The following is a 547,314-nucleotide window of genomic DNA, read 5'->3' on the forward strand; positions in this document are numbered from 1 at the left end:
CTCAGGTGTTTTCTTTTCTTCCTGGTGATGGAAATCAAATAAAGATTCGTTTAAAAAAAGAGAGAAATTTAAAAAAAAATAAACAGGAGCCTCCGCAGTTAGGCGGTAATGTAGGGGTATAAAGAAAAGGAATATAAAAAAATAGGAGTGTTCCACTAACACCCTTGAGCTGTTCAGGGAGAGGTGGGCACTGCAGGGAATGGAGGGTATTATTTCCCCCTCCAACTCTATTTTGATTTAATCCCTGCCCTCCCCTTCACTGTTTGATCACACAGCATTGCCCTTTGATGTGAAGGGCACTACTTGACACTGGCCACTCGGGTGTTTCCTTTCTTCCTGGTGATGGAAAATGAATAAAGATATGTACACTTGTTGTTCTTCACTGTGTCCTACACCTGCACAAACACAACTTGGGTGCTGGGGAAAATATAAGCACTACTGCAGTTAGGCGGTAGTGTGGGGGTAAGAAATAAAAATTTAAAAAAAGGAGTGTGAGACATCCCGTTCACTCTGAGAGTTGCCTCTGAGGATAGTCCAGGCAACTACAGACCAGTGAGCCTAATGTTAGTGGTGGGAAAGTTGCTGGAGAGGATACTGAGGGATAGGATCTATTTATATTTAGAAAAGAATGGGCTTATCAGTGATAGACAACATGGTTTTGTGCGCGGGAGATTGTGCCTTACCGACTTAATGGAGTCCTTTGAGGAAGTGATCAAGTTGATAGATGAAGGAAGGACTGTTGATGTCATATACATGGACTTTAGTAAGGCTTTTGATAAAGTTCCCCATGGTAGACTAATGGAGAAAGTGAAGTCACATGGGGTGCAGGGTGTTCTAGCTAGGTGGATAAAGAACTGGTTGAGCAACAGGAGGCAGAAAGTAGTAGTTAAAGGGAGTTTCTCGAAATGGAGAAAAGTGACCAGTGGTGTTCCACAGGGGTCAGTGTTGGTGCCACTTTTGTTTGTGACATACATACATGATCTGGAAGAGGGCACTGTTGGTATGATCAGCAAGTTTGCAGATGACACGAAGATTGGTGGAGTAGCAGAAAGCATAAGCTCCTGTCAAAGAATACAGGAGGATACAGATAGACTGGAGAGTTGGGCAGAAAAGTGGCAGATGGAGTTTAATCCAGACAAATGTGAGGTGATGCATTTAGGCAAGTCTAATTCTAGAGCAAATTATACAATGAATGGAAGAGCCTTGGGAAATGTTGCTGAGCAAAGAGATCTGAGAGTGCAGATCCATTGTACCCTGAAAGTTGCTGCACAGGTGGAAGTGTGGTCAAGAAGGCATATGGTATGCTTGCCTTCATCGGATGGGATCTTGAGTATAAGAGCTGACAGGTCATATTAAAATTGTACAAGACATTGGTTCAGCCACATTTAGAATACTGTGTACAGTTCTGGTCACCACATTACCAAAAGGATGTGGACGCTTTGGAGAGGGTGCAGAGAAGGTTTACGAGGATGTTGCCTGGTATGGAAGCTGCTAGCTATGAGGAGAGTTTGAATAGGTTAGGTTTATTTTCATTAGAAAAAAGGAAATTGAGGGGGAACCTGATTGAGGTTTACAAAATCATGAAGGGTATCGACAGGGGAGATAGAGATAAGCTTTTTCCCAGTGTGAACAATTCAATAATGAGAGGTCACGCTTTCAAGGTGAGAGGTGAAAAGTTTAAGGGGGACACACACGGCAAGTACTTCACACAGAGGGTGGTGGGCGTCTGGAACGCGTTGCCAGCAGAGGTGGTAGAGGCAGGCACAGTAGATTCATATAAGATGCATCTGGACAGATGCGTGAGTAGATGGTGAGCAGAGGGATACAGATGCTTAGGAATTGGGTGACAGGTTTAGACAATAGATTTGGATTGGCTCAGGCTTGGAGGGCCGAAGGGCCTGTTCCAGAGCTGTAAATTTTCTTTGTTCTTTGCTCTGTAGATCAGTGTGAGTGAAGAACTCTATTCTTTTTTTCCCCTGTATTAATGGGAAGAAGAGACTGATTCTGTTGGTGAGTTTAGTTTGAAGGTTTTGTTTCTTCTTTATTGGTTATTGTGATTGTTCATTTTTCTGGCTTTTCTTTGCTTATTTGAAGCTGTGCCCAGCTGCACAGGCAACTACTACCATCACTGCTTGCTGCTGCTGATACAGCTTGGGCCTGCTCCTACTACTGGAGCCTGAACCTCACCTGCACCCCAGCACCGTCGCTGCTGCCTGACCCAAAAAAATAAAAAATAACAAATAATTTAAAAAAGCAGGTGTGTCAGAGGTTATGTTCACTCTGTGAGCTGGCTTTGAGAGAGCTGGATCAGTGTCAAGGACTGTCCATGTGTAAGTGAAGGGTGACATGGTGATGGATTACAGGCCTGTTTGGAGTTATTTCACTCTCATTCTATTAAACTCCAGAGATTATAGGCCTGAATGTCTCAATTCATAAGACAAACTCTTCAACTCTGGAATCAATAAAGTGAATTTTCTCCGAACTGCCTCCAATGCAACTACAACCACAAGAGTGGTCTCACTGGTGCCTTGTACAGTTGTAACATCATCCAATCAGATAACAAAGTGTCTGCATGCTTCCCACTTGAGAGTAAGGCTTCATCAGGACAGGTTATCAATTGACCAAAAGCAACAATGCAGCAGTGGGTACATTGAGCAACTAATTGGCCAATGCTGCGAGTGTGAGATCAGCTGTTGCAAGAGGGACGATGGATAAATCCATTTGGAGTCGGCAATTCTGCTGTCACGTTCTGAGAGCTAAAAGCTACAAAAAGGTTCAAAAGCTACTTCATCGCGCATTTTTTTTGGAACGCAGCATCCAAAGCCTTATTTAACCTTATAAATTTCCACCTGCTTTGTATTAACAAGGAACTCACACACAATGTGGAGAGTTGCTTCCAATATCACATTTGGACTTAGTTCTGTGACCATCTGTGCCAACAGAGTTTTGGAGCCAATGTGGTGTAAACAGTATGGGTTAATCTCCAGTCAAATTTGCTCATACCATCCCTACAGTGTGGAAACAGGCCCTTCGGCCCAACAGGTTCACACCGACTCACCCAGACCCATTTTCCCACCCCTGATTAATGCACCTAACCCACATACACCTGAACAATTGACAATTTAGCATGGCCAATTCACCTGACCTGCACATCTTTGGACTGTGGGAGGAAACCAGAGCACCCAGGAGGAAACCCACACAGACATGGGGAGAATGTGCAAACTCCACATAGACAGTCACCCCAGGCTGGAATCGAACCAGGGTCCCAGCACTGTGAGGCAGCAGTGCTAACCACTGAGCCACCTTGCCACACATTCCTGTTGGGAGAACCCCTTTGACATGGTGGGAAGTGAGGAGCTGCGGAGGAGCTGTCAGCTTTATAAATCCAATATCGAATCACGAAAGGCAAGTTTACAGAGATAAAACATAAATTAAAAACTTAATCAGTTGTTGGCCTTTATGAGAGGAGGCTGGAGTTTAAAAAGCTGATTCTTCAGTTGTGCTGAATTGCATGCCACGAGGAATATTTGTTCTATTCTGGGAGCCATACCTCAGAAAAGAGACTCTGGTTGGTTGGGATCCTACACAGATTTACCGGGAGCTGGGTTTAATGCTCCGTCACTGAATGATTTGATGGTGGAGGCCTGTTTCCCCACCTCACAGCAGGGCTGGCATCGAGCTGTCTCTCAAGGAGGCCATTCTTCAGAAAGCTAATTTAATTGATGGTAGGAGAGGCCTACTCTAAGCAATTGGAGCAGTCACATTTGGACCCAGCAAAGCTTCTCCACACCTCAGATTGCTCTATTCCATGGTCTCTCAAACCTTGAACCCCAAACCCTTCAATAGCCTCCAGAGAAACTAAATGGCCTCCTCCTGTTCCTGTGTTAAAATATCAAAGGGGTTGAAGGGGCTTCGTCTTGTTCCTGTGCAACAGAACTAATTAGCTGAATGGCCTCCTCTTCCTATGTAACAGAGCTGATGGACTGAATGGCCTCCTTCTGTTCCTGTGGTACAGAACTAACGGGCTGCATGGCCTCCTTCAATTTTGTATAATAGGATCAAGGGACAGCCAGTCTCACGAGTAGATAGAGCACCAGTGAAAACTCAAACAGAGAAGAGTCAGGCTGACCTTGATAGGAGGGAAGCATGGAGAAGATGTTTCCACTTGTGTGGGGAAACCAGAAATAGGAGGCATAAATGTCAGAGAGCCATTCATAAATCCAACAGGAAATTTAGGAGGAAGTTCTTTACCCAGAAAATTGTGAGCGTGTGGAGTTTGTCCCACAGGGAGTGGTTACAGAATCAAAGATTTACAAGATTATTATAGTGCAGAAGGAGGCTATTCAGTCCATTGTACATCCTCTGACTATCTGAATGAATGTTCTAATTTATGCCTTTTCTCTGTAACACAGTACACTGTTTCTATTCAAATAATACTCTTGAAAACCGCAAATCCAGTGCATTTGAGACCCAATGACACACTTTTTATTTCACCATCTCTGGTGCTTTTGTAAATTATTTTAAATCTGTGCCCACTTGTTCTTGATCATTTCCTGAGTGGACTCAGTTTCTCCCTGTCTACTGTGTGAGATTTCTCATGATTTTGCAATTTTCTTTCAAATCTCCTCTTACCCTTCTCCACTCCGAGGAAAACAGTTTCGAATTCTTCAATCAATCATTCCAGCTGAAATTTCTCATCCCTGAAATCAATTTTGTAAACCTTTTCTGACCTCTCTCCAATACTTTGACATCCTTCCAATAATGGAGTGCCTTAAATTGTATAGTGTTTAGCTCGGATGGCTGAACAGTTGGTTTGTGATTCAATATGATACCAAAAGCGTGGGTTCAATTCTTGTTACAGGCTGAGTTAATCATGAGCATCCCAGTATCTTAGCCTCACCCCTTGCCTGAGGCATGGTAACCCTCAGGTTAACCTCACCACTAGTTGTCTCTTCAATAAGAGGACAGAATTATGGCAACTGTACACAAGACTCAAGCTGACTTGTTCCACATAATGTCTTGAACAAGTTTAGCGTAACCTCCTTGCTAAGATTGTATAGAAGTAACTAAATGGTATAAATGTTATCTGAAGTTATGACAGGGTAGCTCAGTCATGTGCAGCGCCAATCTATGTGACTTAAATGAACATGTACAGGAAGTGCCACCAGCTGCAGAAGGTAGAGCTCTGGTTTTCAGAACTTGTGCAATGGCTGGAGTCACTGTCATGCATCTCTGGAAAGGAGAATTATGTTAATAACACATTCAGAGAGGTGGGCACGTAATAAGATAGAGGCAGAAAGTGAATCAATGACTGCCAAACACTCCAAGAGAACCAGGCAGGTTGTGCAGGAGTCCTTTGAGGGTAAAGCAGATGGCTTTGATTAGAAAGAGGGTGCAAGAGGCAAGGATTTAGATTCTTGAGACACTGGGATTACCTCTCAGTGAGACGTGCAGGCTGGACAGGGTGAATCTGGACAGAGCAGAGACTAATTTCTCTGAAGGATGTTTTGCTGGTGGTGGCTTTAAATAATCCTGCAGTAACCAGGAGAGAATATTACAGAATAATACCAGGGTGTACAAAATACTGGAGAGACCAGTAACATAAAAATAGAGGCATAAGACATAAGAATAGACCCTGGAGGCTTCCTGCCTCTATTCTTGATGAAGGGCTTTTGCCCGAAATGTTGATTTTCCTGCTCCTCGGATGCTGTCTGACCTGCTGTGCTTTTCCAACACCACTCTGATCTAAACTAAGAATAGAGAAGACTAAGCTAATAAATGGAGTTGGAGCAAGGGAGAAGTTAAAACATTCTGAATAAAGGTTCCACACTATGTACATGAATGCCTGAGGTTTACTAATTGAGACTGGTGAATTACAGCATGTAGATTGCCATGTGGGATTATAATATTGTGTAGGTAACAAAGACCTGGTGTTAGGAAGGACAGGACGAGGTGTTAAATATCCCTGGTTACAGGGTGTCCAGGAAAGAAAGGAAATTGTGAAACAGGTGGCAGTACTTCAATAAGAGGTTTTTTAGATGGTTCAAGGACAAAATTAATTTGGCTAGAACTAAGAAATATGAACAGTACAATTAAAATGTAGTCCATAGGCTACCAACTAGTGAGTAGAACATACAGGAACAAATCTGCAAGGAAATCACAGAGAGGCACAAACAGAGAGTTGTTATAACTTTAATTAACTAAATAGAGACAGGGATTAGTGGTACTGTAAAGGGCAAAGAGGGCAAGGGTTCCTTTGTTGTGTTCAGGAGACTTTCTTCTTGGGATCGAAGTTGGCCAGGGAGATCTGGAGATAGTGGGGAACAATAAGGGGACAGTGATCATTGTTTTATAAAGGGTGATGGTAGAAAAGCACAAGAGACAATCCAGAGAAAGCAAATCAACAGGAGGAGAGTCAACTACAATGGAACAAGAACAAGGCTGGACCAGATAAACTGGAACCAAAGATAGACAAGCAGGAGGCTGAAAGAACACAGCAAGCCACACAGCATTAGGAGGTAGTCAACTTTTCAGGTGTAACCCTTCTTCAGGACTGGGGTTGGGTGTAGGGGAAGCTGCAGATAAAGGGGATGGGGGGGGGGGCAAGGTGGTGAGGTGGGAATAGGTGAAGACAGGTAGAAGGTACAACCTGATTGGTCAATGGGAGGAATGAATTCGGTTGGTCTTGGAACAACAGATTGACTGGAAAACTTGACTGGAACAATGAGCTATCTACAAAGAAGATATGGTTTGGTTATAATCAAGATATATCCCCTCAAAAAGGAAAGATAGTTCAAAGAAATCTAGAGATTTTCAGATGTAAGAGGAGATAGGAATTAGGATAATGAACAAAAAGTGTGCTTATACAGATGTCAGGGATAAAATTCAATTCAGAACCAAACAGATGGGACAGAGGAGAGGTGAAAACGTATATAAAAGAAACAGAGGCATTCTGGAAAAGGGTTTGACGATCAACACAAATGAGATTCCAAAAGTTTTCTATAGGCACATGGAAGATATCACATGTAGTATTTATTGAGACTGTGTCTTTTTATTTCTGTGCCTTCTTAAAAATTTTGAAAATTAACTTATAGAGTCAGACAGCATAGAAACAGGCCTTTCAGCCCACCATGTCTATGCCGACCAACAAATATCATACTGTACTAATCCTGTTGATCTGCACTTGGTCCATAGCTTACTGTTCCATGGCATTTTAAATGCTTATCAGATGCTTCTTAAAGTTACAAAAGTACCTGCTTCCACCACCTTCTCAGGCAGCACATTTCATATTTCTGCCACTCTCTGAGTGAAACAATATTTTTTCAGATATCCTGTAAACTGCTCGATCCTCACCTTAAGTTTGTGCATTCTGGTCTTTGACACAGTTGCCATGGGAGAAGGTTCTCACAATCTACCCTGTCAATGCCTGTCATAATTTTGCATACCTTAAACCAGATCCTCCCCTCAACCTCTGCTCCAGGGGGAGAAAAAAAAACAGCCTATCCAGTTTCACCTCATAACTGAAACTTTCCATCCCAGAAAACACCCTGGTGAAATTCCTCTACACCATCTCCAGTGCAATCACATCCTTCTGTGGTGACCAGAATTGCGTACAGTATTCCATCTGTGGTCGAACCAATGCTCAATAAAGTTGCAACAAGTCTTCCTTGCTCTGATATTCAGTTCCCCAGCTGGTGAAGGCAAGTGTCCCATATGCTTTCTTCATCACCGTGACTATCTGTGCTGACACCCTCAGGCATCTATGGATTTGTACACCCAGGTCCATGTTTTCCTCAATACTCTCTAGGGGCATTCACTCTGTATATTCTTCCCTTTATTAGACCCCCCCCCCCCCCAAAATGCGTTACCTCACACTAATCAGGATTAAGTTGCATTTGACATTGCTCTGCCCAATTTACCAGCTGACCAATTTCAGAGCCTGAGACCATCACTGTCAACAGCACCAGACACATTCTGTGTCATCTGCAAGCTTACCAATCAGATCTTCTACCAAGTCATTATGAGACATAACAAACAGCAAGGGTCCCAGCACCCCGAGATGCAATTCTTTTGCAATTCCACCTCTTCCACTGGCTGAACAAATAATAACATAAATGGTACCTACAAAATGTGTCAGTAACTCGCTTTTAAAAAGTGCAAAAGTCCATCCCACAATCCTTGGTTTTCAAGAGCCTTGTTTTCCCATTTCAGTCCTCAATTAAAATGCAGGAAGATAAAAAAGATGTGTCCTTTAAACTGTTGTGTGCTTTATACACTGCTGTCTCCATCTGTTGTACCAGATGGAATTACTTATCTGCATATGCACCCTAGACTCTCTGCTCCTGCATCCTATTTAGAGTTGTACCCTTTATTTTATATTGCTTCTCCATGTCTTACCGAATGCATCACCTCACGTTTATGTACATTGAACTTCATCTGCCACCTAATGCCTACTCTACCAACTTGTCATAGTCTCTTTCAAGTTCTGCATTGACCTATTCATGATTTGCAGTACCCTCAAGTTTTATATAACCTGCTACTTTGAACATATGCCTTATGAGCCAAGATCCCTTGGAGATGAATAGCATGAATACCTTTAAGCCCAAACTGGAAAAACAATTGAGACAGAAAGGGACAGAAGGTTAAAGTGAAAGGGTAAAGTACAATGTGTGGAAAGATGAACTGGCATGGACCAAACAGGAACTGACTGTGCTATATATGCCACTAGTGATTGTACAAGGGTAGACATGAGCAAGGAGATTTTGAGGGTGTTCAGGGTTTTCTCTTAGAATTGTTTATTAGACTGGTTCAAATCACATTCTATGCAACAGCACTTGCTGTCTGGCACAGTTAATATTTAACTGAAACCTCCATTGCAAGGAGAGGATGCTCTGTTCCCTGAGTGATTCCAGAAAATCATTGAGTAAACATTCCGTTTTCATTTACTCTGCCTTTAAAAGGGATTTTCTGTTAAAATGAAGAGGTGAAAACAGTCTCAGGTCCTGAAAGAATTTTTATATATTCAACCGTGGGCATGGACGTTGCTGCCTGGCCAGCATTTATTGCCCATCCCTGAGAAGATGGTGGTGAGCTGCTTTTTTGAATCATGGCAGTTCACATTCTGTAGGTAGACCCAGTGTGCCCACTGGGAGGGAATGCCAGGATTTCGACCCAGTGGAAGTGAAGGAATGGTGATATGTTTCCAAATCAAAATACAATCATTTATATAAAAAAAAAGAAAAATAGTGAAGAAACGATTAGAGAGATAAAGAGGTATAGAAAGAGGATTATTCCCAATGCATAATTAAACCTGATGGTTAAATGTACAGAATGTAGAGACAGCTGAGGTGAGTTGTAACACAGTACAAGTCAGCACCTTTAGGAACTCTACCCAGTGAGAGTCAGCATCAGCAATTACTCTGATGAAAAGAGGTGTTATGAACTAGACCAGATCCCCTCAAAACATTTTAAGAAGGTAGCCTGGACCCCAATATTTTCTTATTTTAAAGGCAAATGTAAAGTGCTGTGTTCCAGATGAAATGTGACTGGTCAAACTACTCGACGTTAACCAAAACACAATGTATTTAAACACGGTAGTTAAAATACAACCAAAGAAAGAAGACCTTAGAATACCTTAACTCCATTGGAAAGCTTAACAAAATAATAGATACAGTAGCTATTACTAATTAACTGCCCCAATATAGTAACATGCCATAAACACATGCTATGACAGAAAGGCAAAGTCAGAAAGAGATGATCTCACATGCAATCCATGGAAGAGTAAGAATATCAAGAAAAAACTCAGAGAGGGTTACAGCCAGAAAACACTTACTGCAGCTTCCAACCCTGTTGGGACTCCAACAGCAACTGCTACTGAATCTCAAAGCTAGAAATCCTGTTCTGTGAGAGTAGGCCACACCTATCCATGCTGTTTCTATTGTTCCAATTTAAAGAAAAAAACCAGGGCATCTAAAGCTGTTTACTTTCTGAGCCTTCACTAGCCAGTTTGTTCCCTCTGCCTTAAAATCTCTCTTCAAAAAAAATTAAAATTCACTTCTTAAAGCCATAGCATCGTAACAGCTCTCTCCTTAAAAAGAAATGAACCATCAATATACAACATATAGCTGGAGATGTGATGTATTTTGATTTCCATATGGGATTTGAAAAGTCACCATTTAAAAGATGATTGGCCAAGAAAGGAGCTCATGATATTTGGTTTAATGTATTCGCATAAATTGAGGTTTGTTTAACATAGAAATCAGAGAGTTCAGCTAAATGGGTCATGTTCAGGTTGGAAAGATATAACTAGTGGATTACCCTCACAAAGATCAATCATTTACTATCTAAAGCAGCGAATTGGAGGAAGGATGAGGGGCAGAGTGTAAAGTATCCAAATTTGCTGTAAATACAAAAATACGTGGGAAGGGGAGCATATTGTGATGAAGACCCACAGAATCTGGAAGGGGTTTAGATAGGTTAGTGAGTGAGCAAAATCCTGGTAAATGAAGTTTAACAAAGGAAAGTGTGATATCATACATATTAGTAAGAAGAACCAAAAGGCATACTATTATTTAAATGGAGAGAAACTGTAAAAATATGTAGCATGGATGGAATATGTGCATGAAATACAAAATGCTAGCATCTAGGGACAACTAATTAAAAGGCAAATGTAAATTTCGCCTTCATTGCTAGGGGTTGTGGTTTAAACATAGTGAAATCTTGTTGTAACTGAACAGGATGCTGGTGAGCTGCACCTGGAGTACAGTATATAGGTTAGTCTCCATATTTAAGAAAGGACATATTGGCACTGGAGGCAGGTTAAAAAAAATTCTCTTGGCTGATTTCTGGGCTGAAAGTGTTAATGTATTGAGAATAGCTACATATGTGTGTAAATGGGGATTTTATGAGTAGGTTACAGTTTTAACTAGTAGAGATATATGTGGACAGTCATATTGTTTATTCATAATTAGAATTTATTTATTTGTAATACATGGTAATTCTTGTAAAAAACAGAACTTTAGTCCATGCCTCTGTCAACCGGGGTTGAATGGGCGGTAAGTGGTGGAATTCTGCAAATGTTTTAAACCCTTTAACTCCTGTAATGACTCTGGAAGTAATGGGTTATAGTTACAGAATAAGGGAAGACTCAGTTACAACAGATTCAAGTGGATTTCTTCTCCTAGAGATAGTGAATGTCTGGAATTCTCTGGCCCAGAGAGCCGTGGAAGCTAGATCGCTGAAAGTATTTAAAGAGGCGATAGACAGATGTTTGAAATATCAAAAAGTTGAAGATTATAAGAAGCTGACAAGGAAGAGGTGTTGAGGCCTGGAGCAATTTAACCATCTCATATGGGAGGCATTGAAGGGCTGAATGGTCTAGTCCTATTTCTAACATTCTCTTTTTGAATTTAATTTTAGGTTAAAAGTTCGGGTTAAAAAGTGGTGATGGGGCATCTTGGAACTCAGTGGTCTTGTGTCCCGAAAGGATGTGTGTACACTGTTCATTAGAGAGTTATATTCCACCTAATTCATCAGGATAGAAAGGAGATGGGGAGTAACGTTATCAACCACATTCATTTTTAACCACACCTTTTTCATAACTACTAACGAAAGCGCAAGTATTAACAACACTTGTCCTATTCTCCCAGGAATACTTTACATAGTTTCCGAATCTAAAGTCGCAATAGTTATTTCATTTGCCTTACATACCTTTGTGAAATTTTGGCTCCTGGTAGTGTTTTTTTTTCTGTAATTAAGTCTGTCTTGAATTGCCACTCTCCAGTCAGTTGCACTGTAACATTGCAAAATGCTTCCCTGCTGTTTGTTGTTGACATTTCTCTTTGGCTGTTACAGTAATTGTGACTAATGCTCTCTCTTGTCAATGTACACAACCTCATTCCAGAAATCTGTTCTGTGTACTGCTTTTTAATTAATGAAACTAGACTAGCCAAGGAAGCATGATGGTAAGATCTGTGGATGTACACAGATTTAAGTTTTATTTAAGATTCCAACTCAGAACAATTCCCTTCTTAGACACGGCCTTTTCACCTCTGGACAATGACCTTTTGAAAACTTAGTTGGAGTTGTCTCCACCAAACTCTCTGTCAGTGCATTCCAAATCTCCACCACATGTAAATATTTTTCCTCACATCACTTTTGCTTCCTTTAGTCCAGGAATTTTGATCTGTGGTCTCTGGTTCACCAGCAATTTCTGAATAGCAATTTCACCCGGTTGATTCTGTCTGGGTCCTCTTGAATTTGTAATCCTGAATCAAAGCTCCTTGCAACCTTCTCTTCTCCAAGGGGGATGCTCACCACTTTTTTCAGAGCTGAAGTTTGTCATTCTTGAAACCATTCTCATTAACTTCTTTTGCACGCTCTCCAATGCATTCACAATCTTCCTAAAGCATGGTGTCCAAATCTGGTGAGGCTGAACTACTATCTTACGTAAATCCAACATGTTCTTTGTTCATGTACACTGTGTCCTGTTCATAAATCCTAGGATACTAGATGCTTTCTTAACTGTGTTTCAACCTGTCCTGCTGGCTTTAGTGTTGTACGCACATTTAAAGCCAGGTCTCTCTGCTCCTGCATACATTTAGTATTGCACTCTTTCTTTTATTCTGCTTCTCCCTGTACTTTCTACCACAGTACATCTTTATACTCCAACTTTTTTTAAATTGAACTTCATCTGCCACCTATTTGCCCACTCAATCAAATTGTCTATGTCCTTTTAAAGTTTTACACTGTCTCCTCACAGTTATGGAGACATATAGATGTACAGCATGGAAACAGACCCTTCAGTCCAACTTGTCTATGCCAACCAGATATCCCAACCTAATCTAGTCCCATTTGCCAGCACTTGGCCCATATCCCTGTACACATTTCCTATTCATGTACCCATCCAGATGCCTTCTAAATACTGAAATTGTACCAGCCTCCACCACTTCCTCTGGCAACTCGTTCCATATACGCACCACCCTCTGCATGAAAACATTGCCCCTTAGGTCATCCTAAACCCATGCCCTCTAGTTCTGGACTCACCCACTCCAGGGAAAAGACCTTACCTATTTACCCTATCCATGTCCCTCAGGATTTTATAAACCTCTATAAGGTCACCCCTCAGCCTCCGACGCACCAGGGAAAACAGCCCAGCCTAGTCAACCTCTCCCTATAGCTCAAATTCTCCAATCCTGGCAACATCCTTATAAACTTTTCTGAACCCTTGCAAGTTTCACAACATCCTTCCAATAGGAAAAATTAGATTACTTATAGTGTGAAAACAGGACCTTTGGCCCAACAAGTCCACACCGATCCTCCAAAGATCAACCTACCCAGACCCATTCCCCTTCACCTAACACTACGGGCAATTTAGCATGGCCAATTCACCTAACCTGCACATCTTTGGATTGTGGGAGGAAACCAGAGCACCCAGAGGGTGCTCATGCAGACACGGGGAGAATGTACAGACTCCACACAGACAGTTGCCTGTGGAATTGAACACGGGTGCCTGGCGCTGTAAGGCAGCAGTGTTAACCACTGTGCCATGGTGCTGCCCCAGAAAGGGACCAGAATTTTTAGGTGTTTATAATGCTTCCAAATTTCATAACATCTATAATCTTTAAACTTGTACCTGTGTACCCAAAATATATATCATTAATACAGCCTTGGGAAAGCAAAACTTCCTACACTGATCCTTAGGAAACTCTACTACAACACTTCTGCCATCCTGAAAAATATCCATTGTCCAATATTTCCTGATACCTGTCATTTAGGCAATTTTGTATCCGCGTTGATACTTTCCTCACAAGTCCATTGTGGGGCACTTTATCAAATGCCTTCTTGAAATCCACATGCAGCTGTTATTCCAACTTTCCCTGGTCAGCTGGCTTTACCCATATCAATGACCCAAGGCAGTTCCACCAACAAAATATACAACCAATGTTGTTTATTAATATAAGGCACAATACGAAATGAAGATGAATGCATGGCTGAGGAGCTGGTGTATGGGAGAAGGATTTACATTTTTGGATCATTGGAATTTCTTTTGGGGTAGAAGTGACCTGCACAAGAAGGACAGATTGCACCTAAATTGGAAAAGGACTAATATACTGGCAGGGAAATTTGCTAGAACTGCTTGGGAGGATTTAAAGTAATAAGGTGGGGGGGGGGGTGAGGGGAGGGGTGGGGGGACCCCGGGAGATAGTGAGGAAAGAGGTCAATCTGAGACTGGTACAGTTGAGAACAGAAGTGAATCAAACAGATAGGGCAGGCAGGGACAAGGTAGGACTAATAAATTAAACTGCACTTATTTCAATGCAAGAGGCCTAACAGGGAAGGCAGATGAACTCAGAGCACGGTTAGGAACATGGGACTGGGATATCATAGCAATTACAGAAACATGGCTCAGGGATGGGCAGGACTGGCAGCTTAATGTTCCAGGATACAAATGCTACAGGAAGGATAGAAAGGGAGGCAAGAGAGTAGGGGAAATGGCGTTTTTGATAAGGGATAGCATTACATCTGTGCTGAAAGAGGGTATTCCTGGAAATACATCCAGGGATATTATTTGGGTAGAACTGAGAAATAAGAAAGGGATGATCACTGTATTGGAATTGTATTATAGACCCCCTAATAGTCAGAGGGAAATTGATAAATAAACTTGTAAGGAGGTCTCAGCTATCTTCGAGGAGAAAGTGAGGTCTGCAGATGCTGGAGATCAGAGCTGAAAATGTGTTGCCTGAAGAAGGGCTTATGCCTGAAACGTCGAATTTCCTGTTCCTTGGATGCTGCCTGACCTGCTGCGCTTTTCCAGCAACACATTTTCAGGTCTCAGCTATCTGTAAGAATAATAGGGTAGTTATGGTAGGGGATTTTAACTTTCCAAACATAGACTGGGATTGCCATAATGTTAATGGTTTAGATGGAGAGGAATTTGTTAATTGTGTACAAGAAAGTTTTGTGATTCAGTATGTGGATGTACCTACTTGAGAAGGTGCAAAACTTGACCTACTCTTGGGAAACAAGGTAGGGCAGTGCAGGTGACTGAGGTGTCAGTGGGGGAGCACTTTAAAATAGTGATGGAAAAGGATAGACCAGATCTAAAAGTTGAAGTTCTAAATTGGAGAAAGGCCAATTTTGATGGTATTAGGCAAGAACTTTCGAAAGCTGATTGGAGGCACATGTTCGCAAGTAAAGGGACGGCTGAAAAATGGGAAGCCTTCAGAAATGAGATAACAAGAATCCAGAGAAAGTATATTCCTATTAGGGTGAAAGGAAAGGCTGGTAGGTATAGGGAATGCTTGATGACTAAAGAAATTGAGGATTTGGTTAAGAAAAAGAAGGAAACATATGTAAGGTATAGACAGGATAGATCGAGTGAATCCTTAGAAGAGTATAAAGGCAGTAGGAGTATACTTAAGAGGGAAATCATGAGGGTAAATGGGGACATGAGATAGCTTTGGTAAATAGAATTAAGGAGAATCCAAAGGGTTTTTACAAATATATTAAGGACAAAAGGGTAACTAGGGAGAGAATAGGGCCCATCAAAGATCAGCAAGGCGGCCTTTGTGCGGAGCCGCAGAAAATGGGGAAATATAAATGAGTATTTTGCATTAATATTTACTGTGGAAAAGGATATGGAAGATATGGACCGTAGGGAAATAGATGGTGACACCTTGCAAAATGTCCAATTTATAGAGGAGTAAGTTCTGGATGTCTTGAAATGCACAAAGGTGGATAAATCCCCAGGACCTGATCAGGAGTACCATAGAACTCTGTGGGAAGCTAGAGAAATGATTGCTGGGCCTCTTGTTTAGATGTTTGTATCATCGATAGTCACAGGTGAGGTGCCAGAAGACTGGAATTTGGCTAACATGGTGCCACTGTTTAAGAAGGGTGGTAAGGACAAGCCAGGGAACTATAGACCAGTGAGCCTGACCTTGGTGGTGGGCAAGTTGTTGGAGGGAAACCTGAGGGACAGGATGTACATGTATTTGGAAAGGCAAGGACTAATTAGGGATAGTCAACATGGCTTTGTGTGTGGGAAGCCATGTATCACAAGCTTGATTGAGTTTTTGGAAGAAGTAACAAAGAGGATTGATGAGGGCAGAGCGGTAGATGTGATCTATAAGGTGTTGGACAAGATTCTTCATGGGAGACTGATTAGCAAGGTTAGATATCACGGAATACAGGGAGAACTAGCCATTTGGATACAGAACTGGCTCGAAGATAGAAGACAGAGGGTGGTGGTGGAGGGTTGTTTTTCAGACTAGAGGCCTGTGACCAGTGGAGTACCACAAGGATCGGTGCTGGGTCCTCTACTTTTTGTCATTTACATAAATGATTTGGATGCGAGCATAAGAGGTACAGTTAGTAAGTTTGCAGATGGCACCAAAATTGAAGGTGGAGTGGACAGCGAAGAGGGTTACCTCAGATTACAACAGGATCTTGACCAGATGGGCCAATGGGTTGAGAAGTAGCAGATGGAGTTTAATTCAGATAAATGCAAGGTGCAGCAGTTTGGGAAAGCAAATCTTAGCAGGATCTATACACTTAATGGTGAGGTCCTAGGGAGTGTTGCTGAACAAAGAGACCTTGGAGTGCAGGTTCATAGCTCCTTGAAAGTGGAGTCGCAGGTAGATAGGATAGTGAAGAAGGCGTTTGGTATGCTTTCTTTTATTGCTCAGAGTGTTGAGTACAGGAGTTGGGAGGTCATGTTGCGGCTGCACAAAATATTAGTTCGGCCACTGTTGGAATATTGCATGCAATTCTGGTCTCTTTCCTATCAGAAAGATATTGTGAAACTTCAACAGGTTCAGAAAAGATTTACAAGGACGTTTCTAGGGTTGGAGGATTTGAGCTATAGGGAGAGACTGAACAGGCTGGGGCTGTTTTCCCTGGAGCGTTGGAGGCTGAGGGGTGACCTTATAGAGGTTTACAAAATTATGAGGGGCATGGATAGGGTAAATAGACAAAGTCTTTTTCCTGGGGTTGGGGAGTCCAGAACTAGAAGGCATAGATTTTGGGTGAGAGGGGACAGATATAAAAGAGACCTAAGGGGCAACGTTTTCACACAGAAGGTGGTACATGTATGGAATGAGCTCTCAGAGGAAGTGGTGGAGGCTGGTACAATTGCAACATTTAAGAGGCATTTGGATGAATATATGAATAGGAAGGGTTTGGAGAGATATGGGTCGGGTGCTGGCAGGTGGGACTATATTGGGTTGGGATATCTGGTCAGCGTGGACAGGTTGTGCCAAAGCGTCTGTTTCCATGCTGTACGTCTCTGTGACTCTATGACTCATACAATGCACACAATCACAAATGAACCAGTTTACATGGACTTGACTGGGGATCAGAGCAAAACTAGCAATCAGCCTCCAGTCACCCATCAGATTACCTCCCGAGTTAGCCGACTATCCCTCTCGGCACATTTCCTTATACCCTCCTCCTACCCAGATCAGCTGTGCATTCAAGTTTTGATGTTGTCCATTCTCCAGTAATTTGTTCAGTTTGACAACAAAGTCATATGGTGTCTTGTTTTCCATGGTTGATTTCAACAATTATCAATTAGGACTTGTTTGTTTTCCCTGAAAGGTAGTTTAACTCTTAGTTTTCATGAACTTTGACCTTAATCTTAGCTTGCCCGTGCTGTTACCATCTTTATATCATCTGATGAACCATGTGATATTTACACAGTGTAACTCTGTGATTAAGCGTTCTCTGGTTAGTTGATAGTCCACATTATCACATCTGATGTCCTCGTCTGTTTTAAACAGAACTTTAGACAGGCACACTGTGACAGTGTAGTTTTCACTGCTGAGCTTATAGCAGTTGATTTAAACATACACACATTCTTTCAGACATGTTAAAACCAGTGTTGTTTCTAATCATTAGGTCACTGTCTAACCATTAACTTTTCAATAGAGCAAACTTCATATAATTTTGGCTTTCAGATCATTTCATTGTTTTAAATTAACCTTTACAAAGCCCACCCTTTAAAATCTCACAGAGCCTTCCTCGGGGTGTTGAAGATATAATGAAGTGCAGCATGTCCATTCCCCTTTGATAATGCTTGCTCTAGGACCTCAGAGACCGCCTGTCATTGTTTCTGCCTTCAGTCACAAGCACAGCAGAATTACCAACACTAGTAGCATGACACATTGGATTACCGCCAGCATGTAGGACATGATATGGACTCCGGGATAGATCTCTGCACGCATTTATCCTTGCACCCTTTTTTAGATAATGTTGTTACATTTCCAATTCTACACTCCTTTGCGTCACTCCTCAGGCTGAGGAATATTCAAAGATGGTGGTCAATGCCATGATAATTTTTACTCTCACTTCTCCCCCATACTCTTGAATGTAACTTTAGTATTTCTTTATCAAGTTGAGGGACAGAAAGCCTATCTAACACCTCTCCTTATCAGTTTTAAATCATTTTAGCATCACAATTTCCTCTTGGTCACAATGGCTGGGGTAGCATTGTCTTCTGTAGCAAAGACAAATGCGAAGTGTTCATTTAGTACCTCAGCCCTGTCTCCCTTTTGTGAAGCCTAACTGGCATTGGTCTCCTTTTTACCATCTCTTTAATTATTATTTCCCGATGGAAGACTTTGGATTCATTTTTATGTTAGCAACCAATCTTTTTTTTCATAATCTCTCTTTACTTCTCCTTTTCCTCTCTGAACCTTGTATCTTAGGGCCATAAAGTCGTAGAGATGTACGGCACGTACACAGGCCCTTTGGTCCAACCCGTCCATGCCGACCAGATATCCCACCCTAATCTAGTCCCATTTGCCAGCACCTGGCCCATATCACTCCCAACCCTTCCTATCCATTTACACGTCCAGATGCCTTTTAAATGTTGTAATTGTACCAGCCTCCACCACTTCCTATGGCAGCTCATTCCATACACGCACCACCCTCTGCATGAAAAAGTTGCCCCTTTAGGTCTCTTGTAAATCTTTCCCCATAAATCTTAAACCTATGCCCTCTAGTTCTGAACTTGCCCACCCATGGGAAAAGACCTTGTCTATTTACCGTATCCATGCTCCTCATAATTCTGCAAACCTTTATAAGGTCACCCCTCAGCCTCCAACGTTCCAGGGAAAACAGCCCCTGCGTGTTCAGCCTCTTCCCATAGCTCAAATCCTCCAACCCTGGCTACATCCCTGCAAATCTCCTCTGAACCCTCTCAAGTCTCACAACATTCTTCCGACAGGAAGGAGAGCAGAGTTAAAAGGTGTGGTGCCAGGAAAGCACAGCCGGCCAGGCAGCATCTGAGGATCAGGAAAATAGATGCTTCCTGGTGAAGAGCTTCTGCCCAAAACGTCAACTGTCCTGCTCCTCGGATGCTGCCCGATCCGCCAAGCTCCCCCAGCCCCACACCCTTGACTGGTTCTCAATTGTATTTTCTATGCAACATCTGTCATAAGCAGACTTGTTTTATTTAATCATAATTTACACCTCTTTTAACATGAAGGGAGCAGGAATGGTTTGTTGAACTTTTCTCTTTTGAGGAACTACATCTTGATTGTGCGCAGATTGTCTCTTCTTCAAAAGTAACCCTTGTTCAGCTGTAGTTTCTCCTGCTAACCTTTAGCCCCAATTTATTTAATGAAACTCAGCCACATTGAAGTTGGTTTCCCACCAATCAACTATTCGTACTCTGGTAACAGTTTTCTGGACCCTCTCGAAAGGCTCTATATTCTTCTGGTGGTGTGAACCGTACACAATATTCCAACTGCAGCCTAACTAAAGTCCTATAGCCACATTATTATAATTCCACATAGCAATCTCTGTCTGTAACTAATCAATATTCTGCATCTAATGCCCATGCATACCTGTTCTGAGATTGGGACAATGTCGAAAGAACTTTATTTTCAGTTCAAAAAAGCAGAAGGAGCTTTACTCTGTATCTAACCCCATGCTGTTTCTGTCCTGGGACGGTTTGATGAGGACATGGAGAGGGAGCTTTACTCTGTATCTAACCCCGTGCTGTTTCTGTCCTGGGACGGTTTGATGAGGACATGGAGAGGGAGCTTTACTCTGTATCTAACCCCGTGCTGTTTCTGTCCTGGGACGGTTTGATGAGGACATGGAGAGGGAGCTTTACTCTGTATCTAACCCCGTGCTGTTTCTGTCCTGGGACGGTTTGATGAGGACATGGAGAGGGAGCTTTACTCTGTATCTAACCCCGTGCTGTCTGTCCTGGGAGTGATTGATGGGGATAGTATTGCGGGAGTTTTACTTTGTATCTAACGCTGTGCTGTCTCTGTCCTGGGAGTGTTTGATGGGAATAATGTTGAGGGAGCTTTACTTTGTATCTAACCCCATGCTGTCTGTCCTGGGAGTGTTTGATCGGGGGATAGTGTTGTGGGAGCTTGACTTTGTGGCTAACCCTGTGCAGTCTCTGACCAGGGAGTGTTCGATGGGGACATTGTAGAGACTGCTTTACTCCACAATTAACCCCATACTGTCCCTGTCTGGGGACTGTGTAATGGGAACTGTTTCGAGGAATCTTTACTTTCCATTTATTTTTGGTTTCAAAGATTAGAGGGAACTTTAGTTGAGTTTGAAAGTGTAGAAGGAACTTTACTCTGTAACTAATCCCGCGTTGTGCTTATTAAACACTCCTTTTCCCAAAATCATCACAAGTGGGAAAATTTGATTAAACCACTGAATTTCCCTAATTTTGTCTAATTCAGGTTGAAGGAATACGCGGACCTTTTTTATTGACAAGAAGATCACCATTTATTTCAATCAAACTTTTAACCAATGTAAAGAAGCAGACATGAATTGTTGATCTATAATTTTATATCTTAAACTCAACCACTTTAAAAAATGCCCATTAATGTGCAATAGACACACAAAGAGACAAGACAAGACAAGACAAAAGCTTGAGGGGTGAAGAGGAAAAATAGTGAGAGAGTTCTGGCATCTGTCCAAACTACAGATGTCAATGAATTCTTTTCTTTCAGTTTTCTCTTGACGGCTTTCTTCCAATTCTTTGCTGATGACTTGAGGTTGTAGATGCACCGATTCCCAGTCTTTCAGTCACTGACTGAGGATTCGACATCTCATGTCCTCTGAAGATTTTTTTATCCCTGCTTTTCCTTTCAAAATGGCGATTGCATAAAGAGAGATTAGAGGGAATAGTGAGTGAGAACAGCTACCAGGAGGTATTCCATTATTTCTCCACACACAATGGAGACAGAGAGAGCTATAGGTGCCTTTGCTTTGCAGGCTAGAAGCATCTGTTGTCTTGTCCAAAGAAAAGCCCATTTCGACCCTTGCCCAGGAGCTAATCAAGAAATGGTTATGGCAAGCTCTCTTGAAATCACACAACTAGTCCTGACTGAAAAAACAGTCAAAAGACTGACCCTGGGCAAACTGCACTGGGCATACACACAGTGCTTATTTTGTATCATTCTTCCTTACTGCTTGAATATGGCAACGTTGCACCAACAACTCACCTTGCCCTCCAGTAACTTATTACTAAATCTGCAAACATCTTCTTCCACAGTTTCCTTGGTTTGAAGTAATATCTTTTCCAATTTTGTAGCACACAGTCCATAAAACAAAAGTGTCTTTACTTTGATCTACATTGCCTGACTACATTTACACAGAATCTGTGTTGCAGAGTCAGGTCTTCTGCCTCCATGCGATTGTGATGGTATATGGAGCATTTCACTGAATACTCACCAGGGATTCAACCATTCACTCTGCTTGTCTGATTTAATATGTCAGCGACTCAAGTTTCTGTTCACAGCTGGTTAAAGAGTAATTAGCCAAGCAATGAGAATATGGATTAAATTACTGGCACCAGAGGGGCAGGCAAGGGGAATAGCTCCTCATTATTAATTACTTTTGTTAGCCGCATGCTGATTTTGGCAGTTACCACAGTTTAGTAACAGATTGTCCAGTCTCCATTGTTATAGACATCCAGTGGCAATTATATCCTAGTCTGGTCATTCCTTAAATTATGGTGGACTTGATACTGATTGGCCAATAGTAACATTCTATGAACAATGACATATTAACCAACCTTATCTGACTCATTGTAAAAGGTCACAGCATCATTCCTCAACATTACACACCAACAGTACAACACACCCTGTATCATGGACCCTCAAATAAATGGGAGATGATGGCCTAGTGGTATTGTTGCTTAACTTTTAAACCAGAAACTCAGCTAATGTTCTGGGGATTCAGGTTTGAATCACGCCATGGCAGATAGTGGAATTTGAACTCAGTTAAAAAAAATCTGAAATTGAGAATGCACTGATGACCATGAAACCATTGCTGGTCAATTGTTGAAAAAAAACCCCATCTGGCTCACTAATGTTCTTCAGGAAAGGAAATCTATCAGCCTCCCCTGGCCTGGCCTACATGTGACTCTCAACTGCCCTCTGGGCAGTTAGGAATGGGCAATGAATACTAGCACAGTCAGCAATGCCAACATCCCCTGTGTGAATGGATTAAAAAAAACATTAAACAGTGCTGTACTCGGTCAGTACTGACCCTCTGATGGTGTGGTTCTCCCACAGTCTGACCGTATGGCACCAGCTCAGACCTATGCCTTAGACAGTGCAGAATTATCTCAGTACTGATCCTCTGATAGTGCAGCGCTTCCTCAGGACTGATCCTCCTCCAGTGCAGAGCTCATGCAATACTGACCCTCTGACAGTGCAGCATTCTCTTTGTCATGACCCTCTGACAGTGTGGTGTTCCCTCTGTTATAACCCTCCAATCATGTAGAGCACCTCAAAACTGACCCTCTGATGTTTCCAAAGTGGAACCGCCAGAGAGATTCATTGAGTTAATCATTGCTGCTGCACCAATTAAAGCTTTAGGAAGGATATTTTGGGCACAGAAAAGAATGATGCCATTGACACATTACTTGAAGAAAGATGTAGGTATGAAATTATACTGTCAGGCCAACAATAATGACCTGCTTTAGTGCAACCAACATTATTGGTCTAATCAGCAAACTAACAAAAGCTGTAACTGATGCTGTCTGTTGCATCTTCCCAAAAGTTGTAAAATATATGTCACAAAGTGATACCGGAACCAGATTTCCTGCATTTGTGTGCTTAAAGGCCAAGCCAGATCCCAGGGTAAAATATTGGTGACCTACAAGTCACGTAATACCACAATGCTGGCATCAAAGAAAGTGTTAAGAAATGTAAGTACACAAAATTATCACCAAAGTTTAAAGCCAAGCAAGTGAAAGACAAATCTCAGAAGATGATCAAGCTTTCCATATTGTTAACCTCACACTGCCTGCTGACAGTATAAGATGATTAGAAGCTTTTTTACTTATTAATATGTGTCCTTAAAAGATTGCAAGACGCACGTTGAAAGGTAAAATTGACCGAGGAGCTCACACCAACATAATACCACCTCACATCCTGGAAAGACATGCATTTCAGCAAGTGGAGCTGGCAGACAATCTCACAGCTAACAACCAATCACCAATGATGTTTGTAAGCGTAATCACACCAATTGCTAATATGTAAGATTGTCATGTCTACCTAAAGTCCACAACCTGTTTGACACCAAAGATCGGCAGTGGCAGGACTACAGATCATGGTGTAGTTACAATTCATCAGATTCACACCACATCCAGTGTGGAGCAACAGACCACATGTTACATAATTCAATCAGTCAATCAGGACAACTTGACAAGTTGGTAAGAGAAAGGGCTTTTGCCCGAAACATCGATTTTCCTGCTCCTTGGATGCTGCCTGACCAGCTGTGCTTTTCCAGCACCACTCTAATCTAAACAAAAGATGGTAAGAGGACTCAGAATATCAGTTTAATGATTGGTTATTTTATTTGTAAGCAGGGAGAGCCAGTTTTATCATCATGAAGTGTAAAACTAAATTCTGGTGTACCACAAAAGCCTACAAACTTTAAATAAATCATTGCAGCAATCATAAGATAGTATCTACAGTTTTTCACAGTTTTTCATCAGCATTGTCTATGTTTCACCTAAGCTAGCTGTATCTTGCTGATGGTGCAGCTCCTGTACTTGTAGTCTGCTTTTGCACATCTGTAGTTCCCATTTGCTTTTACAATATGACTGAAAATTTAACCCTCAACTGACTGAAAAGGACTGAGCCCCCTTCAGTTTGCAAACTTCATGTATATGATTTTGAAGTGTGATAAAAGCCAGGTGTCAGGACGATAACATCTGACATGTGGAATAGATGACCAAACCCACACAAAGACCAAAATATTCCTCTTGCTTTATAAGCGCTCAACTAGGAATCTGAAGATGTCCTCAAGGTTGTGCTGTTAGCTTTTGGCTAGAGACCAAGTGAACTATTCCAACTGTTAAAACTGAGCAAATATGAGAGTTGCAAAAGGTCTTGGGATAGTTTGATAGAATTAAAGTAAAGTGGTAGAGTCATAGAGTCATAGAGATGTACAGCAGGAAACAGACCCTTCTGTCCAGATATCCCAACCCAATCTAGTCCCACCTGCCAGCATCCGGCCCATATCCCTCCAAACCCTTCCTATTCATATACCCATCCAGATGCCTCTTAAATGTTGCAATTGTACCAGCCTCCACCACATCCTCTGGCAGCTTATTCCATACATGTACCACCCTCTGCATGAAAAAGTTGCCCCTTAGGTCTCTTTTATATCTTTCCCCTCTCACCCTAACCTGAGTATATTTTCACATATTAACCATACGGAGACAAACTTGACATATTGTGTGAAATTATTTTCGGAATAAGCAAGTCCTATCCCCAGAAGCATTGTACCAAGATATCATGGCCACGTTACACCAGGGACACATGGGCATTGAATGCACAAGATGGCTGTCATGTGGATCTGTGTACTGAGTAGGGATGACTCAGGATATTCAAAGATTCTGCCAAATGTATCAATCCCAGCAGCAGGGCACCACTAGTCCTCAGCAGGCAAGTGTAAATGGCCTTGCGCAGCAACTAGTTATTTAACCATTCTATGATACAGGACATTCAGGACAGCAAGAATGAAAGAGATACACAATGAACAAGCAGGAAGGGAATGACCAAAACTGCATGCTGGGCAGAGTGTGCGAGTTAAAAATCCAAATACAAATGTTTGGCTGCTAGCAAAGTTTTCTAAAATATGCATCAGAAGTCATCATAATCATGGTACCACATTGTGAAGGGACACAGCCTGTTCAGACCAATATTAACACACCAATTGGACACAAGGAGAATGAGGAAGAATACTCTAACATTGATGACTGTTTGGTGATATTGAGGTTCAGCAACTAGCAGCAAGACAACCAAGTTGTAAAACAAAGACAAGACAGAACAATGCATATCCCTCCAGATGGGGACATGGTTACCAGACCAGGATGAGTTGTCAAAACCTCAAAAATGTTACATTCAAACTTTAGTCTTGTAAACTCTGTCTTATGTTTTTGTATAATTATCATAAATCCATACATATCGGAACTTTTTTATAAGCTTAGGGAAAAGGAGGATGTTGTGTCTCACAGTCAGTATGTCAGTGTACCTTTAAGGGACATGCTCATAGTATCATCACTGTACCATAGCATGTGTCCTGAGGTATGAAAGTGTCAGACTTAGTCTTATCGCAGGATCACTTGAAGCATGACTATACAGGAAATATGCAGTTCAATACTATTCTGTTATAATTAAATGTTTATGCAATAATCAGCTATAATAAACTTATATTGGATTCTTCTAGTTTTTTATGTTATGAATGATCTTATGTTCTTATATTACATAAGCTTTGTCGTATCAAGTGATATATCCTACTGTTGATATAAGCACAACATGCTGAACATCTTTCCATCTCTCAGACTCCTTACAAGGAGCTCTGCAATTAAGTTCACACATCATTGAGCTGACTGATTACTGTCAAGTTATTTTTTACACTTCCTCTTGCTGACACTATTAGTGTGTTTTTCTTTATATTTAACAAATATACTTACTTTCTGATGTTTCATGAATATTTTGCAGCACAGCTGCACTTCCTGAGGAACTAAAATTAGCTATTTACATAAAAGCTGCTGGCTCAAAAGAGATAGATTATGAAATTTCCCTGAGGTCATTTTTACATAGACCTGATGTTTTAATGTGTGTTAGAGAGTGTGCGTGACAGAGAAGATGTGAGTAAGAGAATGTATGCGTGTCTATGTGCATGCATATATGTGTGTGTGTGTGTGTGTATGTGTGTGTGTGTGTCAGTGTGGTGTAAGTGTCTCTATGTGTGTGTGTCTGTGTCCCAGTGCATATGGTTATGTGTGAGTGTTTTGTGTGTGTGTGCACTCCTGTGCACAAGTGTCTGTATGCATCTGCATGCAAGCATTTGTACGTGTGTGTGCATCTGTGTGTATTATATGCCAGTGTTTTTGTGTGGGTGTGCAAAAGTGAGTGTGTGTTTGTGTGTTGTGCAAGTTTCTGTGCAGAAACAGGAAGTGCTGGAGAATTTCAGTAGATTCAGCAGCATCTGTGGAGAGAGAAACAGAGTTAACAAGTTGATATGGCTCTTCAAAATGACACTAGACTCAAAATGTAAACACATGTTACTTCAGTTATTCATAGTAGGCAAGGTAGAGACTGCAGTTAACCAGTCTATGCTAAGAAAACCCAAATAAACATTTACTGTAATATATGAATTTGCGATGATGGAACCCATGCTGACCAAGCCTGATTGAGTTAATAGCTACAAATTCTATTGCAGCATGTGTGGACAAGATCAGGGACAGTAAGGAAGATGAACAAATTAGTATTTCTCCTGTAACGCTGTAGTTGGGGTCCCGTGAAACCTCGCTTAATGAGAAATTGCGAGGTAGAAATAGCAGGGCCTATGGGAAAGGTGTGGTTAGGTGCAGACCAGCAAAATAAAACACTCACAATTACTCAAAAAAAAGCCTAACACAATATCTAGCACTGCCTGAATGAAGATTAAAATCATATTTTCTTTAACGAAACAAAAGTAAATTTAACACATTACATTGAAAAAATATTGTTATTGCGAGGACAGAGTCTTCATCAGCACCACCTTCAGGTGCACTTACGGTTGTAGAGGTGGATGGCTGCGGTTGATTGACTTCTGACTGTTTCTTGGAGGTTGGCTTAGATTGTGTGATATGCAGGTACAAGAACAAACTAGGAAGGCAAATGATATGTATAAGAGTAGTGCAGTCCAGCAAGAAGTATACAGGGCCTATATAGGAATTATACAGGAATATTTTTGTCTCAGCAGGAGAGCAATGAACATTCATTAGTTTAATGTTTGAGATGAGGCTGCTCAGTGTACAATACTGTACCTCTTACTTGTTCTGATGGCAGCTGACATTTGCGCATGCACAGAATGTAACGTGTGAAACGATCGCCACTGGAATTGCAATATTGTGAACAGAGGTAAGTGTTCACGAAAATACTGTTCTCTAAAGGCGAATAAGCAAAGGTAAGAAAGAAACCAAAGAACTGCAGACACTGGGAATCTGAAATAAAAACAGAACTAGCTGGAGAAACTCAGAAAATCTGGCAGCATCTGTGGATAGAAAGCAGAGTTAATGTTTCAGGTCCAGTGACCCTTCTTTGGAACTCTAAAACAAAATTAACTTCAATGAGGAGTTCATAGAATAATTCCAGGATAGTTTCTTAGAATAAGATGTTCTGGACCCAACCATCATCCACAGCATCTCATCCTCCATAGACACCACCTTTCCATGTAACTGCAGTAACCCTTGCCTTTATACCCCCTCCTTCCTCACTATTGAATACCCAAAACACAATTTCCTGGTGAAGCAATGAATTATTTATATGTTCAATCTTATTTATTGTATTCTCTGCTCACAATTCAATCTCTCTCCATTGGCAAGATAAATTGCAAACATGATGACTGTTTTATGGGGACTGGATGGACTGAATAGCCTACTTGTGCTCCTATGTCTTACAGAATATTGCCCTTTATTGCAAAAACGATAGTGTGTTAATGCAGAGATATCTTGGTATCCTATGCAGGGCATTGGTGAGACAGCACCTAAGGTGTTGTTTACAGATTTGGTCTCCTCCCTGAATAAAACATAGAACATTACAGTGTAGTACAGGCCCTCCGGCCCTCAATGTTGCACTGAACTGTGGAACCAATCCGAAGCCCATCTAACCTGCGCTATTCTATTCTCGTCCATATGTTTATCCAATGACCACTTAAATGCCCGTAAAGTCGGAGAGTCTACTACTATTGCAGGCAGGGTGTTCCATGCCCCTACTACTCGCTGAATAAAGAAACTACCTCTGATTTCTGTCGTACATCTATCACCCCTCAATTTGAAGCTTTGCCCCCCACGTACTAGCCATCACCATCTGAGGAAAAAGGCTCTCACTGTCCACCCTATCTAACCCACTGATTATCTTTTACATCTCAATTAATCACCTCCCAATCTTCTTCTCTCTGAAAACAGCCTCAAGTCCCCCTGCCTCTCCTCATAAGACTTTCCCTCTATACCAGGTAACACCCAAGTAAATCTCCCCTGAACCCTTTCCAAAGCTTCTAAAATGTGGTGACCAGAACTGCATCTGCACTGCACCAGAGGTTTGTACACCTATAGCATGATCTCATGGTTCTAAAACTTGACCCCTCTACTGATAAAAGCTAAAAATAAAGTATAACATTGTATTGTTCTATATTCATAGAGGGTTCACTCAGTCAATTCCTGGGATGAAAGGGTTTGTCAATGAAGAAAAGTTGAAAAAGTTGAGACTACACTAATTGAAGTTTAGAGGAATGAGAGGTGATCATATTGCAACACTGAAGATGCTGAAATGACTTGATGGGTTAGCTGCTCAGAAGATATTTCCCTTTGTGTGGTTAGCTAGAACCAGTCAGTCAGTTTCAAGTGAAGGGCTCTCCTGGTTAACTCAGAGAAAAGGAGACATATCTTCTCTCAGAGATTGTAAGACTTTGAAATGTAGCAAGTAGTAGCGGCTGGGTCACTACGGTTACTGGGTCACTAACTCAACTACGGTTGAGTTAGAGAGATTATTGATTGCAAAGGGGGTGAAAGTGGAGTTGAGGTCACATCAGATCAGCTATGATCTTATCAAATGGTTAAACAGAATTGGCGGCCTCAATGACCTACTCCTGCTTCTATTTCTGAGCTTTATGAAACTGCCTAGGTTTGACATGTCTGCAAACAACAGGATAAATCCAACCCTACTTGTCTGTCGATCATTCGCACACTGGTGGAAGGGATTTGATAGTGCTATCAATTGGCACTTACTCAGCAATTGCTCTCTGATGCCCAGTTTGGGTTTTGCCAGGACTACTCAATTCATGACCTTATTACAGCCTTGGATCAATCAACAGAAGAGCTGAATTCCAGAGATGAGGCGACAGTGATTGCCCTTGACATAATGGCAGCATTTGACCAAGTGCCACATCAAGGAGGCCTAGTGAACCTGGAATCATCCGGACCCTGGAACAAAACTCTCCATGGGTTGATACCATACCTGGCATAAATGAAATGGTTATGGTTGCTGGAGATCATCATCTCAGCTTCAGGACGTCTCCACAGAAGGTCCTCTGGATCGTGTGCTATGCCCATCCATTTTCAGCTGCTTCATCAATGAACTTTCCTGTAACATGAGGTCAGAAGTGGGATGTTTGCCAATGGTCAGCACCATTCAAATTCCTCAGATATTGAAGCAGTCTATGTCCAAAAGCAGTTAAACTTGGACAACATCCAGGTTGGGACTGACAAGTGGCAAGTAACATGTGTGTCTCACAAGTGCCAGGTAATGACCATCTCAAAATGAGAGAATCTTATCATTGTCTCTCAACATTCAATGGCATTATCAACACTGATTCTCTCAGTATCAATATTCTGCTGGTTAGTATTGATCAGAAACTGAACTGGGATAGTCAATAATAAATATTGGGCCTATAACAGCAGATCAGAAGCTAGGAACACTGCAGTGAATAAATCATCTCCTGACTCCCACATCCTATCCAACATCTGAGGGCACGATTAGGAGTGAAACTGAATGCACTTTGTGAGTTTATGTGTGTTTGTTTGTGTATCAATGAGTATGTGTGTGTGCCTGCATTAGTGACTGTGAGGGTGGAACTTTTCCATGTCATTTTGAGTGTGTTTGGTGGTGACTAACATGAGTGAGTTGGTGCTGGTGAAATAAGAGATCAAGTCGCTTGCCAATTCAGTTCATTCAGAGCTGATGGGTAAGTAAGGCCAAGCTTCTCACCATACCCCGAGTCACCAGAAGCTGTTGGCAAATCAGATACCAGCAGTTTCTGGGTTCTCAATTTCACTACTCATGTCCTACTCCTCAGGAGATCTGGAGATGAGAAGGTCACTTGCTTACTCTTTTTCATGCAGGGTAAGGGGTTGCAGGGGGAGGGCAGCAGTCATTCTGAGGCAAGGTAAGGGAGTGGCTCTCATAGACCAAGCATCACTCCCAGACTGATGCAACAATAGGTCATTGACCCATGCTTTTAGAGTCTTGAATTGGCCATCTTTTTCACTTGGCAGGGAGGTGGGCAATGAGGAAGGTGCACCACTTAAATGGTCACTAATTGATCACTTCAGACCCTTAAATGTTAGCGAATAGAGAAGGTCACCCACAGGCCTTCTTGCCCACCTCACAATTTCAGAGGTGGCACAGTGCCAGTGCCACGGACAGGAAAATTGCATCTTGCGTGTCTGTAAGAGAGAATGTGTGTTTCTGAGAGCGTGTGTCAGTGTGTGTTTGTCTGTGCCATTGTTTTTTATTTTTGTATGAGATGTGTGCGTCTTTGGCAAAGCAGGCATTTGTTGCCCATCTTGAGTCGCCTTGAACTGACTGGCATTCTTGACCATTTCAGAGGGCAGTTAAGAACAATGTGCCCTCTGGCAGCTCAGTCATGAGGCTGCACAGACACTGCAAGGGTCTGTGAGCGGACACATTCACTCCCGGTTTAACCAGCTGATACGATGTGCAGACTTAGAGGTTTATGCAGTGGTTGAAGAAATTAGTAGGAACGTAGGCCAAGAGTCAACCACATTGCTGTGGATCTGGAGTCACATGTAGGCCAGACTAGGTAAGAATAATAGGTTTCCTTCCCTAATGGACATTAGCAAACCAGATAGGTTTTTACAACAGTTGCAAGTTGTTATATGCTTTTGTTAGGCTAATTGTATTTTTAATTCCAGATTTTAAAAAATCCTACAGGTCCCAAAACATTAGTCTGGATAAGAGTGTGTGTGTGTGTGTGTGTGTGTGTATACGTGCGCATGCGTGTATGCATCTGTGTGTGTATGTATGTTTTCAGTCTCCTTACTAAGTCACTGGCTGCCTTCGCTGTCTGGATCTGTTTTCCAGTCTGAATTGACATCACAGCTCGCGTCTTTGCCAGAACACAATGTTCTCTGGGATCAGGCCAGAACCTTCTTCAGTTACTGTCACACAAGACAGAAGCAGAGAGCTGTGTGTGTGTGTGTCTGTGGAAACACTGAGAGCTATATTTAACAACTCTGCTCTGAACTGGCTGCCTGCCCAGCCTCTATAAACACTGAACTGTTCCACATGAATTTTCCTTTTCTGGTTGTTTTGCATATTATTCTATTCACATTAAGTCTGATTTGCTACATTTAAGTTGTAAATAAAAAGCAATTCTTTTCAATTTTTTACAGCCATGAAAGGCACACTCCCCTCTCCCCCACCACGTTCTCCCCTGATGTAATTATCTCTGAAGCTCATTGGAATAGCTACATTTATACAAAATGCATATTTCTATTTAAAAAGATAAACCAATATTTACACAGCCCACGTCTGTGGACTAGGATGGAGAGACTGATTTTCAACAATGCAACAGCTGAGGGAAGCTTTGTCCTGGTAAGTGTACTCTTTAACCTCTGAAGTGGGACTGGAACCCACAACCTCATCCAAGGCGAGTGTGTTTGAGCCAAACTGATCAAGACACTGAAGTGTTTCTGGAAATGAATTGAATTTGACCCTAGTTTAAGCGACGAGTTGGAAGTTTTCACAGCTGCCATCTTTGAATAGCAAGTTTTCTAGAAAGTGCCGCCGATCAGGGATGAGGAAAGGTCACTGGTTCTGTTAAAGTTCATTTCTCTTGTGACAAACCTTCCCAGCTCTGTTCCTTCTGTAATGCTCTGTGCACTGATTATCCCAGGTGATTCCAAATCGCCTTAGGGAAGGAATTTGTTCTGATCTTTGCTCTTATGTTTGTTTTCATTCTTTTCTCTTTCTCGGACTTTCACAGAAGGTACAGAATGAGTTGACTGTCCCATTCAGCCCCGGTGCTGCTCGGGGTGGGAGGTGGTGGTGGAAGAGGGGGTGTCATTAATTAGATTCACTGCGAATTCTGCAGTTTGAACTTCTCCCTTGGCTTTTATCCAAAGGTACCAGTTTCCAGGAGCAGAGATACAGTGGACCTCAGGAAGGACATTGACTCAGGTTTGGTTGAGACAATTTATCTACCTGGAATATGTTCAGTTGAAAGACAAAGGCAGCTGACTGTGATTTTTACATGATCCATAAAGTCAAGCTGCCCTGGCTGAAGAAACAAGCGGACTCAGCCAGTAGTTATGAAAGAGCTCCTGCCTATGAAAAGTTATACCTTCATTACCAGGAGGGTAGCCATTGGTGGGTTTTATGCTTGTTGTCCTTAGCTCCGGATCTTCCAGCAGGACAGGTTCCAGTTTGGGAATGTGCTGTTGGTATGAATCCAGCAGAACGTACTTAACTGGTTAAAGACCAGCAGTAACTATCTTCTGACCTGGAACCAATCCAGTTGCTAACCTGCAGTCAACCACCTCTGGCATTCAGCCAGTTACATTTGTTCTTAGAGAAACCGAGTCAATGGTTTTTTTTTATGTTGAGAGAGAATCTGCCCTCTCTACATTTTGACAATTGGAAGAGAGCATGAACAATTGAACTTGGTATAATCAAATCCTGAGGAAGGAGGTATGAGTCTAACCCACTCGAATCGGGGCTAGATTCCACAGCCATGCAACATTTTTAGATGACAAAGCCCATTAATCAAACTGTTTACTTTTAAAACTCTTGGATGGGAAGACGATTCCTGGAATGCATTCCATCCCTCCCAGTGGGAAACGAGGAACCCTGCTCCAGAAACTGGAGTGTAAATCTCATGCGTGTCAAAAGTTTGTCTCCACCGTCTGGCAGCCAGCTCCCTGGCACACTGTATGGATCTGGTAGCGAGGATTTTTCAGGAGAGTTGTAGCTTGTATAACAAGGTTCATCAGCCAGGACTGTCAAAGAGAAAGTGCTGGAATCTGCTTTCAGGACTCCACCACAACATTTTAGCAATGGAAGAGAGTTGTTAACGTTCAAAGAATATTGAGGCAAAGGGAGACTAATGTCTGAACAAATTTGTCCTGGAGTGTGAAGTAGCATTCTTAACCCATTTTCATGATAATATATCCTTCTGAACAAAATATGTTATCAGGCGTGACCTCCTAAACGCCTCTCAAGCCTGGGGCAGTTTGTCTTCGAAATGATTCCTCCTGAGCTGTTGTTTTCTCCCAAGAGAGAAGCAAAATCCCAAGAACATTTCAGGAATTATATCCTGGGAAATACATTTGACCAAAAGTTAATTCTAAACCACAGTTAATATTATTTGGCTGGATAAGGCTCTGAGTTTACAACATTATACATGTGCCATATATTCTGTGCCCTGTGTATTCTGTACCTTATGCGTTCTGAACCTTTTGTAATCTGTATCCTGCTTATTCTACACTCTGTGTATTTTGTATCCCACAATACCTGAATCGTCCATCTTTAGGAATATGAGCAACACCTTTTCAAGTAGGATTCGCTGGAACTACTCATAGATTAGATTATTTACAGTGTGGAAACAGGCCTTTCAGCCCAACAAGTTCACACCGACCCTCCGAAGAGCAACCCACCCAGATCCATTCCTCTATATTTACCCCCTCACCTACTACTACAGGCAATTTAGCATGGCCAATTCACCTGACCTGCACATTTTTGGACTAGTGGGAGGAAACCGGAGCACCCGGAGGAAACCCATGCAGACACGGGGAGAATGTGCAAACTCCACACAGACAGTTGCCTGAGGCAGGAATTGAACCCAGGTCTCTGGCACTGTGAAGCAGCAGTGCTAACCACTGTGCCACCGTGCTATTTGAGCCAGGAGCCCATTGACCTTTTGGAAATATTGGGAATTCTCTAACCCAGACAGCTGTGGACAAGTTGTGGCCTGAGGCTATGATCTAATTGAGGTGAGGCTGGCTCAAGGGGCTGAATGGCCAACTCCCATTCCTGTTTATTATAGTCTTAATGAAAACATAAAGCTCGCAACATAGCAAAACAGGGGCAAGAGTAAACCATTCAGCTCTGAGTCTGCTCCACCATTCCAGATCATGGCTGACCATCCCGTCAATGACATCTTCCTGTGCTATCCCTTTATCTCTTGATGTCAATAGTAAGTAACAAATGTATTGATCTCTGTCTTGAATGCACTCAATGACTATGCTTGCAAAGCCCTTTGGGGTTGAAAGTTCGAAGACTGACCACCTTCACCAGAGGAGGAAATTCCTCCTCCTCTGAGTCCTAAACACCCTCCCCCATTATTCTGAGCCTATCTCCCCAGTTGTAGTCCTTCAGCAAGGGGAAGCTTCTCTTCCTGGACCATGTGTACACCCATAAATTCTCCATAACATCCAAACCCAATCTGTGCACAGGGACACTGTCCACCTGCTGCATCAAATTCAAATATTCGAGAGGGTTCCTGGGGAAAAAGGAGCTGTTGGGTAGAGAGGAGTCATGAGGATTTGGGGATATAGATGGGTGACCTAGTGCCAGGGGCAGACTCTGCTGCCATTTAGCTGTGCTCTCTCATTGCAAACTGACTTTACAATGGATGTATGTTCTTAGTAAATGCAAATCTTTATAAGAAAACAAATTAACTCCTGAAAGTTTTGTTTTGCCTTTAACACAGCTTCCAAACTTTCAATAGACAATTTAATGTCCCAAAATTGTGGAGAATGGGAAGTGTTCTGATGGATTTCTCTGTCCACATAGCAATGAGATGATGAAATACTGAATTGCTCCTGTGGTTTGAGGCATTGGAGGGCAGGATCAATGAACCAATGAGGGAGAACGGAAGAGACTGATGATTGGATCAGGGTAAAATAACCCAATTAGAGATGGAGCAGGCTCATGTGACATCCATTGGATGGGCTGAATGGTCTCTATAGGTTGAAAATTGGGAACAATTCAAAATGGTGTGGATTAAAGAGTTAGCCATGACTGGAACAGTTGTTAGCCACTCGGGAGACTACCATTTCAATATGGATTATATCAAATCATCCTGCAGCTTGGAAATATAATGTATCAAATTATCTAGTGTTTCAGTCAAGGAGAAATAAAATCCATTTATGTCAAACATATTTTGCTTCACTTGCGCCAACAAAGAACACTCAGACATTTTAATGATAGTTGCTGTCGAAGTGCGTTTGGGATAGAAATGCAACACTGTATTAATCTGCCTCCTAGTTTGCCATAGTCCTGTGATCTCTATCATGTGGCAATCACTGCAAACATCCAACAGTTAATTCAATAAAAATCCAAGACAGTCATTGAAGTTGAGCAATTTCAAGTATTTTAAATGAGAAATTGACCAGAAACTGAGATTTGGAATTTAATTTTGTTTTTTGGCTTCTCTGCACAATCCGAGTTTATTCCCTGCTTAGAGAAAATCTTCTCTCATTTGGAAATGCAGCATCTAGTGCTTGATCTGAGTGTTCAAACACCTCATATGGTTTGTCTGGCAGGAGACTTCCTAATTAATGCCCAGGCCTTGAGAGTGGTAGGCCTCAAAGACAAACTATCAATAAAATAATAAAATCAGTGGTTAAATTAACCCTGCTCCGAGGAACCCCTGCCCAAACCCACCACTTATAGTTAGTTACAACATTTCACCTGGCAGTTTGTATCATAACCTGGCGAATCTGCCTTTGCTCCATGTCTTTTGATACCCCATGCAAATCAATACTGAAAGCTGACCCTCAAAAAGGACAGTTCTTTGGGGGATAAAGTCTCAGATTTCCACTCCTCTACGTGTGAAGGTGTTTTTCTGAACAGGTAAGTCCCGTTGCCCTGTTCTCAACTGCCCAGCCCCCATTCTCCACCTGAGGAGACATTTCCATCTGCTCTCTCAAATCCTTTAATCGTGTTAAATATCTCCGGTTAATTACATCCTAATTCTCCAAATGGAATGATGCAAAAGCAGTTTAAGGTGAACATCTAAAGAAACAAATGACGTTATCTACTCAAACAAGCAGCGAGGATTCAGAACACACGCGAGCAAAGTGGAGGCAGATTCAATCTTGACTTTGCAAAGAGAATGGGATTATTATCGGAAAATGGGACAAAGGCAGCGCACTGCAAAGTACAGCTCAATGTTTTCAACAGAGAAATGAGAGGCCAAATGGCCTCATTCTGTCCTCTAACCCTTCAGTGCTTTCATGAACCTAAGTTTGAGAAACCTTTGGTCTGCATTTCACCTGACGAAGGGGCAACACTCTGAAAGCTTTTTGGATCATAACTTAGTGCTGTATGACTTCTGACCTTGTCTACCTCAGTCCATTACCGGCATTCCCACATCCTGGTCTGGAGTCTCGGTGAACTCCCGTGACACATAAAGCGTTTGGATCAGATTGATGGTCTGTGAGCCCAGGAATGTTGCTGACCTCACCAATGGGAGATTCTCCCTGAGAGAATGTGACACTGGAGATAACGATGCTCACAGTTTACATTCCATGGATCAGAATTTCGCACAGTGATACAACTTCATGACACCTTACAGAACTGAAATGTATCGTAAGGTAAGACTGAAACATTTCATGATGTTAGACTCAATGTGATTCAATCTGGTTGGACTGTGAAGACATAGCACGTCATTAGATCGTCAGCAAAATGTGTGCAATCAAAATAGCATCAACTTAACTGGTAGCTATTGACGCAATGTTAACTAAGTTAGTGGAACAGGGTGCCAATCTCTCAGAGACATTGCTGTCATACAAATAATCTTATGAACAAGTCAGACACTTCAGTGCAGAACTGAGGGAGTGCTGCACTGTCAGGGGGTCAAGTACTGAGGGAGTGCTGCACTGTCAGGGGGTCAGTACTGAGGGAGTGCTGGGAGAAAGTGAGGACTGCAGATGCTGGAGATCAGAGCTTAAAAATGTGTTGCTGGAAAAGCGCAGCAGGTCAGGCAGCATCAAAGGAACAGGAGAATCGACGTTTCGGGCATAAGCCCTTCTTCAGGAAAGTGCTGACTGACAGGGGGTCAGTGCTCAGGGAGTGCTGCACTGTGTGAGGGTCAACATGGAGGGAGTGCTACGCTGTCAGAGGGTCAGTACTAAGGGAATGCTACACTGTCAAAGGGTCAATACTGAGGGAGTGCTACACTGTCAGAGGGCCAATTCTGAGGGAGTACTCACACTGTCAGGGGGTCATTACTCAGGGAGTGCTACTCTTCAGGGGGTCAGTACCGAAAGAGTTCTTTACTGTCAGGGGGTTAATACTGAGGGAGTACTACACTGTCAGAGGGTCAATACTGAGGGAGTGCAGCACTGTTGGAGGATCAATACTGAGGGAGTGTTGCACTGTCAGAGGATCAGTACTGAGGGAGTGCTACACTGTCAAAGGGTCAACACCGCGGGAGTGCTACACTGTCAGAGGGTCAATACTGAAGGAGTGCTACATTGTCAGAAGGTCAATACTGAGCGAGTGCTGCACTGTCAGAGGGTCAGTATTGAGGGAGTGCTGCACTGTCAGGGGGTCAGTATTGAGGGAGTGCTGCACTGTCAGTGGGTCAGTACTCATGGAGTGCTTCACTGTCAGAGGGTCAGTACTCATGGAGTGCTTCACTGTCAGAGGGTCAGTACTGAGCAGGGGTTTTGTAGTATTGGACGTCAGTGCTGAGGGAGTGTGCACTGACGGTGGTCAGTATTTGAGGGAGTGCTGCAGTATTGGAAGGTCAGTACTGAGTGCTGTAGCATTGGAGGGTTAATACTGAAAGAGTGCATGATGGCTCAGTGGTCAGCACTGCTGCCTCACAGCACTAGGGTCTCAGGTTCGATTCCAGCCTTGGGCGACTGTGTGTGAAGTTTGCACATTCTCCCCATGTGTGTGTGGGTTTCCTCCCACGGTCCAAAAATGTGCAGGTCAGGTGAATTGGCCATGCTAAATTGCCCACAGTGATAGGTGCATTAGTCAGAGAGAAGTGGGTCTGGGTGGGTTAATCTTCAGAGGGTCGGTGTGGGCTGGTTGGGCCAAAGGGTCTGTTTCCACACTGTTGGGAATCTAATCTAAAAATTGGAAGGTTGATACTGAGGGAGGGTCAGTACTGATTTTCTGATTAGATGTTAAACCGAGCCTGTCTGTCCCTTCTAGTGGATGTAACTGGTCCAATACCATTATTCAAAGATGATCAGAGAGTTAGCACCAGTTTCTACAGCAACATGAGTCCCCCTATCATATCACTGAAGCAGATAATCTGCTCTTTATGACCTTTCAGTTTGCAGGGTGTTGCTATGGACGCATCGACTGCTTTACTTTCCACAATAGGAACTATATATCAGCAGTTATTTCATTTGGTGTAAAGTGTTTGGCATGCTATATTGTTCTGAAAGAGAAACCATGTCTCATTTTGTCTTGTTTGAGTGCTATTCCCACAGGTTTGTTTGCTGAGTCTACTCTATCTCACTTATTTGATGGAATCTTTGCTATTGGCAGGGGGTCTACGACAATAAATCAAACCTAGGCTGAGCTTTGGTAGTGGGAACTGCGTCACCGAGAAACCTTTCCACACACTACCTGCAGAGTTGGACACTGCTCCCAGACCCAGTTGACAGCAAGAGGAGGGAGAGAGCAGCACTGAACCCTCAATTACTCAGACCCCAGGTTGTGGCTAAAATGAGGTAACTCTGCAGTAAGTGATAAAGTGGAGTGACAGTGGAGGGGAGAGTTTGAAAACTGCAGTTTGACTCCAAAATGAAGTCTTTAAACAACTGCAAAACTACAGAATTCCTCAGCCCACCCCATCTGTGTCAGCTGACCCTTTAGTCCCATTCCCTGCTAATGTTGCCCTTTCAAGTATTTTTACAGTTCCCCGAGAAAGTTATTAATGAATTTTGAGCAACTCACTTTCGGAAAGATCTTAAAGCCATGGTGTAGGGGCATTATGAATAAGATCTGGCCCACTCTTATAATAGTGACTATGAAATTACAGCATTGTCGTGAAAACTCATTTGCTTCACTGGTGTCCTACAGGAAAGGAAATCTGCCAATCTTACTCAATCTCACTGACATGTGACTCCCGACTCTCCAAATGCTGACTCTGGCCTGTCCGAGCATGGTCAAGCAAGTGAGCCAGCTGTTCAGAAAAGTGACTCACCACCACCTTCCAGGGTGGGTTCAGATGGACAAAAAAATACTAGAGTGAAACCAAAATACTGTGAGAGGTTGGAAATCTGTAACAAATACAGGGATTGTTGGAGATGTTCAGGAGGTCTGGCAGCATCTGCAGACAGGAGAAAGAGTTAACATTTTGAGTCCAAAGACTATTCTTCAGAGTTAATATTGAACTTGACTGTGACTCTCACATCCCAACAGTATCCTAGCTGCGTTTCTGAATTTGCATCCCAGCTTTTTCCTTTATTACTGAGCACTTCCTGGGTAAAATGCTTTGTGAAGTTGAGGTCGGGAACAGTGCTATGCAAATCATGTATTTCTGTCTGCAGTCTGTACTAAATACAAAAGATTTGAATAGGACAGGGTGAAACCAACCTGAAAAGGAATCTGCCATGTTTGAACTCAGTTCACAAACTATAACGGTGTTAAATAAGACCACAAAATCTGATTGCCCTGCTGTCAGCCAGAGATTTTTCACTTCACAGTATTAATGTTTAATTTTCTTTCTTTTTGTGTCTTTGGTCAATAAGGTTGCTAAGCAGCAACTGGAAACTTTAAGTTGCATCATGCCAAATGTACACATGGTCACAGGTACACACATATACACACTCAGATATAGTCACAGGTAGACTCTAATACAAGCACCCAGGTACAGGGACAGATACACTCAGACACACATCCAAACTAGTCACAAATTGACTCTCAGAAACACAACCAGATGCAGTTGTAGTTAGATTCTCAGAAATAGACTTAGATATGGTCACAGGTGAACTTGTAGACACACACACAGAGGCACAAGTGGAATCTCAGAGACATACCCTATATAGTCCCAAGTAGACTCCAAGACTCACACTCTGACATAGTATTGGTTAAATTTTTGGAAATGCTTAGATACAGTCACAGGAACAGTCAGACACACTCAGAAACAGTCACAGGTAGACTCAAAGACACACAGAAACAGTCATAGTTGGTCTAACTGTACCCCATATTCTGGCACAGTCACAAGATGACTCTCAGGCAATAGATCCAAATACAGCCACAAGTCAGACATTGAGAAACCATCGCAGGTAGACTCTCAGACACAGACTCAGATTATGTCACAGATAGGTTCTCAGATTGAGCACAATCACACTCACATATAGCTGTGGGTACACACAGATCACAAAAAGCTAGCATTCAAGTTCAGCAGGTATAAATAGAATATTGGCCATGAATTCAAAGCAAATGGAGAATAAAAGTAAGGAGGTCACACTAAAATAATACAAAGCATCAGTCAGTGTCAGACATCAGTGAAACAGATGGCTTTTTTATGTCAAATACTGATAGTTTCTCAACCAACACCCCAAAGGCTAGTTTGTTCCAATAAATTTCACCATCTGCCATGACCCCATATCCTCAAAGCATTACCATGGGCCTCTGGATTAACCGACCAGTGACTTTGCCATGACCTCTCTCTGGCAGTGGGATACTACTGGACCATATGTGGATCTTACCGTAACATGGCTTTTAATGTTGACATATGTTGCTGGAATTCATTTCTTCGGGAAAGCATTCCAAGCAGAGAGAAGAAAGTGCTTGTGGGTCCCTGTTTGATAATGATGGCAGTGTAATGCAGCAATGAAGATGCAATAAATTGTGGCACTGAGTATGTAAATGTGATATAGTCTTTTATCAGAAACTCAGTCTGAAACTTATAGCACTAGTCCTGAGGTAAGTCTCTCGCACTCCATTTATGAAACAACAGGTAAATATGCAGAGTCAAGGACAGCCCTTGCAATACTGAAGCAGAAAGGTGAATACAAGGACTAAAACATTGTGCTTGTTAAAATTTTTATGTGTAAGCTAATTGAGAATAAAACAAACAGTACAAATATTCTGATTGTATGTGAGACTTTTATTGATAATGGTGCTAATAGGCAGTGTACAAATCTCATAGCAGAGACAGGGAGGGCATGTTTACAAATGATTCTCAGCTCTCCCCTTTAAACAAAATGAAATATTGCAGGTGAAAATTCAACAATTAATAGTTAAGATAATCACTGGTGATTAGCAAAGCAGAAGTGATTGATTGTGAACGTTTTATACATGCTTTATATTCATTCTAAATAGGTTTATGCAGTCCAACCTGTCGAAACTGCCCTCTGTTCTTTCAATTCCCAGCTCCTCTCATCTTAGTTTGAATGGCTTTGCCCTTAGCACTGCTCGTGGCTGAAATGGCAAGTAACTGAGACTGAAACTCAAATAAAAACAAAATATTACAGAAGCTGGAAATCTGAAACAAACACAGAGAATGCTGGAGAAACTCAGCAGATCTGACAGCATCTGTGGAGAGAGGAACGGAGTTAACAATATGAGAATGGAGCAGAGTCACACCAGATTTGAAATGCTAACTGTTTTTCTCTCTCTGCAGATGCTGCCAGACCTGCTGAGCTTCTTCACCATTATCTGTATCAAGAGAGCCTTTTTAGACTGAAGCTCCTTCCTCTGCTGCCTTTGTATCAGAGTTGATCTGCATTAAGTTAAACTGGGTTTAACTGAACTCAGTTGAGTTGGACACACAAATAAAAGCAATTTTTTATGGGGATTGGAAATCCGAAATAAAACAGCAAGCGTTGGAGAACTCAGCATCTATGGAGAGTGAAGCAGATTTAACAGTTTGAATCCAGTATGACTCTTCTTCAGAACTTCCATATTGGACTCATAAGGTTAACTCTATATCTTCCTACACAGATGCTGCCAGACCTGCTGAGTTTCTCCAGCAATTTGCTCATCTTAGTGGAGTTAGGTTGAATTGAACTGGATTGAAATGAGTTGGGTTGAGTTGATTCATCTGGCCCTAATCTGGATTGAGATTGGCTGGACTTAATTGAGATGGGTCATTACTGGTTAGAGTTGACTGAGTTACATGGAATTGGGAACGGTTTGTTTGGATTGAGCTGGTTGGCCTGGTGAGAGCTAAGTTGGTTGGGTACTTTTATATTGTACTAGGCTGGCTTGGTTAGAGTTGGGAGTCGAGAGTGTGGTGCTGGAAAAGCACAGCAGGTCAGACAGCAAAACGTAGATTCTCCTGCTCCTCGGATGCTGCCTGAGCTGTTGTGCTTTTCCAGCACTACACTCTTGACTCTGATCTCCAGCATCTGCCATCCTCACTTTCTCCTGGTCAGAGCTGACTTAGAGTTGAGTTGGGTTAGATTTGTTGGAGTTGATCTGGGTGGTTTGACTTGTGTTGAGTTAGAACGAGCTAATTTGAGCTAAATTGTGTTGACCTGTTTCAGTTGTGTTGGGTTGGGTTGGATGAGTTTAGAGCTGGATTGGTTTGAGTACAGTTAGGTGGGATAGGCTTGGTTTGAGTCATTTGGAACAGTTTCAGCTGAATCAGGACGGATTAGTGTGATTTGAGTTGAGTTGAATCAGGTTGAGTTGGTTGGGTTTGTTTGTTCCGTGTTGAGTTAAACTGTAATGGGTTGGATAGAATTCAATTAAGCCAACTCCATTATTTATTATGTACAACAGAAAATAAATTATAGCACAGTGCAAATCTCTCTGGACAGTAGAATTTCAGATGGTAAAATCATTTGAAGAATATCTCAGAGCTAAATTACAAGACATTCTTATTGATGCAATCTCGTTGGTAGGATTAAAACCCTCTCAGTTAAAAGTTCTACAAGATTTGTACTCATCCTTAAATGCTACAATATTTTACCAGGAGTAACCACTGGCTATTTGCTCATCAGAAATGAGAATGTGAATGACTCATGTCTTCTTTCCATTCATTGTACTAGAACACAGGGAAATGAACAGAATTGTCTCAAATGACCCAATTACAAAAGAGTTAGAACAACGACAATTTCTAGACATTTTGGACTGCATAATGTTCAAGCCTTGCAACAAGAAAAACCCAAGTTAAAGCTGGTGCCATGCCTCATGAAACTCTTTAATAACCGAGGCCACAACACAGTAGCCAACGTTCAAACTCCCACTGGGATACAGTTCCTGGAGGAGCTGACACTGTCTGGGATACAGTTCCTGAAGGAGCTGACTCTCACTGGGATACAGTTCCTGAAGGAGCTGACTCTATTTGGGATATAGTTCCAGTAGGTGCTGACTCTCACTGGGATACAGTTCCAGAACGTGCCGACTCTATCTGGGATACAGTTTCCAAAGGTACTGATTCTCACTGGATTAGAGCTCATGAAGAAGCTGACTCTAACTGGAATACTGGTTCCACAGAGATTGAGTCTGACTGATAACAATGTCGTCCTTGTCCAACAACTGCCCTTGAACTATTATAGATTACTGGACTGTGACTGGGGATATGTCATGCTCATTCTTTGCCCTTTGTGGCTCAAGAATTCCTACCCTATTCTGCATGAACCCACCAAACTGACAGGGGCTGAGATCAACTGGGGCAAGGACAGATTCTGTTTCAAAGAGAAAAGGAAAATAACGATGAATACACCAGAAAGGGCATCAAAAATGTGCTAGTGTAAGAATGAGTTACAGATAGTATGTATAACTGGTTTAAAACACAGTGACAGCCAATTTAATTTAAGGCATATAATCAGTCATTTGTTTATAGCTTATCAAACTGGACAGCAGCTATTTGTCTGGCACCAGCTCAGGGCTTGGGTTTTTTTTGCTAATAGCAGATTAAATGCTGTTTTGCTGTTTAAACAGAGGAACCTCAATTGACAAAGGATTTGTTTTACGGTGATAGTAAGAAAATATATAAATTACCTGTAGCTATTAGTCAGTCCTGTAATTGTACTGTGCCCTGTTATGAAATTTGCTGCTGTATTAGTGCCAGAAGAGCAAGGGCAACAGTAATAGACAATTCAAAACCTCTTGATATATTTCAGATAGTAACTGATCAGGAACTGACTCCATAAAGATGCTGTGTGCATAATTTTGTCTTGGCCAGTTTCAGGCTTTAACAGCTGAATATAAAATACATTTGCATAATAATAGTGCTTGTTTATAAAGTATTTTAAAATTAATAGTTGGTTAAAGTGGTGTAACTCTCAGTTTCCTAGGAATTCTCAGTTACAGAGTCCCAGATATTTCTACTTTGGTTGGAATCATTGTCTGTGTTTGTATAGTTTCTGAAAACACAACGTTAAAAATTGGTTCCAATTTATCAAAAATATTGAGGGCACTGCCCCTGAAAACCCACCAGGTGGCGACATAAAGCCATCTTGACAAGGGCAGGTTCAGTTCAGCTTGAAGGAATAACAAAGATTACATAAAGCCTCTGATATAGACTCTACAAAACAACCAGCATTATATAAATGATTGTAGCAGCAAGCAGCTCTCAGTTCATTGCATAGAATTCAAATATCTCAAAATTAATTACACAGAGCATTGAAAGAGATAGAAAACAGCAACAAGTAATCTCTGGAAGAGTCAAGTTTAAACACAAGATTAAAAATAAGCCAGAGAATCGTGAAAGTGAATTCAGTCACAATGTGGACATTGGGATCTATTGCAGATACATTGATAAGTTAGGGTCAATGTCCTGCCTCCTCCATCAGGTACATAGACTGTACAGTCCCTTCCCATAAAATTCTGTCTCTACCAGGACTGTATCCCTCTGTAAAACAATGACAGACCCTTTACCTGTGTCTTACATTCAAGGGTGAGTTGGCTGGAATAGCAAGTTTGTGATGCAGATTGATGCGAATAATGTGGGTTCAATTCCCCCAACTGGTTGAGGTCACCATGAAGGCCCTTGCTTCTCAAATAGCCCTTTATTCCCATGCCTGAGGTGTGGCGACTCTCTCCAAGCCTATAGTTTCCTTTGGGACTGTGGCAACTTTAACTTATGGTGTACAATAAGAGACCTGCAATCACCAGTAGTGTACCCCAGTGTCATACGCAGACAGACCTGTCCCCATCATTACTGTACCCCAGTACTATACAGTCACAGACTTGTCCACATCAGTACTGTACCCCAGTGTTATACAGTGACAGACCTGCCCACACAGATCTCTGTGCTTGTCCAATTCCAGTATCTCGTACAATCGCAGTTTTCAATGGTGTCCACCCCTTTAGCTGCTTGAGTGCTGAATCCTGAAGTACCCACCTTCACCCTCTCTGCCCTCCTCCCACACTGTCCTCCTTCACTGCTCCTTAAAACCTAACCTGGTCACCTGAACTAATGTAGCAAAATGCCGAATCTTGCTTGATTAATCACTCGGAAAATGTCCTTTGCACCATTAATGTGTTATATAAATAACAATGTTGTTGCATCTCACAAGACAGCAACATCACACAGAGCTCAATATTGGGTCACAGAGGGAGAACTGAGGAGAGGGAATGAGAGACTGAGGGCAAGGAATAGGACGAGGCAGGTGAGGTTGAAGGTGAGGGTAGGGAGGGGAAGGCGAGGGTAAGGAGGGAGGGAGAGGGAGAGGAGGAGGGGGAAGGGAAGTAGGGAGGGAGGGGGGAGGGTGGGGAGGAGAAGGTGAAGGTAGGGAGGGAGAGGGTGCGTAGAGAGAGGGAGAAGGTTGGTAGGGGGAGGGTGAGTGTAAGGAGGAGGACAGTGAGAGTAAGAAGGGGGAGGATGAGGGCAGGGAGGGAGAGAGTGCGCGTAGAGCGGGAGAGGGTGATAGCAGGGAGAAGGTGAGTGTAAGGAGGAGGGTGAGAGTAGAGGGGGAGGATGAGGGTAGGGAGGGGGAGGATGAGGGTAGATTAGATTAGACTTACAGTGTGGAAACAGGCCCTTCGGCCCAACAAGTCCACACCGACCCGCCGAAGCGCAACCCACCCATACCCCTACATTTACACCTTACCTAACACTATGGGCAATTTAGCATGGCCAATTCACCTGACCCGCACATCTTTGTGACTGTGGGAGGAAACCGGAGCACCTGGAGGAAACCCACGCAGACACGGGGAGAACGTGCAAACTCCACACAGTCAGTCGCCTGAGTCGGGAATTGAACCCGGGTCTACAGGCGCTGTGAGGCAGCAGTGCTAACCACTGTGCCACCGTGCCGCCCACTAAAGGGAGGGGAGACTAAGGAGAAAGAAAGTGAGTGTGAGGAAGAAGGAAAGGTCGGGAGGTGGAATCAGGGTAAGGAGGGAAGGGGGAAAGAAGGGTGAGGTGTGAGGGGGACAGCCGGAGGGGAGGGAGGCAGAATGAGGGATAAAGTGAGGGAGAGGAAGGAAGGAATTCTTCTGCCTTTCTGGAAGCTGTATTAATAGAATATAACTAGATTGGGTAATGGTCCCTGAGTTAATCTGCCTGAGGGACTGAAAGCTTTTTAAAATTAATCAAATGTCAGTGAAGGCAAGTTGATGAACCAGAACAACCCTCAGTCACGGGAAACCACGGAAACCACTTCTGGGTGAAAAATTAGCTGCTCTAAATGTGGAAATAGGTGCTATTAAAAGGCGAGTAGTACTCCACAGAATGGTGATAGTTGTACACCTGTAAGGCTATGATGTTCCTGATGAAAGGCTGATACTCAGAGGGATCTGATAACCATGGTCTCTCCCTCCCCCTCCATAGCTTCCTTTCTAGTCTGTCCTGCTGATGTCCCTACCGGGAACGTCGGAACAGAAAGGGGTCATTCAGCCCTTCAAACGTACTCTACTAAGATCACGGCTGATCTGTGACCAAACTCAATATACCCACCATTGTCCCATTTCAGATACATAAACCTTTCAATCTCAGAATCCATATCTATTGCAGACGCAGAGTCAAGAGCATGTAAATCTTGTCCCAGCCTCCACGTGAAAAGTCCCTCGTGATTCTGCTTCTGAACATCTAAACTTGACAGGAATAAAGTACAACTTTGGGAGTGATTCACCTCAGGTTCTCCCGTAAAGTTGTTTCCCTGGAATGAGTTGGATATCTGGGAATGAGTTGTGTATCTGATGATGTGTTGTTTAAGCGGGAATGTGTTGTATACCTGTGAATGGGGTGCGTGTCCAGGTATGTGTTACCTATCTGGGAATGAGTTCAATATTCAGGAATGTGTGGAATACCTAGGGTTGTGCTGTATAGCCAGGAATGTGTTCAATATCTGGGATGTGTTGATTGTACCTGCAATCAGCTGTATTGGCAAATATAATTTCGGGTAGAATTTTGGCTGAGGTGAAGTGGAGCAGAGGCTGTAGGTGCCTCTATTCAGTTAAAAACAGTTAAACAGGGTTAGTTTGTGCAAACTCGGAAATCTAATTTACCCAGAATACATTGACGCACAATCTGCACCTGATCTGGCTACTCATTTAAATAGTGTCAAGGGAGCAAACGTAGCTTTAGCTGAGAGAATAACAGGATCAATAGACATGATCACTTCATTATTGTGAAGCAACAGCTGTATCAGGTCAGACTCTCACACAATGTCAATGCAATTTGCATCATCAGATCTGACTGGAAAATATTAAAAAGGAGTTTGCATGTTAAATGTACCATCCTCAGATTAACACACAGCAAAGTTTATAAGTGGGAATTTCAAATTTAGCTGAACATCTGCTCTGCTCTCCAAACCACCCTCGTACATGTTGCTTTTGTAGAAGGAGGAGACCTTGCACAGTCTGACAGGCAGCAGAACAGAGCGCAGTTAATCTTCAAAAATTAAAAATATTCAGTGTCAGTTTGTTCAAATATGCTCTGGTTTCAACTGTGCATTAAATCTAAAAATGACTCATTTCAGGAGCAAAATCAGGGATCTTAACTCCCAAGTCTCCATAAATCTTTCATTTCACTTTCTCCATTATAAATGGAAGCACAGAGACCAGGGGAAGGCAGACAAGTCAATGAGGACAGAATCTTCAATCCCCTCACTGTTTCCTGTAGGTGCAAGCGCTGTGTAACACTCATTGTAGCCACTGGTGAATGCACGGGACTGCTGCCTGGTGGGACAGTGGTGAGATGTATCAACCACTCCACTTGACAATCTCTCAATTCAGGGTTATTTTGAGAGGGAATGCAGCAGTAGAATACACAATGGATGAGATTGGCCAGAGTCAGTGGCTGGAGAATAAATGGGTGGGTAGAGTCCACGAGAGGGTGGAGTGTTATGTGGGTTGTGATGATTACATTATTGAGTCACGGGGTGACTATAAACGGGACCCTCTAATACCACCTTGTCCCGAAACAGCATGACCCAGGCTCCAAACCTGACGAAGAGCAAAATATCGCGGTTGCTGGAAACCTGAAATAAAAACATGAAAGTGCTGCAAAAAAACCAAAAGAACCAGACTGAGTTTTTCCAGAACTTTCTGTTTTGATTTTGGAACTTGGCATCTGTTGGAATCTGGGTCTAGTGACACCAAGGGGGAGCTTTACCTGTGGGGTTAATGTTACATTTGGACCATTCTGCCTTTAAATCCAGTGTCCTGAGGCAATGATACTTGGGGAGTGGGGGGTGGGGGAGGAGTGACACTGGAGTGAAAGAGGAATTCTGCCCCTCAGAAACAGGGCATCATCCAGTGCGATTGGCTGGTAGCTGGGTAACCGGCCAGTACTGAGACTGCAGGCAGACTGTATGGAGGAAGGATAGTTCGTCCACAGACTTTATTCAGGGAGGTAAGCAAGATTCCAAAAGGGAGTAGACGGGGGGGGGGGAGGTGGCATGGAGGTGTTATAGTTTAGAGGAGGTTAGGTGGTTGAGGCACAAGTGGGTACTTACTATTTTGGGAATGGTTCCATTCTTGGACACAGGGAATGCGCTCTTCACCAATGGGGGCACGGCCGTTGTGGTAAAATGTGTTATGCTGGCTGCTTCCCGTGGTCACATGTAATATTGCAAAGGAGCTGGAATGAGTTCAAGTGGCCAGTAATGCGACACTAATCAAACAGGCTCCACAGAGCTGAAGGCAAGCAGACTTCATCTTCCCCGTCAGTAACATGGGGCCACATAGCCAGCAGGCACACGGCCTGGTCATCTCCTTTATTTTACTGGTCCCCAGCCCTTACACTAACCAGTGGAGGGTCAATAAATTATGCCATTATCTGTCAGAGGCTTCTTTACCCAGTCATTCAGGCCATTTACAGGGCCCTGGAAAAGCACAGCAGGTCAGGCAGCATTCGAGGAGAAGGAAAATCAACATTTCTGGCATAAGCCCTTCATCAGGAATGAATTCCTGAACTTCAGGCTTATACCTGAAACGTCGACTCTCCTGTTCCTTCGATGGTGCCTGACCGGCTGTACTTTCCCAGCACCACACTCTTGACTCTGATCTCCAGCATCTGCAGCCCTCACTTTCTTCTTTAGAGGGTCCTGTTTGTATAGGATGCCAATGGGAAGGACGTTCCCAGTGAAGAAGCTCCAACCATTTCATTCCGGCCCTTGTGGCCTCATTCCGATCAGTGTAATCTCCTCAATCCCTTTATTCCTCCCGGATCTCCACATTCCTCTAATTCTGGCCTCTTGAGCTTCCCTAAGTTTAATCATGTCACCACTGTTGGCTGTGCAGTCAGCAATTAACCTTGAAAATACTCAGTGACTGAACATCTACAGTCCACTTGGTTAAAGAACTGCAAGATTCACAACTGCAAGATTCAGGGAAGAGATTTTACTTTGTCTCAAATGTAAATGATCAACTCCTTACCCTGAAATTAAGTCAACCAGCCAAAGCCTCTCGCAGGTACTTTGTCACACCCTCTCAGAATGGTTCACCGGTCAACGAGATCTCCTTTGAGTCTTCTAAACGACAAGTAAAGCTCAATTTCCTCAATCTCTCCACGCCCACCACCCCCACACTGTGCTAAACTGGAACTGCGTTCATACAATTCAATTCCTATCCTGTTGTTCTCAATCTCAATGCAATACTGTTGAAATGATAGAGTTTTTGGGAAAAGTTGAAGTTCGCGGGAGTTGCTAAACCTCAGAATGGCCTCATCACAGTAACTATTGTCAGATTATGCACGTTTCCCATGTAGGAAATCTAGCTTCCTTTTCCATGGAATTCGTGGCAAAATTGGATCTTACATTGGTGCAGGAAATGTTGGTCTCTGCTCTATGTTTGGAGTTGGACATTTAGCAAGTCAGTTTATTTATTCTTTTTTCCAAAACAGATTCATCGAGCTAAATAAAACACAATTTTGCATTTATAGAGTGCCAGAAGTAAACATTATTTCTTCCTGTATAAATTCAAAGTGGGAATTCTTGTACCATTTTTGTTCAGCTGCTCTTTGTGTCCATCAACAACTCTCAGTATGTTATCTTGTCCTTTCCAAAATGGGAATGATGCTCATAATCTCTGTCAAACTGCTCAAAGATCTGCTCCACTAGTTCACAAACTGTAAGCTTTCAGAAAGGTGGGATGATCATTAATGTCACATCAAAAGAAATGAACACATGCTTCAGAAGTAAATGCGATCCTTTCTGTTGACATAAAGTCCTTTAGGATCACAAAGGTTCTGACAAGAATTTACTTCAAACACAGAAAGAGCCGCAATGCTTTTGGCTGTGGATTTCTCACCATGGGGGTCTTTGCAACAAGATGTGAAAACATTCTGTGTGTGGCACAGAATTACAATGTTTCTTTCACCTAAGCTTTCCAATTCTCAGAGTGTGTTTGAAAATAAAATCTCTCTCCAATCGAGTCCCTGAAATGGAAGGCATTACATTCGCCATAACAAACCTCAGCTCCTCTGGCGCCAGTTAAATGAAGGGACCTTTATTTTTGGACTCCGTTGAAGGAATAACTTGCAATCAAAGCACGAGTGACACAAACCATTGCCGCCATACAGTCAATCAATTACTTTTTGGCCAGACTCACTCTTCCCCTTAAATATCATCATCAACTCCAAATTGTTTCACCAGTATAAAGTAATGGTTTTGATCCTCAGGGCTGGTATGGGTTGAACCAGAACCATGGCCATTCTGAGCACTGAACTGGCTGGTTGAAGGGACTCCATTCACTAAAACTACCCTGGGGGGTGACTATATTGTACACAGTTGGAATCTGTTCTATGGATGAGACTAGTATCCTGATCAAATCCCATCCACACATTCAACACAATCCTACACTGATGCTTTCTGACCCCTGGTCTTTCTCATCGTGAGCAGGAGTGACCCCTGTCAGGGTACAACAATACAGGAACCTTGTTCCTGTTGGGGTACAGTAATACAGACACCTTGTTCCTGTTGAGGTACAGTAATACAGACATCCTATTCCTGTAGGGGTACAGTAATTCAAACATCCTGTTCCTGTAGGGGTATAGTTACAGGCACCTTGTTCCTGCAGGGGTACAGTAATACAGACACCCTGTTCACGTGGTGGTACAATAATACAGACATCCTGTTCCTGCTAGGGGTACAGTAATACAGGCATCCCGTTCCTGTTGGGGTACAGGACAAAAGGCACACTCTTCCATTTAGGATGCAACATAATAAGCATTCATCTCTCTGCTGAGCACAAGTCATCCTCCAGAACCTCTGGCAATATAGCGAGAGCCCAACGGATGGCATGAGATTCCAGCCTGATCCACATACCTGGACTGTCAGATCCACATCAGAACATAATACATTCAACAGAGTTCAGGAGCAGGAACCTTGATTACATCTCCCCCCTCTTTTTTTCACTTTGGATTTACTGCCACAGCCAGTGGCTCTAAAAACTGAAGATTGACACAGGTGAAACCTGTAAACCTGGAGGTCAGATTCACCTGCAGGGTTCCGTTACTGGCTATCTATTTTCTCCAAAACATACATAAAATTCATTGCATTTCATAAATTCTCTCTAAATCTCACATGTTGTAATATATGGCATTATTTGAATCTCCTTGAGCATCATTGGGTAGGGTTACCTTGATCGTGCTGTATGACTCTATGATTTTCAGATGTAGCATTCACAAAAGGAGGAAACTGAGCCCCCCCTCAGCTATTTTAGGAAAGTGGATATTGGAGCGTGAAGGGTTTGTGTTAGCATGACCAGGGAAATCAGTATTCAGTCCCGAGGCCCAAATTTACTCCCTGAGGAAAGAGGAGAAAGAATAGAAGAAAGTGTTCGTCAGCCATTGTTCGTCCGACGTGGAGTTCGGAATTTCAGCTGGGAAGGTAATCATCACCCAGGAATTTGACTACAATGTTATCCCACTGTGTGAACAACCAACACAAGAGGGATTCTATGACCTTGCATACCAGATAATTGAGGGAAATCCCAGAAATAGAGTTAAAAAATCCATGGGAGGTTCCCTCCCATTTCACGAACAAGTTCCCAAATAGCAGTCAGACACAATCCGCTTTATAACCTGAGGAAATATAAGAAAGACAGAGAGAGAGAGAGTGAGAAAGAGAGTCAGTAAGGCAGACAGAGAGAGAGAGACTGGTGGAGAGAACACACGAGATAGTCACAGAGCGAAAAACAGAGTTACATGGAGAGCAAATACTGTAAAAATTATAAATTGAGAGATGGGTTCTAGGACTGAATTGTGAGTCCAGTCACGATGTTCTGGCTGGGCTATTTTCAAAGCCCTGGTTAACAGGCTGACATGAGTGTGCAATTTGCTATATTTCAACATGTTCAAAATGATTGTGCTGAGGACTGATAATAGCAAGCAATTTGTGGGGAGTTAGTTCTTGGAGACAGTTCATCCAGACTTGTAGGAATAAATTTCCACAGATTAACTAGTAAGCTCGAGCCATGCAGGAAATTAAATCCCCTTGAACCTCCCCAGAACAGCGAGAACTTACAGGCAGTCAGTATGAGGCAGAAGCTCTGTCAGTGTCAGATAGATCAAGGCAGCACTATGATTGGTAGAAGTAAGATTGTAGGCGGTGAGCAGGAAAGTGGAGGGTCAGCCGAAGAGGTGCTGTACTCCGCAACTGCCCGAATGTTAGGAGGGAGCTTCTGACTTGTGGAAACTCAGTGGGAAACTCAAGTCCCCACAGGCTGATGGGCTGCATCTGCTGGGCAGTACGGGTCAGCAAGTCGTGTGGGTCATCAGAGGTCAGTGGTCGCCTTGGCCGTCAGTGCCTGGATACGTGTAGCATTGCAATTCTTGCAGTAGATGTGTCCATCCAGGGGGTAACATCCTTGATTGTCTCCATCCGACAAGAGAATATTGCAATCCTGGAATAAAATCAAAATGGTCTGCAAGGTCAGAAAAAGGGAGGGGAATCAATTTCATCTTCACAATAAGTTGATCAATGGAAAAAAGAGGGAGGGAAGCAGGATATTAGCAGCACATAGAGCTCCTTGGATAGCACTTTTCAAACCCATGCCCACTTCCATCTCGAAGGACAAAAGGTGCAGATACTTAGGAACACCACTATCTGCAAATTCCCCTCCAAACAATCTGACATCGTGACTGGGAAATATTGTTTAGTGTTACTGGGTTAGTATTCTGGAATACCCTTCCAAATGGCATTGTGGGTCCACCTCCATCATATGGACTGCAGCAATTCAAGAAAGCAGCTCATCACCATCTTCTCAAGGGCAGCTAGGGATGGGTAATAAATTCTGGCCTAGCCAACGACACTCACATCACGGACGTGAATTTTTTAAAAAGGTGACCCATCTAATTGACGAAGGTGGGATCAGTGTGAGCATGGAGGTGGTTGTTCACATACCAATCTGGTTTCGGACAAAGTTACTCTTTGAGCCTTGGGCACAGCAAGATTAGATTCCCTCCAGTGTGGAAACAGGCCCTCTGCCCTCAACCAGTATACATCGACCCTCAAAAGAGTAATCCACCCAGACCCATTTCACTCTAACTAATGCACCTAACACTATGGGCAATTTAGCATGGCCAATTCACCAGAGCTGCACATCTTTGGATTACGGGAAGAAACCGGAGTACCCAGAGGAAAACCACGCAGACACGGGGAGAATGCGCAAACTCCGCACAGACGGTCACCCAAGCGGGAATCAAACCTGGGACCCTGGTGGCTGTGGGGCAGCACTGCTAACCACTGAGCCACTGTGCCACCCGATGAAGTGTAGATCCTGCTACACTGCAAGGTGCACTGGGATAACAGAGTTTGGAGCATGAGAACCAGGGTGACTGATTAGGATTCCTACCATGTAAAGCAAAGCAAATTCCACAAGGTTCTACACTCACATAATTAAATGAATTGATGATACAGATATAGATAAGGTTAACTTTAATCTTAAAATTAGAGCAAGTTTTTTAAAAATTCACTTATGGGATGAAATGTCACTGGCTAGGTCAGCTATTATTACCTATTCCTAATTGCCCAGAGGGCAGGTAAGAACCAACCACATTCCTGAGGATCTGGATTCACATACAGGCCTGAGCAGGTAAGTATGGCAGACTTCCTTCCCTAAACAGCATTAGTGAACCAGATGGGTTTTTCCAACAAATGATAATGGATTCATGGTCATCATTAGCATCTGAATTTCAGATTTTTTTTAATGAATTCAAATTCCACCATCTGCCATGACAGGATTCGAACTTCGGTCCCCAGAACATTATCCAAGTCTCTGGATTAATAGTCCAGCGATAATACCACTAGGCCATCCCAGCCTCAAAATGCACTTCTTCACAGGAAAGTTTGTGGAAACCTGAAACTGCCTCCTCCAATCAACTGAGGTTTTTGGATTTTCTCAATATTGAGATATTTTATTTTTTTTCTATAGGATATGAAGTATATGGAGTAAAGGCAGATAATTGGGCTTCACTTACAGACTGTATGGGGCAATATTTCTGAAGGGATAAATGCTTTCCTCAGATTCTGATTTGCAATATATCATTAAAATAAGAAAAATACCTTGCATTTTCATATCTCTCAGAAAATCCCAAGCTGTTTTAAAACTTGATATTCTTTTGACATGCAGTCACTGATGTAAGAAACCATTCAACGGGATATTTCTATAGGTACTGATTTGTTCAACTACACCCTTCAGTTAAAGCTTTGGTGTCCTGGTCTCCCAAATAACTACTTTCGCTCTCTCCCTGTACTCCAAAGCCTTCTGATTTCTTCCATTCCCTGACTGAGGGTGACTATGAATATTTGCAACCTCCAGCCTCAAGATTATAAATCTGATTATAAATCACAAAAGCTTATTATTTCCACTTCCACACATTGTCTCACATTTCCTCTTTTTCATGCCTTCCTTTCCCCCAGACCCATCCAATCCAGTGCACTACTGGTCGGTCTCCTTTATCCTATCCTCCGTAAACTTCAGTTCATCCAAACTGTGCAGCTGGTGTTGGAACGCTCCTTACCCTATCACCTACCATTCTCACTGATTTACATATGCTCCTGATCAAACAAAATCTTGATGATAAAATTCTCATGCAACACTATTTGTGCAACACTCCCCCTGACTCTCTGACAGTGTAGCACTTCCTCAGTCCAGACTGTCTGACAGTGCAGCACTCCCTCGGTACTGACCCTCTGACAGTGCAGCACTCCCTCAGTACTGATCCTCCGGCAGACCAGCACTCCCCCAGTACTGACCCATCCGACAATGCAGCACACCCTCAGTACTGGCTTTCTGACAGTGTAGCACTCCCTCAGTCCAGACTGTCTGACAGTGCAGCACTCCCTCGGTACTGACCCTCTGACAGTGCAGCACTCCCACAATACAGACCCTTCAACAGTGCTGTACTCCCTCAATACAGACTCTCTGACAGTGCAGCATTCTCTCAGTACTGACCCTCTAATAGTGCAGCATTCCTTCAGTACTGACCCTCTTATGGAGCAGTACTCCCTCAATACAGACTCTCGGACCGTGCAGCACTCCCTCAGTACTGACCCTCTGACAGTGCAGCATTCCCTCAGTACTGATCCTTTGACAGTGCAGCATTCCCTCAGTACAGACTCTTTGACAGTGCAGCACTCCCTCAGTACTGACCCTCTGACAGTGCAGCACTCCCTCAGTACAAACCATTCAACTGAGCTGTACTCCCTCAATACAGACTCTCTGACAGTGCAGCATTCTCTCAGTACTGACCCTCTAATAGTGCAGCATTCCTTCAGTACTGACCCTCTTATGGAGCAGTACTCCCTCAATACAGACTCTCGGACCATGCAGCACTCCCTCAGTACTGACCCTCTGACAGTGCAGCACTCCCTCGGTACTGACCCTCTGACAGTGCAGCACTCCCTCAGTACTGACCCTCTGACAGTGCAGCACTCCCTCAGTACTGACCCTCTGACAGTGCAGCATTCCCTCAGTACTGATCCTTTGACAGTGCAGCACTCCCTCAGTGCTGACCCTCTGACAGTGCAGCACTCCCTCAGTACAAACCATTCAACTGAGCTGTACCCCCTCAATACAGACTCTCTGACAGTGCAGCATTCTCTCAGTACTGAACCTCTAATAGTGCAGCATTTTCTCAGTACTGACCCTCTGATGGAGCAGTACTCCCTCAATACAGACTCGCGGATTGACCCTCTGATGGAGCGGTACTCCCTCAATACAGACTCGCGGACAGTGCAGCACTCCCTCAGTACTGACCCTCTGACAGTGCAGCACTCCCTCAGTACTGACACTCTGACGGTGCAGCATTCCCTCAGTACTGACCCTCCGACAGAGCACCACTCCCCGTGGGTAAGTGATTGGATGTGATCTTACCTCACAGCGGTAGCAGTGCACATGGAAATCACGGTCAAGAGCCACAATGCGCACCGTCTCCTCCTGGCCTTCAGCTGGCATGATGGCCTCATTGCAGACAGAGCACCTTGGGGCAAATTTCCTGCAGAAACAGAGGCAAGAATCAGAGTGAACAAGGATGTGGAGTAGGTCACTCAGTTCCCTGAGTCTACTTTGCCATTCAATAAGATAATGGCTGATCTGACTGTGATCTCAAATTCAAGCTCCCATCTATCCCTGATAAGCATATGCTCCTTGCTTAAGAAGCACCCTCTACTGGGCATATAGCCTGAAAAAGCTTGGCTGCCTAATGGGCTGGATTGGAGTCAGATCGGGGCATGTTCCCCATCCAAATTAAACCGAGAGTGAAAGCTGCAGAAACCTTACTAATGTCATAGGCAGAGCTTCTCTAAAATATTAGACACCTATCACTGAGAAACTGTGCAGCAACAAGCTTATGGGTCAGCAACTTAGTGACTGCATCCCAGTGAGAGTCATCTCCTTCAGGAACTGTCTCCCAGACAGAGTCAGCTCCTTCTGGAATTGTATCCCAGTGAGAGTCAGCACCTTCAGGAACTGTAGCCCAGTGAGAGTCATCTCTTTCAGGAACTGTATCCCAGTGAGAGTCATCTCTTTCAGGAACTGTATCCCAGTGAGAGTCATCTCCTTCAGGAACTGTATCCCTGTGTGAGTCATCTCCTTCAGGAACTGTCTTCCAGATAGAGTCAGCTCCTACATTTAAAAGGCATCTGGAAGGGTACATTAATAGGAAGGGTTTCGAGGGAAATGGGCCAAATGTGTCAGATGAGTTGAGATTAATTTCGGATATGTTGCCAGCATGGACGATTTGGACCAGAGGGTCTATTGTACAACTTGATGACTATATCCCACTGAGTCTCTCAAATGTTTTTGGTAAATGAATTTCAATAGATTATTCTTAACCAGAAGTATTCAGTCTTTTAATTCAGAATTATTTCTTTTAAATGGCCCATAAACAGTCTCATGGATAGATGCTTTGACCTTTCTCCTCCCCTTCATATTGCATGACTACACGATAGTAAAGTGGGATTGCAGTGCATGTGGAGCACCAACCTTCTCCAATACACAGACTCATCCAGAGTGTGGAGTTTTCAGGTGATCTGGGACGCTGTGAAAATGGACACAGACAATAAGGTGGAACTGACACATGCAACACCTCTCACACTACATCCCTGGTGCAGTATTCATGGGGCAAAACCCATTCACAAGTTAATGAACTATTGGTTAAGCTATCAGTTAAATCAGTGCTGAAGGACTCTTTCCACTAATAATTACTTTGTTAGTGACACATCATTTATCATACATACTTGTGGAAGTCCTCAATGCAGTGAATCTGATTGGAGGCATCAACGGTGAAAGGGATCCCATCAAGACTGCGGTGGCACATGACACAGGTGAAGCATTGTGGGTGATAAGCCTTGCCTGTTGCCCGCAAGATTCGCTCCATAATTGGCTTGGAACAAACACTGCACTTTTCCAGGGTATTCTGTATCAGAGAATGAATCAGCAGAGAGATTAGATATCGAGAACAGACAATGGTCTAATCCTAACCCTGTACACAAGCCCCAGTGCACGTGATGATTTAAGTTTCAGTAAAGTCAAATTTCCATGAACTGTCAGTCCCTGAAGTGAGACTTGAGTAGCCTTGGAATCACAAAAGATCAAAGTTTGTGTTTATGAAAATAAAACAGAAAATGTTGAAATCAGTCAACAGGTTGTGCGGTATCTGAGATTTCATGTCATGGTCATTTATCAAACTGGGAAAAATCCAGGATGTAACAGCTTATATAGAAGTAAAAGGCAGGGGAAGGTAGAAAAAGAAAAAAAGGGAAGCCGGCTGATAAGGTAAAGATGAGAGAGAGATGAAATGATATAAAGGAGGGATGATGCAGGCCAGAGGGAGTGGTAACAGAACAGATAAAGAAGCAAAAGATATGTCAAGAGTGGGTATGAATGACAAGTTGACAAACAGCTGCCATCAAAAGGATGGGAGGAAAAAGCAAAGATAAAATCAAAAACCTGCATTGATGAAGGAAACAAAACAGGTATGAGAATGTTGGGTTGAGGGTGGTGGAGATGTAGGTATGGGCATGGCTAAGTTTAAATATTCAGCTCATGAACTCAATGTCAAGTCCAAAAGTCTGTGAGGTGCTGAATAGAAAGCAAGGGGGCTGACTGCCAAATTGACATTGAGCTGTACTACAGAGGTCAGTGTTAGAGCAAGATGGAACATTAAAATGAGAGGTGATTGGATGCTCAGGGTCATGCTCATGGACTGAACCAAATCTGAAATGGGTCTGCCCAACGTGGAGCAGACTACTTTAGAAACAGCAAAAAAATAGTAAAATCTAACAACATTGTTCTGCTAAACTTCCATTGTCCTTGACATTTCACAGAGCATCTCCAGCCACCCCACAACCGCTTGCTTCACATGGCCTGACAGTAAAACGAAATAGAAATCTGCAGGAGAAAACTTCTACTCATTGCTGATTCAATTTTTATTTCAATTAAAAATGACCAGAAAGCATTGATGAGGGTGATGCTGTTGATGTGGTATGCATGAACTTCCAAAGACATTTGATACAATGCCAACTTGTCAACAAAGCTATATCTTCTGGAATAAAAGGGTCAGAGGCGACATGGATATGAAACCAGCTGAGTATTAGGAAACAGAGTGTTCTTGGATGTGTTCCAATGGGAGGAAGGTTGGTAGCAGAATTCTTCAGAGGTCAGTGTTGGGACTATATGACCATGATATCCTTTGAGTTGTGCTCTGCTTTTATTTGAATGACATATTTATTGTTTTTTGTAACAGCAGATGAGTTAACCCTTCACGCCCCTATCTGGAAATCCCATCAAGGCACGCACAGCAAGGTCTTGAGAAATAATTGATGCAAATGTTATATTAAGGTAAAAACCAAATATATTTGTGGCAACATCCATTTTTGACTGGGATAGCTCCTTTGCAGCAGAAACCCGCTTGCAAAGCTCAACACTCAACAAAAGCCAGGATGCACATGCTATGTGCTCCAATCAATGCACCAAGACCACTTAGTGCAGCAAATTGGCTATTCAGTCCCTCAGACATGCCAACCATTTCATTTGCTCATGGTCAATCTGTACCTGAACATCGCGTACCTGCCTTTATTCTGTATTGATAAGATACTCTGACCCACTTGGTCCTGGGCTCTCTCCCTCCGCACAGTGAGTATGCAATGTCAAGTGAATTTACATGTAAACATTCACAAACATTGCGACAGAAGGCAAACTTCAAACTGATAATCAAACAGCATTTGCTAGCAAGAGACTAAGCTTCGGTTGGACTGCGAGGTTTGGGGGGTGATGGGGACCTGGCCAACACTGTGTCACATTATTGGATGAATACTTCTAATTGAAGCCACTGTAAACAACTGAATTTAAAAGTGGTCAATTAGACAACAGCTACTACAAATATCTAAATATGATCAATGTAACTTTACGAGTTTAAAACCAAATCAAAGTTGGTGTTTCAAAGCTCCAGTAAAGTTTGCTTAATGGCTGTCTGTATGATCTGCATCAATTTCTCTGAAGATTATGTGACCTTCAGCAGGCGGGTTTGATTACACTAAGGCAAGTTAGACAGTGATTGCAAAAATAACTTCAACATATAACAAGAGAGATTACAGTTTGCGTCATCTTCAATCCTTTTACACATATTTGAATACCTTTTTCAGAAACTGCAACTTCTTACCTATGGGCAAACAATTGAGAGTCTGGTCAGCTGGAAGCCCTTTTGTCTCCAACCCACACACTCTCCTCAAGTAGCACTGCTGATGGTTCAAGATGAAGTAGATTGGATCTCAAATTTAATTCAACATTATACAAATGATGCTGCCTTTGGTAGATTATTTTATTAACTGCTATCTATGTTTGCATTGTCTGCTTGAGTAAACAGTGAGAGAGTAAGTTACCAGTTAGCTACCAATGGATTAGTATGTCCACATTCACTCTATCTAAATGCATGGGCTGCAATGTAAACAGGGTGTAAAAATTGGAATAAAAACAATGTTTGAAACACTCAACAGTTCTTGCAGCATCTGTGGAGAGAGAAATAGTTAACGTTTTAGATCAATGACCTTCAGGTTGATGGAACTTTGTGTTTTACTCTATTTCTCTTCTCAGGTGCTGACTGACCTGTTGAATATATCCAGCATTTTCTATTTATATTTTCAATTTACAACATCTCCAGTATTATATATCTGCAGTACTGGCGTAATAATCGGGAATTTGGTGACAGTGGGAATTGTAGCACAATTAGTGGAATTAGTTTAACATTTCAAATCTAACAATTTTAAAACTATAAAGGAAACTTCAAGGAGAGGTGAGGTCTATGACACATTGGCAGGAAGAATAGAGTTACTGAATAATATTTTAATGAAGAAAGTCTAAAAAAAAGCTACAAAACTGAGGAATTTGTGAGACCCCATGTTTACCTCACAAAAAGCCATCATCCAAGTTCAGTGGGAAATAGGAAGACAAATACAATGTTGCCTTTCATTTCAAAAGGCAATGGAGCATAAAAATAGGGAGGTGTTGCCAAAACTATACAAGGCACTGGTCAGATCACAGCTAGGCCTCTGATCTAAGATTTACTGGCATTGGAAGCAGTCCAGAGAAAGTTCACTAGGTTGACATTAGGTAAGGCCGAATGAGGAGAAATTGAGTACAGTGGGCCTTATGCTCAATGGAATTTAGAAGAATGAGGAACAACGTTATTGAAACATCCATAATTTTTAAGAGGACATGACAAGATAGATGTGGAAAGGTTGTTTCTTGTGTGGGAGAGTCTAGAACCAGAGGGGTAACCTCAGAATAAGGGGTTGCAGGAGGAACGTTTCTCTCATAGGAGTGGAATCTGGGGAATTCTTTACTGCAAAGGGCAGTTGAGACTGGGTCATTCAGTATATTGAAGGCTGATATAGAGTTTCAATCAATAAGGAAACCAAAGGCTATACAGAAAAAGAAGGAAAATGGAGCTGAAGATTATCAGATCATTCATGACCTCACTGAATGGTGGAGCAGACTCAATGGGCTGAATGGCCGACGTCTACTCCTACATCTTGCGGTCTGCTGCTCAGGTGACCAGAATGGATGGTGGGGTGTGGCTGGATATCACTAGAAAAATCTGCATGATGTCTGTCTCTGACTGCATCCATTCCACATCAAGGCACTTAGTGATGCTCAGCCCAACTGCACTCAAAGTGTTGAGGTGGCTCAGGCATCTAGAACATCCTTGCCCGAATAACCCCCCCTCATTTGGTTGGAATTTTTCCATTGACACAAGACTCCAAAATCTCCTTCAGGTACCTCAGCCATAATGTGAGTTTTCTCTCAGAAATTGCCCCTTCCCACGACATCCCATGCCATTCCAATCTGCACAGAAGGATTTTCCACAGTGACTGCTTTTCCAAAACCCTCCACCCTTCCTCACTTTCATCAGCTATTCAGGTGCACTGTGGCATTCATCAATCCCTCCTCCTCTCCAGAGGAAGGCTCTATGTGCAGCATCCTTTCATTGTTCATCACAGTGGTACTGTCCCATTCAATTGATGGCTAACTGATTCAGAGTCCTGGTTGTCTGTATTTCCCTGTGGCCTTAAATGTGGGCATGGGGATTGTTTTACATTGATACAAAGAGTGTGACATTGCAGCATCTCTTCCACTATCTGAAAGGGCTGCTCCTCAAAATCTGTTTGCAATTTATCCTCAACTTCAGCAATGGGCAAAAAATGTTGGCCAAGCCAACAAACCATGAATGAATTTTTAAAAAAGTTATACCTAAGCCATGTGCAAATTGATGTGACAAACGTAGTGGACAGGGACTGTCTCGATTTCCTGCAAACAACAGCAGATACATAGGAACACTATTATTTGCATGATCCATTCCAAGCCACTCACCAATCTGGCTTAGAAATATATCTCCATTCCTGCAGTGTCGCTGGGTCAATATCTTGGAATTCTCTCTTTAACAGCATTGTGGATCTACCTACAGCACATGGACTTCATTGGTTCAAGAAGGCAGCTCATTACCTTCTCATTTTCAGTATCCCTGGCTGTATTAACCGGGGTGCTGGGTTTCAGAGTTCAGGTCATGGCTAGAATCATTATTGTGTATCCACGAGGTAGGGAGTTACATGGAAAGCAAGTTCAGAGAAATGGTGATACCACTTGTCGGGGAAAACAGACAGATAGTAAGTTAGTGACTGGCTGGCAGTTCAAGAGACACAGGCAAAAATTGCAGGAATCCCCAGTGGTCCTACTCACGAACAGGATTTCCTGTTGTGGATACTGGGGAGTGCAATGGACCCTTGGAGGAATGCCATGAGAGCCAATCCTGTGGTACGACGCATGTCCCAGCTGGGGGAGGGGAATAAGAAGAGTGGATGGGCTATACTGATTGGGAATTCTTCAGTCAGGCAACAGATTGGCATTTCTGAGGAGGTCAACATGACTCCAGGATGGTGTGTTGCCTTCCTGGTGCTAAGGTCAAGGATGTCACAGAACAATGACAGGACACTTTTATGGAGGAAGACAAACAGCTCAAGGTTGTGATTGGCATTAATGCTGAGGAAGGGGGATATGGTCCTGTGATTGGAACTTCGGAAGCTAGACAGAAAAATTAGCAAGTACCTCTTATCTCGTAATATTTGAATTACTCACAGTGCATGAGCAATTGAGTATAGAAACAGAATATTTAAAGAGAACATAGCTCAATTAAAGGTCAAGTATATTTCTTACAAGTGAGAAAAGAAGGACAAACAAATTCAGAGATGGGAGGTGAAAAAGTAAATAACAGAAGCAAAGAGAAAAAAGACTTACCAACATAAAGGGAAATCACAAAGTCTTCTATAACCACATCAGTAGATTAAAAAAATGATAAAAGGAGAGAGATTGATTGGGATCAAAAAAGAGGAAAATCGCATGGCCTAGAATGAACATCTTGCACCTGTCTTTACCAATGAGACATATATTGTCCAAACTCAGTCACAACAAAGGGTTAACATTGATAAAGAGGAGATATTGGATGAGCTGTTGATGCTTAAGTTTTATAAAATACTGGGGCCGGATGAGGTACATCCATGGATATTAAAGGAACTGAGCATGGAAATTGCAGAAAAACTGGTAATAATCTTTCAGTTTCACCTAGATTCAGGGTTTGTGTCAGAGGTTTGGAGACCAGATCTAAAAGTTGAAGTTCTAAATTGGAGAAAAGCCAATTTTGATGGTATTAGGCAAGAACTTTCGAAAGCTGATTGGAGGCAGATGGTTGCAGGTAAAGCGACGGCTAGAAAATGGGAAGCCTTCAGAAATGAGATAACGAGAATCCAGAAAAAGTATATTCCTCTCAGCGTGAAAGGAAAGGCTGGTGGGTATAGGGAATGCTAGATGACTAAAGAAATTGAGGATTTGGTTAAGAAAAAGAAGGAAGCATATGTCAGGTATAGACAGGATAGATCGAGTGAATCCTCAGAAGAGTATAAAGGAAGTTGGAGTATACTTAAGAGGGAAATCAGGAGAGCAAAAAGGGGGCATGAGATAGCTTTGGCAAATAGAGTTAAGGAGAATCCAAAGGGATTTTACAAATACATTAAGGACAAAAGGGTAACCAGTGAGAGAATAGGGCCCCTCAAAGATCAGCAAGGCGGCCTTTGTGTGGAGCTGCAGAAAATGGGGGGATACTAAATGAATATTTTGCATCAGTATTTACTGTGGAAAAGGATATGGAAGATATAGACTGTAGCGAAATAGATGGTGACATCTTGCAAAATATCCAGATTACAGAGGAGGAAGTGCTGGATGTCTTGAAAAGGGTAAAAGTGGATAAATCCCCAGGACCTGATCAGGTGTACCCGAGAACTCTGTGGGAAGCTAGAGAAATGATTGCTGGGCCCCTTGCTGAGATATTTGTATCATCGATATCCACAGGTGAGGTGCCGGAAGACTGGAGGTTGGCAAACGTGGTGCCACTGTTTAAGAAGGGTGGTAAGGACAAGCCAGGGAACTATAGACCAGTGAGCCTGACCTTCTTGGTGGGCAAGTTGTTGGAGGGAATCCTGAGGGACAGGACGTACATATATTTGGAAAGGCAAGGACTAATTAGGGATAGTCAACATGGCTTTGTATGTGGGAAAACATGTCACACAAACTTGATTGAGTTTTTTGAGGAAGTAACAAAGAGGATTGATGAGGGCAGAGCAGATGTGATCTATGTGGATTTCAATAAGGTGTTCAACAAGGTTCCCATGGGAGACTGATTAGCAAGGTTAGATGTCATGGAATACAGGGAGAACGAGCTATTTGGATACAGAATTGGCTCAAAGGTAGAAGACATAGGGTGGTGGTCGAGGGTTGTTTTTCAGACTGGAGGCCTGTGACCAGGGGAGTGCCACAAGGATTGGTGCTGGGCCCTCTACTTTTTGTCATTTACATAAATGATTTGGATGCGAGCATAAGAGGTACAATTAGTAAGTTTGCAGATGACACAAAAATTGGAGATATAGTGGACAGCGAAGAGGGTTACCTCAGATTACAACAGGATCTTGACCAGACGGGCCAATGGGCTGAGAAGTGGCAGATGGAGTTTAATCCAGATAAATGCGAGGTGCTGCATTTTGGGAAAGCAAAACTTAACATGACTTATACACTTAATGGTAAGGTCCTAGGGCGTGTTGCTGAACAAAGAGACCTTGGAGTGCAGGTTCATAGTTCTGTGAAAGTGGAGTTGCAGGTAGATAGGATAGTGAAGAAGGTGCTTGGTATGCTTTCCTTTGTTGGTCAGAGTATTGAGTACAGGGGTCGGTACTCATGTTGCGGCTGTACAGGACATTAGTTAGGCCACTGTTGGAATATTCCGTGCAATTCTGGTCTCCTTCCTCGCAGAAAGATGTTGTAAAACTTGAAAGAGTTCAGAAAAGATTTACAAGGATGTTGCCAGGGTTAGAGGATTCGAGCTATAGGGAGAGGCTGAACAAGCTGGGGCTGTTTTCCCTGGAGCGTCGGAGGATGAGGGGTGACCTTATAGAGGTTTACAAAATTATGAGGGGCATGGATAGGGTAAATAGGCAAAGTCTTTTCCCTGGGGTCAGGGAGTCCAGAACTAGACGGCATAGGTTTAGGGTGAGAGGGGAAAAATATAAAAGAGACCTAAGGGGCAACATTTCCACACAGAGAGTGGTACAGGGCTCTGAGCTGCCAGAGTAAGTGGTGGAGGTTGGTACAATTGCAACATTTAAGAGGCATTTGGATGGGTATATGAATAGGAAGGGTTTGGAGGGATATGGGCTGGGTGCTGGCAGGTGGGACTAGATTTAGGTTGGCATATCTGGTCGGCATAGACGGGTTGGACAGAAGGGTCTATTTCCCTGCTATAGATCTCTATGACTCTATGACTCTAATTGCCCTGTTCAAAAAGATTGTGAGGATAGACCCATCTAGTGTAGAGCTTGGCGCTGGGTTCCATGCTGACTTCTGAAAAACTACACTTCAAACCTTCATCCATATCTGACAAATTGCTCTCTTTTCCCTATCCCTCAGCCACTGTATCCACATTAGCACTGTTCTTTTACTCCATGATGCATCATTTTCCTCACGTCTGCTAAGAGGCACCTTATTTATAAGCCTTTTGGAAGTCCATGTGCACAACACCAACGGCTTTGCCCTCATCAACCCTCTGTGTTATCCATTTAAAAAAAAAACTCCAGCTAGTTAGTTAGGCATGATTTTTCCTTAGTTGAAAATGTGTTGCTGGTTAAAGCACAGCAGGTCAGGCAGCATCCAAGGAATAGGAAATTCAACGTTTCGGGCATAAGCCCTTCATCAGGAATGAGGAGAGCGTGCCAGGTAGGCTAAGATAAAAGGTAGGGAGGAGGGACTTGGGGGAGGGGCAATGGAGATGTGATAGGTGGAAAGAGGTCAAGGTGAGGGTGATAGGCCGGAGTGGGGTGGGGGCGGAGAGGTCAGGAAGAGGATTGCAGGTTAGGAGGGCGGTGCTGAGTTGAGGGAACCGACTGAGACAAGGTGGGGGGAGTGGAAATGAGGAAACTGGAGAAATCTGAGTTCATCCCTTGTGGTTGGAGGGTTCCCAGGCGGAAGATGAGGCGCTCTTCCTCCAACCGTCGCATTGTTATGTTTTGCCGGTGGAGGAGTCCAAGGACCTGCATGTCCTCGGTGGAGTGGGAGGGAGAGTTAAAGTGCTGAGCCACGGGGTGGTTCGGTTGGTTGGTCCGGGCGTCCCTGAGGTGTTCTCAGGGTTGATTGTTCTAAGGATGATTTTTCCTTACTAATTCCAATCTATCTCAAATAACTGTTTCTAGAAGTTTCCCAGCACTGAAGTCTGCAATTGATAAGCCTATCTGATAAATATGTGATACAGAGATTTTTGTGTATGGGACAATTTCAAAGTGTGCAGATGACACAAACTTTGGTACCATTGTAAATTGTGAGGTAGACAGTGCAGGACTTCAAAAAGGACACTGACATGTTGGTGAGTGAGTGGAAACATGGCAAATGAAGTTCAATGTGGAGAAATGAAAGGCGATATAGTTTTGGAGAAAGAATATGGACAGGCAGTACAAAATTAAGAGCACTATTCCAAAGAACATACAAGAGAGAGAGACCTGTGTGATTATATATATAAGTCACAAAAGTGGCAGGACAGATAGAGATAGCCAGGGTGTCCACTCCTGATCATTGTCCTGTGATTCGTGGTTCAGAGAAGAAAAATCAGCTAGGGCTCCTGCTCCTGGTGACTATGACCACCAGGTTATATAAAGGTAGAGAGTAGAAATTAGTTAGCCTTCTTGCTCCTGATCACTATCCAATCACCTGGGTTAGAAATGGAACATAGAAACGGAGATAGGAGCAGAAGGAGGCCATTTAGCCTTTCGAGCCTGCTCCACCATTCATCACAATCATGGTTGGCTATCCAATTCAAGAGCCTAATCCTGCTTTCTCCCCCTAACCTTTGATCTTATTCACCCCAAGTGCTGTATCTAGCCATCTATTGAATACATTCAATGTTTTAGCATCAACTATTTTCTGTGCTAACGAATTCCACAGGCTCACCACTCTTTGGGTGAAGAAATGTCTCCTCAGCTCCATCCTAAATTTGTGGGCGGCACGGTGGCACAGTGGTTAGCACTGCTGCCTCACAGCGCCAGAGACCTGGGTTCAATTCCCGCCTCCAAACTGTGTGGAGTTTGCACGTTCTCCCCGTGTCTGCATGGGTTTCCTCCGGGTGCTCCGGTTTCCTCACACAGTCCAGGTGAATTGGCCATGCTAAATTGCCCGTAGTGTTAGGTAAGGGGTAAATGTAGGGGTATGGGTGGGTTGCGCTTCGGCGGGTCAGTGTGGACTTGTTGGGCCGAAGGGCCTGTTTCCACACTGTAAGTAATCTAATCTAAATGGTCTACCCCAAATCCTCAGATTGTGACCCCTGGTTCTTGATGCACCCACCATCAGGAACATCCTCCCTGTGTCTACCCTGTCTAGTCCTGTAAGAATTTTCTAAGTCTCTATGAGCTCCACCCCCCACCTCATTCATCTGAACTCAAGTGAAAATAATCCTAACCTAGTCAATCTTTCCTCATATGTCAGTCCTGCCATCCTGGAATCAGCCTGGGAAACTTCCACTGCACTCCCTTAAGTGCATCCTTCCTGAAAAGGAGAATAAAACTGCACACCATATTCTCAGTGTGGCCTCACCATGATCCTGTATAAGTGCAACAACACATACCTGTTCCTGTACTCAAAACCTCAGGCAATGAAGGCTAACATACATTTGCCTTCTTTACCGCCTGCTGCACCTACTTGCTTACTTTCAGCAACCGGTGCACAAGGACATCCAGGTCCCCCTGCACGCTCCCCTCTTCCAATATACAGCCCTTTAGGTAGCAATCTGCCTTCTTGTTTTCGCTTCCAAAGTGAATAACTCCTTCAAAGGGAGTTTCTAACTGATGCATTTTTCTGCCTTGCCTGAATGGGTTAACAAGCTTGTGTGAAGAGTTACCAATCTTCTACACAACATCTCCTGCCCAAAGGGCAATCTGTTTACGTCATTGCAAATCTCAGTGTGAATGAGACTACTGGCTGTATAATCAATGCACAGGGAAGGGGTGGGTGGGTGAGCAGAAGCTCCCAAACCCTCCTGTCAACTTAAAGTACCTAGATGTCAACTGAGGTTTTGTTTTTAATTCTGCTACCAGAGGAGAGTTAAGTGAAATCCTGACTGAATAATTTCAGATGTGGAATTGGCTTGGAGCAATGGGTAATGCCATAATTATAAGAGCAAGGCGTCATTGCTGGAAAGTATGCTGAGTCTGTCTGGGTGTGTTAAACCCTCCCATCAGATAGAGGATCAGTGACAACCGAGGTCAATGAGTACAAGAGCAGTAACTTTAGGCTGCTGTCAAGCACAAGGAGGGGCCAGACTGGTGGAAGGAGAAAGCGAGGGAGGTGATGGGATTGGGAAGGAGGAGAGAAAAGGGTGGGGAGATTAGGCGAGGAGAGTATTTTTTTTGAAGAAAAATACATTTTTAAGAGGGGATTTGAGGAAACATTTTTCACCCAAAGAGTGATGTATATCTGAAACTCACTACTTAAAATAAAGGTGATAGAGACACAACATTCATGAAATATTTAGATGAACACTTAAAATGCTACAGCATACAAGGTTATGTTGTATGTGCTGGAAAATGACACTAGAGTAGATAGGTGCTGGATGGTCAGTACAAACATGGTGGGCCAAAGGGCCTCTTTATATGCTGCAAAATCTCGATGACTCTAAATCCATTGTCAACTTATAGATCAAACCAAATCTACAAACATTTGAAAAACTCAGCCATTTGCCTGCGCATACCTGGAGTACACCAGTAATTCCCCAGTTTTCAATACCCTCACATATCTTATACTCTAACTGGTAAGGCACTCCCCACAGCAGTGTACCTCCTCATACTCATAACTGCACTCTACGGCTCCATTACAAATTACAGAATGGTTATAATATGAAAGGATGCCATTCAGCCCATCTGCTTTAGTAAAAAGTGAGGTCTGCAGATGCTGGAGATCAGAGCTGAAAATGTGTTGGTGGTTAAAGCGCAGCAGGTCAGGCAGCATCCTTGCATTTCCATTAAAACCTGCTACAGCATTAACTGAACACCTCACTCATATTATGTGTGAATTTTGTTCAGCTAAAAACTAAAAAAAAGACATGAATTGAAGTAGAACGTGGATCAATATTTCTATATGTCAGAGTTGATTTGTAAATGCCAGCTTGTTACACTGATGCTGTTCGTCAGTATATTCTCTGATACTCACAGCATGTCTCCAAGGTGGCAGAGGAGCACAAGTCCTGAATCGGAGCTTGTAATCTCTCTCTATATTCTTTTCCTCTTGATTTTCACATTTTTTTTCTTTTTCTTTACCTTTATACCTCCTGTCCTCTGACAGCATCAATGATGTCCCAGGTGAAAGCCGATGCAGACTCCTGGCCTCAGCACAGACTCCAACTCCTGGCCTCAGCGCGGACTCCAACTCCTGGCCTCAGCGCGGACTTCAACTCCCGGCCTCAGCACAGACTCCAACTCCCGGCCTCAGTGCGAACTCCAACTCCTGGCCTCAGCACAGACTCCAACTCCTGGCCTCAGCGCGGACTCCAACTCCCGGCCTCAGCGCGGACTTCAACTCCCGGCCTCAGCACAGACTCCAACTCCCAGCCTCAGCACAGACTCCAACTCCCGGCCTCAGTGCGAACTCCAACTCCTGGCCTCAGCGCGGACTCCAACTCCTGGCCTCAGCGCGGACTTCAACTCCCGGCCTCAGCACAGACTCCAACTCCCGGCCTCAGTGCGAACTCCAACTCCTGGCCTCAGCACAGACTCCAACTCCCGGCCTCAGTGCGAACTCCAACTCCTGGCCTCAGCACAGACTCCAACTTCCGGCCTCAGCGCAGACTCCAACTCCTGGTCTCAGCACAGACTCCAACTCCCGGCCTCAGCACAGATTCCAACTCCCGGCCTCAGCACGGACTCCAACTCCTGGCCTCAGCGCGGACTCCAACTCCTGGCCTCAGCGCGGACTTCAACTCCCGGCCTCAGCACAGACTCCAACTCCCGGCCTCAGTGCGAACTCCAACTCCTGGCCTCAGCACAGACTCCAACTCCCGGCCTCAGTGCGAACTCCAACTCCTGGCCTCAGCACAGACTCCAACTTCCGGCCTCAGCGCAGACTCCAACTCCTGGTCTCAGCACAGACTCCAACTCCCGGCCTCAGCACAGATTCCAACTCCCGGCCTCAGCGCGGACTCCAACTTCCGGCCTCAGCGCGGACTCCAACTCCCGGCCTCAGCGCGGACTCCAACTCCCGGCCTCAGCGCGGACTCCAACTCCCGGCCTCAGCGCGGACTCCAACTCCCGGCCTCAGCGCGGACTCCAACTCCCGGCCTCAGCGCGGACTCCAACTCCCGGCCTCAGCGCGGACTCCAACTCCCGGCCTCAGCGCGGACTCCAACTCCCGGCCTCAGCGCGGACTCCAACTCCCGGCCTCAGCGCCGTCTCCAACTCCCGGCCTCAGCGCAGACTCCAACTCCCAGCCTCAGTGCAGACTCCAACTTCCGGCCTTAGCGTAGACTCCAACACCTGGCCTCAGCACGGACTCAACTCCTGGCCACAGCGCAGACTCCAACTCCCGACCACAGCGCGGCCTCCAACTCCCGGCCTCAGCATGGCTTCCAACTCCTGACCACAGCGCGGCCTCCAACTCCCGGCCTCAGCATGGCTTCCAACTCCTGACCACAGCGCGGCCTCCAACTCCCGGCCTCAGCATGGCTTCCAACTCCCGACCACAGCGCGGACTCCAACTCCCAGCCTCAGCGCGGACTCCAACTTCCGGCCTTAGCGCGGACTCCAACTCCCGGCCTCAGCGCGGACTCCAACACCTGGCCTCAGCATGGACTCCAACACCTGGCCTCAGCACGGACTCCAACTCCCGGCCACAGCGCAGACTCCAACTCCCGACCACAGGGCGGACTCCAACTCCCAGCCTCAGCGTGGACTCCAACACCTGGCCTCAGCACGGACTCCAACTCCCAACCACAGCGTGGACTCCAACTCCCAGCCTCAAGGGGGACTCCACCTCCCGGCCACAGCGTGGACTCCAACACCTGGCCTCAGCACGGACTCCAACTCCTGGCCTCAGTGCAATCTCCAACTCCCGGCCTCAGCGCGGACTCCAATTCTCGGCCTCAGTGTGAACTCCAACTCCTGGCCTTGGTGCAGACGCCAACTACTGGCCTTGATGTGGAGATAGAGTCCTGGCCTTGGAGTGGACTTGAAACCCCGGCCTCAACTCGGATTCAAACTTGTGGCCTAGGCGTGGACTCAAACTCCTGGCCTCAGCATGGATTCGAACTCCTAGCCTCGTGTGGACCAATACTGCTGTCACTCCTGGCCTTAAAGTGGAGTGCAGTGCAATCTCGGTTGGAAGGACAATTGGTTCTGAACTCTTATTCTTCTATTTTTCTAACTTATTGCCTCACTCTTTATTTCTTTATTTTTCTAATGCTTTCTGCGAAGAATTTGTACTTAAGAATCTGTAACTTGGTACCTTGGTACCGAATATAGCGCCATGAGTGGCAACTTGTAAACTTTTCACAGTACTCATGTCAGTACATGTGACAATCAAGTTAATTCAGAATCAATTTACATTTTACAAGTTGGGGGCAGTACGTAAATATTTTTTGTTATCTCTCAGATAGTGCCTGGCCTTCAAAGTCTAGACACGCTTTACAGTCTTTGATCAATTAAATTCTTTTTGTCTAAATATGAGCTAAGGCATTCCATTATCAGTTTTAGTTTCAGATTAACTACTAAATGAGTGGTCATAGGTAAATATTTGTTTGTTACTGCATCTTCAGGACTTAGCAATCATTGTAAAGATTATGTAAGGAAGATGGGTGGAGGGCCTCTAGTGCCTCAGTGGTAGCATTCCTACCCTTGGATCAAGAGGCCCAGATTCAAGTCCCACAGGCTGGGGCTGTTTTCCCTGGAGCGTCGGAAGCTGAGGGGCAACCTTATAGAGATTTGCAAAATTATGACGGGCATGGATAGGGTAAATGGGCAAAGTCTTTTCCCTGGGGTCGGGGAGTCCAGAACTAAAGGGAATAGGATTAGGGTGAGAGGGACAAGATATAAAAGAGACCTAAGGGGCAACTCTTTCTCAGAAGGTGGTACGGTGGTGTGGAATGAGCTGCCAGAGGAAGTGGTGGAGGCTGGTACAATTGCAACATTTAAGAGGCATTTGGATGGTTATATGAATAGGAGGGATTTGGAGGGATATGGGCCGGGTGCTGGCAGGTGGGACTAGATTAGGTTGGGATACCTGGTCAGCATGGACGGATTGGACCGAAGGGTCTGTTTCCATGCTGTACATCTCTATGACCCTATCTGCGCCAGAGGTTTGTAAAAACATCTCTGAACCAGCTGATTATAAAAATAGGTTAAATTAAAAAATGGAGGATTGGCAGGCCTAATTGAAGTTGCCAGATTCCATTCCTATTTTGCAACGGGTCAATGATAGCTGGGCAATTTAATGAGGTTCAGTGACTCCAATCTGGGAGGGGGTAAATAAATTCGCCAATTCCTGTGTTTAGGCTCATTATCCCGGAACTGTTACCAGGAAACATGTGGTTGTGGATGAGGTTGGCCTCAGTCACAAACTCTGCATCGTCAACCCTGCATCACCTCTCCCCTGGTGTGGTACCTTGTAAAAAGGTTTTCTTTCCTAAAGTCTATGGACACCACATCATTTCTGTTCTTTCCTCAAAGAGATTTGCCAAGCATAACTTTAGTGTTCTTGAAGGCATTCAAAGTGCAAATGAAAACTGGAGAAATATTTCCTGCAGTTACCACACCCTCTTTTTGTCCATAAGACTGAAAGCTCATGAGATGGTGATATTTACCTCAATGACAAAAGTGAGTTAGTGATGCTTCAGTTATCCAGAGTCTTGGTCAGACCCCATTCAGAGTATCAGTCTGAACACGGCAAAAGTGAGGACTGCAGATGCTGGAAACCAGAGTTTAGATCAGAGCGGTGTTGGAAAAGCACAGCAGGTCAGGCAGCATCAGAGGAGCAGGAAAATCGACGTTTCAGGCAAAAGCCCGTCAGCAGGAATAGAGGCAGGAAGCCTTCAGGGAGGGTCAGTCTGAACACATCTACCACAGGAGCAGATATCAGTTTAAGAGTAAGAACTGCACCGGCTCACCAGAATGATATCAGGGTTTAAAGGGTTCAATAAAGAGGAGACGTTAGGTAAGCTGTGACTTGTAAAGACATGAGCAAACTGGATGATCTAATTAATGGGACAAACAGAAAATTCTGGAGACCTCAGCAGCTTTGGCAGCATCTGAGGAGAGAGAGAAATATAGTGAATGCTTTATCACTCAGGTGTTAGAAATAATGTGAATCATTAACTCAGCTTCTCTCCACAATTGCTGAGCTTCTCCATCATTTTCTGTTTTTATTTCTTATTTCAAGAATCCACAGTATTTTGCTTTTATTTTAGGTTCTGCTTGAAGTGTTTCAAATGTTTGAAGGGATCACAAATGCTGTTACTTGTGGTCAGGGAATCAGAAAGAGGGAGTATAATTTTAAAATTAGAGTCAGGCTGTTGAGGAGTGAAGACAGGAAGCACTTATTCAAACTGAGCATAGTGGAAATTCTGAATTCTTTCCCCGTACAAAGGCTGTGATTGTCAGCATCGACTGGAACTTTTAAGACTGGGATCAGTAGATTTACTTCGGCAAGACTACCAAGCAACAAGGAACAAAGGTGTGTAAATGGCTTCAAGGTAAAGATTAGCTGTTACCTAAATGAATACAAAACAGTCAAAGGGACTGACTGATCTTCTCCTGTTGCTATGATCAGCAGAGGAACTGAAAGATAAGAGGAGTCGGGGCTGTATTCCTTGGAGATGGAGGATGGCCAAGTGGAGATTTGATAGATGCTTTCAAAATTGTACAGAGTCTGGACAGACTGTATTGTGGAGAGTCTGTTCCAACTCTACAGATTGAGAATCAGAGGGCACAGTTTGATAGTGTTTTGCAAGCCGACAGAAACAATCTTGCTTCACACAGATAGACAGGACCTTTAAAACGCTGCCTCGAAATGTGGTGGAAGCAAGTTCAAATGAGGCATTCAAAATGGCATTGGATGATGCTTTAAATAGAAACAATGTGCAGGATTACAGGGGAAAGGTAGGAGAGAGACACTTAGTTAGAATGCTGAGAGAGCAAGGGCAGAAACGATGGGCCACATGGATCCCCCCTGCACTGAACAATTCTGTGATGCCGTGCTGTCTACAAAGCTGCGTTTACAACGAACTGCTCTCTTAACTATGTTTAGGGTGGGAATGGAGTACTCCTGTTGGCAGTTACTTTGCACTCTTTATTGAGCAAATCTGGTTTGCGGCCAAAAGCATTTTGGTGCCTCAATCTCTCTGCGTGCTTTGAGTTCCTGTGCAAACGGTCGGTCAGCTTCTTCCCAGTGCAGCACTCAGTCTGATTGATAATGACGAAAGTTGCTGTGACAACTTATGATCCAAACCATAGAACATGATTCAGCTTTCAGGGCTTATCCTTCACCACGATCGGTGTGACTCTGCTTTAGGGGTGAACAGTTTTAAATTCAGTAGGCTAATGTTGTGGTAACCTTTAGCTTCAAGAAGACCACACATTTCAGCAACTCCCTCTCACTCTGTGGGGCATCAGAGTCTGGATGTTTGTAGAATTGATGTTGTATAAATAGGGACCTGGAACCACTCCAAGGAATCTCTTATGAAGTAACGAGTTCACGTGTTTTCAATAATGCGCGTGTCTCAGTGTCAAACAGTGGAACTGAACTGAAAAGAGCCCCTTCACTCTCTTGTTCTCCCTCTGAACCCCCAACAAATTCGTCAAAGCTAAAGGAAAGCCATAGATTGTATGTGATGGCTTTTGGGAGGGGAGGGGGGCATTTCAGAGTTTTATGAAGTAACATAGTAAGCAAATTAGTTCAAATAAATAATTTTCAGCCTTATTTGCATTTGATGGGTGAGAAACTAAGACCATGAAACACAGCATACCAAATAGGATTTGGGATCTTGTAACACAGTGGTAACATCCAGAGCCCTGAGCCCTGGTTCAAGTCCCACCTGCCCCAGACCTGGGCCATTATGTTTCTGAAGTGTTCTAACTCATTGGGGCAGCAGGCTGGAATCAAGCCTGGAGTTGTTGGAAAAGTTAAAGATTTTATAAGGTATGTAAAAGTTCTCCAATTTGCCCAGTTTGCTACAAAGCATGAACCAGGTGTCCATACTGAAAATTGAGTATTTTATATATTATAAGACTATAGCTGCAGGTAAACCAGTTATAAACCATTAATATGCAAGACTATTAATTAAAACTCTAATCCCTTGTAAACTCTCTCTCAGACAGACAGAAAAACAGACAGGATTAAGTAGGTTATGGACAGAGTGGAAACACATAGAATGACAGTTCAGTAGTCTTTGATCTTAGGTTCTCTGTTCCTGAGATAATCCTTATGACTTTTGTGCTGGTCAGCACATTCCTTTAGTCATTTTTAGTCCTTGACATTGTCCTATCACCCCTAGTCCAGGAACTCCCCACATATGTTTGAGACACCACCCATGCCCTCCACCTCTTCCAAGACTTCTGTTTCCCCAGCCCACAATGCCTCATCTTCACCATGGATAACCAATCCCTCTACACCTTCATCCGTCATGACCAGGGTCTCCAAGCCCTCCATTTTTTCCTCTCCTGACATCCCCAACAGTACCCTTCCACTGACACTCTCATTTGTTTGGCCGAACTGGTCCTCACCCTTAACAATTTCTCCTTCGAATCCTCCCACTTCCTCCAGACCAAAGGGGTAGCCATGGGCATATGTATGGGCCCCAGCCATGCCTGTCTCTTTGTTGGCTACGTAGAGCAGTTGATCTTCCGTAATTACACTGGCACCACTCCCCATCTCTTCCTCCGCTACACTGATGACTGCAGTGGTGCCATCTCGTGCTCCCGTGAGGAGGTTGAGTAATTAATTAACTTCACCAACACATTCCACCTCAACCTTAAATTTACCTGGACCATCTCTGATACCTCCCTCCCCTTCCTGGACCTCTCCATCTCTGTTAATGACGACCGACTTGACACGGACATTTTTTGCAAACCTACCGACTCCCACAGCTACCTGGATTACACCTCTTCCCACCCTACCTCTTGCAAAAATGCCATCCCGTATTCCCAATTCCTCCACCGTATCTGCTCCCAGGAGGACCAGTTCCACCACAGAACACACCAGATGGCCTCCTTCTTTAGAGACTACAATTTCCCTTCCCACATGGTTAAAGATGCCTTCCAACACATCTCGTCCACATCCCGCACCTCCACCCTCAGATCCCAGCCCTCCAACTGTAAGAAGGACAGAACGCCTCTGGTGCTCACCTTCCACCCTACCAACCTTCGCATAAACCAAATCATCCGCCGACATTTCTGCCACCTCCAAAAAGACCCCACCACCAGGGATAAATTTCCCTCCCCACCCATTTCCGCCTTCTGCAAAGACCGTTCCCTCCGTGATTACCTGGTCAGGTCCACGCCCCCATACAACCCACCCTCCTATCCTGGCACCTTCCCCTGCCACCGCAGGAATTGCAAAACCTGCAGCCACACCTCCTCCCTCACCTTCATCCAAGGCCTTAAAGGAGCCTTCCACATCCATCAAGGTTTTACCTGTACATCCATAAATATCATTTATTGTATCCGTTGCTCCCAATGCGGTCTCCTCTACATTGGGGAGATTGGATGCCTCCTAGCAGAGCGCTTTAGGGAACATCTCCAGGACACCCGCACCAATCAAACACACCGCCCTGTGGCCCAACATTTCAACTCCCCCTCCCACTCTGCCGAGGACATGGAGGTCCTGGGCCTCCTTCACCGCCATTCCCTCACCACCAGACGCCTGGAGGAAGAACGCCTCATCTTCCGCTTTGGAACATTTCAACCCCAGGGCATCAATGTGGACTTCAACAGTTTCCTCATTTCCCCTTCCCCCACTTCACCCTAGTTCCAAACTTCCAGCTCAGCAGTGTCCCCATAACTTGTCCGACCTGCCTATCTTCTTTTCCACCTATCCACTCCACCCTCCTCCCTGACCTATCACCTTCATCCCCTCCCCCACTCACCTATTGTACTCTATGCTACTTTCTCCCCACCCCCACCCTCCTCTAGCTTATCTCTCCACCCTTCAGACACTCTGCCTTTATTCCTGATGCAGGGCTTTTGCCCAAAACGTCGATTTTGCTGCTCCTCGGATGCTGCCTGAACTTATGTGCTCTTCCAGCACCACTGATCCAGAATTGGTTTCCAGCATCTGCAGTCATTGTTTTTACCTAGTGATAAAATACTCCCCACTTGCTGAGATGACTGCAACTCCAACAACATTCAATGGTTGATCCCGCTCCAGACAAAACAGCTAACTTGATTGGCAGCACATTCACAAACATTAAGTACTTTCACAGCAACAGCAGTGCATACTATCTATAAGATGCACTGCAGCAAGTCACCAAGGCTCCTGAGATAGCACCATCCAAACTCACAATTTCTACCACTGAAAAGGAGAAGGATAAGAAACTCATGTGAACACGATGGTCCTTCATGAATACTTTGCTTCAGCATTCACTACTGAGGGGGACCTTGACGTTTCTGAGGACAGCATAAAACAGCTCAAACAGGTTGATGTTAAGAAGGAGGATGTGCTGAAAATTTTGAAAAACATAAAGGTTTTTGAAAAACATAAAGTCCCCTGATCCAGACGGGATATACTCTAGGTTGCTACAAGAAGCAAGGGAAGAGATTGCTGCGCCTTTGGTGATGATCTTTGCGTCTTCACTGTCCATTGGAGTAGTGCCAGATGATTGGAGGCAAATGTTGTTCCCTTATTCAAGAAAGGAAATAGGGATAATCCTGGGAATTACAAACCAGTCAGCCTTATATCTATGGTGGGCAAATTATTGGAGAGGATTCTGAGAGACAGGATTTATGATTACTTGGAAAACTATTGTTTGTTCAGAGATAGTCAACATGATTTTGCGAGGAGCAGGTAATGCCTCACGAGCCTTATTAAATTACTTGAGGATGTGACAAAACACATTGATGAAAGTAGAGCAGTGGATATGATGTACATGGATTTTAGCAAGGCATTTGTTAAGTTTCCCGATGGTAGACTCATTTAGAAAGTAAGAAGACATGGGATACAGAGAAATCTGGATACAGAATTGGTTGGCCCATAGAAGCCTGAGGTGGAAAGTATTCAGCTGAAGCTCGGTGACCTGTGGTGTTCTGCAGGGATTGGTTCTGGGACCTCTGCTCTTTGTGATTTTTATAAATGACTTGGATGAGGAAGTGGAAGGGTGGGTTAGTAAGTTTGCTGATGACATGTAGGTTGATGGAGTTGTGGACAGTGTGGAGAGTTGTTGTAGGTTGCAATGGGACATTGACAGGATGTAGAGTTGGGCTGATAAGAGGCAGATGGAGTTCAACCTGGCAAAGTGTGAAGTGATTCCTTTAGGAAGGTGGAATTTGAATGCAGAATACAGGGTTAAAGGCAGGATTCTTGGCAGTGTGGAGGAATAAAGGTATCTTGTGGTCCATGTCCATAAATCCCTCAAAATTGCCACCCAAGTTGATAGGGGTGTCAAGAAGTTTTCGGCGTGTTGCCTTTCATTAGCAGGGGGATTGAAATTAACAGCTGCAAGATTATGCTGCAGCTCTATAAAGCCCTGGATAGACCACACTTGGAATATTGTGTTCAGTTCTGGGTCCTCACTATAGGAAGGATGTGGAAGCTTTAGAGAGGGTGCAGAGGAGATTCACCAGGATGCTGCCTGGACTGGAGGGCATGTCTTATGAAGAAAAGTTGAGGGAGCTAGGGCTTTTCTCATTGGAGTGAAGAAGAATGACTGGTGACTTGATAGATGTGTACAAGATGTTGAGAGACATAGATAGAGTGAATATTCAGAGACTTTCTTCCGAGGGCAGAAACGTCTATCATGACGGAACATAATTTTAAGCCATTTGAGTGAAGGTTTAGGGGAAATGTCAGAGATAGGCTCTTTACACAGAGAGTGGTGGGTGTGTGGAATGCACTGCCAGTGGTAGTTTTAGAGTCAGATAATTAGGGACATTGAAGTGACTCTTGGATAGGCATATCGATGATAGTAAAATGCAGGGTATTTGGGTTAGTTTGATCTTAGAGTAGGATAAAAGGTCTGAAGGGCCCTTACTGTGCTGCACTGTTCTATGTTCTACCCACCACCTGCAATTTGCCCTTCAGGCTAATCATCATCCTGACTTGCAGTTCATTCAATGGTACCAAGTCAAACTCCCTCCATAGCAACTCACCATCACCTTCTCCACAGCAATTAGGGACAGACAAAATATTCTGTCACACATCCCATGAACAAGTATTAAACTAAATTCCAATTCAGAAACCTGGAATATTGACATTGCATTTCACAATTTTATCCATTTTTGAGTGACGAACCCTCAAACTCTTGCCTTGCACAAGGCTTGGTCCATTCTTCACTGGGTGAGACTTCTTCAAGAAAATGTTTGATGGGAAGGTTTAATTTTAAGGGCCTGAGGTTAATTTTCCACACTCGGTCAGGTGCTGAATCGTCTCGAAGGAGGTCAAGGTGGGGTCTTGAGCAGCAGTGAAGGTACTGCCCACATTCAGCATCAGCTTCTGAAGGGGAAAGGGATGCAAAGCTGAGGGAGGGTCCTTCCCAACTGTGGCTCCAGGATATCCCTCCTTCACCAGGACCTTCTGAATTATATCGGAGAATATGTAAACCTTCTCCCTCAGTCTTTGGGCCATCCTGGGCCCCGTCGCTGTGTGTCACGAGCATATGCTATACCGTCATTGGGCGTGTCTGAGAACAACCTCCCAAGCAGCTGCAGAAATATTGTCAAGATTAGTGGTGCTGGAAAAGCACAGCAGGTGAGGCAGCATCCGAGGAGCAGGAAAATTGATGTTTCAGGCAAAAGCCCTTCATCAGGCATTCATGATGAAGGGCTTTTACCCGTAACTTGATTTTCCGGGTTCTCGGATGCTGCCTGACCTGCTGCGCTTTTCCAGCACCACCAATCTTGACTCAGATCTCCAGCATCTGCAGTCCTCACTTTCGCCTTGCAGAAATATTGTGTCCATTCAGTACCGAGTGTTAACCCATCACATGGCTGGCTCAAGCAATGCGGGAAAGGTCAGGTTCTGAGGAGCAGGAGCATTCCTGATGAAGGGCTTTTGCCCAAAACATCGATTCTCCTTCTCTTCGGATGCTGCCTGACCTGATGTGCTTTTCTAGCACCACACTCTTGACTCTGATCTCCAGCATCTGCAGTCCTTACTTTCTCCAAAGGTCAGGTTCTGGTCATCAGCAATTTGAACCAAAACTGCATGCCAACTCCAGCCTATCAGACAGGTGTGTCTTATTAATGCAGCACCCATGCAGCATCTGCTTTTAAGTTTTCACTAGAATAACCTACCGATGGTTACCTCAGCAGTGATATCAGTAACTGAGGCTTGGCAAATTCCAACTCTTGGGAATCTAGCCAAAATCTTCAGCCACCGGTCATTTCTGGCTGATTGGGAATATACACAAATAATCCCTCATCTAATCAGAGAAGAAATTATGTTTTTGAAGGGGTTGGAATGCAAAACTAATCACAGCCGTGCCAAGAAACCATTTCTGCAAACATTGATTTTCTTTTTTTCTGGAACATTTGGAGTGTTGGAGTTTTCAGTATCTATCTCAATGAATCAGTCACATGGCCATGAGGGCAAACAACACGGTGGGACACTGTGATTGTGACCTCTATTTGATCTGCTAACATTTGAATTTTAAGATGATTGCTGTCAGTAATACTGAAATGCAACTAAATAAAAAATTCAAAGAACTGAAAACCAGAAACAAATTCAGAAATTCGGGTCCAGGAGTGTTAACTGTGCTTTTTCTCCACAGATGTTGCCAGACCTGCTGAGTTTTTTCAGCAATTTCCGATTTTGTTTTCAAAATGCAGCTGCCCGATTGTGAAGAAATTCTGGCTGATTCACTCACATCCTTTAGGGAAAGAAATCTGCCAACCCTACTCAACCTAGGACTCTAAGCCAGTAAGTGGCTGACTGTTAATTATGTTCTTAAAGAGTCACTCATCAGCCAGCAGTGGTTCAAGAAGAGAACTCTGTAAGGGCCTTCTCAAGGGCAATTAGGGATGGGTAATAAATGTTGGGCTTGCCAGAGATGTCCAGATCCTGCGAATGACTGATTTTAAAGCTGTTGTTATACTTGAGAAGTCATGTCTCTCATGTCCAGCCACTAAATTAACCCACAGTTTCATGAAACTGAGGATCATCTGCAATTCAATCTATAAAAAGGCTTGAACAAATGGAGTTCAAATTCTGAAGGAAAATCTGGCAGACGTTTTACTCCATTTGATGGGCTCAGCATTTAAAACCAAGTATTTTGGGGAATGATACATAAGGGAGGAGTATCTTGGATAAAACTGTTATGCTTGGCTGTGCCGAGCTGTGAAATGCGAAAGGCGTTTGGAGATTTTGCAATCCTGTAGTTGGTTTGGGTTTATATTGGAAGCTGGGCATGTTTTTATTGGAAAAGGATAGACTTCAAGGTGATCTCATTGAAGTTTTCAAGACCATGAAGGGAGTTAATAAAGTTGATTGCAGCAATTTGTTTCTCCTGTCAAAAAAATCAAATCCTAGATTAAAATATGGGGGAGCTTGAGTTAAAAGGGTTAACGATGTGGTGATTCCACATTTAAGTGGGAGGTGAGTTTTTTAAAAGTGGTATGACACTAAAGGAATAGTGGATGTTTTGGAGAGAAGCGTCTGAGGTATCTGTGAGTATGGTGCAAGAGGGCAGTGCCAATATGCATTCAAAGTTGTATTAGCTCCTTTAAAAGTTAGATAGAGTTCTACTGAAGGAATCTTACCAATTGAAGAAAAATAGAAGACAGAGGAACAGAGAGGAGGACAAAGTAGGAGGTGAGAAAGTAAGAGACAGGAGGGAGGGAAGTGGAGACTCAGGGGAGGTGATAGTCTAGTGCTATTATCGCTGGACTGTTAACCCAGAGACCCAGGTAGTGTTCTGGGGACCCAGGTTCAGATTCCTCCATGGCAATGGATGAATTTGAATTCAGTAAGTATCTGATAAAACAGTCTAATGATGCCCATGAAATCATTGCTGATTGTTGGAAAAACCCATCTGATTCACCAATGTCCTTCAGGGAAGGAAACTGCAATCTTTACCTGGTTGGGCCTACATATGACTGCAGACCCAGAGCAATGTGGTTGACTCTTAACAGCCCTCTGGGTAATTAGGAATGGGCAATAAATGCTGCCCGTCTGGCAATGCCCTCATCCCATGAATGAATAAAGAAAAAATAAAGATAGAGGAAGTACTTTATAAATGATCTAGAGGAAGGGCTTGAAAGCTGGGTAAGCAAGTTTGCGGATGACACAAAAGTCGGTGGAGTTGTGGATAGTGAGGAAGGAAGTGGTAGGTTACAGCGGGATATAGATAAGTTGCAGAGCTGGGCGGAAATGTGGCAAATGGAATTCAATGTAGCTAAGTGTGAAGTCATTCACTTTGGTAGGAGTAACAAGAAGATGGATTACTGGGCTAATGGTAGGCTACTTGGTAGTGTGGATGAGCAGAGGGATCTTGGTGTCCATGTACACAGATCTCTGAAAGTTGCCACCCAGGTAAATAGTGCTGTGAGGAAGGCATATGGTGTACTGGGCTTTATTGGTAGAGGAATTGAGTTCTGGAGTCCTGAGGTCATGTTGCAACTGTATAAGACTCTGGTGCGGCCTCATCTGGAGTATTGTGTGCAGTTTTGGTCGCCATACTATAGGAAGGATGTGGAGGCATTGGAACGAGTGCAGAGGAGGTTTACCAGGATGTTGCCTGGAATGGTAGGAAAATCTTATGAGGAAAGGCTGAGGCACTTGGGGCTGTTCTCATTGGAGAAGAGAAGGTTTAGGGGAGATTTGATAGAGGTGTATAAGATGATTAGGGGTTTAGATAGGGTCGACACTGAGAACCTTTTACCGCTAATGGAGTCAGGTGTTACTAGGGGACACAGCTTTAAATTAAGGGGTGGTAGGTATAGGACAGATGTTAGGGGTAGATTCTTTACACAGCGGGTTGTGAGTTCATGGAATGCCCTGCCAGTAGCAGTGGTGAACTCTCCTTCTTTATGGTCATTTAAGCGGGCATTGGATAGGCATTTGGAAGTTATTGGGCTAGTGTAGGTTAGGTAGGATTCGGTCGGCGCAACATCGAGGGCCGAAGGGCCTGTACTGCGCTGTATCTTTCTATGTTCTATGTTCTATGTACTGATGTGCCACAAAGGTCAGTGCTGGGTCAACTGCTTTTCGTCATTTATATAGAATTTCATAGAATCCCTACAGTATGGAAACAGGCCAGTTGGCCCAACAGGTCCACACCAAATGATTTGAATGTGAACGTAGGAGGTATAGTTAGTAAGTTTGCAGAGTGACACCAAAATTGGAGATGTAGTGGACAGTGAAGACGGTTACCTTAGAGTACAATACGATCTTGATCAGATGGGCCCACTGGACTGAAGAGTGGCAGATGGAGTTTAATTTAGATAAATGTGAGGTGTTGCATTTTGGAAAAGCAAATCAGAGCAGAACTTGTACATTTAATGGGAAGATCCTGGGAAGAGACCTTGGAGCACAGGTTCATAATTCCTTGAAAGTAGAGTTACAGGTAGATAGGATAGTGAAGAAGGTGTTTAGTGTGCTTTCCTTTATTGGTCAGAGTATTGAGTATAGGATTTGGGAGGTCATGTTGCAGCTATACAGGACATTAGTCAGGCTACTTTTGGAATATTGCGCGCAATTCTGGTCTCCTTCCTATCGGAAGGATGTTGTGAAACTTGAAAGGGTTCAGAAAAGATTTGTTGCCAGGGTTGGAGGATTTGAGCTATTGGGAGAGGCTGAATAGGCTGGGGCTGTTTTCCCTGGAGCGTCGGAGACTAAGGGGTGACCATATAGAGATTTATAAAATCACGAGGGGCATGGGTAGGATAAATAGACATGGTCTTTTCCCTGAGTTGGCTGAGTCCAGAACTGGAGGGCATAGGTTTAGGGGTGAGGGGAAAAATTTTAAAGAGACCTAAGGGGCAACATTTTCACACAGAGGGTGGTACATGTATGGACTTAGTTGCCAGAGGAAGTGATGGAGGCTGGTACAATTACAACATTTAAAAGGCATCTGGATGAGTATATGAATAGGAAGCATTAAGAGGGATATGGGGCAAGTGCTGCCAAATGGGACTAGATTAGATTAGGATATCTTGTCGACATGGGCGAGTTGGACAAAAGGGTCTGTTTCCGTGCTGCACATCTCTATGCCTTCATGACTCCAAATCGAGCAGAGAAAAGGAAAGAAAATGAAAAAGTGCAGAGAAGATTAAAAGGTGGGAAGGCAAAGTGAAGAGAGGAGGAGTGGGGAAGAAAAGGCGGAGAGCATAGGGAAGAGGTGGGAATTCAAAAGTAGTATTGGAAGAAGACAAGAAAAGAATGATTTGATTGGGTGAGATGCAGAGAAAAGGGAACAAGCAGGACAGACAAATGGACAACAAAATACTGAGCCGTGTAGATGAAATAAAGGGGAAAACAAAATAGCTGTTTGTGCTAAGGTCAGCTAGCACTGGGTCAAGCTTGAACTCATCAAACCTCTCTCCTTTGACTTGTCCTTTCTCCTTCAATTATGATGATTTTGATCAAATACAGAACTAGGGGTTGGCACAAATGAGTATAATTTGGCAATGACTACTGAGACATGGTTGCAGGAAGATCAGATTGCAAACTGAATATTCAAAGGTACTTGGTGCTTCAGAGGATACAGCGGAAGGAAAAGGAGGTGGTAAAGCTTTGTTAGTAAAGCAGTATATCAGTGCTACAGTGGAAACGGATATTGGCACTGGAGAACAAGTCATAGTCTGGGTAGAAATAAGAAAAAGTGAGAGATAGAAGTCCTTGGTGGGAGTAATCTCTAGGTCACCAAACAGTAATCTCACAATGGGGCACAGTTTAAGCCACATAATACTGGCGGCTTGTAACAAAGTTGAAAATGCGTTGCTGGTTAAAGCACAGCAGGTCAGGCAGCATCCAAGGAATAGGAAATTCGACGTTTCGGGCATAAGCCCTTCATCAGGCTTATGCCCGAAACGTTGAATTTCCTATTCCTTGGATGCTGCCTGACCTGCTGTGCTTTAACCAGCAACGCATTTTCAACTGTGATCTCCAGCATCTGCAGACCTCATTTTTTACCCGCTTGTAACAAAGGTACAGCAATAACCATGAGCCATTTTAATATGCATATAGACTGGATTAATTAAATTGGCAAGGGTGGCCACGAGGGAGAGTTAATTGAATGTATTAGTGATTGTTTCTTGGAGTTATATGTTGTGGAACCAACGAGAAGCAGGTTTTTCTGGATTTTGCATTGTGTAATGAAGTGGGATTAATTAACTATCTTATAGTAAAGGATTCTCTGGTAAGTGTAATCATAGCAGGCTAGAATTTCAAGTTAGATTGGAAGGTTAGAAACTGCCCCCACACTAGTGCTCTAGAATTAAACAAACATAGTTGCATAGGCAAGAGGACCAACTTGGTCCAACTGGATTGGGCAGGAAGGCTAAAAGGTAGAATAGTTGATAAGCAGTGGCAGATGCTCAATAAGATACTGAATTGCTCCCAACCAAAATATATTCCAGAAAGGAAGAAAGTTTAAGATGGGGAAAAATAAATCAAATGACTAAACAAGGAAGTTAAAGATAACATAAAGAGAAAAAACTAAGCCATATCATATTGCAAAGGCAAGTGGAAGGCTGGAAGATTGGGAAACGTTGAAAGATCAACAAAGTGTTACAAAAATAATAAAAAGATCAAAGATGAATTATGAAAGAAAACTAGCACAAAACATAAAAATAAATAGTAAAAGCTTCCATAAGTGTATAAAAGGGAAGAAACTAGCTAAAGTGACTGTTGGGTATGGGGGAATTAATAGTGGAGAAACACAGAAATGACAGAGACACTAAATCAATGTTTTGCCTCAGTTTTCACCATGGAGGATACTAATAGCATCCCAATAATAACAGTTAATGTGTAAGTTATGGCAAGGGAGGAACTCAGAACAATCGTCATCACTGGCGAAAAAGTATCAGGCACACTATTGCGATTGAAGGACGAAGTTCCCACAGTCTGATTGCTGACATCCTAGGGTCTTACAGAAAGTTGCAGCAGGGATAGTGGCTCCATTAGTTATAATATTCCAAAATTTCCTGGATGTGAGAGAGGTTCCAGTTGATTGGGAAAATACTATCATAACACCCTTATTCAACAAAAAAGGCAGAAACAAGGAAAGTATATACCAGTTAGTTTAACATCTAACAATGGGAACTGTTAAATTCTATTATCAAGAAAGTAATAACATAACACTTGGAAAGTCAAAACGCAATCCATCGAGTCAGCATGGAATGATGATGGGTAAATCATGTTTGACTAAGTTTCGAGGGCTCTTTGAAGATGTAACAAGCAAGGTGGATATTGGAGATTCTCTAGTTGCAGTATTTCCAGACTTGCAAAAGGCATTTGATAAGTTGCTGGGCAAAACGTTAATGCACAAGGTAAGATCACATGGGGTTAGAGGTAATTTATTTGCTTGGAAATAGGATTGGGTAGCCAACAAAAAGCAGAGTCAGGATAAATGGGTCTTTTTTTGGTTGGCAAGATGTAACTGGAGGCGTGCCATAGGGCTCAGTCCTCAGGCTCTATATCAATGACTTGAGTGCAGGAATGGAGGTACTTTTGTTAAATATGCAGATGACTAAAATAGGTGTGAAATCAAGTTACAACAAAAAAATAAGGATTTGTGCAGATTAGCTGAGTGGGCCAAACTTTCGCAGGTATGGTTTAATATGAATAAGTGTGAAGTTATGCATCTTGGTCAGAGGAATAGAAAGACAAATTATTATCTAGATGGAGAGAAACTTTACAGTGCTTCACTGCAGACGGAGCTGGGTGTCAAAGGGTTGTGAATCTATGGAAATCACTACACCAAAGTAGGGGGGAGTCTGGGACATTGAGTAAATTTAAGGAGGTCTTTATTAATAATAGGTTGAAGGGTAATGGAGAATGGGTGAGTAAGTGGAGTTGAAGCTGAGGTGAGATCAGCTATGATCTGATAAGATGGCGAAGCAGGCTTAAGGGGCTGAAATACCTACTCCTGCTCCCAGTTCTTATGCCCTATATACTCCACGTCCCTTGTAATGAATGATAATATTCTACTTGACATTCTTATAATTCACTGAACCTGCGTACTAAAATTAAGCTTTGGTTTACCAGGATACTGAGATTTATTGTGCCTCAGGCTTTTGCTATATTTCTCCATGTTTATGCTATGTAGCTTTTTCTGTTTCATGCCAGAGTGGACAACTTCACATTTTTGCATATCTGGCAGTTTATTTTTATCCACTCTCTTAACCTTTTGGAGGCTCCTTTTATCCTCTTTAGAATCTACTTTCCTACGATCTTTGTGTAATTAATGAATTTCACAACCATCCCTTCTGACCCTTCATCCGAGCCATCTATATAAATTCGGAGGGCAGGAGTTGATGTCAAAGATGAACCATGACCTTACTGAGTTGCAGAGGATTGAGGATGACATGGCCTTTGACTATGTCACAGGATTAGTGGTTCATGCTACTGTTGTGCAGATATGCGTTCACATCCAAATTCAAATCCATATTAATGGTAGTTAGTAGGATTGAAATTTCTGTAAATGGGGAAAATAAAATTTGCAGAGGTAGCCACAAGGAGTTGTTTTTGGGTCAGTTTCCTGGAACAATATGTTGCAGTACCAACTGGGAGTATCTGCCTTTGCAGTAAGTTTTCAATGCAGCATGTGGAGACTTCTACATGCATCCGTGGATTGCCTCATTCTCCAATGATATTTATATAGAACAAGATTAGATCACTGTAAATCAGGAATGTTGCAGGTATAATGTTTTGAAATTCATGAGGTTTGAGATAGCAGTTCAGGTTTATCAACCAGCCAACAGCAAAATGCTATCAGGTTATGCAGCTATTTCCCCTGTTAATAAATCTTTCAGAACCAACTGCTTTATGTGTGATTTGAAAAACTGAAAAAAATTAAAATTCAGTCCTGGAATGTGGGTGTGTGTCGCTCAGCCTACAATTATTACCTATTCATAATTGCCCTTGAGAAGGTTGTGGTGAGCAAATTCCTGAACCGCTGTGGGGTGTGTAACCACATTCCGTGAAGGCTCTGGGAACTTTTTCCCGATCCTTTGCAATCTCCCTTGGATGGTGAACCAAATTCTGCTTCTCTTGAGGAAGACTCCTCCAAAAAATCAGTCTGCGCTACTCCTGTCTTTAAAGCTTGCCTTCTCTTGCTCATTAAGTCTTGATGACGGCAGCTATGTCCTCTTTCCCAGGGGGCTGGGTTATCAAATGTATTCAGGACTGAGTTAGATTGGAGACTGACAAGGAGCTCGGAGAAAGAAATCTATCCTGCCGGGTACATGCCTCATACAACAGGCTTGTGAACAGAAGGTATTCCCTGTTTTAGATAAAACAAAATGCACACCTGAGAATAATTCTCATGGGCTGGCATATTGATCAATACGAACGACTCAAGACAGGTTATTAAATGTTAACCCTCTTGCAAGGTTTTGAGAACTTAGCAGTAAAACTTGAAATCACTATCAGGAAACTGAATTATTGCTTCTCTCACAATTATGCCCCTCTGTCTCCCATTCTAAAAGCTCTGGGCAGGTCTGGAAAAGTCTGCTTGTTGTTCCTGCATTTGCCATTATATCATTTCCTTTCATTTATATTTGTGCAAGGAAATTCATCCATCTGACTACAAACGCCATGTTTATCTAGGGATTGATACAGAGCTATATGCAGGAGGTTGGCAGTGGGATTAGTCTGTAAGACCATTAGACATAGGAGTGGAACTAAGGCCATTTGGCCCATCGAGTCCAATCCGCCATTTAATCATGGCTGATGGGCATTTCAACTCCACTTACCCGCATTCTCCCCATAGCCCTTAATTCCTTGTGACATCAAGAATTTATCAATCTCTGCCTTGAAGACATTTAGCGTCGTGGCCTCCACTGCACTCCGCGGCAATGAATGCCACAGGCCCCACACTCACTGGCTGAAGAAATGTCTCCACATTTCTGTTCTGAATTGACCCCCTCTAATTTTAAGGCTGTGCCCACTGGTCTTAGTCTCCCCGCCTAATGGAAACAATTTCTTAGTGTTCACCCTTTCCAAGCCATGTATTGTCTTGTAAGTTTCTATTGGATCTCCTCTTAACCTTCTAAACTCCAATGAGTACAATCCCAGGATGCTCAGCCGTTCCCCATATGTTAGACCTACCATTCCAGGGATCATCCGTGTGAATCTCTGCTGGACACGCTCCAGTGCCAGTATGTCCCTCCTGAGGTGTGGGGCCCAAAACTGGACACAGTATTCCAAATGGGGCCTAACCAGAGCTTTATAAAGTCTCAGTAGTACATCGCTGCTTTTATATTCCAATCCTCTTGAGATAAATGACAACATTGCATTTGCTTTCTTAATCACGGATTCAACCTGCATGTTTACCTTTAGAGAATCCTCGACTAGCACTCCCAGATCCCTTTGTACTTTGGCTTTATGAATTTTCTCACTGTTTAGCAAGTATTCTTTTTTTCCAAAGTGCGAGACCTCGCATTTACTCACATTGAACTTCATCAGCCATTTCCTGGACCACTCTCCCAAACTGTCTAGATCCTTCTGCAGCCTCCTCACTTCCTCAGTACTACCTGCCTGTCCACCTATCTTCGTATCATCTGCAAACTTCGCTAGAATGTCCCCAGTCCCTTCATCCAGATCATTAATATATAACGTGAACAGCTGCGGCCCCAACACTGAACCCTACGGGACACCGCTTGTCACCGGCTGCCATTCCGAAAAAGAACCTTTTATCCCAACTCTCTGCCTTCTGTCAGACAGCCAATCCTCAATCCATGCCAGTAGCTCACCTTGAACACCATGGGCCCTCACCTTACTCAGCAGCCTCCAGTGTGGCACCATATCAAAGGCCTTTTGGAAGTCTAGATAGACCACATCCACTGAGTTTCCCTGGTCTAACCTACTTGTCGCCTCTTCAAAGAATTCTAACAGGTTTGTCAGGAACGACCTCCCTTTACTAAATCCATGTTGACTTGTTCTAATCCGACCCTGCTCTTCCAAGAATTTAGAAACTTCATCCTTAACGATGGATTCTAGAATTTTACCAACAACCGAAGTTAGGCTAATTGGCCTATAGTTTTCTATCTTTTGTCTTGATCCTTTCTTGAACAATGGGGTTACAACAGCGGTCTTCCAATCATCTGGGACTTTCCCTGGCTCCAGTGATTTTTGAAAGATCTCAACCAATGCCTCCGCTATTTCCTCAGCCATCTCCCTCAGAACTCTAGGATGTAACCCATCGGGGCCAGGAGATTTGTCAATTTTAAGACTTTTTAGCTTTTCTAGCACTATCTCTTTTATAATGGCAACCATACTCAACTCAGCCCCCTGACTTCCTTTAATTGTTGGAATATTACTCATGTCTTCCACTGTGAAGACTGATGCAAAGTACTTATTAAGTTCTCCAGCCATTTCCTTATCTCCCATCACTAGGCTTCCAGCATCAGTTTGAAGTGGCCCAATGTCTACTTTTGCCTGTCATTTGTTTCTTATGTATTGAAAGAAACTTTTACTATTATTTCTATTATTACTGGCTAGCCTACCTTCATATTTGATCCTCTCCTTCCTTATTTCTCTCTTTGTTATCCTCTGTTTGTTTTTGTTGCCTTCCCAATCTTCTGATTTCCCAGTGCTCTTGGCCACTTTATAGGATCTCTTTTTCTTTGATATATTTCCTGACTTCCTTTGTCAGCCATGGCTGTCTAATCCCTCCCCGGATAATCTTTTTTTTCTTGGGGATGAACCTCTGTACTGTGTCCTCAATTATACCCACAAACTCCTGCCATTTTTGCTCTACTGTCTTCCCCGCTAGGCTCTGCTTCCAGTCGATTTTCGTCAGTTCCTCTCTCATGCCCTCATAATTATCTTTGTTTAACTGTAACACCATTACATCCGATTTTGCCTTTTCTCTTTCAAACTGCAGACTGAACTCTACCATATTATGATCGCTGCTTCCTAAGTGTTCCCTTACTTTAAGATGTTTTATAAAGTCTGGTTCATTACATAGCACTCGGTCCAAAACAGCCTGCTACCTTGTGGGCTCCATGACAAGCTGTTCCAAAAAGCCATCCTGTAAACATTCCAAGAATTCCCTTTCTTTGGATCCGCTGGCAACATTATCTACCCAGTCCACCTGCATATTGAAGTCCCCCATGATCACCATGACCTTGCCTTTCTGACATGCCTTTTCTATTTCTCAGTACATGTTGCGTCTCAGGTCCTGACCACTGTTAGGAGGTCTGCACAAAACTCCCATTATGGTTTTTTTTGCCTTTGTTGTTCCTCAATTCCACCCACACAGACTCCACATCATCCGACCCTATGTCATTCAGTGCCATAGATTTAATTTTGTTCTTAACTAACAAGGCACCCCGCCCCCTCTGCCCACCTCCATGTCTTTTCGATAAGTTGTAACTCCTTGGATGTTTAACTGCCAGTCCTGACGCCCCTGTAACCACGTCTCTGTGATGCCTGCCACATCATAATCATTCACGATGATCTGTGCCGTTAGTTCATCTACTTTGTTACGAATACTACGAGCATTCAGGTAAAGTGCCTTAATGCTAACATTCTTATCATTAGAGATATTGGAAGTCATAAGATGTCCTAAGTTATCCTTCCTTTTTGTTGCATTCCTAATCTGCCTCAAGGTTAAATCCACCTGCATACATGCTATCCTCCTGCTTATCTTTCCATTTAACTCCGTACTCCCCATCGCTTTCACTTTCCCTTCCCCCCAACTCAGAAGTTTAAAGTCCTACTGACCACCCTATCTATTCTCTTTGCTAGAACATTGGTACCAGATCAGTTCAGGTGGAGACCGTCCCAACGGTACAGATCCCCCGGTTCCAAAACTGATGCCAATGCCCCATGAGATGGAATCCCTCTTTCCCACACCAAACCCTTAGCCATGTGTTTACTTCCCTAATTTTCTTATCCCTATGCCAATTGGCACGTGGCTTGGGCAGTGATCCGGAGATTATGACCCTTGAGGACCTGTTCTTCAATTTCCTTCCTAGTGCTTGATAATCCCCAAACAGATCCTCCACCCTAGTCTTGCCTATGTTGTTAGTCCCAACGTGGACCACAACAACTGGCTCCACCCCCTCCCGCTCCAATATCCTTTCAAGCCGGTCGGAGATGTCCTGCATCCTGGCACCGGGCAGGCAACACACCATGCGAGACTCCCGATCTGGCTTGCATAGGATTCTATCTGTCCCCTAATTATAGAATTCCCTATAACAACTACTTGTCTTTTTGCTCCCCCCTCTTGAATGGCCTTCTGCACCATGATGCCGTGGTCAGCTGGCTTATCCTGTCCAGAGCCCTTTTCCTCATCTGTATAGGGAACAAGAATCTCATACCTGTTGGACAAGGTCAAGGGCTGAGGCTCCTGCACTCCAGAACTCAAGTTCCCCTGCCTCACTTATAGTCACACTCTGATGTCCCTGATCACTAACTGAATATGAATTACTTAATCTCCCAGGTGTGACTGCCTCCTGAAACAAAGCGTCCAGGTAACTCTTTCCCTTTCGGACGTGCCGCAGTGTTTGAAGCTCAGACTCCAGATCATCAACTCTGAGCAGGAGTTCTTCCAGCAACCAACACTTGCTGCAGATGTGGTCACTGCCATTCACAATGGGATCAGCCAGCTCCCACATCATACAGCTACAGCACATCACCTGCCCAGCCATCTCTGCTTAGTTAATTACTTTATTACTTTGTATACGTTTGAGTTTAAATACTTTCTGATACCTCTCTGTTATAGTCTTTTTCTAAAAGCCAATTAATAGATCAACCATAAAAAGTAAATTTTTAACCATTCACCGATAAAGAAATAGAAAATCCTTACCTTAACAAACCAGAGTCCTATTTTTGGTTAGAGGAGGGAGGGAAGACACAACACGTGTAGTGTCTGGGTTCAGCCACTGCCCAGATATATTACCGGCAGTCCCCTGGTCATCGCTCCCACTCTTCCTACTTATTAACTAGGTTAATAAGTAGGAAGATCAATACAGGGCTATAAGGGAGTGAGTGAGGCAGCAGGTTAGTTGGGGATTGATCCAGGGCAATGGGGAGAATGTGAGCAGTGGATGATGTTGATGATGCTTGCCAAAGGCCAGCAGAGGAATGACAGGCCAAATTATTTTTTTCTGCAAAGGTTTATACCCGAAATGTCAATTCCTCCACCTCCTGATGCTGCCTGGCTTGCTGTGTTCTTCCAGCCTCCTGCTGTCTATTCACAATTCTATGACATTGAACACATCATGTAAATATGAAAAACTGCTCTCTTTCACAGAAAGTCATCATGTTGATAATCTTCTCCTGCATCAAGACCATAAAACAAAGACAGTGGATGAAACAAAAAGTAATAATTTGGTTCTAATGTACAATCATTTTGTACACTTCCTTCAATTAAATTTGACAGTTAAACTGTTATGAGCAATTTGATGGATGGAGACTAAGCTATTAAAGCCTTCAGCCCCTGTTGTTGTTCAAATCTGACTGCTTCTGCTTCTATGAGTGTGTTTCGTTACCTTTTGGGGTAGAGACAGTTTGCTATGTTCTTACAGAAATGCCCACTTCTCACTTCATCAATCAATCTCCCCACCCCTTGCAGAGAAGCCTGGAATAATGTGTATACATAAATTGTGCATATCTTGACAAATAGCCTCGATTCAAATACTTTTATTTTCAATAAAAACATTTTTGTTGCAAAATTCAGCAGTCAGAGCGATGTCATTAATTTAAATGTGCATTTTGTTTTGGTGGGAAATTAATTTGGAATGTTTGCAGAATACCTTTGATTCCAGTATCTTACTATGCCCTTGGACACTTTCCCTGATGAAATATGTGAGAAATGAGTGTTTGGTTTGGGGGATGGAGGGAAACAGTGTGAAATATATTCCAAATTCCAACACTAACTGGTGTGTTTGTTTTTATCATCCATTCTTTAATGACCTATCCTCTCTCTACTTCAATCAATCTTGCCCATGCAGCTATTCTGTATTTTTCTAGTGCTGTTGCCCTACACAACCCCACTGCCTCCTCCTTCACTCCACCGTAGGTGGGTGCCTGGACCACAAGGTCACTCTAACCCTCTCCACATTTCGATCACTCTCATTCTCCTTCTCTCTTTTAAGGCACTGCTTAAAGCTAACTCTTGCCCAAATGTTTGGTCACCTGCCCGAGGATCTCCCTGTGTAGCCTGGGATCAGATTTTGTCTGATTTATGCTCCTGTGAAAGATTTTTCATCAAGATATGGTCAGAGGTGGAGATGTTCGTTCGTGATTGTACAATGTTTAAAACGATTCGCGATTCCTCAGACACTGAAGCAGTCCCTCCACCACCAACATTCAGGAGCGGGAGTGTGTACTATTTAAAACATGCAATGTAAAAAAATTCATCAAAGATCTTGACACAGTACCTTCCAAACCCACCACTACTTTCTTCTAGAAGGACAAGAACTGCAGATACAGACATCACTGCCTGCAAGTTCCCCTCCAAGTCACTCACCATCCTGACATGGAAATATATCGCCATTTCAGGGCAGCACAGTGGCTCAGTGGTTAGCACTGCTGCCTCACAGTGCCAGGAATCCAGGTCCGATTCCAACCTTGAGCAACTGTCCATGTGGAATTTCCACATTTTGTCAGTGTCTGCGTGGGTTTTCACTGGGTGATCTGGTTTCTTCCCACAGTCCAAAAATGTGCACGTTAGGTGAATTGGCCATGCTAAATTACCCATAGTGTCCAGGTATGTGCAGGATAGGTAGATTAGCCATGGGAAATGCAGGGTTGTAGGGAAAGTGTGGGTCTGGATGGGATGCTGTTCGGAGGGTCAGTGTAGACCCTTGTTTTCTTCTTGTTTCCAGTATAAGGATTTTATGATTCTATGATTCCTTCAATGTCACTGGGTCAAAATCCTGGAATTCCCTCCCTAATGGCGTTGTGGATTAACCTATACCACGTAGACTGCAACAAGTCAATAAGACAGTTCACCACCATCTTCTCAAGGGACAGGCAGTACATGCGGGCCAGCCAGAGATGCTCATGTGCCACGAATGAATAAATAAAAAATTACTCAGTTTGAAAAGCAGTAAATCAAAAGTGAGTGTCAGTATGACGTTTTCAAAGCAAACAACCTCTTCTTCGGCAGATCCTTGGGATTGACAATGAGGATGACGCTTCTACTCTGCTTTGATGTGTTCTCAGGTGACTCAGAAGGCCAATGCACAATCTGCGGACTCTGCCACATGCAGACATGTTGTGCCTGCAGACCCAGGAAGATGAGGTACAAACAAAAATAACCACTTGCTGTTATAAAACACACTTAAGGTGCAAAAACATTCCACGGCTTTGCACTGGAGTGTATTGAAGGCAAAACGTGTCATCAAGCCACACCAAGTGATATTAAGGTAAACAGTCAAAAACATGATCAAAATGTAGTTTTAAGGAGTGCGTGAAAGGAGAGCTTAAGGTATATTTGCAGAGGTGTAAGGAGGGAATTTCAAGGATTACAGCTTTACCACTTGCCATTGGTGGAGCTAATAAAGTCAAACTAAAATTTGGGATGCACACAAGGCCAGAAATTAGAGAAATTTAGAGATTTCAGAGGGTTTTGAGATGGCAGAGATCACAGAATTAAAAATAGGAAAGTCCAGGGAGGGATTGGAAAACAAGAGGAATTTCAAAACTGAGGTATTCTACACCTAGCAGCCAGTGTGGGTCAGTGAGCATGGGATTTAGTTCACGAAAGGATACAGACAATAGAATTTTGATGACCTCACGGTTATGGAGATTGGAGTTGTCTTTATTAATCGAGACATTGAATACAAGACTAAGGAGGATATGATGGAGCTGTACAGAATATTAGTCAGGCCACAGCTGGAGTCCTGTGTGGAATTCTAGTTGCCACAATGTGGAAAGGATGTGGTTGCACAACAGGAAGTGCAAACAAGGTTCACAAGGATGTTGCCTGGATTAGAGTGATTTAGCTATGAAGAGAGACTTCATAGCCTGGGATTATTTTCCTTGGATTAGAGAAAGCCAGGAGGCAGACAGGGAGTGCTGAATGAGGTGTACAAATTTATAAGGTGCATAGGTAGGGTAGACAGGGAGGAACTTTTCTCCTTGGTAGAGGAGTAGAGTTTAAAATTAAAAAGGAGAAGGGGATTTGAGGAAAACATTTTTAACCAGAAGGTGGTGGATCTCTGGAACTCACTCCCTAAAAGGATGGTGGAGGCAGGAACCACCAAGACATTTCAGAAGCATTAGATGAACACTTGAAGCACTATAACAAAGAAGGGATAATGATCTTGTTGGTGCTAATCTTGCTTCGCGCACCTCCTGGGCAGTGTAACCTGGATGCCTCACTCTGCCTAAACACTCAATGAATGATCTTATGTCTTTGCTTACTATGAACTGCCTGTACTGCTCATTAAGCTTTTCACTGAACTTAGGTCCACGTAACCACTTTAAATCAAATCAAAAGCATATTTCTTTGGCTATTTGCAACAAGCAAGATACTGACTGCATTTAGTCAACTTATGCTTTCATAACTTACAACACCATGTCCAACGTTAGACGTGATTCTGGAAGTGAACAACGTTTGCTGGGTAATCCTGAGTGTGCAAAGAATTACATGGAAAACAATTTAGGATTGTCGGTCAGGATCACAGAATGGTACACTTGTGATTCCTGGAAGCTCCAGATATGAATACACAGGGCCCTGTCTTCGCAGATAGAAAAAAAATTAAATGCACTGCAACAGTTTCAACTGAACAAATAGACGTTATCACTTCTTCGAGCAATACACTGACAAAAGTCAAATTGGCTGGATTCAAATTTAAACTAAGCTTGGCAATTAACTGTTATACCATTAACTGGTGTATTCTTCATGGCAATTCCTCTACCAATCAGAGTTTATTTGTCGACTAATCAGCACTTTTCTCTAGTTATGTATAAAGGTTAGTTTCCCCTTACATTGCTTTTCTTGCAAACTGGCTTGATGAGTACAAGGTGAAAACCTTTAACAAAATGAAACTTCTTTCCACATAAGGCCCATACTGACTCAAACATACTTTCCTAGATGTCTGACTAGCAGATTTCTTTATACCAGGAACCCTTAGTATTTAGCAACAGAGCTTGTGTCGTCAATGCCAAGTTTGTTGATCTGTGAACTCGTAGCTATTTAAAGCTGGGATGTAAGCCTCCCTCTTGTGTGTAATAATGAGGAGTTGTAAATACTCACAATGTAACAGGGCTCACAGTATGATTTTTTCTCCACAGCATAGAAGGGCTGTCCTCGGAGCTTGTGACCGCATGTTACGCAGGTGAAGCAATCAACATGAAAGACTTGATCCATTGCAGTGCAGCCTGCACCATCTCCAACAACACTCTCCCCACAACGGCTACAGCAACCTATAATCATAGAGTCCAGAATAAATCCTGGCTGTTAGATGGAGGAGACAAGTGAATAGTTAAGACATTCTATTTGTTATTGCCAGTCATGTACAGGCACTAACATGTTTGGTTCAGGGTAAATGCTGAAGCATTAGTTATTCCATGAAGCTGTATTTCAGATGAGATATTAAACTGAGGCCCCCTTTGCCCTCTGCACAATTCAGAGAAATGGAAAATTAGACAATTCCCACAAGGTCCTTGTCAATACATTAACATTTATTCCTCAAAATACATCGGTTAAAAAAGAATTGTGTGCTCGTTATCTAATTGTTGTTTCCGTGAGCTTCATTTGTGAAGATTATGTCGGAAGAGAATTGTGATTCTTGGAGGTGAATCAGCTCATTCCCAGGATCTCTGCAGGAGTTCCTCAGGGTAGTGTCCAAGGCCCAACCATCTTCAGCTGCTTCATCATTGACTTTCCCTCCCTTAAAAGGTCAGAGTGGGGGATGCTTATGAATGATTGCACAATGTTCAACACTATTCATGAGTCCTCAGACACTGAAGCAGTTCACGTACACATGAAACATCATTCTGACAATATCCTAGTTTGGGGTAACAAGTGGCAAGTTATGCTAATGCCTCAAGTGCTAGGCTATCACCATCTTCAAACAGAGCGAATCTAATCATCGTCACTTGATGTCCAATGGCATTACCATCACTGAACGACTCACTATCAGCAACCTAGGGTTATCATTGGCCAGAAACTGAACTGCAATACGCATATCAAAATTGTGGCTACAAAAACAGGTACTGTATGGTAACTAACTCTCATCCTGACTCTCCAAAGTCTGTCCACACAAATCAGGAGTTTGATGGAATAGTCACCACTTGCTTGGATGAGTGCATCTCCAAAAATGCACAAGACACTTGACACCATCCAAGAGAGAGCAACCTACTACACTGGCACCACATCCACCACCTTTAATATGCACTCCCTTCACCACCAGCTCACAATAGCAAAATAATGTACCAGCTAACAGATACATGGCAGTAATACGCTGTGGCTCCCTAGCACCTTCCAAACACATGGCCACTACCACCTAGAAGGGTGGCAGATACATGGCACACTATATATCCCCTCCAAGCTATCCATCATCCTGACTCATAAATATTCCCATTTCCTTCTGTATCACTGGGTCAAAATAGTGGTAGTCACTTCCCAATAGTATTGTGGGACCCTTTGATTTAAACGTCAGTTCACCATCACCTTCTCCTCTTCAATTAGGGGTGGGCAATAAATACCGTTCATGTGATTCCATTTAAAAGAGTTGGGCTGAGCTTTGACAAATCCCTGCCAGTGAGCTATTTTGCAAGTTGCTGCTGCAAATGAAATATTTCTTAATTTTCATTTTAAACAATTTGCCATCTGGAAGAATCCTTTATAATCTGAACACATCGATAATATTGACCCCTAAGCTTCTCAACTCTGGTGAGAAATGACCAAACCACACCTTTTCCAGTTAATTAAAGGCAAAATATTACGAATGCTTGATATAGAAACTGAAAGTGCTGGAGAAACTCAGCAGGTCTGGCAGAATCTATGAAGAGAGAAAGAAAGTTAATATCTTGAGTCCGATATGACTCTTCTTCAGAACTGAGGGAGCCTAGAAAACTGAGTTCATGCTCTGGAGCATGAAATTTGTGGAATATGAGTTATGTTTCTCCAGTGTGACACTGTTACTGTTCTAATATGTTTCGCACAAACAATACCCAAGTATATATTCTTTTCCTCCTGTCACCAGAGTAGATCTTTCCGGTTTCTGCTGTCTGGATCTCTCCATTTTTCAATCAAGGTTTCTGAGTATTGTTCTGAGTTCCATATTATAGGAGATGTGAATGCATTGCAGAGAGTGCAAAAGCGATTACAAGAATGGCTGCAGGGATGAGAACTTTCAGTCACAAAGATGGATTGATGAAGTTCAGGGCCCTGGAAACAAGAAGGCCAAGGAAAGGTTTTTGAAATCATGAGCCAGTTGGATAGAGTGGAAAGGAAGAAGCTTCCCATTCTTAAAAGAGTCAAGGACCAGCAGACAAAGATTTAAAGTGATTTGCAAAAGAAGTAAATGTGAGGTGACAAAACATGTTTTTCATTCAACAAGTAGTTAGGTATAGATTGCAGTGCCTGGAAATGTGTTGGAGGCATATTCAGTTGAAGCATTCAGGAGGGCACCAGATGATTATTTGAGATGAAATAGTGTTCAAAGGTCTAGGGAAAAAGCACCAGAGTTAAAAAGGTTAGGGTGTAATTGATGTGTTCCAGATTATAATGGATTCTTTCTGATTGCTAAATAGTTTGAAGAGGAAAGAAAGGCCAGCAGGAGGTATAGATGCTGGAGCTAACAGCCTCCTTCTGTGCCCTAATACTTTTGCAATTCCTTCTTTAAAAATCTTGTCAAACATACGTCTTTAAGAAAATCTGTGCTCCACTGCACTAATCAATTCCTCACTGACTCTCCATGTGCTGTACTCTTTCTGTGAATGTTCCAAAATGTTCTTTATGTAACAGAAGCTCCATAAAGCAAACTCTTGTTCTCAGTAATAAAACTATGGATGAACTTAGATGCTGGGCAAATGCATCATCACTTCCTTGGTTTTATGTTCTCTGCCTAAGGCCTCCTTCCACGCCTCTGACCTCCTTGCACGTAACCCATAATAACCTGTATATGCTTCCAGCAGGGTGCCTAATACTTTTCCCTGTTTGTACTTTATTTTATTTTCCACTCAACTATTTTCCACCAACAACATTTTTGAAGTCACCATTGACCAGATGTTTAACTGAATCCAGCAAATCATGACCCTGACCACAAGAGCAGGTAAGAGGCTGAATATACTGTGTGTTCTCTCCTGACCGCTCAAAGTTTCTCCATTCTCTATGGGGATCTGACCCTGAATCTGATGCAACAGCAATCAAGAAGCTTGATACCATCTAAGTCCATGCGGTTTGTTTGATGCTTTATTCACTTTATTCAAGATTCACTCCTTCTACTGCCTACACATAGTGGTAGGAGTCTGTTACTATCTACAGCAGGAACTGCAAGATAAAAGTGCAACATATGGATGAATTCCTTTTGCCTACAATGAACGTGGTAGTGTGTTAATATGTGTGGATTCTCTTTGAATTTGTATTTACCTGTTTGTAACTTTTTGCATTCTTTCTGCTTATGTGTTTCCTTGTTGTCTACCCACTTATTTATATTTTCCCTTACCCATAACTTCTCCCATAACTCTTTATTCATCCATATTATCTCATTTGTGTTGGTTCATTCATTGACTTCAATTACACTGTTTTGTGTTCTTTATTGATGATCTACATTATTGTCCATTTAATTTTCCCAGTTTTATTTTCAAACCCTAAAATCAGCTTTCCTCCATGCTTTATACTTATGTTTCCCTGATTATATCTTAAATAATATTACATTATGGCCACTAAGTGCTCCCCTACTGATGTTTCTTTTATCTACTCAGACTCATTCCACACAACCAGACTGAGTAGTAATTTCTCTGTTTCGGACTTTTTATATCTAGGCTAGAAAGAAGATGTGTACATAGCTTGAAAATCTAATCTTTTATCCCTTTTTACTTAGCTTTTCTAGCCAACTCATTTTGGGTCACTAAAATTTTTGATGATTATTGTTTTATTTTGTTTTACTAACTTCCCTAGTTTGTTTGCATATTTCTTCTTCTACCTCCTTCCCACAATTAAGATGATCCATAAAGTACATGGCTGATTATTTGTTACAATTTATCTCTGTCCATAAGGGTTCTCCATTTAGAAAACTTCAACTGATTCGTACCTGAATCTACAGCATGTCTGGGGGTTAATTCAAGATTTCCACGACTCTTTGCGTTCAAGAATACACCATGGTTTCATCCCCAAACAGTGGATGTAATTTTAAATGATTCCCTCTGTCCTGGACTTCTCTCACTAGCGTAAATAGTTTCTCTTGATGCACTTAGTTGAATCCATTCTGATTTTAAATAATTCAGTTAGATTACTTGTCAATTTTTGAAACTCAAGGAAAATACTGAGTCGATGTGACCTTTTGTAATGGTTTAAATGTTTAGCCCTGACATCATTCCAGTGAATGTTCACTTACTCCTGGTTGGGTCAATCTACAGCTCTGAATGATTAAAGCATAGCTCTTCCACTTTCAAATTCCAGCCACCCTTTGAATGGGAGGTAAAACATTATTTTTCCTTCCCTTCATTATCTTGAATACACTGCATGGAAATAGACCTTTTGGTCTAAGTCAACCATGATGACCAGGTTTCCTGAACTGAACTGGTCCCATTTGGCCCATATTCCTCTAAATCTTTCTTATCCAAGTACCTGTCCAGATGCCTTTTAAATGCTATAACTATACTTCCCTCTATCACTTCCTCTGGCAACTCGTTCCATATACTCACCACCCACTGTCTGAAAAAGTTGCCCTGCGGGTCCCTTTTAAATATTTCCCTCTCACTTTAAACCTATGGCCTCTAATTTTGGACTCACCCACCCTAGGAAAAAGATCTTGGCTATTCACCTTATCTATGCCCCTCATGATTTTATACACCTCTACCAGGTCACCCTTCAGCCTCCTACTCTCCAGGCAAGAAAGTTCCAGCCTTATAACTCAATAAATCTTTTTTGCATCCTTTCTATAGCAGGTTTGAAAGAGTAAAGAAAGAATTCTGAAAATAAACTTTAGGATGGGAATTAGATTGTTGTAACGGAAAATATTGAAGACTGTGGAGAAAGAGGGGAGTACGGAGATACCAGAATTGCTCTTACAAACGCCAGCATAGCACAGCCACATGGCCTCCGTCTGTGGTGTACAACTGGAGGATTTAAAATTGTAAGATTTAAAAATGGAACAAAGCCAGGCTATTTCAGCCGCTTGGAGATGGTGCTGTTCTCCAATAATATAAACAGACAAACAGTGAAACCTCTCCCTGGAAACGCAGGGGTTCTGCCAAACCTAGGAAGAGTCTTTCTTTTCTTGAAAAAATAATTGGAACACTGAAATTGTAGCATTTGGAATGATATGAGCTATACAACAGTCCAGCATACCCGACTACAACATCCCCAGTGTACCGGCAGAGCGCTGTAATCTGTGGGGTTCATCGATGCTGCCAGAGCAAAATATTCATTTTTGTCTCAACAAAACAAATTGTACAATATCAACACATGGATGTTTGGATGGAGCGCTGTCACTCCCAACGGTTCATCTCACTGTGCTAAAGCTATACAGTAGGTTTTCAAATTGCAGACTGAGTAGAAAAGTAGTATTTCATCTCAATTATGTCGAACTGCCCAACATTTCATTCCTTCAATGTCAATCAAGCAATGTACATGAGCAAATACTTGCATGGTAACTTGTGAATCTACTCTCACTCAGTGACACCAATCAGTACAACTGACAATAATGTTGATTTGTGCGACCAGGTAGAGAAATCTTTGATCATTGGAACCTGAGTTTGATCCCAGACTCTGGATGTACGAGGAAATCTTCTGTTCCTCGTTTGCTTTACACAACAGATTTAGAGGGATCTGGTGAAATATCACTTGACCTGAAACATAAATGTTCCTCTCTCCATCATTATCACCAGAGTTACTGAGCATTTCCTGTTTTCTGTTTTTCTTCAGGACTGAATTGAGGAGAAATTTCAACAGAGAGCGGGGAGCCTGTGGAATTCTCTGCCACAGAAAGCAGTCAAGTCTAAGACACTGCATGATTTCGAGAAGCGCGGTGCAGAACACTTGGGGCTAAAGGGATCAACGGATATCTGGGAAAAGCAGGAATAGGCTATTGAGTTGATTGAGGGTCAAGATTAGAGTAGTGCTGGAAAAGCATAGCAGGTCAGACAGCATCCGAGGATCAGCTGTGATTATAACGAATGTGGAGCAGGTTCTAATGGCCTACTCTTGCTCTTATTTGTGATGTTTCTATGTTTCAGATTGTCAGCATTTGCATATTTTGTTCGTATTTAAGAAAAATGCAGGAATAGCCCCCAGCAACCGACAACATACAATGTAGGAGCTGAAGCAGGTCACTTAGGAACTGGAGTAGGTCACTTATCCCATCTTCGTACCATGCAATACAATAAGATCATGGCTGACCTGATTACTCCACAGTCCCACTTAGCCCCCAACAAACATTCATCCCCTTGCTTACCAAGAACCTATCAATGCTGAAAATGTATTGCTGGAAAAGCGCAGCAGGTTAGGCAGCATCCAAGGAGCAGGAGAGTCAACATTTCGGGCATGAGCCCTTCTTCAGGAATGAGGAAATACTACTTTCCTCATTCCTGAAGAAGGGCTCATGCCCGAAACGCCGACTCTCCTGCTTCTTGGATGCTGCCTGACCTGTTGCGCTTTTCCAGCAACACATTTTCAGCTCTGATCTCCAGCATCTGCAGTCCTCACTTTCTCCCAGAACCTATCAATATCTACCTTAAAAATATTTAAAGATGCTGCTTTCACCAAATTCTCAGGAAGAGACTGCCAACAGTCATTATCATCTGTGAGAAAAAAGCTCTCCTTACAATTGTTAAACAGTAATCTCCCATAGATTCCAGCTTCCCCCAGCAGGAACCATCCTCCTGTGATGAAATCCTTGAGTTAATATCAATTCTTTTTGTACTGAGAAACCCAGTCCTTTACGGTTAGTAACATTCATGGGTCAGACCGCTCTGAATTTGCTAGCTGGCAACATTCACTGGAGCGCAGCAACTGGGGAAGGGTATCTTGCAAGGTGTTCAGTAGATCAGAGCAGTTTAAAGACAACAGACAGTGAATGAAGGTCAGTGATTTGTAAGAGAGACAAAGACTGCACTCCATGTTAAAAGTGCTGATATTTCATTGCCTTACAGGGAAGGTCCATAGAAGCTCTGTGTAGGGGACAATGAGTTAAATCTCAAGAGAGGTTGGTTATTTCTGTGCTGTTGGGACTCAGACCAAGTTCTGGCCATTATTAGGCAGCTTGATGTTGCAGTCAGGGTTAAGGAAAGGTCCTGGAAGCGTGGTGGCTCTCAAAGAGCTCAGTATAACTGATTCAGAGTTGAAAAGCCTGTTATCAGTACTTACTGAATGTAACTGAGCAAGATTGGTGCTCAGGCAAAAGTTAAGGATAGGTTTAACTTAGTGAAAGAAGTAATTAGTGACAGGCTGGAGTGGTGCTGGTAAACATGTGCTAGAGTGCAGGCTTTTGAGTCCAAGGGAGTGCTGACCCAGGACAGGAGGGTGATCTACCAGAGCACAAGCAACCCCTGGGACAGTCCGTGATGGGCTGCTCTTTTCAAAACCAGATCAGTGGAAGTGAAGATTTGTGAGGCATAATGAGATTTAATGACCCACCATTTTACCACATTTTCTGAGAGGGGTGGGGAGGTGACGTTACAGAAAAATCTGTGGGAGGGATATCTAATGTGTGCTGTAGGATTTTGATCACAGCCCATTTCACAAAATTACCTTGTGTTAATTCTGGATGTTAGAAAGAAGTCGTATACATATAGTGTAGATTGCATTGAAGAATGCTTTAAATTGAATCAGAAAGTTTATTGGTGTTTGTTCAAAATTGTGGACTTTCAGGGCTTTCTCTTCTTAGTAAGTGCCCTGGATCTCACAAGTTATTAGATGGACAGTTACCAGCTCATAACCATATCATAACATTATTTTATAATTTTGTCCTTGATTAAACTTCCGTGGATACAAGCTGAATTTGTGCAATGTTTCCTCATAACACCAGCCCTCATTCCAGGTAATAGTACAGTAAACCTTCTCTGAACTTCCTCCTTTTGCAGCCTTCTTTCAATTACTGTGCAAGTACTCCTGATGTGGTCATACCTGTGCCCTATGTAACTAAAACACAACCTCCCTATTTTTGTATTCAATCTCCCTCACAATAACTTATAAAATCCCATTAGTTTTTCTAAGTACATGCTGTAAATGCATTCTAATCTTCTGAGTTTCAGATTCTTCTCTTTCTCAGATTTTTATTCGTCCTGCCAAGATGGACAATTTCCCATCTTCCCCAATTATATTATATTCCATTTGCCAGAACCTTGCCCGATCACTAAACTTATCTTTATAGCTTCCACATGTCCTCGACATAATTTGCTTTGTGTCTTCAAAAAATTAAGTAGTCAGACCATTCATCCCTTCAAGTAAAAAGTGAGGTCTGCAGATGCTGGAGATCAGAGCTGAAAATGTGTTGCTGGTTAAAGCACAGCAGGTTAGGCATCAGTTCCTGATGAAGGGCTCTGGCCCGAATCATCGAATTTCCTGTTCCTTGGATGCTGCCTAACCTGCTGTGCTTTAACCAGCAACACATTTTCAGCATTCATCCCTTCATTCAAGTAATTTATTAAAATTGCAAAAGGTTGAGGCTCCAGCACTGACTCCTGCACACATCACAAGTTACATCTTGCCACTCAGAAAGTTACTCTTTTTTGCTTATCTCTGTTTTCTATTAGCCAGTCAATCTTCTATCCATGACAACATGTTAGCACATACACAATGAGCATTTTTTTCTGTAATACCCTTTGATCTGGCGCCTTGCCAAATGTCTTCTGGAAATTTAAGTACAGTACATTCACCAGTTCTCCCTGATGTAACATTTTTAATAATGGCTTCTAACATGTTTCTGTGACAGATGCTAACTAGCGGTTGGTTTCCTACTTTCTTTCTCTCTTTTCGAAAAAAAGTTATATTTGCTATTTTCCATCAAATAGACCTTTCCCTAAATCTAGGGAAACTTGAAAACATTAAACCGAACACATCAACTATCTCACTAGCCAAATCTTTTAAGACCTTTAGGATGAAGTCCATCAGGACCCAGGGACTCATAAGCCTGCGACTCCATCAATTTACTTAGTATCACAACTCTTAGAAATTGTAACTTTTTGAGTTGTTCCCTCCTTTCCATTTTCTAATTTTCTTCTTCTGAACTATTACATATGCCCACTAGTCTTGGACCCCTCTTCTCTCCTTCAAACTAAATATAACTTCAGTCATATTATGATCATTGCTTCCCAAGTTTCATCCCTTGCCCCCACTACTTAGTTAAAAACCCTCTCTACTTCCCTGGCTATCTGCCTTCTATAGTGAAAACCATGCAAAATGTCTTGTTTAATTCAACTGTCATCTCCTTATTTTAGATTATTAATTGCTTTCTACAGGAGAATGCCCACTTTATTTTTATTTTTAAGAAGCTCTTATTCCTCTATCAATATCATTTGGTGGGTAAGGCTTTGGAAATCTTGGTTGGGGAGAAAAACTGAACAGGGACTTGGGGAGGTTTGAGGTAGTTAACAAGAGATAGCACAGATTTTAAAAGGTGCTTCAAACATTAAACTGAATATTTTGATGAAATTAAAGAGAATGCGATGGAAGATATCTATGTGGGTTTTAAGAAAGTATTTGACAAGGTACTGCATAAAACACTTGATTATAAAATTGAAACATATGGAAAGTTTGGACCAAAGTTTGATTAAAAAACTTGGCACCAGGACACAAAGCAGTGAGTCATTTTTTTATGGTTGTTTTTCCCACTGGGGACAGGGGTTTCACTGTGATGTTTCCCAAGCTCCGTGCAAGACCACTATATTTTCTTCAATATATAAATGATCTCAATCTTGGAATATAGGGTAGAACTTAGTGGCAAAAAGTAAAAAGGATACCAATCAACTGCAACAGAACAGAGATAGATCAGCAGAATGGGCAGACAAGTAGCAGACAGAATTTAATACCAAGTAATGTGAGGTGATGCCTTGTAGCAGAATGGACAAGGGTACACAATACAGACCTAATGACAGAGTTCTTAAGATTGTTTTGGGACAGAGGAACCAAGAGTTCACATTCATCAATCTTTACAAATGGCAGGACATTTTGAATTAGTGAGATCTTGAACTTCATAAATCGAGATATTGGACCAGAATTTCATGTTGTGGTTATGTGTGCTGAGAGGGAGAAATCTCAACATTGACCTTTAAAAATGTTTGTCCACACTTCTCATTTTCAGTTTGATGATGTGGGCTAGGTTGGGAGTCAGGACAGGTGATCTGGGAAGGGGAAGGAGTTGCTAGTTTCCTGAGGGGGTGGAAAGTCTGCCAGGGGAATCTGATACTGTGATCAAAGTTTAAATGTAAAGATTAAAACATAAAATTTCCCTCATCCTCTCAATGTCTCATTCCTTATGCCTGATGCCCTGCATCAACACCAATAGCCGCTCATTCTCCCTGTGCTATCCTGTGCCCATCTATCTATCTTTCATGATCATTCTTACTCTCTACGTGTCTACCCATCCCATGACTCTTTGCAGCCTCTATGCCATCTCCATGTGCACTGACACTGCAACACCTCTTGCCTTTCTGTCACTAAGATTATAAAAGAAGGGATCAGGAGTAGGCCAATTGGAACATCAGTTCACTCTGCCATTAAACGGGACCATGGTTGATCTTACCTTGTCAAACCTCAGGAGGCATGTTGACAAAATTTTGTGTTGACTGATGATTATGTGATGTGAACTGTGGGATTTATAGAAATTATTTTTGAAGTTATTTGTTGTGAGTTTCAGTTTCTGGTTTATGAGTTATTAACTGGTAACCATAGTGATTTATTTTAAAAACAATTGTTGAGGCCTGGTTCTTCCACAAATGGATTTTAGTTTATTTTAGATTGATTTGCGACCCAGCATGGCAAATAACAGGGATTCAAGATTCATTCGTGAGATTTGAAATTTGTCTTTTTCTTAAGCTCAAGGGAAATGCCCGTTGTTAGAGAGAGATCCTTTTAATTTCACTTTTGACTATGCAAAGGACAGACTTGTGAAGTCCTTGGAATTGAATGACTGCATAGAAAAATGTTGCTGAGAAGGACAGGGTTAGTTTTAAGGTAGTTAAGAATCTGGAAAAGACTGGCCTTGGATGGAAATGCTAAATTTCTCATTTTGAATTCTGGCAGGGACATGCAGCTCCTGACCGCAATAAAGCCTTGGTTTAAATTTGGACAAAAAGCTTAATTTTAGAGTATGGAGAGAGTGTGCTCTAGATGCCAAGGTGCATTTGATTGAATGTGTCTTGAAGGACCCCAAGCAAAACTGGAATCAATGGAAACAAGGGGAAAAATCTGCTGATTGGAGTTATATCTAGCACAAAGGAAGATAATTAAGGTTGTTGAAGCAGCATGGTCTTATGGTCTCCAGATGATTCCAGAGTGATTTCCTGGCTTCATCTCAGAGTTCATGAAGTAGTGGTCTAGAGTAAAGGCCCAGTGCGGACTGAAGCCTAGGTGTCAGCATGGACTGGGTTGGAAGACCATTGTTCTGAACGTTTTCTTCCTCCATTTTATAAATGACTTAGATGTCATCATAGGAGGTATGGTTAGTAAGCTTGCAGATGACACCAAAATTCAAGGTGTTATAGACAGCAAAGAAGGTTAACTCAGAGTACAACTGGATCTTGATCAGATGGGCCAAAGAGCCAAGGAATGGCAGATGGAGCTTAATTTAGATGGAGTTTAATTTAGATGAATGCGAGGTGCTGCTTTTGGAAACGCAAATCAGGCCAGGACTTATACACTTCATGGTATGATCCTGGGGAGTGTTGCTGAACAAAGAGACATTGGAGTGCAGGTTCATAGCTCCTTGAGACTGCAGGCACAGGTAGATAGGATAGTGAAGAAGGCATTCAGTATGGTTGCTTTTATTGGTCAGTGCAGTGAGTATAGGAGTTAGGAGGTCAAGTTGAGGCCTGACTCTTCCACAAATGGATTGTAAATAACATGGCAAATAACAGGGATTCGAGATTCCTGTTGAAATCTTGGTTAGGCCACTTTTGGAATACTGTGTGCAATTCTGGTCTCCCTGTTATAGGATGTTGTGAAACTTGAAAGGATCCAGAAAAGATTTATGAGGATGTTGCCAGGGTTGGAGGGTTTGAGCTATAGGGAGAGATGAAAAGAGTGGGGCTATTTTGCCTGGAGCATCAGAGGCTGAAGGGTGACCTTAGAGAGGTTTATAAAATCATAAGAGGCATGGATAAGGTAAATGAACAAGGTTTTATCCCCAGGATGGGGGAGTCCAATACTAGAGGGCATATGTTTAAAAATGGAGGGGAAAGATTTAAAAGGGACCTAAGGGGCAACCTTTTCAGCAGACAGTGGTGTGTGTATGGAATGAGCAGCCAGAAGTAGTCGTGGAGGCAGGTACATTAAAACATTTAAAAGATTTTAGATGGGTATATGGATAGGAAGTATTTTGAGGGATATGAACCAAATGCTGGCGAATGGGACTGGATTTATTTAGGATACCTGGTCAGCATGGATGAGTTGGACTGAAGGGTCTATTTCCAGGCTGTACATCTCTATCACTCTATAAGCTATTCCTTAAATCCACAATACTGGACTTTATACTTCTCTATTTTTCTAAGAACTGGAACTGCAGAAGCTGTACCGAGGGACCTTTGTACCTAAGATGGTGCTCTAAGTGGCGACGTGTACACTTTTCACTCATTTGAGTACCTGTGACAATAAAGCTAATTCTATTCCTAATTATCTTAGTCTAAGGCTATCAATGTAGGAGTTCCCTACACCAGAGTCCTAGGTCCAACTACCTTCAGCAGCTTCATCGATGACCTTCCTTCCATTAGAAGGTCTGAAGTGGGAATGTTCACTGATATCTGCATAATACTCAGTGCCATTTTTGATTCCTCAGATCAAAACAGCTCACGTCCAAATGCAGCAAAACCTGAACAATATCCAGGTTTCAGCTGATAAGTGAAAAGTAACATTCGCACTGCACAAGTATCACATATTGCTCACCCCCAACAACAATGGATCTGACCATCTCAGATTTAAATTCAGTAATATTACCATGGTTGAAATCCCCCATAATCAAAGTCCTGGGGGTTACCACTGACCAGAAACTGAAGACAAGCCATATAAATACTGTGGCTCAAGAGGGGATCAGAGGCTGGGAATTCTGCAGCCAACAACTCACTTTTTTTCTCCCAAATCTTGTCCATTATCCACAAGAATCAAATCAGTCACTTGCCTGGATGGATGTATTTCAGAAACACTCAAGAAGTTTGGTACCATCCAAAACAAAGCAGCTCACCAACTGGCATCCCACTCACCACCTACAATATTCATTCCTTTCATTTACACCTAGTGTGGTAAAGTCAAATTCATGTAGGTAAGCTGTGTGTTTTTGGTTGTACAGGCTTGAGGGGTTGAAGGGCCTCCTCTATACTCTATGATTCTATGCCCTGCAACAACTTAGCAAAGCTCCTCCAACAGTATCTTCCAAACCCATGACTATGATTGTCTAGAAGGACTAGGGCAGGAAATACATGGGAAAGACATCACCTGTAAGATCCCTTCCAAATCACACCTTATCCAGACTTGGAAAAATATCACTGTTCCTTCTCTGTCACGGAGCCAAATTCCTAGAATTCTCTTCTGAACAGAATTCTAGGGACCCATAAGATATGTGGACTAGTTCAAGGAGGCAGCTGACCACCTCCCTAAGGCCTTAAGGATTTGCAGTAAGTGTTAGCGAAGTCCGCATCCCATGAGTAAATGAAATATTGCAGTGAATAGGACATTTGGAAATTCATTTGGATTTGGATCAGGTAAACGTTTTACTCAGTTCTTTACCGAAGTAGTCATCTGATGGTGGGTTCTCCATATCGTACAGCATCCTCTTAGTCAAACGTTCAAGCTCATCCTCTGGTTTCATGCCTGCAGCGCTCACTGCAGAAGCTGGAATGGAAACCGGAGCAGGAGCTGGGGCTGGAACCGGAGCAGGAACTGGAGGCTGGTAGACACTCTGAAAGGAAGGCAAAAAGTTTTAGAGGTCATTCATTCACTTTTGAATTAAATTCAGAAAATAAAAATTCTTCTTAGAACTTCTCTGGGAATTCCTGAAATTTTCCAATGTTTTAGGTTTGTGGTTTCACCACAGTTCTAACCTCTGCTGGCAGCTTCCTAGTTTTTGTGCTGTGATGTTTGGGATTTCTCCTGATCATCAGCTGGGGAATTAATTCGTTTATTAGATTAGATTACTTACAGTGTGGAAACAGGCCCTTCGGCCCAACAAGTCCACACCGACCCGCCGAAGTGCAACCCACCCATACCCCTGCATTTACCCCAACCTAACACTACGGGCAATTTAGCATGGCCAATTCACCTGACCCGCACATCTTTGGATTGTGGGAGGAAACCGGAGCACACGGAGGAAACCCACGCAGACACGGGGAGAATGTGCAAACTCCACACAGTCAGTCACCTGAGTCGGGAATTGAACCCGGGTCTCAGGCGCTGTGAGGCAGCAGTGCTAACCACTGTGCCACCGTGCCGCCCACTTCTTATATCAAGAAGTCTCATATATCTGCAGCATTCATGATATTATGACATCCTAAAAACCTTTGTCTTATTTGTTTGTGGGATGTGTATCCCTAGTACCCTTCAGCTATTCCAGCATCAACCACATTACAGAGGGTCTGCAGTCATGTGTAGGCTAGGCCAGGCCAGGCCAGGACAGCAGATTTCCTTCTGTAAGTGGAGGGCATTAGTGAACCAGATGGGTTTTTACAACAAAGGTAACATGGTCACCATTAGGTGCGACTTTAATTCCAGACTTTTTCCTGAAAACAAACTTCATTACTACTGAGGTGGGTTGCGGTACCTATGTCCCCAGAGCATTATCTGCATTGTGAGTACAACGACATTATCATCACACCACTACCTTACGGGAGCAAATCTGCAGCCAGGAGTGTATTTGTGAAGCGTGCTAATGGTTATAATGCGTGAAGCACACCACCAAGTTGCACACAACAAGAGCCCACTATTTGCAATATAAAAATGTAGAAAGTAGGCGGGAAAGCATGCTACTGGGCCATTTGATGGCAAGAAGGAATTCAAATCTCAATTGCCTGTATCCTAACTTTTACAAAATGTCATTCACTAATCTCCCACTGCAATCATTAAGGTTTCCTTAAATGTAACATTTCTGTCTCAACGGCCTTCCCCCTGCCTTGGTTCTAAATTTCCAAAGCCTGTGTTAATCCAACTTTAGCCTCTTGAACATCCTTGATTACAGTTTCTCCATTAGTGGCAGCCATACTTGTAATTGCTTCAGTCCTAGGTCTTGGAACTGTCCCATGGGCCGTCCTTCTGAAAAAAAATGCTCTTTAAAGCCTATCTCTTTGACCAAAAGAGGTGACTGAGTATCTCCCTTGGTTTGATGCTCTGTGCATTTGATGATGCTTATGAGAAGCACTGTGGCAATTACCCACAGACTACAACGTCAGGTGAACAGTCAAGTGGTGCCAGTGACACAACCGGGAGGCATGAAGTTTAGTAACTTGGTGCCTCAGAACCAGAGTGTGATAAGGAATGCCATCAGAGTGAGAGAACTCTTGGGGTTAATGATGAATCAGAAACTTTAGAAATGAAAACCAGCTGAGCAGGGGTTTAACAGGGGAGGCCAGCCAAAGCTGTAAATATTATCCCAGCAGCAGAGACCCTGAAATATCTGCCTAGGACTGTTCCTGGCTGAACACCCACAGACAGATCTCCCCAAAGCTGCTGGTTAAAGGGGCCGTTATATTTTATTGAAAGAAACATACATTTCATGACCCAGCTCATGTCACTCACAACTCCATCAAAAACTCTTTTTAAAAAAATAAATAAATCAGGATTTGAATTCTTCGGAAACTCCAGGGCAACAAGGGGACATCTGAGTCCAAGTGCATGGACTGCAGGATTAACCACAAGGGACAGGCCGTAAGGGACAAAGTGTAATGGAAAGAATGTGAAGGGAGAGAGGGCAGAGGGAGAGAGTAAGAGGGTGGAGAGACTACGGAGGGGAAGAGGATGTGGGAGGGGTGTGGAACAGAGTGGGGGGGAAGAGAATGCAAGGAGGAAAGAGAGTATGAGGGGCAGAGACTGTGGGGGGGGGGGGGGGGGGGGAAGACAGTGCAGGGGGGAAGAGAGTGCAAAGAAAGAGAGTGCGGGAGGCCGAAGCGAGTGTTGTGGGGGGAAGAGAGTGCTTGGGGGGAAATATTATGGAGGTAGAGAGTGCGGGTTAAGAAATGGGTTGTGACAGTACAGGGGAGAAAGAGTTCAGGTGGAGAGAGTGCGAGGGGTGAATGTGCAAGGAGACATAATGGGAGGAGACAGGTTGCACAAATGAGTGTGGGGGGAGACAGCACAGGAAGACATGACATGTCTTAGGGGAGAGAATGCAAGGAGAGTGAGTGTGGGAAAAGTGTATGGGAGAATGTGTACAGGGAGAGAGAGAGTGAGAGGAGGGTATGAGAGAATGTGTACAGGGGAGAGACAGAGTGTGGGAGCTGGGTACGGGAGAATGGGTATTGGGGAGAGACAGTGTGAGAGGAGACTATGGGATAATCGGTACAGGAGAGAGAGTGTGTGTGGGAGGAGAGAGTAAAGAAAGTCACCATAGCCCCAGAAGGCTACAGGCTGTTCTCTCACTAACGAGAGACAACTGGTGGCAGCTTAACCTAAGGGTGGCCACACCTCAGGTAAGGGGAGACTTTGAGAAAGACCTTCACAGTGAACTCAGATGGCACAGGAATTGAACCTACACTGTGTGCAAACCAGATGAGCAAACAACTGAGCTAACTGATCCCAGTGGCAGAGAGTGAGAGTTGGGGAGAAGTATGAGAGAGTCCCTTAGTACTGACCCTCTGACAGTGCAGCATTCCCTCAGTACTGACCCTCTGACAGTGCGGCACTCCCTCAGTACTGACCCTCTGACAGTGCAGCACTCCCTCAGTACTGACCCTCTGACAGTGCAGCACTCCCTCAGAACTGACCCTCTGACAGTGCAGCACTCCCTCATCACTGCACTTATAGAGCTGACTTTGAATATTATGCTCATATTTCTGAAGTGTAACAGGAACGTATAACCTTTACACTCAGAGATGCAAATTTGACCTTTTCTGAGACCCCTCTCCCCAATTCCCAGTAGCAGATAAGTCTGGGGGATTGGACTGCAGGGAGCTGACCATGGCAGTCATGTGGTCCAGTATGCAATGCAGTTTCAAGTTATTTCAAACTCTGTGAAATTGATAAGAAGTTGTTAAGCTGAGAAAACATGTTTCCATCAATGAGATGAAACAGTTGGAACTAAAATCTGTCCAAAGTATGAAAGCTGCTATTTTTATTGCTTCTAGAAATTCAACAAGAACATTGCAGGACAATGGACTCTCTCTACTTGGAGAGTTTAAAGAAAGGCATGACATTAAGTGTTAAACATCAACTGTGTCACCGCAAATTCCCACATGGGTGATCAACAGAAACATTTGTTTCAAAGGCAATTTTATGTTTTTCTCACTTAATTGAATTCTTGAGGATATTTAGTTATTTCCCCATCGATTCTACTAACTCACTGTCCTGTCAAAATTCTGAATGTGGCTCAGTCGGTAACATTCTCACTCGAAGTCACATGTTGTTGGTCCAATTTACACCCTGTACATAAAATTCAGGCGAAGACCCTAATGCAGACCTGAAGAAGTACTCTATTGTCAGGCAGTGCTGAGGGCATGTTGGATTATCACAGGGTCAGCGGTGAAGGAGCATGGCATTGTTGCAGAGTCACTACTGAGACAGTGCTGCACTGTCAGAGGGTCAGTACTGAAGGCATGCTTCACAGTCACAGGGTCAATACTGAGGGAGTATTGCACTGCCCGAGGATCGGTACTGGAGGAGTGCTGCACAGTCACAGGGTCAATACTGAGGGAGTGCTGCACAGTACGAGGGTCGGTACTGAGGGAGTGCTGCACATTTGAAAGGTCAGTACTGCGGGAGTGCTACACGGTCAGAGGGTTCATACTGAGGAAACTCTGTATTGCTGGCGGGGCCATGCTGAGGAAGCGCTGCATTTCTGGAGGATCAGTTCTGAGGTAGTGCTGCATTTCTGGAGGGTCAGTACTGAGGGAGTGCTGCACTGTTGGAAGGTTAGAACTGAGGGAGTGCCGCACTGTTGGGAGGGTTCATACTTAGAGAGTGTGGACTGTTCGTGGATCAGGACTGAGAGGGACACTGACTCAAATCCCACCACATCCATTTGGAAGAGCAAGGATGTCAGTAGTTTAATGTCTCACCTGAAAGTCAGTTCCTTTGACCAAACGGGACTCCATCAGTACTGCACTGAAATGTCAGCCTGCATTTTTGCCCTCCAGATTCTGGAACCTATAACCTTATGACTCAGGCAGTGCCACCCACTAACTCCTGACTGACAGTCATATTGCGTTTCTTTTCTCCTTCTTCCCTGCTGAGCACAATGTTTGATTGATCTGGGATTTGTGTTGTGTTGTTTTAATCAATCAAAGAATGCTGTTGAGAAAAGGCTATTGTGCAAAACAAATGTGTATGATTTGTAATTTCACTGAGCACTGGACATATTCCATTATAAGGAGGGAGTAGAACCCTGGGAGGGAAGGCAGACATGAGGAAGGAGTGAGAGAAAGAGGAAGATGGAAGAGGGTGAAGAGAAATTGCGAGTGAGGGTGTGAGGAGGTAGCAAGATAAAAGGGGCAAACAGAGGGAGAACTTTGTAAAGTGAGGGAAAGGGAGGATGGTGAGAGAGACTGGGGGATAGGTGTGGGAAGATGGAGAATGGGAAAGAAGAACAGTGGGAGAAATGGGATGAGGGAGAGAATGAGAAGTCTGAGGGGAGGGGGGAAGTGAGAGGGGAGATGGGTGGGGGTGGGGGGTGGGGGGTGTCGGAAGGAGAGCAGATGTGCAACTGGGCAGAACATGGATTGGGAAGAGTTGAGGTTCCAAGGAGGAGATGGAAAGAGAGGGATCATTGGAGACAAAAAGGCAAAAAAGATAAATAGAAATTTTGTCGGATATTTCAGGACCTTGGCAATGGACTGAACCCTCACAGTCAATGAAGCACCTTTTCAAATGCCGAAAGTGACAACACAGCAACCAAATCATACACAGCAAAATACCACAAGCAACAATCTGATTCTGACCCAATAATCTGGTTTATAATTCAAAACTAAATATTGGCCAGAACAATTCACTGAATTTCAATTCAAAGCGATCCTCAATTATGAATGGAGTCTGTCCGATTGTCATTAAAACTGAAAGGTGATGGGAGATTTGATCGAATTATTCAACATTAACATGGTCTGGTGAAGTAAATCAGCAAATTTTTGCAGCATTTTTTCAATTGTTACAAATCACCTACGAAGTGCATCTGATACAAAGTTAACTCTGAGGTTTCATCTTTGGTCCTTCCATATTTTCTATAATCTCTCAGTTTATCTTTCTCCTGTTCCCCAAGACAAATTGTTGGATGTTTCCTTGCTTTAAAAATGCTGTATCAAAGTAGAATGTCATTGGATTGTTCAGAGGTAGAGTTGTTGGCGCAGTTTTCTTCTGGTTAATGTTAATGCTCAGGTCTGATATGTGTACTCAGAGACAAAACAGAGGAATTCATTTGGCAAAGGAGTCAGGAAAATGCTTAAAGAAAGAAAAAGGAGCAGAATAGCACTATGTGGCCCATCAAGACTGCTCCACCATTCAATATGATCATGGCTGAGCCTGAGTTTCAATGTGACAGTCCCTCACATCTCAAAGATACATAACTGTGAAGAAATTTCTCCGTATCTCAGTTGTAAGCAGTCATCCCCTTAATTTGAAAGCATATCTGTCATTCCAATTTTGACAACCATTTGACAAGAAGAAAATTTATGATAAGAGGCAACTTTACTCTCCCAAGGCCTAACACCTAGGACATTAAGTACATTGATTCAATTTCACCAATGTTCAAAGACAATCAAGACTATCCATGATGGCTGACTTGGAGGTGCTGGTTTTGGACTCGATAAAAATCACACAAAAACAGGGTTATGGTACAACAGGTTTATTTGGAAGCACTAGCTTTCAGAGCACAGCTTCTTCATCAGATGGAGAATAAGAACATGATCCCAGAATTTATAGCCAAAGGAATCTGGTGTCATGAACCTCTTGACACTGGGCTCCTTTTGGCTATAAATTCTGTGATCATGATCTTATTCTCCACAACCATCTGATGAAGGAGCAGTACTCCGAAAACTAGTACTTCCAAATAAACATGTTGGACCATAACCTAGTGTTACATGATAGCTGAGGAGTTGAGAAAGTCAAGTCTTAGGCTTCTGATGAACTCCAACAACAAAACACACTTGTTATCAAGTCACACTAAAAGCATTAATTGTGATCCATTCAGTCAGCAGCCATCGTCAATGTAGTTCAATTTCAATCTCTGGGACTGTGTGTAACCAATTTCTTGGAATTCTTTGAAGGAGTAACAAACTCTATTAATAAAGTGGAAAACATTAATGTACTATACGTGGATTTACAGAAGGCATTTGACAAGGTTCCACATAAAAGGTTATTGTGAAAAGTAGCAGCAACATGTTATAATATAAGTGACAACATAGCAGAATGGCTAGAAGATTGGCTGTCTGACATTAGACAGCATGCATGAATGGATCTTTTTCAGACTGTCTGGATTTGATGCTAAGACTCCCACAGGGGGCTATGCTGGGCTCTCAGCACTTTACAATTTGTACCAATGATTTAGATGAGGGATTTAAAGGCATGGTAGCTGGATTTGTAGATGACATGAAGATACATAGGACACTGTGTTGTGAAGAAGACCTAACAAGAATGTAAACTGGTTCAGTTTAAGTGAGTGGGCAGATATTGCATAATGCAGTAAAATATGAAGTTGATCACTTTGGCAAGAGAATAAAAATAAAAGTATTACTTGAATGAGAATGACTGCAGAATGCAGTGGAATCTAGGAGTTCCAATGCATTGGTTATAATTAGTCAGCAAGTAGTGAATGGATCAAGCAGGCTAATGCCTTGCTAGCCTTTGTTACAAGTGGATTTAAACATTAAAGTAAGGACGTTGGATTTCACTTGTACACAGCATTGGTGAGGCCACATCTCAAGTACTGTCTACAATGTAAGTGGATTGGAGGCTGTTCAAAGGAGGTTTTCTGGATTGATATCAGGAATGAGCGAGTTATATTATGAGTAAAGATTGGACAGCTGGGCTTACTGATCAGGGTTTAGAAGAGTGCAAGGCCATTTTATTGAAATGTGAAAGATCTGAGTTGGCTTTGACAAGGTTGGCATGGAAAGGATGTTTCCTATTGTGGGTCAGTTCAGAATGAGGAGCAGTGTTTTAAAATTAGGAGTTGCGCTATCAGGACAGAATTGAGGAAAATTTTTTTCTTTCTCAGAAAGGCAGAAGCAGATGGATTCTTGTCAGGCAAGGGAATCAAACGTTATCAGCAATAAATGGGAATGTGAAATTTGGACAAAATCAGATCAGCCATGACCTTATTGCATGGCAAAGCAAGCTTGAAAAGTTGAATAGTTCACATTTGCTCTTAACTAATATATTCGTATATATGTCTCCAGGCCAGTAGGTTGGGGTTCTGGATAGTTAGCTCAGTGACATTATCACTATGTCAGCACCTTCCTACAATGGGGCAATCAACATTGAAATCAAAACCCAAGTGAACTATTAGTCACTCTAAATCAGCTGTATGTAGTATGATCTGTGTGAAGTTTGCATGTTTGCACCGTGTTGGCATGGGGTTCTTCCAGGTGCTCCGGTTTCCTCCCATAGCCCAAAGATATGCAGCTTAGTTAGATTAGCCATGCTAAATTGCCCACAGTGTTCATGGATGTCTAGGTGAGCAGGATTAGCCATGGGAAATGCAGGGCTATAAGGTAAGGGCTTGGTTCTGTGTGGGACCTCTTCAGAGGGTCACTGCAGACCTGATGGCCCGAATGGCCTACTTCTGCACTGTAGGGATTCTATGATTCTAAGGTTCCATGCTGACCTGCTCTTGAGAAAGTAAGTTGCAGCATTTCTGACGTGGAGCCTTAAGCTTGCTACATATACACTGGGCTGGCTGAAACCATGTACCTCACATAGCATGAATGAAAAAGTCATATTCTATAAATCTCAAGCACAGCAGACACAAATCTATTGCTGTGCATTAATTGGCCACCTTAAAAGAATTAAACCACACAGAAGTGGCTATCAGTTGGAACCACTGAATGCCTGTACAAATCAAAAACACTCAAACATCATTATGCCAAAACCACTGGCTCCAAGTCACCACTTCACAGACACATTTTTGCTGTGAAATTACCACAGCCAAATAGAAAATGAATGTGAGGGGCCCACTTCCTGCTGAATGGACTTCTTCTGGGGCTCCACATAGCTCCTGTACAGGAGAACAGGACATTACTGCAAGGTGGGGTCCGTGGTGCTTGAATTGAGCAGGTGAGTTTGTACCAACACTGATTGAGGAAGTGCGGTACAATCGGAGGGCGAGTCCTGAGGGAGGGCAGCACTGGACTGTCATTACTGATGGAACACTGAACTGTTGGAGGGTCAGTATTGAAGGAAGGCTGCAACTTTGGAGGATCAGTACTGATGGTGTGCTGCGCTGTCAGAGGGTCAGTACTAAGGGCTTCCTATATTGTCAGAAATGCCAGCTTTTAATTGAGACAGTCACCCTAAGTTGCAGTTTTCAGTGGATTCAAATGTTTGGGCTCAGTTTCTCAGTTCTGCTACTTTTACTGTAGCTGAACAGTCCATTATATGGATATTGAGATCAGATTGAGTTGAATTAGCTTCTTGGGAGTAGGAATGGAAGGATGGGGAGAAAAGGAGGGAGGTCTATTAGAGAAGGTCGGGTTAGAGAACCATTAAAAGAAATACTGAAATTACAGTGAGAGGGAGGAAGCAGATGATGGAAGCTTGTCAGTGCGAACATCAAACTGTGCACATAATGTCCTGTGTTCAAAAAGCAGATTCATCTGTAATTTTATTCATTAGGTTGTGGAACAAATGAGACACATCCCTGTCATTCTTGAAAGCTATGAATCAATTTGTGCTGAGCAGTCTGGAAACTAATGAATCTTCCCCTGTTATAAGTCTCTTTCCAGACAGAATAATGCAGTTTCCTTCAAATGAGGAACAAAACTCTGCAGAAAATGCCACATTGATTTGAGAAGGCATTCAGTCACTCATTGCCCAAGAGCTGTTGCAGTCACCATCTCTGTACTTGTTGTTCTCAGGAACACTTAGACAAATGCTTTGAAATAAACAAATAATTCTTGATTGAAGTCTGATTTATTGTATTGAGCTGCTTCTGTTCAAATTGCTGTTAACTCAAACATCAGGAAATTGCATGGAAATGGTTCTGTGAATAACATCTTTATTTTAACTTCATTATAGATTGGGGTAACCAGACCAGATTATGTCAAGGAATTGATTTGATGGTAATACTGGACAGATCTTAGAGTGAAACCTAACGTCATTGATTACAGGCAAATGTCCTCAGACCCTTAACAACGTGAACTATAGTGAGAAATTTGGGAGAAACGATTGGGAATTTGAGAGAAGCTTTTCTCGATGGTAAGGCCAAAATATTACATTTTCTAATTGAGTACTGAATGTCCAGACAAGGTTCTCACTAACCAGCAACAATAGGCCTATTCACAGGCATTGTCCCTTATTAGTCTCATATCTACAACTTAATATTGTCTCATAAATATACAAATTCCTATTCTACCACCTGCCTGAGTGAAACTAGATGCTCTGAACCTCCAATATGAAAGTCAGAGCGTTAGACCTGGTGACTTCAGCTCACTGTTTGCTCCTCCTGACGCTCATCTTGGACACTTGGTACCAATATCTTAGCGTACACTCCATGGGTAACACGCACCAGTCTCATTGAAACATCATGGCAGATGTCTGATCCACTTATAGGATGCTTCTGCATATCAATGCTGCACCTTGGAGTGCACCGGCACCTTTTGTTGCAGTGCTGCTGGCAGGGCAGGCACCCAACTAACATATTGGATCAAGCTGTCTCTCACTCTCTTAACACTTGCTCACTTTGAGCCTATCTGGATGCTCAAAGCATCCCTGCTTTGCCAAACAAGTTCACAGTAATCCTGTCTTAACACTTCGAGCAGAAACAAATCCAGGCAGCTTGTCATGATTGAGGAGAAAGTGAGGACTGCAGATGCTGGAGATCAGAGCTGAAAATGTGTTCCTGAAGAAATGCTTATGCCCGAAACGTCGAATCTCCTGTTCCTTGGATGCTGCCTGACCTGCTGCGCTTTTCCAGCAACACATTTTCAGCTTGTCATGATTGTCAGCAGTTACCAGTCGAGTTCATGTGTGTGCATGTGTATGTCTGGACATCTTGCTGTATGGCAGTGTGCCAAGCCAATCTCACACCTACACCATGTTCCAGCAGTGTACAGGACAAAAACACTGAATGTACAGCAAGCAAGGGGCCAATCTCAAATTGTAAGAGAAGCAATCCTCAGTCAAGTCTCAGAATCATATCATAGAATCCCCACAATTTGGAAACAGGCCATTTTGCCCACAAGTCCACAATGACCCTCTGAACAGCTTCCCACCCAGGCCATCCCCCTACCCGATCTCTGTAACATTGCATTTCCCGTGGCTAATGCAGCTAACCTACATATTCTTCAACACTATGGGCAATTGAGATGGCCAATCGACTGAACTTGCACATCAAGGGAGACACCATTCAGGCAGAGAGATGCAACAGTACACCAACTGCAACTTTGATATTAGTCTAGGAATTTGGGCACAGTCAGTCAGCCACTCAGGATGGCTGTCTTTGTAGCAAGTAAGGAACTAAATGTTGGGCACCACACCACTTGTCTTGGTTCTTTCACTCTATTGTGGCCAGTTTTCCTTTGGAATGAGACAAAGGGAGAGAATAAGTGAGATCAAAGTAAGTGGCTCAGCTGTTAGTATTGGTGCAGGTGGCGAGAAGGTCTGAGGTGACCTGAGTGAATTAGCCATATGAGTGTGGTAACTCATTCAGGAGGCGAGTTGTGGTGACAGCAAGAGAAAACTTGGGGCATTGCAGAGGAAAGCCCTGCATGAAACTTGATGAAAATGACACATTGCAAAAATATGTTAAGATTCTGACACATTAATTTTATTTTTACAACTTGTTTACTGCAGGTACACTGAACATATTCACACAAAACTGCCAATTACTTTAAACGAAACAACATAAACATTTGTAAGTGCAAAGGGAGATAAAACAAACTATTTTACACTATGGAAGAACTATCTGAAATGGTCTCATCACAAAAATTTGAAATAAAGACTCTTTACCCTCAACCATAACCGTACAGATACTCAAAGCTCAGTGAAGGGCATCTTCAGAATTCATTCAATGCTATCTTATGAATTAACGTCTGTTAATGAGACTATAAATCAAGTGGCTGACATAGCTCAGTTACTCCTTAATGCATGTTCCTTAGATGCATGCTTTAAACAGCTTTGTTGGATGTCTTCCACTCTGATATCTTAAAGTCTTCTGTTTCTGGAAATTTTCTCTTCCTGATGACTAAGGCACTCATGACTTCTTTTCTTGTTGCCTGACTATTTTGGAGACTGCTCAGCAGCACTGAGGTGTTATATGCCTTTTGTCTCTGAATGACTGATGTCTCTCTCTAAAAGAAACTGCCCACTCACTAACCTTCTGGATAGCTCTCTGTTTCGAAAGGGAATCATGTTTCTGTTCCTGTGTTTCTGTGTCAGAAGACACTTCATTTCTTGGCAACAACAAAATTCTTTTCTCCTATTTTTTTCTGTATTTTCCGAAGTACCAATGTATTTACTTTAAGGCCTCAATTACATGCACGTAAACACACTTTGGGACATATGGCATGCTTGCCTTTATTTGCCAAGGCTTCGAGTTTAAGAGTGGGAAGGTTGTTCTGGAAGTATATTGCGTGCAATTCTGGAATCCATATTATAGTAAGGATGTGATTGCAATGGAGAGGTGCAGAGGAGATTTGCCAGGATATTACTTAGTCTGGAGAGTTTTAGTCACAAGGAAAGATTGGATAGACTGGAGCTGCTTTCCTTGGAGCAGTGGAATCTAAGAAGAATACAATTGAGATATATAAATTATGAGGGGCATAGATAGGGCAGAGAAGAAGGAACTTATACCTTTTGTGAAGGGTGAATGGAGGTGAATGACCATAGGCCGTAGATTTAAGGAAAGGGTCAGAAAGTTTTATAGGGAATGTGAGGAATTTTGTTTTACTCTTACACAGTGTTGGGAATCTGGGATGCACTGCCTTTCAGGGTGGTAGAGGCATTACAGGAGTACTTTGATGTGTATTTGTGATGCGAAGGCATACAAGGTTAGGGACCAAATGCTGGAAAATGGGATGAGAATAATTAGAGGCTGTTATTGACCAGGATACTGCCTGACCTGCTGCACTTTTCCAGCAACACATTTTTAAGCTCTGTTGATGCTGCCTGACCTGCTGCGCTTTTCCAGCAACACATTTTTAAGCTCTGATCTCCAGCATCTGCAATCCTCACTTTCTTCTAGCTGTTATTGACCAGCACAACCTTAAAGGGCTGAAGGCCTTTTTCTGTGCTGTAGACTTCTCTGCCAAGCCAAACCATTAGCAGAACTAAAACAGGAATGTAAAAATGTCATTTTTAATATACATAACATGCAAATACAAATCATGCCTCAAGCCATACATGGTTCTGTTCAAGTTAGAACCCAAATTTCCAAATTCATCACAAAAGCAGTGAAATTCTTGGACGTGTCCGTGAGGTTTTGTTTTGCAACAAAACTTTGAAGAATTGGGACAGCCAAATGCATTATATTGTTGAGCAATGAGCTAGATTTAGTTCAGTCTAACCATGCTTGCAAATCTATCTCTCAGCAATGATCACACAATCAAATGCGAAGTCAACTTTGCAAGGGAGGAACATGAAGCAACGTTGAGGTTTTAGACTTACATAAGATTGACTTCAATGTGATGAGGCAGAGTTTTTCCTTTTATGAAACCTCTGCTTCCTGCAGGATGCTTGCACTAATGCAGCAGTGCTTATCGTATCCCTCACAACTTAAGAAACTGCAAGTGGATATTGTGGAATTGAAGAGTCCAACAAATGTTTATTATAACTAACTATTCTGTACAAACATTACATACATTGACATGTTAGTGTCTGGGCTAACAATAAGCCATTTTGCTGCCATAGTGCTACACACTTTCGGTGAATTGCCATGCTTCAAGTGATCTGAGGTAAGCTCAACTAGGAGACATTTATATTCTCAGTTCATATACTGTGATGCAGTGACTTTTAAAGGTATACTAGCAGACTGACCATGAGATGTAACACAACATCTACTGTACCTGGGTGAATCTCTCAGTGGCTGAAATAACAAGATCAGGTGAGAGTTATTCAGCAGAACATAATGAGCTTGAGAACCAATTTGTAAAGCAAATGGAGAAGAGGACTATTTGGTAATAAACCAATCATGACTGACTAATGAAGCACTGGACAAGATAAAATGAAAAGGAGAAAGCAGATAAAAATGCAAAAGCTATCACCAATAATAGCAAATTGCAGGGCTAGTAAAGGCTACAGGAAGAAGCCTGCAAAGGGGACCAAAAGATCAACACAAACAGCTTTCATGATTCGCTTCCTCCCCCACCTGGTGCTGGATCCTTCCGGACACTTGGCCACCAAACAGTAGCTGGAGAGCATGGTCAGATGGTCACTGTTCCTGCCTGAACTGAAAGAGTGTGATTGGAATCAGATAATTGGCAACGGAGGCCATCACAGCTGGGTTCAATTTTGTATTTGTTAGTCTTAGATTCCTGGCTGATTTCCCCATTCCTTTAACCCATGAACTGAACAAATTGATAGCCAATGAAGTCACTGAGTAGTCACTGCTGAGATGTTGGAAACATGGCATCTAATTTGTGAAAATTGCAGTGTGACTTATGTAGTGACATTAGTTGCAGAGCAAACATTTATCCAAGTTTTGAGGAATAATTCACCTTTTTTTAATCAAGTCTCACAGCCTCTTCTACATTTGCCTGATAAGCTCAGAATTCCTTGGTTCCATTGCTCACCAGCGAGAGCCATGTGAGACACATGAACATGATCCTGAGTGAGGGGATGGGGAGGTAGATGAGGATTAGGGGAACACAATGTACAGGGACTATCAGAGAGTGGGGGTGTGGGTAATGACAAATCTTTAAAATTTGTCTCATTCATTCAGGGGATGTGGACAACACTGTCTAGGCCAGCATTTAATATCCATCACAAATTGCTCTGGAACAGTTGATGGGGAACCACTTTCTTGAACCACTGCAATCTTTGGGGTGCAGTGACAACCACAATGTTTAAGGCAACAGAGTTCCAGGACTCTGACCCACTGTCGTTGAATGAATGGCACACATTCCAAGAAAAGGATGGTGGTACCTTGGAGGAAAATTTGCAACTGATGGTCTTCCCATGGATCTTGTTCTTCTAGGTGGGAGAAATTGCAGGTTTTCGAAGCTGCTGTCAGAGAAGTCTTACGTGAGTTGTTGAAATGCATCCTGTGGATGATACACACTGCTGCTACTGAGCAATGATGGTGTAGCTGGTGGTAGATGGAGTGCTTTGTCCTGGATGGTGAGTTCTTAAGTGTTGTTGGAACTGGACTCATTCAGGCAGGTGGAATGTATTCCAACCCACTCTTGATTTGTGCCTTGTAGATGGTGGACAGGCTTTGTCAAATCAGGAGGTGAGTTACTCATCCAGGATGCCTTGTTCTGACCTGTTGTTGTAGTTACAGTACAGCTAGTCCCATTCAGTTCCAGGTAATTGGCAACCCTCAGGATGTTAATAGTGTGGGATTCAGTGATAGTAATGCCATTGAGTATCATGAGGTAATAGGTGGATTCATTTTTGCTGGGGAAGGTCATGGCCTGACACCTGTATGGTGTGAATGTTACTAGGCACTTGTCAACCCAAACCTGGGTATTGTCCAGTTTTTTCTGCACTTGGACATGTATGGCTTCAATATCTGAGGAGACATGAATGATGCTAAACATTGTACTATCATCAGCAAACTCCCCATTTCTAACCTTTTGATGGAGGAAGGCCATTGATGAAGTCATTAAAAACGACTGGGTCAAGGACATCACCTTGGAAACCTCCTGAAGATATGATTAGGAGCCGAGATGACTGACCTCCAACAACCAATACCACTTTCCTTTGTGCTAGATATAGGGTCATAGAGATGTGCAGCACGGAAATAGACTCTTTGGTACAACTCATCCATGCTGACCAGATATCCTACATTAATCTAATCCCATTTTCCCACACTTGGCTCATATCCCTCTGAATCCTTCCTATTCATATACCCATCCAGCTGCCTTTTAAGTGATGTCATTGTTCCAGCTTCCACCACTTCCTCTGGCAGCTGATACCATACTGACACAATCTGATGTAGACATTTATCCCTGATTTCCATTGAGTCCAGTTTTGCCCAGGCTCCTCGATGCCACATTCAGTTAAATATCACCTTAATGTCAAGGGAAGTCGCTATCATTTCTCGTCTGGAGTTCAGCAGTTTTATTCATGTTAAGATTGGGCCTATAATGAGATAAGGATCTGTATGGCCCTGACAGTTAGTAGGTCATCCTTATGCAATAGCATTAATAATGACCACTTTTGTCACACTGCTAATGATCAAGTATAAACTGATGGGGTGGCAATTAGCCAAGTTGGATTTGTCCTGCTCTCTGAGTACAGGACAAACCTGGACAATTCTCCAGTCAGTCAGATGCCAGTGTTGTCGATGTATTGGAATAGCTTGGTGAGGGGCTCAGCAAGTTCTGGAGCACACATCTTCAGTATTATTGACAGAATATTATAAAGGTTGATAGGGTTTGCAGTATCTAGTGCCTCCAAATGTTTCTTGTTGTCATGTGGAGTTAATGAAACTGATTGAAGACTGGCAACTGTGATTTTGGGGACTCTAGGAAAAGGCCAAAATATGTCATCCACTTGACATCTCAGGTTGGAGATGGGCTCCCACATCATTGAGGATGCGATGTCTGTGGAACATCCTCATCCTGTTAGTTGTTTAGTTGTCCACTATTCATGACTAGAAATAGCAGGTTTGCTGAGATAAGATCTGCTCCGTTGGTTGTTGGCTTTCTTAGCTTGTGTATTGCAGGCTACTTCACTGTTTGGCACACAGGTAGCCCTGTGGTATAGCCTTATGAGATTAATGCATCATTTTCAGATATATCTGGTATTGCTTCTGGCATGCTCTCCTGCACACTTCTTTGAAGCATGGATGATCTCCTCATTTGATGATTATGGGAGTCTGGGGCCAGAAGTTACAGTGTGGTGCTCCCTCAGTACTAATACTCGAACTGTGCAGTGGACTGTCAGTACTGAGCCCCTGACAGTACAGTGCTCCCTGCCATTGTAGCGCTCCCTCAGTACTGATCCTTTGTCAGTGCAACACTCCCTCAGTACTGACCCTCTGGCAGGGCAGCACTGTCTCAGTACTGCCTTTCAGTCAGTGAGGCACTCCCTTAGTACTGACCCTCCGACAATGCAGCACTCCCACGGTACTGGTCTTTTGACAGTGCAGCACTCCCTCAGTACTGACTGCCTGACAGGTCAGCACACCCTCAACATTGCACTCAGTTGGTGATCTATGTCTTATGCATATGACTCTGGAGTGGGAGTTAAATGCACAATTTCCTGAGAGAATGCCATGCACTGAGGGACAGCTGACAGTGTGTGTCAAGGTGCCTGCACTCTGAGGCTCCAGTGTTTCCTGTCGCTGCACTCTGTCTTTGTTATCTCCAGAACATTTGTAGATTCTCTGTAAAATATTCTCTGCTTTACCCTCAGTCATAATGTGTAATGGGTCATTATACTGTCCCTTGGCCAATCTATGCTCTGCTCTGAGGAGCTAGTGTGTTTCTCTTATTATGAATTTCATTCTGATCTCTTTGATAGTTCATTAAATTTAAATGTGCTTTTGCTTGTACCTAAACACTGAGTGTGTGACTGATTAACCAGTGTAATAAAAACTATCTAAACAGCTTGAAGCTTCCAATAAACCACTCACTTTGAACAGAAAGGTTTCACCTTTGCGAGTCTGTCATTTCTCCTTTGCTAATGAACAGGTTTAGTAAAATTGCTGTTTTATATTCACAGGCTGCGTCATTTAACTAAAGATTGAGGAAAGCTGGTCAGACAAATTGCCAATGGAATGAGTCACACCTTCCTGACCGACACACATACACATCCTTAATTTGTACAAGCCATTTCCTGAGGGAATTACAAATTGGCACAACAAGCACATGATCACAGCAACGGCTCAGAATTAATATTTCCGTCTCGCTTCCTGCACTTCAGGAGTCACTTATGAGTTAGTCAAAAATGCGACAGCTCCACAGGATGGAGATTTTGCAAGACAGTTTTGGGAGGTAGAATATAAAGGCAATTATATGAATGCTGGTACACAATTTGTTCAGTGTCACATCACAGAGATTAACTGAGGGCAGAGAAAAAGCAGAGGGAGAAAGATAGGGTGAAGGGAGGAGCCAAGGTCGAAGGGAACAAACACTGAGTTAAAGAATGCAAAATGATCCAAGAATCAGCAATGTACTAGTGATTGAAGTAGATTTCAATCACACAACACTGCGACAGGACAGTGATCTGTCATCATACAAGGAGATGGAGCCAAAATTGGAACAAAAAATGATTTTTCTGATTGGCTGGACTCACTTCTCAAATCACTCCATTTCCTGACAGTCAATAGACAATAGGCAATAGGTGCAGGAGTAGGCCATTTGGCCCTTCGAGCCTGCACTACCATTCATTATGATCATGGCTGATCATCCTCAATCAGTATCCTGTTCCTGCCTTATCTCCATAACCCTTGATTCCACTATCCTTGAGAGCTCTCTCCAATTCTTTCTTAAACGAATCCAGAGACTAGGCCTCCACTGCCTTCTGGGGCAGAGCATTCCACACAGCCACCACTCTCTGGGTGAAGAAGTTTCTCCTCATCTCTGTCCTAAATAACCTACCCCTTATTTTTAAGCTGTGTCCTCTGGTTTGGCACTCACCTATCAGCAGAAATATGTTTCCTGCCTCCAGAGTGTCCAATCCTTTAATAATCTTATACGTCTCAATCAGATCCCCTCTCAATCTTCTAAACTCAAGGATATACAAGCCCAGTCGCTCCAGTCTTTCAGCGTAAGGTAGTCCCGCCATTCAAGGAATTGACCTCGTGAACCTACGCTGCACTCCCTCAATAGCCAGAATGTCTTTCCTCAAATTTGGAGATGAGAACTGCACACAATACAATAGACAATAGACAATAGGCAATAGGTGCAGGAGTAGGCCATTCAGCCCTTCGAGCCTGCACCGCCATTCAATATGATCATGGCTGATCATTCCTAATCAGTATCCACTCCCTGCCTTATGCCCCATAACCCTCCCCATCTCTGTAACGTCATACAGCCCTTATAACCCTCCCCATCTCTGTAACGTCATCCAGCCCATGTAACCCTTCCCATCTCTGTAACGTCATTCAGCCCATGTAACCCTCCCCATCTCTGCAACGTCATTCAGCCACTATAGCCCTCTCTATCTCTGTAACATCATCCAGCCCCTATAACCCTCCCATCTCTGGAACCTTCTCCAGACTCTCTAACTTTCCCTGAGTCTATACCTTCCTCACCTGCTAGATCCTGGACCATCTTTGTAACATACTTCAGCCCAAAGATCCCCCCCCTCTTTAATCTCTCCAAAACTTTACACACCTCTCTTTCTCGGGAGGTGCCTCCAGATCCACATTCTCCCTATCTCTGTACTTTCCTCCCGCCAGTACACTCCCCTGGGATAACTGCACTTCTCCGATTCAGGTGCTGGAGACTGGCTCACCATCGGCAGCCGAGCCTTCAAATGTCTGTGTCCCAAGCTTTGGAATTCCCTCTCTAAACCTCACCTCATTCCCCATTCCTTTCTGTCTCTGTCTCGCTCTTTCCTCAATGTCAGAAATTTAGGCCCCTTTAAAATTAATTTTCCAAGAATTAACAGTTTAGTATGATATTTCATTTAATTGCTATTATAGCAGCAACAATCTTCTCAAATTTCTAAGATATGAAAATGAAGAATCACAAGCAGCACTAAGGTCACAATGCCCCATTGAACTAGTGTTAACAATTTATCTGATGCCATATGTACACCATTATCAATGTATTGGTTTTGGAAAATAAATCGTTGTTCTTAGAAAAAAAAGCTTCCCATGGAGGCGGGCAAAGGATCAACAGTAATCTTGCCGCCACTTGTAGCTGACCATGGTCATTGATCATGAGAAGGTTGAGACAGGTCTTTGACATAGCATAGTTGGCCAGCTCCCAAAATAAGGTGCAGCAACAAGGATAGGTGAAGGGAAGGACACAGAGAGAGACAAGACCCAAGGGAACGAGCAAACTCTTTCTTGGGACAAGACCAGGTATCTCCGTACTTCAGTTTGAGGGAAGAACAAAGACTGTTACCATCCAAAACGACATGAACATCAGGCACGAACTCTCCAGTCCTCCGAAACCGCTGCCTCTGCTCTTCTATTCTAGAGGACAGCTTTGGGATCAGTGAAGCATTCTCTTCTGTCAGAGGCCGTAAATTTTCTTTGTCAAATTTAACAGTGCTTTGTACCTAAATGGCTGCTTAACACATTTAATAAAGTTTCTGAAAATCTCTTACAAATAGTCATCTGCTTTTATTCAGTAACTGTGACTATGAAGCCCCAAAATCAACATTAAAACAACAAGACTTTGAGTTCTGAGACCAGTAGGCCATTCAGCCCCTCTGTGCTCTGCCATTTAATGTGATAATCCTCAACTCTTGCTTTATCTCCATAATTATTGATACCACTACTGATTAAAAACCTGTCTATCTAAGCCTTGAATATACTTAGTGACCAAGCCTCTTTCAGCCTGCTGTGAGAATTCCACGGATTTATTACTCTCTGAGAAGAAAGTTTTCCTCATCTTTATCAGAAATGGGTAACCATTACTGTGAAATTATGCCCTGTGGTCCTAGTCTTTCCAACAAGGGAAGCTGTCAGTAAATATACTCCGTCAAGATCCCTAAGAATCCTATGTGTTTCAATAAAGTTTATGCTCATTTTTCTAAAACCAATCTCTCCTCATAAGAAAATGCATCCATGCCTGGGGTTAACCTAGTGAATCCCTGCATTGCCTCAAATTGTCAATGTATCCTTCAGTAAACAAGAAGAGCACAATGTTCCAGCTGTGGTTTGATTTGTGTCTTCTATAGGTTTAGCCTTTCAGTTTTATACACAATTCCCTTTGAAATAAAGACCAATATTCCATTTGATTTCCCTATTAGTCACTGAACCTGGCTGATGGCTTTGTGATTCACATATGAAGACCACCTTATCCCTCTATGCTGCATCTTTCTGCAGTCTGTCCCCAGTTAAATAAGATTCAGCTCTTCTCTTCCTTTCAAAGTGCATAATCTCACATTTTCAATGTTTAATTTCATCAGCCAAGCTTTTGTCCAGTCACTTGACCTGTCTATGTCTCTTTATGTCTTCCTCACTATTTGCCCTCCCACCTACTTTTGTGTCATCCACAAAATTGCCAAAGTGCACTCACCTTCTTCATCCACACCACTAATATTTATTGTAAATAATCTTGGCCACAGCACTGATCCCTGTACCAATCTATGAGTTACAGTTTGCTATCCCAAGTTTTTTGTCTTCCAATAGTTAGCCAATCCTCTATCCATGCTCGTACACTGATAAAATATCATTCTGAACAATCAGCACTACATCTCCTCCCTGAGATGGACGTGCTCAGCAGGAACAAATAGAGTCTGACCAAGACTCCAGACAACTTAAATATCATTGCCTGACTTTCATCCTACATCCCACAAGAATTATAAGCCAAAGTCCCAATAATTTTTCTGATTTTGTACCAGAGTACGAGCTTCAAATAATATGAATACAAGAAGTCCCAAATCCCTTTGCCCTCTTCACAGACGTTTCTATTAATTAGGAAGAGAGTCTGTTCAGAGAGAGTCACTGAAAATTACACAGGCTCTGACATGACCTGAGAGATTCTACAGACTCATCATTCATAGTTTCCACTTTAGATACAATCCTCCCACCTGCATCTACCTATTGCCTTCCCAGCTACCTTCTCCCCAGCTCCACAGATGTTATCGTTAATTAGAAGAGAGACTGTTCACAGACAGAGTCACTGAATATTACATGGGCTCCGACGTGATCTGAGAAGTTCTACAGACTCATCATTCATAGTTTCCACTCTAGATACAATTCTGAGTCACAACTGCAGCACTGGTACGCAGTATTTACAATCTAGAAACAGGCCATTCAGGCCATTAAGTCCATGTTTTTGCTCAAAGTCAGCTTTTTCCTCTCCTTTCTCATCTTCCTATGTCATTATATCCTTGTATACCTTTCTATCTCATGTATTTGTGCAACCTCCTCTTAAATTTGAAAGTTAAGACCTTATGTAGAGGATTGTCTCAGGGAGCATTCCCAATGGATTCTCTTCAATATCTTACACCATGGAGTACTAGAATAAAGTAGCACTTGTTTGCATTTACACCATTCTTTTATACCTGAAGTTACAGCAGGAATTTGGGAGTAATGATTCGGAAATTCCTATTATGCATCTCAATTGAGAAAATGAAGTAAAGCGTTAAAACCAGAGCTCAGAATACTGTTGAAGATCGAAGGGGACAGGAAAGGGAGAATTTATTTAACAACCTGTCACATCCTCATGAAGTTATGTATACTTTATGATCACAGAATAGTCTGGAAGCACAGTGCCTGTTTTCAATAGAGCACAGACTGATAACCACATGACAACTCCTCCTCCCACTCCACCAAGGACTTGCGAGTCCTGGGCCTCCTCCACCGTCACATCCAAGCCACACAACGATTGGAGGAAGAACACCTCACCTTCTGCCTTGGGACCCTTCAACTACACAGCACTAACATCTACTTCATTAGCTTCCAAATCGCCCATCCCCCCACTTCATCCCAGATCCAACAATCAAACCCGGAACCGCCCTCTTGACCTTCCTACCTGTCCATCTTCCTTTCCATCTGTCCACTCCATCCTCACCACTGACCTATCTCAATGACCACGCCCCCCACCTGCATCTACCTATCACCTTCCCAGCTACTTCCCCCAGCCCCCTTATTTATCTCTCAGCCCCCTTCTCCCCACACATTCCTGATGAAGGATTTATGCCCGAAACATTGACTCCTCTGCTCCTTGGATGCTGCCTGACATGCAGTGCCTTTCCAGCAGCACATTTTTCAAATCAAACTTCGGTATGAATGGTCTGGACCTGTAGGTGAGGGAGGTGAAAATGAGGAGACCCACAATAAAGGACATGAAAATGTCCTTCAGGCAAACATACAACACTCTTAACATGAGATGCATTCGTACCTTAGGTTGTTGCAGAGGTCCTGGTGTTTGGTCTGTGATGTAAGTTTTCTTACTAGGAGCCAGTTGATGATAGGCACCAGGGTTTGGTCCAGGAGCATTGTGGGTATAAGGTGCTTCGGGTCTCCAGGTATTCGGAGCTCCATATGCTGGGTCACCAGCATAACCCATTCCAGCTGCTGGTGTTGGAGCAACAGCCCGATGATCTTGGTAGCGATTCGGTGAAGGATTATAAGTGTAACCTGGGTCAGTGTAGCGTGTGGGCTGTGCCCCATACCCATGGTCAATGGAGCGGGGCTGTTGAGTGTAATTCTGTATTGGTGGAGCTGGTTCGGGAAATCTAGTTGGCTGCAGGTTATACTGCTGGTACTGAGAAGTGGCAGGGTCTAGGCCTGGTTGTTGAAGCCCCTGTGGCATGAAATTGGGATTGGGCTGTGCTGATTTAACCTGCACATTGAATGCAGGTCGGGCAGGAGTGGAGGCTGTGGTGTAGGAGGCTGGAACAGGTTGGGGTTGGGTCTTTGGGGCCATACCAATGCCCTGGGTAGGATGGGGCTTTGCAGCTGTCTTTTTGGTAGCTGTTAGAAGTGGCTGAGAGGGGATAACCATCCGCTGATGCCCAATCACTGGACTGTGAGAAGCCGACGTTATTGGAGTTTGAGGAGTTGAAGAACTGATGGTTGAGGTGACTCCATGGCTCTGAAAAAGAAGAAAAAAAATGTACCATGAGGACCAAACCAGGTTGTACCTGCCAGAAAAGATTGGTCAGGAAAAGGCTCCACTCTTTTGAAAAGGAGAAGGCTGAGTACAGTGATCTGTTAGATGTCTTTAAGATTACTGAAAGAGTTTGACAGTGTAGACAGTAAAAAGATATTTCCATTTGTGTGGGAGACCAGAAGCTATTTAAAGAAGACAGTCATTAATGAATCCCATCAGGCATTCAGGAGAAACCTCTTCATGCAGCGAGTGGGCTTGGCCTTATATAGAGTGACTGAGGTGAATAATGTGGATATTGTTACGATCGAAGCTGATGTTGCCACTGGACAAGTCAGATTCCAGAATGAAACCTGCTGTGATAGATGACTTTTTAGTTTTGTTTTAGTTAAAGTGGTGGCCAGTCACTGAAACATAGTTGTACAAGAGTTTCTTTAGCTTCTTTAGAAGCTTACTCCACAAAAGTAAAAAAACTAGGCTTTCTAAATATAGAACTTGAAAGACCTTGAAAAACACACAGCAAAACAAAGTCTCATCCCATTTCTTGATATTATGCATTTAGATATACCCTATAGACTCCATAACAAATCTTTAGGTTTAACTTAACTGATTGTCCCCGTTAATTCCTGTGAACTGTGAAGTCTTTTTACATGAATGCGCATAAGACGTAAAGCTCAGACTTTCTCAGCTATTAATAACCTACTGATTTCTAACCAAATACTCCTGTTTTGGATGAAGCACGAATTCCTGATGAAGGGCTTTTGCCCGAAATGTCAATTCTCCTGCTCCTCAGCTGCTGCCTGATCTGCTGTGCTTTTCCAGCACCACTCTCGTGACTCTGACCTCCAGCATCTGCAGTACCCACTTATGTCACAAATTACTCCCTCTAACAGTCTAACTGTGCTTTCTGTGAACTATCTGTTACTTCTTTCCAGGTGAAAAACTATATTTGCTTCTGATCCCAGGCAAGTCTCCACCTAATTGGCCTAAAATACATTCAGTCTCTGAGTTTCCTAAGCTAAAATCAATTCTTGATTATCCTGAATCAAAAACAAGCTCATTTTCTTTAATATTTGCCCCAGCTATTGCAAACCACCATAGTTTTCCAGTAACACAAAGGTAGGTCACTGTTCTCTGACGTGTACTGGATTGGGTCACTGTTTTGTCAATGTTGTCTAACCTAGTTCTTTTTTTGTTAAACCCACTCCACATGTCAATATTCTGAAATCCAAACTCTAAAACTTATACATATATCCAGCAGCTTACATCATAATACATTGAACGGAAGTTAGATGAGCATGTAGAAAAAGAAAGGCAGAAAGATATAGAGCACTTGCTGATATGGTGATATAAAGAGACTTGAAGGGTGGGGAGGGAGGCTTGTATGGAACTGAAAAACCGGGATAGAGCAGATGGGCGCAATGGTCTGTTTCTGTGCTGGAAATTTAGAGTAATTTTATGTAAAAAGGCAAAAGTATAAATATTTGGTCAGGATGTCACCTTTGGGATATTACTCTGTGAACACATGTTGGACATTCAGAAAGATATTTAAGGCTATTCAACATCTGCAAGAAAGCAACCCAGACATTAAAGTCCAATTTAATTAAATAACAATCAAGGCTGCTAGAAAAATATTGGAACAGCTCAATGCAATCGAGAGGGCCAGGGGAAATCAGTGGCAATGAAAACTCACAACAGTAACAAGGAAAATCATCTGCATGCAAATATGGCTTTCTCTCTCTCTCCCAACTGTATCCCACCAGGTATTCCAGGTCAGACACTCAGACTGTCAATCACTTGGCTTACTGCCTGTTCCCACTCTCCTTCTGACTGGAATACTGCCTATTCCCCTTCTTACTTGACTGAATTACTGCCAATTCCCTTCTCACTCTGACTGGGATTACTGTCTGTCCCCTTACTCTGCCTCTGACTGGATTACTTTCTGCCTCCCCTCTCATTCTGACTGGATTACTGTCTGTTTTCTCTCATTTTGAATGGATTACTGTCTGTTCTCCACTTTGACTGGATTATTCTCTGTTCCCTCTCCCACCCCCCTCAGTTTGACTGGGATTACTGTGTGTTCCCCACCCTGACTGGATTACTCTCTGTTGACTCCACCCCCCCTCCCCCCCGACTCTGACCGGATTACTGGATTAATATCTGTTTCCTTTCACACTGATTGGATTACTCTCTGTCCTCCCTCTCACTTTGACTGGGATTACTCTCTGACCCCCTCTCAATCCGACTGGATTATTGTCTGTTTCCTCTCACTTTGACTGGATTACTGTCTGTCCTCACTCTCACACTGACTGGATTACTGTCCATTCCCCTCTCACTCTAATTGGAATACTGCGTGCCCCTGCCTTTCACTCTGACTGGATTGCAACAGCTTACTTTCTCTTAAACAAGAAGTACACCAAAGTCAAAGTCTGCCACTCACAAAAGCTCCCTTCGGTCCCTGATATCCACAGTCTAGTTTTTAAATTATGATACCTGGATCTGGAGTTCTCTGAATCTGAACAAATATTTCTCTGTATATATCCCAATGAATTACTTTATATTCTGCAATATCTTAAATAGATACCTCCTCAATCATTTACACTCAAGGGTATACTAAGCTGTATAAACCATTCTCAGAATTTCACCATCTAAAACTTCCACTCTTAGTCTGGAAAATTCAAATTTGAAATATCCCTGCTCATTTGCAGTACTCAGAACTGAACACAGTACTTCAGATGAATCATAGAATCTTGATACGATGTGGAAGTCAGCTATTGTGCCCATCAAATCCATGTCGAGCCTCCAAATAGCATCCCACCCAGACGCACCATCATACCATTTCCCTGTAACCTTGCATTTCCCATGGCTAATCCACCTAACCTGCACATTCCTGGTCACTATGAGAAGAAACAGGAGCACCTGGAAGAAACGCACGCAGACATCAGGGAGAGTGTACAAACTGTCCGAGAGTAGATGCAAATACAGGTCCCCCACGTTGACAGACAACAGTGCTAACCACTAAGCCACAATGCTGCTCAGATAACGTCTGAGGAAGATTCTGTACAGTTCAAACATCACTACTTGTCCTTTCTATTTCAATATCCTTGAAAAATTTCAAGTTATGTTTGTTCCTGAGCACTAGATTTTGGTATTTGTTCATATTTATGGTAGGACTGTATACTGTATGCCTACTGTTCCAGGTCCAAACATCTTCAGTTGCTTCATCATTGACCTTCCCTCTACCATAAGGTCAGCATTGGGGACGTTCACTGACAATTGCATGACATTCAGCACCATTTAGGACTCGTCACTTTTTTTTTCTTTATTTATTCATGGGATGAGGAAATTGTTGGCTATGCAGCATTTATTGCCCATCTTTAAATGGCCAGTGGGCAGTTAAGAGTCAACCACGTTGCTGTTGGTCTGGAATCACGTGTAGGCTAGACCAAGTAAGGATGGCAATTTCTTTCTTCAAGGACATTAATGAACCAGATCGGCTTTCCCTACAATCAACAATAGATTCATGGTCATTATTAGATTCTTAATTCTAGATATTTATTGAATTCAAATTCCACTATCTGCCAGGCAGGATTCAAACCAGAGTCCCCAGAATGTTATCTGGTTCTCTGGATTAACAGTCTAGTGATAATACCACTAGGCTATCACCTCCCCTATATCCATATCCAAATGCAGTAACACCTAGACAATATCCAGCTTTGGAATGAAAGTAGCAAGTAACATGCTACCATAAAAATGCCAGGAAATGACCATCTCCAACAAGATAGAATCTATTTCTCTTTGACATTCAATGAAATTGCCCTAAATAAATCCCCTACTATTAACATTACTGGAGTTATCTTTGACTGGAAACTGAATGGGAGTAGTCATGTAATTACTGTGTTATAAAGCAGGTCAAGGGTCGGGAATTCTGCAGTGAGTAACTCACCTCCCAAGTCCTCAAAACCTGTCTATCATCTACAAGGCACAAATCAGGACTGTGATGAAATATTCTCTACTTGCCTAGTTGCGCTCAGTTTCAATTACACTCAAGAAGCTCAACACCATCTAGAGCAAAGCATCTCACTTGACTGGTAACCAATCTACAGCCTTTGACATTCATTCCCTCCACTGCTGAACTTCAGTAGCAGCAATGTGTACCATCTACAAGATGCACTGCAATAACTCACCAAAGTTCCTTTAACAACCCTTTCCAGACTGCTGCCATCCAGAAGGACAAGAGCAGTAGATGCACGGGGACACCACCACTGGCAGGTTGCCTTCCAAGATACTCATCATCTTAATATGGAGCTATGGTAGGATGAGTATTAGAAAGAATGTGTGGCATATAAGGATGGCAGCTAGAGGATCTATGGAGAGTACTGAAAGGGGGAGTGAGGTTGTGATGGGAGCAAGGCTTTCTTGTGTTCTGTTAGGTTTTGCAGCTGGGGCAAAGTCTTGGATCACATGAGTGCCTTCATTCACCCGCAGCTCCTGTGGCTGCCTCTACTCTGTTTCTTGGGGTACATGGGACAACAAGGTCAGCTCTCATAAATAATCCCTGAATCACAATCTCACTATCTGGAGCACTTTGTCCTGATTTGGTTTCCATTCAGGAATTCTCTCAACCCTATGCTCCTGAAGTTGGAACAAAAATTCAGACCAATGATTGCAGCATAGAGCCAGACCTGAAGTGAGGAGGAATCCCTTCCAAACGCAGTGATACAGGCAGTGTGTAATACACAGTAGCTCTCCTCTTGCACCCGGAGCGTCTCAGAAAAAATTCATTCTCTTCTACAGGCAGCAAAGGAACTAAGGTGATGACGTCCGCCATCTTAGATTCTGAGTTATCTTTAATGCTTGATGGAGAGGGAGAACCAACTAGGTGAAAGAGAGGACTGCAGATGCTGGAGATCAGATTCTAGATTAGAGTGGTGCTGGAAAAGCACAGCAGGTCAGACAGCATCCGAGGAGCAGGAAAATCAATGTTTCGGGCAAGATCCCTTCATCAGGAATGAGACGGAGAATCCACAGGTTTCAGAACAGTCGGAAACGATATTGAAAAGCCGGGCACATTTTTGTCTCACATCGTTTGCGAGTTTGCAGCTTTCATGTAGCCTACATGCTTGTTCAGGTCAATTGCACCTACCTGAACTTTATACGTCACTAGACCTGACCTCAAGTTGACCATGCCTCTTACCCATGCAGGGCCATTCCCTTGGTTGCTACACCAAAATTCACCCTGTCTTACTTAGCAGAGTCTCGTGTCTAGCAGTAGAACTCCTGATGCTGGGTCTTCTCCCCATTATCAACTCTGCTGGAGCTATCACTGTGGCTGAATGACGGGTAGTCCTAGAATCAAATAGCAGTTGGGACAGTTTCATATTTAATATAGCTGGAAGCTGTTTCTTTAAGCCTCCCTTCAAGATTTGGACTGCTCTTTCTGCCATACCTTGGATGATGGATGGTATGGGGCTGTCCTTATATGTCAAATACCATTCAACTTTAGGAAATACTCAAGTTTCCTGCTGGTAAATGGTGGAACGTTATCTGTGACCAACACTTCTGGGAGTCCGTGTATTGCAAAATATGCGTGCAGATTTTCTATAGTCATCCATGTGTTTGACAAATGAACTCTACGCATGTCCAAACACAATGGCTAAGAACATTGAGCCCATGAAAGGATCTGCATAGTCGACCTGTAACCGAGTCCAGGAATTACTATGAATGCAGTGAAGCTGCTGGCAGTAATTTCCCAGAGTCCTTGTTGGCACTCTGGGCACTGCCCCACCAATGCAGCTATGTCTGCATCCAATCCTGGCAGCAACATAGCTTCTCACCAACTTCTTTATTTTGTAAACCCCTGGATGATCCTGCTGGAGTTCAGCAGTATCCGGTGGCAACCTTCACTCAGGGCAATCACTCTTGCTCCACATAATAGTATGCCATCTTCTACAGTGATCTGGTCTCTCCAGGTTCAATTCTGGTTGTGACCTTTGGTTTCCTCATCACCACCAGCTGTTTCAGTTTTGCCAGGACCCGATCTTTCTGTGTCCAAAATTTGATATTGTCATCTGAGAGTGTAAATGTGTCAAGAAAATTTAAAACCATTTGCCTCCAGTGGCAGTACCACTGGTGGTGTATCTCCCAGCAGAAGGCAGTTCAATTTGCTGCTTGGCCTCCTGAATGGTGTTCTTAGATGCAGTTATTATTAGAGCCCACTGCTGAATTTGGTCTGAAGTTAGGGGCTGCACTGTCTTGTCCTTTTTAAGTAGACCTAGCAGAGGTCTGTGTTCTGTTATGAGCACAAATTTACATCCGTAAACATATTGATGGAACTTCCTGACTCGAAATATGACCAGGAGAAAGTGAGGTCTGCAGATGCTGGAGATGAGAGCTGAAAATGTGTTGCTGGAAAAGTGCAGCAGGTCAGGCAACCTGAAGAAGAGCTTATGCCCGAAACGTCGAATCTCCTGTTCCTTGGATGTTGCCTGACCTGCTGCGCTTTTCCAGCAACACATTTTCAGCTTGAAATATGACCACCAAACCTTCCTTCTCGATCTGGGCATATTTACACTCTGCATTAGTCAAAGTCCTGGATGCATACACAATTGAGCATTCCTCTCCATTGGGCCAGCTATGATCTGACACTATTCTAATGCCATATGGGGAGGCATCACATGTCAATATTAGATTCACTTGGGATCATAATGTGGCAAAACCTAAGAGGATGATAACTATTTCTTCATTCCCCTGAAAGCTATATCTCAGCTATGCTTTTTGTAAAGCTAACCCTTTTTTAGAGTTAATGCAAAGGTGCTGGCATGGAGGCAAGGTTATGTCTAAACTTTCTGTAGTAATTCACTAGCCTAAGGAAAGACCTAAGCTCCAGTACAGAGGTGAGAGCCGGGGCACCTTTGATCACACTCACTTTATCTTCCAAGAGATGTAACCTGGTCTTGTCGACTCTGTGTCCCAAGTAGGTCACTTGGGGTGCCTGAAACACACATTGTTCCCTTCTAAGGTGTATGCCCATCTGGAAGAAACATCTAAGGACTCTGTCCAAGTTCTCTAAGTGCTCCTTATTGGTATTCCCTGTTATTAGCACATCATCTACACAAATGGTGACCTGAGGTAGACCTTACAAGATGTTCTCCATTATCTGCTGAAAAATTGCACAGGTTGATGATAGCCCAAATGGCAGTCTTGCACATTGGTACAAACCCTGTGGGTATTAATTGTAGCATTCTTCTGGGAATCCTCATCTAACCGCAATTGTGAGCAAGCATAGCTCATATCCAGCTTCATGAAGGATGGCCCAACTGCCAGCTTTGTGTATAAATTGTCTATGCAAGGGCTTGGGCATTTATCCTGCGGTGAAAAGCAGTTTACTGTTTGTTTAAAATCCCACAAAGGTGAACCGACCCATCAGACTTCACAATCGAAATGCCCAGTGCAGTCCATTCTGTAAACTGCACTAGTTTGAAGATTCCATCATTTTCCAGCCTTCTGAATTCTAACTCTACTTTTGTCTGTAATACAAATGGCACTGAGCAGGCCTTGCAGAATTGTGCAATTGCTTCCTGGTCAACATGCGAGAGGGCCTTGCTCCTTTGATGGTCTCTAGACCTGCCTGATAAACTTCTGGATATTTAATTAGGGCTTCAGTCAGGCAGCCATTTTCTAATCAAAAAATGTTGAGTCAATCAAAGTGAATCATTATCAACCAGTTTCACCCCATCAAACTTGGGCCTAAGCCTTTTACTACAATCACTGGTAACTGAACCAGGCATTTTTCATAAGCGACTAAAACAGAAGTTGTACCCTTACTCTTTAAAGGTTCCCCGGTATAGTTTCTCAGTCTAGCCGAGGTTTTGCACAAAGCTAAGGGTTGGAGTCCAGAGCGAATTTTATTAAAGACAGTTTCTGCAATCACTGATACAGCCATGTTGTTATTGACCTCCATTAGAACCAGGTGATCATTTCACCAAATGTTTACTTTGACTGGTTCTGATTTGGATGTTGCTAAGTAATTTAACCATTCTAAGCCAGATGTAGTGGAGTTTCCAGAGTGTGCACTTGCCTGAATACTGATCTATGAGTTCTCCTCAGTTCAGGCCCTGTGGGATTCTTTTACTGTCTCAAGTCTGCATATTGGCATCAACTACAATGGTTTCCTGGCCCAAATCCTGAAGAAAGTTTTAATGGTTTGGAAAATGCTTGGCTCTGTTTTGGAGTTTTACTGTGGGCTGATCTAGAATCCCTTTGTTCAGGATATGTCCTGAGTGAGGCTATTCAATTGCCTTAACTCAAATGGTGCGCCCCAAGCTCAGTTGGACTGATGAGGGACTTCCATCAGAATACCCTGCAACTCATACACTCCACTTGCCACACTTTCCAATGATGAAGCCAGTTGTAGTGCTTGTTTGAAGTCCAGTTAGGCTTCAGGCAATAGGTGCTTTTGCATGATTACATCATTATTCCCTCATAACAAACGGTGTCTCAGCATCTCATTAAGGGCTGAAACAAAGTCACATGCCTCTGCCGGTTGTCTTAACCTCGACAAAAACCCCAAAACCAATATCCCGGTTCTCAAATGCCATGTAAAACCAATAGTGTTTCAGAATTGGAGGAGGCTTGGGGTCATAATATTCCTTAAACAAATTCATCAACTCTTGAAAGGTTTTAATATCTCGTGCTTCAGGTAAAGTTAGGCTTATAATAATCGAAAAAGCTGCGGGTCCACAAGCTGTCAGGAGAATTACTTATTGCTTTTCTCCTGCCCCAGTGTCATTTGCCTGGGAAAAAATTAATGCATTCTTTCCATATACTGGGCCCAGTCTTCGATATCAGGGTCGAATGAGTCAAGCTTCCCAAATAATGGCATGATGCCAGAAATGCTTACCCCAACTTAATTTCGTCAGGAGCGTGCTTTTCTCTCATAGTAACTGAAATATCCCGCCACCAAGTCACTCTTTATTCACATGTGGACAGTCTGTGACATTGATCCAATTCCCTCAGTGCCCGCTCTCAGAGTGAACAGAACCTATGACACTTCTGTTCTCTGTTAGCCAGGGCTCCCTGATTAGACCTGATTAACAGCCCAGTCAGGCAACTCATATTTTATGATGTCTACCTGGCTGACCTCATTATAATTGCTCCAGGTTCCTTTCAAATTCTCAGGAGTTACCTCGCATCTTTATGTCATTTTAAATTCCGAACCCCTTCGCAGTACTTTCTATTATCAATCTCTGCTACTTGACTCACGCCAAATCTCCCAGTTACTGAGTTTTTCAGCCACAGATGATATGTCTCCTCTACTGAATAATTCATATTAATAGTGTGCCCAGATATCCAGCTCTGTGCCAAGAAATAAAACAGATGGCAACTGGTTATTACTCTATAAAACTAGCACTTCAGAGAATTAGTCACTACACCTCATAAATCTATCAACAAGCGACTGAACACTACGTCCACAAAGTAATTGAAGATTGAATCATATCCAAACCAGGGATCTATGAGGAGCTGTGAGAGTCGGTTGAGCCGTTAACACAACAACAGACTGTAAACAGGGGCTGGCCGAGTAGAAGCGAACACATGTAACGCATCAATACGTATTTTCGGTCAAACCTAACCAGAAATCAGCTAAATCAGCTGGTTTTGCTCACATTTCATGGGGGGGGGGGGGGTTCCCTCTGCAAGGTTTTGCTAATGCTCGCATGCTATAGCCCAAACGTGACTCATTAATTTGGGTAGCATATCCCTACTGCTTCCCTCATGTTCAATACTAGTCCGATTCTCCCCACTCACTGTAAGCGGAGGTATTTGACAATCACCGGGGTACCCCAGGAACCTATCTTTAGAAGACCATTTTGCAACCTGTCAAGCTCTGTGAGTGCGGAGCTGCCCTGCACAGTTTGAGACATTTACCCTAGACGTGGCAGACAAGAGGATACTGATGGCCAAATCTGTAGACAGGGACCTGCAGCAGATCATGGTGAATGGGTGGTGCAGGGGATTGCCATCCTCTTCCCCCAGCACCAGCAGAGGAGCTCAGGACACCAGGCCCCCAAGTTCATCGGCATGGTCACAACCACCTGAAGAAATGCACAGTGCTGAGGGAAAAAGGACAATGACCTTTGCTGCTCCACTAGGATAATTTCCATCATCTTTTCTCTGCTTCCTCATACTCACTCTACCTCTGCTACTGCACTTACCTCTCACCAGGTTCATGAACTACTTCTCTCACAACTAAATAATATCTTCCCTCACTCCTTCTTACTAACCCAAAGCCACCCACTCTCCCCTCCTCCATCACCATACCACTAACCCTACATGGGCCCAGCCCTGACTACTCACACACCTGGGACACCTCACCACTTTTCCTCCAATTATACAAGCACTAACAGCTATGCCAGCCATTTTCATCTCACTCAATCCATCCCCTTTTTCTAAGTCCAGGGCAAAATGGCCTAGAAAAAGTTGAAACAGCTAGGGCATGTGTTGAGTGCCCGATATTGGGACCTGTGAAGAGAGGATCTGGGTCTTTGCTGGTGAGGAACAGTCCTGTGGAGATGTGGAAATATCCTTATCTCAGCAAACCAGGAGGAAGTATCATGGATTACCAGGCTACATTCCCATTAGCCCATACTGTTAACGTATTATCAACATGCCATAACCTCTACCCCTTTGCCTGTTTAATCTCTCACAGTTACCAATGGGTTGTACATGGTTTCTGTGTCAAAAGGGCAATGCCTGCCTGCACCTTTGAGAAAGAGAGTAATAATATTTCAGAGGAACCGCCAGCAAGGCTGCCTCCAGCAGTCTCCATGCAATCTGATGCTGACACCTTGCTCGGGGTTTTAGCTAGATCGGAGTCAGGAGCGCCTGCTGGTGAGTCCTTCACTGGTGCATCTCTGCAGCAGGCCAAAGGAGAAACAGTTGGGTTACTGGCACTCAGACAGCTACTGGAGACCAGGCATCTAGGCAAGAGAGGATGCCACAGTGTCGACAATTCTTGACTTCATTGACGTGTGCTATGCAGAGATTAGAGCAAGAGGCAGGCTTGTTGGGGAGCACTGGACAACCTGACACACAAGTTGCAGAGCAGCAGCAATGCAGAGTTAATTTTATTTTCTCTACACAGATGCTGCCAGGCTTGTTGAGTTTCTCCAGCAATTTTTCTTTTTCTTTTCGGCATACAAGCATCTGGCCGCCTTCATGGACAGGTTAATAGAGGGCACTACTGAAGTGTAGCACTTCCTTAGACAGGTGTCTGACATGGTCTGGTGCTAAAGATGGGTAACCTGTGTAGCTTGTTCTTGTCACTAAGACAGTCAATCAGACAGGTGATAATGTAAGATGGCAACACATTTATGAATGTGAGGTTCTTTTTCCAAGGAAGCATGTTCCATGCCATCTATGTGCCTCCAGAAGCTTTACTTTTTGTTTCCCAAGAGGTATTCATGGCTGACAGTGGTTGATCTGGTGTACAGTAGGACAATAAATATGGCATTCGTAATGAAAATCCTTGAAGGTCCCAGCAGCGGTGAGTAATTGTACTGCTGGTAAGGGCACAATAATGTGAGTATGGCAACACAGAATCATGGTGCAATCAATAGAGAATTGCATAGAAAGAAGAGAGTGAAGCTCCACAGAATTGGCAACTCTGCCAATTTGGCAAAAGGCCAGTTAATTGCTTCCGGATTTCTGTCTCTGTCCTTTCCTTAATAAAGCTTTTTGATTTTGAGATTTTCAATTCCACTGGGACCTTTCAATAATCTAGCGAACTCTGACAAGTTATAACTAGTGTATCCAACCTCTCTACAACCATCTTGAAAAATACCAGGAGAGGAGGTCATTTGGTCCTATGGCCTTTAGTTCTGTTAGATTTTCGAACACTCTTTCTCTAGCGATAGTAATTGTTTAAGTTCTTTCTCTATTCTGTTGATTCTGCCAAAAATCCTGGAATACAATTTGGTGTCTTCTTTTTATGAAAACGGACACAAAGTGCATGCTCAAAACTTCTACCACTTTCTTGCTTCCTGTTTTTGATTCTTCAGTCTCACTTTGTAAACAATTAACACTCACTTCAGTTACTTCCTTACTTTGAATGCCCTTGTAGTATATATCAAGGCGCCCAAACAAAATTGAAGTCAGTGGGAATTAAGTGGAAAGGTTACATGGGTTGAAATCATATCCAGTACAAAAATAGGCAATTGTGGTTTTTGGAGGTCAAGTATCTCAGTGTCAAGGTAATGTTTCAGGAACTCTTTGGATCCAACTATTTTCATCTGTATGCATCTTTCCCACTTGCTTGGATGAGTACAGCACTGACAACACTCAAGAAGCTTGTCACCATTTAGGACAAAGCAAACCACTTCATTCACACCCTATTCACACCTTACATCATTCACTCCCTTCACCACGGACACACAGGAACAGTAGTGTGTACTATTTGCGAGATACAATGCAGCAACTCAAGAAGGCATTTTCAACATCAACTTCCAAACACTCGACCTCTAATACTTCGAAGGATAAGGGTATGCCATTGGGAATACCACTATTTGCAAGTTCTCCTCCAGGCATCTATCGGCATTTGACACTTATCACAGTGCTTTACAGGAAGTGGTTTGAAATCCTGAAACTCCTTCCGACCTGAGCTACATGAACTGCAGCAGAGGAGGCGGCATGGTGGCTGCCTCACAGCATCAGGGTCCCAGGCGACTGTCTGTGCAGAGTTTGCACATTCTCCCCGGGTCTATATGGATTTCCTCTGAGTGCTCTGGGTTCCTCCCACGGTCCAAAGATGTGCAGGTCAGGTGAATTAGCCATGCTAAACTGCCCAGAGTGTTAGGTGCATTGGTTAGAGGGAGATGGGTCTGGGTGAGTTGCTCTTCGGAGGGTTGGTGTGGACCTGTTGGGCCAAAGAGCTTATTTCCACACCGTAGGGAATCTACTGTAAAAAAAAAGGCAGCTCATCAACATGTTCTCAATGGCTATGAGAGATAGGGATTAAACACTGGCTTTGCCAATGATGCTGACATCCTGAGTTAGAATGCATAAAAGGAAATACACAGACGTAATGGCCAGAGATAATGGCCAGAGCTGAAAATGTGTTGCTGGAAAAGCGCAGCAAATCAGGAGGCATCCAAGGAACAGGAGATTCGACGTTTCGGGCATAAGCCTTTCTTCAGGAATGAGGAAAGTCAGTGGACAGGCAGTTTCATACATGTTATAGATGTACATAGAGTGCAAGAGGCAGTGATGACTAGGTAGCAACACACACACAAACACACACACATCTCTCATTTGCCTGATCTGTCCGCAGACTATTATTTAATGGACAATGTTAGAACTGACATTTACTTATCAATACTACATTCTTTGGATAAATCTTGGGCCAAGTTCACAAATAAAATTTATATAACATCTTAACACCAACTGGAGAATGTTTTCAATGACTTGGAAAAGATGGTGGAAGTGTTGATATCTAGCAATTTAACTAATATTGTGTTAAATCATTATGGATTACGGTTTCACACACTTTACAGTTTGTTTCTCTATTACACTCCTTCAAAGTCATTAAAATTTCAAGTTGCACAAGAATTTTGCAAAGATCTGGTAATGTGCAAACAAGCTAAAAAAAAAGTCCACAGAATCCGGGAGCATTATTATTGTTGGAAATGATTCAGGAAACGTGTTGAAATCTCACACTGGTGATTTGTAAAGTGAATTAAATTTTAAGTTCGGTAATTAGAAAGACTGATGTCAGTAAAATGACCACAAAGCTGTTGGATTTTCACAAAAACCCAACCCAAAATGTTCACATATGTCCTGTAAAGGAATGAAACCTGACCAAACTATCCAGTCTAGACCGTTATGCGACTCCAGTCCCATCCAATGTAGTGGACTCACAGTTCTCCATGAATTTTCACAACAATATTTAGATATTTATCTTCCAAATGTCTTTCCCTCCGGACTGTACACTCTCTTGTCTGGATTGTGCAGCCTCTATCTTGCTTGGAGTGTTCAGCGGTCCCTCTGTACTATACAGTCTCTCTCTCCATCCATGGAGGGAGTGCACAATGCGCAGTATGTCTCCTCCTGGGCTGTACAGTCTCTCACCCTAGTCGGTTTAGTCTCCCCCCGCCCATGGACTGTATACTCTCTCCCCTCAAGTCTGCAGGGTCTCTGTCCCTGCTGGACTTTACAGTCTGTCTCCCCTGGACTCTAGAGTCTCTCCCTCTGGATTGTAAAGTCTCTCCCTCTGGATTGTAGACTCTTGCCCACTGGACTAGGGAGTCTTTATCCCTGGAATGTGGACATTTCCCTCTGGACTGGAGAGTCTCTTCCTCTGGACTGTACTGTTTCTTCCTCTGGAACTGCATGGAGAATGATGAACACCTTTAACCCATTGCTTGATGAAACATGAAGGAGCTGGTCATCGAGTTCAGGAAACAGAGTGGAGGACATGCCCGTTTGTATTAATGGTACTGAGGTGGAGATGCTCGAGACCTTCAAGTTCATAAGGGTAAGAATCACCAACAATCTGTCTTGACACTACAGTCAAGAAAGCACACCAACATCTCCACTTGTTCAGAAAACTAAGGAAATTCAGCATGTGCACAATGATTCTTACCAATTTTTGTAGATGCACCAAAGAAAGCATCCTATCCGGATGCATCACAGCCTGGTATGGCAACTGCTCTGCCCAAGACTGCAAGATATTACAGAGAATTGGGAACACAGCCCAGTCCTCGTCACAAAAACCAGCTTTCCATCCATCGACTCTACCTGTACTTCCCAACGCCTCAGGAAAACAGTCAATATAATCAAAGACCTCCTCACCTGGTTATATACTCTTCCACCCTTTTCTGTCCAGCATACGATACAAAAGTTTGAACACATGCACAGTTTCAAGAACAGCTTCTTCCCTGCTGTTATTAGACTTATGAATAGTCCTCTCAAATGTTAATTCGCATATCTCACTCTCTCTCTGCACTCTCTGTGGCTGTAACATTGTATTCTTCACCCTTCCCCTATACCCTGATTTTTTTTTTATTTATTCATTTTGTGGGATGTAGGCATCACTGGCTATGCCAGCATTTATTGCCCGCCCCTCATTGCCCTTGAGAAGGTGATGGTGAGCTGCATCCTTGAACCGCTGCAGGCTACCTGCTCTGGGTTGACCCACAATGCCAATTCCAGGATTTTGACCCAGTGACAATAAAGGAGTGGTGATATATTTCCAAATCAGGATGGCGAGTGGCTTGGAGGGGAACTTGCATATACTGCTGCCCGTCCTTCTAGATGGAAGTGATCATGGGTTTGGAAGGTGCTGTCTGAGGATCATTGGTGAATGTTTGCAGTGTATCTTGCAAACAGTACTTAGTGCTGCTACTATATGGTGGAGGGAGTGGGTGCAGAACCAATCAAGTGGGCTACTTTGTCCTGGGAGGTGTCAAGCTTCTTGAGTGTTGTTGGAACTGCACTCATCCAAGCAAGTGGGGAGTACTCCCTCACACTTCTGACTGGTGCCTTGTAGATGGTGGACAGCCTTTGGGGAGTCAGGAGGTCAGTTATTTGCACAGTATTCCCAGCTCTGACCTGCTCTACTAGCCACTGCATTTATGTGGTGAGCCCAGTTGAGTGTCTGGTCATTGATAACTCCCAGAATGTTGATAATGGGGATTCAGTGACCATAGCACTATTGCATGTCAAGAGGTGGTGATTAGATTGTCTCTTACTGGCAATGATCATAGCCTGGCATTTGTGTGGCGGAAATGTGGCTTGCTACTTGTCAACCCAAGCCTGGACATTGTCCAGATCTTGTTGTACTTGGACACGAACAGCTTCGGTATCTGAAGAGTTGTGAATGGTGCTGAACATTGTGCGATTGTCATCAAACATTCCCACTTCTGACCTTATGATGGAGGGAAGGTCATTGATTCTTCTCCTAACCCCAGCTCACATCTCATGCATTAAAATTCATAACTGTTTGTCTTTAACCTTAAATTCTATGAGCAGAAACAACAGAATGGGAGAATGGGTAATGGCTCATAGAATCATTGGGATTCAGGATTAAAGCGTCTCTTCTGTTTGGACAAATTCCTAGAGGTTTCCTTACCAACCCATCTGCTGAAACACCCTTTTTTTTTAGATTACCCACAGTGTGGAAACAGGCCCTTCGGCCCAACAAGTCCACACCGACCCACCGAAGCGCAACCCACCCATACCCCTACACTTACCCCTTCACCTAACACTACGGGCAATTTAGCATGGCCTATTCACCTAACCTGCACATTTTGGACTGTGGGAGGAAACCGGAGCACCCGGAGGAAACCCACGCAGACACGGCGGGAATTGAACCCGGGTCTCTGGCACTGTGAGGCAGCAGTGCTAACCACTGTGCCACCGTGCCGCCCCATTGCAAGTGCTTTTGTGGACTAATAAACAATTCTTAAAGAAAATGAAAAGTATAACGTATTTTTTTTTTGTTAACAGGTTCCCTTCCCTAATTGTATTCAAAGTATTGCCAGAAGATCAGTCTCCAATTCTGGAAGATGATGGCAGAGTGGTCTCCTCTGTGCTTTAATATCTCTATGGCAATCCTGGAGGTTTGGCAATATTGTTTGAGGCCATTTAAATCTTGGCACCTTAGGGTCTCTTACTGGTACACAGCGCTGGAAATATTCAGAAACAAGATTTTGGTTTGGAGTATTTCATATCAAATACATGATCCCATTCAAACCCTCCAGAAATAAGAACAATCCTTCAAAAGGTGCTCCAAGATAAAAAACCTGTCAAGCTCCTAGAAAATCTGTTCAGCGACATGCTTTGATCTTAGGCTCAACAAGCAACGCTTTGTACATTGTGTTCCGTTTCAAATATATTGTTAAACTGCAGAGTTTAACTGGAGGTTACAAACAAAGCATAGATATTTTACCATTGAGCTGCAGTTCATTAACATATTTGTCAGCAAAGTATTAAGCAAACACAAGAGGAAAAACATGGAGTCAGAAGTCAGCAATGAAGACCTCCTTCACTTGGGCCTGAAGAAGCAGAGAATGCTGTCCTTACTCACCTGGTAAATATATCACGTTACCGAGTCCTTTACAGAGAAGAAAGATTCCAAGGCAGAGCCATTGCCTTAATTGTGAGATCTAATGAGCTAGCTGCAGGGGATGAAGTGGATATCTCTGAAAGTCATCCTTCATTCAATTGTGACTCGCAGGTTGCATCCCTACTCCTCCTCCGGTGAGTAATGCAATTATTGATAAAGACAGCCTCGGAAAATTACAGGATCCAGCAGCAGATAACTCCCCTTGGCTCTTTATGCTCTTCAAAACAGCAATTCAATTGGTTCCACCCCTTTCCCATTTCTTCCCCATAGCCCTGCAAATTTATCCACTTCAAGCATTTAACCAGTTCAGTTATATCTGAAATTGCTTTCAGGCAGTGCATTCCAACTACTTAGCTCCCAAAAAGCAATTTCCTATTTTATCTTTGGTTCTTTTGCCAATTCTGTGAAATCAGAGTCCCCTGATTACTGACCCTCCTGCCAGTGGAAACTGTCTTTCCTACTTCATTAAAACGTTTCATGATTTTGAACACCTTAATTAAATCTTCCTTGAAGATTCTCTGTCCTGTGGAGGACAACTCAGTTTCTCCAGTCTCTACGTAAACTCCGTCATCCTTGCCAACTTCCAGCAGTTGGATCTGATACATCATCACAAGTTAAATTGGTCATTATCACACACTATTAGGGGTGATTAATAGGAAATGGCATTTGAGTAAAGTAGCTGCTGTCTCTGCATCCACATCTCAACTTCAGATGAATAGAGTGTAGAAGAGTAAGAGGCCACTTGTTTGAAACATATGAGATCTAGTGTGGGGGTTGGAAAGATGTTTACCCCACAGATTCTAGAACTGGGGGTTACTGATTAAAAATACGGGTTCACCTATTTAAGACCGAGACGAGGAGAAACTTGATCTCACAGAAGGTCATGAGTCTTTTGGGCTCCCATCCTCAAAGGCATTTGAAGCAGAGTTTTTGAATGTTTTATAGCAGAGGTAGATGAATTTATGATAAACAGGAGGACGAAAGGTTTTTGGAGGTTAGATAGAATGTGGATTAATCAGATCAGCCATGGTTTTATTAAATGGTAAAGCCGACTGAATGGCCCAGTGGCCTTCTCCTGCTCCTAATTCACATGCTTACCTGTACCTTCAGCAATGAGGAAGGAACCACTATTGAGAAGACCACTATTTAAGACATCATTGTGAAACCAAGAAGGTTATTTCCAAATATACTATAAGCATCTTCAAAGAAAATTCATGCCCCTTCTACCCTTTTTTAAAATCACTCATCCTTTCTGTTGTCTGACTGATGTATGGGATACGAATATGAAAATGATGAAAACAATTGTCCATGTTACTCTGACATCAGCACAGTACAGTAGATCAGAAAAACAGATCAAGGAGAAACCTGTATTAAAGCAGAACTAAGAAATAAGACTAGGGACCTATTTGCAGTGACCTGGAATTACTTGAGTGAAAATTAAGCTACAACAAGGATGAACAAAGGATTAGAGATCATGAAGAGCGGTAACATGTTAAAAAGGATGGAACCTCTATGAGTAGTTGTGTAAACATCCAATGCCCAGAAAAACAAGAGATGGGACAGTGTGATGATAAAGAACAATGAGAACAGGAACCATCTGAGAACATGCAGGCAGTGATGTTAACATATTAAAGCACAATGAACTTACCTCCTATTCAAGTGACAAATACATCACATACTCAGTCACACACAGAACAGAAAGAATCCATGATCTATCCCCAGCCTTCATTGATACAAGGTCTCAGCTGTAAGTACCCATTTACATTATGTTTTCCTACTTGTCAATTCCTCAGTGCCATTGATCTGCTGTTTGATACAGTATAAAATCCTCCCCAGTTTCATGTCATCTAAAAACAGCTTTACACTTGATCCTTGCATTTATTTATATTTTGAGTGAAATGCACTGATCCCTGGGAAATGATATTTGACATAAGCCACCAAAGTTCCTCAACTCAATATTTTGTTTCTCAATTTGAAAAGAATATCAAAAATATGCATTCAATTCCTTCACTGTGATTATATTCTGCAGAGTCTGGTGCAGTTTCTGACTACAGCAATTTCACAAACAGCTTTGACTGATGTGAAAACCTAATAATAAATGAAGATGGGGCATTGAATCTCAGAGAATTGTTCTTTCACTCAAACCTTGCGCTCAAAGGTATCACAAGGACAATTTTAGCTCTAGGCTGGATTATTATTACAAAGTAGCATTGTTGCTGGATTTGTGATCTGAGATTCAATAGTTAAACCAAAGACATTCAGTAATCCTTTGAAAGATATAAGGGGTATCTAAATTTCCAAATGTCAGTTGGAAAATCTCACAAAGAATGTCAAAGTACAAATGAAATGACATGCAAAAAATTACATTGAAATACAACATGGACAGAATATGATAGACAGAATATAATACAGAGAATATTGTGCAATCGTTTGCAAACATCCCCACTTGTGACCTTATGATAAAGGCAAAGTCATTGACAAAGCAGCTGAAAATTGTTGGGCCTTGAACACTCCCCTGAGGATTTCTAACAGAGATGTCCTGGAGCTGAGACAATTGATCTTCAACAACTACAGCCATCATCCATTGTGCCACATACGACTCTGACCAGTGGAGAGTTTTCCCTAATTCCCATTGATTCATTCACCAGGGCTCCTTGATGGTACACTAAGTCAAATGTTACCTTCTTGTCAAGGGTGGTCACTCTCACTTCACCTTGGGATTTCTGACCTTCTGTTCATTTTTGGAACAAGACTATAAGGAGATCCTGGTGGCATCCAAACTGGGCATCACTGCGCAGGTTATTGTTCAGTAAGTACTCCTGGTTAGTATTGTTAATGACATCTTCCATTACTTTGTTGATGAATGAAAGTAGACTGATAGGGCAGAAATTGGCTTGGTTGGATTTGTCCTACTTTTTGTTTACAGCACATTTCAGGGCAATTTTCCACATTGTCAGTAGATGCCAGTGTTGTAGCTGTACTGGAACAGCTTGGTTTGAGCACAGCAAGTTCTGGAGCACATGTTTTCAGGATTATTGCTGGAATGTTCGAGGCACATAACCTTTGCAGTGTGAACATTTGACAGGAATTAGTAAACAGGATATTTGGTGAGGAAATATTACTTGAGGAATGTTACACAATGGGGAACATTCTGCAGTAAATTTAAGCACGCAATGACCCAGGACCCAGCATGAGAAAACTGAACAGGTCAGGGTCTGGGAATCCTGTATAACTCATCTCCTGTGTCCCCAAAACCTGTCACCACCGACAAGGCATGAGTCAGGAGTGTCATGGAATACTTCCCATTTGCCTGGATGAGTGCAGCTCCAACAACTCAATACGCTTGACACTACTCAGGATGTTGCAGACTGCTTGGATCTTGATTGGTACTAAATCCACCCCATTCTATAAAATCTTCCTTTACCAATGACATACAGTATACCAACAACAGGAGACAATGCAGCAGCTCATCAACTCAACCTTTCAGCGCATCTTCAAATCCTGTGATCTCCACTATTAAGAGCAGCAGATACATGAGAAGGCCATCACCTGCAAGTTCCTGCCCAAGCCACACACCATTCTGAGTTGGAAATGTATTATGATATTTTGACTGCTGAAACTTTGTAGACCTTTGTCGGTAAGAGCACTGTCGGTGTCCCTACACTGCACGCCATGTTTGAGGAGGTGGCTCACTCTCACCTTGTCCAGGATAATTAGAGATGGAAAATAAATGCTAACCCTGCTGTATATAAGAGGAAAAAATGGAAAAAATTAACAACATGTTGGTGTCCACTTTGCTTTCAAGTTCATTGTAGCCTGCAGAGTCTGGCAGCTTGAGACAGGGCTGTTGAAGAAAGCGAATATGATTGATCTACATTGAGTGTGATTTAAATTCATTCCTATCAATCAGTGCAAAATCACAGTCACATTCACACATATTTATAACAGAGTGGCACAAATATTCAATAAATGATGCATATGTATTTCGGCAGATATTATCAATAGCCAGTTACCTCTAGTAGAAAAGCTGTGCTTTAACGACGGTCTGAATGGTCTCATTTTGCATTGTAACAATTCTATGAAAAAGTCCAGAAATAGCAATCACCTGTGAGGGTCGAAATGTGGATCTTATCACTAACACTGAGATCATGATGCCTCCAAGTGCCTGCAATATCTGATGAGATGGGAGATCTGTGCATCCCTGGTTTCCATCTAATGGAATGGCTGTGGATATTGGGCAAGGAATTACAGAAGATTCACTGCCATATTGTGTCCTCTTTAGCCTCCCTAATGCTCACTCTACCCCCAAAGGTCAGCCTGGCAATATGTGGGCATTCAAATGAAGAAATGATGATAAGCAGGAGATGCCAGAGGTTAGAATTAGTGAAGAAGAAGCAGAGTGGAAACAATTTACAGCATATCTTTCATTGAGTTAGGAAAGAGTTCATAATTTTCTGTGCAATAAATTTTTTTAATAACCTCAGGGGTAATTGCTTATCAGTAATTTGAAGTGCTTTGATGAGATTTGAAATGAGCTGAGACATTGATTCACTCCAGAAAACACGGCTGTGATAAATACCTAGCACGTTTCTTTCTCATATGGAGCAGAATTGTTTTTGTCATCATTCAGTTACCTAGAGACCACACACATCAGAGCAAAGACACAAAAGATTGCAGCAATTACCACTCACTGAGTGAAGAGGCCACTCACATTACTAAACGCTTGAAAACGCAGTAGGAGGTAAATGTCCAAATAAAATGTTTAATTAGCTGAACCATGGACAGAATAATCCAGCAATATCCTAAAGTGACATCTTTAAAACACTGAACACACAGTGAGATTTGTTTAAGTTCTCTCTTCAAATATTTAATCGGCTTAATCAGTTAAATTTCAACCATCACCAGATCTACACCTTTATATATCCCACTATCTGATACAATATAAATTTCTCACGATACAGTTAATCATCACCTAAACTTACAACAGTGTTAGCTGCATCTAACTCTGCATTGAAGTTATCCTGGGAGTGTGTAATGAGGACAGAGGGAGTTTTACTCTGCATGTAACCCTGTGCTGTAACTATCCTGCAAGTATTTGATGGGGAAAACGTAGAGAAAGTTTCATGTTGCAAGTAACCTCATGCTGTACCTGCCCGAAAGTGTTTAATGGGGCAGTGCAGAGTGGGTATTTCCTGCATATAACCCGATATATACCTGTCTTGGGAATTTATCATGGGGTCAGTGTATGAGGGATTGATTTTGGGTCTAATCCCAGACTGTATTTGTTCTGAGAGTGTTCGTTGGGGGCAATGTAGAGAAAGCTTTACCCTGACTCAAATCTTGTGCTGTGCCGGTGCTGGGAATGCTAATGGGGGCAATGTAGAGTGAGTTTTACTTTTTTTTAATCATTCGTGAGACATGGGCATTGCTGGCTATGCCAGCATTTATTATCTGTCCCTCGTTGCTTTGAGAAGGTGGTGGTGAGCTGCCTTCTTGAAACATTGTTGTCCACATGCTATAGGTTGATCCACAGAGAAGGAATTCCAGGATTTTGACCTGAGAAGGAATGACAATATATTTCCAAAGCAGGATGGTGAGAGATTTGTCATAAGTTTGGATGATGTTGTCTGAGGCTCATTGGTTGATTTTTGCTATGCATCGTGCGGATAGTACACACTGCTGCTGCTGCTGCTGAGCGTCAGTGTTGGAGGAAGTGGATGCTTGTGGACGTGGAGCCCACCAAGCAGGCTGCTTTGTCCTGGATGGTGTCAAGCTTCTTGAGTTTTGCTGGAACTGCACTCACCTAGGCAAGTGGGAAATATTCCGGCACACTCCTGCCTTGGGCTTTGTAGATGATAGACAGGCTTTGGGGACTCAGGAGATGAGTTATTCACCTTGGTATTCCTAAGCTCTGACTTGCTCTTGTAGCCCACTGTGTTTATGTGGTAAGTCCAATTGAGTTCCTGATCAACGTTAATGCCAAGGATGTTGAAAGTGTGGGTTTCAGTGAGGGTAACACCACTGAATGTCAAGGGGCAGCAATTAGATAATCTCTTATTGAAGATGGTCACTGCCTGGCATTTCTATGTTGTGACTGTTACTATGCATCTATTCTGGGCATCAGTTCCTCAATTTAGTTCTTTTCCAGTTGGGCTGTTAACCTAACTATAAATTAGTCACAAGGTTTTATCTAATGTGAATTATTCCAATCCCAAGTGACAGATCTGTTTAGTGCCTGAGCTCAAATATTCTGGTGACAACTACTGACTGGTCTTACACAAGAGGATAAATATTACGAACATCTGGGAAATGGGCATAATGAATCAACTTTTGCGTGAAAATTGCAATAATGGAAGGTGCTGGAATCTTCATCTAGTGAGAGTCACCACCATCAAGCAAGGGGATATGAAAAATAAGAATTATTTCTTGAATTATAGTGGGTTACTTTTAGTCCCATTGGAATTAATTTTGAGAAACGCTGTTGTTTGAAAGAGAGAGTGACCTGTTGTCCTCGATTCGGGGCTGCACTCATTCAACCAGGCTCCTCTTTATCAAGCTGCACGACCTGGTTGTAAGGCTGGTTTCTCATCAAACCCTTGATCATAGCAAAATTCTATTGTTTTTCTGAAGTGATAATTGTTGACATGGCAGGAGAAGAAATTGCAGTAAAATTCACTGCCTGCATGTTTTCACCGAAAGCCCACAATGAATGATAATGCACCATGTGTCTGGGAACACAAAGGCACTTCTTCTCTGATTTGATTCCAACCATCACTAATAGCCCATTCCTTACCTGTCGAGGGCGAGGCTGATAGGGTGAGCTGCTCTCCAGATCAGCCAAGATACTGGTCAATGAATCAATCTCTGCATCCAGACTTGATCGCCTTTCATCCAGGGTCTTCTTCCCTGTCTAGAAAAGGGAAGAAAAGGGACATGACTGGACAGTCAGCTTGTGGTCAACAGGTTCCTTGATTTTCAACAATCTGCGGTCTGTGCCCAGACCATGAATTAAAATCTCACTGTCATTCCTGCTGACTATAGGAATAGGAACTGCAGTTCAGCAAACCTTTTCCACCATTCAATCCATTCATGGATTAATAAATTTTAAATCCAATTATCATCAAATGTTGTGTCATATCTATTAATGGCATGAAACAATGAGATTTATTTTTTCACAGTTAAAGTCCCTATCGATTCTCAGTATCCACAGATGTGTGTATGAGGCAGTTCCAGATTGCTATGATCCTTGTTTGAAGGAATATTTCTTGATTTCATTCTCATCAGCCTCAGCCGAGTGGACATCAGCTGCATTGAGTCGAAGGAAATGAAACAGAAAGATTATCTTTTATAAAACTTCCCTGCACTGATCTCATATCCACACTGTTTTTCAGAGTAGCAGAAGAAATTCCTAAAGTACATTGTCCAGACCCAATTCCATTGGCAGTTGTTCCCTAAAGGATCCAAAATCCTCCCAAGATTTTCACCACCCAAGTACTCTTGCCTGATCTCTCTCTTCAAATTAGATTTAGAAAGATCAGAAGAAAGACAATGTCTTCAGAAATGTGGTCACTATTTTCTGGGTATCTTCAAGAATAAGTCACTATTTGCTGGGTGCCTATTGTTGCATAGTCAATATTTGTTGTGGGTCTTCAGGAATGGGGCTACTATTCGGAGTGGTCCAAGAGAGAATTACAGAATTGGACAACCGTTACAGTTCGGAAACAAGACATTCAGCCAATCATGACTGCGCTGGCTCTGAATGAACAATTCCCTTAGTTTTATTCGTCTGACCAACCCTGAAACCTGAACGTTCTTCCTTTTCAAATAACGATCTGATCCCCTTTAGAACAATTGGATTGCATCTGCATACACCTGGACAGTGCATTTCCAGACTTTAACCACTCACCGCGTGACAAACATTTTCTTATCACTTTTGTTTATTTTATTAGTTACTTTAAAGCTGTGCCCTGTTTTTCTCAATTGCTTCATGAGTGGGAATATGTTTTCTCTATATACTCTGCTCAGACCTATCATGTGTTTGAATACCTCAATTAGATCTCTCTCAACCATATGAAATAGCACAGTGCCAGTTTTTCCAGTTGGAACTGAAGCTCCTCATCCCTGGAACCATTGTAAGAATCTCTTCTGCACTCTCTCTGATGCATTCACATTCTTTCGAAAGTGTTGCATACACAGAACCAGAAGTGATACTCACATTGAGAATGAAATTGTGTCTTATCTAAGTTCAACATAATCCCCGTAGTCTTGAGCTCTATTCATCTACATGCTGAGGACGTTGTAAGCTTTAGCAGCTGTTCTTAAAATGTTCTGCCATTTTTAATGATTTGTGCACAGAAACACCCCCTTATACTCTTCAGTTGTGTTGCCTCTCTCCAATTTCTTTCTACCAAGATGTGTCAATGCATTTAACTTTGTCTGCCATCTATCTACCTAACCAACAAACATGTCTACAACCTTCTGAGGTTCTACACTGTCCTCCTTACAGTTCATAATGCTTCCAAATATCATATTTCATGAAAGGAAGCAGCCCAAATTATGATGCCTGGTAAACTCCACAACAAACCCTTCCTCTGACCCCCTACCTTTGGGCCAGATAGGTAAGCACTCAGGTTATAGATGGCAGACAGCAAAGTGGAGTTAAGACCACAACCAGATTATGATTTACAGAAAGCCTGTCTATGTTTGAAGGGGTAAACAACACTCTCTTGTTCCTAAATCCATGTACCTATGACCATTTAACGATGCAACTCTCACTCAGTACGGAGCCTCCGACTCCAGTGGTGCATTTCCTCAATACTGACTTCCAATTGCACAGCACACCCTCAGTACTGACCGTCTGACAGTACAGCACTCCCTCAGTACTGACCCATTGATAGTGCAGACTCCCTCAGTATTGACCCTATGACAGTGCAGCATTCTCCCAGTACTGACCCTCTGACAGTGCAGCACTCCCCCAGTACTGACCCTATGACAGTGCAGCACTCCCTCAGTAATGACCCTATGACAGTGCGGAACTCCTTCAGTACTGACCATATGACAGTGCAGCACTCCCTCAGTACTGACCCTCCGACAGTGCAGCACTCCCTCAGTACTGACCCCCTGATAGTGCAGACTCCCTCAGTACTGACCCTATGACAGTGCAGCATTCCCCCAGTACTGACCCTCTGACAGTGCAGCACTCCCTCAGTACTGACCCTATGACAGTGCAGCACTCCCTCAGTACTGACCCTACGACAGTGCGGAACTCCCCCAGTACTGACCCTCTGACAGTGCAGCACTCCGTGAGTACTGACCATATGACAGTGCAGCTCTCCCTCAGTACTGACCCTCTGACAGTGCAGCTCTCCCTCAGTATTGACCCTCTGACAGTGCAGCACTCCCTCAGTACTGATCCTCTGTCAGTGCAGCTCTCTCTTAGTGCAACTCTGCAAATATCCAGTTAGACTCTGCGTTCTAGTCGATGAATTTCTGAGCCTGTTATTAATTTAACAATAATTACTTGCTAACATAAATATTTGGAATCATTTTGTACAGCAACACTTCTAACCTTGTGAACATCTTGCCGTCTTACACATATATATGATTCATTTGCATGATAAATGTATACATAGCTGACAATACATATTATTTGTAGTGTATACACATGATACATGTGTATGCAACACATTTTCGTCACACATTTACCTAGTGTCTGTACATAATATATGTGCCTTGCATAATGCTGAACACTGAGATATAACGCCCTTCTGTAATCTACTCAGAAGCAGATTACTCTTGTGGGAATAATGAGTGTAGCCAACCTGAACATTGTTTCCTCCTCTTTAACGGGGTAACATAAAGATGTAAATAAATAAGGGAACTGAAAGCTGAGTTGGCAATGTAAGGGGGCAAGGTTTCTGACGGTAGAGAACTGGTGCAATCATCAACTACAGTCAATGAGAATGTGGAGAAAAATGTGACATAAATCCAAAACAATACTACTCACAGAAGCAACAGTGCCGCAAAATGTCATTTAACACTATTAACGATTCTGCTCAGGCACACACATCAGCCTTCCCTTCCAGAGACTCCACATCTAAATGGAATGATTGTGACCCTAAGAAGATTTATATTAAATGTTATGCTGATGAAGGGATGAGTACAATAATATTGCTTATTATATTATGGTGCGAAGGGAATGAGAGGGACAGTGGAATTAAGTTGGGTGTGATATTATGGGGATCAGGAGCGGACCAGTGTGAAAAAGGCAATGAAACTGAAAGATACAAAGTGGAAACAGAGAGCCATTCAAGCTGTCAGAGCTAAAGTGTGATATCACAGGAATATTAGTGGTTGATTGGTCAAGTGGTTTAAAACAGGAAAAGTTATTACATCAGAAGAATACAGTTACACAATTCAATTTTAAAATATTCAACAGCCAAGCTAATCAAATGGAATAGAGATGGCTGGGTATGGGGTGTATTGCAGCTGGAGTATGTGATAACTGGTGGACATCAGTGCAATCCATACTGTAGATATGGCCACCAAGTGTTGACTGTTCGAGGAACATTTCAGTGTTGAGTGTTTTAGGAGATAGTTCTGCCCCATAGATTAATTACATCAAATCTGGTCCATCGTTGATGCAGAGGGGGATATAACATAAGTTTTAAAATCCAGAATTTAACTTTGGAAGAATCTCAGGCAGTGCTCTTGTCCAGTAGGTAAAAAGATTCTTGCTCCAAATGTGATTAAGGGTACAGATTGCAGATAATGAGTTAAAGTGGGACTAGATTAAGGATGTGGGGCCACTTCCTGTCTTCACAAGCCTCACACAGAAACAGAATGCATTGTATCTTTCTTGCAGGATAATAGCTATCAGATCATTGTTTGCTGTGTATCATGCAAATTCTCTTATGGGACACTGGCTGTCACTTTGGGACCTGGAAAGTGTCCAGTTCATCTCAAATTATACTGGAAAGCTAAGTATCTGAAAAATTTAAACAACAAATTAGAAATACTTTTCATGCAGCTACTTTGCAGTAGGGAGCGGTACTTTTCCATTAACAGGCTACTGCACTGGCCCAAAAAGACATTACTTACCACACAGAGACATAGTGTCTAAATATCACTGCCAGTGCAATATCAAGTATGCAGGCTATATATCCTAGCAATTGGCTGATCAAATCAAACAAAATGTTCCTTGTAAAAGACAGAATACAAGCTATACTCAACCAGGGCATCGCTTGCATAAACCAAAAGAAAATGTCTACTATTAGATCTAGTTCTGTGATTGGTAGCATTTGCTCAACACTTCTGAATGTGCTAATAAACACATGAAAAACCATGCTAAGAAGTGATTCATGTACGCTTGCTCTAAGACAGAAACATTCATATACAGGGATTTATGATCTGCAAACAAAGGAAATGTTCAAGCTTTGTGCCTTTTTCAAATTATTTGCAAGCTTGGCAAACCTGCAGTTTGCTGATGCTTTCTCTTGAACAGCATTTTTACAAGTCAAATTTAATATACTTTTCTCCTGTAACATAAGTTATGATTGTTTGAAATTTCTCATTATTCCATTTGTCCTTCATGTCATTCTGTTCAGCAATATTCAGTGATTTCAATGATATTCAGGGGATAGAAAGCATTATCAAAGGTGCTTTGGTTGAAAAACCTTTGGCTCTTCTAGAGGTAGTGAAAATGCATTTCAATTGGTAAAAATCTTCGGTGATATCCTACAACACCCTATAGTTTTTTTTTGTTTTTTGCCTTCCCGATGTCTTGAAGGGATGAGTTATGTTTGCTATTCTCTAGGCTTATGGAATCTTTTTCAAAATTGAAGAATTTTGGAAAGTCAACACCAAACATCCACTACCTCATCAGCAACCTCTGTTAAGACCCCAGGATGAAGGCAAGATGGACCTGGAGACTTATCACCCTGCAGCTCCATCAGTTTGCTTGTTATCACTTCCCTGGTGAGTGTAATTTCACTAAGTTCCTCTCTCCTTCCCACTTCCAAATATCCACCTGCCACTGGGTTTTGTATCCGCCATTAAAGACAGAAGTAAATATTTGTTTGTTTCAACTGACATTTCCTCATTATCCCCTCATTCTCACAAGAACCAACACTCATTTTATTTTCAATTTTTCTTTAAATACCTGTAGAAATGCTTTTGATCCATTTTCTCGTTTTGGCGAGCTTCTTGTCATATTCTAATGTCAGATTAATCTTTTAGTCATTCTCTACTGTTTTTTATATTCTGACCAATCATCAGAACTGCCACTCGTTTTGACAGTTATATGACTTTTTCTTAAGTTTGATTTTATTTATTCACAGAACAAGGGCGTTGGTGGCTAGGTAAGCATTTATTGCCTATTCATAATTGCCCAGAGAGCACTTAATAGTCAACCACATTGCTGCGGTTCTGTAGTCACATGTAGGCCAGACCAGATAAGGATGGCAGTTTCCTTCTTAAAGAAGATTAGCGAACAATTGATTTTCCCAATAATCGACAATGGATTCACTAGACCTTTAATAATGATTTTTTTTATTGAATTCATGTTCCACCAACTGCTATGGCGAGATTTAAACCAAGTGCCCAGAACATTATCTGGGTCTCTGGATTAATATTCCAGTAATAATACCATTGGATCATTGCCTCCCCAGATTCATCCCCTAAGTTATTTTGAGAACTACAGATGATGCATGCTCCATTTAAAATTTTTATTTAGGAATACACTGTACTTCTTCTGAGACTTCTGAAAAAGCCCTTAAGTGACTGTCACTGTGTCTGTGCTGATCTATCCCCTAGGCTAGGACACCAGTGCATTTCAGATAACTCAGCTTCCACTTCCATACTGTTGTCCTTATTTAAAAATTAAAACGTTTGTTTTAGGCCTAATCATCTGCCCTTAAAACTGGATATAAAGTTCAATCATATTGTGGTCACTGCTACCTAAGGATGTCTTAACTCTGAAGTCATTAATTAATCCTGTCACATCATACAACATCAAATGCAACATATCCTGTTCTCTGTTTGTTTCGAAAATGTACTATTTGAAGAACCTATCTCATAAGCAGTCTGAGCTCCTAAACCAGGCTACTACTGTTAATCTAATATTTTCCATGTATATGCAGATTGAGACACCTATCATTGTTGCCATCCATTTATTGCAAGTACCCAGTATTTCTTCTTCTATCAGTTGTAAACAGATTCCATTCTGGAGTCTGGTTGCAAGTTGATTTGTTCCCAAGTTGGAATATAATGCAGGATCATATAAAGTAGTGGTTTGTACGTCCAGGAAATGTTCATATGTCAGATCTTTAAAATTACACCTCTGTATAGGATTGTGTTCGTAAGTAAGAGAACTCCTAGGTTGGACGTTCATAAATCAGGGACACCTCTGTTCTTTGGTTACAACTTGGTTACTTCTTTCCCATTGTGACTTCTTTCTGCTGCTATTCATCATCCCATCCTATTTTTAACCAATAACCTTATTAAATGGCCTTGAATCACACCAGACCTTCATTCCTTAGCTGAATTCTCGCCCAGATACCAGTGCTGGGAAGCTGAGAGTACAGTCTGTTCCGCCCAAGGATGTTTTTATATTAGAGCCAGGTAAAAAGCTTCTAATGAATAAGAGCAACAGTTAAACAGCTGGACCAGAATCAAAAGCACGCTCTAGATGTTCAGACGAGGTAAAACGATCGAGCAACTGGCAAACTGAAACAGGCCAACTGCATCCTCTGCTTTTTGTAGTTATAAGACTTCAGTCTGAAAGAACACAGGCAACTATAGCAAAGTTGTTTGAACAGACAGATCTGATACAAGTTTATTAAATGTAGCTAATTAAATGAAACGGCAGAAACGATAATTTATACATTTACTACAATAATAACAAATCTGAGGGGGAGACTTTGAGCTGAAACTTTAACTCCATTACTGTCCACAGAAATTCTCTGACCTGCTGTGCATTTGCTGTTTCTTATTTCAGATTACCAACATCTGCAGTATTTTGGTTAAAGCAACAACAATTAACCTTAATATATTTCTTCAACATTGCAGAACTTCCAAGTCACTTCACAGAGTTGTGATCAAACCAAAGTTGACTCCAAGCCACAGACCTGGAGGCAACCAAATGTTATTTTTAAGGAGTTTCTTTTTAATGAGTGAGTTAAAGGAGCAGCAAGAACTGGAGAGGTTAACTGAAGAGGTCATTTCTGAATTTTGGGTGTAGGTAGCCGAATGCATAGTTATCAATGATGGAGCTAAGGCAATGAGGATGTAACAAAAGTTACACAGTGTGGGAATGCTGGAAGGGGTCACAGAAGTAGTGAGTGGTACAACGGTGGACGAGGTTACAAACATAGTGAGGTGTGATACCATGAAAGGCTGATTGATTGAGGTGTTGCATCAATAATGAATTAGTTAATGATGACTTAAAGTTAATTGTCAAATTTTGTTTAAATTTAAAAGGAAGGATGATTGACTCTGATTGGTCAAGGCATTGTCCTGAGAAATGAACCAGCGAATAGCGATCACTTATTTTGTTGAATTGAAACAGGCATAGTGCATTTTCATGTTCCTTCTGTCTACAAAGAACACATTCCTCAGTAGTTATATATGTAGCTTCCAGAATACATAAGTATGACATGCTGTGACCCTGACTGACAATCTTAAATTGTTTGTCAGCATAATTTTTCGCACATTCCGAATTATTGAACAAATCTTGTCCAAATGTAATCACATCTAATGTAAGATACAGTTTTGCGAGTGCTTGTGGGTGTAGTCAGTACTTTGCTTTTTGCAACAGATGAAGAAATATGTTGTTTGACATGATCTACCAGTCTTCGCATAACAGAGGCATTGAAATTCATAAACTATATTATTAATTTACGTGACAAGCAGATCATCTTTTTGGCAGCAGTATCCTGTTAGTAGTGAACATTCCTTGTGTTGCTGTTGCATACTGGCAGCATGAAGCAGCTTGCTTCACCTGCTGACTACAATTTAAGATGCCTTACCCCTCCAAGGTAATGCAAGGTAGACTGGGCACTGCTGAGAAACAAGAGTGACCTGCCTTGAGGCCGTCCATGAGTTTGCTCCCCAAGATATAGCAAGAAATGATATGGTCAGGGTTGCCAATAATCCACAGAATAACTTTGATGTATCCTATTGAGCATCGAATTTACACAATGAATAAATAACTCTGGGTTATTTAAGGGGTTGTCAATAAAGCCAATCCCATTAGCACATACAACCATAAGATACAAAGAAATAAAAAGCCACGTGGACGCCAGACAAGATAAAGGTTTCCTCTGCGAAATGAGATCTTTTAACTAGATGAGTTTTTTATGACAACTAACAATGGTTCTAATGAATGCCATATGGTAACTTTTAATTCCAGATTTATTCATTGGATTTAAATTTACTGTAGTGGGCTTTGGAATTATTTCCCCACAGTTAAAACCAAAAAAATGCAGATGCTGTAAATCCCCACTGTTTCTGGATTACTACCCCAGTAACATCATCTTCGCCTTCTTCCAATGGAACACCTCACCAGGCCTCTGCCTTTCAAAGCACTGGGTTTTCCATCCTGCAGTAGCTATAAAGGGTATCGAGTTGTGACAGACCTCCTCAACAGCCAGTAAGCAGAAACATCCCTGTCTGTTTTCCGATGCTGAGTTTGTGCATTACTGAATGCACGAACCGTTGAGGCGAAACAAGATAAAATTCATTTAGTTCGACAACGGCTTTGCTTTGATGAACAACTTGCATTTGTCCTCTCAAGATACCCCAAAGCCGAAGAAAACCATTTTAAAAGTGTCAGCATATTTTTAACGTCAAACAAGAATGGAGAGAGAGAGATATGTAGAAGAAATTCAGTCTTGTGGTGAGGGGGGAGTCAGGGATGTTTTTGGAAGCCAGGAGTTTGTTGTTTCCTGTTCTCTGAAACATCTACATTTCCAACTTACATTCTGCATGATGAATCAAAGCGAAGGAAACCACTGCATTAATCAGATCCACAGAATGAAAACATAACAGTTGGAAAAGGGAGAGAGAAAGAGGGAAATTGGAAAGATATCAGACTATTAGAACGATGAGAGTGAGGATACACCTCACGAAGGAGCAGAATTGGGTTAGTTCATCCTTAAATATTTCTAAATGCAGCAACACTGACAAGTGAAAAACAAATCCAAGAAAGTAATAGAAAAACCACAGTAAACTGTGTGACATTTTTAGGAGCTGTATTAAGAAACCGAATTGGGATATCCCTGCCTCACAAAACTATGTGCCAAAATCCAGTTCCTCTAATTACTGCTTAAAAGGCAGGCTTTGGCAAATTAATTATTTTAGAAACTATATTCCCAATGATCAAGTTTCAAAATGTTTTTAAAGGAAATAATTTGGAGAATTTCACTACTCAACTCAATCAGTTCCATCCACTCAACAACAGACTGACATAAGGAGCAAAATAATCGTTGATAAATTGAACAGTATCAATACTAACCACTATCCCAACATTACTGATTCCTGTGTTACTGTTGTTGACCATGTCATCTTGGCACCTGACCTCACTGACCCCTAATACCTCTGGCCCAAACACTATGCCTACAGACCATTAACATCCCTTCTACTAGAAATAAATATCACTGACCCCAGGCAACATTAGTGATCCCAACAACACTGACTCTGACTACAGTTCAATGACCCTCACATCTTTAAGCCTCAACTATGTTGTTAGTGACCCCAACACTGACCATAACATATTGAGCTCTAACTGCACTTTCAATGATCCCCAAAACACTGACCTCCAACACCATTCAGCCTTAACTACGCTATCAGTGATCCCAACAACACTGACCCCTAACATCACTGAGCCCTAACTATGTGGTCAATGACCCCTCCAAAATCACTGAGCCATAATGGAATTTGTTCCCTAGTCTTTAGAGCACAAAGAACCAGAGTCCATGTTTGAGTCCAGGAGTGGATCGGCTGCAAATTTGGTGTCAGTGGTTAGTGCTGTGCCCTACTCATCGGAGAAGGGAGAGAAGTTACAGTATTGATCCTCTCCCTTTTATTTTCTAATCATTCGTGCATTGTGAGCTTTGCTGTCTGGGCCACCATTACTGTTCATCCTAATCCTCCTTGAGAAGGTAATGCAGGATATACACCCACAGAGATGTTAGTGAGGGAGTTCTAGGAAGAAAAGTAGGAATTTGCAGCACCATGGAGACTAGAACTAATTGAATTTACTCTTTCAGCAAGTCTTTATAACACATTCCTATCCTCTAGAATTCAGTCAATAATTTACTTGCTAAGTGTAACCACACCTGCTGGCCAGACTAAGGAAAGTCCATAGAAATATCAAAAAGGTAAATTCCATTTTTCCCTAAAGGGCAATAATCCCTAAACGATGGTCCCACAGGCATACAGTATTACAAAGACCTGGTAGCAGGTGTGAAGGGATGCAGCCTCAGTTTCAGAGTATTACAGTCAGAACCAGCTAATACTGTCCCTGCTTCTCTCACAAAGATGGAAATAAGCAGAGCCAAAAGAAACCTCACAACCATGAGTAATCTGTTTTGGAAAAGCTGCTGGTCGACCAGGAATCCCAAGTAAACTTTTGGTATAAGCATTCAATTGTGCATAAGATTCTTTAAGGGAGTACAGCCTGATCCTGGTCAAGGAGCTGAATATATATAGCTGGGTAATGAACACAGGGTTCTTACTGCTGGATTACAATCAACTCTCTTTCAAAGCACATGACCAAAACATCAACTTGCGAGCAGAATTACAGCCAGTTCACTAACATGATCCAGCCATGTGAGTTGGGACAGTAAACCAGTCGGCAGTGAGATGCCAAGCTCACGACTTACTCATGGTTACTCAGAATAACTTAAAACACATTGTTAATTTTCTCTCCTCTTATATGAAGATGCTGAGTCACAATAAGGAACAATTCTCTCCATAATACAACTGAACAGAGACAAAATGTAGAATGTCCCATCAAACACTCCTACAATAGGTGCAGCACAGGATGAGATACACAGTAATACACACCCTGCACACTATTGCCGTTAAGAATTAAAATTGTGTTTTATTGTCACTTGTTCTCAAGTATTCAGATGCAGGAGTACAGTGAAAAGTGTACAAAGTCACCATTTGCCAAAATCATCTTAGGTACATAGGTACCTAGACACACAATCTTTGTATAAAGTGGAAAAATAAAGAAATAAAGTTAAAAGTTTAACATTACAGTACTTAGCCAAGGGCACGGATCTGGGCTGTTCCACTATGACACAGAGACCAACAGCAGCATGAAGCCAACCTCGAGTCCCTTCAGCATGCTGCTGCTGCAGAACCATATCGCCATCTTCTCTTGACCGACAACACCACTGACATGTGACCATGCTGGGCCAATTCAATGCAGCTGCTGCTGAGGTTGCCAGGTCCTGCACTGGGGACTAGGCCCAAACCTGACTCCCTTCGCCACTGTCAGGACTACAAACCTGACTCCATCCGCCACTGTCAGGAACATAAACCCAACTCCCTCCGCCACTGTCAGGAACACAAACCCAACTCCCTCCGCCATTGTCAGGTACACAAACCCAACTCCCTCCGCCACTGTCAGGAACATAAACCCAACTCCCTCCGCCACTGTCAGGAACACAAACCAGACTCCCACTGCCACTGTCAGGTACACAAACCCAACTCCCTCCGCCACTGTCAGGTATACAAACCAACTCCCTCCGCCACTGTCAGGTATACAAACCAGACTCCCACTGCCACTGTCAGGTACACAAACCCAACTCCCTCCGCCACTGTCAGGTACATAAACCCAACTCCCTTCGCCACTGTCAGGAACACAAACCAGACTCCCACTGCCACTGTCAGGAACACAAACCCAACTTCCTCCGCCACTGTCAGGTACACAAACCCAACTCCCTCCACCACTGTCAGGAACACAAACCCAACTCCCTCCACCACTGTCAGGTACACAAACCCAACTTCCTCCGCCACTGTCAGAAAACAAACCCAACTCTCTACGCCACTGTCAGGAACACAAACCCAACTCCCTCCACCACTGTCAGGTACACAAACCCAACTTCCTCCGCCACTGTCAGAAAAACAAACCCAACTCCCTCCACCACTGTCAGGAACACAAACCCAACTCCCTCTGCCATTGTCAGGAACACAAACCCAACTCTCTCAGCCACTGTCAGGAACATAAACCCAACACCCTCTGCCACTGTCAGGTACACAAACCCAATTCTCTCCACCACTGTCAGGAACATAAACCTGACTCCCTCCACCACTGTCAGGAACACAAACTCAACTCCCTCCACCACTGTCAGGTACACAAACCAGACTCCCTCCGCCACTGTCAGGAACTCAAACCCAACTCCCTCCGCCTCAATCAGGAACACAAACCCAACTCCCTCAGCCACTTCAGGAACACAAACCCAACTCCCTCAGCCACTTCAGGAACACAAACCCAACTCCCTCTGCCACTGTCAGGTACACAAACCCAACTCCCTCTGCCACTGTCAGGTACACAAACCCAACTCCCTCTGCCACTATCAGGAACACAAACCCAACTCCCTCCGCCACTGTCAGGTACACAAACCCAACTCCCTCCACCACTGTCAGGAACATAAACCTGACTCCCTCCACCACTGTCAGGTACACAAACCCAACTCCCTCCGCCACTGTCAGGAACTCAAACCCAACTCCCTCCGCCTCAATCAGGAACACAAACCCAACTCCCTCCGCCACTATCAGGAACACAAACCCAACTCCCTCAGCCACTTCAGGAACACAAACCCAACTCCCTCAGCCACTTCAGGAACACAAACCCAACTCCCTCCACCACTGTCAGATACACAAACCCAACTCCCTTCTCCACTGTCAGGAACACAAACCCAACTCCCTCCACCACTGTCAGGAACACAAACCCAACTCCCTCCACCACTGTCAGGAACACACTGGTCGCCACAATGCTGTCTAAGCTGTAAAGTAACAAAAAAAGTAGAGACAGAATGAAGGTAAAAATGGTTGGAGCAGACGAGGTCTAGGATCAGTAATATGCACGCTGCAGTGCTACTCTGTCGCCATCTTGACTGGTTTCAATTCAAGTCCGCGCTGGACCTCAACCTCCCACCCCCAATACTGTCCAAGGATGACAGCTAAGTAGAAAAGAGAAAAAAACAGAAAATAGAAAAAATATTAAATGGAAGGAGTGGATGAGCTTCGGCTCAGAATTCTTAGTCTGCTACCAACTTTAAATCCCACACTATCCGGATGGGTCTTACTGAGGGTTTGCAGCCCTTACGAAGTGTTACAAACACTCCCTGGACAGCTACTGCAGGAGATTTGATACAGAGTAAAACTCCCTCTGTGCTCCCTCCAGGACAGATTCAGCACAAGGTTAGATACTGAATAAAGCTTGTGCTACACTGTAACTAAAGCAAACTACTACTGGTGTTCTGAAATATAAAAAAGTGTTGGAAAAACTGCAGGTCCTGGAGCACCTATGGAGGCAAAAACAAAGTCAATATTTTGAATCCAATATGAATTGTCCTCAGGTCTCTGAATGTTACATACACAGTTCCTTCACATGTCTTATTCAGTGGAGGGTAAGTACTATCTGAAGACTGTGGTGGGAGTAATTTTTCTCCCATTAGTTTAGGACCACTTTGTTTCGAGACTCGGTGTAGTAGACATGAGGAATAAGAAAAGATTAGGCTACAAAACAGACAGGATAGATTAAGAGTCATAGAGATGTTCAGCACAGAAGCAGACCCATTGGTCCAATTTTCCCATGCCAACCAGATACCCTAATCTAATGTAGTTCCATTTGCCAGCACTTGGCCTATATCCCACCAAACCCTTCCTATTCATATCCCCATCTGGATGCCTTTTAAATGTTGCAATTGTGTCAGCATTCACCACCTCCTCTGGCAGCCCATTCCATACCCGTACCGCCCTCTGTGTGAAAAAGTTGCCCCTTAGGTCTCTTTTATATTTTTCCCCTCTCACCCTAAACCTATGCCCTCTAGTTCTGGACTCACCCCTCCCCAGGGAAAATACCTTCTCTACTTACCCTATCCATGCCCCTCATGAATTTATAAACATCTATAATGTCATCCCTCAGTCTCCGACACTGCAGGGAAAACAGCCCCAGCCTATTCAACGTCTCCCTATAGCTCAAATCCTCCAACCTTGGCAACATCCTTGTAAATCATTTCTGAACCCTTTCAAGTTTCACAACGTCCTTCCAATAGGAGGGAGACCAGAATTGCACACAATATTCCAACAGTGGCCTAACCAATGTCCTGTACAGCCATAACATGACCTCCCAACTCCTGTATTCAATGCACTGGCCAATAAAGGAAACATACCAAATACCTTCTTCACTATCCTATCTACTTTCAAAGAACTATGAACCTGCACTCCAAGGTCACTTTGTTCAGCAACACTCCCCAGGACTTTACCATTAAGTGTATAAGTCCTGCTCGGATTTGCTTTTCCAAAATGCAGCACCTCACATTTACCTAAATTAAACTCCATCTGCCACTCCTCAGCCCATTGGCCCATCCGATCAAGATCCCATTGTATTCTGAGGTAACTTTCTTCGATGTCCACTATACCTCCAATTTTGGTGTCATCTGCAAACTTACTAACTATAGTCCATATGTTCACATCCAAACCATTTATATAAATGACGAAAAGCAGTGGGCCCAGCATTGATCCTTGTGAAAAACCACTGGTCCCAGGCCTTCAGTCTGAAAAGCAACCCTCCACCACCACCCTCTGTCTTCTCCCCAGTTCTGTATTCTCTGCTTGGCAAGTCTCAGAGTTGGTTCATAATTTCACATTAAAGGTTTTAGAGTGAAGAGCTTCAGTTCTGAACATAGATTTGAGAAATTCGGACAGTTTTCTGTAGAAAGGAGAAGGTTAAGGGGAGATTTGATCAAGTTGTTCAAAATGATGAGGGACTTGGACAGAATAGCAAGGGAGAAATGGTCTCCTGGATGGACAATACACCAATAGGAGTGGGCAAAAAGAAGCCAAAGTAACATGAGAAAAAACTTTTCACACAGCGAGTGGTTCAGGTCTGGAATGTACTGCCAGAGAGTCTGGTGAAGATGGTTTCTATCGAACAGAATTCAGACAGTTATTTGAAAAGGAAGAATGGGCAGCATTACAGGAAGAATGCTGGAGAATGGCACTGGGTAAGATTCTCAGTTGGGGAGCCAGCACAGACACTTTTGATGATTAGGCCTCCTCCTGCACTGTAATGATTCTGTGACTGTGCATTTTAAACATTACAGCTATTCCTTTCAAGAGCAGACATATAAAACACTTTGCCATCCTTTATGTGCAGGAGGTTTGGGACTGTCTTCACAAATGGTGATTTTAGCTGCATAGCTAATTTCAAAACTGGGATCAATTCAGTTACTCAAGCAAAGATATTAAATGTTAAAGGGCATTGGTGGGTTAGGTCATAGGTCAACCATGGTACTACTGATGGGAAGATGATGTAAGGGATTAAATGGTCTCTTCTTGTTGCTGTACCTTTACGTGGATGCGTGTGTTGGCCGATGGAGTATGGGGTTGCATGAAAATAAAGTTCAGACACAGTATGGGGACAAGAAGATTATACATAGTCTTGACTGAGGAGACCAGGTACCATACACTGCAATGTGGGATTGCAGTGCTGCCATTGAGACATTCAAGACAGTACTGAATGTTGCATTTACCAGCAACAAGATGAAATCTAAACAACCTATGGGAATTATTTTTCACCTTTGTCTGCAATCGATTTCTACTGGACGGCACGGTGGCACAGTGGTTAGCACTGCTGCCTCACAGCGCCTGAGACCCGGGTTCAGTTCCCGACTCAGGCGACTGACTGTGTGGAGTTTGCACGTTCTCCCCGTGTCTGCGTGGGTTTCCTCCGGGTGCTCCGGTTTCCTCCCACTGTCCAAAGATGTGCGGGGTCAGGTGAATTGGCCATGCTAAATTGCCCATAGTGTTAGGTAAGGGGTAAATGTAGGGTATGGGTGGGTTGCGCTTCGGCGGGTCGGTGTGGACTTGTTGGGCCGAAGGGCCTGTTTCCACACTGTAGTAATCTAATCTAATACTGGACTCTAATTGTCATCCATGAACACTGCATTGCTACTTCTCAACCTGATTTACCAATTTTCCCAGCTATTTAAATGCAGCCTGTGTTCTGAGGTTTGTTATCCAATTAATGACTCACAATGTCGCATGACACAGTTACTGAACTGAGATGACTCAGAACGCAATGTGTTTTGTGTTGCTGTGTTTCGTCAATGGTGTCTAAGTAATCACATCTCATCTAGTTGTCAGGGCTCACAAGCTAATCATTGGATAAAATAGAGTCATACAGATGTACAGCATGGAAACAGACCCTTCGGTCCAACCTGTCCATGCCAACCACGTATCCCAACCCAATCTAGTCCCACCCGCCAGCACCCAGCCCATATCCCTCCAAACCCTTCCTACTCATAAACCCATCCAAATGCCTCTTAAATGTTGCAATTGTACCAGCCTCCACCACTTCCTCTAGCAGCTCATTCCATACACGTACCACCCTCTGCGTGAAAAGGTTGCCCCTTAGGTCTCTTCCATATCTTTCCCTCTCACCCTAAACCTTTACCCTCTAGTTCTGGACTCCCCAATCCCAGGGAAAAGACTTTGTCTATTTATCCTATCCATGCCCCTCATAATTTTGTAAACCTCTATAAAGTCACCCCTCAGCCTCTGAAGCTCCAGGGAAAAAAAACCCAGCCTGTTCAGCCTCTCCCTATAGCTCAAATTCTCCAACCCTGGCAACATGCTTGTAAATCTTTTCTGAACCCTTTCAAGTTTCACAACATCTTTCCGATAGGAAGGAGACCAGAAATGCACGCAATATTCCAACAGTGGCTGAACCAATGTCCTGTACAGTTGCTCCATGACCTCCCAACTCCTGTACTCAATACTCTGACCAATAAAGGAAAGCATACTAAACGCCTTCTTCACTACCAATCTGCCTGCGACTCCACTTTCAAGGAGCTATGAAGTTGCACTCCAAGGTTTCTTTGTTCAGCAGCATTCCCTAGGACTTTACCATTAAGTGTATAAGTCCTGCTAAGATTTGCTTTGCCAAAATGCAGCACCTCACATTTACCTGAATTAAACTCCATCTGCTACTTCGCAGCCCATTGGCCCTTCTGGCCAAGATCCTGTTGTAATCTCTTCACTGTCCACTATACCTCCAATTTTGGTGCCATCTGCAAATTTACTAACTATACCTCTTATGGTCGCATCCAAATCATTTATGTAAAAGACAAAAAGTAGTGGATCCAGCACCAATCCTTGTGGCACTCCACTGGTCACAGGCTTCCCAGTCTGAAAAACAACCCTCCACCATCACCCTCTGTCTTCTACCTTTGAGCCAGTTCTAGAACATAGAACATAGAACATTACAGCGCAGCACAGGCCCTTCGGCCCTCGATGTTGCGCCGCCCTGTCTTACTAATCTGAAGCCCATCCCACCTACACTATTCCATCTACGTCCATTTGTCTGTCCAATGACGACTTGAATGCACTTAACCTTGGTGAATCTACTACCGATGGAGGCAATGCATTCCATACCCTTCCACTCTCTGAGTAAAGGAAACTACCTCTGACATCTGTCTTATACCTATCTCCCTTCACTTTAAAGTTGTGTCCCTTCATGTTTGCCATGCCCATACTTGGAAAAAGGCTCTCCCTGTCCACCCTATCTAACCTTCTGATTATCTTGTATGTCTCTATTAAGTCACACCTCAACCTTCTTCTCTCTAACAAGAACAGCCTCAAGGCCCTCAGCCTTTCCGCGTAAGACATTCCTTCCATACTAAGCAACATCCTAGTAAATCTCCTCTGCACTCTTTCCAAAGCTTCCACATCCTTCTTATAATGTGGTGACCAGAACTGTACACAATACTCCAAGTGTGGCTGTACCAGAGCTTTGTACAGCTGCATCATAACCTCCTGGTTCCGGAACTCAATTCCTCTATTAATAAAGGCCAAAATACTGTATGCCTTCTTAACAACCCTGTCAATCTGGGTGGCAACTTTCAGGGATCTGTGTACATGGACACCGAGATCTCTCTGCTCATCTGCATTCCCAAGGATCCTACCATTAGCCCAGTACTTTGCATTCCAATTACTCCGGCCAAAGTGTATCACCTCACACTTGTCCACATTAAACTCCATTTGTCACCTCTCAGCCCAGCTCTGCATCCTATCTATGTCTCTTTGCAACCTACTACATCCTTTGTCACTATCCACAACTCCACTGACCTTAGCGTCATCCGCAAATTTACTAACCCACCTTTCTAAGCCCTCATCCAGGTCATTTATAAAAATGACGAACAGCAGTAGACCCAACACCGACCCTTGCGGTACGCCGCTAGTAACTGGACACCAAGATGAACATGTTCCATCAACTACAATCCTCTGTTTTCTTTCAGCAAGCCAATTACTGATCCAAACTGCTATGTATCCCACAGTCTCATTCCTTTGCATTTTGTACATAGCCTACTGTGGGGAACCTTATCGAACGCCTTGCTGAAATCTATATACACCACATCAACTGGTTTGCTCTCATCCACCTGTTTGGTCACTTTGTCAAAAAACTCAATAAGATTCCTTAGGCACGACCTACCCTTCACAAAACCGTGCAGACTGTCCCTGATCAGATTATTCTTTTCTAGATGGCGATAAGTCCTATCTCTTATAACTTTTTCCAACACTTTACCAACAACTGAAGTGAGACTCACTGATCTGTAATTACCGGTGTTGTCTCTACTACCCTTTTTGAACAAGGGAACCACATTTGCTATCCTCCACTCCTCAGGCACAATTCCTGTAGACAATGATGATTTGAAGATCAATGCCAAAGGCTCGGCAATCTCTTCCCTTGATTCCCAGAGGTTCCTAGGATAGATCTCATCTGGCCCAGGAGAGTTGTCTATTTTCACACTCTGCAGTAGTTCTCAATCTCTTCTAGTCTAGATGCAAGTATCTCTGTATAATCCTTTGGATCCAAATGGCTAGTTCTCTCTGTATTCCGTGAGACCTAATCTTGCTAATCAGTCTCCCATGCGGAACCTTGTCGAACACCTTTCTGAAGTCCGTACAGATCACATCTACTGCTCTGCCCTCATCCTCAAAAAAACTCAATCAAGTTTGTGAGACATGATTTCCACGCACAAAGCCATGTTGACTATCCCTAATCAGTCCAAGCCTTTCCAAATACATGTGCATCCTGTCCCTCAGGATTCCCTCCAATAACTTGCCCACCACCGAGGTCAGGCTCACCGGTCTATAGTTCTCTGGCTTGTCTTTACTGCTCTTCTTAAACAGTGGCACCACGTTAGCCAACCTCCAGTCTTCCGGCACCTCACCTGTGACTATCGATGATACAAATATCTCAGCAAAAGACCCAGCAATCACTTCCCGAGCTTCCCACAGAGTTCTAGGGTACGCCTGATCAGGTCCTGGGGATTTATCCACCTTTACCCTTTTCAAGACATCCAGCACTTCCTCCTCTGTAATCTGGATATTTTGCAAGATGTCACCATCTATTTCCCTACAGTCTATATCTTCCATATCCTTTTCCACAGTAAATACTGATGCAAAATATTCATTTAGTATCTCCCCTATTTTCTGTGGCTCCGCACAAAAGCCACCTTGCTGATCTTTGAGGGGCTGAAAATGTGTTGCTGGAAAAGCACAGCAGGTCAGGCAGCATCCAAGGAACAGGAGATTCGACAGTTCGGGCATAAGCCCTTCTTTTTTTTAACGTGGCTGAAGAGCTTCTGTGAGAGGAGATGGCCTTCCTTGAAGAAGCTCTCTTCCTCCCTCTACAAGGATTTCAGTGAGTCCCTCTCTCACTGCACACCCCAGGTCATCTCCTCTCACAAAAGCTCTTCAGCCACGTTAAAAAAAAGAAGGGCTTATGCCTGAAACATCGAATCGCCTGTTCCTTGGATGCTGCCTGACCTGCTGCGCTTTTCCAGCAACACATTTTCAGCTCTGATCTCCAGCATCTGCAGACCTCACTTTCTCCCCTCTGATCTTTAAGGGGCCCTATTCTCTCCCTAGTTACCCTTTTGTCCTTAATATATTTGTAAAAACTCTTTGGATTCTCCTTAATTCTATTTACCAAAGCTTTCTTACGTCCCCGTTTGCCCTCATGATTTCCCACTTAAGTATACACCTACTGCCTTTATACTCTTCTAAGGATTCACTTGATCTATCTTGTCTATACCTTACATATGCTTCCTTCTTTTTCTTAACTAAACCCTCAATTTCTTTAGTCATCCAGCATTCCCTATACCTACCAGCCTTCCCTTCCACCCTGACAGGAATATACTATCACTGGATTCTCGTTATCTCATTTCTGAAGGCTTCCCATTTTCCAGTCGTCCCTTTACCTGTGAGCATGTGCCCCAATCAGGTTTCGAAAGTTCTTGCCTAATACCATCAAAATTGGCCTTTCTCCAATTTAGAGCTTCAACTTTTAGATCTGGTCTATCCTTTTCCATCATTATTTTAAATCTACCAGAATTATGGTCGCTGGCCCTAAAGTGCTCCCCCACTGACACCTCAGTTACCTGCCCTGCCTTATTTCCCAAGAGTAGATTAAGTTTTGTACCTTCTCCAGTAGGTACATCCTCACACTGGATCAGAAAATTGTCCTGCACACACTTAACAAATTCCTCTCCATCTAAACCCTGAACACTATGGCAGTCCCAGTCTATGTTTGGAAAGTTAAAATCCCCTACCATAACTACCCTATTATTCTTACAGATAGCTGAGATCTCCTTACAAGTTTGTTTCTCAATTTCCCTCTGACTATTAGGGGGTCTATAATACAATCCCAATACGGTGATCATCCCTTTCTTATTTCTCAGTTCCACCCAAATAACTTCCCTGGATGTATTTCTGGGAATATCCTCCCTCAGCACAGCTGTAATGCATCCATCACCTCCTACATTTTCCAAACCAAAAATGCCACTCCCCCTCCTCTCTTGCCTCCCTTTCTATCCTTCCTGTAGCATTTGTATCCGGGAACATTAAGCTGCCGGCCCTGCCACCCCTGAGCCATGTTTCTGTAATTCCTACGATATCCCAGTCCCATGTTCCTAACCGTGCCCTGAGTTCATCTGCCTTCCCTGTTAGGCTCCTTGCATTGAAATAAATGCAGTTTAATTTATTAGTCCTATCTTGTCCGTGCTTGCCCTGACTGTTTGACTCACTTCTATTCTCAACTGTACCAGTCTCAGATGGATCTCTTTCCTCACTATCTCTCTGGGTTCCACCCCCACCCCCACTTTACTAGTTTAAATCCTCCTGAGCAGCTCTAGCAAATCTCCCTGCCAGTATATTAGTCCCCTTCCAATTTAGGTGCAATCCGTCCTTCTTAAATAGGTCACTTCTACCCCAAAAGAGATTCCAATGATCCAAAAATGTAAATCCTTTTCCCATACACCAGCACCTTAGCCATGCATTCATCTGCTCTATCCTCCTATTCCTGTCCTCACTAGCTCGTAGCACCGAGAGTAATCCAGATATTACCACTCTCGAGGACCTCCTTTTTAAATTTCTGCCTAACTGTCTGTAATCTCCCTTCAGAATCTCAACCTTTTCCCTTCCTAAGTCGTTGGTTCCAATGTGGACAATGACCTCTTGCTGGCCCCTCTCCCCCGGGAGAACATTCTCTGAGACACCCTTGATCCTGGCACCAGGGAAGCAACACACCATTCTGCTTTTTCGCTGCTGGCCACAGAAAGGTTTGTCTGTACCTCGAACTAGAGAATCCCCTAACACAATTGATTTCTTGGAACCCGAGATACCCCTCGTTGCATTACAGCCAGTCTTCATACCAGAAACTTGGCTGTTCATGCTATGTTCCCCTGAGAATCCATCACCTCCTACATTTTCCAAACCAGCATACCTGTTTGAAACGGGTATAGCCACAAGACAGCACTAGCTGTCTACCTCTCTTACCTTTCCTGGAGTTAACCCATCTATGTGACTGTATCTGAGACTTTCCCCCCATCCTATACCTGCCATCCATCACATACTGTTGCTGCTGCAAATTCCTCATTGCTTCTAACTGTCTCTCCAACTGATCCATTCGATCTGATAAGATTCGCAGCCAGCAGCATTTATGGCAGATATAATCCACAGTAACCCTTAAACTGTCTTTGAACTCCCACATATGACAAGAAGTACATATCACTCTAATAAAGGCCATTTTGATTCCTTCACAATCTACAGGCCCAGAAAATAACACCTGCTCAAGTGGAATTTCTTGTACCCTCTCCTTCATAGGATAGGAGGTAGTTACTTTGTCTTGGGAAATCTGACAGGCTACAAATCTAATATCTGATAGGAACCTTCAAATCACTATTGTGCTTTTAAAATGCTTTTGACATGCTTGCACACACCGTGATGCACTTCTCTGTGGCTGTCATATCACCAGCTGAGAATCACTGTCTTCAATAATTCATTCCAAAACATCAAGTGAAGTGTATTGAAGGGTTAGAAGAACTTGTAGCTATTCAAATAGGAAAATTGTAAAATAGCTCACTTGATCACTGACCCAATCTCTAACCCCAAAGTGACAAAGTGCAAAATTACACTGCCGATTCACGCTGTGCATGGAATTTGTTTCACGAGGTAGGCAAGCTCAGACACCCTGACCTTTTTAGAAAGGGAACCACAGCCAGCCCAGATGCACTCCCATGCCTGGTAGAGATTAGAGACATTGGGTGAGAACAGGGCTATACTGAGCTCCAGAATTCATGACGAGAAGGTCTCTGGGTGAGATACTGTGACCAGAGCAACTGGGAGAAGACAGCAGCTAGGATTCCAGGTTTCACCAACATGATTAGAATTAGAAACACATAGCAATTATGAAGTTAACAACTGGCCTCAGTAAGTATGACTCTGAAGCTGTCAGACAGGCATAAAAGCCAATTGGTTCTCAAATGTTCACACCAGCTCTCTTTCTAGGTCATTCAGTTCAACAGGAAGTGTCCAGTTTTTGCTTCTGGCCACCCTGTTGCATCCAAGTACTCCATGTTGTTCAAGATGACCACCCACTAGCACTTTTCTCTGGGTAAGTACGGTTGGACAACTAACATGGCCTTGCAGTACCACAGAAACTAAGGAAACGTGAAACAGCAGTCTATCAGGCATTGAAAAGATTTCATTCATTAAAAAAAAACTGTAGAAATTTATCCTACAGTCATTTACTTTTAATAGCATTTTGGCTGAATGGTGTGGGAAATATGAAGTGGCGAAAGTGGTGAGGTATAAATAAGCAGGTGGTCAGATATGGATGAGCAGGGTGGGTGACGGGTTCGGCCTTCACCCTTTCTAGATCTTCCACAGAAGTTCCTTGGGCAGACAGCCAGATACCCAGTAACTACTCAGTCCATGCTGCAACAGTGCACTGACCACGTGGTGAATGCATGACTTGGTTCCAGGTGTACTCTGATTGCAGCATTACCTGAGCCATTCCCCAGAAGCTGAACAAACCTTGTTGAAACCATTGCAAAAACAAATTTATCAAGTGACCAAAGTGATGTGGTGTCTGGTCAGATTCAATGCTGTTTCTCTTGGTGGAATGATCATGAACCAAAGGACAGTGATTTAAGCCAATTGACAAGAGATTCATTAAAGCCTAACAAACATTCTGCTGGCTAAACAAGTAAGTTCCCGACTCAGGCGACTGACTGTGTGGAGTTTGCGCATTCTCCCCGTGTCTGCGTGGGTTTCCTCCGGGTGCTCCGGTTTCCTCCCACAGTCCAAAAATGTGCAGGTCAGGTGAATTGGCCATGCTAAATTGCCCGTAGTGTTAGATAAGGGGCAAATGTAGGGGAATGGGTGTGTTGAGCTTCGGGGGGTCGGTGTGGACTTTTTGGGTCGAATGGCCTGTTTCCACACTGTAAGTAATCTAATCTAATCTAATCTAAGTAATGTGTTATTTGAACTGCAGGTACCAATGCAATTTGGGCTGTACATCCCACAAAATCATACAAAAAAGCAGATCATACAAAATGTCTCTTCAGTTGTAGGCACAGTACTGACTGTACTCAACAAGCACTTTTGTGAAAAGCTTAGTATATAATGTCTGATGTAGATACGTTTCCTCAATTGTGCAGCATTATGTGCATTAAGAATTCCATTAACAACCAATTTAGGATGATCATTCAGGCTGAGTGTGCCTCATGTGCCAGGAGAGATCTGTCCATTGCAGAATAATTGTTAAAAAATAAACAGAAGCATGGATAATAAAAATTCAAAAATTTGCTGCTGCACAGGATCTCCAACCAACGCTAGACATCAGATACATCAACATTTTTCTTCCTCTGGACTCATGGCGAGGAATCACTGAAATGACTACACAATGATATCAACAAGTTTCATCCCACCATCAGACTTACCATGGACTACTCTTCAGAATCAGTCTCATTCTTGGACACACGCATCTCCGTCAAGGATGGATACCTCACTCTATCGCAAGCCCACGGATAACCAAACGATGCTGGACTTCTCTAGCTACTGCTCTCAACATGTTAAAGAAGCCACCCTTTACAGACAAGCCCAGCATATACACAGGATCAGCTCAAACATGTAAGAACCCAATACACCCTCGAAAGGATATGATGCTCAATTCATCGATCACTAATTCCAATGTGCTAGAGCAGAAAAACACAATGACCATCTCAGAAGACAGGCACAGGGCACGCTCAATAGAGTACCCTTCATCATCGAATAGTTCCCCAAAGCGGAAAAACTACGCCATGTTCTTCACAGCCTTCAACATGTATCGATGATGATGAACATCTCACCAATTCTTCACCTTCAAACAATCGTCAAACCTTAAACAGACCATCGTTTGCAGCAAATTACCCAGCCTTCAGGACAACATTGACTCCAACACCACACAACCCTGCCAAGGCAACCTCAACAGGACAATGTCAGATCATCGACATGGATACTACCATCACGCAGCACGTACATGGCAGGTACTCATGTGACTCGGCCAATGTTGTCTATGGATGAATGGACACTGTTGAACAATCACCAGACGGAAATGCTCCCTCCCAGTTAGGGAACACTTCAGCGGTCAAGGTTATTCAGTCTCCCATCTTGGGTAACCCTCCAGGGCGGCCTTCGAGACACACAAAAATGCAGAATCACCCAGTAGAAACTGATAGCCAAGTTCCGTACCCACGAAAGGGACTCAATCAAGATCTTGGATTCATATTACACTACATGTACCCCATCGCACTGTTCTGTACTTGTAAAATCTTCCTTACTGTCCTACTTTGACATTATCATCTTGATAACTTGTTATGATTTCTCTATCTTAATTAGTTTGTACAGTTTTGGACTACTTGTTACTTTGCCCAACCCTCGTATGTGATTCTTTTACCTATCGTGTTATTCCAGCCATTTGGTTTGTCTCCGGCATCATTTCATTTTTGTTTTTTGTAATGATCTCTCTGCTACAAATAATCGAATCATAGGTCATCTTTTCACTGGCTAGTCAGTTGGTGACACATTACTAACACTCTCTGACACTCTTGATCACCTGCAAAGACTCCGATTCAGCCTGTCGACATTCCACTCACACCACTTGTATGATCTTTTGATCTCTCTGCACATAAATTCTGTGCCTGTGTGCTTTTTTTCACTTCACCTGATGAAGGAGCAGTGCTCTGCAAGCTTGTGATTTCAAATAAACCTGTTAGACTATAACCTGATGTCATGTGACTTCTGACCTTGTCCATTGCAGTCCAACACTGGCACCTTCCCATTATGGCATGCTCCATGGCATTGCCTTGACTAGAGTTGCCTTCCTAATAAATAACGTCCTATCCTCACGCAGTACAAATTGCTGCTTCTTGTGAAATTTGGTATTTTTGCATCTATCCGAATAAGAACAAGATGAAAAGCTTCGACACATCTTTTTTTTTAGCAAAACTCCAGCTTTGTCTTAGCAAGTGACTATTTCCAAAAATTGTTGTTAAATTGGGAATTACTTAAGGATTCCCTCATCAGCAAGATATGAAGTCAAATTATTCTGAGGTTGGTTTTATGGAAAACATCTAAATGAAGCATTTGACAAACATCTGGGCACAAGTCAACATGTTGAATTCAAACCACCCAGGGGTCCTTTTATCTCAAATTTCGCAGCATCTGTTATGTCCCCACCACAGCTCTGTGACCCTTCAATGAATGAGTTTCTCTAATCAACCCTCTGAACCACGTGTGGTGAGATCAATGTGATTTTTTTTTCAGATTGCAAACATACTTTAATTGATAAGGGGACTGACTGTGAGCCAAGGAGAGAAATATTTTTAACCACGCAACTTTGCCTTCTGAAGGTCATCCTTTTAGATCAATTGAATTGCCACTGGGTAAACACTTTTATGAGAAACAGAGTGTTCTTTTGCCAGTCTCCCCCATACACTGCAGTTCGGTGATCACATTATTAAACATTAGCCACACATATTAGACAGACATTCTGTCGATTCTCAAGATCCTTCAGTCTTTGATGAATCTAGTGTGCTGCAGTCTCCCATTCTGTACTATAACCCCAACACTCCTTGATATAAACTAGGTATTTGGACTTCGTCAATGTTGGCTGTTCAAAGCAGATAATAAGCAAAAAAAAACAGCATTACTTGTCATACCAGTGGGATCTGTATTGGTGCAATGGTTTCCATCTGAACTGCTCTGGGGCTAGTGCTCTTGTCAACAATGTAACTACTAAAGTAGACAGGATTCAAAAATCAGAGAAAACAGATTTAAAGTGATTTGCAAAAGCAGCCAAAGGTGACATGAGAAAAAACCTTCCTCACACAGCGAGTACTGAAGGAATGCACTGCCTGGAAGACTAGTGGAGGTGGGTTCAAATGAGACATTCAAGAGATTGACAGTTCGGATAGAAATACCATGCAAGAGTACAGGATTAAAGGATGAATTTGGCAGTCGATAATGATGTTCATTTAATGAACCAGCCACAATATAATGGCCTCCTTCTCTTTGAACTCCTATAATTCTGGTCTCTTGTGCATTTCGGAATATGCGTCCTAAATCTCTCGGCCTCTCTCTCCTGCCTTAACATACTCCTCCAAATTTCACTTTCAAAATATTATCTGATTAGCCCTGTCTAAATTCATCTGCTGTTGAAACATTCCATCATACCTTTTCTAGCTCTAGACCCAACTATTCCCAGGTTGGTCTCCCACATTCCATACTCTGTAGACTTGAGGCATGTAAAGAAACCTCTCTCCCCATGTTGAAACTTGAAGAGAGTTCCATTCCCTTATCTCCATTGTGCTTGCTGACCCATATTGAGTCACTGTAGAGAAACACCTTGACTTTAAAAATTTTTATCTTTGTTTCTAAGACCTCATCCTTCCCAACATCAGAATTCCCTACCAGGCCCACAACCCTCTGAGAACTCTGCAACACTCTAATTCTGGCTTCCACCATTGGTGACTGTGCCTTCAGCTTCCTGGCCAGTTCCTGAAACCTTTCCACCTCTTAAATGAAATTTCCTCATCAAAGCTCCACCTTGAAACCGATCCCTTAGAAAAGGCTTTGATTGTTCCTCCTAATATCACATGGATCAGTATCAGATTATAAGCAATGATTATATTCCCTGCAGCATGCAAACAGGCCCTTCAGCCCAACAAATCCACAGCGAACCTCCGAAGAGTAACCCACCCCAGACCCATTTCCCTCTGACTAACGCTCCTAACAGTATGGGCAATTTAGCATGGCCAATCCACCTAACCTGCACTTCTTTGGACTGTGGGAGGAAACCAGAGCACCCAGAGGAAACCCATGCAGACACAGGGAAAATGTGCAAACTCCACACAGACAGTCGCCCGAGGCTGGAATCGAAGCTGGGACCCTGGTGCTGTCAAGCAGCAGTGCTAATCACTGAGCCACCGCGCCGTCCCTCTCCTCCGAAAGGTTGTAGGATGTTTCATTGTGTTAAAGGCACTAAAAAAATAGAGGTCGTTGCTGTCATTGCTATTGTAGTCATGTACTGCCCCACTGGTTTGATGACAATGTTGTGATTGGTTCTGAAAGCCTGGATGGCATTGTGCTCTGAATGGGTGATGTTTTGCTCCACCCTGTGGGTACGGCTGATGAATCTGGCACTTATATATTTCCTGACGGTTTGAGCATACACGTCAAGCCCAGGGCAGCGGCCCTTCTCGTGGGGTCCAAGTTGACAGCTTCTTTCGCTCCTCTACAGATCCCTGTGATGACTGTTCCAGTTCATCAGTGAGCTGATTGGGATCACTGCTGGCACCTTGAAAGAATTCCTAGAGTCTCATTCGTCTGATGAACTCCTCCGTGTGTGCTGCCAGAACCAACAAGTCCATTTTGGTTGTGGGGCAGAAGTTGAGACCCCTACTCAGGGCTTCAATCTCTTCCGGTCGAAGGGTGTGGTCCGATAAGTTGATAATAGACTTCCCAGCAGCGATAATGTTGTCTACTGTGGTTCCAGGGTGGGCTTTGCTATTACTGGTGAAATGCCAAGTTTCTCCAGTTTTTTGTTCTTGGCGTGTATGTACGTGGTGTAGTTTTGTCGCCTTGTCTGTTTGGCAACACCGGCATCTCCAAATTATGTACCACTGGGGTAGTGTGCTAGAAATCAAACCCCACCATTGCCAGAGATGTCATAAAATTTAATGCTTTCAAAAAGAATGCAGCATTTTCCAAGTTACTTGACTTTCCAATCCAGATCGGCAGAAAGCATGGACTAGGATTCTGTACTTAACAAGAGTACCTACTTGTTACAGGTAAATAGACTCAAGCTACTGGTAAACAATTATGAATTATCAGCACATTTCTATATTATGTAAAACTCTAATGCTCTTTTGTAAATGCTCCTTACATACATACAAAAGAAAACAATAACAGATGGATATTATGGATGGAGGGTAAGTGAGGAAATCATTTCAGTGGTCTCTGTTCACAGGACCCATTGAGATAACTCTTGTGCTGAACACTGCCTCTTAGTCTTTCACCTCTGATGCTTTCACTGGTTTGCAAGAGCCCCAGGGTGGCTGGTTCACACTTATAAAATGCCTCTGACTTATTAAATAAAAGTGACAGTTTACAGCATTTGCTGACAGAAAAATACACTGTTTCCTTCAGTCTTAAAGTGGAATTTTACAAGTAGGGAGAATGCCTCAGCTGGTGGAGTTCTGAATACTTCTCACTATCTTGTTCATAACCCCAAGCTGGACAGCTACCGGCTAATCATATTGTTTTTGGCAGGCAGAATGCCTTTGTCATCAATAACTGTTCACTAGTCTACAGACCAATCAGCTATGTGTTACTGGCTAAATTTCCACATTCTTTAGCTCCAGCTTGTCTGCAGTCTACACTTTGACTACAATTTGAACAAGCAGCTGCATAAATAGAGCTTACAATGAATGTTATGTTACTTTTAAAAACTTCAGAAATCCTCTCGCAAGCCTAAGTTTTATAACAGTTCTAGTTCCGTTTCAGTCCCCAATTAAAACGATAGGAAAATAAAAAGACACAGACTTTACATTAGGCTGAAGTAGCATTTTTAGAGCATTTAACCAGAGACTAAATGATATGCCCTCTTGCAACCTCTACATTCTGCTGCCACCCTGAAGACTAATCAATCCTCTCCATTTTGATCTATGCATTTTGCTGTTTCCTGACTCAACACAAGGAAGATTGTTTTTATTTGAGCGACTAACCTGGGGATTAGTTCCATTGTCTGCAAAAGAAAAAAAATGGGCAGGGTTCAAACTTAAGAATGGTTAAAGTGGGTATTATATGAATGGCTCTTTCAAAAACCCGGCACTAGACACTATGGGCTGAATGGCCTCCTTCTTTGCCATAATATTCCAACAGCAGCAATCATACATCAGATGCTAGTTCCTGTGGTCAGTCAGTTACAAAATGTGATATCAATTACGTTGCCGAAAAGTGCAGTCTATTCGAAATACTTAAACAATTCATAATTACTAGCATGATTGATAATTCTGTCTGTCTTTTCTTCTGCTCTCATTTCTCAGATTTGGACCACGCTTATAGATAAAGGGTTACAGTGCTATGCCATTGCCCTCTCCAGGATGACTGTCCAGGAGACTCCAGCTCTTAAAAGTTTTTTGGGTGTATTGAAGAGATTTAATGTCTGCGAATCAACCTGTTTGGCCAGAATGAGCACACTTTGAAGTCAACAAGTAGTGGAGTGGGAATCAAACCTGAAGATTCTGGCCCACAGGCATCAACATTAGGCAACAACGTAACAAAGGCAGGGTAGGACACATGGAGAAATTTAATATTAACAATAAACTGGGCGAGACAGACAAGCAGCTGCCAGAAAGGTTATGCATTTCTAGTCCATGTCCAGAATAGTTTCTTATAGCAATATATCTTGGATGTGACGAGAGAACAAACAGCACTGAATTTAGTAATGAGCAACGAGCCTGATTTAATTAGTGATCCTTGTTGTTCATGAGCATTTGTCAAGTGGTGATCATAACATGATCTAGTTTCTTCACATGGTGTTTGTAAGAGACAAATAAAGATCAGGGACTAGAACTTCAAATATAAGTAAGGTAGTCTTTAATGTGATGAGACAGATTGTCAGCAGTAAACTGTGAAGCTCTGTTATTAGATTAAACAACCAAGGAACAGTGGAGGGTGTTCAAAGAAATATTTAATGCTATTCAGAAGTGGTTTGTACCCATGAGAAGGAAAAACTCCAACTTACAAATAAAACCAGCCATTGGAGGTGATAAGGGACAGCATAGAATTTGAAGAAAGGGAACCTATAATGGTTGTAAAAGACAACAATAAGAAATGTTAAAGTTATATAAAGAGAAAGCTGGTGGTTAACAGTACAATTGGACCACTTAAGGATGGGAGTGGGGATACTGTTCTCTGACTTTACTATATGATAAGATGTACCACAATAGCTTATCGAATTGCGTTACAAATGGCAATTAACCTCACTTCTGAGGTTATCATTTCAGGGACCAACTAACACCTCCCATAAAATTATAAATTCTTTCAGGTAAGTCACAGCTCAACTGCTTCACATTTAACATAGAAACCACTTTACAAGAATGAAAAATATGCAGTTATACACTCTTTGTTGCCTGAAGTAGACTGATACTGCCAGTGTGTTAAGGGCTTGGATGAAGACGAATTTGTCAAATATGTTCAAAAAACCTTTATTCATCAATATATAGATGTACCTACTAGAGAAGGAGCAAAACATGACCTTTTCTTGCGAGATAAAGCAGGGCAAGTGACTGAAGTGCTAGTGGGGGGAACACTTTGGGATCAGTGATCATAATTAAGTTGAAGTTCTAAATTAGAGAAAGGCCAGTTTTGACAGTATCAATTCAAAAGTTGATTGGGGTAGACTGATGGCAGGTAAAGAGATAACTGGCAAGTGAGAGGTTTTCAAACAAAATTGACACCCAGGACTTCAGAGGCAGTATGTTCCTGTTAGAGCAAAGGGTAAGGCTGATAAGGAGTAAGGAACAATGGATGAATGGAGATATTGAGGCCCTGGTTAAGGATAAGGAGGATGCAAATGTCATGTATAGACAACTGAGATCAAATGAATCTTTTGAAAAATACAAGTGGACTAGAGGCATTCTTAAGAGGGAAATCAGGAGAGCAAAAAGGGTATATAGATAGCCTTGGTAGATAGGGCTAAAGATAATCAAAAGCTATTTGACAAGGACATTAAGAGCAAAAGAGCAACTGGGGATTGAATAGGGCCCCTTAAAGATCAACGAGGTTGTCTATGTGTGTAACTACAAGAGAAGGGAAAGATATGAACTAATATTTTGCATCAGGTTTTACTGTGAAGAAAGACATGGAAGCTACGGAACTCAGCAAAGTAAATACTAATGTCTTGACAACAGTTTACTTTACAGAAGAGAAGGCCTGATGAAGGGCTTATGCACTAAATGTCGAACTGTCCTGCTCCTCAGATGTTGCCCAGCCTGCTATACTTTTCCAGTGCTACCCTTTTCGATGTAGAGTGGTAGATATTATCTACATGGACTTGAGTAAGGCCCTTGGACAAGGTAGGCTGGTTCGTAAAGTTAGATCACATGGGATTCAGGAAAAGTTTTCCAACAGATAGAAAATTGACATGACAGTAGGAGACAGAGGGTAGTGGTGGGAGGTTGTTTTTTGGACTGAAAGCCTGTGACCAGCAGTGTTCTTAAGGGATTGGTGCTGGATCCACTGTTGCTTGTCATTTATATAACTGATTTGGATGAGAAAAGAGGAAGTATGGTTAGTACATTTGAGAATGACACTAAAGTTGGTATAGTAGGCAATGAGGAAGTATGGTTAGTACATTTGTGATTGACACTAAAATTGGTGGTCGAGTAGGTAGTGAGGAAGGTTATCCAAGATTATAAAGAGATCTTAATCAATTGGGGATAATAGACTGAGGCGTAGCAGATGGAGTTTAATTTGGATAAATGCAAGATGCTGGATTTTGGTAAAACAAACAAGGGCAGGACTTACATAGTTTTTGGAAGAGCCCTAGGCGGGGTTGCCGAACAGAGAAATCTAGGGGTTAAGGTACATAGTTCTTTGCAAGTTGTGTCACAGGTAGACAGAGTGGTAATGAAGGCATTTGGAACGTTTGCCTTTATTGCTCAGATCACTCAGTTTAGGAGTTGGGACGACATGTTGCAGCTGTACAAGACATTGTCGAGGCCTCTTCTAGAGAACTATGTACAGCTCTGGTCGCCCTACTACAGGAAGGGTAAATTGGGGGGGTGGGTCAGAAAATATTCACAAGGATATTGCTGGGACTGGAGGATTTGAGCAAAATGGAGAAGTTAGATAGGTTGGGACTTCTTTCACTGAAGCGTAGGAAGTTGAAGAGTGACCTTACAGAGGTTTAGAAAATCATGGGAGGCTTGGATAAGGTGAGTACCTAAGGTCTTTTCATAGGGTTGGGAAGTTTAAAACTGCAGGGTATATTTTTAAGGTGAGAGGAGAAAGATTTAAAAGGGACCTGAGGGGCAACTTTACACACAGTGTGTGGTTCCTATGTAGAATTAACTGTCAGAGGAAGTGGTAGATGCAGGTACAGTTACAACATGTAAGAGACATTTGGATAGGTACATGAACAAGAAAGAAATCAAAGAATGTGGGCCAAATGAAGGCAAATGGGATTAATTTAGGGTGGAAACTTAGTTGGCACGGACGCGTTGGACCGAAGGGTCTGTTTCCATGCTGTATGACTCTCATAAATCTACCTTAAATGTCACAGAGACCTTTCAAAATAATTATTCTTGCAATTCACAAAATTCCTCGAACTCCTGACCTCAATGGTCCAAATATTCAAGGAATTATAAATGAGTGATGATGTCTGATCTTAGACCCACATCTTCGTGGATTCTAGAACCAAGGCAATCTGAGAAGTAAGGCAAGGACTGATTAGGGATAGGCAATATGGCTATGTGCATGGTAAAATAATGTCACAAAGAAGACCGATGAAGGCAGGGTGCTGAATGTTGTCTATATCGCCTTTCCTCAAGAAGGGCTTATGCCCGAAATGTCGATTCTCCTGCTCCTTGGATGCTGCCTGACCTGCTGTGCTTTTCCAGCAACACATTTTTCGGCATATCACCTTCAGCAAGGCATTCAACAACATCCCACATGGTAAACTGGTTAGCAAGGTTAGATCAAATGGCATTAAGGGAGAGCCAGCCATTTGGATACAAAATTGGCTTGAAGGTAGGAGACAGGCAGTGAAAGGCTTTTTTGGGACTGGACCAGTAGTGCAGAGGATTGGTGCTGGTCTGCTGCTTTTTATCATTTACATAAATTATTTGGATGTAAATATAGGAGGAATGACTAGTAGGTTTGCAGACAACACCAAAATTGGTAGTGTAGTGGACAGCCAAGAAGGGTACCTCAGAGTATAATGGGATCTTGATCAGATGAGCCTAAGAGCCAAGGAGTGGCTGGATTAATTTAGATACATGTGAGGTGTTACATTTTGGAAAGGAAAACCGTGGCAGGACTTAAACACTTAATGGTGGGGTCCTGGGGTGTGTTGTCAAACAAAGAGACCTTGGGGTGCAGATTCACATTTTTTGAAGGAGGAGTCACATAGAAAAGGTAGTGAAGAGGGTATTTGGTACACTTGTCCTTATTGGACTGTGCATTAAGTAGAAGAGTTGGGATTTCATGTTGCAGCTGAACAGGGGACATTGGTTAGGCCAGTTTTGGAATACTGCATTTAATTCTGGTCTCCCTGATTCAGGAAGGATGTTGTGAAATTTCAAAAGGTGTAGAAAAGATTTACAAGGATGTTGCTGGGGTTGGAGAGTTTGAACTATAGGGAGTGGCTGAATGGGTTGGAGCTATTTTCCCAGAAACATCAGATGCTGAGGGGTTACTTTATAGATGTTTGTAAAATCATGAGAGACATGGATAGGGTGAATAGCCAAGATCTTTTTCCCAGGGCGGGGGAGTCTAAAACTACAGGGTATAGGCTTAGGGTGAGAGGGGAAAGATGTAAAATGGACCTAAGGGCCAACTTTTCTACACAGAGGGTGGTGCTTGTATGGAATGAGTTGCCAGAGGAAGTGGTGAAGGTTAGTACAATTCCAACATTTCAAAAGCAGCTGATTGGATATATGAACAGGAAGGCTTTGGATGGATATGTGCTGGATGCTGGCAAATAGTTCTAGATTAATTTAGGACATCTGGTGGAGCATGGATGAGTTGGACCAAAGGGTCTATTTCTATGCTGTGCAAACCCATGGCTCCATGTTGCAACACTACACTTTCTGACTTACAAATCAGAAACATAATATGGCATAAGATTATGACTCAAGTTCTTGAGAAGAGACACTGGACCCAAAACATTAACTCTGCTTTCTCTCTACAGATGCTGTCAGACTGTTGAGTTTTTTCAGTACTTTTTGTTTTTGTTTCTGACGCAGGGTGGTCTGCTTTAGATTGAAGACCATCAAATGCAGCTTTCTTTACTTTGCGGGCACAGAAAATAAAGACTGCTAAAAAAAGCACATGGGATCCTTGGCATGAACAGTAGAAATGGAGTACAAATAAAAGGAAGTTGTGCTGAAACTCTGTAAAACACTGGCTTAGCCTCAGCTGGAATTATATGGTCATATTCTGGGCAGAGAAAATATATGGAAAGTGCAGAATAGCTGGCTTAGCTCATTGTTTTCTTATTCTTTCTTGTGACATTCTCAGATCAATAGAGGGAGAATATGAGGACTGCAGATGCTGGAGATCAGAGTTGAAGAGTGCGGTGCTGGAAAAGTACAGAAGGTCAGGCAGCATCCCAGGAGCAGGAGAATCGTATGTCCGAAATGCTGACTCTCCTGCTCCTCGGATGCTGCTTGACGTGCTGTGCTTTTCCAATGCCACGCTCTTCGATTCATAGATCTTATACAGCAGAGAAGAAAATAATTCAGACCATGTGTCAGCCCTGGTCATGAATGATCTGACTACACTAATGAAGCTTTCCAGCTCTTGGCCCACACTGCAAGTGAGTATCTAAATACAGCTTAAAGGTTTCTGACTCAACCATCCTCTCGGACATCATGGAAACAGGTTTTTTGGCCTATCTTGTCCATTCCGCCCAGTGAGTTAAACAATCACTTTTTGTGACTTTGATGTCAAATATAAACCCAACTGACTGAAGATGGAAGTTTCCTTCATTTAAGAATATTGAATCTGATGGGGTTTCAGAATAATCTGTAGTTGGCAGAGCTGATGAAAAAGTAACACAGAGACATCAGACTTTGGAGCAGGAGTAGGCCTCTTGTAGTAGGCTTAAATCTTCTTCAGCAGCAATCAGAGGCTGGGAGCACTGTGTTCAACAACTTAACACATGACTCCCCCCACCCACCCCTCTCAAAAAGGCTCAAGTCAGGAATAGGGTGGAACAGTCCCATTTGCCTGGACAGGTGCAGCTCCAATAACACTTCAGAAGTTTGGCACCATCCGGGAAAAAGTAGCCTGTTTGATTGGCATCCAATTCACCAATAGCAGCAGTGTGTACTATCTAGAAGATGACTTACAATTCGTTGCCACACACGGTTCATCCAGTTAAAGAAAAAATAGAGGGAATGTTGCCTGTGATCTCTATCACCAGGAAGGACAAGGGTGGCTGATGTACGGGAAGATCATCACCTACAAATTCCCCTCCAAGCCACTCACCATCTTGACTTGGAAAGATATCACTGGTCATTTACTGTTGCTCAGTCTAACCCTCAGCCAGTGTGACTACTGAACCCATGCTGTTGGCACCACTCTGCTCTGCAAATCAACCCATTAGGACACTGTCAGCCACATTCCTGTTTCTCTTCAAAACAGTATCACAGGACCTTTCATGTCTTCCTAAGGGAACAGCCATATTCTTAGTTTAGCAAATCCCACAAAAAATGGCCATCCTGGAAGAATACCACTCTCTCAGTATTGTACTGGATTGTTAAACCTGGATCGTTGGCATCCAAGTCCTGGACTGGGATTTGAATCCAGAATGTTCTGACCCAGAGACAAGAATTTCATCCATTGAATCACAGTTAGCTTTTTATTCAGTATTCATTGGATAAATTGAATTTAAATTCCCCAGTTGTGGTGATAGATTGGATGTTTATATCTCCAGAACATTACTCCAGATGTGTGAATCACAGGTCTCATAACAGAACAAGAATGCGAAACAAAATCCCACATTCTGCTTCGAGCAGAGAAGATGAAGAAGAGATTTGAAATTTTCAAAACAACAAAGAATTTTGAAGGAGTGGAGTGGGAGACATTGCACCAGTGACAGAGGAGGCAGTGACCAGAAGACACGGACTTAAGGCACTAGTTGAAATCTGCCTCTTTGAGCAGGTTTTCAATGACTGATGTGGCTCAGTGCCATTTAAAAAAAAATAATGCTCCTGTACAGACCAATAAAATGTTTCATTTTGTCAAAAGTACAACATAAATATACGTTATTGTTAAAATGTAGAGGTATGAGTGAAAATAATTGGATAATTGAATCAGAGAGTCTGCACAGGAAAGACGTCCAAGTTTCTGAGCTGCATTGTGTTATGAAAGGGTCAGGAGAAACCAGGAAACATTCACAAAGAGAGGCCAGGTGTGCAAACAGAGCAGTGAAAATACCACTCTTCAAATTATTACCGGCCATATTACCTTTGAAATGCCAAAGCAAACAGACCCTCTGCACATCCAAGACTTTTATAACTTGGCAAACCCAAAGGTTTCAATTTATTATTTTGCTCTTCTCAAGCTGAAATAGTGTTTGTCTGAAATGAGCTGTATCCCAGTATGCGAGGGGGAACTATATTATTGGGCTTGTGCCAATCACCACGGCTCTTTTCTGCCATTTCACTTTTGAGGAAGCAAAGTGAATCTACCAAAAGCTTCTGCAATTTCAAGCCAAGATCACACCAGCCTGCTCTCTCTCTCTCTTTATCCTTTCCACCTCTCCCTAAACTTTCAGAAAAGATAGTCTTTGCATTCCTCGGCTTGTGAACTCTCCACATGCTGCTCTCCAGCTGAAACCAATATCCTAGAAATCCTTTTTAATCATCAACTGAGCCAGGAAACCTGGATTAAAGTCCCACTTGCTTCAGAGTTGTGTCATAACATCTCTGAATAGATTGATTTGGAAAAGATATTAAAATCATCGGTTGATTTGAAGTGAGGGTCTAGGGCAAGGTAAGGCATCAAGAACGAAGGGTTCAGATTCCCAATGGAATATCCCAGTTGGAGGATCTGAGACTGTTTTTGTTCTGATGTCACATTCTTAAGGTTTCAGGAGGAGTTTGATTTCACTGAAAAACCCGAGGTGTTTGTAGAAGGGAAGAAGGTGCCCATGACTGTAACCATGTGACATGATTCATCCCCAAACCAGCCAGCCGGCATCTGGATCTTCCTGAATGGGATTGCTAAACTTAACCTTAAACTGAGGCAGATTTCTGCTGCAGACCAACCCCACCAGGAATGAAGCGCAGGCAAATCCACATCATCGGAAGCCTGCATTTCGGAGATGGAGAGCTTTTCCATCCTATCGGGGTCAGAGGTAAAAGTTCGGTCTGTGAACCCACTGGAATATCTGATTCATTTTTACAGACAATGTGCAAGGTGAATTTTGGAAGAAGAAACCCTACATGACCTTGAAATGATAAATTCTTTCTGACCACTCTCAATGAGCACGGTTCAATGAGAAATACCAATTCAAAGCACTCTAATGTGAAACACCATGTTGTAACAGTACCACTTCCTGCAATCAACTGACAATCTGATGCCTGCAGTAAAACACAGATGACATCAAAACAGTGGGCGATGCAGAAGGTTATTGAAGTTTACAAAGGGATCGTGTTCAATTGGCCCAGTAGGCTAAGGAATGGCCCATAGAGTTTAATTTGGATAAGGTATTGACATTGTAGTAAACCAAACGTGGGCAGAACGTTTACAGAAAATGCTATGGCGCTGAGGTGTGTTGGCAAACAGAGAGACCTTGGGGTTCAGAAACATAGTTCTTTAAAAGTTGTGTCACAGATAGATAGGTTAAGAAGGCGTTTAGAACACTTGCCTTTATTACTCAGACCATTGATTATAGGAGGTTGGTGAGGCTACTTTTGGAGTACTGTATGCAGTTCTGGTTGCAATGCTACAGGAAGGGTATTATTAAATTGGAGAGGGTTCGGAAAACATTTACCAGGATGTTGCTGGAACTGGAGGCTTGCGTTATAAACAGAGGCTGGAAAGACTGTGACTTTTTCATTGGAGTGTAGGAGGTTGAGGGGTGACTTCACAGAAACTTCAAAAATTATGAGGGGCAAAGACAAGGTTGAATATCAAATGTCTTTTCCTTGGAGTGGGGGAGTTCAAAACATGAGGTGAAAGGAGAAAGATTTAAAAGGGATCTGAGGGGCAACTTTTTCACCCTGAGGATGTTCATATGTGGAACGAACTGCCAGAGGAAGTGATCGATGTAGATACCGTTACATTTAAAAGACATTTGGATAGGTACATGAAAAGGAAAGGTTTAGAGGGATATTGGCAAGTGGGATTAGTTTAGTTTTGGGAAACTTGGTCAACACAGAAGAGTTGGACCGAAGGGTTGGTTTCTGTGCTGTATGACTCTATGGCTCTAGTCATACAAAGAAACCTTTCGGTTCAATTTTGAATCTTTCCAGCATGACACAGGAATGCCTCCTCAAACTAACACAATAACAAAAAAAAAATTTCTCCTGCTGAAGTAAGACAACAACAGAAGAGAAAGGAGCAGGTATCGACCATTCAGCCTCAAGCATGTTCTCTCTTTCAACATAACCATGCTGATCTTGGGTTTGAGCTTCACTTCCTACCCCCTTCTCATTTCCCTGGACTCCCTGCCATGAATATGTCCAATGATGGAGTATCCATAATCCTCTGTGGTGGAAGATTCACAATACTCTGGTTGCCATCAGCTTTTCTTTGATTGGAGAATGAGACCTACTCATAGTTATAGGTTTCCACCACTGGGTTGTCAGACTGATTGCTGATCCATAGGTATTTGAGCATATGGGTGGGACATGTCACAAGGCATGAAGAGATGCTAAAGAGTTTGTGAAATTTGTGTTGAATGTGAAATAATACTGCAATCATCCATAATTGGCAGTGCAGGAATGTCTACAGTGATAAATTACATTTTGGCTCAGAGGCAACTGAAGTTCAAGAATTTTCCATCGACTTGGTATTTCATACTGATCATCAGAGGGCACTAATCTTTGAAATGGTAAATGGACTGTAAGGGAAATTATAGATAGTACAGGGGCTACATCCAGCACTGGCTTGACACCAGTCTGCATACTCTCACACTCACACTTAGAGTCATGGAGATGTACAGCATGGAAACAGATCCATCGGTCCAACTCATCCATGCCGATCAGATATCCCAACCCAATCTAGTTCCAGCTGCCAACACCCGGCCCATATCCCTTCCTATTCATATACCCATCCAAATGCCTCTTAAATGTTGCAATTGTATCAGCCTCCACTGGCAGCTCATTCCATACACGTACCACCTTCTGCGTGAAAAAGTTGCCCCATAGGTCTCTTTTTATATCTTTCCCCTCTCACCCTTAACCTATGTCCTCTAGTTCTGGACTCCCTACCACAGGGAAAAGACTTTGCCTATTTGCAAGGTTTGTGAAGATTTGTAGCTCAGGTTGAGGTTTAGGGTGTAGTTTGCTCGCTGAGCTGTAGGTTTGATATCCAGACGTTTCATTACCTGGCTAGGTAACATCATCAGTGGCGACCTCCAAGTGAAGCGAAGCTGTTGTCTCCTCCTTTCTATTTATATCTTTCTCCTGGATAGGGTTCCAGGGGTTTGTGGTGATGTCATTTCCTGTTCGTTTTCTGAGGGGTTGATAGATGGCATCTAGATCTATGTGTTTGTTTATGCCTATTTATCCTATCCCTGCCTCTCATGGTTTTGTAAAGCTTTATAAGGCTAACCATTGTAGGATAGTGATGAAGTTTCTTAGATATCCAAACACAGAGTTATACAGCGTGGAAATAGACTCTGCGGTCCAACTCATCCATGCCAACCAGATATCCTAAACTATCTAGTCTGTTTTTGACAGCATTTGGCCCGTATCCCACTAAACTCTTCCTATTCATACCCCATACAGATGACTTTTAAATGTTGTAATAGTACCAGCCTCCACCATCACTTTCTGCATGAAAAAGTTGCTCTCAGGTCCCTTTTAAATCTTTCCCCTCTCACCTTAAACATATGTCTTCTAGTTCTGGACTCCCCTACCCTGGGAAAAAGACCGCCTATTCATCCTATCCATGCCTCTCATGATTTTACGAACCTCTATGCTCCAGGGAAAAAGGTCCTGGCCTGTTCAACTTCTCCCATTAGCTCAAACCCTCCAATGCTGGAACATTCTTGTAAATCTTTTCTGAACCCTTTCAAGTTTTACAATATCTTTCCTAACGCAGGGAAACCAGAAATGAACATAGTATCCTAAAAGTGGCCTCACCAATGTTCTGTAACAGCTGCAACATGACATTTCAAGTCCTATACTCAATGCTCTGACCAATGAAGGCAAACATGCCAAACACTTGCTTCACCACCCTACCTACCTATAACTCCACTTTCAGGGAACTATGAAGCTGCATCCCTAGGTCTTTTTATTCAGCAACACTCCCCAGGGCCTCACCATTAGCTGTATAAGTCCTGCCCTGATTTGCCTTACCAAAATGCAACAACTCACATTTATCTAAATTAAACCCCATCTGCCAATCAAAGCACAATTCATGGAACCTTGCAATTTACTGATTCAGATGCTTTGATCAGATTGATGAATGAAATGAAAAATTTCTGATATTGTTCTCAACATTCTCTGCAATTTTTCTGACAGTAACGAGGTTGTCAGAGGTTCCTCTGGAAAGGCACAAGTCACACTGTGGACAGAATCTTCTTTAACCTTGAACAACTTGGGCCGTGGTGAGAAACTTGACAGAATCATGTGATATGCCGAGTAAGGCCTTTCTCAACACCAAGCTGCATTTTCTAACAAAGTCCAACAGCGAGGCAAGGTTTTCATTAGTGGGCAACAAGAGACCTATTAATGAGGATTATCACTCATTGTCACCTTTCCTACTACAGAATGTCATCTCTCTAATATGCAGGCTCCCATTCTCCCATCTGCCTGATCAAAATGAGTTGCCAAGAATATCTGACAAGGCAGTGAAAGCAAGCTTACCACTTGCTCCTCTGGATGTCTGCCTTGGATACCAGTCACCAACATCACAGAGCATGCTCCAAAAGCAGTGGCAGCACACACTCTACATCCATCAACATTGTCGTCTGACAAGTATCAGCCTCACTGCATCGTTATGGCCCATCTTTGACCTACCTGCAGGATGGTTCTGCACTGCAATGCTGCATTTTTCAGCATGGCAGCACCTACCAATGGAATACTGGTTCCAGGACCAGTCTGCATCTCAGACCTCCCTCCTTCACTGTCTCGCCTGCAATTCCCTCTCCCTAGTCAGAGGCAGTCTCAATTTGGCGTGTTGATAGCTCACTTAATAGGATTGTGAATTCCTCTTTCCAAACATTCTCTGCTGACATTATCCATGAATGTTCCAATATTGTTAGTTGTTAAACACCTTTCTTTTGGCCATGAAATTGAAACTGTGATTGAGACTGAAATGGAAAGGCAGATGAAAGAAGACAAACTTTATTTACAAACAGAAGGAGCGGATCAAAATTAATGTGATCTGTCCATTCAAATTCAACAGTGTAGGAATGCAAATGAGCTAAGAACAACTTCAGGTCTTTTGAACATAAGAGTAACAACATAAACATGTGGAAGCAATTTAGCGAGGTCTGCAAATCCAAATTTGGGATTTAAGTTTTTCAAAATGAGAATTCAGAATTCATACACTTAAATCTCCAGTTGCATTTGGTTTCTTTGAAACATCTTCTAAAAATCAATTCCAGATCATGTTAGAACCTAAATTATGACAGTTTTTTTAAAGACAGTGATTGATTTGTAAAGGATAAAAAGTGAAAGATCAAATATCTCCTTTAACTCATGATAGTCAGCAGTCAGAAATTAAATTAATCTAGCAGCACATGTACTGTAGCCAATTTTTCAGACAACACAAAAGTAGGTGGAAAAAGAGGTTTTGACAGGGATACAGACAGTTTACACTCCCCTATCCTATCCCTATAACCCTGCATTTTACCATGGCTAATCCATTTAGCCTGCACACCCCTGGACACTATGGGCCATTTAGCATGGCTAATCCACCTAACCTGCAAATCTTTAGACTGAAGGAGGAAAGCGGAGCACCTGAAGGAAACCCACACAGACATGGGGTGAATTTGCAAACTCCACACAGCCTGACGTTGGAATTGAACAGGGTCCCTATCACTGTGACGTAGTAGTGCTGACCATGGCATGGAGGGACTGTTATATGAGTACAGGCTAAACAGAATGGGTCTCTTCTCACTAGAGTTTTGAAGAATGAGAGATGATCGCATTGAAATATGTAGGGTTCTTAAGGGGCTTGACAGGATAAATGCTGAGATGATGTTTCCCTCATGGGAGAGTCTAGCACCAGAGGGCATTGTCTCAGAATAAGACTGAGATGAAGCACAATTTCTTCCTTCAGAGGTTGAGAGTCTTTGGAACTCCTTGCCACAGAGAACCATAGGGGCAGAGTCCTTGTGTATATTTAACGCTGAGATAGGGAGACACTTGATCAGTAGGGAATCAAGGTTATGAAGAAAGGACTGGAAAGTGGAATGTTGGATCAGCCATGATATGATTGAATAGCAGAACAGGCTTGAGGGGTTGAACACCTAACTCTGTTCCTATTTCTTATGGTTTTAGGGCCATTCTCAGGATACATCTACCAGAAATTATCTCAAACACACTGTGCACAAACCATAATTTGTTATCCCCTCAAATTGAGGATGTCACCTCCTCAGGTCCTTGGGTTTCTGCCAAAGCCCAGAGTGTGGGTCCAAGTGGTACAATGAGACAATGTATTGGGAGCACATCTTTTATAGGCCCTTCTCCCTTTGGAGTGAGTAACGAGGATCTGGGACTTTAACTTCCCAGATATTGACTGGGAGAGCTATAGCTCGAGTTCATTAGATGGGTCGGTGTTTGTCCAATGTGTGCAGGAGGGTTTCCTGACACAATATGTAGACAGGCCAACAAAAGGTGAGGCTATACTGGATTTGGTTCTAGGTAATGAACCAGGCCAGGTGTTAGACTTGGAGGTAGGTGAGCACTTCGGGGACAGTGACCACAACTCGGTGACTTTTACTTTAGTGATGGAGAGGGATAAGTGTGCGCCGCAGGGCAAGAGTTACAGCTGGGGGCAGGGAAATTATGATGCAGTGAGGCATGACTTAGGATGTGTGGATTGGAAAAACAGGCTTCAAGAGAAGAACACTAATGAGATGTGGGGATTGTTCAAGGAGCAGCTACTACGTGTCCTCGATAAGTATGTACCAGTCAGGCATGGTGTAAAGGGCCTTGTGAGGCAGCCGTGGTTTAGTAAGGAATTGGAATCCCTTGTGAAAGGGAAGAAGGCGGCATATGTAAAGATGAGGCGTGAAGGTTCAGTTGGGGCGATAGAGAGTTATAAGGTAGCCAGGAAGGATCTAAAGAGAGAGCTAAGAGAAGCGAGAAGGGGACATGAAAAGTCTTTAGCTGGTAGGATTAGGGAAAACCCAAAGGCTCTCTATATGTATGTCAGGAATAAAAGGATGACTAGGGTAGGTATTGGTCCAGTCAAGGATAGTAGTGGGAAGTTGTGTGTGGAGGCGGAGGAGATTGGAGAGACACTAAATCAATACTTTTCATCAGTATTCACTCAGGAACAGGACACTGTTGCTGATGTGAATATGGAGTCACAAATGATTAGAATGGATGGCCTGGAAATATGCAGGGAAGAGGTTCTGGGAATATTGGAGAGGATGAAAATAGATAAGTCTCCTGGGCCTGATGGCATTTACCCTAGGATCCTATGGGAAGCTAGGGAGGAGATAGCAGAGCCATTGGCCTGGATTTTTATGTCGTCATTGTCAACGGGAATAGTACCAGAGGACTGGAGGATAGCGAATGTGGTCCCCTTGTTCAAGAAAGGGAGTAGGGATAGCCCTAGTAACTATAGGCCAGTGAGTCTGACTTCAGTGGTGGGCAAAGTCTTAGAGAGAATGGTAAGGGATAAGATTTATGAACATCTGGATAGGAATAACGTGATCAAGGATAGCCAGCATGGTTTTGTGAAGGGCAGGTCGTGCCTCACAAACCTTATTGAGTTCTTTGAGAAGGTGACTAAGGAAGTGGACGAGGGTAAAGCAGTAGATGTTGTGTATATGGATTTTAGTAAGGCGTTCGATAAGGTTCCCCATGGTAGGCTAATGCTAAAACTACGGAGGTATGGCATTGAGGATACATTAGAGGTTTGGATTAGGAATTGGCTGGCTGGAAGGAGACAGAGGGTAGTAGTTGATGGACTATGTTCATCTTGGAGTGCAGTTACTAGCGGTGTACCACAAGGATCTGTTTTGGGACCATTGCTTTTTGTTATCTTTATAAATGATCTAGAGGAAGGGCTTGAAAGCTGGGTAAGCAAGTTTGCGGATGACACAAAAGTCGGTAGAGTTGTGGATAGTGAGGAAGGAAGTGGTAGGTTACAGCGGGATATAGATAAGTTGCAGAGCTGGGCAGAAATGTGGCAAATGGAATTCAATGTAGCTAAGTGTGAAGTCATTCACTTTGGTAGGAGTAACAAGAAGATGGATTACTGGGCTAATGGTAGGCTACTTGGTAGTGTGGATGAGCAGAGGGATCTTGGTGTCCATGTACACAGATCTCTGAAAGTTGCCACCCAGGTAAATAGTGCTGTGAGGAAGGCATATGGTGTACTGGGCTTTATTGGTAGAGGAATTGAGTTCCGGAGTCCTGAGGTCATGTTGCAACTGTATAAGACTCTGGTGCGGCCTCATCTGGAGTATTGTGTGCAGTTTTGGTCGCCATACTATAGGAAGGATGTGGAGGCTTTGGAACGAGTGCAGAGGAGGTTTACCAGGATGTTGCCTGGTATGGTAGGAAAATCTTATGAGGAAAGGCTGAGGCACTTGGGGCTGTTCTCATTGGAGAAGAGAAGGTTTAGGGGAGATTTGATAGAGGTGTATAAGATGATTAGGGGTTTAGATAGGGTCGACACTGAGAACCTTTTACCGCTAATGAAGTCAGGTGTTACTAGGGGACACAGCTTTAAATTAAGGGGTGGTAGGTATAGGACAGATGTTAGGGGTAGATTCTTTACACAGCGGGTTGTGAGTTCATGGAATGCCCTGCCAGTAGCAGTGGTGAACTCTCCTTCTTTATGGTCATTTAAGCGGGCATTGGATAGGCATTTGGAAGTTATTGGGCTAGTGTAGGTTAGGTAGGATTCGGTCGGCGCAACATCGAGGGCCGAAGGGCCTGTACTGCGCTGTATCTTTCTATGTTCTATGTTCTATGATCCAGAAGGCTCAGTACCAATGCTGACAGTCTCATCACGGATTTCCAAACTATCTTGTTGTTACTGTCACCTTTTACAGATGAGTGACCACCAGGTTCACAGCCCTGACCCTGCCTGCGATTCTCTTGACATAATAGGACTTGCAAATGGACCCTGGTAAATGGCTGCACGTGACTGCATTCAATGTGAGATCTTTGGAGTATGTCAATGTCCACACGATCTTGATGGGTTGGAGGTTAGATTTCAGTAACATGTCAAGCTACAAGATTGGGAAAACATTGTCTACAGCCTCCTGACACCCTCACAATCATCCTTCCATTGCCTCTTTTGCCATTCAGGACCATTAGCGTGACATTGTATTTGGCCCATAGCTCCTGATCTTGCTGTCATAAAGTTCTTAACTATAAGTGAAAGCTCGGAATGGCATTGTTCAAGGTATTGCTGGAACATGGAATCCTCTCCACTCAACAAGGCAACGATCCATAGAGGCCCTCTGGGGCAGTTAATTACAAGGATTCACAACCCTTTGAATGACCAAATGTTGCCCTAAGTGCCCCCTTATCCTGAGTCTGCAGCTCCTTGTTTAAAATTTCCAAGCCAGGGGAAAATAATCTTTCAGTGCTTTCCCTGAAGAAGCTTGCCCTCAATGAGAGTGTCTGGCATTATTCCAAAGTCCAGAGAATGTCAAACCAATTGTCTCAGCCCCTCACATCAGGGGCTAGTCGAGTGGACCTTCACTGTACTGCCTCCTTCCTTAAATAAGAAGATGGAAACTGTACACAGTACAATGTTCTAATTTTCCATGCGTATTAAGAAAGTGAATAACCTTACCTCTCCCCGCATTGTATTCTAACTACCACCTTGTTGTCCATTTGTTTAACCTGTCAATATTCCTTTATAGTCTGTCTGTATCCTCCTCACAGCTTACATTCCAAACAAATCATTTCCAAAAAGCTCTAGGAGGAACTGCTAAAGGCACTTCAGAGGAGCAGGTTTTGTGGTTGAAAGTGATGCTGAAATATATTATCTTAGCTCTGGAATTCACTCGTTATGCTTCGCGATTCTCAGTAAAACTACTTCTATGACCAAGTGTTTGGTCATGTATCTTAATATCTCACGTAACAACTTTAATTTGAAACCATTCCACTGAAGCATTTCAGGACAAGGATCAAAGTATCGAATAAATTCAAACTCATGTTATTCTCAGAAGTAGGCTGTAATCTGCTCACCTGTACGTTTAAACTTGCACTGGTTTCATACTGATCAGGAAGCGAGGTTGGTGGCGGTGGAAATCCACCAGGGAATGTTGACATCGGACTCAAACCTTCTACAGGTGGTGGAGGTGGAGGGAATTCACCTGTAGGCAAAACAAGGAAATTCAAACATTTGTCACCTGAAATTCAACTGGTTGATGAGACAGTATGTTAAAAACAGAGCACAAAACAATAATTATTTCCTCAACCCACCAACATAGGTGACAAACATTTGCTAGTTAATCGGCCATTGCATTGCTCCAAGAAATTAGAATGACTCTGCCTGGTTTGAACTGAAACATTTTTTAGACACTAATGTACATAAATTACCAAAAAATAACGGACATAAACTAACATAATAAAACAAAGAACAGCAGATGCTGGAAATCTGAATCAAAAAGAAACATTGCTGGAGGAACTCATTAGGTCTGGCAGAATCCGATGAGAGAAAGCAGAGTTAGCATTTCAAATCCAATGACCCTTATTCAGAACTTAAGTTTCCAGGTTTCATTTAAAATAACTGATACATATTTCAACAAATGAAAAGTAATTACCCTAAACACACATTGTGCATACACATTACTGGGACATTTTAACCAAGCAGTGACAACTCATTTCCTGCATCACAAATCTCAATTTCTAACTTAATTAAAAATTCAGTGTTCAGTGCAGTAGGAGCCTCTACATTTTCTAAGAAAAGTAGTTCCGAAACTTACATGGCTCTAAACTACAGATTTCACATTAATTTACAAGGAATTCATTACCTTTATGATTCAAAGTTTTCTTGGATCCTAGGTGGCTCAGCATTTCTGCATTGACAAGTTGCAGCTTCTCTCTAACCTGCACCCCCTCCCCTCACTTTTTGCAACCTCTCTCTTTGGCCATATCCCTATCAAAGAATTTCACAATCTCCCATATACATTGCAGCCTCAGTTTCCTCTCATGCTCTTGCAATATCTGTCCTCCCGCCCATGCTTTTGCAATACTCCTGCCGCCACCACCCTTCCCCAGCCATTGCACTCCTCCAGTGCATAAACCGACACAAGCAGCAGCATACAGAACTCCTAGAGCCAGCAACCCAACATCGAGATCTTGCCCAACATTCTAGCACCAACATCCTCGTTATTTTGTAGACTTCAACCCTGGCACAATGTTTGCACAGAGACGTCTCCAATACAAACATTAGATTTCCTAACTGCTTGCTGGATCTTTAATAACAAGCTACTTTCCTCCCAAGTTGTCTGTTGGTATGCTCATCAGGAAGCCCATCAAAAGCCACCATAGGAGATTCCCAGCCTGTTACTGGAGGGGGTGCAATCACCATTTTCTACTTACTAGAATGATTCCCCTCAATGGTCGATTCCATTCATGACTAATTTTTGTACGTGATTTGTTGGTATTTTGGGTTGCATTTTGCACAGTGTTCACTTTTAGAGTGAAGCTATGTTGTTTGATCATGTCTACAATTAGATGAGTGAACATTACCAAACTTTATTGAGCATATCAAGGAAGATAAGAAAGAACGCCACTGGATCATCAGTAAAATGATGGAAGATGTCATTGCCAGTGCTATCAAGCAGCACCTGCTCAGCAATAACTTGCTCAGAGATGCCCAATTTGGGTTTCACCAGGGCCACACAGCTCATGACATCATTAAGTATTGGTTTAAACACGGACAAAAGAGCTATACTCCAGAGATGAGGTGAGTGTGACAGCTCTTGATGTCAAGGCTGGATTCAATCAAGTGTGGCATCAACGAGTTCTAGCAAAACTGGAAACAAGTATCAGGGGGCAAACACTCCGCTGGTTAGAGTCATACCTGGCACAAAGGAAGATGGCCATGGTTGTCGGAGATCAGTCATCTCAGCTCCAGGACATTTCTCAAGAATTCGTCAAGGTAGTGACTTAGGCCCAACCATCTTCAGTTGCTTCATCAATGACCTTCCCTCCATCATAATGTCAGAACTGGCGATGTTTGAGGATGATTCACAACATTAGGCACCATTTGTGACTCCTCAGATACTGAAGCAGTCTGTATCCAAATGCAACAAGATTTGAACAATATCCAGACCTGGGCTGAAAAGTGGCAAGTAACTTTCGTGTCACACAAATGCCAGGCTATGACCATCACTAATAAAAGGCAATCTAACCACTGCCCATTGACATTCAATAGTGTTGCCATCACTGAATTTCCCACTATCGACATCCTGGGAGTTATCATTGACTAGAAATTCAACTGGATTCACCATATGAACGCAGTGGCTACAAGAGCAGGTCGGAGGCTAGGAATATTGCAGTGAGTGACTCACCTCCTGACTCCCCAAAGTCTGTTCACCATTCACAAGGCACAAGTCAAGTGTCTGATGGAATACTCCCCACTTGCCTGGATGAGTGTAGCCCTAACAACATTCCAATAAGCTTGACACCATCCAGGACAAAGCAGCCCACTTGATTGGCACTGCATCCATAAGAATCCATTCCCTCCACCACTGATGTTTATTAGCAGTACACTGCCGAAATTCACCTAAGATCCTCAGACAGCTCCTTCCAAACCCATGACCACTTCCATCTAGAAGGACAAGAGCAGCAGATATTTGGGAACACCACCATCTTCAACTTCCCCTCCAAGCCACTCGCCTTCCCGACTTGGAAATACATCACCACTCCTTCACTGTTGCTGGGTCCAATTCCTGGAATTCCATCCCTAAGGGCATTGTGAGTCTACCCACAGCAGGTGGACTACAGCGGTTCGAGGAGGGAGCTCAGTACTACCTTCTCAAGGGCAACCAGGGACAGGCAATAAGTGCTGGCCAGCCAGTAATGCCACATCCCACATTCCCCAAAAACAGACTACATTTTTTAAAAAGTAAAAAACATCCTGCAGCCACAGAGTTCACAACTTAACTGAGGAGACTGTGCCAATCATCTTGTCCCTCTTTTCCATGAGTTCCAAATTGAATAAATTCCTAAGGAGACCAGCAAAATAATGAATTTCCCAACTAACTGCTATTCAGGACAAAAACAGGTTTTGTCATTCTCAGAAAATAACTCTATTTATTGCAACACAATTAATGTTAACAACGGACATAGATAAGAAAGCATTCCTATTCGTCTACTATGTGACTCAAACTATACCCCCTTAAAATTCCAGACACAGACACACTCATTGACAAATAAAACCACAAAAACAGATGGTTGGACACAAACATTATGGATGGATAAAGTATTGACAAGGAAGAAAATTCTTGTGAATGAAAGTCAAGGTCACAACGGTGTGTTTGACTGTCTTTCTCAGTTTCCTTTGATGCACCAGGTGGTAGTTGTTTGACATCTTGATGGTTGATCAGGTGGACCCAAGTCTTCTCTTGTTAGGACACTTTCTCCCAAGCTTTCTTGGTTTCTCTGTCTTTTCTCCCTCAGAGAAAGTGAGTGGCCTCAGATGAGCATTTTCAGGTCCCAGTGTCTCTGCTTGTCTTACACTAGATATGGAGGTGCTGCTGTTGGAGTGGGGTGGACAAGGTCAAAAGTCACATGTCATCAGATTATAGTCAAACAGGTTTATTTGAAGTTGCAAGCTTTCGGAGTGCGGCTTCTTCATTAGGTGAAGTGTGACTTCTGACCTTGTCCTGCACTAGAGATGTACAGTAAACTGCAACATAACCAATCCAAAGGTTGACACCAGGCAGTCTTTCCTTAACTCAAAGACTCCTGGCATCACTCTGTCTCAATTTATTGATCTCATTGATTCAGAAAGTAACTTGCCTTTCAAAGATAAAATTGTTTACCACTTAGTCTTTCAAACTTATAGAACTCTTCTGGTATTTAAGCTATAATGCAATACCTGACTTCCATTAAACAAAAAAAAAACTGCAGTTACCAGAAATTGAAGAAAGGTCATTGGACCTGAAATGGTCATTTTCTCCACAGATGCTGCTAGACCTACTGAGCTTTTCCAGCAATTTCTCTTTTTTTTCTAATTTCCATTTCAATGTATAGACTAAAAAGGAAAAATATGAGGTGCTTTACACAGTTCTCAGTTCTATGTGTTCTGATGTCTTTATAACATAGCTCCTTATATACATTGCCTGTAGTTATCCCTTGAACAAAGATATAGGGATAGTGGAATCAAGGATTATGGGGATAAGGCAGGCACAGGATATTGATGAGAATGATCAGCCATGATCATATTGAATGGTGGTGCTGGCTTGAAGGGCAAAATGGCCTACTCCTGCACCTATTGTCTATTGTCTACAATAACACTTTACACCATTGGATCTGTATCCCAAACCTAGGGAGACTCAACACTGTCTGAATAAGAAGGAAGGAAAGACTCAGTGAGAAGGGAGGGGAAGCAGTAACCACAGTAACCTAGTACCTATGGTGCAAAGAATGATCTTGTATGATTGCCAGCGCATAACAGAAACTACCTGTGTTACACAGACTGGATTCTTTTCTTGTTCTGTATGGGCTGTGATTCAAAACGGTGCAAAAATAAAACGCTCAACATATCCAGCATGAAAATATCTCCCAGCGTATGGTTTCTATTAGGATTCAATCTTAAAAATCCAAAAATAGGAAATGAAGTTTCTGGAGCTGCAGTCACCTGTTCATTCACAAAGACTGGCAGGCTTGTAGTCAGAGTTAGAGTGTCAAAACCACTGCAGCGCAGAAAGAGCCTATTCAAACTATCGACTCCATGCTGGCTGTTATATGGTGCAATCCAGTCAGCTCAACTCACCCGCTCTATAACCCATTCAACTTCCTTTCCAATTTGTTGATCAACACCACTTCAAGCGCCCTTGTAAGCAGTGAGTTCTGCTCTGTGTGAAAAGATTCATAAGAACTAGAAGCAGAAGTAGGTAATTCAGCCCCTCGAACTTATACTGCCATTTATGACAATAATCACTGAACTCATCTGAGCCTCAAGTCCACTTTCCTGCCCACTCTCTATAACCCTTTAACCTTTTACTAATTAAAAATCTATCTCCTTCTTAAATTTATTCAATGCTCCAGTAATTTTGTCGTGAATGCCAGGAATTCTTTGACCCATTGAGAGAAGTAATTTACCCTCATCTCTGTTATAAATCTATGACCCTTTAACCTAAAACTGTGACTGTTCACCTTACGAGTTGAAACATTCACTTTAAGTATAATTTGTTTATCTCCTTTGGCATCTTACATATCTCAATTAGATGTCATGTTAGTTTTCCCGACTCAAGTAAGTATTGGCCTGAATTGCTCAATCTGTCCTCATAAAACAAGCCTTTCACCTCTGAAACTGACTAATACCTGTGACTTGGAGATGCCGGTGTTGGACTGGGGTGTACAAAGTTAAAAACCTGGTGTTGTGTGATTTTAAACTAATATCTGAATTACCTCCAATGACATGACATTCTTCCTCACAGAAGGGAATCAAAATTGTATGGAGTATTCCAGATGAGGTCTTACCAATGCCACACTTCCTTCTTTGTCATCTTGATTCCTTTAGCAACAAATGCCATAATTCTATTTGCCTTCCTTATCATCTGATGTACCTGCATGGTTAACTTGCTCCGACTCATGCACAAGCACACCCAGATCCCGCTGCCTATTTCTTTCCTTTTTTATATTCATTCATGGATTCAGGGCATCACTGCTTACGCCAGAATTTATTGCCCATCCCTAATTGCCCAGAGGGGAGTTAAGAGTCAACCACATTGCTGTGGGTCTAGAGTCACATTTAGGCCAAACCATGTAAGGATGGCAGTTTCCTTACCTAATGGACATTAGTGGACCAGATGGGTTTTTCTGAAAATTGACGATGGAATCAGTCAAAATTAGACTTCCAGATTATTTTGTAAAATTCAAATTCCAACACCTGTTGTGGCAGGGTTCGAATCTGTGTCCCCAGAACATTATTTGAGTCTCTGGATTAACAGTCCAGCGATAATACCACTGGGCCACCACTTTCCCTCAATTTATGCGAATAGTTGCCTTTTGATTTTTCTGACCAAAATGGATAACCTCACATCATGATGAACTTCATCTCTCAAATTTTGGCTCATTCACCAAACCTATCCACATTCATTTGTACATTTCTTATTGCTTCATTGCAACTTAGTTTTCCACCTATTTTAGTGTAATGTTCCTCCTCACAATCATCTTCCATTTCTTACCAAAATCTTAAATTTGTATCCTCTCATCCATTTATCATCCGCAATGAGAATAGCTTTTCTTTGTCTATTTTATCAAACGTGTCCTAATCCCATACACTTCAACCTGACATTCTGTCAGCTTCCTTTGCTCCAAAGAGAAAAACTCCAGTATTGCCAATCCAACATTGTTGCTAAACCTTCCTAGAATTATTCTGGTGAAATCTCCTCTGCACCTTCTCAAGAACCATAAGACCATGGGCAATAGGAACAAAAGAAGTCTATTTGGCCCATGGGATTGTGGCTAATCTGACATTTCTCACATCCACTTTCCTGTCCTTTCCCTGTAACCTTTGATTCCCCAACTGATCAAGAATCTATATATCCCAGTCTTAAGTATACACAAACACTCTGGCCTTACATCTCTCTATGGCAAGGGCTTCCAAAGATACCAAACCCTATGAGAGAAGACATTCCTCCTCAAATCAGGCTTAAATTAGCATCCCCTTATTCTGAGACTATGTCCCTCTGGCTCTAGAGTATCCCATGTGGGGAAACATCTACTCAGTGTTTACTCTGTCAAGCCGCTTGCGAATCCTACATGTTTTAATGAGATCACCTCTCATTCTTCTAAACTCCAGTGATTAGTTTTGCCCATAATACAATCCCTCCATACCAGAGATCATTCTAGTGAACATTGTCTGAATTGCCTCCAATGACATATCTTTCCTTAAATAAAGTGACCAAAACTGTTCTCAGTACTCCAGATGTGGTCTCACCAGTACCTTGCACAGTTGCAGCAAGGTTTCCTTACTCCTATCCTCCAATCTCCTTGAAATAAGTGCCAACATTCCACTAGTCCTCCTGACTATCTGCTCCACTTGTGTGCTAGCTATCTGTGTTTTGTGTACATGTACCCCCAGGTTCCTTTGTGTCATAGCTTTCTGCAGAAATTCTTCACTTAAATTATGCTCAGTTCATTGATTCTCCTTTCCAAAATGAACAACGTCACATTTTTCTACATTATACTCCATTTCCTAACTTTCTCCCCAAGGACAAGGACATCTGTGCCTTGGAAGAACTGTAAACTGTGAGAAGGATAGTATGGAATTCCAAACATACATTGTTATGTTGATGTAGTGGGTGGAAAAGTTGAAACATGGGTGATACACTTTGGTCAGAAGAACATGGAAAGACTAGATGAGATGCAGGGTACAATTCTGAAGAGGGTGCAAGAAAGAGGAGCCTGGATGTATATGGGCACTATGATACTACTTTGGCTTCTTGCTGCTAGAATTGTATGTGAGACAAACTATTTTACTGAATTGGCCTTTACCAAGTGTGTGCTTATGGGATATTAGTATATTGGAACAGTTAATGATCCATTTATTATTATTAAGTATTTCAAGATTACAGTTAAGCTTTTTTTATTTTATTATGTCTATATTTTAACTACAGTATAGAAATAAAGTGTGTTTTGCTTCAAGCCTGATAACCGAATTGCATCCAGAATACAATACCAGACACTTGCCTTTGAAATAAGAAAAAGTTGGGTCTACGGTGGAGACAGAATAAATAAATCATGCAATGTTCTCAGCTTTATTAATAGGGACATAGATTACAAGAACAAGGAGGTGACGTTGAACTTATGCAAGACATTTGTTAGACCTCAGATGGAGTGTTGAGTACATTTGTGGCTGCTACATTATAGTAGAGATGGGAATGCACTGACAGAGTGCAGAAGTGATTTACTAAATTGATTCCAGATGGGAGAAACTTCAACTATAAAGATAGACTGAAGATGTTGGGACTGTTCTCCTTGGACAGTAGAAAGCTGAAAGGAGTTCTGATTGAGGTTTCCAAAATCATGAGCAGAACAAAGCAGATAGGGTGAGGCTGTTTCTGCTTCTGAAAGGAAAAACAACAAGGGAGCACAGATTGAAAATGATATACAAACGAAGCAAGGGTGGAATGAGAAGAAGCTTTTTTCAAACAGCAGGCTGTTAGAGTATATAATGCACTGTCTAGAAATGTGGTTGAGGCAGGTTTAGTTGAGGAATTCAAGATGATAATGGATGGTTATTTGGATAGCATTCATATGGGAGGGATATGAGGAAATTGGCTCCAGATAATAGAGCTGGTGCAGACAAGAAGGGCCAAATGGTCTTCTTGCACAGTAATCATGCTATGATTCATTGCACCCCGTCTCCTTTCCCAATCTATTTCCTTTCAGGTAATAATCTGCCTTCCTGTTTTTGTTGCTAAAAGGAGTAACCTCCATATTGTGTTTCATCTGCCATGCATTTGCCAACTTATCAACAATCATGGACAAATTTTTGAATGTTACCCTGTATTCCATGATCTAAGCCATGAAAGCAATGGTTCCAAAGTCCAGAATTTATACAGCATCTCACTAGATCCTGCAGAATTCTCTCAACACACTCCAGATATTTTGAAAGACTTTGGATCTAAGATATGGTTATTATGCAGGCACTTAGTGCATGAAAATTCTGCACAGTCAGATTAATATCCAGCTAAATGCATTTTTGTTGGTTGAGAAGGGAATGCTGGCTAGGACACTGGGAGAACACCATGTTCCTCAGCAATTAATGTTATGGTCCTACAAAAACCACCAAACAGGATATCAACCCTGATAGTGTTGTGTCATTAACTGTTCCAGCTTTCTACACCAGGATTAATCCGTTCCTCATTCCTTGCACCATCAGCCCCTCCCAGTCTGCTGCCAGCTCAAAGCACAAAAACAAAGCCAAAGGCAATCATTGTCACCCAGCTAACTGCAACCAGACCAAAAACACACTCGCCATGAATAAGGAATGTGAGTAAATAACATAACATCCCTGAGACTGTGAAATTCCTTCAGAAAAGGTGAATCGCTAATTGTTCGGAGAGAGGAGTGAGTGGGGAATAAAGAGAATATTCACTGGTTGGGAGGTGACGAGTGCTGTTCCTCCCCTGAGCTTTCAACTCTTCATCAGACATATTCATGCTTGGCTAATTTAGCAATAGCAAGTGCCACACTTAAGTTTGCAGATCAATTGAGTGGCTCTGTATTTATCCTAATGAATTATTTTAAACACCTCAATTAGGTCACTTTCCCACCTTCTGAACTCCAGGGAAAATAAACCCAGTTTACGAAACCTGCCTTGATACAGCAATCTAGGTTTGTTCAATACATCGCATCAGATGAATGACACTTTGATGTTTTACTATACATTCTGTGTCCTATGATCCTGCCCCCCTAGCTACCTGACAAAGGATTAGCACTTCAAAAGCTTGTAATCCCAAATAAACCTGGTGTTGTGTGATTTTTAACCTTGATAATAAAATGCTGACCATATTTCCAATATTTTCCCCTCCATCAGTCATGACACCTCTTTCACAGATCTGGCATCCATTTCTACATCAAAATCCACTTCTGCGATGTGATTTGTGATAGCTTTTCAAGTTACAAAAAGACAATTTGGTCAGATGTTCAACATCTCTGTGACTGCACTTTTATTTTTAATGGTTGAACACTTGAAAGAGATTTTCTGTGTGCTTAAGTATTAAATACTCAATACAAACCCTCCTAAGCAGGTGAAGTAAAGAAATCCCCTTTAAAGCTTTAATATTATGAAGGAACTTGAAAGGGAAACAATTCTGACTGTTCAGGCCTGTGAGCCTAAAGAAACTCGGCCCCAATTACTTTAAACTTACTCGTCACTGGTTTGTCCAGTTTGAGGTTTCTGGACTGCAGCATGCAGTAACCCAGCAGCATCAGAGGTGAAGACACTGTTACAGCGTTAAAATTTTGGAACTCTGTCCCCAGCAGCATCCTTGTGGGTCTACCGAGACCACATGAATTGCAGTGGTCTAAGAAGGCAGCTCACCACCACCTCCTCCAAGGCCATTACGGATGAGCCAGAAATGCTGCTTTTGCCAGTAAAGCCCTTATCTCTCAATTTAATCATAAAAATAATTAGTGACATTAAAGTAAACCAATGTAGTGGAGATGGCCTTAGTAAAGTTGGGACTGTCCATTCAGGGACACATTCTGCCGTGTGTTTCACTGAGATATGATTCAAGTTTGGGAAATTGGGAGAAACTATGGTTCTTTGTAGAACATCACTTCATAATCCTCTAAACCTAACTCTATGAACCATAAATGGTACAACACAGAAGGAGGACATTCAAGTTCATTACTTAGGTGCAGCTTTTCAGTATAGTCGCTTCTGATGTAATGCAGTAGTTCCGTTTTCATGCAATCCTGTGTTATAAGAAAATCATGTAAAAGCAGCACCATTTAAACTAATGGAGCTGGAATCGCGTTATAACCGATATATGCTTTCAAAGTTCGCACTTTAGAAACACTGTCCCCAATTCGTCAACCGTGGTTTCGCAAATTCATGTTAGCAAAACGCGCAATATAATGGGGTGACCTTCAGTGAGTAATCTCTAATTAGTCCCACGTCTCTTGTCTTCTCCCATTGCACTGTGATTTTTCAAAACTCTCTTGAGCTTTTCAAATGCCTCACTTGTTTCTCCAATGCTGAATCTGGGACATCAATCTGCTATGATTTCTGTCTGTTCCTTTCCACCACCTTCAAATTATTCAGCACCCTCCTCGTAATGTCCCTGAAGAAGGATCTCTGGGGCAATCAGTCTGGAAGCAGGTTGACTAGATGGATTTTGGACATGAGGGGTTAGTCTTATGAAGAGAGATTGAGCAGTTTAGGTTTATGCTCTCTTGAGTTTAGAACAATAAGATGCATGCTATATGAGATATATAAGGTGCTAAAGGGGATTGACAAAGTAACCGCACAAAGGACGCATCCTCATGTGGGTCAACATAGAAGAAGAAGAGGTCACAATTTTAGGAGAAGGGTTAGCAGATTTAAATCAGCAATGAGGAGAAATTACTTCTCTCAAAGGGTCATGAATCTGTGGAATTCACTCCCCCAGAGTGTGGTAGATGCTGGGATGTTGAGTAAAGTTAAGAAAGAGTTAGACAGATTTTTAATGAGTAATGGGTTGAAGGGTTATGGAGAGCTAGCAAGGAAGTGTAATTGAGGTAAAGATGAGATGAGGTCTCATGGTATCAAAAAACAGAATAGGCTCAAGGGGCTGAATTGCCTACTCCTGCTCCTCGATCCTATACTCTTAAGGAAAGAAATGCTTGACTGTTTCCCTGACTATTGAATCTCCTAACCTATTTTATGACTACACTGTGAGGTGTCTGTCTATCCAAGCAGTCAGCTGCCGTGTATGTATTTTGTTGCACAGCCTCTACTGCCATTCAACACTGAAAAATGGTTTGCTCCCACATTCCTAGAGGATTCCTGAATTCCATATTTTTTCCAGCCTGCCAGATGGTCATCCACATACCCTCCTCCTGAACTCACAGTGGTTACAGAATGGCCACTTGCTGCAACACAATTTCCAGGAAAATCTCAGTCTCCTATATCTAGCTATTCCTTCAGCTCAGAAACCACTGATGTCACCAGCTGCTTATGACTATCTAGGACACATCAAATAGCCTGGAATCTCCACATAATTGTGGGCAATGGGTCATAGCTTTCCTACTAATTTGCTTAACAAATTTCCTTTGGATTCCATTAATTATCAATTATTTACATACACATTTTATATAAATATTTACTATACTTGCTTAATTTAAATCAATTACCATTTCTTTCCCACTTTGCACAGAATTCCCATTTTATCAAATTTCCATTGCCTTCCTGTTTAGCAGCTAAACTCAGCACTCTTTACAAAAAATACTCATCCTGCATCAGCCACTGTGCCTAGTCGAATTTCTCTGTTGAAATTTGCTCTAACACTTCTTTATTTAATTTTCACTTCCTGAACATTTCTTAATTACATATTTGAGTTACAATTTTGTTATCTTTTCCTTCTCTGATATTAAATGAATTGATCTACAGTTCCTTGCACTTATTTCCTCTTCCACTTTAAATGTAGGAATTAGATCAGTTGTTCACTAATCTTCATGAAGTATTGGCTTTCCTATTCTCATGCACATTAGTGTCGTGTCACTCTTCTTTTAATGTGCATGGTCACAGAAACTTGTTTCAATTTATCAAGCAGCTTCTCATCTTTATTAAAGTAATTAAATATATTTTACAATCTCTTATATTGTCAAGTCCACCATGCTAGTCTCCCTGGTAAATACAGTGGGAAAAATAATTATTTCATAGTTTTGTTATTTTATTGTGGTTTTACCATGTCTAGCTGGTGGAAGCCCAACCTGAATCCTAAAGTTCCCTTGGGTAATTGATGTGAATTCCCAAAGCATGCACACCATCCACAAAGCACAAATCAGAATCTATGAACTATGCCTTACCTGCCTGCAAGAGTGCAGCTCCAACAGCACCAAGAAACTTGACACCATCTTGGACGAAGTAGCTCACCCCATCCACTTATTTCAACATTCTCTCTCACACCACTGTGCAAGGTGGCAGAAAAGTGCGCCATCTTGTATATGATGTATAAGCTCCTTAAATAGCATCCCCGAATCATTGCAATATGCGTCAAGGTTACTTTAACAGCACACACCTACAATGTTACAATTCTGACTTGGAACTAGATTGTTGTTCCTTCACTGTCACTGGGTCAAATTCTTGGAACTGCCTTCCTCTGAGCATCGTGGTATTTCCAAATGCATTTGATAAGGTGCCACATCAGAAGTAATTGGGGAAAATAAAGCTTATGGTGTAGACAGTAACACAACAGCATAAATAGAAGATTGGCTGGCTTTCAGAAAATGAAGAAATTGGATAAATGGATTTTTGTTTGGTAGATGTGACAAGTGCAGTCCTGCAGGTATCGATACAGGGGATTCAACATTTTAGATCAATAACTTAGAAAAGTGAGCAAAGGAAAGGTAGCTCAATGTGGAGGCAACCCCATGATAGGTAGCAAAGGGTGTAATGAAAAACAGATAAGGAGGTTGCGACAGATATAGATAGACAGAGTGAATGGACAAAAATCTGGTAGATTGGAGTATAATGTCAGAAAATTCGAAGTGGTTCACTTTGGCAGGAACAGTGTTAAAGCAGATTAATACTTAAATGGATGGAAAATGACTGTTGAAATCTGAGGAAGCAAGGGAGTTCAGGTATTCTGGTATGTGAGAAACAAAAAGGTGGTATGAAAGTGCAGCACATAATCAAGAAGGTTAAAGGCATGGTTAATGGAATACTATCCTTTATTATGAGAGAAATTGAATGTAAAAGTAAGGATGTTAGGCTTCAGTTGTACAGGGTAATGGTGCAACCACATCTTGAATATTAAATGTCATTTTGGTCTCCTCATTTAAGGAATGACGTAAATGCATTGGAGACAGTTCAGACGATGTTTACTAGATTAATACCTTAAATGAGTGGGTTGTCTTATGAGGAAAGGTTGGACAGGCTGGCTTGTTTCTGCTGGATTTTAGAAGGGGGGGGTGACTTGATTGAAGTGTATAAAGTGCTGAATGATCTGACAAGGTGGACATGGAAATGATGTTTTCCTTTGTGAATGTGTCCAGAACTAGAGGACACTGGTTTAAAAATAGGAACAGAGAAACAGGAATAGGTCACGCAGACCATCAAGCCAGTCCTGTGATTAAGTATGATCACGATTGATTGAACAGTTCAATGACTTTTAGTCACCTCCTCACTATAACTCTGTACGCCACTGGAAATCAAAGAGCTGAGATTATATAAGGCTCTGTCCAGACCACATTTGGAACATTGTGAGCAGTATTGGGCACCTTATCTGAAGAAGTATGTGTTAGCATGGGACGAGGTTTACAGGAATGATCCCACGGATGAAGGACTTGTTATCTCAAGAGGGTTGGAATATAAAAGCACCGTTGTGCTACTGAGACTTTATAAAGCTCTGGTTAGGCCCCATTTGGAGTACTGTGTCCAGTTTTGGTCCCCACACCACAGGAAGGACATACTGGCACTGGAACGTGTCCAGCGGAGATTCACACGGATGATCCCTGAAATGGTTGGTCTAACATACGAGGAACGGCTGAAGATCCTGGGATTGTATTCACTGGAGTTTAGAAGATTAAGGGGAGATTTAATAAAAACTTACGAGATAATACATGGCTTGGAAAGGGTGGACGCTAGGAAATTGTTTCCATTAAGCGAGGGGACTAGGACCCGTGGACACAGCCTTAGAATTAGAGGGGGTCAATTCAGAACAGAAATGCGGAGACATTTCTTCAGCCAGAGAGTGGTGGGCCTGTGGAATTCATTGTCGCAGAGTACAGTGGAGGCCAGGACGCTAAATGTCTTCAAGGCAGAGATTGATAGATTCTAGATGTCACGAGGAATTAAGGGCTATGGGGAGAATGCTGGTAAGTGGAGTTGAAATGCCCATCAGCCATGATTGAATGGCGGAGTGGACTTGATGGGTCGAATGGCCTTACTTCCACTCCTATGTCTTATGGTCTTATGGTCTTATATGAGGAGTGGCTGATGACTCTGGGTCTGTACTCAGAGGAGTTTAAAGGATGAGGGGGGATCTGATTGAAACTTATAGACTACTGAGACATTTGGATACAGTGGACATGGAGAAGATATTTCCAACAGTAGGAGAGACTCGGACCTGAGGGCACGGTCTCAGGGTGAAGGGATGCCAGTTTAGAACTGAGGTGAGGAGGCGTTCAGATGGTGGCTAATCTGTAGATTCCAATGCCACAGAAGACTGTGGAAACCAAGTCGTGGAATGTATTCAATATAGAAATAGATAGGTTTTTGATTAGTAAGGAGATCAAGGGTTTTGAGTAGAAGGCAAGAGAATGTGGTTGAGAAACATATCCGCCATGATTGAATAGTGGAGCAGACTCAATGGACGGAATAGTCTCATCCTGCTCCAATATCTTATGGTCCTGTTGATCAACCTCCATCTTAAACATACTTAAAAACTAAGTTCTACAGCTCTCGGTGGGAAAGAAATCCAAGGATTCATAACTCTCTAAGGAAAAGAATTTCTCCTCATCTCAGACCTACGTGGAATCCCCTTATTTTTAAATACTGTCCCTCAGTTCTACACTCCTAAACCAGGGAAAGCACCTTACCCAGTCTCTCCCTTTAGGTTTTCTAGGTTTCCATGGATCTCCTCACGTTCCTCAAAACTCTAAATCATACAGGCCAAGTTTGCGCTCTCTCTTTTCCTTGGAAAGTCCAGCCATCCTGGGCACAGGTTATGGTAAACCTCTGTCACACTCCCTCAATGCCAATCATATCTTTCCTGAGATTAGGGGACTAAAACTGTGCATAGTACATCAGATGTAGTGTAACCAAGCTCCCATAAAATTTGAAGCAAGCCTACACCATTCTTGTACTCAAACCCTCTTGCAATAAAGGCTAATGTTCCTTTCTAATAGTTTGCTGCATGTATATGTTCAACTTCAGTGATTTATTGACAAGGACAGACTAGTCCTTTTGTACATTTGCACATTCTAATTTCTTACCATTTGAGAAACACATCACACATCGGTTATTGCTACCACAGCAGATGATCTCACATTTTTCCACATTATTTGCCATTTATCATGTTTTTGTCCACTCATGAGATCTGTCCAAATCCTTCTGAATCCGCTTTACATCATCCTCACAATATACATACTTTGTATCATCCACTAATTTGGAACTTTTACATTAGGTCCCTGCCTCCCATCAAGAGATATATACTGTATTGTGAACAGTTCAAGCCCAGCCCTGATTCTTCCTGCTCACCACTAATCACAGGCTGCTAATATGAGAATTACCCATTTATCCTTTCTCGCCGTTCTCTGTCTATGACAGGGCATTACCTCCTGCCTCATATACTTTGATTTTTTTCAAACAAGTCTCTAAATTTTCATGCTGATGTTTGAACCTCTCACTGGTCTCTTCTCTCTCAGGAAAGGATCTTCAAGCCCCGCTTAATGACTTCACGGAAGTATACAGAAGAAGACTCTAATGTTTTACCAACCCCATCGCAGGTCAAATTTTGGTCCAACTAAAGATCAATGGAGAAATTCTCCTAAAAGTGGAATATTTCCCCTACCTTGGAAATTAGCTCTCATCTAAAGCTGACATCAATAAAAAGATTCAGCATCGCTTCCAATCTATGAGCGTTGTTTTTCAGGTGCCTAAGGATAAGAGTCCTTGACAACCATGCTAATACTAAAATCCTTGTGTATAAAGTCATCATCTTTCCCACTATTGAATATGACTCCGAAGCTTGAACTACATTTGGACTCCACCTCAAGGTACTCTAATTTCGTTTATTCATGGACACAGACATCCATGGCTGTCCAGAATTTATTGCCCACCTGTAGTCACTCTTGAGAAGGTGGTGGTGAGCTGCCTTGTGGAACTGACACATTTATGTGCTCATGATAATCCCACAATGCTGTTAAGGAGGTATTTCCAGAATTTTGACCCAGCAACAGGAAACGAACTGTGATATATTTCCATGTCAGAAGCGTGAGTGGCTTGGAGGAGAATTTGCAGGTGTTAGTGTTCCTATGTATCTGTTGCCTTTATCCTTCTAGACTGATGAGAAGTGGTCATGGATTTGTAAGGTGTTATGCACATACTCAAAGTGTTAAGCTTATACCCAACCTGTGCTTGCAAATTTCTACAGTGCATCTTGTAGGTGGAATACACTGCTGTGACTGAGCATCAGTGGTGGAGAGAGTGGATTTTTGTGGACTTAGTGACAATCAAGCAGGCTACTTGAGAAGTACCATAGCTCTGTTTGAAATTGATTCTCCACAGGCACACTAATATCACCAGCATCGAGGCCATGACCATCGAAAACCAACTTCAATAGGATGGAAATGTGCTTAGTTCTGATCACCAAAGCAAATCATCTTTGCCCAACTCGAGGAAGGCACTCAAATGAGAAAGGGAGTGTGTCAGAAGTTCTCTGAGGCTTCCTCAAGAAATGCAACACAGATATTAATGCATGGGAGACTCTTGTTCAAAAGAAGCCAACTTGAGGAACCTTCTGCATGAAGGACCACATTTCTTGGAGAACACCTGTCGACAGAATGGAGTATGGAAAAGGAACAGGGGGAAGAAGTACCAATGAACAATCCCACCTTCCAGAACCATTGTCCAAATATGTAGCTGATGATGTAGTTCTAGGATCAGGCTCATCAGTCATACAAGGACTCACAGAACCCATAACCAGTGTCCTACATAGACAATCTTACTCATTAACGAGTGACTGCCAATAACAACAGTTTCTGACTTTCTCCCTGATGCCTGACTCTCACTGATATTTATTTCTCTCACTAGTGTTTGACTCACTCACTGATGTCCACATATTCTGCCTGTTTTTTCTCCTGCTTATATTCAGGATTAGTCTTGCTCCATCAGCATGTTTACTCTAAATGATGTGCAGTCTAATTCAGCTTGATTGTTTTCAAAATACTTCCATTTGAGAAACCACAGTCAGACGCCAATCGTTCAAATAGTTTTGCAATGTTCCATTGCTTCTTTGCATGAGAACTGAATACAGTCTTGATTAATTCTCTGCCCAGTTAAACCCTTTAACTCCCATCGGACCTCTGCCCTTTGTTCAGTTTGATGCCTTGAAACCATTTTCTGTACTGCAGGAACAACAAGTTCTCTCCAAATTATCTGAACAATGTGAGTGTCTGTGGCTTAGGATCATCAACTGTGATTTTTCAGCAAACCCATCGAACATCTCATTCTGAAAGAGGCCAGAACTGGATGTACTATTTCATGTTTGGCCTGACTGAAGTATTGGACAATGTTAATCACTGCATCCTTTAAACATAATGGTCTTCTCAGTATTAATGCCAAACAGTACCAGAGACAGGGATTTCCAGTGGGCCATTGCCTCATCACATCCTTTTCCAATTCGAATTTGAGTCTTTTCATACCACAATGCAGTCACAACCTTGCTGCCAGGACCAGTATCTGAGGCCAATGCAAATATCCATTAATTAAAATTGAACAAGCAAGCCAATCTGCTTGCAAGCTTCAGAAAAGCATATCCCCCCATTAGCTGTGATTCTGCAAATGGAAAGCATTTATTAAATAATTAGAACTGTAGCACGAGTTACACCAAAAATCAATCTAAGACCATCAATTGGGTCTGTACTGTGGTGTATTTGGGTAAGCTAGAAGCTAGTTACATAAATATTCAGGACCCTGTTTTAAGTAGACAGAAATAATCTTTACATGCATTGTACCTTTTTCCAAACACATAACAATTATTGGAGACATCTCGAGCCCCAGCAGTGGGATTCTGGTTACATGCTGACAGAATGTTACAATTTCAATTGTGAGATATCGCAGAGTAGATGCTAATCTGGGACACTCATCTGATATCAGAAAACAATCCCAAAATGCTTTAGAACAAATGAAATAAATGTCAAGAGCAATCTCATCTGTAATTCAAGTAACAAGACAATGAAGTTGTTCAATATAAGACCCCACATATTTCAATCAGTATCGCTGAAAACAAACATGTCTGTAAAAGCTTTTTGCCTTGCATTCACCTGGGCTTTCTGAAGCATACAAATGCATTGTAATAATCGGTAAGGCAAACTGACTGGTTAGATTATGATTGACAGCTAGCTGCCATGATTTGTTTTATTTTAAACAGGGCAGGTTGACTCTGGCTCATCAGGATATTGTAAGGAATGAGCCAGAGAACGACCTCTAGTTATTTTGTTCAATTGATAAAGACACAGTACATGTCCTTTCCTTCCGTAAAGAACAATGCCTTGTCTTGTCATATATGTAGGTTCCAAAATCACATCTATTGTTAGCCTTGGTGTTTTGAATTCTGCAAGCCCAGGCTGGTTAGATACCAATATGTGAGTATGCAACATGATACCTATTGCAAACAACCAAATGGACATGCTGCTTGAAATAAATTGCCAGACTTTAGGACATACCATCTACTTAACTGGCATCACACTGGCACTCAAATTCATATATCACATTGCTCATTTGTATCCAAGGGCAGAACATCTTTTTGGCTTGACAACAAAATCCTGTTAGCAGAAAATACCACCTGTGTTGCTACTTGATAGCAGCACTGTGAAATGGCTGTTGATGTTAGGTGTTTGTCAATGGTTAGAATCAGCAGGACTCCGAGATGATCATGCTATCTACTGGGACAAGACAATTGAGAAGATCTTTGCAATGTTCTTTATTATTTTCCACTAGACATTCCTTAGTAGAAGCCACAATCAGACCTTTTGGGCTGACTGTAGCAGGACTAATACACAGTCATAATGCAAGTAATATTTGGCACTTATCAGATGCCACCATCATTCCAAAATTATGTTCTTCCTACCATACAGTTCAGGACCATCTTGTAAGAACTTCAGTGTCAGTGCAATGTCAGGCATATCAGTTGTGTGTCCTAGAAACTACATGATTCTTCCACCTGCTCTAATGGCAAAGTACAGATTACATTCAAACAACTTGCACTTGGAAAATGTCGAACAAAGTATCTCCTGTTATACGACTCCTTGATTAGAAAACACTTGCTGAACAATCGTGAGTGCACTAATAGTAATGATCATAATCATCAATATCATCATCACTTAGCCATAGTTCCAAAGGACCAAAGGAACCTCTCTTCATTAGAAAATAACAATTTTTCATCTTGTATCTTAAAGGCACGGTCCCTGCAGCATGGAACAAGGCAGGGCCTGCATGAATGACAATAGTCTGCTTGGGAATTGAAACCCCATCATTAGCTCTGAGCTAGCTGATCCTCACAATAAATATATTAAAAACACTCAATTCTCAAAACTCACATTAAAAACACTTTAAGGCAATAAATTAAATTTGTAAGGTCACACGTTTACACTTGCTCAAAGTGACAAATCTTTGTTTAAGCCTTGCACTTTTTGTGAATTATCTTGTAACTTGGGAAGTGTTTAGTTTCCGAGGAGAAAGTGAGGACTGCAGATGCTGGAGATCAGACCTGAAAATGTGTTGCTGGAAAAGCGCAGCAGGTCAGGCAGCATCCAAGGAGCAGGAGAATCGACGTTTCGGGCATGAGCCCTTAGTTTCCCCACTGCTTACTCCATGGCAATGATTTAGCCTATCAGTGTCATCTTACCAAACAACCAGCACCCTTATCTGCGATAATATAAATTTAACTATTTAAAATTTGGCACTTTTGTACTTGCTCTGATGAGTGCAATAAGAAAATCTTTGCCAATGTGTCTCTCTTTTCAGTAATAGCCAGATACTATAGTATCAAGCAATTGTAAAGAATTTTCTTTGACAGAGTACATTGATAGGTCATGGCAACTGAGTGCTGCTTTACTAATGTTGGTGAAAGAACATCAACTTAAAAGGTTAACTCTATTTCTGCCTGCAACCTGCTGCATGATCTGATGAGTGTTTCCAGCATATTCTGTTTTTATCCAAAAAAACAGATGATCGGATCATTGTCAGCTTGCCAGTTGTGACATGTTAGTGTTTCTTACTTTGCAAAAACAACTATGCTTCAGGACCTCTTCAGAATGTGGAAGTGCCGATGTTGAACTGGGGTGAACAAAGTAAAAAATCACACAACACCAGATTATAATCCAACAGACACTCTATACCAGCATTCCCCAAGATGACAACATTGCTGCAACAGCCTCAGCACACAATACCAACAATTGCCAATCTCCAGGCACCATCCTACATCTTATCGACTTCATCCTCGACCACAACATTTTCACCTTTGACAGCTAGATCTTCAACCAGACACATGGAACAGTTCCATGGGGACCAAATGTGCATCCCAACATAATAAACCAGTTGGACTATAACCTGGTGTTGTCAGATTGTTAACTTTGAACTCTTCCTCGGATGTCAAAAAACGTTTTACAACCAGATGTTGTGCAAAGCATTATTTAAATCTAGATTCTATATTTCTTAAAAAGTCAGTGATCTTTAAATAAAGTTACATAGTAACTACAGTAAAAGGAACAGAGAAGGACAGTGTGAGGCAAACAATGAGCCAGAACTGAAAGAAGAATGACTTTCATTAGGGCAAATGCCAAGTACAGAATTTAATACATATTCAGCTAAAAAAGCTGCAGATATTTGAAAACCCCTAAACCTAAATTACACATTGAAACTAAATAAGGAAATTAACAAGCTATGAAAACTAAACTAAACCCAGATCATCCAAAGTGATTAGATACAGGGGGCAATCAACAGAGCAGCATAGCTGTACTAATGGAAGAGAGCTGACGATAATGGAGCTGTTAGAACAAAACAGCATCATGATATAAAGATCACTTTTTATAGAACACTGCTCTTGGCAAATTCCATCGCAAATCTCTGCAGGATATTTTTCTAGCCAGCAAGGCAACTACAGTAGTTCACAGTGAGTTCCAGATGATGTAAAATGCTGAAACTCTGCTGAAGAATTTCCATAAAACATCTGGCAGTTGTTAGAGTCTCGTGCCAGAGATTACATAAAATCACTGGGTTAAAGGGTTCATCAGCAAATTAAAAGTAACAATTCATACAGCGACTAACAAAATAATGAAGGATAACAAGAGACATTTTCTTTACTCAATGGATAAAAACCTGATTCTCCAAACTACCAACCACCATCTCCATTTTGTAATACATAGCCTGCATGTCAAATCATGAGATTATTTAAAAAATGAAGCTGAAGTAGGCCATTTGACCCATCAAACGTGCTTCACCATTCACTGAGACATGGTTGATCTAATTACGATGTGAACTTAATTTTCATGTCGGCCTCACCATGACCCTTCGGTCTGTTGATCAAAACCTGTTAAAGTCAACCTTAAAGATATTAAATGACCCAGCCCTTGCTCTATGGAGAAGAGAATTCTAAAAATTGATGACCTTTGTAAAATAAATGTCACCTCATCTTGTTCTGATATGAAGATCCTTATTTTATAAAGTGTGCCAGTTTGCACATGAAAGGAAACATTGTCTCAGCACCTACCTTGTGAATTTCATTTAGAATTCTATCTTCTGCTATAAAATCACACACCATTTCTCTAATTGCCAATGAAAGCAGGCCAAACTTATAGAATCACCTTTTATAAAACAACCCATTTATCCCAGGATTTAGCTCAGTGAATTTCTACTTCCAACAAAAATACATTTCTCTTTAAATAAGAGATCAAACGGTACACAGTATCTAGGTGTAGTCTCTGAGGTGCTGGTGTTGGACTGGGGTGGGCAAAGCTAAAAATCACACAACACCAGGTTATAGTGCAACAGGTTTATTTGAAAGCTTGTATTTTCAAATAAACCTGTTGGGCTTCAATACCCTCTGAAATTGTGACAGAACTTCCTTACTTTTATAAATTAAAACAAATAAAATAAAAATAATAAATAAAGGGTTCAGAAGAAGAGTCATATTGGATTCAAAATGTTCATTCTGTTTCTCTTACACCAGATGCTGCCAGGCCTGCTGAGTTTCTTCAAGATTCCCTGTGTTTGTTCCTTACTTATATTCGTTATCCAATTTGCAATAAAGGCCAAACCTCCACTTGCTCTCCTAATTATTTGCTGTACCTGCATGTTAACTTTTCATGATTTATGTGCAAGTACACCCAGGTCCCACTGCACTGCAGCATTCTGCAGTCTCTCTCCACTTCAATAATATTCAATTGTTCTATTTTCTTGACAAAATGCATCATCTCTCATTTTCCACATCATACTCCATTTGACAAGCTTCTTCCAAAGTACTTAAACCTACCTATATCATTTTCAGACTCTTCCTGCCCTCCTGACAACCTGCTTTTCTTCCTATCTTTATATCATTAGCAAATTTGGCAACATTACACTCATTCTCTTCAACTAAGTCATTAATATAGATCACAAATTGTTTAACCCCTTGACACTACTTGCTACAAGTTGTCAAACTAAACATGATCCAGATATCCTGATTCTTTGTTTCCTGCTGGTTTGCCAATCCCCTATACATTCTAATATCTAACTACATGGTCTACTCATATTCCTAAGTCCTATGTATAATGATCACCTCAGACAACATGGGCTCTTTTCTTGTGCAGTAACCTTTAGATATGGCAACAGTGGCTCAGTGGTTAGCACTGTTGCCTCACAGTACCAGGGACCGGGGTTTGATTTTAGCCTTAGGTAACCATCTGGGTGGGGTTTGCAATTCTCCCCATGCCTGTGTAGGTTTCCGCTCACAGTACAAAGATGGGCAGGTTAGGTGGACTGGCCATGCTAATTGCCGATAATGTGCAGACTAGGTAGATAAGCCATGGGAAATGCAGGGTTACAGGGATAGGGTGGGGGCATGTGTCTGGGTGGGATGCTGTTTGGAGGGTTGGTATGGACTTGATGGGCTGAAAGGCCTGCTTCCACACTGTAGGAATTTTATGAACTGATCAAATTTCTTTTCGAAATTCAGATAAGCCTCATCTATGGCTTCCTTTTATGCATTCCACGTTAGATTATCTAATAAATTTGGGAAACACAATTTTTCTCTCACAATTCTTTTGTCACTGCCATATTTTGTTTCCAAATATCCTTGTACTATCTAGTTAATCATGGATTCCAACAGTTTCCCAACAACTGATATCAGACTTAATAGCCTGTAGAGCTCTATTTTCTGACTGCTGTTTTTCCAAATTTTCCAAAATCTAGGAAATTTCAAAACAAATGCATCCACTGACTTAGCACCACTCCTTTACAACCTCAAGATATGGGTCATCACTTTTCCACTGATCTTGACTCTTTTAAATCCTCCCTTCTTTTTGTATTTAGGCTTATCACCTTGCTTGGGATGTCCTTTCAGTGTCCTTTATTGTGAAGACTGATGAAAAAATTCTTGTTCATAGTTTCTGCCATTTGTTTGTTTTCCATAATGACTTCCCCAGTCTCATCCTCAAAGAACTCAAAATTCGCAATTTTAAGTAAACTTGTAGATGCTTTGACTGTTTATCCTCATATCACTTGCTTAGTTTCATTCATACTCAAATTTGTCTCATTTTGTTGGTAACTTTTTTCTGCATGCCAGGGTTTTCTGGGCAACTACCAATCATTTCAACTCTGTACACTGTTTCTTGCTGTTTGACGCCAACCACAGCCTGCTCAGTTCAGCACGAGTTGTAGCAGCTCCCTTTCTTAATGGAATGTAACTTTTAAAAAATCTAATTTTTCGTATATGGGCATTGCTGGTCATGCATTTATTGTCCATCCTAGTTGCCTGGAGAAGCTGATGGTGAACTGCCTTCTTGAAGTGCTGCAGTCTGTTTGACATAGACATACTCACAATGCCACCAGGGACAGAGTTCAAGAAGTTTGATTCAGCAACAATGACGGAATGGTGATGTATTTCAAATTCAGGATTGCTAGTGGTTTGGAGAGAAACTTGCCATGTGCCTACTGCCCTTTTCCTTCAAGCTTGTTGGTGTTGTGGTTATAGAAGGTGTTGTCCAAAAAACCTTGGTGAATTACTGTAGTGCATCTTGTAGATGGCATACATTGCTACTACTGAGAGTTGGGAATGGAAGGAATGAATGTCCGTTGCCAATCAATAGGCTGCTTTATATGCTATCAGGTTTCTTGAGTGTTGTTGGAACTGCAATCATCCAGAGAAGTAGGGACTATTCCATCAAACTCCTGACCTATGTCTTGTAGATCATAGCTCGGCTTTGAGGTGTTAGAAATCAATTTACTTCCTGCAGAATCCTAGTGTCTAACCTGTTTTTGTAATCACAGTATTTATCAATATTTTCTAATCAATTTGTTCAGAGATGTTGACACATTGCTGCAGCAGGTTAAAATTGAACCTGGGTCTCCTGGCTAAGAGGTAAAGACAGTACCACAAACGTTCTTCCACCACAATAATTCTATGTGCAGTCTAATTCAGTCTCTAGTCAATGATAATGCCAAGAATGTTGACAGTGGAGGATTCTTGGCTGAGTTATTAAATGCCAACAACAATGTCTGCTATTGTCTACCATTTTAAACTATTTACTTTTTAACCTTTTTTTACCCATTTCACATCCGTAAACCTCGACTTCATATCACTGTAGTTTCCTTTATTTAATTTGAAGACACTAGTTACAGACCCTCATTGTTTATTTTAAAACCAAATTGGAAATTTTGTCACGGTTTGTTTACTTTTGCTGAAAGATCCTTAACTATGAGGTCATTAAATAATGCTATCTCATTACCCATTACCAGATCTAGAATGCCTTGTTCCCAGATTGGTTCAAGGTGTATTATTCTAATAAGCATTTACTTAATATTTGCACAGGATGAAGGTTACGAGCTCAGTCATCATTTATGGTCCTTCTCAGCTTTTCGTTGAGAAGGTGACAGTGACCAAATTTCTCTGTTTCCTATGTAAACCCAGAAGGAAGAGCTAGGATCTTGACCCTACAACAGATTAAATAAAGTGTTACATAACAAAAAATATGCATGGCAATACTTCTTGAATGGACCCAGGGATCAGTGTAGAAAATACTATGGACATTGGCAAATACTACATCTACTATTCCAGTTGATTAATAAGATATAGTGAACTGGATTGATGGGTGTCAAGTTCAATTAATCGGTGGCAGTGTGCAATGTTAGATTTTGTGTTGAAATGAATAATGAAAGTATATTTTTAATGGAAAAGCACTGAAGATGGGGATTGAGCAGTAGTCTGAGGATTGAAATTTTGGTTTGATACAGGATTACAAGACAGGTAGTGAGCAGTAGGGTTCCTCTGAGATTGATACAGGCCAATAAAGAAGCAGACGATGGGGTAATGAGATGAAGCACTAAGACAATACAGGAGACAGAAAGAATTATAGTATTGGGATGTCATGCCAGAACCAAAGCACAGGTAAATTATGCACTATGGCTGTAAAAAAGGATTTAATGGACAGAGTTATGGCTTGGGAACAAGGCAGGAGAGCTTTCCATTGAGGAGGAGGTGGGTTTGGAACATTAAAGAGAAAAAGAAAGCAGTATGTCAGGATTGCAATGTAGATAATTAATCCAGATGTGACATGAGACAATAAAGTGTACAAGAATGGTGTGGAGATTCAGGTATTGGAATGGGGTGTACAAGGTCAGAAGTCACACAACAACAGGTTATAGTCCAACAGATTTATTTAAGATCACAAGCTTTTGGCACACTGATCCTTTATCAGGTGAAGTGGAGAGAGGTGCACAAGCACAGAATATATAGGTGGAAAGACTATGGCAAGATAATTCCAGGTAATTAAGCATGTCGACAGATAAGCACAAATAGTGTGAGTAAAGTGACCACAGGCTGAATAACAAAGTGAAGGGATAACCTATGAACCGATTAGTTACAGCAGAGAGATAAATTACAAATGATCAAAAGTAAGATGGTGCTAGAGACAAACCAAATGGCTGAGGGAACAAAAATCAGGTATCACAGGTGCATGACAGAGGAGGAACAAAAACAACATATAATCAAAAACTTGACAAACTAATTAAGGTAGACATTTAATCACAAGTAATCAAGGTAATGGTGTCAAAACAGGACGATTAGCAAGATATTATGAACACAATACAATACAGTGGAGTTGCAGGTAGCACATGAAACATATGAGTGTAACATGGCTTGGGAACGTTTGAAGGTGACGATGTATTGAGAGCTGTTCTCTGCATCCAATCCCATGCTATACCTGCCCTGGGAGTGTTTAATAGAAACCACACAAAGGAATGTGTTTGGTTATCTTGCCTTTAAAAAAGTTTGGTTATAAGGAGTGCATGTGCTATGGTATACAATGTTGCAACTTCACTCGACAGTCTGCTGTGAGTTTAATCAATCATTCACATCCACAAAATTCTCCAGCTTGAAATAGAATACAGCGAACCTGTAACAGAACTTATAAAATGTTTAAACAGAACTCAGAGCTATTCTTTCTGAATTTGACCATTTCTGATACAGAAAAGCAAGGCATTAAGACTTGCTTAGCCATTGGGGCCAAGAATCTATACAGACTTAACATGTGAGGGTTATCAGCTAAAAAAATCTTCAAAATGCATGGAGCACATTATAAGACCAATTCAGAGTCAGTTTAAATGACCATATCCATTGACTAGAATTAAAGTAATTTGACCTGAATCCCCTAAGTTCAAAGGATGATCTATGCAAGTAATTCATATGCAAGACAGAAACACAGTTCTGCATCATCAATCTGATGAAAAAAATACCAGTTTCTAGGGAAGATCTGGAGCAACTCACATGTAAAACAAATCAGACTTAGCAGGAAACTCGACAGAAACATCAGTTCAAATTCAAAGCAGTAATGGAGAAAATGACAATCCCGCAAAAACAGATGGAGATGCACAGCACATCAACACGAAACTGCAAATCACTCACGAGACAGTCCATTCAGAGAGAACTGCCAGCAATGATGCGCTACTGAACAGGACACAGAAAATCAAACAGCCACTGAAGCAGTGAGTGGAAATGGTTGAGATTTGAAAGAAAACTGAAAGTAATAAAATGGAGGAGACGCTGGACAGTTATTCGAGGAGGTTCTGAATGTGAAACAAATCAAGGTTAGAAAGAGAATAAAATTTTACTCAAATTAAAAGAAACCCAGAAGCTTTAAAATAAGCTGGAAACTCTGAAGGAATGAAACAATCAATGCCAAACTATTTGAAACAGCTTGAGGGACAAGATCAGTCAGTAGCTAAGCTGGAACAAAACTTGTTGCAGTCCATCAGGATCAGCAAATTTTGAAACAACAATGGCAAGAAGCTTGATAACACAAACAGGATTGACAGGATGACTATGGAAACCAAAGTCACCTCCAGACAACATGAAATCTGAACACATCAGCAAAGTACCCATATGTTGTACAGACTCCTTGACACACATGTTTTGGAAAGAAGAGAGATGCCGTACATGTACTTTCCATTTAAGGGAGCTCATCTTGAAGGACTACATGTGCAATGTGCATTCAATTTATGATTCTACCTAGCAGTTAATTTGCTTTGGGTTTGCAGTCACAGTTGGTTGCGGTTATGATTAGTTACTAACTTGTAAAGTGTTTTATTATTTCAAATAAACTAGTCCACAGATGATCCAGCCAATAGAATCACAGATGAGTAATAGATCATTAGATCATCATCATGCTGTACCAGTCATGGGGGTGTTTGATGGGGACAGTGCAAAGGATACTTTACTCTGGATCTAACTTCATATATCATACATCTCAGAAGCAGACCCTTCGGTCCAACCAGTCCATACCAAACATAATCCCAAACTAAACTAGTCCCACTTGCCTGCTCTTGACCTGTATCCCTCCAAACTCTTTCTATTCATGTACTTACCCAAATGTCTCTTAAAGTTGTAATTGTAGAGACATCCACCAATCCTCAGGAAGTTCATTGCACACATGGACCAACCTCTATGTAAAAGATTTATCTCATACGAGTCATAGAAATGTACAGCATGGAAACAGACCCTTCAGTCCAACTTGTCCATGCTGACCAGATATCACAACCCAATCCAGTCCCATTTGCCAGAACTTGGCCCATCTCCCTCCCTATTCATATACCCATCCAGATGCCTTTTAAATGCTGCAATTGTACCAGCCTCCACCACTTCCTCTGGCAGCTCATTCCATACACGTACCACTCCCTGTGTGAAGACGTTGCCCCTTAGGTCCCTTTTATATCTTTCCCCTCTCACCCGAAACCTGTGCCCTCTAGGTCTGGACTCCCCCACCTAGGGAAAAGACTTCGTCCATTTTATCTTATCCATGCCCCTCATGATTTTATAAACCTCTATGAGGTCATCCCTCCACCTTTGACGCTTCAGGGAAAACAGCCCTAGCCTATTCAGCCTCTCCCTATAGCTCAAATCCTGCAACCTCTCATCTCTTTTTCAAATCTCTCTACTCTCACTTTAAAAATGTGCCCTCTAGTCTTGAAATCCTCACTTGCTCTGAGCGTGTTTGATGGGGATTGAGGGCAGAGACATATTCAACTTATTTTTCACTGAAGGGACGGCATTTACTACCTGACCCTAGTTGCCATTGAGAAGGTGGTGGTGAGTTCTCTTCTTAAACTGCTGCAGTCCATGTGTCGGAGGTAGACACACAATTCTGTTAGGGGAGGAATTCCAGGATTTTGACCCACTGACAGTGATGGAACGGTGATATATTTCCAAGTCTGAATGTTGAGTGGCTTGGAGGGGAACCTACAAGTGCTGGTATGTCAATTTATCTGCTGCCCTTGTCCTTGTAGATGTAAATACTCATAAGTTTGGAAGGTTCTGTCTAAGGGTCTTTGGAACCTAACCTTGGTTAAAACAAAATTCGCAGAGAAATGTTACCAGAAGACCATAAGATATAGGAAAAGAATTAGGCCATTCGGCCAATCGAGTCTGCTCTGCCATTTGATCATGGTTGATGTGTTTCTGAACCTCATTCTCCTGCCTTCTTCGTATTAGTCTTAATCCCCTTACTCATCAACTTTTGAAAAGGAATGAATAAATCTCCCAGCTGGATGATTATTGACTGCGTGTTTTAAACAGTATAAAGTACATCAAGAGTCTGATGCAATATTACAACATAATGGTTGTGGTACATTGTGCAGGACACAGTCTGTCTTGAAATAGGGTAATGATTTTCCCCTTATTTCATTGAACTCCTTGAACTTAAAACCAGAGTATTCTGTCCTCGTGTGGTCAAAAAACATTAGTTCAAGAAATACTGTCAGCACAATCCAAAACATTAATAAATTTTACACTGTCCTACATATCTGAATCCTCCTTATTTGGTTTAATAGACTACACATTTCCCTGAAGGAATGTTTCCATCTGTCTCCAATCTACACTCTCTTCGAGGCTGGCACTCAGGGTTCCAATCATCACTCTTGGTGAAATTCCAAAAAATATTGTTTACGCTATAAAGCTTGAACTGCAAATATTGTATCTGTTTTCATTAGAGTCTATGTTTCACATTGTTATCACTGACTGTGTGCACTGTATAGTTTCAGCGTGGCTCAGTCAGTACTATGATTATTTGGGAGTCAGATTGTGGGGTCAAGTGGCACTCGAGGATTTCAGCAGATAATTTAGCCTGGAGCTTGAGAGTAGTACTGAAGGAGTGCTGCACAGTTGGATGGGCAGTACTGAGAGAGTGCTGCATTGGTGGCGCTACTCTCTCAACCAGTTTTGAGAGAATCAGTTATGAGAGAGCTTCATTGTCAGAGGGTCACTGCTGCGGAGTGCCAAACTGTTGGCAGCTCAGTACTGAGGGAGTGCTGCAACTTTGGAGGTACACTAAACGAGTGAGGCATAATCAGAGGTGCTATTTATCATATCTGGATTTGAGCTGGTTTCAACTCATAAAGACATTAGCTTGGATTTGTTACAGTTGGCTACAGTGATGCCTCCTGTTGACTCATCGAAAGAACTGAAACCACTCAAAGATGAAATTAACTTCATGTGTTTGGTGATTTTATGATTTTTTTTAGGATTAAGATAGCTCTGCCCACACTTTTCAAGGTGCATACATGACATTTTTAAAAATTAAACTCATGCCTCAACACTGGAATTGGCTGTTAAGTATGGGAAGCCATTGCTGCAATGTTTTGGACAGGTTTGTATTTGGACATGGGTGGCATCAATTGACTTTAAGTAATGATTATTTTCTGGATCTGGCAAGTAATCCACTTACATGGTACAGTGGCATTTTCCCTATCCCCGAACCAGGAGGTCCATGATGAAGTCCTGTCTGCCCCAGTGCTGCACAATAACATCTCTGAACAGGTTTATTGGAACATTTCCATCAACCCTTAACCCAAATGGACTCGGAACACCTGCAATCCTTGAGAATCTGATACCAACTCCTTCCAGACAGGTAGCTGGTGCAATGTTGTGGCTAAAGTAAACGTTCTAATGCTCACTACTAGCAAGATATTGTATCATTTGGCTGAACTTTGGTCACCATAATGTAGATTTGCTGCAAACATCCTCATTTTAGAATCAAGTCTCCTGCTTTGTCTTGTGCGGTTGAGGAAACAACAAAACAGTGTATCAGGAAGACAGTAACTAAGTACTAGTTTGATTGGACTATCAGACATTGTTATGAAGACCATGAGGAAAACTAGATGGTTCTTCAGCATGACACTGTTGAGACTTTCATGACTTTTTTTATTTTTATTTCCATCATTCTTGATTTGGAGCTGTGAACTGTGAGCTGAGAGCCGAACACGACATTTGGGTTGTGAGCAGCAGTTTGTTTTATAAAAAAAGTGAACATACAAACTGTCATTTTTTTATGAGGCCAGGTATGGAAGTTAATTGCAGGTTGATTCTTGTTAAAAGTGCTCTATAGATGCTTCAACTGCAGAAGGACATTATGCTCAAACAGATGCCAGGTGCATTGTTACTAATGGGGCCTCATAGGGAGAGACCAGTCTAACAAAGAGAAACCATGATTTGGAGATGCCGGTGTTGGGCTGGGGTGTACAAAGTTAAAAATCACACAACACCAGGTTATTGTCCAACAGGTTTACTTGTTGGACTATAACCTGGTGTTGTGTGATTTTTAAAAGAGAAACCAAAGTTTGAACCAGTTTTTGAATTGTGTATTTTGGCTAGCACAGCTACAAATTGGAGATTTGACTGCTTCCTAGTTGTCCTCTTATTATAAACTTGTTAAACGTTTGGTGAATAGAATCTCAGTTACAAGAATTAAATGAATATTCCTCGGATCCAACTGGAAACTATCTGCAAGCATCAATTTTAGCAGAAATGAAGCAAGATACAATTCTAAGAGCCTGTAAGATTACAGATCATAGAAACAGCTTAACTGAACTAACTAATTACATGTCATTCATTTCTTTTTCTGTTTGCCTGTCTATTTTTGTGATTGTGGTGGGCTTTGAATAAAGGAAAATTGAGTTTAACTCATAGACATTAATTAGATTACTTTGTGGTTTAGTTTTGCTTTGCTAAAACTACTATATTGTTAATAAATTATTGAATCTTTTGTTTAAGCTATAAACCTTGTGTTTGTGTTCTGTTAGTTACCAAGTCTGGTAGTGGTTATTCAAAATACCTGGTCAGGAACCATGATAGTCAATTTCAAAGGTCATTGGATGTTTTAATTTTAATGTGTTGTGAATACAGAGATCGGGAGGTTGACTGGATTTGGCAGTCTATTGCAGTGCTGTAACAATATCAATACATTCGGAAGAGGTTAAAAAAGTCTTCAGCATTAGCCATTTTAGAACCATGCAATAATAAAAAACTGCCTGGGATTAGTTCAGTCTAAATGCAAACTTGTGGGTGCAGCTCATTCCAGACAAGGGTGGAACACTTGACCCTGAATGTGGTATAAAAAGGGCAGTGAGAGCAGTTAACATCAGGCAGAGGATGATGGGCAGTGATGACAAACTGAAGGTTTCACAGACTGTGGGATAAAGCAGGAGTCTGAGGAAAAGATAAATCCTATGAGAACTTCTGGCAACGTTTGAGTGAAAGGTGATGGACTACATAACACAGAGGATGCAGAACAGTGGTGAGACCAGAACTGTATTCTTATGCACTACATACCAAAAAATCAAAAAGCAATAAAGAACATAGAGACAGACAACCTCAGGGTCCAGATTGCAGATAGGCTTGCACAACAGCAGGGCTATATCTGTGCGGTCTTTATTCTTGAGAAATGTTATCTATTTGTAGACCGCAAGGAAGAACTAACTGTTCTAAGCTAATCGATAAGTTAATCATTGCTACTTCCATTGCTCAGGCTACACACTGGGTGAGATGCTCCTTCAAAAACAATATAGTGCTTTTCCAATTAGATCATAAGCTACTTCCTCATGTTCATGCATCAACAGATGTCACTCAGTTACAGAACAGAGTCTATGTGATGTGGGTTCACTGTGGAACAGTGTCAGAATGTCATTTGGATCCATAGAACTGACAGCATGCAAGAACTTGTCTTGGGCTGATTGATAATCACTTTTGTCAAGGTGAAAAACTGAGCTCCACTCTTGGAGTCTAAAGCTGCATAGAAATTCCTGTTTTAGCATACTGTGGGTCATTTCAGCCACATACTCCTGCCCTCCTGGAGATTAAAAATTCGCAACAGTTTTAAGGTGCTTCCATCAGCTGCCTGATTTAGCCTTTCAGATCAAATTAGCTCACTCATTATTAATGGAACCAACTTGACAATCCTGTTCTTCACATCATCAGCACTGTAGCCCTATTGTAGAGGATGGAGCCTCCTTGCCAAAATCAAAGTTACTACACAGTTCTTTTCCATGATTTTCACAGCATTCCTCGTTATATACGTAACACTCTCAGCACAAACAGAACATGTTACCAGTCTCTGTGACTAAGTTCTGTCCCATCTTCAGAATTTTTATCAGGACTAATCTGTTTTGGCATGTTATTCTGTCATAAATCAAAAGGAAGAAACAACAAATGGTCAGATAATGCAGTTTCCATAATGACTCCCAACATATTTTCATGACATTTTACATGACGCTTTCCTTTTTAATTTTTTTGTTTGTCAGCACATTTTGAGCATAATATATCATTGATGGTGTTCTTTAGCAGACAGTGATCCAATTCTGACTTCTTGATGAAAATATTTTGTTTATTACATTCATTGTTATGTGAGATACAACATATATCCACCAACTGCTCAATGCCAAATTTCACATTTGTATTGGAAAAAAACAAGTTGTTTGTTTGAGTATTCCCTTGAAAGCATGTTATCCATACCGATATTCACCACTGATTCGGAAATGGTCAAGCGACTGAGTAACAATGTTGCTGGGAATCAATTTTCACTGAACACTCTATCATTCCAAACTTTTGACTCTTGTCCACAGTGCTGCATTCTAAGTACTGCATCCTCCACATTAACATCATGAACAGCCAAAACAGTTTTCCCTGATCTATTTCCACACACTCATTTATAATTCTAAGAAAGACATTTTCATAATTTTTTGGAAGGTAAGACACATACTATCCAACCTTCTCTTCCATGTTGTCCAATCTAGTTGTTGAAGGGCTAACTTTTGAAAGCTTCATGTTGGATTCATTCTCCACTTGCTCAGATATTTCGACTAAAGAAGATAAATTAAACATCTCAGCCTCATTCACTTTGCCTCCATCTATTTACTTCCGTTTTCAAAGCTGTACCCTACCACAGAATTTCCAAGGCATCTCCCTGTTTCACAGGAATTAATCTCGGATAAAAAAACCAAAGAACTGCGGATGCTGTAAATTAGAAAAATAATGGAAATTGCTGGAAAAGCTCAGCATGTCTGGCAGCATCTGTGAAGAGAAATCAGAGTTAATGCTTTGAATCCAGTGACCCTTCCTCAGATCTGTTCTAAGGAAGTGTCACTAGGCATGAAACATTAACTCAAACTACTCTTTACAGATGCTGTCAGACGTGCTGAATTTTCTTTTTGTAACATTTCAGTCTCTTTTCCCTCTACTTGTTGTTCTACCACTCTTGTGAAGCCAACATGTTTGAATCTGCCAGGCCATTTCCCAAAATGAAGTCAATTTCCTCTTATGAGAATTTATTTTCCTACTCCTATCCCAACATCCCAAATGACGAAGTCATTCCTTAGTCATATTTTATGGAATGAGACTGGCTTATAACCTTCATGAATACCTCCAACTAATATCTTCTTCAGCATTAACCCTTCTGGAAAATAAGTAGTACTTGTTGCTGGCCTGTCAATACCTTTATTGGTTTACCTCCTTGATTCAAAGCAAATGAAAATATCTTCCATTTTGAGATAAAATATTCAGAACTTGCAAGCCTCTGATTTTCCTTATCAAACTTCAAAATGTGTTTTTCACAACTATCTTGTGCCATATCTTTCTTTTGAATACATTTTAAGGAACCATGTTGCCTTTGTATTGCTGCTACAACTTTAGTACCTAATGCTTTTCCTGTTGTTAGCTTTCCTGAAAATAACTTAGACTGCCCGATTAGTGCAATCCCAAAACCTTTTATTTGTATATAAGGAGCAAGAGGATAACCAGAGAAAGGGTTGACTCACTCATGGACAATGGGAGAAAGTTATGTGCGGAATTAGAGAACATGGGTGAGATTCTTAATGAGTACTTTGTATCAGTATGCACCAAGGAGACAGACATGACGGATGCTGAGGTTAGAGATAGATGTTTGATTACTCTAGATCAAGTCGACATATGGAGGGGGAGAGCTTTGCGTATTCTAAAAGACATTAAGACGGACAAGTCCCCAGGTCCGGATGGGATATATCCCAGGTTACTGTGGGGCGCGAGAGAGGAAATAGCTGGGCTCTTAACAGATATCTTTACAGCATCCTTGAACACGGGTGAGGTCCGGAAGCCTGGAGAATTGCAAATCTTGTCCTCTTGTTTAAGAAGGGTAGCAGGGATAATCCAGGTAATTATCGACCAGTGAGCCAAATGTCAGTGGTAGGGAAGCTGCTGGAGAAGATACTGAGGGATAGAATGTATTGAAATTTGTAAGAAAAATAGCCTATCATTGATAGGCAACATGATTTTATGCAGGGAAGGTCATGTCTTACCAACTCAATAGAACTCTTTGAGGAAGTGACAAAGTTGATTGATGAGGAAAGGACTATAGATGTCATATACATGGACTTCAATAAGGCATTTGCTAAGGTTCCCCATATTAAGCTGATGGAAAAAATGAAGTCACATGGGTCCAGGATGTAACGGCTAGATGGATAGAGAAGTGGGTTGGCAGCAGGAGATAGAGAGTAGTGGTGGAGGAGAGTTTCTCAAAATGAAGAACTGTGACCACTGGTGTTCCACGGAGATTCGTGTAGGGAAGACTGTTGTTTGTGATATACATAAGTTATCTTGAGGAAAGTATAGGTGGTCTGAATAGCAAGTTTGCAGAGACAGTAAAACTGGTGTTGTAGCAGATAGCAATGGGGACTGTCGGAAAGGCAGTATAGATAGATTGGAGAGTTGGGCAGAGAAATGGCAGCTGGTGTTCAATCCGGACAAATGCATAGTGATGCATTTTGGAAGATCCAATTCAAGAGTTAACTATACGATAAATGGAAATGCCCTGGGGAAAATGATATACAAAGAGATCCGGATGGTCAGGACTGTTGTACCCTGAAGTTGGCAACGCGGGTTGATAGAGTGGTCAAGGAAGCATACGGCATGCTTTCCTTCACTGGACGGTATATTGAGTACAAGAGTTGCCAGGTCAAAATACAGTTATACGGGATGTTGGTTTGGCCACATTTGGACTAATGTGTATAGCTCTAGTCTCCACATTACTGAAAGGATGTGGATATTTTGGACAGGGTGCAAAGAGCTTCCAGGATGTTGCCAGTATAGACGGCGCTGGCTAAGAAGAGAGTTTGAGAAAATTAGGATTATATTCATTAGAAAGAAGAAGGTTGCGGGGGACCTGATTGAGGCCTATGAAATCATGAGAGGAATAGACAGGGTGGATAGCAAGAAGGTTCTTCCCCAGAGTGGGGGACTCAATTAATGGGGGTCACGAGCTCAAGGTAAGAGGGGAAAGGTTGAATGGAGCTATGCAAGCAAAGTTCTTTTAGCAGAGAGTGATGGATGCCTGGAACGTATTGCCGGCAGAGGTGCTGACGATGGGCATGATAACATTATTTAAGACGCATCTAGACAAATACATGAATGGGCAGGATGTAGAGGGATACAGGTCCTTAAAGAATAGATGGAGGATCTGAAGCAGCGCAGGCTTGGAGAGCTGATGGGCTTATTTCTGTGCTGTAATGTTCTTTGCTCTTTGTTCACAATCAATCAATCTCCCACATAATTTCCAACAATTTGCTTTGGTATGTCCACTTCTATTACAACAAAAGCATGTTAATTACTTTCCATCATTTTCCAGGTCTAGCTTCTCTTCCTTATCACGTTGACATGCTCTGTTTGTTCTTTAGAAATATTCTAACCATCATTTTCCTACTTCTCCAATTTCTGCATGCATTTCCATATGAAAACCTTCCTATTTATAATTGTCTATTAGACATAACATAGGTATCTGCCAGAACAGCTGTTTCTCTGCTCTTGAATACATGATGCCATCTAAATACGTTTTTAAATTTGCAGCAATTTATTTCAGAATTCTTTCAGAACCATATCCTTTACATTCTCAAAACATTCCTCCAGCTTGAGTAATCTAAACCACTGATCTCACGGCATCTCTTTCTCACTCACAAATTTCACAAATGTCTGATTACGCTTATTTCTTGACATCCTAAATTTCATTTGATAAGCTTCAAGCACATCGCATAAGCATTGAGGCAATGCCTCTTTGACAATCTCACACTTTGCAGATTGTTCTTCTGACAAAGTGGTGCATATTGTCATAGCTGTACCTATCAACACACACTGTCACATTAAGGTTCAAACCCCTTTCAGCCATTTCACTTCTCCACCTACCTTCTCAACGATGGAAAATACCTTTCTGCTCCATCCTCAATGCGCTCAAGGGCTCAGCACAATTCTTAGTTATATCAACTCGCCTCATTGGAATCAGAAACTTTATCAGTGATGCTAAATTTTTTTTTCCTGTTGTTGGGGTTTGGTTAGCTCAGTTGGCTGGATAGCTGGTTTGTGATGCAGTGAATCAATCTGAGATCAGCTCCCATACTGACTGAGGTTACCATGAAGGTCCTGGAACATTATGGCTTCATTTTAGCTTTACATTTTACGCTTTCCTTTTGCTAAATCATGTTCTTTAATTTCCTTCTCTTTTTGGAGTTCATGTTTTCTTAATGCAATCATGCTGTCCCTTAGTCTCTTTTTTTCTGTAATTCTCCTGGTGGCAGCCCAATTTCCATTCTCCAATTCTACTGCTGCATAATCACCTAAAATATCTTCTCCTTATTAGTCTGCCTTTAGTTCTAACTTCAAAATATCTGCTAAATCCCGCAGTTTAGCTTTAGTCAAGGATTTTAATTAATGCACCATTATATGATCCCACTTCCAGAAAGCCATTAGCAAGGTCATCTTCCAAAGTCATGCAATAAACTTTCCCCACAACATAACTGCCTTATGTCTCAGCACCAATTTGTAGTTGTCAATTCAAAGGTCCCAAATGAGCCCCAAGTTACTGTGATCTCATGGTCCTTGATGCTATGGGGGAAATGCCCAGTTGGTGCTCATACAGAACAAATCAGATTCCAAACAGGAACCTGGCTGGGTGGACCATACCTCGTGTTTTTAAAAACCAAAGTGATCTTTTACTAAAACACAAACACACAAAGTTGCAATCTTTATTTTAACAAAGATACAAAAAAATTCTGAACATAAATAAAGGGAAACAAGGAGAAATAAAATACTTCATTCCCTTATATCACAGATTTAAAGATGTTTAAACTCACAGTAGAAATGATCCATCCACTCTATAATTTGCACTGACATATCAGCTTCTTATTGAATGCCTGAATCAGTACTCCCCGGTACAGCTTACTAACCTGGTTCCCATTCTAAGAACATCTAAGTTCTTTCTCTAGCTCATTTCTGGGTGGGGGACAGTGAGAAAGAGCAATAAGAAGTATGGGAGTGAGACACATAGTGGAGAGGGTGGGGGTGGGTGGGTGGGGAGACTTTCCTTTTAAAAACTTTGATGGGCTTGAAGTTATTATAATTTCAACTTATCCTGTTAAACTCTGGATAACTTTTCCTTAATTAATATTATTATGTTCCTTCAATTGATCAATTTTTGGAAGATTTTGGGCACTGCCAATCCTATCAATACAACCTTGTAACCAACGAATTGGTTAGGGAATGACATCATTACTTTTCTCTGCACTACGGAGAAACTATTCAGCCAATCTGCTTTAGGAACTAACACTACTGGTAACCAGAAACTACTTTGGCTAGATTCACTCAAGTACTAACTCTTCCTTTCTCCATGAACTGGCTTCTCTGGGCTTCATCAGAAAAGGTGCTGTTTTATTGGAACTAGCTCTCCATATCCACATGATGTCACACACCTATAGTACACAGGTGTATTGCTGTAGATTTCCATGACGTTTTGACATAACCCTACTAAACCTTTGTCTTGTTCTTCCTCTAATAATGATAAGTATGTTATTAGTATTTCTGTACTGGCTCGTCGGAGTGTAGGAGGTTCACTTCCAAAATTGACAACCTCGCCTTCCAAGTCACAACTACTGTCCTGCAATCTCTATTACTCTTCCCAGCTGACTCACCTGCTCCTTCTGATCTTCTTCTTTAGACCGATATTGTTTCAGTATGCTCATACAATATAACCAGTTTTTCTTGCTGCAATCAATAGTATTTATTCTTTACCTTGCATGGACCACTGAACTTCACTTTCAGGTGTTCACCTTGCAAAGTCAATAAGACCAATACTTTGAGTAAAAAGTGAGGTCTGCAGATGCTGGAGATCAGAGCTGAAAATGTGTTGCTGGTTAAAGCACAGCAGGTCAGGCAGCATCCTAGGAACAGGAAATTCGACGTTTCGGGCCAGAGCCCTTCATCAGGAATAGATTCCTGATGAAGGGCTCTGGCCCGAAACGTCGAATTTCCTGTTCCTAGGATGCTGCCTGACCTGCTGTGCTTTAAAGACCAATACTTTGCCCATTTGTAATAACACTTTACAATATCTGAGTGGAACTACTATCTAATAAACAAACATCTATTCTTTGTCTCTAGGTCTATGAGAATATCTCCACATTCTCATCAGAACTCAGTTTTTAAAATAATCTCACACTCCATAACTCATTCAGCCCAGCTTCAATCTGAGCTACCTGGACTTAGCTCTGGGTCTGCTTTCTGAGCCTAACTTTGTAGCCAAATATCACCCCTCTTCCTAACAGAATGTTGTGTTACTGTAATGTCTACTTGTAGTGTAACTATGACCTGGCTTTGTTTAGTCATTGCTCTGGTCAGCACACACAATGGAAAAAATATGAAACTTGGTTGCCTCTGTAACTTCACTCACATTTTCCAGGATTGTGGTTGAATTTATTTTCATTACTCTAGCCAAATCATTTCCCAGGAATAAATCAACTCTACTTCCAGGTAATTCCAACAACATGTCACACTGTAACCTTACTTTATACTATAGAACTGGGATATACTCTCCACTTACACAATTTTTAGTACTTTGGTTTCCATTTCTCTCTATGGAAGGAAAATTAGATCCTCCTCCAACTAAAAGCTTAAGTAGCTCCTGTGTCTCTTAAGATAGTCATGGATTTAGCTGTACTATTTGAATAAAAAAGGGTTAACTTTCCATTTAACAAAAACCTCTTATAGCTCTCAGTTACCTTACACTCCTTACTTACACTCACAGCAGTACTCTTCTGTGGTTTCATGGTTGTAGTTCAAGCTACAATTTAAGCCGAGGTATTTTCCTTTTGAGTTCACTTTTTGAACTTTCTCATATGAACCCCAACAGCTTCCATCAGCTTCCCTTGCAACTTGCAACATTCTGAACAAAGGTATCCCCATTATCACAATGGAAGCACACAGACCTTTGATTTTCACCTCCACACTCAGTATCTTCCTTTCTGGTAGAAGGAAGGGATCATGGGGCATTCCCAGCTGTCCTTTCTTTACCCTGTCTACTTGTCTTCCTTTCATTGTCCCATCTTCAAAGCATATTAGGTAACAAACCAAAGGATTCAATTTTATCGATCAGCACAGCATCATCAGCCATTCCTGCTTTCTGTCAAGTCGTCTCAACCCTTCAGTCATCAACACAAGAGTTTTAAATTAATCCAAGAAAATGATCACCCTGAGAGCTTTCTATGTAGTTTCAACTCCTAGTGCTCATATCCACCTGTCAAACTACATTGTTTAACCCTTCAAATTTCATGTAGGTTGGTTTTCCTTATACTTCAAAATGTCAGTCTGCATGCTTGAGGAATGGGATTTTTCACAGTGTTAAAATCCATAGAAACCTCCAATGACTGTGACGTAGAAAGGTCAAGTGCCCTCAAGGATTATAAAATTCTGATTTCTTGACGAAAATGCCAAATTTCACATTTTTATTGGAAAAAACAAGTTGTTTGTTTGAGTATTCTAGCATTCCAAATTTCCCTTGAAAGCATGTTATCCACACTGATATTCACCACTGATTTGGAAATGGTCAAGTGACTGAGTCACAAGACTGCTGGGGATCAATTTTCACTGAACACCCTCTCGTTCCAAACTTTTGACTCTTGTCCACAGTGCTGCATTTTAAATAATGCATCCTCCACATTAACATCATGAACAGCCAAAACAGTTATCTCTGATCTATTTCCACACACTGATTTATAATTCTAAGAAAGTCACTTTCATAACTTTTTGGAAGGTAAGACACGGTACTATCCAACCCTCTCCTCAGTGTTGTCCAATCTAGTTGTTGAAGGGCTAACATTTGAAATTTCAATTTGGATTTATTCTCCAATTGCTCAGATTTTTCGAACTAAAGAAGATAAATTAAACAGCTCAGCCTCATTCTCTTTGCCTCCATCTGTTTACTTCCGTTTTCAAAGCTGTACCCCACCACAGAATTTCCAAGGCACCTCCCTGTTTCACAGGAATTAATCTAGGATAAAAACCAAAAAAAACTGTGGATGCTGTAAATTAGAAAAATAATAGAAATTGCTGGAAAAGCTCAGCATGCCTGGCAATATTTGTGAAGAGAAATCAGAGTTAATGTTTCAAATCCAGTGACCCCTTCCTCAGAACCATTCTGAGAGAAAAAAAATGTGCAAGTTAGGTGGATTGGCCATGCTAAACTGCCCTTAGTGTGAGGTGAAGGGGTAAATGTAGGAGAATGGGTCTGGGTGGGTTGCTCTTCGGAGGGTCGGTGTGGATTTGTTGGGCCAAAGGGCCTGTTTCCACACTGTAAGTAATCTATTCTAAACTGTAACTGGACAAGAACCCTTAACTCTGATTTCTCTTTGGAGATTATGCCTGGCCTGCCTGAATGAATCTAGGATGTTCTTTTTGTAACATTTCAGTCTCTTTTACCTCCACTTGAAGTTCTACCACTCTCAGTGAAGTCAGCTGTTTGAATCTGCCAGGCCGTTTTTGAAAATGAATTCAATTCCCTCTTATGAGAATTTATTTTCCTACTCCCACTCCCCAATTCACTAAGTTACTCCTTAATCATACTTTATGTAATGAGACTGGTTTTAACTTCCATGAATGCCTCCAACTAATATGATTTAGACATGCCAGTGTTGGGCTGGGGTGTACAAAATTAAAAATTACGCAACATCAGGTTATAGTCCAACAGGTTTAATAGCTTTCGGAGCGACGCTCCTTCAACAGGTGGTTGTGGAGGACACAATTATAAGACACAGAATTTTTAGCAAAAGTTTACAGTCTGATGTAACTGAAATCATACATTGAAAGGTACCTTGATTGTTTGTTAAGTCTCTCATCTGTTAGAATGACCATGATAGTTTCACTTCTTTCATATGTGAATCACAAAACGATATTAAAAGTTACATTCTCAGGTTAACTTAACACTTGGTGTCAGCCCAGATAAGATGTTGAAGGTGTTAGCCTCCTGTGCTCTGTTGTCTGTACCATAATGTTTAGACTGATTCTAACCTAAAAAATGAGTAAACAGAGTCTTACATGGATTCACGCAGGTTTTGAGCAAAGTACAATGTAACTCTGCAAGTACAAATTCACCTCATAAACGTACGTGTGTGTGTCTGGGGTGGGGGGTTGTGAGTGTGTGTGTGTCTGTGTATGTGTGCCTGTGTGTGTGAGTGAGAGAGAGAGAGAGAGAGAGGGAAGGGGTCTTAGTCTGTGAGAGGGTGCATGTGTGAATCTGTAGGAGTGTGTGTGTGTCTGGGGTGGGGGGGCTTGTGAATGTGTGTGAGAGAGAATGTACGTGTATATGAGTGTAAAGTGCTCTTAAGTCTGTGAGAGGGTGCATGTGTGAGTGTGGGAGTGTGTGTGATTGTCTGTGTGTGTCTGTGTCTATGCGTGTGTAGGAGTGTCTGTGTGTGTGTGAATAGTGCAATGGTGGTCACTTGTAGTGTGACATGAACCCAAGGTTCTGGTTGAGGTCCTCCCTCTGGGTACCAAACTTAGCTACCACCTCTGCTCGGCAACGTTGTCTACCTCATATGTTGCAGGCAAGGATGCCCTGAGGCATGGTACATTGCTGAAACCGAGCAGACGCTACGGCAACGGAGGAACAGGCACTGCACAACAATCAACAGACAGGAGTGTTCCCTCCCAGTTGGAGAACACTTCAACGGTCCAGAACATTCAACTTCGGACCTTTGAGTGACCATCCTCCAAAGAGGACTTCGGGACAGGCAGCAGAGGAAAGTGGCTGAGCAGAGGCTGATAGCTAAGTTCGGTACCCATAGGGAGGGCCTCAACTGGGACCTTGGGTTCATGTCACACTACAAGTGATCACCTTTGCACTATACATACACATACACTCCTACACACACTCCTAAACACACACACACATACACAGACACGCACAAAGACACTCACACATACTACCACACTCAAGATGCACCCTCTCACAGACTTAGACCCCTTTACACACACACGCATGTATAAACTCTCTCACAGACACTCCCAGCCCCCACCCCAGACACAGACACAGATACACACACACGCACGCACTCCTATACACACATATACACATCCACACACACCTACAGACAAACACACTCCCACACTCAACATGCACCCTCTCACAGACTTAGACCCCTTTACACTCTCACACACACAGATATATACTCTCTCACAGACACTCACAACCCCCCACCCCAGACAAACAGACACACACACAAAAACACATATACGTTAGAGGGGTGAATTTGTACTTGCAGAGTTACATTGTACATTGCTCAAAACCTACATAAGTCCATGTAAGACTCTGCTAACTAATTTTTTAGATTAGAATCAGTATAAACATTATGGCACAGACAGGGAACATAGGGGATTAATACCTTCAACATCTTATCTGGGTTGACACCAATTGTTACAGTTAACCTGAGAATGTAATTTTTAAAAAAGGTTTTGTGATTTACATATCAAAAAAGTGAAACCATCATGGCCATTCCAACATATGAGAGACTCAACAAACAATCAAGGTATCTTTCAATGTCTAATTTCAGTTACATCACACTGTAAACTTTTGCAATAAATTCTGTGTCTTACAATTGTGTCCTCCACTACCACCTGATGAAGGAGCGGCGTTCCGAAAGCTAGTGCTTCCAATTAAACCTGTTGGACTATAACCTGACGTTGTGTGATTTTTTAACTTCCAACTAATATCTTCTCCATCATTAAGCCTTCAGAAAATAAATAGAATTATCAGCCAGCTCCTGGCCTGTCAATACCTTTATTGGTTTACCTCCTTGATTCAAAACATATAGAAATATCTTCCGTTTTGAGATAAAATATTCAGAACTTCCAATTCTCTGATTTTCCTTATCAATCACCAAAATTTGTTTTTTCATGATTATTGTGTGCCATATCTTTCTTTTGAATATATTTTAAGGAACCATGTTGTCTTTGTATCACTGCTACAACTTTAGTACCTCATGCCTTTCCTGTTGTTAGCTTTCCTGAAAGTACCTTACACTGTCCTATTGCTGCAATCAATCTCCCACATAATTTCCAACAATTCGCTTTGGTATGTCTACTCCTATTATAACAAAAGCATGTTAATTACTTTCCATCGCTTTCCAGGTCTAGCTTCTCTTACTTATCACGTTGACATGCTCTGTTTGTTCTTTAGAAATATTCTATCCACCATTTTCCTACATCTCCAATTTCTGCATGCATTTCCATATGAACACCTCCCTACTTATAATTGTCTATTAGACATAACATAGGTATCTGCCAGAACTCTGGCTCTTGAATACATGATGCCATCTAAATACGTTTTTAAATTTGCAGCAATTTATTTCAGAATTCTTTCAGAACCATATCCTTTACATTCTCAAAACATTCCTCCAGCTTGAGTAATCTAAACCACTGATCTCACGGCATCTCTTTCTCACTCACAAATTTCACAAATGTCTGATTACGCTTATTTCTTGACATCCTAAATTTCATTTGATAAGCTTCAAGCACATCGCATAAGCATTGAGGCAATGCCTCTTTGACAATCTCACACTCTGCAGATTGTTCTTCTGACAAAGTGGTGCATATTGTCATAGTTGTACCTATCAACACACACTGTCACATTAAGGATCAAACCTCTTTCAGCTATTACATCTGTCCGCCGATCTTCTCAATGAAGTAAAAGTACCTTTCTGCTCCATCTTCAATGTGTTTCGGGGCTCAGCACAGATTCTTAGTTATATCAACTCGCCTCATTGGAATCAGAATCATTATCTGTGATGCTAACTTTTTCTTTCCTGTTGTTAGGGCTTGATTAGCTCGGTTGGCTGGATAGCTGGTTTGTGATGTAGTGAATCAATCTGATTTCAATTCCCACACTAGCTGAATTTACCATGAAGGTCCTGCTTTCTCACCCTCACTGCTGGAGCACCTCTATTGTATTACAGGAACATTATGGCTTCACTTTAGCTTTATATTTTACACTTTCCTTTTGCTAAATCATGTTCTCTAATTTCCTTCTCTTTTTGGAGTTCACGTTTTCTTAATGTAATTATGCTGTCCCTTAGTCTCTTTTTTTCTGTAATGCTGGTGACAGCCCAATTTCCATTCTCCAATTCTACTGCTGCATAATCACCTGAAATATCTTCTCCTTATTAGAGCCTGCCTTTAAGTTCTAACTTCAAAATATCCGCTGAATCCCTCAGTTTAGTTTTAGTCAAGGATTTTAATTAATACACCGTTATATGAACCCATTTCCAGAAAGCCATTAGCAAGGTCATCTTCCAAAGTCATGCAATAAACCTTCCCCACAACATAACTGCCTTATGTCTCAGCACATGGAGGTCCTGGGCCTCCTTCACCACCAGACGCCTGGAGGAAGAACGCCTCATCTTCCACTTCGGAACACTTCAACCCCAGAGCATCAATGTGGACCTCAACAGTTTCCTCATTTCCCCTTCCCCCACCTCACCCTAGTTCCAAACTTCCAGCTCAGCACTTGTCCTACCTGCCTATCTCCTTTTCCACCTATCCACTCCACCCTCCTCCCTGACCTATTACCTTCATCCCCTCTCCCACTCACCCATTGTACTCTATACTACTTTCTCCCCACCCCCACCCTCCTCCAGCTTATCTCTCCATGCTTCAGGCTCACTGCCTTTATTCCTGATGAAGGACTTTTGCCCGAAACGTCGATTTCGCTGTTCCTTGGATGCTGCCTAAACTGCTGTGCTCTTCCAGCATCAATAATCCAGAATCTGGTTTCCAGCATCTACAATCATTGTTTTTACCTCCTGACCAACTTTAGTTGTCAATTCAAAGATCCCAAATGAGCCCCAAGTTACTGTGATCTCAGGGTCCTGAATGCTACGGGGGAAGTGCCCAGGGTGCTCATACAGGACAAATCAGATTCCAAACAGGAACCTGGCTGGGTGGACCATACCTCGTGTTTTTAAAAACCAAAGTGACCTTTTACTAAAACACAAGCACCCAATGTTGCAATCTTTATTTTAACAAAGATACAAAATAAATCAGAATAGAAATGAAGGGAAACAAGGAAAACAAAATACTACATTCCCTTATATCACAGATTTAAAGATGTTTAAACTCACAGTAGAAATGATCCATCCACTCTATAGTTTGAACTGAAACATCAGTTTGTTATTGAATGCCTGAATCAGTACTCCCTGGCACAGCTTACTAACCTTGTTCCCCTTCTGAGAACATCTAAGTTCTTTCTCTAGCTCATTTCTGGGGTGGGGGACAGTAGGAAAGAGCAATAAGAAGTATGGGAGAGAGAGACACGATGGAGAGGGTGAGGGAGGGAGACTTTCCCTTTTAAAACTTTGATGGGCTTGAAGCGATTACAATTTCAACTTATCCTGTTAAACTCTGGATATCTCTTCCTTAATTAATATTATTATGTTCCTTCAATTGGTCAATTTTAGTAAGAATTTAGGCACTGCCAATCCTATCAATACAACCTTGTAACCAACGAATTGGTTAAGGAATGACATCATTCCTTTTCTCTGCGCTACGGAGAAACTATTCAGCCAATCTGCTTTAGGAACTAACACTACTGGTAACCAGAAACTACATTGACTAGATTCACTCAAGTACTAACTCTTCCTTTCTCCCTGAACTGGCTTCTCTGGGCTCCATCAGAAAAGGTGCTGTTTTATTGGAACTAGCTCTCCATATCCACATGATGTCACACACCTATAGTACACAGGTGTATTGCTGTAGATTTCCATGACGTTTTGACATAACCCTACTAAACCTTTGTCTTGTTCTTCCTCTAATAATGATAAGTATGTTATTAGTATTTCTGTACTGGCTCGTCGGAGTGTAGGAGGTTCACTTTCAAAATTGACAACCACGCCTTCCAACTCACAACTACTGTCCTGCAATCTCTATTACTCTTCCCAGCTGACTCACCTGCTCCTTCTGATCTTCTTCTTTAGACTGATATTGTTTCAATATGCTCATACAATATTTGGAGAAGCCAGTATCAGACTGGGGTCCAACAACATATCTGGGCTGACACCAATTGTTAAAGTTAACTTGAGAATGTAACTTTTCAATAAGGTTTTGTGATTTACATATGAAAGAAGTGAAACTAACATGGTCATTCTAACAGATGAGAGACTTAACAAACAATCAAGGCATTTTTTAACGTATAATTCCTGTTATGTCACAGGGAAAACTTTTGCTATAAATTCTGTGTCTTACATGTACTCCACAACCACATGATGAAGGAGCAATGCTCTGAAAGCTAATGCTTCCAATTAAGCCTGTTGGACTATATCCTGGTACTGTGTGATTTTTAACTTCATACAATACAACAAGTTTTTCTTGTTACAATCAGTAGTATTTATTTTTTACCTTGCATGGACCACTGAAATTCACTTTCAGGTGTTCACTTTGCAAAGTCAATAAGATCAATACTTCGCCCATTTGTAATAACACTATACAATATCTGAGCGGAACTATCTGATAAACAAATATCTATTCTTTGTCTATAGGTCTATGAGAATATCTCCACATTCTCATCAGAACTCAGTTTTTAAAATAATCTCACACTCCATAACTCATTCAGCCCAGCTTCAATCTGAGCTGCCTGGACTTAGCTCTGGATCTGCTTTCTGAGCCTTACTTTGTAGCCAAATATCACCCCTCTTTCTAACAGAATGTTGTGTTACTGTAATGTCTACTTGTAGTGTAACTATGACCTGAGGTGATGGACTTTATTTAGACATTGCTCTGGTCATCACGCACAATAGAAAAAATTTGAAACTTGTCTGTCTCTGTAACTTCACTCAAATTTTCCAGGATTATGGTTGAAGTTATTTTCATTACTCTAGCCAAATCATTTCCCAGGAATAAATCAACTCTACTTCCAGGTAATTCCAACAACATGTCACACTGTAACCTTACTTTATACTATAGAACTGGGATATACTCTCCACTTACACAATTTTTAGTACTTTGGTTTCCATTTCTCTCTATGGAAGGAAAATTAGATCCTCCTCCAACTAAAAAGCTTAAGTAGTTCCTGTGTCTCTTAAGATAGTCATGGATTTAGCTGTACTATTTGAATAAAAAAAGGGTTAACATTCCATTTAACAAAAACCTCTTATAGCTCTCAGTTACCTTACACTCCTTACTTACACTCACAACAGTGCTCTTCTGTGGTTTCATGGTTGTAGTTCAAGCTACAATTTAAGCCGAGGTATTTTCCTTTTGAGTTCTTTTTGAACTTTCTCATATGAACCCCAACAGCTTCCATCAGCTTCCCTTGCAACTTGCAACATTCTGAACAAAGGTATCCCACATTATCACAATGGAAGCACACAGACCCTTGATTTTCACCTCCACACTCAGTGTCTTCCTTTCTGGTAGAAGGAAGGGATCATGGGGCATTCCCAGCTGTCCTTTCTTTACCCTGTCTACTTGTCTTCCTTTCATTGTCCCATCTTCAAAGCATATTAGGTAACAAACCAAAGGATTCAATTTTATCGATCAGCACAGAATCATCAGCCATTCCTGCTTTCTGTCAAGTCGTCTCAACCCTTCAGTCATCAACACAAGAACCTATCACAAAGAGTTTTAAATTGATCCAAGAAAATGATCACCCTGAGAGCTTTCTATGTAGTTTCAACTCTTAATGCTCATATCCACCTGTCAAACTACATCGTTTAACCCTTCAGATTTCATGTAGGTTGGATTTCCTTATATTTCAAAATGTCAGTCTGCATGCTTAAGGAATGAACGAACACACAAGAAGAATGGGCTTTTTCACAGTGTTAAAATCCATAGACACCTCCTCTATCAGTGATGCAGAAAGGTCAAGTGCCCTCAGGGATTAGAAAATTCTGACTTCTTGACAAAAATATTTGTTTACTACATTAATTTTTATGTGAAATATGACACATATCCATCAACTGCTCAATGCCAAATTTCACATTTGTATTGGAAAAAATAAGTCATTTGTTTGAGTATTGTAGTGTTCCAAGTTTCCCTTGAAAGCTTATCCATACCGATATTCACCACTGATTTGGAAATGGTCAAATGACTGAGTAACAAGGCTGCAGGGGAACAATTTTCACTGAACACCCTTTTGTTCCAAACTTTTGACTCTTGTCCACAGTGCTGCATTCTAAATAATGCATCCTCCACATTAACATCATGAACAGCCAAAACATCTTTCTCTGATCTATTTCCACACACTGATTTATAATTCTAAGAAAGTCACTTTCATAACTTCTTGGAAGTTAAGACATGGTACTATCCAACCTTCTCCTCCATGTTGTCCAATCTAGTTGTTGAAGGGCTAACTTTTGAAAGTTTCATTTTGGATTTATTCTCCAATTGCTCAGATTTTTCGAACTAAAGAAGATAAATTAAACATCTCAGCCTCATTCTCTTTGCCTCCATCTGTTTACTTCCATTTTCAAGTTCTGTACCCCACCACAGAATTTCCAAGGCACCTCCCTGTTTCACAGGAATTAATCCAGGCTAAAAACTGAAAGAACTGCGGATGCTATAAATCAGAAAAAAACCCAGAGATTGCTGAAAGAGCTCAGCAGGTCTGGCAATATTTACGAAGAGAAATCAGAGCTAATGTTTAGAGTCCAATGACCCCTTCCTCAGAACAGTAACTGGACAAAAATCCTTAAGTCTGATTTCTCTATAGTGATGCTGCCAGACCTCTAATTAATCTAGGATGTTCTTTTTGTAACGTTTCAGTCTCTTTTACCTCCACTTGAAGTTCTTCCACTCTCAATGAAGCCAATTTGTTTGAAACTGCCAGGCTGTTTTTCAAAATGAAATCAATTCTCTATGAGAATTTATTTTTCTGCTCCCACTCCCACTTCCCAATTCATTAAGTCACTTCTGAGTCATATTTTATGTAATGAGACAACTTCCATGAATACCTCCAACTAATATCTTCTCCATCATTAACCCTACTTGAAAATGAATAGAATTACCAGCCAGCATCAACGATTGACTTGCGCCTGGCCTGTCAATACCTTTATTGGTTTACCTTCTTGATACAAAGTGTATGGAAATACCTTCCATTTTGAGAAAAAATATTCAGAACTTCCAATTCTCTGGTTTTCCTTATCAAACTCAAAAATATGTTTTTTCATGATTATCTTGCACCATATCTTTCTTTTGAATACATTTCAAGGAACCATGTTGTCTTTGTATCACTGCTACAACTTTAGTACCTCATGCCTTTCCTGTTGTTAGCTTTCCTGAAAGTACCTTACACTGTCCTATTGCTGCAATCAATCTCCCACATAATTTCCAACAATTCGCTTTGGTATGTCCACTCCTATTACAACAAAAGCATGTTAATTACTTTCCATCGCTTTCCAGGTCTAGCTTCTCTTCCTTATCACGTTGACATGCTCTGTTTGTTCTTTAGAAATATTCTATCCACCATTTTCCTACACCTCCAATTTCTGCATGCATTTCCATATGAACACCTCCCTACTTATAATTGTCTATTAGACATAACATAGGTACCTGACAGAACTCTGGCCCTTGAATACATGATGCCATCTAAATACGTTTTTAAATTTGCAGCAATTTATTTCAGAATTCTTTCAGAACCATATCCTTTACATTCTCAAAACATTTCTCCAGCTTGAGTAATCTAAACCATTGATCTCACGGCATCTCTTTCTCACTCACAAATTTCACAAATGTCTGATTACGCTTATTTCTTGACATCCTAAATTTCATTTGATAAGCTTCAAGCACATCGCATAAGCATTGAGGCATTGCCTCTTTGACAATCTCACACTTTGCAGCTTATTCTTCCGACAAAGTGGTGCATATTGTCATAGCTATCAACACACACTGTCACATTAAGGTTCATCTGTCCGCCGATCTTCTCAATTAAGGAAAATACCTTTCTGCTCCATCTACAATGCGTTTCGGGGCTCAGCACAAATTCTTAGTTATATCAACTCGCCTCATTGGAATCAGAATCATTATCTGTGATGCTAACTTTTTCTTTCCTGTTGTTGTGGTTTGGTTAGCTCAGTTGGCTGGATAGCTGGTTTGTGATGCAGTGAATCAATCTGAGATCAGCTCCCACACTGTCTGAATTTACCATGAAGGTCCTGCATTCTCACCCTCACTGCTGGAGCACCTCTATTGTATTACAGGAACATTATGGCTTCACTTTAGCTTTATATTTTATGCTTTCCTTTTGCTAAATCATGTTCTCTAATTTCCTTCTCTTTTTGGAGTTCACGTTTTCTTAATGTAATTATGCTGTCCCTTAGTCTGTGTTTTTCTGTAATTCTCCTGGTGACATCCCAATTTCCATTCTCCAGTTCTACTGCTGCATAATCACCTGAAATATGCTCACCTTATTAGAGCCTGTTTTTAGTTAAAACTTCAATATATCAAACTTCAATGAAATCACGTTGTTTAACCCTTTCAAATTTAAAGTCAGTTGGTTTTCCTCATATTTCATTATGTCAGACTGTATGCTTCAGGAGTGAACCTACAAACGAGAACAATGGGCTTTTTCACAGTGTCATAATGCATAGGAACCTCCTCTCACAGCAACTTAGGAAGTTCAAATGCCTCGGGATTATAAAATCCAGTCTGTCGGTTTCTTATTCTTGAGTCCCTGTCCAGCTCCCTTTGAAAATGATTTATGTAATCAGGTCCTACCTGCTTTTTAGATTATTTTTCATAATTCATCATTATTGGGCATCACTAACTGGTCTAATATCCTACCACACATGTTGCCCATCTTTGATTGCCTTGACAATGATGAAAACATTGCCAGAAAGCACTGCAATCTGTGTGGAGCAGACACACCCACAGTGATGTGAGGTAGGAAGTTCCTGGATTTAGACCTATTATCAGTGACAGAACAGCGATATGCACCTGAGTCAGTATGTTGTGTGGAATGGAGGAACAGTCATCCAGAGGTCTCCAACATCCTGGATGGCAGTTATAGAATCATGGCGATGTACAGCATGGAAACAGAACCTTCGGTCCAACCCGTCCATGCCGACCAGATATCCCAACTTAACCTAGCCCCACCTGCCAGCACCCAACACATATCCCTCCAAACCCTTCCTATTTATATACCCATCCAAATGCCTTTTAAATGTTCCACCACTTCCTCTGCAGCTCATTTCATACATGTACCACCCTGTGTGTGAAAAAGTTGCCCCTTAGATCTCTTTTGTATCTTTCCCCTCTCGCCCTAAACCTATGCCCTCTAGTTCTGCATTCCCCGACCCCAGGGAAAAGACTTTGCCTATTCATTCTATCCATGCCCCTCATAATTTTGTAAACCTCTATAAGGTCACCCCTCAGCCTCCGACACTCCAGGGAAAACAGCCCCAGCCTGTTCAGCCTCTCCCTATAGCTCAAATCCTCCAACCCTGGCAACATCCTTGTAAATCTTTTCTGAATCCTTTCAAGTTTCACGACATCTTTCCGATAGGAAGGAGACCAGAACTGCACGCAATATTCCAATAGTGGCCTAACTAATGTCCTGTATAGCCGCAACATGACCTCCCAACTCCTGTATTTGACCAAATCAATTTACTCCACGTGATATCAAGAAATTGCTGCAAGCACGACACAGAAAAGACTATGGAATCAAAGAACATTCCAATAATAGTACTGACATTACTAGTACTAATAGGACTCCTGAATTTGTCACAGTCCTTCCTAAGCTATCATGGTACAGCTACAAAACTAATATCTATTCAAAAATGTGGAAATTAGCACAGTGATGTCCTGTTCATAAAAAGCAGAACAGATTCAATCTGGCAAATTACCTACTAACCAAACCACATTTTTTTTATATAGATATTTTTATTGAAAATGTAACATGTTTTTACACATTTACAAAAGAAAACTAAAAAAACCCCTAAGTATAAACATTGAAATACAATTAAATCTTAAATAAATAATAACCAAAACCTATCAAACAGAAAAAAAGAAATACCGAGAAAAAAAACAAAACTCAACTAACTACTCATCCAACCTACAACTAACCAGAGTGTATGATTAAATCTTTTACATTATTCAAGAGAAAATAAAACGACGGATAACACAGAAATTGAGTCGTGATATACATGCTCGGAGTGTGTTAACATCAGATTGTAACAAAACCAGTATTCGTGCGGGATTCCTCTCCCAAGGGGCCTCGGACCAGCCAGGTTCACCCCCTCAATTAAATAAAGGCCCTTATTAGGATGATGGAGATATCAGTCTTCGTGTAATTCAAGAAGGGCTGCCATATTTTATGGAATAAATCTTTTTTTTTTGGTGCATCATATTTGTAAGGAAGTCAGGAGGAGTATATTCCCTAATTATTCTGTGCCAATTCAAAAGTCCATGAGGGCCCTCAGCCACCCAGTTTACCAAAATGTTTTTTCTTGCACAGAAAGAGAGAATGGAAACTAATCTCTTCCCTTTCGTAATTTCAGGTGTTCTTTATCCAATAAACGTGTCTCCCATAGGAGAGCTATATCAAACCTTTCTTTCTTGAGGTTTGATAATATTTTCTTCCTTTTGATTGGCGAATTACTCCCCGTGATATCCCAGGTACACCATTTAATCGACTGACTAACCATAGTCACCGGGCAAGCCCGAGCCTCCCGGAGATAATATTAAACAGTAAGGTAATGAAAGGAAAAAAAGGGGGGTAAACCAGGGTGGGGGAAGGGCAAAACAACATCAATTAACTCTTACAATTTATCTGAGAGAGTCCAAAACTTCCTTGGCCTTCTCCGGTGATCCGAAGTTATACACGGACCCTTCATGGCTGAAGCGTAGCGTAGCTGGGTAGCGCAAGGAGAATTGAATGTTAAGTCCCTTAAACGCTTCTTCGCTTCGTCGAACGCCTTCTGCTTTCGGACCGAAGTTGGGGAAAAGTCCTGAAATAACATAATCTTGGATCCTTTATAAATCATGGCTTGCAGATTTTCCCAAGATTTCTGGAAGCTTCCAAGAGCATCTGCCTCTCCCTGTAGCTCTGCAGCCAGAACAGGACCGGACGAGGGTACACTGCAACCTGGTAGGCCCAGTAGAATCGAGGTCGTCAATGTGATTCTCTAAGGTCCGGACTTGCTCTTCGAGAGTCCGGACCCGATCCGCAGCCGATTTTGCTATGGTCTCGAAGGTCGCGGCCTTTAGCTCCGCCCCCCGACTTAGCGCTCGATTTCCTCGATGTCTCGGGTGTGCTTCGGGACTCTTCGATGAAGGCGTCGATCGTTGCGTCAGGTTTGGAGATTATTTCCGCAAGGCTCGCCACCATAGGTAAGTCCCCCAGGGTGGCTGCGGATGACTATGCTGCAGCTGGGGAGGGGCTCCTGCCTGCTGAGAACTGCGGGCTCCTTTCCCCCTAGTTATTTTTACAGGAGGCTAGACTGTTTAAATTTAGTACTGAGCAACTAACTACATTAAGTAAAAACTATTTTCAATGATTTGGTAAGTGAGTTAGAGGCGGCTGGCCCACTTTGCCCAAGTCTTGGGAGGAGCACTATAGACTCAGAGTTGCTGAGTCGCCGCCATCTTGGATCTCTCCCAAACCACTCTTGATCATTTGTAAAGTGATCGATGGCGTCATCAACAGTGCTATCAAGCAGTTGTTGGTTAGGAATAATCAGGCTATCTTTGCAGGAGTTCCTAACAATAGTCTCCTAGACCAAATCATCTTCAGACAGTTTTGTTTTGAATTCATTTGTGGGAAATGGGAAATAGAGTCATAGAGTCATAGAGATGTACAGCATGGAAACAGACCCTTCGGTCCAACCTGTCCATGCCGACCAGATATCCCAACCCAATCTAGTCCCACCTGCCAGCACCCGGTCCATAACCCTCCAAACCCTTCCTATTCATATACCCATCCAAATTCCTCTTAAATGTTGCAATTGTACCAGCCTCCACCACATCCTCTGGCAGCTCATTCCATACAAATACCACCCTCTGCATGAAAAAGTTGCCCCTTAGGTCTCCTTTATATCTTTGCGCTCTCACCCTAAACCTATGCCCTCTAGTTCTGGACTCCCCTGCCCCAGGAAAAGACTTTGTCTATTTATCCTATCCATGCCCCTCGAAATGGGAAGTTGGCTGAGCCAGCAGCTGTTGTTCATCCCTCATTGACCTTAATAAGGTGAAGGTGAGCTGCTTTCTTGAACTGCTGCAATCCATTTGGTGTAGGCACACCCCTGTAAGGCAGCAAGTTGACTTTTCCAACCCAGCAGCAATGAAGAAATGGTGATCTCTTTCCAATATAATGGTTATATATAAATCAGGATGATGGGTGGCAGGTGGCGCTGTTCCCATATATTTGCTGTCCTTGACAATTTAGATTTTAAAGATCACAGGTTTCGAAGCTGCTGTTGAAAGAGCTTTGATGAGTTACTGCAATGCATCTTCTAAGTAGAACGTTCCTGATCCCAACACCTCGCTGAGTGAAAACAAACATTCCTACTTGGGATGTGGGCATGGCTGGTTGAATCTGCATTGATTGCCATTTCCCCAGTAGTTGTGGGCTGTAGAGAGGAGTGCTCCTGATCCCGGCACCTTTTGGAGTGAAAACAAATGTTCCTTTTGGGATGTGGACATCAGTGGTTGGGTCAGCACTGATTGTCCACTTGCCAGTTGCCATGAGGAATGTAGTAGTGTGCTACCTTCTTGAACTGCTGCAGTCCTTGATGCATGGGGCACCCACAAAGCTGATCTTCTGTGAGTTTTGTCTCAGCACCCACCCCCCCGCGTTATGAAAAACTGCAAGCTCTGTTTCTTCTCAACAAAAGCTCTCATCATCCAGAAACTCTCAATGAAGTTTAACCTCTTCTGATGCGAGAAGAATAGTCAGAATGTTTCCAATCTCCTCATATCTCAATTCCCACATTCTTGGTAATGTCCCGGTAACGTTTCTAAGGGGTTTACATCCACCCTGAAGTGCGGAGACTGGTACTCTCCTCAAAGCTCCAGTCCAGGCCTAAACAGTAATTTATAATCTTCAGGAAAGATCACTGGAAAATTTGGGAATTTTCTCAGGTAATACTCCAGTGAAATCTTTATTTTTATATTTATGATTCGCTCTCCTACTATCAGGCTGATGCAGTTTGAAATCAAGCTGCCTGTAACAGTTCAGTTAAATACAGATTTTCAAAAGGTTATTCAGGGGGTGGAAATAGTCAAGCAGAGGCCAACCCTTTCCTCCTGACCAAAGGTAATGGATGGATAGGGATGCTGCAGGAAGCTGAGTGGGCTTTCTTATGTCAGGATGAAACCCGAGAATGCAGAGGAAGGGGCAGTGTCTGTCCACTATCGCCTCGCTCTCCCATTCACTCAGTCTCCCTCTACTGGCCCATTCTCAGATCCACCTCATGTCAATTCAATGCCAAGTCCTTGCCATAACAGGCAATCTCTCTGTGCTAGCTTCAGACTGATTGTAGCAGAAGACACAAAGTTTTTTCAGAGTTGTCAAAACTTTTCAAAACATTGCAATTAAACATTTGTGGAAAGTAAGACTGCTGCTGTTTGAAGGTTCAGCAGTTCATGGTGGAAGCAATTACTGAGGTTAGTGTCGCAATGTGTATACATTAACAACAACATGATAACGAAGCAAGCTTTTATTAAGAAACTTCAAATAAAGCAAGATAAGGATCTCTATAACTCAGCACAATGCATTCAGACTGTTATATTTCATATCACCTGACTTAAATATGACAATATTTTTAATGATTTTCAAATGATACATTCAAGGCTCTAACAAGCAATCTACAAACTGATGTTAAATAGAATAGACCATTAAATAGAAAATATCACATGACCTTTGGAAATTTAAGTGACAATGATCCATGACACAGTTACCCTAAGCATACCAGATCAGTTTACATAACAGAAATACATGCAGTACTGCTGATCGCATAGCAAAGAGACATGGGTTAAACTTGAGTTCAAATCCATTAGAGCAGTTAGAAGCCCTAAGAACATGAAAAATGGGTGTATTGAACATGCTTTCCTCTTCAATATGTTCAAAAGCCCTTGTGGTGCAGAGGTAGTGTCCCTAACTCTGGGGAGGATAGCTGAGAATGCAATAGGTAAATGAAGATGGGGGATAAGGTGATAGGTCGGAGAGGATGGTAGAGCTTATAGATGGGAAAGGTGGGGATGGATATCCACATTGATCCCGTGTGGTTGCACGGTTCAAAGATGGAATATGAGGCGTTCTTCCTCCAGGCGTTGGGTGGTAAGGATTTGACAACGGAGGAGGCCCAGGACTTGCATGTCTTGGTGGAGTGGGAGGGGGAGTTTAAATGTGGGGTTGGTTGGTGCAAGTATCCCAGAGTTGTTCTCTGAAATGATCTGCGAGTTGACGTCCTATCCCCGATGTAGAGGAGACCACATCGGGTGCAACAGATATAGTAGATGACATTGGGGGAGGTACAGGTAATTTCTCTCAGATGTGGAAGGATCCTTTGGGGCTTTGTACAGAGGTGAGGGGGCAGTGTGGGCACAGGTTTTGCAATGCCTGCAGTAGCAAGGGAAGGTGTGTGGGGGGGGGCGTGAATCTGACGTTGGAGTTGTGAAGGAATGGTCTCTCCGGAATATTGATAGGGGTGGGGAGTGAAATATATCTCTGGTGGTGGGGTCCCTTTGTAGGTGGTGGAGGTGGCAGAGGGTGATGCAATGTATATGGAGGTTATAGAATAGAATAGAATTCCTACAGTGTGGAAACAGGCCCTTCGGCCCAACAAATCCACATCAACCCTCTGAAGAGTATCCCAACCAAACCTATCCCTTAACACTATTACTCAACATTTACCCCTGACTAATGCACCAAACCTGCACATCCCTGAACACTATGGGCAATTTAGCACGGCCAATTCACCTCACCTGCACATCTTTGGATTGTGGGAGAAAACAGGAGCACTCAGAGGAAACCCATGCAGACACCGGAGAATGTGCAAACTCCACACGGACAGTTATCTGAGGCTGGAGTCACCTGGGTCCCTGGCGCTGGGAGGCAGCAGTGTTAAACACTGAGCCACCTCCTTTTTCCTAAAAGACTGAGTACATTGATCCTGCCTCTCCTGATCACAGATAATAGCAAAAATATCAAAAACTGTGCATCGCATCAAGCAACAAGCCCGAGATTATTAAGCCAAGAAGCTTAATATTATTGATCAGGTTTGGGGCAGTGTAAAAATCTTACTTAGGTTGGTGGGGTGGAAGGTGAAACCCAGGGGGGTTCTGTCCTTGTTGCATTGGGTGATGTGGGATTCAAGGGTGGAGATGTGGGAAGTGGAGGAGATGTACTAGAGGGAAGGGAAATTGTGATCTTGGACGGAGGAGGCCATTTGGGATTTTCTAAGGTGGAATTGGTCATTCTGGGAATAGTTGCGATGGAGGCAGAAGAATTGAGAATAAGGGATGGTGTTTTTACAGGAGGCAGGGTGGGAGGAGGTGTAGTCTAGGTAGCTGAGGGAGTCGGTGGGCTTGTATCCGTGGTTAGTCGGTCACCAAAGATGGAGAGGTCCAGGAAGGGGAGGGAGGTGTCCAAGATGGTCCAGATGACTTTGAGGTCGGGTAAAAGGAGTTGGTGAAGTTGATAAACTGTTTAACCTCCTCGTGGAAGCATGAGATAGTGCGAATACGGTCATCGATGTAGTGGAGGTACAGGTGGAGTGTGGTGTCCCCATAGTTTCCCCCGCTGCAACCACTTCCGCCCCCTAAAGATATTACTCACCTGGACACGGATGACTTCATCACCCATGTCTCTTCCGCCACCAGTGACATCACTCACCAGAAACCAGTCCGCAACATCGCTGCTGTCATGCGTGACATCACTTCCGCCCCCATAGACACTGCTGTAGGCCCCACTTCCACCCCCCATTGTAAGCGTCACTTCCTTTGGTGACATTACCTCTGACCCTATAATCACCCCCACTCAAGTGAGTGTCTCCTCCCCCACACTCAGCTCAAGCTCCCAGCTGTGATGGGTCTTCATTATTTCTCCCACCACTGTCACCACTCACTGAGGATGAACATATAGTCCTCAGCAAAGGCTTCACCTTCATCCCTCTACGCTCACGGATTAATGAATTCAACATGTGTTGCGGCCTTGAACATTTCTTGTACTACCTCCGGGCCCAGTTTTTCAATCAAGTCTCCTGCCTACCCACTGAGGACCCCTTCTCTCGCCTCCAACACACCTCATCCACCTGGATATCCTGTACTGGCCTGGTACCGCCCTCGTTCTCTTCATTTCTAACTGCCATCTTGACACCGCCCACCTCAACCTGTCTACCCTCCCTCACCCAATCCAATTTCTTGCCCTCACAACATGCAGCCCTCTACTCCCTCCACTCCAACTCCACCATCAAACGCACAGACGGGGCGGGGGGGGGGGGGGCGCAGTGGTTGTGTGGCACATTGACCTCTACACCGCTGAAGCTAGGCGCCAATTTGCAGACACCTCCTCCTACTGCCCCCTCGTCCACGACCTCACCACCTAACACCAAACCATCATCTCCTAGACAATCCACAACCTCATCACCTCTGGGGATCTCCCATTCACAGCCTCCAACTTATCGCCTGTGAACCCCGCACTACCCAAGTGTACTTTCTAATGAACATTCACAAATCTGATTTCTCAATTGACCCATTGTCTCAGCCTGCTTCTATCCCACTGAGCTTATCTCTGCATACCTTGATACTGTCCTGGTTCCCCTTAGTCGAGTAACTCCTCACCGAAGTTTGGGAGACCACTCACACCCTTCACCTCCTCCAAGATGTTTGTTTCCCCGGCCCCCAACGCCTCATCTTCACCATGGACATCCATTCCCTGTACACATTCATCTGCCCCCAACTCCACCCTCTCCCATTTATCTCTCACCTCCTCTAGTCCACAAGCCTCATTTCTGACGAAGGGGTTATGTCCGAAATGTTGATTCTCCTACTCCTTGGATACTGCCTGTCCTGCTGTGCTTTTCCAGCACCACACTGTCGACAGCATCTGCAGTCCTCACTTTCTCCCGGCCTATATTCAAGTCACACCTGTTCCAAATGTGTGTAATAACATCTCGGAACAGGTTGATTAGAACAAATCTCCTTCAACCTGATTTTATCCAGCTTACAACTCATTCCTTCGATTCACTGAGAAATCAAAGCTGGTCTATCCCATAGTTAAATATACTCAATGATGGACACTTCACAATCCTGTCAGTGAAGGAAGTTTTTTCTAATCACAGTCCTAACTGATTGGACCCTTACCTTGAGCATGTGCCCCTTCTCATTCACAGACATGAGTGGCTCTGAATGAAGCTGTTCACCTCCCAGTATCCACACTGGTCAAAAAAATCTGACTCCACTAATCTCATATTTCTGCTTTTAGTCCATTGCTCTGGAGTTTATGGCAACACAAGCGAATATCTAAAAGCTGCTCAAATGTTACAAGAATTTCTCACTCAATCACCCTTTCAGGCAATGAGTTCCAGATTCCCACCACTAGAGTGAAACAAACTCTCATCCACTCCTCTCTTAAACTTCTATTCCTACCTTAAACCTACAGCCCCCTTCCTATCCACTCTGGGCCCCTCATCATCATATATACTTCTATCAAGTCCTTTCTCAACCTTCCCTGCTCCAAGGAAATCAACCGTTGTCTATCCAAGCTTTCCTCAAATCTTAGATGCTCCAACTGAGGAAGTATCTCAGTAAATATCCTCTGCACCCTCTCCAGTTCAGTCACATCTTTCCTATAATGTGGTGACCAGAACTACACACAGGAGTCCAGTTGCTACCTCAGCAGCATTTTATACAGTTTCAGCACAGCTGCCTCAGTCTTGCATTCTTTGTCTTAGCTAATAAAGGCAAGTATCCCATATGTTGCCTTAAACACTTGATCTACCTGCCCTGTTACATTAAAAGATCTGTGGATGCACACAGCAAGGTCCCTCTGATCATGAATAAAATAAAGAATTGCAGATGCTGGAGATTTAAAACAATAATAAACTGAAATTGCTGCAGAAACTCAGCTGGCAGCATCTGTGAGGAGAAAACAACATGAACATTTTGAATCCAGAGTTCTGAAAAAGGGTCATTGGACTCAAAACATTAATGCTGCTTCTCTTCACAGACGCTGCCAGACCAGCTGAGTTTCTCCAGCAATTTCTATTTTTGTTTGTTTCCCACTGATCTTCAGTACATTCCAGGTCCTACTAATAGTATAATTGCCTTATTACCTCACGCTCAGTGCATTACTTTATGCTTTTCCAGGATCCCTAATGGATCACCTCTCTGATCCCTCCTGGACCTTATTCTTTCACTAGTTATTCTCTTGCTCTTTATATATTTTTTTAAAAAACTTTTGGAATTTCCTTTATTTGACCCAGTGATGCATTCTAGTGCACGTTCTTTGTTTCCTTAATTTCTTTTCTAAGTTTTCCCTGCACTTTTTATGCTTGTTTGGCAGAATGTGACGAGTGGTGTCCCACGAGGATCTGTGTTAGGGCCTCAATTACTCTATATTTACTAACAGCTTCTATAAAGGCAATGAAAGTCAGATATCTATATTTGCTGATGAATATTGATAGATTAGGTGAATGGATATTGATAAATTAGGAGAATGGAGAGTTCAATGTAAGGAAGTGTGAGACTATCTATTTTTGACTGAGAACGGCTAGGTCAGGGTACTTACTAGATGGTATGAAACTAAATACACTGGAGGTTCAGGTGCACAGATTCTTTAAAATAATGAAGAATGATAATGGAGTTCTGGTCTTTATATCCATAGGATAGGGTATAAGGACACAGAACTTATGTTGCAGTTATGCAAAATCTTGATTAGCACCAACTTGGCGTACTGAGAGTAGATCTGGGCACCACACCTCAGGAAAGATATTTTGGCCTTGGAGACAGCTCAATGTGTTTTTAGGAGAGTAATACCTGGATTAAGTTATGAGGAGACATTATACAAATTAAGCCTGTTTCTCCAGAATTTAGAAGGATAAGGTGCCATCTGATTGAACGCTTCAAGATATTAACAGGAAAAGACAGAAACAAAAAACAATTACCATTGATTGGAAATTCCAGAAGAAGGGGGCTTTTTTTTTTATTAGTTTACTTACAGTGTGGAAACAGGCCCTTCGGTCCAACAAGTCCACACCGACCCACCACCCACCCATACATTTACCCCTTCAACCAACGCTACGGGCAATTTAGCATGGCCAATTTACCTGACCTGCACATTTTTGGGCTGTGCGAGGAAACTAGAGCTCCCAGAGGAAATCCACGCAAATCGGGGTCAATGTGCAAACTCCACACAGTCAGTCACCTGAGGCGGGAATTGAACCCGGGTAAACTGGTGCTGCGAGGCAGCAGTGCTAACCACTGTGCCACCGTGCCGCATTGTCTAAACATTAGGACCAGACCATTCAGGAGAGATGTTTGAAGCACTCCCACAAACAAAGGATGGTAAAGATTTGGAACGCTCTTCTGCAAATGACAGTTGTTGCAAGATCACTTAAATCTGAGATCGATAAATTTCTGTTAAGCAAAGGTACTAAGTGATATGAGGCAAAGAATAGGTATGTAGGGTTAGGCTACTCATTGAATGGAGGAACAGTTTTGATAGCCCATTCCTGTTCCTACATCCAGTGTCATTGCCATATTGACCACTTCATATGTGACCGTAAGCTTCCTTTTTAATCCTGAATGTTTTGTTTACTGACATCCAGGATTCTTCTCAGTGATGGTGACTGTCTGTCAAAGGACCCTCACCCTGCTCCTCTCGGTGATGGTGACTGCCTGTCACAGGATCCTCACCCTGCTCCTCTCGGTGATGGTGACTGCCTGTCACAGGATCCTCACCCTGCTCCTCTCGGTGATGGTGACTGCCTGTCACAGGATCCTCATCCAGCTCCTCTCGGTGATGGTGAATGTCTGTACAGGATCCTCACCCTGCTCCTCTTGGTGATGGTGACTGTCTGTCACAGGATCCTCATCCAGCTCCTCTCGGTGATGGTGACTGCCTGTCACAGGACCCTCACCCTGCTCCTCTTGGTGATGGTGACTGTCTGTCACAGGATTTTCACCCAGCTCCTCTCAGTGATGGTGACCGCATGTCACAGGACTTTCACCCTGCTCCTCTCGGTGCTGGTGACTGCATGTCACAGGGACCACACCTCGAATGCTCCTCTCAGTGATGCTAACTGCATATCTCAGTGTCCTCACCTGTTCCTCTCAGTGATGTTGCCTGTCATAGTGTCCTCACCTTGCTCACTCCTCTCAGTGATGCTGACTGTCACAAGTTCCATACTTCAGTAATGGGGCACATTGTTTTGACTGGTCACTCCAGTAACTGATCTACTCTGTGCTTCTAAGGGCATTTTCTGGGAAAATTCAATGGTTGTCCCCGTGTATTTTGAGTATTAACTCTTTTTCTCTTGCTGTAGATGCTAGGCCACCTTCTGAATACTTCCAGCATTTTGTGTTTTTATTTCTCAGATCCTCAATCATTTTGTTTTCAACGGTAAGATGATCACCTTCATAAAATTCAGTTTCAACAGAGAGACCGTGTCATCCAGGGGAATTAATGCAACATCCTTAATCAGATAATCTTTGGAGAAACTAAGGGCAAATAATAACAAAGTCATCCGTAAAACTGATATGAAGACACCAATAAAATTAGCCTCACAAACATCAGCAATGTAGACCACCTCTTTCAGGAAAATACTGCTGCCTTGAAGTTGATATGGAGGCAAACACTGAAATTTAGCTCAGGATCCTTCAAGTACCATCTACATCAGCTTCACAACGTACAATGTGGCCAAAGTGGTGCAGATTCAGAGGTATCTCCAAGCGGCAACAGTATTAAGGTGAACTACCAGCTTTGCAGATGTCCAAAACGATCCAACATAGTCTTTTCAGTCAGTATAGGATTCTCAGTTACTTACAGCTTGGACATATTAAAATAACAATGAAACCATGATAAAAGAAACTCTAAGCGCCTTATTGACCCAAATCTTCTGTTTGGATTTACACTTCTTCCTTGACCCCCATCCCAACCATGAACCCAGCCCTCCTCCCTAAATTAAAGACCAGTCCACAGGGCTTGTCATATGACTCACCGGTACATTATAAAGCTCAGCCTAAGAGTATAATTCCCTCATTGTCGATCCTTGTTCCCCATGAATTGAAATTCCTTCTTGCTGCACAATCCCCTGTGCCACATGCTTACTTCCCCAGTGTGATTAACCCAACATGAATTTGGGCATAGCCCACACAAACATCCAGAGGTTGTTTGAGGTTCTGTGTTTTCATTCAGACCCTAGCTTCTCAAGCTCATTTTCCTCAGTTCCACATATGTTGTTGGCTCCTAATGAACCATGACAACTGAACCCTTCCATCTCCAGATTTCTCTCCAGTTGTGAGGAAATTCCCAACACCCAACATAGCAACACAACCTTCATGGCTGCATGGGACAGCAGCAACAGCCTGACCAAACTGATTCCTATTGTAACCATATTCCTTGTCATGCCTTCATTTTAATGGCCTTCAGCACCATGGTGCTATGGTCAGTTTGTGCATCTAAGGAGCAAGTTCCACATACATGTTGATCATCCCTCAGCTGTTGTATCATTCCAAGCTGTCTGCGAGGAGTTCGCATGTTCTCCCCGTGTCTGGGTGGGCTTCCTCCAGGTAGTCCAGTTTCCTCTCACTGTTCTAAGATGTGCAGGTCAGGTGAATTGGGCATGCTGAATTGTCCATGATGTCCAAAGATATGCAGATCAGGTGGGTTAGCCATGGTAAATGCAGGGTTATGGGGATAGGATGGGGATGTAGGTGGGGGATGCTCTTCAGAGAGTCAGTGCAGACTCAATCAGCTGAATGGCCTCTTTTTGCACTGTAGGGACTCTACATTTCTAAGTTAATTCTCCACACCTGCTTTGCAGAAGGGTCATATCTTCCTGTCCCTGACATCTGAAACATTAAGCAAAAAAACGTGACTGCTTCCTGGAACAAAGTAACCCTCCCTGATTTCCTAGATGTCTCATGTTTTTAAATTCATTTCTTTAAAAAGACATTGGTTTATGGTTCAAATCCACAGCTGGTTCTTCAGGGAAGGAGACCTGGAGACATAGAGTCAATGTTCATGCAGCACGGAACCAGTCCAATTTGTTCATGCCAACCAAGTTTCCCAAACTAAACGAGAACCATTTGCCCATGTTTGGCCCATATCCCTCTAAAGCTTTCTTATCCATGTACCTATCCACATGTCTTTTAAATCTTTCCCTTCCCACCTGAAAATATGCCCTCTAGTTTTGAACTCACCGTGTCCATGCACAGTCCAGCCCTATGTATGACTCCAAACCTAAACTAATATGGTTAGCACCTAACCACTTTCTGCATAGGCTCTGCAATTCTACCACAATTATGAACAGTTGAAGAAAGATGATCCACCAGTTCTAGGCAGCTAGGAATGCACTAAAAACACAGGCCTTACTAGCAACACCCACACCCTGAAAAGGAAATTTTAAAAAAACACCTGATAATAAAGCAGGTGAGTGAGATGATTTACACACAGAAAAACATTCAAAAGAACACTGTGGGTGTGAGAAAGTTTCACTTAAAATGGAAAAAACACCCACAATAAACTTACAGAATCTACTCTTTTAAGTGTGGGTCATGCCTAGAGAGAGTGTTAAAACATTAAAACACTGGGGCATAGTACCAATGGAGATAGATCTGTCACTGTATAACAGTGGGGCACAGTACTCGTGGGGACAGTTCTGTCACTGTACACAATGGGATACAATACTGGTGGGAATAGATCTGCCGTATTACACTGCGGTTCAGTACTGGTCAGGATGGATCTGTCACTGTGTAACACTGGGATACAGTACTCGTGGGGACAGATCTGTCATTGTACATACTGGAGTACAGTACTGGTGGAGACAGATCTGTCACTGTATACACTAGGATACAGTACTGGTGAGGATAGATCTTTCACTGTATAATGCTGGGGTACAGTCCTGGTGGGGACAGATCTGTCACTGTATACACTGGCATACAGTACTGCTGGGGACAGATCTGTCACTGTATACACTGGGATACAGTACTGTCGTGGATACGTCTGTCACGGTTCAATATTGGGTACAGTATCGCTGGCGAAAGGTCTGTCCCTGTCTAACATTTGGGTACGAAACTGGTGGTGAGTGGTCTGTCATTATAAAACACTGAGGTATAGTACTGGTGGTGGTTAGGGTTGGGTTTCTATCTGTAACCAGTAGATGTAGAATATTAGGATTTTCAAAAGGTACTCAATACTGTGCCATGCAAAAGGCAAGTTAAGGACTGATGGAGTTGGGGGTAATATATTCACATGGCTATAGAATTGGCAAAGGGACAGGAAGCAGACAATTGACATAAATGGGACATTTTCTCAGCAGCAAGCTGCAGGATGCAAGGATCTTTGCTCAGTCCTCCAGAATTCCCATTCGGTGTTGCTGACACATACAAAGAGATTTTAAGCAAATTGTCCAGGTTTTACCAAAAAAAACCTAAATTAAGTGAGAATGCACTCAGTGAGGAAGATATATAAAGAACTTGCAGAGAGATAGACACTACATCAGAGCATGGGCATAATAGGGGCAATAGGAGCCAGGCAATGACTATCTGCAGGAACAGGAAATTCAACTATTTACCCTCAGTAATATCAGTGTTGATTCCCTGACCATCAACATCCTAAGGGTTATCAGGGACTAGAAGCTGAACTGGACTCGCCATATAAATCACTCATCCCCATCGACATTCCTGATGAAGGGCTCATGCCCAAAATGTCGACTCTCCTGTTCCTCGGATGCTGCCTGACTTGTGCTTTTCCAGCAACACACTTCTGACTCTGACTCTCCAGTATCTGCAGTCCTCACTTTCGCCTAGCCATATTAAAACTGTGGCCACAAACGCAGGTCAAAAATTTGGAATTCTGCATCTTCTCACTTAGCCTGTCCAGCATCCATAAGGCACAAGCCAAGCGTGTGACAGAATATCCACCATGTGCCTGAATGGAAGCAGTTCGAACAACACTCAGTTATGAAACAGGAGGGATCTGTACCAATGGGACAGTCTTCACCTGAACCAATCTGGAACCAGTGTTCTAGGTTAAATGGGGTGGTCACTCGGACTTTAAACAGTGAGTCAGGAGGAAGGGAAGGGGTAAATGACAGGAAGTATGATGGTAAATAATAAGGTAAGCAGCAGGTTAGCATGTGTGCAGGAAGGTTTTACTATAAGGCAGACTATGAAAGAAGTAAAAAGGAAGGATAACTCAGGAGATATTATTAGAGATGTTAGAAATCACAAGGGTATGAAAACTAGCATAAGGGCACTTTACCTGAATGCTCATAGCTCTGATATTCAGGGATGACATCAGGGCAGTGCTGAAGGATGATATATTCTCTATGGAGAATAAGGTGGAATCCATTTGGGTGGAAATTAGAAATTCTAAGAAGAAAAAGTAGTTTATAGGCCACCAAATAATAACATCGTATGGGTGTCTAAGGGAATAAGGGAAGTGATCAAACTGAAAGAGAAGGCATGCAAAGTGGCCAAGATCAGCAGGAAATTAGAAGATTAGGAAAGCTTTAAAAGTCAACAGAAAGCCACAAAAAGAACTATAAGAAAAGTAAGATAGAACATGAGAAAACAATTAGTATTGCTTATAAATATATAAAATAAAAAAGAGTTGCTAAAGTAAATGTTGGTCCTTTGGAGAATGACAAAGGGCATTTAGTCATGAGATATGATGAAATGGTTGAGGTGTTGAATACTTTGTCAGTAATGGATAAGGAGACAAAGGTTGGGGAGGACCTGGAAACAATCATTATTACGGAAGAGGTAGTCATGGGCAAGCTAATGGAGTTAAGGATAGATAAGTCTCAAAGCCATGATGGAATGCATCCCAGCATACTAAAAGAGATGGCGGGAGAAATAGCAAGTGCACTGGTGGTTATTTTCCAAATTTCACTGGACTTTGGGGCAGTTCCAGCAGATTAGAAAACAGCAAATGTGATGCCACTGTTTAAAAAGGGAGGTAGACAAAAGAAGAGGAATTATAAACCAGTTAACGTTACCTCTGTAGTGGGGAAGATGCTTGAGTCTATTATCAAAGTAAAAAATAGTGAGGCATCTAGATAGAAATTGTCCCGTTGGGCAGAAAGAACATGGGTTCATGAAAGGCAGGTCATGCTTAACTAATCTTTTGGAATTCTACAAAGATATTATGAGCATTATGGACAATGGGGAACCAGTAGATGTGGTGTCCCTAGATTTTCAAAAGAACATTTGACAAGGTGTTGCGCAAGATAAAGATGCATGGTGTTACAGGTAAAGTATTAGCATAGACAGAGGATTGGTTGACTAACAGGAGGCAAAGAGTGGGGATAAATGAGGGCTATTCTAGTTGGCAATCAGTAACTAGTGGTGTGCCTCAGGGATCAGTGTTGGGACTGCAATTATTCACAATTTTTATAGATGATTTGGAGTTTAGGACCACATGTAGTGTGTCTAAGTTTGCAGAGGACACTAAGATGAGTGGCACAGCAAAGTGTGCAGGGGACTGTGAAACTTTGCAGAAAAACATAGATACTTTAAGTGACTAAGGCAAAAATCTGGCAGATGAAATGTTAATAAATGTGAAGTCATTCATTTTGGTAGGAGTAACAGTAAAAAGGATTATTATTTAAATGGTAAAAGAAAAGCAGAATGCTGCAATGCAGAGGGATCTGGGTGTTCTTACGCATGAATCACAGAAGTTTGGTCTGTAGGTACAATAGGCAATTAGGAAGGCAAATGGAATTTTGTCCTTCATTGCTAAAGGTGTTGAGTTTAAAAGCAGGGAGGTTATGTTGCAGTTGTACAGGGTGCTGGTGAGGCAACACCTGGTGTACTGTGTGCAGTTTTGGTCTCTTTATTAGAGAAAGGATTTACTGGCACTGGAGAGGGTGCAGAGGAGGTTCACCAGGTTGATTCTAGAGTTAAGGGGCCTGGCTTTATGAGGAGAGACTGAATAAACTGGGATTATCTTCATTGATATTCTAAAGATTGAGGGGGATCTTATAGAAATATATGAAATTCTGAAGGGAACAGACAAGATAGATGTCGAGGGGATGTTTCCACTGGCATGTGAAACTAGGACAAGAGGGTATAGTCTTAAAATTAGGGCAGCAGATTTAAACTGAATTGAGAAGGAATGTCTTCACCCAGAGGGTTATAAATCTATGAACTTCCCTGCCCAGTCAAATAGTTGACGCTACTTCAGTAAATGTTTTTAAAGCTAAGAGATTTTTTTTGAACAATGAAGGAATTAAGGGATACATGAGAAGTTGGATAAGTGGAGCTGAGGCCATGAAAAGATTAGCCAGGATTCTTTTGAACAGCGGAGCAGCCTTGAAGGGCAAGATGGCCTACTCCTGCTCCTAGTTCTTACATTCTTAAGAAGCTCGGCACCATCCACAATGAAGCAGCCCACTCAACTGATATCCCATCCATCACTTGAACTCTGCAAACCACCGTTCACCTTCAATCCCATGACTTCTACCACAAAAAGGACAGGAACAGCAGATACGAGGGCACACCATCGAGCCACAGCAGCCAAACTTGGAAATATATCTCTGTTCCTTCACTAAAACCAGATCAAAGCCCTGGCATTCCCTCCCTAACATCAGTGTAGGCATTCTCTAAATTCTTAGAACTGCAGTGGTTGAAGGAGGTAGCTTATCACCACCTTGTCTGGAGCATTTCAGAGCAGGCAGTTAGAAACACCTAAAATTTCAGAATGAATAAATGAAAGATTAGGTATTAGGATTCTGCAAGGTGGGTCTTATCTATTGGCTTGATCAATACAAGGTGGTCAGCTGGCTGTATCCTTCCTTGATTTTCTGTACAATTGAGTAGCTGTTGTGGTTCTGTTCGCCGAGCTGGAAGTTTTTGTTGCAAACGTTTCGTCCCCTGGCTAGGAGACATCATCAGTGCTCTGGAGCCTCCTGTGAAGTGCTTCTTTGATGTTTCTTCCGGTATTTATAGTGGTCTGTCCTTGCCGCTTCCGGGTGTCAGTTTCAGCTGTCCGCTGTAGTGGTTGGTATATTGGGTCCAGGTCGATGTGTTTGTTGATGGAGTTTGTGGATGAATGCCATGCCTCTAGGAATTCCCTGGCTGTTCTCTGTCTGGCTTGCCCTATGATAGTAGTGTTTTCCCAGTCGAATTCATGTTGCTTGTTGTCTGAGTGTGTGGCTACTAGGGATAGCTGGTCGTGTTGTTTCGTGGCTAGTTGATGTTCATGTATGCGGATTGTTAGCTGTCTTCCTGTTTGTCCTATATAGTGTTTTGTGCAGTCCTTGCATGGTATTTTGTAAACTACATTAGTTTTGCTCATGTTGGGTATTGGCTCCTTTGTTCTAGTAAGTTGTTGTCTGAGCGTGGCTGTTGGTTTGTGTGCCGTTATGAGGCCTAAGGGTCGCAGTAGTCTGGCTGTCAGTTCTGAAACGCTCCTGATGTATGGTAGTGTGGCTAGTCCTTTTGGTTGTGGCATGTCCTCGTTCCGTGGACTATATCTTAGGCATCTGTTAATAAAGTTGCGCGGGTATCCGTTTTTGGCGAATACCTTGTATAGGTGTTCCTCTTCCACTTTTCGCAGTTCTGGTGTACTGCAGTGTGTTGTAGCTCTTTTGAATAGTGTCCTGATGCAGCTTCGTTTGTGTGTGTTGGGGTGGTTACTTTCATAGTTTAGGACTTGGTCTGTGTGTGTTGTTTTCCTGTGTACCCTTGTGGTGAATTCTCCGTTCGGTGTTCTCTGTACTATCACGTCTAGGAATGGGAGTTGGCTATCCTTTTCTTCTTCTCTCGTGAATCGGATTCCTGTGAGTGTGGCGTTGATGATCCGGTGTGTTTTTTCTATTTCCGTGTTTTTGATGATTACAAACATGTCATCGACATATCTGACCCAGAGTTTGGGTTGAATTTGTGGTAGGGCTGTTTGTTCTAACCTTTGCATAACTGCCTCTGCTATGAGTCCCGAGATTGGTGATCCCATGGGTGTTCCGTTGATTTGTTCGTTAATCTGATTGTTGAATGTAAAGTGTGTAGTGAGGCACAAGTCCAGTAGTTTAAGTATGCCGTCTTTGTTGATAGGTTCCGCCTCCTGTTTCCTGTTCTGTATGTCCAGTAGGTTGGCTATCGTTTCTCTGGCTAGGGTTTTGTCAATCGAAGTGAACAGTGCCGTCACGTCGAATGAGATCATGGTTTCTTCTTTGTCTATGTGTGTATTCCTGATGGCGTCCAAGAATTCCTGTGTTGATTGTATGGAGTGTTTGGATCCACTGACCAGGTGTTTCAGTTTCTGTTGTAGTTCTTTGGCCAGTTTGTATGCTGGTGTCCCTGGTAGTGATACTATGGATCTGAGTGGGATGTCCGGTTTGTGTACTTTGGGTAGTCCATAGAATCTGGGGGTGTTGTTACTTTCTGGTTTCATTCTTCGTAGGTCAGCTTTGGTTATCTGTCCGTTTTTTTGTAGATTCCTTAGTGTGTTCCTAGAACGCAGAGCGCTTTACAGAACATCTCTGGGACACCCACCCCAATCAACCACACTGCCCCGTGGCCCAACAGTTCAATTCCCCCTCCCACTCTGTCGAGGACATGCAGGTCCTGGGCCTCAACTACCGCTGCTCCCTCACCACCCGATGCCTGGAGGAAAAACACCTCATCTTCTGCCTCGGAACACTTCAACCCCATGGCATCAATGTGGATTTTACCAGTTTTCTCATTTCCCCTTCCCCACCTCACCCCAGCTCCAGCCTTCCAACTCAGCACCGCCCTCATGACCTGTCCTACCTGCCTATCTTCACTCCACCCTCCTCTCTGACCTATCACCTTCATTCCCCCCCCAGTCACCCATTGTACTCTTTGCAACATTCCCCCACCCTCCTCTCTGACCTACCACCTCCATCCACACCCCCATTCACCTATTGTACTCTATGCTAATTTCTCCCCACCCCCATCCCCCTCTCATTTATCTCTCCCATGCAGGCATTCTGCCTCTATTCCTGAGGAAGGGCTTTTGCCCGAATGGTCGATTTTCCTGTTCCTCGGATGCTGCCTGACCTACTGTGCTTTTCCAGCACCACTTTCATCTAGACTCTGGTTTCCAGCATCTGCAGTCATTGTTTTTACCTCTCTGGATTAATAGTCTAGTGTCAATACCATTAGGCCATCACCTTCCCTTGAGTGAGATTATTGAGTGAGATTCATGGTGCCCACTTCTCCATGGCTCTGAGTCTTTTCTCCCACAATATTCCACTCTTAACCTCATTAATTATGTCACTATACTCATGGGCAACTCTCACGGGGAATCACACAGTCACAGATGTGATCACCAGGACCTTCCAGTGTTCACAAGACGATTAGACATAGCAGCAGAAGTAGGCCATCTAACAATCCAGCCTTGACAATACTCTGTCATAAAGAATTCCACAAGCTGACCACCTTCTAGGGAAGAAACTCCTCTTCATCTCTGTCTTAAATATGCAAACTCTTTTTGTGAGATTGTGCCCTCTGATACTAGGCTCTCCCACAAGGGGAAACAACCTTTTCACATCTATCCTGTCAAGTTCCCTAGGAATCTTGTATGTTTCAATAAGGTTTCCTCTCATTCTTCTAAATTCCAATGAGTATCAGCCCAATCTACTCAACCTCTCCTCATAAGACAGCCCTTCATACCCAGTAGCATCCTAGTGAATTTTCTCTGGATAGCCTCCAATGCCAGTATCCATAGACAAGGGGCCTGTAACTGTTCAAAGTATTCTAGCTGTAGTCTGACCAGTGCCTTATACAGTTTTATAAAAGCTTCCCTACTTTTAGACTCCATTCCCTCTGAAAGAAAGGCCAAAATTCCATCTGCCTTCCCTGTTATCCATTGAACTAACATTTTATGAATCATGGACTGGGGCTCCCCCTATTTTGTAGCTTTCCACAATCTTTTTCCAACTAAGCGTATTCAGCTCCTCTATTCTTCCAGCCAATGTGCATAACGTCACATCATCGCACATTACATTCATGACACCAGAACCATATTTAAAGCCCAGCTGCAGGCATTTCAAATGCTGAAAGCCAGGAACTACCCAACACACTGTGGTGCTTGACCATTATTACCAAGAACATGGCCCAATGAAAAGCTTCCTCCTGACTTTGTGGATAGAGATCTAAATTTGTTGGTGTAAGTTGTAAGCCCTACTGGCAACTCTTCATGTGCCCAGACTCCTCCGTGGATTTGCTACTTACATTTCTGTAAACTACTGCAGCCTTCACATTCCCTGTGCTTCCACCATTCTGGACTTTACTGCATCCCAATTCATCATGGTCATAAGAACAAGGTGCAGGAGAAGGCCATTTGGCCCTTCAAGTTTACTTTACCAGATAATAGGCTTCTGGCTGATCTGATACTCTGCACATCCACTTTTGTGCCCTTTCCCTGTAACTCTAAATTCTCCTACTGATCAAGGATATATCTCAGCCTTAAATGTACACTAAAATATGCCCCGCAGCTTTCTGTGGCAAGGAGTCCCCAAGACTCTCAACCCTCTGAAATAAGTAATTCCTCTCATCTCAGTCTTAAATTGGTGTCCCTTCATTCTGAGACTATGCCATCTGGTCTTAGACTCACCCATGAGGGGATGCTCAGCATTCACTCTGTGAAGCCCTTAAGACTCCTCCATGTTTCAATGAGATCATTTCTCCTTCTAATTTCCAACAGGTAGAGAGCCAATCAATTTAACCTTTGCTCAGAAGACAATGCCTCCTTGCCAGGGATCATCGTACTAAATCCCATCTGAACTGTCTCCAATGAAATAATATCTTTCCTTAACTAAGGGACCAAATCTGCTCACAGTGTCCAAATGTGGTCTCATCAAGACTTCCCTACTCACATTCCAACCCTTTTGAAATAAAGGGTAACTTTGCATTAGCCTTCCTGACTATATGCAGATCAGTGCGCTAGCTTTCTGTGTTTTGTGCACAAGTACTTACAAATCCTTTTGTTTCAAAGCTTTCTCCAGTTTTTCTTCATTTGAAAATATTCTTTTGTTCTTCCTTCCAAAATGAACAACTTTCTACTTTCCTACACTATACTCCATTTGCCAACTCTAAGTCCACTTACCTAACCTATTGATATCTCTTTGGAAACAGTTTGTATCTCTTTCTAACTGCTTTTCCACTTTTTTCTATGGCTATGTACATTGTGGCTATGTTTCCAGATGCCTACGAAACTCTCTCCCAAAAGCCTACTGACTCACTCTCCTTGTTTAAGATGTAACTTAAACCTATCTTACCACATGTCCTAACTATCCATGTGACAACATTTCAATTTAAAGTCTAATACACTTTCTGTGGTATATATTGTGATATTTTCATTGTGATATTTAAATGTCAAGTGTTCTTGTTGTTGCCAGTACTTGAACAGGATCTGCTTTGTACGGTATTTGTTGGTGAAATCCAATTCAGTACACCCACTTGCCTCCTCATCCTCACATCAGGAAGGATCCATGCTCCTTGTCCTCTTGGATTCCTGACGCCTGCTGCCACTTCCCAGTTCCGTACACTGGATGTCTGTAACAAACTAAAGGAGTTCCGGGTCCATCTATTCAACTGTTTTCTCAGTAGCTGCCTGTTCTTGAAGCCAAGCCTCAGTGTCCAAAATTACCTGCTATCCAAATTCAATTTCCTTCTCCAATACTGTACCTCAAGCAGTCATGGCTCTTGCCAATACTGTTACCTTCGCTTAGCATTAAACCGCACATCAAAATAGCAACACAGATAGGAAGTGTAAGTTCACTGTCCAACAGGGTATTTAAAGTATAAACAGCCCAGGATAAACAGGTAGCAAGGTTATGGAGTCATGGACTTAACAAACCACGCGAACTGCCTCTCAAACTGGGCGGCAAGGTTTGCTGCAATAATTGGGTGTTTATGGAAGTTAAATATAGAATACGTCAACAAACTATGAAAGAATGTTTGTGAAAAAGCAAGATTGACAGTATTGAAATTACCTACCTCAGCACCAGAGCTTTGAAGCAGAGAAAATGACAGTACAATACTGGTCTAGGGCAGCACATTGCTGCTTTGGACTTTCTCCATTACCCTGTATCAATCCCAAACTAATCCCACTGCCCCCCACTCCCCCAACAGCCCTGCATCAAAGTAAAAATATTCTCACTTCCCTGCTCTCTCCCTACAGCCCTGTAATAATTCCAAACTAATTTTGTTGCCCTGCACTCTTTCTATATCCCTGTATCAATCCTAAAGTAATTCCACTGCCATGCTATCTCCCCATAGCTATATATCATTCTCAAACTAATCCCACTAATCCATGCTCTCCCCATAACCCTGTGTCAAATTAATTCCATTACCATGAGTTTTCCCCATAGTTCTGTATCAATCCCAAATTAATTCAACCACGCTATTCTTTCCCCATAGCCCTTTACATATCCCAAACTAATCCCACTGTCCAGCTCAATTCCCAAGGCCTGTACCTAACCCAAATAAATCCCACTGGTCCATTCTCTCCCCACAACTTTGTATTGATCACTATCTAATCCCACGAACCCACTCTCACCTTACTACGACATCAAACCCAAACTAATCCCTTCTGCCCTCTATGCCCTTATCTCGGTATCAAACCCAAACAAATTCCATTGCCTCTCCTTTGCTCTTTCGCCCTGTTTTACATTCAAACCAGTCACACTGTCCCACTATCTCTGCATAGCTCTTTTCAACCTCAAAGTAATCTCACTGCCACAATCTTTCCCATCATGCTCAAGGGACTTAATAGGTTACCTCTCCTCTTAGCTTCTATAAGGGTGGCAAGCGTGTCCTATGAGGAAGATTGGTTTAACTGGGCCTGTATTTGGGAGAGTTGAGAAGAACAAGAAGGGATCTGATTGAGAAGCGTAAAGTTCAAACAGAACTGATGCAGAGAGGATGTTTTCCTGATTGGAAAGTATAGAAACAGGGGAACACAGTCTCAGGATTTGAGGTTGACCATTTAGGACTGAGGGAAGGAAACATTTTTTCCACTGGAAGGGTAGTAAACCTGTGGAATTCTCTAGCATCTAGGCTGTGTCAGTGCATATGTTCAACAAAGTTTTCAATTTTAAGTGCATGAAGCCAAGGAAAAGGCAGGAATACAGATTTGAGATAAATGATCAGCCACGATCATGTTGGGTGACTGAGTGGGACACAGTCTGCTCCTGGTTTCTGTGTTTAATCACACTGCTCCGCGCTCTCCCCATAGTTCTGTATCAAGCCCAAACTGATATCGCTGGCCTACTCTCTCCACAGAGTGGTGCAACAATCCAAAACTAATCCATATTTAAGTTACCGATCCGATGGTATCCAGAATCACAGAACTGTTAGAGGGCAGAAGGAGGGAGCTCTGTTTATTGGTTGCACACTAGCTCTCTGAATGAGCATTGTGACTTAGTCACATTCATAGATCATAGAATCATAAAATTCCTACAGTTTAGAAACAGGCTGTTGGCCCAAGTCCACATCGACCCTCCAAAGAGTAACCCACACAAAGCCATTCCCCTACCCTATTACTCTAAATTAGCCACTGACTAATCCACCTGAACTACACATCCCTGAACACTATGGGCAATTTAGCATGGCCACTTTACCTAACCTGCACATCTTTGGACTGTGGGAGGAAACCAGAGTACCCAGAGGAAACCCATGCAGACACAGGGAGAATGTACAAAATCCACACAGACAGTTTCCCAAGGGTGGAATTGAATCCGGGTTCCTGGTGCTGTGAGGCAGCAGTACTAACCACTGAGCCACAGTGCTGCTGCCTCATGTGAAGAAGGCTTTTCGTATACTTGCCTTTATTGGTCAAAGCATCGACTAGAGGAGTTGAGAGGTCTCGTTGTGGCTGTACACAACATTGGTTAGGCCACTTCTGGAATACAGTGTGCAATTCTAGTCTCCCTGCAAAAGGTAGGATGTTGTGAAACTTGAAAGGGTTCTGAAAAGATTTACAAGGATGTTGCCAGGGTTGCTGCTATAGGGAGAGACTGAACAGGCTCTGCAGTGTCAGAGGTTGAGGGGTGACCTTATAGAGGTTTAGAAAATCATGAGGGACAGGGAGAGGTTGAATACACTTGGTCTTTTCCCTAGGGTGGAAGAGTCCAAACTTTGAGGGCATAGGTTTAAGGTGGGAGTGGAAAGACTTAAAAGGGACCTAGGGGGCAACGTTTCACATAGCAGGTGGAATGAGCTGCCAGAAGAAGTAGTAGGGACAGGTGCAATGTCAATATTTAAAAGGCATCTGGATGGGTATATGAATAGGATCAGTTTATAGGGTATTGGCCAAATGCTAGCAAATGAGACTAGATTTATCTAGGATATCCAGTCAGCATAGACGAGTTGAACCAAAGGGACTGTTTCTGTTCTGTACACCTTTATGACTCTATGAGTTGAGAAACCAGCTAGGATGGCCATCACCTGCTTTGATTCTGTTCGGCAAATTAGTGAAAACCACATTACCAAGCTCTCATCTCATCAAGTTATCTTGGATCACAGACCAGTTACAACAGAAGCAACTAACTTTCATGTGTGGCAGAATTACCATGCTACACATTTCCCAGAATGTGAGCAGCAGACACCCAGCATCAGAAATGTGTAAGCATTCACATTCATATAAGATGACTGTGTTAAATAGTGACAATTTGCAAAGAGTTAAAAATCACACAACACTGGGTTATTGTCCAACATGTTTATTTGGATCTACAGGTCTGCAAAGAAACGGATCTCACAACCGGGGATTCTCTGTTTACTGGGCACAAGGCAGCCAACCAGTATCACCTACATACGTTCTCACATGTTTCGAAGATAAAGAGACAACAAACAGCAAATAGACAATATTGGAGACTGCAGTTGAACATAATCTTCAGGAAGAGAGGGCAGACAGTTTGAGGACACATCACATATCGTTCGCGCAAGGTTTGTTTGTGTCAACCAACAACAAACAGGGTACCCAACTCCGGCAATGCCTCAAGGAGGAGTGTCCTGAGTGTTCTTCATATATTTGAATATTTCATATAAATAATGTTCTGGTTATCAAATTTCTAGCATACCATAATGGTTGTTTATTCATGTATATATTAGTGTAATTACTGCAAAGGGTTGCTATTTAAGGGAAGGGGTGTTTACGATCGTTTATTTTCCAGCGTGTAAAATAGAATCATATGAATATATGTTTATGCTAATATATACATAGCATCACAGGAACTGGTGAAATATCACATGAGTTAGTGCTTGCAAAGTAGTAAATTAGCATGTAAAAGCTGAAGCAACAGATATGAAAACCCTTTGTTCAGTCTCTCTGCCTGTCCTTCACTTTCATTTGTATGAAGCTAGAAAGAATTTACAAAACAGTGACCTTGACAAAAATCATCAATTGTTGTTAAAGGCCATCTGGTTCACTAAGGCCCCTTAGCCCCCTTACCTCATCTGACTTACATGTGACTCAGCAAGATGGAGAACTCTTCACTGCCCTTTGTGATGGCCTAGCGAACCAATTAGAAATGGACAACAAGCAGAACCAAGCACTGACCTGTCCTTATATACCTGAAAATTTTTCCTTTTCAACTATCATCGAATCCCTTTTAAAAGCTGTTACATAATCTGTTTCCAATGCCCTTTCAAGCTGCACATTCCAATCATAATTAACAAAAACTGGGTGTGCACAGAACTGAAGGATTCACTAAATACAAAAGCAATGGGAATCTGGTTTGGCTGCTTACTAGCATAGTTGTGTTTACAGGAGTTTAGCCTAAACATCTGTGGAGCTGTTTCAAGAGGGGGCAATAGCGTTTGGGTCAGTCATTCGTCAACTGATTCTGGAGAATGAGCCAGGGTGTTGCTGGTGGAATTTCCCTTGTACTCTTACATGGTGTTGATATAAAGTCCAGGACTCACTGTAATTCAAAAGTCTGCTGATGGTAGATGTTCATTTACAAAGTCCATCTTCCAACACCATCCCAATTTGAAAAGTGAAGTGGGTCAATATGCAAAGCAAACTCAGAAAAACAAGCACTTGCCTAAATCCATCACAGGGTGAACTGCACCAAGCACACCCAGTTTTATTCTGCACGCAGCCTCTACAAGTTGCACTAACATCTCCTGTCAGTTTCCACAAGTTCCCTTTTCACCCTCACTGCAAATCTTTCAAATGTTAATTGCCACCTTGTGTGTGACACCTGCACTATGAGAGCATTATTAAACAATATAAAACATACGTTATGCACAACCAGATTACAATCTGTCCTTAAGAAGGAATTTTCATTTATTTACTTGCAATTGAATTTAATGTAATCACAGAATTGTCACAGTGTGAAGAAGTTGACTCAGCCCATCTGCACCAGGTCTCTGAATGAACATCTCACCCAGTGCCAATTCCTGTCTACTCCCCCAGCCCTGCACGTTCTTCCTTTTCAGATAAGACTCAGTTCCTTTTGACAGCATTGACTGAACCTGCCTTCCCCTCAGCACATTTCTGACCACTTGCTGTGTGAAAAGTTTGCCTTATATCACTTTTGCTTATTTTACTAATTACTTTAAACTTGTGCCCGCTCATTTTCAATCATTACACAAGTTGGACAGCATTGTCCAGCCTCTTGGATTGTATAAACTTTATTCAATACTTCCTAAACAGAGTGAAGGAAGCAAGAAAGACTTTAATTTTCTACAGTACTCCTGACAGTGTGTATGTGTTTTTGGAAGTGTGTGCTTGTGTGTCTATGTGTCGGAGTTTGGATGTGTGTGTGAAATAGAATGTGTGCGCTTGTGGAGTGTGTGAGTATGTGCATGTGAGTCTGTGTGTGTGTGCGCACATAGGAATATGCAGGAATGCATGCGCACAAGTGTGTGTGGGAATCCTGTGTACATGTGGGTGGGAGCGTGTGTGTGTGTGCGAGTGTGAGAGGATGTGTGTGGGTGGGAGCTTGTGTGTGTGGGTGGGAGCTTGTGTGTGTGGGTGGTAGTGTGAGAGTATGGGTGTCTGCATAGGTGGGTGAGTGAGAGTGTATGTGAGTGTTTGCACGTGGGTGGAAGTCTGTGTGTGGATGTGAACATATGTGTGGTTGCGTGTGTGTGTGTGTGTATATGCAGAAGTGTGAGTGGCTATGGGAATCCTGTGTACATGTGGGTGGGTGTGTCAGAGTGTATGTATGTGTGTGTGGATGAGAACTTCTGTGTATGTAGGAATGTGAATATGCGTGTGTGCATGCGCACGTGTAAGTGTGTGCGGGTGGGCGTGTGTGCACATGTGTACGTTTACACGTGTGTGTGAACGGTGTGTGTGCATGATTGTGACTAGTCATTCCTCAATGACAGAGACCCGGCAAACGTAATACGAACACTTCACTAATTAGACAGGGTTCATTATCTCACACACCCTGGTCAGCTGGTTTTCAGAACTCTCATGTCTGAAAAAACTACTTGCTCAACGACATTGTAAGCGATTAGCTCCTCAGCTATTGCTATAATGGATCAGCCCATAGAAATCAAGCAAACAAACCTCCCACTTTCAAAGGAAAAAACCTTATCAGAGAATCAGTTAACATCAACAGACAATTTAACTAAGTTAAAATAATATAAACACCTAAGTTCTGATCAATTTCTTGAGTTCATATTTTGTATTTTATTCTGTTTTTCAAAAAAACTCATTTATGAATATTTCCCCAACACACACTATCACTCTAGATGATAGCTGAGACAATAAAAAGGGGTCAAAGGGTAAGAGTCCTCTCCTAGGATAGGTCCCAAACACACTTAACCTGTTATCAAATCCAGTCATCACAAGTTTAAATGTCTTTGACATTACTGTCACCTAGAACACATCAAAAACAGGTCATTTGACCCTTAAAATCCATACAGGTAATTACCCTTCCCAAAAACTATAGTTCTGATCATAATTAGACTCTTTCAAATGTTCTTCCTCTTGACCACACCTGTCTCCTATTCCCACAGCCACCAAACTTAATCATTTATAGTTGACATTGTTTCTTTTCCCAGCAACAAATCCAGCAACTAAATCTCACAGACAGGTCGTGTTTTTTGAGAAGGTGGCCAAGTATGTAGATGAGGGTAGGGCAGGTGACGTTGTATACTTGGACTTCAGTAAAGCCTTTGATAAGGTTTCACATGGTAGGCTGATGGAGAAAATGCAGAAGCATGGAATTCAGGGTGATTTAGCAGTTTGGATTAAAAACTGGCTTTCTAAAAGAAGGCAGGGAGTGGTGGTTGATGGAAAATATTCAGTCTGGAGTCCGGTTACTAGTGGTGTGCCACAAGAATCTGTTTTGGGATCACTGCTGTTTGACATTTTTATAGATGACTTAGACACAGGCATAGGTGGATGGATTAGTAAATTTGCAGACAACACTAAAGTCAGTGGAATAGTGGACAGTTGGAAGAATATTACAGGTTGCAGGGGGACTTGGATAAACTGCAGAATTGGGCTGAGAGGTGGCAAATGGGAGTTCAATGCAGCTAAATGTGAGGTGATGCACTTTGGGAAGAATAACAGGATGGCAGAATACTTGGTCAATGGAAAGATTCTTGGTTGTGTATGTGCAGAGGGATCTTGGAGTCCATGTGCATAGGTCCCTGAAAGTTGCCACCCAGGTGGATAGTGCTCTTAAGAAGGCATACTGAGTGTTAGACAATAGACAATATGTGCAGGAGTAGGCCATTCTGCCCTTCGAGCCAGCACTACCATTCATTATGATCATGGCTGATCATCCTCAATCAGTATCCTGTTCCTGCCTTATCTCCACAACCCTTGATTCCACTATCCTTGAGAGCTCTATCTAACTCTTTCTTAAACGAATCCAGAGACTGGGCCTCCACTGCCTTCTGGGGCAGAGCATTCCACACACCCACCACTGTCTGAAGAAGTTTCTCCTCATCTCTGTCCTAAATGGCTACCCCTTATTTTTAAGCTGTGTCCTCTGGTTCGGGATACATTAGGTTTCATTGGTAGAGGGATTGAGTTCCGGAACCGCAATATCATGCTGCAACTATACAAAACACTGGTGCAGCCACACATGGAATATTGTATACAGTTCTGGTCACCCCATTATAGAAAGGATGTTGAAGCATTGGAAAAGGTGCAGAGGAGATTTACCAGGATGTTGCCTGGTCTGGACAGAAGGTCTTATGAGGAAAGGCTGAGAGACTTGGGTCTGTTCTCATTGGAAAGAAAAGGCTAAGAAGGGGATTTGATAGAGACATACAAGGTAATCAGAGGATTAGATAGGGTAGACAGAGAAAGACTTTTTCCTAGGATGATGACGTCAGCGTGTACGAGGGGGCATAACTACAAATTGAGGGGTGATAGATTTAAGACAGATGTCAGAGACAGGTTCTTTACACAGAGAGTGGTAAGGGCATGGAATGCCCTACCTGCTAAGGTAGTCAACTCAGCCACATTATGGAGATTTAAACAATCCTTAGATAAGGACATGGATGATTTTGGGATAGTGTAGGGGGACGAGCTGAGAATAGTTCACGGGTCGGCTCAACATCGAGGGCCAAAGGGCCTGTTCTGCGTTGTATTGTTCTATGTTCTAATAACTCATGGAGTAAAGACTTTATTCCTGCTCTCTAAGTCTTTTCAACGTCATCATTTCTCGAGAGTTTCTCTTTCTGGACCTTCAATGAAGCTGCATAAGAAGAATACCATGGACCAACCTGGTAAAGGGGATTCACCCTAAACAGCAAGATTCTCAAGCAAGAGTGAGGGCACCCACAGAGAGTGCAGGTCCAGATAAAGCAGTTTATATAAAGGGAGAATGGGACACAGTAGCTTGCACATTGAGATGTGAATGTAAAGGTGATGATGTACAAAATAGTATTTAGGCCATACTAGGTCCTCCACATGAATCCTTTGTGATTCCCCTTCACTTGATTCCACCATCAGTAACTGCGTCTTCAGCTCTCTGGATCCAAAGGTCTGGAACTCCGACCCTCAACCATTCTGCCTCTCTCTCTCTTTCTTTACAATGCTCCTGAAACATTCATCTTCAAACAAGTCTTTTAGTCATTCATCCTAATGCCTAGTGGCTATTTGTGTGGCTTGGTGGTGAATTTTGCTTGATAGTCATTAGGGATAATTTACTAGATTAAAGGCACCACATAAATCAACAATTTTTATTCATTCGTGGGATACAGCCTTCACTGGCTGGACCAGCATTTATTGCCCATCTCTAGTTGTCCTTGAGAAGATACTGGTGGGCTGCAGTCCGCTTAGTGTAGGCACACCCACAACGCTGTTGTATGTCAGTCTGACTGACATTCAGCCCCTGCCTCCTCCCTAAGTTGCACTGTTCGCTGCTCCCAAGTCATGCTTAATTCTATCTCTGACCTACTGCTTTGAAAAATGCAGACAAAAGTTGCCAAAACACTTAGATCAAATTCAATTTGCTTAACAAAATATACACACCCAAGTTGCCTAGGGCTGCTTGTGAGGTGCAGTCAATGGAGTCAGAAAAGGAACCTCAATCACCTCAGCATGAGGGAGGAGTCACGCTTCCAGAGATTTTCAAAACATTTGGAAACCAGGACAGTGACGGTCAGGCATGTTCTAATCTCACCTCCTCAAAAGCTGAGAGATTCAATCAGTACTGCACCTTGAGAGTCATTGATTAAAATCCAGGGATTCAACCACTGGAGCACAAAGCAAACAGCGATGGATAGAGCAGCGAAGGAACGGAATGGATAGCTGTTTCAAAGGGACAGCACAGTCCAAAAATACAATCATTTCTTAGGAAATACACCTGGTTAATCGGCCGATTTGTAACTCCAGGATTGTGCCTCATGTCAGATGGATGTGAAAGTTCCCATTCACAACTTGAGGAACATAATTAGGAACTTGAGTCGGCCATTCTGTTCAGTGAGCCTGTCACTCAAGGTAATCGCAGACAATTGTTGATCTGAACTCCAGTTTTCTGCCATTGAAGAGAGGGCCATTGTCCCCCCAAAGTCCCTCAACCAATGTCACTGAAACAAATGTTCTGCTTATTCATTCAGTTTCTGTTTGTGAGCTTCAGGGTCTCTGTATGTTTCTACATGCACTTTTGAACAAATCATATATTCTCAGATGTTTCCAACATATAAACACAAGTGTTTCTCCTACCAATGTAGATAAATTCACATTTTTCCACATTCCATTCCATTTGCGGTGTCCTTGTCCATTCACTAAAACTGTCTAAATCCTCCTGAAGTCGTTTTACATCTTCTCACAACACACATTTCCCATTTATCTTTGTAGCATGCATAAATTTGGAAATGTTATACTTGGTCTCCAACGCAAAATTATTGATTTATATCGTAAGCAGCTGGGGCCCAAGTACTGATCCATGTGGTGCCCCAGCAATCATCTTGCCAACACAAGAATGACCCATTTATTCCTACTCTCTAGTTTCTGTCTGTCAGCCAATTGTTAATCCATGCCAGTACATTACCTCCTGTCTCATGTGCTTTAAGTTTTACAACCAGCTTCCTGTGGGGAACTTTATCAAAAGCCTTCTGAAAATCTAAATATACTACGACCATCAACTCCCCTTTATCAAATTAAAGCCAAAGAGAAAACAGTGTCCATTCAGCAAGGTAAAGTCAGCAATGGGGAGCCAGGGTTATGAGGAAAGTATTGTAACATTGACACTATTTCCTTTGCAAGATTTTAAAGATTTATACAATGGATATTTGCTTTGATAGAATGAAGTTGAGGGTTCCTTGGATCTGAACTACCACAACATCAGTGAAAGAAGGAAATGGCAAAACATGTCTAAAGAAAAGTTTCTTCAAACATGCGATGGATTGCCTCAGACAGAGAGAGCGAGAGAGAGAGGATGACTTAGAGAACAGGTCTTTTAAAGAAAAACTCCATAAAACTTAAAGGAGAGGGAGATGGTTCAAAAAGAGGCAATGGAGTTAATTAGGAGATTAATATAGGGATAAGAGGAGAGAATGAGGCACTGCGATTAGTCAAAAAGATATAGGAGCAGAATTAGGTCATTTAGCCAAGCAAGTAGTACCACTATTTGATCACAACTGAGAAGTTTTTGAATCCCATTCTCCTGCCCTCTCCCTGTAACATTTGATCACCTTACTTATGAAAAAAAAACCTAACTCTGTCTTAAGTACACAAATTAGTTTGGGAATGCTACAACACTCTGGGGAGACAGTAGGCAGTGCGATTAGCTTGGGTTTTATACAGGGCAATAGGTAGAGTGCAAACTAGTGGAAATAGACTGTGGGGAGAGTGTGGAGCAGTGGATTTAGTTCAGGGAGTGACCCAGGGCTCCTTCATTCGTCACTAGTGGGGCCAATATTTATTGAGTACCCTTCTTGACTTTGAGAAGCTGGTGGTAAGCTGCTTCTTGAACGACAGCAGTACATTTTAGTTGACTGACCCACAATGCTATTAATGAGGAAATTGAAACCGGTTTTGTTGTTAGGCAGATCCATGGAGTTAAAAAGGCACTTGGTCTGAATCCATATGATCAGCTGAACATTTAAAAATAAAATTATTAGATTTTGGTTGCAGTCAGGCTTCCACGTGGCAGGTCAGTGGATCAGATTCAGACGACTGACTGTCTTCCTCTCATTGCTGTGTTCAGAGTTGTTTATTGTAGATCTGGACTATGGTCCAAGAACGCAACTCCCTACTTTCTCAAGGGCAACCAGAAATAGGCAACAAATGCTGACCCCGCCAGTTATGCCTGTATCCTGTGAATGAATAAAATAATGTATATCTGCATCAGCGAACATGTCTAAGCCACTGGTCCACCCAATCTCCTATAACAGAATTCTACTTCTTTATTTGTTGAACATTGTTTTCTTATGAACCATTGCTCACATGACCATTGAACATTACCGTTGTGAAATAAAACAACTCAAACAGATTTAAACTTCAGGAGTTTGTACAATTTGCGGTCCAGCCTTCGGGTGAGGGATCTGGGTCATTTTTGTGTTACATGCAGTTTCAAAGATTCACATTTACTGAAAATTGTGTCACTAGAACTGATCTACACTTTCTGCCCTTCAAAGAGTTGCAGAAACACAGCAAGTGGCCGGAAACCTCTTGCAACCGATAGTGTACAGGATTTTCAGGAAGAGAACTTGTATATGGTTTTATATCCTGAATTGAGTCATTACCAATGACCTCTAGTTATTTTTAGTTTTTGGAGAGAACATCCAGGAAGCGTCACTCAATGTAGCACTTTAAACATCAGAAACCGCACTGCCGTCAAAGAACAGAATAAGCTAAACCTGCCAAACCATACGGCTCAAGACTAACCCGCCCTCAACACTTCTAAAGCCAGCTGATCAGCTCATATCCATTTAACCAGATCTGCTATAACAGGACCCATACCTCTGAGTATCACATCAATCATCCAACCATCCATCCAAGCCGACTAATAAACGGACCCGCAAGCCCTCATGAGGTGCCCTTTTCTTATCTGTGATTTCATCTCTGTGAGCTCTGGTTGAGTATAGCTCACAGTCCTGTAACAGGACACAGCTGGTTATAGAGTTCCTGACATCAGTGAATGAACAGAACATGCTTCAAAGCTGAATCCAAGTGCATTACCCACAAAAAAAATGAAGAAGCTGTAACTCAACTTAAGGACGCCAAGGAGAAAGAAAGGGCTTGCATTCATGTCACACGTCAAGATATGCCAATGCACTTTACAAATTTATCAAAGTGCTATCTCAATTCTAATGTAGGAAACATGGGCAGCCACGTTCAGACCACTAAATCCCACAAAGCAAAGCAATATTTACCACATTATCTGTTTTAATCTTATTGGTTGAGGGATAAATATTGGACAAAGAGTACCATGGGATATTTTACATTGCTAGCACATCCTCTCTTCTGACTCTGACAGTGCAGCACTCCCTCAGTGCTGAAACATGACAATGCAGCACTCCCAAGAAATGCCTCTCCAACAGTGTAGCACTTTCTTAGTATTGATCTTCTGACAATGAGGCACCTCCTCTGTACTGACCCTGTGACAGTAAGGCATTTCATTGGGACTGACCCTCTCACAATTTGGTCTCCCTCAAGATTAGCCCTCTGTTGGTACAGAACTCCATCAGTTACTGACCCTCTGACGGTGCTGTGTGTGACATATTTCTCATTGCTAATCACAGAAATTTGCTGGGTATTTAATATATTTTTTGTCCACGTTGGAGTGACACAGATTTGATATAAATAATAAAGATTTGTTTTGATGATTTGCAGGAAAGGCTGTGTTGAGTTGTTTGCAATTGTTTTTGGAACATGATTCATTTTTTGCAATGTCTTCCATGTGTCGACATGTTGTCCTTGAGGGGATTCCTCCAGAAAGGAGGACATCTATCGCCAGCAACGCATTAGCAAGCTGGAATCTCCAGCTCTTTAATTGAAGGCAATGAGTCTCACTGACTTTAGATCACTGGAACAAAAGGAATAAATGGCCTGTGCTGACACCATGATTACCACTTGGCAGTGTCCCAATGCCTCAAGAGCTGAAATTCCTTTTTAACCGAAGAAATTCTCACAGAAGTAATGAGCTCAATTTAAAATGAGCATTTCTATCCTGTTTATTTTCTGAGGGCACAATGAACTCCCAGCCTCAACTGTCAGTATGTTTCTCCATAGCTTCACTTCCCTGAAAACATAAACCATTTAATTCATTTCATATCATCCTCATGCAGTTGTTAAGGTGACCGTGAATTACTTCTCCATCTAGTGACCTGATTACAGTAATTAAGGGATAGTTTTGCACCCAGCATCTTGCCTCAGAGCCAACACAAACACATGTAATCAACCCTCATATTGACTAAGCACGGTGAATAGCTGTGAAATGGGCATGCAGTACACAACACTACACTACCTGACAGCTGCACACTCTTATATAAACAGTATCTGAACTCGTTTCACCTTGTACTGACATCTCAGAATGAGCATTAATGCTAACAGACTGAGGATATCTTGGCGAGGTTTCAGGAAAACACTTTCAGCTCAAGCAAACAGTGCATTCAATTTATTAAATATCTTTCGGATATGGAATTAAACAGAGAACTTGCCTGCCCTCTCGGCTGGATGTAAAAGATCCCACAGGCATAATTGCAAAGAAGAGCTGGAGTGTTCTCCCTTACTCCAGAACTGGTGTTGGTTGAGGGAAAAACATGATTGAAAGCAGATTGTCTGGTCATGTTTACATTGTTGCTGCTGGGATTTTGCGGTGAGCAAAATGTCTGCCACACTTGCTCCTCATTATTGGGATCATCCCACTAGGGAAATGCAAGCGTTATTCATCCAAATGCTCAAAATGTTCAAAAAGTGCCCCCTTGTATGTTGGGTTCAAATGTACAAAATAAATTGTGATTAATTGCAGAACTGGAGAGCCAGTCTCCCTGTGCAGATTTAAAGTATTAGTTGCACTGTTTACATGTAAATAGACAATGCACTACTGTGATCTGTGTCAGACAACTTGCAGTACTCTTAACACCCAGAAACATGAATATAAGCCAACATTGCTGAGCAACCATGCTATAATTAGTTCACTCTTTGTTAGATGATATCTACCATTATTTGATCCAACAATCTAAAGAGTGATCGATAAAGGAGTAAACTCAAGATCATTTAGAATCGTCATTGTTCCAATGTGTATGAGAAAGTGTGGGAAACATGATATAATGTTACAGGACTGGTAATCCAAATACCACCAAAGGAAATTTAAATGCAATTAATTAAAGAGAAGAGACATTTTATTGAATGTTTTTGTCTTGCAAACATCAGGACAAATGCAAGAAACCCAAATTTCAAAGGCAGCAACAATTCTACTGCATGAAAAAGATGGTTTGCTATGACACAAATGAGCAATGTATGTCCGACTTGACAACTCATATCAAATATTCCTTAAGCTGTATGCATTAGGAAGAGTACTGACCATACTCAACCATCCCTTGCTTGCAAAATTTGGGACTTCATGTCTAATGTTAAAGATGTGATCCCACAATCAGGCTGAACAATCCCAAATGTGTCAAGAGTCATGCCGACAGATGATTATTGGAGATTATCAATCACGCTTAGACTATTGTTCATTTACATTTGCTAAAAGTACATATAATCCTACACAGAGAGCTATTAGATATGAGCTGAAAAAAAAACATAACTGTACCTTTAATTAATGAAACAAAATCACGTGGGATTTTAGAGCCATTGTACATTCACAACACCTTAACTAATTCAAGTTAATTTACCAACCAGTCAACACCTTTTTCATGCAATGCAAGTTCTTGCTCCCTATGAAATTTGGCATTTTTGCATCTATCCTGATGAGCGCAAGACAAAAAGCTACACCAATATGTCTTTATCAAACAATACTAAAGCATTATTCCATGAGGCGATTAGTCGAGTAGAGCGAGAACAAAAATCTCAGTAACAATGACTACAGATACATTTTGACAAAAATCCATCTATTCAATAATAGCCTTAGGGTTGAAAACCTGTCATTCTTATCTCGTCAGACCTACACTCCAGACAAAAAGCAATAAAGAAAAGTTAAGGTCAATTCAATTGAGCAACCTCTTAAAAAAAAGAGAAAGATGAAAGAAGCTTGAGGAAAAGATGGCAAGCGGTAGGGAGGAAGGACAGCAGAATGTAGAGAGAGAGAAAAAAACAAAACAATATACAAGCAGTTAAAAATGCAGTGAAAAATCCAAAGATGCTTCTCAGGAATACGATCCAACAAAATTTGGCACTGAATTGTTGGGAAGCTGTTAGCACAGGTAACTACAAAATGTGCTTAAAGACAGGGTGACCAACCCTTACAAACTAAACAAAGGGACACTGACAATAGGACCAGTGAGGTGAGGGGAAAACTGGTGGCCAGGTAGCAAGTGATGGTGGGAGATTGGTAATTATACTTCACAATAGAGGGAGATCCTGAGAGAATATTAGTGCTGTGGGGCTGGAGGAGACTACAAAGGCAGGGAAGAATGAGGTTATGGATGGATTTAAAAACAAGGAAGAGACTTTTAAATGTGATTATCTTGGGAATCAGCTGCCAATGTGTCAGAACAGCAGGAGATGAGACAGAGGAAAGTGTACAAGGGACAACATATCTTTCCAATGTTAGTATAAACTGTAACGAAAGTCTGACACTGCTATAGAGCTGAACTGTCAGGAGAGTTTTGCAACTTGTAAAAATCAAGTGGTGAACATTTTTAACTCTGCAACACTTTGATAATGGATAGCATTACAGCTGTACTGTGGAAGGATATTCCCAAAAATACATCCAGGGAAGTTATTTGGGTTGAACTGAGAAATAAGGAAGAGATGATCACCTTATTGGCATTGTATGATAGACCCCTAATAATCAGAGGGGAAATTGAGAAACAGATTTGTAAGGAGATCTCAGTTTTCTGTAAGAATAATAAGGCAGTTCTGGTAGGGAATTTTAACTTTCTAAACACAGACTACGACTGCCATTGCATTGAGGGTTTAGATGGAGAGGAATTTGTTAAGACCATAAGACATAGGAGTGGAAGTAAGGCCATTCGGCCCATCGAGTCCACTCCGCCATTCAATCATGGCTGATGGGCATTTCAACTCCACTTACCAGCGTTCTCCCCGTAGCCCTTAATTCCTTGTGACATCAAGAATTTATCAATATCTGCCTTGAAGACATTTAGCGTCCTGGCCTCCACTGCACTCCGCGGCAATGAATTCCACAGGCCCACCACTCTCTGGCTGAAGAAATGTCTCCGCATTTCTGTTCTGAATTGACCCCCTCTAATTCTAAGGCTGTGTCCACGGGTCCTAGTCTCCTCACCTAATGGAAACAATTTCCTAGCGTCCACCCTTTCCAAGCCATGTATTATCTTGTACATCTCTATTAAGTCTCCCCTCAATCTTCTAAACTCCAATGAATATAATCCCAGGATCCTCAGCCATTCCTCGTATGTTAGACCAACCATTCCAGGGATCATCCGTGTGAATCTCCGCTGGACACGTTCCAGTGCCAGTATGTCCTTCCTGAGGTGTGGGGACCAAAACTGGACACAGTATTCCAAATGGGGCCTCACCAGAGCTTTATAAAGTCTCAGTAGCACATCTCTGCTTTTATATTCCAACCCTCTTGAGATAAGTGACAACATTGCATTCGCTTTCTTAATCACGGACTCAATCTGCATGTTTACCTTTAGAGAATCCTCAACTAGCACTCCCAGATCCCTTTGTACTTTGGCTTTACTAATTTTCTCACCATTTAGAAAGTAGTCCATGCTTTTATTCTTTTTGCCAAAGTGCAAGACCTCGCACTTGCTCACGTTGAATTCCATCAGCCATTTCCTGGACCACTCTCCCAAACTGTCTAGATCCTTCTGCAGCCTCCCCACTTCCTCAGTACTACCTGCCGGTCCACCTAACTTCGTATCATCTGCATACTTCGCTAGAATGCCCCCAGCCCCTTCATCCAAATCATTAATATATAATGCGAATAGCTGTGGCCCCAACACTGAACTCTGCGGGACACCGCTCGTCACCAACTGCCATTTCGAAAACTTTTATCCCAACTCTCTGCCTTCTGTTAGACAGCCAATCCTCAATCCATCCCAGCAGCTCACCTCGAACACCATGGGCTCTCACCTTGCTCAGCAGCCTCCCGTGTGACACCTTATCAAAGGCCTTTTGAAAGTCTAGATAGACCACATCCACTGGGTTTCTCTGGTCTAACCTACTTGTCACCTCTTCAAAGAATTCCAACAGGTTTGTCAGGCATGACCTCCCCTTACTAAATCCATGTTGACTTGTTCTAATCAGACTCTGCTCTTCTAAGAATTTAGAAACCTCATCCTTAATGATAGATTCTAGAATTTTACCAACAACCGAGGTTAGGCTAATTGGCCTATAATTTTCCATCTTTTGTCTTGATCCTTTCTTGAACAAGGGGGTTACAACAGCCATCTTCCAATCATCCGGGACCTTTCCTGACTCCAGTGACTCTTGAAAGATCTCAACCAATGCCTCCGCTATTTCCTCAGCCACCTCTCTCAGAACTCTAGGGTGTATCCCATCGGGGCCAGGAGATTTATCAATTTTAAGACTTTTTAACTTTTCTAGCACTATCTCTTTTGTAATGGCAACCATACTCAACTCAGCCCCCGACTCTCGTTAATTGTTGGGATATTACTCATGTCTTCCACTGTGAAAACCGGCGCAAAGTACTTGTTAAGTTCTCCTGCTATTTCCTTATCTCCCATCACTAGGTTTCCTGCATCAGTTTGAAGTGGCCCAATGTCTACTTTTGCCTGTTGTTTGTTTCTTATGTACTGAAAAAAACTTTTACTATCATTTCTAATATTACTGGCTAGCCTACCTTCATATTTGATCCTCTCATTTCTTATTACTCTCTTTGTTATCCTCTGTTTGTTTTTGTAGCCTTCCCAATCTTCTGATTTCCCACTGTTCTTGGCCACTTTATAGGATCTCTCTTTTTCTTTAATACATTTCCTGACTTCCTTTGTCAGCCATGGTTGTCTAATCCCTCCCCGGATAATCTTTCTTTTCTTGGGGATGAACCTCTGTATAGTGTCCTCAATTATGCCCACAAACTCCTGCCATTTTTGCTCTACTGTCTTCCCGGTTAGCCTCTGCTTCCAGTCTATTTTTGTCAGTTCCTCTCTCATGCCCTCATAATTACCTTTATTTAACTGTAACACCATTACATCCGATTTTGCCTTCTCTTTTTCAAACTCCAGACTGAACTCTACCATATTATGATCGCTACTTCCTAAGGTTCCCTTACTATAAGATCTTTTATAGAGTCTGGTTCATTGCAAAGCACTAGGTCCAGAATAGCCTGCTCCCTTGTGGGCTCCATGACAAGCTGTTCCAAAAAGCCATCCTGCAAGCATTCCATGAATTCCCTTTCTTTGGATCCACTAGCAACATTATTTACCCAGTCCACCTGCATATTGAAGTCTCCCATGATCAATGTGACCTCCCATGATTAAGTGTGTACAAGAAAATGTTTTGATTTAATATGCAGATGTACCTACTCGAAGAGGTGCAAAACTTGACCTACTCTTGGGAAATGAGGCAGGGCAGGTGACTGAGGTGTCAGTGGGGAAGCAGTTTGAGGCCAGCGACCACAATTCTATTAGTTTAAAATAGTGGTGGAACAGGATAGACCAGATCTAAAAGTTGGAGTTCTAAATTGGAGGTAGGCTAATTTTGATGGTATTAGACAAGAACGTTCAAAAGCTGATTGGGGGCAGATGTTCACAGGTAAGGGGACGGTTGGAAAATGGGAAGCCTTCAGAAATGAGATTACGAGAGTCCAGAGAAGGTATAAAGCTGTTAGGGTAAAAGGGAAGGCTGGTAGGTATAGGGAATGCTGGATGACTGAAGAAATTGAGGGTTTGGTTAAGAAAAAAAGGAAGCATATGTCAGGCATAGACAGGATAGATCAAATGAATCCTTAGAAGAGTATAAAGGCAGTAGAAGTATACTTAAGAGGGAAGTCAGGAGAGCAAAAAGGGGACATGAGATAGCTTTGGCAAATAGAGTTAAGGAGGATCCAAAGGGTTTTTACAAATACATTAAGGACAAAAGGGTAACTAGGGAGAGAACAGGGCCCCTCAGAGATCAGCAAGTCAGCCTTTGTGTGGAGCTGCAGGAGATGAGGGAGATACTAAATGAATATTTTGCATCAGTGCTTACTGTGGAAAGGGATATTGAAGATATAGAATGTAGGGAAGTCGATTGTGACATCTTGAAAAATGTCTTTATTACAGAGGAGGAAGATCTGGATATCTTGAAACACATAACAGTGGATAAACCCCCAGCACCTGATCAGGTCTACCCTAGAACTGTGTCAGAAGCTCGGGAAGTGATTGCTGGGCCCCTTGCTGCGATATTTGTATCATCGACAGTCACAGGTGAGATGCCGGAAGAGTGGAGGTTGGCTAACGTGGTGCCGATATTTAAGAAAGGTGGTAAGGACAAGCCAGGGAACTATAGACCAGTGAGCCTGACGTCGGTAGTGGGCAAGTTGTTGGAGGGAATCCTGAGAGACAGGATGTACATGTATTCGGAAAGGCAAGGATTGATTAGGGATTGTCAACATGACTTTATGCATGGGAAATCGTGTCTCACAAACTTGATTGAATTTTTTGAAGAAGTAACAAAGAGGATTGATGAGGACAGAGAGGTGGTAGTGATGTATATGGACTTCAGAAGGTGTTTGACAAGGTTTCCTATGGAAGGCTGGTTAGCAGAGTTAGATCTCATGAAATACAGGGAAAACAAGTCATTTGGATACAGAACTGGCTCAAAGGTAGAAGACAGAGGGTGATGGAGGAGGGCTGGTTTTCAGACTGGAGGTCTGTGACCAGTGGAGTGCCACAAGGATCAGTGCGGGGTCCTCTACTTTTCATCATTTATATAAATGACTTGGATGTGAGCTTAAGAGGTATAATTAGTAAGTTTGCAGATGACACCAAAATTGGAAGTGTAGTGGACAGCAAAGAATATTACCTCAAATTACAACAGGATCTTGATAAGATGGGCCAATGGGCTGAGAAGTGGCAGATGGAATTTAATTTAGATAAGTGTGAGGTGCTGCATTTTGGGAAAGCAAATCTTAGCAGAACTTACACACTTCATGGTAAGGTTCTCGGGAGTGTTGCTGAACAAAGAGACCTTGGAATGCAGGTTTATAGCTCCTTGGAAGTGGAGTTGCAGGTAGATAGGATAGTGAAGAAGGTGTATGGTATGCTTTGCTTTATTGGTCAGAGTATTGAGTACAGGAGTTGGGAGGTCATATTTTGGCTGTATGGGACATTGGTTAGGTTTTGGAATATTGCATGCAAATCTGGTCTCCTTCCTATTGGAAGGACGATGTGAAACTTGAAAGGGTTCAGAAAATATTTACAAGGATGTTGCCAGGGTTGGAGGATTTGAGTTGTAGAGAGAGGTTGAATTGGCTGGGGCTGTTTTCGCTGGAGCATCAGAGACTGATGGGTGACCTCAAGGAAGAATGCCTAAAATAACAGGGAAAAGTCAGTGAAATGGTACTGAGCAAATTGCTACTTCAGAGTGCGAGGAAACATGGAGTTACTCACATCAAAATGGCAGGCACATTATTACTAAAGCACAGACAGACAGATGGTGAGTCATAGAGCACAAACATATACAAAAATAGAAGGGATGTTTATAAAATCATGAGAGGCATGAATATGATAAATAGACAAAGTTTCTTCTCTGGGGTGGGGGAGTCCCGAACCAGAGGGCATAGGTTTGGGGTGAGGGGGAAAGATATTAAAAAAAACTTAAGGGGCAACTTTGTCACTCAGAGGGTGGTACATGTATGGAACGAGCTGCCAGAAGAAATGGTGGAGGGAGGTACAATTGCAGCATTTAAAAGGCATCTGGATGGGTAAATGAAGAGGAAGGATTTGGAGGGATATCAGCCGGGTGCTGGCAGATGGAACTCGATTGGGTTCGGATATCTGGTCGGCATGGACGGGTTGGACCGAAGGGTCTATTTCCATGCTGTACATCTCTATGACTCAATGACTCTACAATGTTACTGTTTGAGAAGTACAGTCAATCAGAAAACCTTTCTTTTCTCTGTCATTTGTTAAAGTTAAGTGTGCATACATGCAAATAATTGTTTTCGGGGAATTACAAACCTGGTGTGAATTGCTTTTGTCCTGAAGTGCTGTCAGTCATGAAAATTGGTCTTTGCGGTGGTATTTACACATTTTATGATGACCTCTGGAGCCAAGGGGTATAATTACAGCAAACCTTTTCCAGTTTAGTAGTGACCCAAGAGAGAAAGGAAGAAAGAAAGAGACAGGTGGAGCAAAATTAATAAAATTTACACAGCATAGAAAATGGGAGAGAAGACAAGATGTTACCAAAGAGATGTGGAGCAGCAGATAGACAAAGATGATGAGATTCAGATGGTGAGATGAAGAAAAGGAAGGATCAAGAGAAGAGGATGGAACATAAAAGAAGGGGTGAAAAGGGGAGAAGGAGAGAAATTCAAAGGCAAAGTGGAAGAGTGACGATGGACAGAGAAATTGTCCAATCATCCAAGACAGAGGAATTTTTCAGAGAGGGAAAGAATTGGGGCAATGATGATGTTTGATTACATCAGGAAATTCTATAGGGCTCTTCATTGATATAAGTGATGTATAATGATTGGGGAAGTTGGTGAAACAATGGTGAGAGGGGATTTGCTAGATTTATTCAGAATCTTGAGAGATTTGGGACGGCATACTTGGGAGAAACTCTTCACATCATTGGAATCAACAATAACAAGACAGGGAACTAATTTAAGGTCATTTATAAAGCAATGACGACACAAGGAAAAGCTGTTCACACATGGCAAGTGGTTAGCATCTGGAATGCACTGTGGTAATGGAGGTGGTGGCACAGTGGCAATGTCAGTAGCCTAGCAATTCAGAAACCCGGAGTAATGTTCAGAGGACAAGGTTTCAAATTCCGCCATGAGTGACTATTGTATAAACCATCTGGTTCACTGACTTCCTTCAAGGAAGAAAATCTGCCAACTTTACCTGGCCCAGCCTGCATGTGACTCCAGAACAACTGTCATGTGCTTCCCTAATAACTGCCCTCTGAATAATTAGAGATGGGCAAGAGACCGTTAGTCTAACCATTAACACCCACATGCCCAAAACAAACAGAAAAAAAGACGGGTTTAATCCTGGCTTACATGAGTGAAATTAATCTAGAAGGGAAGAATGCCTAAAATAATAGGGAAAGTCAGGGAAATGGTACTGAGCAAATTGCTACTTCAGAGTGCGAGGAAACATGGAGTTACTCACATCAAAATGGCAGGCACATTGTTACTAAAGCACAGACAGACAGATGGTGAGTCACAGGGCACAAACATACACAAAAAATAAAAGAGAGATTTAGTGATAGATTTACATCTAGAGAGTGGAAAAGACAAAGACAGAGATAAGAAGAGTCACGCATAACCACAGTTCGAAGTGTGCAGTATAAAACTGACACATCTCAAACCGAACAAGACTGGATGCTCTGATGGCTATATCTTTGAAAGCTGAAAGGCATCAAAAAGGAGACACCAAAACCACAACATTTCAAACATCCTTTCACAGGCTTCCTAGGTATTTGCTTATGCAGCCAATGATTGCATGAATTAGGTTGACAGTCTTCTCCAGTAAAAGGAACTTCACACCCAAGCCAAGATAGACAGCACAGATAAGCTGAAATGAAAACCAAGTATATAGCCATCAGAGCCTACTGTGATTTACAAAACAGACACCATTAAAAGAGTTAATTATCCTGCACTCAGCATCTTATACATGCACTCGCTCCAACTTTGACTCTCAGTAGTAACAGTATTTACCACTTACAAGATGCACTGCAGAATTCACCAAGGCTCCTTAGCAGTGACTTTCAAATCACGAAAAAGACAAGGCAGAAGATACATGGAAACATCACCACCACCTGTACGTTCACCTCCAAGCCTCTCAACAAACATATCTGGAAAAATGTCACCATTCTTTCAGTGCCACTAGGTCAAAATCCTAGAACTTCCTTCCTAACAGCAAACCTACAAAAAAAAGATTGCAGGCAGCTCAATACCACCTTTCCAAGAGCTACTAGGGATAGGCAATAAATTCTGGTGCAGCCAATGATTTTCATAGCAAAGAATGAAGAAACATATTACACCTAACTTGCAGCGACACCAGGTTTGTACGTCATACATGCATTTTTATAGTAGATTTGAATTCTGTTCAACTTACTTTCAGTTGCCACCTGTCCCAGGGGCTGTCCATTCTGTTTGTAGGGATTAAACTTGGGTTTTGGAGCCACCACAGGTGCAAATTTCTTTGGAGTTTGTTGAGTAGATACAGAGATACTGGGTGTGGCAATCGATGCCATGGTTTCCATTCGAGCTGGTACATGCCCAGAGTCATCAGTCTGCCATGGGGTCAGCCAAGTTGGGTTGGACATTATTTACCAATCTAAAACAAAGCAGATTGAAGAGATTATTCACTGTGAGGAAAGCTTGAATCTCAATTTGAAGCACATGCGGCATCAAACAGGTTACAGCAACATCACTTCTTCCTATGAATAGGCCAGGCCATTCAGTCCATTTAACATGATCCAGCGCCCTAAACCTATTAACATGTCACATCAAAGCTTCCTAAGGGTGTCAGCTGTGTGAGTCACAAATTTTCACAGTGAACACTGTTAGCACAGAACTCCATGGTGACATGCCAGTGTATTGTCAGATGCACAGTTTTTCAGATGAGGTCTTACACTGTGTCTCCAGCTATTTGTTTAGGTGAACATAAAGGAACTCAGAATACAACTTCAAAGAAAAGTAGGGGAGTTCTCCTGGGGTCCTGGCAATATTTATCCTCCAATCAATATCATGAAAAAGAATTATTTGTCATTATCATGTAGGCATTTGTGGGAGTTTGCTATGTACATTTTGCCTTCTGTGACAGTAAGACTGTAAAGCACTCTCAGATGGCCAGTGGATATCCAAGGTGCAATATAAATGCAAGCCCTTCTTTTCTCCAGGAGCACTAACCTCATTCACTCAACCAGAATCCAACACTTTTGTATGAACCACTTTCCAGCTCTAACATTGACCTTCAGCTCACTGCCAGATCCCTGTCAAAATGCAGTCTTCCAGATTTATTTTTTCAATCCCTTTTAGTTACTTTTATATCTGACAGTTGAGTTCTCTGTCTCTTTTATTAATGTCTCTATATCAATATCTTTTCTTTAAACCAGTCGACTATGTTGCCAAATTCATCTGTAATTCCATTTACAAATTTACTGATGACACCGCCGTTGTAGGTCGGATTTCAAACAACCATGAGACAGTCCAGGAAGAAGACAGACAGCTTAGTGGCATGGTGTAAAGACAACAGTCTCTCCCTCAAAGTCAGCAAAATGAAGGAGCTGGCCATTGACTTCAGGAAGCAGAGTGGAGGATACGCCCGTCTGTATCAACGGTGCTGAGACGAAGGTGATCGAGAGTTCCAAGTTCTTAAGGGTAAGTCACAGAATCATAGAATCCCTACAGTGCGGAAACAGGCCCTTCGGCCAAACAAATCCACACTGACCCGCTGAAGAGTATCCCACCCAAACCCATTTCCTTACCCTATTACTCTACATTTACTCCTGACTAATGCACCTAACCTACACATCCCTGAACACTATGGGCAATTTAGCATGGCCAATTCACTTAACTTGCACATCTTTAGACTGGGGAAGAAAACCAGAGCACACGGCAGAAACCTATGCAGACACAGGGAGAATGTGTAAAGCCCACACAGTCACCTGAGGCTGGAATCGAACCTGGGTCCCTGGCGCTGTGAAGCAGCAGTGCTAACCATTGAACTACCATGCCACCATATTGATAAATATCACTAATGACCTATTCTGGTCCATCCTCATCAATACTACAGTCAAGAAAGCAGACCAACGACTCTACTTTCTCAGAAGGCTAAGGAAGTTCTGCATGTCCACATTGACTCTTATTAACTTTTATAAATGCACCACAGAAACCATTCTATCTGGATGCATCATAGTTTGGTATGGCAACCGGTCTGCCCAAGACCGCAAGAAATTACACAGAGTTGTGAACACGGCCCAGCCCATCATGCAAACTATCAACTCTGTCCATGCCTCCCGTTGCCTCAGGAAAGCAGTCAACATAATCAAAGATCCCTCCCACCCTGTTATACTTTCTTCCACCCTCTTCCACCCTCTTCCATCAGGCAGAAGATACAAAAGTTTGAAAACACATACCAACAGATTCAAGAACAGCTTCTTCCCTGCTGTTATCAAACTTATGAATCAACCTCTCATATATTAGAGTTGATTTTTTTCTGCACTTTCTCAGCACTTGTAACACTACATTCTGAATTCCAATGTACCCAGATATACTTATGGAAGGTATGATTTGTCTGGTTAGCACACAAAACAATACTTTTCACTGTATCTCAGTACACGTGACAATAATAAATCAAATCAAATCAAATCAAATCAAATTGATGGAAGGACATGTTGGAGGTAAGGTTTTAAGCAGAGAAGTATGAAGTGATTTATATTGATAGGAAAAGCAGGGAAAGACAATATAAATAAAGGCTACAATTTGACATATCAAAGGGGCCTGGGTGTATGTTAACATGGATTATGAAGGGTGGCAGGACAGATTAAGAAGTCATCTGGGATCTTCAGCTTTATACAAAAAGGTATAGAATACAGGCACAAAACCATATATAACACTGGTTCAGCCTCAACTTGAACATTGCTATTCTCAGCCCCACGTGAGGAAGGATTTAAATTATCAGCGAGAGCAGAAAACAATCAAGTATAGCTCAACAGATGAGAAATGTCAGTGATGAGGATAAACTGGAGAATTTGAGACTGTGGAGAAATTGGAGAAGAGAAGGCTGAGAGGTGATTTGGTCAAGGTGTTCAAAATCATGAGGAGTCTGGACAGACTCGATAAGGAGGAACAGTTCCTATTGGTGGTGGTATCAAAGGTGGGAGAACACTGACTAAGACTAATTGGCAAAAGAATCAACAGGAAAATGAGAGAAAACCTTTTTCTTCACAGTTAGTAGTTAGGGTCTAGAATGTGCTGCTTGAAAGGGTAGCAGGGAAGTGGTATGAGATGAGTTTCAGCCTCCCCAGACAAACAGCTTCCACTTGCTCTGTGCTTTTACATGCCACATTGTCTTTCTCTCATTCTAACTGTCTGCCTATCATGAAAGATATAAGCATAGGGTCTGGGATAGAGGTCTGTTAACATAGTGAATCCAACTCGTGATAGCCTTTCACCCACTGATAAACTAAAATCTACTTACTTTCACCTTAAAAATATTCAAAACTCTGCTTTCAGCAGAAGAGTTCCAATGATTCACAACCCTTGCTTTAACTCTGTATTAAATGGGTGACCCCCGATTTTTAAGCATCAGTACCTAGCTCTGACTTCTCCCAGAAGGGGAAACACCCTCTCTCACATCTAATATCTCAGGATTTTCTATGTTTCAATCAAGTTGGCACTGACTCTTCTACACTTCAGCAGTTAGAGGTCTAGCCTGTCCAACTTTTCCTCATAAGACAACTCTCTCAATTCAGGAATTAATTTAGTCGACCTGAGTTGAAACATTATTAATGTATTTTCATCATTCTCTTACAGAAAATTATGAATACTGTACTCAGAACTCCAGCTGCGGTCTTAGTAGTGCCTTGTATAACTTTACTATTTTTGTATTCAAACCACTCAAATAAATAACATTCTATTAATTTTTCTATTTACTTGCTGTATTTGCATACTAACCTTTTTTTGATTCATGCACAACAGCTCCCAGGTCCATTTTCCAAGCTTTGCAATATCTCACTATTTAGGCAATCTTTTGTTATTCTTCCTGCCAATATGGACAATTTCACATTTTCCTACTGTACTCTCCATTTTCTTTTCATAGATCTCTTATGCCAATCTCTTCACCGTGGGCAGCACGGTGGCACAGTGGTTAGCACTGCTGCCTCACAGCACCAGAGAACCGGGTTCAGTTCCCGACTCAGGCGACTGACTGTGTGGAGTTTGCACGTTCTCCCCGTGTCTGCGTGGGTTTCCTCCGGGTTCCTCCCACAGTCCAAAGATGTGCGGGTCAGGTGAATTGGCCATGCTAAATTGCCCGTAGTGTTAGGTAAGGGGTAAATGTAGGGGTAGGGGTATGGGTGGGTTGCGCTTCGGCGGGTCGGTGAGGATTTGTTGGGCAGAAAGGCCTGTTTCCACACTGTAAGTAATCTAATCTAATCTGAATTAAAAACTTCCTTTCCTACTTTGTGTTATCAGCAAATTTGGAAATCATTTCTTCCATCCCTTTATCTTAATTCAGATAAATTGTAAAGAGATGAGCTCCCAGCACTGGTCCCTGCTGCACATTACTTATTACATCTTACCAATCTGAATAAAAAGACTATTGCTGCTTACTCGCTGCTTCCTGTCAACCAACTTCTATTCATGCCAATATGGTACTTCCTCTATCATGAGCTTCTATTTTCCACAATACTCTTTGATGTGGCACTTTATCAAATACTTTTCAAAACATAGGTACACCACATTCATCCCAAAACTACAATAGAATATACTTAAATACAATCTTTTTTTCACAAAATCATGTCAACACTGTCTGATTACCTTGAATTTAACCAAGTGCTCTGTTAGAACTTGTTTAATAATAGCTTCTAATGTTTTTCCTTCTGACAGATGTTAGAAGAGGCCTTTGTAATGGCTACCAGATCATATTTACTCATTGCTTCATCCATCTTGTTTCTGAAATAACTGCACAGAGGCCAGTATCCCGTCACCAAGTCACCCTTTATTTACATGTGCACAGTATATGAGCTCTGATCAGCCAGCACAGAGCCAGTCCTTGGAATGAACAGACTGCTTTTTTTTGAATGTCTGGACCTCCTATTCTTTTTATTTCTTTCTCTTTTAAATTTTTTTTTAAACCCCCCACACTACCGCCTAACTGTGGTAGTGCTTATTTTTTTCCCCAGCACCCATGTTGTGTGTGTGCAGGTGTGAATCTTCTGTTTATGTCTGTAAGCCAGGGTTCCCTGAGTGGCCCAGTTTAACAAACTCAATCAAGGACCTCATAGACAATGAGACCCACCTGGCCCTCGTTCCAATCACTCCAGTTTCAAATACTATGTATGAGATGAAAAGCTTTATCCTTTTACTGTCTTTGCAAACTTTAGTCTTATCTGTTGGTTAACTCTTAAATTTGTACTCTCTACCCATTGTGGCTTGTTTATTATTTCCCATTTTAAAACTCTATATTTTTAGTTTTGACTCTACTCTTTGATTTACCACTTGTTCCCAAATTTACCACATGATCCTGTATCCTCACTATTTAGTTAAAAATCATCTCCTTATGCGTTTGGCGAAAATACTGGCCCAGTACATTTCTGGTGGTCACTGTACTGGTGCCAGTGTCCAGGACTTCACAGATCCTTACAGGAGCAGTGTAAAAACAAATAAGTAAAGAGGGAATATGAAAAGAGACTGGCAGCAAACATAAGAAAGTAATTCAGAAGTCCTCTACAGGCATACTTATAATGAAAATATGGCAAAAGGAAGAACAAAGATTGATAGGGACCAAAAAGGCACTTAGCACATAAATCCTGGTAACATAGCCAAGGAATTAAATGAGTACTTGATATCTATTTTTACCAAAGGAGAAGATGTTGCCCAAGGTCATGGTGAAAGAGAAGGTAGATCAAACATTCAAAGGCACTGGATAGGTTGCCTACTTAAATTTGATAATGCATCTGGACCGGGTGAGATGCATCAACTGAGAAGTGAGATTGGAAATTGAGGGGCTTTGGAAATAGATTTTCAGTCATACTTCATTTTAGAAATATAACACCTTTATTCAAAAGGAGTGCAAATCTAAGCCTGCAAACAATAAGCCAGTAACTTCAGAGGCACAAAAACCTCCAGAAATGATTATTTGGTACAAAATTAAAAGTCACATGTACAAATGGGGATTAATTAAAGAGCAAATTACGTTTGACTAACTTATTGGAGGTTTTTGATGAGGTAACAGAGAGGATTGATGAATGTTATAATGTGAAATGATGTAGCTGGCATTTGATACAGTGGCTCACAACAGACTTGTGAAGTTAAAGCCTATGAAATAGAAGCATCTTGGTCACAACATTGGCTAAGTGAGAAGAAACAGACTATTGGTCAATGGATTTCTTTTTGGGGCAAGTTCGAGAGGAAGGTTTGGAGTGAATTTTTCCAAGGATCAATGTTGGAATTCTTGCTTTTCCTGTTATGTATTTATGATACAGCCCAGTGTGTACAGGGGAAGATTTCAAAGTCAGAGGATGATGCAGAACTTCAAATATTGTAAACTGTAGTGATAATAGTGTAGAGAAGTTGATGAGAAAGGCAGATAGACACCAAATGATGTTCAATGCATAGAAATGTGAGGTGAAACAGTTGAGGAGGAAGAGTTTGGAGAGGAGTACAAAATAAAGGGTAGAATTCAAAAGGAGTGCATAAGCAGAGACACCCAGGTGTACATGTGCATAATTCATCAAAAGTGGCAGGTCAGATTTAAGAAGTAGTTAATAAAGCACACAGTATTCTGGGCTTTATTACTACTGTGTGGAGTACAAGAGCAGGGAGGTTATTCTGAACTTGTAAAGACATTATTTCATCCTCAGCTGAAGCATCTGTACAATTTTGGATGCCATACTATAAGAACGATGTGAAGGAATGGAGCAGGAGTGCAAACGGGGTATAGAAGAATGCTTCCAGGGATGAGGAACTTCAGTTACGAGCATAGATCAAAAAATGTGAGACTGTTCATGAAGAGGAGAAGACTGGGGGAAAGTTTCATCACACTGTTCAAAACCATGAAGGGTCTGGACAGAATAGACAGGGAGAAACTGTTCCCATTGATGGAAGGATTGAGAACAAGAGAACTCAGCTTTAAAGTATTTGGCAAAAGAAGCAATAGTGACAGAGGAAAACCTTTTTCACATAGTTAGTGAGCAGAGAGTCACTGCTTGGGAGTATGGAATAGACAAGCTCAACTGTGGCCTTCAAAACAGTGTTATCATCTGTAAAAGAAAACATGCATAATTCTGGGGGAAAATAAAGGAGAATGGGACAAAGTGACGTGCTTAAGTGAAGAGCCACTGCAGACGTGATGAGCTCAGTGACCTCCTTGAACACTAACAATTTTGAGATTTTGTGACTTACTGAAAGAGACATTCTCTAATCATCAACAAATCAACAGTACTGTCTTTAACCATCTGTTGGATTCAATCGAAGTCAGCATGCCACAATATCACAGCTCAGTCAAAACCACTACATTAACACCAAGACAGCAGAAACAGGCAGAAGTCTGACCATTGCTCACTCATGACTCGATCCAACCCGTGCCTGGGTTAACCTGGCCTCATGACTGGCCTCACTCTAATCTACATACTACACATATTGAAATAGATTGATATTCAATCCTTTCAGATTCATTTTGGGGCATCAATTGCAGCAGAGATTAGTATTACCGAATACCATTCCAAATATGACAAGTTTTCAAGGTTGGAAACAGGAGTTTTATTTACAATTTTCTCAGTCTCCTGATACTTAGGAACAAGACTTCTGTGCTGAACAAACTGAGCAAGAGTTAACATTGTGAAACTGAGCACTGACCACTTAGGGGAAATAGTAATCGAAAAATCCTCATTAGTCTCTGGACAATTTTACTCCTACCCTCATAGATGTAAACAAGGAAATGAATTCCCATCTTCCAAGAAACTTCAGATTCAGCAAAAGTCCTTGAAAATTGGAAAATTGCCAATATAACGCTTTTATTTAAAGACAGAGACAATAAGAAGTAGCCAGTTAGCTTAACATCAGTCACGAGAAAAATGTTAGAATCTGTTATAACATATAAAGACTGAGTGTCTTTATTTTTGCGTGTTATTTTGTACTGAAAGAAGAAAATAACATTTAAAATCAAGGACTACAGCATGGTCTGAAAGTAAATAATTTGATACATATCGTGAACACAGCTGTGATTACAGCAGAAAATTCGGATGCACTGGGGCTGAAGGGTCGTGTACAAATGGAACTTTGGTTTGTGGACTAGTGAACAGTTACTTGTAACAAAGTCTCTTGCCAGTCAACAATTATATGATTGGTTCTCATGTAGCCAAACTGCTTGGGTCTGGGAACAAGATGCAGAGAAATATTTCAGATCATCAGTGCAGGAGCACTGTTCTCTGCAAATAAAGCCACTTTAAGCTTTCATTCAGCAGTTGCTGTAAGGTGTAATTTTTAGTCAGAGACATTTTATCGGTGAAACAACCACCCTGTGCCTAGTTCAAACCAATGGAAAGATTTTTTAAAAAGACTGAAAAGCAGCATTCTGACCAGCACAAGAGCCATCTCAATGGATCCTGTCAATCATGTTGACTGAATTGCTTTCCAGAGTTCCCTTTATCAATTTCACCTATTGTTTTTCTCCCCATCTACATCTGTCAGTCCGTTTGTGTATAAAGGGCTATTTATAAAGGGATTAGAGCTGTATTAAGTAGAGTTACATGTTGATGGTTCATCATTGTTCTAAGAGGCAATAAATCAGGGAACCTGCATATTTAAAAATCTTTAAATGTGGTTGTAACTCCCGGAATAGCAGGACTTATGGCCAGTGCACTGCCCCAATGAGTCATGAGATAGAGAACATTTAAAATACATAGTATGATCAAGCAGAATCAGCATAACTTCATGAAGGGGAAATCATACCTGACAAATTTATTCAAGTTCTTTGAGGAGGCAACAAGCAGGATATATAGAAGGAAACTGTAGGCGTAATATGCTTCAATTTCCAGGTATTTGATTAGATACCATTCATAAGACTACTGAATAGGATAGGAGTCCAAGGTAATATATTAGTGTGGATAGAAATTTGACTAATCTCATAAAATCAGAGTGTTGGGACAATGGGGCATTTTCAAGATGGTGACCTGCAATGAGTAGAACAAGTGTCAGTGCTGGGGCCACAATTATTTGTAATATATTCTACTGATTTGAATGAGGAAACTGAATGTACTATAATAGGGAGGTGACTGGCGAGGGTGACATAAGGAGTCTGCAGTGGTATAAATGTTGAAAAATGTGGTGCTGGAAAAACACAGCAAGCCAGGCAGCATCCGAGGAACAGGAGAATTGACGTTTCGGGCTTAAGCCCTTCTTCAGGACTTATGCCTGAAACGTCGATTCTCCTGCTCCTCGGATGCTGCCTGGCTTGCTGTGTTTTTCCAGCATCACATTTTTCAGCTCTGGTCTCCAGCATGTGCAGTCCTCACTTTCTCCTGCAGTGACATAAGTCCAGGTTAAGTAAATGGGCAAACAGATGGAACATAATGTGCGAAAATATATGGGCATGCACTTTATGAGAAAGAATAGAAGTTTTGAACATTATTAAATGGAAAAAAATTGCAGAGAGCTGTAGCATAGAGGTATAAAAGGGGGGGAGGAATCTTGCTAAAACTGTACAAGACAATAGTCTGATCACACCTCTATTACTGTGAACAATTTTGCCCCTTACTTGAGAAAATATACACTGGAATTGGAATCAGTCCAAGTGGCCTAATTCTGCTCCTGTGTCTTATGGTCTATTTTGGTTCCAGGCCAAATACAGCATTGGGGCAGATACAGAGTAAAACTCTCAAAACTGTCACTATCAAACCACTAGGGGAGGTGCAAGACAGGATTAGATTAAGATTACATAAAAGCTATTCCACACTGTCTCCATCAAATGCTCCCTGAGCAGTTACAACATGGGTTCAAAAAGGAGAAAAGCTTCCTCTGCATTTCCTTCATCAAACACTCCAGAGGCAGCTACAACATGGGATAAGTTATAAAGTAAAGATTGATATTACTGCTCCTCGGATGCTGCCTGAACTGCTGTGCTCTTCCAGCACCACTAATCCAGAAAATAGATTAAAGTTCGCTGTTCACTAGCTTGCCAAAATTCCTTAACTCCCGACTCAGAGAAAAACTGAATGGAATTCTATTGATGCAACACTATGGTGGAATATTTTTAGGTTTTTTTTAAAAAGCCTGAAAACTGACCAACTGTATGCAGGTCATCAATTAATGAGAGTATATCGTGGATATTGGATGTTTACTTATATATCTTCTGTCAGATACTGAACTCAGATACTGGCTAGTCTACACACAGCTACTGATCATCGATGATGTCTTTGGCTGTTCCTTCTTTCTGGATGGTTATATGAATGAACAGGCCAATTCTCAGTTAGTTTTGGATAAGATGAGCAGGACATCCTATGAGGCAGTGGGTTGTAGAGTGCAGGATTTGCTTCCTTTCCTTGCCTTCTTTGCTGATGCCCTGCCTTGTCATTCAGGTGTTTGCATTCAAACAGTAATGAGGCAGATGGACAAGGTTTTGCAATTTTGAACATTTTGTAGCAAGCCCCACCCAGCCAATAATGTCAAAATTGCTGCACTTCAAGGAGAGCTGCAGTGTTTTTTTTTGTTTGTAGTGTTTTATTTGTCCTCCCCTGGAATGTTGGCCATTTTAACCGTAACAGGCCTTGATGGGGGAGATATCTTTGGCCATCAGGACACGTCGTCCAATCATCACAGCTGACTTTTGAGAACTGTTGCCTGAATGCTTGTGGTGCTGGCTACAGGGAGAACATTAGCATTTGTTCGACAAGCCTCCCATTAAATCTGAAGAATGCAGTGGCTGCACTGCTGGTTAACTTTCTCTACTGCACTTATGTGTCAGTGATAAATGGCCCAGGCCAGTACTAAGCATCTGGCAGTGCAGGACTCCCTCAGTACTGCCACCCTGGCAGTGCAGGATCCACTCAGTACTGCCACCCTGTCAGTGCAGAACTGCCTCAGTACTGACCCTCCGAAAGTGCAACACTCCCTCAGTACTTACCCTCTGACAGTGCAGGACTCCCTCAGTACTGACTTTTATTTGAAAATGATGTTTTTATTCTGATTTATCTGGCTGATTATTTTTCTAAAACTTTATTCAAGGGGTGTGGTTGTCATTGGCTATGCCTGCATTTATTGCCGATCCCTAATTGCCCTTGAAAAGGTTGTGGTGAGCTGCCTTCTTGAACATCTGCAGTCCATTTAGTGTAGGTAGACCCACAGGCCCCAAGAGGACCAGCTGCACAACAGAACACACCAGGTGGCTCTTTCTTTTAAAGACTGCAATTTCTCCTCCCACGTGGTCGATGCCCTCTAGCGCATCTCATCCATGTCCTGCACCTCCGCCCTCGAACCCCAACCCCCAACCGCAACAAGGACAGAATCGCTCCCCCCCCACCCCCCCCAGTCCTGGTGAGGACCTTCCACCCCACCAACCCCACATCGCATCATCCTTGACCATTACCGCCATCTACAAACGGACCCTACCACCACAGAAATATTTCCCTCCCCACCCCTATCTGCTTTTCGTAAAGACCATTCCCTCTGCAATGATCTCGTCAGGTCCACGCGCCCCACCAACCTACCTTCCTCACCCAGCAACTTCCCCTGTCACCACAGGAATTGCAAAACCTGCAGCAACACCTCCACCCTCACCTCTGCACAAGGCCCTGAAGGAGCCTTTCACATCGATCAAAGTTTCAAACTTTCGCATGTCATTTACCGTATCCGTTGCCCCTAATGCGGCATCCTCTACAATGGGGAGACAGGTCGCCTACTTGCACAGCGCTTCAGAGAACACCTCCAGGACACCCACATCAACCAACTCCACCTCCCCATGGTCAAATACTTCACTTCCCCCTCCCACTCCGACAAGGACATGCAGGTCCTGGGCCTCGTCCATCGCCATTCCATAACCACCCAATGCCTGGAGAAAGAACCACCACATCTTCCGTTTTGGGACACTCCATGGAATCAATGTGGATTTCACCATGTTCCACATTTCCCCTCCCCCCACCTTATCTCAGATCCAACCTTCCATTCGGCACTTCCCTCATGACCTGTCCTCCCTGGCCAGCTTCCTTCCCATCTATCCGCTCCACCCACCTCTCTGACCTATCACCATTACCCCACCTCCATCTACCTACCGCACTCTCAGTTACCTTCACCCCAGGCCCATCCCCCTCCCATTTATCTTTTCATCCCCTCGGCTCAGAACCTCATTCCTGATGAAGGGCTTTTGCCCGAAACATCGACTCTCCTGCTCCTCGGATGCTGCTTGACCTGCTGTGCTTTTCCAGCACTACACTCTCAACTCGAATCTCCAGCATCTGCAGTCCTCACTTTCACTAGGTAGACCCACAACCCATTAAGGAGGGAGTTCCAGGATTTTGATCCAGTAACACTGAAAAATGGTGATATATTTCCAAGTCAGGGGAATGAGTGGCTTAGAGGGGAACTTGTAGGTGATGGTGTTCCCATGTATCTGCTGCCCGCATCCTTCTAGGCAAGAGCAATTCTGGATTTGGAAGGTACTTTTAAGAAGCCTTGGTGGGGCAGGAGCAGGCAGAGACTATGGGTCGACTGGGTCAGTCAAATTTGTGGATGGGTGGCATGGTGGCTCAGTGTTAGCACTGATGCCTCACAGTGCCAGGCATCTGGGTTCAATTCCAGCCTTGGACTGTCTGTGTGGAGTTTGCACATTCTCCTTGTGACTGCATGTGTTTCCTCCAGGTACTCTGGTTTCCTCCTACAATCCAAAGACATGCAGGTTAGGTGAATTAGCCATGCTAAATTACCCATAGTGTTCAGGGATGTGTAAGTTAGGTACATTGTAATAGAGGAGGGGAATGGGTTTGACGGGGTTACTCTTCGGAGGGTTGGTGTGGACTTGTTGGGCCGAAGGGCCTGTTTCCACACTGTAGGGATTCTAAGATTCAAAGCACCTTGTAGTTGGTGTCGCCACTGAAGCAGGCTGTTTTGTCCCGGATGGTGTCAAGCTCCTTGAGTGTTGTTGGAGCTGCACTCATCCAGGCAAGTGAGGGCATATTCCATCACATTTCTGACTTGTGCTTTGCAGTTTCTGGACAGGCTTTGGGGAGTCAGGAGGTGCGTTACTCCTCACAGGATTCTGAGACTTTGACCGGCTCTTACAGCCACTGTACTTATGTGGCTAGTCCTGCTCAGTTTCCTGTCAATGGTAACCCCCATGCTGTTGACAGTGGAGGATTCAGCAATGATAATTTCATGATATGTTACAGGATGATGGTTAGATAGAGTCAGAGAGATGTGCAGAATGGAAACCAACCCTTCAGTCCAATTCGTCCATGCTGACCAGATGCCCTAAATTAATCTCGTCCCATTTGCCAACATTTGGCCCATATCCCTCTCAACCCTTCCTATCCATGTATCCATCCAGATGCCTTTTAAATGTCATTATTGTACCAGCCTTCACCACTTCTTTTGGCAGCTCATTCCATACACACACCACCCTCTGCGTGAAAAAGTTGTCCCTTCTATATCTTTCCCCTCTCACCTGAAACCTATGCCCTCATCATTTGGAGTCCCCTACCCTGGGAAAAAGACTTTGGCCCTTATGATTTTATAAACCTCTATAAGATCATTCCTCAACCTCCAACATCCCACGAAAATAACCCCAGCCTAATAAGCCACTCTTATAGCTCAAACCCTCCAACCCCGGCAACACCTTTGTAAATCTTTTCTGCACTCTTTCAAGTTTAATAACATCTTTCCCATAGCAGAGTTGATCCACTAGCTTGATGGTAATGTTAAGAGAAAGGGAATATCAGGCCAATAAATTACAGCTTGTGTTGGGAGTATAATTTGGCTGTTGTTGATGGCCCACAGCACTTTATGGATGCCCTGTCTTGAGTTGCTAGATCTGTTTGAAGTCTGTTCCATTTGGCACGATGATAGTACTACACAACATGATGGAGGGGATTCTCAATGTAAAGGCAGAATTTCATTTTCTCAAGGATGGTGTAGAGGTTACTCCTACTGATACACCTGCTGCAGGCAAATTGGTTAGGATGAGGTCAAGCATGTTTTTCCCTTTTGTTGGATGTCTCACCACCTGGCACAGAACCAACAGCTGTGTCCTTAGGACTGACCAGCTCGATCAGTTGTGCTGCTGCTGAGCCATTCTTGATGGTGGTCTCTGAAGACCCCACCCAGCACATATTTTGCACACTTGCCACACTGGACATGAGCAGTGAGTCCCAGGCAGCGAGATCAGTGCGAGCCATTCAACTCGTTCCATCATGTGAGAACTATCGTATCATTGCTGATCTATCTGATTAAATATCATTTGTACAATTGCACCATCTAAAGCTAGAAACAATAGCTTCCCCCGCTTCACAAACAGTTGCAATATCCTGTCATAAAGACTGCTCACTTATCATCTCACCAAGACCAGACCTTATCTGCAGCAAAATAATAAAATAAGAAAAAAGACTTGAAAACCAGCTGTGTTTGGACTGAAATCAGGACATTTTTAGTCTCTACACCTGATAAAGGAGCAGTACTCCGAAAGCTTGGGTTTTCAAATAAACCTGTTGGGCTATACCCTGCTGTGGTGTGACTTGACTTTGTCCACCCCCCAGTCCAATACCAGCACCTCCAGATCTCTTTTAGTCTCATCGGTTTGGCTCAGTCAGTTTGGAGTAGGTTCTTGCACGACACACAGGAACACAATGGGGTCAATAAAACCCTCCGGTCTCTGAGTGAAATCATGCTGATCTCTACGTCAGCTGTAGTCAGCTGCCTTTGACTCAAGTCCTCATGAGCCTTACAAACAAAACACCTATTGATCTTATCGGTCTATCATTTCAAGGCTTCTGTTCACTCGAGCATCAAAATCGTGCATCTATCCAGCTAGTAAAATGTCTGAGCCAAACGACTGGATGTGACAGTAACTGCGTATTTCCTGTGGATAGCATTTCAAAATAGCAACGGATACTCAACTGAAAAGATCAGCAGGCCTACCGGAAGAGACACTGTACCAACTTTTGAGTAATTTGGATTCACCCAGGCTGGATTTTTCCATGTTGTCCAACTGGGTACTCCGACAGTGCAGCACTCCCTCAGTCCTGACTTCCCACAGAGAAGCATTCCCTCAGTATTGACCTTCTGACAGTGTAGCATTTCCTCAGTACTGACCCTTCAATATTACAGCGCTCCCTCAGTACTCCCCTCTTACAGTGCAGCACTCATTCATACTGACCCTCTGACAATGCAGCACACCCTCAGTATTGACCTAACAGCAGTGCAGAACTCCCTCTATACTGACTGTCCAACTGTGCAACACTCCTTCAGTACTGACCCTCCAACAATGTAGCACACCCTCTGTACTGACTTTGAAAAAGCGCAGCATTCCCTCAAAACTGACCCTCTGACAGTGCAGCACTTCCTCAGTACTGACCCTCTGACAGTGCAGCACTCCCTTAGTAACGAACCTCTAACAGTGCAGCACCCCCTCAGTACTGATCCTGCAATATTGAAATACCCCCTCAGTACTAATCTTCCAACAGTTCAACACTCTTAGCACTGACCCTCTTACAGTGTAGTATTACCTCAGCACTGACCTTCTGACAGTGCAGCACTCCCTCAGCCCTGCCTATTGTGCTGAAATATCTGCAGTGAGTGTAAATGGAGTGGGTCTACTCTTGTCCATTTTCCTGCAAAGGTCACTCACAGCTGAGTAATGTGTCACTTAATTCACTGTTACTTTGTGGGATCCTGCTGTGCTCCGATGGCAGGTGTATTCAGTGTAAATCAGGTAGTGAATGTTTAGGTAAGGAAAGAGTGTTTGCCAGGATTCAGCACAAAAGGAGCTAAACAGGGTCCTAACCAAACAGTGGAAGGGTGCAGCAGTTACTGAAATTTTACTCACTTATCATCATTGCAGATAAACTTTCCATCTCTAAATATCGGGTCCTTGTGCAAATAAGTAGAGTTCACTGGGTTCCTGAAGGCTATAAATAGAAAGCTGATAACCAACAAGGACTCACAGATTGAAATACAATCAAACTCCTTCCAACACTGTCCCTGCCAGAAATCTGAGAGACATGCAGCTCAACTTAACTACAGTTACAGAGTTACAGTTATAGCCCAACTCTTTACATTTAATAAAATCCCAACTACACCGTGTACACACAATAAAGCTACACATTGGATATATATTAGCTCCACACACATGCACACACTGTTAAGTTAATAACTTCATGACTGCTCACTGGTCAGTTAATTTACAGTACATGTTAGGACTATTAACCCATAGTTAATGCAGTCTAAATGGTCAGAAAAAGGTGGATGTGGAAAGGATTTTTCCTCTTGTGGGAGGTCAAAACTAGGGGGCACTGTTTTAACATTAGGAGGCATCTTTTCAGGACAGAGATGAGCAGATTCTTTATTCCCTCAAAGGGCTATGCAGCTCTGCCTCAGAAGGTAGTATTTTTGAACCAGAAGTGGAGAGATTCTTGTCAGGCAGAGAAATTGAGACTAATTAGGGTAGGTGGAAATATGGAATTTGAATGGGCCACAAACTTATCGAATGACAAAGCGAGTTCAAAGGACTGAATGGCCTCCTACTACTCCTAGTTCATGTCTTAATAAGACTGTTAATCTTATATTGCCATGAAACTCTTTGTAAATCCTGTAAAAGTAAGGTCTGACACAAAAGCAGTAACAATCCAAGGCCCACCAGCAGACATGTGGAACATGGCATTATGCTTTTGGAGGAGGTCACTGAGAGACACCGTGTCCAGGAACAATAGTAGGGGTCGCAGCCAAATCCTTTTTGACCAAAATGAGCAATCAAGTAACACAAAAAGAGGTTGAATAAATTAAAATGTGATTGTTAGGCATTGGTGTTTTGAACGTTTAACACATAAACATGAAAAGAGACATCTAATTGATTCCAAAACCCAGAGATAATTTTTCAATTGTCAGGAAAAGTGACTGACACCGAGTTCAAATACATAGTTCAAGGTGTGGAAATCTAGTTTGAGGGACTTGCATTGCAACAAGAGATAGAATAACACAGAAGCAAAATAAAGCAAGTCTGGAAAAACACATAAAATGCTGGGTATATTCAGCAAGTCAGACAGCATCTTCTCAAGGAAACATTATTGAAACAAAAGAGGTTCTGGGGGGGGGCATTGACAGAGTAGATGAAGAAAAGTTGCTCCCCCTTGTAGAGAGTCTGGAACTAGAAAAGATAATCTGAAAGGTAGGGGTTTGTCCATTGTGACTGAAGAAGAGGATTGCTTTCTCTCAGAGGGTACTGAATCTGTTGAATTCTTTAGTGCAGAGGGTTTTTTAGATTAGATTAGACTTACAGTGTGGAAACAGGCCCTTCGGCCCAACAAGTCCACACCGACCCGCCGAAGCGCAACCCACCCATTCCCCTACATTTACCCCTTGCCTAACACTACGGGCAATTTAGCATGGCCAATTCATCTGACCCGCACATCTTTGTGACTGTGGGAGGAAACCGGAGCACCCGGAGGAAACCCACGCAGACACGGGGAGAACGTGCAAACTCCACACAGTCAGTCGCCTGAGTCGGGAATTGAACCCGGGTCTACAGGCGCTGTGAGGCAGCAGTGCTAACCACTGTGCCACCGTGTAGAGGCTGGTTTGTGACATGTATTCAAAGCTGAAATAGGGGGAAAAGGAAGAGAAGTGGCTTTGAGGATTAGCAGATCAGCCATGAGCTCATTGACAGTCAAAGCATATTTGGTGGGCCAACTGGTCTAATTCTGCTCCTACAACTTATGATCTTATGGAAACAGAGTTACGGCTTCATTGATGATCTTCACTGGTTTCAGGATGAATGAATGGGTGGAGTAGGATATCCAATCTCAGTGTGAAATTCCCTGAGATTGATCTTGATCTTGCAGAGAGAATGTTGCAATGTGCTTCATATTGGGGATAATTAAAGGATGACCCAATCCTGATATGTGCACACATTTCAAGATGACTGGAATTGGGTATTTTTTGCTGAAACCACATGATCTTCACATCTCTAAATTAACTAGTTTTGATCTGAGTGAAATTCACATTTCAGAAACCACAAAAGTAAAAGGGACCTTGCTTTGGTTTCAGTCTTATTAAGATTGGTCTGCGGATTTTAGATTTTCGAGAAAGCGATTGAATTATTTCTTCATTTTTACAGTTTACCGTATCTGCGAATGTTGCAGCCAAGGAAATGATTATTTTTAAGCTGTAAAGAAATGTCCTCAGACTCTTCAGTAGTTGTTTTGCTTACTGTGAGTTCTTCATATCTAAGTGGAGTTCAATACAGTGGGTAGGTGAATCATTGCCCCATGACCTTTACAGATATCCAACAAGTGAAGATAATTTCACTTCAGTCATGCTTTTCAAAAAATACGCAGACATACCTCGCTCTCCTTAAAAGGCAGTGAGACATACAACAACAGCTGTACAGTGATTGCATCTAACAGCAACTTCCCCCTGAATATCGCTCTGAAACACTTTCTGCTCTTAGTCATACAGTCATACAGCATGGAAACAGACCCTTTGGTCTAACTTATCTGCACCAACCAGACACCCCAATCACACCTAATCCCATTTGCCAGTATTTGGCCCATATTCCTCTGAATCATAGAACATAGAAAAATACAGCGCAGAACAGGCCCTTGGGCCCCCGATGTTGCGCCAACCTGTGAACTATTCTCAGCTCATCCTCCTACACTATCCCAAAATCATCCATCTGTTTATCTAAGGATTGTTTAAATCTCCGTAATGTGGCTGAGTTGACTACCTTAGCAGGTAGGGCATTCCACGCCCTTACCACTCTATTCCTACCTATTCATATACCCATCAAGATGCCTTTTAAATGTTTTTATTGTACCCACCTCCACTACTTCCTCTAGCAGATCATTACATATCCACACCACCCTCTGCCTGAAAAAGTTGCCCCTTAGATCTTTTCTAAATCTTTCCCCTCTCACCTTAAACCCATGTCTCCAGGTTAGGACTCTTGCATCCTAAGGAAAAGATCTTGGCTATTCACCGTGTCCATGCCACTCATTATTTGATAAATTTCAATAAGATCACCCCTCAGCCTCCAATGCTGCAGGTAAAAAAGCCCCAGCCTATTCAGCCTGTCCCAATTTGCAACATCCTTGCAAATCTTTTCTGCATTTTCTCAAGTTTAACAATATCCTTCCTATAAGAAGGGTGACCAGAACGGTACACAATATCCCAAAAGTGGCTTCACCAATATCCTGTACAGATACAACATGGCATCCCAACTCCTGTACTCAATATTCTGACCAATGGAGGCATGTATGATTTCTTCACCACCCTGTCTACTTGTGACTCTGCTTTCAAGGAAGTATGCACATGCACTCAGGTGTCTTTGTTCAGCAACACTCCCCAGGCCCCTACCATTAACTGTATGGGAGGCAATGGCCTTGTGGTACCATCAATGAACTGTTAATCCAAACACCCAGGTAATGTTCTGGGGACCTGGGTTCAAATCCTGCCATGGCAGATGGTGGCATTTGAATTCAACAAAAAAGTCTGGAATTAAGGATCTAATGATGACCGTGACCATTGTCGATTGTTGTGAAAACCTACCTGGTTCTGCATGTCCTTCAAGTAAAGAAACTGCCAGCCTTACCTGATCTGGTCTACATATGACTCCAGACCCACAGCAATGTGAATGACTCTTAACTACCCTCTGGGCAATTAGGGATGAGCAATGAATGCTGGCCTTGCCAGCAACATCCCCATCCCATGAATGAATAAAAAAAAAGTCCTATCCTTGTTTTCTTTACAGAAATACAATACCCACTCAACTTCATCTGCCCTCCTTGGCCCGTTGGACTATCTGATCAAGGTCCCATTATACCCTGATATAATCTTCACTGCTAATTTTGGTGTCATCTGCAAACTTACTAACCATACCTCCTATATTCACATCTAAATCATTTATATAAATTATGAAAAGCAGTGGACCCAGAATCAATCCTGTGGTGACAGATCTTCAGTCTGAAAAGCAACTTTTTACACCACCCCGTCTCATTCCTTAAAACAAATTTCGTATCCAGTTGGCTAGCTCCTCCTAGATCCCACGTGAACTAACCTGACAAACCAGTCTACCATGCAGAACCTTGTTGAACGCTTTGCTGAAGTCCATACAGACATCTTCTGCTCTGCCTTCACCAATCTTCTTTGTCACCACTTCAAAAAACTAAAATAAGTTAGTGAGATATGATTTCCCACACACAAAGCCATGTTTACTATCCTTAAGCAGTCCTTGCCTTTCCAAATGTATGTAAATGCTGTTCCTCAGAAACCCTCCAACAGCTTACCCACCACTGACTTAAGTCTCACAGGTCTACAGTTCCCTGGTTTTTCCTGATAGCCTTGCTTAAATAATGGCACTACATTAACCAACCTCCAGTCTTCCAGCACTTCACCTGTGACTGTTGATGATACAAATATGTCAGAAAGGGGCCTATCAATCTCGTTCTTTGCTTTCCCACAACGACCTGAGAAATACCTGCTCAAGTCCCAGAATTTTATCTATCTTTATGTGACTTAAGACCACCAGCACCTCCACTTCTATAATATGAACTCTTTTCAAGAGACCACGATTTATTTCAAAAGTTTCCTAGTTTCCATATCCCTCTCCACAGTAAATACTGACACGAAATATTAATTTAGTATCACACCCATCTTCTGTGGTACCACATATAGATGGCCATGTTGATCTTTAAGGGGCCCTATTCTCTCCCTAGTTATTCTTTTGCCCTTAATGTACTTATAGAATCTGTTTGGATTTTCATTAACTCTATTTGCCAAAGCTATCTCATGGTGCTTGTTTGCCTTCCTGATTTCCCTTTTAAGTATATTCCCACTGCCTTAGACTCCTCTAGGGATTCACTTGATCCCAGCTGTCTACACCTGACATATGTCTCCTTCTTTTTCTTGACCAGTCCCTCAATCTCTCTAGTCATCCAGCATTCCTCACACCTACCAGATTTGTTCTTCACACTTAGAAGAACATACTGTCTCTGAACTCGTTATCTCATTTTAAAGGCCTCTCACTTCCCAACCATCCCCGTACTTGCCAATAGCCTCCCCAATCAACTTTTAAAAGTTCTTACCTAATGCCATCAAAATTGGCCTTACTCCAACTTAGAACTTTAACTTTTTGATTAGTTCTATCCTTTCCCATAACTATTTTAAAACTAATAGAATTATGATCACTTGCCACAAAGTGCTTCTCCATTGACAACTCAGTCACTTGCCCTGCTTTATTTCGCAACATAAGGTTAATATTGCTCTTTCTCTTAGAGGTACATCCACATTTTGAATAAGAAAGATTTCTTGAACACACTTAACAAATTCCTCCTCATGCAATCGCTTATTGGCTATGGCAGTCCCAGTTATGTTTGGAAAGTTAAAATCCCCTATTATTACAACCCTTTTATTCTTACAGGTATCTGAGATCTCTTTACATATTTGCTTCTCACTTTCCTGCTCACTACAATCTTAACAAGGTGAACATCTTATTTCTCAGTTTTACCATACAATTCACTGGATGGTCGCCCAGGAATATCCTCCATAAGTACATCCATAATGTTACCCAACCAAAATTGTCATTCCTCCTCCTGTCTTGCCTCCCTTTCTATCCTTCCTATAACATCTATACCCCAGAATATTAATGTGTCAGTCCTGTCCATCCCTGAGCCACATTTCTGAAATTGCTAAGATATCCCAGTCCCATGTTCTCAACCATGCCTGAAGTTCACCTTCCTAATCTGTCAGTCATCTTACATTGAAGTGAACACAGTTTAATTTATTCTCATTCTTTGCCAAGTTCTTGTCTACCTTAACTATTTGACTTGCTCCCCTTATCTACTGTACTCAGCCTTTTTCTCACTATCACTTTGGTTGCCCTCCTTACTAGTTTAAAGCCTCCCAAGTAGCACTAGCTAATTTCCCCACAAAGATATTGGTCCCCTTCCAACTCAGGTGGTACCTATCCCCCTTGTACAGGTCATTTCTAGCCCTGAAGTTCCTCAAGTCTATGGCACTACATATTGTTTCTGGGTATTACGTATAACAACCACAACCAGTTTGATGTGTCCAGACCTTTGGCTATGCAGAGGACTGGAACAAGTTACATTTGTGTTGCTGACAGCATTTGGTGCATAGCTAGGGCTGCATTGTGGTTTAGTGGGTAGCACTGCTGCTACACAGCATGAGGGACCTGGGTTTGATTCCAGTCTTCACTGTCTATCTGCAGTTTACATGTTCTCCTTGTGTTTGCATAATTTCCACCAGGTGTTCCAGTTTCCTCCCACAGTCCAAATATGTGCAGGTTAGGTGTATTGGCTATGTTAAATTGTCCATAGTGTCTCGAGATGTGCAGGTTAGGTGGATTAGCCATGGGAAATACAGAGAAGGGAGCTGGGTCTGTGTGGAATCCTCTTCAGAAGGTCCATGCAGACCAACCGGGTGCTTCCTGCATTTTAAGGATTTTGTGACCCCAAGAGGGGGTGGTTGGAGATGGAACACAGCAGAAGTAAGGGGAACCATGCCATTAAGTCACCCTGACTGGGGAATTGTTTCTGTGACAATAGGGAGAAAGGCACCATTGCTTTAGGGCCAGCAGATGAGGGTAGGGTGAGAAGGGTTCAGAAAAGATTTACAAGAATGTTGCCATGGTTGGAGGATTTGAGCTATAGGGAGAGGTTGAATAGGCTAGGGCTGTTTTCCCTGGAGCGTTGGAGGCTGATGGGTGATCTTGTAGAAGTTTATAAAATCATGAGGGGCATGGATAGGATAAATAATGTCTTTTCTCTGGGGTGAGGGAGTCCAGAACTAGAGGGCATAAGTTTGGGGTGAGAGGGGAAAGATATAAAAGAGACCTAAGGGGCAACTTTTTCATTCAGAAGGTGGTGCACATATGGAATAAGCTGCCAGAGGAAGTGGTGGAGGCTAGTACAATTGCAACATTTAAAAGGCATCTGGATGGGCATATGAATAGGAAGGGTTTGGAGGGATATGGGCCGGGTATTGGTAGGTGGGACTAGATTGGGTTGGAATATCTGGTCAGATTGGACAAGTTGGACCAAAGGGTCTGTTTCCGTGCTGTACATCTCTATGACAAAATCATGAGGCATATCTAAGTCAGTTTTCTGCCAATCTATGACAAAGGTTAAGAAAGTATTTTTTTCATGTGCCTCAGATAAAAGTCAAATTTCCAGGAACAAAACGTGCTTTAAGTACAAAGTAAACCCCAGTAATTACGGTGAATTTCTGAAAAGCCATAAGTAAAGGAAAAGACCTGAATTGTTAGTAGTATTAGATTTTTTTCCACAAAGTGAAATATCATGTTCCTGAATCTAGAACCTCCCACTGATGTCGCTAAATTTCTCTTTGAATATCTTTTAATCAACCTATTCAGATATATTGTGACACACCTCTGTGGCAGATGGAACCTTCTAGCCCAGGATAGGGACATTGCCACAATGCCACAGGATCCCAGATTTCTCTTCAAAAGTGCACAACCAGCATCCTGCCATGAATATGCATCACAACACAAACAAGTTGATTAAGAAAAAAAATGCAATTAATGTTTCTCAGCTGTATAAATTTCACATTAAGTTATACAATTCTTAGGATTTGTTCATTTAAAGACATTTGAAGGAGCCTTTAGATTTTCTCTGTTCCAATTTTTTTTAGAAGAATTTTTCTCAGGAGCTGGATGTCAACTAACTGGGCCACCATTTCCTGACCATCCCCAATTGCCCTGGAGAAGGTGATGTTGAGTTGCCCCTTCTTGAATCCCAGTAACTTCTGGGAATCTAGGTATGGCCATGATGCTGCTAGGGAGGCTGTTACAGCACATTGATCCAGTGGCACTGAAAAAATGGTGATATATATATATCCAAGTCAGGATACTAAATGGATTGGAGAGGAACTTGCAAGTGGTGCTAACCCCACCTATCCGCTGTCCTTGAGCTTCTAGGTAGAAGGGATCATGAGAGGGCAGTCTGAGGAGCCTTGGTGAATTTCTGAATTTGCAAGCATTTTTTGAGACTTATGTACCTCATGAACTATTATGATGCCTTTGGGAAAAACAACAAGTTCAAGTAAAAAGTGCTGCATTATGTAAGTGACCATGTCGAAAACAGTTGTTCATCACCTACGGATAGATACAACTCAATGCCGTCAGAGACGTGAAGAAAGACAATATTTCGGAATTTGAGGCCTGCAATAAGTTGTGTTCAAAAGTCATGATTTCGTTCTCGCTAAAAAAAACTGAACATTTTGCAACATTTGTCTCATGGCTCCAATGATAAAATCACCAAATTTCAATTATTTATTATCCAATATCAGAATGTATGCTGATTGTTTTTAATGAAAACCACTGATGAATTAGAATTAGAATCCCTACAGTGTGGAAACAGGCCCCAAAAACTTCCAGCTCGGCGAACAGAACCACTACAACAAGCACCCGAGCTACAAATCTTCGCACAAACTTTGAACACTTACGGGCGAGAGACGTTGAGACAAGCCAGGAAATGGGAATCCTGCGCTAACCGCCTAAGCGCAACATATGAACAACTCCGGTTCCTACACGAATGCCGAAAGAATCAAATCCTTCCACAATGTGTCAGGTACAGACCACCAGTCAATACTACAGCGGACAGCTGAAACTGACACCCGGAAGCGGCAAGGACAGACCACTATAAATGCCGGAAGAAACATCAAAAAAGCGCTTCGCAGGAGGCTCCAGAGCACTGATGATGTCTCCTAGCCAGGGGACGAAATGTTTGCAACAAAATCTTCCAGCTCGGCGAACAGAACCACTACAACAAGCACCCGAGCTACAAATCTTCGTACAAACTTTGAACAGGCCCTTAAGCCCAACAGGTCCATATTGACCCCCCGAAGAGTAACCCAACCCCCTACCCTAAATTCATCCCTGACTAATGCACCTAGCCTATACATCCCTGAACACAATGGGCAATTTAGCACGGCCAATTCCGCCAAACTGCACATCTTTGTGATTGTGGGAGGAAACCGGAGCACCTGGAGGAAACCCACGCAGACACGGGGAGAATGTGCAAACTCCACACAGAATCGAACCGGGGTCCCTGACGCTGTGAGGCAGCAATGTTACCCACTGAGCCACTGTGCTGCCCTAAAAAAACCAATGGTCTTTAATAAATCAGCAACAAAACTTTGACCTGCACCGAACTTGATGAAAAAAATTTCCTTGCATAGATTACAAGTTCCTGCTCTTTGGATGCAGCCTGATATGCTGTGTATTTCCAGCACCACATTTTTCGACTCTGACTCTTCGGCATCTGCAGTCCTCAGTTTCTCCGAGATGACAAGTCATGACAAGCAGCTTCTAGTGGCTCCATCAGTATGACAGATGACACAAATGACCTTCCGCATAAAGAAATTTCGGAAAGGTGTTGTCATCCATGTACACAAGAAAAGTTGGATGGATGAAAACAGTTGCAAGAAAGGAATCAAAGAACTGTGAAATTTGAGTCAGAGAGGACTTTGCAAACAGAAAAAGTGAGCCATGATTATCCAACCCCACTTTGCCAACTATGTAATCTTATCTGGATGTGGACACAAAAAGATCCTTTAAGGACACAATTGAAAGAGGGGAACAGCGGATGTTGGATAAGGCAAAAACATTCAATAAGGGCAGACATTTGTGAGTACCATCGCTAACAACTTTACATCAATGAGTCACAGACTTGTGGAATGAACTCAATTCCATTATTGCCAAAAGAGTATTTCTAAAATGAGAAAATTGAATATGCAGAACGCAACCTGGGACAATTAATTATGAAATATTGATGGTAATATCACTGCCAAGAATGATGCTGATGATGGAGATGAGGAGGATTCATATGGTGATAATATGCAATGAAATAATTGGAACAAATTGTTCGGTGATTTGATGTCCGAGTTGGTTCAGAGAATTTCAATGTGAAGTGTTAATTCATTATAGGTTCATATAACATTGGATTCAATGTATTCAGTTTGCAATAACAAATTAATAAATGTTGGATAACTAATATGGAGGAAATATGTATAGCTAATATATATATAATGTTATTACATAAATAATTAAATAACTTTAGATTTTAATATTAAATAACAAATTATTTGTACTAAATTTTGTCTTTTTTTTTCTTTTATTTCATTTCAGCTGAAATCAAGCACATGCTTCAACCTCTCAAAAACATTATTCAATCAAAAGTCAACCCCAGGACTGCCACTCAAAATACTTGTTTCAAAACTTTGGCATTTATATATGCATACACACAGTTATGACGCTGGTCCTAAATCATGCACTATTCCACGGAATAAAGTGGTCATTAGGAAGCTGTTTTTTTCAGTGATGGAAGCTGAAATTAAAACAGACAAATTTCAAGGAATGTGAGCGTTTACTGTTTGAGTAAGATTGAGCCCATGGGATGCAAGTGTCCTTTCTCAACTCCAAAAAAAGTTCCCAAGTAGACCTTCATATTGTCAAACTGTAAACCAGACACAAAGCCAGACACTTGACAAAATTTGTATATATACCCACAAGTCTGTTTTGTTCATAAATGGGCAGCCACATGGAGCATTTTCCAAAGTTTTTATTTTGTTCAAGTCTTACATGGAGAAAGAATAACCAGAACTCTTGCATGTAGAGAAGTACTGTTACAATTAAAATGCTAATTTGACATTAAGAATGCTGCAGGTTTCTTCTAGTCTTGAAAATTAACTGTGTCAAATTCACCCATTACTCATAATTTCACTGACCTATATTTGTGTCCAGTCTACCAATGCTGCAATTTTAAAACATTCAATAGCTTCTTCAAATGCTTTCATTTCTTCATTTCTGAAGCCGAAAGACCTTCTTCTATTCCTATTTCTTATGACCTCATATGCAACACCCAAACCTGCACTTTACTCCATTAAGAGGCAACGTTTTCTTTAGTTGGCTGGGCCCTTGGCTCTGGAATTTTCTCCTTAAACTTTTGTCTCTCTCACTCTCTCTCCTCATTTAAATTCCTAATTGAAACTGATCTCTGACAAAATGTTTGGTCACCTGTGAATTAAACACCTCATGAGGGATGTATCAAATTTTGTTTAACAAGGTTCCTGCAAACCACCTGAGGATTCTTTAGTGTGCTACAGGTGCTATAGAAATGCAATTCTTTCCTGTGAACTTTACTGGCTGACGGAATTAACTAGGGGTGGAAAACATAACAATAAAAACACAATTTTTTCAAGTAAAGAGGTTGAACTGAGAACTGGCAGAAGTGACAAAGCAGAACAGGAATAGAACCAGTTTCCGTTTGTTGGTCAGCACTGTGACGTATCGCATCGATCTGATAGCACACACACCAAACTTGTTCTGCAACCCAAGACTGTATTTCACTTTCAAAATGTGCTAAATTCTTGAAACTTTTCACTTCAGAAATAATAACATGCTGGAAAGCAGATCCCAGCAACATCACTCTCTCCGCTTTTTTTCAAAACACTGCAAAGAGAATCCCCTTCAGCCACCGAATCAGGTTTTTTTAAAAAAATCTCTACCAATAATGCCCAGGTAGAACTAATATGTCAGTCGTCATAACAACTAAGCCATTAGAACTCTGTAAGTAGGTCACTACAGAGGAACACAGCATCAATTAGTCCCAATCATCAATTCTCCACACTTTTATGTCAACAACATCATGCTACGGAAAAAGTAAATTGCAGGAACTCCAAATAGATTCCAGTCATGAATTCAAACTCATTCCTTAAAATAAGAAATGTTTATGAAAAGAGTTAAAGAATATTTTTCAAACTGATTTAATCAGTTATGAATGAATCAGCTTAATGAAAGGTCACAAACCTGATACATTAACAGTTTCTGATTGCAAGATATGCTATGCTTGCTGAGTGTTTCCAGCATTGCAATTATTTTAGTTTTAACAGTTTTGGTGCTTTGCTCCCATGTAATGCATGTCAATGCGACTTACTCTGGTCGAGAAATACAGTGTATGAGGGGACAGATGTGGAATGAACCTGTAAGAACTGAGCAGAGTGGAGTGGGGGAAAGAGCTGCTGTTGGCCCTGAGAAAGTGATGGGGGCGTGTGGCTCAACCTGTGTCCTGATCAGGCCTCCTGCTAAATCCACCAGCCAGACATCCACTTGCCAACGCCAAGCACAAAATGCTATCCTGACACATGGTCAAAGGCCTCCACCAGAAATCTGGAATGTCCAAATTACACCCTGGGAAGACTTGACCTGGGAAGTAGGATCAAGTTCTGAATTATAAGACTCTTTTCACCCTGCTACATGTATGCCATTGTGAGACAGAGAATATGAGGTAGGGAGAGTGTGAGGAGGAGACAATGTGAGAGAGTGTCTGCATTGAGGAGAGTGTAGATTTGCATATCTGAGTTTGTATGTGCAAGAGAGAGAAGGTGGGTGCAAGAGAGAGTGCATGTGAGAATATGCCTTCTTACGATCCCAGCTGATGTTAATACTGGTCAGGTCAGATCCCAGAATGAAATCTGGATTGGTGCTTTTTTAAAATTTATTGAGCTGAACTGAATTGAATTGAATTGAACTACTCGTTACAAAGGCCCTACAATGTCCCTTCTTCCTCAGGCAGCTGAGGAAATTTGACATGACGACGAATACCCTTCTCAACTTTTAGAGGTGCACCATCAAGAGCATTCTGTCTGGATGTATCACTACCTGGTTGGCAACTGTACCATCCAAGATCGGAGTTACAGAGTGGTGAACTCGGCCCGGACAATCACAAAGGCCATCCTCCCATCCATAGAATCCAGCTACCAGGCCCATTGTCAAGGAAAAGGCTGCCAGCATTCTCCAAGATCCATCCCACTCTGGCAATGCTTGTCTGCAACCTCTACCATTGGGGAGAAGGTACAGAAGCCTGAATACACGCATTAGCTTGTTTCAAAACAGTTTCTACCATACTGTTATTAGAATACTGAATGGACTCACAAACTCTGAACATTCGCCTGTACTTATGTTTTTGCTTTTGCTGCTGTTTACCTATTATTTACTCATCTATGCTGCTTAACTCTGTGATCTGCCTGTATTGCTCACTAAACAAAGCTTTTCACTGTGCCTTGGTACATGTGACAATAAATTCAATTCAATCCTGTCCTTTGAGGTGTGAAGCCTTTTTCCTGGAATATTTACACAATTGAGATCTTAGACATTCCCAGTATTTTAACACTCTGCAGATTTGCAACAAAATACTCATGGTTTGGAAGTTTCACAAACTAAGCTCTTTCACTGAAGTAATTTAGTCCCATAGCTGCTCTGAACAATCTCTGTTTTTCCAGTAGATGCTACACAAACATCTGCCTTGCAGCAGAGGAGGATTTGGAAGAACACATGCGTGAATCACAGGAAGCTAGCAGTGAAGTTCAGCTGGCAATAGGGAAGGCAAATAGAATGTTGGCCTTTATTTTACCAGGAATGGAGTATAATAGGGAAGTCTTTCCAAAACTTAATGTACTAGTTAGGCCATACCTAGAATATTGTGAACAATTTTAGACATCTTATCGCAGGAAAGACATACTGGCACCAAAGACAGTCCAGAGAAGGTTCACTAGATGGATTTCAAGTATGGAGAGGTTTTCTTGAGGAGATGCTGAGCAGCTCGATTTTGAACATATCAGAGTTTGAAGAATGCAAGTAGACCTTATTAAAATACATAAGATTCTTAGATGCTGAGAGGTTGTTTCCCGTTGTGAGTAAGTCTTAGACTACAGGGCTCAATCTCAGAGTAAGCAGTCACCAATTGAAGACTAAGATGTGGAGAATTGTTTTCTCTAAGAGAATCACAAATCTGTAGAATTCTTTACTGCAGAGGGCTGGTGATGTTAGATCATTAAGATTATTCAAAGATGGGATAGACCAATTTCAAATCCTGAAGGGAACTAAAGGTTATGGAGATAAAGCAGGAAAGTGGAGTTGAGGGTTATCAGATCACCCATGATCTGATTGAATGGTGGAGAGGATGCATTATCTAGGCCTGCTCCTGCCCTGTCAAACAACTCCGGCTGACCCATCATCTCAGCCCCACTGAACTCATCTCCACATATTGATACTGTCCTATCCCTCGGTCCAGGAACTCCCCACATGTATTCGGGACACCACCCACGCCTTCTACTTCTTCCAAGACTTCCATTTCCCTGGCGACCAATGCCTCATCTTCAGCATGGGCATCCAATCCCTAAAGACCTCCATATGACCAGGGGGCTCAAGCCCTCCATTTCTTCTTCTCCCGACATCCCCACAAGTACCCTTCCACTGACACTTCGGCTGAACTGGTCCTCACCCTCAATAATTTCTCCTTTGAATCTTCCCACTTCCTTCAGACGAAAGAGGTAGCCATGGGCACCCGCATGGGCCCCAGCTACGCTTGTCTCTTTGTCAGTTGTGGAATAGTCCATCTTTCGCAGTTAAACCAGCATCATTCCTCACCTCTTCCTCTGCTACATTGATGACTGCATAGGTGCCACCACAAGAAGGTTGAACAGTTCATCAGCTTCATTAACACATTCCACCCCGACCGAAAATTTACCTGACCATCTCAGACACCTCACTCCCCTTCCTGGGCCTCTCCATCTCCATCAACAGTGACCAAATCAATACAGACATCTTCTACAAACCCACTGACTTCCACAGCTACCCGGACTACACCTCCTCCTGTAAAAATGCTATCCCTCATTCCCAACTCCTCGCCTCTGCTGCATCTGCTCCCGTGAGGACCAGTTACACCACAGAACATACCTGAGGGCCTCTTTCTTTAAAAACTGCAATACCCTCAGTACTGACCCCCGACAATGCAGCACTCCTTCAGTACTGACCTTTATTTGAAAATGATGATTTTACTCTGATTTATCCGGCTGATTATTTTTCTAAAACTTTATTCAAGGGGTGTGGTTGCCATTGGCTATGCGTGCATTTATTGCCCATCCCTAATTGCCCTCGAAAAGGTAGTGGTGAGCTGCTTTCTTGAACATCTGCAGTCCATTTGGTGTAAGTAGACCCAAAGGTCCCAAGAGGACTAGCTCCACTACAGAACACACCAAATCATCTCTTTCTTTAAACATTGCAAGTTCCCCTCTCTCGTGGTTGGTGATGCCCTCCAGCGCATCTCATCCATATTCCATATCTCCACCCTCAAACTCCACCAACCACAACAACGACAGAACTCCCCACCCCACCTACCTCCGTATACTTTGCATCATCCTCCACCATTTCCACCACCTACAAACGGACCCCACCACCAGAGATATATTTCCCTCCCCACGCCTATCCTCTTTCCGTAAAAACCATTCCCTCCACAACTCCCTTATCAAGTCCATGCGCCCCATCAACTCACCCTCCCCTCCCAGCACTTTCCCCTGCCATTGCAGGAATTGCAAAACTTGTGCCCACACTCCCCCCTCACCTCTGTCCAAAGCCCCAAAGGAGCCTTCCATATCCAAAGTTTCACCAGCACTTCCACACAATTTATTGTATCCATTGCTCCCAATGCGGTCTTCTCTACGTTGGGGAGACAGGATGCCGACTCGCAGAGCATTCAAAGAACATCTCTGGGTTACCTGCACCAACCAACCCCGACACCCCTTGGCTGAACACTTCAACTCCTCATCCCACTCTGCCAAGGACATGCAGGCCCTGAACCTCCTCTATCGCCACTCCCTAACCACTGGACGCCTGGAGGAAGAACACCTCACCTTTTGCCTCAGGACCCTCCAATCCCTTGGCACCAACATGGATTTTATCAGTTCCTTCATTTCCTTTCCCCCTACTTTATCCCAGATCCAACCTTCCAATTCGGCACCACCGTCATGACCTGTCCTACCTCTCCATCTTCCTTCCCACCAATCGGCTCCACCCTTCTTTCTGACTTATCACCATTACCCATACTTCCAACTACCTATCGCACTCTCAGCTATCTTACCCCCAGCTACAAACCATCCCCCCATTTGCCTCACCAACTCCTCAGCTCACAGCCTCATTCCTGATGAAGGCTTTATGCCTGAAACATTGACTCTCTTGCTCCTTGGATGCTGCCTGATATGTTGTGCTTTGCCAGCACCACGCTCTTGACTCTGATCTCCAGCATCTGCTGTCCTCACTTTCACCTCAATGGGCTGAATGACCCACTTCTGGTAAATATTTTGTGGTCTTATAGGCTTCCATCAGGTCTCTTTAAAACACCCAAACGATTTCCAATCTGTGGGATTTTTCTAAGCTAAAATCAATTCCTGAATATTCTAAGTTCAAGAATAACCTAATGTCATTCATTATTTTCTTTCTTTAGTTTTAGCACCTCACAACATAAACAAACCTCCATTAACAGTACAGGAGGCTTTCAATCATCTACTCTGTGACATCTATTGGTATAAAATCATGGTTCCAGAAAGACTGAACCAGTTAAGTTTTAAACACTTCACATAAATAGACCAACACTTACATTACACTAGTTATCGATACGAATTCTGAAAAAATCATCCTATTGTTGTAAATAAATCACCCACCCACTATCACAGTCCATGTGACAGAAAATGTGTGTGTTTGTGTATGCGTGTGCGCGTGCTTTCGTGTGTGTGTGTGTGCGTCTGTGTGTGTGGATGGGTGGGTGTGTGTGAGAGAAGCAAGAGGGTGTGTGCACATGAAAAAGTGGTTGTGCGCATGCAATAGAATGGATGGGTGCGAGAGAGCAAATATGCGCATGCAAGAGTGTTTGTATGCACGTGTAAGAGCAAGCCTGTATGAGAGAGAGTGCATATGCAAGAGAGTGTGTGTGGATGTGCAAGAATATATGTGTGCTTGTGAGAGGTTGGGCATGTGAGTGTGGGTGCGCATGTGAAAAGGGGTGTGTGTGAGAGAGTTGGTGCTCATGTGATGGTGGGTTCCATGTGAGAGTGGGTGCGTATGTTCAAGAGAGGGGCTGGGAGACTTGGTATGAATGAGAGAGAGCATGCGTGTGAGCAAGTGAGTGGCATCTGAGAGTGAGTGCATATGAGAAAAAGACAACATGTGTCAGTGCATTGGAGAGAAAATACGGACGAGACAGACCTCATGAGTTAAGAGCCAGCGAGCATGCATACAAAGTGAAAGCGTGCATTCGAGTGACTGTGAATGGTAAGAGGGGTGAACTAAGGAGTTTTCTTTTCATTCACGGCTAGGTCAATGTTTATGGCCCATCCCCAACTATCAGAAGGCAGTTAGAAGTTAACTACATTGCTGTGTGTCTGGAATCACATGTAGGCCCAACCAGGCAATGATGGCAGTTTCCTTCCCAAAAGAACATTAGCGAACCAGATGGGTTTTTCCGACAATGGACTCATGGTCATCATTAGACTCTTAATTCCATATTTTTATTGAATTTAAACTTCACCATCTGTGGTGGGATTCGAACCCGAATCTTAGAACATTACCTCAGTCACTGGATTAACAATCCAGTGATAACAGACCGTTACTTCACCAAGCAGAACACAATGAGGGTCAGTGTGGAGACAACTGGCCCAATCCAATACAGAAAAACAAATGACTAGACATTTACGCCAACCACACCAACTGTGCAACAACAAAGGATGATCCAATTAATGCTTGCAAAACAACACTCTTACTCTATAAATATCAGCACACCACGAGACAGACAACATGGTACCGTATAGCACACTGACAAAACATAGGTAAACACTCATATTCTTTTACAGTTTGTTAGGCTCTGTCTCTAGAGTTTCATAAACACACCATCTCCAGTGTTGTTTCAGTCAACCTGTTTGAACATGTTATGACACCTCTGGGTCAGGTGAGACTTGAAATTCATCTTCTGGGCGAGAGATAGAGAGAACCCCTGCACTGCAAGACCCTCACTACCACCAATATCTGTTTACAGCAGGAATCCTTTTTTTTTACAGGACACACATCATTGGTTCAAACCATTTCACATCAATTTTATTCTAATAATTGAGCAAAAATAAAGGTAAATTGGATATTGAAGAAATTTATAGACTGATGGTGAAGGAGCAAAGGGATGGTCCAAAAACATCACATACAGTCGGTTCTGCTATAACGCACTTCCTTCCACGTGACTTGGCTATAACACGATTGAAGAATTGAGACTATTATTTGTAGAGCATGAGCTTTCCTTACCTGTATTGGCGACAATGTGATTCTAGTCCCATTGGTTTAAATGGTGCTACTATTACACAATTTTCTTATAACATGGGATCACATGGAAACAGAACTATCATGTTGTATCAGCACGGACTGTATTCTCAGATGGTCAGTATAGGCATGATTGGTCAAAAACACTGATCTTTGCTGCATTATTTGATCATTTTGTGAACTATCTGTTGGAATTCCCCAACTCTTCAGTCTGAATCTGCTCTGTTTTGAGTTTGCCCCATGACACAAACATTCAAGCACATTGTCAGTTGCCTTAGACACAATGACCCAGGGATGTCAAGTTGAGGTGGTCAGAGACAGAGGTGGATCAGAATGAGGGGGGTGTGGTGTCAGAGTGTGGGAGAAGTCAGGATGAGGGAGTCAGCAAAAGGGTGTCAAAGTGTGAAGGTCAGGGTGAGAAGGTCAGAGAGAGTTTGCGGGGGGGGAGGGTTAGAGTGTAGGGAAGGGTTCAGGTTGAAAGAATCAGAGTGTCAGGGTCTAGTGTATGCCATCATGATCTGGGAGAACAGCCTCACAATACAATCAGGACAAAGTGGCCTCAGACCCAGGCCTGGATACTGAACCAAAGGATACTTCTTTACTGCAAATTCACCATTGGTCCTTCAGTAATTAAAGGGCTGATAATTGCTCCATTGGAAAAGTCACTTTCTCCCAAGGTACTGTCCAATATACAGCTTGAGAGGTTATTGAGCAGTCTCAGTGAACTAACACTTGAAAGTCATCACTGTGTGTGAAATTGACACAGAAACTGATAAGTGGGAGGAAATGTGAAACAGAAGAAGCCAAGAGGATCAGTTTGAGATAAGGAAATGTCACTTGATTGAAAAAAATGTCATTACTGCTGTAAAAATTTTAATGAAACTTCGAGAAATTACTGAGGGCACAAACAGTCCTGTTTTATAGCTTTATTATATTGCCAGCCCATCTTTAGGTCTGCCTCATGCTGCTCCTGGAATGCACTCCTGCACTCAGGATGTAAGTTTGCTCGCTGAGCTGTAAGGTTCATTTTCAGACGTTTTGTTAAAACCCGCTAACTCCTGCACTCCTTCTTGAACCAGGCTAATCTCCACGCTTGATATAAATGGCACAGTAGGAACATGTTGTTGAATGAAATTCTGCTCTTGCAGATGCCCCACAGCATCTCAGTTGCTAGATCATTTCAACATCATTCTCATTCAGCCCAGTTATTGCACTATATAATACTAGGGAAGTTATCATAAATGTGAAATTGGACTTCATCTCTACAAGAAGTGTGCATAGGTCACCCTTACTAATACTGTCATGGACAGATGTATCTGTGAAGATGATATCAAATATGTTTTACCCTCATATGTTCCTTCACCACCTGTCTTAGGCCAAGTTGATTAATTATGACCTTGAGGTCTCAGCTCGCTCAGTCAGTAGCAATGTTACTGAGCCACTCTTGGTCGTGGACATTGGCATTCTGGACCCAGAGCATATTCTGTGTCCTTGCCATTTTCAATGCTTCCTTGAAGTGGTATTCAGCATGGCGGTGTACTGATTCATCAGCTGAGAGAGGGTTGAGTAGCATTTAGCAGGAGGCTTCCTATTTGGTGAAGGGAATGCAGTCAACATTGTACCTAAATTTTTGGTGAATTGTTTGACCAAGTACCATGAAAACTGCTGATTAATGAAATTGTGTTCATGAAATAAGATAGCCAACACCAGTTGAGATTTTAAAAAACATGCATTAAAGGACAGAGCAGAGTGAGTCATTTTAAATTGCTGTCCCAATAATTAGATGGTTAATCCAAACAAATGTTGCTCCAACTGCTCATAACATACTTCAATAGTGGGCAGGTTAAAGGAGGACACAATATCAGAGAGAGCAAGTTTAGGAAGGGAATTCCAGAGTTTACAGTTCAGGCAGATAATGATGATTCTATTAACATCAGCAATGTGTGGAATTAGAGCAGGGCAGAGATTCCAGTGCAGAGATTCCACCGTAACAGTGGAGGAAGTTATGAAAACCATGAAAATAGATAGATACCGCCAGACGTTAAAACTGATGTAATACCAATGTGAAAGTGACTTTACTACAACAGCCTCAGCTCAAGAAGGTGGTTCATCATCAGGAGAAAGTGGACAATCAATTTTGTACATAATCCAGGTCAGTTAGTGACTCCAAATCTGCACTTAGTATTGACTGTGAAATGCTTTTTGAAGTGGGTCTAACAAGTCACTCCACTCACAACTCCTCCGATACAATTTGCACCTGCATCAATGCCCAGACATAATTCAAGCTTGGGTTGTAAAGTGGCAAGTGAGACTGATGCCACATTTATAATTGGGAAGATGTTAGAGTCTATTACAAAAGATGTAATAACAGAACATTTAGAAATACATCAGGTAATCAAGCAGAGTCAGTATGGCTTCATCAATTGGAAATTAAGCCTGACAAATATATTACAGCTCTCTGAGGATGTATTAAATAGAATAGATAAAGGGGATTTATAGATGTAATATGTTTGGATTTCTAAAAAGCATTCATTAAGGTACGTTTTTCCTGTCTAGGAGCAGTGGGAGACAGAGCAGAGATGACGTTGGAGACAAGGAGATTGCTGGGAAGGTAAGAGAACAGTATAAATGCTTACCTTTGAAGCCTGTGGCCTTTTTCCTGTCCAGGAGCAACAGGAGATAGAGCAGAGGAGACACTGGAGACAAGAAGGAGTGCCAGGAAGGTAAGGACTCAGGATAAAATTGGGCAGCAACTAAACCCGAGAGACTACATCTGTAGTACTCCCTCCAACTCCCCCTCTCCGCTAACCAGAAGAACAGGACTCTGTAAGGAAAGGGTATTTGTTTCTTTATTATATTTAAGTGGATTGTTTGGTTTTAGTTAGTTGATATTAAGCTAAGGCTTACAATGGCAGGGGACCTCAGACCCATGGCATGTGCCTCTTGCCTGACATGGGAGCTCAGGGAAGTGGCTGACGTCCCTGACTCTTATACTTGCAAAACGTGTGTCCAGCTGCAGCTGTTGTTTGACCGCATGATGGCTCCGGAGCTGCGGATGGACTCACTGTGGAGCATCGGCAATGCTGAGGAGGTTGTTGATAGCACGTTTAGTGAACTGGTCACACCGCAGATTATAATTACTGAGGGAGATAGTGAATGGGTGATCAAAAGCAGAGAAAGAGTAGGAAGGCAGGGCAGGTGTCCCTTGCGGTCATCTCCCTCCAAAACAGGTATACCATTTTGGATACCGTTGGGGGAGATGACTCACCAGGGTAAGGCAGCAGTTGCCAGGATCATGGCACCGTGGCAGGCACTGCTGTTCAGAAGGGCAGGAAAAAGACTCGTAGGGCCACAGTCATAGGGGATTCTATTGTAAGGGGAGTAGGTAGGTGATTCTGTGGCCAAAAACAAGACTCCCTGATGGTATGTTGCCCCCCAGGTGCTCGGGTCAGGGATGTCACCGATCGACTGCAGAGCATTCTGAAAGGGGAGGGTGAACAGCCAGTTGTCTTGGTACATATAGGCACCAATGAATAAAGTAAAAAATGAGATGTGGTCCTGAAAGCAGAATTCAGGGAGCTAGGAGAGAAGTTAAAGAGGAGAGCCTCAAAGGTAGTGACCTCAGGATTGGTACCAGTGCCATGGTGGAAATGAAAGAATAGGGATGATGTAGGATGGAGGGGTTCAGATTTGTTGGACATTGGGACCTGTTCTGGGGAAGGTGGAACTATTATAAATCGGACAGTCTACACCTCAACCAGACTGGAACTAATGTCCTTGGAGGAGTTTTTGCTACAGCAGTTGGGGAAGTTTTAAACTGATGTGGCAGGGGGCTGGGAACCAGAAGAGAAAACTAGTAGACTGTAAGGATCATGAAGTTAGCATTACCAAGGGGAAGAGTAGGCAGAGAGCAGATGAACACAAAAGAACTGGCAGTCTGAAGTACATATACTTTAATGCAAGGAGTATAGTAGGTAAGGGAGATGAACTTAGGGCTTGGATTGGTGCCTGGGAGTATGACATTATTGTGATCACAGAGATTTGGTTGAAGGAAGGGCATGATTGGCAACTAAATATCCCAGGATATAGGTGCTTCAGACAGGACAGGGAAGGAAGTAAAAGGAGGGGAGGAGTTGCATTGCTGGTCAGGGATGATATCACTGCTGTGCTAAAGGGGTACACTATGGAGGGCTTGAGCAGTGAGGCATTATGGGTCGAGCTGAGAAATAAGTAGGGTACATTGTTGTCCCAACAGTGAGCGTGGGGTAGAAGAGATTTTAATTTTCTCAACACTGACTGAGACACACTTAGTGTCAGAGATCTGGATGGGGAAGAATTTGTAAAGAGCATCCAGGAAAGTTTTCTAGAGCAGTATGTCAATAGTTTGACACAGGAAGGAGCCATATTGGACCTGGTGTTGGGGAATGAGCCAGACCAGGTGATGGAAGTTGCAGCAGGGGATTTCTTTGGGAATAGTGACAACAATTCTGTAAGTTTTAGAATATTCATAGACAAAGATGAGAGTGGTCCTAAGAGAAGAGTACTAAACTGGGCCAAGACCAATTGTATCAAAATTCAGCAGGAGTTGGGAAATGTGGATTGGGAGCAGCTATTTGAAGGGAAGTCCATATTTGATATATGGGAGGCTTTCAACGATAGGTTGAAGATAGTGCAGGATAGGCATGTCCCTTTGAAAACAAGGGATAGGAAAGGTAAGATTCATGAACCGTGGATGACAGGAGAAATCGTGTGACTAGCCAAAAGGAAAAGGGAAGTGTAGACAGTCATAGAATCATAGAGATGTACAGCATGGAAACAGACCCTTTGGTCCAACCCATCCATGTCGACCAGATATTCCAACCCAATCTAGTCCCACCTGCGAGCACCCAGCCCATATGTCTCCAAACCTTTCCTATTCATATACCCATCCAAATGCCTTTTAAATGTTGCAATTATACCAGCCTCCACCACTCCCTCTGGCAGCTCATTCCATACATGTACCACCCAGTGTGTGAAAAAGTTGCCCCTTAGGTCTCTTTTATATCTTTCCCCTCTCACGCTAAACCTATGCCCTCTAGTTCTGGACTCCCCCACCCCAGGAAAAAGACTTTGTCTATTTATCCTACAGACCAGTGAACTGGACGTCAGTGGTGAGAAACTTACTAGAGGAGGAAATGAGGGATAAAATCTATTTATATTTGGAATAGAATGTGCTTATCAGTAATAGGCAACATGATTTTGTTTGGGGGATATTGTGCCTTACCAACTTAATAGAGTTCTTTGAGGAAGTGACCAAGTTGATAGATGAAGGAAGGGCTGCGGTTGTCATATACATGGACTTTAGTAAGGCATTTGATAACGTTCCCCATGGTAAACTAAAGGAGAAAGTGAAGTCACATGGTGTGCAGGGTGTTCTAGCTAGGTAGATAAAGAACTGGTTGAGCAACAGGAGGCAGAAAATAGTAGTTAAAGGGAGTTTCTCGAAATGGAGAAAGGTGACCAGTGGTGTTCCACAGCGATCAGTGCTGGGGCCACTGTTGTTTGTGATATACATACATGATCTGGAAGTGGGCACTGTTGGTCTGATCAGTAAGTTTGCAGATGACATGAAGATTGGTGGAGTAGCAGAAAGCATAGCGGACTGTCAGAGAATACAGGAGAATATAGATAGACTGGAGAGTTGGGCGGAGAAGTGGCAGATGGAGTTCAATCCAGGCAAATGTGAGGTGATGCATTTTGGAAAGTCTAATTCTAGAGTGAACTATTCTGTAAACGAAAGAGCTTTGGGAAAAGTTGATGAACAGAGAGATCTGGGAGTTCAAGTTCATTGTACCCTGAAGGTGACTGCTCAGGTGGATAGTGTGGTCAAGAAGGCATATGCTTTGCTTGCGTTCATCGGACTGGTATTGAGTATAAGAGCTGACAGATCATATTAAAATTGTACAAGACATTGGCTCAGCTGCATTTAGAACTGTGTATAGTTCTGGTCGCATCACTACCAAAAGATGTGGACGCTTTGGAGAGGGTGCAGAGAAGGTTTATGAGGATGTTGCCTGGTATGGAAGGTGCTAGCTATGAAGAGAGGTTGAATAGATTAGGATTGTTTTCACTAGAAAAAAGAAAGTTGAGGGGGGACCTGATTGAGGTCTACAAAATCATGAAGAGTATAGACGGGGTAGACAGAGATAAGCTTTTTCCCAGGGTGAAGGATTCAATAATGAGACGTCATGTGTTCAAGGTGAGAGGTGGAAAGTTTAAGGGGGATACATGCGGAAAATACTTTACACAGAGGGTGGTAGGTGCCTGGAACCCGTTGCCAGCAGAGGTAGTAGCGGCAGGCATGGTAGATTCATTTATGATGGGTCTGGACAGACGCATGGGTAGGTGGGGAGCAGAGGGATACAGATGCTTCGGAATTGGGCGATAAGTTTAGACAGTGGATTTGGATCGGCTCAGGTTTGGAGGGCCAAAGGGCCTGTTCCTGGGTTGTAAATTTTCTTTGTTCTTTGTATACAGCACATAAGACAAGAACCCATGTATTCAGGATAGTGTATTAGCATGGATCGGGTTCTCTTAATGAATTCAGGGGTCTGAGTTGGATTAATAGGGGCATTTTCAGGATATCAATCTGCAACTACGTTTTCCTGCTACACGGATCTCCAATTGCATGTTCCCCTGATATGTGCATGTGGCAGGTGTCCACAAAACCTCCCAGTGGCTGCTTGGCTTAAAGAAAACATTGTTACACTCTGAAAGTGTCTTAAACCAAGGAGACTGTAAAAAGACACTTTTTCTGTTTTTTTTTAAATCTTATTTACTGGAGAGCTTTGAGAGTGGTTTACAATATTGCATTTTCCTGGAATGGTGAGAGCAAAAGCAGACATTACAGAGCCGATGTTTTAAACTGAGGTACAATTGCTTGACAACCTTTAACTTGGCTCCTGGCCAGGGGACCATGCCTCGTGTGGAGCCAATGCAGAACACACCTACCCTCAAAAAGAAAGCATTAAACAATCTCTTTCATGTTTAGACATACCAGAAAATCACCAGTTACAGATAGCTTCTACTCACCTCTCTGTGAAAGTTCCCTACTGAAAGAAGAACCAAATTTCTTCAAAGAGAATGAAAGGCATATTCTCAAACAATGAATTAAAGAAAGCATTCAGTGTTCAAACAGACTTGTGTTAACAGCAAAAAATTAAAAGGAATCAAAATGACTCACCAACTCCTCAAAATATGTTTCCCTGATTTTTTTTCTTCTACCTGTGTCTTGTTTGTTTTTGGGAGTCTGTCTGTATGGGAGGTGGGAAAGGGAAAGAATTTAAGAACAGATAGAGTTTAAGCTGTACAGATATATGTTAGCAATTCACCTATCCTCATGCTATTGGTTAAAGAAAAGTTGTTTGTAATAAAGTTATTTTCTTGGTCAGTACAAAACCCTGATAGAGTGTTTTCTTTAAACCTGAGTTCATCCTTTAGGTAAAGAGGGGACCTTGGATACTTTGAATAAATGTTTTCACATTTGTGGTGACCCTGGGCATAGTGGGGTTTGGTTTCCCGTGCATTACCCAGTGAGTCATGACAGTGGGATATGGCAAACAAGTAATCAGTGGGGATGAGGGTGAGTTGGCCACGTGGGAGAGTTGGAATAAAACTCTGTGCAGAAGCGTACATGTCTGCACTCTACCTGACCAAATTTTATGCTCTTGTGTTTAACAATGGAGTTTCAGCATCTCCTGATTAAAATTATAATTCTGAGGCAATTGGTTTTGCATACTAGATGAGAATTGCTGAGGCTTGTCAGGTGATCACACAGCCATTTTAGGTCAGCAGTGTCCTTTTGAAAACCATTGTTGATCCATTACATTCTCAGAAAGTAGAATATTGATATTGCATTTTCACTATGATCTTTATACATTCAATGGCATTACCATCTCAGAATTGTGAACAGCAATATCTTGGGGGTTGCCATTGACCAGAAACTGAACAGACCATCCATACAAGGGCAGGAATTTATGAATCTTTTTTAAATAGGAATCCTGCAGCAAATAATTCACCTCCTGACTCCCAAAGCTAATCCAACATCTACAAGGTGCAACTCAGGAATGTGATGGAATAATACCCACATGCCTGGATGGGTGCAGCTCCAACAAAACTCAGAAAACTTGACACAAAGTGGCCCACTTGACTGGTAACCAAAGCAGCACCTTAAACATTCTGTCTCTGGAATACCAATGCACAGTAGCAGCAATGTATACCATCTACAAGATGCACCGAAGGAATTCACCATGGCTCATTCGACAGCATCTTCAAAACCAACAACCTCTTCCATCTAGAAGCAGACACAGGGAACAACATCATCTACAAGCTCCCCTCCCCTTCCCTCACTGGGGCAAAATCCCAGAACTCACTTCTTAACAGCACTGTGGGTCCACCTACACCACACAGACTGCAGTGATTCAAGAGGGCAGCTCACTACCTCCTTCTCAAGATCACCTTTGGATTCACAGTAATTACTGGCCCAGCCAGAACTATCCTTATCTTCTGAATAATCATTTATTTCAATGCTCCACTGAAGGTTCTGGAGTTTTCACAAACCCTTGATGAGTTAGGACACTGGTTTTGTGGTTTGCTTGATAATCAGCAGAACTACAGAACAGTCTCAAAACTCTGGTAAAATTCCCAGAAAACTAAATATAAAAGAAGTGTCTGTTTTATTGTTATAATTCTTTACCGATGGGGAGGAATCAGAGAGTTTTCATTATGACTAATATCATAAACACAGAACTGGTTTCTTGATTCTGACTGCTAGATTATTTCTAATAGATCATTTCTGATTAGAAACAAAACCTTTTTACTTACACAAATTTGTGGGTTTAATGGACCCAAAGTTGGGCAATCATCTACCGACACATAGTTCAATTACTACTTGGAACCAGTTGTGCAAACTATACAAACAAAGTTGAAATGGGCCTCTTTCCTAGAGGAACAAAGGCCCAGATTATCAGAATACAAGTGCCGATGCAACCTGGTACAAGGGGTGATTAGGGTACACCTAAGGCAATGTTGCTTCGTCTGGCCAGGATGCCCCGACATAACTGAGACAGCAGGAGAGTGCAGTGTGTTACAGGAGTAGAAAGCAAATTGCTGCTCGAAATCTGAAATAAAACAAAATGTGCTGGGGAAAGTGGCAGTGACTGTGGAGAGACGATCAGAGTTAATGTTAGGGTTCTTACAAACTTTGTTTCTCTCTCTACAAATAACGACTGAATTACTGAGTATTTGCAGCATTTCTGTTTTTATTCCAGCAAGGGACAGATGTGCAGATCCTGGCACAGTGCAGCTATGAAACCTGGTCAGGGTGGCAGCTGTGCTCACACTCAGCTGTGGTTTAGGGACTATCCTCCTTGAACGAGAATCTGCAGCCAGAATTACTTGACACAGCTCTTTGACAAAAAAAATATGTAAATAGTGCTGATGTGGCTGTTAGTAATAGTGAGTGTTTATTCTGAAAGTAGCAGGATTGATCAGTGCAGGGCCAATGAAGGGTTTGTTCTGAGCTCGAAGCAACCAGTCTATCAGACACTACAGCGTCACTAGATTCACCTTTCCAGTCTGGTTATAGACTTAAGCAGGCATTGACTTTTCTTGCTGTAAGAGAAACGTAGATTGTGGCAGTGGAAAATGAACAACAGATTGGGATCAAGTTAGCTCAGCGAAAAGCACATTCACCCCAAAAGAAAGGAAGTTGCGTGTTCAAGAACCATTCTCAACACACATTTCAGACCAACATTTCAGAGAAGCACCAGTACAGATGGATTGCTGATATGTCAGTGACTATTTCCAAGGGAATGCTGCACTATTGGTGGATTCGTACTGAGGGAGTGCTGCACTGACGGAGGGACAGTACTGAAGAACTGCTGAACCGTTAGAGGGTGTATACTATAAGACCATAAGAACTAGGAACTAGAGTAGGCAATTCAGCCCCTCAAGCCTGCCCAACCATTCAATAGCATCAGGCTGATCCAATACTGCTCACGTCCACTTACCTTGCCTTTCCCCATAGCCCCAAAAACCTTGATCCCCAATTAAGAATCGTTTTTAGCCTGAATAATCTATAAGTCTCTGCTCCCACAGCTCTGTGTGGCAAAAGAATTCCAAAGACCTACCACCCTCTGGCAAGAAATTTCTGCTCATCTTGGTACCCCTTTATTCTGAGACTACGCCCTTTGGTCCTAGACTCTCCCATGAGGGAAAACATCCTCTCAGCATTTACCTTGTCAAACCCCTTAAGAAACCTGCATGCTTCAGAGAGATCCCTCTCATTCTTCTAAACTCCATGAGTAGAGTCTCAATCTGTTTAACCTTTAATCCCCAGATAATCTTTCCATCCCGGGGATCATCTTAGTCAACTGCCTCCAAAGAAATAATATTTCTTCTCAAATAAGGGAACCAAAACTGCTCACAGTGCTCCAGATGTGGTCTCAAGAGCTCATTGCACCATTGCAATAATACTTCCCTACTCTTACACTCCAACTCCTTTGAAATAAGTTCCATCAGCCTTCCTGATTACCTGCTACATCTGTGTGCTAGCTGAGGTAGCCCCATTGGAGATGCTGCCTTTCAAATTGTACTGCTGAAAATGTGTTGCTGGAAAAGTGCAGCAGGTCAGGCAGCATCCAAGGAACAGGAAATTCGACGCTTCGGGCATAAGCCCTTCATCAGCCCTTCCTGATGAAGGGCTTATGCCTGAAACGTCGAATTTCCTGTTCCTGACCTGCTACGCTTTTCCAGCAACACATTTTCAGCTCTGATCTCCAGCATCTGCAGACCTCACTTTCTCCTTTCAAACTGTACTGGCTTCTTCAGTAATAAAAAAAATCACATGGCACTAATATGAAGAGGAGCAAGGGAATTTTTCATGAGTCTCAGTCATATTTCTCCTGTCACCTACACCCAAAGCAACTCAACTTGATTTTTATCATATGACTGCTTGTAGGAATTTGCTGTGCACAAATTCATTGTTCTGTTTCTTATATTAGAACAATGGCCACATTTCAATATTAGGAGACAGTGATGTCTGCAGATGCTGGAGATCAGAGTTGAGAGTATATTGCTGGAAAAGCACAGCAGGACAGGCAGCATCATCAGAGTTGAGAATGTGTTGCTGCCTGACCTGCTGTGCTTTTCCAGCAACACACTCCCATATTTCAATATTATTTGACTGGCCGTGAGGAATTTGGGATATGTCATGGTTGTGAAAGATGCTTAAGTGCTTGCTGCCATTGTGTTAATAGCATGTAATTGTCCTGAGGAATGCACATGCTCCTGGTTTGTCAGATGAAGCAGTGTCCATGTGGTTTGCAGGATCAGTGAAGCTGGGTGTGGAGCTAAGGAGAGACTGACTGCCAGCATTAACTACCTTCAATTACAGAGCTGAAGAGAATTTTGAACTGGACAGGTCTGAACTTGATAATCACTAACTGTGGGAGGGGAAATCCCATTATCACAGCTTGTTCAAAATCCACCAAACTTTTCAAAAGGTTAAATTTCACCAGATTTTGCTAACCAGAAGCACAAATGTTTATCAATAAAGTTGTGGGCATTCCATTTATTGCCCATCTCTAATTGCGCTCGAATTGCTCATAGTAGATCTGGAATCACATCTGGGCCAGACCAGGTAAAGATGGTAGATGTCCTCCTCTAAAAGAAAGAAGTGTTTTTACAACAACCAATATAGTTTCAGGGTCACCATCACTAAGACCAGTTTTCAATTCCAGTGACATTACCAGTATACCACCACCTCTGTAGTAATGTCCAGCAGTTTAAATGATTGACCTCCAACAATCACAATCAACTTCCTTTGTACCAGGTATGACTCCAACCAGTGGAGAGTTATCCTCCTGATTCCCACTGACTCCAATTTTGCTCCTTGATGCCACACTTGGTCAAATGTGCCTTGATGTCAACAGCTGCCACTCTCATCTTCCTTTTTGAGATCAGTCATTTGGGCATGTTTGGAACAAGGCTGCATTGAAATCAGGAGTGGAGTGGCCTTTTGGAAGCAAAAGTGAACTCCAAGCTATGGAGCTCTCCCATCAATTGGTCGTGTACGATACGGCCAAACCTTAATTATTGATTAAGACTTTAATCTTCAATCCACAAAAAGGGAATTATTTTAGCTTTTTTCAGGTTTGTTTTAACCCTTGGAATAGATTAAAAGCAAGGAGTGCAGGGAAGGGGTATCAGGTGGAGTGAGGAGCATGAAGAAGGCAGCTTGGGAGGATAGGTTAAAATATAGGCAACATCCTATTGTCCACAATCATTCCAGATTTTGGGAGAAGCTTATTTCTCTCACTGTTGCCTTGTCTCTAGTACGCACCCTGTATTCAGTCCCACTTGACATCCCAAACCCCATAATCTGTAAAATAGCAAACTACTGTGAAAGAAGCTGTAAATCTGAAATCAAACAGAAAATGCTGGAGATACTCAGGTCTGGTGATATCCATGGAGAGAAAAACAGAGTTAACATTTCAGGTCAACAACCTTTCATTCAAATTCCATATTTTTTTTGTGTCATACTACAGGGTCTTTTGGATAACATGTAAAAACCAGGCTCCATCTACCTTTTCAAGTTGTCATAAAAAGTAACACTAACCCTAACCCGAGTGTCCTGGTCAACATGTATTATTCAATAAAACATAAGAGGTTAATCTCACATTGTTGATTCTTAAGATATTGCTGTGTGCAAATTGGTCACCACGTTCCCTACATTACAACAATGTACAACATATTCAAAAAAATGCTGTAACAAGCTTTGAGCTACCCAGTAGTCACAAAATGAGCTACAGAAACACAAATTCTTTCTGTCCTTCTCAGAGGAAACATTCTTGAGTGGGTATTGCACTCGTTACAAGTACTCCACCCCTTGACAAATTGCAAGCAAACTAAGTTCAAGTTTAAAGCTCTCTGAAGCTGCCTTCAGACATAAGGAACCTGCCCTTTACACAGGTAACCTGTGATGTTGTGCTTCTTAAACACAAACATTCCTGAAATACAGCACCATGCCCTCGCTATTGATCATGCAATCCTTCAGGTAAATCTCCATTCATTCGAGTGAGAGAAAAGGAATATGGAGAAATGGTACAAAGAATAAATGATTCTGAAGTGAAATACATATATAAAGAGGAACATGAGAATCAGGAGGGATTAGACTAATGCTCCTTTTTTCAATGAGGTCATGACTGATTATCAGATGAGGAACAGAAATTGCTACGCAGGCCAGCAAGCCTCTCCAGCCCTTCAGAAAGATCCTGACCAATCTGATTGTGGCCTTTCCTCCACTTTCCTGTCTGCTTCCCACAAAATTCCTTGATTCTCTTGTCTGTAAAAAACATGTCATCTGATCTTGGCTTGGCCTCAACTCCACTCTCCTGCCCATTCCCCTATATTCCTTCAATTTCCTGTAGGATCAAAATCTCTCTTTCCCAGCCTTAAATGTATTCAGTGATGGAGCATCCACAATTCTCTGGATAGAGAATTCCACAGCAAAACTCACAACCCTTTAAGTGAAAATAATACTCAGCACCTTGATCTTAAATGCCTATTTTTGATTCACCAACTGGGGTAACAACCTCTCAATGTATCATCAAATCAGAACAGGAAGTATCAGAAATATTCAGTTAAAAATCACACAACACTAGGTTATAGTCCAACAGGTTTAATTGGAAGCACACTAGCTTTCGGAGCGCCGCTCCTTCATCAGGTGGTTGTGGCACAATCACCTGATGAAGGGTCAGTTAGACTCGAAACGTCAGCTCTTTTTTCTCCTTACAGATATTGCCAGACCTGCTGAGATTTTCCAGCGTTTTTTCATTTGGTTTCAAATTCCAGCATCCGCAGTAATTTGCTTTTTTCCAATTAAACCTGTTGGACTATAACCTGGTGTTGTGTGATTTTTAACTTTGTACACCCCAGTCCAACACCGGCATCTCCAAATCAGAAATATTCAGTGATAGAGTGTGGAAGCTGGACTTTTAGCCCATTATACTATATTAAGAAGCTGAAAGAGGCATCACTCGTCCGATGTTTCCCCAAAGCTTAGGATAAATTGAACCTGGAATGCAGTTAACATTATTTTTCAGCAGGGTGTAATTGAATGGCTTAACAGCATTATTGATCAAATATTGATTGTACCTCTCCTTTTAATTTGGAAGAAAGACTTCACATCCAGTTTTCAAGACTTTTAAGGTGCAGTGACAGTGTCCCTGTATTTGAACCAGGCCTAGGTTCAAATCTCACCCATTCCAGAGGTGTGTATTAGCATCTCTAAACAGGTTATTCAAAAATAACTACAAAATGATTTTTGGGCATAGAGGTAGTGACTTCAAACAGAAAATACATCACATTCAGCTTTCAGCAACACCTGTCATCTGACTGTATCCAGAACTGATCCAACAGGTGAATGCACAGTCCTGTGACCACACTCGACATTCACTGCCCCTTTGCTCGACTTTTCATATCCAATAAAGTTGCACCACAAATTAAGCTTCAATTTCAGGAACCTTTAATCAATGAGATTAACCAAAACTAATCTCAGAAAAGTGCACAATTTCAATGGAAAAAGCAACTCAGATTTGTTTGAGACTAAAATTTCAGATCGGAGTGCCCAATCACTGAGAAGTGAGAAACTGACAGAGATCCCAGGTATGGAGTTAAATCCATTTCAAACTTCCAATACAGAATAATATGAACATCAAAGACCACGAGAAAATCAACCTATTTGGGACTGTAGTCTACATACTTAATATCATACCAGCACTGAATATAACAGTTCACATTATTCATTTGTTATAGGCTTGATGGCAACACTACTTATGGCATAGATCCCAAATATTGATGGATCATATCTAAAAGATTTCTCGTTGATTGTTCATAACAAGCAAGGTACTGACTGTGCACATTCAGCCATGCATGCAAAACTCACAACACAGCATCCAATATCAGATATGATTCTGCAAATGGACAACATTTGCTGGATAAATGTGAGTGTGCACAGAACTATGCTGACAATTGTCAATTGTTTCATTGTCAGTCAGGCTCAAGGTGTGGCACATTTGCATGTATTGGAAGCTGCATAGGTGAATACGCAAGGCCCCATTCTTTTGCAGATAGAAATAATATATTGATGCACTTCCCCTGTTTCAAAATAGTGACTCTCATACACTGGTTCATTTCTCAGGGCAATGACATGATGGATCAGAGCTGACCTGCCTGTTTTGAAATTGATAAGTTAATGAAGGCTGGCAGTTCATTAGCAATAATCATTAATTGGCACATTTTCTATGGCAACACCTCTACTACAGTCCAGTATGCCTCTCTTATGCAGTGCATGAGTTGGTTTCTCCTTGAATTTGTATTCTTGTGAGATGTATGAGAACAAGAAGAAAATCTTTGACAAAATCTTGTCTGTTTTCAAGCATAAACATAAGTATAAAACATTCCATGGCAAATACAGCCTATTTAACATGGTGGCATAGTGGCAATGTCACTGGGATAAAAATATAGAACCCCAGGCCAATGTCATGGGCACATTGGTTCGATTCCTTCCATGGTAGTTGGTGAAATCTGAACTCAATAAAAATCTGGATTGAAAATTAACATATTGGTAACCATTATGTCATAAGAACACACCTGGTTCAATAACGTCCTTTAGGGAAGGAAATCTGTTGTCTTTACTGGTCGAGTCTACTCTGGGTCCATAACAATGTGGTTGACTCTTAACTACTCTCTGGGCAATAAATACTGACATAGTCAGCAATGCCCACAGCTAGAGAATAAATAAAACAAAAACTGGTGCTTATATCCAGATGTGCCATCAATTTGTTCAGCCCTCACACCCTTTATTTATCCACCCCGTCTCATCATACATTCCCCTCATTGCAGTGAACAATACAAGTGCTGTTTCTGAAATGGCCACTGTAAAGGAAAGCGTGCAAAATCCATGCTTCAGTTCATGGTCAATCAAAATTTTAGAAATCACTTTCTCTGCCAGTGTTCTGGATTTGCCTCCAACATAGAGTTATATCTGATGTAACATTGCTTATGTTATTTCCTGTAATGTAAGAAACTGATTGTGGAAAGTGTGATATTCAAGAATCCAACCAACTATAAGATGCACACCTGTGCAAATATTAAATTATTATGTTACAACAGAGAAACATGTTGCTAATAGAATGTCATGCTTCAGGTGATCTCAGGGTAGGACAGAGCATAAGATCACTATACCCTCGCTGAACATGATAGAATGCAGTGATGACATCATGAGCATATCTCTTAAAGCTATAACTGGCATAGTAACCATGAAACATAACGTAGCCACCATCAGTTTCCTTTGCTTGGTGACATTCAGACAAAGCAGAAATGTGTGGCTACTGCTGTACTGAATGGAAATTGAACAGCTCATCCAGGTTAGACTTGTGCTGCCATTACTGTAAGTGCTGTGCTGTGTGATGTGAAAATGGGAATGATAGCAATTTAAGGGTGAGAAAGCAATTTAAGGGTGAGAAATTTCAAATTCACTCAAAATGATCAGTCTGAAAGATGACCTGATAGATGTCTCAGAGGTTCTGAAATGATTTGACAGGTCACACATAGGCTTTGATTATCAGTAATCAGCCATCACCACCACCTACTACATCACTGATTATTTGATATGATTTATTTGATTTTTTTTGCATACCAGGAGACAGAAATAAGTTTATCTGTTTTGATATATTGTTGCTCAGAAAAACCCACTGGAAGTTCCCCATTCAAGATTCAACTTTTTATTGACTAAGTTATGACCTCGCAGCCAGCAATAATACCTTGCAGCAATGACTGGTTGACTAGAAGGTGAGATAATAGCATTCACGTTCTATAATTAAACATTAATCAATCTATACTCTGCCCTCCCCCATCCCTCAATTAAACCCACGTTTCAAAAATTTCTATTTATAAACTTCAGGGTCAATTAAAAACTCCACAATTTACAGTCATTTACAGCAGATTCAAAGATGACAACTTCCAGTTGCTCAAAATAAACTGAAAGCATTCCAACAGTCAAACATGTGTTTTCATTTTGAATGAGCTCAAGTGCATTGCAACCTACATCACATAATTACATTGTTTATCATCACGGTGAATCTAAGTCACACCACAGACAGCACCAGACAGCATCCAATCATGGCAATGAGGGAAGTGATGGTGTGGTGGTAATGTCACTGGACTAGCAATCCAGGGGTACATGCCAATACTTTGGAGGGGCCTAGATTCAAACCCCATTATCACAGATGGGGAATATTAAATTTAATTAATGAACTTAGAAAGTATAGCTAATCTCAGTAATGGTGACTATGGCAACAATCATCAATTTCATAAATATCCATCTGGTTTACCTAAGTCCTTTAGAAAAGGAAATCTTCTCGATCATGCCCTGGTCTGACCTGCATATGATCCACACTAATGTAATTAACTCTGAGTTTCCCTTTGGAATGGTGCAGAGAGCCATTCAGCTCAGTGGCAATTAGGGATGCCAGCAACATCCACATCCCATCAAAAGAATAAAAACAAAACTCAACCATGCATTGTTATCTAATCACACTACTGGTCCAGACAATGTTGCTCTTATTAATCTTCTGTACAAGATTAATTTCCTTATTACAATCACACAATTGCCACAGATCCATAACAATATAAAACAGGGTTGCATTTCCACAGCCATTTTAAAGTAGAAACAGGCCATGATTATGAGCTGTTGATTATTTCTGTAAACTGTGGGCCTATACCCAGGCACCACGCAATCATGGAGATCACTGGATCCTCAAAAAGCATAATGCAGAAAGAGGCTTTTGGGCCAATCAAATCTGTGCTACCTCTTTCAAGGAGGCATTGTCCCATTCTTTTCTGATTTCCTGTAACCTCTTTCCATTCAAAGAATGATATAATTCCCTTTTGAAAGCCACAATTGAATCTACCTCCCCCCTCACTCTCAGGCTGTCCATTCGAGAGCAAACCACTGATTTTGTTCAAAAAACAATTTCCCTCATTTAGTCTGGTTCTTTTGGTAATTACCTTAAGCCTGTTCCCTCTGGATATTGAACCTCAGTCACTAGAAACAGCTCTACCCAACCCTTCATGATTATTAATAGATCTGTCAAATCTTCTCTTCACCTTCTCCTCTTAACTTTCTTTGTTCTAAGAAGAACAGTCCAGCTCCTCCACTCTATCAAAATAATGGCAATTCCTCCTCCCTGGAAATACCTGAGCAATTCTCTTCTGTAAATCGTCAAAGAATCAAACATCTTCCAAAAGAATTGGACAAGAATCCAAATTGAGCCAAATTAGCATTTTGTACAGGATTAGTGAACATCCACTCATTTATGTGCTCTGCCTCTATTTACAAAGTCTTACAAAGCAATTAGGATCTGGAAGACACTGCCCAAAAATATGATGGAGGGAGGTTTGATTGAGGCACTCAAGAGGACATCAGATTATTTTTAAAATAGGAATAATATTCATGGTTATTGAGAACAAGCATGGCAGTGACACTGAGTCATCGTGCTCATTCAGAGACCCAGTGGACCAAATAGCCTCCTTCGCACCCCAATAATTCTTTGACTCTGTGATATGTTCATTCAACTCTGGAATGTGCAAATCGTGAATGGGGTCCTGGTACTGAAAAGGTGTCAGTAAGATTAAAATGATCAAAAGGTGCACTGCATAATTCTACACAAATCAATATAGGAAATACACTCGTGATACATCCATGGTTAAGAATACAGACAGTGAACATGAGACTGATGATGTTAAACAATGTCAGGTGGATCCCTTTAAAAAATCTCTAGTGTTTGGGACACCAAGCATATGTGCAAGAAAAGATATGCTTAGGAAAGTAGTTACACTCAATAAATCTCAGGTCAGACCTGCAACCATGACCTGACTCAGAAAAGAGGGAATGGTTGGCCTTTATTGCCTACACACACTACACCCTGGAAGTTGAAGTAAAGAAGGAACTTGCTAGGCCACTTCAGGTGACATTCTGGGTCAAGTGGTGTGGTACTGCAGTCACAAATAGATTCACACCAGATCAGGTAACAACTTGAGGCTGAACATAAGAATGTTAGAGCAGAAGAACTGGGAGCAGGAGTAGGTAATTCATTCCTTTGAGTCTGCGATGCCAATTACTACACTCTTGGCTGCTCTCCTCTTTCTCTCAAATCCACTCTCCTGCCTGCTCCCTGTAACCCTTTAATCCATGACTAATGAAAAATCTATCTCCTATTGAAGTTATTCAGTGTTCTGTAATCTGGGGTAGTGAATTGCAAAGATTCATGCCCATTGAGAGAAGTAGATTCTCTTCATCTCTATTTGAAATCTGCTACCCCTTAGCCTCATTCTAGATTGACTCACACAGGGAAACGTCCACTCCATGTCTACTTGCTCAATGCCCATTAGCATCTTTTATTACACAATCAGATCTCTTCTCACCCTTTTAGACTCTATCAAGTAAATGCCTAAATTGCTCTATATCTCCTCATAAGACAAGCCTTTCATCTCTGGAATTAATCTAGTAAATCTTCTCTGAATTGCCTCCAATGCAAATACATCCATCTGCAAGTGGACCAAAACAGCACTCCAGATGCAGTCTCACCAATGCCTAATACGATTGCAACAAAAGTTCCCTATTTTTATACTCTATCCTTATTGCAATAAATGCCAAAATTTCATTTGCCATCCGTATTACCAGCTATACCTGCATACTACTTTTCTGCGACTCATGCATGATGACCCTCAGATCCCACTCCACCAAAATATTTTGAAGTTTTTCTCCATTTAGACGATAAATCGCCAGGTTGCCTTTCTGAAAGGACATTAGTGAACTCGTCACATTTTTTGTTTAACTAATCTGCTTTATGGAGAAAGTGAGGACTGCAGATGCCTGAGATCAGAGTCAAAAAGTGCGGCCACTCCCTCCACATTCCTGATGAAGAGCATCCACTCTCTTGCTCCTTGGATGCTGCCTGACCTGCTGTGCTTTTCCAGTGCCTCACTTTCTGTTTCATATGTACTGTACCAGCTTTTCCTTTCAGGGTGTTTTTTTTAATGAATTCATACAAGTTAATAAAATTCATAAACAGCTGAGGTGGATTTGTCCTTGTTCCTAAAAAGATTGGACTAATGCACTCCCACAGATGCGCATACTTCATAGTATAAACACTAAAGGCTACACTTTCTATTATTCGTATCAGAATAATGTTCATTGCTCAGGATTGAACCAATACCTTACTGGTGCAGAGGCACAGGTGTTCCCAACTCCACCAGTGAAGAAAATCACACAAATCTTGGCTCTTTCAAAACAAAACAGAAACATTCATGAGGTGAATTTGTAATTTCAAACAATGAATTGTAATTTCAACAGGAATTCAAGACAGCAAGGGAGAGAAAAAGGGAAAATTGGAAAATCAGACACAGAAACCAAATTCACCATCTACCATCAATTTCAAATCTCCCCTTGAGATGTACGCACCTGAATTGTTCCACCTCTCGTCACCTTACTGATGAATGCTGATACACTTGCTCTGTATCTGACAAAAATGGTATTTTACAAACTCTCTATTACGGTTGATTAGTCTACTATATTCACTGCTCGTCATGTGGTCTCCTCTACATTGGGGAAATGAAGCACAAAGTGGGTGAACCCTTACAGAAAACGTACCTTCCATCCATAGAAATGACTCCCAGCTTCTGTTGCCTGACATTTCAACACACCACCCTGTTCCCAGGCCAAGGTCTCAGTTTCGGACTTGCTGCAGTGCTCTGCTTGGCATTCCAGTGCCCTTCTGGACTCAATATCAAGTTTACTAATTTTAGGACTTGAGGCACCTTCTGCCATCTCCTTACCCCAATCCCCATACACCAGGCCTCGTCGTCACATGGAATGCTGCCGTAAACAACCCATTCTCAGCTATTAATGGTCCCCATTAGCAACTATTCACTCTCCCAGACTTAGCTGGATCCAATCCTTTGTCTGTCCAACTATTTCTCTCTCTCTCTAGGCTCCACCTCTACCTATTGTTTATGCCTCCCCCCCACGCCATCTTTCGCAGGTATACCGACTTTGTTCAAACTACAATCAGTTCTGAGGAGCAGTCAGTGGACCACAAACATTTGCTCTGCTTTCTCTCCATTATAGAGTTTTACCAGTAATTTCTGTTTCTGTATCATTAAAACATTGTCTGGTCATTACCACATTGTTATTTGTGGGAATTTAGTAAGTGCACATCGGATGCCTTGTTTGTTACAACTGTAACTTCTCTTCACAAGTTCTCCAATGACTGTAAAATGCTTCAGGACATTTAGAACCTTTAGGTTGACAGTGTATTTAAAAAAGCACATGAGATGCTTGCTTTTGTTTGCTGAGCATAGAGTTTAAGAGCAGGTTATGCTGGAACTGTATTAAAAAACTGGTTAGGCCACAGCTAGCGTATTGCATACAGTCCGGAATCCACATTATAAGGGCGTTAAACTGGGGTTGTTTTCCTTCAAGCAGAGGAGCCGGAGAGGGGGACATGATTGAGATTTATAAAACTATAAGTGGCATAGACAGGGTAAAGGCAAAAAACACTATTACCTTGATGGAGAGATTAATGACCAGGGGAATAGATTTGAGGTGAAGGGCTGGAGGCTTCGAAGGGATGTGAGGAAAAACATTTTCATCCAGAGGGTGGTGGAAATCTGGAACTCACTGCCTGTAAGGGTGGTACAGGCAAAAATCTTTATAACACTTAAGAAGAATTTAGATGTACAGTTGCAATGCCAAGGCAAACAAGGCTTCATTCCTGATGAAGGGCTTTCGCCCGCAACGTCGATTGTCCTGCTCCTCGGATGCTGCCTGACCTGCTGTGCTTTTCCATCACCCCACTCTCGACTCTCATCTCCAGCATCTGCAGTCCTCGCTTTCGCTTAAACAAGGCTACGGGCCAAGTGCTGGAAATTGGGATTAGAATATTCAGGTGTTTTTTTTCTGATCAGTGCAAATGGACGGCATATTGGTTAGCCGTGCTGCCTCTCGGCACCGAGGACCCGGGTTCAATTCCAGCCTCGGGTAACTGTCTGTATAGAATTTGCACATTTTCCCAGTGTCTGTGTGGGTTTCCTCCCACAGTCCAAAGATGTGCAGGTTAGGTGGATTGACCAGGCTAAATTGCCCATAGTGTCCAGGGATATGCAGGCTAGGTTGGTTAGCCATGGGAAATGCAAGGTTACAGGGACAGGGTATTTATTTGGGTCCGTGTGGACTCAATGGGCTATAGTGTAGGGATTCTATGATTCTAAACTCAATGGGCCAAAGGGCATTTTCTGTATTGAAGTCCTTTTTGATTCAAGGACATCCTGCAAAACTGACAGATGATCCAGAAATGCATGATTTTTATGAAATGTCAGATATCAAGGCAAGTAAATTAGTCCTACAAAATTCCTCCAAATACAATATCCTATACTCCACCACAGGGATGTGCAATAAATGTTCATCTATCAGTTTAAAATTTAAAAAGGCCTGCATTGATACAATGGGCCAAATGGCCTTCCTATGCTGTTCCATGTTATGTTTTGAATAAGATTGCTGTTGTCCTCTGTTATGAGTTTCTGAGTGTTATGCTGAACAAAGATTATAAAAGAAAGGCTTGAATGTGCAGAGTGCCTTGCACTTTGTCAGCATTTTCTAATCACTTTCCAGCAAAGAAAAGCAGTTTTCAGTGCAGCCACTATCATTATATATGAAACAAATGAAACATCCACTTCATAATCAATGACTTCATACAGACTGTACTTGGACAATAACCAAATAATCTTGCGTCAGTGTCAGGACTTACAGGTAAATTTAAGCAAAGATATTAAGAATTCCTGCTCTTTTTCAAACAGTGCCATGTGATTTTTATTTAGATCCATCTGAAATGGCAAAATGTTTAGCATGACACCTAGAAGACATCAATTGGGTAGCCTGTCTTCAGTACTGAGTCTCTGACAGTGCAGCAATCCCATAGTATTCACTCAGAGCTCCCTCAGGATTAATCTAGGTATGTGAATTACCTACTCAAGTGTGTGAAATGTGACTTAACCTAACCACCTTCTCACTCTGCATAGACAGTGCTTCTCACTGAGCTAAATTAACACTGATGACCTTCGACGAAAATGAGAGGAGTCATGGCTGTTTGGATGTGAATTAACAGATGGTTTTGTTGCGACAAGTGCAGTAATGTCTTGCACATCTCTGGGAGAGACAAAGTAGGTCAAAGCCTGACTCAGAAAGAGAGGCAACAAGCAGGAAGTGAAAAGATAAGAGAGGAAGTGGTTTGTTACAGAGCTTGAGAAACTCACTGAAAAGCAACAGTGTAAATGCATTTAGAATTGTAACAAACTGTATCCAGTAACATAATTTCATGTATTTTAGGCACATTTCGTACAAAAATGTTTGGAAAGTCGAGGAAACACTGTGATGTAGTGTTAATCAGGGATTTGTGAATCATTGAGTTAACTAGAATTGTCCACTCAGCAGCAAGGTTCCAAACCAAATCTATCAGAAGGTAGCTAATCTCAGACTAGGGGTGTTTGGAGTTGTGCACAACAACCCAGTTTAGACAGGATTTGGAATTTTCTGATCCTGGTTATGAGTGACCCAGCTGGAAAGCATGTGAGAGTTTAGCAACCACTTGCATTTATGTCAACAAAGCAAAGTGTGAGGGGAGAATGGCTACGAGCCACAAGAAGCATCAGAAGAACATGACCAGAACCTCACTTAAAGCAGGTGAAGATCTACAGTGAACTTCAGGGAGGGATTTTACAGAGTGGTATAATAGCATTCTCAACAGACGAAGAGCGCAGAGGTTCTGGGATAATGTACTGGGACATGGATTGCACCACAGCAGATGGTGGGGTTAATTATTACATCCGCAATTACAGGCTAACCTCATGGGAAGCATGTAACCATTATCAAATGCTGTAAAAATCTATCTTGTTGGCTAACATCCTTTAGGGAATGTAACTGGCCATCCTGACTTGTCCTGGTGTACATTTGACTCAAAGTGATTGCCTTTTAACTGTCCCTTGAAATGATCTCACAAGTCAAGTATGCTCTCAGTTGCATCAAACTGCTACAAAGCCAAAAGGAATGAAGTGAAAGTGAATGGACCGCCAGCATCAAACCAGCAACAGCAAACCCAGCCCAACTGACCCTGCAAACTCCTCCTTGTTAAAAATCTCGAGGTTTGTCCAAATACTGGGAGAGCTGTCCCACAGACTAGTCAAGCACCAGCCTCACAATCATACTTATGGAGTTATTCTTCACAACGTACTGGATGCCAAAATTGCCATCCTTGGTGCCATTCCACCAGCTGGACAGACCCAACAAAGGTGTTGGTACAGCGGTATGCACTTGGTTGCAGCAAAGTGCTATCATGTCAAAGGAATGCCAGTGAGTGAAATCAAACCACGGAACTAGAACAACAATGGCAAACCGAGTCCAACTGACTCTGTAAAGACTTCCTTGGTAAGTCTGCCCAGTTTCCCTGGTCCTCAAGCATGGACTCTCATGGCATCAGGATGAACACTAAGTGTCATTGTAGGTGCCAAGGGTACAAAAAGGACTCTGGAATCCTTTTAATATCTGTCATGGATCAGTGGCACCACTACTGAGTGAGTTGACTGAGTCCTAAAGGAATTACCTTGTACCAAAAAGACCTATTTGACCTTAACCTCAATGTATCTGTCACAAATGCATCTGTATATGACAATATCAGTAGTAATTATCACTGTCATATACACGAAGATAAATATTTTTGAACAATTACACCCTTTAATGACAGCTTTATTTCAGTTAACTACATTTCATTGACGTTTAATTAATATATCCATCACTTGTTCAACTGTTCCATTAGGTCTCGGACAACCTGTCTGATATTATTAAACGATAACCACCAAAGAGTCCTTGAGGAGACAAAGACTGGTCTTTACATTGAGAACATTCTCCATCATTTTGCATGCCACTATCACTGTGCTAAATGGAACCTATTTTGAAAAGATCTAGAACCTCAAGACTAGGTATCCATGAGATTCTGTGGACCATTAAGTCACAGAATTGTATTCAACTACAAACTGGAACCTCATAGCTCTGCATATTCCCATTCTTCCGTTGCTATAATTACTGCAGATCAACTATGGTTCAATGGAGAAGTAGCACCAGGATACTAAAAATGAAATGGCAATTTAGTGAAGCTACTAAAAAAGGGGTATTTAGGTGCCAACAGTACAAGCAATAAGTGTCAGATAAGCTAAGGGAATCTACAACCAACAGATCCAATATAAGCTCTGCAGTCCTGCACATCCAGTTATGAAAGATGCTGGATAATTCAACAATTCACAGAAGGAGCAGAAGGCTCCACAAATGTCCCCATTCTCATAATGGGGAGCCGAGAATATCCGTGAAAAAGATATGACTAAGATATTTCTAATCATCCTCAGCCAGTAATGTCAAGTGGATGATCCATCTCGGCCTTCTCCAGAATTCCTCAGCATCAAATATGCTATTCTACAGCCAATTTAATTCATTCCATTCAATATCAAGAAATGGCTGAAGGAATTGAATACTGATAAAGCTATTGGCCAAAAGATATTCTGGCAATAATACTGAAGATTAGTGTTCCAGAACTAACCATGACCCTATCCAAGCTACTGCTCTGACAATAGCTTCTACCCTATAGTTTGGAAAATTGCCCAGCTATGTCCTGTATACAAAAAAAAGGATCAAATCTGACCAGGCCAATCACCATCCCATCAGTCTACTCTCAATTATCAGTAAAGCAATGGAAGGTGGTCATGAACAGTGTTATCAGGTAGTACTTGTTCAGCAATAAGATCAGTTTGAATTTCACCAGAGCCGTTCAATTCCTAACCTAATTGCATCCTTTGTTCAAACATGGTCAAAAGTCAGGAGGTGAACGCTTGGCAGGGAACTTACAATGACGATGTTTCAATGTACCTCCTGTTTCTGTCTACCTAGATGCTAGAAGCAACTATAAAGAGATTCAGGATACACAATATGGGTGGAGAGATTCAGGGGCAGTGGTGAAACTGAAGAGTAACCTTGGAGTAAGATGACAGCAGGTGATCTGAGTAACAGATTGATATGGACGCCTCAGTGTCACCAGGGGCTAATTCACTAAACAAAAAAACAAAGAAACTGCAGATGCTGGAAATCAAAAACAGAAACAGAAACAGAAACTGCTGGACAGTCTCAGCAGGTCTGGCAGCATCTGTGGAGAAAAATCAGAGTTAACGTTTTGCACTAACCCTTCTTCAGAACACTCAACAATTCACACGTTTTTATCAATCAAGCGTGGAATCATCAATAAATGTCTGCAGAACAATATGTTGATTGGATTAGATGAAGGAGTACAGAGGAGATTTGTACAGAACCAGAACCAAACAACTGACTGGATTTAGTGCTTATTTCTCTGCACTACTTTAGATGGAACATAATGGTTAGCCTGTAAATTATCTCATCTGCTACTCCATTAGATGATTCAGCATTGAAAGGTTTCTGCATTTATACAATTGCTTTCCAGTTCTCTCTGACTCCCCATATCTTTTTCATGTGTGTAGTGAATCTTTTGATTTGCCTATCTCCTCTCAACTGCGTAAGTAATTGAAGTCATGCCTAAGCCCCCACTCCAACACCCAAAATGAGTGTTTGATCTAACTCAAACTAACACTGATTATGTCCTGTGCAAAATTGCAATGGGATCAATCAAGGAGCTGACCAGGAATTAATACCAGGGTGAAGAATAGATCAGGAGAGAGAATGGGACTGTGTAATGATCAAGGCACAGAAGAAACAGCAGTTAGCAAGCTTGCCTCAGGGTTGAAAGACAAGAGTCAAGTTTGAGGAAAGGTTAATAGATGGGTTAGAATTGAAGGGTAGGGTTAATAGGAGATGGGTAGGTCAGGTGTCAGAACTGAGGCATGAGAATTGGGGTAGGGCTGTCAATGAAGCACTACTTCAGATGCATTTACTGAGAGTCATAGAGATGTACAGCACAGAAACACACTCTATGGTCCAACTCATCCATGCCAACCAGATATCCTAAAGTACTCTTGTCTCATTTGCCAGCATTTAGACCAGATCCCTCCAAATCTTTCCTATTTGCTTACCCATCCTGACGTCCTTCAAATGCTGTAATTGTACCAGCCACCATCACTTCCTCTGGCAGCTTATTCCAAACATGCACCACCCTTTGTGTGAAAAAGTTGCCTCATTGGTCCCTTTTAAATCGTTCCTGTCTCATGTTAAACCTCTAGTTTTAGACTCCCCTACCCTGGGAAAAAGACTTTGACTGTTCACCCTATCCATGCCCCTTATGATTTTATGATTTTCTATAAGGTCACCCTTCAGCCTGTGACACTCCAGAGAAAATAGCCCCAGCCTATTCAGCCTCTCCCTAAAGCTCAAACCCTCCAGCTCTGGCAATGTCTTTGTAAATCTTTTCTGAACCCTTTCAAGTTTAACAACATCCTTCTTAAAGCAATGAGATCAGAACTGAATGCAGTATTCCAAAAATGGCCTCACCAATGTCCTGTACAGCTGCTTGGGCCAGCTTTTACAAAATTTGATTTTTAAAAATGCATTCTGGAAACTGCCAGCTTCAATGTTTATTCGTCCTGATCCTAGATCACAGAATGAATCATAGATACAGCCAAAAGCAATACCGAAGCAAAGCTATTTGTACTGAGATATCTGGCTCACCCTAGGCCTGGTACTGTCAATCGTCCAACTCCTGCTCATCAATCTAGAAACATTCCTTTGAGATGCAGTTAGGAAGCAACGTTGTCTGAATTCATTGTAAGACGTTTCTTCTAAATTTGGACAATTTTTAAATTTTGCTGGCCCAGCAGGAACAGCAGCTATAACTTCCTTACGTCAGTAGCACACTCCATCAATATAGCATCATGACCTGGTATAACCAGGCAAACATCAGCCTCTTCACAGAATGACTCCCTCAGTATTTCAGCTAACCCCATGCCTCTGAATCTGTGCCAATACATTTCGGGCCAGGAAGCTCAATGTTGGCCATTATGTACTCAATGACCTTCTCAAGAAACCAATGGTAATCTAGTCAACAAACTAAAGCCAGAAACACCTTTTGAATGTCAAGATACAGATGCAATAGAGAAAGTACAAACAAGATGAATCCCGACTGAAAGACAATATGTCTGAGGAATGCTTGAACAGGCTGGGACTTCTTTCTGTTGGAAGGCAAAGACTAGATACAGGTTAGGAAAATTATTAAATTAATTTTCTCTGGAGTGTCAGCGGCTGAAGGGTGACCTTATAGAAGTTTATAAAATCATGAGGGGCAAGGATATGGTGATAGAGAAGACGTGGACTAAATAAGGATTGAGGCCAGAATTGGTGCACAAATATAAAATAGTCACTATTAAAACAAAGAGGATTCATAATAATGGCTTCAGGGATGAGGAACTACATTTACGAGCTCAGATTGGAGAAGATAGAACAGATTTGCATGGCAAAGAAAAGAGCGAGAAGAGAGTTGATAGATGTTTTCAAAATCATGAGGGTCTGAACAGAGCAGACAGAGAAAAACCGTATCTGCTCATGAAAGGATCGAAACTGAGTGGGCTCGTATTAAAGGCCATGAGCAAAAGAAGCAAAAGTAACAATGAGAAAAATCTCTATCGAGCAGCAAGTGGTTGGATCTAAAATGCATTGCCTAAGATTGTAGGGGAGGCAGCATCAATGGAGGCTTTCAAAAGGCCATCAGACAGTTACATGAAAAGAAAGAAAGTGCAGAATGGTCGTGAGCAGGCAGCATAACGGCACTGAGTAAGAATGTCATTTGGAAAGCCGGTGTAGACACAATGGACTGTATGTCCTCCTTTGTGCTAATACAGATCTGGATCACTGTATCCAAATGGTAGCGAGGACATGGACTTCACTGCGTCCTAGATTGCTGAGGTGAATAGACTAGCTGTACTTATGGCAATGCCAGGTAACATTTCTGGGTCAAGGGATGGATATGGCAACAGAGTAGGATGAAGGAAGGTGAAGGACAATTATTTGGAATGTAAACATTGGTGCATGAACCAGATAGGGCAAATGGTCTGTTTCTAAGTTATAATTATTTTGTGAATTCTTTGGTTAAGCTTACAGACTTGCTAATCACAGGAAGTAGCCTATTCCCTGAAATAAATCTCCTCAAAGCCACAGAATCATTGGGTTTTAGAGTCCAGGAAGAGGTCATTCCGTCCATCAGTAGTAGACCACATCTTGGAAGGAAATATCCAATTAGCCCTAAATCTCTGGCCTACGCCTTTCCCAGAGTTTGGAAAAATGTTTATTATGTAACCAACCAGTCAGACTTTTTTGGCCTCCACCATGCACTCAAAACAAGAACATGAAACTCGTCTTTGTCGACTTGCAAAGTCCTCTTTACTGACATCCAGAGGCTTGTACCAAAGTTGGGAGGGAGGTCTCACAGATTAGTTAAACAACAGCCTGACATAGTGTACTCTCAGTATGTGGCATCCAGAAGTACTTGCTGAAATAACTCCACAGAGGTCAGTATCCCGTTACTAAGCCATCCTTTATTTATACATGGAGAGTCCTTGACACTGATCTAGCTGCCTTACAGCCAGCTCTCAGAATAAAGAGGATTTCTGACACACTGTCCTTACCTGTCAGCCAGTACTCCCTGATTGGACCTAATTAACAGGTCCATTCAGGGAACTCATATTCTATAAGATCCATTTGGCTGATCACATCACAATCACTACACAAGCAAAACTGGGGTAAATAGGAATTGGGAGAAAAAACTTTCCAACAGTTGGTATCATGCCTGGCACAATATAAAGTGGTTGGAAGTCAGTCATTTCAGTCCTGCAACATTTCTGCCTGTGTTCCTTAGGGTATAGTGTCCCAGGTCAAATCATTTTAGCTGCATCAGCGATATTTTATCCAAAATAAAGTCAGAATTGAGGATGTTTGTTGTTAACTGCACAATGTTAAGCAGCATTTTGTGAATTCCTCAAATTCTGAAGCCATCCATGTACAAATGCAGTAAGACATGGCCAACCTCCAGTCGAGGGCTATAAAATGGCTAGTCATATTCACACTACATCACGCACAGTACCTGCTTCAACAAAAGAGAATCTAACCATCTTATTTGATATTCCAAAGCGGAGTGTGGAACCTATATCCTTCTTTCGTTATTTTGTTATGGAATGTTGATGTCTTTGGCAAGGCCAGAATTTGTTAATCACTTTGAATTGCTCTTGATCTGAGTGGCTTTCGAAGCCTTTGAGAGGACATTTAAGAGTCAAGCACATTAATGTGGGAGTCAGTCACCACGTAAGGATGTCAGATTTCCTTCCCTAAAGTGAATTTGTGAACAAGATTTTTTTTTTAAACCAACATTACTAACAGGGACATGGTCTGTATGAGACTAGCTTTTAATCTTAGATTTTATTGAATTAAAATTTCACTATCTCCCAAAATGAGATTTGAATGCATTTCTCTGAAACGTCAGCCTTAGGTTCTGGATTACCAGCCCAGTGGCATTGCAACTAATATCACTACCTACCCCTATCAAAATCCTAAACTCACCATGAACAGAAATTATCGACCCAAATCTTGGAATTCCCTGCCTAACAGCATTGTGGGTCTACCTACACCACATGGATTGCAGAGGTCCAAGAAGGCAGTTCACCACACCTTCTCAATGGCAACTTGTGGTAGTCAGTAAATGCTGGTCTGTCCAGCACCACCAATGCCCCATGGGAGAATTTTCCAAGTACATTTCCAATTCTGTTTTGAAAGTTATTATTATATCTGCTTCCACCAGTTTTTATGGAGCACCTGCCAGTCCTTACAAGTCACTACTTAAAAATAGTGCACCATAGAACAGTACAGCACTGGAACAGGTCATTTGGCCCACCATGTCTGCACCGACCAGGACACCATTCTAAACTAATCCGATTTACCTAATACATAGTCCATATGCTTCTGCTCACTGCCTAAATATCTCTTAAATGTTGCTATCATACCCGCTTCCACCACTTCCTCTAGCAACATGGTCCAGGCATCTACCATCCTCTGTGCAAAAAAGGTTGTTGCACACCTCTCCTTCAAACTTTCCCCTTCTCGCTTTTAATCTATGTCCCCATGTATTTGACATTTCCACCCTGGGAAAAATACTCAAATCATCCACTGGACCAACCTACCATGAGGGACCTTGCCTCTCATTATTTTATACATATCTGTCAGATCCCTCTTCAGCCTGGCGAAAACAATACAAATAATAACGCACTCCAATCCAAGCAACTCTTTTGCACCTCCTCCAAAGTGTTCACATCTTTCCTACAGGGTGGTGACCAGAACTGCACACAATATTCCAAATGTGGCCTAACTAAAGTCTTATACAGCTGCGTCATGACCTGCCAAAGTTAATATTCAATGCCCTGACTGATGAAGTCAAGCATGCCATATGCCTTCTTTATCACCTTACCCAGTTATGTTGCCACTTTCAGGGGGTTATGGATTTGCACCCAAGATCCATCTGAAGATCACTGCTGCTAGGCACACAACATTGTACTGTGTACTTTCCACTTACATTTGACCTCCTAAATGCATCAGCTCACACTTGCGCAGATTAAACTCCATCTGCCATTTCTCCGACCAACTTTCCAACTGATCTACATCCTGTCAAAAAATTCTACATCCTATTCTTTGACAACCTTCCTTATTACCTAGAACTCCACCAATTTTCACGTTGTCTGCAAACCTACTGACCATTGATACTTTTTGACAAATCATTTATTTATATATGTTACAAACATCAAAATTCTCAGCATTGATCCTTTTGAAACATCACTGGTCACAGACCTCCAGTCAGGAAAAACACTCTTCCACAACTACCCTCTGTCTTCTATGACTAAGCCAATTTTGTGTCCAAAGTACTAACCATGGATCCCACGGGCGGCATGGTGGCACAGTGGTTAGCACTGCTGCCTCACAGCGCCAGAGACCCGGGTTCAATTCCTGACTCAGGCGACTGACTGTGTGGAGTTTGCACATTCTCCCCGTGTCTGCGTGGGTTTCCTCCGGGTGCTCCGGTTTCCTCCCACAGTCCAAAGATGTGCAGGCCAGGTGAATTGGCCATGCTAAATTGTCCGTAGTGTTAGGTGAAGGGGTAAATGTAGGGGTATGGGTGGGTTACGCTTCGGCGGGTCGGTGTGGAGTTGTTGGGCCAAGGGCCTGTTTCCACACTGTAAGTAATCTAAACTTAATCTTCTTGACCAGTCAACTTTGACTAAAGTCCATTTAGACTGCATCTACCCTATCCTGCCCTACTTTCATCAATCACCTTCATCACTTTCCCAAAAATTCCAATCTAATTTTCCCCTTAAAAAAACATACTGACCATCCCTAATACATCCATTCTTTTCTAAATGTGGATATAACCTGTCCCAAAGAATCATCTCCAATAATTTCCTTACCACAGATATAAAGCTCAACAGCCTATCATTTCTTGGATTATCACAGTTGCCCTTCTTAAACAAAGTATTTAGTATACTTGCCTTCATTGCTCAGACCACTGAGTCTAGGGGTTGAGATGTCATATTGAGGTCGAATAAAATATTGGTGAGGTCACTTTTGGAGTACTTTGTAAATTCTGATCGTCCATCATAGGAAGGATATTATTAAATTGGAGAGGGTTCAGAAAATAATTACCAGGATGTTGCCAGAAATGGAGGGTTTGTGTTATAAAAATAGGCTGGATAGGCTGGGACTTTATTCACTGAAGCATATGAGGTTGTGGGGTGACCTTACAGAGGTTTATAAAATTATCAGGGGCATAGATAAGGTAATAGCAAACGTCTTTTCCCTAGAGTGAGCAAGTTCAAAACTAGAGGACATATTTTTAAAATGAGAGGAGAAAGATTTAAAATGTACTTTTTTCACACAGAGACACTGCCTAAGAAGAGAAAATCAAGACAATGTCTGTCAGCTTGTTCCTGAAGAGATCTGAGTGCTTGATGTTAAAAAACTGGAAGCTACCAAAACAGTTGGCAACTGGCAGACAAATGGATCATCTATATTGGCCTCTGAATAGAAAGTTTACATATCACAAGGAGCAAGTGGCTCTATAGCACGATTCAATGAGTTTACATAACCCAAATCCTGCTCCCACACCGTTCTCACTGCAATCCAACCAATGTCATGAGAGTTTAATCGAGCCACATAGATTAGATAGTGGATTTTCTTTCTCCTTATAGCAGAGAAGGCTGAGGGGCTCCTAAGTGAGGTATACATAGTTATACGGTATAGATATATCTCTTTCCCCTTACCAGAGAGGTCAATAAGTAGGGACACAGTTTTAAAATGTTAAAAAATAAGAATAGAAGGATTTGGCCCTCGAGCCTTCTCCATCATTTCGTGGATCATGGCTGATCTGACATGATCATGGCTTCCTTACCTCTTCTTTATAGCCCTTGAATTCCTCAACTGATCAAGTGTCTATCTATCTCAGCCTTGAGTCTATATGTGGACTCTGCTCCCACAGCTCTCTGTCACAATAAGTTCCAAATACTCTCAACCCTCTGATGAAAGAAATTCCTCCTAATCTCTGTCTTAAATTGGTGCCCCTTTATTCTAAAACTATGCTCTCTGGTCCTAGACTGTCCCATGTGAGGATACGTCCTCTCGGCATTTGCCCTGTCAAGCCCCTAAGAACCCAACATGTCTGAATGAAATCATCTCACACTGTTCTAGATTCAACAAGTCTCAACCTGCTCAACCCTTGTTTGTATGGCAATCCCTCCATACTCAGTGAACATGCCTTCAGTGAAGTAACGTCTTACCCTAAATAAGGGACCTAAAATGCTCACAGTGCTATAGCTCTGCTCTCTCAGCATCACCTTGTACAGTCGCAGTAAGACTTTTCCACTCTATACTCCAACCCTGTTGAAATAAGAGCGAACATTCTATTAGCCTTTCTGATTGCCTGCAGCACCCTCTGTGCTGGCTTTCTGTGTTTTGTGTTAAGTACTGCCCAACATCCCATTTCTGGAGTTTCTCTCCATTTAAATGATACTCTGTTCTTCTGTTTTGTTCACATTATCACACATTCTACTCCATTTGCTTAATTTCTGCCACTTACATAAACCATCAATATCTCTCTGCAAACTCTTAGCATTCCTCTCACAACTTAATTTCTCCACCTACTTTTGTCTTGTCTGCAAATTTGGCTACAGTACATACACTTCCTTCCTCCACGGCATTAATATATATCGCCCAAGAACTGATCCCTGTGGAATCTTAATGGCTCCAGGTCACCGACCTGAGAAAGAAATCTTTATCCACACTTGTTGTTTCCTGCCCATAAGCCAATTCTCTCTCCATGCCAATATAGTACCTCTCATCTTATAACATCTTAGCTTATGACTAATTTTTTTTATGAGATACCTTTTTGAATGCCTTCTGGAAGTCCAAACACAACACATTGATTGTGATTTCCTTGAAAAACTCTAATAAATTAGTCAGACATAATTTCCCTTTCATGGAGCCGTGCTGAATCTGCTTGATTAGATTATGAATTTCCAAATCTATCAGTTTCTTTTCCAAATCTATCATTGATTCTAACACTTTTCCAACAACTGATGTTAGGCTAATCAGTCTACAGTTATCAGGTTTTTTTTTGCCTCCCCCCACCCCACTCTCCCCCGACTTTGAATCAGCAATCAGAAATAGGAGGTTTTGAGGGGATTAAAGAAAGAAATTCACCCAGAGGGTGATGGGTGTGTAGAACTCATTCCCTAAAAGGGTGATAGGGACAAGAACCCACTAGACATTTAAGAACTTATTAAATGAACACTTGGAATGCCATAGCATGCAAGTCTACAGGCTAAGTGCTAGCCATTGGAACTAGAATTGATGGGTGTTTGATGACCAGCAGGGACATGATGGGCCAAAGGGTCTTTTTCCGTGCTGCAAAAAGTATGTGACTCTGTGTCACATGATATGGTGCAGGATACATTTAGCAAGAGCTCTTCCTGATGTTCAAATTCTTGCCTCGAATTTATAAGTTAGAAAAATCCAAAAGTATGGCTGGCCTTTTTGCAGATAGAAATCAGTGATGAAATCACCAGCACATAATAAGAAAGCTGAACTGCAGTCAGAAAATGATTGAATATCCCAGTTGATTTTTGATTAGAAACTGACAATGCAAGATCAATGTTGTGGAAATCCTGGGCACCACGTGAACTACAATATTTTCTGATACCCCTCTTATACCAAGACAGCAGTATTTCTGATCAATATATGAAATAGTTAAGTTTGCCTAAACTCACATAACAGGACACCTTTTAATCTCACCCATTGATCTATTGCTCATCCAGCATTAAGGACATGGTACAATGCAGCCATTCATCATGCTGCATCTTATTCGCAAAAGTAAGTTGGATACATTGACTGCATCGTCTTTAAGATACAAACGTTTTGCACACAGGCTGAGTCTGGCATATTGTGATAGCAATTTTAATTTTATTGTTGTCTGTGTGAACATTGCATTTCTAACCTGACAAAGAGAACGAAGTCCCAGCAAGTTCAACCTCTACCTAACCAAACCAGAGAGACACCAACAGATTCCAGTCTTCTGGGGTGAGGCGTCGAAGGTGGGAGCAAGAATCCTTCACAAAACAGGACCTGTGGCCTCAAAGAGAATGAATGTGGATCAATTACAGGACAGAATGAGTGAGAGGGAGTAACAGGATTCATATTCACACTAACCTAATGACCAAAAGCTCCAATTAAACCTTTAGAAAGTGCCACAGACAAAGGCTTTCATCGTCACTCAGTAAACTGCAATGACTTTGGCTTCCACAGTTAGGTATGCCAGAGTGAATGTTCACAAGCACACAAGGGGAGAGCAGTCAGCAGCAAAGACAAGATGAGGCAACCACAGAAAGTGCTGGAGAAACTCAGCAGATCTGGCAGTATCTGTGGAGAGGCAAATTGACTTAACGTTTTAAGTCCAGTATGACTCTTCTTCAGAACTGGAGATGCTTCTCCAGTATTTTCAGTGCTTGATTCAGATTTGCAGCATTTACAATGTTTTGCTTTCATAAGGTGAACAAGGAGCCAACAAAGGGATTGAGGACAAACAGAAGCAAACACAGTTTACAGATCCTCCCCTACCCCACCCACCCCACTGTCACACACAGATCCTCTTGCTATAGGCAGCAGCCCCCCTTCTTGTACTTCGATCAATCCCCCTTATGTCTCCCACCAGTTTCCTCGTTTGTGGGCAGATCCCATACTTGCGCATGGATTCCGACCCCCTCACAAAAAATGCTTGCTTCCATCTCCCAGTGAAGAACAGTGCACTGCATTCTTTCTCTGGATGGGAAAAGTGTATTATTGAGGAAAGGATTAGCTGTAGCAAATTGTGCACGGCTGTCATATAAGCATTCATCTGTTTTGTTCAATTTTACACAAGAATGTATGTTCTGGGAGGTGGCCCAGCCCAGCTCACAGGAGCACAAGTTGCTCAACTCCCAACAACAGGGCGTTGGGTTCACTCCGGTCATCCCATGAACTCTGTTAACCTCATTTGGAACCCTGCCATTTTTTTTATTGGGCTGACAAATGGAATCTGATGGTGAAACACCCACCTACACAATAAGCAAACCATCATCTTAAGCATTTGTTGTGGTACAATTTGTGTTTTTATTGAGCAGGAGCATTATGAACAGTGGAAATTGAAAAGGATCAGAGGTTAAGAAGCCAAGCTTCCAGCGGCTTCTTCCCCAGTCCTCCAGCTCCAGAGCAACCGAAAAAAGCAGACAGAACACTGACGTTAGACTTTTACAAGGAGAAAAAAAAACTCCTCCAACGATTCACAGAATACATTCCAGGAATTTACAATTCAGTCTCCACATGGGCTGTGTAAATGAAGCTTTACAATCTGAGCACACCAAAGGAAATTGGTGCTCACACGCAGAACGGAATTCAGCAAACTTTACCTGAAAGCAGTGAGGAACAAATACCTTCAACCTCATGACAAGGAGGAAAAATAAAAATCCAAATCTAATAGATCTGGAGCATTAGTCACGTGAGAGTGCGTGAAATCTGCATTATGCTGAGTTTGTGCTGTGCTCTCTCTCTCCTCCCATTTCCCTGTGTATTATCAGATTACAGGCTGCCTGGGTGACTGCTGCTGTTTACAGTAATCTGTACTTTGCTGTACCTTTGTCCCCAAGGGCTACCATTTCATTCACTTTGTTGTAAGTTCCCGTGGCTTGAGCTGACAAGATTTAGCATGCCACTCAAAGCAGAAAAATGCATTTTGATTATTAATGTTTGTTAAACATTCACTCGCAAGATTGTTCTTCACCTGAAACCACGTGAAAATACTTCTTCCAAGAAATTAATTTCTCAGGTGCTGGGGCTGCATTACTCCAATAAGTGTTTATTCACTTGTTTGCGAGTTATGGCTTTGTTGGTTGGGCCAGCATTTACTGTGCATCCCTATGAATCCTCATGCTTTCTCGGTCAGAGGGCAGTTAAGAATCAAATACATTGCTGTGGGCCAGAAGTCACATCTAAGCCAGACCATGTAGAGATAGCAGATTTTCTTTCCCAAAATAGACCAGATAGGTTTTTACCAGGGTTCAGTAGTTTCATGATCACCATTACTGTTACAGGCTTTTAATTGAAGATATATTCACCTAACTGATTTAACATTCCCCAGTTGCTGCAGTAGAATCACTGGCTGAGGCTGAAAGTACATGTTATAAAACAGGCAATGTGTATTTGTGGTGTACTGTCTGTGTTGTTTGGTATACTAAATATCACTTGACGTATACTAATCTGGGATCACTGAGGACAGAGTTGCTGCATTCCTATAGCCCACACAACAGCTGAAAGCACAGAAACTTACCTCATCTTCAAAAACAAAACCTCAGCAGCATTTTACAAAACAAATGGCCTTATAATAGTATTTAAATTGATTTTACAGTGAGAACCAGCCAGTGGGCCAACTGGTTTATTCTGGATTTCATGTTGCACACAAGCCTCCTCTCAGCCCATTTCACCTCAGATTATTGGCACAACATTCAATCCCTTTCCACTCCATGTGCTTTCCAACACATCCACACTATTTAACCAGTCCTTGTGCTAGTGAGTTTGACACACTAAACATGGGAACTTTCCTCTACGTAGCAAGATCCCAACAAATGGCATAAGGAACACATTCTTAGCTGACCTGAGCTGTAAAACACAACTAGCTCCTTCACACATGGCTGTTTGCTGTTGGACAGGTTCAGGGACTGAACATTAGAAACCAAAATCTGTGTATCGAATCTGCTTGCTGTGAGGATGGAGAGACAAAAACTCCAAGGAGGATGATGGATAGTACCAAAAAGAATACCAGCTGAAACTTCAAAGATCACTGACCCTCAAGTTATCTTCAGTGAATGTGCAATACACTCAGAGGCAGTGCATTCCTGTTCCTATAATTTCCAACTCACCACTCCAGAATAAACTAGATGAGAATATTTTTAAGATTGTTTGTAGGAGTTTGAGATTTATTCATTTAAAGCACAATAAAATTCTTCTGAGTCCTTGGTGATTAAAGGTCAGGCACCATCCCAAAAGTGGGCACCATGTTATATTGGATTAATGTGTGTGTGTTTGGGGGGGCGGAGGGGGTGGGGGGAGCAGTTTGACTCTCAAACCTTTCATCAGTGAAATGCATGAGACCAGATCATCACAAGAAGTTTCAATGTTGATGAGGTATTTTCATAAGCAGAGCCAGTGGGTGCACAGTAAGACAGAGAGTCTACCGCAGACATGTGTGGCTAAATTAAACTTACACAACAGGTTTCAAACCCAGGGGCTTGTGTGTGCGTGTAAGCTTTCTTTGCTGATTTACCCTGATCTTAAGATGTGCAAAATTTGCAAAATCTCCACACCGCAGGACAAAACATTACATCTAATTTGAGATGGACGGGGGCTGTGTGTTTTTGGGGAGGTGGAGGGTGCAGAAATATCCAAGGCAACTTTGATGAATCATTAATTTAGTTGTTTCACATTACACTCCCATGGTTGTAAGATCCAGTGACGAAAATAAAACCATAAATTAACCTTAATTGAAAAGCAGAGAAGTTATGTTAAACTTGTACAGAACAGTGGTTGGACCACACTTGCATTACTGTAAACAGCTCTGGTCTCCACGTTATGTGGAATCATTGGAAGAGCTATCAAAATAACTTATGAGAATGATATCAGAGTTATGAAGTTACAGATTCAATCTCTCTGAGACAAGATTTGTGGTGATCTGGAGAAGACCTTATCAAAGAATCTGATAGGCTAAACGTGGAGAGAAAATGATGTTTGTGAGAATATGAATAGGGCTCTTCGGTATAACAGAATCACAAAACAGAAAACACAAGAGGCAAATATTGTCAAGGCATTGAAAGGAAAACAGAATATTCATATTAGAAGGAAGGAATAAAAGGAGATGCAGTTAGATAAGATAAAAAAGGATGGGAGGAGATTCATGTACAGAACCAACACCAGTATTGACCACTTGCACTGAATGACCCAGTTCTGTGCTGTGAAAGGAAGTCTGATGGCTGGGAGCAAACAAAATCAGCTCTATGTGCTGTGTGAAAGTTGAATGCTAGCACTCTTATTTGACTAGCAACAAGCATGGACACGTTAGTTTAACTAGAACATCCAAGTGTTTGCTCTGTTTCTCTCAGGCACAGTTCTGTACAACCCTGCTCTACCTTTGAGGAGCTCATTCAAAGACAGTGAAACAAGTCTGAGCTGAACAGAGGGGCTTTGTGTTGAGGTTCTCAACAGAGTTGAGAAGGACCACTCCTGCTTCCAGCAGTGGATATATCGACACACAGTCAAGCACTGCACTGAGGTACACTATAGGATTCTAGGTTTCAGGCCAAGCTATCTGATGCTACAACAACATGCATTTAAGTACATTTAAATATAGTTCTCAGATAGCATGCATTCCAGCAGCATGATTTGTTTACAAAGTTGCTGGAACAAGAGTTTTGAAAACACTTACCTTTGCTTGCAATAGCGCGATTCCAGCGGGAAACGTATCGCGCGCTTTGTCTTGCACATACACCAATGTCAGCTGCCGACAGCGCAGCTTTCTGGGAGAGGTACTGTACAGAGAGCAGCTTTCTGAGAGAGATACATTCAGCAGCTTCCTGTGAAAGGTACACTACTCCTAGATTACCCCGTTCATTGAAAAAATGGAGGAACATAGCGACAAGAATGCTGGCAAGAAATGCCCTCGCGATAAAAATGAGGATGGTGAATGCAAAAGAAAGGCAATGACACTGGAAGAGAAGCTAGATATTATGAAGCAATTTGAGCATATGAACAGGATAGGTGATATAGCTCGCTAACATGAATGAGGGAGAATACCTTATGCATCACGATGACTCTCTGTCCCTGCATTGACACTTCTTTTTAACGTACTGTGTTAAATTTACTCTTGTTTTGTTGATAAATTTGATTCAGGCTGTGCTATACTTTGTGTTAGATGTTTGGTGATTTTTGAGCAATCATGAATGATATTTTTAGCTGGTCTGCCCTTAACCCCACCTTTCCCGTAGGCCCCATTATTTCAATTAAGTGACTTCTACTAAGTGAAGTTTCGCTGGAACGCAACTACGGCCAACATGCCTTCAACTAGGTTAAATGCCCTCAGTGTTATCAAACAAAATTGGACAGTGAGGCACATGAGGAGCTATGAGGTAAGATTTGGTTAAAGAGTTAAGTTTGAGAGATGACAGAGATTGGATTATTCAAGTCATAGAGTCAGCCAGCATAGAAACATCCCCTTCTGCCCACCATGTCTATGCCAACAACAAACACCAAACTACATTAATTCCATTTGCCTGCACTTGGTCCATTGTCAGCGATACCCCAGTATTTTAAGCATTCACTCAAATGCTGTTTAAATATTGTAAGAGGACCTGCCTCCAATATCCTCTGGGTAAAAGATTTTCTTAGATCTCTTCTAAACCACTTCCTCTTCATCGTAAAATTATGATTTCTAGTCTTAGACGAGACTTCCATGGGGAAGAGATTCACGAAATCTACTCTATTTACACCTCTCATGATTTTGTATACCTCAGTCAGAACCCCCTATCTGCCTCCTCTGCTCCAAGAAAAATACAGCCTATCCTGCCTCTCCTCATAACTGAGACAATCATCCCATGGAACTTCCTGGTGAATCTCCTCTGCACCCTCTCCAATGCAATCACAGTGTGGTGACCAAAACTGCACATAGCATTTAATCTGTGGCCTAACCAATGTCTTATGAAGTTGTAAAGACTTCTTTGCTCCTTTGTTTTAGATTAGACTTGGTGCCTGGGCTAACAAAAGCAGGCAGTCCCTATGCCTTCTTCACCACCTTGTCTACCTGTACTGACACCTTCAGGGACCTAAGGACTGGGACACCAAGGTCCCTTTGTTCCTCGGTACTCCCTAGGGACCTATCATTCATTGTATGAAGGTAAAAACAGGGACTGCAGATGCTGGAAACCAGATTCTAGATTAGAGTGGTGCTGGAAAAGCACAGCAGTTCAGGCAGCATCCAAGGAGCAGGAAAATGCACGTTTCGGGCAAAAGTCTGAATCCTGATGAAGGGCTTTTGCCCAAAACGTTGATTTTCCTGCTCCTCGGATGCTGCCTGACCTGCTGTGCCTTTCCAGTACCACACTTGTTGATGCAGTCCCTTCTACAGCTGGCCCAGTTGAATAGTGTTGACCTGGGGTCTTTTTACTTTTGGAATTTTTGGCCATCTGGTCATTTCAATTGGTCTCTCTTTTTCCCATACCCTTCTCAATCTCTGGTATCCAGTCACTCTAGTCAGCAAGAGAGGGTTCCTCACACATTGACTACAATCCTGGACAACTTGAGATGTCATTTGTAGACATTGCTATATCACAGGTATGAATGACTTATTGGTCTCATGCTGATAATGAACTTGGCACAGAGCGTATCTTTGAAGATGTAGCTGTTATTTGTGTACCAACAGAGGGGACTACAGACATAGGAAGAGAGAAGCCATAGAGGGTCTTGAACAGAAGGATAAGCTTTCCAGAAACAAGGCATTTTGTAATCAGGAACTGACGTAGGTCAGGGGAATGAGACTTGCTATAAGACACAGGCAGTAGATTTTTGGATGACCTCAAGTTTATGGAGGGTAAAATTTGAGAGACCAGCTGAGAGGGAACTGGGATTGTCAACTTCTGAAGCCACAAAGACATGGATGAGAGTTTCAGCAGCAGGTGAGACGCTGAATGCAAATGAAGTTGCTGTTATGAAGGTGAATATAGAAGGTCTTGGTAGGGAGAGAGATTTATTGACAGGGCCAAGTAGCCATAGGTTGTGCACAGTCTGGTTCAGTCTCAGGCAGCATAGGAACCATCTCCAATAGTCTGAAGTCTCCCTGTGCTAAAGGAGAGGTAGGTGGGGGGTGGTGAACAGGGAACAGGGTAAGACTACCCGGGGAGGGACAAAAACTGTAATGGTAATTAAGATAGTACAGGCTGCTGACACTCCAATTAACAGGTGACAGGATGTCACCACAAGAAAGGAGGCTAGTCATAGAGGGAGGAGGAGAATGAAGAGAATGTGACAATGTAAGTGAAAGCAGCTTGACACTGCAATTATCTTCGGTGGAATGATAGATGACAATTCAAGAACAGAATATTTCGAACAGCTCCTATCCCCTGAACATGTCCCAGCTCATATATGTTTATTTTTAAAAATGCATCATTAGAAGGAATTTTAAATTGTAAACAACTTCTGACAACAATATGATCTACCCATGGTCAAATCCCAAAATAAAACAGGCTTGAAGTTAATAAACAAATCCTGAGTCAGATTTAAGGACCCAACATTACAACAGAAAGAAATGTTATTGACTGGAAAGTATTTCAGTGTGCTATGAGATTGTGAAAAGCATGGTTGAATTGTAGGCTTTCTTCCTGTCTTTAGAGGCAGTATCCAACCACTGTGGAAGAATAGAAGGGTAAGGAATTACACTCAGTGCAAAATAAATCCTCCCACACATATATAACACTTTAATGCTTCCTCCCATGTATTCAATCATCTGTTGCTTGTTTGTAGATCTGTGCCATGTAGTTAAACACACGTGGAGACTAATTCATTTCAATAAACATTTCTCCTATCCAGTTAAATGGATTTGTTATTACTGAAAACAGCAGACTGTTCTGGAAAACATCGACAAAAAAAGCTGGATAATTGACAGAGGACTCAGCATTGATTGGACTAGAGTAATAACCCAATGAGATGTTTGAAACTGAATTCAGCTCTTTAAAAAGTCTATGACTAAAATGTTTGTCTCAGTAAAAGCAATCATGAAACTACCGGATCACTGTAAAAATCGACAGTGTTCAGCAATATCCTTGCAAGGAATGAAATCTGCTCTCCTTACTGGGTCTAAACTACATGTGACTCCAGTCCCACAATAATAGAACATAGAACATAGAACATAGAAAAATACAGCGCAGTACAGGCCCTTCGGCCCTCGATGTTGCGCCGACCAAATCCTACCTAACCTACACTAGCCCAATAACTTCCATATGCCTATCCAATGCCTGCTTAAATGACCATAAAGAGGGAGAGTTCACCACTGCTACTGGCAGGGCATTCCATGAACTCACAACCCGCTGCGTAAAGAATCTACCCCTAACATCTGTCCTATACCTACCACCCCTTAATTTAGAGCTGTGTCCCCTAGTAACACCTGACTCCATTAGCGGTAAAAGGTTCTCAGTGTCTACCCTATCTAAACCCCTAATCATCTTATACACCTCTATCAAATCTCCCCTAAACCTTCTTTTCTCCAATGAGAACAGGCCCAAGTGCCTCAGCCTTTCCTCATACGATCTTCCTACCATGCCAGGCAACATCCTGGTAAACCTCCTCTGCACTCGTTCCAATGCCTCCACATCCTTCCTATAGTATGGCGACCAAAACTGCACACAATACTCCAGATGAGGCCGCACCAGAGTCTTATACAACTGCAACATGACCTCAGGACTCCGGAACTCAATTCCTCTACCAATAAAGCCCAATACACCATATGCCTTCCTCACAGCACTATTTACCTGGGTGGCAACTTTCAGAGATGTTTCAGCCAACACCATCAACATCCCTGGGTATGCCCTGATCCACTAGCAGGTCAGTTCCAGCAGAGGTGGTAGCACAATGGCATACAGTCAGAAGCGGATAGACCCATTGTGCCCTCAACATTGATTCTGGACCACATGAAATCTCACGGCATCAGGTCAAACATGGGCAAGGAAACCTCCTGCTGATTAGCATCAACATTCACACAGCCACTCCAATGGTTGATGTACACCAACTGGTGTATGCTGATGAATCACTGCTCCCCTATGTTGAGAAAGCAGGGAGAGTGACATGAGTGCAGAATGCACTCTGGATGGGGGATTTCAATGTCCACCATATTTTGACAGTGCCGCTAATGACTGAGCTGGTTCAGTCCTAATGAACATAGCTGCCAGAATACATCTGTGGCAGGTAGTGAGGAAACTAATTTGAGGGAAAACATACTTGACCTCATTCTCGAATTCCTGAAGACGGGCTTATGCCCAAAACGTCGATTCTCCTGTTCCTTGGATGCTGCCTGACCTGCTGCGCTTTTCCAGCAACACATTTTCAGCTCTGATCTCCAGCATCTGCAGTCCTCACTTTCTCCTTGACCTCATTCTCACCAATCTGCCTACCATTGTACTGTATGTCCATGACAGTCGCAATGGGAATGACCGCTGAATGGAGACAAAGTCCTATCTGCACATTAATAAGGCCTTACGTTATGATGTATGGCACTATCACAATGTTAAATGAGATACATCTAAAAGAGATCTAGCAACTGATTACTGAGCATTCATGAGGCACTGCAAGTTGGCAGCAGCAGAGTCATACTTCAACAGTACTACGAGCCTAGACAGCATTCCAGCAACAATACGAAACACGTGTTCTCCGATACTTGCCTAACTAGCCAAGCTGTTCCAGTGTAGCTACAATACTGGCACCTACCTGACAATGTAGAAAATGGCCCCAGTATACAAGCATCAGGACAAATGAGCCTCAGCCAATTACTGACCATTCAGTCCACTCTCAATCATCAGTAAAGTGATGTAAGGTGTCATTCAGTGCTTTCAAGCAGCACCTGCTCATCAATAACCTGCTCAGTGAAGCCCAGCTGGGGTTCTGCTGGGGCCACCCAGTTTCTGACCTCATCACAGCCTCAGTTCAAACATGGACTAAAGAGCTGAATTCCAGAAGTGAGGTGACAGAGACTGTACTTGACATCAAGATGCATTTGATGAAGTGTGACATCAAGGAACCCTAGCAAAACTGGACTCTTTAGGAATCAGGGGATAACTCTCTGCTGGTTCGAGTCATACTTGACACGTAGGTAGATTGGTGTGCTGCAGATGAGTCTTCTCAGGAGTTCCTCAGGATAGTGTACTAGGCCATCTTCAGCAGCTTCATGAATGACTTTTCCTCCATCATAAGGTCAGAAGTGAGGAGTGCACTAATAGTTCTACAATGTACAGCACCATGTGTGGCTCCTCAGATACTGAAGCAGGCCATGTTCAAATGCAGCAAACTAGAAGAACATCCAGGCCTGGATTGACAAGTGGCCGATAACATCTGTGCCATTCGAGAGTCAGGCAGTGACCATTTCAAAAAGAGTGAATCTGACCATCTTCTCTTGATATTTAATGACATAGCCATCACTGAACCTCCCACTGTTAACATCCTGGAAATTAACAATGACCAGAAACCAAATTGAACTAGCCATATAAATGCAATGGATTATATAAATAAACTAGCCATATAAATAAACAGATTAGAGGCTAGGAACCCTGCGCTGAGTAACTCATCTCCTGACACTCCAAAACTTGTCCATCATGGAAAGGCACAAGTCAGAAGGGTGACAGAAGACTTTCCTGGATGAGTGCAGCTCCACAAGCATGTAAATGTGTTGCCGAGTGGGTCAGCATGTTGACTCAGTGATTAGCACTACTGCCTCACAGCGCCATGAACCTGGGTTCGATTCCACTCTCAGGCTGTGGGGAGGTTGCACCTCCTCTCTGTGTCTTCATGGGTTCCTTCCACAGTCCAAGATGTGCACGTTAGGTGGATTGGCAATATTTAAAACGCCCAGTGTCCAGGGACGGGCTGGCAAGGTGGATTAGCTGTGGGAAAAGCAGGCTTACAGGGATAGGGTGGAGGGGTCTGGGTAGGATGTTCCGGTGTGGATGCAACAGGCCAAACAGCCTGCTTCCATGCTGTAGGGATTTTATGCCATCCAAAAGAGGTGAGTCCTACTTCACTGTACAACATCCAGTCATCCATTCCCTCCATCACAGTTGCAGCAGAGTGTGTTATTTACAAGAAACATAACAGAAACCCACCAAGGTTCCATAAGAAAATAAGGCCAAGGATCAGAGACCATTCAGCCTATTGAATATGCTCTGCCATTCAATGAGATTGTAGCGGATCTGATCATTCTCAACTTTGCATTACTGCCTTTTCCCCATAACCACTTCCCTTACTGATCAGAAATCGATCTATCTCAGCCTTAAATATACTGAGCAACACAGCCTCCACGGCCATCTGTGGTAAAGAATTTCACAGATTCACTACCCTGAGACATACAATTCCTCCTCAACTATGTCCCAAATGTGCAACCCTTACTCTGAGATTAAGCCCCCGATCTTAGACTTCCCCACAAGGGGTAACAGCCTCTATGTATCTACCCTATCAAGGCCACTGAAAATTTAATATGTTTCAATAAGGTCACAAAGTCACAGTCATACAGCACAAAAGTAGCCCTTCAACCCATCAGGTCATAAACTAATCCAATTTCCAGCACTTACATCATCGCTTTGAATGTCATAACATTTCAATATTCATCCATGTACTTTTATAAATGTGAGGTTTGCTACCTCCACTGTCCTCCGAGCCTGTGCATTCCAGTTCCCACCTCCCCTGGGTCCATTACCTCACACCTTTTAATGGTAAATCTTTCTGCCACTGACCCACCCATCTAACAAACCTGTCTATAATCTTCTTGTAATAATCTCCCTCACTGTTAACCACCAGCAAATCTTTGTGTCATTTGCAGACTTGCTTATCACATTCCCCACATTCTCATCTATCTTGTTTATATATCATGAACAATAAAGGATCCAGCAGATTCCTATTGCATGGCACTGGACATCAGCCTCCAGTTACAGAAAAAAACCTTCTACTACTAAACCGCCACTTCCTAACACTAAGTCGAGTTTGGATCCAGCTTGTCAAGTCTCTTCTCATCCTTCTAAACTCCAATGAGTATAAACACCTGTCCTCATAAGAAAACCCTCCATATTCAAAATCAACATAATCTTCCCTGGATCGCCTCCAATGCCAGTATATCTTTCTTTAGATAAGGGAATCAAAACTAACTACAGTGTACGTGGTGTCATAACTTTACTTCCTTCAACAAATGATTAATATGCATCGTAAATAACTGTGGCCCCAGCCTGTGGTACTCTAGTAGTTATAGATTGCCATCATGAAAATGTACCTCGCGCCCCCCCCCCCCCCCCACCTCTTATTCCAACTCTATCAAATATTAGTTAGTCAATCTTCTAACCATGCTAATATACTACCTATGACATCATTAACTCTTGTCTTAGTAAGTAGCCTTGTGTGCATTACTATATTGAATGCCTTTTGGAAATCCAAATAGATTGCATCAACTGGTTCCCCTTTGTCTATCCTGCTTGTTACCTCCTGGAAAAATTCTCATATGCTTTATTAAGCTTGATGTCCCCTTCATGAAGCTATAGTGACTCTTCTTGATGCACTTCTAAATTATCTGCCACTACATCATTTACAATGGACTCTGACTTTTTTCCAATATCAGAAGTTAACTGGTTTAAAGTAACTTTTTTTTTGTCTCTCTCCTTTTCCGTCTGTGACATTGGCAATTTTCAAATCCTCTGGGACTTTTACACAATGTAAAACTTCTTGGAACATTACTCCAGTGGTATCTATTATGCTGTAAAGCACATTTCTTAATTGCGAATTGGCTATAATGTGATTGAAGAATTTAGACAACTATTTGTCCCCCACTCTCCTCTCCTCTCCTTCCTCCCTCCATTACCCCTCCCTCCCTCCTCCCCCTTCCAATACCCTGTCTCCCCCTTCGTGCCTCCCTCTCTCCCCCCTTCCCTCCTCCCTCTCTCCCCCCTTCCCCCTCTCCCCCTTCTCTGTCTTGGCTATAATGCGAATACCGTCCCATCGGTTTAAATGGTGCTACTATTGCGTAATTTCCTTATAATACGTGACCACACAGGATGGAATGGTTGTATTATATCAGACCAGACTCTATCTCTGTCACTGCATTCTTTAATATCCTAGAATTCCACCCATTAGGTCTAGCAGATTTATCGGTCTTTAGCTTAATTAATTTCCCTACTCCTTTTTCTCTAGTGATAGTTATTCTGTTAATTTCCTCCCCAACTTAAGCCCACTGATTATTTATTTTTGGCTCCCTAGTTAGCACCTTCCAAACCCACGATCGCCACCATCGAGGAGGATGTGGGCAGCAAATGCATGGCAACACCACCACCTGCAAGTTCCCCTCCAAGCCACACACCATCCTGATTTGAAAATATATTTCTGTTACTTCAGTGCTGTTGGGTCAAAATCCTAGAACTCCCTCCCTAATGACATTGTGGGTCTACCTAAACTAAATGGATGACAGAGATTCAAGAAGGCAGTTCACTACTAAGGCAACTAGAGTTCGACAATAAATGCTGGCCCATCCAGCGAAAAACAAGAAAATGAACACGGACTACACTTGAAATGCAAACCTACAAAATACAAGATTTGCTCGCGTTTTTTCTCAAATTCTTGAGTAGTGAGGGCGTGGAACGCACTGCCTGCAAAAATAGTATACTTTAAGGGCATTTAAATGGTCATTAGATAGGCATATGGACGAGAATGGAATCGTGTAGGTTAGATGGGCTTCAGATTGGTTCAACATCGAGGGCCAAAAAGCCTGTACTGTGCTGTAATTTTCTATGTTCTATGAATTCACACTGTTATATTTCACTATAAAATTATATGTTTCAGAAACACTGGATAGATTTGAGGCTTGAAAATGTTGTTCCTTCAAGGTAAGATCTCTTCCATTTTTTAGACAGGGGCAATGTCATCATAAAATGTTTGGCTTGTGTACAAATATTTGAGTACAGCAAGTCCAAAAGATTAGATAGCAACAAAATAGCAGATTATTACTGTGAGGTCAAGATGGCCTGGGGCTCTCTTGCATGCTCTACACACCAAGTAGAGTGCAATGTACAAAGAGACAGAATGGACAGGGGCAGAATCCACAGGGGCAGTTTTGTATACACACTGAAGTCAATTTCTCAACATCATGCAGTGTTCTGCAATATCCCATTGACCCTGCAGGAGGAGCTCTACACCTCTGATCAAAACCAGCCAGAGGAAAGATCAGAAAACCAGCAGCAGGTGGGGGAGAGAGGGGAAGGCAAAAGTGTGTTTGCGGGTGGGTAGAGAGAGACAGAGAAGAGCAGGGGACAGGGAGAGAGGAGGGGGAAACAAAGAGGTGTGCAAGGGGAAAAGGAGGGTGAGAGGAGGTGTGGAAGGAAGGACACAGGAATGAGGGGAAAGAGGTTGGGGGAAGGGAGGGGGGAGAGGTTGGGGGGAAGGGAGGGGGGAGAGGTTGGGGGGAAGGGAGGGGGGAGAGGTTGGGGGGAAGGGAGGGGGGAGAGGTTGGGGGAAGGGGGGAAGAGGTTGGGGAAGGGAGGGGTGAAGCGGGAGGGGAGAAGAGGGAGTGGGAGAGAGGGAGAAGGGGGAGAGAAAGAGTGGGCAGAGAGGAGGGGGCAGAGAGGAGGGGGAAGAGAGGGTGGGGGCAGGGATGGGAGGGGCAGAGAGGGGAGGGGAGAGAGGAGAGGGGGAGAGAGGGAGGAAGCAGAGATGGGAGGGACAGAGAGGGGAGGGGAGAATGAGAGGGGGAGAGAGGGAGGGGGCAGAGATGGGAGGGACAGAGAAGAAGGGGGCAGAGATGGGAGGGGGAGAGATGGGAGGGGGAGAGATGGGAGGGACAGAGAAGAAGGGGGCAGAGATGGGAGGGGGAGAGATGGGAGGGGGAGAGATGGGAGGGACAGAGAAGAAGGGGGCAGAGATGGGAGGGGGAGAGATGGGAGGGGGAGAGATGGGAGGGGAAAGAGGGAGCAGAGAGGGAGGTGGCAGTGATGAGGGGAGAGATGGTGGGGGCAGAGATGGGAGGGGGAGAGAGAGGGCAGAGAGGGGAGGATGCAGAGAGGGGAGGGGACAGAGATGGAAGGGGACAGAGATGGAGGGGGAGAGAGGGGGCAGAGAAGGAGGGGGCAGAGAAGGAGGGGGCAGAGAAGGGGGGGACAGAGATGGGAGGGGGAGAGATGGGAGGGGGGCAGAGATGGATGGGGGAGGGGGGCAGAGATGGATGGGGGAGGGGGGCAGAGATGGATGGGGAGGGGGGCAGAGATGGATGGGGGAGGGGGGCAGAGATGGATGGGGGAGGGGGGCAGTGATGGTAGGGGAGAGAGAGGGGAGAGAGGGAGGGGGCAGAGATGGGAGGGAGAGAGAGGGAGAGATGGGAGGGAGAGAGAGGGAGGGAGGGGGAGAGAGGGGTGAGAGAGAGTGCGGGGATGAGGGGGGGAGAAGGGGAGAGTGGAAGGGGGAGAGTGGAAGGGGGAGAGAGGGTGAGAGGGGGAATGGAGGAAGGAGGGAGAGGGGGAGAGCGGGGAGGGGGAGAGGGGAGGGGGAGAGAGGGGAGGGGGAGGGGGGGGGGAGAGGGGAGGGGGAGAGGGGAGGGGGAGAGGGGAGGGGGAGAGGGGAGGGGGTGAGGGAGAGAGGGAGAAAGGCAGGGGGGAGGAGGAGAGAAGGTGGCGGGAAACAGAAGAATGGGAAGGGAGAGGGAGGGAGGGAGGGAGGGAGGGAAGGAGGATGGGAGAGGGAAGGAGGATGGGAGAGGGAGGGAGGGTGGGAGAGAGAAGGAGGGAGGGAGGGAAGGAGGGTGTGAGAGAGAGAGAGAGAGAGAGGGAGAGAGGGGAAAGGAGGGGGAGGAGGAGAGAAGGAGGCAGGAAACGGAAGAATGGGAAGGGAGAGAGAGGGAGGGAGAGAAGGAGGGTGAGAGAGAGAGGGTTAGGAGAAAAAGGGCGGGAGGGAGGGAGAGAAGGTTGGGGGAAAGAGGGAGGGAGTGAGAGAGGGTTGGGAGAAAGAGAGAGGGAGGGAGAGAGGGGTAAGGGTGCAAGGGGGGAGAGGGGGAGGGGGGAGAGGGGGAGGGGAAGGCAGATAGAGGGAAGTGGAGAGAGGGCAGTGTAGGGAGGGGGGGAGGGGGAGAGGGGGGTGAGGGGGAGAGGGGGGTGAGGGGAAGAGGAAGGGGAGAGGGAGTGGAAGAAGAAGGGGAGAGGGAGGGGGAGAGCGGCGGTGAGGGGGGTGAGATGGGTAGAGGGAAATGGGTAGAGGGAGAGGGAGAAAGGGAGGAGGAGAGAGCGAGAGGGGAGACAGATGGAGAGAGAGGGAGGTGGGAGAGTGGAAGATTAAGGGGGGAGAGGGAGAGGGAAGGGAAGGGGGTGAGAGAGGCAGGAGAGACGGAGGCGGGGGGGGAACAGAAGATGTGGTATGAGTCTGGTGAACGTGGGGCACGGGATAGAGGAATTACGGCAGATGGAGAGATGGGAGCAGAAAAGGTGTGAAAAGGGATGACAGGAGGGGGGAAGAGGGTGTGGGAAGGGGAAAAGGGAGATGGGGAAGAAGGAGAGAAGAGGGAGAGGGGAAGGTGGAGTGGAAGGGGGATAGAGGGCGATGGAGAAGAGGGTGGTGTTAGAAGAGGGTGGTGTTAGAAGAGGGTGGTGTTAGAAGAGGGTGGTGTTAGAAGAGGGTGGGGAAGATGGAGAGGAAGAGAAGAAGTGGTGATATTGGAAGAGGGTGGTGTTGGAAGAAGGTGGGGGAAGAGGGAGAAGAGGGGAGTGTATGGAGGAGGAGATTGAGAAGTTGGAGTGGGGGGGGGATAGAGAAGGGAGGAGAGACAGAGGGAAGGAGAGGGAGATATTTCTACAACTAAACAGGGCAGAAACAATGTCAACAACTAACTAGAGTTTCTAAAACATAGTTACTCTGTACAAATATTTGAACCTTGAGTTCTGGGAGTAATTGTACACTTGATGCTGCCCCAAGCAAATCCTGCAGACTCCAGCCATTGTACAGAGCCGTGCCCAGCTTCATTCCATTGAATGTAGCTTCTTGAGTGTCTGATGAACTCTGAGTTTCAGTGGCTATATGGATTTGGAGGATATGGTTACAAGGACTGAGGTTACATTATACTTGAATCACTCACGTGCAAGAGGCAAGAGCCTGTTAGAAAACAAACCGAGTTTTAATCCACCAAACAAACAACATTCCAAACTACAACCGGCCTATGAGACACCAGAAACCAAACTAGATTGTTGCACCGCTCCGTGTCAGCTGAGTAATCTGTGGCAGACCTCGAAAGACACACCCTAGACTGAACCCATTGACCCTCTCTCCTCATTTGTCACATATCACCTGTGACACACCTCTTCAAAATAAGTAGCTGATTTTTGTTTTAGTTAGCCACAGCTTTCGGAGAGTCCAAGTGCAGCCCTGTGACACTCCCAGACACACACTGTCTGAGCATGGCCAGGTCTCATTTACAAACCCACATTCTCACTCACTCATTCAAACTGCATTCACACAGCCCAACTCATTCCCTTTGAAATGGGTAAAACTCACACAACACCAGGTTATAGTCCAACAGGGTTATTTGGAAGCGCTAGCTTTTGGTGCACTGCTCGTTCATCAGGCGGTTGTGGAGAATAAGATTGTAAGACACAGAATTTATAGCAAATGTTTACAGTGATGTAACTGAAATTACATACTGAATATTTTCAATATGTAGTTTGAGTTACATCACACTGTAAACTTTTGCTATAAATTCTGTGTCTTACAATCTTATTCTCCACAACCGCCTGATGAACGAGCAGTGCACCAAAAGCTAGCGCTTCCAAATAACCCTGTTGGACTATAACCTGGTGTTGTGTGAGTTTTAACTTTGTACACCCCAGCCCAACACCAGCGTCTCCAAATCTTTGAAACGAAGCAGTGCCTGACCTATAGATAGCAATATGAGTCTCTGCAGAAACCCCGCTGAGTTTAGGAAGGTCATTGCCTGATCCCAGGAATACATTCTGGTCTCAACACAAAGGCCAGTGTTTCACTCCCTCCCTGCTCCGATTTTGAAAACACATCACCAGAGCATCAGGTTGCTTTGTCACTAGGGGTTTTCAGAAAACGTAACATGTCAGATATATGAATTTTCATCAGAAGAGTCAAGGTTTAGTTCACTCAGTTTCTCCTCACAGATACTGTCTGAACTTCTGAGAAAGTTTAACATTTCCTGGACTTTTTTAAGGATCCCAAATGTCTTTTTAGAGAATTTCTCAACTTGGCCAACTACCACCATAGGTTAGGGTACACAGATCGAGTTACTCTGCTTCCACTTTATATCAAATCTTTTCCTAGCTAGCCCTATGTTCAGCCCTCCGATCCAAATCTATCACTTCATACCTCCCAGTGTGAAACTGCATCAGTCAATCATGGCACTGAATTTCCAAAGAGTGATGGAAATTGTATTCTATAATTTTAAGAGGCAAGTTGGTGAAGTGGGCAGAGGGAATTCAATGCAGAGAAGTGACAGGTAATGCACATTCAAAGACAGTATAAGATAAGGGATATAATTCTGAAGAGGGTGCAGAAGTAAAGGTCCAAAATGTATATGTGCACAAATTACAGAGGTAACAGGATAGATGAATATAAAATCAGAGTGAAGACTTTGGGATTGTTCTCCTTAGAGAGAAAAAGTATAAGTGGGTATAAGATATTTTCAAAATTATGAGCAGGTCGATAGAGCTGGGAGAAATTGCGCTCGTTTGTAAAAGGATGAAGAAACATATGGCACTGATTTTAAGTGGTATGCAAAAGAAACAAATGTAGTGCTGGAAATAAACCATTTTTACATGACTAGTGAGGTCATGAAGACCCTACCTGGAAATGTGATCGAGGCAGGTTTAATTGAGATATTCAAGAGGGCATTATGGTTATTTGGAAAGACATAATATGCAAGGATATGGGGAGAAAGCAGAAATCGGAAGTAAGTAATGATGCTTGTTTGAAGAGACCATGCAGACACAATGGGCCAAATGGTCTTTCCCTCCAACAGAACGTCTCTGTGATCGGAGACAGTGTCAGTTGAATGTATTATGAAGGTCCCTGGATGGTAATAATACTTAAAGATCAAAACTATGGGAATGTGACACTGACAAAGGGTCATTACAGAGGAGTTGCTGCACTGTTAGAGGGTCAGTACTGAGTGAGTGCTGCTCTGTCAGAGGGTCAGTATTGAGGGAGTGCTGCACTGTCAGAGGGTCAGTACTGAGGGAGTGCCGCACTGTCAGAGGGTCAGTACTGAGGGAGTACTCACACTGTCATATAGTCATAGAGATATACAGCACAGAAATAGACCCTTTGGTCCAATTCGTCCTTGCCCACCAAATCTAGTCCCATTTGCCAGCACTTGGCCCATATCCCTCCAAACCCTTCCTATTCATATACCCATCCAAATGCCTTTTAAATGTTGCAATTGTACCAGCCTCCACAACTTCCTCTGGTTGCTCATTCCATACACGCACCACCCTCTGCGTCAAAACATTGCCCCTTACGTCTCTTTTAAATTTTTCCTCTCTCACTCTAAACCTATGCCCTCTAGTTCTGGATCCCCCAACCCAGGGCATATACTTTGCCTATTTATCCTATCCATGCCCCTCATGATTTTATAAACCTCTATAAGGTCACCCCTCAGCCTCCAACGCTCCAGGGAAGACAACCCCAGCTATTCAGCCTCTCCCTGTAGCTCAGAACCTCCAACCCTGGCAACATCCTTGTTAATCTTTTCTGAACCCTTTAAATTTCACAACATCATTTCGATAGGAAGGAGACCAGAATTGCATGCAATATTCCAAAAGTGGCTTAACCAATGTCCTGTACAGCTGCAACATGACCTCCCAACGCCAATACTCACTACTCTGGTCAATAAAAGAAAGCACACTAAACGCCTTCTTCACTATCCTATCTACCTGCCACTCTACTTTAAAGGAGCTATGAACCTGCACTCCAAGGTCCCTTTATTTAGCAATACTCCCGAGGACCTTACCATTAAGTGTATAAGTCCTGCTCTGATTTGCTTTTCCAAAGTGCAGCACCTCACATTTAGCTAAATTAAACTCCATCTACCACTCTGAGCCCATTGGCCCATCTGATCAAGATACCATTTTAATCTGAGGTAACCTTCTTTGCTGTCCACTACACCTCCAATTTTGCTTTCAACAGCAAACTTGATAACTATACCTTCTATGTTTACATCCAAGTCATTTATATAAGTGAGGAAAATTGGTGGACTTAGCACTGATCCTTGTGACACTCCACTGGTCACAGGCCTCCAGTCTGAAAAGCAACTCTCCACCACCACTCTCTGTCTTCTACCTTTGAGCCAGTTCTGTATCAGAGGATCAGTACTGAGGGAGTGCTGCAGTATCGGCGGATCAGTACTGAGGGAGTGCTTCACTGTTGGAGGGTCAGTACTGATGGAATGGTTCCAGAACATAGAACATAGAATGTTACAGCGCAGTGCAGGCCTTTCAGCCCTCGATGTTGCGCCGACCTGTGAAATTAATCTGATGCCCATCTAACCTACATCGTTCCATTATTATCCATGTGTATGTCCAATGCCCATTTAAATGCTCTTCACATTGGCGAGTCTACTATTGTTGCAAGCAGGCTGTTCTACACCACTACTATGCTCTGAGTAAAGACATTACCCCTGATATGTGTCCTAAATCTATCACCCCTCAATTTAAAGCTTTGTGCCCTCACGTTAGCCTCTCACTGTGCACGCTATCTAACCCTCTGATTATCTTATATGCCTTGATTAAGTCACCTCTCAACTTTCTTCCCTACATCTAAAACAGTCTCAGTTCCCTCAGCCTTTCCTTGTAAGACCTTCCTTCCATACCAGGCAACATCCTAATAAATCTCCTCAGAACCTTTTCCAAAGCTTCCACAACTTCCTATAATGTGGTGACCAGAACTGTACGCAATACTCCAGTGTCTTGTGTAGCTGAGGCATGACCTCGTGGCTCCGAAACTCAATCCCCCTCCCAATAAATGCCAACACACCATATACCTTAACAACCCTACCAACTTGGATGGCAACTTTCAGGGATTTATGCACCTGGACACCGAGATCCCTCTGTTCATCTACACTGTCAAGAATTTTACCATTAGCCCAGCAGTCTGCATTCCCATTACTTCTTCCAAAGTGAACTGCCTCACACTTCTCCGCATTAAACCCCATTTGCCACTTCCCAGCCCAGCTCTGCATCTTAACTATGTCCCTCTGTAACCCACAACATTCTTTGGCACTATCCACAACTCTGCCTACCTTAATGTCATCCGCAAATTTACTAACCCATCCTTCTGCGCCCACATTCAGGTCATTTATAAAAATAACAAACAGCAGTGGCCCTGATGCTGGTGGTCCATTAACTTGCCATATTTTCCAGATTAACCACACAGGAAATGTTGCACCACACATACATGTAGTAAGGTTAAATTGTGGGCCTGTTAAAGGAGAAGCTAAGGCTGAGTGATTTGGGAAGCAGTGCAAACCTGAGGAGACCCACACACAGTTGTCATAAATTCTATCAGAACCCACACTCACCAATTAGGATTGATTTCTGCCAGAAGTGTTATCTGTCAGTGTAAGTTTTACGAGTAGTAACGAAAACAGCTTTATTGCTCTAGCAACATTGAGTTAAGATATTCATTGTATTCAAAGTCCAGTGGGGAGGTGGTCTCACATTCGAAGTGAGAAAAACAGCCTAGTGTGAAGCTAGATTTGATGAAGTTAGTACATAAAGGCTTTGTTGCACTGCCTGAGAACAGGGAAACAGCAAAACTTAGGTTGAAATTATTTGCTGAGTTTGAATGTCCCTACCTTGGAAGATTGAATAAACTGACCTTTTTTTAAGAAAACAGAGGTCTGAAAAATGATCAGAGGGAGTTCTTTAAAGTAATAAAACTTTTTTTTAAGGTATCCAATGAAAGCCTTGCCTGGAATGCTATGTATAGTATTAATACTATTGTAGAAAGGTTTGGTTGAATGGACTGTTACTGTTCCATCAACTCATCAAAATTCTAGAGGGTTTGCTCATTCCAGATTGGAATAAATGGCTAGGCAGATCAAAGACATTAGGGAGCTGGAGAAATAGTTTATAATTCAACACTGCATGTGTTTTGTAAAAGTCATTAAATCCAGCTACACTGCACATACATTGCATCCCTCTTACTCAGAGCCAAATACAACATGTAAAGCCCTGTAGATTGTAAATACATTTGGTGTATACTACCCTTCATACTAGACTTCTTGCATCTCAAGTACAGGGAATTCCAAGATCCCTTCTGACTGTCTCTGAACATATCATTTACATAATTAAACTTCCAATTACAATGATGTCACAAGTCAACTGAGGAACTGACCTGCAGCCCTTCTCAACCACATCCTGCACCTCCGCCCTCGAACCCCACCCCTCCAACCACAGCAAGTACAGAGCCCTCCTGGTCCTCACCTTCCACCCCACCAACCTCCGTGTACACCGCATCATCCTCCGCCATTTCCACCACCTACAAATGGACCCCACCACCAGAGGTATATTTCCCTCGCCAACCCTATCCGTTTTCCGTAAAGACTGTTCCCTCTGTGACATTCCTCATCAGGTCCACACCCCCTAACAATCCATCCACCCCTCCTGGCACCTTCACCTGCCAAAGCAGGAACTGCAAAACTTGCGCCCACAGCTCCCTCTTACCTCCATCCACGGCCTCAAAGGCACCATCCACACCCTTCAGAGTCTGACTTGCAGTTCCACATGTCATTTCCTATATCTGTTGCTCCCGATGTAGTTTCCTCTACATTGGGTAGACAGGAGGCCTGCTCACAGAGCGCTTCAGAGAACATCCCCGGGACACCTGCACCAATCAACCCCAATGGCCCATGGCCGAACATTTCAATTCCCCTCCCACTCTGCCGAGGACATGCCAGTTCTGGGCCTCCTCCATTGACACTCCCTAACCACCTGATGCCTGGAGAAAGAATGCTTCATCTTCCACCTCGCACAATGTCCAACCCTATGCATTCATGTGGATTTCACCAGTTTCCTGATTTCCCCTCCCCCCACCTTACTCCAGTTCCAACCCTCCAGCTCAACACCATCCTCATGACCCGTCCCATCTGTCCATCTATCTTAACACCATTCCGCTCCACCCTCCCCTCTGACCTATCACCTTTACCCCCCCCACCTCCATCCATCAATTGCACTCTCAGCTACCTTGCTCCCAGCCCCACCCACTCATTTATCTCTCCACCCCCTGAGGTTCCCAGCCTCATTCCAGATGAAGGGCACTTTCACTTGTATTCACTTCCACCTGAGGAACTGACCAGCACAGGAAGATAGACAGATAAAGAAAGGAAAGAGAAACAGATAGAGGAAATTGTGAACATATACACAGAGAAATGGACAATGGACACATGCTCCAGAAGTTGATTGTCCAGGTTGATTGTCAGTGGGAGAAAGTGCTGTTGAATTGTTGAAATTGGTTATCTTTCTGATGGGATATTAAACAGGGTCTCTGTGTAAAATTGCTCAAGAAAATTCAATAATTACATTGTTATGTGCATATAGGTTTCCAAAACGTCACAGCATTCATTACTGCACTACTGTCTGGACACTGAACAACATGCAGCACTTGAAGAGGTCTCTGGAGAAACTCATTCAATTGTAACTCCAAAATTTGTCTTTAAACATGTGATAATTCATGCAACAAGACCCCAAACACCTGTTCAGATTCTTATTAAAATTCCCATCACATTACAAGAAGAGTCAAAGGCACTGCTCCTCAAAACATCACAACAAATTGATGAGCCTTGTGTCCCTGCACACAAACTGGCTGCTAAGTTGCCTACAGAATTTTTGTACATGGTAATGTTTCTGACATATTGAAGCTACGTTAAGTAGCACCCAAGTCTGATGATGTTACACAGTCTCTAGATGGAGGTGAAGTAGTTTAGCATGAGATACTGATAGAAACAGATGCGGCATCTCTGGCTCCTGAGAGTGTTAAGTAATTATGCTTATCTCGGCAATGTAACTTATAACTTTTGCGATCATGAGACAAACTGCCTCTTGCAACATAAGACTAGTTCCTCTCATTGTTAAAGACTCACTAATGGTCTATCCTATTTCACTAATAATTAAACAAATCTTGATACTCAGCAGAAAAAGGAGGATTGCTGACAATGAACTACCCCAAGCACGCGCTGCCAGTGGTTGGTTACCCACAGCCCAGTACACTTGCTCTGTGTGAAGGAGTTTAAAATGTCCCTGAAATGGGCATTAGTCACTGTCCAACCACAATAATTCTTTCCCAATGCACATCCAGCAAATTGGAGTTATTAACAAAATTCAACTTAGGACTGAGCCTTTGAAAGTAGCATAGTGACTCCTTGGTTAGCACTCTGTCTCACTGCAGCAGGTTCAATTCGATCCACGGGCAACTGTCTGCGTGGAATTTGCACATTCTCCACGTGGGTGCATGGGTCCCCTCGGGATGCTCCAGCTTTCTCCCACAGTCCAAAGATGTGTAGGTTAGGTTAATTGGCTGTGCTAAATTGCCCATAGTGTCCAAGAATATATAGGTTATGTGAATCAACCATGGGAAATGCAGGGTTGCAGGGATAGGGTGGGATGCTCTTCGGAGGGTCAGTATCAACTCGATGGGCCAATTGGCCTGTTTCCACACTATAGGGATTCTATGATTCAATTAAAAAATCACCCGACATGCACTGGAAATCTGATGGATGGGACAGATGGGTGGTGAAGTAAAATAGATTTAAGAAACATTGTTATGGTATGAAAGGGAAAGGGAGCTGAAAACAAGTTCAATGGAACTCTCAAAAACACAAAATATTCAGGCCAGTGGCAGAGAGCAGGAACGTGCGACTGAATCCTACAAACACCTAGCACAAGCACGATCGGCTGAATGGTCTCCCTTTATGCACTATTATTGGTAGGCTTCTCGAGAGATGCATATATTAACGACTTTACAGCTTTGCCTCATTCTTTTTTTTTCTTATCAGCTTAATGTCAAGAGTTTTCTGCAGAAACTGTGTGAATGATGAATAATTTCCGTCGACACTGAGCTGCCACTATTTCCTGTGGAGCTTATTCCTGTATTGGAAATGCTTGGCTCTGATCACTTCCCTCAACATAGTCGCGGTGTGAGCTTTGAGAAGATGCAAGTCTGAGACGGGTGCTGTTAGTCTGACTAACAATAGGACCCGAGTCTCCGAGACAAACAGGAAAAAAAGCTCTGCATTCCAAACACCAGCATTCCTTTCATTCCCTGCCTCTTGGCGCTCTTGTAAACTTTCCAAAAAAACATGCTGCACCCAACCCAACTGATTGCAAAGTTCCTGCACCAACTCACACAGCACACTGCTTTTCTCCTTCAGTTCCACCTAGAGGAGTTGATGATATGAGGCTTCCCCAAGTCTTGGCGAAGTCCAAACAACCCAAGACAATGCTTTGCAAATCGGATCGAGAGGTCAAAATACTCCTGTAACTGGTTCACCAGGATTCAAAACTCCCGACAGCACCCAGATTCAAAGCCTGAACTAAAGCGGAGTACGTTTAAGAGTCAATTTCTGTTTGTTTACCAATATTGAGGCTGGAAAATAAATGAAGCAATTAAAAAGATATCTGTATTTATAATCACTGGAATGAGAAAGCACGGAATGAACTGCTGAAAGAAACTGTGCCCAAATATTCCCGATTCCCATTCCACCTCCCTTCACAAACGTAAATATAGCAGCGGTCAACACTGACAATTCTAAACTCAAGTTGTTTCCAAAGGATTCAGTCGCTGTAAATTGCTCCGCTCCGGTACATAATGACACGTTTAAAATCTAATCGGAAAGAAGGCATCTTCGGCAGCGCCAACATTCCCTCAGGATCGACCCCCAGACAGTGCAGCACTTCCTCAGTATCGATCCGCGGACAGTGCAGCACTCCCTCAGTACCTACCCCCAGACAGTGCAGCACTCCCTCAGTACCTACCCCCAGACAGTGCAGCACTCCCTCAGTACTGACCCTCCAACAGTGCAGCACCCTCTCAGTACTGACCGTCCCACAGCACTGCACTCCCACAGTACTAATCCCAACAGTGCTGCACACCCTCAGTATGGATCCCAACAGTCCTACTCGCCCTCAGTACTGATCCCAACTGTGCTGTACGCCCTCAGTACAGATACCAACAGTGCTGCACCCTCAGTACTGATCCCAACAGTCCTGCTCGCCCTCAGTACTGATCCCAACTGTGCTGCACTTCCTCAGTACTGATCCCAACAGTGTTGCACACCCACAGTACTGATCCCAACAGTCCTGCTCGCCCTCAGTACTGATCCCAACAGTGCTGCACTCCCACAGTACTAATCCCAACAGTGCTGCACTCCCACATTACTGATCCCAACAGTGCTGCACGCCCACAGTACTGATCCCAACAGTGCTGCACTCCCACAGTACTGATCCCAACAGTGCTGCACGCCCACAGTACTGATCCCAACAGTGCTGCACGCCCTCACTACTGATCCCAACAGTGCTGCACTCCCACAGTACTCATCCCAACAGTGCCACACTTCCTCATTAATGATCCCAACAGTTCCCACTCCCTCAGTAGTGATCCCAACAGTGCCGCGCTCTTTAGGGACAGATTCCAACAGTGCTGCACTCCCTCAGTATTGATCCCAACAGTGCAACACTCCCTGAATACTGACTAACAATGCAATATTTCCTCAGTACTGACCCTCAGAGATGCAGCAATCCCTCAGTACTAACCATCTGACAGGGGAACACTGCCTCTGTACTGACCATCTGACAGTGGGACACTGCCTCAGTACTGACCGTCTGATAGAGGGACACTGCCTCAGTACTGACCATCTGACAGGGGGACACTGCCTCAGTACTGACCGTCTGATAGAGGGACACTGCCTCAGTACTGACCATCTGACAGGGGGACACTGCCTCAGTACTGACCATCTGATAGAGGGACACTGTCTCAGTACTGACCATCTGATAGGGGAACACTGCCAATGGGAACTGTTTCTCCCTATCTATTCTCCCCAGATCCCTCATGATTTTGAACACCTCAATCAAATCTCCTCTCAACTTTCTCATTCCAAGGAGGAAAGTCTCCAATCTGTCAGCATCACTGAAGTTCGTCATCCCTGGAACATTCTTGACAACCTATTCTACAATCCTTCTGAAGCTTTCGCAATCTTCCCAAAGTGTTGTACCCCAACTCAATCCTCCAATTAAAGTAACACTAGTATTTTACACAGATATAACATGACTCATCTACATCTTCACCCAGCCAGGCCCCCACCCCCGGCTCCTGCATCCTTTTAGAATTGTGCCCACTATTTCAACCCTGTATTCTTCGTATAAAACAAATCATTAACTTTAATCTGCAACTTGTCCATCCATGTCACTAACTTTGAACTTCTGAAGTTGTACACTGTTCTCCACAGACTTCACAATGCTTCCATGTTTCATATCATTGGCAAATACTGAAACTGTGCCACGCACACAAAAATCTAGATCATTCATTCAAAATAGTAAAAAAAGGTCTCAATCCCATACACACTGCATGACAAACCTTAATGCAGTCTGAAATCTTCGAGGAAAAAGTGAGGTCTGCAGATGCTGGAGATCAGAGCTGAAAATGTGTTGCTGGAAAAGCGCAGCAGGTCAGGCAGCATCCAAGGAACAGGAAATTCGGCGTTTCGGGCATAAGCCCTTCATGCAGTCTGAAATCATCCATTAGGCATTACTCTCTGTTCCTCAGCCAATATTACATCCATGTTGTTACTGTCCCTTTTATTACAAGAGATGTAAATTTGCTCACAGATCTGTTGAGTTCCACTGTGTCAAATGACTTTTGGAACTGAGCAGCAGTATTACGCTCATTAAAACAGCCTGTTGCCTCCACAAAAAAAAACTTAGCAAAACAAATCCACGCTGATTTTCTTGTATTAACCTGTATTACCTAGGTGACTATAAATTTTACTCTGAATTATTGTTTCAAGAAAATTGCCAACCATCAAGGTTGGCCAGTAACTGCTGTGCGTCTTTACATACTCCTCTGAATTAGCCTATGACATTTGCAATACTCCAATCTTCTGGCATCTCCAATATTAAACAGCTGCACTTCAAAATCATTCTGATTTGTTCACTAATTCATAAAAGGTCCTAAGACTCTCCACAGAACCTTTGTGGAATGGCACAGTGGTGACCACTGCTGCCTCACACACCTCGGACCTTGGGTTCGATTTCACCATCGGATGACTGTGTGGAGTTTGCACACTATCTCCGTGTCTTTCCCCCCTCAGTCCAAAGATGTGCAGCTTAGATGGATTGGCCATGCTAATTTGCCCATAATGTCCAGGGATGTTCAGGCTCGGTGAATTACCGATGGAAAACATAGGGTTACAGGGATGGGGGAGCGGGTCTGAATGGGATGCTCTTCAGAGGACTTGATGGGCCGAATGGCCTGCTTCATCACTGCAGGGATTTTATGATTCTACAGTCTAACATCAAAGCTTTTGGGGTGAAGGGTCCAGTGAAGAACCTGAAGAAAGGTCAGTGGACCCAAATCTTTAACTCCGCTTTCTCTCCACATAAACTGCCAGACTTGCTGATTTTCACCAGCAATTTCTGATTTTGTGCCAATAATGATCTGATGGATAGCCAACATGGATTTACAAAAAGAAAATCATGCTTGACAAATCTGTTGAAGATATTGAGGATGTTACTCACAGAGCATATATGGGAGAACCAATGGGTATGCTGTATTAGGATTTTCTGAAGGTTTTCAATGAAGTCTTACAAAAGAAACAATGGAAACAAATTAAAATACATGAGATTGGGAGGGAATAATACAGGGGTCAGTATTAGGACCCTTTCGTTTCCTACTATATGTTAATATGCTTGACCTTGGGTGATAGAGATAAATGTGCTGACGAGAAATATGAGGAAGACAGTGTAAAATTTAAAAGGTCATTGACAAGTTGGTAGGGTGGGCAGATTAGTGCCTAGATTAGTGTAGTGCTGGAAAATCTCAGGCAGCATCGACAATGCAGGAAAATCGACAATTCGGGCAAAAGCCACTCATCAGGAATGGAGCCAGGGAGCCTCCGGGATGGAGAGATTAATGGGAGGGGGTGGGGCTGGGGAAGAAGGTAGCTAAGAGTACAATTGGTGGATGGAGGTGGGGATGAAGGTGATAAGTCAGAGAGGAGGGTGGAGCAGATAGGTGGGAAGGAAAATTGGCAGATAGGACATGTCATGAGGATGGTGCTGAGCTAGAAAGTTGGAATTGGGCTAAGGTGGGGGGAGGGGAAATGAGAAAACTGGTGAAATCCACATTGATGTCCTGGGGTTGAAGGGTCCCGAGATGAAAGATGAGGCGTTCTTCCTCCAAGCATCAGGTGGTGAGGGAGCGGTGGTGGAGGAGGCCCAGGACCTGCATGTCCTCGGCAGAGTGGAAAGGGGAGGTGAAATGTTGGGCCACTGAGCGGTGAAGTTGATTGGTGCGGGTGTCCTGGAGATGTTCCCTAAAGCACTCTGCGAGAAGGCGTCCAGTCTCCCCAATGTAAAGGAGACCGCATCGGGAGCAACGGATACACTAAATGACATTGGTGGATGTGCAGGTGAAACTTTGATGGATGTGGAAGGCTCACTTGGAGCCTTGGATGGAGGTGAAGGGGGAGGTGTGAGCGCAGGTTTTGCAATTCCTGTGGTGGCAGGGGAAGGTGCCAGGAGGGGAGGGTGGATGATTAAGGGGGCATGACCTCACAGTGGGAATGGTCTTTGCGGAAAGAAGAAATAGGTGGGGAGGGAAATATACCCCTCGTGGTGGGGTCCATTTGGAAGTGGCAGAAATGTTGGCAGATGATGTGGTTTATGCAAAGGTTGGTAGGGTGGAAGGTGAGAACAAGGGGGGTTCTGTCCTTGTTACGGTTGCAGGGGTAATATTGAGGGATGTGGATGAGATGCGTTGGAGGACATCTTCAACCACGTGGAAAAGGAAATTGCAGTCTGGTGTGTTCTGTGGTGGAACTGGTCCTCCTGGGAGCAGATACGGCGGAGGAGGAGCGATCGGGAATACGGGATAGCATTTTTGCAGGATGTGGGGTGGGAAAAGGTGTAATCCAGGTAGCTGTGGGAGTCAGTGGGTTTGTAAAAAATGTCAGCGTCAAGTCGATCATCATTGATAGGGACGGAGAGGTCCAGGAAGGGAAGGAAAGTGTCGGAGATGGTCCAGGTGAATTTAAGGTCAGGGTGGAATGTGTTGGTGAAGTTGATGAACTGCTCAACCTCCTCGCAGGAGCATGAGGTGGCGCCGATGTACATCTCCATAAAGTCATGGAGATGTACAGCATGGAAACAGACCCTTCGGTCCAGTCTGTCCATGCCGACCAGATACCCAACCCAATCTAGTCCCACCTGCCTGCACCCGGCCCATATCCCTCCAAGCTCTTCCTATTCATATACCCATCCAAATGCCTTTTAAATATTTCAATTGTACCAGCCTCCACCACTTCCTCTGGCAATTCATTTCATACTCTCACCCTAAACCTATGCCCTCTAGTTTCTGGACTCCCCCACCCCAGGGAAAAGACTTTGTCTATTTATCCTATCCATGCCCCTCATAATTTTGTAAACCTCTATAAGGTCACCCTGCAGCCTCTGACGCTCCAGGGAAAACAGCCCCAGCCTATTCAGCCTCTCCTTACAACTCAAATCCTCAAACCCTGGCAACATCCTTGTTAATCTTTTCTGAACACCTTCAAGTTTCACAACATCTTTCTGATAGGAAGGAAACCAGAATTGCACGCAATATTCCAACAGTCACCTAAACAATGTCCTGTACAGCTGCAACATGACCTCCCGACTCCTGTACTCAATACTCTGATCAATAAAGGAAAGCATACCAAATGCCTTCTTCACTAACCTATCTACCTGCGGCTCCATGTTCAAGGAGCTATGAACTGCACTCCAAGGTCTCTTTGTTCAGCAACACTCCCTAGGACCCTACCATTAAGTGTACAAGTCCTGTTAAGATATGCTTTCCCAAAATGCAGCACCTCGCATTAAACTCCATCTGCTACTTCTCAGCCCATTGGCCCATCTGATCAAGATCCTGTTGTCATCTGAGGTAACCTTCTTCACTGTCCACCACACCTCCAATTTTGGTGTCATCTGCAAACTTACTAACTGTACCTCTTATGCTTGCATCCAATTAGCGGAGGACGAGATGAGAAGTGGTCCCGATGTAACTACGGAAGGTGGAGTGTTCTACGTAGCCGACAAAGAGACAGGCATAGCTTTGGCCCATGCGGGTGCCCATGGCTACCCCTTTCATCTGGAGGAAGTGGGAGGACACGAAGGAGAAATTGTTAAGAGTGAGGACCAGTTCAGCCAAACGAATGAGAGTGTCAGTGGAAGGGTACTGTTGGGGACGTTAGGAGAGGATAAAACCAAGGGCTTGGAGGCCCTGATCATGGCAGATGGAGGTGTAGAGTGATTGGATGTCCATGCACTTCCTCCTACTGCCCCCTCAATCATGACCCCACCCCCGATCACCAAACTATCATCTTCCAGACCATACATAACCTCATCACCTCAAGAGATCTCCCACTCACAGCTTCCAACCTCATAGTCCGGGAACCCTGCACCACCCGATTCTACCTCCTTCCCAAGATCCACAAACCTGACCATCCTGGCCTTCCACATCCATCAAAGATTCACCTGCACATCCAACAATGTCATGACCAATCTTCCTTCCCACCTATCTGCTCCACCCTCCTCTCTGGCCTATCACCTCCATCCCCACCCACGTTCATCTACTGTACTCTTTACTACCTTCTCCCTAGTCCCAACCCCCTTCAATTTATCTGTCCACCCCGGAGGCTCCCTGCCTCCATTCCTGATGAAGGGCTTTTGCACGAAACGTCGACTTTCCTACTCCTCGGATGCTGCCTGACCTCCTGTGCTTTTCCAGCACCATTCTAATCTGGACTCTGATCTCCGTGGGCAGCATGGTGGCACAGTAGTTAGCACTGCTGCCTCACAGCGCCAGAGACCAGGGTTCAATTCCCGCCTCAGGCAACTGACTGTGTGGAGTTTGCACATTCTTCCACTGTCTGCGTGGGTTCCTCCCACAGTCCAAAAATGTGCAGGTTAGGTGAATTGGCCATGTTAAATTGCCCATAGTGTTAGGTGAAGGGGTAAATGTAGGGGAATGGGTCTGGGTGGGTTGCGCTTCGGTGGGTCAGTGTGGACTTGTTGGGCCGAAGGGCCTGCTTCCATCTAATCTAATCTAATCTGCAGTCTTCACTTTTCCCTGGGCGGATTAGTGGCAGCTGAAGTTCAATATAGAGAATCGTGAGGTGATACAATTTAGTAGGGAGAACATGGGCAGACAATAGCTAAGGGGTACAATTCCAAAGGGGGTGCAGAAGTAAAGGGACCTAGGTAGCATATGCTCAGATCTTTAAAAGTGACAAGATAGGTGGGGAGAAAATTTAATAAAACATATACTATCCTCAGTTTTATTAATAGAGTACAATAGCAAGAAGATGATGCTGAATTTGTGTAAGACTTGTACAAGACACTTGTTAGACGTCACCTGGAATGATGAATATAGTTCTGGACAATCTATAGGAAAGACATGAACAAGTTGGAAAGAGTGCAGAAAACATTAACAAAAATGATTTCAGGGATGAATGAAATGGTTTTCAATTATGATGATAGAATGGCGAGGTTGGGACTGTAAAAAGGAAACCTGGTAGAAATTTTCAAAATCACAAAAGGACTGAATGGACAGGGAGAAACTGCTCCCGCTTGTTTAAGGATCAAGAACAAGGGCTACAGAGTTTGAGAGACTTACAACAAAAGCAAATGTAATGTGAGGAAAACATTTTTTCATTTTATGCATGGTTCAGGTTTGAAATGCACTGCCTGGAAGGGTAATGGAGGCAGGTTCAATTCAACTGTTTCTATATAGAAAATTATTCAGTGTACAAACTGATAGGAAAATGTAGGGCAATGGCGCTAACTCTTGACAGTCATTTGGAGAACTGGGTGCAGATATGATGTGCTGAATGTCTTCCTTCTGTGCTATAATACTTCTGTCACTCTGTGAATTGTGAAGATGAAGAAGGAGGTTCCAAGAGGACTTGGGCAGGCTAGGCAAATGGCAAGCCCATGGCAGGGCAGCACGGTGGCTCAGTGATTAGCACTTCTGCCTCACAGCGCCAGGGACGCGGGTTCGATTCTGGCCTCGGGCGACTGCCTGCATGGAGTTTGCACATTCTCCCCGTGTCTGTGTGGGTTTCCTCCAACGATCCAAAGATGTGCAGGTTAGGTGAACTGGCCACGCTAAATTGTCCATAGTGATAGGGCATTAGTTAGGGGTAAATATAGGATAGGAGAATGGGTTTGGGTGGGTTACTCTTCAGAGGGTCAGTGTGGATTTGTTGGGCCGAAGGGCCTGTTTCCATACTGTAGAGAACCTAATCTAATCTAATGGAAAATAATGTTTACAAGTGTAAAGTTCCTCATTTCGATAGAAAAAAGGAAGACGGAATATTTCTTAAATGTGAGAGGTTGTTAATTTCCTTGTTCATGGGACTAATTGAGGTTGTTTGGCTCACCCAGCAGATTTACATGATATCAACAACATAGGTTTAATTCCTAAACTGGCTGTGGTCACCATGAACACCCTGCCTTCTCAACCTCACTCCACACCTGAGAATCTGAGGATGCAGTTATGGGGAACAACGAAAGGTCAGAAGAGTTAAGCAGATGTTTTGCATCAGCCTTTATGATGAAAAATTCTTTGAACATTCCGTTAAGCATAAAGAATATGGAAAGGAATTAAGTACCACCACTATCACTAAAGAAGTAGTATTAGACAAACTAATGAGGCTAAAGTGGATCCCTGGACCTGATAGCTTGTATCCTAGGATCCCAAAAGAAGTTCAGGTAGTTCTCCTATAACGCAGTAGTTGCGTTGCAGTGAAACCTTGCTTAATAAAAAAAACGCTTAATATAAATAGTGTGGCCTATTGGAAAAGTGGGGTTAGGGGCAGACCAGCAAACAATATCACTCATGATCGCTGAAAAATCACCCAAACATCGAAACACAAAGTATAGCACAGCCTGAATGAAGGCTTAATTCATATTTATTAATGAAACAAAAGTCAATTTAATGCATTACGTTGAAAAAATATTGTTAATGCAGGGACAGAGAGTCTTCATCATCACCACCCTCAGGTGCAGTTGTGGTTGCAGAGGTGGGTGGCTGTGATTGATTGTCTTCTGACTGTTTCTTGGGGGTTGGTTTAAAAAAAGACATCCAGTTTCTGCTGCTTTGCCCTTTTGCTTCTGTCTTGAAAAAGGTGCCAGGTGATATCTTATTGAACAAACTGCTATCTTGCTGTGTTTTGCATTGTAATCGTTGTCCTCCAAGAGCTGCAACTGCCCCTCGATTTCCCTCAGGATAGAAGCCAAAAGAGAAATGGGAAGCTGTCATGGTGCTGCATCCTGGACTACTTCATCTTCATCTCCAGCTTCTACTTCCCACTCAGCGACAATCAGCTGTAGAGAGGTCTTCACAGTTAGACTCAAGCAGCTCTTCCATATCCTCACTTTCCACTTCTTCAAAGCCAACCTGTGAGCTAGCTATATCACATGTTCTCTCCTTATGGTCAAAATGCTTTATAGCATCTGGCTTCTCTTCCAGTGCTATAGCCTTTCTTTTGCATTCACCACTTGCAATTTTATGAGCAGAGACGCTTCTTGCTAACGTTCTTGTCACTATGCCCCACCATTTTTGCAAAAAGACACCATTATCTAGGAGTAGATTATGTGATATGCAGGTACAAGTGCAAATTAGAAAGGCAAATGGTATAAGAGTAAAGTAGTCCTGCAAGAATTATACAGGGTTTAAATAGGAATTATACAAGGATATTCTTGCTTTAGAGGGAGAGCAATGTACATTCATTAGTTTAATTTTTGAGATGAAGTTGCTCAATGTAGGTACTGCACTTCTCACATGCTCTGACGACAACAGACATCAGCACATCCACAGAATGGCAGGGAGACTTCAGTGCTGATATCGGCATGTGCTGAATGAGGCATTTGAAACGATCACTGCTGGAATCATGCTATTGCGAACAGAAGTAAGCATTCTCAAAAATACCGTTCCCTAATTCTTCAGCAACATCATAGCCAAATCGTGCTACTGAAGCACGCTTTATATGATAACCAACTGTAACTGTAGAGTTGGCGGATGAGCTGGTTGTAATTTTCCCAAAATTCTTGGATTCTACAAAAGTGCTGGAGGATTGGAAAACTGCTAGTGTGACACCCCAATTCAAAAAGGGAGACAGAAAAATTAGCTGTAGGCCAGTTAGCTTAACGTCTATTATTGGAAAAGTATTAGAATCTATTGTTAACAACGTAATAGCAACACACTTGGAAAATTAAAACTCATAGGTTAGGTGAGGGGGCAAGAAGTTGGTAAGTGGAATATAAAGTGAAAAAATGTGAAGTTATTCACTTTGGAAGGAAGAACAAAAGAACAGGGTATCATTTAATGGGGAAAACCTGCAGAGAGTTGCAACACAAAGGAGCTTAGGAGTACCAGTGCATGAAACATAGAAAGCTAGCACAGAGTTGCAGCAGATAATCAGGAAGGTTAAGGGAATATTGGCCCTTATTTCAAGGAGGTTGGGGTATAAGAGTACATCTTATGGCAATTGGACAAGATACTGGTGAGTACTGTGAGCACGACCTCTCATTTAAAGTAAGATATAATTTCACTGGACGCAGCTCAGAGAAGATTCACTCGGATAATTCCTGATACGGAGGGGTTTACTTTTAAGCAAAGGCTAAACAGGTTGGGACTCTACTCACTTTAGTTTCAAAGAATGAGTATTAATCTTATAAAAACAGATGTGGTTCTTAAGGGGCTTGACAGGGTAAATGCTGAGAGAATGTGACCCTTCACAGGACAATCTAGGATCAGAAGGCATGGTCTCAGGATAAAGAGGCACCAATTTAAGACAGAGATGATGACAATTTCTTCTCTCAAAAGGTTGAGAGTCTTGAGAATTCCTTGCCAGGGAGAGCTGTGGAGGAAAAGTCCTTATATAGACATAATGCAAAGATAAATAGACTCTTGATCAGTACATTAGTCAGGGGTAAACATAGAGTAGGGGAGTGGGTCTGGGTGGGTTACTCTTCGGAGGGTTGGTGTGGACTTGTTGGACTGAAAGGCCTGTTTCCATACTGTAGGGAATCTAATCTAATAGGGAAATGAAGGGTTAGAGAGAAACATAGGATCGTGGACGTGAGGAATTTCAGAACAATCATGATCCTACTGAAAGGATAGAAGGCTCCAAGGGGCAAACGATCTATTCCTGTTTCTATTTCATATAGTCTGGTGGTCTTATGTGGTGACCCTCAGATTAAACTGACCACCAGTAACCACTTTCTAATGAGAGAGCAATCTATGGTCCTCTTGGACTATTCTGTCTTTCACTTCACTTTCAAAAGCTAGCATGCATGTTCAACAATTGACAAGGTTTACAAATGGTATGTTAGCCTTCACTGCAAGAGAATTCAAGTAGAATCAACATCCTATTGCAATTGCATAGAATCTTAGTGAGATTGCAGTTCTGGTCACCCTTGATAATGGTGAGGAAGCCTCATGCAAATTCACCAGACTGTTTCCTGGGATGGCAGAACCATCCTATGAAATGAGGTTGAGAACATTCAGGTCTGTGTTTTTCTGGGGAATTTCAAAGAATGAGAGGTGATCCCATAGAAACACACAAATTTCTTGCAGACCAAGACATGGTGCATGTAGAAAGAATGTTTCTGTTGTCTTGGTGTCTAGAACCAGAGGACAAAGTCTCAGGAAGAGGCTCAACCATGTAGGACTGAAATGAGGAGAAAATTCCTTCCTCAAAGGTTTGCAAATCTTTGGAATTTTCAATCCCCAAAGGTTGTGGACGTTCAACCATTGTGCTGGTTCAAGTCAAAAATCCGCAGATTTCTAAAGTCTGGTAACTTCTAGAGATATGGAAACAGCAAGTGGCACTTGGTAGATAATGTTTCATGATCTAACTGAATGGTAGAATACATTCAGTGGATTGAATGGCTTCTTCCTGATCCTGTGATCTTGTAATTTTTTCAAATCATAAGGAAAACAGCAATTCATTTTCAACGCTTTGAGAGAAATAACAGCCAATTAAATTGGTTCCTGGACTATAAAGAGTTCCAAGATATTACATGCCTCAAGATATTATAAAGCTCCGGTATACTATAAGTCTCTGGGATATTATTAACTCAGGGATATTATAGGACTTCAAGGTATTACGTAAGTTAGACATCTTAAAATGTTCTGAGATAGTGTACACTTCTGGAATATTATACAGTTCGACAATAATATATAGCTAAAGGATCCATCTACAGTAATATGCAACTTACTGAAATTTATTTCAAGTTCTCTCAGTATCATTGGCTCATTCAATTATCTCCTCACTCAGACATCCACTTATCAAAATGCTGTATACTTAAACTGCATTTACATCGTTACTCATCACCACTTGAACTCTGACATCTCAATCCAGGGTTTCCTTCAAGTTGAACATTTTTCCTATTCAGTTTATCATTGTTTTCCACCACTAGACGCAGCATTACTAAATCTCATATCACAGCTTAACATCTGTCACAGGGAAAACGTTAGAAGCTATGCTTAAGGAAGTTATTTCAAGGTATAATTTCAAGGTAAGTGAACAAAGTCAAAGTCATATATAAACAATCTATTGGCTTGAGGTCATAACACATTTTTGGATAAAGGGAAACTTGTCAATATATTTCTTGGTTCCATGAAGGGAAAGTCGTGCCTGACAAATTTATTAGAATTCTTTGACGACACAACAAACAGGATAGAGAAAGGGGAACCAGGAGGTGTAATATATTTGGATTTCCCAAAATGTGTTTATTGGGATCTGTACATAAGGCTACTAATAAGACAAGAGCCCATCGGTTGGGGACACAATATTAAGATGGATAGAGGATTGGCTCAGTGATAGAAGATAAAGAACTGAGATGGGGGCACTTTTTAAGATGACAACCTGCAACTAATGGAGTGTTAAAGAGATCAGTGCTGGGGCTACAATTATTTACAGTATACATTAATAACTTTGGTGAGGAAAATGAATGTATTGCAGCCATGTTCATCACTATTTAAGAACAGAGTGAGAGAGAAAACAGGAAACTTCAGATCTGTTAGCTTTACATCTGCAGTAGGGTAAATGGTTGAATCTATTATAAAACTTGGGAATAATACACATGTGGTTGCTAATGGTCTGACTGGGCATAGTCAGCAAGGATTTGTGAATGGCAAACTGAATTTGATGAGGGGTATTGGAATTTTAAGAAAGGGGTAGAGTTTAAGTTATAGAATTGTAGATTAGCATTTATGGTTCTTCCTTACCCTTGATTAAAGAAATTCGATTGCAGTAAATAGTGATTATCCTGATAATGAAAAACATATGCATATTATTTTAACTTGAAATAGAAGTTCAGTAAAGTTGTGTTATTTGGTGGGTTAATCAAATTCCCACATTTGTGACAACTCCAGGAATAGTGGGCTTGATTTCCAGCAAACAATCCCAGTGAGTCACAATACATACAATACGTTTTGCTGAATTTACTGCCTGAACGGGTTTTAGAAGCATGATTTTACAGTAATTTTCTAAAGAAAATTAGGTAAATACTTGAAGAGAAAGAAAATGACAGAGCTCGGCAGTGTAGGATTCAATTGAACAGCTCTATTAAAAGGCACAAAGAGCTGAAGTATCTCGTTCTATGTAGTACCATCCGAAGATCCTTTCAACACCTGCCCCATCAAACACCTTCACGATCTTAAATCAAATCATCCTCAGTCTTTGCTGGGAAAAAATAACTTCAACCCATTCAATCATTTCAGATCGTTAAAATGCTCTCAATTCTGGTGTTATACTTGTTTTCTCCCCCCCACATTCCCCAGTGTCTGGATGTATGTAATATGGAGATCAGAACTGTTCGTAGTGATCCAACTGTGATCTAACAAAGCTTCTATGTAAGTTTAATACAACTTCACTACTTTGCAATTCTATCTCTTGGAAAAAGAGCCCAGTGCTTTGTTTTGCATGTTTTCATCTGCTAATGTTAAAGGATAGAGAATCAGCAAAGCAATTCAGTGCACACCATTTCCTGACATGCCTCGCTGGACTTTTGCCATCTTCACCACTGACTTTGTCAACTTACACAATCTTTAGTAAAACAAACAGAAATTACATCATAACAACCATTGGCAAGCAGATAGCTCACTGAGTTTCCAGTCAAGGACAAAAATGGAAATTTTGGACTGAGGAATGAAATCATTAGAGAGGACAAGATTAGAAGAAAGTTTTTCAACAGAATTACTGGAATGTGCTTTATGTTACCATAAGTGGTAATTGATGAGGCGATACAAAGAGAAACATTTCTTTTTATGCAGTGATTTGTTATAATCTGGAATGAACTAGAGTAGAGGAAGAAAATTCAAATGTAATTTTCAAGGAATCATGAAATCTTACAGCACGCAAAGAGCCCACTTGAACCAACATTCCTTTAAAAGCATTGTCTAACTAGCCACACTCCACAGAGTTTTCTCCATAAACCCAAAAATCAGTTTTCTTCAATTGTATAAACATAAAACACAGAACTGCGGATGCTGGAGATGTGAAACACACAAAAACAGAAATTGCTGGAGAAACTTAACAGGTCTGAAAGCATCAGTGGAGAGAAAATCACTTTAACATTGAGTCCAATGACCTTTCTTCAGAATTGGTAGCAGCTAGGACTCAACAGTATTTATGCTGATGATAGGCAGGTGGGAGTGACAAGAAGTGAGTGAATAGGTGGCGAGGGAGTCCAATGAGAAAGAGAGAAAAAGAAAGTTTAAGCAGATAAAGGGGATTGAGTTATCAAAACAGGGAAGAAATGGAGCTAGGTAAGTGATAACGGGTTGGTTGGACTGAAAATAACCCATATCATGACAGGATCCGGGTTGTGGAGATGAGTAATAAATATGGGTAAAGGCAATCATGTTCTATGATTATTAACTCAATACTGAGTCCTGAAGAATGTAAGGTCCCCAAGCAGGAAATGAGGGCTGCCCTTCCAGCTTGCATTGAGTCTGTAGCACTGCGGTAGGCCTGAGATAGAAATGTTTGCCAGGGAATGTGATGCTGTGTTGGCCACCTCAGCACAACTTTTCCCAACTTGCAGATCGTTTCAGAGAACATCTCTGGGACACCCACACCAACCAACCCCACCACCCCATGGCTGAACACCTCAACTCCCTCTCCCACTCTACCAAGGACATACAGGTTTTGGGCCTCCTCCTTTGCCAAACTTTACCAGCTGAAGCCTGGAGGAAGACCACCTCATCTTCTGCCTTGGGACCCTGCACCCCCACGGGATTAATGTGGAATTCACCACACTTTCCTCATTTCCCCTCCCCCCACCTTATTCCAGTCCCAAGACTCCAGTTCAGCACCGCCCTCTTCACCTGTCCGTCTTTCCCACCTATCTGCTCCACCCTCCTCTCCTACCTATCACCTTCTCCCCCACCTTCATCTACCTATTGCATTCCCAGCTACCTTCCCCTCAGCCCCACCCCCCTCCAATTTATCTCTCAGCTCCCCCCCAGACCACAAGCCTCATTCCTGATGAACAGCCTATGGCCAAAACATCGATTCTCCTGCTCCTTGGATGCTCCCTGACCTGCTGTGCTTTTCCAACAACACACTCTTGACTCTGATCTCTAGGATCTGCAGTCCTCACTTTCTCCACACTTCTCCCAAAGTACATCATATATCAATTATCTGCATTCGTCTGCATCAACCATGCATCTGCCCGTTTCACCAGCCTGCTTCCATCCTCCAGAACCGTGCTGCTATCCTACTCACTGTCAAATATGAAAAAAGCCGCATTTTATACTATTCATGGGCACAGACCTGGAAGCATTGGTGGAAGGAAGGTGCAGAGGAGGACTGGCTGCCAAAAGGGACCATGAGCATCAATCAACAAAACACATTATTTAAAAATGGGAAATTCCATTCTTCATATTCTTTGTGATGAAATTACAATTCCATCTGAATAAAGCTATACTGTCGATTTTAAGTGTTGGTATACTCAATCCCCGAAGGTTTTCTATTTCATAACACTGTTCAAGTTTTTTTCAAGTTTGAATTATACCCAGGTTCAAGCAAGAAATGCAAAAATCCTAATACCTATCCTTGGGGATCCCACTACATATTTTTCACCATCAGAGAAACATGCATTCACTCGTACTCTATTAATTCACCAATTACATGCCCAAATTCTATTTCTATAATATGCTTCTAAATTCTGAATATGTACATTCAATGATACTTCAGAACAATCCCTACAGTGTGGAAGCAGGCCACTCAACTCATCAGGTCTACAACCACCCTCCAATAGAGCATCTCACCCCTCTATCCTATTCCTGCAATCTTGCATTTTCTACCATTAATCCACCCAGCCTGCTCATCGCTGGACAGTTTGGATATTTAGCATGGAGGACACAGAATGAAATGTGGCTTGATGGGATCATTTACCTTCAGTCATGATGAAGGGGTTTTGCCTGAAACATCAGTTTTCCTATTCCTCAGATGCTGCCTGACCTGCTGTGCTTTTCCAGCACCACTCTAATCTAGACTCTAAGCAGTGAGACCACCTCTGGAATATTGTGAACAGTTTCGGTCCCCTTATTTAAGGAAAGATATACTAGCAACAGAGACTATCGGAGGACATTCGCGTGGTTGACCCCAGGTAAGGAGGGATTATTTAATGAGAAGAGGTTGAGTACATTTGTATTGGAGTTTAGAAGAATGTGAGGCAACCTTATAGAAGCATAAAACGCTTAGAGAACTGAACCAGGTAAATGCAGAAAGGTTGTTTCCTGTTTTAGGAGTGTCTATGGTCAGAGGCATAATCTCAGAGTAAGGAGTCACCCATTTGAGAGAGCGATGAGGAGGAACTTCTTCCCTCAAAGGGTAATAAATCTGTGGAATTCTTTAGCACAGTGGACTGTAAAAGTTGGGACATTCAGTATATTCAAATAGACAGATTTTAATTAGTAAGAGATCAAACATTGAGGGGATAAGGCAGGCATTTTGAGATGAGGATTACAGATCAGACATTATCTCATCCAATGATGGAGCAGACTCAAGAGGCCAAATTACTAATTCTGCTCCTTATGGACAGCTTATGGTCTTATTGTCTTCGAGAAAGGTGGAAATGGAGATCATTCAAAGTATCAGAGGAAAAGTAAGGCTCCTTTGGTGAGTGGCTCTGACGAGATGTAACAATGGTGAAAATATGTAAAGATTTGCTTCAGTAAATTAGAATAAAGCAAGTTCTATTTATCAAATAAATGGAAACTAGAATGAAAATTTAGTGTTATCATTTAATGCGTAAAGGGAAATTACACTTCTTTTCATGCTAGGAGTGTGAGGTCAAAAAAAGATTAGAGTTAGTTCAGTCTAAGAGATAAGATCATTTAGTGAGAAGACACAGACCAATGGGCTGAATGTCCTCCTTTTGTACTATACAACTTCCTGAAACTACGAATTGTATGTGAGAGATACACCAAGTGGGAGACAGAAAGAGAGAGAGTCCGAGAGTGAGTGTGAGAGACAGACAGAGAGACAGCACAGCACAGATGTGAAAGGGGAGCTGTAGCCACCCCAGTCCTCCACAGCACCATTAAGGAGGACAAAGTTAAAAATCACACAGCATCAGCCTATAGTCCAACAGGTTTATTTGGAAGCACTACTTTCGGATCAGTGCTCCTTTGTCAGGTATCTGATATACTATAAGTTGATTTTGTGTGATTTTTAACTTTGCCCAACACGACACCTCCACATCATAACATTAAGGTAAAAAGAAGTGACAAGAGTATCAGAGTGGAATGAGTAGCTATCAATTCCATTCAGGAAGCTGAGAGTACCAGTGAGCTGAGTTGGGATGGTGTTCCGCCTTGCATCAGTTTAACACTGAATTGTCCATTTGATTTGATTGTTATAAACTGCTCAAAACTCAATGGTTTAAGACCACTGTCAACCCTTCAAACTGCAAAATGAACAGAAGCCTGGTGGTCAGTTTGGTAAATCATTCCGAAGGAAAATTCAAGGTTCACTATAGGCTCCACAGACTCTCATTCCTCAAAGACAGCACTATTTTGACTAGTTTAATCTGATCTTGCAGCTTTCCACAAAATCTCAATCATTTCAATGAACATGCATGACATTTCAACATGCTAAATCTTATTGGGCAGCATCAGCACGATTCACAATACACATCATAGGCCCAACATAGACACACAGTAGAGACAGACACAACACAGGCAGAGAAATTGACACAGCACAATTACATGACACAGGACAGACCATGACAGAATGGACTAAGACAATACAACACATGCACATGATGTAACACAAACAAACACAGTGCACATCGTCACAATGAATAAAACATTGTAACTGTATATAATATGGAAGACAACAGACAGACATGTCATGTACAATGCTACCTTGTAGACACATCGATGGCCCATAATTTTGTTCCCAGGTTATGGGTCTAGGTTGGAAGAAATCTCATGTCCCTTGAACCCGACCTTTGAAATTTTCAGTCTGGGAACAATTCTGGGAGTAGGATGCGTGACCCAGTACAACCCGAGAGATGCCAGTTCCCAAGTTTACGATTCGGAAAGTCTGCCTTTCCCTTGTACCGACTGAATGACCTCTGTCCTTCCCTCCCATGCCAACTTGCATATTATCCAGTATGTGCGTAATTAGCAGGCATCCTGACAAAACAAGGTATTACAAGTATATTGATGATATCATTACTGCAAAAAAGTCTCCTTGATAGAAAAAGCCCACTACAGTCAAATTGCTTCAACCAATCCCTAATTAAAACAAACACCACTTAAATGTTCAATGTACTTGTAAACAAATATCTCACCTAAAGTGCATAGTCACTTTGTCAACAAACATTTCTATCCATTGTGAAAATTATAATTTATGAACTCAATCATGCAGCATAAATCCTATCATCTTGTATTTAATGACACTCTGAAATACCTGACACTTTTTTTAATTGTCCACATTTTATTTTCAGTGAATCATAGATTCCCGACAGTGTGGAAACAGGCCCTTCGACCCAATACGTCCACATCAACCTTCTGAAGAGTAACCCACCCAGACCCATTCTCCCAACGCATTATCCTATATTTGTCCCTGACTGATACACCTAACTTACACATCCCTGAACACTATGGACAACTTAGCATGGCCAATTTGTCGAACCTGAACATCGGTGGAGTGTTTGAGGAAACCAGAGCACCCAAAGGAAACCCACGCACACATCGGGGGAGAGTGTGCAAACTCCACACAGACAGTCGCCTGGGGTTGGAATTGAACCCAGGTCCCTGGCACTGTGAGGCAGCAGTACTAACTACTGAGCCACCGAACCTGGTGTTGTGTGATTTTTAACTCTGACAAAGTTTGCCAGTCCCAATGATATTATGCAATTTGTACACAAAAGCAAGGCTTTTCACGCAGCCAAAAGGGTGTCTTTTCTCCAACTTACCTCCTGGAATCAGGTCCAAAGGGATACCTTACCCTGCCCATTTACTATGACTCCTTATACCCTTCTGCCAAATTAGTGTCCACCCAGCATCATTTCCACTTCACCAATCATTCATGAGAACAATTTTTTAGAAATTCTTATACTGCAGAGTATACACTCATGCCTTTCTCAATATCATTCACAAAGGAACTGTCATAATTTACACTCATAACCTTCTGAACTTTTGTTGAAGGGAAGGTCATTGATGAAGCAGTTGAAGATGCTTAGGCCTAACTTCTGATGTCTCCTCAAGGTAGAGTCCTAGGCCCAACCATCTTCAGCTGCTTCACCAATGACCTTCCCTCCAATACAAGGTCAGAAGTGGGGATACACAATGCTCAGCAACATTCGGAAATCCTCAGATACTGTCTAAATGTAGCAAGACCTGGAAAACTGCCAGGTTTGGGCTAACAAGTGGCAAGTACCATTCATGCCACACAGCTATCAGGCAATAACCACATTCAGCAAGAGAGAATCTAACCATTGTTCCTTGATATTCAATGACGTTACCATCATTGAATCTGCCACTATCAACATCTCGGGAGTGGGAGTGTATCATTAAACTAAACTGGACAGGCTATTAATTGATTTCATTTTAAACTATATTTTATTCATAAAATCATCAGTATGTACATACAGAGTTCTGAATAATATCTGTAAAGTATTTTCACAGAAAAAAGTGCATTTAAGTTTTGCCATTTCTCACAGCTTCTCAGAGTTGCAAAAAAAAAGGCATTTCTACTTATGCAGGAAAGGTGTACGTTACCTTTGAGCCACGAGACAGGTCTGATAACTGAATGTGCCTCACTGTACTTTGGCTGAAAGACCCTTGTTGGAAGTCTTTCCTCACTGTGCCTTGGTGGCAGTTGCTCCAAGCTATAGTGCATCCTTCAGCACGCAGTCTGGACTTAGAATGTGCTAGTCTGTAACACTCAGTCGAGGTCAACTCTTTACACCGGATGACCAACAAGTTTTGAGCAAATCAAAGAGGATCTTTCACCAAGTCGACAGTCCTCCAGGTGCAATCAATGTTTGTCTCGGTGTGTGTCCTGGGGAACAGCTCACAGAGCATGGAGTCCTGCATCATGGAACAGCTCAGGATGAACCACAACAAAAAGCACTACATCTCACTGTAGACCGTCTTTGCAAAAGCACATTGCAGAAAGAGATGTGTGACAGTCTCTTTGTCAGCACAGCAACTTTGAGGGCAGCGTGAGCTGGGACTCAGACAACAGGCATGTGTGAGACATTAGATGGGCAGTGCCTTTCTTATCATGAGCCAAGCTACATCTTTGTGTTTGTTGGAAAATTCTGGTGACAAGGCATTTTGACAAATATCTTGGACAATCTGCTCAGGGAACCACACAACAGGGTTTACCCGCCTTTTCCTGAGGGGTTCGAGGACACCAAGTGCTGACCACTTCCTGACAGACTTAGTCAAAGAGTCAAAGAAATGTACAGCATGGAAACAGACCCTTTGGTCCAACTCATCAATGCCGACCAGATATCCCAACCCAATCTAATCCCACCTGCCAGCACGCAGTCCATATCGCTCAAAAACCTTCCAATTCATATACCCATCCAGATGCCTTTTACATGTTGCAATTGTACCAGCCTCCACCACTTCCTCTGGCAACTCACTCCACACATGTACCATCCCCTGCTTGAAACATTTGCCCCTTAGGTCTCTTTTATATATTTTGTCTCTCACCCTAAACCTATGTCCTTTAGTACTGGACTCACCCACCCAAGGGAAAAGACCTTGTTTATTTATCCTATCCATGCCCATGATGATTTTATAAGGTCACCCCTCAGCCTCCAGTACTCCAGGGAAAGCAGCCCCAGCCAGTTCAATGTCTCCCTATAACTCAAATCCTCCAACTCTGGCAATACCCTTGTAAATCTTTTCAGAACCCTTTCAAGTTTCACAACATCTTTCTGATAGGAAATTACATGCAATATTCCAACAGTGGCCTAACCAATGTCCTGCACAGCCACATGATCTCCAAACTCCTGTACTCAATACTCTGACCAATGAAGGAAAACATACCAAACGCCTTCTTCACTATCCTATCTACCTGCGACTCCACTTTCAAGGAGCTATGAACCTGCACTCCAAGGTCTCTTTGTTCAGCAACACTCCCTAGGACCTTACCATTAAGTGTATAAGTCCTACTAAGATTTGCGTTCCCAAAATGCAGCGCCTCGCATTTAACTAAATTAAACTCCATCTGCCACTTCTCAGCCCATTTGCCCATCTGGTCAAGATCCCGTTGCAATCTGAGGTAACCTTCCTCAATGTCCACTACACTTCTAATTTTTATTGTCAAAGATATTTTCTTTTAAAACTTTTCCATGAGGAACAGGTGATACGAAATGATCCAACTACTCCGAGTATTCCATGGTAGCGAAGACAGTTCCATCGTTCATAATACTAGGCACAGGTAGAACCTCAGTATGTAGAAACACTTGATGTTTATGTACCAAGGGTCTGCACACAGCTTGATGCATCTGCACACAAAAGTGGCCATCAGAATGAGGGCAGAGTTGGATATGTCCCCGCCATAACTCTTATCCAGAGCTTTATATGTGATATCCCTGTGGACATGGTCCACTTTTAACCACCAAATGAAGTGGAACATGACTCAGATGACAGGCCATTTTAATACTATGGCTACAAGAAGCTAGGAATCTTGCAATGAATAACTTAACTCCTACCTCGCCAATACCTGTCTACTGCTCACGTGGAATAAGTCAAGAATACACTCCACCTGTCTTGAAGAGCACAGCTCCAACAAACTCAAGAAGCTTGATAATAAACTGCAACTTTAGTTGGCACCACATCTGCAAACATTCAGTCCTACAGCACCTACAATCAGTAACAGCAGTGTGCCCCATCTAGAAGATACACTGCGAAAATTCACTGAGACTAAGTAAGACCTTAAGAGGTAGGAACAGAAGTGGGCCATTCAACCTACTGAATCTGCTCTGCTATTCAATTCATGGCTAATCTGATAATCCCCTCCAAGCCACTCACCATCCTGACTTGGAAATATATCACCGTTCCTTCAGTGCCCAAATCCTAGAATTCCCTCCCTTTTAGAATTGGGGGTTTATCTACAACAAATGGACAGCAATGGTTCAAGAAGGCAGCTCACAATCACATTCTCCAAGGCAACTAGGGATGGACAATAAATGCTGGCCCAGCTAGAGGTGCCCACATTACATGAATGAATCAAATAAATAATATTTTGGTTCTTTTAGAGACTTCTCGAAAGGTTAGACTATTCCAAGGGGTTTAAATATCATTTATGCACAATGCACAGTTCACAGTCTCAAAAGGCACCTGGACACCCCCAGAGGATCCCTGATCTTCATTCCCAAAGCATTCTACAATCATATCTACAGATCTCAAAATGCATGCTCTAGCAATCCAAAAGAAATGCAATGAGAACAAACCTGTTCTTATCTAGTTCAACCTCCGCTTAACAGGCTCCAGACACCAGGGACTCCAAACCTTCATTTCACTGAAGGCAGTTGACCACTTAAATGGCCTGCTGCCTCCAGGAACTGTGTTTATGTAAATATGGCTTCCCCCTATTTCCTGCCACTGGAAACATCAGTGACACTGGGTTTGGGATAAGACTCTGGAGTCTTGACTTCCTCCAGCATTTTCACTGCAATGGAATTGCTGTCGATCATGCGCAAGTCAGGCTATTGTATACAATCAGCAAACATATAACAGAAGCATACAAAACAGATGCAGGAGATATATTGCAAACTCAACAAACAAAACTTAAATATCACAGACACAACTTACATATCACTGACATACACCTTATAGACACAAATGGAATATTGTTCTGATAACTATGAACAGCAGAGATTGAAAAGACATGTTGCAGCAGGGAGGTTGTCCTCAAAGGGTTAACATTTATACTATTAACGAGTACAGAAAAATATAACAATCAGAGGGACACCACCCAGTTCAATGTGCAGACAAATTATTTATGGCCTAGTGTACACTCTGTGTATCTCCATCTTTCTGTCTCAGTGTATCTCTCTCTCTCGCTGTGCACTGTCTTTTTCTCTTTCTATTTCTTTCTCCCTCCCTTTCTGTGTATGCATGTCCCTCTATGTCTTTTTCCCTCCCAATGTGACCATCTCCAAACCTTTCTGTCTGTCTTTCCCCTCTTCCATGATGGTCTCTGCCTCCCTTTGTGCATCTCTCTCTCTCTGTCTTTCCTATTCTGCCTCTCCCTTTCTCCTTCCTGTACCCTGTCTATCGCTTCCTTCTGCCCTCTCTCTCTCTCACTTTCTGTCTTTCCTAATGTATGTGTGTGTGTGTGTGTGTGTGTGTGTGTGTGTGTGTAAGCTCCTCTCTCTCCCCTTTTCTGTTTATTTGTTTTTCTCTCTTCCTCTATCACTGTCTCCCTAACTCGGTCTCCCTCTCTGCTACTGCACCCCTATCTGTCTCACCCCCACCTGTGTGTGTGTATGTGTCTCTCCACACTCTGCCTGTCTGACTCCCCTTCTTTCTCTGTATCTCTGTCTCTCCCTCCCAGCATTCTCTCTCTCTTTTTTGTCACTACTTCACTTTCCCCATCCTTTATCCCCTTTCTCTCTCTCTCTTTCACTTTCTCGGCCTCTTTCCCTCTCTCTCATTCTTCCCCATCTCTCTTGCACTGTCTCTCTCCTGCATTCTCCTTCCATCACTCCCTCTGCCCCAGTATATCTGTCTCTCCCCTCCATCTGTCTCTTTCCCTGTATTTTTTCCCTCTCTCTGCTTCTCACACTTTCACACTGCACCCATTTCACTCTTCCTCCGTCTCCTCTCTATCTATCCCTGATTCTTTCCCTCTCTGTCTTTTCTACTTTCACTTTTCTCCCTCTCCCTCTTCCATGTTCTTGTTCAAACCTGCTTTGTCTGTTCCCTTTCAGGAACTATTTTTTTTCTCTGAGATGGGAGGGGCAGGGTTCTCCCTTTCGCCCCTAAACTCAAATTAAAAGAGTTGTTTCACTTACAGAGAGGTTAGGCCAAGTTAGCATTAGGCAGCAGCAGCAGCAGCAGCAGCCTATCCTTCAGACCTCAGGCCCAGTGCTCACACACAGCACAGCTACTGACAGGAAACCTACTGGAAAGATAACCAAATCCTCCCTCCTACATCCCTCCCCTTTCCTCCCATCCCAACAACTGCTCAACAATTCCAAATATGGAAAACTACCATAAACTGCACAAGAACTACCGCTACAAACCCTACTCTTCAGAAGACTCAAAAGCAAGAATTGTCCCACAGAGCAGCTTCTGTCACTCCCCATGAATACGCAAAGCAAATCCTTCTCTAACTTAATCCAAAACCTGCACACACCAGCAGCAAGGAGTTTGGTTGTGCTCGTTCAATCTCAAGACAGTTTATCCACTGCATCACCGGCCAAGTTCACTTGATTAGAATCAGTGCGTCAGATGGTAACATGTTTAAAATTAACACTTTACATTCTGAAATGTATATCACATACCTTCACAGTGTCGTCACTTCTAAAGCAAAAATAAAGTGACTGGCTGCAGTGCAGGCATTAGGCTGAATGCGGTCAGACACGATCAGGTTATCACAAAGATGGTCATTCACAACAATGAAACAGAAGTATGCAGCTCATCCGACAAGACCTGCAATGCTGCAAGGCTCACCTCACCTTCCTCCATCCACATGCAAACACCTCCTATTCCCTCCTCCACACCCCAGACTAAGTGAGTTCTATTTAAAGATCATGAAGACAGATCAAAAAAATAATTATACAGGCTAATGGAATATTGCCTTTCATCTCAGAGCAGCAGGTTTACAAAGGGTGTGAAAATGGTGCTGCAGCAGTTTACACAAAGCTTTACACTGACCACTCATCTGGAGTCATCGGGGTTAGATCAGGAACCTCTCCTGCAGATGCCGTTCCTGGAGGGCGAGCAGCACACAGCTGCCAGAATGATCCTGGGATGAAATGGTTAAATTACAAGGACCAATTGCACTCACAGAGCTTATATTTTATTGAGTTTAGATGAAGGGGTGATCTGATTGAGGTATTTCAGATTATGAAACAGGTTGTTAAGTTTGATACAGAGACACAAATTCCTCTTGTGGGAGAATCCAGAACAAGGCAGCAGAATTTTAAAATTTGAGGCCATTCATGGTGATGTCAGGCAGAACATCTTCACACAGAGAGAACTAAACACAAGCCTGGAATTCTCTCCACCAGACACCCTCCATCTTTTCTCTCCAACCCCATCTTTCTCTCTCCATCTTCTGTCTCTCTCTCTCTCCAATCCCTCCTTCAACACTGGTATCCATCACCTAATTCTCTTGCTAGCTATCCAACTGCTCCAATCTCTCTGACCCTTCTTCCATTTACATCTGCCACCCTTCTCTCTCTCCAAGCCCTCCCCTCTTTCCTCACGCACTCTCTCTTTCTCTTCCTACATTCCCTCCTCTCTCTCCAAACCCCCCCAACATTGAAAACATTAAAAATGAAAGAGAGATGGATTAAGGCAAAATTGGGTAAATGTAATTAAAACCATTTACAAGCAAGGACACGTGGGGCCAAATGGCCTCTCTCCATGCTGTAACTTGCATCAACGTCTCTGTAATAAACACAGTATCCAGAAATCAAGGCACAGAGGGTGTGAGCTCTCTATACAGACAGGTACTGGCAGGCACACATTCCCGGCGCATTTGTACAAGTGAGAACACAGTTAAGGTGAATATTTTGCAGCCATCTCTACATTTGACAATGTGGACAGTTGAGCTACCTAGACCACTGTACACTACCTGCCGAATGCCCATGCAGTGCACCCAAACACTATGCATCGCCCCCTGACCACCTATTTTTGCCTGGTCAACTACAAACCGGCCCGACCACTCACTCATTGCTTAATATTTGCCCACTGACTGGCCAACATTTGCCCCTCACTGCTCCCTGAATGGCCTCATACTTCCCCCTGAAGGTACTGCCCCTGACTGCCTACGCATTGCCTTCTGACCATTCGCATGTTAACTGAATTCCTACAAACTTTCCCTGACCAGACACACTGTCCCTTGACTTCCTGCACACTGAGCCCTGACCAGCCAAGTACTGCCTTCTAACTGTCCACACACATGCCCATCTGCCCACGCACTGCTCCCTGACTGCCCTCATACTTCCTGCTGATGACACATTGCCTTTTGACACGCCCACACAATGCACCTCTGGGAGACATCATAACCCACACTTTGGGGCACCGAAAGCAACAAACTGAAGCACTCATCACCCAGAAATGTTTCTCACCCAATGCTCCTTACCCATCTCCCCATTGCCCATCTCCCCCAACGTCTGTCCCCATCTCTCATTCCCTCATCAATCTCTCTCATCACCCTTCCCTAACTTCCTATACCCAACTGTAACTCACCAATCTGCCATTGCTCATACCCCATCATCCATCATGAATCTCCCATTTCCATTGCTCAGCATCATCATAGTCAAATGCTACAAATGATTACATAGACTGCAGAATTTCTTTAGAAATCAAAAGGTACAATACTAAAGCTTGTTATAGGAAACACTTAAAATCATATCGAGTGCTATCAGACTCTGCCAGCTCTCTGCCTATCAGCTTAGCTCACCACTTCCCCAAATAGAGTCATAGAGATGTACAGTGTGGAAACAGACCCTTCCGTCCAACCCGTCCATGCCAACCAAACATTCCAACCTAACCTAGACGCATTTGCCAGCAGCCAGCCCATATCCCTCCAAACCCTTCCTATTCATATACCCATCCAGATGTCTATGAAATGTTGCAATTGTACCAGCCTCCACCACTTCCTCTGGCAGCTCATTCCATTATACACCACCCTCCGTGTGAAAATGTTGTCCCTTAGGTCTCTTTTATATCTTTCTTCTCCCACTCTAAACCTATGCCTTGTAGTTCTGGACTCACCCACCCAAGGGAAAAGACTTTGTCTAATATCCTATCCGTGCCCCTCATGATTTTATAAACCTTTATAAGGTCATCCTGCAGCCTCCAATGCTCCAGAGAAAACAGCTCCAGCCTTTTCAACATCTCCCTATAGCTCAAATCCTCCAACCCTGGCAACATGCTTGTACATCTTTTCTGAACCCATCCAAGTTTCACAGCATCGTTCTGATAGGAAGGAGACCAGAATTGCACGCAATATTCCAAAAGTGGTTGAACCAACATCCTGTACAGCACAGCATGACCTCCCAACTCCTATACTCAATATTCTGACCAATAAAGGAAAGCATACCAAATGCCTTCTTCACTGTACTATCTACCTGCGACTCCACTTTCAAGGAGCTATGAACCTGCACTCCAAGGCCTCTTTGATCAGCAACATTCCCTGGAATGTTTCTTGTTTTCGGGGTCATATTTTGTGTAAGAACATGTAGCAAGTCTCTTCATGGGGTTTGCTTCAAAAGCACAAGGTTTTATTTATTGTTGCAGTAACAAGTTCCTAGTATCTAGTCAATACATCATTCTTCCTGGAAAGGGTTGCATTGCTGAATATAAATACATGTTCGAACATGAGGAAGAACTTCCTTGCTTTTCTCCCAACAACATCAAGGGATTTTTATATCCGAAGGAAAGGATGGATGAAGTCTCAGTTTTATGTTCCACAAAAAGACAGCACCTCTGATAGTGCAGCACACCTTCAGTATTGTCCTCCAAAAGTGCACTGTTCTTCTGTAGGGACCATTGAACAATGCAGCACTCCCTCAGTACTGACCCTCTGACAGTGCAGCACTCCCTCAGTACTGACCCTCTGACAGTGCAGCACTCCCTCAGTACTGACCCTCCGACAGTGCGGCACTCCCTCGGTACTGACCCTCCGACAGTGCAGCACTCCCTCGGTACTGACCCTCCGACAGTGCAGCACTCCCTCAGTACTGACCCTCTGACAGTGCAGCACTCCATCAGTACTGACCCTCTGACAGGACAGCACTCCCTCGGTACTGACCCTCTGACAGTGCAGCACTCCCTCGGTACTGACCCTCCGACAGTGCAACACTCCCTCAGTACTGACTCTCCGACAGTGCATCACTCCATCAGTACTCAGCCTCCTGCAGTGCAGCACTCACTCAGTATTAACCCTCCAACAGTGCAGCACTCCCTCAGGACTGACCCTCCGACAGTGCAGAACTCCCTCAGTACTGACTTTCTGACAGTGCGGCACTCTCTCAATATTGAACCTCTGATAAAAAAATGCTCCTTCAGTACTGCCCTTCTGATAGCACAACACTCCCTTAGCTTTTTTCTGTGTGTTCATGGGATATGATTGCCATCAGCTAACTTTCCCATACATAACTGAGGTTGGTAGTTAGGAGTCAGCCACATTTCTGAGAGTCTGGAGTCATATTTAGCCCAAGCCAGACTAGGACAGCAGGTTTCCTCCCCTATACACCTTCCAAACACACAACCATGTCCAGCTAGAAGGACAAGGGCAGCAGGTACTTGGGAAAACCACCACCTTCAAGTTCTCCTTCAAGTCCCTCACCAACCTGACGTGAAACTATATCATTGTCACTTCACTATCGGTAGGTCAAAATCCTTGAATTTCCTCCCTAAGGACGTTGTGGATTTATCTACGGCACAAGGTCTATAGTAGTTCAAGAAGGCAGCTCACCACCACCACCTTCTCAAGGGCAACTAGGCATGGCAATAAACGATAGCTAGCCAGCAACACAAGCATCGCAAGTGAAGAATAAAGAAGTTATTATTTTATATGAGTAAACCAGGTTTTTTTTCCTAACAATCAACAGTAGTTACATAGTCACCATTAGAGTAGATTAGATTAGATTAGATTACTTACAGTGTGGAAACAGGCCCTTCGGCCCAACAAGTCCACACCGACCCGCCGAAGCGCAACACACCCATACCCCCACATTAACCCTTACCTAACACTACGGGCAATTTAGCATAGCCAATTCACCTGACCCGCACATCTTTGGACTGTGGGAGGAAACCGGAGCACCCGGAGGAAACCCACGCAGATACGGGGAGAACGTGCAAACTCTACACAGTCAGTCGCCTGAGTCAGGAATTGAACCCGGGTCTCAGGCGCTGTGAGGCAGCAGTGCTAACCACTGTGCCGCCCACAAATTAGGCGAGCTTAAAAACTAAAATTAAAAATTATCAATCCAAATTTCACCATGTGGCATCTTTGGGTTTGATCCAAATCATTAGCCTGAGGCTCTTTATTGAGTCACTGCAGTATAGTGTACTGAATACAGTATACACTACAGTACCACTACATCGGCTCTCAACCAACACTGTCTTAGTGCTGGTCATCCAACATTGCAGCACTTCCTCACTAATGACCTTCCAACAGAGCAGCGCTCCCTCAGCCAGGCCATTCTGTAGTGTGACAATCCCTAAGTACTGACCATTCAACAGTGTAGCACTCCCTCAGTAATTTATCCTTTGACAGTGCAGCTCTCCATCAGTACTGACCCTCCAACAGTGCGGCATTCGCTTCATTCTGACTTTCCCAATAAAGAAACATTCTCCTTAGTACTGATACATTGCCAGCTAAATTGCTGTCTATCTCCTTTGTCACTTGTTCCTGACTCCACCTCTCTGATCTTATTCATTTACCTATTTTGGGGCATCTTATCAAAGGAATTTGAAAACTACATGAATTACATCTTAGCATTAACATTATCGCCTTCCTGGTTCCCTCTTCAAGAAATTCAATAAATTTGGTAAGCAAGGTTTTCCTTTTCGAAATCCATGCTGATAATCCATTATGGTGTATTTTTATTCTAGCTGTTCATTGATACTCTCCTTTCAGAAGGATCCAATTATATTTCCTATCACCAATGTTAGTCTGATTGGCTATAATTCCCTGGAGATTCTTTCCCACCTTGTAAATATCGGAATTACACTGGCTATCCATCAGTCCTCAGGTAGGACACATTTCTAACACATTACTAAAAACTGATCATTTAGTAATAACTCTGTTGTCTCTTTCAAAATACATGTATAAATTCCATTCAGACCAGGAATCTTATGCTGTTTGAATTTGTTTAGTTTATTTATTATACTCCCTTTGTCTATTTTCAATATATTTATCTCATTGCTTATCTCATCATTCATATGTCTTCCTGTTCTAACTCCTTTTATACTTCTGAGAACTCTCTAGTATTATCTGTGGTATAATCCTACCTATCACTTCATAGTCACATTGCAGACTTAATTGTTTAACTGTTGTGTCTGTAAAAGATTTTACTATTTTGTAAACTACACCTTAATATTGAACTTCATAATTCCTCTTTACCTTCCTAAATTGTTTCTGCCTTCTCTTCTCATCTCTTTGTATTTTCCCTCACCCTTTAATCGTCTCCTGTCTATGCAATGTACATATAAATTTTTGATTCATTAGCAGTGGGCCACCCAGCCCATCAGGCTTGCTTCACCATTCAATAAGATAATGATTGATTTGGTGTCACCTCAAATTTTCTGTCTCCCTATGTAGTTACAACAACATAGGAATTTCTGGAGAAAAGCAGGTCTGGCAGCATCTCTGGAGAGAGGAACAGAGTTAACATCTTCAGAAGAAGAAGCGCCATATCAGAGTCAAAGGGTTAACTCTGTTTCTCTCTCCACAGATGCTGTCAGACCTGCTGACTTTCTCCAGCAGTTTCTGTGTTTGTTTCAGATTCCAGCATTCGCAGTATTTTGCTTTTATATAGCTACATCGGAGGCTGAGGGATGACCTTACAGAAGTTTATAAAATCATGAGGGGCGTGGATAGGAAAAATAGAAAATGTTTTTTCCCTGGGGTGGGGGAGTCCAGAACTAGACAGCAGAGTTTTAGGGTGAGAGGGGAAAGATATAAAAGAGACCTATGGGGCAACTTTTTCACGCAGAGGGTGGTACATGTATGGAATGGGATATCTGGTCAGCATGAACGGGTTGGACCAAAGGGTCTGTTTCCATGCTGTATATCTCTATGACTCTATGACATGTATCCTTTGAGTCCTTTGATAATGAAGTATCTATCTAACAATATTCAATGACCCTGCCTTCACAGTTTTCTGGGACGATAATTCCAAAGATCAACCAAACCAAACGAAAGTAATTTGTCATTGCAATCTTAGATGGAGGACTACTTATTTTTAAATTGTGTCTCCTAATTGTAATCTCTCTTATCCGGGGAATATCATGTCTGCATCCAGCCTGTCAAGTCCCCTCAGGATCCTAAAGATTTCATTAGGATCACCCCTCATTCTCAAATATTCAATCGATACAGCTTATTCACCTTTCCTTGTAGTTCCTGGGTACCAGAAGTCGGAGGAGTGAACCTCCTTGGAACTGCTTCCATGCCCTTTCTCAAGGAGGGGATGCTAGGACCCCATCTCTTCACTATACATAGTAATGATTTAGATGATGGGACTAAATGGAATGTCTCCAAGTTTTATGATGACACAAAGCTGAGCGGGTGGGCAAACTCTGACGCTGCAAAGCTGCTCCAGTGTGATTTGGACACGTTGCGTGAGTAAATGCATGGCAAATAAAGTGTGATGTGGATACATGTGTTTATCCACTTTAGTAGCAACACCAGAATGGCATTATCTGAATGGTGATAGACTGGGAATGGAGGGAGGGAAATGAGGAGTGCAATAAAACCAGCCGCAGAAAGTAAGCATGAAGATACAGCAAGCAGAAGGCAAATAGTACATTAGCCTTCATTGGGAATGATTTCGAGTACAGGATCAGGGATGTCTTGCTGCAATTGTACAGAGCCTTGGTGACGTCATACCTGAAGTAGTGTGTGCACTTTTGATCTCCTTTTTCAAAGGAAGGATGTTCTTGCTATAGATAAGTGCAACAAAAGTTTATCAGACTGATTCCTGGGATGGCAGACAGACATGTGAAGAGAAGCTGGATTATTTAAGAATATATTCACTGGAGTTTAGAAGAAATGGGGAGGGGAAATTTTACTGAAACCTACAGAAGTTTAGTGGTCCTACACAGGTTGAAGGATATTTCTGGTACTGGGCATCTAGAACCAAAGGTTATAGTTTAAGGATACAGGGCAGGTCATTTAGGACTCAGATGGGGAGAAAAGTCTTCGTCCAGATTGTGGTAAACCTGTGAAATTCTCTGCCACAGAAGGTGGTAGGGCCAAAACATTGATTGTTTGCAAGAAGGAGTTAGATATACTTCTTCAGGTTAAAAGGATCAAAAGATGGGGGGGGGGGGGAAGAGTGGAAACAGGGTACTAAGTTGGATGATTAGCCTTGATCATATTGAATGGTAGAGCAAGCTGCTGCTCCTTTCATTGTATGTTTCTATAAAAAAAAACAATTTGCTCTCTTTCATGGCCTCCAACCATTTTACATCTTGTTTTCTTTTTTACCACCATCAACAACCCTGGGCCTCGACACAATCTGTTAGCTTCACCCCTCCTCCACCTTTATCAGAATTATTTTAAAAAATATTTTCTAACATTGTGAAGTTCTGAAGAAGAGTCATACTGGACTCGAAATATTAACCCTGTTTCTCTTTCTACACATACTGTCAGAGCTGAAAATGTGTTGCTGGAAAAGCGCAGCAGGTCAGGCAGCATCCAAGGAACAGGAGATTCGATGTTTCGGGCATAAGCCCTTCTTCAGGAATGAGGAAAGTGTGTCCAGCAGGCTAAGATAAAAGGTAAGGAGGAGGGACTTGGGGGAGGGGCGTTGGAGATGTGATAGGTGGAAGGAGGTCAAGGTGAGGGTGATAGGCCGGAGTGGAGTGGGGGCGGAGAGGTCAGGAAGAAGATTGCAGGTTAGGAAGGCGGTGCTGAGTTTGAGGGATTTGACTGAGACAAGGTGGGGGGTAATGAGGAAACTGGAGAAATCTGAGTTCATCCCTTGTGGTTGGAGGGTTCCTAGGCGGAAGATGAGGCGCTCTTCCTCCAACCGTCGTGTTGTTATGGTCTGGCGATGAAGGAGTCCAAGGACCTGCATGTCCTTGGTGGAGTGGGAGGGGGAGTTAAAGTGTTGAGCTACTGTCAGGCCTGCTGAGTTTGTCCAACCTTCTGTGTTTGTTTCAGATTTCCAGCATCTGCAGTATTTTGCATTTATTTGAGTGAATCTTCCCTGGTTGGACTTTTAAAATATTTCAATGCCATTGGCTCAGAATCCAAGGCTAACATTCTGGGAAGTCATGAGTTTAAATCCCACCATAGCAGATGGCAAAACTCAAATTTAATAAAAAGCTGAAAAGATTCCCTAGTAGCAACCAGATAATTACTGCAAATTGTTGTACAAGCCCATCTGCTTCACTAATGTCCTCCAGGGAAGGCAATCTGCCGTCTTTACCCAGTCTGGTCTCAATGTGACTCCACACCCAAAGCAATATGGTTGACTCTGAAATGGCTGAACAAGGAGAATTATGGATGGACAAAAAATGCTGGCCTTGCAGTGACACCCACATCTTATCAGGGTAGTTAAAATTGTTGATGATTATTTTTCTTATTAAACCAAAACCTCTAATTTGTTTTGAATATTTTTGTCTTCAATTTTCTTCCGCTATCAGCAACTGAATTTTGTCACATCTTTAACCTCCTCTTCAATAATGTGATTTCTAAACTCTAGCCACTTCAAATGCTTTGGCTTCAACTTGATATTTTTACCTAAACAGCTGAACAGCACACATTCAACTTGCACAGTTTCAGAGTCTCAAACTGACACATTTTATAACTTGGCATCTGTTCTTCCCTCCAAGAATCTGAGGCTTCCTTTGTTATTTTATCAAAAGACTTCAAAACAAAGTTCTGATCAAATACTCGAGGCTTTAATTTACAGCATCTATTGTTTTATTTCTGTTTTCAACTTTTGAGACCCTGATTTCTTAGATGATGATAGAATAGATTTTTTTTCCCAAAACAGATTTATTTTTTGCCTTTATTTGCATCAGAAATTGTCCTGAGGTGGGAAGATGGTGACATTGTACTGACGTCAATACAACAGTTGTCCAGAGGCGCAGCATAATGCTCTGAGAACATGGGTTCAAATCCCGTCATAGCAACTGGTGGAATTTAACAGTTTATAAATTGAATCTCATTCATGATGATCATGAAATGATTGGCTGTTGCCTGATTTACTGTCTCCAGACCAACAGCAATGTGGTTGATTTTTAACTGCCTCTGAAATGGCCTAGCACCCACTCAGTTTAACAGCAATTAAGGTGGGCATCAAAGCTTTCAGCAACACCCACATCCCATAACTAAAGAAACTATTTGAATACTTTTACATTAATATTTCAAATCCAGAAACTGTGCAAGTGGTGAAGTTTTGAACTTTTAATGAGGTTTTTAAAATGCATCTGAAAATGTATTTTAATTCCCAACTCTCTAAACTTACTAAATTTGGCAAAAGTCACACAACACCACATTGTGTTCAAATAACAGTTTTATTTGAAATCACAAGCTTTCAGAGCGTTGCTCCTTTGTCAGATAAAAGAGCAGCAGTCCAAAAGCTTGTGATTTCAAATAAACCCACTGGACGAAAGCCTGGTGTCATGTGACTTCTGACCTTGTCCACGCCAGTCAAACACTGGCACATCCACATTATTAATAAACTTTGTAAGACTACTGGAAAGTCAGATTTCCTGTCTCATGGTATATGTAAGGACAGCACAATCATTAAACTGTTCATCCATCATTTTTTGGCATTTAATAAAGGTGTTCATTTTCCCATCGAACCTCCTCAATATCTTCCAGAAGTGAAAGAGAAACAATGGGATCTCACAGCAGTTGTAAAAGCTCTTAATGATGCTGAATGCACGATGATGAAAGAGCACAGTCTCTGTCAAAGAAACTGTACTCTGATGTCTACATCTTGGGCCTTCAACTGCCCATAGCACAGGTCATGACTCCAACTTCTCCACACTTAAAAGAAGTCCAAGTTTACACGTACACATTGGGTTGGTGACCTTATTAAGATAGAAGGCAGCTATATGTACAGCAGGGTGAGTCAACTGAGGGGGTTGGTGTTGTTGGAAAATAGTTGCAAGACATTCGATACCTTATTCATCTCTACATTTTTTCAAACATCAAGAGGTTGTGTGATAAAACTAAGAATGAATTCTGAAACTGACTATTCTTTTGTTTCCTGCTGCAACACTCACTCGATGACAGAATTACACAGCTCACCATGTAATGATTGACAACAGATATACAGAACAATGAGGAAGAACTGTTGAAATATTCTATTCCTGCAAGCTGGGTACCAGTAAACCCACAGCCTCACAAACTGTTCACTGACTGAGAAAGAAGAGGCAAATTTCCAAAAGTATGGGAATGATGGCCAGAGTAGTGCAGAATTGCACCTGATCAGATGCCTTTTCTGGAACCAATGGTATGATCAAAGGGTATGAAGTGGCTCCAGTTCTATTTGACATCTTGTATGCACTTAACAATCTCAATATCACAGCATAAGCCCAGTTGAGGCCAGAAAACATCTTTTCAATCTGCAAAATTCAAAACTTGTACAAAGATCACAGGACAACTGCTAACCAAATCCCCTCTTGTTGATGACTGATAACAAAAAGCAGACACTCAGCTGCTCATTAGCCACTTCACCCAATTCTCAGAATGCTCCAACTTAAGAATAAATCTCAAAAAATGTGAGATCTCACATTAACCTGCTCCTAGCCATTGACTTCTATGATCCATGTCACCAATGTCACATGAAACAACTAAAAATGTTCCACCTTCACTGTTCAATGCAACATAAGGTGCCAGAACAAAATTATAAATATTTGTCCTTTTCATAGTGGACTAGAGATACCTGGGCAATTTTCCACATTGTTGATTGAATTAATTTGTTCTATTGACACAATAAGCATCAAAGAGAGAGTGAGGAGTGTAGATGCTGGAGATCAGAGTTGAAAAGTGTGGCACTGGAAAAGCACAGCAGTTCAGGCAGCATCCAATGAGCAGGAGAGTTGACACTTTTGCATAAGACCTTCATTCCTGATGTCGACCCTCCTGATCCTTGAATGCTGCCTGACCTGCTGTGCTTTTCCAGCACCACACTTTTCAACAATAAGTATCAAGGTCAGGAGCGAGTGTGAGAGCACTTTAAGGAATTCACATTTCTAATTAATATTTTTCTTTTATTGATTCATGGGATGTGGTTGTCACTGACTCAGGCAGGATCTATTGTCCATCCTTTGTGATCTTGAGAAGATGGTGGTGAGCTGCCCACCTGAACAGCTAGTCTGTGCAGAGTAGGTATGCTGACCATGCTACGAAAGATGAAGTTTCTGGGTTTTGACAGCCACAGGGAAGGAATATATTTCCAAGTCAGGGTGGATAGTGGCTTGGAGAGGAACCTGCGTTGGATGGCATTTCTACCCTTGTGCATGGTCAGTCACTTTGCAGTGTGACCACTCCTTGATGGATGAACATTCACTGCAGTGTGACTGATCATACACCAGCTGCATATTACAGAGTGTACTGTAAGGGATTACATTCACTGCAACTGAATTCAAAATTTGCCATTCCCAATCCTCCTCTCTTCATTATCTGATGAGTCTTTGCCTCTTGCCTCTCAAAGTGGGACAAGCTTCTAAAGAGCACAATCCCAGCTGCAAAGTGTAGAACAGAATAGTACAGCACAGGAACAGGCCCGGTGTAGTTGAAAAATCGAAAGAGGCTTTTCAGCCAGTCTACAGTGACTAGTGGTGTGCCTCAGGGATTGGTGTTGGGATCACAATTATTTACAATTTATATAGATGATTTGTAGTTGGAGACCACCTGTACGCTGTCAAAATTTGCTGATGACACTAAGATGAGTGGCACAGCAAAGTGTGCAGAGGACTGTGAAACTTTGCAGAGGAATATGGATACATTGAGTGAGTGGGGAAAGGTCTGGCAGATGGAATACAATGCTAGTAAATGCGAAGTCATACGTTTTGGTAGGAGTAACAGCAAAATAGATTGTTACTTGAATGGGTAAAAAGTTGCAGCATGCTGATTTGCAGAAGGACCCAGGTGTCCTTATGCATGAATCATAGAAGGTTGGTCTGCAGGTACAACAAATAATTCGGAAGGCAAACGGAATTTTAGTCCTTCATTGTTAAAGGGGTTGAGTTTAAAAGCAGAGATGTAATGTTACAGTTGTACAAGGTGCTGCTGAGGCCACACCTGGAGTGCTGTGCGCAGATTTGATCTCCTTACTTAAGAAAGGATATACTGGCATTGGAGGGGGTGCAGAGGAGGTTCGCTAGGTTGATTCTGGAGTTGCAGAATTGGCTTATGAGGAGAGGATAAGTAGTTTGGGATTATATTCATTGGAATTCAGAAGGATGGGAGGGATCTTATAAAAACATAAAAAATGATGAAGGGAATTGATAAAATAGAAATAGGTAGGACGTTTCCACTGCTGGGTAAAAGTAGGACAAGACGGCATGGCCTCAAAATTAGAGGAAGCAGGTTTAAAACTGAACTGAAAAGTAACTTCTTCACCCAGAGGGTTGTTAATCTATGGAATTCCTTGCCCAGGGAAGTAGTTGACTCTACTACAGTAATCACTTTTAAAGCTAAGATAGATACTTTTTGAAAAATAAAGGAATTAAGGGACACGGTGAAAACACGGGTAAGTGGAGCTGAGTCCACAAAAAGATTAGCCATGATCTTATGGAGTAGCAGAGCATGCTCCAAGGGCCAGACGGCTTACTCCTGCTCCTAGTTCTTTTATTCTTTCTGTGGAGTAATTCAGTCAGTCCCATTCCCTGTTCAATCTCTTTAACCTTGCAAGTTTATTTCCTTAAAGTGTCCATCCAATCTTCATTTGAAATCCTTAATTGTCTCTACCTCCAACACCCTCAAGCAGCGAGTTCCAGCTCATTTCCACCCACTGTACAAAAAAAAATTCATATTCACTTCTCTTCTGTTAACTGTTGACAAATCTTTACCTTCATACCATCAGCTAATGGGAAAAGTTAGATGTTTTCTAGTCACCTTATTCAAAAATATTATTACATACCTAAGGAGCAGGTGGGACTTGAATCCAGGTCTCAGAGTTAGGGCCACAAAGAGCCCTCCAATTTTTCAGTAGGCAGAGATGTTTCATCAACCCGTTAAGAATTGTTATTATCACTTGCCAAACAGTCCCTTCAGTAGCATTGCTGAAAATGTGTTGCTGGTTAAAGCACAGCAGGTTAGGCAGCATCCAAGGAACAGGAAATTCGACGTTTCGGGCCAGAGCCCTTCATCAGGAATGAGGAGAGGGTGCCAGGCAGGCTAAGATAAAAGGTAGGGAGGAGGGACTTACACCTCTGGGATGCCAACTTGCAGAATGCTTCAGGGAACACCTCTGGGATGCCAATCTCCTCTACCTTCAGTAGCATTGTCTCCCTTTTAGTTGCGTGCACCTTTACCAAATCACCCCTCAGTCTCCTTTGTTCCAAGAGCAACCCCAGCATTTCCCACCTAAACTAGTAACTAAGTCCTCCTATCCCTGGAACCATTCAGTATTAGAAAACAATCCTGAGCAATGTGTTGTTTGCCATCAAATTTGTGATTTAGGGAGCTGTTGGTGTGTTTTTTACATCTCTAGCAAGCTAGACTATTCAGATCAAGTTGAGAATTGTCCCACACCTGCATAGTTGGCACTTCAACTGCACTCTTGAGGTGACCTAGCAAATCACAGTGTTGTATGAAACTCACTCAGTGGTTTCTAGCAAGGTTTCCACCCCACACTTGATCAAAAACAGAAATTTCAAGGAAGGCTTGAAAGGAACAGAAAGTTGCTTAGGGAGGACCTGTGGCCTCAGCAATCAAAAGCCCAGCTGCCACAGTGGAAGAGATTAAAATTGGAGATGTAAAAGAGCAGACAGTGGAGCAGGTGGATATTCAAAGATTTCAACAGGAAGATGAGAACTCAGACTTTGAGGAAGGTCTATCAACACCAGTGCATTGTAGGAGTTAATAGACAGCTCAACACCATCTTCTCATGGGCAATGAAGAACGGGTAATAAATGTTGACATCATATGAATGAATAAAGAAATGTGATGTGTAATGTCAAGAGTGGGAACATCAGCTGATTTTATTAGTTCCTAATTCTGGAGTACTGAGGCCAGCAAAAACACAACAGACGAGTCCACTCAGCACATGCTGGGAATCCCAACTGTGAGGCATGTGAAGGCAATAAGATTCTCAACAATCACAGCAGGCAATAGTATTACTGAACCAATAAACTCACAGCAGGTCAGGCAGCATCCAAGGAATAGGAAATTCAACGTTTCGGGCATAAGCCCTTCATCAGGAATGAGGAAAGTGTGTCCAGCAGGTTAAGATAAAAGGTAGGGAGGAGGGACTTGGGGGAGGGGCGATGGAGATATGATAGGTGGAAGGAGGTCAAGGTGAGGGTGATAGGCTGGAGTGGGGTGGGGGCGGAGAGGTCAGGAAGAAGACTGCAGGTTAGGAAGACGGTGCTGAGTTCGAGGGATTCGACTGAGACAAGGTGGGGGGAGGGGAAATGAGGAAACTGGAGAAATCTGAGTTCATCCCTTGTGGTTGGAGGGTTCCCAGGCGGAAGATGAGGCGCTCTTCCTCCAACCGTCGTGTTGTTATGGTCTGGTGATGGAGAAGTCCAAGGACCTGCATGTCCTTGGTGGTGTGGGAGGGGGAGTTAAGTGTTGAGCCACGGGTGGTTGGGTTGGTTGGTCCGGGTGTCCCAGAGGTGTTCTCTGAAACGTTCCGCAACTAGGCGGCCTGTCTCCCCAATATAGAGGAGGCCACATCAGGTGCAATAGATGATGTGTGTGGAGGTGCAGGTGAATTTGTGGCGGATATGGAAGGATCCCTTGGGGCCTTGGAGAGAAGTAAGGGAGGAGGTGTGGGCGCAAGTTTTGCATTTCTTGCGGTTGCAGGGGAAGGTGCCAGGAGTGGAGGTTGGGTTGGTGGGGGTTGGGTTGGTGGGGGGTGTGGACCTGACGAGGGAGTCACGGAGGGAGTGGTCTTTTCGGAACACTGATAGGGGAGGGGAGGGAAATATATCCCTGGTGGTGAGGCCGGACAACCAACCAACCCAACCACCCCATGGCTCAACACTTTAACTCTCCCTCCCACTCCACATGCAGGTCCTTGGACTCCTCCATCGCCAGACCATAACAACACGACGGTTGGAGGAAGAGCGCCTCATCTTCCGCCTGGGAACCCTCCAATCACAAGGGATGAACTCAGATTTCTCCAGTTTCATTTCCCCTCCCCCCACCTTGTCTCAATCGAATCCCTCGAACTCAGCACTGCCTTCCTAACCTGCAATCTTCTTCCTGACCTCTCCGCTCCCACCCCACTCTCACCCCTCCCCCAAGTCCCTCCTCCCTACCTTTTATCTTAGCCTGCTGGACACACTTTCCTCATTCCTGATGAAAGGCTTAAGCCCGAAACGTCGAATTTTCCTGTTCCTTCGATGCTGCCTGACCTGCTGTGCTTTTCCAGCAACACATTTTCAACTCTGATACTCCAGCATCTGCAGACCTCACTTTCTCCTCAATAAACTCACAGGTCAAGGTCTAACTGCTAAGCACTGCTGACTGGAGATCTGGCTTAAGAAATGGCAGTAGCGCCGTATTAATAGATAGTTCGATTCCTAGCAGGAGGTTCAGGCATGAGGAATCTTCAACTCTTCTGAAGGTTTTCCTTCAGTCCATCAAGCCCTCCTATCCACGACAATTCTTTGGTGAATTTCTCAGAAGTCTGTTTGCCTTGTTCCTTCTCAAAATCTCAAGGTTTCACAATTCTATTGACTAATGTCTGTGACCTGATCCTTACACATCGAAACCAGGAACGAGAATAGGTCAGTCGGTCCTTCCAACCTGCTCCGCGTTCAATATGACCACCTACCCCTTTTAGTGAAAACATGTCCTGCATCACTTCCTATCCCAAATTTCTAAAAGTGGCGACGTTCTGTAGAAAATTTTATCATCATCCAAATGAATACCGGCCATTTCCATCACCCACCCCTGAAATGTGTCGCTCCCAGTCAGTGACAATCAGAAAGCCGCTAATGCGGGGAGAACAGACACTCCCCACAGCCCCAGGCGGTGGCAAGGTACTCAGAAACATCCCGGGCTGCAGCTAAGAGCCGAGCCTCTGCCAACATGGAATTGTAGGCAAGGCCCCGGCTCCATCCCCGGCCTGGCTGACCCAGACCGCCGGTGAGTCAGGGGACACAGTGCAGATCAGCCCCGGGCTTGAGGATTCCCCGGGTCCACTCGGAGGCGCGACTGGGGAAAAGGGGCCATCACCCGCAGCAAGAGAGGACCCGGAGTGAGAAAGGATCCGGGAATCACCCAAGATCCAGTTGTGAGTGGGAGGGAGTTAAAACAGGAGTAAGGAGGATCCGGGATTAAGGGAATCCCGGAGTGAGGGGGCTACACAGCATCCGCTGTAAGTGGGAGCAGCGGGGAACACTGTATCGGCTCAGAGCTACATTGTAACCGCGAAGGAAGGACAGGCCGGTCTCACTCACCCGCTCCTCAATCCCGGCCTTTCTGACTCCCGGGAACCTGACGTCAGGACACATCCTGGACCGCCGCGTCACTGCTCAGCATTCCCTGAACAATTCCAATGAACATTCTCAGCATTCCCAGAGCAATCCTTCAGCATTCCCTGAACAATTCCAATTAACATCCTCTGCATTCCCAGACAATCCTTCAGCATTCCCTGAGCAATTCCAAAGACCATTCTCAGCAATCCTAGAGCAATCCTTCAATATTCCCTAAGCAATTCCAAAGCATACTAATCATTCCCAAATCAATTCGTTAGAAAGCCCAAAGCTCATTCATGCATTCCCTGAGCAATTCTGAAGCATACTCTCAACATTCCCAGGGCAATCCTGGGCCAGGGGACATAGTGAGAGCAGACGGTACAAAATGGGATCGTGGAGGTGACAGGAGAGTTGGATTAAATTGGGTAAGATGCCGATTGAGCGGGACAGTGGAATTTGACTGAGTGGGATATTAAAGGGAGTAAGGAGGATAGTTTACACTTGATGAGGTATTAAAACATACAGGGAGTGACGAGGGAGGAATATTGGAAACTGTAGGCCAGTTAGCCTACAGTTGGTAAGATTTTAGAGTCCATTATTAAGGATGAGATTGCAAAATGCTTGGAAGTGCATGGTAAAATTGGGCAGGATCAGCATAGCTTAGTGGGCGGCATGGTGGCATAGTGGTTAGCACTGCTGCCTCACAGCGCCAGAGACCCGGGTTCAATTCCTGACTCAGGTGACTGACTGTGTGGAGTTTGCATATTCTCCCCTTGTCTGCGTGGGTTTCCTCCGGGTACTCCGGTTTCCTCCCACAGTCCAAAGATGTGCAGGCCAGGTGAATTGGCCATGCTAAATTGCTCGTAGTGTGAGATAAGGGGTAAATGTAGGAGTATGGGTGGGTTGCGCTTCGGCGGGTTGGTGTGGACTTGTTGGGCCGAAAGGCCTGTTTCCACACTGTAAGTAATCTAATCTAAGCTTCAAGGGAGGCCATGCCTGATGAATCTATTAGAATAGAAGCAGATGGGAACCAGAGCTACAGACCAGAGGAGTGGGTAGTTGTTGAATGGGCAGAAATGGAATGCAGAGAGTCTGTCAGGAACGATACATAGTTGATAGGCAATGGTTTAGGTTAAAGTGTGTCTGTTTCCAATGCAAGGAGTGTTAGGAAGAAGAGTGGCAAACTGAGAGCATGAATCAGTACTTGGAACAATGATGTTGTGGCCAAAACGGAGACATGGATTTCACAAGGGCAGGAATGGTAGGAATGATAACTGGATGTTCCAGAGTTTAGATCTTTTAAAAAGATCAGGGAGAGGGGTAAAAGAAGAGGGAGAGTAATATTGTCAATTAAAGAGTGAAGAAAAGGAGGTTGTTGAGGAGGGTTTGTCTACTGAGCCAGTATGGGTGGAAGTCAGTAACAAGAAAGGAGCAGTCACTTTATTGAGTTTTTTCTATAGATCCCACAATAGCAGCAAAGAGATAGAAGAACAGATTGTATATCAGATCTTGGAAAGGTGCAGATGTAACAGTTGTTGTTATGGGTGACTTCAACTTCCCTAATATTGATTGGAACCTCCTTAGTGCAGATGGTCTGGATGGAGCCAATTTTGTCAGGTATATCCAGGAAAGATTCCTGATTCAATATGTTGATAGACTGACTAGGGGGGAGGCCATATTTGATTTGGTGCTATGCAACAAGCCAGGCTAGGTGTCAGACCTCTCAGTGGGAAAGCATTTCAGTGACAGTGACCACAACTACTTCACCTTTACCATAGCCATAGGGATTAGATTAGATTCCCTACAGTATCACAGTCCACACCGACCCTCCAAAGAGTAACCCTCCCAGACCCATTCCCCTACCCTATATTTACCCCTGGCTAATGCACCTAACACAATGGGCAATTTAGCATGGCCAATTCACCTGATCTACACATCTTTGGATTGTGGGAGGAAACCAGAATACCTGGAGGAAACCCACGCAGACACAGGGAGAATATGCAAACTGCACACAGACAGGAATTGAACCTGCGTCCCATTTGTTGTGAGGCAGCACTGAGCCATCGTGTCACCCAAGGGTTAGGAACAGACAGTATGGGAAGGTATTCAATTGGGGGAGGTGAAATTATACTGCTATTAGACAGGTGCTGTGTAGTACAAATTGGGAACAATTATTCTCCGGGAAATGCACAACAGAAACATGGAGGCTGTTTAAGGAGCACTTGTTGTGAGTGTTGGATAACTCTTCCACTGAGACAGGCAAGGAATGGCAAGATGAAGAAGTCTTGGATGACAAGAGATGAGGAGCTTCTTGTCAAGAGGAAAAAGGTTGGGGAAGCAAGGATCTGGCATAACTTGAGGATTACAGGGTAGCCAGGAATGAACTCAAAAATGGACTGAAGAGAGCTAGGAGGAGACATGAGAAAGCCTTGATGGGAAGGATTAGGGAAAACCCAAAGGTGTTCTACACATACGTGAGGAATAAGAGAATGATCAGAGCGAGAGTAGGGCCGATCAGGGATAGTGGAGAGAACTTGTGACTGGAGTCTGAAGAGGTAGGGGAGGCGTGAAATGAGGGTTTTGCTTCAGTATTCATAAGAGAGAGGGAACTTGTTGATAGTGAGAACACCATGGACCAGGTTAATAGGTTTGAACAGATTGATATTAAGAAAGTGGATATGCTGGAAATTCTGGGAAACATCAAGATTGTTAAGTCCCCAGGGCTGAACTGGATAATATCCAAGGTTACTATGGAAGCGAGGAATGAGATTGCTGCGCCTCTGGCAATGATCTTTGCATGGGGATAGTACCGGATGATTGGAGGGAGGCAAATCTTGCTCTTCTGTTCAAGAAGGGGAATAGGGAAATCCCTGGGAATTACAGACCAGTCAGCCTTACATGTGTGGTAGGCAAGGTACTGGAAAGGATTCTGAGAGATAGGATTTATGATTATTTGGAAAAACGTGGCTTGATTAAAGATAGTCAGCATGGCTTTGTGAGGGGCAGCCTTACAAGCTTTATTGCGTTCTTTGAGAATGTGACGAGACACGATGACAGAGGTTGAGCAGTGGATATGGTGTATTTGGATTTCACTAAGGCATTTGAGAAGATTCCCCACAATAGGCTCATTCAAAAAGTTAGGAGGTATGGGATACAGGGAAATTTGGCTGTCTGGATACAAAATTAGACACAGAAAAAACTGCAGATGCTGGAATCCAAAGTAGACAGGCAGAAGGATAGAAAAACACAGCAAGCCAGGCTGCATCCGGAGATGAAGAAGTCGATGTTTCAGGTGTAACCTTTCTTCAGGACTTCAGAGTCTTGAACAAGGGTTACACCCAAAACGTTGACTTATCCGCCTCACGATGCAGCCTGATTTGCTGTGTTTTCCAGCCTCCTGCCTGGATACAGAATTGGCTGGCCAAAAGAAGACAGCGAGTGGTAGTGGATGGAAAGTATTCTGCCTGGAGGTTGTTGACTAGTGGTGTACCATAGGAATCTGTTCTTGAGCCTCTGCTCCTTGTAGTTGTGATAAATGACTTGGATGAAGAAGTGGAAGGGTGGGTTAGTAAGTTTGCTGATGACACAAAGGTCAGTGGTGTTGTAGATGGTATCAAGGGCTGTTGCGGGCTATAACAAGACATTGACAACGCAGAGCTGGGCTGAGAAGTGGCGGATGGAGTTTAACCTGGATAAATGCGAAGTGATTCATTTTGGAAGGTCGAATTTTAATGCTGAATACAGGGTTAAAGACAGGATTCTTGGCAGTGTGGAGGAACAGCGAGATCTTGGGGCCCTCATACATAGGTCCCTCAAAGTTGTCAACCAAGTCGATAGGGTTGTTAAGAAGACATATGATGCTTTGGCTTTCAGTAACGGGGGATTGAGTTTAAGGGCCGCAAAGTTTTGCTGCAGCTCTATAAAACTGTGGTTACACCACACCTGGAATATTGTGACAATTTCTGGTCACCTCATTATACGAAGGATGTAGATGCTTTAGAGAGAGTGCAGAGGAGATTACCAGGATGCTGCCTGGATAGGAGGACTTGTCTTTTAAAGAGAGGTTGAGTGAGCTCGAGCTTTTCACACTGGAGAGAAGAAAGAGAGGTGAATTGATACAGGTGTACAAGGTAATGAGAGGCATAGATAGAGTAGATAGCCAAAGACTTTTTCCCAGGGCAGAAATGGCTGTCACAATGGGTCATAATTTTAAGGTGATTGTAGGAGAGTATAGGGGAGATGTCAGAGGTAGGTTCTTTACACGGAGCATGGTGAGTGCGTCAAATGAACTTCCAGCAGTGGTAGTAGAGTTAGAGACGTTAGCGACATTTACGCACATGGACGATAGTGAATTGAAGGGTGTGGAGTTTAGGTTGATCTTCGATGTAGATAAATGCTTGGCACAATATCATGGACTGAAGTGCCTGTACTGTGCTGTACTCTTCTATGTTCTAATACTTCAAGGAGGTAATGAGCAAGTCAGTGAACAGTGTAGTGCTGGAAAAGCACAGCAGGACAGGCAGCATCCGAGAAGCGGAAGAATCAAGCTTTCAAGCATAAGCCCTTCATCAAGAAAGCAATGCAATGTTATTACTCATTCAGGGAGGACTGGAATACAAGAGCAGGAACGTACTTCTGAGGCTGCATAAAGTTCAGGTCAGACTAGATTTGGAATATTGTGAGCAGTTTTGGGCCCTATATCTACAGAAGAGTGTGCTGGCCTTGGAGGAGGTCCAGACAATTTAAGAATGAGCAAGTTAGTCAAAGGAGATCGAAGAGCTCATGGTGTTAAGGGTAAGGTCTTGGTATGGATGGAGGATTGGCTGAATGGCAGAAGACAGAGTGGGGACAAAAGGGTCTTTTTCAGGATGGCAGCTAGTGGCTCTTAGAGTTCCATAGGAGTTTGTGCTGGAACCACAACTACTCACATTATGCATGCACATTATGGACCAAGGAACTGAGGGCATTGGTACTAAACTTGCAGATGACACAAAGGCATATGGGCAGACAGGTAGTGTTGAGGAAGCAGGGAGACTGCAGAAAGACTTGGACAGGCTCTGAGAATGGGCAAATAAGTGGCAGATGGAATGTCATGTGTGAAAGAGTGAGGTTATGCACTTTGGTAGGTAGAGTTATAGATTACTTTCTAAATGGGGAAAGGCTTCAGAAATCTGAAGCACAAAGGGACTTAGTCCTAATTCATGATTCTTTTAACATGCAGATTCAGTTGGCAGTTGAGAAAGCAAATGCAAAGTTATTATTCATTACAACAGCAGGAATGTACTGCTGAGGCTGCATAAAGTTCTGGTCAGACTAGATTTGGAATATTGTGAGCAGATTTGGGCCCTGTATCGGCAGAAGAGTGTGCTGGCCTTGGAGGAGGTCCAGACGATTTAAGAATGATCTTAGGGATGAAGAGCTTCTTATATGAGGAATGATTGAGGAATGTACTAAATGAAGTTTAGAAGGTTTGGGGGGTGGGAAAATCTCATTGAAACTTATAGATACTGAGAGACCGGGATAGAGTGGGTGTGGAGGTGTTTCCCCTAGAAGGCGAGACCAGGACCCGAGGGTACAACTTTAAAGAGAAGGGATGACCCTTCAGGACTAAGATGAGGAGGAATTTCTTCAGTCAGAGGATGGTAACTCTGTGGAACTCATTGGTGCAGGAGGCTGTGAAGGCCAAGTTATTGAGTGTCTTTTAAGATAGTGATAGGCTCTTGATTAGTGGATCAAGGGTTACAGAGGTAGGAGAATAGGGTTGAGAAACATACAAACAATAAATGAATGGTGGAGCAGATTCGATGGGCTGAATGACCTGATTCTGCTCCTACATTTTTTTGTTTTAAAGGGTACAGGGAGTGAGGAGGGGTAGTTGGATTAGATTTGATGAGATATTAAAGCATGCAGAAGTGAGGAGAAGAGTGTGATTTGATGGTTAGAATGTTAAGTGGTGTGGTGAGTGGAATTAGTCTGGGATCTAGATCAGTGTTCAGTGACCTGCACGGTATGAGAGTGTGATTGCTGAGTGTTTGCAAGAAGTCTGTCAGCTATACTTCCACCTGGTGTCTGACTTCCTGATCATAGCTCAGAGGCTGTGCCTGAACACATGTGGGAAACATCACAAAGCTTCGACAGCATTGTTGTAGCTACCGAACTGAGCTGGTCAGTGTGGAGAAACTGATGAACAAACTATGGAACTGTGACCAAGGGCTGAGATATGTTCCGTCTTAAAGTAACTACAAATTTCAGCAAAGATTGAATATTCTGTTCATTAAGAGAGATTAGAGACTGCTGCAGATTCACAGGAAGCCAGCTATCAAAAAGAGAGATCACCACAGTAACGTGCCCTGCACTGAAGCTCTATATTTGACAGGACACTGAAAATTACCCAATACGCTGTCATCGTTGTCTCACTGAGCACACTGAAACCATCAATTTATTACTGATGTTACAACAAATTTAAAAGAAGAAAACTATTTTGGGAAACGTCAGTGGGGAAGTGTCTGCCTTTGCAAGCTGCTGGAGGCTTCAGTCAAACAAGGGTGGCCCCTGTCTGCTGAATGTCAGCTACTGCTATGCTGCTGTTTGGTCCGATGACTGCTTCTTACTGACTGCTTATTTGCTAAAGGCCCAGGGTAGTGAAACAGCTTTGATGCAATGCTGTTGTTTGGACTGGATCGTGCTGTCAAAGTAATTGTACTTTTTAGGCTTTTCTCTTCCCCTTCAAAGTGTCACTTTACTCAGCATTCTCACCATTGGATTTGGAGGTAATGTATGTAAAACTACACAACAGCAGAAAATCCAGGAAAATAGTTTTAAGACAGAGTCAAAGAAGAAGATGGTAGCAGGAGTAGGCCATTCAACCCCTCAAGCCTGCTCCATCATTCAATATGATCATGGCTGATCATCGACCTCAATACCCTAATCCTGCCCTTCCCCAATATCCTTTGATTCCTTTAGCCACATGAGCTGCATCTGCCTCCTTGTTGAAAACCACCACATAATGTTTTGGCCTCGACCACTTTACATTGACTCCTGGTGCAGTAGCATTGTACTTGCAAAATTCTCATCCCTCTGTCAATTCTCTCCATGGTCTCATCCCTCCCTTACTCAGTACTGAGTGAGTGCATCACTGTCAGTAATGAGGGAGCACCACACTGATAGATGGTGAGAAAATAGATACACAGAAAATATTTAGAGCTGCAAGAGAATTTGAAAATGACTCACAAAAAATACTAAGGTGAACAGTAAAAGTTATTTTAAATGCATAAGTGAGAGAATGAGTAATGTAGATTGGACTCATTAATGAAAATTTGAAAACAATGAACTAGTAGGTCTATTAAACAAAGGCTTTGTATCTGATCACAGAGGAGGGAGTGAATAAAATACCAGTGATAGTAGTTAATCAACCCTTAACTCCACTTTCTTCCTTGATACTTTTACCCCATCTACATAATGTACTACATAAACCCACTAGCTCCTTTTATCCCACATTCTGCCATATACTTCACTAAACTACAATCTTCCCATATTCTTAGAATGAATGAAGTGATTGCATACCTTGAGGTTAAAGGGCTGATGCTGTGGTGAATGATGGTGAAAATGAATCAGAGCTCAATGTACAGTCCTGGTCTGCAACAATGAGGATGGGAAAATTGAAGGGAAACTGCAGAGAACTTACCAACTACTCTGCCAAAATCTAAACATTCCTTGTGAGGTGTCATGAAGTAGCAAGTAGGTAAATAATGGCCGCACAGGTGTAGTACTAAAATAGTGATCACAGATTTAACATGTGGGGAGCAAAGGAACCATAGCCAAAGACATTGTTTAAATTCAACATTCAGAATTTTGCGCATTTCAAATGGCAGTGTGACTATTCTGACAATCTTGCTATCAACAAGGTGTTTTTTTAAAATACGACAGTACAGCCAAAATGATTGCAGATATAAATCTAATGGCTGTCTGTGGAGAGAGACCCTGAAATGTCACACCTGCAGGTGTCAAAGAGGCTTCAAAAACACAAATGTACTACAAATTGAACTGTAATCTCCTGTGTATATCTTATAGACTGTGAACATGATGATAAAAGAAATGACAACTGTCCCCTTTTCCAGGAGTGCACAAAAACAGCATTCATAGCAGTTCAACTTTGGCTGTGCTTGAATCTTGATCAACTGGGCCAATGGGCTGAGAAGTGGCAGATGGACTTTAATTTAGATAAATGTGAGGTGCTGCATTTTGGGAAAGCAAATCTTAGCAGGACTTATACACTTAATGGTAAGGTCCTGGGGAGTGTTGCTGAACAAAGAGACCTTGGAGTGCAGGTTCATAGCTCCTTGAAAGTGGAGTCGCAGGTTGATAGGACAGTGAAGAAGGCGTTTGGTATGCTTTCCTTTATTGGTCAGAGTATTGAGTACAAGAGTTGGGAAGTCATGTTGCAGCTGTACAGGACATTGGTTAGGCCACTGTTGGAATATTGCATGCAGTTCTGGTCTTCCTATTGGAAAGAAGTTGTGAAACTTGAAAGGGTTCAGAAAAGATTTACAAGAATGTTGCTTGGGTTGGACAATTTGAGCTATAGGGAGAGATTGAATAAGCTGGGGTCTGTTTTCCCTGGAGTATCGGAGGCTGAGGGGTGACCTTATAGAGGTTTACATAATCATGAGAGGCATGGATAGGATAAATAGACAAAGTCTCTTCCCTGAGGTAGGGGAGTCCAGAACTAGAGGGCATTATTTCCAGTGAGAGGGGAAAGATATAAAAGAGACCTCAGGGGCAACTATTTCACGCAGAGGGTGGAACACGTGTATGGAACGAGCTGCCAGAGGAAGTGGTGGAGGCTGGTACAATTGTAACATTTAAAAGGCATCTGGATGAGTTTATGAATAGGAAGGGTTTGGTGGGATAAGGGTCAGGTGCTGGCAGGCGGGACTAGATTGGGTTGGCATAGCTGGTCAGCATGGACAGATTGGACCGAAGGGTCTGTTTCCGTGCTGTACGCTTCTGTGACTATGACTCTAAAAGGAAACAAGTTAAAAGAATTTCATTCAAATTGCAAAGCCAAGAATCTCAAAATCAACTTTTCAACAACTAGTAATAATCACTTTATAGGCTGTAGCTTTCTTCTATCTACTCTTCACAAATGACTCACTGATTACCTGTGTCCTATTTTAAATTTTTTTTAAACTGTTTTTCTTATTTCTAATCTGTTTGTAAGTATGTTGCATTATTATTTCTTCACAATGTTGCGAACTATTAAACTCACTCTTTTGTTAATTCAAGTAAGCCTGGTGAAATTGTATTGTTTTACAACATAAATTCGTTGGGTGTTGGAGAAATGCATCTACAAGAAAGGGAGCTTTGGAAATGAAAATTGTTGTGACCAACCGAGCGGGAGAATGAATAAAGAAAGGGAGTCAATTCATCCCTTCTTGTCTGGTAGATTGGGGTATCCTATCTGAAATTGTAATAACTTGTTGAACCTTGCCCTGGATCTGGTTAGAATAGTCTGCACCTTCAGGACAAGCGGGAAAGACAATGAATAAATTGGTAGCTGTTGAGAGGCATTAAGAAGGTACCACAAAGCTAATGTATATGAACTGGATCTAAGTAATATGATTCAATATAAAGATACAATATGACTTATAAGAATAAAAACACTGGAAGCAAGCCCATTCAGCCTGCTTCACCATTTCATAAGATCGTAATATCTTAAATATTTTTGATTGACAAGGGAGTCAAGGATATGTTCAATCAGTCTTCGGGGTGAGAATTATAATAACAATTTCAGAAAATAAATTTTTCCTCGTCCAAGTTTTCAAATATTCTTATTTTAAAACTGTGCCCCCAAGCTCTAGATTCCTTCAAGAAGGGGCAGCCTCATAACATCCACCCAGTCAAATTCCTTCCTTCCCCAATATCCCCATGTATGCTTCAATAAGATTACCTCGTTTTTCAAAGGCACCATAAGCATGAGCTCGACCTGTTCAGCCTTTCCTCAGAAGATAAATTTTATCCCAGGTGTGGTAGTAAGAGATTCATTGAGCCATTACGAGGCAACTGTTCACGTGACACCAATGCCAGTGAGCGAGAAGACACCAGTCTGGACTGAGCATGTGAAGAGATTGATCTCAAATACTACAATAGGGAATGTATTTGAGAACCTACCATATACAGTTGCGAATAACATAGTGTTAAACCACATAAAGAATTGAGGACTCTTATTTAGAGATATGTATGCAGCCATTCACAGTCCAAAATACTTTGGACCGGTGTCACAATATGCAGGTAGCATGTGGGAAAACAACATAAGATAAAGCACCAGGAATCAGTAAGTGAATGTTCTCTCAACTGCTTCCAATGCAAGTATATTTCTCATTAACTGCCATGGTCAAAGCTGTACATATTGCTCTTAGAGTCATACGGCATAGAAAAAGGCCCTTGAGCCCACCATATCTATGTCAACCAACAAACACCAAAATATACTAATCTCATTTATCTGCAGTTGGTCCATAGACTACTCTGCCCTGGTATTTTAAGTTTATCCAGATTCTTCTTAAATGTTGAGAGAGTACCTGTCCCTACCATTCTCTCAGGCAGTGTATTCCACATTTCTCCTACCCTCTCGATGAAAAATGTTTCCTCAGAGCCCCTCTAAACCACTTCCTCCTCCTACTCTGCCATGGGGAAAAGATTCACATGATCTACCCTATTTATGCCTTTCATAATTTCTGCTCATTCAGAGTCCCGCCCCCATTAGGCTCCTCCACTTCAGGAAAAACACAAACTAGTCTATCCAGTCTGTCTTCATAACTGAGATTTTCCATTCCAGGCAATATGCTGGTGAACCGTCTCGACAGCCTGTCCAGTGCAATCACATATTTCTGATTGTGTGGTGACCAGAACTGCCCACAGAATTCTGTGGCCTAATTATAAAGTTGAAACAAGACCTTCTTGCTCCTATATTCTATGCTTCAGCTGATGAAAGCAAGCATCCACATGCTTCTTCACCACCCTATTGACCATGCTTGACAACTTCAGGGACCTATGCACTTGTACACCAAGTCCTTTGTTCCTCAGTTCTCCCTATGGACCTACCATTCATTAATAGACCTCCCAAAATGCATTAACTCATACTTATAAGCATTAAATTCCATTTGCAATTGCTCTGCCCAGTTTACTAGCAGATCAATATCAAACTGTAGCTGGAGACTGTCCACCTCATGATCAATAACACCACCAATTTTCATGTCATCTGCAATCTTATCAATTATACTTTCTACATTCACAACCAAGTCATTAATGTACAAAACAAACAGCGAAGGGCCCAGCATTAATCCCTCTAGTACACTGCTGTTCACAAGTTTCCAAATACAAAATGAAACCTCTGTTTTTACCCTTTATCTCCTATCTGCAAGCCAGTTTTGGATCCAATTTTCTAACTTGCCTTGGATCCCATGGGCTGTTACCTTATGGACTAGCCTTCTGTGAGCAGGGACGACTGTTGGACTGGGGACTGGTGTGGCAGTCAGTGGCTTGTGAGCCTGGTCAAACCACATGTGGAAGCTCCCTACACTAATATACTGCTGGCCCTTATGGAAAGACTGTAATGCTTATCTTTTTAACTTTATTTATCATTTTTCTAACTAATACTATGAAAAACTGTAAGTAATGTAACTTTTTTTCCCTTTCTTTCTCTATTTTCTATCCAAGATTTGTAACTAGGTACTTTGTATCTAAGATGGCACCATGTAGGGCGACATTTTAAACTTTTCACTTTCCCCCTGCACTTCTGGACTTGACTACACATGACAATAAAGGATATTCTATTCTATGTGGGCCCTCGTCAAAGGCTTTTCTGAAGTCATGTAAACCATATCAACAGCACTCCCTTCCCCAATATATTTATTCATTTTTCAAAACCCTCAATTAAATTCGTCAGACAGGATCTCCCTTCAACAAATCTGTCCTGAACGTCCCTGATCAATCCTTGCTTTTCCAAATGTTAATTAATCCGAGCTCTCAGAACTTTTTCTCAAGAATTTCCCTACTACCGATTTCAGACTAACTAGTCTGTAATTACCGTTCCTATCCCTGCTGCCCTTCTTGAACAAAGGAACCACATTAGCTATCCTCCAGTTATCTGGCAATTCACCTGTCACCAGCCAAGTATTAAGTATCTCAGCCAGGGCTCCAGCAGTCTCCTCCAATGTCTCTAAGCAGCCTGGGATACATCTCTTCAGGCCCTGGGGATTTATGCAGCTCTATGCCCGTTAAAACGTGTAATACCTCCTCCTACAACGTCTTTCTCCTTTGTGAATACAGATGAGAAATATTCATTTAAATCCTCACCCATGTCCTCCAGCTCAATGCAGATTGCCCCCTGTCTCATTAATTCCTTTGTAGTTATGGTCAGATTTTTATATTCCATCCCCTTTGCAATCAAGGCCAACATTCCAGTTACATTTGTTATGGACCAGACCAAACTCCCTCAAAACATCTCAGGGAGATAGCCTAGACCTTAACTTTTTCTTATTTTAAAGGCAAGTGCCAGGCATTGCGTTCCAGATGCAATTTGATTGGTCAAAGAGGAGGGGGTGTAGCATTGCTAATCAGAGAGTCCATCACAGCTACAGAAACAAAGGTTGTCGAGGAAAGTTTGTCTATCGAGTCAGTATGGGTGGAAGTTAGGAACAGCAAGGGAGCAGCCATCTCACTGGGGATTTTCTACAGACCCACTAATAGCAGTAGGGAAATTGAAGAACACGTAAGCCGGCATATTTTGGAAAAATGCAGACGTAGCAGGGTTATTGTCATGGGTGACTTCAATTTTCTCAATATTGACAGGAACCTCCTTCGTGCAGATGGTTTGGATGGAGCTGTTTTTGTCAGGTGTATTCAGGGGGGTTTCCTTACTCAGTATGTAGACAGGCTGACGCGGAGGGAGGCCATTTTGGATTTGGTGCTCAGCAGTGAGTGAGGACAGGTGTCAAACCTCATGTGGGAGAACACTTTGGTGACAGTGACCACAACTGCTTCACATTTACCATAGCCTTGGAGAGGGAAAGGAGCAGTTACCAAGGGAAGATATTTAATTGGGGAAAAGAAATTATGGCGCTGTCAGACAGGAGTTGGGAAATACATATTGGGAGCAATTGTACCACAGAACAACAGACATGTGGAGGCTGTTTAAGGAGTAGTTGTTGCAAGTGATGCACAAATGTGTTCCTTTGAGACAGCCAAGAAGGGGTAAGATTAAGGACCCTTGGATGATGAGAACAGAGGAGTTTCTCGTCAAAAGAAAGAAGGCGGCTTACGTAAGGTAGAGGTAGCAAGGATCTAGCACAGCTTTAGAGAATTACAGATGTACTAGAAAGGAGCTCAGAAATAAACTGAGGAGAGCCTGGAGGGGGCACGAAAAAGGCTTGGCAAGAAATATTAGGGAGAACCCAAAGGCACTTTACTTATATGTGAGGAATAAGAGAATGATCAGGGAAAACGTAGGGTCGGTCAGGGATAGCATAGGAACTTGTGCATGGTGACTGAGCAGATAGGCAAAACCCTAAATGAGTTTTTTTTTTCTTCGGTTTTCACTAAGGAAAGGGACCTTGTTGTGAATGAGAGCTTTGAGGAGCTGGGAAATAGGCTTGAACAGACCAAGATTGATGAAGTTGATGTGCTGGAAGGTTTGACAAACCTTAAGATTGATAAGTCCCCAGGGCCAGACAAGATTTATTCTAGGCTGCTTCAAGAAGTGAGAAAAGAGGTTGTTAAGCTGCTGGCGAACATCTTTGTCTCCTCACTCTCCACAGGAATCATACCAGAGGATTGGAAGGAGGCGAATGTTGTTTGTCTTTTCAAGAAGGGTAATAGGGAAATCCCTGGCAATTACAGACCAGTCAGTCATACATCTGTGGTCAGCAAAACTTTGGAAAAAATTCTGAAGGATAGGAGGTGTGACTATTTGGAAAAGTACAGCATGATTAAAGGCAGTCAGCATGGCTTTGTGAGGGGCAAGTCATGCTTCACAAATCTTATTCCGTTCATTGAGGAGGTGGTAAGACAGGTCGAGCAGTGGATGTGGTGTATACGGACTCCAGCAAGGTATTTGATAAGGCTCCCCATGGTGGGGCTCATTCATAAAGTCAGGAAGTATGGGATACAGGGAGATTTGGCTAACTGGATTCAGAATTGGTTGGCTGACAGAAGACAGAGAGTGGTAGGTGGAAAGTATTCTGCCTGGAGTGGGGTCCCACAGGGCTCTATTCTTGGGCCTCTGCTCTTTGCAGTTTTTATAAATGACTTGGATGAGGAGGTTGAGGCATGGGTTAGTAAATTTGCAGAGATTGGAGGTGCTGTTGATAATATCAAGGGCTATTGCAGGCTGCAGCGCAACATAGACAGGATTCAGAGCTGGGCTAAGAAATGGCAAATGGAGTTCAACCCTGATAAATGCAAAATGATGCATTTTTTGCGAACTCAAATGCTGAATTTAGGATTAAAGACAGGATTCTTGGCAGTGTGGAAAAACAGAGGGAGCTTGGTGTTCAAATGCATAGATCCCTCAAAGTTGCCACCCAAATGGATAGGGTTGTTAAGAAAGCATATGGTATTTTGGCTTTCATTAACAGGGGAATCGAGTTTCAGAACTGCAAAGTTTTGCTGCAGCTCTACAAGTCCCTGATGAGACCACACTTGGAATATTATGTCGAGTTCTGGTCACCCTACGATAGGAAAGATACAGAGGCTTTGGAAAGGGTGCAAAGAAGGTTTACCAGGATGCTGTCTGGAATGGAGGGCTTGTCTTACGAAGCAAGATTGACTAAGCTCGGACATTTCTCTCGAGAGAGAGAGAAAGAGGAAGAAAGGTGACCTGATCGAGGTATACAAGATAATGAGAGGCATGGATAGAATCAATAGCCAGAGACCTTTCCCCAGGGCAGGACTGACTGGCACAAGGGGCCATAGTTTTAAGAACAGAGGAGACATCAGAGGTAGGTTCTTTATGCAGAGAGTTGTGAATGCATGGAATGCGTTGCCAGTGGTGGTGGTGGAAGCAGAGTCATTAGGGACATTTAAGCAACTGCCGGACATGCACATGGACAGCAGTGAATTGAGGGGTGCGTCGGATAGGTTATTTTAGTTTAGGTTAGGAATAAACATTGTGGGCCAAAGGGCCTGTTCTGTGCTGTACATCTCTATGTTCTATACTATCAAACTTGAAGCAAAACACATTTTACTTATACACTACAGTTAAAATACAACAAAAGAAATCAGTATTGAAATAAGTTAACTCTATTGAAAAACTTAACAGATTAATTATTGAACTGCTAAACAGCAACAGTTTCAATACTGTAAGATCCTATGAACATACCTTTGGCAAAGGCAAATTCAGTGAAATAGATTTTCACATGCAATTGTAGCAGCAGGAAGAGAACCCAAGCTTTTAGCTGAAGCAAAGAGAATAAGACAAAGAAAGATAGCAGCTTACATAACCCCAACAGCTACTGAAAGTTATAACTAAAATCCTCATTCTGCGGGAGTTTGACCCCACCCATTCAAGTTGTTTATATTGTTTCAACCTTTAAAAAAAACTCACAACCTCTCAAGCTGTCTACTTTATTGGCTAGAAACAGACGGCTGAATACCTTTGATTCAACCTCTCTTCATTAAAAAAAAATAGGACAAAATACATGTCTTAATGCCAAAGCATCATCACTACTTCCTCATTAATTCTTGTATTTGCATACCAGGACATCCAGATTCTCCTATACTTCAGCATTCTGCAGTCTCTATTTTTAATTATTGATGAGACGTGGGTGCCATTGGTTCAGCAAGTATTTATTAACCTAATTCAAAGAGTGTAGTTAAGAGTCATCCACATTGCTTTGGGTCTGAAGTCATATAGAGGCCATACCAGATAAGGATGGCAAATTTTCTTCCCTAAAAACAATCGTGAGCCCAATGAGTTTTTACAACAATCGACAGTTGCCATTAAACTAGTTTTTTTAAAATTCCAGATTTTCTTTTATTCCTCCACGCCAAAATGTGTCCTCAGAACTTTTCCTGGGGTTGTTGGATTACTAATGCAGTGCATTCACCGAATCACTGCATCACTACATTCCCTAACTAATATTCTGCTTATCTTTGCTTCCTGCAAAAGTGAACAGTTTTCCTCACATTTTACCAAACTACAATATATTTGCCAAATACTTATTCGCTCACTTAACTTATCTATTTCTCTTTGTAGATTCTTTGTTTCCTCCTCACAACTTGCTTTCCTTACCTAACTTTGTATCATTAGCAAATGTGGCTACATTATAGTCTGTTTCTTCATTCAATTTATTAATACAGAGTGCTGTGCCTATAACTCATTTCTATATTTGGCCTCCATTGTACGTAGGAGACAGCTTAATGTAAGTTTCTGACAAAAAATTTCTCCTGTACCATGCTAGCTTGTACAGGTATTCATTTTAGTATTAGGAGAAAGTGAGGACTGCAGATGCTGGAGATCAGAGCTGAAAAATGTGTTGCTGGAAAAGCGCAGCAGGTCAGGCAGCATCCAAGGAGCAGGAAATTTGACGTTTCGGGCATAAGGATTCCTGATGAAGGGCTTATGCCCGAAACATCAATTCTCCTGCTCCTTGGATGCTGCCTGACCTGCTGAGCTTTTCCAGCAACACAACTTTCAGTTCATTTTAGTACTGTTGTTATTATTACTACTAGCTTATATTCATTGTATCATAATGCAAAGTGAACTATTGTGTAGACATAGTTTCAATACTCAGAATAGAATCTGTTCATTGTTATTCATACAAAGATTTGTTACTCAGGAAAAAGATGCACTCAAGGAGTTTTCTAAATGAAGTGAACTCTAACTAGAAATGCAGTCTCCTGGAGTTGGTATTGAAAGATTAACCCAGGGATTGTCATTCAGCAAGTTAATGTACAATGTGTAATATGCATGGAGGAGCAGAAACAGCCAGCGGAAGCTCGAAAGGCCACTGACCTGCACCCATTCACCTATGTTTTCTCAGTACTTCATGCAAGTCAAATCAATCACCCCTCACTAACAGCAATGATCCTAATTTATATAAACTTCAGATTCCCACTTAAAGCGTTCCCATTGACCTCAACTTTGAACCCTGGTGCCTCTAATCCACTGTTATGTGAAATAGAAGAAACATTTCTTTTGAAGCCTCTCCCAAAATCTAAGACATCTGAAGTAACTTTTCTACCAAGTAAACATTAAAGTTTGGGAGAAGATTTGTAGCTCGGGTGCTCGTTGTTGTGGTTCTGTTCACCGAGCTGGGAATTTGTGTTGCAAACGTTTCGTCCCCTGTCCAGGTGACATCCTCAGTGCTTGGGAGCCTCCTGTGAAACGCTTCTGTGATGTTTCCTCCAGCATTTATAATGGCTTGTCTCTGCCGCTTCCAGTTGTCAGTTCCAGCTGTCGGCTCCAGTGGCCGGTATATTGGGTCCAGGTCCATGTGTTTGTTGATAGAATCTGTGGATGAGTGCCATGCCTCTAGGAATTCCCTGGCTGTTCTCTGTTTGGCTTGTCCTATAATAGTAGTGTTGTCCCAGTCGAATTCATGTTGATTGTCATCTGCTTGTGTGGCTACTAAGGATGTAGTAGTAGTACTAAGGATCACATCCTTAGTAGCCACACACGCAGATGACAAGCAACATGAATTCGACTGGGACAACACTACTATTATAGGACAAGCCAAACAGAGAATTCCTAGAGGCATGGCACTCATCTACAGATTCTATCAACAAACACATGGACCTGGACCCAATATACCGGCCCCTGCAGCGGACAGCTGGAACTGACAACCGGAAGCGGCAGAGACAAGCCACTATAAATGCCGGAGGAAACATCACAGAAGCGCTTCACAGGAGGCTCCCAAGCACTGAGGATGTCACCTGGACAGGGGACGAAACGTTTGCAACACAAATTCCCAGCTCGGCGAACAGAACCACAACAGTAAACATTAAAATGCAGTCACTGCTGCAATGTAGGGAAAACTGAAGCCAAGTCGCACAAAGTATGGTCTTACAAACAGCAATCTTACAAAAATTGCCAAATAAACCATTTGTGGTATTTGTGAAAGGATAAAATATAGGTGAGAACTCTGCCACCCTTGAATAGTACCATAGGATCTTGGTCATAAATTTAAGAGGGAAGGCACAGAGTCAGTTTTAACACCCCATCTGAGAGTTGGAACTATTGACTGTGCAGCATTCCCTTTGTACTGATCTACTGACAGCACAACTCAATATGGACCTCAAATACATTGCTTTTATATTCTCACAATGAAATGCTAATTGAATTCAATGGTTATCACACACAAAAGATCCCTGGTTCGAAACCAGGCAGAAACATTTGTATGAATTGCTGGTGTCATGGTGAAGAACTAATTCTTGATTCAGCTTTAGGCCTCTTGTGGTAGTGTCCATAACTCTGGGTCAGGATACCAGGTTCAAGTCCCATTTGCTCTAGAGGTATGTAATAATGTCTCTGAGCAGGTTGAGTCGAAAATCTCAAACCTCTGTTGCTGCACGCTTCTAGGTCTGAATGAAATTACACTGGAGTGAAGGTAATACATGGCCAGGCAATCCTGAAAGTAATGCCAGTTCATCTCTTTATCAGAGATACAGCAACGGTGCAGACTAACAATGCTCAGAAATGCAGAACATCCATGCTTTCAACACATTTATTGCAAACCATGCATGAATTAGAACTTTTATATGAAGGCTTCCACCCAAAATTTGAAAACATTTAACATCTATTATCAGACATCTAACACATGAGCAGATACACCTGCTGTCTGCAATGTTTAACATCTTTCCAGGAACAGACTTAATGTCATCCAGTACAAAGAAAACCTGTTTGCTTGAAAACACTTGAGAGTTCATGAAAGCTGTATTTTTTCCACTTCTCTGGCTGTGTGAGCCCAGACACTTGTTTTGCATAATTTTGTAAAAACATAATTTAGCAGTTTGTGCGGACATCCTGTGACAGTGAATTTCTGCCAATGATATTGATCACAAAGAAACCGCATCCTCTGATCGCCCTTTCATTCTTCTGATAACCACCAGAGACCTGGGCAGACATTGGCTGCCTTGGGTGCTCAATCAAGACCTGACTCACGACACCCACCCACCCCCAGAACATTACAGACATAAAGCAGGATCCAACAATTGATACAAGACTATGGGGAGAGAGAGTGAAACAGTAACTTTAGGTTCGAATTGAGACAGGGCTATGAGGAGAAAGTGGAGGAGTGGGATTAATTTGGGATTGAGTTGGAAGTGATTAAACTACAGGGCACTGCTATGGTTTTTATCAGAGATCCCATCCAATTCTCCCAGATTATGGGAAACCTTCATATCCAATCCAATCCCACTTGTTTTGTGTGATTTGAACAAGGCCTTACTATTTTGAAGCCTCTGCCTTGGGGCACTGATTGGCTTGCTCCTTATGAAATGGAGCCAACATTCTTCAATAATTTGCAACCTGAGCTCTGGAAGCCTTTTGTTAATCAAACATTGGGATTTGCAATGGTATTGGTTTATAGGTGCTGTTCCCTGCTCCATATAAACTCTCCAGAAATCAGCCAACAAATCTGCATGAGTACCGGCCAAAATTGAAACCTCCAGCTGGTCTCGGCTTAGTGACCTCTGAAATCCTTGATACCAACCTCCCCCCAGCCTAGCGTTTGTACCTTTGGAATGGGATCTCAAGGTGGCTGTGGGTGGGGACATGATTGTTTGGGAGTAGTGTGTGTGGTGTGGGAGAATTCCAAAAAGCCCACGAATTCCAAAGACTTGTTTCTCCTCTGGTGTAATTAATGAAAGTGGATGCATAACATGACATTCCTGGAGCTTTCAACATTGGAAGTGGTGGGAAGGCCAAACTTGTAGCATAACCTGACTGGCCAAGATTGTTACCCACATTCTGGGGTCTGAGTCATTAACATTGAGCCAAGACAGCCATTGGCTGAAATTTATAAGGACACCTAAGGCACCGAGGAACTGATATTACTGGTATTATCAATATCCAAAACCCATCCTTCCTGCCACATTATAACACCATAAACCTTTCAGGTAAGCAGAAAAAAGTCTTGGTTTTGCTGCAACCTCGTGGAAATGCACTGGCATCTTAGCAATAGGCAAAAAGTCTTTTGTTTTATTCCTTTATTTATTAATTCACTAATTGGATGTGGGTGTTGCAATAAAGGCCAGAATTTATTGACAATCCCTCATTGTCCTGGGGAATGTAGTGCTAAGATGTCTTCTTTAACCACTGCAGTCCTTGGAGAGTCCATCAACCCACAGTACTGTTAGAGAGACAATTCCGGGATTTTGACACAGCAACTATGAGAGAATAGTAATATATTTCCAAGTCAGAATGGAAGGTGTCTTGGAGGGAACTAGCAGGTGATGGTGCTCCCATCCATCAGCTCCCCTTGTCCTTTTTGGAGGTAGAGGTAACAGGTTTGGAAGATGCTATTGAAGGAGACTTGATGAGTCACTGCACTGCACCTTGTATGTGGTACACATTTATTGATGATGAAGAGAGTAAAAATTGAAGTTGCTGGATGGGTTGCCAATGGGTCAGCAGACCTAAAACGTTAAACTGTGATTTCTCTTCACAGATGCTGCCAGACCTACTGAGCTTTTCCAGCACATTCTTTTCCTGTTTCTGAATAGTGTTGAACCTCTTAAGAATGTTGGAACCGCCCTCATCTCTTGCTTATTCCTCATACAAAATCTAAGGAAACACTGTTTCAGTTGCTAAAGTCTTTAGTTTCTATTAATTGTTGCTCTGTCTTTTCCTTCCAATACAATTTGCAGTCCTTGGCACAGAATCAGCACACGACCTAACTTTAGTTTACAAAAGCAGTTAATGACCTTGGTGCTTTGGATAGAAAAAGTCCATGACCTTTATCCTTCTTATTGCTGTCCCACTGCTTCATTTGGTGGCTTTCCAACAAATATCATATTTGTCAACCAAATTTGATAAAACTGTTGTACATACATTCTAAGAATCTCACCTCATTTAAATATCTTGTCAACTCTCTTCCCGTCTGTGTGTGTACTGATTCTACCTGTTCTGAATATTTACCCTGTCAAAGCTAATCTTACCAATCATGTTTTACAGAATGGAAGGAACTCACACTGAGCAGCTATGGAGGGCAGCCAAATATATTCAATTGCTGAAGTAGGCTGCCTCAGTTCGCATAGTTGAATTCCTTGGTGAGATTGATGAAGACAATACCACAGAATGGTTATGGCATGCAGAAGAAAGCCATACCGCCCATCACATCTATATGCAGCTCTGAGAGAACAATTCCGTACCACACCCATGCCATTTCCCCAGAGCCCTGAAAATTTTCCTCTTTGGGTAATTCTCCAACCTCTTTTGAAAGTTTTCATTGACCCTGTCTCCACCTCAGTCTCAGATCGTGCATTCCAGGCCCTACCAGTTACGACCCTGCCTCCACTTCTATCTTAGACAGTGCATTCTGGACCCTAACCATTCACAGTGTGAGAAAGTTTGCCCTCATGTGACTATTGCTAGTCATTTTAAATCAATGTCGCCCGGCCCATGAATTCTCCAACAAATAGGAACAGTTTCTCCCTGTCTACTCTATCCAGTCTCTTCATGGTTTTGAACAACTTGATCAAACCTCAGCCCTCTCTGAGGAGAACGGTTTCAGCTTCTCCATTCAATCCTCATTCCGAAGTTCCTCATCCATAGGACCATCCTCTTCAACCTTTTCTACATCCTCTCACAAAAAGCATTCACATCCTTCCTAACATATTAGGCACTAACTAAATTCTCTAGTTAATACTGAGTTTTATGCAGGTTTAATCTAACTTCCTTACCCTTGTGCTCTGTACCTTATTTCATGAAGCCCAAGATTTTCTACATATATTTAACTACTCTGTCAATCTCCCCATTTGCCTTGGTAAATAATAATTTTTTGTTCATTCATGGGATGAGGGCAGCGCTGGCTAGGCCAGCACTTATTGCCATCCCTAATTAGCCAGAGGGCAGAGTCACATATAAGGATGGCAGTTTCCTTCCCTGAAGGGCATTAGTGAACCAGATGGGTTTTTCCCAACAATCAAGAATGGGTTCATGGTTATCATTAGACTTGTCATTCCAGATTTTGGTTGAATTCAAATTCCACCACCTCCCATGGTAGAATTTGAACCCAGTCCCCAGAACATTACCCGGGTCTCTGGATTAACAGTCCAATGATAATACCACTAGGCCATCGCCTCCCCTGCTTCATACTTCCCTGCATTAAAATATAATGATCAACAGATCACCCGTTGCACCAACCTGTCCATTTCCTTTTGGATTTTAATATCATTCTGCTTGTAGGTTACAATACTTCCGAATTTTGTGTGATCCACAAGTTTTGAATGCAAAAGGTCGAGGTTATCAGTGTTCCAGGAAGTGAGTCAAGAATATAGCTTGGTCTTCTGTGTTCATGGCATTTTGCAGCAGCTGAACCGAGAAGATCATGTAAGATGGAAATCTTCCATTTCTGAAACCAGATTGGGATTTAAGTTAACTGCCAGAGCTCACTGTCTGAGGAGGGCAACGTGGAAAAATACTTTCTCGTAAATGCTCAGTAGGGAGATGCCTCAATAGTTGTTGTAATCACTGCACTCTGCTACAATGGGGAGACCCGGACCACATATGTGACTCAGGAGAAAAAAAACTGAACAATTTCCATCTTCTCTGTCTGAAATATACTCCAGACATCTCTTGGCAGGACAAGGTTACTGACTCGAAGATCCAGGAATATTTTAATTCAATCAGCATACACTCATTGCTAAGCCAATGACATCTGCACTGGCTCGTCCCCTTTCATTGGAGAGATAATTGGCATTTATTACTGGTCACTGGGTTTTGATCCCTTGGGTGTCCATACTTTCACTGTAAAGACACCTGCAAATTAGATATGAAGATGTTGGACAGTGTCACATATCACCATTTGCGATGTCCTTGTCCTCTGGAGATGACGAGAAGGCCTTGGAAAAAGTGAGGTGAAATGGAAAACTCACCTGGTAAGAAGCAGATCCAGAGAAGACTATGGCCAGTGAATTGTACACCCCCTCAATTCACTGTTTTCCTCCATAGTAAATGCAGCAGAAACTAACATGACAGAGTGGGGTTCTTGAATCACACCCGATGAACTTAACACAGAGCTGACCACCACAGTTTAAACAACTGCCTCATAAGATGGTAGGCAGCTAAAAACAGAGACCACTGACAATCTTTCTTTTTGAGTGCTGTTGATGCTTGTAGCTGAAGTATCTGATTAGGAGTTAGTAGACAGACATTCCCAATATGGCAACAAATCCTTTTTAATTCATTACTGCAGTCAAGGCAGAGTCCAATTAAGCACACCCTCAATTAAAGCTAAAATTGTGTCTTTATTTGATGAGCCCACACTTCTCTTTTATTTTGACTCCTGAATATTTTATCGCTTGGATATTTAGTTTCCAGCCTTGATCATGTTGAAGCCAAGCTTCTGTCAAACTGACACTATCCTAATTACAGTCTCCCATTTTCTGATTCTACTGCGTTGTACATTTGCATATAAACACTGTCAACCAGACAGAGGTACATGCCACAGTAACTTATTCGTCTATTTTTAGTTTTTCTTCATCCTCTGCTTTAAGTTATGCATTTCTATTTCCTCCAACCTATAGTTTTACAATGTGAGACTGGTTAAACTCTTTTCATGAATATTTATCATGCTTCAATATTTGCCCAGCCCAGCTCACAAATCTAAATCTTACCCTCCTCCTAGCTGTGCTATTTAACATTAGTAAGAGGACCTTGCGATGGTTTGCTTTCGGGTTGTAAAACAACATTTGTTTCCTATTTTAGAGCATGGCAGAAGTTAAATGAATGAATTACATTTCTTTAGCATTCAGGGTGATGGTGGTGTTGTGGTAATGCCATTAGATCAGTAATCCAAAGACAAATAGCGTTGGCAAATACAATTAAGGAGAATCCAAAGGGTTTTTACAAATATATTAAGGACAAAAGGATAACTAGGGAGAGAATAGGGCCCCTCAAAGATCAGCAAGGCAGCCTTTGTGTGGAGCCACAGAAAATGAGGGAGATACTAAATGAATATTTTGCATCAATATTTACTGTGGAAAAGGATTTGGAAGATATGGACTGTAGAGAAATAGATGGTGACATCTTGCAAAATGTCCAGATTACGTAGGAGGACGTGCTGGGTGCCTTGAAATGGTTAAAGGTGGATAAATCCCCAGGACCTGATCAGGTGTACCTGAGAACTCTGTGGGAAGCTAGAGAAGTGATTGCTGGGCCTCTTGCTGAGATATTTATATCATCGATAGTCACAGGTGAGGTGCCGGAAGACTGGAGGTTGGCAAACATGGCAGTAAAGACAAGCCAGGGAACTATAGACCGGTGAGTCTGACTTCGGTGGTGGGCAAGTTGTTGGAGAGAATCCTGAGGGACAGGAGGTACATGTATTTGGAAAGGCAAGGACTGATTCGGGATAGTCAACATGGCTATGTGCGTGGGAAATCATGTCTCACAAACTTGATTGAGTTTTTTGAAGAAGTAACAAAGAAGATTGATGAGGGCAGAGTGGTAGATATGATCTTTATGGACTTCAGTAAGGCATTCGACAAGCTTCACCATGGGAGAATGATTAGCAAGTTTAGATCTCACTGAATACAGGGAGAACTAGCCATTTGGATACAGAACTGGCTCAAAGGTAGAAGACAGAGGGTGGTGGTGGAGGGTTGTTTTTCAGACTGGAGGGCTGTGGCCAATGGAGTGCCACAAGGATCGGAGCTGGGCCCTCTACTTTTTGTCATTTACATAAATGATTTGGATGCGAGCATAAGAGGTACAGTTAGTAAGTTTGCAGATGACACCAAAATTGGAGGTGTAGTGGACAGCGAAGAGGGTTACCTCAGATTACAACAAGATCTGGACCAGAAGGGCCAATGGGCTGAGAAGTGGCAGATGGAGTTTAATTCAGATAAATGCGAGGTGCTGCATTTTGGGAAAGCAAACCTTAGCAGGACTTATACACGTAATGGTAAGGTCCTAGGGAGTGTTGCTGAAAAAAGAGACATTGGAGTGCAGGTTCATAGCTCCTTGAAAGTGGAGTCGCAGGTAGATAGCTTAGTGAAAAGTGCGTTTGGTATGCTTTCCTTTATTGGTCAGAGTATTGAGTACAGGAGTTGGGACGTCATGTTGTGGCTGTACATGGCATTGGTTAGGCCACTGTTGAAATATTGCGTGCAATTCTGGTCTCCTTCCTATTGGAAAGATGTTGCGAAACTTGAAAGGGTTCAGAAAAGGTTTACAAGGATGTTGCCAGGGTTGAAGGATCAGAGCTACGGGGAGAGGCTGAACAGGCTGGGGCTCTTTTCCCTGGAGTGTCGGAGGCTGAGGGGTGACCTTATAGAGGTTTACAAAATTATGAGGGGCATAGATAGGATAAATAGACAAAGTCTTTTCCCTGGGGTTGGGGAGTCCAGAACTAGAGGGCATAGGCGTAGGGTGAGAGGGGAAAGATATAAAAGCGACCTAAATGGCAACTTTTTCACACAGACGGTGGTACATGTATGGAATGAGCTGCCAGAGGAAGTGATGGAGGCTGGTACAATTGCAACATTTAAGAGGCATTTCAATGGGTGTATGAATAGGAAGGGTTTGGAGGGATATGGACCGGGTGCTGGCAGGTGGGACTAGATTGGGTTGGGATATCTGGTCGGCGTGGACGGGTTGGACCGAAGGGTCTTTTTCCATGCCGTACATCTCTATGACTCTATGACAAAGGTTAATATACTGGAGGCACTGGTTCATAATTTCACTTGGTCAAACGGTGGAATTTAAATTCCATTTTAAAAATCTAGACCACAAAGATGATCACAGTGATGCTGACCAGGAAACCATCTTCACATCAGTCATGAAAAACAATCTGCACCATGTAGTACACTACAACATGCCTAATGCCAATCTAGAAGTGTTGATTTGAACTAGCAAGTTGACTATCAACATTACATCAGACCAGGTTGTGTATCTGTTTATTCACTTATGGATGTGGGTGTCACTAGCTGGCCAGCATTTATTGCCTGTTCCAAGTTGCCCTTGAAAAGGTGACAGTGAGTCGCCTTCTTGAACAGCTGCAGGCCAGGAGCTGTAGGTAGACCTGCAATGCCCTTTGGGAGTGAATTCCAGGATCTTGACACAGCAATAGACCCAGTGAAGGAATGGCGATATATTTCCAAGATAGGATGGTGAGTGGCTTGGAGGGGAACTGGCAGTGGGTGGTGTTCCCATGTTCCTGGCTGTTTTTGTCTTCCAGGGCAGTTAGGAAGGTGCTGCCTAAGGATCTTTGATGAATTTCTGCAATGCATCTTATAAATAATACATACTGCTGCTACTGAGCTCAGTGGTGGAAGGAGTGAATGTTTGTGGGTATCAAGGGAGCTGCTTTGTCCTGGATGGTGTCAAATCTCTTCAGCATTATCAGAACTATGCTCATCTAGGAGTATTAGATCACTTCTGACTGACACCTTGTAGTTGGTGACCAGGTTTTGGGGAGTCAGCAGTTGAGTTACTCCCTGCAATATTCCTAGTCTCTTGTAGTCACTGAATTTATAAAGTGAGTCCAGTTCAGTTTCTAGTCATTGGAAATTGTCCAGATCTTGTTGCGTTTGAACATGAACAGGTTCAGCATTTGAGGAGTCATGGATGGTGCAGAACATTGTGCAATCATTGGTGAATATCCCCCATTCTGACCTTATGATTGAGGAAAGGTTGTTGATAAAGCAGCTGAAGACAGTTAAGTCCAGGAGACTCCCTCAGGAACTGAAGGGTATTAATGAGCCAACTCAGTTTTCACAGTAATCCAGGAATTTTCATGATCATTTTCTAATGCCAGTTCACAAATTTAATATGTTGCTAATTGCCCTGGCGGGTTCGAGTATATTAATTGCTATATTGGCCATCAAGCACTATAACCATCAGCTTTTGGAATAGGATTGGACATTCAGTTCCTCAAGCCTGCTCTGCCATTCTAGATAATGGGCCATCATCTATTTCATTAGTATATTCCCACACCATCCCATATCCCTGATTTTTGTAATCTCCAGTCCAAAAAAACATCAATTGACTCCCTTTGCATTCAACTTCCTACTGTCCCTTTTATTCCATGAGCTATAATGCTGCTCACAAACCTGTTGTACAACATCTTATCAAATACCTTATGGAAGTCCATGTTCCACCTTCAAAAATGCTCATTAACCATAATTCTCCCTCATGAAATCTCTGCTGGCATCTTTACCATCTCTATCAATTTCTCTCTTCTCTGAACAATTGACCTTCGAGAATCCTCTAGGGTAGAGAATTCAAAGATTCACCACACTGTGAGTTCAGAAATTTCCCATCAACTCAGTCCTAAATGCCTTTTTGTTCTGAGACTGTGTTTCCTGGTCTAGACCTCATGGCCTGGTCAAACATCCTTCCTGTATCTTCTCTACCTATCCATTTATGAATTTATAAATTTACATGAGATCACGACTCTTCTTTCTAACCTTCAGAGAATATAAAGCCAATCTCCTCATAGGACAGTTGTGCCATCCCAGGTATGCAATTTTACATTTGAATAGGTTGATTCAAAATATCTAAAGCATACCCACAAAAGAAAGAAATAATAAAGCATACTCAGTGGGGGAGGTTTTGTGGCACTGTGGTAGTGTCCCCACCTCTGGAGTGGGAGATCTAGTTTCTAGCCTCACCTGCTCCAGAGCAAAACATAATAAAGCAAACCCAGAGAAGAAAACAGAAATAAAAAGTAAACTCAGTGATGAGTTTGCAGAACTATCTATCTTAGGTTGGGACTAGCCTATGTATGCCAAGACTACTGGTTCTACCTTCAACAATAAACCATGTTCTTTTCTGGTCAGGCTTCCTGAGTTATTAAATTGGTGACAAGAGTAAAGAAAGGTTTTATGAGCCTTGATTTTCAACAAATCCCGTAGGACTATGACGGGGCAATATTGGAAATGCCACTGTTTGGGAAACTGACACTTTATGATGTGGGTGTGAAGGATTGGCCCTGGTATGCCAAAAGGTTGACTTACCTTTTTTATTAAAACAGCATAGAAGGGGATCATCATCAAAAAGTCATTCCCCTAACCGTTCAAGGGGACCACAACCTTCAGCATCATGAAGAATTTAACCTACCCAAAAACCTCAGAGTCAAAACCTTCTGATGAACTGATAGATATGTTAGCAGATCACTATGACCCCAAACCATTTGCTATCTTGAAGTGTTACAAGTTTAATATGACAAATGGATTTTATGGAAACCACTTAATAAATTCTTTATGAGACTGCAGAAATTGGTGGAACATTGTGAGTATGGATTAGCACTTTGGAAAATATTGAGGGATCTCTTAGTTTATGGAACTAATACTATCATGACACAGAGGAAGCTACTGACACAACCAGATACAGACCTCAAGAAAGCCATAAAACAGGCACTTACTTGAAAAAATGCAAATTTAGCTACATGCACTGGGGAGCACCCATGCATTATTGAAATCACTGCAACCCTAGTTATGAGGGACAACAAACAATACAACTCCCCCTAATAGTGGTCCAGGTTCTCGGGAGTTATCCTTAAAAAATAAGGGACCTGTATCTTACATGGGAAGAAGATTGTGAAGAAAAGAAAGAAAAGATGTCGACCATCTTCAGCAAGAACCCTCCACGGAGGCAATTGTTTTGGTGAACACACCACTAAGAATGAGCCCCCTGCAGTGATAGTCTTCAAGGACCAGATGTTCACCTACTTACTATAATCCCCTCGACCAGACCTTGAAATCTATAGAAATAGGCATGGGTAAAGCAACACAAGAGGCCCCATCATCACAGCAGTGAGGACTGTCCACAGACTCTGAGGGGAGAGGATCTTATCATCTCTACAAGGCTCATGGGGAATGTGCAAACCTTCCTCCGGTCCAAAAACACATCCATTGACTCCCTTTGTATTCAACTTGCTACTGTCCCTTGTATTCCATGAGCTATAATGCTGCTCACAAGTCTGTTGTGCAGCAAAATGAAATGCCTTATGGAGGTCCATGTTCCAGCATAAAAAATACTGACAAGTAAATTAAACATAATTCTCCCTTATGAAATCTCTGCTGGCATTCTTTAGTTAATCCATATTTTCCCAAGTAACATTGCTGAAATGAGCTGGATATTGTCAGTCAGCGATGGGGATTGTCAATTCCACAGGACAGAGCATATTGGTTCGGCATGGGGCAAGTGTCAAACTGGCTTGTTGGGAAGTGTCAGGTCCAACAGGACCAGTTGGAAACGTTGGAATCATATTGAGTGTGAATTGTAAGGGTTTCGGGAAGGTGTAGATCTTTAAATATTCATTTATAGGATGCGGACATCACTGTTCTTATTGTACATCCCTAGTTGCCCTAGAGAAGGTGATGGTAAGATGGATTCTTGAGTTGCCATTTTCTGTTGGTAGACCCATAATGTCATGGGGGGTGGAGGGTTTGTGGGAGGGTCCAGGACTTTGACCCAGTAACACTGAATGAATTGTGATATATTTCCATGTCAGGATGGTGAGTAACATGAAAAGGAACTATCACAGGTATTGGTGTTCCCATGTGTCTATGCACCTGTACTTTTGGATGGGAGTGGTCATGGGTTTGGAAAGTGTTGCCTGGGAGGCTTGGTGAGTTTCTACAATGTATCTTGTGGATGGTACATACTGCAGCTACTGAGTATCAGTGGTGCAAAACATGAATGTGAAATCCCAGACCAGTAATTAATTGTCCATCATTGGTCTATCCTTGACAGACCATTGCTGAATTGCCTCAGGTTGTGTTTGAGTACTATTCTACTGCTGCTGTTGGTTCACAGTGCCTCTATTCTTTTTTATTCCATATGCTTTAATTTTCTAACTATTTGTGATACTTTTAACTCAAACCTTTTTGGAAATCTATATATGCAAGTTAACTGCAATGTGTTCATCACCCTGCCTGTTATATTATCAATCAAATTAATTAAACATAATGTACTATGTGCGGTGGCTTTGGTTTACTAATCCACCCTTGTCCAAGAACCTGTTTATTTTAACTCAGGTCATTGTTTCTGAACGTTTTCACATTATGGAAGTTATGAACTGACCTGTAATTAAAAGGCTTATGGTACTCCTTGTTGGAAAAGCATTGCAAAAATTGCAATTGCTCTATTTCTTAGACACTCACCCTGAATCTCAAGAGGATTGGATGATTGTGACTGCCACCCCTGAAATTTCTGCCTTCATAGATTTGTAAAATCCCTTTAGTTCCCTCAGCAACTGAGGATGCATCCTACCTGCACCTGGTGACTTACTCAATTTAACTGAAGCTAATTGCCCAGCACTGCCTTTTAATCTATCTTTGTTTCAAGTGTTTTTCATTCAGCTTGATTCTCCCACGGATCATCAGGCTGATGCTTGCATCTGCCCCATATGTATAAATGTAGGGTGAACAAAGCAGGAGGTCAGAGAGCCCAGCAGGATCATTCAATGTAAAAGTGTGTCAAACATCAGGCCCAAAGTTATAAATCACTAGAAAGGACAAGATAGATCACAACTACACCAACTATTAGCTTCATAAAATGACATAAAAGGGAGATTTAGGCCATTGGTTCAGATTTTGCAAGGGCCAATGTTATTGTAGTTAAATTGCCGGATTAAGAACACAGAATATACAAAATCAAATTCCACCATGGCATTTTGAGAATTTGCATTTGGCTTCAAAAATCAATTTAAAAAAGAAACTAAAGCCCGTACAAATGAGTGTGGAGCTGTGCGACTATTACAAAAATCCAAATGGTTCACTAATGTCCCTTTGGGAATGAAAGCAGTTTCCTAACCTGGTCTCATTCTACTCCCATTCCGTTCGCACTGTGGGAGCACACACTTACCGGTTACATTCAAGGAAGCAATTCAGCAATTCTGTCTCAAGGGTAGACCAGTGATGGTCAATAATTACTGGTACTGTCAGCACGTCAGACGTCACAGCAATCAAAGCATGCATGCTTTAGATTTGTGCTCAATCTGAAGAACAATTCAGTGTATCTCAAAATAGCTGAAATCATTTGGACACAGACATTGGTTTACAACCTCACATACTAGTCTTATCATACCCCAGCATCCCAATAGAACTGAATGGTGAGAACAGATTATAGAACCACACATCCTAAAGATCATTCAATGAATGCATTTGCTGTGTGTTTCTAATACACTTTTGTTGCCTTGTGAACATCAATAGGAGATGGAAGATAAAGGAATTGGAATGGAGTGGAATATAATTAGACATTATTGCATTCAGCGCAGGATGCCAGTATTGTCAGAGGTGGTAAGCATCAGTTAAAGATGAATTATCTCCTTGTCAAAAGTCTAAAGATTCTCTGCCAGAGACTCTGCATTAACCTTTACTGACTGAAATAATAATTGGCACATCTCGTATTGTACTCAATAGCTATAACGGGATGACGTACAATGAGCCATGATTGAGTGACGATTTGGGAATTAGGGAGTGTATGTGACGTGTGAGCAAGAAGCTGGGAAAACACCACAGATTTTTAAAATTAATTATTTTGACATTTTCTGCTATTTGTGGTCCATGCACTTTTCATGTGAAATACTAATTGATAGGCTGTTCAATAAAAAAAACTAATGATTTGTGGCTAGGATTCTTGTGAGTCTCCAGGATGTGGTTCACATCCTGGAGTGACTTTGTTAACCATTGTCCAGTTCCTTCAATGGCTGAACAGTTAAATGCATTGCCAGCTTTGATCATGGGCCAATCTGACCAGGAGATGCTCAGCTGAATCTCTGGTCAGAACTGAGGTGGCTCATCTTGGCTCAATGTAGTCAAGACTTTGGTGTCTTGGGCTGGGAGTTATCAACCTGTAGCCATTGTCTGTTTTGTGCAGAATAACCTTCGCCACCCACAAACCTAGTGGAGAGTGGGAATGAATGGATATTAGCCAAGACATAAGCAAGTGGCCTCTAGCCCAAAAAGCTTTTTAACAGATACCGTGTGGTTCACAGAGTTAGAATCTGCAGCATGGAAGTAGGGCACTAAGAACTGGAGGAGAGAAATGACTAGCCTCCTTGTATCTTAAGATAAAGCTCAAGAATATCACATTATATCTGACCTATCATATGTATCTGAAATAACCTCACAGAGGTTGGTCACCTTTTATCTTTGACACTGATTCAGCTTCCTCAGAGCGAGCTCTGAGTGAGCAGAACCCCTGACACTCCTTTTATATCTGTCAGCCAGGGCTACCTGAATGGACCAGATCAATAGCCCCTTCATATCCTATGAAGTCCACCTGGTTGACCTCACTACAATTACTCCAATTTCAAAGGAAAGACAATTTACACAGCATGAGAAACAGAATGCTAATTGATTGACAAGTGAACTTTGATGATCAAGGCATTGTCTCAGAGAATGCATCAGAAAACAGTTCACAACTAATCTCAGAACATAGAATCCACATCTGATGCAATTCCGTAATGGAACAGATTTTACAGGACAATCCTGAGTCTGCCACTAATTAAACTAATACGTCATGTGAAATACTCAGGCAGTCTCTCAGTATGGTACACATGCACTTGCTAGAAAGTCCATATATTCGTGCGCAGTATCTGGACCCCTGCAAGAAAAAGGAATTTTTCCAGGCATTGCAATTTTTTGATTAAACAAGTGTTTGGGAATACTGTTCCCTGAAGGAAAACCAATGCAGCAACAACGGAAGAAGTGACAGGAAGAAGAAAAGAGGAAAAAGCTGTATGATTAGAAAATAGCCAGAAGCAGAAGGACTGGAAGCACATGACAGTGTAGGAAGCAAACATCAGAAAAAGAAACCATGGATCAGTTTTATTGCTATGGTACCTTTCAAACATACAGGAGAATCAAAACAAACTGAGAAATGGCAATACTTGTACTGACAGTTCGTCATGTAGTGGAACACTTTGGGATTGACAATTAACCAAATTAAGACTAGGTCAGTACCACCCTGCACATTGCAGATGAAATTTTGAATGAGTAATATTGTGAAAAATAAAGGCTGGTGGGGAAGAAGACACTATAACAGCACTGTCGAGCGTGCGGTGCTGGAGAGGCACAGCAGCCAGGTAGCATCCGAGGAGCAAGAGAATTGACGTTTCGGGCATAAGCCGTTCATCAGGAATGAGACTTGTGGGTCGGGGACACCGTGCAACAATTGCCAGCCAGGAACACTTCAGCGATCAAGGACATTTAGCCTCTGATCTTGGGATAAGCAAGCTCCAAGGCAGCCTTTGAGATACACAACAATGTAGAATTGCCAAGTGTACACAAATAGCAAAGTTCCATACCCATGAAAATGACCTCAGTGATCTTAAGTCCATGTTGCGCTACACTGTTCTGTCTCTGTAAAATCTTCCTTACTGTTCCGTATTGACACCATCATGTTGATAAATTATTATGAACTCTACTTTAATTAATTTGTATAGTTTTGGATTACTTATTACTTTGGTTAGACTCTTGGCAGGCGATCCTTGGATGCTGCCTGACCTGCTGTGCTTTAACCAGCAACACATTTTCAACTGATTCTTATTCCTAGTTATTCTTGGTTTGACTCCAGTACCACCTTATTTTGTATCTTTTGTAATTATCTCTCTGCTTCATTTAATCCAATTATAGGTCATCCCTCCACTTGCTATTCAGTTGTTGACAATTTACTCAGACCATCTGACACTCTTGATCACCTGCAGAGACCTATTATTCAGCCTGTCAACACTCCACTCACACCATTTGTATGATCTTTTCATCTCTCTGCCTATAAATTCTGTATCTGTGTGCTTCTCTCAATGTATAAAGTGAAAAGTTGTGGTCCCAACACTAAGCCTTTCAGAAGGCCACTTGTTACTGGCTGCTATCCTGAGAAGTATTCTTTGATCCCCACTCTCTGCTTTCTATCCATTCTAGCACCTTGTCTCTGACACCATGGGCATCTTAATCAGTACCTTCTGTGCGACACCTTGTCAAAGTACCTTCTTGAAGTCCAGGTAGATAACACCCATTGGCTCAATTTGGTCTAACCTGCTCGTTACTTCCTCAACATATTCTAGCAGATTTGTCAGGTATAACCTCCCCTTGATGAAACCATGCTGACCTATCCTATTTTACCAAGTATTCAGAAATCTCATTCTTCACAATGGTTTTCAGGATCTTACCCATGACCAAGGTTAGGCTAATTGGTCTGTAATTCTCTGTCTTTTGCCTTATCCCCTTTTTAAACAGGGGTGTCAAGTTATGATTTTCCAATCCTTTAGGAAACTCTGTGATTCTAGCAATTCCTGAAAGATCACATCTAATGCTTCTGCTAATTCTTCACCTATCTCCCTCAGTACGCTGGGGTATAATCCATCTGGTCCAAGTAATTTATTCATTTCAGACCATTCAGTTTTTCTAGCACCTTCTCCTTGGTGATGGCCACCATACGCAGCTCTGGCCCCTCACTCTCTTGAATTTTGGGGGTATTACTCGTATCTTCCACCATGAAGACTGATGTGAAGTAATTATTCAGTTTCTCAGCCATTTCCTTGTTCCCCATGACTATCTCTCCTCCGCCATTTTTCAGTGGTTCAATGTCCACTTTTACTTCTCTTTTGCCCATAAGAAACTCTTAATCAGTCTTCCTTTATACTCTCATACTTAATCTTGTCCCTCCTTATTTCTTTTCTTGATCCCTTCTGTTGGTCTTTTTAATCTTCCCAATCCTCTGGTTTCCCACTGAAGAATGAGGGGTGACTTGATTGCAGTCTATAAGATCCTAAATGATCTTGACAAGGTCATAGAGTCATACAACACAGAAACAGAACATTCAGTCCAACTCATCTATATTCAACAAGTTTCCCAAACTAAGCTAGTCCCAGTTGCCTTCATTTGGCCCATGTCCCTCTAAATCCTTCCTATTCATGTACCTGTCGAAATGTCTTTTAAGTGTTGCAACTGTATCTGCATCTGCCATATCTGATTGTTTATTCCACATACAAACCACATTCTGTGTGAAAATGTTGCCCCTCAGTTCCCTTTAAATCTTTTTCCTCTCATCTTAAAGATTTGAACTTTCTCACTCCAGAGAAAAGACTTCCATTCACCTTATCCATGCCTCTCATGATTTAATAAACTTCAACTTCCTAAGCTCCAGTGAAAAAAAATCCCAGTCTATCCAGCCCCTCCTTTTAAACTTTAACCCTCTAGTCCCAACAACATCCTGATAAATCTTTTCTGAACTCTCCAATTTAATAATATCCTTCCTTTAGCAGTGTGACCAAAACTGCACACAGTATTGCAAAGGTAGCCTCACCAGCATCCTGAACAACCTCACCAAATAATGTGCTAATTCCTACACTCAATGTTCAGAGCAATGAAGGCAGGTGTGCCATATGTCTTCTTAATCATCTTGTCTACCTGTGATGCAACTTTGAAAGAACTATGTACCTGAACCTCAGTCTCTCTGTTCAACAATACTACCCAGGGCCCTACCATTATCAGCACCTGTTCGCTTTACCAAAATACAATTCCTTGCATTTATCCAAATTAAACTCCATCTGCCACTCCTTAGCCCATTGGCCCAATTGATCAAGATCCCTTTGTAATCTTAGATAAAGTTCTTCACTCAACTATACCAATTTTGGCATTATCCGCAAACTCACTAACCATGCTTCCTAAATTCTCATCCAAATTGTTTTTATAAATGACAAACAAAAGTGGACCCAGCAGCGATCTTTGTGGAACCCTGCTGATCACAGGCCCCCAGTCCAAAAAGCAACCCTCCACTACCACCCATTAACTCCTACTATTAAGCCAAATTTATATCCAATTGACAAGATCTCCCTGAATCCCACATGATCTGCCTTTATAACAAGTCTACCATGCAGAAGCTTGTCAAAGGCTTTACTAAAGTCCATAAAGACAACTCGTAATGCTCTGCCCTCATCATTTTTTTGGGTTACATTCCCAAAAAACACTCAATCAAGTTTGTGAGACTCAATTTACCACACAAAAAGCCATGCTGACTATCCCTAATCAGTCCTTGCCTCTCCAAATGCATGTAACTCCTACCTCTTAGAACCCCCTTCCAACAAATACCCACTACTGATGTCAGATTTACTGGTCTACAGTTTCCAGGCTATTCCCTACAGCCTTTTTTAAATAATGGCACAACATTAGACACCCTCCAGTCCCCTGGTATCTCTGCTATGAAGCTGTCATTTAAAATGGAATGACTGTGGCATGTCAATGGGCTAATATTCCAGAGCCTCAGGTTAATGTTCTGAGACTAGGGTTTAAATCCACACATATTGAATTATGTAGAAAAAATCCTTGAATTAAAAGCTATCCTATTGACAGCTGTGTAACCATTGTCAATAGACATAAAAAAGAAATGACCATGCATTAATGTTATAAGAGACTTTGATACATATTTTAGCTTTCAAATACAGGTAAATGTAATTGTAAAATTATTAAATTTTAACCAACAGACTCAACAGCAGCATGGTGGCTCAGTGGTCAGCACTGCTGCATCACATGACCAGGGACCTGGGTTCAATTCCCACCTCGGGCGACTGACTGTGTGGAGTTTACACATTCTCCCCGTGTCTGCGTGGGTTTGCTCTGATTTCCTCCCACAATCCAAAGATGTGCAGGCCAGGTGGATTGGCCATGCTAAACTGCCCGTAGTATCAGGTGCATTAGTCAGGGGTAAATATAGGGTATGGGAATGATTCTGGGTGGGTTACTCTTCGGAGGGTTGGTGTGGACTTGTTGGGCTGAAGGGCTTGTTTCTTTACTGAAGGGAATCTAATCTAATCTAAAAAACTGGGAAAACATAGACTCTTTCATCAATGACCAGCATCAATTAGCAGATAACAATCAACAAATGACACAAAATGATGACCTAATTAAGGATTGCCTCATGATTGGAGTCTGGGAAGAAACCTTATCACGTTTTCATGGCAAAGGGACCATTCAAGATATGCAATTGACAAAGCAGGCAGACATGAGAAAACAGAAAATTGAAGGTGACAGTGAAGCTTTATGGAGGAAACTGAATGCCACAGTTCTGTTTGTATAACACTAAGGTAAAAGTGCTGTTAATCTGAGGCTGGGAAAAAGCAACTAGTGCTCAGACCATGGCAGGAATAGGCTGCATCTATGTTAAGATTATATCATCAAGGTTAAGGAGTGCCATTCCTGCAGGAAGATGGAAAATGATAAACATTTGCTAGAGGGTAAGGAGTCAGTCTCAAAAATGATAACTTACCAGAATGATTGAAAAGCCAAAAAGCAACAAAATAACATTCATTGGAAAATGAACTAGAATCAAGGGAAATCATTGGACTGGTGATATCAAAGTTATTGGGCATTAAACAAATTTCAAGTGAGGCACTTGGAGCAGGTCCTTTCAAACACAGAAAAATGGTTAAAACAAGACTTCCTCCAGCTGGTCACCATTCTACTCCAGGGATCGTGAGGCATTTAACTGATAAAAGTCTAACTGACTGCAACACTCCACTATAAAGACAGACGAATTGCAGAGACCCAACATCTGAGTCAAAATCAAGAGTGTTTGTTTCTAAGCTGGAAAACTTCCACAAGTCTATGACTCATTTTATAAGTTCAGCAAATTTGAAAGCCAGAGCAAACAAAAAGCATTCAGAGCAGAATTTCCAAAATTGATTTAAGGCCTTGGAAGGTTGAGAAAAAATGAAAAAATATATCATGTGGAGACCAGATGCCACACCAGTGCCTATTCACACAATGAGAAGTTTCATATGCACTGTTATAAAGGTGAAGCACAAAGTTGAGATAATGCCTTATCTGGGACTGATTTCATCAGTGGCAGAGCAGTGTTCGTGTGCTGGGATGGTATAAATGCCAAAATCAAACATTCATTCTGAATTTACATTGACCACACACTATAAAATTATTTACATTTACAATAAAGACATGAGCAGGAAATCCACTCAAAGTGTCCATAGACAACAGCCTTGCAAAGTAGCAAAAGCACAAAAGTGACTGAATTTGACGCTAGATTTGGCTTTTGGTGAGTACCTCTAGGTGCAAAACTCAAACTACTGACAATGTTCATCAAACCATTTTGAAAATATTATTTAATCATCAATCTTCTGGCATTACATTGACTTGAATGGAATGGACCAGTTAGTCAGAGTCCAGAAAGACAACTGAAATATAGAGCTAGCATTATCTGCTATTCTGACAATGATTTACCAAGTGCAAATGAAAGGTTTGTGAACAGAACTCCTCAACCACCTTTGAAAGTGCTGAGCACCAGATCAGGAAGATTGGTGAAACTGCTAAAAAGATTTTCTCTGTGAAATGGAAATAAAGACAGAGGCTTGGGGCAGGGGGATTAAGTTGGGGTGATGTGGGATATTGGAAATAACATGTTGAGTTAGAGACTTGGGGAGATTTAGAATAAATTTCAATACTCAATTACATAAATAGTCAGCCTACAATCAGTAGTGGTGTAAGAGACCAGATAACAGTGCGACTCTGGAGAAAGATAATTCTGTATAAAGCTTATGCTAAGGCTATGAGAGTAAATAGTCCATAGAATGATAAGTAAAATGCGATCCTGTCAGACCTTAGACTCTAACTGTGTCCATTGATCCTTACCAAGGACATTATTTTAAGAGCAAACACCATGATAACAGAGCCCTCTGCTCCTGAACCATTTGAGTTTGCTTTTTCAGAATAATCAGTTGTCCAAGCAGGAGGAGGCCATTCAGTACCTCAACTCTACTCCGCCAGTCAATAATAGCATAGAGTCATTGAGTCATAGAGATGTACAGCACGGAAACAAACCCTTTGGTCCAACTTGTCCATGCCAACCAGATATTCTAAACTAATTTAGTCCCATTTGCCAGCACTTGGCCCATATCCCTCCAAACCTTTCCTATTCATGGACAGATGTCTTTTCAATGCTGTAATTGTACCAGCCTCCAACATTTCCTCTGGCAATTCATTCCATACATGCACCACCCTTTGCATGACAATGTTGCCCCTTAGGAACCTTTGAAATCTTTCCCCTCTCACCCTAAAACTATGCCCTCTAGTTCTGGACTCCCCCACAACAGGGAAAAGGCCTTGGCTATTTTCCCTGCCTATGTCCCTCATAATTGTATAAACCTCGATAAGGTCACCGCTCAGCCTTGAACACTCCAGGGAAAACAGTCCCAGCCGATTCAGCCTTTCCCTATAGTTCAAACCCTCCAAACCTGGCAACATTCTTATAAATCTTTTCTGAATCTTTCAAGTTTCACAACATCCTTCCAGTAAGAGGGAGACCAGAATTGCACACAATATTCTAAAAGTGGCCTAACTAATGTCCACTACAGCCACAACATGACCTCCCAACTCCTATACTCAATGCTCTGACCAATAAAGGAAAGCATACTAAATGCCTTCTTCACTATCCGATTTATCTGAGACTCTACTTTTAAGGAACTATGAACCTGCACTCCAAGGTCTTTCTATTCAGCAACACTGTCCAGGACGTTACCATTAAGTGTATAAGTCCTGCCCTGATTTCCATGGCTGATTTGATTGCAACAAATCCACATCCCCACCTATCCTTAATAACCTTTGCACCTCTGCTGATGGCCTGAGGGGCCATCCTTCCATTTTCCCAAGTTAAATCCAATGTCTCTACAGCTGGGGCTAGATATGTGAAAAATGAAAGAACAACCTGATTCCAAGGTGGCCAGGCTCGAACAGTTACAGAGTTACATGTAAAATGCTTTCTTTCTCCTGTGTCTTGGATCCATGTTTAGTGGTGTTCCTATGGCAGCATTGGTACAATTTTGAAAACACATATTTTATTGTTGCAGAAACTCTGTTGTATTAAAGCTACTGGGCTCCACTGAGGCATCATCATTATTATATCATGGAGAAACAATAAGATTTTGTGTCTCTATTTTGGGCAGAGTGACCAGGGGAATCTGATCAATGATTTTAACCTCACCAAAGTAATTCAGGGCTCTGATAGCAATCTATGCTGCCAGAATTGTGTGTGTTGAGAGTTGGGGTATGTGAGTTCACCTGGGAATTCCAGGAGAATGCAAACCCAAATTCTAGATGGCAAGTCTCCATGTATTCTTGTAAGTCTACCCCATAATTTCAAAGAGGATATAGAGATGCTTAAAGGATTCAAAACCAATGAATTTCAAGGAATAACCACCATATGCCCACGCGTACAATTTGATATTATAGGAGTGGTCCCACTGGAAGGGAAACAAATCAATGTGGTGAAAAAGCAAATTGGATAATTTAGATTACTTACAGTGTGGAAACAGGCCCTTCGGCCCAACAAGTCCACACGAACCAACCGAAACGCAACCCACCTAGACCCATCCCCTACATCTAACACTATGGGCAATTTAACATGGCCAATTCACCTGACCTGCACATTTTTGGACTGTGGGAAGAAACTGGAGCACCCGGAGGAAACCCACGCAGACACAGGGAGAATGTGCAAACTCCACATAGTCAGTCGCCTGAGATGGGAATTGAACCCAGGTCTCTGATGCTGTGAGGCATCCATGCTAACCACTGTACCACCGTGCCACCCAAACTATTATCAAACTATTAGTCATATTAATAACTGGAAAAATAATAGAATTGATCCCATTAAACTAGGATGCCAGGTACACGTTCCACCTTCTCAAAATGTGTACAACACACCTCTGAACAGGTTGTTTAGAAAATATCTAGATTTGATCCCAAATAAGTACAACCAGTTAGTGATATTCCAAGTAGCAGTTCTAATGAGATACATTTAGACTTTCTGAAAATCTGACAAAGTTCCAGAAGAAAGGCTTTTACACAAGCACAAGATGATTAATATCCTGGTAACATACAGAGATAACTTATTGGTAACATGGATTTCTTTTGGTTCTGCATGGACCTCTGAGGTCCATGCCTGACAGCAATTTCTAAAACCAGAAGTCAATGCTTCAAAATGAATTCACATATTGTTGTGGACCAGTTCAAACTCCCTGAAAACATATTAACAAGTTAAAGACAAGTGCAAGTTGCAATGCAGATGCAATTCAATTGGTCAACCTACTCGACTTTAAAATACTCTTTATTGTTACACTAGACTTAAAATACAGACAAAGTAAAAATAAAAGAATCAGCTTAAATGTAACTCTTTCAAAATGCTTAACAAAATAATGTATATATTAACTGCTGCTAATTAACTATCCCAATATAGTGATATCCCATAAACACACCCTTGGCAAAGGCAAATTCAATAAAATAGACTGTCACACATGCAATTCTAACAAAGGATCACAACCCCAGCTTTTAGCTGTAGCAGAGAGAGGAATAACAGTTTCAACATCAAGTTTCAAGACCCCAGAAATTGCAGAAAGCTAAAACTAAAAATCTTGGTTCCATGGGAGCTTGACCCCACTAATTCAGGCTGCTTCTATTGTTCCAACTCTTTATAAAAACCCAAGGCTTCACAAGAGGCATACTTTATTAGCCTTGGAGCAGAATGTTTGGCATCTCTGTCTTAACCCTTCTTCATCAGAAAAAGGACAAAATATGCCTCTTAAAACCATAGTATCATCACAATATGAATTTTACTGTGTGTGCACCCTTCAAGTGACTGCGCAGCTTACAGTGAATATTGTGCATAACTTAGAATTTGCTAAAAGGAAACAGGAATGCAAAGATATTAATATTTGGGGCAGCATATTGACTCAGTGGCTCACAGCACCAGGGACCCAGGTTTGATTCCAGCCTTGGATGACTGACTGTGTGGAGTTTGCACAATCTACCCGTGTCTGCGTGGGCTTCCTCAAGATCTTCCGGTTTCTTCCCACAGTCCAAAGATGTGCAGATCACGTGGATTGGCTAGGCTAAATTGCTGACAGTGTTTAGGGATGTGTGGGGTTTGTGGATCAGCCATGGGAAATGTAGGGATGCAGGGATGGGATGGGTCTGGTTGGGATGCTGTGCAGAGGGTCAGTGTGGACTTGATGGACCAAATGGTCTGCTTCCATACGTAGGAATGCTTTGAGAGGAAGGTGACTAGGAATGCAAAAAGAAGAAGAATTTCTACAGGTATTGTAAAAAGAGAAGTGATTTAAAATGGATGCTGATCTTTCTGAGAGAGAGAAAAGAGAATGAATAGTAAATCATAATGAAATGGTGGATTTAATGAACAAATAGTTTCCTCAATATAGAAGACACATAAAGCATCCCATTCATACCTATAAATCAAGAATAGAAATGGAGAGAATAACTTGGCGACATTGCAATCATGAAAGAAGTAGTTCTAAGCAAATTCTCGGAGCAATGGATTGATAAGTTTTCAGATCCGGAAGGACATCATCCGAGAGTCTTGAAAGAGGTAGTGAATGAGGTAAAAGACGTGTTGGTGCTATTTTCCCAAAATTCCCTTGAATCAAAAAAGATTCCTTCAAATTGGAAATTAGCAAACATAACATTACTATTCAAGAAGGGATGGAGGCAAAAAACAGGAAACGTTAGAAATGTCGGTCATGGGGAAGGCGTTGGAGCCGGTTATGAAGGAGGTTATAGCTGTGCACTTAACAAAGCTCAAGGTAATTGGAAAGAGTCATCATAGTTTGATTGAGGGGAAATCATGTTTAATCAATTTATTGGAATTCTTTGAAGGAGTAATATGTGTTGTTTAAAGGGAAGCCTGTAGACGTCCAGCACTTGGATTTCCTGAAGGCATTTGACAAAGTTCCCCAAAAAAAGTTATTGTGAAAAGTTCAGCGATTTTATAGTCATAGAGATGAGCAGCATGGAAACAGACACACCAGTCCAACTTGTGCATGCTGACCAGATATCCAAATCTAATCTAGTCCCATTTGCCAGCACTTGGCCCATATTCTTCCAAGCCCTTTCTATTTATATACTCATCCAGATGCTTTTTAAATGTTGTAAATTGTACCAGTCTCCACCACTTCCTCTGGCAGCTCATTCCATACACGCACCACCCTTTGCGTGAAAAATGTTACTCTTTAGGTCCCTTTGAAATCTTTCCCCTCTCACCTTACCTGTGCCTTGTAGTTTTGGACTTCCTCAACCCAGCGAAAAGACCTTGTCTATTTATCTTATCCATGCCCCTCATGATTTTATAGACCTCTATAAAGTTAGCCCTCAGCCCCCGATACTCCAGTGAAAACAGCTCCAGCCTATTCAGTCTCTCCATAGAGCTCAAACCCTCCAACCCTGGCAACAAACTTATAAATCTTTTTTGAACCCTTTCAAGTTTCACAACATCCTTCCTATGGGAGGGAGACCAGAATTGCACACAATATTCTAAAAGTGGCCTAACCAATGTCCTCTACAGTAGCAGGGGTGCAAGTTTGGTTGGTTGGCAGAAGAAAACAGAGAGAATGCAGAAATGGGCCTTTTAGAGATTGATAAGACATGATGAATGGGGTACCATAGGGTTTGTGCTAGGGCTTCAGCTTTCTGCAATTTGTATTAGTGACTCAGATGAGAGGAATAAAGGTATGATAGCTAAATTTGCAAATGATACATAGGAAAGAGAAAGCAAGAATGGTGAGACAAAAATAGACAGACCAATGGTGGATCTGTGTGGGATTTAGGAGCAGCAGCCATAAGACTAAAAGGAGCAGTAAGAATAAAGAGAGCTCAATAGTGCATGGACTAGAAGTGAACCTATGTGGGACTCAGGAGAGTGGAGACAAGGTTAAAAGGAACTGCAAGTGTGAGGAAATGTCAGAAGCTGACAGACCAGCAGTAGAGCTGTTTCAACAAAATCAAAATGTGATACCTCAAGAGATCAAGGTGGGTAATCGTTGGGTATTTCTCGCATTTCTTGTGACTGGATATTGATTTATGTTAAAACATTAAGTCCAGCTTAAAGTCTTTACATAATGAATAATGATAATGAGTACTTTAAAACTTTGAAATTAAATTTAATTATAGATTTAACCTCACTGAGAGAGAGGGGCATTTTAGATCTCTGTAACTGTGCAGGAGGGTCTCTCACCCACATCTTCTTCCTCTTCATGGCTCAGTGGTGAGCACTGCTGCCTCACAATGCCAACGTCCAGCCTTGGGCACGTTGGACAGGAGTTTGCACTTAGTCCCTATGTCTGCTTAGGTTCCTCCAGATGCTTCAGTTTCTTCTCACAGTCCAAAGATGTGCAGGTTAGCTGGTTTGGCCATGCTAACTACAGGGATGGAGTAGGGAGGATAGGTCTGGGTGGGATTGTCTTAGGAGGATTGGTGTGGACCTGATAGGTCCATTGGCCTGTTTCCATACAACAGGTATTATATAATTCTATGCCATGTAAGTGCCAGGCAATGTGCATTGCTGACAAGAGAAAATCCAACTATTGACCATTGACATTCAATGGAATCACCATCATGAATTTTCAGAGGGATTCCTGGAGGATTACCAATCACCAGAAACAGAGCTGAACCAGCCACATAAATACTGTGGCTACAAAAGCAGGTCAGAGGCTAGGAGCCCTGCAGTGAGTAACTTACCTCGTGATTTGACAAACCATGTCCAGATCTACAAGGCACAAGTGGGGAGTGTAATGGAATGTATCTCATTTGCCTGGATGATTGCAGCTCCAAACATACTCAAGAAACTTGAAACCATCTAGAGAAAGTTGCTCTCTTGATTGGCTCCACATCCACAAACACACTATCACCAACATTCAGTAGCAGCAATGTGTACTATCCAAATGATGTACTGCAATAACTCAGCAAGGCTCCTAAGACAATACCTTCTAAACCCAAGTCCTCTACCATCTAGAAAAACAAGACCATAGATCCAGGCAACACCATCAGCTGCAAGCTTCTATGCTAGTCACAGACAATCCTTACTTGGAAATATATCACAGTTCCTTCAGTATCACTAGGTTAACATCCCAGAATTCCCTCCCTAACAGCATCTTAAAAGTACATATACCAAATGGACTGTAGCAGTTCAAGAAGGCAGTTCACCAAGCTCAGACATACTGAGCTACTGAAAGACTGAACAGTAGCGAACAATAGAATTGTAGTAATACAAAAACACAGAACTACAGTAGCAATGACCTGCTGACACATTGCACTACAGGACAACAATACTACAGAACACAAAACTATAGAACAAATGAACTACAGAAATACTGAACTATTGAAACAATACTACAGAAACAGAACAGAAACTACAGATAAACTCAACTGAAGATGCATTGAATTACAAATACACTGACCGACAGACAACATTGAATGACAAAATTACTGAATGGTAGACATAATGAACTACAGAAACATTGGACTACAGATACAATGAATTACTGAAGAGATCCTGACTATCTTTTCAACGTTTCTCATTTGTTTTGGTCTGGAAATGTGAGTTGAAGTTAAGAATTGAACTTTGAACAGCAGCTTGCCTTAAAAGAGAAGAGAACAAAGTTAGATGTTTACTATTGGAAATCGGCCTTGAAGATAATGCAAGTTAATTACTGTTCTAAGGACACTGGGGATGAACCTGCACCAAGCTGTTGCCGTGCTCAGGGCTGGCAGTTGATTGAACGTTGAATTGTTCAGTCAAGGGTGGGCTCCTGGCAATCAGCTAACCACAGAGCACATTGATTAGAGAGAGGAAAAACAATCAGTTCTGGCTGGATTTTAACAGGACAGTCACTTTGGGAACTCCTGTTGTGTTTTGCTCTCTCTAGATTTTTATTGAGTTACCGAATTGTTGAATGAAACACAGAAATACTAATGTACCAAAACAGAAGAGAAACTAATTCTGAAAAAAAAATCTCTATCGGTAGGAAATGGATGAATGCTGCTGGATGTCTGCTGAAGCTATTTGTATTGACTGCTCACTTCAGAATTTAAGCAAGATACACATGTTCTACCTGTCTATGAACAAACCATTGTCTAAGGGTTTCATGAAGGCCTGCTATCTATCATTTGAAATGTTTTATCAGACTGGCAAATTACAATTCTTTTTATTTTCTTTCTAATTTATTCCTTAACTGTATCTGTGTGAGTGGAGGCTTGATTAAAGAAGATTGGTCTTTAGTGTCATATGTTAATTGCCTTATTGTTTATCTGGATTCAGCTAAAGTTACATCATTAAAACTAAATTGTTAATTTTTTGTCTAAGTTTTTAGTATTCAAGATATGTTATTTGTAAATTCTGGTTAGAAACAATTGGGTAATTTCAGGGGCCGTTGAATATTGTAAGAATCTGACTGAGTTACGAATCCAGTGATAGTAAGGCTGATTTGGTTTGGCTCGCTATCCCTGCTTTGTAACACTATGAACACACTGAATTCCAGACACGCTAAACTACAGAGACATAGAATTACAGGCAGATTGTACTACAGAAAGACAGGACATCAGAAACACTGAACTATAGACATATGGAACAGTCACACTTGACTGCAGAGACATTGCACTATGTATCAAACAAACACTGATCTCAGACATAATGAATAACAGACACTATGAATACAGACCCACAAAACGACAGAAATATGCTACTACAGAAACCCTGAAGTATAGAAATGCTGTACTACCAAAGCAATATTCTGAGAAAATTTTGAGCTATAGATTAAAGCACAGAGCTGCAGAAGCACTGTACTACTTCTGAACAACAGACCAATCAGCTGGAAAATGATTGCACTATTGTAAGATTTTTTTTCTGTTTTGAGACTATAAACTGCAGTAGAATTCAGATTGCTGAACAGGTGAAATATCAGGAGAGGTTTGCAACTTGAAAATCAAGCACTGAATATGTTCAGCTGTGCCAGACAACATCAATTTTTGAAGCAATGAGGGAGAGAACTTGACACTGAGCAGCACCAAAGGTTTTAGAGTTCAGGAAATTCTGTCTGTCAACCCTTCTCTGAACAGATGGACTGTGGAGTGTTAAAAAAAATCTCTAAGTGTCAGGACTGCAGGAGAGGAAACATCCAGAGCCTGCAAACTGAAAGCATGCATCTCTCCCTCTCAATCCCTCCATGTGAAGAAAAAGGATAGAAAAACCGAGGAAGCACAAACAAAAGAGTTTTAACAAAGGGATGTAGGCCTCCTAGGTACAGTCATAGAATCATAGAATTGTACAGCACGGATAAGGACTTTTTGGTCCAACTCATTCAGACCAATCAGGTATCTTAAATTAATCTAGCTCTATTTGCAAGTATTTAGCCCATATCCCTCTAAACCCTTCCTATTCATATAGCCTTTTAATGTTGTAATTGTAACAGTCTTCACCACGTCCTCTGGCTGCTCATTTCATTCCACAAACGTACCACCTGCTATGTGAAAAGGTTGCCTCTTAGGTCCCTTTTAAATCATTCCCCTCTCACCTTAAACCTATGCCTTTTAGTTTTGGACTCCCCCATCCTGGGGAAAAGATCTTGGCTAAACATCCTATCCATGTCCCTTATGGTTTTATAAACCGCTATAAGGTCACCTCTCACCTTCTGAAACTCCAGGGAAAATAGCCCCAGCCTATTCAGACTCTGACTATAGCTCAGACCCTCCAAATCCCTGCAACATCCTTGTAAATGTTTTCTGAACCCTTTCAGGTTTCACAACATCCTTCCGATAGGAGTGATGATTTGGAGATGCCGATGTTGGACTGGGGTGTACAAAGTTAAAAATCCCACAACACCAGGTTATATTCCAACAGGTTTAATTGGAAGCACACTAGCTTTCAGAGCGACGCTCCTTCAACCACCTGATGAAGGAGCATCGCTCCGAAAGCTAGTGTGCTTCCAATTAAACCTGTTGGACTATAACCTGGTGTTGTGGGATTTTTAACTTCCTCTAGCAGGGAGACCAAAATTGAACGCAGTATTCCAAACATGGCCTAATCAATTTCCTATACAGCCGCAACATGACCTTCCAACTCCTATACTCAATGCAATGACCAATAAAGGCAAACATACTAAATGATTTCTTCGCTATCCTATCTTCTTGAGCTTCCGGCTTTCAAGGAATTATGAACCTGCAGTCCAAGGTCTCTTTACTCAGCAACACTCCCCATGACCTTACCATTAAGTGTATAAGTCCAGTCCTGATTTGCCTTTCCAAACTGATGCATCTCACTTATCTAAATTAAACTACATCTGCCACTCCTCAGCCCATTGGCCCAACTGATCAAGGTCTGTTGTATGCTAATGTAATCTTCTTCGCTGTCCACTACACCATCAATTTTGGTGTTATCTGCAAACTTACTAACCGTACATCCTATGTTCACATCCAAATAATTCATATAAATGATGAAAAGCAGTGGATTCAGCATCAATGCAGCACCTTCTGGCACATCTCTGGTCACAAGCCTCCAGACTGAAAAGCAATCCTCCACCGCTCTCTTTTTGCTACCTTCAAGCCAGATCTGTATCCTAATGGCTAGTTCTCCCTGTTTTCCATGTGATCTGACCTTGCTAACCAGTCTCCCATGCGGAACCTTGTTGAATGCCTTATTGAAGTCCATATAGATCACATCCATTGCTCTGCCTTCATCAATCCTCTTTGCTACTACTTCAAAAAAACTCAATCAAGTTAGTAAGACACAATTTTCCATGCACAAAACCATGTTGAATATCCCTAATCAGATCTTACCTTTCCAAATACATATAAATCCTGTCCCTTTGGATCCCCTCCAATAACTTGCCCACCACTGTTGTCAGGCTCGTCAGTCTATAGTTCCCTGGCTTTTCCTTACCACCTTTCTTTAATAGAAGCACCAAGTTAGCTAACCTCCACTGGCACTTCACCTGTGACTATTGATGATACAAATATATCAACAAATATAGCAATCACTTCCCTGGCTTCCCACAGAGTCCTAAGGTACACCAGATCAGGTCCCAGGGATTTATCCAGTTTTATGCATTTCAAAGATATTTTCATCATCTGTTTACATTTGTTTTCTAACCTTTATAATCTGTGTCAAATGTTTGTCCTTTGTCTATCTTAATCGTGAAAAAGTGTGCGCGTATTTCTTAGGGTTATAGTTTACATCGAATAGTGGTAGATTAGAAACAATTTCTCAGTCTGTCTTTTTTTAAAAATGAAAACATGCTTCAATAAATAATTTTCTGTTAATGATGAAATGTGGTGTGAATAGCTGGTGTCCTGAATAGCAGTCACTCATGAAAACTGGTCAGTTATGGTGGCGTTATTGGGATGTTACACATTTTGGGATAGATTATGGAAACGTGAAGCATGATTATCGACTTGCTGGTCACAGTTAAATTGTAACAAAGATTTGGATATGACGGTTGGAGATTTGATTGTGGATAACTTAAGATTGGATGCAGATTTAAGGTAATTAGAAAAGCATATAGGAAGAGATGCCAGTTTTCTGACACTAAGATAGCATTAGAAGCAGCAAAATATATCCAATCATCAGAATCCCTGATGTATTTACAGGAAACAACTAAAACCAGACTGTTGGGAAATTGGTTAAAAAAATTAGCAATAGAACTACATGCCAGAGCGAAGAAGGCAAAGATAATTGAAATGTTAGCAAAGCCAAAGATAGGTAGAGACATAAGGAGTAGATATACCAAGTGCAAGTCACAAAAGTTAGCAAAGATTCAATTACAGTCAAAGGAGCTTGACCATGAAAAATAATTTAAACAACTTGAACATGAAAAAGAATTTAAATAGAAAAGGAAAGAGCTTTAGAATTGAACAGAATAGAAAATAAAAGAAAGAACTTTTGATAAGAACACTTGAAGTTGAATTTCACAGAGAAAAGAAAGAGAAAGAACAGGCATTTTAGCACAGAGAAAAGGAGCAGGCAAGTTGTCCTGATGGGAAAGGTCCTGGTCATCAGGAGTCTAGTAAAGAAATGTTTACATTTGTACAGATCTTATCAAACTTTGAGAGGAACAATGTAGAGGCTTTTTTTACATTATCTGATAAAATAAAGAGACAAAGGAATTGGCTGAAGGAAAACTAGACATTGTCCATGCAAAAACATGTTGCGAAGTAGAGGACAAGAGTTCTTGTCCCCAATATCCCCACCTCTGGACCAGAAGGTCTGGGTTCAAGTCCCACTTCTTCAAGAGGTACATCATAACACATCTTGTTTTGTTTAAATATTTTGTTTAAAAATATTGACAAGTATAGTACAAGAAGTTGATACATCATTGTCAGAGCAGGTTTCTCAAGATTGTGATGTTGTAAAGAAGGATATACTGGTCGGCAGAATAGTTTCAAGTTTTAAGAAAAGTTGGGAAAAGTTGCATTAAATTTGATAAATAAAGCCAAGTAAATATACTGTGCAAATATGGACATTAGCAGGCACATACTACATAAGAAGCTTTCAGAGGAATAATTCTCTTAGAAGAATTTAAAAGCTCAACTCAATTTGTAATCACAACCTATAGAGAAAACTAGGGCATTGCAACTGCTGAATAAGCGTCAAATTTCAATGATCCATAAAACTAAACCTATTTTCCTGTCACCCCTAATAAGGTTGAGAAGGATAAAGTGAAAGGAAGGCAATGAGTCAAGATAAAAAAAGGACAGTTGACAATGCCTGAGGATACCCTTCTCAGATCGGAAATGATGGTTATAAGGATGGGGGTGAAAATTGAAGGCCTTAGTGCTTCTTTTTTAATAAAGTGGAACACCGTTGCTAAGTATTAATCTGCTCACAGATGTTCAGTTTGGGTTCCAATCGGGTAACTCAGCTCCTGCCCTCATTATATCCTTGTTTCACACAAAAGGTAAATTCCAGAGGATAGGGAAGAGTGGTTGCATTGACTGAATGCATCATTAAGGAACCTGAGCAAAACTGTATTCAATGGGAATAAGGGTAAATTTCGACTGGTTAGAATCACACTTGGCACAAAGGAAGATGAATTTTGTTGGAGATCTGTCATCTCAGCTCCATGACATGTCTGCAGGAGTTCCCTGGGTCACATGCTAGGTTCAACCACCTTCAATTGCTTCATTAATTACTTTTCCTCTGTTGTAAATTTAGTAGTGGGAGTGCTCAGTGAGGATTGCACAATGTTCAACACCATTCATGATCCATCAGATACTGAAGCAGTTCACGTTCAAATGCAGCAAGACCTTGACAATCTCCAGGTTTTTGCTGACAAGTGGCAAATAATATTCATGCCACAGCACACTCATGCCAGGCAACAACTATCACCAACTGGAGAGAATCTAACTATTGTCCCTTGACTTTCCAAGGTGCATCATCATTGAATATACCACTACTAACATACTTGGCATTACCATTGACCAGAAACTGAACTGGACTAGCTACATAAATACTGCAACTCCAATAGCAGGTCAGGGACTAGGAATCCTGCAGCGAGTAACTCACCTTCTGATTCCCCAAACTCTGTCCACCATCTACAAAACACAAGTCAGGAGTGTGATGAAATACTTTCCAATTGCCTGCGCGAGTACAAACCAACAACACTCAAGAAGCACCACTGTGGTCAAAGCAGCCCGTCTGATTGGCACCACATCCACCAACATTCAGTTCTTCCACTGCCGACTCTCAGAAGGAGCAGTATGTGGTATTTACCAGTTGCGCTGCAGAAATTCATCAAGGCTCCTCAGGTAACACCATCCAAACCCACAACCGTTACCATTTAGAAGGATGAGGTGGCATGGTGGTTCAGTGGTGAGTACTGCTGCCTCACAGCACAGGGATCTGAGTCGATTCCAGCCTCAGGCGACTGTCTGAGCTTGCACATTCTCCTCATGTCTGTGTGGGTTTCCTGCAGGTGCACTGGTTTTCACCTACAGTCCAAAAATGTGGAGGGCAGGTGGATTGGCCATACTTAAGCATCCATATTGTTCAGAGATATGTAGATTATGTATATTAGTCACGGGAAATGTAGGGGAATAGGTCTGGGTAAGTTACTCTTCAGAGGGTGGGTGGGAACTTGTTGGGCTAAATGACCAAATACCTCTTGGGATTCCAATTCTATGATTCTAACATGGGAACACAATGACTTGCAAGTTTCCCTCCAAGCTACTCATCATCCTGACTTAGAAATTTATTGGTGTTCTTTGGTTGGGTCAAAATCCTGGAACTTTCTCTCACAAATGGCATTTTGCATATATCTACATTAATAGTACTTTAAGAGGATACCACCTTCTAAAGGAGGAATGGACAATAAATTCTGGCCCCTGTCACCAACACCCATATCCCATGAAAAAATACAAGAAAAGGTGGAAGTTTTGTGGGAAGCCGATGGGATTTATTGGGTTTTATAAGAGTTTGTCTGAATATGAACTCAAAAAGAAAATGCCACACATCAAGTTCTAACCTTACCTTCAATTATGAAACTGGAGGGCAGAAGAAGTGAATAAGGTAGATGAAAGATACAAAGGGTTGTTGTCAAAATCAAAGATAACCCCTTTTTCTTCAAATAATACAGCTAATTTGATTAAAAAATGTAGGGCTACTCAAACTCATTTGCTGGAGAAGCGTGTAATTTTCCCTCCAGAAAGCTCAATAAAAATCAAAGTGTTATCAATATGAAAAGTTCCCTTGTAAAAATTGCAATTGGAATTGACCTATTCATAGATAATGATTTGGTAGGAGTAAAAGTTGAACTGAATTGAATTGAATTGATTTTATTGTCACATATACCGAGGCACAGTGAAAACTTTGTTTTGTGAGCAATACAGGCAGATCACAGAGTTAAGTAGCAAAGACAAGTAAATAATAGGTAAACAGTGGCAAACACAGAAACACAGGTGAAGGCGAATGTTAAAAGTTTGTGAGTCCATTCAATGTTTTAACAACAGTAGGGTAGAAACTGTTTCAAAACTGGCTGGTGAGTGTATTCAGGCTTCTGCACCTTCTCCCCGATTATAGAGGTTATAGAAAAGCATTGGCAGGGTGGGATGGATCTTTGAGAATGCTGGTGTGCTTTCCTTGACAGTGGGCCTGGTAGATGGATTCTATAGATGGGAGGTTGGCCTTTGTGATTGTCTGGGCTGAGTTCACCACTCTCTGTAACCATCTTTGATCTTGAATGGTACAGTTGCCATACCAGATAGTGATATATCCAGACAGAATGCTCTTGATGGTGCACCTATAAAATTTGGCAACCACATGAAGAGTCCAAGAAAGCTTGTTGTGGATGACCACTCCCAGGAGCTTGACACTCTCCACTCGTTCTGTGTGTGTGTGTGTGTGTGTGTGTGTGTGTGTGTGCGTGTGTGGTCCCTCCGAAACCCAATAATGGGTTCCTTGGCTTTGCTGGCATTGAGAGCTAGGTTGTTTCCAGTGCACCATTTCTCCAGGTCTTCCACCTCCCATCTGTAGCCTGTTTAGTTGCCATCTGAGATTCGCCCGACTATGGAATGAGCGGAGAGTGTCAAGCTCCTGGGAGTGGTCATCCACAGCAAGATTTCTTGGACTCTTCATGTGGTTGCACTGGTTACAAAGGCCCAATAACGTCTCTTCTTCCTCAGGCAGCTGAGGAAATTTGGCATAACGGCAAATACCCATGCCATCAGAGCTGTGGAGGAAATATGATGCCAGTTTAATTATCTAAAGTGCTGAGCAGTCTTGAGATAAGAAACTATGGAATTGCTGCCAACGTTCCTGAACAATGGACTGAAGGAGGCATACAAGAGCAGACTCTCCTGTGACCAGAATAGAAAAGAGGAGGTTGCACATTAAAAGATTTACATGACAGAAGAGAAATGGCAAGAAAAAGCATAACCACAAGACATGTGCTTGCTTAGGGGTGAGGATGTCAAGAATCACAGAGAGCTCGGAACATTTCAGAAACAACATCATCAGCTGCTGAAGATGACAACTCATCAGAGTTGAGAGTGATAACCTGCAGGGACTGAAAGAAGACAGCGAGAGACCAGGAGGTGCACCTGTACAAAGGATGATCCTGTTGCAGGAACTCAGAGAGGACAGTAAATATTTGCAGGAAGAATCATTATGCAAGGTGGACTCTGAGCTGTGACTCAATGAAGACCCTTCATAGAAAAAACCTGATCAGTGCCACATCATTGGGTAGGATCTTCAAGTTCAAGATGTTGAATCTTATGTTTATCCTTTATTAAATACTTACTAATTAGTAAATCCAGTAAGTGTGTGTTTATCTGCAGTTTTAATTGAGCATAATAGGACTCTGACCTTTAACGACTGCAAATGCTATGTTAGCTGAAACTTTCTTTATGGATTGGATAATTCAAAAGAGGTTTCTGCCAAGTTTTCATAAATTGAGACTCTGAAAGCAGATCCAGGGTTAAGTAAATCAGCACAAACAACTCACACTGAAGCTGAAGCTAAAGGAGCACCAGAGTGTTATTTATTACAAGTGGAATTTTGATAATGAAGTGGAAAACTCCCTCACAGACCTGCACACAAAGAATGGATGCATGTTCATCAAAGAGAAGACCTGCCAAAAATCATAAGGAGAATTGTGAGTAGCAGATGAAATTCCAATGGCAGGAATATATCGGAATATAGAAAGTTCAGGCATTGATGAACAGGGATTTTACTTGGTCAAGACTTCACAGACGTAGTGCAAAACATGTCATTCTTGTCAGGTAATGGGAAAACCGCAACACATAATGAAACTAAGTCCATTAATGCCGAGACCAGTTTATGAAGATCTATTCAGTCACATTTTGGTCGATTATGTTGGACCAGATGGAACAGACCAAACCTCCTCAAAATATATTAACAAGATAGTCTGGGCCCTAACTTCTTATTTTAAAGCTTAGTGTAAGGTGTTGTGTTCTGGGTGCAATTCGATTAATCGGGCTACCAGGCTTGAAACAAAACATACTTTATTCATACACAATAATTAATACACAGAGAAAATAAAAGACAAAATTTGGCTGAACTATAATTGTATCGAAATGCTTAATAAAGTCATACATATTAACTACTACTAATTAATTGTTCCAATATAGTGACATCCCATTAACAAACCCTTGGCAAAGGCAAATTCAGTAAAAGAGACTGTCTCACATGTAAGTCGAACAGCGGAAAAAGCAATACGTGTTTCCATATCCAGCTTCAAGACCCAGCAACTGCATCTGAAGGCTAAAACTAAAAACAAAATCCTGGTTCTGTGGGAGTTTAACCCCAACCATTCAAGCTGCTTCTATTGTTCCAACTTTATCCCCACTTTATTGGTTTTGGAGCAGACTGTTCAGCACCTCTGTCTCAACCTCGCTTCATAAAACTCACCAGGACAAAATACAGCTCTTAAAGCCATTGTTTCATCACAGGGATCATTACTGACTCTGAAAGCAGGCCAACAGTTGATCCTTTAGTTCTGGATAATACAAGCTGATTTCTAAAAACTTATTCCTTTCGGGACTGTTACAATTAAGGTATTAATGGAAACGGCTTATTACTAGATATACATTATCCATTGAAATACAAACACACAAAGGTTCTAACATTATTGTAAAATTGTTCAGGACAAAATAATTAATTTGGGTGTTAGACAGCTGAAGTCATCCACAAACACAAGGAGCTTTGGAGAGATGCCTTTTATCGCAAGATGTTTGCAGTGTGAGATGCTCCATTTGGAGCTCCTCTGCTCACCAGTTCTTCTTCCTTTTTCCTACCTTTTCCTCCACCTTTGTAGCTCTCCATCTCCCCAACTTTTAACTTCTTAAACTATTGTGCCTTACCTGGAGAATTGAGGTGAGATGAAGGAAGATGAGTTCCGGCCAAAGTACATGAAGGCCAGGTTCCAGAGCAGGAGCACAGCAAGCACAGGCCGAGTCCCGGAGTGGGGGCACAGCGAGGGTGGGCCTAGTCCGGGAGTGAGGGCACAGCGAGGGTGGGCCTAATCCGGGAATGGGGACACAGTGAGGGTGGGCCGAGTCCTGGAGCGGGAGCACAGTGAGGGTGGGCCTAGTCCAGGAATGGGGGCACAGTGAGGGTGGGTCTAGTCCTGGAGCAGGGGCACAGCAAGCGCAGGCCGAGTCCCAGAGCGGGAGTACAGTGAGCGCAGGCCGAGTCCCTGAGTGAGGGCACAGCAAGGGTGGGCCTAGTCCTGGTGTGGGGGAACAGGATGTTGCAAGGGTTGGAGGATTTGAGCCAAAGGGAGAAGTTGAATAGGTTAGGGCTGTTTTCCCTGGAGCGTCAGAGGCTGAGGGGTGACCTTATAGAGGTTTATAAAATCATGAGGGGCATGGATAGGATAAATAGAGAAAGTCTTCTCCCTGGGGTTGGGGAGTCCAGAACTAGAGGGCATAGATTTAGGGTGAGAGGGTAAAGATATAAAAGAGACCTAAGGGGCAACTTTTTCATGTAGAGCGTGGTGCATGTGTGGAATGGACTGCCAGAGGAAGTGGTGGAGGCTGGTACAACTGCAACATTTAAAAGACATCTGGATGGGTATATGAATAGGAAAGGTTTGGAGGGATATGGGACAGGTGCTGGCAGATGGGACGAAATTGGGTTGGGATATCTGGTCGGCATGGACGAGTTGGACCGAAAGGTCTGTTTCTGTGCTGTAGATCTCTATGACTCTATGACAGCGAGGGTGGGCCTCCGGAAATGGGGGCACAGTGAGGGTGGGCCGAGTCCTGGAGCGGGAGCACAGCAAGGGTGGGCTTAGTCTGGGAATGGAGGCACAGCAAGGGTGGGCCTAGTCCAGGAATGGGGGCACAGTGAGGGTGGGCCTAATCCTGGACAAGGGGCACAGCGAGCATAGGCTGAGTCCCGGAGTGGGGGCACAGCGAGGGTGGGCCTAATCCGGGAATGGGAGCACAGTGAGGGTGGGCCGAGTCCTGGAGCGGGGCACAGCAAGGGTGGGCCGAGTCCTGGAGCGGGGGCACAGCAAGGGTGGGCCGAGTCCTGGAGCGGGGCACAGCGAGGGTGGGCCGAGTCCTGGAGCAGGGCACAGCAAGGGTGGACCGAGTCCTGGAGCGGGGCACAGCGAGGGTGGGCCGAGTCCTGGAGCGGGGCACAGCGAGGGTGGGCCGAGTCCTGGAGCGGGGGCACAGTGAGGGTGGGCCTAGTCCTGGAGTGGGGGCACAGCGAAGGTGGGCCTAGACCGGGAATGGGGGCACAGTGAGCACAGGCTGGGTCCCAGAGCAAGGGCACAGCGAGCACGAGCCGAATCCCAGAGCAGGGGAACAGCGAGGGTGGACTGAGACCCGGAGCGGGGACACAGCAAAGATGGGCCTAGTCTCGGAGCGGGGGCACAGTGAGGGTGGGCAGAGTCCTGGAGTGGGAGCACAGTGAGCTCAAGACGTGTCCCAGAGCAGGGGCACAGCAAGCGCACGCCAAGTTGTGGAGCAGGGTCACAGCGAACACAGGCCGAGTCCCAGAGTTGGGACACAGTGAATGCAGGCCAAATCCCAGACCGGGAGCACAGACCGAGTCCCGGAGCAGGAGCACAGCGAACGCACGCCAAGTCCCGGAGCGGGAGCACAGTGAGCAAGGGCACAGAAAGCACAGACCGAGTCCCTCTGCCGGAGCACAGCGAGCACAGGCTGAGTCCCAGAGCAAGGGCACAATGAACACAGGCTGTGTCCTGGAGCGGGAGCACAGCAAGCATGGGCCAAGTCCCAGAGTTGGGGTGGAGTGAGCATGGGCTGAGTTCTGGGGAGGTAAGCAGAATGAGTCATGGGCCGAGTCCTGGAGCAGGGAGCAGAGGTAGTCCTGGATGGAGGCCAGCACATGGAGGCAGGATGGCCTTGTGTTCTGAAGCCTAGTGGGCTTAATCTTATGTTGGAAAAGGACTATAAATCATTATTTAAATTATCATTCTGGACTTTTTATCTCTGTATTCGCACGCTAATCTATTTTTATTAATATTTCAATTCTGTGACAACACTTAAAGTCTCTGTAACTAGGTACTCAGTACCTAAGATGGTGTCAAGAGGCGACATTACAAACTTTTCACTGCACTCATGTGCATGCACATGACAATAAAAGCTATTCTATTCTTTTCTAGAAGGCATACTGTCATGAAAGCACACAGGATTGGGAAAAAGATTACTTTTCTTATTATTTGCTGCTAGGGATTCTCCAAATAAATCTATTAGGTTCAATCCATTCAAATTGATCTTTGGTCATGATCTACAGGTACAAAGTTCATTAACATTGAATAAAAAGAAGCTTTTTAAGGCACAGTGGTCGATTACTTGTCTATATTTCTTAAAAGACTCACAGGACCATGTAAAGTGGCACAAGCACTTTAAAATACTTCACAAGCAAAGATTAAAGAATGGGCATATCTGTGACCAGAGCATTTCAAACAGGAGACAAAGTGTCCATGTTTTTACCCTTACAAGGTGAACCTCTTGGTTCATGAAAGATATTGACCAGGCTTGTAAAATAACTTATCTGACAGACACTCCCGATCACAGAGTGAAGAATAGGCTATGTTACACAAACATGTTAATATCATTCCATTGTAGGGAGGGAGATAAACAACAGCAAATATGACACTTGGTAAAGAAGATGACATGAACAATTAGAACAAGGCAGAAGGAGAGATAGAGAGGTCACAAAGTGAACCTCCCACAGTCTGAATACTAAAATTCTGGAACATTTAGCCAATATAGAGCAAGGACAACATGAAGATCTACAAAGATTACTGAGAAGATTTAAGGAATTCTGTACAGACACACTCAGATGTACTAGTTAGCTGGTCACAATATTGGTTGAGAGGACTTACTTCCAATAAAATAATGTCTTTATTGATTAAAGCCAAATAAACAAACTCAACTTGAAACAGAGATTCAATATATGTAGGAAAAAAAATCACCCGATTTAACCTAGCCAAAGCAGTTGGAGTTTACCAGTGGTGGTAGTTCCTAAACTGGATGGGTCTATTATTTCTGCATAAAATACAGAAAAATAAATGCAGTAATGAAAACAGATTCAGAGCACATTCCTTGGTTAGATTACTGTATTGATAGGGTTGGCAGTGCTTCGTTACTTTCGAAGTTTCATCTAATTAGTGGGTACTGACAAGTACCATTAACAGCAATGTTTGAAAAGATATCAACCTTTCTTACACCAAATGGGTTATATCAATGTGGAGTGATTCCATCTGGGTTTAAAATAAGTACTCCATTTGTATTACCAATGTGTTTTTTTAAGATTCATCCATTCATAGAATATGGGCATCATTGGCTAGGCCAACATTTATTGCCATCCTAAAATGGCAAGGGGGCAGCTAAGATTCAACCACATTGCCGTTGGTGTAGAGTCATATGTAGGCCACATCAGTTAAAGTTGGCAGTTTTCTTCCCAAAAGAACATTTGTAAATTAGATTGGTTTTTCTAGGAGAAAGTGAGGTCTGCAGATGCTGGAGATCAGAGTCGAGAGCGTGTTGCTGGAAAAGCACAGTGGGTCAGGCAGCATCCGAGGAGCAGGAGAATCAATGTTTCAGGCCAGAGCCCTTCATCAGGAAAGGAGAGGAATTGGGGAGTACAGTCAGAGAGAGACTCACTGAGATCTTTGCAGAGAGAGGAGGAGAACCTTTTCAAGGTAGGCATCCTTGGAACAGGCTTCACAGTCAGGTTGAAATCAACGAGAAGAAAGTGAGGTCTGCAGATGCTGAAGATCAGACTCGAGAGTGTATTGCTGGAAAAGCACAGTGGGTCAGGCAGCATCCGAGGAGCAGGAGATTGGAAGTTTCGGACCGGAGCTCTTCATCAGGAATTTTCTGACAATCTACAATGGTTTCATGGTCATTATAAGGATCTTAATTCCAGATTTGTAGATTTTCTGCCAAGCTTTTCTACTGTGCACAATAACCCTTTGTGTAAAATCTTGCAAATGCTTTCTGGAAGTCCACGGGGAATACCTCTAACAGGTTCCCTTTATCCATAACACATTCTACTCCTTCAAAGAATTCCAATAAACTGGCAAAATATGATTTTTCTTTCACAAATGTTGACTCTTCCCAATTGCCTGAAGTTTTTCTGAATACTTAGTCATAAAATCCTTAATGATAGATCCGAACACTATCCCGTTGATAGATGTGAAGTTAACTAACCTATAGTAGCTTACTTTCTGCCTCCCTCCCTCCTAAATAGGAGAATTATACTTGTTAATTTCCAGTCTGATGGAATCTTCCATGAACTGAAGGAATTTCACAATATTAACACCAAAGTGTCTCTTATTTTATTAATCACCTCTTACAAGGTGAAGTCCATCTAGAACCAAAGACTTATCAACTCACTGTTCTAGCAGTTTGCTCAGTACCACTTCTCTAGTGATTTTAATTTCACAAAGTTCCTCTTTTCCTTTAACTTCCTGATTGGTGCATATTACTGGGATTTTTTTTTGTGTCATCTCCAGAGAAAACAGAAGCAAAATATTGAGTCATTTCACACACCATTTTTAAAAATTTATATACGACTAATTGTCCATGCTCACCCGTTGGAGGACCAGTACTCACTTTAATGAAAACAGAAAGTGCTGGGTCAGCAGGTCTGGCAGCATCCATGGAAAGAAAGTCAAATTAATGTTTCAGGTCCAGTGACCCTCCTTCAGAACTGACGGTAGCTCATTTTTCATGTCAGGATCCTACAGTCTTCAAGTCTTCAACACTCAATAGTGAGTTCAATAATTTTAGGGATGATCACCTTCTTCTACGTCCTTACCCTGACCCACATCCTCAGCCTGTCACCAACTAGGCTGCTTTCTGCACAGTCAACCCACTTTCACTTACTTACGGTCTCCATGAATAGCACTTCTTTCTCCCTGGCTTACATTATCCATCCTTCTGTCTGTCGAACTGTCTTCATCTCCCTCTAGGCTCCAACTCTTCCTATTGCTTTAACCCTTCCGCAACCTATTCCCCTGACTTCAGCATATCTACCACCTTTTCCTAGCTACCATCAGTTCGGAAGAAAGGACCCGAAACATTAACCCTGCTTTATCTTCACAGATGCTGTCAGATCTGCTAAGTTCCTCCAACAATTTCTGTTTTTGCTTCAGATCTTCAGTATCTGCGGTTCTTTGTTTAATGGAAACTTTCACTCATCTATGTGTGCAGTTGATGCTTTCCTTAACTACCTGAGTTAACCAGCTATGGTGGGTCTGCTCCTTGTCGAAGAGTGTGGCGCTGGAAAAGCACAGCCAGTCAGGCAGCATCCGAGGAACAGGAGAGTTGACATTTCGAGCATAAGCCCTTAGAACTTTTCTTCATAGCATTACAGTTTCCCAAGATTATCACATATCCTTTATCCCTTGATCACATGCAATCAGAGTTTCTTCTTTTACAATTTGTCCAACATTGTGTTAGGGGGCCTGTAGACCACTCCCATGCAATGACTTCTTTCCCCTCTCGTCCTCACTGCTAACAAACCGATTCTACATCCCAATCTTCTGAGATTCAGTCATCCACAAATGTTGCATCTAGGCTCCTTTTGATTAGGATTGTAATGCTACTGCATTTACCTAACTTCCTACTCTACTTGAATGCGAGATACCCTTCAGTATTCAGACCCCAATCCTTGTCATTGTTCAGCCATGTCACTGTAACAGTTATCAGATAATACTTCCTCATTTCTCTCAGAGGGTTGTTCCTTTTTAGAATTCTATTCCTTCAGTCAGCAGTAGATGCTGGATCACCAAATATCTCAAAGGTTGGGTTTGACAGACAGTTGACCTCTGATACAGTTGAGACCATAATGAGATCATTCCTGATCGTATTGAATGACAGAGCCGGTCTGAGGGACCAAATAGATCATAGGTCCTTTATCTTGTGGGCAGACATCTTCTGATTTGGTTCAGAATTCCCAATTCCAAGGCAAATCAGACAGAACATTACACATTTACTAAACTGGGATGTTTCAGGCCCATCTTCCAGAAAGATAGGAATCCTCACAGAGTGAGAATTTGCAAGGTAGCCATGGCCTATTATTTCACTAATAGGCAACATATTCCACAAAGTACACATACTGTTAATGTCTAAAGCTCTTAGAAAGGCTACAGAGAAAAGGTAAACGGGGAGTGGGGTGTTAGGTGAGTGAGAGGATAGAGTAGCAGGTTGGTGGTTGGAGGGTTAAGGGGGCGAGCAGGCAGGAGATGTGGCAGATCACTGAGAGGGTCAGGTGGAAGGTATTTGAGGAGATTATGGTGGATGTGGGTGAGGGAGGCAAATACGGATCCGGAATAGTTATGCAGTTGGGATACATATGTCAGGACTCAACTCCAGTAGATAGTCAAGGGAGTTGGAGGTGGGGGTGGTTGTGGTGAGGAGTGGTCATGATCAGTTGCAATGTTACCCAGGAAGTGGAGCTACTTTCAATCCCAATTTCCTGAGGAACTATCGAGGTTAGTGAAGACCAGATAAAGGAGCAGCAATCCGAAAGCTTGGCTTTTCAAATAAACCTGATGGACCTGTTATTGCGTGACCTCTGACTTTGTCTACCCTGGTTCAAAAGCAGCACCTCCACATCAGAGTTGAAGGTAATTTCTGAGGCTTCCAAATGCAGGTTATGGAAGGGCAAACCCCCAGGTTGTCACTATATTGCATCTTCTGAAGGGTCCCAATTTACATGTTTTGGAATACACCAGTCTTTGACTGTCCAGAGACTGAAAAGCCTGGCCTATGACCTTAGTGCTAACAGGAATTATACCATCATAACTTTCAAACTCCCAGGGAATCTGAGAGTTGGCAGTCTTATTTCCCATTGGATCCAGTATCCTGGGTTCTGATAAGAGGTCATTGACCTGATACTTCCACTTGTTTCTCTCCACAAATGCTGCCAGACCTGCTGAGTTTTACCGGCATTTTCGATTTTCATTTCAGAATTCCAGCATTTAGAGTAATTTGATTGTGTTCCTATTTTGATGCGATGTATTTAATTATGTTTTGCATGTAAATAAAGAGCAAGTGCTGTGATAATGAGAGTCACACCGGCTGTACTTACTGCTAAGTGGTTATAAACATCAGGGTCTTCTTATACACAGTGTTCCTTTAATCATTATTTCTTCCCATTCTATTTTGAAACATTGCCATTAAAGTTCCTGCACTTCATTTTTGAGTTATTGAGGTAATTTTTCTTTTGAAAGATTCCCTACAGTCTGGAAACAGGCCCTTCAGCCCAACAAGTCCACAGCAACTCTCTGAAGAGTAACCCATTCCCTTCTGACTAATGCATCTAATGTTATGGGCAATTTAGCATGGCCAATTCACCTACCCTGCACATTTATGGACTGTGGGAGGAAACCCACGCAAACACAGGGATAATGTGCAAACTCCATACAGACAGTCTGTCTGAGGCTAGAATTGAACCTGGGACCCTGGTGCTGTGAGGCAGCAGTGCTAACCACTGAGCCACCATGTGAATTCTGCAGGGAAACATACTTGTTCGGTAGCTCATCTGATAATGAGTACATTTGAAATGCAGCGGACACGTCTGATGATTATTGACCAAAATTTGGGGAGACCTTTGGTATTTACAGGTAAAAACAATGACTGCAGATGCTGGAAATCAGATTTTGGATTAGTAGTGCTGGAAGAGCACAACAGTTCAGGCAGCATCAGAGGAGCAACAAAATCGACGTTTCGGGCAAAAGCCCTTCATCAGGAATAAAGGCAGAGACCATAAAGTGTGGAGAGATAAGCTAGAGGAGGGAGGGGGTGGGGAGAAAGTAGCATAGAGTACAATAGGTGAGTGGGGGAGGGGATGAAGGTGATAGGTCGGGGGGAGGGTGGAGTGGATAGGTGGAAAAGGAGATAGGCAGGTAGGACAAGTCATGGGGACGGTGCTGAGCTGGAAGTTTGGAACTAGGGTGAGGTGGGTCCTGGGCCTCCTTCACCGCCATTCCCTCACCACCAGACGCCTGGAGGAAGAACGCCTCATTTTCCGCCTCGGAACACTTCAACCCCAGGGCATCAATGTGGACTTCAACAGTTTCCTCATTTCCTGTTCCCCCACCTCACCCTAGTTCCAAACTTCCAGCTCAGCACTGTCCCCATGACTTGTCCTACCTGCCTATCTTCTTTTCCACCTATCCACTCCACCCTCCTCCCTGACCTATCACCTTCATCCCCTCCCCCACTCACCTATTGTACTCTATGCTACTTTCTCCCCAACCCCACCCTCCTCTAGCTTATCTCTCCACACTTTAGGGTCTCTGCCTTTATTCCTGATGAAGGGCTTTTGCCCGAAACGTTGATTTTGCTGCTCCTCGGATGTTGCCTGAACTGCTGTGCCCTTCCAGCACCACTAATCCAAAAAATGTTGGTATTTACAGGCAAAAGCGAGGACTGCAGATGCTGGAAACCAGAATTTAGATCAGAGTGGTGCTGGAAAAGCACTCTTTGGGTACTTACAGGTGATAAAGCACCAGGGTCAGCTAAGATAATACTGAGGGCAGTGAGTATACAATTGAGAGGCACTGACAATAATTTTTCAGCATTCTTTAGACACAAGTTAGTGGGAGGTGGAAGATAATAACTGTAACAACTTTATTCAAAAAAGGATGTCAGAATAATCCAAACAATTAGAGATTAGTCATCTTAACTTTAGTGGTGGAGAAACATCTAGAAAAGATGGTTTCAGATGGAATTAATGGTCACACAGTCAAATCTACATTCGTTCAGGTGGACCAGCATTGATTCCTCAAGGAAAATTTGTATTTAAGTGACTGCTGGAGTTCTTCAAAGAAGTTACTGGGAACGTTGATGAGGCAAATGCTATTCATGAACTTCCAGAAGTTTAATACAGTACCGTATAATGGATGTGTGAGAGTAATGAGAACTTATGAATTAAAAGGAACAATGTGCATGCAAAACTTGTTCGTGACAGGAAAATGAGAGGAATGGTGAATAGATATTTTTCAAGCTGGAGGGAAGTTTGTTGCAAAGTTCCCCAGGGATCAGAGTGAGGATCCTTGCTTTTACTTCTACGTATTAATTAACCAGATCTTGATGTACAGGGGATAACTTCAATTTTTTTTTCATAATATATTTTTATTAAGAAAAAATAGATTTTTAAATATTACAACAAATACAAAACAATGCAATTCAAAACAGTACAAAACTAAACCCAAATAATAAAAGAAATTCCCCCACCCACCCTCCTATACGAATGTATAAACATATATAGAGAATAATAAAATTAAAAAAAAACCTAAACTAGCTATTTAACTAACTAAATAAGTACCTAACAACAAACAAATAAATAGTAATAACTCAGTCCAGCCATACAAAACACTCCTACTTTCACAGTTCCTCCTCCCTGGGTATTGGACTCATGAAACACAATCGTTACAGCTATATAAAAGCCCTTGTTCATGTGGCAGATAAATCTGTGTCCACGTCCTTCAAAAAGGGTTGCCATGTCTTGTAAAAATTCTCATTTTGTGGTGTACCATATTTGTGAGAAAATCCAGGGGAATATGTTCCATAACAATCTTCCACCAACCCGACAGGCCGGCGGGTTTTCTGATATCCAACCTAGCAAGATATTCTTCCTTGCACAGAATGTAAGAATATTGAAAAGTTTTGCCTTTTGCAAGTCTGCAGGAAATACAATGGGTCGGCCCAAAAGGAGCGAAATAGGGCCCTTCTCCACCCCTACACCCAACATCCTCTCCATTGCACCCACCACAGTGCTCCAATACATTTGAAGCCTGTCACAAGACCAAAGACAATGGGTAAGAGTGCCCGTACAGACCTTGCACTTGGGACATGTTGAAGATACCCCTGGTTTAAATTTTGGCAAACGGTCTGGGACTAAGTGGACCCTGTGGAGAATCTTCAACTATAAAGCATGGGTCCTATTGCAAATTGATATCTTCCTTGCATTCTCCCAAATATCTTCCCATGTCTCTGAAGAAACTTCAACACCCAGCTCTCTTTCCCACGTCTTGCAGAGTCGATCAGACTCATCTGAGGTGGCACCCCCCAGTTGGTGATATGGAGTACTGACAGAGAGTGTACTCTTAGCCCCTAGTACCCTTCTTTCTACGTCAGATTTGGAGGGATCAGTCAAAAGTGTGGTCCTTTTCTGAATAAAATCCCTAACTTGAAAAATCGAAAGAGGTCTCTATTTGGTAACTCGCACTTCCGTACGAACTGATCGAAGGACATCATTACATCTCCCTCAAATAAATCACCCATGCAAGATATACCCCTAGCTGCCCAACGTTTAAATCCTGAATCTATCATACCTGGTTGAAAACTTGGCATACCCACTAAAGGTGTAAACAAAGATGTTTTTGCCAATATTACCTTCCTTCTGCCGAATTGCCCTCCATGCTTTAACAGTATTGATGACTATTGGGTTATGGCAATATTCCCTAACTGTCCTCACCTTGTCCAAAAACAGCAAACTGGTAAGGGGGCACCTTGCCTGGGAGACTTCGATGTCTAGCCATATTGAAAGAGGGTCCCCACAAACCCAATCACTTACATAGGTCAAATGCGAGCTTAATTGGTAATTTTTAATGTCCAGAAGGTCTACTCCCCCAAATCTGTGAGGCAACTGCAGTTTGGCTAATTTAATGAGGGGCCGTTTACAGTGCCAGATAAAGGAGCTGAATCAACTGTTCAGTCTCCTGAGTGTTTGTTTATTGAAAATCAGGGGGAGCAACTGTATAGGGTAGAGCAAACGAGAGAGAATATTCATCTTAATAAGCACTATCCGACCCAATCATGAGACTGGAAGTGCATGCCATCTTTGGAGATCTTGTTTAATTTTTTTCAAATAATTGAGTAAAATTGGCTTAGAACAGCCAATCCAGAACTGGAGTAATGAATATACCCAAATACACAAAACCCCTCTGTGACCACCTAAATGGGAATCTATAGTCACTCTCAAGAGCCAACTCTTTCGTAAGACCACCCATAGGCATAGCCTCTGATTTAGCAAAATTAATCTTATACCCTGAAAAAGCACCAAACAAGTGAATGCATTGTATCAGCAAGGCACTGAGACTGCTGGATTTGTCAAGAAAATTAGAATATCATATGCGTATAGCGAGATCTTATGTAATTTTGAATCCAATTCTGGAGCTGATATATTGAGATTCCCACGAATGGCCTCTGCCAACGGTTCAGTCACCAACGTAAAAAGTAATGGTGAAAGGGGACAGCCCTGCCGACTGCCCCTGGAAATATTAAAATTGCTCGATCGTGCCCCATTGGTAATGACCACCGCGAGAGGTACACTATAGAGAGCCTTTAGCCATCTTCTGACAACTTCGCCCAGACCAAACCGGTCTAGAGTATAGAAAGGGTACGGCCATTCAACTCGGTCAAATACCTTCTCTGCATCTAAAGAAATCACCAATCCCTGCATTGACTGCTGTTGGCATGCTTGAATTACGTTAAGCAGCTTCCTAACGTTATTGGAGGATCTGCGACCCTTTATGAAGCCTGTCTGATCCTCTTTAATAATAGAGGGTAACACAGTCTCCAGCCTTAACGCAAGAGTCTTAGAGAGGATCTTAAAGTCCACATTTAAGAGCAAGATGGGCTTGTATGAAGCACAGTCTTCCGGATCCTTCCCTTTTTTAAGGATAAGTGAAATATTGGCCTCTCTCAGAGATGGTGGGAGACAAACATGACTGTATGAATCATTAAACATATTCAGCATCAGGCCTGACGGTATACTTATAAATTCCTTATAGAATTCACTGGGAAGTCCATTAGGATTGGGCGCCTTTCCACTCTGAAGCTGCCTCACAGCTTCCTGCACTTCTTGCTCTGATAATGGGGCATTGAGAAAGGACTGTTGTTCGGGAGTCACACCCAGGAGCTTCAGATCTCTAAAATAGGATTCCATTTTGGCCTGCCCCTCCTCACAATTCACAGACTGATATAACTTAGAGTAGAATCTCTGGAACGCCACATTAATCTTTTTAGAATCACATGTTAGGTTCCCAGACCCTTCCCTAATCGCTGTAATGGTTTGTGGGGCACTTCTCATTCTGACAAGGTATGCTAAGTATTTGCCTGGCTTGTCACCATGCTCGTATAACCTTTGCTTTGCAAAAGCCAGATCCTTCGTTGCCGTCTGCATGAGCATGGAATTTAGTGCAGACCGCAGTGCCGTAATCCTCTGTAGTTTGACCAACGAGGGTCTGTCAAAATAGGCCGTCTCAGCTGCCTTCAACCGTGCTTCAAGGAGACATTGCTGCTCACCCTCACCCATTGCTGTCGCTTCCTACTTGTAGAATATGAAATAACTAACCCTCTGGCATAAGCTTTGGCAGTTTCCCAGAGAACAGATGAGCTATCAACTGAGCCTATGTTGATATCTAGGAATGCCCAAAATTCCCTAGAGAAATACTCCACAAACCTGCTGTCCATGAGAATAAAGGGGTCCATTCGTCAGTACCTTGAATCCACTGTAACTTCCTTAATTTTAACCATGAGGTACACTGGAGCATGATCAGAAATGGCAATATTACCAATCGTACAGGATGCCACCAGATCCAGGGTTACCGCAGGGGTCAGAAAAAAATCAATTCTCGTGTGACATCTGTGCGGATTGGAGAAAAACGTGAAATCCCTACCTGTAGGGTGGAGACACCTCCAGACGTCCACCAATCCTAATTCCCCACACAAACCCAATAACTGTTTAGTTTGTGCAGAGGGTATCAAGGGACCTTTAGGCAATCTGTCTATTGCGGGGTCCATGAGGCAGTTAAAATCTCCCCCTATAATGAAGTGCCAAGACTTGAGACTTATCAGTTTAGAAAAAGCATCTGCCAAGAATTTAAGAGCCTGAGCTGGGGGGCAATAAACATTTAAAATGCCATATTCTTCCCCATTTATCAAGGTTTTAAGAATTACAAACCTCCCGTATGTGTCTTTAACACATTCCAACAATTTAAATGAGAGATTTTTCCTAACCAATATAGCCACTCCCCTACTTCTGGTATTAAATGATGAAAAATAAACTCGGTCAAAGCCATTCTGTTGTAATTTCAGATGCTTCTTGTCATCCGAATGTGCCTCCTGTAACAAAGCAATATCCACCTTCTCCTTTCTAAGACTCAAGAGTACCTTCTTCCTCTTAATTGGTGAGTGACTTCCCTTGATATTCCAGGTACACCATTTCATCAAATCATTAGCCATAATCTTCTGCAATTACATTAAAATTCCAGAGAGGAGTAACCCGAACCACAAATTGCTGAGCCTTAGTGTTGCATGGTCCACCAAATATAAAAACTACATAAACTAAAACTACATTTAACAAACATACAAAATTATTAAAAGTAAAAAAACAACAAAAACCAGAAAACAAACCAACATATAAAGTGCCAATAGCGCTGAGTAGGGGAACTCACCCCCTGCTGGAGGGGGCAACTATCAGTCCCAAACTGCCCATAAATAGGCATCTAACCATCTCAACTACCTTCATTTCTTCCAGCTAGAGCCGCATCGCAAGCACAAGCTAAAAAGAATAAACACCCCATAGAATATCAATATGCATAAACAAACATTCTTTTATTAAAAAAAGGGGGAATAAATACCCCACCAATCCTTTGGCATGTCCTAACTTAGAAATTTAAAATGTACATCTTAACCACCGTCAGACATAGTTTGAACCAAATTATTATCAATAAAGGAAAAAAAGGGAAAAGCAAAGCTCCAACCGGATTTCCTCCATTTCTTTTACAGAATGATAAACGCATACCCAAGCAACAGTATTTATACATACTACAATTGTTTAAATTAGGTTAGTTTGTTCACAACGTCTCTTACCTTCTCCAATGTGTCAAAGAGATGCATGGATCCATCTAAGGTGATCCGAAGCACTGCTGGATATCTCAGGGAGTACTGAATACCAAGCTCCTTCAATCCTCTCTTGACACCATCATACGATTTTCATTTCTGGATCATCGCCGCTGAAAAGTCCTGAAAAAACATGATCTTAGACACCTTGTAAATTAGGGCCTTTGGATCCTTCCCCTGGAGTCTGGAAGCCTCCATGACTCTCTCCTTATCCTAATGTGGCATCTGTGCGGATTGGACAAAAACGTGAAATCCCTACCTGTAGGATGGAGACACTTCCAGATGTCCACCAATCCTAATTCCCCACACAAACCCAATAACTGTTTAGTTTGTGCAGAGGGTATCGAGGGACCTTTAGGCAACCTGTCTACAGTTGAAACCGCACCAGGAAAGGACGAGGGCGTTGACCTAGACCTGACCTCCGTGCTGCGACCCAGTGAGCTCTCTCTATCTTCAATCCTCTCATCCCAGTCTCCAAGTCAAGGAATTTCGGAAGCCAATCTTCAACAAATTCCACAGGCCACTCACCTTCCTTACCCTCAGGCAGACCGATGATCCGAATGTATTTTCTCCTAGCCCTGTTTTCAAGATCATCCACTTGGTCACGTAAATTACGAACTTGCGTCTTCAAGGCTTGGATCTCTTCCTTGAATGAACTGGCATCAGCTTCCACCGCTGTGACCCTGTGCTCCACCTCATCCGTCCTCTTCTCCAGGTCTCCCAGCTGCTGCTCATGCTTGTGCAGCGTGAGAGAGACTGGAGCCAGCTTCTCTTCAATCTGTTTCCCCAACATCTCGCGAGATTTCGAGAGCTGGTTCACCAGGTCCTGGAGAGTAATAGGCTCTGAGGCTGCTGCAGGCTGAGCTGCAGGCCCGGCCTCAGATGCTCCTCCACCTTTTTTAGGCATTTCTGGACAGCTGAAAATACAGATAAGCCAATTTTTAAATGTTTCTTGAGGCTCCACAATCTTTCCAATGCCCCAAGAAATCTTGATGACCTGGGTTGGGCAGGTTAAAGGACCGTCCTGCTCCTGCTGCAATGCGAAGCTCTGCAGTGTGATCTTCTCAGATCGCCGCCATCTTAGATTCCCCCAACTTCAAATTTTGAGGATGATACAAAATTTGGAAGCTTTGCAAATGGTGAGAAGGACAATGTGGAACACAAAGGACATAGCCAATTTTGGTGGAGTGTGCAGATCAGTGGCAGATGAAGTTCAATACAGAGAAGTGTGAATTGATACATTTCAATAGAAAGATCTTCGCAACACCATATAAAATAAATGGTTCTAGATTAAAGGGCGTGCAAAAGGCATTCAAGAGGTTTTGGACGATTATTTAACTAGAAACAGTGTACAAGAGGACAGGGAAAAAGCAGGAGATTGGCAATAAGTTAAATGGTGCACACACAATGAGCTAGACGGCCTTCTCAGGATCACACAGCATCCATAATAATACAGCGATTCTAATCAAATAATTTGGAGATGATGGGTTGATGATCCTTTGGTGGGTTCACTGGAAATCTGAACACAGATACTACTCGTGTTGATGTTGGAAGCTTTCTCTAATAACCTCAGACTTTTATAATTCATACCCTTGTTCTAAAATATTAAATTGAACATCTGATCATTCTCTCAATAAAAGGCTGGTAAATTACCAATTGCAGATTAAATTTGGTGATATAAATAGGTAAAACAGAAGCCTGGATTTTTGCAGCAAGCTTTACAGTGTCCCAGAGTGGTTCAGTATTGTTGGAAGATTTGTCAAGTTTATAGCGTAGGCATCACAGTAGCCAACCTATGCCCAGCAAGGTCACGGAAATTACAATGGAACCTAGGAACAAATCACCGCAGATGCTGGAATCTGAAGTCGAAACAACAAATACTGGAGATCACAGTGGGTCAGACAGCAACAAGGGAGAAGAGTAAGCTAACATCAAGTCTAGGGAACCTAGGCAGATTCATTTTAAATGCAAACAGATAAATTTGGCACAGGAGTAGCCCATTCAGCCCCTCATGTTTGAATCACTCTTTAAAAAGGTCATGCTGACTTGATTGCAACTTCAAAACAATATTTCCACCTACCTCTGATCACCTTTAATCCCCTTGCTTATCAGAAATTTCTCCATGTCACCTTAAAAACATGCAAAGACTCTGCTTCCTCCATCTTCTTAGGAAGAGAGTTCCAAAGACTCATGACATTCAGAGAGAAAACGTTTAGCCTGGTTTCTTTTTAAATGAGTGACCCCTATTTAAAAACACTGGCTCTAGGTCTAGATTCTCCTGTAGAAGAAACATCCTGTTGTGAATTCTGTATCGTTTTATTTTCTGTATTTTTGACAGTGGATAATAATGGGAAAGGGACTGTTTGAAAACCAACAATTGTGGTAGGAATTGCAGCACTTTTAAAAACAAATTGCTGAAGCTTATTGTGTGTGGTGTTTACACTGCTGCTTTGTCCAAGCAGTGGAGGAGGATGTTTATTGACAGTTAGACTCTGGGACATATGTGCAATATATTAATGAACTAGCAACAGGCAGCTGATTGGTTTGTATAATTGTGACCAATCATGGATGCCAAAGATCATCAGCCTGACAACTCTCTGATTGGTTCTGGGGTAGCTGAACAGCTTGTGGGTGTGAACAGCCTTTGGACTCTTGGTAGGGAAGTTTGTGTGTTTGGGTCTCTTTCTCTGCAGTTAAAAAGTAAGTTGTTTCTTCCCCTCCCTCCTCTCAGTTGATGCTTTTAACTGGTAACTTTGAGATGTTGCAGTCAGTGTACCAATTGTCCTGAGCTTTCTGCAAAGAAATGACAGAATCCAGAGAAAACAAAATTCAGAAAAAAGAACATCCTAGCAAGCTAGAAAGATCATTTCGATGAATACTGTGAACTGGTGCTATTGACCTGTGTCTCCTATCTTGATTCTCTCCACCAATAAAGCCAGTGTTTTTTTTTGTTTAGCTGTGCCTGTCTGTACATTTTATCTAGGGTTTCTAAATAGTTTGTTTTAGCTTGTAGAGTCATATGTTTAAGAATGATTAGAATTTACTTATTTGTAATAAATAATTCATATTTAAGTACTTAATAAGCTAAATACAGAAACTGGGTCAGTGTTTTCTATTAACTTTATTCCATCCAATCAGTGTGAATTGGGCACTTTTGCATGCTTTGATTAAGTCATTAACTTTTGTGACAGCCCCAGAAGGAGAGAGTTGAGAATCAATGTACATTTCCAAGTAGATCATAAACAAAGATTAGGAGTGTGTTACTGGATCATTCTGAAACAGAGACAATGGTTAAGTGGCAAAGGCAAAAACAAAATAGCACTGAAAATTGCAAATCCAGTGATAGAGTTGTCCCTGACAGTTTTAAATAAACTTCCAAAAGACAGGTTAATTGATTTGGGAAGTGAGTTAAGGGTGATCCGGGCTGTCAAGACAATAAAGCAGTTATAAGTGAAGTAAGAGTACAGCATTTGAGTTTAGCAGAAACACACAAAAAAGGCTAGTTATTCCAGGAAGTGGAACATCAGAATCAGGTAATATTGGATCTCAAAATAAAACTGGAAATGAAAAATTGAAGTAACTTGAAATAAAAAAAAGCATGGAGATGAAATTTCAAAAGGAAGTAAAAGACAAAGGAAGGGAAATGAGGTAATTAGAATTACACAGGGAAAAGGTGGGGTGGGGAGAGAGACAGACAGAGACATGGGGAATTTAAACACAAAATACTGCAGTTGACAACAGAAACATCAGAGGCTCTGAGGAGAATCAAATGAATAATGTGAAGTCTAGTATGGAAATGTTTTAAGTTTCTCCAGGGCCTGTCAATATTTGAGTTAAAGGATTTGGAGGCATTTTAATGTCATTTGAGAAAATAGTGAAACAAATGAATTTGCCAATGAGATCCTGGACATTGATCATGCAGTGTAAGTTGATAGGCAAAGTACTGGAAATTTATGCTTCATAGTCATTGTGAGATTATAACAGTGTAAAATAAATTTTATTGACTACATGTGAGTTAGTGCCTGAATTAGGCAAAAGTTTTGAAATTTAAGGAAACGTTCTAGGCAAATTTACGTTAAATGTCAGAGTTAGACAAAATCATTTGACATGGCTATGTGTATTAGAAGCTGAAATCCTGTATGAAGTCCTCAGAAAGGAATTCTCTTAGAATTTTTTTAAAATCCTGATATAATAAGAACCCATGTTGAGGTTCTAAATGTTGCAACTGCTAGACAGGCAGCAGTAATGGCTGATAATTATGAGCTGAACCATAAATTTAAATGTTTTTTCATAAATTAGGGGACAGAAAATGAAAGAATGCAAATGTTCAATATCATTAAAGACAGAATGTCAATGAGGAATTGGAGTAATTCTTGCAGACACAGAACCAAAGAATGGATAATTATTCATCAGGTAGTGGTACCACCTAGATGTCATAAGGACACATGGAAAGTCAAATATGGAATTCCTATTGCAGTGTATATAGGAATGCAGAGATTAATAAATAGATATGTCATAGAGCTGTAGTACTGTTTTGTTGAATGTGCTTAACATCTCAGGTAGTAGGAAAGCATCAACATGTAATCAAACCAGCACCTATGCCCATACAAGTCTTTTAAGAACTGTTTAATCAAGATTGTGTAGGTTTCTGAATGCAGATAAAACATTACCAAAGTAGGATAACAGTATAATATTACAATTATGGATAGGATAACCTGTTCCCAGAAAGTTTTACAGAAATGGTTGGACAAGCTCAACAGGTCTGGCAGCATTTGAGGAGAGAGAGAATCAGAGTTCACATTTTGAGTCCAGTGACCCTTCTTCAGAGCTCACTGGACCACCAATTGAGTTACAATCTGATCAGGATTCTAACTTTACATCTAAAGTTTTCCAGGAGATCATTAGTAGTTTCATTATAAACCAATAAATTTCAAGAGTATATCAGCAGGGAATTTATACGTGGAGCCAGAGGAAGTGGATGATGTACTTAATGAGTCCTTTGCATTGATATTAACCAAGGAGAGGGATGTGAATAATGGTAAGTTTTATTTGGTGGGGGGGGCATGTTGATATGAAGAAGGAGGTGTTCAATGTCTTGAAAAACATTAAGGTAAATAAATCACCAAGGCCTGGTGGGCTCGATCCTAGGATACTGTAGGAGGCAAGGGAGGAGAGTTTTGGGTCCTTGACAGAGGCTGTTTAGCCAGAGAAGAGGTCCAAGAAGACAGGATATTAGTCAATGTTCTTTTGATTAAAAAAGGCAAGAGGTATAAACCAGGAATTACAGGCCAATGGGTCTGCCTTCATTGGTTGGGAAATTATTAGAGCTGATTCTCTAGTGATAGGATTTTCTTGCATTTGGACAAAAATGGACTTGAGGGATATTCAGCATGGCTTTATGTGGGGGAGGGCTTGGCTCTCAAATTTGATTGAGTTTTAGAAGAAGTAACGAAGATGATTGAGGGTAGGGCAATGGATATTGTAAATGAACTTCACAGAAACATTTGATAAGGACCCTCGTGGTCGGCTGGTCCAGCAGATTAAGTCATATGGGATCCATGGTGAGTTGGCACTTAGATACAATATTGGCTTGATTGTAGAAGACAGAGGGTAGTTTGGAGCAAAAATGGCAATTGCTGGAGAAACTCAGCAGGTCTGGCAGCATCTGTGCAAAGAAAGCAGGGTTAATGTTTCAAGTCCAGTGATTCTTTATCAAAATGGGTGTTTTTCCACTGGAGGTCTGTGACCAGTGGTATTCCTCAAGGATCAGTGCTGTTTGGAAGAAAATATAGGTGGTCTGATTAGTAAGTTTGTAGGTGACAAGAAAGTTGATGGAGTTGTGGATAGTGGTGAAGGTTATCAAAGGATACAGCACAATATAGATCAGTTGGACATTTAGTGGGGAAACAGCAGATAGAGTTTAATCTGGACAAGTGTAAGGTGATGCATTTCAAATGCAAGAGGAGTATACAGTAAATGTAATAACCTTTAAGAGCATTGCTGTACAGATGGAGTTTAGGTGCAACTCCATAGCTTCCTCAAAATGGCAGCGTAAGTGGTAAAAGCAGCATACAGTATGCTTGCCTTCAATGCCTTCAGAGCATTGAGTATAAAAGTTAGCAAGTCACGTTGCAGTTGTATAAGACTTCAATTAGATGAAGAGGTGTATTTTGCCCTGGTTACTTTTATTAAGAAAAGTTGACACAGGTGATGAGCAGTCTGCTCCAAAGCCAATAAAATAAACAGCTTGTAAGGCTTTGTGTTTTTTCTTAAAATTGGAACAATAGAAGCAACCTGAATGGTTGGGGTCAAGCTCCAACAACCAGAATTTTCTATAGTTTTAGCATTCGATAGCAGTTGCTGGGCTGTTGAAGCTGGATGTTATAGCTAAAAGCTGGGGTACTCTTCCTGCTGCTAGAATTGCATGTAAGAAAATCTATTTTATTGAATTTGTCTTTGGGACATTATTATATTGAAATAGTTAATTAGTAGTAAGCATTTTGATAGATACACAGTTAAGCCAATTCTTCTCTTTTCTTTTTATTTTGTTTGTATGTTAACTATCATGTATCATTAAAGTGTGTTTGGTTTCAAGCCTGGTAGTTTGACTAATTGAATTATATCTAGAACATGCCTTTACCTTTTTTAATTAAGAAAAAGTTATGGTCTAGACTATCATCTTAAATATTTCGAGGGAGTTTCATCTGGTGCATTTGGAGTATCTTGTGCAATTCTGGTCCCCACACAACAGGAAGGCTAGAGATGTTTTGGAGAAGATGCAAAAGAGGTTTACCAGGACATGGCCTGGACTGGATTGTTGTAGCTATAAGGCGCTGTTGGACAAACTTGGATTATTTTCGTTAGTGTCAGAGGCTGAGTGGTGACCTGATGGAAGTATATAAAATTGAGATGCATGGGTAGGGTATGTCTTTTTCCCAGGGTGTGATTTTCAAATAATAGGGAGTATAAGTTTTAAAGGAGATGTGCAAGATACGTTTTTCCACGGGGTAGATCATGCTGCCAGGGGAGGTGATAGAAGCAGAGATTATAACAATGATTATGAGATATTTAGACTGACACACAAACAGATAGGAATAGAAGAATATGAGCCATATACAGGCAGTTGGGATTAATTTGAATGGACTTCAATGTCAGTATATCTGTGAAGGGCCAAAGGGCCTGTACCTGTGCTGTACTGTTGTACTGATCTCTATGTTCTATCCATAAACTCAGGAAACTTTAGATTGATACTATCAAGCTCTTATTTGCATGATAAAGGCGTACTGTCACAAATGTTCGTAGAAAGGGTCAGAGGAGATTGTAAATTGGACAAGAACATTTGAAAGTTTCACAAGTGATGGTAAAAGGATGGGAAGATAAGCATTTACCATACAGAATATGGGCTGACGATGATGTGACCTACTTGGGAAAGTAACACCCTCCATAACCACACTCTCAAGGCCTCTCAGGATCCTGTATGTTTCAATCATGCCACCTCTTACTCCAGTAGACATAAGCCTAGCCCTGTCCAACTTTTCCTTATTAATCAGCCCATTCATTCCCGGTATTATGCACTCCAACAGCAATGCACTCCCGCAGTAACAATTCTGCAACAGTGTAGGACTCCCTCAACACTGACCCTCCAATAGTCCTCAGTACCAGCCTTATACAATACTGTAACATTCCCTCTGTATTAATCCATTGACCGTGCAGGACTCCCTTCGTACTGACCCCTAAACAGTGCCATAGTCCCTCTGGACTGACACTACAACAATAAGGCAGCACTGTCTTAGTACTAACTCACTGACAGTGCAGACTCTCTCCGTATTTTCTCACTGACAATGCACCACATCGTTGGTACCATATTGGGAGTATTGGTTTAGATTTTGCTCTCAATGTTGTGTAGTGGAACCCTGAACCCACAGTCTTCCGATTCTGAGGTGAGTTATCCACTGAACCATGGCTGACAGTTAATTTCAGATAATTGGAACAAGTGGGATGCCTGCTTCTCACAGATCTCCGTTTCCCCCACGCACGGTTAGTCTGATGCTCAAGTGAGACTCCCAAGGTGGGAGGGTGCACTTTCCACACAGATAAGAGGAAAGAATGGCCAGGGTATCACAGAATGACTCAGTGAGATTAAGATGATACACACAGTGTTAATGTAAGTAAAGGTGGAATTGATTGTAAACACAGATAAGACATTGTGATAACCCCATATAGAATTGTGACTTCTACTCTTTTTTTTTGTAAACAACAAGTAGAGATAATCTCGTATTTCAGTGAAAGAACAGGGGACACCCTTCATCAAGGTGAAAACCAGCTGCATGGCAGGAAATGGAAACAATGTAGTCAAATCCGTCAAGGTCAGCACTCTTTCACATCCTACAGATTTTCAGAGACACCTATTCTGCAAAGATTTCATATCTCTTCAATCATGCTTTGCTTTTGATTTTCTCTCTCCTTCCACTCTTGTAGGCGCTAATGATCATTGGGGTTTCTCTCCATGGTTATGGGATGTCCCAGCTGTCTCTCCTAGACAGCAATTCTTAATGTGATCCTGGACATCTTGTGGCTTGGTAACATCATATTCCAGGGTGGTATCTACCATCCCTGCTCACAATGTAATGGGAAAGCAAAACACTACACATGCTGGAAATCCTGAATTAAAATACAATATGCTGAAAATGGTAAATGAGTCTGGCAGCATCTGTACAGAGAAAACAGAAGTAGCATTTCAGGTCAATGCCCTTTCATTAAATGTCAACTTTATTTCTCTTGACAGATGTTGTCTAATCTGTGAGGTATTTCCAGCATTTACTGTAAGAAGTTGAAAGCTTCTTTTCTGATTTCTTGATATTGAAAAGATTACAGGATAAAGGGATAGTCTAGGAAACGGGGTTGAGGTGAATGATTAGCTGTGATGTAGTTGAATGGTGGAGTGGACACAAGGGACTAATGGCTGATTCCTGTTCCTGTTTCCCATGTTCCTATGTTTCTTTGCATTGTCAATTTTGATAAGCTGTCTCTGTACCGAATGGAGATGGAGGCCATTCAGTCAGTTGTGCTCTCCCAAGAAATAGTCTGAACCCTCCTGTCCTCATCAGCTCAAATACATCATTGCTGGACAAAGATGCAATGAAGGTAAATGTTCTTTTCCTCCTAAATCCCTTCATCAAAATTGATCCACTCTGGTTGCATTAGGGTTTATACCTTGTTGCGCTCTGGGACACCCATCTTCAAAGCCATTGTCCTAAGCTCCACAGCCACCTCCTCCAGAACCACTTCAGAATGATTGACAGGCCTCAATTCTTGGACCTAACTTCTCTCAACCACAAAAGAGCTCTGAACCATTCTGTTTCTTGGAAATTGGCAATCCAGCCCATATTCTGAAACACTCACCTTGAGTGAACCTTACTTCTGCCACATGAATGGAATCACACAACTGAGGTCAGCTATTTCTACCAACATTTAAAATCATCTGTAAATGTGACAGCGTCGACTGTTGACATGGCTTAATTTGGTGTACACGACAAACCGTGCTGTGGATGTTAGGCAGTTGTTTATCACAAGACTGGAGTCAGGTAAAATGCCGGCCTAGTTGAGAGGTGTTGGTCTTCAAATGGCACACCTTAATCACAATTGAATACATGCTCTGGTTGTTAGTCCAATAGCATAGCCATTAGTCTGTTTTACAGCCACGATCTCTACTCCATCATGGACACAATGATTTCTTCCTTTTTCTCCCCAATTACCAAAATTCATCCAAATTCAGCTTCACTGTCTCAACATGTCCACCTCCATGATAAAGTGAACAGAAGGGGTTATGTAGAAAGATTACAATCTTCCAGACAATCTGGGAGGCTGAAGGTTCGAGACACCAATGTTCAGAAATGCAAATCTGAGGCACAATGCCTGAAAGTGAGAGAGAAAGTACATACTGCTGTTACGTGACAAACTCGGCTGTCATAGGCAATCACGTCTTGAGTTCCAGATCTGTTGAATATCTATCCCTTTTTAGTACATTGCCACACGACATGTTGATGGGTTTCCTCACTGTGAAATCAATAACTTGTCTGCACAAGCTCAGTTCTCTGAGAGATACTGTCATGGACAAGTGCCTCTGCTAATAGTAGATTGATGAGGACAAGTTGAAGTATGGTTTTTTGTGCTTTTTATTGATTCCCTCACTGCCAGCCACAGACCCCCATCCAGCAGCTATGTTTTCTTGGATTTGATCAGCTTGGTCTGTTGTGGTGTTGTTGAGCCATTTTCAGTGATGGATGTTGAAGTTCTCCACTCAAAGTATATTCTGTGATCTTGGCACTCAGTGCTGCTGTTCAAGAGCACTGTTTCATCAGATGAACATCAGTTGCCATTGTTTGGTTGATGTGCGAGAAATACCCTGAGAATTCTTGTACTCAAGACAAAACTCTACCCTCAGCTCCAAACCTCGACCAGAGGTCAAATTTTAGCACCTTCAGTCAATTTCTAAAGTAACTCAATAATCTGCTTTGGCTCAGAGCTAACTTCATTCCCATTGGGCTGTGCCCATCAATCCCAGAATACAACAGTCAGAGACTGCATTGCCCATATTCCCAAAGGGCTTCCTAACCTCATACTGCCAGCTGTGTCCAGAGGATAACACTCCAACATAAGTCATAAAGTCATGGCTTTCAGGGCTCATTCCAGACGCTTGAGCAGAAAATCTTCAGTGGGAATAGAATTGCCTAGCTTGGTTACTACTGTTAAACTAAGGAAGTACTTGGTGATCAAATGACCCTGTGAACAATTTCAAGGGAGCTGCTCCTCAGTGTTTTCAGGCAATTTTCATTCTTAAACCAGCATCCCAAAAATAACAAATTACCCGACCATTGTCACTCTTTGTATTTGGCTCCTGTGTTACCTGCATTTCAACAATTACTATACTTCAAAATATTGGCTGTAAAGTTGTTTTGGAATATCCTCTGATTGAAAAAGGTACTTGAGAATCATAGAATGTGACAACACAAAGGGAGGCCAAAGGGCACCTTACATTATAGTGTTGGCTCTGTGAAAGAACTATTTAGTTATTCTCATCTCCTCTTTCCCCCCCCCCCCCCACCACTACCACCACCACCATCTCCGGCTCTTGACCCACTGACCAGTACATTTTTGTTTTCTTTTTCAAGTAACTTCCTTTTCAAGTTACTATTCAATCTGCTTATAGGTGTGAAGTGACAGACTGGAACAAATTGCTCTGGACCAATAATTCTAAGCTCTGCTGGATATATTTCCACTTAGCTGTGTTACCTCGATTCCACCACTTCATCCACCAGAAACATTTTATCTACTCTATTGATTCAAACATTGCATTCATGATTTTTAAGAGATTTATGAAATCTCCCCTTAACCCTTGCTGCTGTAAGGAGGACAATTCCTGCTCCTTTTGCATCTTCACAGATGTAAATCCTTGGCACCATTCTGATGAAGTACACTTGTAGACCCTCAAAGACCAAAGTATATTGAATATGATCATCTGCTGAGTCCTAACCAGTAACTTATAAAAATTTCTGAACCTTTGTACTCAGTGCCTTGATAAACAACCTTCTCAACCTGTTCTGCCACATTCAAAGATTTCTTATCTATGCTTCAGGTTTCTCTGTTTCTGCACTTTTTCTAAGGTTGTTAATTTGTATCACTTCTGCTTCCTGTTCTGATCAAAATGAATCACTTTCAGGGTCTATTGATTTCACAGTCTGTCTCTGTCCTCATGAAGTTGGTTTCTATTGGTCTTCACTATTTACTCCATTAGTTTTTCCTTATTATAAACTTTCAAATGATTTTCAATTCCAGATCTGGCACTTTAGGAAGTATATGAAGTTTGAAATGGGGCCGAAAGATGCACAAGACTGCAATAGATTACAGAAGTTGGGATTGCTCTCTTTTGGAGAAGAGAGAAAGCTGAGAAGAGCTTTGAAGCTGTTCAAAATCTCGAGCAATCTGGACTGACTAGATAGAAGAAAATGTTTCCATTAGTGAAAAGATTGAGATCAGAGAACACTGGCTTTAAGCAATTGACATTGAAAACAATGAGAAGAAACCTTTTTAGACAGCCTGGGTTTAGGATCTGGAATGCACTTTCAGAGACTGTGATGGTCACAGTTTCAATCAAAGCTTTGAACAAGGAATTGAGTCATTAAAGACTCAGACTTCTATAGCATGGAAACAGGCCCTTCGGCCCAGCCCACCCATGCTAACCAGGTTTCTAAACTGAAACAAAAACAGAAATTACTGGAAATAGTCAGCAGGTCTGGCAGCATCTGTGGATGAAATCGGACTTAATGTTTTGGGTCCTGCGACCCTTCTTTAGAACAGAGTTCTGTTTTTGATTCTGATATCCAGCATCTGCAGTTCTTTTGGTTTCCTAGACTGAACTAGTCCTATTTGCCTGTATTGGGCCCATTTCCTTCTGAACCTTTCCAATCCATGTACCTGTCCAAATGTCTTTTCTATGTAATGGTCCCAGCCTCCTCCACTTCCTCTGGCAACTCATTCCATACACATACCACCCTCTGTGTGAAAAAGGTGCCCTCAGATCCCTTTTCAAATTTTCCCCCATAACCTTAAACCTATGCCCGCTAGTTTTAGACTCCCTTACCCTATGGAAAAGACCATAGTTATTCACCCTATCCATGCCCCTCATGATTGAAATAACTTCACAGAGGCTGATCTCTCGTCAACAAGTCACCTTTTATTCGTAAATGGAGAGTCCATGACACTGATCCAGCTCCCTCAGGATCAGCGCTCAGAGTGAACAAGATTAACAGCCCCAATCAGGAAACACATATTCCATAAGAACCCCCTGGCTGATCTCATTACAGTCAACACAGTGATTTTATAAACCTCTGTAAGGTAACCCCTCCGCTCAAACACTCCAAGGAAAGTAAATCCCAGCCTATTCATTTGTTTGTTATAACTCAAACCTTCCAGTCTTAATAACATACTTGTAAATCCTTTTTGCACCCTTTCCACTTTAATAACCAATTTCCGATAAGAGGGTGACCAAAATTGCATGCAGTACTCAAAATGTGGCCTCACAAATGTCTTATACAGTGTAACATAATGTTCCACCTCCTGGACTGAATGTTGTGATCACTGAAGGTAAGTGGGCCAAATGTTTTCACCATCCTGTCTACCTGTGATGCTACGTTCAAGGGACTAGATACCTGCACCCCTAGATCTTTCGATTCACCAAAGCTCCCTGGGGGCCCAACTATTATCTGTGTAAGTCCATTATTTCAAGAGAAAAATATTGCAGGGCAATGAAGAAAAGGAGGGGAGTGGCATGAGCTGAGTGGCACTTACAGGAAGCCAGCACAGACCTAACAGTTTGAATGGCCTCTTTCTATGCTGTAATTGTTCTGTGTTCTGTGATATGTATTTGTGACCTGCACTTGGGAATTATATCAAAAACTGTAGTGGTCAAAAAGCTCTCTTTTTCAGTGTTAGACTTTAAGTAATATATAAACAGAGAGGGCTAAGGTCAGTAATGCAGATTATTAATATGTGATCAATGACCAATTCCAACAGCACAGCTTGTGGCTTAGCAAACACACAGGTTGTGTTTAAATCAACGTGTTTAATTATTCATTATTAAAGCATATCTTAAATCAGAGAACTGACATTGGATAGTGAGGGGATGAAATATTTTAGGTTAAGGAAATGGACTGCAGGCTGCATAAACTCATAGCCAACAGGAATGATAAACATGCTTAAGACAAGGACAGTAAGAAGTCTGGTACTATCTCGAGGTTTCACAGCCCTCCTTTCGTTTATGGATTATGCTGGGCAGGGGCTTTAATAGATGAATGAATTATAGAGACAAATATAAACCAAGATTCATTTTCCTCATCACTCATTCCTCCTGTGAACTACATCTGGAGATTTTGTTATACCATCTGGAGATTTTAAATGATAGCAGGATTGAACACAGCTGTGATACACTCCCATTGCAAACATTTCCGGCTAGAATAGATGATGGGCTGGACATTTCCAATGACTGAGGTCCTATTTCTATTAAGGGAGGAACATAGGCACTGATTGTTAGACCCACTCAACTGCTGAGTATACCCCTGCTGGCTTTTTCTCCTTCAAGTATTTAGTGCATTCCCTTTTGACACCTATTACTAATCTCCATTTACCCTACAAAACAGTTCAGTTATAACTCTAGAGTTATGTAGCATGGAAACAAACCCTTCAGTCCAACTCATCCATGTTGACTGGATATTCTAAGCTGATCTGGTTCCATTTGCCAGCAGTTAATCCACATCTCTGTAAACCCTTCCTATTTATGTACCCTTCCTATTTATGTACCCATCCAGAATGCCTTTTAAATATTGAAATTTTGCTCTCTCTACATCCCTGCAGCTTGTTTGACATATACATCAGCCTGTGTGTGGAAAATCCACCCCCAGATCTTTCTTGACTCTTTCCCCTCTATGCCCTCTAGTTTTGGACTCCCTATCCTGGGAGAAAGACCTTAGCTATTCACCATATCCATGTCCCTCATTACGTATAAACCTCCATAAGGTCACCCTTCAGCTGCTAAGGCTCCAGGGAAACTAGCTCTAGCCTATGCAGCCTCTTCTTGGAGCTCAAACCCTCCAATCCCCACAACATCTTTGTAAATCTTTTCTGAACTCATTGAAGTTTCACAACATCATTCCTGTGGCAGGGAGACCAGCATTGAATGCAGTATTCTAAAACTGGCTTCTTCATGTCTGTTCAGCTGCAACATACTGTCCCAACACCTATACTTAATGTTCTGACCAATGAAGACAAGCGTGCCAAATGCCACCTTCACTCTCCTGTCTACCTTCGATTCCACTTCCAAGGGAATTATGCACCTGCACACTTAGGTATCTTTGTTTGGTAACACTGCCCAGGATCGAAAAATGTGGCACTGATAAAACACAGCAGGTCAAGCAGCAACTGAGGAGCAGGTGAGTTGACATTTTAGGCCTAAGCCCTTCATCAGGAATGTCTAAAACGTCATCTCTCCTGCTCCTGGGATGCTGCCTGACCTGCTGCGCTTTTCCAGACCCACACTTTTTGACTCTGATCCCCATCATCAGCAGTCCTTACTTTCTAACCACCTCACTCCTCCCCCCACCCCGGACTCTACCCATAAGTCTTGTCCTTGTTTGCCTTACCAAAGTGCAACAACACACATTTAGCGAAATTAAACTCCATCTGCCAGCCATAGCAAAATCCCACATTCCTCCCAAAGTATGACACTCATTCTTTTTTAACCACCTCATACTTTCTTAAGTTAAATTTCATCTGCCACATGTCAGCAGATTCCAGCAGCCTGTGTGCCCTCTTGGGCGTTCATCTTCCTTACCGTTCATTGCACTTAGAACATCTATGTCTCCTGCAAATTCTAAAGTCATACCCCGTAAACCTTCCAATCCAATATTAATGTATTTCCAAAGCAGCAGTGGCCCCAGTAGTGAAAAACCAAAATGTTAGAAACATTTGAGCAACTCAGGCAGCATTTGTGAAGAGAAATACTTGTTATGTTTCTTAGCCATTCCCTTGTGGATTTCATTCTAATGAAATGTTACCTTTGGCCTGAACTTCTGCATTTTTGCAGGACTGAAAGAGTCTTTTACCACCACACCCATCAGCCAACATCTCCACTTCTTAGAAGAATCCCTACGTGTGGAAATAGGCCCTTCGGCCCAACAAGTCCACACTGACCCTCCGAACAGTAACCCTATTACTCTACGTTGTCCTCTGAATAATGCACCTTACCTACACATACCTGAAAACTACAGGCAATTTAATATGGGCAATTCACCTGACCTGCACATCTTTGGACTGTGGGAGGAAACCAGAGCACCCAGAGGACACCCATCCAGGTACTGGGAGAATGTGCAAACTCCACACAGTTACCGGAGGTTGTAATTGAACTGGGGTCATTGGTGCTGTGAGGCAGCAGTGCTAACCATTGAGCCACCATGCCGCCCCACTGTCATTAAAAGAGAATGAGAAAATGAAAATTTTCTGAGGAGTGAGGGAGCAATGGGGCCAGGTTCACAGGTACAAGGGTAAATCTAATATCAGCTGTCATCAACAGATCGTTTTTTTTCATAAGTAGGATGTCCAAGTCATAATTTGTAGACTTTACACTTTCTAAAAGAAGGTATACATTTACCACAGTTCTTTGGAAGGATAGAATATCATTTTGGAGAGATTGGGGGAGGTTATTAATTGTTGGGAGAGGTCAGGTGCGATTTGTAGGAGGTCAAGTGATCTTTTGGATTGTTAAAGGAGACATGAATGTGTGAAAAGAGTGAACTCAATGGACAGTGGCAATGTTCCCTCTAAGGTGTGTGGCTGTGTGTGTGTGTGTGTGTGTGTGTGTGTACAGCTGCTTCAAGGTTCGACACATGACAATCGGAATTGGCACTCCAATTGCAACATTGATTTCTGGTTTTGGAAGTCACTGTGGCACACAGACATCAGAGGCCCATGCAGCCAGAAAGAAAATTAGAGGGATCACTGAATCTGAGTCAAAGCATTTAAAACCACTGGCCTTTAAAAGTAAAAAGTAAAAGTCTGTTTCTGCTTCTCTTAAGAAAACTTCCATCCTGTCTGTGAAATAGCTATCCATCACAATGCTATCAGTTTGCTGCTCATGTCCTTTTTTTTCCTCCAATGAGTTGCGTTAGCTCAGTTGGCGATGTGATTGGTTTGACTAGATTAGATTAGATTACTTAGTGTGGAAACAGGCCCTTCGGCCCAACAAGTCCACACCGACCCGCCGAAGCGCAACCCACCCATACCCCTACATTTACCCCTAACCTAACACTACGGGCAATTTAGCATGGCCAATTCACCTGACCCGCACATCTTTGGACTGTGGGAGGAAACCGGAGTACCCGGAGGAAATCCACGCAGACACGGGGAGAACGTGCAAACTCCACACAGTCTGTCGTCTGAGTCGGGAATTGAACCCGGGTCTCAGGCGCTGGGAGACAGTGTAACACCAACAGCATGAGGTTCAGTTGTTGCACTGGCTGAGGTTACCATGATGGACTTTCCTTCTTAATCTCTCCCCTCTCCTGAGGTATGGAGAGCCTCCGGTTAAACCACCATCTCTCTCTAATGAGAGGGCAACTCTGGTCTGGTAAGACTATGGCAACTTACATTTGTATCTAATTAACAATTTTTGCGAACAATCTGTGATACTGCAACTGATACATTTTGCAGGTTCATATACATGAGGGCACTTTCCTTATTCACCCTGTCTGTTGTCTCATCAAAATACTCTATCAAAATGGTTCAATGCAATCAGCACTGAACAAATAGGGAACAATGTGCAGGTACTGTGGTGTAGTCTCGTCACTGGTCCAGTAATCCAAAATCCCAGGTTAACATCCTGGGGATAATGGCTTGAAATCCTACAATGGGCATCTGGTGAAATTGAAATTTAAACTTAAGTAATAGATCAGGAATATAAATCTATTCTCAGTAATGGTGACAGCAAAACTATCATAAGTTTTCATAGAAAATCCACCTGATTCATTACTCCTTTAGTGAAGGATATGTTAACAATGCTCAGTCTGGCCCACTTATGAATCCAAACCCACAGCAATGTGGTTGACCTATGAAATGGCCCAGAGAGCCTCAACTCTAGGGCAATTAGGAATGGGCACCAAATGCTTGCCCAGCTAACCATATCCACATGTCATGAAAGAATGGCTGGCTATTTGTTATTACTCCGTGCTTCTTGACGTGAGTGTTAATTTCCTCTGAGTTATTTGTTTCTACAAGTTTTCCCACAGCCATCCTTAAACCAACTGGTCAGTGGTTGTCAGGTTTACCCTTTGGGGAGAAGATTTGCTGATGTTTGACACGCACAATCTTTGCAGTAGAGGATCAAAGAAAGATAAGTAATGCATAGGCTCGCCTAAGATGAATCGTGCTTCGTTGCGCAGTTTTAGCAGGTGGTGCGAGTTACTGATGCATTCTTGAGCTTCCTGTGAGTCACATCAAGTTCCACTTTCACTACATCCTACACTTTCCAAGACAGAAAAATTAAAAGTGCAGAAAACCCCTCTGAATACAATCTACTCTCTCAAATATGACCACAAAACACAACTGCACTGTTGCAACAAAAAAGATGCAAAGTCGATGATTTGTTTTTACTTCGCAAAGTAAAAAACCGAGTGCATTTTCTGAAAAGATACAAGCAGCCTGCTCCAATTTTCCTGCTTTGGGCTGTGGTATATTGTGTTCACACATGACCTTTAAGTAGCTAAAACACTGAAACCCGTGGTCTATATATAGTCGGCAGGAACTCAAAGAGCAACATCACTGAGGTTGATTATTTTTTTCTGCTCTCGTCTCAGTTAGAAATCTAATTTTAAAACTGCCAGTGTCAAAGAAATACTTTTATTTCCTTTGGTTAGTATTTTCCACTTGAAAAAGCAAAACTGCTGAAAGACGATTTATTTGGAAGAATATCTGTTAGTGGTTTAGCTTTTCAGTACAATGTTGATAGAGTGCTACACAGTTGCAGGGTCAGTCCTGAGGGAGTGCTGCAGTATTGAAGGGTCAATACTAGGGACTGCTGCACTGTTGGATGGTTAGTACTGTGGCAGTGCTGCACTGACTGAGGTTAAATGTGAGAGAATAGGGAACGATCCACCATATGATTGACAGTGCCCTACTCCTCAGTCCTGACAGAGGGTCAGGACAGTGCTGCATGACAAAGCTTCAGCAGAGGGAATAGCTTACAAATGCATTGACACCTTTTAGAAAGAAGCATTCATCTCGGGTCAACTGGAAATCTCCCATTGCATAGGTATTGGGGTCTTGCGTCTTGAGCGGTATTGTCCCTACAGCATTATCATGAATACAAAGTATCTCATCAAATGGTAGTGTGTGGCATGTTCCAATGCACACATTTCTTGCTGCATTTCCTACATTACAACAATAACTGCCATTCAAAAGTATTTTCTTGATGATGAAATCCTTAGAATTATTCTGAAGTTTATGAATGACACTTCAGAATGCAGATTAACCTTCCATGCTGTTGAAATGCGGGACTTGGGTTGCATTCTGGATGATTGTTTGTGATCTTTGACCACTTAAGATCAACACCTCATGTAATCGGTTATTGGAACATGGAATGTTTTTCCATTCACTGTGCAGGGTAGACAGTTGCTTATCTGGATCCAGGGATTAGGCCCCAGTTAGAATTCCATTGAAAACAGTGACCTGTTTTTTTTCTCTCTGGAAGAGTGGATGTGTGATTTGCTTGGTGCAGGCTGCATTCCCTGATGATTCCAATTCTATATTGTACATGTCAGTTATTATGATATCTCCTCTCTTTCCAATCCAGAGATTCTCAGCAGGAAACCCTTATAGCTCCTGCAATAAAGAACAACTTCTCTTTTCAGGACAGTATATTTTGCGAGGCACTGGGCTATTTGTTGAAAGTCAATGTTCATAAAGGCTTGAAATTACTAAGTCTTACATTTATATTAGTGCACTGTGAGTCATGTCATTTGGTGATTCTTGCTATCTAGATCCAACTGCAATCTATTATAATCTGTTACAAAGACATCCCACACATAAAGAACATCTGAGAATATGCTTACAGTATCATCCGTCTGAAGAGAGACTTTTTTATTATCAAAAGCCATGGACTGTCCTCACCATGGCTCCCTGGATAAGTCCAGGATAATCTCATTGGCAGTGCTGTGCTTTGAATGAGATGTTACATCCTAGCCCATCTGTCCCATCAGAGTACATCACACATCCACTGGTATTACTGGATGAAGATCAGTTAAATTCTTTCCTGTATTCTGACCATATTTAATCATTAACCAGTATCACTTCAACAAATTATCCTCATCACATTCCTGTTTGAGAGATCTTGTGGGCGGCACGGTGGCTCAGTGGTTAGCACTACTACCTCACAGCACCAGAGTCCCAGGTTCGATTCCAGCCTTGGGCGACTGTCTGTGTGGAGTTTGCACATTCTCCCCGTGTCTGCGTGGGTTTCCTCTGGGTGCTCCGATTTCCTCCCAAAGATGTGCAGGTCAGGTGAAATGGCCATGCTAAATTGCCCGTAGTGCTAGGTGCAGAGGTCTGGGTGGGTTTCTCTTTGGAGGGTCGGTGTGGACTGGGTGGGCCAAAGGGCCTGTTTCCACACTGTAGGGAATCTAATCTAATCTCAAATTGGCTGTTAAACCTCCTCCTGTTATACTTCCTACATTGGAAAAGTGACTGCACCTAAAATGTACTCAGTTCAATGCAGCACTCCCTCAGTACTGACCCTCTGTCGGTGCAGCATACCCTCCATACTGTCAGTTTATTGAAATATTTGGTAGATGGCTTCATCTGACTAACAGATAAGATTGAGGCATAGAGTGAAAGGTTCAGCGGTGGGATAATTTGTCAATCATATTATCATTGTCCATGTCTTCACCTTGACTGCACTGATCAGTCTATAATAACCTGTGCACTGTATTGCATCCCCACATGAATCAGCAACTTAATTGTTCACGCTGTGCAGTCCTCTTTGCCTGTAATTCTAAAGCTTCTTGGTTTAACTTGTGATTTTAGTAAATTGTTTTATTAATAATTGCCTATTTGAACAATTTTGTTGTAAAGGGAAATTACATGAATTAGGCGGAAGTGTCTGTTTGCCATTTCTACATTTTAATGCTTACCCACATCCTGGTATTTCGCACCCATGTAGCAACATGCTGATTTGCCAATTGCTCCTGATCTTGCACAGACTGTTGTGTGGTCAATAATTTGCAATGTCATTAATTGAAATGAAAAACACAGCACTGAGGACATGATGCAAACTTTCTAATTTATTCTTCTTGAAGGATGGGATTTTTAAACAAGAATACAAATTGCAAATCCTAGAAATCCTCATGAGGACACTCAGCACAAAGAGAAGCAGCAGCAGATTATTTAATGGCCTTGAAATGTATACACTGAACCCACCCCCTCCCTTTTCAGTTAGTTTCAAACTATCTCTAATTTTTACTTATTCTTCAGAAATCATGCTTTGGCATTTAATGCTTGCGTATATTACAATCACTAATGGCATTTGAAAAGGTGGCGAGTAAGTTGTCCTCTTGAAAAACTTTGAACTTACAGTTGATGCTATTCTCGTGTTTCAGACACATGGACTGTTGTTTGGCAGATTAGAACTTGATCTTTGCTGAAAAGAGAACCCCATTGTTGACATTTACTGTCCTAGTCTCATCAGGACAAATGCAAGAATGCCAAATTTGAAATGATCACATCGATTTATAGAACAAGGAAAGAAAATGTGCCGAGTGGTTGCAAGTCATACAGCACGAAACAGACCTTCGGTCCAACCAGTCCATGCCGAACATAATTCCAAACTGAACTAGTCCCATCTGCCTGCTCCTGGCCCATATCTCTCCAAACCTTTTCCTATTCATGTACTTACCCAAATGTCTTTTAAGCGTTGTAATTGTACCCACATCCACCATTTCCTCAGGAAGTGTGTTCCACACTTGAACCATCCTCTGTGTTTAAAAAAAAAGGTTTGCCCCCATGTCTTTTTTTTAAACCTCTCTCGTCTCACCTTAACACTGCCTCTTTGTCTTGAAACCCACCACCAGTGGGAAACGATGACCACCATTAACTCTCTATCTCTACCCCTCCTTATTTTATAAACTTCTATAAGGTCACCTCTCAACCTCCTATGCTCCAGTGAGAAAAGTCTCAGCCTATCCAGCTTTTCTTTAGAACTCAAACCTTCTATACCCAGCAACATCCTGGTAAATCTCTGCTGAACTCTCTCCAACTTAATTTCCTTACTATAACTGAGCAACGAGAACTGGGCACAGTATTCCAGAAGAGGCCTCACTAATGTCCTGTAAAACGTCAACATGACTTCCCATCTCCTATATGAAAGGACTGAGTAATGAAGGCTAGCATGTTAACAGCTTTTTAACCAACCCATGTCTGATTTTGTTTTTCCTTTAATTTCTTCATGGGAGGTGGGCATCACTGGCAAAGCCAGTATTTATTGCTGTTGAACTGAATGGCTTGCTGGGTAGTTAAAGGTCAACAATATTGATGTAGGCCTGGAGTCACATATAGGCCAGACCAGGTAAGGTGACAGATTTTTTTTTCCCAAAGGATGTAATTAAACCAGGTGGGTTCTTAACAATGAAGGTTTCCTGATTGCCATCATTCAGATCAGTTTTACATTCTAGATTTATTTGGTGAATTTGAATCTCACCTATGACCACGGTGGGTTTCGGGTCCATGTCCCCATAGCATTTTCCTGGGCTTTATGGACTGTCAGACCAGTGACATTACTGTGAGGCTACCATGTTCCCCACTGGTTGACATATTACCATGGAGAAAGAAATGGGAACTACAGGCTCCCCACACTGCCAGTTAATTCAAAAATGGCCAATGATTAGACATCCTCTTTTTTTTTAAAAAATCCCTTGAACTAAAAGGGACCACAGGAGCAGGGAAACAAAGTCATGGTGAATGATTGCCTCATAGACACTCCTAATCAACCTGTTTAGGCACATTACAACACACATGAGATTTGAAACCTGATCTTCCAGCTTAGAAGCAGATACACTTCCATAGTGCAACAAGAGCTCTCGTGTTGTATTGCATACAGTGGGTTGGCTTAGGGGCTTGTTATTAGTTCCACACTCTCAACGATATACATGACTAGTCTAGTATGCAAGGCAAAAATTCAATATTTGCAGATTTAACAAAACTTCAAAGTATTGTGAACTTGTGAGCAAAATGCAGATAGCCTTCAAGGGGATGCAAGCAAGCTTTGGACAAACAAGTGACAGGTGAAATTCCATGCAAAGAATTGTGAAGTGATTAGTTTGAAATTATAAATCTAGAGGGATCATAGTTTATACATGCACCAATCATTGAAGGTGACAAGACAGGTTGAGAGCATGGTTAATAAAGCAATGGGTGATTGGATATTGGTAAATAGTCAGACAGCAGACAAGCAAGGTAGATGTGTTAAATCTGTATAAAACATTGGTCCTGCCTCAAGTGGGGTTTTTGTTTTCTTTATTCCTTAATTTGATGTGGACATCACTGGCAAGATCAGCATTTGTTGCCCATCCCTAATTGTCCTCAAACTGAGTGGCTTGCTCAGCCAATTCAGACAGCATGGAGATTGAACCATAAATTTGCCAGACCAAGAAAGGATGGTAGATTTCCTTCCAGAAAGGAGATAACTAAACCAGATGAGTTTTTAGGACCATTGAAAATGGTTTCATGGTTATTGACAGACTTGCACAGAAGAGAACCTTCAAGCCTCACTTAATGCCTTCACAGAAGAATATCTCTTCAGCTTTAACTGGTCTCAGCTTCAACCTTAAGAAGGTTCCAATCCTTTACCAACACATCCCAAGTCATGTTCTCAGATCAATGGAGAAATCCTCCCAAACATAGAATATTTCTTCAGCTGTGATCCAAAGCTGATATCAATGCATATATTCAACAGTATATCCAATTTGCAAGCAACGTCTTTGAACTCCAAGGAATGAGTGACCCATGACATCTGTACTGATACCAAGATCCTTGTTATAAGGCAGTCATCCTTCTAAATCTTCTATATGGCTCCAAAACTTGGTGCCACCTCAAGATGCTTGAGATGTACAATCAACATTGTTTGAGATGGATTCTCTACATTACCAAGTAGGACAGGGATACAAACATCAGTGCCCTTGAAGTAACTAATAGTATTAACATTGATGCCAGGATCATCCAAAATCAACTCCTCTGGGCCAGCTATGTGCTTAGGATGCCTGAGTTCCAATTGCCAAAGCGAATCATCTTTGTCAAGCTCAAGGGGGACACTTGAGTGAGAGGAAGACAGACTGATTGATTGATTGCCAAGGACAATAATGAATTTAATTCAAATTAAACATTAACCTTGGTCTCTGAATGACTTGTCTGATAACATTACCAAACCCTCCCTTCCCCACCACCCCACCCCTTGTCCATTTCTGGGCCATTCCCTTTAACACAGATGTGAAGGCATCAGAGAGACAGTTGAATAGATTCTTGAGATTGGTTCTAGAGATGCATCGGAGATGTTGAAGTTCTTTGCAAAATGAAGACCGCATGGAGGTGGCCCCAAGAGGTTCAAAACCATTAGTTAGAGCCTATCCTACTAATGGGAGGATTGAGAACCAGAGAGTCCAGATTTAAAGTAATTGGTAAAAGATCTGGAGACAATCTATGGAAAATATTTTTGCCTGAGTGGTTGGGATCTGGAATCAGATTTGGTCTTCACTTTCAAAAAGCAATTGGATAATGATCTGAAGAGGATTATTATGAAGGTTACAGAAAAAAATACTTTCAGATTGGAATTATCTTTGTTCCTTGTTACTTCCACAGTTCCAAAGTTGAAATTTGGAAGATTGAATAAACTGACGATAAAGAGCACCAACTTTACATCAGTTAGTCATGGGGACATCATATTTATGCCATTTATGCACAGGGGCATCATATTTACATAGTTTAGGCATAGGGGCACCATATTTAGATCATTTAGACATGGGGGCACCATATTTATATCACTTGGACATGTTGGGCATCATATTTACATTATTTAGACATGGATGTACCATATTTATGCCATTTATCCAAGGAGGGGCACAATGTTTACATTATTTAGGCATGGGGGCACAACATTTACATCATTTTGATATGGGGTGGGCACAACATTTAAATAAATTATCTGCGTATGGGGATGTGGGAGAGAGGTGTCACCATACTTACCCAATTTGGTTTGAAAATATCCATCACTCATTTTCAGGATTTTCTGACTTTGAACTAATTTGCGCCCAAGGCTGTCTGATTTGTTTGGCCCAGATTTCCCAATCTCCAGATCGGAAGAGATCAGCTTGACCTTTGATGCAAAAGGGATACTTGGTGGTCCTTGCACATTGACTATATGGGAATTATGAGGGTGACACACTGGTTCAGTGCTTAGCACTGCTAACAGGGACCTTGGTTCGATTCCAGCTTTGGGCGACTGTCTGTATGGAATTTGCTCATTCTCCCTGTGTCTGTATGGGTTTCCTCTTGGGTGCTCTGGTTTCCCTCCCATGGTCCAGAGCTATGCTGGTTTGGTGGAATGGGCAATTTAGCATGGCCAAAGTACCCAGGGATGTGCAGGCTAGTTGGATTAGCCATGGTAAATGTAAAGTTACAGGGATACGGTAGGGGGATGGACTTGGGTGGGTGCTCTTTAGAGGGTCAGTGTGGACTTGATGGGCCAAATGGCTGTAGGGATTCAATAATTCTATGAATTATCCAGGTGGTTGCAACTTTTGAGGGGCAATTACCTAGCATCAGAAACCTGGAATAAAAAGTCTCCAACTCTGAGTTAGGATGCAGACTTATGAGGCTGTTGATCACTAACTTAGAAATAATTTTTATCTGACTGAATTTCTCTGACTGCTGGATAGCTGTACATCTGATTTCTTGGACCACCATCTGGACTCCTGCCTGATGCTCTGACTCATCTTGACCTGATCTCTAGTTCAATCTCTAGCCTGTTACAACCTAGCTACCCGCCAACTCCATTCTAGTACCCACTGTGTCACCTCTCTGACTACCTGCCCAAACCAGCCAAACTACTCCCCTCACTAACACCCCTTCCCAGAACTTACTGACTACCCTCCCTCAGAAGTCAGGCCTGAAACATTATAAGTAACTGTATGAATTGAGTTGGTAATAGTGATTCTGACCCAAATCAGATGTTTAGGGTTCCACTGTTGGTTGAATCAAGAAGTCTTCAAAGTAGCACTTTGATTTTCAAAAGGCAACATAATCTTATTGCATCCCCTACAGTAACACCTTTAACTCCTCAAACACTTTTATAATCATTTCCAATAAGAGGAGGCTGAGGTAAGATTTAATTAAGATGTACAAAATTGTGAAGGGTCTTGGATGAACAGATTGTCATTATATTTAAAACTACGTTGACTGATTCTCAATTTGCTGTTTTGGACAGTGCAATGCATCAAGAACTGATAATAGGATTAGCATCTGCACCACCTTTCTGCTGGCACAGATGGGTTGAAAGGTCTTCATGACTACTGTTGTTTATGATTCTACGATTAACTTAAGTTGCACAATAATCCAACTGCCGTAAGGCAAAAACATTCAGAACAGCTAATTATACTAATAATGGTACCAATTAATTAAGATCTAACTGGCTCTGAAGCAAGTTATTGAGTAAACATTCAAACAATGTAAAGTTACAGGCAGCTAAAAGGAAGTAAAAATACAGAATGCACCTCTGCAAACTTTTTAAATAGGTTTCTTGGCACAGAACCAGGCCCACAGTCAGTCCATACTTAACAAGGTAGGATTTAGAAGCAGTACACCATTGAGTCTTTCAAGGCTGCTCAATCGGTCAATAAATCGTTGCTGATTTGAGTGTGGTCTCAGCTCCACCTTCCTGCTGCCCCCATACCTTTGACTTCCTTGCTGCCAACAATTTATCAAACTCAGCTTTGAAAACATTCAATGGCCCAACCTTCACCATTTTCTGGAGAAGAGAATTCGAAAGACTAATGACCATTTGGATGAAACAAAACATCTCCTTACCTCTATCTTCTAAAGGATACTTATTATTAAACTAAGTCTCTCCTAGGTCTCAGCACAAGCTCAAAGAAGTCTCTCATTTTCTGCTTGGAGACCCTGCAGCCTCTAGGACTCAATTCAAGTTCAATAACTTTAGAGCCTGATTCTGTCCTTCCATTTCCCCACATCTGGTCCTGTTATGGCATGGGTTGCTTTTAGCATACTGACCCATTCTTGAGTACTGCTACATCCACTATCAGATTCTACCATTTGCATTCAGCATGACTAATCCATTTGCTCACTCTTAGCTCTTACTATCACTTATTCAGCTTTTCATCTGTCCTGCCCTGCTATTTATAATCTGCTTGTTTACCTTCCCCTTTCATGTCTCTCCATCTCCACTTCTCTGCCTACCCACCTCTTCACCACACCCCCTACCCCACATTGGCCTCTTCATCAATACCACTTTTTCCTGGCTACTAACAGCTCTGATGAAAAATTACCAAACTCAAAATGTTAGCTATTTTCTTCTTAGAAGTACTGTCAGACTTGCTGAGTTTCTCGGGCAATTTCTGTTTTTGTTAAAAGTTAGCCAGTATCCACAATTCATTGTTTAATTCTCCTAGGTCTAGAAGAGAGAGGAAACATCCTCCTGGTATCCATCCTATCAAGTTCTCTCAGGATTGCATGTTTCAATAACATCACCTTTCATTTTTCATAAACTTTAATGATGATAAGCTCAATTGTTTCAACCTTTTTCCACAAAATATGCCCTTCGTAATTGGACTGAACCTTTTATGAACTGCTTCTAAGGCAATTAATCCTTTTTCAAATAGGGAGATGAAAACTGTACACCAATCTCACCAATATCCTTCACAGATGCATTACAACTTCCTGACATTGAACAGTCAGCAAGCTTGTTCTCCTCTTTTCTTTCTAAACTGATCTTTATAATCATGTATTCCCTCATTGTCTCATCTAACTCATTACCACACAATCAGGAAATAACTTAAGATATTCTTTTGGGAAAATTTCAATTTTACCCTTGGTTGTTCTGCCACCATAGGTGAAGCTAATATTTTTGAACCTGCCACATATATGGTCAGAAAGGACGGGTTGGACTGAAGAGTCTCTTTCCGTGCTGTACATCTCTATGATTCTATTACTCTATCATTTTCCAAAATGAAGTCAATTCTCTCTATTGAAGTTTGTTTCTCTGTTCCTACTGCAACTTTTCCATTTACTAGGTCATGCCTCAATTACACTTTGGATAATAAGAGTGGTTTGTAGTTTTCCTGTACACCTTTAATTAACAGTTTCACCTTTGTTAATGTGTCTGTAAAAGAAATGGCATCATCAGCCAGCATTAGTGACTGACAGCTTCAGCAGATGAATTGAAATTTTAATTAATTAAAACCTATCAAAATAATACAATGAAAGTACTAGTGCTCATGCACCATGAACTGTTACCTATTTGTCCTACAACATAGAGCCACAGAATTGTACAGCACAGAAACAGACCCTTTGGTCCAACTCATTCATGCCAACCAGATATCCCAAATTAATCTAGTTCCATTTTCTAGCATTTGGCCCATATCTATCTAAACCCTTCCTATTCACGTACCCATCCAGATGCCTTTTAAATGCTGTAATTGTACCACCTTTCACCATCTCCTCTGGCAGCTCATTCCCTACACTCATCACCCTCTGCATGAAAAATTTGCTCCTCTGGTCCCTTTAAAGTCTTTTCCCTCTCGCCTTAAACCTAAGCCCTCTAGTTTTGAACTCCCTCACCTGGGAAAAAGCCTTTGGTCATTCACCCTACCCATATCCCTCATGATTTAATAAATCTCTATGAGGTCACTCCCTCAAGTACCAATGCTCTAGGGAAAATAGTCCCAATCTATTCAGCTCTCCCTGTAGCTGAAACCTTCCAACATGGCAATGTCCTAGTAAATCTTTTCTCCACCCTTTCAAGTTTAACAAACTTTAAGCCATGCATTTAGTTCCTTGACTTGATTTGCCCTTAGCTAATTTGCTCCGTTCTGAAAACTGGTATCAAAACAACAGCTTGTCTGTCACTTTGAGCACAAAGGAGAAAATATGCAAATCACATCCAGTGGAGTATTATTTGTAATGATCAAAAGCAGAGATATTAGATATCCTACAGTGTGGAAACAGGCCCTTTGGCCCAACCAATCCACACTAGCCCTCTGAAGAGTAACCCACCCAGACCCACTTCCCTCTGACTTATGCACCAAACACGTAGGGGCAACTTAGCATGGCCAATTCACCTGACCTGCACGTCTTTGGACTGTGGGAGGAAACTGGAGTACCCAGAAGAAACCCGTACAGACACGGGGAGAATGTGCAAACTCCATACAGTCGCCTGAGGCTGAAATCGAACCTGGGTCCCTGAGCCATTGTGCCGCCCCATATATCGGGATCCAAGATGACGGCGATCTAGGAAGATTGCATTGCAGAGCTCTGCACTGCAATGCAAGTGGGACAAACTTTTAACTCGTCCTACCCGGACCACCGTGATATCCTGGGACTCAGGAAAGGTTGTGGAGTCCCAGGAAACTGTGTTAAAAATCAACTTAGGGAAGGGCTGGGAACCTAACATATGATTCCAAAAAGATTAATCCGGCATTCCAGAGATTTTACTCTTAGTTATACTAATCTGAGAGTTGCGAGGAGGGGCAGGCCAAGGTGAAGTTCTTTTTTTCAAGTATCTGGAGCTCCCAGGCGTGACCTCCGAACAACAGTCTTTTCTCAATGCCCCTTATCAAAGCAAGAGATGCTGGAGGCAGTGAAGCAGCTTCAGAGTGGAAAGGCACCCAGTCCTGATGGACTTCTCAGCAAATTCTATAAGGAATTTTTTTTTTTTGATTAGACTTACAGTGTGGAAACAGGCCCTTCGGCCCAACAAGTCCACACCGACCCGCCGAAGCGCAACCCACCCATACCCCTACATTTACCCCTTACCTAACACTACGGGCAATTTAGCTTGGCCAATTCACCTGACCCGCACATCTTTGGACTGTGGGAGGAAACCGGAGCACCCGGAGGAAACCCACGCAGACACGGGGAGAACGTGCAAACTCCACACAGTCAGTCGCCTGAGTCGGGAATTGAACCCGGGTCTACAGGCGCTGTGAGGCAGCAGTGCTAACCACTGTGCCACCGTGCCGCCCACCTGCCACCGTGCCGCCCACCAATATTATAATTTATAAACCTATTGTCAGGCCTGATGCTTATACATTCATGATTGTCCCCTGCCATTCTGAAAGTGGCCAATATTTAGCTTTTTCTTAAAAAAAAGGGAAGTCCCAGAGGACTGTGCTTCATACAGGCCCATTTCACTCTTAAATGTGGACTTCAAATCCTCTCTAAGACTCTCATGTTAAGGCTGGAGACTGTATTAACTTCTGTTATTAAAGAGGACCAGGCAGGCTTCATAAAGGGCCACAGATCCTCCAATAATATTAGGAAGCTGCTTAATGTAATCCAGGCATGTCAACAACAGTCAATACAGGGATTGGTGATTTCTCTAAAAGTAGAGAAGGCAATTGACAGAGTTGAGTGGTTGTATCTTTTTTTTATATTCTGGAGTGGTTTGGCTTGGGCAAAGCCTTTATAATTGGGGAAAGGTTTTCTACAATGGCCCTCTTGCTGTGGTCATCACCAATGGGGTATGATCAAGCAATTTTAACATTTTTAGGGGCAGCAGCAGAGTTGTCCCCTCTCACCACTGCATTTTACATTAGTAATTGAACTATTAGCAGAATCCATTTGGAGGGATCCTAATATACCAGCTCCAGAAGTAGGGTCAAAATTACATAAGATTTTGTTGTACGCAGACGATATCCTCGTCATTTTTTGTCAAATCTAGCAGTTTCAGCGTCTCATCTGATACAATGCATCAGGCACATTTTTGGGGTGCAAATTTAATTTTTCAAAATCAGAGGCTATGCCTATGGGTGGTCTTACAAAGATGGGAGGTCTTGAGGGCAAATCTCGATTCCCATTTAAGTGGTCATGGGGGTGGGGGTGGGGGTTGATGTATTTGGACATATTCATCCCTCCGGTTCTTAATCGGTTGTTCAAAGCTAATTTTGTTCAATAATTCAACAAAATCAAACAAGACCTTCAAAGATGGGAGATGCTTCCAGTCTTATGGTTAGGTTGGATACCGCTTATTAAGACAAATATTTTCCCCCATTTGTTGTACCCTATATGGATGCACCCCCTGATTTTCAATAAGCAAACATTCAGAAGACTGAACGGCTGGTTCAGCTCTTTTATTTGGCATCGTAAGTGGCCACTTATTAAATTAGCTAAACTGCAAGTGCCTCACATTGGGGGAGGGACTGTTAGGGACCCTCTTTCAACACGGTTAGATATTGAAACCTCTCAGGCAGGGTGCTCCCTTACCAGTTTGCTGTTTTTGGACAAAATGAGGACAGTTAAGAAATCTTGCCATGACCCAATAATTATCAATACTGTTAAGCATGGAGGGCAATTTGGCAGAGGGTATATCTTCTCTTACACCTATAATAGGTATGCCGAGTATTCAACTGGGGATGATAGATTCAGGATTCAAACATTGGTCAGCTAGGGGTGTGTCTTGCATGGGCAATTTATTTGAGGGTGACACAATTATGTCCTTTGATCGGTTAGCCCAGAAATACGAACTATCTAACAGGGACCTCTTTTTCGATTTTTTCAAGTTAGGGATTTTATTCAAAAAAAGACTGCACTTTTGACTGCTTCCTACAAATCTGACATAGAGAGGAGGGTTTTCAGTGCTAAAAGTACATTTTCTGTCAGCACTTTATACCATCAATTAGGGGTGCCCTCTCAGATGAATTCGATCGAATCTGCAGGGTGTGGGAGAGAGAGCTCGGCGTTGAGGTCTCCTCAGAGGCATGCGAAGATATTTGGAAAAACATGAGCAATTTGCAATAGGATCTTTTCTTTACAGCTGAAGATTCTCCACAGAGTCCGTTTGGCTCCAGATCGTTTGTCAAAATTTAAACCAGGGGTATCTGCAACATGTCCCAAGTGCAAGGTTGGTATGGGCACTCTCACCCATTGTCTCTGGTCCTGTGATAAGCTTCAAACATACTGGAACGCTGTGGCAGGGGACTTTGGGTGTGAGGGTGGAGAAGGACCAGATCTCTCCTCTTCTTGGCCTGTCAGTGTGTTCCCTGTAGGTGCACATAAAACAAAGTTTTTCAACATCCTCACTTTCTGTGCAAGAAAGAATATCTTGTTAGGTTGAGTATCCGAAAAGTCCCCAGACCTGTCAGGTTGGCGGAAGTTTGTTATGGAGCATATTCCCCTTGGATTTTCTCACAGTATGGTACACCACAAGACTGAGAATTTCTATAAGACATGGCATCCCTTTTTGGAATCTCTGGAAACAGGTTTGACTGCCACACTAACCAGGCTTTTATATAGCTGTAACAATTGTACTTTACGGGTTTAATATCCATGGAGGAGGAACTGTGAATGTATGAATATGTGAAAACTAATGCTCTCGAAATTTGAGAGCGAGTGTTTGGTTTGGTTGAGCTGTGTTATTATTATTTCATTGTTGGTTATTCTTTATTTAGTTAAGTAGTTAGTTGGAGTTTTTTAAATATATTTTTCTATACATATTTATACATTTGTACATGAGGGCAGTTTGGATTTTTTACATTGTTTTGGTGTTCTTTCTTTGTTTTGAATTATATTGTTTTGTATTTGTTGTCATATTAAAAAATCTATTTTTCAATAGAAACATTTTTTAAAAAGCAGATATGTGACACACTGTTCCATACCCACAGTTTTAGTGATGAGTTTTTATACCTGAGCTTCCATGTAAGTGACCAGTGACCATCAGCAGCATAGAGGAAGTTCAGATCAAAACTTCAGAGTTAGCCATCCACTGAATGAGGCATTCAGTCCATTGAGCCTATGTTGTCTCCCCATGTGTCAATCCAGTAAATCACACTGATTCCCATTGCGCTGTAGGTTACTTTTTTTCATGTGCCTATCAACTTCCTTTTGAAATCATTGATTGTTTTGGCTTCGACCAGCCCCATTGACAATGAATCTTCATTGTCTTTATCTTCAGTTCTAATCTGAGCAGTTTGCAAAGTTTACCATCTGACGTTGGTGACAAACTCTTTTCATATTGTATGGAAAATCAGGAGCTTGGAGAAACCAGCACCGAATAATATAACAGATGTAACACAGCTGAGTTTCCTGTTTTCACCCAGGAATCAATGAAACTTGCTCTGGTATTATACTCCAACCTGTGGAGCTTTCTTCCTTCCCAGCTACCACTTTTGCAACTTTGTTGAATGCTTCCTTGATGTCAAGGCTGGCTACTCTCATTTCATCTCTGGAGTTCGGTGCTATTGTCCATGTTGGGACAAAGGCTGTAACGAGGTCAGGAGATGAGTGGCTCGAAACTGAACATCAGTGAGCATGCTATTGTGGAGCACTGCTGATAACCATCACTTTATTTATGATTGAGAGGATGCTGATGGGGCAGTAATTGACTTGTTTGGATTTATCTTACTTTTTTTTGTACAGGACATACATGGGCAGATTTCCATATTGCCAAGTCATAAAGTCATAGTCATAGGGATGTACGACATGGAAACAGACCCTTCAGTCCAACTCGTCCATGCTGACCAGATATCCTAAGATAATCTTGACCCATTTTCCAGTATTTGGCCCATATCTTTCCAAACCCTTCCTGTTCATATACACATCCAAATGCCTTTTAAATGTTGCAACTGTGCCAGCCTCCAACACTTCCTCTGGCTGCTCATTCCATACACACACAAGTCTTTGCATGAAAACATTGCTCCTTAGATTCCTTTTAAATCTTTCCCCTCTCACCTAAAACCTATGCCCCCTCGTTTTGGACTCCCCTAACCTCAGGAAAAGATCTTGGCTATTCACTCTATCCATGCCCCTCATGATTTTATAAACCTCTATAAGGTTATCCCAATGCTCCATGGAAAATAACCACAGCTTATTCAGCCTCTACTTATACCTCTAACCCTCCAATCTCTGCAACATCCTTGTAAATCTTTTCTGAATCCTTTCAAGTTTCAAAACATCCTTCCTATAGCAGAGAGACCAGAATTGAATGCAGTGCTTCAAAGGTGGCCTAAACCAATGTCCTGTACAGCTGCAACATGACCTTCCAACTACTATACTCAATGCACTCACCTATAAAGGCAAGCATACCAAATGCTGCCTTCACTATCCAGTCTACTTGGCACTCCATTTTCAACTGCAAATGTGTTGCTGGTCAAAGCACAGCAGGTTAGGCAGCATCTCAGGAATAGAGAATTCGACGTTTCGAGCATAAGCCCTTCATCAGGAATAATATGAACCTGCACTCCAAGGTGTCTGCTCAGCAACAATCCCCAGGATCTACCCATAAATGTTTTAGTCCTGCCATGATTCGCTTTCCAAAATGCAGCACCTCTCATTTATCTAAATTAATCTCATCTTCCATTCATCAGCCTATCTGATCAAGATCCCATTGTACTCTGACATAACCTTCTTGGCTGTCCACTACACTACTAATTTTGGTGTCATCTGAAAACTTACTAACCAAATATCCTAAGTTCACATCCAAATCATTAATATAGATGATAAAAAAAGACCCAGCATTGATTCTTGTGGAACACCACTG

The 547,314-nt window shown here is 42.4% G+C and overlaps 1 protein-coding gene across 9 annotated transcripts; it reads right to left on the bottom strand.

Annotated features, from left to right (window-relative positions):
* Positions 1-41,349: 41,349 nt before the first annotated feature.
* On the bottom strand, positions 41,350-443,136 carry lpp (LIM domain containing preferred translocation partner in lipoma). 9 transcript variants are annotated; one of them, XM_060834656.1, is made up of 11 exons: positions 443,067-443,136; positions 347,490-347,559; positions 306,284-306,505; positions 207,618-207,745; positions 159,989-160,105; positions 135,363-136,058; positions 112,606-112,777; positions 98,755-98,924; positions 58,346-58,524; positions 56,982-57,102; positions 41,350-53,507 (listed from the first exon to the last, which is right to left on the bottom strand). In XM_060834656.1, exons 3-11 carry the CDS (start codon positions 306,492-306,494, stop codon positions 53,379-53,381), a joined length of 1,923 nt encoding a protein of 640 aa, XP_060690639.1. In that variant the 5' UTR covers positions 306,495-306,505; positions 347,490-347,559; positions 443,067-443,136; the 3' UTR covers positions 41,350-53,378. The 9 variants fall into 9 exon arrangements, with proteins under 9 accessions (XP_060690639.1, XP_060690644.1, XP_060690645.1 ...); XM_060834661.1 differs by lacking the exon at positions 443,067-443,136 and adding an exon at positions 426,441-426,491; XM_060834662.1 differs by lacking the exon at positions 443,067-443,136 and adding an exon at positions 425,920-425,940 and having other exon boundaries at positions 347,490-347,555.
* Between the last annotated feature and the right edge of the window lie 104,178 nt (positions 443,137-547,314).

This window comes from Hemiscyllium ocellatum, chromosome 13, assembly GCF_020745735.1.
Source record: "Hemiscyllium ocellatum isolate sHemOce1 chromosome 13, sHemOce1.pat.X.cur, whole genome shotgun sequence".
Lineage (NCBI taxonomy): Eukaryota > Metazoa > Chordata > Chondrichthyes > Orectolobiformes > Hemiscylliidae > Hemiscyllium > Hemiscyllium ocellatum.

What these genes read in the sequence shown, in the direction of transcription:
- lpp (XM_060834656.1), bottom strand. Translation starts at nt 306,494, where the DNA reads ATGTCCAACCCAACTTGGCTGACCCCATGGCAGACTGATGACTCTGGG. An exon ending in GGGACAGGTGGCAACTGAAA is followed by an intron (nt 207,746 to 306,283) that starts GTAAGTTGAACA and finishes TTTTGCCTACAG; the next exon opens with GTGAATTCCCTCCACCTCCA. An exon ending in GTGCAAGTTTAAACGTACAG is followed by an intron (nt 160,106 to 207,617) that starts GTGAGCAGATTA and finishes TCCCTTTTCTAG; the next exon opens with ACAGGGAAGAAGACCCTGGA.